Source organism: Xyrauchen texanus, chromosome 27 (genome assembly GCF_025860055.1).
Source record: "Xyrauchen texanus isolate HMW12.3.18 chromosome 27, RBS_HiC_50CHRs, whole genome shotgun sequence".
NCBI lineage: Eukaryota > Metazoa > Chordata > Actinopteri > Cypriniformes > Catostomidae > Xyrauchen > Xyrauchen texanus.
Window position 1 is genome coordinate 31,102,249 of NC_068302.1, and position 435,650 is coordinate 31,537,898.

Here is a 435,650-nt window from a genome sequence, read left to right on the forward strand (position 1 = left end):
CGGAGGAGGTAATCACTCATGCGTGTTTATTCTACTACAAAACCGCCCAAAAGCATGCTTCAGTTTTTCATTGCAAAAGAGGGCAGTACATTTTCAAGTGCAGCTGTTCAAGGATCAGTGCATGACCTTAGTTCACCCAAAAAATAATCATCATTTACGCACCCTTGTTTTAAACCCATTTGAATTTTCTTCTGCTGGGGAACACAAAAGGAGATGTTGTGCAGAATTTTAGCTCCATTTGCCATTTACTTTCATTGCATATTTTTTCCATACAATGAGGTGAATGGTGAATGAGACTAACAATTTGTGTAACATCTCCTTTTGTGTTCCATGGAAAAAAGTACATCAAACTGGTTTAGAACATGGAGGGCAGTGTTGGGTGAGCCAAGATCCTAAATAAATGTAGCTACCAACTACTCAACAGATCTAAAACACTTATTCACATGACATTTATCAAAGCCATAATGCAGTACACAAGTATACAATATGGTGCAATATAATATGTATGAGCATGTTAAAAAAACATGTCAATTCATATTTAGTCCTGCTACCTATACAAACCCATGTGTTCAATATGCAAAATTACCATTTTTACATTATTATTATTAATATTATTATATATTCTAAACAAACCCATACCTGTCTGAACATATTTTCCTTTGCACATTCCTGCATAACAACTCTACAAACATATCCTGTATTTCTGTGTCTAGCTATTGTAATTCTGTATGTACTGGAAGCTTCTGTTCAGATCCCAAATTTCTTAAGTGAGCACATTTGGGAAATAATACTCCAATATCTGATGGAATCAGAGGGGAATAACATGGTACTTTGATATGTGGTTACCATATTCATGCAATTTTGTATTTACATGGTGCTTCAAGGTAATTCAATACAGTACTTCTACAATACTACTTAGGTACAAAATAAGTTGATAACCAAATTAATATACCATTGTATTTGGTGCTTCCAGGTAATGGTACGTAAAAAATAGTTTTTGTGTTTTTGTCTAGACCACTTAATGTTATATATATATATATATATATATATATATATATATATATATATATATATATATATATATATATATTTACTCTTTAGGTTGTTGTCAATGTACTTACCTGAAGTAGTCATTTACAAGCTACACACGTGTTGAACTTAATAAAGACACTTCTTCGTCACTGGCAAACGATATAATGCCCTGCCATGTTTTAAAGAATTCCGTAAATGTGCTGATAGCGAGTCAGAAACCGCTCCAAATGATTCACGCGTGAGCTTTCTGAATCATTCGTATTGGCTCACGAACCGATTCGGACCGCTGTGCTAACAATTGTGACAAATTAATTGTAAAGAACTGACTCAAACGAGTGAATTATTTGTGAATCGGACATCTTTTGTTCTTATTCATTATACACTATGATGTAGCGGTGTAGCATTGGTTCATCTCTGTATGCCTCTATAATGCAAGGGAAATTTTACATTTTGAAGCTCCAAAAAGCTTATTAAAAGGTGCACTCAGTTATTTTTTTCCTCATTTAAAACGAAATTAATAGTAATTTGTAAACAGGTGAATACAATCATGGCCATGTTAGATGAAGAGTTATCAACATATCAACTTTCTAAATCTCTTTTATTCTCTGTGGAGCAGGGGAGCCTCATGGGAGTGAATACTACTATCTTAAACTCAGTAACTGCCCTGTTATTGGATATTTTCATTCATGGATTAGATTAATAATGGTTTACTGTGCACATTAACTTTCTAAAATGGCATTGGTAACTAAAATCTACTGTGTTTGAATGATGCAGCACCCAGGCCACTAGGCGTCAGTGTAAGACAATTTAAGACACATACCTCATAAAATGACTGAGTGCACCTTTAAGACAGTGTAAAAGTAATCCACATGACTCCAGTGGTTTAATCCATGTCTTCTGAAGCTATCTAATCGATTTTGGGTGAGAACAGACCAAAATGATTTCAAGATAGAATGCACTTCCTAGGGCTTAAAGTATGTGTAGAGAGATAGATGTCACTAGGAGGTGTAATCAGGCTTGAAATCATGATCGCCAAGGATACTGCTGATGTCAAGGTTTATAGTGAAAATAAAAATGGAGTTATATTTTGGTCTGTTCTCACCCAAAACCAATTGAAGCTCTCCAGAAGGCATGCACTGCGTCCGAATATCCACACTTCTCTACTATATAGTATGCCAAAAACAGGATGTCAATTGAGTATTATTTACAAATCCACAATATTCACGAAACGGTAAGCGAGAAATTCCCGGATGACCTACTATTTCCGGTGAGATTTGGAAGTGCAGATCGACCGGACCCTTAAAGATCTCATTATCCCACGAAAGCTGAGGCAACATCACAGTCAAAACAATAGATTTAAAACAACGGCAATGAATTGCAAGGCAGACGCCTCTTCTCAACTGTAACTGCTATATATACCAAGATAATTGTTCCTTTTGCTTGAATGGTGCTTGTTTAACAAAACTTAAGCAGATAGTTTTTGCAGTTGTTGTCATAACGTCATATATTCGGATCACGAGACAATGCCAACGTCCCTTGATGAAGTATGTCTGAAATCTATTCATACTATATTCTAAAAGATCATACTTTTTTGGCATCTGATAAGTGCATTCTTCTTAAAATACAGCACAGTGTGTTTGTACTGTGATAGTATACGGTTCCAGATGCAGCGATGGATTAAACCACTGGAGTCATATGGATTACTTTTATGCTGCATTTGTGCTTTGAGCTTCCAAATATTGGTCACCATTCACTTGCACTGTATGAACCTACAGAGACAAGATATTCTTCTAAAATTATTTGTGTTCTGCAGAAGAAAGTCACACATCTGGGATGGCACGAGCCAGGGTAAATGATGAGAGAATTTTCCTTTAGAGTGAACTATTCCAGCCATTAAGCTAATAGCTTTGCAAGTTGTACCACTTGTGTTGTACTTTTTGATATTAGTTTCCACCAGCACAACCACAACATGGCCCATCACAATTCAAACGCACTTGTAAAGAATAGTCAGTGACATTATTAAAACAATTACCTGACTTCAGTTGCAAGAAATTGTAGGCAATCATGACTTAATTCATTAGCAAAGGGATTTTTTCTTAAATAAAAACATGTGCCAAATATTTAAAGCTGCAGTGTGTAATTTCTGTGCCACTAGCATTACCAAATGGAATTACAAAATAAGTGTTTTCAAACAAGTTTCCCAGAACCCTCCCTCCATATGGCATTGGTCAAAAAGCATACACAAGCCAATGTTAAAGCTTGTCAAACAGACAATACAATATTTTGAAAGTGCCAAAGAATTAGTGTCGTTAACAATTTTAAGGGACATCAATCTAGAAATTGCACACTTATAGATATCTCTACATATTAAACTGGAATATGAGAAAGAATTAAACATAATAAAAATAAAAAAAAAACAATTACACATTTTCTCTCTACAGTTTCTACAATAATTCAGATCATAGTAAATATTTAAGGAGCAGGAATAATGTCAGCATAAAGCTTTAAATAAACAAAGTATTTTAAGATATACAAATAACTCTGTTGCAGATAGTTAAAGGGCCCAAAGCGATGTTGGAATATCCAAATGTTCAGACTGCACAATAATTTCCAGACCCTCTACTCCTATACTACACACACACAGTGTAGAATACTGCTGTAACTTTTCACTCACTTGGGGCAGCTGTGCTCCACTAGTGAGAGCTCAGATTCTTCCACACTTTCCAGTCAGTCATAATTACTGGAAAATTATTTTCAGAAAACAATGTGATGGCAACTGCACTCGCAAAGAGCAATAAAATGCCATATTTACAGGAACAGGACAGGAATTCACTCTTCAATGGGTAGTTTAAATTGGTTTTGATCATTCAGATGATGTGACAAAAAAAAAAAAACGTAAAACACGAGTTGTAAAAAAATTATATAAACTCAGCACAAAAAGAAACATCCCTTTTTCAGGACACTGTATTTTAAAGATAATTTTGTAAAAATCCAAATAACTTTACAGATCTTTATAGTAAAGGGTTTAAACAATGTTTTCCATGCTTGTTCAATAAACCATAAACAATTAATGAACATGCAGCTGTGGAACGGTCATTAAGACACCAACAACTTACAGATGGTAGGCAATGAAGGTCACAGTTATAAAAATTAAAGAGACCTTTCTACTGACTCCAAAACACCAAAAGAAAGATGCCCAGGGTCCCTGCTCATCTGCGTGAACTTGCCGGAGGCATGAGGACTGCAGATGTGGCCAGGGCAATAAATTGCAATGTCCGTACAGCGAGAGACACCAAGACAGCGGAAGGAAGGACAGCTGATCATCCTCGCAGTGGCAGACCACGTGTAATAACACCTGCACAGGATCGGTACATCCGTATATCACACCTGCGGGACAGATACAGGATGGCAACAACAACTGCCAGAGTTACACCAACTTTTTGCCTGTTGTAAGGCAGGTCCTTACCAGACATTACCGGCAACAACATCGCCCATGTGCACAAACCCACCTTCGCTGGACCAGACAGGACTGGCAAAAAGTGCTTTTCAGTGACGAGTTGCTGTTTTGTCTCACCAGGGGTGATGGTCGGACTCGCGTTTATTGTCGAAGGAGTGATTGTTACACCGAGGCCTACACTCTGGAGTGGGATCGATTTGGAGGTGGAGGGTCCGTCATGGTCTGTGGCAGTGTGTCACAGCATCATTGGACTGAGCTTGTTGTCATTGCAGGCAATCTAAACGCTGTGCGTTACACAGTGCGCTGTGCGATCCGCTTCCCTCATGTGGTACCCTTCCTGCAGGCTCATCCTGACATGACCCTCCAGCATGACAATGCCACCAGCCATACTGCTCGTTCTGTGCATGATTTCCTGCAAGACAGGAATGTCAGTGTTCAGCAATGGCCAGCAAAGAGCTCAGATTTCAATCCCATTGAGCACATCTGGGTCCCATTGGATGGAAGGGTGAGGGCTAGGGCCATTCCCCCCAGAAATGTCTGGGAACTTGCAAGTGCCTTGATGGAAGAGTGGAGTAACATCTCACAGCAAGAACTGGCAAATCTGGTGCAGTCTATAAGGAGGAGATGCACCGCAGTACTTAATGCAGCTGGTGGCCACACCAGATACTGACGGTTTCTTTTGATTTTAACCCACCCTCTTTTTCAATCCCGTCAAAAACTAAACACGATGCTACTCTGCATCTTTTTCTAGTGGAGGAAATATTGTGGAGCATAACTATAAGTGTATATTCACTACATGAATTTCCATGATGTCACCATGACTTTACAAGGCATCTAAATCAAATCATGATAGAATTCCTAAAATGTCCAGTTTTGCCATGGGAGCCCTGTTAACAGGGATATTGCCCTATTAATGGATATTTAAAATAATACACTCGAATAAACACACATTTCCGACAGTCCAGTCTGGGAGAAAGTGTAGTCACAGTCCATTAAACACAAAACCACAGAAATAAGTGAACACAGCATTTATTTTTTTTCCATAAATATTTAAAACAGTCCATTAACATACTACATTTCCTTATACAAAAATTATGTGGGCTCATGTCCAGGACAAAACAGCCCAAGACATTCATGACAGCACGATATGAAAAACAAAAAGTAACCATATTCAAGAAATTGTCAAGCAGAGCTTCTTAGTTCCAGTCCTGTTTCACCAATATCGCACTGTTAAGATCAATGCATCGGTTCCTTTTAGGACAGTTGAAGAATGCTTCCATTCACTCTGGACTCAATGTAACATGTACAGGGTGACAGACACTTCACAATACATTACAGGAGACAGCACCAACTGCACGCAGTAGAGTGTTCCCAGAGTTTTCCTTATTATGTAGGGAGAACAAAAAATTAATAAGGTATTATTAATTCCAAAAATAAAAAAATATATCACTACTTACATACCCTTATGTTGTTCCAACTCAGTATTTTTTTTACTATGGAACACAAAATAACCTTATTCTTTGCAACCATTCACTTTCATTGCATGGAAAAAGATGCAATGGAGGTAAATGTTGCCTTAACATAAGGGTGAGTAAATGATGACAGAATTTGTATTTTTGGGTGAACTAATCATTTAAGTTGTGGAGAAGTGTATTGACCGTTTTACCAAATGGAACATGGCAACAATTGCCCATATTATTAGCTGTCTAGACAAAAAAAAAAAAAAGCAATAGAGCAAACGTATACAAAAATTGCATCTAAAACGTTAATAAAACGAGGTGTCAGAGCTAGGTGGTTTCAGACTTTCATATCTCATTAAAGAGGGATGAGAAACACGCCAGTACACACACACACACACACAAAAAAAACAAAGTGGCAACAGCTACAGCCCTTGGGCAACGACCCCAAATTGAACTTGCATGCCCAGCTGAGTGTAGAAGGAAAGAACCACCCTAGACTGTTGGACACAATCTGCACAGTAACATTTGCCCAGGGCATCAACATAAACCTTTATGGTAAACATAAATATTCTTGATATAAAAATGCAGCCAACTGCCTGTCTTAAGTAGATTGTCACTGCCGAATGGTAGCTCATACCACACCAGTTATTCTTTCTTGTGGTGTACATCATTGTTATTTTGTGCCATGCTTGTGTTTTGATGGACTTTAGGCAGCCTTTTGCCTTTCGTGTAGGCGTGGTACCAAAAGTTGAGGAAGAGGAGGAGGAAGACAAAGCCATACAGACATATGATGCAGATGAATATGGGGAACTTGTAAGTACAGTCTTTTATGAAGTAGTATTGGCTTATATGACTGGATACCAAGACAAACTGGATCTGAGGAGAGAGTATAAGTTAGCATTACGAGACAGGTTTGCCAAAAATTGTTATCTTTTCTGTTCTTGCCAGATCTCACTAGACAAATAAGCAACCTAGCAAAAACGGCACAAAACGAACCTGGTCTGACAAAACAAGCATCTTGCCTCTGCTAATAACTGGGGCGACTCTTATTTTGTTGTGTATAAAAAAAGTTGTCAATAGTGTAAATAGTTAATAGTGTGTAGTACTAGGGATGCACCGATATGAACATTGTTGGCAGATACAAATACTTTGCCACTTACCTTATTTTGTCATTTGACATTTTGTCAATTGATCATGGTTTTGCTCAGGAATTATGTTGTAAAAATGTACAAAAAGGTACAAATGCTTTTTATTGTTCTAAAAAGAAACTATTTCCATTGAACATGGATTGGAGTGGTTGAACACATGACAGGCTAACATTTAAGAGAGCCACAATGAATAGAAGATAAAAAGATTGAAAAATAACTAAATATAAAAGGATGATGATTGAAAAATATTATTTTGTACTTCCAATACATTTTTGCACTTCTGTTTTTGCAGTTCAAAACAACATACCTCAAATTTTACATGTACTGTAGAGCTGCAACTAACAATTATTTTGATAATCAATTAAAAAAATAAATTTTATTTCCCGTATTTCATTAAACAGAAATGATAAAGGGTGTAAAATTTTGTTTCGATTTACATTGCTGAATTCATGATTCTATACTCTCACAAAACTTTGAACAAAGCTTGAATCATGAAAAGTTTGAATATATTATCATTATTATTACTTTCAGTGTATATACAAATCCGTTCTTTCATTACTTGTAAAACTTTGAAGAACAAAAAGTACTGTTCATTAAAGAGTAAAATGATCCATCATTTTAGTGGGACCAAAAAAACTAAGAAAAAAAAACTATTCAGCACAGCAGAGGGCAATGTGACATCAGAATAGAAATATTCATAATTCTGCCAAGCTGAAAAATGTATATTTAAATGTAAGATATTAATTTGGTAGATATTAGATATTATTGTAGATATGCTTGTACACTCACGGATTACATACACTAAGTATTTTAAATTAATATTGTAGGTTTAAAATAGTATTGTTGCCGATTACCTTTTTCTAAACTATTCTTTTAAAAAAATATGTGTATGTTTATCCAGTAAAATAATGTTTTCCATGCTACAAATTTACTGATGAAATCAGACATTACATTTGGCATTATCAGGCCGATCAAATGTCAGAACCCTTAGAATTATTATACATTATATTCAGCATTATATACGGTTTAATACAGTTACTTGCGCTGAAAAGTCTCATCATGGTGCTCACTGTATTACATGCGCTCACATGATGAGAAACGATCTAAAACACTTTAAACCGTGCGTTTCGGGTGGCGCAATTACATACGTCAATGCAAAGATGCGCATAGATGCGAATTCGCACCGGGCAGTGAATGGCGTGACTTGAACATGCGAAATCGCTTCATTCGGGTATTCATTTGGGGACAAATACGCTTGACACTTTGTCGCGAAAGCCTATCAGCGTTGAGATTGTCCGGATGTCACTGACATACTGACGTAGTAGCAGAAGATATCTGGAAAAATGTATGAAAAAAGATTGTTGTAGTGGTGTGTGGGCACCCAGAATTGTATGACACAACATCATACATGTACAGTGACCGGACGAAAAAAGACATCCCTTGGAGGAAAGTGAGTGAGGAAGTTGGACTACCTGCTAAGTTCTGAAAATATGCTTGTCTACTTGATTCCAGCTATTGGTTGTACTTTACTATGAACAAGTCGTAGAAGCCCCTCCTCCTGTCCTTTTCCCGGAAGTGAAGGGGGAATACAAGTTTAAACACACATTTATAATCCAGCGGTCAAACTCGCGCGAGCAATGAGAGCCAAAAATTCTCTTTGCGTTGTATGTGAACGCACCATAAGAAGTCAAAGTTTGCTGGTTTCACCTCATCATGTACTCTACAGGTAAGAGCCACTTTCACAACCGTCACATCTATAAGACATCTGCAGTTTTTCCGCAATGTGAGAACGAGAATGATTAAATTAAATATGAATTATTCCTAGGAGCGCCAAACCTTCTACATTCTACGGCTCATAATTTTTTCTGGATTGTGCATTTAAGTTTTACAACGTGTGATGATAAATGAACCATCGATTTTAATTTGATAAATTTTTGATACGGCTGATACATCGGTGCATCCCTATATAGTACATAATTTGAGACAACTATATTTTATTGTGCTATAGGGGCACTAGCAAGCGACATAGGCAAGAAAAAAAAAAAACCTGCCCATATTTCTAAGCAAATCTACATATATAAAAAACGGTTTCAAAATAAGTAGACATAGCAACACTGATTTTGCTGCGGTCATCAACCTTTCAAAAATAGCTCAACTTTTAAAACTTAATTTGTTCTGAATGGTCAGTCTCTGGCCAGCACATTAGCAAGAATCAGAGTCAAATGGAAATGAACAAATTTGTAATACTTACAAGCTGTATTGAAGTCAGATGCTTCTTCCACCATAAAAACTTCTGGTAGGCCGGGCCCAGTGCTGACAGCCCATAGTATGTATACATGATGACATGAACGATGCAGTTAAGAAGAGCGTGAAATGTCCCCATGCCACCTGCAACATCAAACCGAACGGAGCTCAATTGGAAATGTGTATCTTTTAAAAAAAAAAAAAAAAGTGTAGTCAAGGTATTGCAGAAAAAGATGAAGATATACCTGCAGAAAACCTGACTCCAAACCACCAGGTGAAAGGCATGATGGAATGATGGTAGACATGCAGAAAGGTCACCTGATTGTACTTTTTCCTCAGCACAAAGAAAATCTGCCCAGAGAAGGCACAGAGAAGGCACACAAAACGTATTATTAAAGGCCAAGGTCCAAGTCCTCAACTACCACCATAAATGAGTAATAGGAACATCATAAGTGTGACTGCTGCACTACTGGTTCTTTAATCCTTCAAAACATACAGAAACTTTCTGGTTTCCTTTAAAGGAACATTCGAGTTTACATATAACTTGAGCTCTGTTTACAGTCTGGAAATAAAGTGTTTTACAGATTACAATTACGTCACAAGCCTTCCTGAGTAAAAGTTACCGAAGTAAGCCTAGATTGTCACAACATGAGATGAAAGACTGGAAATATCTTTACACACAAATATATTTCAAGTCATTTTATCACACTAGTTTCATGCTAAAACGTATAATGAAGGAACATTCTATGGGTGCTATTCAAATAAAGCACATAAATGTATGTACTTTATTTGAACAGCACACATTGAATGTTCCTTCTTCCTGATAGATATCGCTGAAATAACTGCCCTGAGAAATCACACCTATCACTGTGACCGGTGTAAACAGACAAAAAGTTGAAGCAGCTGAACTTTTAAAACAAACGTATTGCATGCATCAGGATTTCTTACATACCTTTGATGGGTGCGGTTCAAGTTTGCGAAATGGCAGAAGTTAGCAAAATGTCTGAATTTGCAAACAGCCCCTTTAAAGGATATTGCAATACTTTCAAAACAATGTGACAATGTAGGTGATAAAATAGGAACAGGATGACTCACTGTGTCTAACATCTCAATGAACTTGGAGAAGTAATAGAGATAGCAAGTCCATGCCATCTGAAGAGAGATAGAGATGTAGATTAGGCATTACACAATTAAACTAAACATTACTTAAAAAAATTTTTTTTAAAAACAACAACATTTGAATGAGTCACTGAATTAATTGGACATACAGATGCAATGTATTACTCAGCAGCAGGTATGTATAGCAGCAGGTATGTATAGCAGGAGATCTACAGTTTTGGAACATTTAGGTCTAGGATAGCAAACCTGACAAACAACTCAAAGCCAGATACCTAACTTGGGTGCCAGAGTGCATGATAAAGAAAACAAGTGTAGCAGCAGGTAATGCAGCATTTTTTCCGTTCTCACCCTTATGCCTTGTGGCGATGGAGAGTAGTCTACCAGATCGCAGTGGAATGAATATCCGGTTCCCCAGCCTGACATCACAAACTGCAAAGATAGAATATTCAAGAACGTTCACAATTTCTTTTTTTTTTTTTTTATTAAATTGTGGCCATTATTTACTCGCCCTCATGTAATTTCAGACCTGCATCCTGTAATTTTTGATGTGGAAAACAAGGAAACTTTTTGAAGAATCTTCATGCAGCTCTTTTCCACACAACAACAATTCAGTGACCACATCGGTCAAGCTCCAAATGTATGTATTCCATTGTGAGGCCATACAATATCTACGTGTTGTGAACAGATCAAAATAAGTTGCTATTCACTGAAAATCTTGCCCTCTGTTGCAGCTTTCAAACAAAGTATACTTACTGTTACGATACTATATTTGAAATATATAACCGTTTTCACATTAGGTTCGACTTAAATTATGTTTGGTCACAAGACGTGTGAGAACCAATGATGTTTGATGTCACAGAGTGCGTTAACATGCACAATCTTTATTGGAGTATGATCAAACTATTTAAGCCAAAACTAATCGGAAAAAGAATTTTGCCTATTATCTCGATTTTGCTATGCATGTAAACATCTTTACTGACATTCTCACTGGCTTATCCAATGCGCAAATGCTGCGCACATGACTGTTTACATTTTGAATCACAAGTGGAGTATAATCAGAGGATTTCAAATCTCACTCATGAACTGTTATTTTTTTAAGTTGTGTATTGATGTGCAGATAAATCAATTCATTGGAGTCCAACCTGTGCCATATTTGTTGTAGTAGCTACAGCAAAGAAGCTTTTCAGAGAATAACTCATTAAATTTAGTTACGTTCACACAATAAGATATAATATAAATTGCATTGGAATACAGAGAACAAGTCAAATGGAATACTATTATGATTCTTTCTTTTTTTTTTTTTGTCCTTTTTGGAGCTTGATTAGACGTGTTAAGTATAAATGTCACTATAAAAAATTAGCTGCATATTCCTCCTTTTGTGTTCCACTAAATAAAAATCATGCCAGTTTGGAACATCAGGGCAAGTTAATCATAGTATAATTTTCTGTAGAAGGTCATGTAAGCCTACTCATTCCAGCCATAAACATAACATTAGCTTCTTGTGTGAACTGGGTAATACATGAAACCACAGTGAAAAGACAACACATCTTTGTGGACAGGAATTCAGCCAAACAGGTTCAACAACAAAATGGTAAACTCCAAAACTAAAATTATTTTCTAAAACACACAGGTCTACTTGCTATCAAACGGAATAAGATTTACCTCATAACACATGTAAAGAGAAAAGGCCACAATGCTGAAGTTATAGATGACCAGGACCTGCTTTAGTTCAAATGGTTTCCTGTTCTCCATTATCCTGGGCCCCAGCGATTTCACAAAGTAGATGTAAAAAGCAATAATAATTGTTTGCGGGAATGGAGAGGACATGAGCAGCCAGTCTTCAGTCCTGGTGTCTGAAATCACATCATGAGAATATTTGCACTCCATGAACAGTTTAAGTCAGAAATGTACATAAACTGGGTTTAAATGTATTTGGATAAGGGGTTTCATGACATTTAATCATAGAAAACATTCCCTGTCTTAGGTCAGTTAGGATCACTACATTATTTTAAGAATGTGAAATGTCAGAATAATTTATATATTTCAGATTTTATTTCTTTCATCACATTCCGAGTGGGTCAGAGGTTTACATACACTTTGTTAGTATTTGGTAGCATTACCTTTAAATAGTTTAACTTGGTTCAAACGTTTTGAGTAGCCTTCCACAAGCTTCTCACAATAAGTTGCTGAAATTTTGGCCCATTCCGCCAGACAGAACTGGTGTAACGGAGTCAGGTTAGTAGGCCTCCTAGCTTGCACATGCTTTTAATTTCTTGGCTGATGTCTTGAGATGTTGCTTCAATATATCAACATAATTTTCTTTCCTCATGATTCCATCTATTGTGTGAAGTGCACCAGTCCCTCCTGCAACAAAGCACTCAACAACATGATGCTGCCACCCACATGCTTCACGGTTGGGATGGTGTTCTTCAGCTTGCAAGCCTCACCCTTTTTCTTCCAAACAGAATGATGATCATTATGGCCAAACAGTTCAATTTTGGTTTTATCAGACCAGAGGACTTCTCCAAAAAGTAAGATCTTTTTCCCCATGTGCACTTGCAAACTATAGTCTGGCTTTTTTATTGTGGTTTTGGAGAAGTTGTTTCTTACTTGCAGAGCAGCCTTTCAGGTTATGTCGATATAGGACTCGTTTTACCGTGGATACAGATACTCGTCTACCTGTTTCCTCCAGCATCTTCATAAGGTCCTTTGCTGTTGTTCTGGGATTGATTTGCACTTTTCACACCAAACTACGTTCATCTCCAGGAGACAGAATGCGTCTACTTCCTGAGCGTCATGATGGCTGTGTGGTCCCATGGTGTTTATACTTGCATACTATTGTTTGTACAGCTGAACGTGGTACCTTCAGGCATTTGGAAATTGCTCCCAAGTATGAACCAGACTTGTGAAGGTCCAAAAAAAAAATCTTTGCTGATTTCTTTTGATTTTTTATTGATGTCAAGCAAAGAGTCACCGAGTTTGAAGGTAGGCCTTAAAATACATCCACAGGTACACCTCCAAATTGATGCCAATAAGCCTATCAGAAGCCAACTGGCTAATAGCCAAAAGGCTTGACATAATTTTCTGGAATTTTCCAAGCTGCTTAAAGGCACAGTTAACTTGTATTAACTAGTGTATGTAAACTTCTGATCCACTGGAATTGTGATATACACAATTAAAAGTGAAACAGTCTGTCTGTAAACAATTGTTGGAAAAATGACTTGTGCCATGCACAAAGTATATGTCCTAAATTACTTACAAAAACTCTAGTTTGCTAATATGAAATCTGTAGAGTGATTAAAAAAATTAGTTTTAATGACTTCAACCCAAGTGTATTTAAACTGTAATCTTTCTTGCACTCTTACATCTATAGTAATTGCATTATATTTTTTTAAATAAATGCATTTGTCCATGTTATGTTTGATGTTGTTTTACACTGTAATTCCTAAACATCAATAAAATAAATTGATGCATGAGAAACCATTGTGGTTCCTTTAGGTTAGCAAAATTTTGGGGGTAAAATCTGTTATAATACATTTTTCCCATGACCATTTTCTACTCTCTCAATCTTAGAGTTAAACAGCCTATTCTTTGCACTTCATTGCAATACATTGTGACACGTTAACAAAACTATAAAAAAAAAAAAAAATTAAAAGATGTGCTCAAACTTATTAGATTAAATTAAAATGGTTTAGAAAAGAAGCAGCTGTTTTTACAGATTTCTTTCGATATTTAGTCTTTCAACATCTAAACCATAATTCCAAAAAGAGGTCAAAACTTTACCAGCATTTTTGATCCACTCATCATACAGGTGTGCAGCTGTGGATGTGAACTCATGCAACGCCATCACTGCCGATGATAAGACCCTAAACAAATGAATAACCAGCAAAGATCAAACACCTCAATAGACTGATAAAAATTGTAGATAAATAGTCAAATATATAGTGGCAAGAAAAATTATGTGAACTCTTTTCAATAAAATGGGATCTCATCTTCATCAAAGTTACAAGTATAGACAAAACACAATGTGCTTAAACTAACAACACACAAATAATTATGATCTTTCATGTCTTTTTCAAGCACATCCCATTAAACATTCACAGTGCTGTGGAAACAGAAAGTGAACCCTTGGATTTAATAACTGATTGATTCTCTTTTGGCAGCAATAACCTCAAACAAGCATTTCCGATAGCTGCGGATTAGACCTGCTCAACGTTCAGAAGGAATTTTTGATCGTTCTACATTACAGAACTGCTTCAGCTCAGCCATTCATAGGATGTCTGGTATGAATGGCTCTCTTGAGGTCATTCCACAGCATCTCTTTTGGGTTAAGGTCTGTGCTCTGACTGAGTCACTCCAAAAGGTGCATTTTCTTTTTTTGAAGTCATTCTGTAGTGGATTTACTTTGAGGTTTAGGGTCATTGTCCTGCTGGATCACCAAACTTCTACCAAGCGTCAGTTGGTGCACAGACACCCTTACGTTATCATGTAGGTGCATGCATGTACATCTTGAAAACTTGGGAATTCATTTTTCACTCAATGATGGCAAAGGTTCCAGGCCCCAAAGCAGCCCCAAATCATGATGATCCTTCCAACGTACTCCACCCTTGGAAAGAAGATTTAATGTTGGTATGCGCTTCCCATTCGACATATGTGGTGTTGCAAGTTCTTCCCAAAAATTAAACCTTAGTTTTCATCAGTCCACAAAACATTTTCCCAGTAGCATTTTGGAGTGTCACGGTGGACTTTGCAAACTTCAGGTGTACAGCAATGTTTTTGTTGGAAAGCAGTGGCTTCCTTCATGGTGTCCTGTCATGGACACCATGCCTGTTTAAAGTTTTCTGTATAGTAGACTAATGAACATGTTCCAATGATCCCTTTGTCTTTAGCGGTCATTCTAGGGTTCTTTTTTTTTTTTTTTACCCCATTGAGCATTCTGTGGTGTGCCCTTTGAGTCATCTTGGCTGGACAGCCACTTCTAGGGAGAGTAGCCACAGTACTAAATCATCTCCATTTATAGACAATTTGTCTGATAATCTAAGTCCATCTAAATAGCTTTATGCAAAGCAACCATTCTTGATCATAGGTCTTCTGACATCTGTATTTGGCTAGGCATGCTCCACATCAGCAGATGCTTCTCAAAATGTTTGAGTGCATTTTAGATGTAGCTCTTACCCACATCACCAATCTCAATTTCATTTACAGGATGCCAGGTTTGCAACTTCTGAATCTAATAAGATTTTGTTGATATCGTTAGCCTATGGGGTTCACTTACTTTTTTCGCAGCACTGTGAATATTTAATGCATGTGTTCAATAAAGACATGAAAGATCATAATTGTTTGTGTGTTGTTAGCTTAAGCACATTGTGACTTTGATGAAGATGAGTTCACATTTTATGACCAATTAATGCAGAAAATCAGGTAATTCCAAAGGGTTCGTATACTTTTTCTTGCCACTGTATAAGTTTTACCATTTATCTACCATTTTTGTCCCAACACAAATTCAGAATTTTAAATAGTCTTTAAAATTCTTTATATTAATATTGGGGGGGAAAAAAAAATCAACCTACGAATGGCTTAATTATAGTTGTATTTGCCTATTAAGATGGGATAAGAGAAAGTATATTAAAAGATAATTAAACTTTAAATGTACTAAAGCAAGCCTGGCACAATGTCACTGAATAAGACATACACTGCACTTAAACACTACTGTATGTATAAAAGGGCATGTTAAAATCACAAACGTAAGTGACAGACTTGGACATACACCTTCATAGTATTATTGTTCTCTTATTATCACTATGACATGGCACGATTTGGACCTTCAGAATGCAAGAATGGTTCATTTACAGTGGCACAATTGAAGGGTCATACTGGAGTAGGAAAACACAAGAAGTTAAATCAGCAGTTGAACCATCCTCCATTCTCTCCGCCAAACCCAGTTGAACAAGAGGGCGAGTGTTGCGACACAATGGACGGCAGTCAGTGTATGTTAATGACAAAGAAGCCAGGACCGCCCAATAAATCTTGGGGGTGGATAACTGAAGAAATTCAGAGAGCAGAAAACAATCTACAGCAACCCACTGAATGCAAGATACAACAAATCAGAGATACACATGAATGGAAACTGAGTGCTCTTGACATTGACTTATCCTTCTATATTGAACCTAGTGCATGTGGATGTTTATTAGGGGTAAAACTAGTTTCATTCATTGAGGACAAATACGATAACGGCAAATACTATGCTGACACTAGACTAAAAAGACAGAATACTCCATTGAGAGACGTCAGCTGACAGAATGAACAAACAAAACAAAAAGAGAGAGACGTTTCCCAGAATGTTCATGCTGTTCTATTCCATACAAATGGAAAAAGTGACAGATACAGTCAAGCACCAAAACAGCAAAAAGCATATATTCAAATCTGCCACATGAAGAGATGTCACGTCAGGTATGACATCAATGATGTCAAATGCCATTGATTGTCACCGTGTAACCATTCATATGGGATTGGGACAACATGAGGGCAAGTAAATGACACAACTCAACTCTTACTTAAACTTCTGTACAACTATGCCGTACATGAATTCAGGCATTATGCTTTAAGCATGGGCCCAAGCATTCATTCACCCATCCCTTCACCACACAAATATGCATCCAATGTTTGAAGAGGAACTAATCCAACACGTGTTTCAGGGCATACTGGTCCAATTATCTGAAAGAACTGCTTGCCTTGATACTGTAATCTTTAACACAAGCCTTGACACGTCTGTTGCCATGTCTCACACCGGACAGGTGGCAGGTGTGAAACACTACCTTCCCTTCAAACAGGTGCATTTAACTATGAGGCTCCAACGGCTTCGTAAATTGCGAGACCTCAGTACGACCAAAATCTATCTCTTGAATATAATGTGAGAATACACTCATTCGAAAACACGTCTTGAATAAAACACAGCAAAACAGTACTAAATATATTAGATTGCTAATACAACTATGGAAGTTTATTTCCAGTGTTAAAATCATTTTACTAGCACTCAAATATCAACACAACATTCAGAGTAACTGTCATATTTAAGATTTTAACTGTTAAAATGTTCGTGTAGAATTTATACATTAATTCTCATTTTTTAACAGGACAAGGAAACGATTTTTTTTTCCACTAATAGAACAGATTAAAGTTATATTGAATGACACATGATACCATATGGAGTTCGCTACACACAAAAAATGCAGGTGAGCTTACACCTGTCCTACCGTGGTTCCAATTAAAACAGACGAAATTTAAAATATATTTGTATTTCCACGTACCCCTTTAGATCCTCCCGCTCCACGCTGACCAGCACACTCTGTTTCTGTCTCCCAACCAGTTAAAGTAGTTTAAAAAGTAAAATCTGCGGGTGTGGCTGCCCTAAACGCATTCAATTAAACCTCCAGCAACGGGAGTTCCGTCTTCACTCCGCACAGTGCGGGCTGTGGGCGGAGACTTTCACCTGACTGTGTGAGGGAGAATGCTGATGGCCAAATGTCGAATCAACCTGCATGCTATTGGTCGCGTGGCTCTCATTAAAGATGCGCACAGTAACTTTTGTCTTTGTGTCATCTTGGACTTACACTGACACCTAGCGGCTTCAATGCAGCGTCATTTAAAATCAACATTTTTCCGTTTGAAATGAGATTGCAGAAATGTAGTATTCACAGTCAGCCATTATTACTTTAATCAGTGAGTGAAAGTTTCAAATAACAGGACGGTTACTGAGATTAAGCTAGAAGTATCCGGCTGGTCATGTGATTCTAACATGGCAGCCCCCATGTGAGGACCCTCTCCATGTAGAATAGCTTTTTAAAAGGCCATTGATATGACTGGAGTCTTCATTTTAATGTGAGTGGTCATGATTTCCTACATATATTGCACATTTACAATTCGTCTTTAGGAGTTATACTTTTATAATGAGGAAAAAATTACTGAGTGCACCTTTAACTTGTATTGAACCCGGAATATTCCTTTAAATTGTGACCATAAAATGGTAAATCAAAACTCTTATATTTCTTAAACCATCAAATTAGTCACCCTTCTCTTCGATAACAGCTCTGCACACTAACTCTTACCGAACTCAACCCAAATCAAGGTTTTTAGGATCATCATAAACAAATTCAGTCAAGTGTGTGTGTGTGTCAGAATTTTTGACTGGCATTTCCCATTCAATATTTGATGAACAAACCCTTCATAAATAAAAAGTATACTGATCAACCAATTTATGTACATAATCAACATAAAAGCATTTTTACAGTTTATTAAACCTTGATGCTCAGTGTTCTAATGATGTAAACATACAGTCCACTTCTAGGTGAAAGGTAAAGCTTATGTAAAGTATAAAAACCCACAGGCCTGGCTAAAAACATCAGCGGGTGAGGGTGCACAGAGCTGCCACAGGTGCACAGACCAAAGAAAACTCAATGCTGTTGCTGTCTGTCTTCACTGATGCAGAATGCAATTACATGTAGAAAGGCACTTTGACGTGAAGGTATGCATGCAGAGTTTTATGTGTATATTCAATGATTCGTTCAGTCATTTGAGTCATTCATTAGTAAATGATTTTGCTCTGTCAGTCTTCATCACTGCTCCAGGCATCTTCGAAAGCAGGATTGATAGAAGCTTGAGTTCCACCCTGTAAAAATATGAATCCAGAACATTATGAAACATTCAATTCAGCTTTTTCCAGCTACATCATAATAAAGCCTAGGTAATTCAGCTTGATGACAGCTATTACAAATGTGTGGTCGCTACTATCTGTGTTGCAACTATACAACACAATTATTTACATGTGTGGAAGATTTCTTTGGTCGAAAAACTGGTAAAGCAAGATGCTGAATGCACAAAATGGAATGTCTGATAAACTACATACCATCTTGACGTGAAAATAGTAACTTGACTTCACATATACTCCATGACTGGCATAATAGGCATTGTGTTTGTCAGTTTATGTGATCTTATTTATTGGCTGAGAGAGATGAAAATATATGATTGAGAGAAATATATATATATATATATTTCTCTCAATCATATATTTTCATCTCTCTCAGCCAATAAATAAGATCACAAAAAACTGACAAACACAAACACAATTATTTAATATAATTATATATATATATTAAATGAAGGGAAGATTATCAATAAATAACAGCTTGAATTCTGGTCCGTTTCTCACACAAAGCTATCATGTGTCTTCACAAGTCTTGGAATATGGTGCACAAGTCATATGGACTGCTTACATTATACTTTTTGGGTGCTTTTTGTTCCATTTTATATCTTGGAAGTAGAAAAAAAAGAAATAAGCATCAATTTTCATTGCATAGAAAAAAGCAGCAGGACATTCAGCCTAACATCTCTTTTTGTTTTTTATGGAAGAAAGAACATAATACGGGGTCGGAACTTTCTTGACAGTGATTAAATGATGACACAATTTTAACATTTTTGGGTTAAGTATGTCTTTGAATATTTGTCTTACCTGTGGAGGTTTAGATCCTTCATCCTCAATGTCAGGCTGTCTTAGCACTGGGACCCAAGCAAGGATGTTACAGTCTTTACCACCACTGTAAAGCTCCTAATGACCCATACCATAGATTCCCATAGTTAATAACAAGTCAATATGCAATGCAAATCTGAAAAACTAAGGACAAACCTTAATAAATGATCATGCAAACACACTTAACATTTTTGTTTTTCTTACTTCGTGCCATAGTTTCAGTTTGTTGCCTGAATAGCAAAGACTCAAATCACCTGAACAAATTTGTGCTAGTACTAATCAGTATCAATTGTATGTTGCTATGTCGGCATACTCAATCAAACAGGGCAATGCTTTTGCGCACAAAGCCAAAGTGTTTTCATTTTTGAGGGAAATCAAGCTATAAATGGCTTGCTTAAGTTATCTTTGCTTATTAAAGTCAATATGAAATAAAAATAGACTTTTACTTCCTTAAAATATGTCTCTGGCCTTATTGTGAATTATTTATCTACGAATGTTATTCTAAAGGAAAAAATGTTTTTCATTTGTTTACCTGGAAATCTGTGTGGAACTCACAGCAGTCTACATTATTGTAATGTCCCCTCAACATGGTGATTAGCTCACCGGAGTGAATCCCATACACTGCCACAGAGCTGCCACAAGGCACAAACACAAACTCCGGGCTACAGCCCCTCGATACGGTGAACTTGAGGCCTTTTCGACTCTCATTTACAACCTTCCCATAATTCACCTGTGGCAAAAAACAAATGAAGGGATTAAAGTGAAATTAATTAATGATGTATCCAGTAGAACAGGAAATAATCTCAACTCTTAGCAAGAAATTTGTTTGAACAAAGAAGGGAAATCCCATTATTTAGACCATATTTCCTGTCACTAACAAAGGAAAGTGTAAAAACAGAAAACCTTGACTTGAAATTATCTTATCTTGTTACTGTGTTAACTAAGTCTGGCAGCATTCCATCTAATGAACTAGTGGAATGATAAAGTCTTTTTACCCAAAGAAGTGCAGTAACACCCGTGAGAGAATACAGATTTCTTCCGTTGCATTAGGCTCAAAACCCTTCATTTTGATAGGACATTTACATTAGGGGCTCTATTTTTGGGAGTGCGCAAAGTGAAGTGCTATGCATAACGACTGTGCGCGACATCTTATACAAATTTTGTGAGCGCTAATTCTAACAGCAATTTTAGTGCCAGTGCAAAGCGGAAGTGGGTGTGGGTGGGAGTGTTTGCGCTATCTGTGTATATATGCAAGCAAACTGTGGTTGTATTGTATGGTACTGAAGTGGCGCAAAGTGCAATTTGCTATTTTATTGTGCTAATACGTTTCAAAAGCACGTCTGTCTGCAGCACAAAGTCCACACTCAGTTCCTGCATTTTCAGTTTGGAAATTCCACCAACAGGTGGTAATAAAGTTAATGTCCAAACTCTGAAAATATAATGAAACATAAATGATGTCCCTGTCCATCACTGTTGCAGCTGGTTTATGAACCAAAAATGTTTGAGATTTGTGTTAAACTACCTTTAGGTCATGGTTTATTTTTCAGTTATTATTAATATATTTACAATTGTATTTAGGATATCATTTGTATTGGTAATTTTCCACCTGTTGTCGTAGAGTGATTATTATGTCACTGCTAAAGAGGCCACTTTTACCACTTTGTTATTTTGATTATATTTTTGTTTATTTTAATCGGTTGGTAGAAGCGAAGCACATACAGCTACAATTACTGTTAATGCTAGCCATGATCTGTGTGGCTGTAGATAAATATGATTAATAATACTTACATATTCTTTTTGACTAAGCGTACATCCATATCCTGATGAGAACGCAGAGCAGTCATATAAAAGGAATGTGAAACTGTCATAGAAATATGACTGGTATTCAATAAACTCATTGTTAATGCACAAAAGAACTTAAGTCCATATTTCTATTCTTCTAATTCATTGCATACAGTCAATTTACTCTACCAACTTCTTATGAATGTGCTGTCTTTTTTTGGTGCTTAATAGGAAATGGACTAAATAATAGGACACAAATGGTGAAATTACTGGAGAAGAACCACAAAATTAAAGTAGAGTTGATCCAGCCCATTAACGCATTGCACACACTATTTTGCCAAACCCACTTGCGCCTAGACTTTGCTCATGCTTGCACGAATAAACAAACACTTCATGGCCATGCCCACTGACTTCAAGAATAGCGGTGCACTTAACGCTAGTGCTCTTAAAATAGGGCCCTAGAACTTAAAGACTTCTAGTAGTCAAGTCCCATGCCTATAGGTATAGTGTTATATGGCATAATTCCTAATTACTACTCACTAGTGTGTTCTCTCCTGTGGCACTATTCCACAGGCGCATGCGATCATCGGTCCCTGTGGTTAGAAGATAAAGTCCATCGTCTGTGAAGCACAGTCCATTTGCTCTTCCATTGTGAGCCGTATTAACTGAAAAATGGTAAAAAATAATCCATATTTATAATGCTTTCAATATACAGTATGTGTGTGTATATATATATATATTACTTCATTAACAATCCATTATTAACCATCCATAATAAATTAACTTTCCAGGGTTAGGGTTAACCCTAACCTAGAATTATTATCCTTTTTAGTTTTGTTTTATTTGACAGAAGATATGAATGTGTAAAGATAGAGAGCTCGGGTGAAGATGAGAGTGATTACAAACTGGACTATAAAATATATAAACAATGTTTGTCTGAAGCAGCAATATGAGCTGTCAGCATCATTAACACACAGATGTTGTTGCCTTCACTCAGTTCCGCTCTCTATGCATGTCGCTATGGCAACAGCCTGATACCTGTGATGAGGACCTATCATCTGACCTCACTGTAAATATTTACTTCCCATCATAATGTGGCAATATTCAACCACTCATAAATGCATTTTATACATTGCACTGAGTAAATGAAATATTTATCATTCAGCGTCATAAACGTTTCTCATATCAAAATCAATCATATCAAAGTTTTAAAGAGTACTGTGTTTCTCAACTGGTGGGTTTGCAACCCAAAATGGGTCACAGATCTGTTCCGATAGTGTCCTGGACAGAAGGGGAAAACATTGCTAAAATGCAAATAATAAAATGCTACTAAACTTATAATCGTGCATGGTTGGAATAGTAAAATAAAAAGTCGAAACAACTTAAAAAGGGTTGTGCGTCCAAACAAATGCAACAGAATTTTAATATCAACAGACATCAACTTGGACAAGTTGTTTTACATCCTCAACATTACGGCAGGTAAATAAATAAGATCCAGATTACATTAAAAAAGGTTTTATGTTAAACAAGGATTTTGTCAAAATTTAAAATTTGTTTATGTAAAACCTGGGTCCTAAAGCAAAACCACATCAAAATCACCTGCAAATTTAAAATCGCATTTTACCCTCATGAGACTTGTTAACAACATGTTTACAGTGGTTTCACCTGCTTCAGATGAGGCCTTGGATTTGTCCCCATTGTGCTGGTCTAAAGTAAAAAGACTTCCTGAGGCCCGTCTCACATCCCAAATGCGGACCCTACTGTCAGTACTAGAAGAGAAATCCACTAATCAAGGAACACTACCTCTAGACACCAACAAAAGTCAAACTTAAACAAAAATACTTTGCCACATGAAAACAAACATATCTCTTTAATAATAGGTAAAGATGGTCAGATTTTGCAAAAGTCTTTAAACCAATTGGATCCCTCAAACATATTTGCGGATTCTCTCATTTGGGGATTAGAATATGGTGAGAAAAACAAAAACAGATTATTTCTACAATATTTGTTTTCTATGAAACTGGTAAAATTGTGCTAGAGAGAGTGTCTTGGTTAATAATCTAAAATTTACTTTAATAGTAAAATGTCTTCTTCTTATTATTATTAACTCTTCAAATCCTGCAGAGATAGAAGATGACGCTCTGCTCTGTATTCTTAATTGTTTTCCAGGCAGTAAGGACCCTTTCACAAGTCCCCAATGGCTCTTTATCTCACTCTCATTAGGAGCAGAGAGAGCAGGTGAGTAAAGAATCTGTTGAGAGGACTGTTAACAATTATGCACATAACACTGCATAACGGCTTCAAATTACTAAAGGAAAGGGATTATGAAACACATTCATGTATATTTGACCTTTGTACATTCTGCTAAGTACAGCCACTCAAAATAACATGGGAAAATGACAAGGAATCCTCAATGGTTAAACTCTTAAAAACAGCATCAAATAGCACAGCATATGGCTTTTTCTTGTTGTGATACTCAGGTGTGGAATTGTTTACCTGGCTGTGGCCAGAATGTGCTCGTATCGTGGAGACCATCTGACTGAAAGGATCTCACCTCTGTGACCTGCCGGGGAAAACCTGCTTAAGCATAACTGACACTTAAAGGGATAGTTCACCCAAAAGTGAAAATCCTGTCATCCTTTATTCACCCCCATTTTGTTCCAAACCTGTTCGACTTTCTTATGTGGAACATACAAGGATATATTCACCAGAATGTTAGCTGTTCCATGAAGGAATGAAAGTCATATGGGTTTGGAACAACATTAGCGTGAGTAAATGATGACCAGACTTTGTTGTGTGAACTATCCCTTTAAATTCTTGTATTTGAGATAACCAGAAAAAGAACCTAGGAATGACATCTGTGGTAAAATGACTGTTAATGTGATTAGCAGTCAACAATCACTCTCTGTGTATATATTTTGAGCCTTGGGGTTTTAAAAGAGGGCTGTCTCCATTCAGAGACAACAGGCACTACTCACCCTGTAAAATGTGGATGCAAGACCCAGACTTCAGATCACAAAGCTGCACTTTAGGGTCTTTGGTACCAACTGCCAAAACAGAGCACAATAGAGCGGAGTGAGAAGAATAAGATGGCAACAAACGCACTAGGCTCAGAGCTCCTACAAGAACACTGATGAAGAGCACATAATAATGCACAGAACTGTTAAATATGACATTTTAAGGGATAGTTCACCCAAAAATTAAAATTCTCTCATCATTTATTGACTCATGTAATCCCAGATGCATATGACTATTTTAATCTGCTGAACAAAAACAGAGTTTTAGAAGAATATCTTAGCTCTGTAGGTCCTCACAATGCAAATGAATGGGTAGCAAAATTTTGTGAAAATTTGCATTCTTCATGCATATTGGCGCCTACCCACCATTTTTACTTTACATTCTCCTCCCTGCGCAGTAGGTGCCGATATGCATGAACAATGTGAATAGATAAAAACAAAAGAATGTGAAAGTGAAAGGAGATTGATTGTAAAAAAAGGACTTAAATATTGATCTGTTTCTTACCCTTACCTATTTTATTATATCGTTACTAAAGATATCGATTTAACCACTGGGGTCTTATGGATTACTTTTAACCTGCCTTTATATACTTTTGGAGATTCAAAATATTGGTACCTATTAACTTGCATTATGAGGACCTACAAAGCTGTGATATTTTTCTAAAAATATCCATGTGTGTTCTGCAGAAGAAACAATGTCATACACATCTGGGATGGCATGTGAACGATCCATTTAATGCTTCTGATTTTATAATCTGTAAAGATAATTCAGTAAATAAAATAAAATGATGTAATACAAAATTATGTGGGCAGATTGTAACATGATAAATATCAGTGTCAGAAATTAACTTTACATTAAGGGACAATATTTGCACCCTGGATTTGATTTTCAGGGGCACCTGTTTCCTTTATTAAATCACGTTTTCTCTTCATTAATACATTTCAAATTTTTACATTTAATCTATTTATTAACATAAATTCTGTATCGGAGTAATTATCCATGTTTCATGTGATAATATGTATACCTAGGCCTAAAATAGAATAATAATAAAAAAGATAGCAAATGTTACAAATAAAACAGACATACTCAGTATAATGCCCCCACATTTTGAATTTTGGGGGAATTGTCACCTCAAACCCCACTAATTTATGTCATTGAAAAATACAAGTTATAGAGAAAAGTTTATTCAGTTAATTGGACATGTAAACTCTATATAAACTGTAGCATGTAGCAATGTCACTGCTTACTGTACCAAGGAAGATTATTACAAACCAAAATGATTGCTTAAAATTCTTATTGTATTTATAATAATGAAAGTGGGCTTTACAAAAAATTTATTATTGCTTAATTGAAACTCAACAAAGAAAAATGTAAGAGAGAGGGAGGTGGTAATAACCTGCTATTCCTGTTTAGGAGATGAAGGCCTGGATTCCTCAAATCTCATACTTAAAGGTAACAAAACTTTTTTATTTTTTGCCATTTCCCTGTTTAAAGAGCATGGTGATAAAGATCCAAAAAAATCTTTAAATTAAACCAGCAGAATATTCTACAGTATCACATACTGTAAAAAAGTGTTTATATAAACATCAGTAAACAGTTATTCGGAGTTGTCCTAAAAGATTACAACCAACCTCTCTTTGGAAGGTCATTTTGAATGCACAAGCTTTAAATACAATTAGTCTTGTGCAGTGGACATACTGTTATAAACACGGTAAGGCCCTAGATTAATAAATACTGACTTAAGTATAAACATAAAAGAATGACATCACAAAGTTAAGATTGCTCAGAATGGTAAATGCAAAAAAACAGCCATGTGCTTGATTTGGCCTTCAGGCAAACAGCAGAAAACACACCTGCTACGAGGCTGTGTTTCCTGGCTATAGGAGACATGTGGTGGCAGTAGACATTGCCATCAAACTGGAACTGCTCAGCCGGCTGAACAAAACACATTAAACACGTAAGTCCAAAATAATAATAAAACAGCATTTAAAACAACAGGTATATTGCTTTGAATCCACCCCATCCATATCCTAAGAAAGAGCATATGGAAGTACAAAAATTATAACATCTTATTTAAATAAGCACCTATCTAAGTCTATACTTCAGGGAGCTGTCTGAGGGGAGTGAATGTAGCTTGGGCTCCATTCCTTTGTGTCAGTTACAATACAAATAAAAAGGCCCAGATACAGAGCTAACAGATAAGGGACATTTGACACCACAGAAGAGCCAGTGTTTAAGCAGACTGTTGGTTTCACAATAGCTTGTTAGTTTAATTTGCTGGATAGCTCGCTGAAATAGTCAGCATGTTTTGAGAAAAACAATATGAAAACTTTGTGGGCTGGGCAAAACCTGGCAGGTGGTCATGTTTACTTAAATACTGCTTTATTAAAGCTGAAGTGTGTATGTTTCTCTATGTTAACACACTTATCCCAGCTTATGCAGAGACAACTATGAGTAATTTATATGACTATAAGGCAACTATTAGTAAGCCAATTGTAGGATTTTTCCATTAAAAGTAAAATACTATGGCTCTGAGGTGATATCAAGTAATTCCTCTGTTTGTGTAACCATTCTGACCAGCCTGATACAGCAACTTTGGCTCAACCAATGGTGTGCTTTTGTGGCAAGACAATCCGTTTGTCAACTAATGGCAGGCAGGGGAGAGTTTGGAGAAACATGTTAGAAAACAATCTGTATTTCTGCATTTCCATTTAATGCTGCTAGTGGCACAGAAATTACACACTTCTGCTTTAATATTGTTGTGGTTTATAACTGAATAAGTACAAACAAATAGTTTGCGGTTTGGTTTGCAGTTTGAGGCTGAGGATGTATACCTTCAGAGTTTCTGTGTCCCAGACTTTCATGGTTTTGTCAAACGAGCTGGATACGAACATACCAGTGTCATGCGGGTACCACTGCACTGTTTCAACGCTAAACTTATGAACATGCCGACTGGACCTTTACAGAAAAACACAGTTGAGAAAGTCCCACATAACCAGACCACACATCAGCACAACATTACAGTAGATACACATTAAAATTACAAATTCAATGCTGCCACCTGGTGGCCACTGTACCACAGTGAATTGTGAATGCATCATCCTGACCTGCCCACTGTGCAGACTGCTTTGCAAGTGTAATGAGGCTTCTTGTTGTTGTTTTTCAGGTCATAGATCACAATCACTCCATCAGATCCACCTGACAACATACTGGAGAGCAAAACAGGCCAGAGATTTGCTTGTACATGAGGACATGCTGCATCGTAGCAACAAATAATATTGTATACTAGATAGATGGAGGGTTAGGATTTAATCTTGTTTCCATAGGCTACAGCCTAGTCTTTATCACTACATCTTTTATATATTTTAGAAGAACATTAAATACTGTCTCTGTGCTACGTGGTGTCAATACAAGCAAATAATTGTGTTTTAAGTGCATATAAAGACACTGCCTGGTCAAAACAAAGTTGCATACTCTAATATTTCAATGGACCGCCTTTAGATTTGATTACGGCACGCATTTGTCATGGCATTGTTTCGACAACCTTATGCAACATCACAAAATGTATTTCCATTTAGAGTTGCATTAATTTATAGCTGAGATCTTGCATTGATGATGGGAGCATCGAACCCCTCCCTAAAGTCTTCTCCAGCACATCCCAAAGACTTTGAATGGGGTTAAGGTCAGGACTGTGGTGGCCAATTCATGTGTGAAAATAATTCCACATGCTCTCTGAAACACTCTTTCACAATTTGAGTTTGATGAATCTTAGCATTGTCATCCTGGATTATGCCTGTGCCAACAGGGAAGAAAAAATCCATTGATCATAACCTGGTCATGGAGTACATTCATGTAGTCAGCTGACTGCTTTTTATTGCCGCATAATGTTGCTGAGCCTAGACCTGACCAAATGAAGCAACCCCAGATAATGACACTGCCTCCAGAGGCTTGTACATTGGGCACTATGCATGATGAGTGCATAGCTTCATGTGCTTCCCTTCTTACCCTGATGAGCCCATCGCTTTGGAATAGGGTAATCTGGACTCATCAGACCACATGATACATTTCATTGCTTCACAGTCCAATCTTTATGTTCACTAGCAAATTGAAGTCATTTTTTCCAATTAGTCTCACTAACAAATGCCTTTTTTGTGCCCACACAGCTGTTTAGTCCCAATCCTATACGTTTTTGTCACATATTGCACGTGGAAATGCTCTTACTTTTACTATTAAACATAGCCGTGAGTTCTGCTGTCGATTTTTTATGATGTAACTTCAAGCATTTCAGTGATCTCTGATCACAATCATTCAAGATTTGTTTTGGCCAGGCAGTGTATGAATTCTCTTGTTGTTGCCTAGACCAGAGGTTTTCAAACTGGGACCTGGGGACCCCCGGGGGCTGCAAGGGGGTGATAGAGGGACCACAGAAAATTTGAGAGAAAATGTAAAGATTTTACAAAATATATAACAGTAAAAATTTAAAAACAAATCTGTCAAACAAAAAATTAAGTGTTTATTTCTCTTTCATTGCAACATATATATGTTCATGAATAGGTATGAACATATACATACATACATACCTACAGGGCTGCAGTTAGAACTTCTTGGGCCCGGTACAAAACATATTCAGCCCCCCTCCGGTTGTCCGATGGGGGGCCCGCAGTTTATCTCTGCATCTCCCGCTGAACACATTTAGATGCGCTCAACAACATGTAATAGCCTTTCTGTTCTAAAAACTCACTATTTCTCTAATATTCTGACATTGGGTAGAAAACAAAAAGTACTTTATTTTTTTACATGACATTTTAATAATCTGTTTTGGCTTCAGTATAATAAAAATAAACACTAATTATTTAATTTCAGAAACAAAATCATCAGTATAATTATTGTTATCACTACTTTCCTCAGACAGTAAGAATCGGTCAGCATACATAAAAATGCATATTGTAGCAGCCTTTATAGTTTAAGAAAGGGGTCCCTCACAAGGGAAACATCATAATTGGTGGTTCTTGGCAGTTTGAAACCCCTGGTCTACACAAGAGTATACATAATGTTCTTAATTGGGGGAGAAAACTTACTATCGTCCATCAATAACCTCAATATCCAGAGTGTTAATTCCATTGCCATGGATACGATCAACATCTCTGTCATGGTTTAACTCCAGACTCAGCACCCTAAAAGATACAGTACGTGATACAGGGATAGGTCACAGGGAATACAGTTAACAATGTTGCCACCCATTGTGAAACACAGGCAAGATCCTATTAAAAGTTGGTTTACACGGAGTACAATAAAGTTAACTCAATAAACCCAGCTGACTTTAGTAAAAACAATTCAAAAAATAAAAATTAATAGACAAATCATTCATACATTTGGATAGCGCGAGAGTTCAATTTAAGTGTATTATTATGCTGCATTATACAATACCTTCGCGTGGATTCTGCACGTCTCAGACGAACTGGGTCGTCAAGTCCCGATTGCCTAGCATAGAGAAAACTCAGCATCGTTGTACAGACATTGAAGCCTTACGACTATATTACTTGTATTGTAGGTTATGACTGTGTTGTGAAATTGAAATATCTATGAGGGTTGGTTACAATCTTTAAGCGAATAACGGACGCTTTTGTGTGGCGATGTCTTAGCCTTTGAAACTGCGACATTAAACACATTAAAATCATTCTGCACAACACGCCAAAAGTATAAGTAGTTTTTAAGCTTTTTCGATGTGATTGTTGTGCACTATCGTGGATCCGAGGCAGCCATGTTTTGACGCGCTAGACGTGCCTATAAAATCAATCCTGATTGGTCAGCACCAGCGCTTAAACCAATCACATGACAGCATTATTTCACCATAATTGTGTAACCAACCCTACGACGCACTGTGTGTCACAGGCTGAATGTTCATGCGTGCAGTTTATTGACAGATATTTCCCATAAAACCTGTAGTGATGAGCCGTCTTAGTTCTCTGCTGCGAAGGACATTTGGAGGGGTAAAAGAGCATGTCGGTACAGATCATTTTGGAAATAAATATTACAACGTACCCGAGCAGAAGACATGGACAGGTAGGTCATGTGTGGGTCTTTGAAAAGTAACTGTATTTACCTGTTTATTATTATTTATTTATTCAAAAACAGCCAACTTGAATCCTGTTTTTTTTTTTATGAAAGAGTGTGAGCTCTTAATACTTGAGTGATTATGTTCGGTACGTTAAGTTGTTAATGAATAGATATTTATACAGTATTGTACATTAAAGCAATATTCCAGGTTCAATACTTAGGCTCAATCGACGGCATGTGGCACAATGTTGATTACCACAAAAAATAATTTCGTCTCGTCCCTCATTTTCTTTAAAAAAGCACAAATCTGGGTTAAAGTGAGCAATACGTTTAAAATGGGTACTGCAGTCCAAATTCAAAATATTGGAGAGAGTTGTCTCCCCCGACCTATTGTTGGACCTCTCCTCCCCAGACTCCAAGTTCAGGCGAGTTGCCAGGTTGAGGACACGCAACAGGAATTTGCAGTGTAAGGCTAATGATGAGCCTTAAGTTGGTCAGCTAATGTATACGTTTGCAATGTTATTATAGTTTGCAAACGATAAACCAGCTAATGTGGATTTTTTTATAACTTTGTCAATATTAGCTAGATGTATTGCTGGCTTCCATGGCAGCAGCGCGCTGTGCTTGTTTCAAATCTGGCAACCCGGGGTTGGGAAATGGAACACACAGGCCAAAACACAAACAGAAATTCCGGCCCGGAACGGACATTTAAAAGAAGAATATACTGGCTGTAGCATTGTTTTTGGTGAAGCCAGTATTCAAACTTGGCATGTTTCCTAAATCTGTGATAACATATTATAATTTTATGATTTAGTACAGTAAATATATTATATTGCACCTTTATAAGACTGTTTCGAAAGTATTGCCATAAAATGTAAACAATAGGTATGTTAACATGATTTTAGTGTGATAAAATAGCATGCTAGCCTTTTCTGTGTAAAGTTATATCCAATTTTACAACTTAAACCCCTGAAACAACCATTTAAACAACTTTACAGCTCAATTAACACAAGAGTTTTCACAAAGTAATTAATGTAAGTGCTTTCATAAATGAAAAGCTTCACATTTCAGTGTGTAAATTCTCCAAAAATGTGCACTATTCACTTCCATTGTAAGTGCCTCAATTATTACTTGGTAAGTTGTGTGTGGATCACGTAGAGTAGCATGAACTCCACATGCAGTAAGTCTCTGAGATGTCATGCACAGCGAGCCACGTGATAAGATGTGTGGACTGACTATCTGAGAAGTGGAGGCAACTGAGACTTGTCCTCTGCCACCTGGATTGAGGTGAGTAACCGTGCCACCACGAGGACCGAGTAAGTAGTGGGAATTGGGCAAGCCAAATTGGAGAGAAATGGTGATACATTTTAGTTTTTTTTTTAAATCAGAAAGATTCTAAATACATTTTTGTTGTAAGCAACATTGTGCCACAAATGCTGTTGACTGAGCTTAACTTGTATTGAACCTGCAGTATTACATTAAGACAACATTTTCTACCAATAAAGAAAGTGTATTAGCTGAATAACTTAAACAGGTTTTTAATAGGCTTAAAGATCAGGGTCATGCTCATGATTAGGTCCGCTGTAGCCATTCTGTACACTAAATACTTCCTGTTATACTTTTTTATTTTTTAACTTACAGATTACTTCTGTTTCTTTTTAAATCAATTAAATTGTATAAACAAATAGCCTATTCCAGTATATTTGGCTTATAACTCATTCCTCCTTTTCTTCTTCAGGACGGGTTATGCGGCCCAGGCGCCTGATGGAAGCAGCCAATCCAAAAGAGTTTGAGTATTTAGAAGGAAGCATTCCCTCCGAATGGGATGGTAATAGAGAGAACATTCATTCATTCATTTGAATGTGAACCAAATCCATTTTATGATAATGTAATATTTAAATCCTGACTCATTCCAGAGTGCCATTTATGAGAGAATTGGACCTCAGCAATCGAGCCATTTGACACAAGCCATTTAGAAATGTTCTAATTATCTTTAAGATCTTAATGTTTTCATTCTGTGTACCTACTATTACTAACATATCAACGTCATTTTTCTATTAGCTTGGATCAGAGGCAGGCGGAAGCAGCCACCCACTACAGAGGTATTTTCTTTGTTATTAATATCTAAATCTGTGTATGAATGGAGCAAAGAACTTTTTTACATTTACTTTTTAATAAATCTGAATGGCTTTTATGACTGAATCAGATGCATTATAGCATTGTGTCTTTTTAACACACTTGTCTTTTGCCCTCTATAGGAGTTGCAAATTAATGTACACTACAGGGAGCAGATCAAAGTCAAAGCTGTTGAAGCAGAGGAGAGGGATAAAGCCCTGCAGGCCAAAGAGTATGAAGAAGGATTGGTGGCCCAACCTGTTCAAATACAAACTAAAGGTCATGCTTCTGCCACCCAGTTTGGACAGCCAGAAGTCAGTGAGGACCCCATAAGCACCGCAAACTCATTCCAGCCTGGGTCCTGGGGACCTCCAGGAGCCAAAAAATAGAATTATTAGAAGCCTATTTTGCCATCTTCAGGTCAAACTGCAGTTCAAGTGTTGGTGGTTGTACTGGTTTTGGTTGCATCTCAGCACTGATTAATTCGCTTTTTAGTAGATGTAAGTAATAAGTAGTATGTTATTATATAAAACTGGTTAAGAACCTTGCTAAATCAGGCTGTTGATTTTCTGAGACCTCTCCTCTTCAGAAATGTTTCAAAATCACTAACTCTTGCTGTAGAATAATTATGCATTTGATTGACTTGAAATACCATTACAAAAGCACTAAAGTGGAGTAATGTCTGCTTATACTGGGCAGTCACAGCTACTGAATCAGTTGAAACTGGTGTAAAACATTGTGTTACAGATTTATTTTTGCACTTTATGTATAAAGTGTGTAAATAAAAGTTGAGTGTGAATCTTTAACTTAAGTGTTTCATGGAATGAATCCCCAATTTTATTATAAAAACACAATTAAGTGTTTTGTGGATTACTTGGAAATGAGAAAGAAAAACAAACCCATTTAAAAAAAAAAAGGAATGCAAAGTACTGCACAAGAGTGTTTAGCACAACAATGCAGTGCATTTTCAATTCCATTGATAATATTCTGTTAAAAAAAAAATAAAAGTACTGCAGTCCTCCAATTGAGAATAATCAACCAGCCCCTTTCTAAAAGCTTAGTAAGGCCTCCTTTATGCCCAACTTTTCTCCAGGTCCCATAGGAACTGTCCTGGGTTATGAGAGTCGTCGATACAGGAGCCATTTGTAAGGAGATTGGACAACTAATGTGACTCCTTGCCATCCAGCTTAATCCTTCTTGGCTCTCTTCGCTTTTGCGATGTTCTCTTGTCGCTTCTGTTTTTTCTTCTGCTCACGGTCCTTGGCCTCTATCATCTTGGCGAGTTTCCAGGACAAAAGGGCACTGGCGATAAATAGAGGTGTCAAAGCCAGGATAACTGTGGTGAGAAAGCCATACGGGTCTTTGGCTGCCCACTCTACCACGTATTCTGCCCACGCTTTGATATCAATCATCATAGTCTGACTCTGTCTTCAGCACCAGATGCTAGGAAGAGAGAGAGCAGACATTTGTGAAATCAATTACATCACCGGGGACGTCACAAAGAATATCCTGATATGCATTTACAGTTATGACAGATGGCAATTATCTGTTAAGACAGATATAATTTAAGCATTCAACAACTTTTAATTATCCATATAAGGAGTTAAGGATAATAAAAGCCTAAAACTGTAACTAGCCTATGCAATTGTATGTTATAACATTTAACAAACCATTTTCCAATATTTACAATGTAAATCATGTGATTATGAGTCAGTAATGCTGCAATTTTCCATTTACCTAACAGGCTGATTCCACTGCTAGCTAGCTAGTTTAGCATGCAATAAACATTCTAGAATATTTGTTAACGTTTATGAATTAATCATACTGTAAAATTAATATCATATTAATCACTTATTTGATATAATGGTACGTTAAAGCAGAAACATACTCTAAACCACGCTTGATATAAGCAGTATCAACATAAATAAGCTAGCAACACAAAGCTTTTTAGCCGCCCCTCACTATCACCAAAATGAAAGAGAATCGTTTTATCGTTACTTTGTGTAGATATCAGTATATGAAGCATGGTAGTCAATGTGAATTTGAACAAAGACGATCACCCACCAGATAAAACGTTTCTAGTCGGTAACTGTCGACCGAAACATAAAACAATAATAATACAAGCGGAAGAGAAACTCTTAAATTGTATTTGTAGTGCAGTATGGGAATTGTAGTCATTTCCCATCCCTTCCACTTGGAAGAGGAAAACGTATTTATTTATTTACTTTGCAAAAACACAGACAGAAAAAGCTACATACGAACATACAATATTCACCTTATGCACAAGATAAACTAGCCCAAAGACGTCTTCAAAATGTTGTCTCTGAACTTCCGTTCTAGCGGTCCTACAAAGATATCGTGTTCATGTCAAAGTGTTATTAGCTTGCGAAGTGGGTATACAGGTTATATGTAAGGTAAACTAATTAGACTTGTCAAAAGCTATCATTAGTATTTTAAAGTGTTCAGGGGATGTCATAACAACTGGAAGCGGAGTGGGGAGATTTTAAAACAAGAGTACTTCATTAACACGATCCTACAATCATGCTGTGTCACGAGACTCCAAGAGACAACACAACATCATTAAAAATATATCTGTAGGACACCTCTGGCCCTCTTTTCATGTCATTCACTCATTTGTGTTATAGTTAAGGTGAGCAGATTTTGTGAGTGTTAAACAAGGAAAGAGGAAGGGGTGCCACTACACACACGCAAAAGTGTATGTTTTATTTTATATTCCATTTACAACCATTTTAATCACATTTATAGCCTCTAAAAAATAGAGTGAGAAATACATTTTAAAAAGTACAATTGTAATTTTCTTTAATGTTATGATTAAGTGTTATGAGAAGTTGTCACTGTTGAAAATTGCATGTCAACTACACATTATAACACAAATTATTAACAAGTTGAAACCTAAAATTTAAGCAGAATTATACATATAACAATTAAACGCTTGTATCATTTAAAAGTGCAGTGTGTCATAGTTCTCTGAATGTGATCTGACAGGACCTGATTCCTCTGCAAGTCTCGTAAAAACTAACATTTAGAATAACAGAAAAAACACCTCACAAGCAGTTTCACTAGTAAAGGGATGCTGTAGACTCACACCATCAACTATTGGTGAAAAAATACTTTCAGTGCTCCCACACGTAACCTGTTTAGATCAACTCAGTAGCTTCAATACAAACAGGAAGTTAGATGACAAAATTCGGAAGAGCGGAGCGTGGAAAGGGGGAGGGGCTGAATAAGGTGAAAAATTATTCATGCAAAAAAAAAAAAAAAATTTAAGTAGTATTATGGATAAAATACAAGTTAAGATCAATCAACAGCATTTGTGGCATAATGTTGATTACCACAAAAATTTATTTTGAATCATCCCTGCTTTTATTTATTTATATATATATAGTGTGTATGAATGGGTGAATGAGTCAACAGTGTAAAGCGCTTTGAATACCGATAAGGTTAAAAAGGCGCTATATAAGTGCAGACCATTTACCATTTATATATATATATATATATATATATATATATATATATATATATATATATATATAAAGAAGAAGCAAAAATCAAGGTTACAATGAGGCACATTTTTGGGGGCCAATTTTTGGAGGGTTTAAAGAAATGTGAAGCTTATAATTTTATAAAAGCAATTCATTCTTCTGTTAAAACTCGTGTATTATTTGAGCTGTAAAGTTGTTTAAGTTGTCGTTATTACAGTAATTATAGGGCTTTAGGGTTTGTTGACATTGCATCATAATGGCAATGAAGTTATAAAATTGGCTATAACTTTGCACAGAAAAGGTAAATAAGCAATTTTATCACACTAAAATCATGTTAACATGCATATTTTTTTATATCCTATATACTTTTGAAACAGTGAATATTTTAATGTTCAAATATTTACTTCCATTGTAAGTGCCTCACTGTAAACCAGATATTTGCTTTTTTAAAGAAAAGGGGGAAGAGTCCAAATACATTTTTGTGGTCATTAATATTATGCCACAAATGCTGTCGATTGATCTTAACTTGCATTGAACACAGAATATTACTTTAAATTATCAAAATTTAAATGCAGATTTTGTTATTTTCCTCTTTCTTATTTAAATAAAAAAATATTATTATTTTTTTAACGAAGAGATTTCTTACTGATCAACGTAATCAAATAAGGCCAGGTTTAATCCACAAAACCTTGACTTTGTAAAAAATTTCCAAGAAGAGATAACAATTTTAAGTATTGTCAATTCTGGGAAAGGTAAAGCCTGTGCAATCTAAGAACAAGATCATAATTTGATAATTATGGAAGTTATTTTATGAAATGCGGAAAAGGAAAGCTGCACATGAATGCACGTTTTGCAAAACCAACAAAAAAATAACAGACTTTTCTTAAAATTGGTGTGCAGATTTGATACTCATATGTATGTATCTGATTTGAAGTGTAGATTATTCAGACCATTATTTTGGTCTCCAAACTCTGTCACCAAAAAGCAACCAATGGCTGTCTTGCTATCAATCATGTGACAAAACAAGCCACCCAATCACAAACTTCGGAGACGTTGCATCGTAATTTCAAACTAGTGTGTGAACAGAGTTCACCGAAGATTTCTTGGATTGTCTGTTTACGCAGTCAGTGGCCAGCCAATGTTTAGCGACTATTTATTTTTTATATTTAGAAGTCGTATTAAGCATAGCGTACGAATGACTTGTATAAATCAGTGAACTCTTGATTGTGAGTATAATGAAAACAGCTGCATAGGTGTTGGATACATCCGTGATCTTTTCAATGAGTTCTCACATCGTCACTCCAGGTCCATACAGGGCCACTAAACTGGTAAGCCTTCCCTACTTTATTTGATCAAATCTTTACAAGATGAATCGCCCACGTGTCATTTGTTAATGCATACATATTTTAGCTGTTCATTTCAGTGTAAAACAGTTTGAGTTTCTACTGTAATTAGATAAGTGCTCTACAAAGTTTATTATTGTGAAACGTTTTGTGTGTAACACAACTATGGTCATTGAAAAGAGGACTTTAAAATTGTGATTTTGAAAGAAAATTAAAATAATAATCCATATTCAATAATCCAAAAAGTCATGGACATTTCCACAGTTTTTCTGGTTATTTAAAATGTTTAAATATCTAATAAATTGCTCTTTTTGTCTACTGAAGAATGTTTGTCAGTGTAGCAGTAGGACTGTTCTCTCTGTCTGGCTCAATAGTCTGTATTTTTTTCAAATCGCTTGAAAAATCTTTAAATACAATTAACAAATCAACAGAAATTATACACCTGCTGTGACTCTCGTGAGTTTTTATCCCTGCTTTTGGTTTTGAGTAGTGATGGCAACCTCTTCATGTGGCATTATCTCTTTATTTTCCAGTGGAATGAAATTACTAAGCTATTCCGGGCAGGGATGCCCTTAAAAAAGCACCGGCAGCACTTCAGGGTTTACACAAACTGTTTTACCGCATCAGCAGCTGTGGATTGGTTACACGAACTCCTGAAGAACAACAGCAACTTTGGACCCGAGGTCACAAGACAGCAGACTGTCCAGCTGCTGAAAAAGTTCTTGAAGAATCATGTTATTGAGGATGTAAAAGGTAGATGGGGCATGGAAGACGTGGAAGACAACAGCCATCTATACAGGTATGGAAAGGATGGATGTTTTAGGAAGGGTTGTGAAAAGGCTTTATTGGAAGAGATATGTTATCTTGTTAAAACTGTTGCAGGTTTCCATCAACATCTCCACTGAAGCCCATTCCTAATTGCGCCCCTGTTTTGAGGAAGAAGAGCATATCTATGATGGACAAGGAAGGCTTCTTCAAGTTCAGGGGCTCTAAAAAATTCAACAAAGAAATTTTGGTAATTTTTGCTGCTCTTCACCAATTGTGAATGTGAAATTTTAAATCTGTTATTTTGGATTTGTAATGTCACTTTGCTATTTTACACAGGAAAATGTGGATCCAGAAATACAAGAGTCTCCAACAGATTCTGCCTTGGGTGAGCCCGAGCACTGCAGAGAGCTCACAGAGGAGGACATTCAAGTGATCTGGAAGAATGTGACACTTACACAGTAAGTCTTCCTCCTCCCCCACACCATCTGTCGTCTGTGCTTAAGTTTGCATGCGCTGAAATACTCCGCTTTGCACGGAAAGTGCATTCTGTTTGCGGTCCTTTACAAAAAGTACAGTGGTGTTCATGGCATTCAAAGAATAACATGCTAGTATCATGGTACATGTACAAAGAAACCTTGTTGCTTTTTTAATTAAGGTCACTAGGCAAAACTGATCATGCTTGACAAGAAAGATAGTTTAGAGGCTATAAACACTAAATCACTCATATGTCTTTTATTGCCTTACATGGGTCTAACTGTTTGCAATGGAGTGTGTCTGAGGGACACAGATGATTGTCTAAAGCTTTTACAGTGGCGTACCCCTTCAAACATCCAACATCCTTTAGTGTACCCCCTCTCTAATGCATAGATAAAATTCACACAAGGTCATTTGAAAATATGTCTGTTTAACACAATTATATTTATAAAACAACTCACTTATATTAAACATGTTATTAATATATGAATACATATTGAATAAATGGCTTACCGATTGAGATGGGAATGCTAGATATGATATAACTGCATAACTTAAACTCCCCCCTCATCACATTGCGGTTTGCAAGAATAGTGTTCGGTTCTGTGCCTGGAATTGCACATCATTGTAGGTGCGGCATTATCGGCAAAATTCGAGCATTGCGGGTAAGTATGCAATTGCGTGGTCAGCTCAAGGTGCTTTTTCAAGGTTGAGCTCATCAACAATGTAAAAACAGGTCTCTAGCGAGCAAATCTTAGTGTAAATTACTGCATGTGAATGTGGACATTTATTTGGTGATGCTGAATGTCTGACACCTGTCATCAAAGCTTTTGAACCTATACCATCAGTCTCAAAACTCCCTATGCATTTAACCTTAAATACAAATGACATTTTAAACTGCAAAAAAACTAAACTAAAATCGTGGACGACTGACATGTGCGAGTCTGGTAAAACAGTGAATTATTTTACCTGCTATGACTAAGTTATGTCACCTAGCGCTGGGCTGGTGAAAAAAGATACTTGTATGACGCACGAGTAGATGCATTTTTTTAACCGCAAAAGATCGTTGCATATTTTTCTGACCTATATGACACAACCATTTTGGTGTTTCTACTCTAGAGGGCACACACAATCATTTTAGCCATTGAGAAATACATGAACTGGGTTTGAATGTTATTTTAGACTGTGATGAAATTGAAAGAACGGTAAATCTCTGAATGTTCTTCACGTACCCACATTGTCACCTCACGTACCCCAAACACTGGTCTAAAGGGGACAAGTTGAAACCATGTTCCTCATGATGTTTTACATGAATCTGATTATATTTTGATTGGTCAGTTTGCAGAAGCTGTTGGGAACAGGGTCTCTTGATGATGTTTTGGATCCAGCCCAAGTAAATCCTCAGTTTATTGTATATAATATGACCAAAGTCAATAAACATGGAGTTGTTTCATTGGAGGACAAGACAGGTAGGGTGCATATACATTTGTATCTATTTAGTTGATGGTCAACATCACATTTTGATTTTGAATTTTATTTCCCTACACAGAGGACTTGCCACACTGGGTTTTGTCTGCCATGAAGTGTCTAGCAAATTGTAAGTTTAAACTGTGTATTATTTGTTGCTAAATAATTTGGATTCAACTTTATTTAATTTGATTCAATTGATGATTCAATTTAATTGCATTATAGTGTTATGCTTATTTCTATAATTTATTTTCCCCAATTTGGAATGCCCAATTCCCACTAATTAGTAGGTCCTCGTGGTGGCACGGTTTCTCACCTTAATCCATGTGGCGGAGGACAAGTCTCAGTTGTCTCCTCTTCTGAGGAGACAACTCTTCCAATCCGTGCATTTTATCACATCGCGGAGACTCACGGCATGTGGAGGCTAATGCTATTCTCTGCAATCCATGCACAATTTACCACGCCCCCCACTGAGAGCGAGATCCAAACTCGCAACTCCAGGGGTGGTAGTCAGCATCAATACTTGCTGAGCTACCCAGGCCCGGTTATGCTTATTTCTAATATATATTTTTTGGTAGAATAAATTAATTATGGCTCTGTAACGAGTCATTGTGAAGGAGAAATGTGAGGTGCTGAGTGTGTGACTTGTGTGTAACAAGGAATAGACATTATTTTGAAAGTGTTTTAGAAAGTAACGTAAAAGTAAAGTAATGAGTAATATAATTACGATTCCAATGAAATACTTAGTAAAGTAATCTGATTACTATTTTAAAGAATTTTCCCAACACTGAATATAAATAGATAAATAAACAAACAACATTAAAATGCAATCATTTACAACAATTACAATCAAAAGATTCTAGTACCTTTGACTTAAGAATCATTCTATTATTTACTTCAAATTTTGCAGAAACCTAAAGAAAACTACAAGAAGTAAATGTAGTATTACTGTAGTAGGCTACCCTTAAAGAAATAGTTCACCCAAAAATGAAAGTTTTCTCATCATTTACTCCCCCTCATGCAATCCCAGATGTGTATAACTTTCTTATGCTGAACACAAAGATTTTTAGAACTTCTCGCTCTGTTGGTCCATACAATGTAAGTGAATGGTGATCAAAACTTTGAAGCTCCAAAAAGCACATTAAGACAGCACAAAAGTAATCCATATGACTGCAGTGATTCATTCTGGTTTTTTGAAGCGATTCCATAGATTTTGGGTGAGAACAGACCAAAATATAGCTCCTTTTTCATTATAAATCTGGCCATTGCCGTCTCTAGGCACGATCATGGTTTCTATTTCGATTACCGTTCCTAGTGTTTGACTTATGTGCAGAGTGCTAGGAAGTGTAATCAAGCATGAAATCATGATTTCCAAGGAGACTGCTGATGTCAAGGTTTATGGTGAAAAAGGAGATATAAATTGGTCTGTTCTCACCCAAAACCAAATGTATCTCTTCAGAAGACATGGATTAAATCACTAGTCTTACGGATTACCTTTATGCTGCCTTTATGTGCTTTTTGGTGCTTCAAAATTTTGGTCACTATTCCCTTGCCTTGTGAGGACCTACAGAGCTGAGTTATTCACCTACAAATGTCGTTTGTCTTCTGCAGAAGAAAGAAAGTCATGCACATGAGGCATGAGTGTGAGTGAAATATGATACATTTTTTGGATGAACTATTCCTTTAAGTGGCAACACGTGTCGAGATGGTTTTGGTGCTTTTCATGACAGTTTAATTTTAATGAGAAACTGTTTGCAATTTCAATAATTTTGAAATGTTTTATTTTTCTAACCTTTAAGGGCCAAAGTACGATTCAAACCAGCCATCTTACCCAGGCTTTGAACGGGACGTGTTTAAAACAGTGTCCGACTATTTCTACAGTCTTTCTCAGCCACTTCTTACATATCAGTACTATGAACTGTTTGTCAACATCCTGGGTATGTATTCAATGCAAGTCTGTTTGACTGATTGTCTCGATACAAAGGCACGCTCTTTATGTTTAAGTCTCATTAGAACTGAAAAGATGTTTGTCTTGAATATTAAATTAAGAAATGTCATATCAGGTTTATTCATGTGTCATTTCATGTGTTATCTGTTATATAATCACCCAGAAACTGAAATGTAGATAAATGGGTGAAACATATATCAGTGTTCAAGTTTGTGAACCGTCGTTCAATGTTTGTCTTCATACATGCATACCTGATTCTTTTAACTAATGACTGAAAAAAAGATGTAACTTCTCTTGATAATTGTTTTCAGGAATTAAAATTAAAGGTTTAGTTCACCCAAAAAATTACATTCTCTCATAATTTATTCACCCTTATGGTGTAAAAAAAATCAGTACATCCTGTCACCATACACTTTCATTGCAATTTGTTCTATACAGTGCAAGTGTATAGTGACTATTCCGCCTAATATCTCTTTGTGTGTGTAACATAAGGATAATAAATGATGACAGAATTTTCATTTTTGGGCAAACTATCCCTTGGGGGTGTGGGTGTACTTACCATGGTACTTGGTTTGAACAAACGGTTGAATTACAGAAGGTTGTTTGTACTGACCGCACTGCTTTTTGTGATGTCATACAATGTAAGAGACTAACCCTGTTCCATGTCTTGAGTGTCTTTGCTTGCCTTTTTTGTTGTTTATGTTCTGTTGTCTGGTCCTTTGCTAGTTATTTGTGGCTACATCACGACTCCTAAAACTCAATGTGGAAAACGCAAAAACCAGGAGGAACCAAACTACCCACAGCCAGCCAAAGCCCCACATCTGAACGCTGTTAACCTGTTCAAATCAACCGAATGCCTGCTGATGAGCTTAATAAGAAAGGAGGCCTTTGATGAAACCGAATCACCCATGAAGGAAGTTTTCAGCTCTAAAGAACAGTCTAAATTAGAAACTCTTGGAGCACAGCAGCCTGTTTGTAGAAGCAGAAGGGCTAGTGCTGGAGATGGACTAGAAGGTAGTTATCTGGAAGCCCCAGTTGATAGGCATCGGCCCAGAAGTTGCTCTCTGGAGAGAATCATAGATAAATCAGTGGATTCTTGTTCAAATTGCAAACTTTTCCAATCATCTGAAAGTCTACGGTCCTGCGGCAGCGATAAATCAACATCCCAGACAGATTTTGTAGTAGACACAAACCTCCAGGTTTCCTCAATGTTCATAAACTCCTGTCCAGGTGTGTCTGATCCAAAGTTCCAAAATGTTAAAACTTCTAACAACAACAACACATGCCTCCAACTCCCTTCAGATCTTCACCGAACCAACCAGAGACCCAGCAGGGCCCGGCCCAGAAGCATTGGTAACTTATTTGACATAGAGGAGAACAGAGAAATGTCTGCTAGCAGCTATAGCATTCACGCTCCTGTGGCTGAAATTACCATGAGACCAGACTGTTCCTCCAGCATTGACCTTAGAGCTCCTGGTTTGGTCAGGTTGCATGGAAGCTGCATGGATGTTAGGGCTGGTCCGAGCATTAGCAGACGCTGTCAAAGCTCCATGGACCTGAGCAAACCTGCACCCGCTCGGCCCTCTTTGGCCCCATTAGCACGCCGCCTGAGTCCTGAGCAAAGTAAGAGCATGCATATGTGAAAAACCCATTTAAACCATGAGGATGAGCTTAATGTTAAGGTTTGTTGCATGTGCATGTGTGTCTTCTGTGGCTGCCAACTAACAGTAATTCTTAAAGCTAACTAATACTATGACATAATTTGGGAATGGTTTAACTCAACCCAGCTAATTTTTGAATGAATAGTCCCTGCAATATTGTGTGGCTTTTAGTATGGTACGTACATCTTCCAATTAACCTGTTGTACATAAGGTTTCTTCGATTGTAGTTTTAGCATTTTTGCCGATTAGCTATTTTATTAAGAACCTGTAGTTTTCTTGATTGAATTCCCTGTGTGAGTTATTTGCTTATTAGGGGTTCACTTGGATATGGAAATATCAGTACAATGTTTAAAATTTTATGATTTTACAGGCCTGGCAAAGTTGTGGAATTTACAAAAATCTGGATTTAATTAAAATTGTTGTTCCAAACTTATATGACATTCTTTCCTAGGTGAAACACAAAAGCAGATGTTAGGTCAAATTTATTCTCAGTCACCATTCACTTTCATTGCATCTTTTTTCCATAAAAGGAAAGTGAGTGGTGACTGGCTGTCATTCTGTCCATATTTTTTTGTGTTCCATGGAAGAAAGTCATATGGGTTTGGAACAACATGTGTGTGAGTAAAATAATTTTCCCTTTAAATTTATAGTGGATATATTCAATTTTGAGAAATTATGAGTGCAATGCTTATAAAATGATTTGTAAAATCCTTATCCAATCATCATGAACGGATGGAAAAGTCATGGAAATTCATTGGTCAAAAGGTGTGGGAACCCTGATGAACTGTATGTGCATTTATCATTAGCACTGTTTACATACATTTTAACATTATGTGTGTTCAGTATGGTTGTGTTCTTTGGTAAGTTCTCTGCTTTGTTTTCGGTTAATGTCAGTGGTTTACATGTGGGTCACATCACAACGTTCCAGGTCTGTTGCAGCCATCATTGGAGCGGGTGGCCATTGAGGCCCTGCAGCTCTGCACATTACTCCTGCCGCCCGCCAGTCGACGCAAACTGCAGTTACTCCTCCGAATGATCTCACGGATGAGCCAAAACGTGGACATGCCACGACTGCATGACATCATCGGAACTCGTACTATGGTCAGGAAAAGCTCAACAGACTTTATAGATCTTGTTTCTTTTTAAAAGATTAGAATATTGTTCATTATAGACTTGTTTATACATTTATTTTTATATATCTTACAGATTGCACAAGAAGGAATAAATTCAATCTTTGTTATATATTTTTTTTTTAAGAGACCACTTGGTCACAGACCTGATAATAAGCTGTTCTACTTTTATGTCGTTTGTACAGTTGGTTCAGACATTCTCTAGGTGTGTCTTGAGTTGTGAGTTGGTGGATGATCTGGATGAGCTCTTGGCTACAAGGCTTCTTTCATTTCTCATGGATCATCATCAGGATGTCCTGCAGGTTCCGGTGTACCTGCACAATGCTGTGGAAGATCACATCAGCTATCTCAAATCACTGGTGAGCCCTGATAAACTGCAACTGTTATAACACAGATAACATGGGCATCACTCACACTAAACATTGACAACAGGACCTGTTTTTACGTTTTACTTTAGTTGTCTGATGTATAAACTGTTATATTTTATATTAAGTATATTTTAAATGTATTTTTATGAATTACAAATTTTTCAACTATTTGAGGTTTTCATTTAGCAAATTATGTCAAATGCTTATGAAAGAGATAATAAAATCAGCTGCTCGGGTGGAGTCCGGAAGGTCGTTCCACCAGTGAGGAACGGTGAAAGTGATAGTCCACGAAAGCAATTTTGACCAGTGGCTGTTATGTAAGCGAGCATCAATACCTTGAACTTGACACGAGAAAACATTGGCAGCAGTGCAGTTTGATGGAAAAAAATGTATGGCTTGTTGAAAGCCAAACATGCTGCCACATTCTGGATTAATTGCAGAGGTCTATCTGTACATGCAGGAAGTCCTGCCAGAAGAGCATTGAAGTATTCCAGTCTAGATATGACAAGAAGTTATGTAGCATGCTCAGAAATGAAAGATCTGATCTGTCTAATGTTGTAATGTCTGCATGATCGGGCTGTCTTTGCAATGTGGCCTGTGAAGTTCAATTTATGGTCAAACACAACCTCAAGATCTTTGGCTGTCCTGGACTGTGCAATTGTTGGCGCTTCTATCTGAACGGTGAAGTTATGTTTTATAGCCGGGTTTGCTGGAACAACAAGATGTTCCATCTTTGCTAGGTTGAGTTGGAGGTGGTGTTTTTTTCATCCAGCACGAGAGGTCTGCCAGGCAGGCTGAGATCCGTGCAGCTACCGTGGGGTCTTCAGGCTGGAATGAGAGGTATTGTTGTGTGTCATCGGTAAAGCAAGGAAAAGCCTTGTGCCTGAATGACAGTTGTTCTGGGAGAGAAATTAGGAGACCTAGCTCAATACGACTCATTCAAGTGTTTTCAAGTGACTCATTCAAGCGGAGGAGAGAGACTGGTCTGTAATTTTCTTAGAGTGCACAGTTTAGTGTGGGTTTTTTAAGCAGTGGGGTTACTTGAGCCAGATTAAATGTAGTGAGAAAGGTACCAGTGAGGAGAGAAGTGTTAATGTGTGTGTAATGATGGTAGGATAGAAAGAGAACTGGCTTGGAGGAGATAGGATGGAATGTGGCAGGAAAGGAATAGATTAAAGACCTCAGCCTCCAGATAGTGCAGAAAAAGAGGGGAGGGGTGGGTTGTGTGTTGGTGATGGTTTTCTGTGGGTTTCTGGTGTGGAGAATCGACTACTGATGTTTGTTATTTTGTCTATGAAAAAAGTGGCAAAATCATCAGCTGTTCGAGTGGATGTGGGAAAGGGAGGACAGAGGAGAGATATGAAGATTTTGAAGAGCATGCAAGTGCTGTTGATTTTGTTTTGAGTATGATGTTTTAGCAGTGGAGATGTTAACAGAGAATGAAGAGAGCAATGACTGATACTTGCTTAGGTCAGCTGGGTCTTTATATTTGCGGCATTGTCTTTCAGCAGCCCTAAGTTTGGAACGATGTTCACAAAGAACATCAGACAGCCAGGGGTTTGGAGGTGTGGTATGGTGCTGGCCTGGAGGAGAGGGGACAGATATTGTCCAGAGTCGACAAGATGTTAAAGTGCCGCATAGCGTTAGTAGCATCATTGACATCAAGTGAGGAGTTATTAAAGGAGGGAAGAGTGGATGAGGCCATAGAGGAGAGATAGGTGAGAAGGAGAGTGGAGATTACATCAAATTACACTTGATGAGGAGTGTGTTACAGGCAAGGTGGCAGATATATGTTAAACCTAAAGAAGAAATGATCGGAAGTGTGTAGTGGAGTAACAATTTGTCTAGGTGAATGTTAAAATCACAGAGGACCACAAGTATGCTGCCATCTTCAGGGAAGTAGGATACTAGCACATTCATCTGCTCCAAGAAGTTTCCTAGCTGACCTGGGGGACAATGCATAACTACAAAATTTATTTTTACTGGGTGGATGATAGTAATGGTATGTAGTTCAAAAGAGTTATTGTCACACAAAGAGGACAGAGGTGTACATTTCCATGTATTGGACATGAAGCAGACCTGTTCCCCACCCCTACCAATCTGACAGGGAGTGTGGGAGAAAGTTGGTGGAGGGGGCAGAGGGTGTGCCTGTGACCTCTGGTTGAATCCAGGTCTCGGTCAAGGCCAGGATGTTGAGAACTGATTGGCTTGCAATGGCAGAAATTATGTCAGCTTTGAGTACAACTGACTGGCAAGTTCCAAAGACCGATAGAAAGAGAGGTGTGTAGTTTAAGAATTGGGGAAAGTTTGAAAGCACAAGTAATAAGAGCGATACAAAAATGCCTTCTCGTGTCCTTGTTTGGTGGACTCGCAGGTCTTTACACGAGGAGGGCTTCCACGACAGCGCTTTGCCTTGCTTAAGCACTCATGTAATCAGTGTTTGAGTGAAACAGCTAAACACGTTTTTTTTTAATTAGCAATATAAATCCTATAACACGTGGATAGCTCAAACTGATAGCACTTTATGACAGTTCTGTATTAAAAGTGCAATTAATAAACACAAAAATGTTGCACAAATGACTTACTATCAACAGGTACTACTCTAAGCAACACAAAGGATTAAGCACAGAATTGCACACTACTGCAGAACTCCAAGTAACAAAAATGCTTCTTAATTACCATAGAAATAATTTTGACTTGTCCCTCAGTTTGTGAAAACAAAGGAAAATGTGCATGTAATAATGTACTTACAATGGAATTGGTGGAATCTCTAGAATTGGTGCTTTTTAGTATATTCTTTAAAAAAAAAAAATATCCCCGGAACACTTAGACCAGTGATTGTCTTAGTTTAATGAGTTTACCTATCTGATAATTATACGTTTGGAACAAAAATGTGTGCAGTTCTATTGTTGTTGAATCTGAGATTTCCTTATCTGTTGATGCAATGAATGTATTATTTTGAAGATTATTCCACTAGCATTCATTTGCATGTATTTCTGATGCCAGACCACATTCCCAGGCCCTGGTGTTGCAATGCCGACATACTCATTCTGCAGGCAGATCAGCACTCAGGAGTTTGAAGAGCACAAACTCTCTGTGTCTCAGGCTGCTCTCTCTGAACTTCTAGAGAATCTCATCAAGGACAAGAACATGTCTGTGAAAGAGAAGAAAAAGAAGCTCAAACTGGTATTTATTTACTAAGCATCTCACAACTCATACATGTCCTGCTGTAGTTTCTTTTATAACAGCAGAAAAGCATATTATGCATTTAGCTTTTTTGACCCATTCATTGAGAGACTATGGTTCTGCGCTGTTACAAATGAAGTACAAATATGCGTTTAAAATGAGCTAGTGATGTTGATTAAAATTATGTCTGTACTTGTTCCTTTTTGTTTTAGTTTCAGAAGGAATATCCTGATATCTACTTGAGACGTTTTCCCACAACGGAGAGTGAAGCTCAGCTTTTTGCAGATAAACCAAAGATAAAACCGCCAATGCTGTTAGGTATCAAGAGACCCAAAGCATTCAGTATTCGAAACTGAGTAACTCTTTTACGTAGTTTTTTGGGGGTGACGTTTTTGAGTTTAAAGACCCTTTTAGTTTATCTATTGAAGTGAAAGAATGGCAGTAAACTCTTAAACACTGGGGATCACCTCAGTGTAATCTGATCTGTAAATTCAGATGAAGTGTTCAATACAAATGTCTGTGAGTTTTAATGTTATTTATTTAAGGTATGATTTATTGTAAGTTATTGGGAGCTCTCAGTCATTCATAGTGTCATAATGAGTAAAAAGCACAGGCCCATGGAAAATGCAGATTAGTTTGACATGCTGCTTACATGGAGTCCCTTTTTAAACAATTTTTTTAAACAATTGTTATGTTTGTTTTCCATATTATTCTCATTTTGCTGTTTTTATCTTTGTGTGCGCACGCGAGCACGTGTGTGTGTGTGTGTGTGTGTGTGTCTCTCTTCGGTGTTCAGATGCACTAAAAGCGTTTACTCAAACTTGGAATTCTAAAGACATAAATTGATACATAATTGGTTTCTGTGTGACTTGGGAGTTTTAGCCTGTGGGCTATTTTGCACTATTTTTTTTTCCAACTGAAATATGCAAAGTTTATTGTTGTCTTTTCTTAACGTGTATATATTTTCTGTCTAGTTAGTAAAATATCTTTTGATTTACTTGCTTATTGAAATAATTTGTTAGCGATGTTCCTCTTTTATTGGTGTGGATGGATCATCTTGCACTATGCCAGTACTAATTCAGTATCTTGTGTAATAAGAGTGAAAGTCTTTGTTTGATTTAGATTGATTTACCCATACCATCATAAATGGTTATATATTATATTCAGTTAACAGGCATAAGTGAGCCCAATCTATTACATTTTATGTTGTTTTATAACTTTAATTGATCAACCCAAAAACTTGTACTGTTCCTGTTCTATGCAATAAACTGTTTTTAAAATGATTTTTTTAAAGCACTTTCAGTTTTAAGCAGCCAAAAGTACAGTTGTGGACAAAAATAAAGCATTTTCTCTTCTTGAGGTATCACCCTGGGATGCTTTTTAATTGGTATTGAAGGAGTTCCCATCTATATGCTGAACACTCAGTGGCTGCTTTTCTTAATTATTCTTCCAAGTCATCCACTTCAAAAGCATTTTAGTTTTGTAATTAAATTCATATGTTGCTACAATTCTATTTTTGTCTACAAAACTCAAAAATTTAAGCATACGCCTTCAGATCAAAAGGGTTTTAAGATCTTGAGAAACATTTCAGGCTAGTGACCCCAAACATGAAAGGTAGTGTATGTGCGCCGCAATTATTGGCACCCTTTGCCAAGATAACGGCTCAGAGTCTTCTCCTATAATGCCTAATAAGATTGTGGAACACGTGGCAAGTGATCGGAGACCATTCGTCCATACAAAATCTACAGATCCTACATTTCTGAGGTCCACGCTGATGAAGACTTAGTTCAACCCACAGGTTTTCTATGGGGTTCATGTCAGGGGACTGGTATGAACATGGCAGAACCTTAATTCTGTGGTCTGTGAACTATTTTAAGTGTGTTTTGGATCAGTGATGGAAGATCCAACCACTGCCCATTTTATGCTTTCTGGCAGAGGCAGTCAGGTTTAGATTATTTATCTGTTGGTATTTGATAGAGTCCATGATGCCATGTATCAGAACAAGATGTCCAGTACCCACAATATTAAAAATCCACCATATTTCACCGTGGGCATGGGGTACTTTTCTCTATGGCTACCTCTCTGTGTGCGCCATCTCTGGACTTCACTGCCAAATAGCTAAAGTTTTATCTGACCATAGAACCCGGTACCATTTGAAGTTCTAGTTGTGTCTAGCAAACTAAGGAGGAGCTTGAGTTTGTTGTTGGATGAGAGCAGAGACTTTTTCTTGAAAACCTCCCAAACAACTTGTAGTGATGTAGGTGACATCTGATTGTAGTTTTGGAGACTTTCTGACCCCAAGAACCAACTAATTTCTGCAATTCTCCAGCTGTGATCCTTGGAGATTTTTTTGGCCACTCGAATCATCCACCTCACCGTGCGTGGAGACAATATAGACACACATCCTATTCCAGGCCGTTTCATAATTTCTCAACTTCTTAATTATTGCCCTGATGGAAATGGGCAATTTCAGTGTTTTAGCTATTTTCTTATAGCCACTTCCCATTGTGTGAAGCTCAACAACCTTTGGCTGCACATCATAACTTTATTCTTTGGTCTTACCCACTCTGATGGACGTCTAAGGGAATTTGGCCTGTGTGTTACCTCATATATACCCATGTGAAAAAGGAAGTCATGGCTGAACAATTTCATGTTCCTAGTCACCCAGGTGGACTAAAAATGTTAAATATGAATGGAAATATCAGATATATTTTACTCTTAAGAATTTCTAGGGGTGCCAATAATTGTGGCAAACGAGAAAAAGTTGGTTTACAAGAATTAAAGATTAGATTTTTGTGAATATTTTGAAGGAAAAATCAAAAGATTAAAAATAAATAATTTTTTCACAGCCTTCTTTGCTCATATTTACCAAGGGTGCCAATATCTTGGCCACAACTGTATCTGTGCTTGCTAATTAATTCTAAAAAATGTATAAACAAAATGACTTGCCAAGCGCACTGCAGCCTAAACCTTCATCAGTACTCAAAACACATCACCCAAGTCTCTAGTTAAGAATGATAAGGTGCCCTGACCCAGGCAAAAAATGTGTTTGTCATCCGAGGATGGAAAAAAGAGTGTGATTAATGAAGTAGCTTTTCATGCTGCCAAATTTAAATGTTTTTGTTGCGCTAAATACAATAGGCAGCTTTAGTCTTAACTCTTTTTTTTCTCACCCTGTTCTTTAATGTCTTTGTCACTCACATATTTATAGGATTCTTTAACCTTTATTTTGCTTTATCAAGCTGACCAATGTAATCATTGGTTTCAAATGTATTATTAACTTTGGCTATAATGAGAGCTGGAGTGTCTTTCAGAAAGTTAAACATTAGTGAAAATGTTCTTGGTCTGGACACAAAGGGATTTTTGTTACTGAGCCTGTTGATTGGTTGGATTCTGTGGCAGTGCCTGGGAACATACAGTAACAGTTCTCTTCAGTTATTATATGCATTCTACATGGTCAGCCGGTGAATAATGGAACTTTTAAGAATGTTGTATACAACAAAATTTATACTTTTCTATAATCATTCATGTTTTACTTTTGTTATATTTTTTTATTTAAGCACATGGTGAAACTTGTCCATTATTGTGATGTTTTTCAATCTTTAATGCATCTTCAAAATGCCCCCAAAATAAATGTATACAAGAGTGTTGTGTTGATGATGACGTTGCAGTTTTTAATTTTACATAAGTCTAGCCCATTATGCCAAAACATTTGGACATATGCTTTTATTCAAAGTCTTGAACACCCAACTGGTGGCTACTAGAACATCTTTGAGAAATGCGAAGAGTTGGCTAAGCCCATTTCTGCTCAAGTGTCAGGTCCATACCCAGTAATCACTTTATGTGAATCATTTTTATGCTTAAATTTCATGCATATATACACTACAAAAATGGTATGCTGGACATGCAAGCTTCTACTGTGGCTTAGATGCCTCTTAGCCTTCCACATGGGGGGTGTTTCTGATTTATAAATGTTCAGGGACTGAAATTTTGCTTGGTTAAAGTGAAAATTCATTCTCCAGGACAAATCCCTGCTTGGCTCACTGGCAGTCTGCTACGCTTGGGCCCTCGACTCTTTGAGGTTGGAGATTAACCATTTCATCACCTTTTCGATGGCCAGGATCTCGTGCACAAGTTTGACCTAAAGGATGGACATACAACTTATTACCACAGGTAAATCACTCTATAGTTAACATGAACTAACAATGAACAATACTTGTTAAGCATTTATTCATCTTCCATCCATCGTGTACAGGGTCACAGGGGGCTGGAGCCTATCCCAGCTAACATTGGGCGAAAGGCGGGGGACACCCTGGACAGGTCGCCAGTCCATCACAGGGCCACACATAGACAGACAGACAGACACTCACATCCACGGCAATTTTTTTGGAGACACCAATTAACCTAGCCTGCATGTCTTTTGGATGGTGGAAGGAAGCCAGAGTACCCGGAGAGAACCCACGCAGACACGGGGAGAACATGCAAACTCCACACAGAAAGGCTGGGGCAACCAGGGTTTGAACCCACGACCTTCTTGCTGTGAGGCAACAGTGCTAACCGCTGAACCACCGTGCCGCCCTTTATTCATCTTAGTAAATGTTAATTTCAAAATATACTAATACAAATTTTAAAATCAAAGTTATGTTAACATGAACTGATGCACTATGAACTAACAATGCACATTAGTAATTTATTAGCTAACATTAACAAAGGTTAATTAATTATCAATTCAACTTTCTAGCTTATTATTTGCAATCAATAAAACAGCCTATTCAATTTGCATGTTCAACATGCATGTGCATGCCATGACTGAGAAAAGAGTTGTGATCACAGAGTTGCACATTTGACAATGACAGTCAACATGAGGAGAGCTCAAATCAGACTCACAGATAGAAGGATATTTTCTGAATGCTGATCTATTCAGTCATCTGTGGTCTCCTTCATTTGATTGACAGGCACAAGTTTGTGTATAATTATCTATATTTGGCAAACCTGAGACAAAACTGGGAGGAAGTCAAGAAAGCAGCCATGAGGGCACCACAGCCAGAAGTTCAGAGATATGTGCTGCCTCTTGACATTCACAGGGTAAGAGATATTATGCTTCCGTTTCTTCTCAGGAGCAATTGAATTGACGCTTCAGTTTGAGTCTTGGTCTTTTTGTCTTAGTATTTCCATTTCCAACAATTCATTCCAATTTCATATTCAACAGTCTATTCATTTGTTTGAATTGTAGGAAGAGCAGGGGAAGAATCTGGTTTCTTCTCTTCCTTACACTACAGCAACTGCTGTCATGTGCAGCGATGGAACCGTTTGGCTCGAACCCGAGGTTATTTTCTCCTCCTTAAAGGGATAGTTTACCAAAATATTTTAATTTTGTTTTCATTTACTCATTGTGATTTTGATTTGATTGTCCAAACCTGTATGACTTTTTTTCTCTGTGGGATGTTGAGTGGAGCTTTCAAGCTTCAAAAAGAATGCAAAGCACCATTAAAGTATAATAAAAGTGGTCCATATGAATCACATGTGATTGTAATGGCATGACTGAGAGATGGCATAAATAAATGGCTGAATGAATCTAATTAGTGATCTAATAATTAAACTGCTTTTGAAGAACTTTTTCTTTCTATGATTCAGGTTTGGGTATTATTTTATGCCGATTCACTCCCAATGTGGCTAGGAATAGTATGAATTTAGGTAATTTGAAACTAAATGTATGGCATTTGAGATGGCAAAATAATGACACTCTTTACCTGAATTCACCCTCTATTTGAGCTCAGATTGAATTAAAAAATGTCAATAATAAGCAATAAGCCAACTGTTTGAGAGAATGAGACTAAATTTAAGACCTTAAAGGAATAGCTAACCCAGAAATATACAATTGTCATCAATTACTCACTCTCATGTCATTCCAAACCCATTTGACTTTATCTTCTGCAGACATTTCTTCTTCAACATTTCTGGGAGTACAGTGGGAAAAGCACATACACTATAAAATATACCCATTTATACACACTAATGTAAAATATTACATGACTGTCTGTCACATTTGTTTAAATGTACTCATACATCGGGGGAATCCCATAGTTTTATGTGAGAGGGAAACCCCACTATTGCAGCACAATTTTGATGCAGGTCGCAATATAAAGTTAAGGAACAAACACAGCAACAACTTTGGAATATATGGAAATAAAGTGAAGCTACAGAGGATAAAATAGCAAAGTCTTCCTCGGATCCCACATTTGCTATTTACACAAGCATTGTGGGGAAACTTTGCTGTGGAGAAGGCAATACTGACCGAGTCGCATGTAGACAGGAGTATAATAGTACACCGTTTATACAGTGTGTAAATGGTAAAGCCACTTTCTCGCAATAAGCCACTTTCTGGTGTCCATGTTAACGTAGTCAGTGACATACTTTAGCGCTTAAAGCATCCAAAAGTTGTCAAAAGTAGTCCATGCATCATATACCAAGGCATTATATCACTTTGTAGAATAGACAGACCATAATTAAAATTGTTATTCACTCTCAAATCAATCTTTAATAAAGTCCATAAACAGCACTGAAACCCAATGTCAGCTCTGTCGATAACATCAAACCAAAAACATAAAAAATGTAAATGATGACAGAATTGCTCTTTTTGGGTGAACTGTTCCTTTAATTAAACATGGTTAGAAATTAGTCTAAAAAATTATTCAAAGTTTGTTCTTTATAGTTTATTATTGTTAATTGTATTGTTTTTTTTTACAGCTTTTGAGTTTCCTCAGATTAACTACAGCAAATACTGTGGGAGAAATGACACTTTTTAAACCACTTCCTTGCAGACTGGGTGGGTGTTACATGACACTGAAACCCAGTTCATGCTTACATTATCCCATGAGTGATTTATGCTAATTTGTTTGTCTTTGTGGGCTTTTAGATTTGCAAGTTGAATGTGAAAAACAAAGAAACATGGATATACCAGGAGCCAGATGCCTGTCCATCAGAGCCACTGTTTGTGCAAAGCCCTCATGCTAAAGATGAGGATGATGGTATTTCTTACATGTTATTAAATACATTTGAGATTTGTTTATTCTCTTGAAATAGAATAAATAAGTTGTCCTTCTGGTTTTCTCAGGTGTTCTCCTGAGTATTGTGGTGAAACCAAGGGTTGCCCAGAGGCCAGCATTTCTCCTTATTCTCAATGCCACTGACCTGACTGAAACAGCACGTGCAGAGGTTGATGTCATCATTCCTGTCACTTTACATGGCATGTACAAACCTTAGAGGATCAGAACCTATAGGGCTGTGCATTTAAATACATACCATTTCAAATTTGACATTTTTATTTATTTATTTTTAATTAAAGCTTTGTTCGGTAAATTAGTCTAATTTTGTATGTAGTTGTTGCTATTTTACTGTATATGGGCCTTTTAATATAGTTATAACTTAGACAATGTGTTATAAATCCACCTGAAAATCCTTTCTTTTTCAAAATTGTACTTTTCTATTAATGAATGACAACACAGCTTCACCATTTATGAACAATGGTTTATTCATAAGGCAAATTCTATGTGTGCAAATTAATTTATCAGCCAGACAATAACAAGGCACCGTTTCTAATTACAGGCAAATTGTAATTTTAAAAACTCTTGACAATTTAGTTTATTAGCTTATTAGTTTTATAATGCACCTCAAATAATTTTATAATAAATTCCACTGAGATCATGCAGAGGTAGTTAAAGTCGGAGTAAAGGAGTCCTCATCTTCTCTCTGGACAATTGATACTCTTGCTGCTTTATGATTTTCAAACACTTGCATATAACCTAAAGAAAGGGGAAGAATATATTTGAAATAGCTTTTATTTTCAAACTCATTACAGGGTCAAATCCTTATTTTAAAGTAAACCAAGTAGTTACACATGTATAGTTGTCAACCTCTAAACTTAAAACTACTAAATCTCAAAGGAATATAAGCAAACGCTTTAATAGCAAACACTTTCTCAAAGGAGTTCAGAGAGCTGTCTCAGCCTATTAGCAGCTAGTGCCTTAAATTAATGTTTAGTATTAAGAACCCCACCTTTATTAAAGTATTTATTTTTGCTTATTAAGAACCTTTCAGAGCACAACAACTAATAGCAAGTATATCTTGTAATCTGGTGTCTTAGATCCAATCCAAATCCTGTTATTATATCAGTCTCCACTGAAAACCTCATCAGCTGCTTTTCCACTATGGCATTCCCGTGAAAGGTCTGTAATCATGTCTGTGCTTTTGTGGTCCACAATTGTAAAGTGAAATACAGATGTAGTAGCCAAGATTAAGAGTTGAAGGGCAACTAAAACCAGGAATCACAAATGTATCTAGAAAGTATTAATCAATGAGTTGCATACAAATTAAATAAAAGTGACTTGCTGATAAATATGGATTTTTTTTTTTTAACCGTTTTCTTTTACCTTTCTGGTGTCTTGAGGAAGAATAACCCCATCGTCCCACAGTCTGCCAGTGGAGAAGAATGCCGAGCTCTCTTCCTCCAAACTTTACATTAACATAAATAACTCTTATTTTTTAATACAATTTAAAGAGACAACAAAAAATCTTTTTCAGCCAATTTTTAAGATTTACACATTTCAATTGTATGATTTCAATCCAACAAAATTGAGTAAAATAAATAATGTCCATATTATGAATTTAGAAACATTATAAAGTATTTAAAAGCTTAAAGAAGAAATATGTAACATTGACATCAAGCATTTAAAAAATGTGCACTGCAGTCCAAATTAAAAATATTGGAGAGAGTCGTTTCCTCCGCCCCATCCGCCCCAGACAATTTGTCTGCAAATTGTGGATTTTTCATAACTCTGTCAATGTTAGCTAGATGTCTTGCTAGCTTCCATGGCTTTTTTAAACCTCAATTTTGTTTATGACAAAGCAACTCTTCGCTTTAGCATTAACTGAACTCTTTTTATATTTTGCATGAAGTTAAGCATATTTTAATAATATAATTCAAACCATTTGTTTAAATCTTACTATCACCAAGAATTATTTTCGAGATTAAGATCCTCAGTTCATGCTTAATCTCAGGTATGGACCTTAAAGTCTTCAGTTACTAAGACATTTTATATCCTGTTTAAGTGAGAATGCTACACTGCCTCTTACATGTCATTAATCTGTTTGATTTCCTCCTCTGTCTGCACAAATGCATCTGAATGGCCTGGGGCTAAAATTGACACTCTTGCATTAGGCCACAGGAACAGAAAGTTAGGGTCAAAAGCTCTTCCACACTAAAAATCCAAAGGGAAAAAAGGAGAAAGGAATTGTTGGTAATGTTCAGTTGTAAACAATATAACATAATTCAATTAAAAGGTATAGTTGACCTATAAATGAACTGTCCTTTTAATTTAAAAAAAGTGTTTTAATCCATATCAAGAATTATAACTGACCATTGCATAGCTGTCACTTCCATGACATCCCCCAATAACTACAGTGATCTTGGGAACTGAGGCACAGACCACAGCAGACATCATGGAACCCTGCGCTTTAAGTCTGTTAGTGTTGGACTCTGCCTAGGGGAAACAGGAAAGGAAAAGAGAGGTTTAGAAGAATGAGGAAGGCATACGCTCCACCTTCACACTCCATTTAAATATTCCACATCTCTTTACCACAGTTGAAACCAAACAAAATTATGTAATTAAGTAATATATGACTAAAGCAAAACTTTGCTTTAGTAATAATTGAACTCATTTTATATTTGGCAAAGTTAAGCATCTCATATATGCACAAAGTATATACAAATGCAGGGCTGATATACCTTGGATTGTGAGAGTGTGAGTGCAGGTTCTGGTGCTGTGTTCTGCAGGAAGATCAGAGGGATGTCTCTCTGGTCACACAGTTGAACAAAATGACTGCCTTTAAGGGAAGCTTCATACGTCAACTCTCCATTATTTGCCACGATTCCAATCTGATGCCTGAAGATTATTAGGAAACATAAATTCACAGATTAAATCTGATAATAGTAAAGAAAAACTAGACTTTGGTTTGCCCATGCAAAACTCATGATGCTAAAGTGTTCAGTTCAGAGTGGTTTTTAGCACATGGCTATTAATGCTAGATGGTTTCTTACAGGCCCAATCAAATAAACCCGCACCCAAGTCTTTATTAATGTGAGTCTATGGGATTATTTCACCAATTTTATTGTCTGGTAGGTGAAATCTTATATTTGATCGCTTAGAAAAGTAATAGCATACCTCTCCTTAACAACCACACAATTTGAGTTATCATTCATGTTCATTCCACAAACTGATAAACAGAAGAAGTAATCCCTAACCCTAAAGGCCAAAGTATACAGCGGTTTTCCACATGCTGCTCCGTCTTTTGCACAGTGCCCATAATGCAAATTTCGTCATCAGCAGAGTATGCATGGAATGTCTGTGTTCAGCCCAGTGTTTCTAGACAACTGTACAGTCTTCATCTGTGTGCATTATCTGCACATGTATCTGATGTTGAATGTACTAAATAGTGTCACAAAGCCTTCGTATTGCGGATACATCACAAACATCTGTATGGTCTGGCAGGCAAAAGAGTATAGCCTACTTTGAAAGGCTGAGCGCTGGACCGTGTGAGAGACAGAAAGGCTAGCGGAAAAACAAAGTGTAGCCTTACACTTTGAGCTAAAATAATAATGATGCTTGTCTTGGCAAGCACTTAAGTAAAGATGAAAGATAAGAAAGTAACAGAAGTAATTAAGTTTAGGGTTAAAGGGACTGTTCACCCACTTTCGTGCCATCCCAGATGTGTATGACTTTTTTTATTTTGCCGAACACAAATTAAGGTTTTTAGAAGAATATTTCAGCTTGGTAGATCCATATATTCCAATGAGTGGTGATCAGACTTTTGAAGCTCCAAAAATCACATAAAGGCAGCATAAACGTAATCCATAAGACTCCAGTGGTTTAATATATGTCTTCTAATGCGATGCAATCACTTTGGGTAAGAAACAGATCAATATTTCTATCCTTTTTTTACTATAAATCTCCACTTTCACTTTCAGAATATGAATATAAATATGAATGTGAAAGTGGAGATTTATTGTAAAAAAGGACTTAAATATTGAACTGTTACTCACCCACACCTATCATATCGCTTCTAAAGACATTGATTTTACCACTGGAGTATGTATTACCTTTATGCTGCCTTTATATAATTTTTAGCTTCAAAGATCTGATCACCGATCACTTGCATTGTATGGACCTACAGAGCTGAAATATTCTTCTAAAAATCTTTGTGTTATGCAGAAAAAATAAAAGTCATAAACATCTGGAATGGCATGAGGGTGAGTAAATGATTAAAGAATTACAATTTTTGGGTGAACAATCCCTTTAAGATTTGGCCTGAAAAACACAACTTTAGTATTCCCAGATTTTCCATCCCTGTGGAAACCCTGTAACATACGACTTGATATAACACATTAAAGTACATTTGAAAAAAGAAATGCCATATAAAATTTTCAAACCTCACCCTTCAATTCTGGCAAACCCAGTGAGAAGAGTGGTACCGTAACAGGCCTTGAACTCCTGAAACCGACTTCCATCAGTCAGTCGACTCACAATCTAATCAAGGTACCAATAAGGAAATTTAAAAGTCAACATATATTTTATTAATCTGAAACTATGCATATGAAAATGCTTTTACCAGTCTGACATCCATGCTGTAATTGTAGCTCCGGGGGGCAAGAGCCATAAGATCGTCTGTGCTGTACAGGGGCTCCTCAGCCTGAGTACTGTGCTCCTCTGGGAGTTCAAAGTTTAATGTAGAGATTATATTTCTGGTATACTCATATGCTTCACTCTCCACTGTGGCAAAATGGTCCACACAGCCACTCACTCTGAGGAGTACAGAGTATAGGTACAGTGACAAACATTCTCAATAATAAAAGTACAATGAAATGTACAACATTGTTATTATGCCAAAAGAGGACAACTGATGTTTACAAATGCTTGAAAACTCAATGACAGTGGTTCTCAACTGGTTTTTGGTTCAAGACTCTGATTCAACATTGGACATTAAGTGGCCATATTTATTTTCACTGCAAGTTAACCCATATTTAATATAATTTCATTGAAATGCAACCATGCCATAAAAGTAGAAAACAACATACCCTGAGTGCAGCCTGGCTCCACCCAGGTCCTCTGGAGACACCTCCTCCCCAGTCGCAGCCTTCACCAGTGGTGGTCCTCCCAAAAATATTGTTCCTATCCTGTGGACAATCACAGCCTCTTCAGCCATAGTGGGCACATAGGCGCCTCCAGCTGTGCATGACCCACACACTACTGCCACCTACATATAATGGTGTCACACTGCATCAAAGTTTGCTTTGAACTACTGAAAGATCATTATTTCTGATCATGCACATGTGATGCGTACGTGAAATATATTGTTTTTTAAAATACAATACAACAAAAAATAATCTAGAACTGATGATGGTCAATTGAGGTAAATACTGAGGATTACATTCATCTCTTCATGGTTCCCATACTTTTTGACCAGTTGACCTTTCCAGTAATTTGTAATTACTACAAAATTATTTTTTAAATGAACTCAAATTTAGATAATTTTACTAATAAATCATTTAGACCGATTTATTGAAGAAAATAAATGATTCTAAAGAACAATTTGCAAATTATACTCTATACAAGAGTGATTTTTAGAAATATTTTAGAGCATAGCATACTTATACAAAGATAAATTCACTATAGAAATTTCCATGACTTAATATTTTATGAATTTCCATGACTTTTCCGTGCCTGGAAAACACAATTTTAAAATTCCAAGTTTTCTCTTTTCCTAGTACCTGTGGAATCTTCATTGCTGACATAACTGCTTCATTGTAAAAGGTGCGTCCTCCTTGGTTTTTATCAGGAAAGATCTCTGACTGTTGATAAAGCAATTGCACAAAAATGAATGCAACATTATGAGATTACAGTGATTTCCATAGCTGTGAGTGACTACCTGAAGAGGCAGAAATGCACCACCACTGTCCACCAAGTAAACACAGGGCAAACGATTTTGCATGGACACATCTTGTGCCCTGAGCTGCTTTTTAACTGTGATGGGATATGCTGTACCTCCTTTAACAGTGGCATCGTTAGCAATGAACACGCACCATAGTCCATTTATTTTACCAATACCTGTTAAAAAAAAAACATTATAACACTGTTACTGTGGAAGCACATTGTTTGAGAGTAGTCTATGCATAAATATTTTAATATTACACTTTATAATACGAATAGTTCCAGCGGCCATTGTAAAATGACTAAAAACGGACACCTGTGATCACTCATTCTATATTAATGTGACAAGTTGTTACATTGCTTAGCAACCACATACAGCCTACAGTTGATTAACTATATTATATGGTATAAGATTCTACTAAATTGTATAAACCCTTTAAGCCTGGATTGCCCACCAAGAAAAAAAAATATTATCAAAATAATAACTACAGCCTTGACAACACAAAATAGGTATTTTAAAGCTAATTTGTAGACAACTCAGAAGTGTTCCATTTTGATAATACATTCATATTTTTCACTGTACATATTATTGTTATTTGTAAAAATGTCAAACTGTTCAAATAGCCTTGAGTCAGATATCATTGGAAAGCTAAAAGAGCTTTCTAAATCTAAAAGAGTAGAATACAACCATCCTAATTGTTTTACTCAAAGACAAAAATAGTAATAGTAATAGCTAAGTACATGTCTTTGACATACGTTAGATGTAAACAGTTGTTGCTTATAAGCCACATTTTCACTTATAACTTCATGAAAAATAAACAAACCATTACTTAGAAGAGGCAACTCCCGTTAAAACGAGCCCACACACAACATAATAGGATGCATAGATCACTAGATAATCTGCACGAAACACAAAGTGCAGACAGATGACTTCATCGTAAATTATGCAGTAAGTTGTCCAGCGTCATTGAATGCTAAACCAGTCTTATTAAGATTCAGATCGCTGCAAAAAGTCATTCAAATATGGGCAGAGAGGATCATTCTCTCTAATTACATATGGCCACCATGAGATGGTGCCAACTACATGTTACATCGTCAATGATGGCTCGAATGACACAGAAAGAAACTGAATGAGATTTTGTTACTCATGAGACTTTGCTTTGGAGAATGAGCAGTTGTATTCGCATGAATAATTAAAACTTATATACAATTATTCTGTTTTATTTATTTGGAGAGGCTTTTAGACACTTGGAGACATTTTTGGACACTAGGTTAAATTATTTTGAATGCTATAACTTTTAATTGCTTTGTTATATCAACACAAACTTCTACTTAGTTATAGGTGACATGATTGGGGGGAAAACAAAAGCAGTTTATCTGAGCTATCTTATTTACACTGTGAGATATATAATGTAAAATCAGGAAAAATAGTTAAAGTTTGGCTCAAGGTTTATTCTTTTTTCCCCCTCCAGGAGTCTCATAATTTATCATAATCTACATCACTGAAACATCTGAAAAGTTTTCTTTTAAATTACACAAAACAATTGACCTTTTTTTTTTTTTTTTTGTAGAGTTATAAGCCTTTAATTTTTGGCATGCCACTGAAACAGGAAATCTTTATAAACACCTTTAGAGCTTAAAGGGTTTATAAATGTAACCGTTTATTGATCATTTATGTTATTAGTCATGAAGCTTTGGCTGCCGCCAAGCAATGAGCCACTTGATTCCATAAGTTACAGTGATTATGTGTAAGGGTGCTTTAGGCAGTTCACAATCACAGTGATATTTAAATGTAATGTCTAATAATAGTTTTTATTCACTCCAGCTTTTACTTATAAAACATTGTCCTAAGCAGACAGTAATGAACTAATGGGTAAAGGTTACTATTGATTACACCATTGAATACAGTAGGGGTTTCCTATGAACTGGAAGACCTCCTCCCATCAGCAATGTGCCTTTAAACAAGGTGCTTAAATCCGGACGCTTTAGATAAATAATCCCTAAAAATCAAAGCAGTATTTACCACTTTAAATAATATGGTTCACTATAAGCAATCTTGTACCTGTGAGACAGCCCGCTGATGGAATGTCTCCATAGGGCAGGCCAAGTCCAGCGAAAGGAGAAAGTTCTAAATAATCTTCATCATCCAGTAGCATGCGAAGTCTGTCTCGTACCAGGACCTTCTGATTCCTCTGTGTATGTCGAGCTATGGCCTTTTCACCACCCCCCTTCAATACTTTTTCCTTCTGCTCAAGGTATCTGATGATTCAGGAAAAGCCTGAATGTTAAAGGGATAGTTTACCCAAAACTTTCCAGCAAACCTGTATGACTTTTTTTCTTCAGTGGAAAACAAAAGGAGATGCTTGGCAGTATGTTTTTATTGTATGGAAAAAAGATTCAGTGAAATCGAATGGTGAATAAGGCTAACATTCTGCTTAACATCCCCTTCCATGAAAAGAAAAATATGGTTTGGAATAACATGAGGGTGATTAAATGATGACAGAATTAAAATTTTGGGTAAATTATCCCTTTAAATGGGTACATCACCTATATGAACAATCTTATAATATGGGCAATCTTTTAATGCATGACTGTATTGTAAGGAGTTACGGAGATCTTCATTGCATGCAAATCAGACTCACTTTTGCTGACAGAACAGGCTGTTCCTGAGATTTGCTTCATATACATGTCTGTGAACTGGCTGAAATGCTCCATCTATAACTGGAAAGGCACTTGGCAGGCGTCTCCTGTGCACAGTGGAGCTCATACAGCGGTACAATACTGTTGGCTGATGTGCCCTGTGTCTCTGCAGAATGTGTGTCAAAGGTTGCCATAAACTGTGAGGTGAATGTGTGCAGAGGCATACATTGCTACTAAAAAGATTTGATGGTGTATCCCATGGCTGTGAATTTTGAGAGATTGATGCTCTTGTGAGTTGTATGAGCTTGTTCCCTTTGAAACTGAAAGACCTGGTGAAATAAGAAACATGCTTGTTATTTGTAATAACTCCAAGCAACACAACAATTATTAGCTTAAAAACACAATTTAATTATGCATTTTTCCTACTAAACCTCATACAAAAGATACACGTAAAGTCCTGCATATTAGAATTATGTTTTGGTTTACTTTATTAAAAGCCTATTGTTATTCTTTATTGAAATCCTCATTAAAACAAGTCTGGTTGAAGAATGCACCTTACACTTATGCAGATGTGAAAAAGAAAGAAATGGCTGCAGTTTAAAGGAATATTCAGGGTTCAATACAAGGTAAGCTCAACGGACAGCATTTGTGGCATAATATTGATTAACACAAAAATACATTTTGACTTGTACCTCCTTTAAAAGCAAAAATCAAAGTTACAGTGAGACACTTACAATGGGAGTGAATGGGGCCAATCCGTAAACATTAAAATGGAGTTAATTAACAGGCTCGGGAGGAGCAAGTAAATTTTAATCTGACAAATCACGTTCCACGAGTAGGAGAAAATAACCCACTGCTTACCTGCTTCCTGTGACAATTGTATACTGTATACGGACAGCAAACCAAATAAAAGTACATCTTCTATACAAGATTACATTTACATATGAACTACTGAAATACGCACCGTTTCAAAAGTATACCACAAGTCCTAAAAAATATACATGTTAACATGATTTTAGTGCGATAAAATCGATTACCAACTTTTCTGTGTGAAGTTATAGCCAATTTAACAACTTAATAGCCATGACTATGTAATGTCAACAAACCCTAACACCCTTAAATGCCTGTGAAAATGACAACAACAAAAAAAAACAATTTGGAATGCCCAATTTCCACTACTTACTCGGTCCTCGTGATGGCACGGTTACTCACCTCAATCCAGGTGGCAGAGCACAAGTCTCAGTTGCCTCCGCTTCTGAGACAGTTAATCCACGCATTTTATCACATAGCTCATTGTGCATGACATCACGGAGACTCCCAGTGTGTGGAGGCTCATGCACACCTTACCACCCGCCACACTGAGAGCGAGAACCACTAATTGTGACCACAAGGTTACCCCATATGACTCTACCGTCCCTAGCAACCGGGCCAATTTGGTTGCTTAGGAGGCCTGTCTTGAGTCACTCACACCCTGGATTCGAACTCATGACTCCAAGGGTGGTAGTCAGCGTCAACACTCGCTGAGCTACCCAGGTTTTAAATTTTAACAGAAGATTTTATGTAAGTGCTTTTATAAAATAATTAGTTTCTAATTTCTGCCTTTAAACCCTCCAAAAACGGACTACATCCACTTTCATTGCAAGCGCCTCACTGTAACTTCAATTTTTGCTTTTTTTTTATAGAAAATTATGGACGAGTCAAAATTATTTTTGTGGTAAATCAACATTGTCATAAATTCCGTCGATGGAGCATAACTTGCATTCCTTTAATTAAAGTATTTGCACACTAGCTAAATTCAATATATAAGTCCTTTTTAACATAAATCTCCAATTTCACTTTCAAAATGTGATTGTGAAAGTGGAGATTTATAGTATAAAAAGGACATACGTGTTTATCTGTTTCTCACATTAACGACTAGTCTTATTGATTACTTTTATGTGGCCTTTATGTGATTTTTGGAGCTTCAAAGTCGATCTGGTCAACATTCACTTGCATTGTAATGACCAACAAAGCTGAGATTTTCTTCTAAATATCTTTGTTAGTGTTCTGCAGAAGAAATAAAGTCATACACGTCTGGGATGACATGAGGGTGAGGAAAAAATGAAAGTATTTTCATTTTTGGGTAAAATACCCCTTCAAGCTGCAATATAATAAACTAAAGTCAACCACACGAAAATTTCTCAAACCGTATATGATATTAATTAGTATGTGTGTGTGTATATATATATATATATAAAAAAATAATATTTGATCAAATTAAATATTATTTATATAATAATACATTTGATTTTAAATGTTATAATTGTTCTATAGTGAGACGTCCTTGAAAATGAAACAAACCCGGCAATTCTGGGTTAATTATTCAATCATGAACATTTCATAATCTTCTTAAATATAACTTTATATTATAGCTGAATGCCTGGTCGGGTCTATAGTTCTTTATTCGTTCAGAGTGTCAAAGGTCGCTATATGTTCAGTGAGATTATAAACCTACGACATTAAACGAAGTGTAGAGTCGTAAAGGCACATATTAACATTAACATAGGTTACAGCAGATAAACTTACCTCAACATACAGCAGTACATAATGAGACGAGAGAAGAACTGATTGAATTTGTTTACAGTGTAACAAGAAAATCAGTCTGGATGGAAACAAAGCAGGATAGGAACGATTGCGATAAAGTGCATAAAGCTACATACTGATATAATGACCACTAGGAAGCAGTATACGCCAGTCAATGTTTTTAACGTAGTTTTCAAATTTGTTACTATGAATTTAGTGATTTGTGATTAATTCATAGTTACATATTTGAATATTAGGTCATAATGACCCACACTAATTGATACATTATATTCTATGTTTAAATTAAAGGAATATTCTGGGTTCACTACAAGTTCAGTTTAATCGACAGCATTAGTGGCATAATGTTGATTACAACAACAACAAAAAAATACTTTAGACTCGCTCCTTTTCTTACAAAAAAAAAAAAGCAAAAATCTAGGTTACAGTGAGCACTTACAATAGAAGTAAACGTGGGGCCAATCCGTAAACGTTAAAATACTCATTATTTCAAAAGTAGGCTATTGCAACAAGACGTAAACAATATGTGTGTTGACATAATTTTAGATGACGTAACGCTGTAACCCTAAAATTACTGTAAAAACGATTTAACCACTCTTAATTTTTATGATTATATATACACCGATCAGCCACAACATTAAAACCATTAAAACCACCCACCTAATAGTGTAGGTCGCCCTTGTGCCGCCAAATCAGCACCAACCATCATAATAGCATTCTGAGATGCTATACTTCTCACCACAATTGTACTGATTGGTTATCTGAGTTAACATAGACTTTGTCAGTTCAAACCAGTCTGACCATTCTCTGTTGACCTCTTTCATCAACAAGGCGTTTCTATCTGCCACCATTCTGAGTAAACTCTAGAGACTGTTGTGTGAAAATCCCAGGAGATCAGTAGTTACATAAATACTCAAACCAGCCCATCTGGTACCAACAATCATGCCAAGCTCCAAATCATGGAGATCACATTTTTTTACACATTCTGATGTGAACATTAACTGAAGCTCCTGGCCCGTATCTGCATGATTAAATGCACTGCACTGCTGCCACATGATAGGCTGATTAGATAATCACATGGATGACTGTTGGTGCCAGACGGGCTGGTTAGAGTATCTGTAACTGCTGATCTCCTGGGATTTTCACACAAAACATTCTCTAGAATTTACTCAGAATGGTGCCCAAAACAAAAAACATCCAAGTAGCAGTTCTGCAGATGGAAAAGCCTTGTTGAAATGGCCAGACTAGTTTGAATTCACCAAGTCCGAACTAACTCAGGTAACCACTCTCTACAATTGTGGTGAGAAGAATGTCATCTCAGAATGCTATTTTGGCAGCACGAGGAGGACCTACACAATATTAGGCAGGTGGGTTTAATGTTGTGGCTGATTGCTGTATACATAATGTGTAAAAAAAAAAAAAAATTGGAGTAAGAATGTTGGATTGTTAGTTAATGGGATAGTTCACTTAATAATTACAATTCTCATCATTTACTCACATACATTAAGATTAAACTTTAATTGTCATTGTGCAGAGTACAGGGCCAACGAAATGCAGTCGTTTTCGCATATCCCAACTAAGCTGGGGTCAGAGCGCAGGGTCAGCCATGAAACAGCACACCTGAAGCAGATAGGGTCAAGGGCCTTGCTCATGGGCTCAACAGTGGTATCTTGGGGCTTGAACCCCCGACCTTTCAGTCAGTAACCCAGAGCCTTAACCGCTGAGCTACCACTGGCCCCATCATGCCATCCCTGATAACATACTTACTTCTGCTGTAGGCAAATTATGATTATTTAGAAAAAATATCTCAGCTCTGTGGATGAGAGACAGAACAACATTTAAGTCTTTGGCTTGTTTACTATAAATGTCCACTTTCACTTGCAGAAGATAGAAAATCATACACATCTGGGATGCCATGAGGGTGTGGAAATAATTAAAGAATTTTAATTTTTGGGTCAACTATCACTTTTTAGTAATTATTTTAATCATAAGGGGTGTAACAGTTTTATTTTCTGATACACATCAGTTCTGTTGTCACTGTGATCAATTAACAAACACCACGAGTGTTCAACATCACATACACCAATGTGTTCTAAAACAAAAGCGATATATCCCATATTAGCACCAAAAGTCACTCCCCTTAGCGTTTTTGCGACCAATTAGACCACTAAAAAGCATTTGCGTGAAGGCGCTAATCGCCCTCATTGCTGGAACATTTAGAACATATCTCTGATTAGCGATTACAGAGATTGTAAATATTCGCGCCGTGTTTAGTAACTCTCAAATTAGATTTGTTTGACTGAGCGCACATGGATGAACGCGCGCGCCGTGCGACCACCGCTTTCATAACATCAGCTATGCTGTTATTATTAGTTTTTTTATTGTTTTATTTGTAACATCCTCTTGCAGTTGAAATCCCCCTCTAACGTGATTCCGCAATATACAGAACTAGCGTAAATCCTCATGAAAAGTGACACTTCAAATTTCATAGGCTGCTGATCAATATCATAAATCTGGCAGCATGTTGAGCAGCGCTGAAGTAAAGAATACTAGCGAAATATGAGCAGGTGACGTCAGACGCTTGTTTTTTTCTCACTGCGCGCACCTCCCCGTGCCGTGAGCACTCGGGCAAAGTGTAAAAATGGCGTCCATCATGGAGGGGCCGCTGAGCAAATGGACTAACGTCATGAAAGGATGGCAGTACCGCTGGTTCGTGCTGGACTATAACGCAGGTTTACTTTCATACTACACCGTAAGTATTTTTCTTACGCTTGCGAGAAGTAATAGAGGCTTGCTCAGTGGCTCGATCTGTAAATGCCGAAAGAAAACGAGCTCTCGGAGGCCTGTCAGCATTAGTGAATCTCAACTGGTTTGGGCGGGGCTTTGCTTGAGTGACTAAGACGCCAGCCAATCCGAGTCTTTCTATGGAAGGCGTAAGCCAATGAGCTGTAGGCTCGCTGTGTTTTGCTAACAGGAAGACCACCTCCCTTTAAAAAAATGCTTACAGTAGTGTTCAGTTTGCAATATTTGAAGGGTGGAGCCCGCCACATGTGACAGTTGTTTTGGATGCGTTCGCTTCAGATTATTTGTAGTGTTAAAATACAGTTGTAGCTTTCATACTTTTCTCTTGAAAGCTTATAAAGGTTTTTTAACAACAACAAAAAAACAACTAAGCTAAGAGCTGCAGTAGTTGTCATCAGTTAATCATCCACATCCAGAGCTGTCATGTTTGTTAATGTCTACCTATGGGTCATATAATTGAGGCAGTGGTTGTTTATTTAAACTCTTAACTAAGTAAATAAAAAAGCATAACTCTTTTCTCTTATTACTGTGGTTCAGTGTGACGCTGCTTCAATTTTCTCTAATAAGAATTGCTAATACTGATAACACACAAAACCCAGCAACTTATGTAAAATGGAAGTGTAAAGACCACAATGAATTCTCACATACCCGTTTATTGATGATAAACACGTAAAACTGAATAAAGGGTAATCTACAGTACATATTTAGATTTGCAATATACACTGGCGGCCAAACGTTTGGAATAATGTACAGATTTTGCTGTTTCAGAAGGAAATTGGTACATTAATTAACCAAAGTTGCATTCAACTGATCACAAAGTATAGTCAAGACATTACTGATGTAAAAAAAAAAAAAAAAAACAACACCATCACTATTTTATAAAACTCATTTTTTATCAAATCTAAACAGGCCCCATTTCCCAGCAGCATCACTCCAACACCTTATACTTGAATAAGCATGCTAAATGGCTGATTTGGAACTTGAAAATCTCTTGTCATTATATCAAACACAACTGAAAACTATTTGGTTTTTTAAATGAAGCTTAACCTTATCTTTGTGTTTTTGTTTTTGAGTTGCCACAGTATGCAATAGACTGGCATGTCTTAAGGTCAATATTAGTTGAAAAAAAAAAAAGAAACTGCTTTCTCTAGAGACTCATCGGTCAATCATTGTTTTGAGGAATGAAGGCTATACAATGCTTTTAATTGCCAAAAGCAATTAAACACGCTACACGCACAACACCAGTTTAATGTACAACAGTAAAGAGAAGACTCAGGGATGCAGGCCTCATGGGAAGAATTGGAAATAAAAAGCCACTTTTGAAACAGAAAAAGAAAGAGTTATTGATCTTACCCTCCGCTGAGCTTATGTGGGATCAAGTAGACTGTAAGGTGTGTGAGAATTGCCTGACAAGAATGCCACATTTAAAGGAAGCGTGGGGTGAAATGTCACCTGAGTATCTGGACAAACTGACAGCTAGTATGCCAAGGATCTTTGAAGTAATTTAAGAAGTTCTGAATATTTTTCAGATTGTAATGGTCATTTCTCACGTTATTAATGTCCCGACTATACATTCTGATCAGTTGAATGCCACATTGGTGAATAAAATACCAATTTATTTCCATAAGAGCAAAATCTGTACATTATTCCAAACTTTTTGCCATCAGTGTAGTTTTTCATGTTTTTAAAAGTACTCTTGTTATTCTAGTACCCCTATCAATGGTTTGCTTTTGCAAATATTTCAGTGTAATACATTGTGTGTTATTTGTGACATGTATTTTATTGTGTAATGTTCTGAAGGATGTCATAATATTATACACTTGATCGAATGTGTTTGTCATGATCGTAAAAGGCTTCTGCTTAAAAGCTTGTAATTATATTTGTAGACATGCATAAATTGTGCCTACATATGTATTTATTTACAAAATTAAATACTAGTTACTACCCAGATAGTTTACTATTTTTTTTTTCTTGAAATATGAGTTGGACCGGATAGTAAGGGGCAGCCAACAAATGTACAGCAAGCATACATAGGATCTTTTTGAATACTGTTTAGAAAGCATCCCAGGTGCTTTGACTACTATTCTTCTCTAAAAAGTGAAAAATAGTAATAATCAATATTGAGTAGGTGAGTCTAAACTTTATATATATATGAGTAAAAAGTTTATATATACACAGTTTAAGTCAGAAGTTTACATAAAAAAAATGTGTTTTAATGAATTCAACCTAGCCACAGATTTCATATTAGCAATCTATAGTTTTGGCAAGTAATTTAGCACATCTACTTTGTGCATGACACAAGTAATTTTTCCAACAATTGTTTACAGACAGATTGTTTCACTTTTAATTGACTATATCACAATTCCATTGGATCAGAAGTTTACATACACTAAGTTACCTGTGCCTTTATGCAAATTGAAAAAATGTCAAGCCTTTAGGCAATTAGCCAATTAGCATCTGATTGGTTAATTTGAGTCAATTGGAGGTGTGGATGTTTTTAAGGCCTACCAGTGCCTCTTTGCTTGACATCATGGGAAAAGCAAAAGCCAAGACCTCAGAAAAACAATTGTGGACCTCCTTGGGAGCAATTTCAAAACGCCTGAAGGTACCAAGTTCATCTGTACAAACAATAATATGGAAAATAAACACCATGGGACAACACCACACAACCATCATACCACGCAGGAAGTAGACGCATTCTGTCTCCTACAGATGACTGTAGTTTAGTGCAAAAAGTGCAAATCAATCCCAGAACAACAGCAAAGGACCTTGTGAAGATGCTGGAGGAAACGGGTAGACAAGTGTCTATATCCACAGTAAAAATGAGTCCTTTATCGACATAATCTGAAAGGCTGCTCTGCAAGTAAGAAACCACTGCTCCAAAACCGCCATAAAAAAGGCAGACTACAGTTTGCAAATGCACATGGGGACAAAGATCTTACTTTTTGGAGAAATGTCCTCTGGTCTGACGAAACAAATATGTAACAATTTGGCCATAATGACCATCATTATGTTTGGAGGAAAAGGGTGAGGCTTGCATGCCGAAGAACACCATCCCAACCGGGAAGTATGGGGGTGGCAGCATCATGATGTTGGGGTGCTTTGCTGCAGGAGGGACTGGTGCACTTCACAAAATAGATGGCATCATGAGGAATGAAATTTATGTGGATATATTGAAGCAACATAACTCAGCCATGAAGTTAAATTTCGTCTGCAAATGGGTCTTCCAAATGGACAATTACCCCAAGCATGCCTCCAAAGTTGAGGCAAAATGGCTTAAGGACAACAAAGTCAAGGTATTGGAGTGGCCATCACAAAGCCCTGACCTCAATCTGATAGAAAATTTGTGGCCAGAACTGAAAAAATGTGTGAGAGCAACAAACCTGTTACACCAGTTCTGTCTGGAGGAATGGGCTGAAATTCCAGCAGCTTATTGTGAGAAGCTTGTGGAAGGCTACTCAAAAAGTTACACCCAAGTTAAACAATTTAAAGGCAATGCTACCAAATACTTACAAATTTTGTGTAAACTTCTAAATCACTGGGAATGTGATGAAATAAATAAAAGCTGAAATTAATCATTCTCTACTATTATTCTGACATTTCACATTCTTAAAATAAAGTAGTGATCCTAACTGACATAAGACAGGGAATAGTTTCTACGATAAAATGTCAGGAATTGTGAAAAACTGAGTTTAAACGTATTTGGCTAAGATGTATGAAATCGTCTGACTTACACTGTTTATTTTCAGCAAACTTAACATGTGTAAAAATTTGTATGAACATAAAATGTTTCAACAGCTAAGACATAAACTGAACAAGTTTCACAGACATGTGACTAACAGAAATGGAGTAATGAGTCCCTGAACAAAAGTATCAGTCAGTATCTGGTGTGGCCACCAGCTGCATTAAGTACTGCAGTGCATCTCCTCCTTATGGACTGCTCCAGATTTGCCAATTCTTGCTGTGAGATGTTACCCCACTCTTCCACCAAGTCACCTGGAAGTCCCTGGACATTTCTGGGGGGGATGGCTGTGTCTTCCCTGTAACACACAGCGTTGAGATTGCCTAAAATATAAAAAAAGCTCAGTATGATTATGCTGTGACTATACCGCACAAGAACACTTTTTGCCAGTCCTGTCTGGTCCAGCGAAGGTGGGTTTGTGTCCATAGGCAACATTGACCTCAGTCTAGCTGCTCTCAGCCTATTGCGGACAGTTTGAGCACTGATGGAGGGATTGTGCGTTCCTGGTGTAACTCTAGCAGTTGTTGTTGCCATCCTGTACCTGTCCCGCAGGTGTGATATATACCGATCCTGTGCAGTAGTTATTACACCTGGTCTGCCACTGAGAGGACAATCAGCTGTCCTACTTGTCTCCCTGTAGCGCTGTCTTAGGAGTCTCACAGTACGGACATTGCAATTTATTGCCCTGGCCACATCTGCAGTCCTCTTGCCTCTGTGGGGTCCATGCCATCTGTTGCAGGGCTCCCTGTTCTTCTATTCAATTCTGTTTGCAAAAGTAATTTTTGGGAGTCTAAAATTGTACATTTCCTATTGACACATTATAGAAAGCTGAAGATATACATAACAATCTTAAGACAAATGTTTTTGTGAAACATTTTATGTAATGTTTTTGACAGATAATCAAAAATCCAGGTTGTTTACAAATATAGTTTTATTCATAAGGTATAGAGTCCATCTCCAGAAGCTAAAGTGTTGAGAGTAAAATAACAAGATTTTGGGATTTTCCAGATTTTGAGCAAACTGAGACTAGGGCATATTCCAACACTGTGTTGCTAATTCAACAAAATGTTATGAGATCTAACCGTTCTTTTGTCTTTTTCTTCAGTCCAAGGACAAGATGATGCGTGGCTCCAGAAGAGGCTGTGTGCGACTTCGGGTAAGAAATGTATCTATATAAATGTATTGTCCTTGTTTGGCTATTTAGTGATTTAATTATATGAGTCTAGGTCTTTAAATGCAGGATTACAACAGCAAGAGTTGAGAGTCTGCCACCAAGAATGTTATTGTATGAACAATTTTTTAAGATGTAACATTGTTTTGGGCTTAAAAAATAATAGCGATACTGTAGAATGAAGATGATCTGTTAACTAGGATAAACTCTTCTGGCCTATTTTCTCAGTGCAATTTAGTAGTTTACCAAGACGATTTAGCTGAAATTACACATTTACAGACAAGATTTTTGTGCACTGTAATTCACATACTGTAGAAATAACAAGCTTCACTATGCAAACTTTTTTGTGCATTTCTCAGCAATTTCCCAACAAATCCAGTTTAGATGCATCTTATTAATGACCAAACTCTACCACCAGAGGGCACACTAGGCATTAAACGTTGGTTTTAAACACAGAGGACAGTTATGAAATATGGACATTGAATGTGGAGGAGGATTGTTTTCAAACCTTTTTATATACTGAAGAGAACTAATTAGTTCAACTTAAGGCTGTATGGCTTTAGATGTTAACTGCATACACTACATATGTACATAGAAACAATGTGTGTTAAATCCATGTTCAGATAAATGTTTTCTATGCATATGTGTATTTATTTACTTTTTCATGATCTTTATCAAACTATTAACAGTTCATTTTTCAAAGTTAACTTTATCTGACATCAACAAGCTGTAGAATTGCAATAAAATGAAATTCTTAATTGTTAGTAACAGAGTTTTTCTGTGTTTTTCTTTAATGCATATGTATTGCACGGAAGTTGAGTTTTAAAGGAACACTCACAAAAACAATAAATTGATCCCCAATATTTTTTGAGAGTGAGCTTAGACAGACAGTTTAAATTTCAGACAGCCGTTAAAAGTTTTAAGGGCGTTGGCTTATTTTTATGGAATCCTGTGATCTGATCAAATCTGAGAGGTTATTTTTGTTTTCTACCTCTCTGTTGCCAGGACAGGCACTGCTTGGTACATCTCCATTTAAAGTCAAGTTGGCTTTATTCCATGATTTCTTCAACATTCCTTAGTAAAACCTTTGCATGGTGCTTTTTTAATGTTTGATAAGGTTATTTTGCCTGGAAATGCCATTGGTTTTGTGAATTATAGCCTTGATTACAATAATGTGTGGTAGTGCATCTGGTATAAAAGAGTTAATCATCATATGTTATTCCTCTGGTCCTGTACCTACAGACTGTTCTGCAGTCTGTCCCACTTACTTTCACCCTCTCTGTCTATCTTTCTCAATTTAAATCTCCTTCCATTCTCTTTCCTTTTTCCCCTCCTTCTTCCCTTTCTTTTCCTCTTCCTTACTCCACCCATTCTCTCCAACCTCTTTGCCCCTCTCTCTTTCAATATGTGTGTGAAGGAGTGGGCCAGAGTAACGGGGAGAGGGAGCGAATGACGTGTCCCTACGTCTGAATGGGTTTCGTTGCGTTTCTCTTTTGCAGGGAGCTGTGATTGGAATCGATGACGAGGACGACAGCACTTTCACCATTACTGTGGACCAGAAGACTTTTCATTTTCAGGGTGAGCTCTCCATTCCCTTTTGTCTCCTTCATCTCCTCTCTCATCTTCTGTTCTGTCTGACACTCCTGCCGTGTGGTTTTTATTGCTGTTTATAGTGCTGCGGTCTGCCGGATGCTTGCGTGTGCCCAGTCTCTCTTTCTCGTGCTCTCTCTCTCTCTCTCTCTCTCTCTCTCTCTCTCTCGCTCTCTCTCTCCCTCTCTCTCTTCCTCTCCCTCTTCCTCTCCCTACTCGCCCTTTTATTGCTCTTGCTTACTCATTCTCCCCCCATGCTCTTTTTCATTTAGATTTTAAAGAGGATTATGAGATCAGCAAAACTATCCACACATGCGCTTTCATCACAAATTCCAAACATGCATTAGGCCTGGTGCATTTGTCGAGCTTATCTTACTGTTCAGTCGTGACCACTGACTGGGACAATCTAAAGATTTTGCAGCTTTAAAATAGAGATCAGATGGTCTAAATTGTTTTCCTTGCTGACCTCCAGGATTTGTTTAAATCGCAATGCATTACATTGGGGAAGAGTTACTATCCTAGGAAGTTCACTATGTCAATGCAATAGAGAGCTGGAAGAACTCTTCAAGAAACAGGGAGAAGGACCATCTCTTTCCTCCTTCCTTCCTCCTCCATGCAGTTACGCAAGGCTGATGGCTGCTGAGCTCCAGGTTTTTAGCCTCTAGCCTCCACCTTCTCTCACTGGCTCATCTATCCTCCTCCACCCCCCCTGGCATCCGCCCTGCCGGGGGTGCGTTCACTCTCCCCATGCCCTCACCCACTGCTATGTTCCGACACTGTATGCTGTGGCTTTACAGTAAGAAGGGTAAGGTCACACATATCTGGGACTCGCTTGCTTGCCGCTTCTCCCATAAACCTCTTTGAACCGTTCATTTTTGCAGTTTACTTTAATGACTAGTGTCGTAAATGGAGTTTTGTTTTTATTTGCTCTTGGCAAGCTTGTTGTCGGTGGGTACAGTTAACTGTGAGTGGTTGAGTGTGTTGTTCATCCTTGTCAGTTGCGGGTTTTGTTAATATGTAAACAGTATTTGGTGCCACTATGTGGAGTTGAGGAGTTAATTTTATTACAGATTAGTTTGGGTTGAGGGACAACAAATTTTGTTGATCCAAACCCATATAACTTTCATCCGAGGAACACAAAAGGAGATGTTAGGAAGAATTACAGCCTCAGTCACCATTCACTTTCATTGGAGAAAAGAAGCAATGAAAAAGAATGGTGACCGACTAACATACTGCCTAGCGCATAACATCTTTTTTGTATTCCATGGTGGAAAAGACTTTTGGGTTAGTAACAACATGAGGGTGAGTAAATGAATACAAAATTTCAATTTTTGGGTGACCGATCCATTTAATTCCATCCCGCACGATGGCTTGTTGCTTCCTTGCCCATTTTGAATTATTTATTTTTCTCTTTTCATAAATGTTTACTTTCTGTTGAAATATATTGTTGACCTCTATGTAGCATGTTTACTGGAAGCATATTTTGTGTCAGTGGTGTTCTGGTGTCTCGATCCGTCTTTAAAAAATGGAGGTATTTCCCAACCTGCTATGTCAGATTTCTTACTGTGTGTGTGTGCATGTGTGTGTTTGAGTGAGCGTGTGTGCATGCGTGGGCTAAGGCTTTTGTTTCAACAATGTCCTCATACCATCCACCTCTCTGGATCCTCTTGGACTTGTCCTATCAGTTATCGTATCGTCATTGCAGCAGGAGCCATTTATCCTACAGCGTAAATGGTTTTGTGCAACCTGATCTCTATGGACTGTTCCGGAATTGCAGCACTCAGTTGCTCTTGGCATATATAAGGGTATAAAATAGAGCAATCTCAAGTGAGGTATCTTGTTGTAGCCATGAGCAGTAAGTATAGTTACTGCTACACGAGACCGAATGGCATGTGGAAAAACAAAGTATACCCTAGCCTTAAGTGGACTTTTCTTGGCAGGAATAAACTGTAATGTCGACCAGTTGGAAAAATGTAAAGGTTTGGCTGAACAAGATTTAAACCCTATTGACATCACTGTTGTGATTTTAACAATGTTTGTGGTCAGTGCAGGGTACAGTGATTCGCTGTCTTGTGTTAGGGTTAAATCTGAAGCAAAATCAGGCTGATAATATCATCAGGATTACAGTAATCTGCCCAACGAGCCAAAACTGAATATTGTTATCAGATGTCACAATGTACAAACAACTAAATCTTGAACTTGAATTGCATCTAAAAAATGGAAAATATGGTGTAATGAACTCTCACAGGATGATAAAAGCTATGTGAGCTTTTATGTACACATTTTGGTAACCTCTCCTTTCAGCATGGTAAATTTGAGAATTAGGTGAGCTTGAGCACTCAGGATGGGTAAATATGTAAAGGTTTGCACAGTGTCTGCCTCATTGGAGGTTTAGAGGAACTTAACTGTACTTGCTATTTAGAGGGTCATCCATAATTCATCATACTCTTCCGTGGCCCCCGTATCGGCCTTGCCTGAAAGCCCCTTTATTTTCTCAGAGATAAAAGCTTCTACCTGTCTCCCTCTCAGACACTTGACTGGAAAAAAACACAGTCAGTAGTTAAAAGCTCTCAGCATCAGACAGTGATCTCCTGCTGGCAAAAGATCAACATACACATTAATTCTCCTGAGGGGAAACAGTGAGAGAGAGAGAATAGATCAAGGTAGTAATAGACATAGAACAGGTTTCAAGAGCATATGTTTCTCTCTAGGGTTTTTCACACTGTGCTTAACCTTGGATTATCACCTATTAAACCTGGGTTAAGCAACGTTTCACACTTTTAATTTTGAAGGATGTTTAGGGTTATAAAACTCCCCTCTAGAGCAGAGTTTGCTCCACTTTTGCCGTTTTAACCCCGATGCACACTACCTAAGGTATAGAGTTCAACCATCTGGGTTCCGGGAGTATTTTTCCCATAAACTTTTCAAAAAATCCTTCATAAAAGAGTTGTAAGCAATGAACAAAGCAAACCATCTCTGAGGTAAATCACAACATCACAAACTTTGTATTGAGGCAAAACATTATATGAAAATTTGGCAAAAAGGCAAAGGTACAAGACTGTTTACTTTCCATCTTTCATGAGGGCATTAACTGCAATCCCATGAAGCATTGCAAATGATGTAATTGAATCAAAAACAATGGGAATATATAAAACTATTGATTTTAGGTTGTTGCTTATAAGTATAGAAACATGATATTTTACATTTATTGCCAAATATTCTGATATGTACATATAGATAAGTATTTTAAGGGTGAAGAGACTCCGAGTTGATTACGCCATTCACAGTGCATCATGGGAGTTTGTAGTTGGTCCGATTCACCTCAGGCTTGGTTAGCTGCGGTTCTCTGTTTGGTGAAGCGTCATCTGCTGGACCATGGGTAATGTAGTTGTTTACCATGAATTTCACTATCAAACATGATTTTTAAACAATAAAGTTGAAATAATGCATACAAGTGGCTTCAGTGGAATAATATACCATTGGTGAACAACCTCTGAGCTCAAGGTGGGTATGTCTGGTGGGTTTAGAATATATTGTTGAAATTCAATTTGTCTAGTGAAATAATTAATTCGATTTTTGCTTACAAAACCAGACTGTTGCGCTCTATATCGTGTGAATCAGTGCAGTGTTAGAATGTAACTAGTTGTTTAGCAACAGGCAACTTATCATAAACTGTTTAGTGATTACATTGTTAAATATTCATGAGCTTTTTACAGTCGCAGAAACTCAACACAAGCCTTCCTTCAAATATTCGGTCAGGCATTGTGCCATTTAACAGTGCATGTGGTGGCCTGGGTGGCTCAGCAAGTAAAGACGATGACTACCTGGAGTTGTGAGTGCGAATCCAGGGCATGCTGAGTGACTCCAGTCAGGCTTTCTAAGCAACCAGTTGGCCCAGATGCTAGGGTGGGTAGAGTCACGTTGGGTTAACCTCCTCGTGGTCGCTATAATGTGGTTCTCGCTCTTAGTTGGGCATGTGGTAAGTTGTGCGTGGATGCCGCGGAGAATAGCATGAAGCCTCCACACACGCTAGGTCTCTGCGGTAACGTGCTAAACAAGCCACACGATAAGATGCGTGGATTGACTGTCTCAGACGCGGAGGAGATTCGTCCTCTGCCACCCTGATTGAGGCGAGTCACTACGCCACCAGAGAACATAGATAACTCAGAGACACAAAAAATGCATGTAAATGTACTAACTGAGAGAAAATGAAATATCAAACAGTGATGCAAAATGTAGAAAAGACCGTATAATTGTGTTTTCTAAATTGTAAAAGATTGCAACAATTTTATTTTTGGTGAGCTATCCCTTTAAAACAGCCAGAACAGATTTATACATGGTGACATTTTCACAGATAGACAAGTATTTATTAAAACGGGTTGCATGACATTCACAAGCTGTATTCTACAATCAATGTTATTGACCTCATGCAAATGAGAATGTTAACACAAGGTTTACTAATGTAAAATGTGAAATCTTGAATCTCGAATACCTATGATTAAGATTATGTTAAGCCAGGGTTTAGAAAAGCCAGGATTTCCAGTGTGAAAAGCTCTTTTCTGTCGTCAAACTCATGTGTTTCCGCAGGACAGAGCTGGCAATGGAAAAATGCAGGGAGTCACATGCAAGCTGCTGCGAGTTTAGGAAAGACTGCAGGAGAGCACGCACACACACTCTTTCTCATTGCGTCCTCTGGATGTAACCCATCAGTAACCTATCAGAGCATTGCAGCGTGTAGTTTCACTGACAACAGCTGCTAGTGTTGCAGAAATGGCTGTCAAGTTTTACAACTTATGTAAACTATTTGATGTTTTAGCTTTCTCTTTTTTTCTTTCATACTGTTGTTGTATCGTTAGAAGGGCTTGTTGCATAAGGCGGTCTCATTCCATGCTGAAGTCCGCCATTACTCCCAAGAGTTGCTCCACCTTGCTTTTAGAACAGAGGAGAGAGAGGGCTGTGCTGCTAAATAGTGAATTATATCGTATGAAATATTTGATTCTTTTTGCTCAAAGCAACTTACTTTAAAGGGATAGTTCATCCCAAAATTAAAATTCTGTCATCATTTACTTACCCTCATGTTGTTCGAAACCCATATCATTTACTTTCTTGCATGGAACACAAAAGGAGATATTTGGAAGATTGTTAGCCTCAGTCTTCATGTGTTTTCACTGTTTTCTTTTTTTTTTTCATTACAAAACTGAAAGTTGACTGAGACTGTCCGTCCCTAACATTCTGCCTAACATCTCTTTTTGTGTAAGATAAGTCATACATTTTTGGAATGATATAAGGATGAGTAAATGATGACCGAATTGTCATATTAGGGTGAACCAACCTTTTAAATTCAAATAGACAACAGTGAAAGTATGCAGTCCTTTAATGTTATTTGCATTAAATGCAGTTTACATAGGTCTATTTATTAAATGTATTTAATGTTGGGCTGATCTTTAGGTCAGTGTAAGTGTATTCCCATTTCAAAATAACAAACGAGTGCAGTGTTTTGTAATCAGTTCCACTAGTGAAACCTCATTGGCTAGTAAATAGGTAGGTAGCCTGGCATCATGGGTCATGTGATCTTAGCTCTGGTGCCAGTAAGGCAGGGAGGGGCCAGGTTTGTTTTGGACTGTGAAAATCACATGGATCTGGTACATTGCTTTCAAGCATGTTCCATAGATGTGTGATGGCTATTGTGATCCTGTATGAATGCTAATGCCTCTGTACTTTGAAGCAGGTAAAGAGGATGACAGTTTCTCTTAACTTCTATAAAGCTACTGAACCGATTTGTGTTTTTGATATATTTCTGGGTGATACGCATTGATTATTAACTGGTTTGTTGTATGTTTAATACTACTTTACTGCAAGTTTGTTTTATCATCTATAAATAAGGTCGCCTCCACACACAAATGAGCAGCTTGAGTGATTACTGTATCTGAATTATTTGCTGCAGAAGTGGGATTGTGAGTGTCAGTGCATGCATGTTCTTCAGGCTTTGTGCTCCTAAAAGCTTTGAGATTTTCTGCTGAGCTTTGCTCCATATCCATTCTGAGTGCTGTTTTTCAGCTGCTCCCTGGGGAATTTATTAATGTACACCTAAAGACTATTATAAATAATAAAGGCAAAGAGAGAGGTTTAGGTTTGTATATCTCTGTAAGCTTTGTGTTATGGGCCCTGGCTTCTATCAAACCAAAATGGAATTAGAGGTTTTCAAGCCCCTTACCATGAATGCTATTGTAAACGGAGCATTTTTAAATTTATATATGTTGTTTAGTGCGATACAAAGTATTTATTACGGTAATTAAAACGGACTGCTTTAAAGGTATAGTTCACCCAAAAAATGAAAGTTATATCTTTTTATCCATGGAACATAAAAGTAGAGATTTTGTTAAATGTCCAGGCTGCTCTTTTTCATAAAATGAAAGTAGATGGTGACTATTGGATCTCATGCTTCAAAATGTAAAAAAGGTAATCTATACATCTGGGATGCTACATATTTTCCATGAAACACTTTTGTAGAGATTTAGCTAAATATTCAGGATACCCTTTTCCATACAAAGAAAGTAGATGGTGACCATTGGCTCTCAAGCTTTACAATTGACTGGATGTAGTCCATATAATTAATATGCTACATAAGTCATCTGAAGCCATATGATGGCGTTGTGTGAGGAACGGACTAAGAAGTAATTATTTACTGAAACAAACTCATACAGTTTGAACGATGAGTAAATGATGGGAGAATTTTCATAACATTGGCCACATGACAGCTAGCAACTGCAGGCTTTATAGCTTTTGCTTGATTTATAGTTGTTTTGAGGTGCTTAAGCTGTGTTTTTTGTCATACCTCAGACTGCCTGAAATTTCATCCCTCTTCTCTACAAGGAACTCCAACACAAGCATTATTTACCTTCTCTATATACTCAAGGGCAGAGGCTGTAATTGTGGGTGTTCCTGTTTAACTTGCCACAACACTATCTTGACTTCTTGAAACTCTGCTTGTCTTCGTAAAGGAAAACAGGATACTGTCACATCAACATTTTCACAGGATCATTCTCCACTCTCCATTTCACGTGTCATTTTTGTGTGTGCATTTTCAGTCTGTCTGTGGGTTGCTAATGGATGTGTTTTTGGATGTTTGCCCTGCAGCCCGTGACGCAGACGAACGGGAGAAGTGGATTCATGCCTTAGAGGGGACGATTCTCCGCCACACCCTTCAGCAGGTAAGAGCCCTGATGCATCCAGGCCATGTGCACCACATTATTATAATATGTGTGGGGGGGGGGGTTGCTCCAAAATTATGCAACATCAATTGAAATACCACTTGCAATACACAAACACATACCTATGAATAGTAAATCCAGAGAAACTGATCATTTTGCAGAGCTGTAGATGCAGTAGAAAATTTGTAATTTGTCATGTTTACATTCTGCATTTATGGCACTATTGACACTATACGCAGCCATAATATGCTACGGTTACACTGTTATTGTAATTTATGATGCCCCTGACTGTACTACAACAATGGGTGTATAAAAGAGTGTTAATAAGCAGAATGCAGACAAAGAATGATGATAAGAGGGATATCTCAGATGTGTAAATGGCTTTTGGCTACAGACGGCATATGAGTGAATCATCATCTCAAACAACAGAGTGAATGAGCACTTAACAGTATTTGAGAAGATTAGATTCCATTGTAGACTAATTAAACAAAACAATCGCATGACATGGTCTTTGAAAACGTCTCTACGTGAATGATCGTACAAATGAAAGTAAATTTGCACGAGCTTTATAAAAACTCTGCATGCTGGTATGTTCATGTTGACTGATCTTAATTGACTGAACGGGAATTAGTTGTCAGCCTTATATTAGGTGGAGCTCCAGGTCACACCAACTAAGCTGTTTAGCAGACGGTAGGAAGTTTTCCTGAAAGTTCATGCTGACGAGCTGTTATGAACCACCGGAACGAACTCGAACTCGAGATTTGGCCAGATTTAGTTCTAAATAACGTCACACCTGTTCGTATGAGGTATGCTGGTGCCTTCATGAGTCGGTTCTTTTGAATCTACACAACAAAATGGCCAAAAGTATACTTCAGTTGTCTGCGTTGCTGATTGCTCTGAGCACAGAAGTGACGCAAATTTCATCATCAGCACAACCACCCAGATTTTCTTGACCTGCAGACGCGGTCCTCGTCTTTGTGCATCGTCAGCGCAAGCGCCGGCCATTGACTGTACTAAAAGGGTATCACTAACCAATCATATGCTTTCAAGCGCATTCGTATTCCCTTGCAGACAGAAAACTATGCTTTGGAAGGCAACGCGGTCGGCCGGGCGCAATCCGATCCAGAATACCCAAGCCTTTATGTGTACTTATGGCTCATGAGATCTTAAATCAGAGTAATCACTGAATGGTTATTAATACACATTCTGAATTATTTGTAATTAGTAGTGTTTTATAAAAAATTAAGATTATTCTGTGTTCTTTTGCAGAAATCTGATCTATTAAAATACAAAATGATCTCGTAATTTTGTAACAGGCTACTAAAGGCAGTAAATCCAATATTTATTTATTTATTGATTTGTTATTTGCAAATATTTCTTCATCCCAGTACAAAAATAACCATTTATGGAATCCTTAAGGAACTGGAATCGGAACTGGAATTGTTAAATTGTCAATAAAAAAAAAGGTATTAGTCCTTTGATGTGTCCCGCCTCAACTTCCCATTTCAATAGAAAATGTCAACCCAGAAAAGAAAATTGCACTCCTCAAATCATTTCCTGGGGTCTTTAACTACACTGAAATATTGCACAAATTCGAAGCATCTCTCAGCCAATTGCCTGATTATATGTGCCAGTCTTTTATAAAAGGTCCCATCATACTCCATCCAAGGAATGTTAATTTCCTCAAGCAGGAGAATCCTTTCTCCCTTTTGACTTTCATTTTGAAAGCATGATGTGTTTGTGAAAGATTTGCTTTCCTAAGAATCTATAAAATAAAAACCTGAAAAGATACTCTGAGCTTATTAAATGAGGTTTACAAGCCTGTCTGACCCATACCGCTGATTAGCATGTGGGTTTAGTTTATCAGTTCCATTCCCCTTTTTCCTTCTCTTCCTGTTTATCTCTCACATTTTCCATTTCTTGCTTTGTCTTCCCTTCATCTCTTCCTTTCCCAGGTCTTTCTACTACTTTTCTCTCTTTTACCTCCTCAGTTCTGCCTTGCATATTTTATTTATTTATTTGTTTTTAATCTGCTGACTGGTAGCTGTAAGTATGGTTGCAAGTACCTACACATAGAGAGTGTGCAGTCATCCGGTCACGTGATCTCCAAAATCCAGTCTTTGCCTTTCTTATTCAACTTGTCCCTCCTGAGCAGGAAACTGCAGATCCAATCACAGTAGTGTATTGTGTTTGCCACAGTCTGTTTTTTTTTTTTTTTTCTCATACTTCTGCTTTTTTCCTTTTGATGAAGTATGGTCAAGAGTGGCTAATGGAACAGCTTTGAGTACATGAAATGGGCTTAGAAGTCAATGGGTACTTGTTCAACTAGTTTGCCCCTCCTTTAGGGGAACTTACAGGAAAGGATGTGTGGACAGATATAAAAAATTAGACTGTGAGAGTTTTGGTCAGATTTGAAAATTTTGTAGAGGCATGTCCTGCCGTGGAAAGAACAAAGTAAGTAACTTGTTTTGTTTGAGTTTACTGATGCATTTTATATGGGTCACGCTGTGTGTGGTGTTAATGTATGTGCAGGTAAGGGTTTGTTTATTTGTGTAATTGTGTGTAAGAGAGAGAAAGGGTGTTTGTGTTATGAAGGTAGGGGGACATTTAGTTGTACAAAGAGTGAGGACATGGGTCACGCTTGCATGCTTCAGTTACATTTTGACTGATCTTGTGATTTGTAATCTCAGATGCTTTACAGTAAATCATGGATTGTTATTGTGTATATGTGTGCACGGTTTTTAGCGTCTATGTTGACATAATAGAGCACTCGACTATATCAAAATCAGGCTTGTGTGTTTGGTTTGGAAATGTGTCACAGGACCACATTGAGGTCAGTGTTGGTTGTCATTGTGTCTCCTAAAATCTCACCATAATAGCCTACACAATTTTGATTCATACCGAAACACACTACCTCAAAAATGAGCTAGGCCAGAAGGGGAACATCCACAGAACAGGCGTTATCATGGGCCAGAAAGAACAAAAGAAAGGGACGGAAACCAGGGAGGAGGTTTCAGGGAGGGGACTGGGTCCGACGGCCTTGGAGGAGAGTGGGGTCCGGCAGCCTGGGAGTAGGGTACATGTCAGGGGCGGGGTCCGGTGGCCTAGAAGGAGGGTCCAGAAAGGGAGCAGGGTCCGGTAGACGAGGGGGCCTCAAGAAAGGGCCATGGCCCGGCCCAGCAGACTGGGCAGTGGCTTCTGGACAGGTGTTAGATGACTGGGCGGCGGTCACTTGAGACTGGACAGGTGGAGCAGCTGCCATCGAACAGGGGTCAGAAGACTGGCCGGTGGCCACTTGGGACTGGACAGGCAGAGCGGTGGCCACTGGGAAGTGATCGGCTGAGTGCCAGGCACAGGGGACTGGACAGACCTGTCGACAGCCACGTGAGCACTGACAGTTTCATATGTAGGCAGTAGACCGTGAGGTACCTCACTAGGTTTTGGAACAGGGGAAATGTCTTCTCTGCAGTTGTATTAGATCTTCAGATTGTCTCGGTCAGCTCTGGCTCAGCTATGACTCAGACTGTAAGAGTGACTCAGTGGGAACAGCTTCCTGTCTGTGCAATCTGTACGTACAGGTGTGTGTTAACAGTTTCCATGTAGCTGTTAGTGTGCCACAGCTTTCCCTGGCACAGGCTAAAATCATTATGTAAGACACTCTGGGGGCTCAGATATGTTTGTTTAGAGGTATTTCGGTCATTTGTTCTTGCCAAAATAGCAGATCGCTTGTACCTTTTATACAGGCCTGATGGGAGGTGAGATGTTTATGGTGCCTGTATATAAGATCAAACTGTTTTATAGATGTTTTCTTTTATTAGAAATGAAAATTCTAGTTGGCTTAATGTCTGTCAGTCCCTTAGAAGTCAGTTTGGTCAAATGGAGCTGGATAGCTCTTTGGTATATAGTTTGTTATGCTTGAAATGCAAGTATTCAAACGCTCATGGCCAATGCATTGCAAGCATGTGGTAAACATACCTTAAAGGGATGGTTCACCCAAAAAGGAAAATTCTCTCATCGTTTACTCACCCGCATGCCATCCCAGATGTGAATGACTTTCTTCTGCTGAACACAAATTAAGATTTTTTATGAAAAAATATTTCAGCTCTGTAGCTTCAAGTGAATGGTGAACAAAACTTTGAAGCTCCAAAAAGTACACAAATGCAGCAAAAAAGTAATCCATATGACTCCAGTGGTTAAATCCATATCTTCAGAAGCAATATGATAGGTGTGGGTGAGATACAGATCAATAATTAAGTCATATTTTTACTATAAATTCTCCTCCCTGCCCAGTAGGTATATGCGAATAGCAAAAACAAAAGATTTGAAAGTTTTTTTATTTTATTTTAATAAAATAATTTACTTAAATATTGATCTGTATCTCACCAACACCTATCATATTGCTTCTGAAGACATGGATTTAAACACTTAAGTCTTATGGATTACTTTTTGCTGCCTTTAATATGATTTTCGTAATGTTCACTTGCATTTCATGGACCTACCGAGCTGATTTATTTTTCTAAAAATCTTTGTGTTCAGCAGAAGACTTCTGGGATTGCATGAGGGTGAGTAATTGATGCATTTTTATTTTTGGGTGAACTAACCCCTTAATGTGCCGCCTTCTGTTAACAAACCTCAATACTCAATGTGGCGATGTCTGTGCTATTAAACCAGATGTGCTATTATTCAGGTAGCTATAAACATGTCAATAGTTTAGGAGTATGTAAATATATATTGAAATATTACTGACAGAAGACCTATCAGTTTACAGTAATGCCCACTTTAGCTCCCTTGGTGGCAAAACTGAGAACTGTTTCATGAATTGTGTCTATGTTTTGGACCTTAAAATGTCTTCCAAGTTTTGTGTGCATTTGTTACTGGATCGTTGCTTAGGGTGTGATGCTTTAACAGTTCTTCGTTTACACACACACACACACACACACACACACACACACAGTACAACCACTCCCATAATTATAGATGACACTACGTACATAACACCTTTAGGTCAACCTAATCCATATCTTCAGTGTGTTAAATGGGAGGAGCCTGATCTTTAGTTAATTTGTAATGCATCAAAATTCTCATTAGAAGCTTTTATGGTGTTTCCACATGTACACGTGTTTAGAGTTGACTCAATGAATCACATGGTTTCATACTGCTCTTCCACTTAACCTTTGATTCCTGAGCGGATTTGTTCCACCCCTGCAGACATTGACCAATTTTTTTAATGTTTTGACCGCGGTAGGATGGCAGTTGTCTTCCCATGGCTTTTCTTCATTTCCCCATGCAGTTCAGTTTCACCAATCTGCACCGTGGAATCTTTTGCAGGCGAGACGCAAAGTTCATTGCATTGACCCTCAGACCAGGAAGTACCTCTCTTATATAGGCTACTGCAAACATTTAACCATTAGATTTTACCATTTTATGTATGGTATATTTACTCCTCAAAGCCACCTGGGCTAGCCAACATTTGCTTTAGTCTTTTTTATTTATTTTTCTAATCACTTAACTGGAATATCTGAAATAGCCTAAGGTTTGTTTGCAGAGTAGCTGATACATATTTGTGAATTTCTCAGTATACAAGAAGAAATTGTGGTTTGCCATTCTCATAATGGTTGTCAAGCATCTACTGTGTTACAGTAATACTTGAACGTCAGTTGGTTTTATGGAAGCTTTTTTTTACGGTTTTAATCTGTATTGTCAAGTGTAAACTCTAAAAAGAGTTTAGGAGAGGCATCACACCTCATGGGAGTATTGTGCGGTAAAGCATATGCTGTTAAAAATGGATATTGGTTCATTTCTAAACCAAGATTGCTGTTTTATGCCAGTTTTTAAGCTTGACCATAATGAAAAGTTCATGTTTCAGAATGTCTTGTTTCCTTAAAAAAATAAGGGGAAAAAACAGTTTTATTACCATATATTAAATGTTTTGCCCATTGTTTTTGTACAACGGCTCATGGATGTGTTTGTATTTGGTTAGTCAGTTAAGGAGGATGACGCTAGACTTCTGAGCACTGTTGTAGTCCAAGAACTGTTTAGACACTTGAGTCAAAGTGAAACTGAAATCCATCCACAAAATCTCTTAATGGTTCCATGTTATCATGACCAATGAGCAAGTCGTACGTTCCAGTGCAGGCTACATTTTCTGATCTTCTTAAACAACTTAAGCCTTTCTTTGTTTCCATCATTTTAACCATGAATTGTTTGATTCAGTTACATTGAAAAGAGATTAGAGATTATTTCTTCCAAGATAATGGTCAGCTGTCCTCATGAGATTTAATGCAAATGACTCAACTGGACAGTTCTCCCCTAATCAGCAGTGGATGTTAGTAACCTAAGTCTTTACCGGCATGCTGTTTGATGAGATTTATTTTCTAGAAATTGCTGTATCTATATATAAATCGCCCCTCTGCAATACTCTGCAATTCAGTAGCAGTGACTCGCATGATTTGATTCCTGTTTATACCATATGTCTAATTGTTTAATTCAGTTAAAGTTGTTAGAGAGAAATGTGAATATGCAGGGAACAGTTCTGCTCACTCCACTGGTCTGTCCTCTCGAAAGTAGAACATTGCTGAGCTCAGGACACCATGGAGGCTTCTATACACAGAGGAAGGGCTGAAACCAATCCCTCTCACTTTCAATTGCAGGAGGCAGAAACGGGATTCGTTCCCAGTGTTCAGGACTTTGACAAGAAGCTAGCGGAGGCGGATGCGTATTTGCAGATTTTGATCAACCAGTTAAAAGTAAGTCTTTTGTACTTTAAAACATTTACGGTAAATCATAAGACTCAAACGAACCTTGTTGTTTTTCACACACTGTTTCACACACAATTTTTCTAACTACCTCTTGTCTGCCAGCTATTTGATGAAAAGATAAAAGACTGCAAGGAAGATGAGTCACGCAGGGTAAGACACGAGGCTCCGTTTTCCTTCTGTGTCATCACTGATACATTGTTTTTCAGTGTTTTCCTGTACAGTAACTGTGAGACTTTTACAGCAATTCGGCCTATATGTAACGTCATCAGTAGATCCTGATATTTATTAGGAAAGAATGTAGTGCTGAAGTTAAAACTGCTTTTTAAGGTGGCGTTCATTGTTAATTGTATATTATAATTTGGTTATGTACAGTGTATGTGTATATTTATATATATATGTGTGTGTGTGTGTGTGTGTGTGTGTGTGTGTGTGAGAGCGCGTGTATTTATCACTTTGTGGGGACCAAATGTCCCCATAAGGATAGTAAAACCCGAAATGTTTGACCTTGTGGGGACATTTTGTTGGTCCCCATGAGGAAAACAGCTTATAAATCATACTAAATTATGATTTTTGAAAATGTAAAAATGCAGAAAGTTTTCTATGAGGTTTAGGGGTAGGGTTAGGTTTAGGGGATAGAATATAAAGTTTGTACAGTATAAAAACCATTATGTCTATGGAAAGTCCCCATAAAACATGGAAACACAACATACGCACACACACCAATCAGCCATAACATTAAAACCACCTGCCTAATATTGTGTATGTCCCCCTAGTGCTTCCAAAATAGCGCCAACCGACATCTCAGAATAGCATTCAACCCTATGATATTCTTCTCACCACAGCTGTACAGAGTGGTTATCTGAGTTACCATAGACTTTTTCAGTTCAAACCATTCTGGCTTGTCTCTGTTGTACTATCTCATCAACAAGGCATTTCCATCCGCAGAACTGCTGCTCACTGGATGGTTTTTGGCACCATTCAGAGTAAATTCTAGAGACTGTTGTGTGTAAAAATCTCAGGTGATCAGCAGATAGAGAAATACTCAAACCAGCCCATCTGGCACCAACAATCATCCATGCGATTATCTAATCAGCCAATCACTTGGCAGCAGTGCATAAAATGATGCTGATATGGGTCAGGAGCTTCAGTTAATATACACATCAACTATCAGAATAAGGAAAAAATGTAATCGATTTGGAGCACGGCATCATTTCAGAATGCTATTTTAAGGTACAGTTTGGTGCTGTTTTGGTGGCACGAGTGGGACCTACACAATATTAGGCTGGTGGTTGTTGATTAAGTTTGTTCTTAGAATGTTTTCATATTTTAGGTTTAAATGTAGAACCATATCAAACCACACTTAAGCAAAATTTTCCTGTGATATTTGCGATTTTTTTTTTTTTTTTTTATTATTTTTTTTTTTATTATTATTTATTTATTTTTTTTTGTTTGTATTTGTTTTTTTTTTTGTGTGTGCAGAAAGCCCTTAAATGGGGATAATTTATGCGTGTATTATGCTTATTGCTAACTACATGCTCCCACATTTTAAATAATCCGGATTCATCAACAGTGTAAGAACACATTTATGTGCGTATGTACTAGGCATGTGCATGGTAAAGGTTTTTAATATTCTATTTACCGCGAGGTTTCACGAACGGTTTTTCGTTTGGACTCGGGAATAAAGAACGTTTATTGCAGTTGATATGTATCAAAGACTAGGTAATAAAGGTAATAAAGTCCACAGCGATCTATGAGCTTATGTAGCACAATACATAGATCGTCAAATGATAAAATAAATTTTTTAATGGTTTAGCATTTAACTTGTAGAATTACTGTCTGTGCACAAGAGAAAAAGGGAAAAAAAACGTTGGCTTTCCATTTATCAAGCGCTGAATCTTTGCAAGGTGAAAAGCAATCTTTATGTGTAACAGTGTATCAGTCACACAAAGTCATGCAGCACAACGAATTAAACAGAACGCATGTGTCTCGATGCATTTTTAAATACTGAAGTTCTTTTTAACTTGACAGGGAGTCTAAAAATGCGTTGGTCCTGCGGGAGACGCTGGAAAAAAGTTAGATGCGGCTCAATGGTCAAAGAATTCCCTCCATCACGTGTTTCAATAGAAAACAATTGGGAAAACAGTGCAGACACATGAAAAATGCATGTGAACACCCTCTAACTCTCCCTATACTTGAAAAGCTGGCCCAAAACCGCGTTGCAGACCTCTATTAGCACGTGTAGATTAATCGAATAGTGATTTTGGTAACAGATAACCGAATGTTGACTATCCGTGCACATCCCTAGCCACCTGCCTGTTGCTAGTGTGAGTTTAGTGTGAGGCCATGTCAATACAAAAGTTTTCGGTTGAAACCGCATTTGCTATGTTTATGCTTCTCATCCACACTGGAATGTTGTTTTCCTCCACTGAAAACAAAGACTTTCTTAAATGCTCTCTGGTACAGCGTACTTTGGAAAACAATAATGGTAGAAAGCCAAGTTCTCTTACGAGAGGTTCTCTCATATTGCGTAAGCTAGCTTACGCTACGGGAAAGATTCATCTTTTCTGAGATATTGAAGCCAAAAAGTTATCCTTAATTTTTGTATCCATTGTCAACGCAGTGCGGCAGCTGCAGACCTTGAGCGGGCTAGCTAGCGAGCTCATAGGTTGCTCTGCGGCAACTGCTGCAGCCTATAGACGAGCTTGGGCGAACTCGCATCCAATGAGAGGCGTCCGCGCGCTCACTGCATCAAAGCCCGCCAAAATGGGCGTGACTAAAGTGCATATAAGCGTAGTTCGTAGGCTGGAACCCTGATTTTCATCTCTTCAGCGAAGCTCTTCGCATCTCTGAACTGGAAGCCGCGTCGCCATTCGAGGGGCATCAAGCAAGCGTGGACAGCGCTCGAAGAAGCCGGCCGTCTTCGCCACCTTCAGCCATCCTGCGAGCTACGCCATCCGGCGACGTATCCTTTTTAGAGCAAGCTAGTTCTTACGAACTTCACAAAAGAGTACGAGCGTCTTTTTAAAGATACCTCGCTCCACTTGCGCCTCATGCCGCGCCCCTCTCAGCACCGGAGACCGCCACGTCATCTGCGCTCTCTGCCTGGGACTGCAGGCTCGACTCGAAGCGCTCAGGACCGAAGCCGCCGCGCCGCCTTCCATTCAGCCGCGCAGAAAAAAGCGCCGCTCTCAAAGGCTGCCGGAACCAGTGGTAGAAGCGATTGCCTCGCTGGAGCCCCTCCCTCGAGCGTCGCCTTCACCCTCCCCGCCCACCCGGGACGCGCAGTTGCCACCGAGCGGCTGCTCTGCTGCCATCTCGGACGAAGAAGCGGAGGATAAGGGCTGTTCCATCATGGCTTCGGACAGCGAGAGTGGTCAGGCTCACACGCCTCCTCCTCGGCCCAGGAATCCAGCAGGACCCGCGCCGGGAGTCGAAGGGGAACTAACGCGCCTCCTCACACAGGCCGTCGACCGCCTCGGGATCGAGTGGTCACCGCCCCCCTGAGCAGGCTCCCAACAGACTCCACGCCGCACCTTTGCCCGCCCTCCGCGAGATGGCGGTCTAAGCTGGTGCTCCCGTCTAAGGCCTGCAGAACTACTTCCGCCTGTGTTGGCCGCGCCTATACCGCCGCCGGTCAAGCCGCATCTGCTCTGCATTCCATGGCCGTCTTACAGACAGAGGCTGTTTCAGATCTGACTAGCCGACATGGGAGAAGCTGAACGCACTACGCGCCGCTCTCTCTGTCCGGTCTCTTCGGTTCCGCGGTGAGTGGCATTGTTGACCGTTTCTCAAAGCCCAAGCCATGAATCTCTTTCTGCCTCGTCGCGCTAGCTCCTCTGCAGGCCGCCCACATGACCAGCCTCCTGCACAAGCCTCTTCACAGCGCCCAGCTCAACAAGCCAGACTTCTCAGCGTCGACAGGGCGGCCGCCCTCAATTGTGCTCAGACCGCCGCACCCCTGCGGGCCTCGGCCTAAGATTGTACTGAAACCTGAGCAACCGAAGTCCTCCTAGCGTTGTTGAGAAAACGACGGCTCAGTCCCGCCACGGCCGGACCACCGTCAAAGCTTCGCCCCCTGTCAGTCCCCTTCTCTCAGGCTACTGCAGTGCTGGATTCAGCAGCCAACAAGCCGGTGATACTACCCGTTTGCCTGCACTCAAACGCCGTTTTCACGGCGACCCAAAGAAATCTTGTAAAGAGTAAACATGCCTTATGTGTAGAAAATGTGCCCACAATCCAGTGCTCACCCCTACACACAAGCATTACACATCCCGTGTCCCTATCAGAGCACAGTCACATAAGCGGTTACGACCCGCTCGAGTGTTAGAGTTAATAAACGCGCCCACGAGCCCGTGCACGCGCCCCTCCTCTGCCCGCTCTGTCACACGGCCAGCTGTATGTAAGTCCCGTACGACCCTGTCAGTCACCTTCACTCAGGCTACTGCAGTGGTGGATTCAGCAGCCAACAAGCCGGTGATATTACCCGCTTGCCTGCACTCAAACGCCGTTTCCACGGCGACCCAAAATAAAGCCTTATGTGTAGAAAATGTGCCCACAATCCAGTGTTCACCCCTACACACAAGCATTACACGTCCCGTGTCCCTATCAGAGCACACTCGCATAAAGCGGTTACGACCCGCTCGAGTGTTAGGGTTAATAAGCACGCCCATTCTCTGGCCGCTCTGTCACACGACCAGCCTTATGTGTAGAAAATGTGCCCACAATCCAGTGTTCACCTCTACACACAAGCATTACACGTTCCGTGTCCCCATCAGAGCACACTCAAAAGCGGTTACGAACCACTCGAGTGTTAGAGTCAATAAATGCGCTCACGAATACGTGTGCGCGCCCATTCTCTGCCCGCTCTGTCACACGGCCAGCAAACACTTCTCTGTATGTAAGTCCCGTGCCCGTGGCTATGCTTGCTCATCACTTAACAGACGTGACTCTTTCCCCATTCACCTCAATCGGGAAGTCACTCACAGAACAGCCTGTCCATGCTGTCTGCGAGCAGTCCAGCATAAGCACAGTAAGCGGCTCACACATTCTGTTCAGCTGCTGTGTGCGGCAATCAGAGCGATTTGGCCATTCACCATGTAACATTACGCTTCAAAGCGTGGGAAGATATTCCAGGGATATCCGAATGGGTGTTAAGCACAATAAAACAGGGCTATTTGCTACAGTTCGATCGCCGTCCTCCTTGCTTCAGAGCATGGCTCGAAACTACTGTGAACACGGAAGCAGCATGCATGCTTCGTTCAGAAATAGCAAACCTTCTGTGCAAAAGGGCCATAGAGAGTGCCGCCTCCCTGAGCTGAGTCGGGGTTTTACAGCCGTTATTTTCTTGTCCCCAAGAAAGACGGCGGCCTCAGACCAATATTAGATCTCAGGGTTTTGAACAAAGCGCTTGCAAAAGACCATTCAAAATGCTTACAACCAGCAAACTCCTCGCGCATGTGCGCCAGGGGACTGGTTTATTTCTCTCGATCTGAAAAATGCATACTTTCAGATTCAGATAAATCCCGTCACAGGCCATTCTTGAGATTCGCCTTTGGCGGCCAGGTTTATCAATACACCGTCCTTCCGTTCGGCCTGTCCTTAGCACCCGTACTTTCACGAAGTGCATGGACGCGGCGCTCGCACCCCTGCGGAGTCAGGGTTTGCGAATTCTGAACTATTTGGACGATTGGCTGATTTTGGCACAATCACATACGGAGCTTCTGTCTCACAGGACAGTTCTCCTCAGTCATCTGAACAGTTTGGGCCTTGCAGTCAATTGGACCAAGAGCTCACTACAGCCCAGTCAGGCAATTTCCTTCCTTGGACTCAGTGGCAATGACGGCTCGCTTATCTACACAGCGCGCGCGCCGTGTGCAGCGACTAGCTGCGTCATTTCAGATGAACAGCCTCACACCACTGAAGAAATTTCAGAGAGTGCTAGGCTACATGGCCTCAGCCGCAGCAGTACTTCAGCTGGGTTTACTGCACATGCGCCTGCTTCAGCATTGACTAAACACCCGCGCGTCTCGCCGGGCTTGGGCCACAGGCCGCCAGCCCATCAAGGTGACTCAGACCTGTATTTCAGCTCTGCAGCCCTGGACAGTGGCCGAATGGTATCAGCGGGGAGTGACAATGGGAGCTGTATCTCGCCAAAAAGTTATCTCGACAGACGCGTCCAACACGGGTTGGGGCGCGGTCTGCGAGGGCTCTCCGGTTTTCGGCCTATGGTCAGTTCAGGAAAAGCTCCTTCACATAAATTGTCTGGAAATGATAGCAGTCGAGTACGCGCTCGTGCGCTTTCTCCCGGTCATTCAGGGTCACCATGTCCTGGTCCGTTCGGACAACAGATCTGTGGTATCCTACCTAAACCGTCAGGGCGGTGTCAGATCCAGGAACCTCTTCCATCTGACGAAACGCATACTGAGTTGGTCCCAGTGCCACCGGCGCTCGCTGAGGGCGACGCACATGCCAGGCCACCTGAACGACGGCCCGGACAGACTGTCCAGAGACAATATTCCCCCAGGGGAATGGTCCCTGCACGCTCAAACAGTCCAGACATTATGGCACCTATTCGGCAGAGCAGAGATAGACCTCTTTGCGTCCAAAGAGAACTCTCACTGCCCAATATTTTTCTCGAAAAGCGAGGACGCGCTGGCCTAGGACTGGCCCAGACGCCCGCTTTACGCCTTCCCTCCCGTCTTGCTATTGCCACAGGTAATGCAGAGGATCAGGGAAACGCGTCACTCTGTAGTTCTCATAGCCCCGCGTTGGGAGAATCAGACATGGTTCCCGGAGCTTACGCAGCTGTCACTGACAGTGAGAGCAGATCTCCTCTCTCAAGGTCGCGGCACAATCTGGCATTCCCACCCAGAGCGCTGGGCGCTGCATGCGTGGGTGATCAACGACTACCCGTCGCTCTGCCAGAAGGAGTAATAAACACCATCATACACGCTAGAGCCCCTTCCACGAGAAGACTCTATGCGTCAAAATGGTCTGTGTTCTCAAAATGGTGCACCGACAGAGACCTGGACTCGCGGACATGTGGGGTGTCGTCGCTGCTCGTATTTCTACAAGAGCTGCTGGATAAGGGCAGATCCCCATCCACGCTCAAAGTGTATGTGGCGGCCGTTGCGGCGTTCGCTGAACCCCTGCACGGCCAGTCATGGGGTAAAAGCGAGCTGGTCATCCGCTTCCTCAGGGGAGCTAGAAGGATGAACCCCAGCGCCCCCATCGGTTCCTATCTGGGATCTTTCTATAGTTCTCAACTATGAAAGCCCCCTTTCGAACCACTTCAATCCGTGGATTTGAAATACCTTTCACTCAAAACCGTTTTTCTGACTGCCCTGTCATCAGTCAAGCGTGTGGGAGACCTTCACGCGCTGTCTGTCAGCGCTGCGTGTCTTGAGTTTGGACCAAGTGACTCCAAGGTCATTTTAAAGCCTAGACACGGCTATGTTCCCAAGGTGATCGGTACTCCTTTCAGAGCACAGGTCATTTCCCTATCGGCGCTGCCAGCACCCGATAGCGAACGCGACGCCAATCTCCTTTGCCCGGTCAGAGCACTGAGATTGTATACTGTGCGCTCCGCCGCTTTCAGACGCTCTGAGCAGCTTTTCGTTTCATTCAGAGGGTGCACCAAAGGTCTTGCCGCCTCGAAACAGACACTATCTAGATGGATAGTGGACGCTATTGCTGCTGCATACGCGTCAAAAGAACTGCCATGCCCGTAGGGCATTAGGGCTCACTCCACTAGAGGCATGGCATCCTCGTGGGCATGGTCCAGCGGGATTTCCATTCACGACATATGTGTGGCAGCGGGATGGACTTCCCCCTCCACCTTTGTCAGATTTTACAATATGGAAGTGCCCGCTCTGCAGGCAAAACTACTAGCGGTTTAATACGCTACAGCTCCCCTGGTGAGCTGCACTGATGGGACACATTCCACACAGACCGGCACCGCCGCTCTGTCGTTCCCTTCCCACTATGTGCTTATGTATTACACAATCAATGACCCGCATTCTTGCCGGCCAAATATTATTTTCCAAATTTATTATATTTCGCTTCAGTCAATGAAAACCAGGGTTCCAGCCTACGAACTACGCTTATATGCACTCTAGTCACGCCCATTTTGGCGGGCTTTGATGCAGTGAGCGCTGGACGCCTCTCATTGGATCGCGAGTTAGCCCAAGCTCGTCTATAGGCTGCAGCAGTTGCCGCAGAGCAACCTATGAGCTCGCTAGCTAGCCCGCTCAAGGTCTGCAGCTGCCGCACTGCGTTGACAATGGATACAAAAATTAAGGATAATTTTTTTTGGCTTCAATATCTCAGAAAAAATCTTTCCCGGCAATACTCGTTCCCTCATCTAGAGAGAACCGAGTTTACGTTAGGTAACCGATACGTTTTCAGCGAAAACAAATTAGTGTTTTTTGGATACCTAAGAAAGAACATTTGTATGAAATTATTAGTAAATGAAATCCAGTGTAATGTATTCACACGCAGTGATGCTAGATTTGAAAAAGCTTTTACAGAGAGTAGAGTTGCAGTTTTAGGCCTTCTCATTTGGTCAAAAACTGACACTTTCATTTCTGCTTTAAAAGTTTAAAGGTGCATGTTCTGTTCTTTGTTTTTATTCAAGGGAATTTCACAATTTAAACTGAAACTGTTCCATTTCTCTTCCATTTTATTTTTTGTTTATCCACAGAAAATCGAAAACCTGAAGGACACGACTTGTGTAAGAGCGTCTGCACCTTCACCCTCTTAATGCTTCTTGGATCTAATTTTGGTGCTAGAAGGTGTTTTCATTTCTTGTTTTTGTGTTTTAGAGTATGGTTGAGTCCATCAAACACTGTATCGTACTACTACAGATTGCCAAGGTAAAACGCTTGTCTATTTGGCTTGTGTGTGCATGTACCCTAGTTTTGATTTTCCCTGGGTCTGTGTTAGTGTATATGTACCTATTTTCCACAATCCTGTTAATGTTTATTTTGGTTAGATTATCAAAATTCCAATATGTACCATTTAAATGGTTTGGAGAGGTGATTCTAAGAGATTCAGGAAGTGAAAATATCTCAAGTGACCTTTTGTTATTGTCTCAAAAAATGAAGCAAAGCAATCGGTGGAGGCCATTTTAAGTAGGGTTTTAGAGTCCTCTTTATCTTTTGTGGCTGTTTTGCAGCTATGGAGTTGCCGTATTTATCAATTTGTGTTTTCTTTTTAAAATTTGAAGGACCAAAGTAACGAACAGCAACACGCAAATGGACTAATAGTAAGTGTCCTCAGCAATGATCTAAATTGAGTCGTGCTCCTTTTCTCTCTTCCACTGGAATCACTGAACTGAGATGTGCATGATCTTGATCTTATGGCTTTGCTCTTGTACTTTCTCTCACTCTTTGTGTTGGTAAATTTCTGGGCCTGTTCTTTCCTATAGTCATGATTGTCAACAATCTAAAAATCTCTGACAATGTGATTAGTCTAACTTTTCCAGCGCTGCAAACGTAAGAAACATATACTTACACACAGAATAACCATTGATTTTCTGTTGTCATACATTGCTATTGAGCCATGTAGGACAAACAGATGATGACCTGTTATAACCTTCCCGTAGGCTCTCATCGGGCCAATAACTGTCATGGCTAGACCTTACGAGTTATGTAACACGCAGTCACATTCAACCCTTGTCACAGGCCATTTGTGTAACAATCCTTTTGGCCTTGATTTTGCTCAAGACCATATGTGAGATCCTTCATTGGCCCCAAAAAGTATTTGGACAGTTAAGTCATACTTAAAAATATGATTGTAGGAGACACTGTTAGAAAAAAAAAAAAATTGGATTGGAAACACAAACTGTAAATAAGGTACTGACTGTAATAAGGGACTCATAAAAGCACACAAAAGCCAAATGAAATGTTGTGTTCTGCTGTTTTCGTGGCCTGATTCTTTCTTCTGTCTGTACCCATGTACCCATGTTCGATGTCTTTTTGCCACTGCCCTGAGTTTCGCTGCCTCTTTATTTAATCTCATTCTAGTGTTTGTGTTCACCGCAGAGCTCTAATTACTCTAATTGGCTTTTAATTTAGTGCAGTAGCCTCTGTCGCTGAACAACGAAACAGGGATTATTCAGAACAAATAATGGTGTTTAAATCCTTTAAAATTCCCTGGGTAGAAAAGACCCTTCAAATCTCATTCCAGTCGATTGCATGTAGTTTTCTGTCTTGTGTGTGTTCTGGTAGAGTTTCCTCACTGCTGTGTCCCGTGACATCAATAATTCACATTGCATGCTGGGTAGCTTCATCCCCTTGCTGTCTTTTAATGCATGTTGTATGCAAGATTATGGGCTGGTCTTATTGCCATAGAGGCACAGCTTAATAGCCTCTTATCTAAGTCAATGCCGACTGACAGATGCTCAGTGCCATAAGGCAGAGATTGACTTATAAGGATTTTGTGTATTGAGAAGAATAAGTGATGGACACAAGCCACAGCTGTGAGGTTGCTCATTTAGAAACAGAGCAATAGAAACACTGAATCTGATTTACTCTTTTTCTTCAAATCTTTCTCTTGATTATCAAAGTCTTGTTGACCATTTCTTGTTCATTGGTGTCTATGTATGGAAAGGGATCAAACATCAAATGAAATACTTAAAGACAACATGAAATATGTAATTTGCACAATCTGATGTATTACTGAGTGCAACAATAGGTGGGAAATAATTTAGGGCAGGACTTGATTGTGTCTATTAGGATTTGATTGGATATTGATATTGTTTGGCTGTGATGTAATTGATTAATATTATTTTGGTTACAAAGTACTCATTTATTAAATGAGAAAGAGAAATCAGATATTTAAATAAAAAAAAGAAAATTGGTTTTATCTTGATTTCATGTTGTCTTTAACAGCACATCATCTTTCTTTTTACTGTTTCATTAAGGAAACCAGAGCACTAAAGAATCCACAGAACAGAAATTAAACGACAGTTTCTAAATGGTGAAATCCTGAATATAGAGCACTTACTCTAATATTGTGTAGGTCCTCCTCGTGCTGCCAAAACAGCGCCTATTCTCACCACAATTGTACAGAGCAGTTATCTGAGTTACCATAGGCTTTGTCAGTTCAAACTAATCTGGCCATTCTCTGTTGACCTCTCTCATCAATCTCTCATCTTCTGCAGAACTGCCGCTCACCGGCATGATTGTTGATGCCAGAAGAGCCGGATTGAGTATTTCTGTAACTGCTATTCTCCTGGGATTTTCACACACAACAATCTATAGAATTTACTCTGAATGGTGCCAAAAACAAAAAACGTTGAGTGAGCGGCAGTTCTGTGTTGATGAGAGAGGTCAACAAAGAATGGCCAGAGTAGTTCGAACTGACTACAGTAACTCAGATAACCGCATTCAGAGAAGAATATCATCTCTAAATGCAATTATGAGATGCGAGTTGGTGCTCTTTTGGTGGGACGAGGGGGACATACACAATATTAGGGAGGTGGTTTTAATGTTGTGTCTGATCAGTGTAGATTATTTTTATTGTGAAAAGCAGTCCAATGGAAAGGAGGAGGTGAGAACCAGCCTGGCGATATAAACAATATTTTAATGATTAATTAAACAAAAGACAAATACACACACACATGTGTTCTCTCTCTCGTCGCACCACCATCCGCAATCGGCCTTTATCCCTCTCTGAGGCTTAATTAGCCTGATAAGGGACCAGGTGTGTATAATCACGACCCGGCCCCGCCCTCCGCCCTGTCACATATTGTTTCAGCACCTTAAAGTGTATTTCACCCAAAAATGAATATTCTGTTATCATTTGCTCACTCCAATGTGGTTTCAAACCTGAACATGTATTTCTTATATGGAAACTGTGTGCTTTATAAGTCTTCTGAAGTCATATTATAGCTTTGTGTGTCAGACTGAAAATGAAGCAGTTATGGACCCTTTTCACATTTTTGGGTTTGGAACTCGCTAGTAAACTCAAGTGGGAAAAACTTCTGTAGTGGTATATGGGAGACCATAGCAAATATTATTTTTGCCTTCCCATTTGATCCCACAGCAAAATAAATAATCCACTATTACGTTTCCATGACTTTCCAAAAGAGGAAAAACTAGAGAGTGATCAGTCTATCCCCTTGGATTTTTATCAGCAGCTGTGTTGCTGTGCTCGCCTCCATGAGCCTGTAACGCCAGACCAGACCTGTGTTGGTGGAGGAATTGCTGAAAATTACCTAAGAATCTTTGTAGATGGGTTATTAATGTTTTCCTTGTCATGTGTGTGTTTATTTACTGGGAGCTGTTTGGTTTTTGAATCCCAAAGAGCTGTAGTAATAACTGTCAAATAATGAAACGCTTCAACTCGTAAAATTACTTGCACTATTTTATTAAACATAAATGCAAATAGATCATATGTACCAGATTTGTTCACTGATTCGTTCAGTCAATTTTTGTAAATCACACCTTAACAAGTATATAGTAACAAATTAATGTCTTTTGTGTTTTGAGTGAGTCATTAAACCATTGATAAAGCACTGAGTCGTTAACAGATGGATCAAGTCTAATTCTACTTTATAAAAATGTGTGTATCTGCAAATCTACTAAGAGAATTCAGCAGAGTGTTTAAGCATCATAAGCGTTTTCCCCACAAATGACAACAAAGCATAGTTATCATTTTGTGTACTGCTGTCCATGACTATACAAAAAGTCAACAATATTAGCCTAAAAATAATAAGTGATTCAAATACGTCTTGATGTCATTGTCAAGTCATCAGTCACTTTTACTCCTACTTCACCCAGCCACTTTCTCTCCTTGTTGAATGAGATTACCAAAGTAAAAAAACAGCATACCTCCTCCGCTCCTTCAGTTGGTCAACAGATCCTGATCCTCACTCATTCAGTGAAGGGGCGTATTTGTTCAGTGGGTCAAACCAATAATATGCTCCTTCACAGCCCACATTCGACTGCCATTGGCTCGTGCTATAGTCAGTCTTTACAGGCATGAAAAGCCACCAAAGCAATCTCCCACTTCAAACTAGAGCTCATTGGCTTTGAAAGGGAGAGATGTCAGTGAACAGGAAATATGAGTCAGTGTATGGAGGGGAACAAGAACAATTCATTCACTTAAAAGATTAGTTTAAAAAGACACATTTGTTCACAAACAAATAATCACTACTGCACGCACTAGGTGCAAGCGTTACGTTGCATCAAGAATATTAATGAACCTTGTGAAATTTTTATCAGCTGCGCTAATAGGTTAATTCATATAGGGGAACACTGGAGATGGATCATGCAGTCAAAAGAAAGAATAATGCCATATTTACTGGCACTCAGAAACTTTATTTGAAACAATTACTGCAGTTTTTTTGGAAATGCAAGGATAATTAACACTAACAATAATGTTATAAATGAACAATAAATTAAAAAAAAAAACATTTGAAAATATAAAAACTGTTTGAATCTAAATTACTGCTAAAATGAGACGGAAATGCGTCATTACAGTCTGTGAAAGTGGCTATTCACACAAAACTAGCATACAGCTTCAGAAGACTTGGAATTTTGTGCCTTTTAGAGTCCTTTTAACCCCTTTTATTATACTGTCACGGTGCCTTTTTGTCATTTTGTAATGTTTGGAATGATGTTGAATAAACTGATGACTGAATGCTTATTTTTAGTGAAATATTTCTTTTACCAGATCTGCATAGTAACTCAAGATCACAAGTAATGTATGGTCCCCTGAGGATTCCTATGATAGTTGGGTTGGGCGTTGAGACTGAACACTCCTGCGAGAGGTTTTATTTATAATGTGTATTCCTATGAGAACTGTGTTTTGTTTTGTATCTGTGGTTTTCTGCAGAGCACTATAAACCCAGTGGATGGGCTATTTCAACCTAACCCTCTCAACACCTCTGCAGTCAGTGCCATGCCAATGCAGACCACTCTCCCCACAGGTGAGCTGTCGCTCTCTCTCTCTCTCTCTCTCTCTCTCTCTCTCTCTCTCTCTCTCTCTCTCTCTCTGCATGTCCTTCTTTAAAAATGTCACATGCTCTTGTTGATGGCTTCTCTGCATTGCCCTCCACTGATTTAGAAGCTCAGAGTTTAGATTTGGTTTGCAAATTCTGCGTGTATGTATTTTAAAACCAAGGTCACATAAGGGGTGTGTTTTTATCCACAGATGGAGCTCAGGTTTGTAAAACGGAACAGAGGCCTTCTTCTTTACCCATGGGTCCTGTTGTCTCTGTGATGGGCAGCCTTCAGACACTCACTCCCAACAGCACAGGTACAAAACAATAGTCAGCCAGTCATGAAAGGTACCTAGTGTACTAGGTAAAAAGTCAAACTAAAATATTATGAGCATTGGCGTGAAACTAAACTCATATTTATTTGGAAAATTACTCTAGTGGGAAAGTTATGGATATATGTTTGTTATTTAGCAGGTAAAAGCTGCTAAATAAGAAGGCAAACCGTTAAAAAAGCAGTATATTAGGATGAATCTTAAAGTGAAAAGAGTACATTCAATTCTATCATTCAAATTTTGAAGACAATTCAGGAGGAGTCAGTTTGAAGGAGTCACCTTCAAATAGTCTGTGTGATGTGGCATTTGTTGAGCTTCAGATGCAGGTTTTTCTTTGCCTTTATTGTGTGCCGGTGGTGCTGGTTCACTAATCAGGGTTAGATTTTTCACAGGTTGTTAATCAAACAGCTTTACAGAAATAATTGGTGCTAGATTTCTAATATCTCTGTCCAAAAAAAATATTCAAATTAAAATATCCAAATAAACATTCAATAATTTATACCTCCAAATAATTTCTTAACCCTTCTACAGTCTTTGTTACAGCCTGATGCTCAGTATTTCTGGTCACATTTGACCGGATACAGTAATCGTGTATTTTATAAAAAAAATTTAAAGGGCACCTATTATGCCCCTTTTCACAAGATGTAATTGAAATCTTTGGTGTCCCCAGAATGTGTCTGTGAAGTTTCAGCTCAAAATACCCTACAGATCATTTATTATACCATGTTTAAAATGGCAATTTTTGGGTGAGAATAAAAACAAGCTGTTTTTGTGAGTGTGTCTTTAAATGCAAATGAGCTGGTGCTCCCCAGCCCATATTCGGAATAGGGCGGAGTTTTGACAACACTGCTTCAGATAACTAGACATAAGCAATATGACTGACAGCGAAAATAGTGGTGTTCAGCCAAAAATATATTATTATAAAAAAAAAAATACAAATCAAATCTTTCAAAATGACCAAAGACCGAAGAAGGTCTAAAAGGAATACTTAACCCAAAAATGAAAATTCTGTTATTATTTACTAAACCATTGTGTCTTTTCAAACCCTTTTGGACACTTTGGTCACTATGAACTGTCATTGTATGGCAAGAGCATTGTAATTATTCTTTAAAAATGTCTTCTTATGTGTTCCATGGTAGAATTAACAGCACACAGGTTTGGAGTGACGTGAGGATGAGTAAATAATGACAGCGTTTTCCTTTAAGAATTGTAAACTGTTATTTTTGTTTTACTATTTTGCTATAACTTCATACTCCTATTTGAACTTATAACTTCTGTACTTTAAATGTTAGAAGAAGCAGTATTCCTGTAGTATTCCGCTGCAGTGGGGATGCCGACAGAGCTGTTCTCTCTGCAGTGAGTGTGTTTTCCCCTGACTATCATTAGTGCATCAGAGAGAGACCAGCTTCTGCTGAGGTAGTGGAGGACAAGCTGAGCTCAGCAAAATCACAACAGATCGGTAGCAATCTGGACAGCAGGGCAGGAAACTAGACATAAAACAATCAAGTTCTTGAATCTGAACAAACTACAGACTGTGAATTAGGATTCCATTTAAATTTAGACCAAAAGTGCTTGCGTTTTCAATAGAGCTGATTTACGTGGAAAGGTTTGTGGGCAGACTTACCAGCATGAAGAAACTTTTTATTTATTAGACTGACGGTCTCAGAATTACATTGATACTGTCACTGTGTTCATATCAGCAATTCATATCAGCTGTTTCATCTTTGTATTGCTAAGATATTTTTCCTACAATGCTTTACAATACTGTATTTATGAAACACTTTAATATCCTAAATGACCAAATTAACTAATTTATGTTCAATGTCTGACAATATGTTACTAAATAATTCCATAAGTATATTTTTCATTAGTATCAAAGGTATATTATGGCTTTAAAGGTGCACTCAGTAACTTTTGTCTTTGTGTCATCTTGGATTTACACTGACACCTAGCGGCTTGGATGTAGCATCCAGTGTTGTAGTCAAGTCACTAGATCTCGTGTCTGAGTTGAGTCCAAGTCCGAGTCCAAGTCACCAATATTGAGTCTGACGCCGGTTTCACACTGCACGCGTTAGCAGAGCGTAAGCAGCGCAGGAGCAGTGCATACGGTGAGCGGAAGCAGGACACGTGCGTTTTGCTTTCATACTGACAGCGTTTGACGCGCGCGGCGTGTTTACAGACAAAGTAGGCTACACTATAATGGGTAAGTTGGCATTGCTTTATTTCGTTTTCAAATACATTTATATTATATTATTATAATAATATTAATATAATATTATATAACTTTTGGTTCATCTTTGTTTTTGTTGACCGTGTAGTGCGAGTTGTTGATAGAAGGAAGGCCATTGCGCTGTATTTGCTATTACGAAGACTACGGAAAAGACGCAGACTTTGGGTTCACTCCATGAACCGACGAAGGAGAGAATATGGTGCATATTACCATCTTGTCGCCGAACTCCGTCTTGACTGTGACCGACACCTAAACTTCTTCAGGATGAATGCAGAGCAAGTGGATCACATTCTTTCCCTGATTGTAGGCCAACTAACAAGGCAAACAACAAACTACAGGCAGTCCATTGAACCCAAGCAGCGACTTGCAGTTACATCTGCTTCTCTTATTTATGTGTGTTTACTGTGTGCAAAATGTAAATAAATGCTTACATTTGTTGTTTCTTGGAGAAAGATTTTTTATTTAGATTGTTGAAATGTCTGATACACATCTAATTTACAAACATTACCCATCATGAACATCTTAAAGATAATTCATAAATGTGTGTAATAACAAACAGCACAGTTTCTCGAAAATTCAACAAAATCATGCATACTGAATGTGTGCTATAATAACATGTCTATTCTATTTCACTTTCTATATTGAGTTAAGTTGTTTGGGCCAGGGAAAGGTTGTCAAAAACACTTTTAAATTACTTACCATCGGCACCAAGAGCTACTGCAACTTCATCCCATGCCTTTTCCTTTGCCTGTGAGTCTTTATAAAGCATATTTCGTGGATCATAAATAACTGAACGTTTCTCAACCTCCACAATGAGACGAGTGTCGTCCATTATTATATTTTCAGGTGCACTCGACCATGCCGGCTGTGACACCACGTGCTTTTGTTTATGATTGTCAGCATGACATCCTTATGACAATATATATATATATATATATATATATATATATATTAGTTATGTGTATATACATTTATACATTAAATTAATCTAACTTAAACTAAACTGGCAGTATAAATTATTTAAACTTGTTTTTGTAGTTTGGGCAACAAGTTTGTTTTTGGACATTTGTTATCTTTTTAAATTGATGAAGGTCATTTGATTGACTGTTTAAAACACAATAGATATCATCAATGCGCTTTTGGTAACTGCTGTGTATTTTTGCCATGATCAATGCATTGTCACTTTAATTCAGCGTAAGCCGCGCGTCAAAAATAGACAGGACGCCGAAACAATCGCGGCACTGCTGCTCCTGCTCTGCTCCTGCTACGCGCTGCCGCGCCGCCTCTGCGTGCGGTGTAAATGCTCTAATCTGTTAACATGGGCGCCGAAAAGAATACGCGCTGCTTACGCGCTGCTAACGCGTGCAGTGTGAAACCGGCGTGAGTCTGAGTCATACAAGTTAGAGTTACAAGTCCTTGTCTGTGTCATAAAATAAGCAAAGCCAATTTAAGTTTATTGGCCCACACACACACACACACATTCAGCCTTTCTAAGTGTATTGTACAAGAAAACATACTGGTAATGGGCTATCCCATTCTACAGGTGAAACAGGCGGCTGCCCAGGGCCCCAACGTGCCTGGGAGGGCCCTGGAAAGGAAGCGAACATGTGCAAAGTAAACAAACAAGTTATAATATCAAGAAAGATTGATGACTTTTATTTTACATTTTCAAAAGTCCTATGGTTTATATCGTGCTTACAAGAGAGCATGCAATACGCATGGACCTGATCATTTAAAATACAACATCACAATGACGGTGAAAAATACAAATAACATTTTAAGTATAAAATGAGTGATGAATAATCACTAAAAGACAAATAACTGAAAGTTACATCAAATAAAATAATAGAAGTATATCTAAAACTGTCAAGAAGTAAAGCTAAGCAGTGCACACTAATCTGCATAATTTATTCATAACGCAAAGTATTGCTGGAAAATCGAGCGCGGCTTCTTATAACTATTATTAGATACAGATAGCACATCTTGCTTTATAATGTACACACCTGACAGAAACACAGGAAATAAGTTGTAAAAATATTGCTTTATGGCTATTTGAGTCTTCGAAGCTTATTTTGTGTAAAAGAGAGCAGAAACAGCGCTTGACAAATCATTAGGGATTTTCACGTTTTAACAAAAATAATCTGCTGGGGAAGGAATTCAGACACTGCCGATATAAAGACGGAAAAACTTGCATAGGTTGAAAATATTAGCAATTAATCTGGAAAATAGCCAAACCATCATTTCTGCAAAGATCTCTGCTCTCTAAGAGGTATATGTTTATTCTTTACATTTGTTTACAAATATATATTTTGATGCCCTATTTAAAACATGTAATTTATTTATAGTAATTTCTACATATATAATAGTCCATTTTTAACATTAGAAATGGTACAAGTTAACATTAGTTAATACAATATGAATAAACAATTGTATATTTAGTAATTGACATTAGTCAAGATTAATAAATGCTGGAAAATTGTATTATACATTGTTAATGATACCTAATGCAAACATTGTTGTAAAATGTTACCCAGAAATTATCATACTTGCAGTTTCCATGACCTCATATCATTCGAGACATTGGTTTATTTGTACTTCTAAAAATAAGTTGAAAGGTGATCATAATAAGGTGATAAAATGGTGACTTGTCACAGCATCTACAATGCACATATTGCATGCCTGTACATTTTAACCTAACATCTTCATTTTGGGGGAAAAAGCTGCTGGACACGTTATTTGGCATCTATTGAGCTATACAGTGTAGCGCTTCTTTTTTTAGTGCTTTTTATTTTAAAAATCTGCTCATTGCGTTTGCAATGGTTCTAGGATATTTTAAAGTTTGGAACATCTGTTAACATGATTTTAGTGTGATAAAAATCGCTTTCCAATCGTATCTGTGTAAAGTTATATCCAATATTACAACATTGTTGTCATGATGACGTGTTAAATACCGTAAAGCCAGTAAATCCCTGATTTATCACACTAAAATTGTGGTAACACATAAAACATTTATGTATTGTGGCTACACTTTTAAAACAAATATACTGTAACCCGCACAAGAAGAGACAGTCACAATGTAAGTCAAACTGCGTTTTATTGCAGGCAGGCAAAAGTACAATCTAGGGGCAAATCCAGTGAAGAGTAGTCAAGGGGAGCGAGAGGTCGAAGCCGGGAATCGGAGAATATAAAAGGGGAAAATCCAAAGAGAGAGGTCGTGGAAAGCGTAGGGTCAAAGCCGGGGTAATCAGAATCAGCGAGACGGGACTAGTGGGAGCAAAAGACAGGGGAACAAGGGGAGCTGGCAAGCTAAGGGGTAAACGAGAGGAGTACTAAACTAGACGAGACTAGCGGGGGGCAAAGAGATGGGAAACTAAACACAATAACCAACAAGCGGGAGACGAGTGTGCTGTGATATTTATAGGGGAAGGTGCAGGTGTAAACAATGAAAGGTGATGAGACGAGTGCAGGTGGTCATAATGTTCTGGCCATAGGAGCGTGCATGAGAGCCCGCAGGGGGGAGATAGTGTACGAGCGTGTGAGCTCGTAGGAGCAAAAACGAGCGTGCAAGCTCGAGCGAGCAAAACGAGCGAGGAAGCTCGAGGGGGCGGAGCGAGGAAGCGGGAAGCGAGCGAGTACACTCGCGGAGTGCGTGTGTGTGCTCGGTGAAGACGAGCGTGCGCGTGAGCTGGACGAAGGGTAGCGCGTGTGCGTGCTCGAGGAAGCGGGGATGGGGCAGAGGAGCATGGTTCGTGACATATACGTTACTTATACTTTTGTGGACTGGGCCCATTTACTTCCATTGAAAGCCCTGACAGTTTTTTGTTTTTTTTTGTTTTTTGTGGTAATCAACATTATGCCTCAAATGCTTTTGATTGAGCTTAACTTGTACTGAACCTGGTACATTCCTTGAATAATTAAGTAGAACTTAATTATGTAATTACATATCAACATTCAACATTAATGTGAAAACTTATGTGAGACCGCAGGTTTTTGTAAAGTCGCTTTGGTAAGAAAGGTTTGGCATTTGCATAAGAGTGATTGGCAGTGATGGTGGGCGTGACCCTTGTATTTGAATATTCATGTTTTGTGGGAAGAAATAAAACAGCGAAGGTGGATTCAAGTTTAAAAGGTTCAGCCTACTAGTGCTCAAACAGTGGCTTTTGATAAGGTCGAACTGAATGTTTTGTGTTAAAGATTGTTGAATAGGTCACCATAGATGTGTATGGGGTGGCTGATGTTATTATGTAATGCCACTGACATGTTGCTAGTTTTAGCAATCAGAGCTTGTGCTTGTGTAATCAGCTGTGTAGGATATTGCTAACTATCTAGAGGAGCTCATGGATCATGCTGTTTATTTGAAGCAGATTATGCCACCCACTTATTCAAAAGCACAAAACCTCAACCCATAACAGGAAGCTAATCTGACCGTTGGCAGTGGTGGTTTTAGTTTTTAAATGAGTGGTATACTCAAGAGTTCCCCAGCACACACACTCAATATATTGACACACATGTATTGGTTAATTTTCTTGCTTTTATTTTCAGGGAGTGGTCCCTCAGCTCCTAGCAGCAGTGGAACGTCGCCCAGCCACATGAACGTACCACCTCACACCATTCCTGACTTCTCTTATTCCAGTAGCGAAGACGAGTTTTACGACGCGGATGAGTTTTATCAGAACAGCACCTCACCGAAACACTGCATAGAGTGAGTTACACACAGAAAATCCATCAATCACTGTGAAGTGTGAGTTATATACATGCATACAAACACACCATGGATTGAATTACATTAATGCATATATAAACACACACTCATTTTACAATTAGAACCTATTAAAACAGTAACACTTTACAATAAGGTTCTGTTTGTTAACATTAGTTAAAGCACTATGCACTAACAATGAGCAATTCTATTGTTATTAACTAAAATTAACACAGATTTATAAATGCTGTATAAGCATTACCATTTAAACAATGCTGGATGAGTAAATTATAGTATCACCTGCCCACACACACATTAACCGTAGCACTGAATAGAGAAAAAACAATACTGCTTGGAGATAAACACACTCATACTACCCCGCAATTTTCTGCATAACACCAAAATAAACACTCTGACCTAATTAAAATGGTGCATGGACACAGTTACACTCATACTTACCCGCATATAAACACACACACACACACACACACACAATCTCCTGCATCTCCACATCAAATATCCTGGGAATAAACATAATGTTCTTGTTTGTTGTGTTTGTGAATCCAGCCTGAACAGAAATGCTGCTGTGAGCAGCGAAGACAGTACACCGCTAAAACGACCAGACACCAACGAATCCATCAACTCCTCAATGTCTAATGGCACCACTGATGCAGGTACACAAAACGCACATCTTGCACATTTAAAGGGATGGTTCAGCCAAAAATACAAACCAGTTTAACTTTCTGTTGTGGAACACAAAAGAAGACATATAGCAGAATGTCCAAGCTGCTCTCTTCCATACAATGAATGTGGATGGGGACTAAAGGCTGTAAAGCTGTAAAAAGCACCATAAATTTAGTTAATGAGATTCTTCTGAAGCCAAATGATAGTTATGTGAGGAACAGACTGAAATTTGAGTCATTACTCACTGAAATTCTTGCTTTATAGCCGTGGTCACCATTCACTTTCATTGTATGGAAAAGAGCAGCTTGGAAATGTTGCTGGAAGTAACTCCTTTTGTGTTCCATAGAAAGAAAGCCATACAGGTTTGGAACGACATTATGCTGAGTAAATAATTTTTTGGGGAGGGAGAGTGATTCCTTTACATGTTCACTAGACTGCACCATTGCAAATAACATGTTTGTTTTGTGACTCTTTTCTCAGTGCTGCTGTTAATTATTTGTTTGCTCTATTTTTACATTAAATAAGACATTCAGTGTTCTTTTGGTTTATGTGTGTGTTCATGTTTTTCTCAGATCAGTTTGACAGTCATGATGAGAAGGATGATGAGGGAGAGGGCGAATCTGTGGAAGAACACAAGAGTGTCATCATGCATCTCCTCTCTCAAGTGCGACTGGGCATGGATCTTACCAAGGTAAACACAAACAAGCTCTTTCTCATTCTTCTGTTTTTTTTTTTTTCCTTTCATTTCTACCTCTTATCTTCCTTTTTCATCCTCAGGTTGTCTTGCCGACATTCATCTTGGAACGAAGGTCGTTACTGGAAATGTATGCTGACTTCTTTGCACACCCGGATTTGTTTGTAAGGTAATGTTCCCTTCAGACGGCATGCTTACTGTTCGTTCACTGACTGTCTGGTGCAGATTGCACACAAAAATGGAAAGTGCCTTCTTGATCTCGCAAGCTCTAGTCAGATTGGCTTACTTTACACAACTTCCTGTGGTAAAATCACTGGATCTTCTTTTTTTTATTAAGTCCATCTGGAAACAAAGTCATTTTAGGTACAGGGTTGGGGACCAAAGTGCTTTTGAGGATGAAATAATCACTCAATTTGCACTTAGTAGCAAGTTAACTTGATAACCACGAGCATATCTGTATATATTTCAATTTATTACACAATTCTGTAAAAAGTCTGCAAAATAGTTTAAACTTATTCATTTTGGACTTCCTTTACCACTATTTTTCCAATGTTCATAGGGTCTCCCACTACATTATTTTCATTACTTTTTATTCATACTGGTTTATTATTATGACATCATCAATTGCAGATAAACCTCCCCCTAAATGGCACTTTCTGGAAAAAGTAATTGTGGTTAGTCACTTTACATATCAGTCAGGCAGTCTCTTGGGCAGAATATGCAGCAATGTGGATAAGCAAGTTCTGGGCTGCACTCGTCCTGTCTTGGATGTGGATCTGACAGTTGTGCTACCATATGGTCTTTCCTTTCTTAATTCCTGTAAATCTTGTAAAAAATGTATTAGAGCAGTGCTGTCATTATTGACTAGTTGAGCCTGAGCTCCAGCTCACAACTCTTGTGATTTACTTCTAATCAATAATTTTTCAGTCCAATCATAAATAACTCGTTTTGTCTTTGAGTGGATAATGTAGAGATTTTTTATTGTTTTTGTATTGAGCACTGCTGCAGTGCTCCCTCATAAATACTAGTACTTTGGCACTCATTTTTTAAATGATTTCGCTGGCATGCCCTACAGTATTGCTGATCAGCAGGATCCAAGGGACCGCATGGTGCAGGTGGTGAAGTGGTACCTCTCTGCCTTTCACGCTGGTCGGAAAGGATCTGTGGCCAAGAAGCCCTACAACCCCATTTTGGGCGAGGTGTTCTTCTGTCACTGGGACCTGCCCTCTGAATCCTCTGAGGATTCTTCTTCTTCTGTGAGTGTGTGTTTGAAGGTTTAAATGGATAGTTCACCCAAAAATGTGAATTATCTCATCATTTTCTCACCCTCATGCAATCCCAGATGTGTATGATTTCTTTCTTCTGCAGAACAAAAACAAAGATTTTTTAGAAGAATATCTCAGCTCTGTAGGTCCATACAATGCAAGTGAATGGTGACCAGACATTTGAAGCTCCATAAAGCACATTGGCAGTATAAAAGTAATCCATATTACTCCAGTGGTTAAATCCATATCGTCAGAAGTGATCTGATAGGTGTGGGTGAGAAACAGATCAATATTTATGTGTTTTTTAACATAAATCTCCACTTTCACTTTCAGAATGTTAAAGAATGTGAAAGTGGAGATTTATGGTAAAAAAGGACATAAATATTCATTGGTTTCTCAGCCACATTAATCGCATTGATTCTGAAGATATGGATTTAACCACTGGAGTCATATGGATTACTTTTATGCTGCCTTTATATGCTTTATTTGGCTGGTCATCATTCACTTGCATTGTATGGACCTACAGAACTGAGATACTCTTCAAAAAAATCTTTGTTTTTGTTCTGCAGAAGAAAGAAAGTCATACACATCTCGGGTGACATGAGGGTGAGTAAATGATGAGAGAATTAACATTTTGGGGGTGAAATATCCCTTTAAGGAGTTGTTCACACTGAATGTGTTTTTCAAAGAAGAGAATGTTTGCAGTAATTTATCTTATTTGGTGCAATGAACTAAGATGAGCAGCTTCTTTTTCAATAGAAATGTTGGAATCTAGAATCAAATAAAGATGACAGTGGGATGAATAGAATTATAGTGTTCCCTGTAATTGTATTATATTTTATCTTTCTATCTATCTCTCTCTCTCTCTCTCTCTCTCTCTCTCTCTCTCTCTCTCTTTGTCCTGCTCTCTCTCTGTCTCACTGACTGTCTTTCTAGGAGTCTGTATCAGAGGGGCCAGTGCCGTGGAGTAGCAAGAACAGTGTGTCATTTGTGGCGGAGCAGGTTTCTCACCACCCTCCCAGTGAGTGCTCAACTTACTAGTCATAATTGATTGATAAATTTAAAGACTTCAAGAATCAAAGTTGCGAACAAGACCCCTCCACCCTCCCATATTTTACCCATTTCCTTATACTTTGTTACTTAGTCTATTGATTTTTGTTTTCTTAGTGCATTTTTTTTTTTCTCCAGTATCTGCATTTTATGCAGAGTGTTTCGGGAAAAAAATCCAGTTCAATGCCCACATCTGGACAAAATCGAAGTTCCTTGGAATGTCTATTGGTGTCCATAATATTGGTCAAGGTAGGCAGGGACAGTCAATTGACAATAGTTACTGCAGTGTTCAATTCTCAATAGTAATAAAGTTGCTCATCAGCACAACAGCATTGCTTAATTGTCCTCTCCTTTCTACCGTAGGTTGTGTGTCTTGTCTTGAACATGATGAGCATTATATTCTTACTTTTCCCAATGGCTATGGAAGGTAAGCATTGTCTGCTTCTATCTCTGTTTTTGAGATGAGTATTATGCTATTATATAAGAGTTGGGGCATCTCATCCATCCAACTGTGCCCTCATAGGTCAATCCTCACTGTTCCATGGGTGGAGCTTGGTGGGGAGTGTAATATTTCCTGTTCCAAATCTGGCTACAGTGCCAATATAGTTTTCCACACCAAACCATTCTACGGAGGAAAGAAGCACAGGATAACTGCTGAGATTTTGTAAGTCAAGGTGATATTTATAAGAGAGAGTTCACTTCAAAATGAAAATTCAGTCCTCATTTACTCACCCTCAAGTTGTTCCAAACCCGTATGGCTTTCTGTCTCTGTGGAACACAAAAGGAGATGTTTGGCAGAATGTTAGCCACAGTCACCATTCACTTTCATTGCTTCTTTTTCCCTTACAATGAAAGTGAATGGTGACTGAGACGTCGTTCTGCCAAACATACCCAAGTCATATGGGTTTGGAACATCATGAGGGTGAGTAAATAATGACATATTTTAAATGTTTGTGTAAACTGTCCCTTTAAGCATCAGATGCTTTAATATCCATTTAAATTGAAAGCACTCAATATTCAAACTGTTTCCTCTTTCAGTGCCCCCAATGATAAGAAGTCATTCTGCTCCATTGAGGGAGAGTGGAATGGAGTGATGTATGCAAAATTGGCTACCGGGGTAAGTTTGAGCCTAGAGAAGCAAGAACATGAATTGCATTACATTAAGATTAAAACTGAAGTAGGATTTTTTTGTTTTCCTCCCAGGAAAATGCACTCTTCATTGACACTAAGAAAATGGGCATTGTTAAGAAGAAGGTGCGGAAATTGGAGGACCAGTTGGAGTATGAATCCAGATGGTGTGTGGTTCTTTTCTGACAAGCTTTTTCCGCCACTAACTGTTTTATTCATCTATATTATTCTGAAACTGGGTTTGCCGCAGCTGTAAACATCTCCAAAGTCCATTTTCTCTCAAGCTGCAGTCCAGATTCATTATTAAAATGCTTTTTTATCTTGGGCTGCACTCCATGGGAAGTCATGGGCAACCAGCCTTGAAAACCCATTTAACTTTCTATATAAGAATGAACTTTCATGCCGCAGGTTCTTAAATCTGCCTCATTGATTTTCTGCATGAGGTCTCGTACTTTTTCCACTTGATTTTGGGAGGTATTAATGTATCTCTAAAGCCAGTTCTGTTCAGTTTTGTTGTAGTTTTTGTTATTTTAGCTGTCTTTACTCCGTGTCTATACCAAATGTTAGCGGAGCCTTAAAAACCTTGTTATTTTCTGGTCTCTGGCTTTCTTCTTTCTTTTTTTCAAACAATATCTATACCTAGTTGTAGCAATACTAACATTGATTGTGCAATTATTGCATTTTTCGAAAACAACCCAAGCAACATCTGTTTTTATACCAATGGATTTCGGGTGAGAACTAAGTAGGATTTTATTTTCATTTTACTGGTGTACTTAGCCTTGAGTTTTACAGCTGATTGATCTGTTAATGAACATTCTGAGATCAAATTCAGCTTTGACGCATCCAGTGTAGACACTGTGTTATTTGCTAAACTTCAGAAAGGCAGGTCAAGTGATGTGTTTTCTGCCTGGGTTCCTCTGTGAGATGAACTGATGCAGATCTGTTATTTCTCTGTCTGGCTTTCAGTCTGTGGAAGGACGTGACACTGAACCTGAAACTGAGGGACATCGACGCGGCAACGGAGGCCAAACACCGTTTGGAGGAGAAACAGAGGACGGAGGCCAGAGAGAGAAAGGAGAACGAATTGCAATGGGAGACAAGAGTAAGTGTCCTTATAGGGGAAATATAAATGCCAGTTTTAAAGCAAATCCTTTCAGCCATGACTATATTGTAGTATACCGTAGTAAAAACCATGGTTAATTTTCGTAAGGGTTAAACAAATGGGGTGACAGTGTTAAATTGAACATAAATGTATACTTAATATACACTAATACACTATAAAAACTACTATAAAACACCCTATATAACTGAATCGAAATATAGTGATAAACAGAAGCAATACACAATACACAAAGAAGACAAAGTCCCTTTAAGGTAGTATTATCTCATCAACTAAATCCATAGTACATAAGGAAAAAGACGCATCGTGACGATAATTAAACGATTTTATTAAAGCAAACTATTGATTAAAAATTGTGAGGAAAACATAATACTGCAAGATATTAACAGTGCATGATATCAATATAAGATGAAACATCTGTTTATAGAAGAACATATTGGATATGGATTTATCTAATCCAATAATCAAGTAGGTTGAGGATTTCTCCTCTTGAACTGCGGGAGTTAAACTTGGTGAATACTGGCAAAATTAACCGCTTTAAAACGAGTTGATTATCTTACTCAAATACATCCTATTATGAGATTAATCACTATATCCACAACAGCTATGCAATATTACAACTACATCTACTAAACAAGTCAAATTAATAAAGCATTAAGAATTCAGAATACAGAAAGCTAACCTCTAAAGAGTAGCTAGTACTTACGGATATTCATTACATGGTATTATTTCAGGAGAAAGTTTCCACAACAAGGACAGTTGTGCAGTATTTTGTATGTAGCATGTCTTCTGTATGATTTTTTTTTCTAAATGTTTGAATATTTACAGTTTTGTCTGTTAGTTTGACATATAGTTTTGTCATTTTGCACATTACTTTCATTGACTAAACAAGTTATATGCCATTTTTGTTAGAGTAAAACTGACTTTAATGAATGTGACATGACAAAATATGAAAACATTTTCATCAAAAGACTGAAACTGTGACTAAAACAAAAATGTTGTGGCTGGGGGGGGCTCAAGTGAATCAGTGAATCATTTATATGAACACATTTATTTGCATGAACTATCCACAGATATGACTCGCTAAAATGAATCAGAGTTCTCAAAACTAAATATAAAGGATTGTTTATTTGAACCGATTAATTTACACGACTGTCCGAAAGAACCACTTCACTAAAATGATTTGGTTTTCCCAGAGCTACATGAGAGGGAGAGAGAGAGAGAGAGAAAGAGAGAGAGAGAGGACAGTTTAGGGAAGTCCCTCATATCCATTGCAGCGTTCGCAATACAATGCAACAAATGTAGCATTTTGCAACGCTGCACAGCAACTTATAAAATTCTACTTGTTACTGAAAAAGCTGCACTGTGGTGAAAATAGCTGAACTACTATCACGCTACTGAAACGGTAATTAAGTTAGTAGTGTCGCTACTTTTAGTCAACTATTTCCCAACACTGATGAATTTTAGCACAACTGGAACTCTGTATTGACCAACAAGCACCCAAGACCAGAGCTATCCATTTTATAATATCGATTGTACCATTTTGAATAAGAGATGAAATTTACCTGAATTAAGCTGGCATAATTTTGGAACAACGCTTATATTAGTGTGTCATTAAAGTATATTCATTTTTTGTTTATGATCCCTGCAGTTGTTTCACGAGGATGGTGAGTGCTGGGTCTACGATGAGCCTCTTCTGAAACGACTAGCATCACAACGAGACTGAAGAAGTTTCCAAACTCTAGAAAGAGTCTAGAAAAGGAACTCTTGCAAACCACTTTTCTTATTCAGCCTGGGAATGACTAAATTAACCCTTAATGAACCCCTTTGCATTTTGAAGTTTGAACGAAGAATATATGAACTTAAATCAACACAAATAGAAAGATCTCCCTGCTCACTAGATCAAAACTTCCACCTCTCTACCACCCCTTGAAGATTAAAAAACACCACAAAGACACAGATGTGACTAGAAGCCCTTTAGCATCAAAACAAACAAACGCTCTTGTCTCGGCAGAGATGAACGAACCCAGGCATCACTTTCTTGCACTCCTGAGGGGTCGAGGTGTTTTTATCGAACAAACTCTGAAAACTACAGCGTTCTGAATCTCAGGGAAGCAGAGAACTGAGGATTGAAGGCTGTATTTCCTGATGTTAAACAAGCCTTAATGGTGGAACCACAAAAGAATACATGTAAAATGAGAAATTTTCACATACTGCTAGCTACAGCTATTTATATATAGAAGATGATATATTCTTGTTTTTCTTTTTCTCTAGGGCAATAGTAACTGTTTGCAAATACATACTTGACACAACCAGTCCCTTTACGTTCCACTCGATAATCTCACAGTTTTTCTGTTCGCTCACGTTGATGGAAACTTTTCCACTGTTTCATACAAGACATCTCACATTGGGGGACCAATGGTTAACCCAAACAATAAAATGTATCATTCACATTTTGGGTCTGAAAACTTTTAGATGACTTGTTGCCATGGCTAAAGTCCATTCCAATGTCTGTTTATTAAATTGTTTTGGAATAATGTTTTATATCATGCTCTGTAGAGCCTCAGGGAGGCTGTTTTTTTTTATAGATTGCTGCTTGGTATATCCATATTATAATTTATCAACTCCGTATATAGTTGGACTGTCCAACAGGAAATTGAAATCTTATGAGGTTAAGCTACGTTATCGCAAATTGCCCTGCAATCGTTCTTTCTGTGAAATGTCACATTTTAATCCAAATAAATATATTTCAAATAGTCATGTATTACAGAGATTGGATTCTCTTTTCCATCCATCCATGAGAAATTCCTACCAATTTCACCATGGTGAAAAACAGTGACATTTTAAAGCTACTATACTGCTTTTAAATGCAATATAATAGGTTACCAGTGTGTTAAAAATTACTCATATGTGAGGAATAAGAAAGCCTGGCTTGTTGCTGTGTTTACACTTAAAAGCATTGCAAGCAAAATCAGAGTGTATTATCCTTATTTTCAGAGATGCATTTAGGGAAAAACAGGCCATATGTATAACATACTGTTATGTCTACAAATGAATCTGAAATTGAGGCCTTGCCGTATGCAGTGAAGTTCACCTTCACCTAGTGTTGCTTTGCAAGAGCAATCCCAACAAACTTTTTGCCTGACAACAATTGATTGTACCAGATTTCCATGTATCAGAATATAATATTAAATCTCAGTGAGACCAAATTGTGTGAGAAGGTTGAATGCATTTCTTGTTACAGAGTACAGATAATTGAAATATTGAAACTGAATCATGCTGTAGTTACAGCTAGTATTTTGAATGAACACTATATTTTACTATGCCTTGGTTTGTTTTCTATAATATTTCCATTTCCATGAATTTTTATATTATTATTATTATGACCTGTCATAACAGGGAATTCATACATGTACCCATGTAACTTGCCTATGATGAATACAAAGCTGTGTGACGGCCACATGTGATAAAGCTTAGTGAACAGTGATGCTGATGCAAACTGGATAAAAATCACATTCTTGCAGGTGACCATCATTAGCATTTTAACAGATGTAACCTGTTGTAATCATTACTGACTAGATAATATAAAAAATTTGAGGTAACAGCTCCTAATTATTGCTTTTGCTGAAAAGTCTTGAAACTGTGAGCACCAATATATGGTGAGAATGAGAAAAACTTAGAATTGGGCTTAAAAACAATCTGTAACAATCTGAGAAAATTAAAGCCACTAAGTAAATCTCTAATCAAGCACCTACATGTGAGTCCATCTGTAACAAGGTCAAGTTGTGTCTGTTTGCAATGTCAATAATAGTGGTGCCTCTAACCACCTGTGACCACAGAACCTTTTAGAGGATTTTACAGTCAGTAGATGTTGAAGATTGCCTTCAGGTTCATTTTTAAAATCAAAAGTAGTTTATGTTAACAATAGTTAATGGACTATGAACTAACAATGAACAATTGTCATTTTTATTAACAAAGATTAATAAATGCTGTAAAACAATACATTGTTCATTGTTAGTTCATGATGCCTAATGCATTAAATAATGTTAAAAAATGGAACCTTACTGTAAAGTCTTGATATCAGTTCTATCTAAAATAATGCTTTTATTGTGTTAAAATATTTATTGTCAATCTTAATGCCACAAAGTTGGGTTCCAATACCAAAACATATATTTATGTATTACATGTGGATAACAAGTCAGTCCACTGGCGGCCATCTTTGTAACGCTCTCAGGCAGCTATGTATGTGAACAAACTTGCCTATGATACCCATTTATTTTTGAAGAATAAAAATCAGGTCCCTGTTATTCTAGAGGCATTAAAATAGTTTTCTGATGCATCAGGTTTATCAGTGAGATTATGGCTGTACATCAATTGGAAGAATTAAATATATGTGGAATAGAGGTTAAACAGGTGGTTAGATACTTAGGAATTTCGATCAGCAAATCGATTTCTTACTGCACAAAAATAAACATAAACTGAAATATTTTCAACTGTTAGCTCCAAAGAAACTTCTATTCAGGGTTGTGCACTGATTTCTAAGGCTGAAGGGATTTATAGACTTGTGTACCATTCACTGTCCCTCTATGTAGATTCTAAGATGTGTGCTGCAATTGTTGGTATTTTATTTAATTTATCTCGAGAAATAAGATTATGTTTAAAGGAAAAAATATTATTAGAAGTTTCTCGGAGGGAGGGTTAAATGCTCTAACTTTTAGCACTATTAACAATATCTTTAAAATGAATTGGTTCAAGCATTATGTCGGTGGGAATAATTCTGCATGGTGTTTTTTTTTTATCCCAAACTTAATTTTCAATAGATGAGGTGGACTTACGTTTTTACTTTCCTGTGATTCCAAATGCACTTCATCTCCCTATTAAACTGGCCAGTTTTCAAAAACAAGCTCTAGAGGCATGGAAATTAGTCTACAAACATAATTTTTCTCACCACTCATGCATTATTTAGAGCAATCAAAATATATTAAGAAAAAAAACAAGAATGTATTTAAGAAAGACTGGTTCGACAAAGGCCTAATTTTTGTTGTAGACTTAATAAATCATTCTGGTGGGGGGGCCTGGGTAGCTCAGCGAGGATTGATGCTGACTACCACCCCTGGAGTCATGAGTTCGAATCCAGGGTGTGCTGAGTGACTCCAGCCAGGTCAACCAAAATGGCCCTGTTGCTAGTGTGGGTACAGTCACATGGGGTAACCACCTTGTGGTCACGATTAGTGGTTCTAACTCTCGGTTGGGCGTGTGGCAAGTTGTGCATGGATGCCGCGGAGAATAGCGTGAAGCCTCCACACACGCCATGTCTCTGCGGTAACGAGCTCAACAAGCCGCGTGATAAGATGCATGGATTGATGGTATATATCGGTGTGTGTGTATATATATATATATATATATATATATATATATATATATATATATATATATATATATATATATATATATATATATATATATATATATAATTATTTTAATTTTGTTATCATTCTGGTGATGTATGTAATTACAGTGACTTCATTAAAATGTTTGGGATAAACGTTCCTCTAAAAGAATCCATTACATTTTTTTCATAGTATTTCCTCAACTACATCTCATAAAAGCAGCCAAAAATTATAAACCTGTAGTTGGTTCACTTCCAGGTCTTACTGTTGGGGCCACTGACCTCAGGCATAGGCGGAAATCGCGGGGGGGGGTCAGGACCCCCCCTATCTGAAGGTTGTCCCCCCCTAAAATATCATTAAAATATGTGTATTGTAAATAATATAATGATATATTCTTAAAATAATGTTTATTGTCCCCCCCAACATTTTGATGAACTTTTCGCCCCTGACCTCAGGTTTTAAAAATATTTTAACTTTATACATTAGAAAGATCTTATCCAAAGATAATAACATCTTCTCTAGTGCTGTCAAGTGGAAGCAAGATTATCCTTTGCTTTCTATTCAGAAGTTGTGGTTAGACATCAATAAATATGTAATTCCAAACAAGGCTAAAGAGATTCATAACGTAAGGGATAATCCACGGCTAGGTGTGCCTAAAACGATTTTAAATGCATGCCGTGGCGGACTTAGAAATCTTTTAAAATTCATTATTTTCTAGTGTTGGGTAAGTTACTCAAAAAAAAGTAATTAATTACTAACTACTAATTTCATCTTCTACAGTGTAATTAGATTACTGTACTAATTACTCTTTCTGAAGTAATTGCATTTCTTATTACTAATTAATTTCTAAAACCCTGATCAACCTCGACCAGATGAAAAATACAAGGATAGACATGAAACTTTTCTTTTAATTCTTTCAGATAAATCATATAAAATCAAATGAATTATTAATGAATTGGCCAAAGAATTTAAGGGGGCTGCATTAAATTAGAAAACATACATTTTAACTAGATGTTAAATTTAGATTTTAAATTCACTCATTTAAACAGAATTGTTCTAGAGTCTATACAGTATTTAACGAAATTACAACAGTAGTAACTATTTTATTAAATGTAATTACTGAAAAATTAAGAGTAATCCCTTTTTTCAATGAAAGGTAATTTAATTACAGTAATGAATTACTTAGTAATGCATTACACCCAACACTGTTAGTTTCCCTAAAGAATAATAAAAAATCTAATTAGACATCTCTACTTTTGAAACCAATTTTTTTGTATGGAAGATGGCCTATGTATTCCCCTGTTAAAGGAGCAATGTGTAACATTGACATCAAGTGTTTAAAATGGATACTGCAGTCCAAATTCAAAATATTGGAGAGAGTTGTCTCTCCCGCTCCCTCCTCCGCAGTCTCCAAGTTCACGCGTGTTGCCAGGTTGAGGAGACGCTACAGGAACGAGCAAACTAACAATGGCAAGCAACGCCATACACTGTAAGTTGATCAGTGTTTGCCCGGGAACTTGTTTGAAATCTGGCAACCCGGTGTGTCGAAATACTATTGGGAAATGGGCAGTGAGCGGGAACACACAGGCCAAAACACAAACAGAAATTCCGGCCCAGAACAGACATTTCGAAGTAGAATATACTGGCTGTAATATATTTAGTTGTTGCTCAGAGAGGAATCTGATTCTCCATAGGCGTGTACTGCTGACAGAGTTTTATATAAGTTTATCTGGAAGAACAAAGCAGAGTATAATTAGGAGCTATTCTGAGGGTGGGTTTAATGTTGATTTTAGAACTATTAATAACATATTTAAAATTAATTGGATAAAGCATTGTTTGGTTCAGAGTAATTCCTTATGGTTTTATATCCCAATTTGTTTTTTGAAAAAGGTGGTAGACTAAAATTTCTACTTTTTGGTGATTTTAATTGTAATAAGCTCACCATTAAGCTAAACAATTTTCATGAGCAAGCATTGGATGCTTGGAAAATAGCCTTCAAACCACTGATCTATATAGGACCCAGCCGACCAGCCGACTACATGACAGATTCTTCCCCCAAGCAATCAGACTTTTGAACACTTGATCTCTCACGATCAATATACATCAGCACTGCTCTTTATTAATCTATTATCTCACACTGGACTGTCATAATTATATTCTCTACAATATAAGTACAGCATATATAGATATATATTTTTATATATACAGTATATACTTTTTTATTTTTATTGTATGTGCACTCTATATTGTGTGTATTGTTTACTTTACATTGTATATTATATTGTGTTGTGTAATTATGTGTACATTTGATGTGTAAATTGTGTTGCGTAAATCTGATGTTTATTGTATATGCTATATGTCTTGTCACTGTCATGACCGCTATGTTGCTCGGAAATGCACAAAAGACTTTCACCCACTGCTGCACTTGTGCATACGGTCGTGTGACAATAAAGTGATTTGATTTTGATTTGATAAGTGCTTCAAACACATTTGCACCCCAAACTCATGGAACAATCAGCACATATTGTCCAGGAACAAGTCTATTTTTAAGAATGATTGGCTTGAAAAGGATGTCATCTTTGTCTCAGACTTGCTGTCTGGTGATGGTGAACTTTATTCTTATGAGCCATTTATTTCTGTTTCGGTGCTCTCTTGTTCATTTAAAGATTTCAAATCAATTTCTACTAAAAACTCATTTAATGTACAATCCCTTAGTTGGACAGATTCCACATTTGTGTATTGGTGGTCTCATAAGGGATGTTAGTCTCCGAAAGCGCTTGTAAAATGACACAAAATTTTCCCATAATTTCATCTGATAAGATTTGGTCTGAAGTTAATAAAATGTTAGCCTATTACCTAATAAAGTTAAGGAAATACATTTTAAGGTTTTGAATATATACTACCCTTGCAATGTTTTTCTTAATACATTTAAGGAAGATATTTCACCACTATGTTCTTTTTGTAAAATTGAACCCGGTTTACTATGTGCATGGAAATTAAGGATCTTTGAACACAGATTTCTTTGTTAATATTTGATGTTATTCATAAAATAATTGTGATAGAAGAAGACATGATTTTGTTCTTGAACTTTAACACTGGTTTTCTCATAGTTGACCATACCATAAAACTAGTAACTGCTTGGGAAATTTCATTTACATAAAGCAAAAGTAACAGAGATAAAACCATGCTTCAAATTATTCTGTATACACAATGTTATATGAGTCTATGACTACTTTAACAAACAAGAAGGCAATAAAAACATATCTTCTAATGGTGATTGGCTCTTTTGGCTATTAGGCGGGACTTCCGTTGACCAATGGGAAAACGCCATCTGAGAGCAGGAAGTGCCTGTCTGTCGAAAGAGTAGGAGAACCTGCTTCTGGCAACCACCAATCATTAACGTACAAACAGTTGCAGCAGCCAATCGCTAAACTTCCAGACTAACGAATGACAACAGCAAACAGAGGATTCCCTTTCGAGAGGTCTCTCCTATTGCGTAAGTAGCTTACGCTATGGGAAAACTCAGTTTCTCGAGAAATATTGAAGTCTTTATGTAAAACGCATTGCAGCTGCACAGCAGACAGCAATGAGCGAGGCGGCTCGGTCATTGGCTGTGCTGCGGCAACTTGCTCGACCCAAGACGGGGCGACTCTGAACGCTGCGACCAATGAGCCGCTTCACGCCCAGCGCTCAGAGCCCGCCAAGATTGCCGTGGCTAAGGCTATATATTAGGCGCCCCGTCATGAGAGTTCTTTAGATTTAATCTCCTTCAGCAAAGACCTTCTCTTCGCTGGATCCTCTGGATTATTGGATTCTTTTCGCCCACCGTCGACAAGCCTACAGCAGGACTGCTACGAGGACGCCGGCGCCTTCAGCCGCCTTCAAAGCCTTCTGCTACGCCATCCGGCACGCATCACCTTATATCCTTTACTAAGCAATAACTTTTCAAGTGTTCACCTCTGCGACGCTTTTTTGTCCTTAGTAAAGAGCAAATTCGAGGCGTTGTTTAAAATGCCTTCGACCTGCGCCTCGTGCAGAGGCCCTCTTCCTGACGGGGACCGTCACATTATCTGCGCTCGCTGCCTGGGACCTGACCACGCAGAAGCTGCTCTCACTCGAGGCGGATGCCCCGAATGTGACTCCCTGGGCCTTGCCGCATTCGCCGCGAACGAGCTTGCTACCACCGTGCTGCCATCCCCTCTGGCAGCCCTCCGCTCACGGAGGCCGCCAGAGCACGCGGTCTTCAGTGACGTCACGTCGGGCCAGTCCCCGCGTGCTTCACCACCACCCGAGGACTCCCTGCCGCCAGTTCTATTCATGCAGGCAGACCAGCACCCCTCCGGAGCGCTGGGTCTCGTCTCGTTCGGCGCGTCAGGGGACAACGGTGAAAAGGATGACAGCCTTCCATTGAAGCTGCATCCGACGACTGGCCGGGCTCGGCCTTCGACCCCGCGCCGTCAACACTAGCGGACACGAGCAGGGGCACCAGCATGGACTCAGAAATCATCCGCATACTGTTCAAAGTCGTGGAAGACATCGGGCTTGACTGGTCTTCTCCGGAAGAACCCGCCCGCAGCCGGCTGGACGAGTGGTTCCTGCAAGGGCGCCGGCAGGCCCCTCGACAGAGACCCTCCCCTTTCTTCCCCGAAGTTCACGACGAACTCACAAAGTCGTGGAAAGCCCCGCACTCTGCTCGCCTGAAGCCTTCTTTCTCTTCCTCGCTCTCCTCGGTGGACGGCGCGAGAGAAAGAGGCTATGAGGGAACCCCGCCCCTCGAGGAGGCTATGGCCAACCATCTGTGCCCACCCTCCACCGCTGGATGGAAAGCCAAAGCTTCTCATCCCTCGAAGCCCTGCAGATCTACCTCAGCTCTCGCCGGTCGCGCATATGCCGCCGCCGGCCAAGCTGCGTCAGCGCTTCATTCCATGGCTGTTCTGCAGGTCTATCAGGCCAAACTTCTTCGCACCATGGACGAATCTGGACCTGAACCTGAGGCTTTCAAGGACCTGCGCAGCGCCACTGATGTAGCCCTGCGAGCCACAAAGGCCACCGCCCAATCCATCGGCCGGGCCATGGCTAACCTGACTGTCCTTGAGCGCCATCTGTGGCTGACGCTAACAGAAATGAAGGACGCGGATAAGGCGCCATTCCTCGACGCGCCTATCGCCCCAAGCGGCCTGTTCGGACCGGCGGTAAAAGAGTTCGCTGAACGCTTCACTGATGCCCAGAAGAATTCGCAGGCTATGCGTCACTTCCTGCCAAAGCGCTCCAGCTCGTCACAGAGCCGCCAGAGACCGCCTCAGCTGCAGCAGCGAGCCAGGGCGGCGCCTCCCGTTTTCCAGCCCAGACCTGAAACGGACACTCGACGCCGGTCGCGTTCCGCTAACCGAAAGCAGCCGCCTGAGCGACGGGGACCTCGGCCCAAGATCGTGCTGAACCCGGAGCCTCGTCAGCCTTCCTAGCCATAGGAAGAAAGAGAGAGAGTGCGTGTCTCGCAAAAGCCGGACCACTCTCTCCAAAACGTGTAAAACATTACCCAGTCCCCTTACAAGCGGCTGGAAATGTCTGTACAGCAGTCAATGGGCCAGTCACAGAACTCGCTCACCTGCAATCAAACGCCGTTTTAACGGCAACACGCAGAAATCACAAAAAGAGTCATTTTCTGCCTGTGTCACTAAGGGGTCACGTGTCCACACTAAAGTGCGCATTCCCACATATCAATACTGTCCAAACAGTGCCGAATACTTCCCCAGCTCAAGCTGGATGCCCCATAAATGTAGATCGTGTGCCTATTGTCATGTATGCACCACTACACACAAGCACTGTTCCCACAGTTATAAACACTTCCCCAGTAAAAGCGGGAAATACTATAAAGGTAACGCGCGTGCCTGCTGTCATGCATGCACCCCTACACACAAACACTGTATGCATGCCCAAAACCCCCCCGCCGCAAGCGGGAGGCTTTATGAAAATGGCACGCGTGCCCACTACGGTATTTGCACCCCCACCCATAAGCGCTGCCCATACAGTTTCAAACAGTTCTCTGGCCCATGCCGCGAGCATCACAGATGCGGCGCGCGAGCCAAGAAACTCCCCGCTAAGAACGGGAAGCTTTATGAAAGTGGCGCGCGTGCCTATCACAATGTATGCACCCCCACCCGTAAACACTGTCTATACAGTTTCAAACATTTCTCCAGCTCATGCTGCGAGCATTACGGAGATAGCGTGCGTGCCTGTAATCTCACACGCACCCCTGCACTCGGCACTCAACAAAGCTCAGTGTTAGCACAAGGCAATTCGCCGGCAGGGTCCATACGTCACTGCGACACGCCTCCAGCCAGCATTCAGCCCATATCTGTGCGAGCAAAAGCCTGGGAAAAAATCCCCAACATGCCGAAATGGGTTTTGAACATAATAAGACACGGTTACTCGCTTCAATTCGCTCGCAGACCACACCGCTTTTCAGCGGTGGTCGAGACAAAAGTGAGGAAAGATGTTTCACATATTCTACGCACCGAGGTGCTCAAACTGATAGAGAAGAGCGTTATAGAAACTGTTCCTCCCTCTATGAGCGAGGCGGGTTTTTACAGCCGCTACATTCTCGCTCGAAAAGGATGGTGGCCTCCGCCCCATCCTAGATCTCAGACATCTGAACAAAGCTTTAATGATTCAGCTCGCTCAGAATGTTAACGACCAAACATATCCTCGCAGCAAGTTCGCCCCAGGGATTGGTTTCTATCAGTGGATTTGAAAGACGCTTACTTTCACATTCGATAGCGCCTCATCACAGGCCATTTCTGAGATTCGCTCGAGGGACAGTCATACCAGTACACAGTACTACCATTCGCCTATCATTGGCCCCCGTACATTCACGAAATGTATGGACGCAGCACTTTCCCCTGAGACAGCGGGAGTGCGAATACTGAATTACCTCGATGATTGGCTAATCCTAGCACAATCAGAGAGTCAGTTAACGACGCACAGATCTTGGATTATCAGTCATCTAGAATGTCTGGGTCTGAGAATCAATTTTGCAAAGAGCGTGCTATCCCCAGCCAGAATATCTCTTTTCTGGGAATAGTGCTAGACTCAGTGCAGATGACGGCGCCTCTCATCAGAGCACGCTCGCTATTCGGCGCCTTGCAACATCATTCAGAGCGGTGCACACGCTCGTCAAACGATTTCAAAGGATGCTCGGTCTCATGGCCTCGGCATCAGCTGTACTCCAGCTAGGATTGTTGCACATGCGTCCTCTCCAACGCTGGCTCAAGAGCCGTGTCCCCACTCACGCTGCGGCGCTCGGGCCACTTTTTAATCAGAGCTGAATCACGGCTGTATAAAAGCCCTGACACCCTGGAAGGCCGTCGACTGGTATCAAACCGGCGTGAGTCTGGGCGTGAACACGCGGAGAAAAATGATCACGACAGATGCCTCCAAAATAGGATGGGGGGCCCTTTACGAGGGCAGGCCTGTCTCCGGTTTTTGGTCAAACCCAGAAAAGCGCCTACATATAAACTGTCTGGAAATGAAAGCGGTCGCCTTGCCTCTCAGAGCCCTGCTTCCGTACCTGAAAAACGAACACGTCCTGGTCCGAAACGGACAACATGACGGTAGTGTCGTATATAAATTGCCAGGGTGGACTCAGGTCGAGCTCCCCTGCACTTATGGTCACAGCACAACCTGCGCTCGCTGAGAGCAGCGCATGTGCCAGGCATCCTGAACCAGGGAGCGGACATGCTGTCCAGAGACAAGGTTCTCCCAGGAGAATGGTCTCTCCACCCCCCTGACGGTCCAGTGGTTATGGCAAACCTTGGGCGAAGCAGAGGTCGACCTCTTCGCCTCCAGGGAAAATGCGCACTGCCCTCCTTTCTTCTCAAAGAGCACGGACGCGCTCGCCCAAGTCTGGCCGAGCCGCCCCTTGTATGCGATCGCGATGCTACCTCAGGTCATCAGTCGGATCAGGGAGGTGAAATTTGCAGTGCTCCTGGTAGCCCCACTCTGGAAGAACCAGACGTGGTTTCCAGAACTGATGCAGATGATGCAATCTGCCCCATGGCCGATTCCGTTGATGCTGGACCTCCTCAGGCAGGCCAACGGGATGATTCTTCATCCCCGCCCCGATCTGTGGGCCCTTCATGCATGGCCCCTCAACGGGTTCCAGAGAACCTCCCCAGCGGAGTGTTGAGAACCATCACTGAGGCGCGAGCGCCCTCTACGAGGCGCTTATATACCCAAAAGTGGAAAGTGTTCAGTGACTGGTGTGATACCAAGAGCTTGAACCCCAAATCGTGCGAGATACCAAGTGTACTCGCCTTTTTGTAAGAGCTGCTGGAGGCGGGCCGCACACCCTCCACGCTCAAAGTCTATGTGGCTGCCATAGCGGCGTCACACAATCCTGATAAAGGACGCTCATTAGGGAAAAACGACCTAATCATTCATTTCCTAAGAGGCTTAGGAGGATGAACCTCCTCGCCCCCTCGGTACCGATCTGGGACCTGGCCACAGTCCTGGACGCACTCAAGAGTGCCCCGTTCGAACCTCTCCGAACCGTGCACCTTAAACAGCTCTCGCCAAAACTGCGCTCTTGCTGGCACTCGCCTCAGTCAAGAGAGTGGGCGTACCTGCACGCGCTGTCATCAAGCTGCTCGCCTGGAATTTGGACCTAACGACTGCAGAGTTGTCCTTAGGCCAAAGCACGGGTATATTCCTAAAGTGCTCTACACACCCTTCAGAGTACAGGTGATATCTCTGGCAGCGCTATCGCCTTCAGCAGACTAAAGCGACGCTTAATTTACTCTGCCCGGTCAGGGCGCTCAGAGTATACTTGGAACGTTCTGCCCCGCTCAGACAGACGGAACAATTATTCGTGATGCTTTGGCGGCCGCACTAAAGGTCTTGCAGTTTCAAAGCAAAGAATATCGGCTGGATAGTAGATGCTATAGCTGGCTTATGAAGCCAAGGGCCTTCAATGCCCCTTAGGCGTCAGAGCTCACTCTACGAGGAGCATGGCCTCCTCGTGGGCGTGGTCGAGTGGGATACCCATAGAGGATATTTGTGCGCGGCAGGCTGGGCCTCGCCTCGACATTTATCAGGTTTTATAACCTACAGGTCCCCTCATTGCATTCCAACATTCTATCAGCCTGACTGTAGTATGGACTGGAGTACATATATGCTGAGCATTATCTCCTCCCTTATAAGGTCCGTCTCTGACTGACTTAGGGAGTTTTTATGCATATCAGTAAATAGAAAAATCAGTACATAAGATATGTGCGTGTGTTTTTACAATGAGCGTCCCACCATGGGCCACCTTGGGGCAAAGGCACTCTGTATTATCCCATTATATAGCTCGCCGCTGGCCGGCTCGTTGAATAATCACTTTGCTTTAAGGCTCAGGCATCCGCCTCTGGCTTTATAGAGCGAAGTCAGCACGCACGGCGTTTTGCATGGTGTTCCCATAGCGTAAGCTACTTACGCAATAGGAGAGACCTCTCGAAAGGGAACGACTTGGTTACTTACGTAACCTCGGTTCCCTGAGAGGAGGGAACGAGTATTGCGTAAGCTGCCATGCTTGTGCTTGGTCAGTCGCTTCAGTTGATTGAACCTAAAGAACTCTCATGACGGGGCGCCTAATATATAGCCTTAGCCATGCCAATCTTGGTGGGCTCATTGGTCGCGCGTTCAGAGTCACCCCGTCATTGGTTCGAGCAAGTTACCGCAGCACAGCCAATGACCGAGCTGCCTCGCTCATTTCTGTCTGCTGTGCAGCTGCAATGCGTTTTACATAAAGACTTCAATATTTCTCGAGAAACTGAGTTTTTCCCATAGCGTAAGCTACTTACGCAATATTCGTTCCCTCCTCTCAGGGAACCGAGGTTACATTAGTAACAGAGTCGTTTTTCAGTGTTAGCGGTAGAGTTCGTTTTATAAAAATAAATAAAACATATTTAATCGTTTGTATAAAGATTAAAGATAATTTTTGTATTGTTTTCCTGTAAAATTATAAAAAAAATCAGTTTGATTTATCTTGTTTTAGAAACAACACTGCATAAGATATTTAGGTTTTTCAGAGAATGTATTTTTAACGTGTGTTTTTTTCGAACTACTGGAAGAGCTTTTATAGGCAAAACAAGTGAAAAAATCTGAAGTGCTGAAGAAGTAATCCAAAGTATTTATCTGTAGTGGAATACATTTCAAAAGTAACCCTCCCACACATGTTTGTGCATTTGATTTGTCTTGAAAGCTACACAAATGAGTGACATGCATATAATGTTTTAAACATCATGATTTATATGTACAGAGAGTCATATTCATTGTGTTTCTGTCATTTCATCTAACCATACATTACACCACAATTAAGATTGAAACAGTACAATACAGCAACTTAAACAACTTTTGTAATCACATTATTCACAAAAACTAGGTTGTTAATGGGATGCCTGACATTTATCTCAATCAAGGTCTGCTTAATAAACTATCCGTCCGCAATGAAACAATGAGTTAATAAATGTAATCGCCAATATAAAACTTTCAAAAGCGATGGGCAAAAAATAAATTCCAAAATGTTGAATAGGTAGTGTTGAACTAGTCCTAAATTAAAGCTGTTATGTCAGTCATGCAACAACCCCCAGTGATTTTCTAAAAGGAAATAACTTAAGTAAACCAAAGACGACATTCCAGAAGCTTGGTTTTATTTTAAACATGTTCATTTTGAACTTTTTGCTAACGCTTTCAGCAAAATTACATTTGTGCTTTTATTATGAAGGTGGAAAAAACTTCTTCCCCTCAAGCATGCAAGTGATTGGCTGCTGCCATCGACAGCCCTTCCACTTCCGGTTAGTTTGGCAGATACTTACTGCTGCCAGCTGCCGATTTATCTCTGAACCTTATTATAATTGTTCAATTATTTTAATAGAAGTGGCCCATCTCTGCTAAATAATCTCTGTTTAAACACAAATTAAAAATCATTTAGACACTCATTTTGATGAGAATTTATCTAATGTATACTAAATATAGTGCTCAACTGCTGTTGTGATACAAACTTTTATAGACATTTTAAAAATATTAATATTGTTTTTCTCTCCATTAATCAACAACTACCTACACCAAATGGCAGTACAGCGCCACCTGGTTTAGATGAATTGCAATATTTGTATTTTTTATTGCTTTAATCAATATAACATGACAGTCAAACCAACTGAAAGCACAAGAAATAAAAATTAAATAAAATAACAAGAAAACTAACAAAAAGGTACATCGACGATATACAGATTTCAAAAGGCTATAAATTATACAATATACAATGCACATAATATTAAGATTCAAAAGGAAACATTCAAGGCTTTATAAAAGTTAATACTTTTTAGCGCTTTACTCTTTTTTTACTCCTGTTAAAATATGAAAGTAATATTTTACTTCTATTTTGAAGTGTGTGAAGTTTGGTTTCTATGACGACCATTTACATTTATAATATTCCATGCTTTATGTTCAATTTTACCATCAAAATAAAACAAAATATCCTCTTTCCTTAAATGCATATCAATACCCATATTCATCTTAATAAAATATTCTAAATCACACCAGAAAAGTTTGTATAGATACAATAAAAAAAAAAGGTTCTTTGAAATTGAAATGCTTTCAATTTCAAAGTTATAAAAAGCAGATTTTAAATCAATATCTTTCCTAAATCTTGCAATGACTTGTTTAACAGGGTAAATCCTGTGAATAATCTTAAATGAGACCTCACAAATCTTATTGGTCACACAGTATCTTCTTGTAATTTTAAAGGTTTCTTCCAATTAATATTTTGAAATTGTGCATTCCAAAAACACAATAATTATACCTTCCAACTTAACAGTAAAGTCAATATTTGGTCTTGAAACAATGTTATATTTTAATAATTCAATAAGTTCATAAGGTATAGCATCAGTCACAGTCATAAATTCCTTAAAAGATACTGGGAAGGGATCTTTTCCAGAGAATTCAGAGGGTGTAAGTATTGTGTCACCAATAAAATATATTTTTTAAACCAACTGTCAAATAAAAAGGATTTATTTCTGTGCTTAATGTATTTATAACAATACATATTTGTAATTAAACATATGTGAGGGGTAAAGTTGTGTTTATACATAATTATCCATGATAGTAAGACCTGTTTATGGTGAATTGCAAAAGATTTTTTTTTTCTCATGAATTTTCCCAGAATTCATTGCGCAGAAATCGAATAAAAAGCAAGACGACACGTTCATCCGGTCTCATTCAACCATGGTTCGTCTGAAGGTGAGCAGTCGAAACTTGATCTTATAATTAACCTACATGTTAAATCTGTACTTTTTTTGTTTGTTGTTAGTACATTTTTACGTCAATTATTTTGTTTATTCTATGTTTAAATTGCGACGGATTTTTCTTTTTCTCAATGTATTTGTACGGAGAGTCTCTCCCACGTGTTACAGGCCTCAAATTGTACTGCGCTTTAAAGAAATATAATTTGCGTGATCTTGATTTTAATTAAGCATACTTTTGCTACTTAACGCAATTGTCAGCTCTCTTTACCATTATTCATTCATTATTAGTCCACGTGGTTGTGGTAATTTTCATGTGCACTTAGTATGATGAAAATTATGTTGGTAGGGACATCTGAGAAATCCTGATGAATGCCAACAGTTCTGACATGTGCAACTGCTATATTTTGCATGCATTTTCAGTTTTACTTAAGACTTACGAGATAATCCATTTTAATTTGTGATTTCTTTGCTAAAATAAATGAAAGGACAACCGGTATCAACCTTAAATCATGAGGTATCTGAACTTTGAGTCATGAGTTATTGCCTAATTACCTATACTAAAGCCAATGATCAATGAATGATTAAGAGTAGTGGAGTGAATTGATTTGTTAACTTGTATTCTGAGGCTTTAAATTTTGCTTTTGTGTAGGGTTTAAGTGCACTAAGCATGCGTGCATTGGTAAATTGTGTTTACAGAGAAACCGAATGCTAACGTTCCTGATGAGTGCATTTTATGTTGTGCGTTCAGTTAACATTGCAGCTTCTAAGAACCATGTAATTTCTTGTTTTCCAGGTCCAACGAGGTTCTTGTTGGATGATTAACAAAAGGTACATGAAATCATGAATCTTATTCTGCAATAAGTTCTGCATATTTATGCCCATGATGAATAAAATGAATAAGAGTAGTGGACAGGAGTGATTTCTGATAACCTTTGTATTCTGAGGCCTTTACATTGCGCCTCTTGGATTTTAATGTTTGGTGCACTATTACAATGCCAGTTCTATTTACAGGTGTTTGGAAGGAAGCTGGAGCATTATGTCCCACTCAACAAGGTAGCTTAACTTTCTGTATGCATACATTATTGCTTGAGTGCCTAATGATGACCCCATTTGCTACTCTTGAGTTCAGGCTGATGAAATTGCAACCACCTAAATTTATAATCTGAAGCACATAATTTGTACCTTTTTTAGGTATGTCTTGCATTTTCTTGGTTTAAGCTCTACCTTTTTTACATAGGTACACGTGTGCAACGTGGCTGTATTTGAAAGGGTGAGTGTTGCCAAAGAACTGCCACTTGCCACAATCACTGTTTATGATGATTGTTTTATAAAACAATGGGAATCTCTCTGAATTAGACTGAAAGACACATGCATACTGAAACAGTGCAGATTTGTAGACAATTGTTGTCCTCCTTTCCCCCTGTACTAATTTTACTTTTCATTACTTCAGGATGCTCGAGTCAAGCATGGACTGCTAGAAGATTCTATCAGTGAAACACTAGTGAGTACTGATTGATTCGTTTAATAAACTTCTGATGCAAATGATGAGAGCATAGTTCAGCAGAAATATACATGTAGAACACAGAGCAATGTCTTTCGCTCCTATCTGATGCATTACTAATTTTCTACTTGTGTGAATTGTCTCTTTGGTGGGTGCCTTACAAGTGTTTTCTCTTTGCAGAATGGGCCCTGCAGAGCAGCACATGTTCCTGGTGAGCATTAGTTTGAAAAACTTAATGGTCTGAGAACTTGATGTGTAATGATGACTGCATAGTTCAGCAGAAACATACATGTAGAACACAGAGCAATGTCTTTCGCTCCTAGCTGACACATCAACGTTCAACAAGTGGTGTTTAAAGTTTATAGTTCCTCGTTTGAAGTCCTTTTGGTTTGTGCAGATCTTCGTTAACATCTGTCTGTGGGAATGACTAGTCCTTCAACTGGCCCATTTCTAGGTAAGTTTAGGCCACTTTTGACCTGAGATAGAGAGAGATATATATATTTATTTTTTGGTCTTAAACTGATGAATATGAATCAGGTCTCTGATCTGTTTGAGGATATGAATAATTTTCTGACTGAGACTTTGGTGGACAACATTGAGTCCCTTTAAATGGAGCTTGGTATTAATGGCTTTCACGTTTTAGGGCGGATGACCAAGTAATTTCAGAGGGGACCAGCTGGGACTATTTGTAGCAGAACCAATGTTGTCGTCATGGTTATTTTTGTGGTGTACTGTTTGTCCCTGACCACAATGTAAGTGTTTTGCATGTTTCTTACCATTTTGATCTTTGCATGACCATTGTGATGACTTTTGTCCACTGACTTTGCCATGGAGTATGGATATTAGCTCTGGCTGATCTGGTCAGTAAAGGCCTGTATATCCTGAATCTCATAGATCCTTTGTTCTAACAGGTGTCTCCTTGTTGACAGGTACAAACGCTCTGGGTGTTCCATGTGGCAGTTGAATGCTATGTGCACTCTTGCAGGTTAGTTTGTCTGCAGACATGTTAAGTGCGCCCCTTAGTTTTGGTTCTGTGATGCCTACAAATGTCTGAACTGAACACTTAATGTGGACAGCATTTTAACTGATTAAGCCAGATTCTATGTTGGGCCAAAAGTGAAGTGTGATCAATTAACCAGCTACAACATGTGTTTACAGGTATCTCAGGCCTTGATCATGATGAAGCCTTCTGGATGTGTTCAGGTGCGACTCTTAAAATTGTCTCTGATTTTGTTCCTTTCAACCTGTGATGACTCGATTCTGCCAAATGAGTCTGCTGATTATACTCCTACCGTTCCATTATCTCTGAGGTTGATTTTGAAATTGGTTCTTCTGTTGGTGTTTTTATTTTTATGCCTGACATGTCTATTTTTCTCTGCAGGATGTTTCCTACACTTAATGACTGACTGCACAAAGATGACATCGATTTATTTATTTTTCCCTCTTGTAAAGCTGTTACTTTTTCTGGAGTCCTTGAATTATTCAATTTTATATTAAAGTTGTTGGTTTCTTTTTCTGAACATTTGACAATTTGTTCATGAATCTGGATTGCCTAAATGCACTTGAAGGAACCAACTATCCTTAACCAAAAGAATATTTGAAGTTCAATAAAAGTTGAGTCACCAGAAGTTATTTTGAGTGGTCCTGCGTTCATTAAAACAAAAGGTTAGTGTTTCACTTGCAATAGAAGTGAATGGGGCTGCTTTTTTTTTGGTAAAAATGGAGCTTAAAGCGGCGCATAAAATTTAAATTTCGGCTGTTGAGTGGTTTGCATTTGTCTGTAGCGTTTGCAATAGCGTTTCTTTAATACAATTTGATCAAATATGAGTATTTAAACTCTTATTGGGCAGTAAGTATTCCTATTATTGGGTGGATTCTTGTCTGATCAAAGCGTGCTCTATTGGCCCGTGTTAATTTTATACGCAAACGTTTTAGCGTTTCCATATGGAGGGCAAAAATAATAAATGCATGTAATGAAGTGTCGATACAATTTTTGTATGACTTTTTTTTTAATTTTATTCCCGACTATATTACATTTGTCTCTTGTATGATAATTATGTGGGCGGGTCCTGCTTGCCTTTGGCTTATTGTAGATTAAAGCGTGTGCTCCATTTACTCTTGAGTTGTTTTGATGTGACATTAGGTCATAGCCATATTGTGTAAACTATAGCTATTTGTGGGGCTAAAAACATAAGCGCTCAAGTCAATCCAAGGTGTATTGGTTATACTGGAATCACAAAATATATGGGGAGCCGTTTCTTCAACAAATTCTCCAAGGAAAAACTATAGCTGACGCTTCACATATAGCTAGAGATGCGCAACTTGTAGTCGACAACCACACATCAAATGACTTCCATTTAGGGTAGAGGTGCTTATGGTTTAGGAGAGCTGTATGCCGGTATGAATGTCGAAGCACATACTGGTTAAACTCTGCGAAACGTTCCCTGCATAGTCAGAGTGTGCTAAGGTGGGACGACCATCTGCTTCCGGTAAGTACTATTGAGCGCTCAACCAACTCACTGGAGCTATACGCAATGACCGCTTCCCTCATTTCCATGTTGCGCACAGAAAAGTAATAAATGTGTGAATAAATAACACCAAAAAAAATGCAAAATAAGTTACAAATAAATATAGAAAATAATAAAGGAATAAAGTTATATAATACATTCAGGAATAAATGTAATTTAAAAACTAATATTTGTTTTAGCAAGACATATTCCTTTATTTTCTTTTATTAAATTTATTTTTTATTTATGCTGGTTTGGGCTCCGTATTTCCAATGAAGTATATCTGACACTAGCGATTATTCCCCAACAGTCTCTAAAAGGACTTTGAAGTCATCACACTACAGTGAATGGGTTTACCATGTGACAACGCAGTCTGCGCGGTCAGAGGAGTATTTGACATCCAAGTAAATGCATCGCTATTGAATAAAAGATGCAAAGTAAAGATTTGACATGGGAGAGATGTCATTTATACGCCCATTTTAGAACTCCTTTCATAGCATTCTACCTGCTATTCTATTTGATGCGGCCTGCAGTCAATGAGATTCGGATATGAATGGACCCTAGAATAAAACCTAATAGCTCAATGTTAGTTGACGCATGATCTATTTTCGTCGGCACCGATGATTTCAATAGGTATCTTACTCGCACTCCTGGCTGAAGCGGATTTTTTTCAGTTCAACAGCATTTCAAATGTGTCTACCTATTATTTAAATTACCTCTATTGCAATATTTGGGAAGGCGACTGTCAGCAAAACCAGGATGATGGGACCCAACAAGGTAATAAGAGCATTTGAAAATATATATATTTTTTTATCAAAAACTGTTAATAGTGCAGCTACGTACAAAATACAATGTAAAATGTATACGTTAAGATAAAATATAATACATGTATAATGTTTTTGTAAACACGAAAAAGCTAATGCAGAAATAAATACAAGTAGTGCATTAACGATAATATATATTTCCAAATATATTTAATTCACTCTTCTTTGTGCCTACTGGGGACTTTTGTTCAGGGTTTCCCCAGTACTACACTGGCATGCTGGCTACTTGGTACTGCAGCCTGGGTCAGTGCTGTGATTCAGGGGACTGTAGGATTACAAATAATATCACAGGTAAACCAATCAACATTGTGCATTTTTTTTTAACAACATCTGTTTTTTTTTGTTTTTTTTATTTACCACTAACTTGGCAATATCAGAAAATTGTCATTTTCAAGCCTGGAACATCACGTAAATAAATATGGAAATTTCTATAGCCAATGTAACTTTTCAAGTTATGCTCCGGCTAAATATTCCATTTGCTGGAAAATGCTTTTTGAGAGAGTGATCTCTAAAATAACTTAATCCATATCCAGTAATAAATAACTGAAAAGTGATGGAAGTTCATCGGTCAAAGGTGTGTGAAACAAACTTCATAAATTCTTTGAGAAATTGATGCATTATCTTGCGGATGCCTGTTTAGGTTTGGAGAGAAATCTTCAAGTTAAGCTCCATGGGCAACATCTGGCCCAGTCTGTGGTTCTGAAAGCAATTCAAGGCTTTGTCAAAAACCCTGAATCCAATAAACCACTGACTCTGTCCTTCCACGGCTGCTCTGGGACAGGCAAGAACTTTGTAACCCGAATAGTAGCAGATAACCTGTACCGGGATGGTATGAAGAGTGAATGTGTGCATTTGTTCATTGCCCCGTTCCACTTTCCTCATGCCAGATTGGTGGACGTGTACAAGGTGAGCAAAGTTTGGCACAGTTAACATCCACATTGCTGCCCACGTCAATTTTTCTGATTCCGTGATCGTTGGTTGATTTACTATACCTTTTAAAAAGGTCATCCATTATTTTTGGATAGATTAGAGTCAATCCTTAGTGTAATGATGTGCTATTATTTCTACCATAAATCGTCTGCTTGAATATATAAGTTTTAAAAACAAATTCCTAATGGTTCTTGCAACACAGCTCACATAGGCAGTGGTCCAATACAGTCACACAATTTGGGCATCTGGGGAACATGTATTGGACAACTGCCATTAGAAAGTGCCAAAGCCATGGTACGATAGTATGATTACACAATTCAGTTTATAGTAAGATCATCTGATCCAGTGAACAGAGAAATGTCAGGGTGCCAATGTTCATAGTCTAAATGTTGAAATATATGTGTATGCGTTGGTGAATCCTATTCTTACGGTCAGTGTTTGTATTTGTGTGGGTGCATTTGTGACCAGGGCCAGTTGAGACAAGCTATTCGAGACATGGTTCTGCGGTGTCCACAGACTCTCTTTATCTTTGATGAGGCAGAGAAGCTTCATCCAGGTCTCATTGATGCCATTAAGCCTTACATGGACCACTATGATAATGTGGATGGGGTCAGCTATAGGAGAGCCATATTCCTGTTCCTAAGGTTGGTGTGTTCTTAACAGGCCCAAAATATATACAGAATAATTGTCAAAGGTTCAAAAAGGCTATGAAAAATATAAATAATTGTCATACTATAATGCAAAATATTATGCTGCCATAAACATTGTAATAACCAATGTCAATGTGGATCCATTTGAAATGTTTTATTTTATAATAAATATTTTTATTGACTAATTTTAAAATTTGTTGTTGCTTTGAAGGAATATTCTGGGTTCAAAACAAGTTAAGCTCAATTGACAGCATTTGTAGCATAATACAAATTTGTAGTCCCCCACCTTTATTTGAAAAAAGCTAAAATCGCCATTGGTCGGGTCAGTCCATAAACATTAAAATACACATTGTTTCAAAGGTATAGCCACAAAACGTAAATATTATACATGCTAAAATTATTTTAGTGTGATAAAATCACTCATCATGTTAACAATTTATTATTGGACATGAGTTTACACTGAAATGGTGAGAAATGTTATCACAGTAAGCTTGTTAACACATAAAATGCTTACATCTTATGGCAATACTTTTGAAACAGTGTTTATTCTTAAGGGCTGGCCCCATTCACTTCCATAGTAGTGCCTTATTGTAATTGTGACATTTAAAAAAATAAAATAAACGAGCATGCCTGCATGCAACAAATGATGTCAACTGAGCTTAACTTGTATTGAACCCTGAATATTCCTTTAAAATAAGATAATGCTGTAAATAGAGAAAATTATATACCTGTATATATAAATATACACTCACTGAGCACTTTATTAGGAACACTATGGTCCTAATAATCACATGAATAAGTAGGTGTACAGGTGTTCCAAATAAAGTACTCAAGTGAAAATGTGTGTGTATGAATGTGTATATATATATATAGTCCTGACATTTAATTGTCACTAACTACTTTCTTGTAAGAATGTGAAATGTCAGAATAATAGTAGAGAGAATTAATTATTTCAGCTTTTATTTCTTTCTTCACATTTCCAGTGGGTCAGAAGTTTACGTACACTTTGTTAGTATTTGGTAGCATTGCCTTTAAATTGTTTGTACTTGGGTCAAATCATTCCGGGTAGCCTTCCACAAGCTTCTCAGAATAAGTTGCTGGAATTTTGTCCCATTCCTCCAGACAGACCTGGTGTAACTGAGTCAGGTTTGTAGGTCTCCTTGCACATGCTTTTTCAGTTCTGCCCACACATTTTCTATCGGATTGAGGTCAGGGCTTTGTAATGGCCACTCCAATACCTTGACTTTGTTAAAAAGCTATTTTGCCACAATTTTGGAGGTATGCTTGGGGACATTGTCCATTTGGAAGACCCATTTGCATTCAAGCTTTACATTTCTGGCTGATGTCTTGAGATGTTGCTTCAATATATCCACATAAGTTTCCTTCCTCATGATGCCATCTATTTTGTGAAGTGCACCAGTCCCTCCAGCAGCAAAGCACCCCCACAAAATGATGCTGCCTCCCACATTCTTCATGGTTGGGATGTGTTCTTCGGCTTGCATGCCTCACCCTTTTTCCTCCAAAACATCTTTGGTTATTAAGATTAAGATCTTTATCTCCATGTGCACTTGCAAACTGTAGTCTGGCTTTTTTATGGCAGTTTTGGAGCAGTGGTTTCTTACTTGTTTAGCAGCCTTTCAGGTTATATTGATATAGGACTCGTTATACTGTGGATATAGATTCTTGTCTACCTGTTTCCTCCAGCATCTTCGCAAGGGTTTTTTACTGTTGTTCGGGGATTGATTTGCACTTTTCGCACCAAACTATGTTCATCTCTAGGAGACAGAATGCATCTCTTTCTGAGCGTTATTATGGCTGCGTGGTCCCTGGTTTGGCTGAGTTTGAAGGTAGGCCTTAAAATACAACCACAGGTACACCTCAAATTCAGTACACCTCCTATCAGAAGCTAATTGGTTAATTGCCTAAAGGCTTAAAGGGCACCTATTATGGCATTTAAAGTGTTCCTAATATTGTTTTGGGAGTCCCCAACAACAGTTTTACATGCATGCAATGACAAAAAACACTTTTGTTGTCTTATAATATGCATTTATGTTTACCTGATTTGCTCACCGACTCCCAAATGATTCGTTCAATGACTCATTTTTCCAAACCCCTCCTTTGCGTGACGCTAATCTGCGGTGATTGGTCAGATGACCCAGTCAGTTGTGATTGGTATACTCTGTGCAGAGATTGTCGGAAACGGAACGCCCATCACCGCTTTGTAGTAAAAAAATCTAAATCAGAGAAGGAATTTGAGTTGATTTCTGTTAGCGATCATAGCCCAAAGTTCGGTGGTAAACACCCAATCAGTTATTGTTTGCGTTAGCCCATATTGATAAAGCACTGCATTACTACAAGTTATTGCTCTATTCTTTATGACAACTCCAATAACATCGACAAACATTTCACATATTTCAAAAAAATTGACATTGGAGACGTAGAAGCTGCGCTGAGCGTAATGTACACAACACACACAAATACTTATTAAGCATGCTAAAAAACACATAAAAGTTGTGGTTGTGATTCGGAGGAGGAAGCTGATCCAAATAATCTTGGTACTGAACTTTCCTTCAGTATCAACCGGCTCGCGAATCCACACTTGAAAGCATTCATGTTCGTAAAGCAATCGTCATTAAAATGACGCGAACACAGCACAAGGGTCGGCTATACTTGTGTGGTATAGTTGTAAATATAAACTCTAGCCACTGATTCTTCACATGCTCGTCCCTGGGCAGTGAAAAAAAGGTCGCTTTTGATACGCACTTCAGAACACAGCGTCTTGTTGTCGACATGATGTTTTCAAGTTTTCCCTGGTGTCTGCGCGCGCAATGAGTGGGCGCGGCCAATTTGATAATTTTTCGTCTTGACGTCACAACGAAAAGGAAAATGACTCATTGGAAAAACGATTCATTACATTGACTCAGAGTCGACTCCTACTTTTGAGAGACAATAACTTTTTTTACGGTGAACTTTCATATATAAAACTTTGCAGGATGTTTTTGTTCACTTAAATCTATGTTACACACTACATGAAAGGTAATTTTCAAAATTCCATAATAGGTGCCCTTTAACATAATTTTCTGGAATATTTTGGCTGCTTAAAGGCACAGTTAACTTAGTGTATGTAAACTTCTGACCCACTGGAATTGTGATATAGTCAATTAAAGGTAAAACAATCTGTCTGTAAACAATTGTTGGAAAAATTACTCGTGTTAGGCCTAAACAACTTTCCAAAACTATAGTTTGCTAAAATTAAATCAGTGGAGTGGATAAAAAATTAGTTTTAATGACTTCAACCTAAGTGTATGTAAACTTAACTCTCTCTATATATATATTTATAATGTATGTAATTTTTATATTTATTTATATATATATATATATATGAGTGTGTGAGTGAATGAGTGTGTGTATAATATATATAAATAAATATAAATGAATGAATGAGAGCAGTTGTTCAAACAACAACAACAAAATGTAAGTTTCTTTATTGCTTTAGCAATATTGGTGGTGCAGCCATCAATGAGGTGGCTCTGGATTTCTGGCACTCGGGACAGAATAGGGAAGACATCGGCATGGAGGACTTGGAGCACCTTCTGCGGGCTGAAGTGATGGAGGCAGAAGGTCTGGGAGAAAAATAGAAGTCTAAGGCTATTCTTTAATTTAGATACAGAAGGGCAACAGACTAACAGTGCAATTTTAATAGTTAATGCCTTGATTCCTATTCCCAAACATATTATTTATCTTTGCAGGAGGTTTTGCCCAGAGTGAGCTCATGTCAGGCCATCTGATTGACTTCTTTGTACCATTCTTACCACTGGAGTATCGGCATGTGAAACTGTGTGCTTGTGATGCATACGCAGCTCGTGGCCTTGAACCGGATGAGGGGACGCTGGACGAAGTGGCCAAAGCCATGTTGTATGTTCCTAAGGAGGAGAAGCTCTTCTCTGCACAGGGATGCAAATCAATTCCTCAAAGGATCGATTTCTTCCTGCCATAATGGAGCACAACTGAGAATAAATGAACACAGCAAAAAAAAAAAAAAGTAGCTGCAGATATCTGAAATGCAAAATATATGTTATACAACATTGAAAATGCAGAAGAAAGACTATAACTCTATACCTCACTCTTGAAAGTTAGGACAGGTAGAGTGGGGGCTTGTCCATGGCAACCCTACTCTAATAGTTTTTTGGTTATCTTTTTATGTACTTCTATTTTATCGATTTCTCCCAACCAGCGTTACAGTTTACATAAACTGGTCTGCACTAAGAAACAGAATTTTTTAAAAACGAAGATCGCAGTGACAGTAATGCACTTACAATGGAAGTCTATAAGGCAAGCAAGAAGCACTTTGAATATTTCAAAAGTATAACCATAATGCTTAAACATTACATGTGTTTGTTTGTGAATGGTAAAATAGAATAAATTAACAACTCATGTCATGACCAGCTAAAAATGGGAAACCAGATCCTTTTGCTTGTTCTTCATCACCAGTATGTCTATACTGTTCCAGGAAGTGACATGAAAGGGACACATGGCTGCATCCTAATTTGCATACTATCCATCCTAAATACTATGCAAAATTAGGATTATACATCTCAAATCATAGTGCATAAAATCATGCCAAAGTTGCTGGTATACTGTTTCCAGTGGATTTATAATGTATGCATCTGTGCATGCGTTTTGGGCTAACATTTATATGGAAGAGGAGTACACTGAAAACTCTAATAAGTTGACTTTGCTCAGTAAAGTGAGTAAATTGTTCCCTTAATTGAATTGAGCAATGGCATCTTCAAAACTAATGTTATTAAGTTTATTTAACTTGGTGATCATATAAAAATAACGTAACTATTTAAGTTAAGGCAACTTAACTAGATATGAACAGCCCTTTTATTTAGAATCATAATATAGATTTTTTTTTTTTTTATCACAATGTGATATGGTACAGTTTTGAAAGTGGTGCAGTTATCCTCTAAAATGTTCAGATATCTGTTTTTGTTTTTTAAATTAAAGGGCATGTAAAACAAATTGCTAAAATGGTAGCTTGAGATTGAAGGAATCATTATTTTAATGATATATATATTTTGATACTTGTTTTAATGCCCTATTGTTTTTCACTTATACTGCCTGCACCAATGTTTCTGCAGTTTGCTAATTTATCAAATTAACTTGCCTATATTCACTTCTCATTGAGTCGTAAAAGACGCAGACTGTTTTTCCTTGTAAGGCAAGCCTTTTTATTATCAGCTTTTGATTTTACTCACCAGCCTTTGATAATGATACTGCTACTGAAAATTAGAATCAAGGTATGTTTAAACTTAACATAAAAGAAAACAATGTCAGTCACCAGCCAAACTGAACTTTTGTACAGGATTTGTCAACAAATATCATCAGTCTGTGATGACACAGGACTTAGTGGGAAGCTTTGAAACTTGAAATTAAATTACCTAAATATTCTGCTTTGTGTTTATGGTCTGTTATTTTCAAGGAGTAAGAGTTCAAAGCAGAGATTAAGTTCTGATTTTCCCGCTTATAACAGACACCAGTGGGAAATTATTAAATGCCCTCGTTACTGATATTTGTCAAAGTTAATGTGCCAAACTCTTAAAATTTTTGAATTTATTTGTATTGTGAAACAAGATTTAGCAAACCACTGAAGTGGAAATAAAAGTGCATTACATTAAATTTTCTTGTAGATTACATTCTCATTTCAGATTCCCTCACACATATTCAAGGGTCTCACATTTTCCTAACGTTGTCTCTTTGGACATCCTATAGTAATCTCTCTTATAACAGGGTGGGCAATCTGCGGTGTGTGTGTCAGGCAAACGCGTGGTCAGTTGGCATTGGACCAGAAGGACGTTCCTCGGTATTCCGCAAACGAACATGATTGGCTGGCCGGTATGACGCTGTCGTCTCCAGTCGCCATCCAATCAGCGCCAGCCATCTGTTCCCAGTCTAGAGGCGCGACTGCGAATGATAGGGAGCGAACATTGTTATCGGCAGGCATGCAAAGGTCTAAACAGAGCTTCTTATATACATAGACGAGCCTCATATATTAATATATATATTATATTTTACGTCTTTAACTCCATAGTAAGGGAATGCACATTTATGCAAAGATGACAGAGATATCCTTGCTCTTTATGGCCGCGTGCATCGCTTTAATAACTGCAGAATCATCTGTTTATTTCCGAGAGCAATTCGAAGACGGTGGTAAGTTTAAGCAGAGTCTTGCAATATTTGATTGTCTTTGCTTTTTGAATATTATTTAAGATCTCTGTAGCTTTCGAGTATGTGATCAAGGCACCGGAGATTTATATATTTATGTGATTGAGTCACAATAAACTTGCAATAGAAAATGCATTATTAATGGCCTGGCATCAGTGGTATGTTGCATTTAATTAAACTATTAATTCATAAATGGTGTAAGATATGTTATATTTATTAGCAAGTAGCATCAAACAGCACAGTGGAAAGACGTTCAATGATTTAGTCATATATTGCTCATAGTTATGCAGACATGCATGCAGATGAAGGCCTTTAATATCATATTCATGTCACATATGCATTTTTTCCTCTCAATAATCTTCATTTGCAGACACTTGGAGAAGCCGATGGGTGGAATCCAAGCATAAATCCGACTATGGGACGTTTGTGCTCTCAGCAGGCAATTTTTTTGGCGATGCCGAGAAAGATAAGGGTGAGTAGTGTTTCGTTTAAAATTTACTGTAGATTGACACCGATTGTTTTTAATGTGTGGTTTCCTCTGCTTTGCATTATTGTACGCACTAAATAATGCTGTGGGGGAGGGGTTACCGTGGATGACGTCATACCCTGTGCTCTACTGAGCTGGCGTTTCACTCACACCATCTGATTATTTACTATTTCAAAATATTATAAAGCCATGTGTACTATAGATCCAATGGTCCAGGTTTCCTGGCACAGATTAATCTAGTACAAAGATGAAAAGTATTTGTAAAACTGACATTGGAGTCTGAACCCATGAATATTCGGTGTCGAGACTAGTTTTGCAGAAGTTGAGGAATACAGAAATGCTTGTCCTGCGTAAAATAAATAAATAAACTGACCAATTTTAGGCAGGTTTAATGGTTTTAGAGTGATTCTAAGCACATATAAGCTGGTCATTCTGGGAGACCAGCTAAATGGTTTGCTGGTCTTGGCTGGTTTAAAGGGATAATTCACCCAAAAAAATGAAAATTCTCTCATTTACCCACCCTCATGCCATCCAAGATCTGTATGACTTTTTTTCTCATGCAGAAAACAAATTAAGATTTTTTGAAAAATATCTCCGCTCTGTATATCCATACAATACAATTGAATGGTGGCCAGAACTTTGAAGCTTAAAAAAGCACATAATGGCAGCATAAAAGTAATCCATATTATTCAAGTGGCTTAATCCATGTCTTCTGAAGCGATATAATAGGTGTGGGTAAGAAACTTTTTAAAAAAATTGTTTTGCCGATTTGCATTCTTCGTGCATATTGCCACCTAGAATTTATAGTAAAAAGGACTTAAATATGTATCTTTTTCTCATCCACACCTATTAAATTGCTTCAGAAGATATGGAATTAACCACTGGAGTCTTATGGATTACATTTATGCTGTCTTTATGTGCTTTTTGGAGCTTTGAAGTTTAGCCACCATTCAATTGCATTGTATCTACAGATGTGAGATATTAATCTAGTTGGTTGGTTCGAGCACTTTTTGTATTTTCAGCAGGGTGGTGACAATATTTATCAGACATTTAAAAGTACAATTTAGCTGTTATTGTAGTTGCTGTTACTGGTATCTTTTGAACTTGCAGGTCTTCAGACCAGTCAAGATGCTCATTTCTATGCACTGTCATCACGCTTTGCGGACTTCAGCAACAAGGACCAGTCCCTTGTAATCCAGTTCAGTGTAAAACATGAGCAGAGCATTGACTGTGGTGGTGGCTACATCAAGCTTTTCCCATCTGATCTCAAACAGGAAGATATGCATGGAGACGCCACTTATAATATCATGTTTGGTGAGTGTCTCAATTACCACTTCACTCTGTTGAGAAGCATACTAAAGCTTATGTCAAATTTGACATGCTGCTTCAGATTTGTAGTTAATGTTCAAATGAATAAACTTTGAGATATTAATAAATGTGTATTTGCATTAATGTATATTTGTGTTGTATTATACATGACTCACAGTCAAGAGTCTTTTAGAAAATGTGTTCTATCATTTCTAGGTCCTGACATCTGTGGCCCCGGCACCAAGAAAGTCCATGTTATCTTCAATTACAAAGGCAAAAATTATTTGATCAACAAAGATATCCGATGCAAGGTCATCCTAGTGTTTTCTTTTTTTTTTTATTCCTATAATGCACAATGGCACTAGCCTTATTGACTCATATCTTATGTTTTGTATTCTCCAGGATGATGAATACAGTCATCTGTACACATTGATTGTCAATGCAGACAACACTTATGAAGTCAAGATTGATAATAAGAAGGTGGAGTCTGGATCTCTGGAAGAGGACTGGGACTTCTTGCCCCCAAAGAAGATCAAGGATCCTGAAGCGAAAAAGCCAGAGGATTGGGATGAAAAGGAGAAGATTGACGACCCTGATGACAAGAAACCAGAGGTGAGGCCGGTGCCATTGTTGGCTGTCTGAAAACCACAAGGAACCTCTCTGTTGCTTGTTGTAAAGCAGATGAACTGTTTATGTAAGCCATTGGAATAAAGGTAACTGTTTAGGGTAAATATTTTGTACTATGTCGTGGTGTTCATGCAGTGCCTTTTCTTCAAGCACCTAAAGCTGGAAGTTTTGTTGGAGGAAATGTTCACATACTGTAGTCCTCGTTAAGGTGATGGAAATGATTTATTTCATGACCAAAGTGAAAATATGCACACATCACCATGAGTACAGTTTTCCCTACACTCATGGAAAACAAGATTTTGTTGTGTGGGAAAATTGTGATTTCCAGGCCTAGAAATAATAATAATAATAATTATTATTATTATTATTATATTTTATTTAGACATTAGAACTGCAGGATGTTTAATGACTGTATCACATGTTAGACCAAAAATACAGTCAAAGTACCCAGAGGACAATGAGACAGAACATTCAAAAGTCAGCTGTTGCATTCACTGGAAAATACTTTGAATAAGAGAAAAATACATTCCTTCAATATGTCTGAACACATTCATTAGAATATTATTTTTATTTTTTATTAACAGTTTTATTGATTCCATACAACAAATTATATAGAAATATAATCCTTCCCCCAAACAATATGTTCCCCTTTGCATATCTGGATGTAGACCTGATATTTTTTTAAAATCCTAGCACACACTCCCTCCTCCAATACCAAGTTTAAATCTATTTTCCTATAATCTCTTGTTAGAAGTTGAAGCTCCGTCCCCCAGACTCTGAATTAGCTGGGAATAATACACTGATGCCTCATGACCTTTTCCAAAGGCAGCAATCACCACTTCCAGAGTATCTACCGCTTTAGGGGTGTGTATGCTACTCCCAAAAATAGAACAGAGCAGGTGGCTCAGCTGTAAATACCTAAAGAACTGAGATCTGGGAATCCCACAAAAAAAAAAAAAAAAAACTCCCTCACAATCCTTCCTGTCCAGCAGAAAGGGGGCTGATTAATATATAACTTTGGGTTCAGCCATATGCTCGAAGCAACATTTAAATAAATGTTTGAATTAAACACTCTGTTTCAACCTGGAGTTAAGTGCCTTGCTCAAGGGCCCAACAGTGGCATCTTGGTGGTGCTGGGGCTAGAACCCCTGACCTTCTGGTCAGTAACCCTGAGCCTCAACCACTGAGCCACCACTGCCACCATTGACTCATTATGGGGCACACATCCTTCAGCTGTCACAGAATGCAAACAGATGTACATTAACAATTCATTTTTTACTGTATTATTATTTTATAAATATGTATTATTTTATTATATTATTTTATAAATACTTAATTTGAAAATCAGTAACTGTAGTCTGATTTCAAGAATTTGAATTGTATTGGACTACTCTGCTTTTTGTACAAAATTAACTAGATTACAGTAATTACTTTGTATTTATACAACACCCGACACAGATCATAGCTTATACTCATTGCAAATAGCAGTTCCCTTAAAATGTGTCTGTGTTTCTGTAGGACTGGGACAAACCTGAGAACATCCCCGATCCTGATGCCAAGAAGCCCGATGACTGGGACGATGAGATGGATGGGGAGTGGGAGCCACCCATGGTCACCAATCCTGAATATAAGGTACTGACTTTTCTATTATCGTGGCTCCTTAAATGCAAGCTTATGCATATAAATATATATACTTCATGCTGAAAAAATATGCAGTTAATAGCCAAAACATGTCTTTGTAATACTGTGTCCATTTGTCATTTTATTTCTCAAACTGAATATGTGATCTTTTCAAGGGTGAGTGGAAACCCCGCCAGATTGACAATCCTGCTTACAAGGGGAAATGGGTGCACCCTGAGATTGATAACCCGGAATACACTTCCGACAGCGAAATCTATAAATACGACAGCATTGGAGTTATTGGACTGGACCTGTGGCAGGTACCTGTTATTTACTTGCTAATTGGCGTATAACAATTTGTTATACGCCAATTAGATTTCTTTTAGTTATTTAATAACTTTTTACAAATTTTTTAGAATATACTTTTAGTCTAATTTTAGTTCCTTTTTTGGACAGACAGCCCCTCAGCTCCATGCACCTCACCACATATACTGTACACAGTCCAAATACACCAACCTGGACCCTAAATATAAAATTGAAAATCCCAAAATAACCAAACATTTTAATTCTCTCATTTACTCACACTCATGCCATTCCAGATGTGTATGACTGACTGACTTCTGCTGAACACAAGCAAAGGTTTTTAGAAGAATAGGTCCATAAAGTGCAAGTGAATGGTGGCCAGACCTTTTTGAAGCTCCAAAAATCAAAAAGGCAGCATGAAAGTAATACATAAGACTTGAGTGGCTTAATGTTTTCTGAAGGGATGCAATCACTTTGGGTGAGAAACAGATCAATATTTCAATAATTTTTACTATAAATCTCCACACCTTTCACGTTCATTTTCAGAAAGTAGATGTGAAAGTGGAGATAAAAAAGACTTCTTCTCAACCACATCTATCATATGGTTTCTGAAGACATGGATTTAACCACTGGAGTCTTATGGATTACTTTTATGCTGCCTTTGTGATTTTAGTTTTTATTTGTGATTTGTTCTTTGTTGACAGGTGAAGTCTGGAACAATATTTGACAACTTCCTCATAACCAATGACCCAAAGCTGGCAGAAGATGTTGGCAATGAGACTTGGGGTGCCACGAAGGTACGCATTTCCCAAACAATATCCTTTTCTACTAAATAATGATCCACTCAATTTTAATTGTGTGAAATGCTTTCTTATTATTTTTTCCAAAAACAAAATAATTGTCATTTTTTTTTTCTCCACTCAGGATGCTGAGAAGAAGATGAAGGAAAGTCAAGAAGAGGAAGAGAGGAAGAAGCGTGAGGAAGAGGACAAGAACAGAAAGGAGGAAGCAAAGGATGATGATGATGAGGAGGAGGAGGTATATAAGGAAGAAGAAGAGGAGGAGGAGGAGGAGGAAGAAGAAGAGGATGATGATGAGGAGGAGGAAGAAGAGGAAACAGACTCTAAACTCAAAGATGAGTTGTAGATTTAAAAAGAAACTTGTGAAGACATGCCTGATACCTCATGACTAATGGGGTGGACTAATGCTGGACATTACTTTTTGTTGCATGTCAGATGATTCTGACAGTATTTTTTCCCTGCCACTACTGCAACCCTATTTACAGATTTAACCTTTTCAGGATTTTCATTTGCATGATGTCAAGCAAGTCCCAGGAATTTCAGTCAGGGAAAAAAATAAGGGAGCAAACATGAAAATATAACGCCCTTTTCTGTAATGTGAAGTGCATAAAAATTCAGTGCTGATGTTTACAAATATCAGATAATATCCAATACAACTGTTGATTTGTTAAGCAATTCTGTGATATGAAACTTGAAATATAACAGTCATCAGCTGGTAGCTACAATTCTCAGGCCACACCCACACTAATATATTTTCAAAAATGCTCTCTACTCTATTACTGCATACTTTGGAGAACGATAATGTTAGGTAACTGAAAACAGCATTTATTTAATTAAAAGTTATTAGTGTGGACATGGCCTCAGATACTAGAATAATTACCTCAAAGAATATTTTCCTTATCAAGTTCTGATATTGTGGAGCAATTTAAAGTACTGTTTTTAAAGTAACCCTTTTTTCTAACATTTGTCACCATATTGTTGTTAGTTTACTCCTGTTGCAAAATATGTTTTGAGTTTCATTGTGTGCAGTTTTGCTTGAGGTTCAGATAGATGCTATCTCATCTACTGTGTTTTGGGCGTGAACTGCTGTCTGTAAGTGTGAGTGTTGGGGTTGAGCGAGTGTCCTCACTTTATTGCATGTTTTGTCTTAAACCAAACCCAGATAACAGATACGCAATCTTAATATTTAATAGTCAGTGATCCGGTTCAAACCTTGGTTGTTTCACGCATGCAAGTACTGTGGATCTCACAAGCTTTGCCATTGGCACTGTAGTTTTGGTTTGGCCCTAGTCTGTCAGCATACTCATACAGAGCTAATTCATATCTGGTCTGATCAGCATCTGTCTTAGATGATGTAGCTGATGCAAAGGTTTGCCAAGTTGTTCAGATGAAAAATGTGCACATCTGACCAACTGAATGTTTGGCAAAGGAAAAATCAACATCGAGAATGGTTTCTCGGAGTAGCCGCAATCTCTGTGTTTGCCTTTGGTTCTTGTTATTAATTGAATCACACCCTTTAGACACTGGTCTGATTGAATTACTTCTGCAAACATGCTAATCAGGGCCAGGCTAAACTTGCGGAGTTCAATATATTGAAAGCTTTTGAGATTTCAAGGGTGTCACAAGCAAAGGATCATCCCATAGCATTATTTAGTAACGTCTTGACTCTAAGACAGATATTTCACAGTCGTGGTGAATATTGCACTGCTGTATTGCTTCAACTGGATATTTCTCCCTACAAAGTAGGTTGTGACCTTTTTTTAAAGATACATTTTGTACTTTTTGTGTTAGAAGGATGTGTTGACATTGAAAAGAAAAGCTCTGGTATGAATGTTGTCCAATAATAAAACTACAGAAAGAGCAATTTACCTCTGAAGTCTCTAGATTGTGGTTTTGAGAGAATTAATAAATGACTTGAAAAGAACACCGTTCAATAAACGCACATCACTAGGGATGCACCAATACCGGTATCGGGCCCGATACTGAGCTCATGTACTTGTACTCGTACTCATAAAAATACTCCGAAACCAAAGACCGATACCTCTCGTGATGGAATTGACAACATTCAGTGCACAGAAACACCGGCTGCAGCAGTAGAGAAAATGTCTGTCTCAGCAGTGTGCAAATATATAAAAATTCATGATGACAACCCACACATGGCAGACTGCAAACTTTGTTCTTCAAAAGTATCAAGAGGAGGAACAAAAACTAGCCCGTATAATACGAGTAATACGATAAAACATCTGAAATTGAAACACAAAAATGAGCACAGAGAATTTGCTGCTAGCGGTAGCACTCGGCAACAAACATTGCGGCAAACCATAGTGAGACGAGAAAAAATACCAAGAAATAACCCAAGAGCTATAAAAATAACAGAGATGCTTACCCAATTCATAATTCTTGATGATCAACCACTGTCAGTTATTGAACCACTGTCTTTTAGAATTTTCATCTTCAAAAACCTACTGTACATATGCTGTGAGGAACATCCTTAGCTTATATAGCTTAATTCTTATGAACACTACTCCTACAGTTATAGTGTTGCTCACTTGCTCACCATGATTAAAAAGTACACTGCTGTATTTCACTTTACTAAACTCTTGGTTGTGATTACATTGTTACACAGTGTTATGTTATAAACATTTGTTCTGTGATATTTGTTTGGAGCTTTTGGACAACTTTGTGACAGACAGATAAAACAATTACGATGTTTTATTTCATTTTTGTATTATGCCCTTGGTTTAGTAGAGGAGGTTATTGGACACTGAAATTTGTTTGTGCTTTGACAACTTTGTTACAAGCAGATGTTTTTATTTTTTTTCCATAATGTATTTGAGATACAGTTGTTTATAATTATAAAGAAGCTGTCCTAAAATCATTAGTCTCTCTGTGTTGTACTTCGGAAAACTGCCACTTCACCAAAAAGTACAGGTATCGGTATCTGTGAGTACCAGGAAAAAAATATCGGTACTCATACTCGGTCTTTAAAAAATGGCATCGGTGCATCCCTACTTTTTTCTTTAAGGGAGCTCCAGGGCCCTCATTACAGCTGTTCACTGAATCCAGGGGCTCCCAAAATGTTTTGTCAATGGAACCACTATCAGCTAAATTATTCACTTGTAGTAGCCCCTTTAAAATGTAAAAAAATGTCAACTTTTGGAGGGTTTAAAGGCAGTCTTATAGTTTGATAAATGCACATACATTAATTCTTCTTTTAAAATTCCTGTATTATTTCAGCTGTAAAATTGTTTGTGTTTTCAGTGATACATCGGCATGGCAAAGAATTTGTAAAATTTGATAATTTTACACAGAAACGGTTAACATGTAATTTTATCTCACTGAAATCATGTGAATATGTATTTTGTTCACGTCTTGTGGCTATACTTTTGAAACGGTGAGTTTTTTAACATTTACGGAATGGCCCCATTCACTTACATTGTAAGTGCCTCACTGTAACTGCTATTTTTTCTTTTTTTAAGAAAGGGAGGGACACATCTAAATACACTTTTGGTGTGATGAACATTATTCCATAAATGCTATTGATCAGGGGTGGTTAGGGTCAGTGAATATTCAGGGCTTAGCCCAGACCTTTGTGGATACTTATGGGGCCATCCTGATGAAATATCTAGGAAAATGCAGGGTATCATTTATAAAGTAAATCTTTAAATATTACTAAAACTAAAAGGTTCCACTAGCATTTGTCTCAGGTTCAGATATGCTCAAAGATCAAAAGTTGCACTCTTTTAACACTATTGCTGCATTTTAATATGCATACTTCCCTACTATATACATTAGTATGACAAAAACAGTATGCCAATGGAGTAGTTTGTTTGAATCCCTCCCTAGTATTCATTAAACAGTAAGCCAGAAATACCCAGATCACCCACTATTTCCAATGAGATACTGAAGTGCTGATTGACTGGACACTTCACCATCACATAATCCTTTGGGAGCCAAGGAGACATCACATTTAAAACACTAAATAAAAAATACGTCAGGAAACCTCCAGTTGGAAGGCTCTTTTCAACTCTGTTTTATTTATTTAACAAAACCATCCAGTACATATTATAACATTAAATGATTTTGGACGGAGGGTATGAAGACTAAGAAACAAGACTGTGTACTTATCGTCTTTCATGAAGGTACGAACTACAATCCCATGAACGTGTTTGGAAGGGTTATATATATTCTAAATACTTTGTATTACGTCTTGAGAACTGGTAGATTTTTTCACTTGTTTTGACTATAAAAACTCAGCCAATACAGTAAGAAAAAATACACATGTGAAATACATTCTCTGAAAAACCTAAATATCTTATGCAGTGTTGTTTCTAAAACAAGATCAATCTAATTGATCTTGTTTTAAGGATTTTTAGATAATTTTACAGGAAAATAATAAAATTATTATCAAGAATAAGATGTTTGCCCTAATATCAAAGGTTTTACTAGAAAAAGAGAAATTATGATCCAACGGGAATTTTCTTGATAAAATAAGATTGTGTCTGGTAGCGTGCATGTTAAATAGTTCAAAATAGCATTTTAGCTTAGCGTAAAGCTGACAATTTACACAAGGTTTACTTATTTTTCTTGTGCTCCAAACTTACTTCAAACTTACTCTCTGTCTGCTCGTATGAATGTAACACATCATAAGAAAGTGTTTCAGCGCTGTTAAAATGCACTTTGGATCGCATCATTTATATGTATAAATGTTTTCCATCTGAAAAGACTAAATATTAAATGAGACAAATGACAATAAAATGCAAAGTAAGCTCTTCAGTAATCAAAATACTTTTTGAATGTAACTGTATTAATACCAATGATATCAATTGTAACTGTAGTGGAATACAGTTATTTATATTTTGTATTTTAAATACATAATCCCATTACATGTATTTCGTTACTCCCCAACCCATGAAGTGTTTTGAATGATGTAATGGAATAAAAAATTATGGAAATGGGGCCAGGGAAGCTCAGCGAGTATTGACGCTGACTACCGTCTATACTCGCTGTCACATGGGGTAACCTCCTTGTGGTCATGATTAGTGGTTCTTGCTCTCAATGGGGCGCGTGGTAAGTTGTGCGGGGATCGCGGTGAATAGTATGAACCTCCACATGCAGTGAGTCTCTGCGATGTCATGCACAGCGAGCCACGTGATAAGATGCATGGATTGACTATCTCAGAAGCAGAGGCAACTGAGACTTGTCCTCCGCCACCCGGATTGAGGTGAGTAACCGCGCCACCACGAGGACCTACTAAGTAGTGGGAATTGGGCATTCCAAATTGTGGAGAATTTTTTTTTTTTTTAAATTGATGAAAATATACAAAGCAAAACTATTAATTTTAGGTTGTTGATTATAAATATTAAAACAATATATATTACGTTTCTGCTAATTATTCCGATGTAATGTATACAAATATATATGTGTGTAGGAAGTCCAAATCGTCTGCGTCATTCACAGTGCATCGTGGAAGTGGGCGGTTGCAGCTAGACTTGTTTGGCGAATCTCAGTTGCCTCCACGTCTGAGACTGAGGATCCATGCATCTTATCACGTGGCTTGTTGAGTGCGTTACTGCGGAGACGTAGTGCGTGTGGTGGCCCATGCTATTCACTGCAGCATCCATGCACAACTCACCACGCTCCCCACTGAGAGCGAGAACCACACATTATAGTGATTATGAGGAGGTTACCCCATGTGACTCTACCCTCCATAGCAACCAGGCCAATTTGGTTGCTTAGGAGACCTGGCTGGAGTCACTCAGCACACCCTGGATTCGAACTCACAACTCCAGGGGTGGTAGTCAGCATCAATACTCGCTGAGCTTCCCGGGCCCCCAGGAATTCCATTTTTAAACACTGAAGTTGAAATAACGCAGACAGATGGCAATATCGGAACCATGTACCATCGATGAACAACCTCAGAGTTTACGGTAGGTCTGTCTTTAAAAGTTTATAAGTTATCGTTGAAAATCTATTTGTCTATGGAAAAAATAAATGCAATTTTTACTTCCAGAACCAAACTGTTGTGCTCTAGAGAGCTGTTCAGTTGTGACTTCAATTTGAGGCAAACCTGGAAGGCTAATTTACCATGGATTCCCTCACGAATTTCCTATGGGTTTTTTTTATTATGAGAGGGTCAAATTATGAGATGCTAATTAGAATTATGAGATGATGAGTCATATTTTTGATAAACTAAGATAAATCTAAATCATGAGATACTAAGTCATAATAATGGATTAAAAAGTCAACATTTTGAGATAAATCAAGCTCTTCTGAACGTTTCTATTTATTATTAACTTAACTAAATTTGGCAAAGCTCATGGGGTCATTGCCAATCTCTGTCGTCCACTGATAATGTGCTCAATATTAACAGACAATTCCATTGTCTGGTTTTGCAGCATCTCTTTCCTGCCCACTGGCCATCCCCTCCACATGTGAAAACTGAAGGTTTTCCAGGATCCCTATATTGTCCATTGCCTACTGTGTCCTCCTCATCCACTGATGATCCCAGTGCCATGTATTGCATCATGTCTATATTGTCCATAGCCTACTATGGTCTCCTCATCCACTGACGATTCCAGTGCCATGTATTGCATCATGCCTATATTGTCCATTGCCTACTATGGCCTCCTCATCCACTGATCAAATCAAATCAAATCACTTTATTGTCACACGACCGTATGCACAAGTCCAACCCAGTGGGTGAAAATCTTTTGTGCATTTCTGAGCAACATAGCAGTCATGACAGTGACAAGACATATACCAATTTACAATAAACATCAGATTTACACAACACAATATAATATACAATGTACAGTAAACAATACACACAATATAGAATAAACATACACATAATATAGAATACACATACACATAATATAGAATACACATACACATAATATAGGATCCATATACACATAATATAGAATACACATACACATAATATAGGATCCATATACACATAATATAGAATACACATACACATACTATAGAATACACATACACATAATATAGAATCCATATACACATAATATAGAATACACATACACATAATATAGAATACACATACACATAATATAGAATACAAAATAAAATACAAAAATAAAAAAGTACATAAAGTGTATAAAACAAAATATACAGTAGGTTTTATTGTAAGGAGAATATAATTTATGATTGTCCAGTGTAAGAATAATAAAGTGCAGTGCTGATGTATATTGATCGTGAGAGATCAAGTGTTCAAAAGTTTGATTGCTTGGGGGAAGAAGCTGTCATGTAGCTGGCTGGTGCGGGTCCTGATGCTGCGAAACCGCCTGCCTGATGGTAGCAGTGAGAGCAGCCCATGACTCGGGTGGCTGGATTGATGATTGCGGGATGAGTTGATGAGTTGATGAGTGATGATTCCAGTGCCATGTTTTGCATCATGCCATTGCCTATATAGCACATTGCCTACTATTGCCTCCTCGTCCACTGATGATTCCAGTACCATGTTTTGCATCATGCCTATATTGCCCATAGCCTACAATGGTCTCCTCATCCACTGAAGACTCCAGTGCCATGTTTTGCATCATGCCTATATTGCCCATTGCCTATCGCAACACAGAATGAACTAGTGGGAACAGAAACACTATGGCTGCCAGTCTCTCCCTGACTCAGGTAACACTCTCTTTCTACACAAATATAACACTTTACAAACCACTTTAAGGCTCGTTTCAAACGTCTATAAGATCTATTGGGTTAAAAAATTGCGGTTTAAAGTGGAAAAGGGTCACACCCTGTGGTCCTATAGCAGATGTTAAAAGTTGTTTTTTCAGCCATTTGCTTGGAGAGAGAAAAAGTTTCAGTCTGGTCTTTGAGGGACTTGCGTAAGGGCGTAGCTTACTGGGTCAGTGGTGAACTGGGGTGGATTTAAATTATTTTATTTATTTTTCCAGCTCATGCATGTCTTAAGATCGTCCAACGTGATTTGACACGTTTAGATCCCTTTGTATTTGTATTTTTAATGTTTTGGCTAAAACGCGTGAAAATGCATCTTAATTGAGTGTTTGTCTACAGTTCAGTTATCAGCTGCTCCAGTGATAATTCCTGCATTAGTTTATGAAATGTGGATATTACATAGCATAATTTATAATGTTAAGACTTATTTCATTTAGATCAGATATTGATATCTGGATTACGTGTGTTTGGTAGATTAAAACAAGAAATCCAGTGTTTCTAGTGGCATTGTAAAATAGCAGGAAGTTATTGTGCTGCATTGCTAGCTTAACTATTCTCAACAGTAAATAGGAAATAAATGTTATATTTTGCAGATTGTGGTTATGCAATAATAGTTAAGTCATATCGCGTATGTTTCGCATTGATAATCCTCATTGTCTTCTGCTGTGACAACTTTTTGTTCTAGTTTACAGAGTTTACAAAGTAATTAGCCAGTTAGCTATAGCGCATTTGACACTAGCTAGATCGCTAAACCACCTCCAAAAAAGACTAATTTCAATCTTAAAGAGCCAAAACAACCTTGCAGCGATCTATAAACCTATTTCAGTAACTTTCAAACACATGCAGCTGTTCCTTTATAAGGAGGTGTTCGGAAAGCATACCACATTACATAGAGTCACTAATAACTGTTTTAAAGCCCAAATAGTCCACAAGGGATTCATGCATTGATTAGGTTTTTGGTTGAAATGATCACTCTGCGTGTCAAATTTTTATTGCTTAAGTATAACACTTCTCTAATGGCACAAATGGTTGAGGTGTACACAACTGATTGTGTGCAGATTTTTAGATGCATGGCGTGCATGCATGAAATATGCATTGTGACATTACCTCATTGAAGAACTTAAGCACAGAAAGAGGGATGTCTATGTCTTTGGTCTGTTCTGCTTCCTATGATTCGTGAAAATCGCATTGATCTAGACAGCTGGGAACATTACCACCTCTCTAGTGTAGGTCAAGTATGTTTGGCTCTGTAATTTGGTTGGAAAACAGGATATAATCTAACGCCACAATAGTTTTGTTGATTTAGTTGGTGTTATTTGTTGTACGTTTAATCAAGGCTTACTAAGCCCTTTTTGTAGGAGTTCAGTGACTGAAAAAAAGAACATGCCAGAATAGTCTCCGGAAATGAGTTTGAATCAGAAAAGCCTGAAAGGGCAAAGTGGTTTATTTTTTTATTTTAGTGCAACAAAAGCTCCAACACTTTTCTCAGCAGGGCAAGAAACTGTTTGGTAGCACTTTACTCAATATTGTCTGCCAGCATCACATTAGCATGCACCAGTAACCACCTGATGAGAGAGAGACAGAGCTGTTAAACTGCAACCAAAGAGCGTTTTGGATCTGGCAGAACATACAGCCTAACATGGCCAAAATAAATAAATAAATAAAGTTGATGCTTTTTTAGAGATGCTTGATCGTATGAGTCTGTAATAGGGTTAGTGTTTACTCAGAACAACTATTTGCTATAACATTTTAAAGGAATAGTTCAACTAAATGTGAAATAGAAAATGTGAATTATTTACTGCAGAATGTCCAAGCTGCTCTTTTCATTAAAATGACAGTGAATGGTGACCACAGCTGTCAGACATGTTTTTCAAGGAAAAACAAATTAAATTTTAGACTTTTCCTTTCACAAAGCTATTGTATGGCTTCAGAAGACCTAATATAGTGTCCAAAGTCATATGGACTACTATTGTTATGCTTTTATGGTGCTTTTTTTGGTCCTTTTTGGAGCTTCACAGCCATTTGTCCCCATCTGTTTTGCCCTGTCTTGTCCCCAAGTGTATGGACAGATCAGCTCTAGCATTCTGCTGAACTTCTCCTTTGGAGTTCTAGAGAATATAAGAAGTCATACAGGTTTGGAACAGTGCAAGCATGCGTTTTTTGGTGAACTGTCCTAGTTCCCCAATTTCACTTGATTCAATTACATATGCTGTAAATGATCCTTTTGGCCGTTAATAAACCGGATGTCGATCGTTTGACTTGCAGTCAGCTGCATTACTCTTCCCCATTATTTTGAATCATAATGCAACAAAAGCATAATGTTTGTGTGGCGTACGGCTGACAATGGCAGAAGACTCAAAAGCCTCCATTACTGTGTTTTAGACAGACCTCTGTTGTCTTTTCACCCAACCATGGCTATAATCTACATTTTATAATCTACATCTTTGTTTTCAACAAAGGTGTGCGTGTTTTAGGTATGGTTGCCAAATGGCTTTAACCTGTTCTTTTCAGAGTTGGGCTGAATATCAGCAATGCTGCTAAGGAAGTCCAATATAATTGGCTTGTTTACATGTTTATTAGTTTTATCAGTGTGAGTTTTTGACCTGTTTTACAGAGATAAAATCTTTTTTTGAATCATCTTAACCAGTTTCCGTTGTATTTGGTTTCAGCTTTCAAGTGGGAATCCTGTCTATGAGAAATACTATCAACAGGTAAGCATTGTCCGCTTGATCTGTGCTTTATCTCAGTTTGACATTATATTCAATAGAACACTTGGCAGAAACAAAGAAACAAAATCCTCTCCACTCAGTTTGGCCTAAAGCGCTCTGAGGTTTCTGCCTCCCATAAGTGTCATTCTCTCAGTAAGAGGATGCCTCTATGAATTAGTGATGACTTTTGCAAACTGAACGGGACTTGGCGAGTGAAGCAGCCTGTTTGAACTGGCATGTAGTCGAAACATTTTGCTGCTACCCTCTCTTTCTGGTGAGACACTCCAGAAAACATATGTACATTGTATTGGTTCTGATTTTATTTTTGAAGGTTGTACGAGTACTATGTTTGACGGGAAACATTGAGATAAGAAATTCAGTTTTACGCAGGGGAAATACATCTCAGTGGCTCTTAAATCTTCTAATCATTTAATGTATGCTGAAGTAAATCTGTAACGGCCTTCCTTATTAAACAAATATTCCGAGTTCAGTACAAGTTAATCTAAATCAACAGCATTTGTTGCATAATGTTGATTGCCACAAAAATACAATTTTGAGTCATTTGCCCCTAAAAAAGAATTGAATAAATCAAGGTTACAGTTGGATTGAATGGGGCCAGTTTAAAGGCTGAAAAGTGAAGCTTAATATTGTATATTAATTATATATTGTATCTCCCGATGACTAGTCCGCCCCTAATCGGCCCCAAATTGTGTCGGCCCACTGGGAAAATGCCAAGTATGCCAGATTGCCAGTTCAGCCCTGGTCTTGGGGCTAGACTTCTGAACTGAGTAGCCTATTTTAACATTTAGGCTTTGACCACATTCACTTACATTGTAAGTGTGTCACACTAACACAGGTTTTTGCTTTTTTTCCCCAAATAAAGTCAAAATATATATATATATATATATATATATATGTATTTGTGATAATCAACATTATGCCACAAATGATGTTGACTGAGCTGAACTTTGAGTATTGAACACAGAATTTTCCTTTCATTTGTTATGTAGTAGTTAATAAGCCTTTTTACATGGCTGTCTGGAATACTTGATTCTGATTGGTCACTCAAGGCATTCTGTGGTCCAATCTTTTTGTATAATGACTTCTAAGTTGTTTAATTATAAAAATTTTCAGGCATCTGATTTTTACATTAAATCAATATTTCATGTTCATTTATTTGTCAAGTAGCAGTGTAATAAGATGCCATTACACATCGTGTCAGGGTTTATTTTGCGATGTATTATATTTAACAACCAGTATTAATTATTTGCTTGAAATAAAAAAAAAAAAAAAAGTTCATTTAAATACGAGAATTGATTAGCGTTATGAAAATCTAAAGCCGTAGGGACAGTTCACATCGAACACATTTTTGTATCAGTCCACGCACGTTTCACATTTTTTCAGTGTTTCGTGCTGGAACGTCACACTTTTTAAATGTACATTTTTTTTAGATGCTATGTCAGGTTTAAAAGAACGTCAACTTTTAAAAAAGCGTCTTAACACTTATGTTGTGTTCTATTTGTTGCTCTGCTTCAACATTTTTAAATGCAAGAACGCATGCGGTCTGATTCTGAATGGCCTTTTAAGGGTTTTGCTTTAGAATGTTTAGAGTAAAATAAATATTTTGAAAAGCAAAAGACAGTTGACCCACACTAGTGTGCAATGCCTGTCTCTTTTATTCCAACACAGGTAGATCCATCCGGCAGTGGCCGTGTAGCAGCTGGCGATGCAGCTTTATTTTTAAAGAAATCTAGCCTTGCAGATCTGGTCCTTGGCAAGGTAACATTAATTAGACAGCTTTACACAATACAAGTGTAGGGAATGAAAATCGTTCAATTGATTAACAATTTCTGGAAACCTCAAGATGACTTGTATCGATAAGAATACAGAATAACAAAAAAAGTTAATTAGAAAAAAGAATAGCTGCTATGATTTTCTGCATATAGTTGATACATGAGAAACTGCTTAATTTGCAACTTTCTATTGTGTAGAACAGGTCGTTTGTGCACATACAGTGCTGTGGCATGCAGTATTATATTTTAAGGAAGTAAATGACTGCTTAATAACTATGCTTACTGTTAGGATTATGTTGCACTTCTGTCCTCAGATATGGGACTTGGCAGATTCAGAGCGCAAAGGCTCACTGAACAAGCAGGTATTTTCACTTTTAAAACCATTTATATCAGGACACATTATTACAACTTTTTTGTGCAGTATATTTTGAACAACATTTGTCTGGCTGTATCTTTTCAGCAATTTTTTGTAGCTCTCCATCTGGTAGCGTGTGCTCAGAATGGACTTGATGTGTCTACTAAAAGTCTGAATGCTTCTGTCCCTCCCCCAAAGTTTGTAAGTCAGACCTTTACTTCCTCTTCCTCTGCATCACAATTGTCTCATTAGCCAGGAAGTCCTGGGAGTACAATTACCAATGACATATGTTATGGGCAAGGAGAAAGCTTGGACCGGCTTAACAACACATAGACATTTACTTTGCACTTAAACATAACATAAATCAACTCCACGTGCTGCTTCCCCACAGACACGTCAAACACACAAATACATATGCGTCTCTCTCATGTCTGCCACTGTCTCCTCTCCTTAAATATTCCCGCCACCCCTCACTGGAATGTGACACCAGTGTGGCACACAGGTGGAACTCATTCATCACTTATCTTCCCGGCCTTGCTCTACCCAGAGGCCGCTCGGCCTCACCCTGCTCACCACAACATAAAACTGCTGAGTTAGTGATTTTCTATGCTTACATTGCAAAAACAGCTTAATGTCAATAACTGTTCTTCTGTTTCCTGTCTAGCATGACACTAGCAGTCCTCTTCAGTTTGGCCCCGTTCCAACAGACACACCATGGATAGTCAAGGTCAGATATCACCTACAAATGAGTTGGCTTTATATACTTTAACACTAGATAAATGTTGTCGTCATTAAAATTACACCATTTATTTTCTTGAGTTTCTTTAAAAAAAAATGTTTTGTTCAGTTAAACGTAGTTGCTTATTTACTCATGTGGCCCGTGTATGTGTGTTGCGTGTGTCATATAGCCAGAGGAGAAGCTGAAATTCGATGCCATCTTCGAAAGCCTCTCTCCAGTGGGCGGCATGCTTACGGGCGATAGGGTCAAACCAGTGCTTCTCAATTCTAAACTCCCAGTGGATGTTCTTGGCAGGGTAAGACGATCGGGGTGGCAAGCATTTTTATAATGGGATGGTAGAATATGGGCTTTGAACAGGATGCAACTTCAACCTCATATATAAAGGCTGCACATATAGGTTTAACCACCAGGCAGTGCTATTGAGTCATATTTTTAGTGTGTTTCATAACCCTACATATCAACACTTTGTTTGTAAATTTGTAAATAAAATAAAATTGCTTTGGCATTCTTAATATAGTTCAGGCTAAAGCGCTTTGCAAACCCTTCAGTGCCTTTTTGATTTTAGAATTAAAATAAACACACAAAAAACAATATGTAATCATTATTTTACCCTGTATTGTTCTGTGTTCTGGTATAAAATAATGCTATGGGTTCTGCGCATTAATAAATTGAACCGGTGTTTCTTATTATAGCTGTAACTATATCGATTATTCTTGCAAGGTTGTAAAAGTATTGACCAATCAGCATCCAGGAAAGGAACAATCCATTTTTTTTATTTTGATTGAATAATTGCCTTGGTATGGACGAGGTTTGATACTTATTGAGTTTTTGGAGACTGTTAAAGGTGCTGCAAACGATTTTAGCCGTTGTAACTTCCACAAGACTGAGGTGTTGATTTAGCCATGCCCTTTCTTTCCAAAACACCGCACCGATACCGTTGAAACCATCACAAACGATGTTACCATGGTTGTCAAACACAACAGTAGCGAAACCACACCCTCAGCTGACAAATTATAAATCAGAATATGACATTAAGCCTCAATAATTAGCTGCAACGACAACACTATGAGAACGTGCAAAATGATTGATGGGCATAAAGTGTCAGACACCGTGGCCTGCGGAGACATTTTTGTTTGCTGTTTACAAAGTCTAGAGCAATCACAGAGAATGGTGTGATATCTCATGACACTTATTTCAGTAATATCTTTCAGGGAGTAGGACATTTTTTGTATACCTTTTCATTGAAAAAAATCACTTACAGCACCTTTAAGTCTGTTATTTCTAAGTTTATTCAAAACTTAACTGTACAAAGATACAGCCATACAGCACAGTAATAGTGCTGTCAATCGACAAATTATTGTTATCAAATTAACGGCATGATATTCCAATTAATTAATCGCATATACACTCACTGAGAACTTTTATTAGGAACACTAAGGTCCTAATAAAGTTCTCGATGTAGTCTTCTGCTATTGCAGCCTCTCCGCCTTCAGGTTTGACATTTTGTGGTTATCTGAGTTATCATCAGCTCGAACCAGTCTGGCCATCTCAATTGACCTCTCTCATCAACAAGTCATTTCCATCCCCTCACTGGATGTTTTTTGTTTTGGCACCATTGTGTGTAAACTCTAGAGACTGTTGTGTGTGAACATCCCAGAAGATCATCAGATACAGGAATACACAAACCAGCCCGTCTGGCTTAAACAATCATGCCACGGCCAAAATCACGGAGATCACATTTTTACCCCCATTCTGATGGTTGATGTGAATATTAACTGAAGCTCCTGACTCGTATCTAAATGATTTGATAAATTTCACTGCTGCCACATGATTGGCTGATTAAATAATCGCACGAATAGTGTGTACAGGTGTTCCTAATAAAATGCTCAGTGAGTATATAAGGATTTGCTGAGAAAGGCCTTTCAATATTTTATTACAAAATAATTATAAATAGTTATGTTTAAATAATGATAAATATAATTTATATTATATATACCATACATATACCACAATAATGCATTACATTATTGTGGTATACAAACGTATCGATGGATGCTTTTGGAGCATATCACTTTGGTTGCGTTGCATCTTAAACACCGCATTCTTATGCTGTCGCTCAATGTCGTGTCAATTTAAATGTAGTTTGAAACTTTAAAAAACACATTTCGAGATCACAGCATTCAGATATGCGCTCCGCCCAGATGTATTTGAATGCTGGGACATGTTCTCATCTTGTGCTGTAGCTAGTATCAAGCAAGCCTGAGAGTGGTTTGTTTTTGCTGAAAACAAGTGGTACTTCAAGCTAAAATTGTTTCCGGTGGTAGGAATGTTCTTTATTACAGTCTGGGGACTTGAGCAATTACATTATTTTTGATGTAATTAATTGCACTGAATTACTGTGTTAAATGGACAGCCATACTCCGTACATAACGTATTTGTACTTGCAATATAATGTATGATTTTACGTGATCAAATTGATCTGATCTCTCTCTTGGAATGAACATTATAGGTTTGGGAGCTCAGTGACATCGACAGAGATGGAATGCTGGACAAAGATGAGTTTGCTGTGGTGAGTTCTGCGATATTAAAAATACTTTTATTGCTCAGGGCTAGAGCCAATCTAAACAAATCTGGACTGCAGCTGACCCCGTTGTAGCATTTCCCATGGTTTTGCCTGATTGTCTGAAAACGTTACCCTGTTCTATAACTAAAAGGGGATAAACCTTTTATAAGCAGACTGACTCAGGTTTAGATCGGATCAGTTAATTTATGTACATCACAAACTTGACTATATAAGCTACATTTTAGCAAGTGAAAATAAATTGGAAATGTAATATCTGAAGTTATCCACTTTATCAGTGATGTATCTGTTGGTTTTATTCTTTTGGTACTGGGAAGTTTATATTTTTTTGGAGAAAACAATCTTTAATGACATCTTTTATGTTCAAAATATTTTTCCTCGTCTGCTTTTCAAGGGTGACACAGTCCTTTTTTGTTACCACCATTTTGCTATTGACATAGATACAACTTTCATTAAGATGAGACAACAAATATTTAATCTAAATATTAAATGTAATTCTGTTTGTGAAAAGACCGGCACCTGATACCAAGTTTAAAATTGTGTTAACATGGTGACTTCAAACTTAATGTGCATGTGTGTGCGTCTGTATGTGTTTTAGGCCATGTATTTGGTATACAGAGCCCTGGAGTCTGAGTCAGTTCCCATGTCTTTGCCTGCTGGTCTGATTCCACCTTCAAAAAGGAAAAAAGTTGTCCCGCCCCCTGTAATTCCCCTCCTCACATCACCTTCACTGCATAAAGAGAGAGGCTCCACCCACTCTGGATCTAAAACACTGCCAGCTAAACCTAACCCACCACAGGTCATATTCATCTCACTTTCACATGGATGTTGCTCATTATAAATATATGGATTATAAATACAATTAGATTATAATCCACATTATCAATATGGATTATTTTTCAATAATTCATTATATAGATAATAACGAATAAACTCATTTATATTTGTAGTATTTAATTGATATATGGTTTATACATATGATTATAATTATATTCCATAAAGTATTGATTGTATGAAATATAGTTAATAATTTAGATTTAACAAAACATTTGTGTGTGTGTTTGTGTATACAGTGGGTGGTATCTCCTACAGATAAAGCCAAATACGACGAGTTATTCATTAAGACAGACATTGACATGGATGGCTTGGTATCAGGTGCTGAGGTCCGAGATATATTTCTCAAGACGGGTTTGCCATCTGCCACCCTGGCACGCATTTGGTGAGATGCCACTGCTTGGGTTTACATTTCCATAAATGCTCATGGAGAGCTGATTAAACCTGACCCACCTCTTGTTATTACTAAACTTTTTTTCAGTCCCTCAGATGTTGTATGTAATGACATGCCCATGCTTATTTATATTGTGTATACATATGTTTTTATAGGGAGCTTTGTGATATAGGCGACGTCGGGAAGCTGACCAGAGAGCAGTTTGCACTGGCTCTACATCTAATCAATCAGAAGCTCTCAATGGGAATAGAACCGCCCCAGGCTCTATCTCCAGAAATGATCCCTCCTTCTGATAGGCTAGCACGACAGGTATGATGTTCATGTAACATATTTTTTTGTTTTGTTTTGTGGCTTCAATACCAATGCATGCTCATTTTGGTCACTAAATGACGTTATTTATTTGGTTTAAAGGGATGAAAATTCTTTCATCATTTACTCACCCTCATGCATCCCAGATGTGAATGACTTTCTTTCTTCTGCTGAACACACGCAAAGATTGTTAGAAAAATATCTCAGCTCTGAAGCTTCATACAATGCAAGTGAATGGTGACCAAAATTGATTGATTTATTTATAGTCATTGCTTTTACAATGAAATGTCGAGTAGCATTATCTCCTCCAAATAGCTCACACAAAGTGCCTACACCTATAGAAAAGTGCACAGAATAATAAGTGCCCTAAAAAAACAAAACATATATTTTCATGCAGGGACATTACACAATGTTGCAGGGCAAAATGAGTTTTGAGGTGGGGTCGATCTACAGCAGCACAGGTGGAGGTGCTCCCCCCAATAACAGATCTACATGAATTTAAGGTATTTACAGCCTGTGGAAAAAATACGTTTTTCAGTCTATTTGTCCGTGTTGCCACTGTTCTGAACTGCCTTCCCAATGGCAACAGCTCAAACAGTTGGTGTGGGTGAGAAACAGATCAATATTGAAGTCATTTTTTACAATAAATCTTCACTTTAACATTCTTCTTTTGTTTTTGGTGATTCACATTCTTTGTGCATATTGCCACCAACTGGGCAGGAAGGAGAATTTATAATAAAAAAGGACTTAAATATTGATCTGTTTTGCACCCACACCTATCATATTGCTTCAGAAGATATGGATTTAACCACGGGAGTAATATGGATTACTTTTGTGATGCCTTTTATACGCTTTTGGACCTTCAAAGTTCTGCCCACCATTCACTTGCATTGTATGGACCTACAGAGAAAATTATGAGGGAATTTTCATTTTTGGGTGAACTATCCCTTTAAAAGGTGTTCCATAGTAGACCAGTAATGTGTGTAGGTGTGTTTTTCAGTGTTTCATATGTTTGGTGAGGATATGTAGCAGTACATGTAGCTGTGTAAAATAAATGTTTATGTTTGTTGTTGTTTTTTTTTAAATAAATTGTTTATAATAAAACAATTATAAATAGTTTTGTACTATAAATCTCATCACAATCATCAACTACAGATGAGATTAAGCATAGTCTGTATCCCCCCCATTTAATAAGAACAGAAAAAGGTCAAACTCAATAGTTTTAGTTAATTCGTTTTTTAATTATATTTCATCCTTTTCATTTTTTTTTCAAATTTGTTTTTTTTCATGCTACTTCCATCCCTGCTCCTGACCAGAACAATGCCTTATCACTTCAGGCCGCAGATTTCTCTGCTATTAAGGAGTTGGACTCACTCAGTAATGAGATCATGGACTTACAGAGGTGTGTTACTGATCTTACTCCTCTCTCCTGACGTTGATAAACAGCTTGTGCCGAAGCTAAATGCCTGAATAACCCTAAAGTGTCCGTCCATGTTTTTTCTACCATCAGGCCATGTTTTAAAATATTGTGAGTTGAAGATTCTAGGCAGTGTCCTTAAATAGGTCTACACAGAACCACAGAAACAGAAGTGTATGACAGTAATCTTTGTGTCCTGTGCCCAAATCAGTCCTCAGGTCATGACAAATGCGCTTGCACCGATGAATGCTTTCTTTAATGTGTATCTTATTACTGGTCATACTCTGTCATCGTAACATGGAAGGTCATCTCGGGTTGAATTAGACTGTCTGCACTCATAGCAAAGACAGTGTTTAGACAAGCAAATATCACTGATCTTAAATGTAATGTCACAAAACAGAATTGCAAAAATAATGACAATTTTCAAACAGGTTTCCCCGAACACACTGTCTGTATTCCATTTGTTTGGACAAACACATAGTCCGGCCAAGCTCACACCATTGGTTTAGCCATTGTTGCAGTTGCCAACTAAACAGAACATTGGTTTTTTAGCACCACATTTTATACTCCTTTTCAGCTAAATAAACACACAAATGGCTTACTTGTAGTTGCATACTAAGATGGGATATGAGACCTTTTTTTTACCTAATTACATTTCATCTTTAAATGTCTGTTTGTTAAATCACTTCCTGTAAACAGTGAGACATCTGAGGTTAACTATCCTTGAGATGAGTCACACAGAGGAAAGGAAAGGAGGAGCTCTCATTTACACAAACACACAGAAAGAGGAAGCCCCCCCCCAACTCTTGTTTTTTTTTCACCATCTCTGCTCTTCAGACTTTGAATAAAAGGAGATGCCGTCACCTGTTGCCTCCCAGTACATTCACTCTTAGTGCGAGATTACTTCTCACTTCCACTTTCACGAATAGTGAGAGAAAGAGTAAGTGAAAAATTTGTTTATTTAAAATGAAGGTTGCAGAAGAAAATGACCAGAAGGGATAGAAAAATGTAAGATTTGTTCATACGATGGGTTGATATTTTCTGCTAAAATGATGCGTGCGGTGCTGGATTGCCTTAGGTCCCCACAGCATCGAGCGGACTCAGGTTACAGGTAAGCAGAGACCACACCCTCTGTCTAAAAGAGACAAGCCATTAAAGAGTTTATGGACATCTTTTACTCTGTTGTTTTTGGCTGATCCAGGCTGCTTAAAACATGCAGGGATTTTCTGTATGGATATAGGCCTGTTTTTAGGATTGTTGCCAAGACTTCTATTTCAAACCCCTGTTGTAACCTGTACTATTCTTAAAATCCCATCTTAGTTGCACTCTTTTCTTATTTTCTCTTCTTCTCTCGCTCTTTTCCCCTGCAAGTCTGACTCAGACTGTGTGTGTGCGTGTGTGTGTGTGTGTGTTTGACTCTTTGTCAGGTTTCTCTCTTGTTGCTGGGAAGACTGCAGCAATATCTCAGTGTATCAGAATATGGGAATAAACCTTCATACAGTATGAGTCAGAGCTTCAATACAAGTTAAGCTCAATCGGTAGCATTTGTTGCATAGTACTGATTACTACAACAAATACTTTTAACTTGTAAAATTGCGGTTACAGGCACTTGATGTTTTAAAAGTGTAGCCACAAGACGTAAACATTATAATTGTTATCATGACTCTAATATGGTAAAATCTCTTTTCTACATTATTTTAGTGTGATAAAATCTTGTATGGTTTAGCAGCATGCGTTGTCATGACAACCATGTTGTAATATTTAATGTAACTTTACACTGATAAGGTTAATAACAGATTTTATCACTCTAAAATTAGGTTAACATGTATAATGTTTACATCTTGTGGCCATAATTTTGAAACTATGTGTATTCAAATTTGTGTGCACTGGCCCATTCACTTCTGTTGTAAGTGCATTGCTGTAAACATAATTTTGGATTGTTTTTAAATAAATGAGGGATGAGTTGAAAATAATATTGTGGTAATCAATATTGTGCCACAAATGCTGTCGATTGAGCTCAACTTGTATACCTTAATATTCATAATATATAGACAACTACAGTAAGTCAAATCAGTAGGTGGTTTTGCCCAAAAATGAAAAAACTGGAACTGTTTTGCTATCAAGACATTGCTCTGTTTGTTTGAGCATCCTGACCAGCTGAAAGCTACACTGACAATGGTGTGAGTTAAGGGGCACTGTCTGATTGCCGACCAATGTAAGACCGGGGGAGTGTTTGGGAAACCTTTTAGAAGACAATTGTTATTTTTCATTAGGTGATGCTATTGACAATAACTATAGCCTTTAGACAAACATTTATTTCAAAAATGTGTGTATCATTGCAAGGCTGTGATTTCATATTTAGAAAGATACTCCTTGCATATGTGTTCCTTCTATTTAATTTGGTGCAGAAAGGAAATATTGAAAATTGTTTGCTAAATTGAACCCTTATGAAGTCGAGTAAGACAGATGGAGAGAAAATGTCTCCAAATTAGTCCAGCCTCCCATCCCCCATCTCTCTCTCTCTCTCACTCTCACACACACACACACACACACACACACACACACACACTGTACAATTCCCACCTCCTGCTCATCCTGACATTAACAAAACCATCTGCTCATGTGCGGCTCTGACACTCATACACTCACTTGCACACATCCTCTCCTCTCTAATTCGTTCACACACACGTGCACTCCAGCAGCTGATGCAGAGATGGTGTTGGAGGGAGATGCTGTCCACTCTGCTCCCGGCAGCTGGCTGTCTGTTCCTGCCATCGCCACTGTGATTAAATACTCATGTCTGTGCTGGTCTTTCAGGGAGAAGGGTGCAGTGGAACAGGAAATCAAAGAGACAGAGGAAACCATCCGACAGAGGACCAGCGAAGTCCAGGTATGAATGAGCCAACAATTATAAATGTGCAAAATATATGTTGTTATTTGATGATGATGACATGACAAAGAGATTCAGATTTTTTGTGACCTTTCTTATCTATGCTTGTAATGATATAGAGATGGAATATAACTAATTTATCCACAATGTATTGAAAGAATATAACAGAAAACATTAGTGGTCGTCTAATTGGTTTTGCAATGGCCAGTGCTGTTATCGGTAACTAGAGTGTGGGATGGCTGATAAAATGCTGATATAAAGAATATGATATTTATATTATGTTAAAAGGCTTATATATTATATCAACTGAAATGCTCAATTTTATGCTGAAATGAATGGCCAAATATCAGTAAATTTATCGGACTGGCCGATATAACGGTCTGTCATTAGAAAGTACTATATTAAAATTATTTGTCTTCAGATATTCATTTGAATGACTTGAAAAGTTTTAATTGACTTATTTATTATGTTCAAAGGCAGCTAGCTGGCTGTCTTGAAGCTTTTTCTATATATTGACTCCATTGTACGTCATCATGTCTAGAGTTTATCGACCCCCAATTGTTGGATCAATAAATGGCCAGGAAAAGGAGAATGGCTCCTGTTTTTTTTCTATCTGTCATCTCTTCCATGTCATTTTTCTGTGCTCTCTGCACATCATGGATCTATTCTGTCCTCTATGACTGTCAACAGAGTTGAAACAAGTTCAAGGTCTGTGTATCTGCAGTGGCTTCCTGCCTCATAAATATTGTGTTTTGCATATCCATATTGATGTAAGGTCCTTTTTCTCTCTCTCTCTCTCGCTCTCTTTCACACTGTGTGATAATTAAACTTCCTGTGCGTTTTTGTAGACCAAGTAGATGCTTCACATGGTGTTAATTATTTTGTACGATATCTGTGTTCAGGTTAGTGTATTAGTATGCGATTATTCAATGGGAGAATGGGGAAAGCTGCATGCCAGCACTGGTAGTGATAGCTAATGAGAAGGAAAAGCATTTGTGTGTGTAAGCATACAGAAGGAGAAGGCAAACTGCTAAGTATGTGTGCATATTGATAGCACAGCTGATTCCTCTAGGGTTCTCCTTTGACGTCATCAATCAACGGCATTTATTCTACTGATTTGCTGTGTTTTCCTATGTTTTCGGACTTGAAAATGTGCCAGTCACACCTGTGATCTCGGGGAGAACCTTGCGTAAATAAAAGTTTTGGTTCTCAACTGGTGGATCGAACCCAAATATGGACAGAAGAAAACTGAGTGCAGATAATACAATGCAACTAACCATATAATTGTGCCTAGCTAGGAGAGAAAAATAAAAAGGCTAATGGACTTTTAAAAGGGAGAAAATGCTTCTCATATCTTTAGTTATTGATGTAAAAGTCTGTTCATACTCAAAAATCATCAAGAAATCTCCATGTATTTCACAACAATGGATAAACATGGTTTGTGTCGACAATTATGTTTTTTGTGCAGTGATTTATGGGTTGCTGAGACCATGAATTCAAGAGACATTTAGAATCAGAAATTGTTAATATGTTAATAATTTTGTGCCTGTGCAGTGTTATTAAAGGGAAGTTCACCCAAAAATGAAAATTCTGTCATCATTCACTTACCTTTATGTTGTTCCAGACCCATATGTCTGTGTAGAACACAAAAGATGATGTTAGCCTCAGTCACCATTCACTTTCACTGTATGGGACAAAATAGCAATAATAGTGAATAGTGACTGAGAATAACATTCTGCCTAATATCTCCTTCTGTGTTCCATGGAAGAAAGTCAGTCATATGGGGTTGGAACAACATGAGGTTGAGTAAATAATGACAGAATTTTCATTTTGTATGAACTGTCCCTTTAAAGTCCTTTTACACTCTCCAAGAATAGAAGTCCTGATTAAAGATCTCACTTATGCAGAAGTGGAGCATTAAGGAAATGAAATATCAATAAGCTATCAGAGATGAGGGCTTCTCACAAATTATGAATGTAATCAATATTTATTTAGGCTCTTAATACATGAGCCTTGAAACACACAGCACTGGTCAACAACTCCAGGCACTGAATAATTAAATGAGAAAGAATGAGTGACGAGTTTCTCTGCTGTGTTTCAACCCTGGGATGATGAATTCATTCTATTTTGGGGGCTGCTAGCTCCCACCACAGCCTCTGATTGGACGAGAAGATGTTTGTGCATTAGACGTGTGAAGATTTTCATCTTCACTCTGAGCTCTGTTGCTGTAGACTTGTTATTTTTAGTACACGCTCACACAGTCACTCACAGATGGCCAACACTGGAAATGAAAGTGGAAATGGCTTTTTTTGTCATCAGTATATAGTTTATTGCGGTGGGTGCTTGGAGATTTGATTATTGTGTTTTATTTCCTTTGAAATCTGATTCTTTCAGAAGTCATCTTAATATGCCTCTAATCACTTTCCTCAGTATAACCTTTGCTTTTGAACAGTCAGATATACTGTATTTCTTGAGTACTGTACTGGAGATATCATGGCCAGAAATTAAGGGGACTCGGGGCAGAAATGCACCAGATATTCAAAATGTGGGGGACAGAAATGCCCCTTTTTTTTAAAAACATTTTTATTAATGGAACGTACACTGAGACACTCACCGACCACTTTATTAGGTACACCTGTAGATCTACTAATTCATGCGTTTATCTAATCAGCCAATCGTGTGGCAGCAGTGCAATGCATAAAATCATGCAGATACGGGTCAGGAGCTTCAGTTAATGTTCACATCAACCATCAGAATGGGGAAAAAATGTGATCTCAGTGATTTCGACTGTGTCATGATTGTTGGTGCCAGATGGGCTTGTTTGAGTATTTCTGTAACTGCTGATCTCTGATCTTTTGATATACTGTGAAGTAATATTGACCATTACTTTTAGATAGACGGAATTTCGGATTACTATACACATTTCTACTAATTTTGTATTGTATTTTTTCTCAATTTTGGAATGCCCAAATCCCAGTGTGCGCCAAGTCCTCGTAGTGGTGTAGTGACTCTCCTCAATCCGGGTGGCGGAGGACGAATTTCAGTTGCCTCCGTGTCTGAGACCATCAATCCGCATATTTTCTCATGTGGCTTGTTGAGCATGTTACCGTGGAGACGTAACGCTTGTGGAGGCCCACGCTATTCTCCGCGGCATCCACGCACAACTCGCCACGTGCCCCACCGAGACCGAGAACCACACATTATAGCGTCCACGAGGTGGTTACCCCATGTGACTCTACCCTCCCTAGCAACTAGGCCAATTTGGTTGCTATTTCCACTCATTGTAAATTTTCCACAATTAATATGGTCATTCTTTTTCAAGCTAGTCTATTAATGTGGTATCAAATATTACTGAAAAGACTGATTAGTAAAAACCACAAACTATGGTTGGTTGCTTTACATGTCGGTCAGACAGTCTCTGCCATGTCTTAAATTGGCCAAATTAAGCTTCAGAGCGGACCTTTTATTTTAGTAGTCAAAAATCTACCTTCTTGAGACCATTACATTTCCAACAGTTCCATTGTTTATGCTTTGCTTCCCAAATTGTTGCTTTCCCTCTCTTGTCTTAGAATGACCAGGATTTAATTGATATTATTTTTCATTTAAGTGAGAAAAGTGAAATTTGCTGTAGGTATTGTATTGTAAGGTGTCATTCCTTTTAGGATTGGAGGCCGAACATGTGTAAAATGTTGAGTGTTACTTGGGGGCCATCATTTTCGCATATTACTTCATGAAACATAAACAGAATGTGGGAAATACACACATCGTTACTTACAGAACAGCATTTTGATTAAAACAAGTCCAAACACAACCTAAAACAGTACATTTATCTTTAAATGATTGTCAGTGTTACTCAGATGGCTAAAAACACCAGTTTTAAGTCAAATGAATATGCTGCTTGTATTTTACAAGTTCAGACTTTTATATTGTTATGTAACTCGTGACTATTCAATCTGTATGATCTTATATATTCCCATTATGTTTGTGTTCACATTTCTTAAGTTATTCAGAAGAACTGTCTGTAATGTGCATGAGCGCAATGCGTGTATGTACATAACACACACAAACCACCACTGCACTTGCAGTCTTGCTGCTTGCATAAATATTGCACCATGTGTACAGAGAATAGGGTTTTAATTGTGTGTTTTAGTTTGTTACATGCAGTTTATAGCCTCATTTTGTTTTAATGCATTATTACAGCTGTTTGAAGTTCATTATTCTCTCTTTGTTAGTGAGTCATCAGGATTACCTTAAACATGCATATAAATGGGCACCATTTTACCAATTAATGCAAGTGTATTGTCATTTATTTGTCATTCATAACAGCATTCATCTGTAATACAGTATATACATTTTTCTGGTTCATAGCAGCAAGTCCAAATTCCAAGCTTTTTAATGACACACCTTTTTCAAATAAGAAGCTTTAATGAATTAGCTAGCAGTTCCAGGGAAAGGATTAAAACAATTTGTTTTATTTTTTTAAAATATCGGTTAACGATATCAGGCTGTGAATTAACGGTTATGGGTATTGGTCCAGAAATTCCATATGGGTGCATTCCTTTTTTTGGTGAAGTTGATGATGTGATCAGACTTTGCCATTGTGCTGCCTGTATTGCCTCATTTCTGTTTTGTCTTTTCTGACTGGTGCATCATTATAGCTGGTTTAAAGCACACTCACTCACTTTCATTGTCTCTGTATCTTCTTGCGCTCTAGTGCTTTTTTAGCTTTGCTTATAATGTAATACAAGACTATCTTTAAGAGCTGTTTGAGCTCTTTGCTCTCAGCACTTTTGTTAATGTTGATTAATTCATGTTCATTAATAGGGCAATAAAGAACACACACTCTCTCTCTCTCTCTCTCAGGACCTGCAGGAGGAGGTCCAGAAGGGGTCAGAGGAGCTGGGCCATCTTCAGGCGGAGCGACAGGAGGTGCAGGAGAAGTTGGAGAGGATAGATGAGCAGAAACGTTCCCTAGAGGAGCAGCTCAGACTCATACAGCAGCAATGCAGCCAGGAGAGTCAACTGGTATGAGAGAAATAAGACTTGTGTGTGAAAATGGGAGAGAAAAAGATGGAAAAATTTAAATGAAAGAAGAAGAGAGTGGGGAAAAAGTGAGACCTGGGCCGATAAAATAGGTTTTGAGGTACATTGGTTAGCCAACATTTCTATGCAGATTTTGTCAATCCAGTGGAAATGGCTTACCACCCTAACACCTTTGCATACTATTTTCAGTGTACTATGATTTGGGACACACTAATCCTAATCTCGCATGCTGTTTAGTATGGATAGTATGCAAATTAGGATGCAGAATGAGAGAATAAGAGAGGGAGAATTCTCACCATTTCACATAATCATTCCATTTAAATGCATACAAATGCCAGTATTCTCATTGCATTCATTCAATGGTTCCCAGCACACTGATCTCCCTTTCTTTCATCTCTGTGTGCATTTAGATCCAGTCATTGCAGGCAGAGCACTCAGAGCAGGAGCAGAGAATCGGTGACTTTGAGGAGGAGTTGAGCAGGGCCCGGGAAGAGTTGCTTTGTCTGCAGGACGAGACGAGCCGACTGGGAGAGAAAGTCCAATCTGCCCGTGCTCAACTCTGCCCCCTAGAGGACGCTGTGAAAGAATCTTGCACACAGATTTCTCAGGTTAGTTTGTAGAGGTAGACTTTCCACCACCTTGGTTATTGTATTGGCAAAATCCACTATCTGTCGACCTCTATTAGTTAGCTATTAATTTGGCTCCTTTTCAACCTATTGGTTATCTATTGGAAATGAAGACATCTGATTATTGCGAAGTCGGACCAACAGCTCGCACCGCAATTGCCGTTAAGCGCACGTGCTAAAAGATAGAGGTGACGTGTGTTACCGACACTTCCTCAGCTAATGTCCTTCAATATTTGATTATGCATTGTGTTATGCTTACTTGGACAGACAGATGAAAACTGTAAATCGACTATGCAAAAACCCACTGTAGCCTGATTTTAACTGCTCATGTAAACCTAAGGATTGCCTTACTAACAGATTCAATTATTCATTTAATAAACATATCACCAGTATTGCACATATTATGGAGCCAGAAAATATTTGGCAGATGTACATGCCAGAAGTGAATGTCTATCCCACAGCTGATTCTGGTTCTTACCCAGGTTTTTCTCTCTCTTCTACATTAAATTCTTATGGATGTTTTTGCGTGCCACTGTTGCCTGTTAATGAAGCCTGACTGACTATCACATGATATGTGTGGTTTACATTAGGAACAGGAGCGTTTGGCGGAACTCAAAACAGAGGAGAGAGAAGTGACTGCACGGCTCACCTGGAAAGTTCTGGAGGAGCCAGTGCTTGTCAATGGAACAGCACCCTCCTGTGAGCACACTGAGCAACCACAGCTGCCAGAGAAACACAGAGAGCACAAATTCCAGGATGAGGAGGAACAAACGTCCACAGACGAGCCGCTGGAGCTCAGAGTCACTGAGGAGGTACCCTCATCAGAAGCGGAGGAAACATCCACCAGCATAGAGGAGCAGGAACCTAATGCTGATATTTTTTCTGTTGACCTTTACACAAGTACACTCTCCACTGCCAATTCTACTGCTATAGCCTGGCCTCAGGGCAACATGGTACGACATCACTTACTGTTATAGCTTATCATTTATATAAACATAGCCTATATTCATTATCTAATTTATTGTGAGAAATGGAAGTATTTGTATTTATTGCCACATTATTTGATTGGAGTGCCAGAAGACATTTTTACACATTTGGATTGAAAAAAAGCTAAATATGGTAATGCGTAACATTAAATTCTGAGATAGATGGACGGCAGCTTTTTTTTTGGCATGCTACTCTGCCCTACAAAGGTAAACGCAGTAACTACAACAACACTGAAACTGAGAAAAATGGCCTCCAAGTTACTAGTTTTAGTATGGATTTTGTGGTTACTGCAATTTTCACACCCCATTTTCTTTGAGCATATTTGAGCCAAACCCGTCGGACACATGTCAAGTAATATACTTATGAGTCCCAATTTTAGTCATAACTCAATTTTGACCAAATTTAACGTTACTGAGTTTTGCATTTTTCAGGATTCCCAATATCTTCACATTGTATCTGTTCACTGTGTACCTGTTTCTTGTCTACATTTTGAAATAGCATTGTAATGCAGAGAAATGCTCTCATCCACTCTTCTGTGCTCAAAAACCTGATGTTACGGGGTTATTTTAGATTTGAATAGTAACTTTTAGCGGCCAAACATATTTTGAGTTACGCAAATGTGCAATTAGTGAATCTAGACAGCTGTAAATAACAGAAAACAGTGTTGTGCACATACAGTAAGCTTAGCAAGCGGCACGTGCAGACTATTTGTTTATTTATATCACATCCCTTGCGGTTTGATAATCACACTTAAATCATATCGTGATTTTAGATATTTTAAAAAAAATTGTTCAGCCCTACATTATTTATTTTGTAGTAACCACACCAGCATTTTGTTCAGAACATATCTTATCAACATAATTACATTTTTATTGCGATTTGTTTTCAGGAAAGCACAACAAGCCCAGTTAACACAGAGCCAGAGGAAGAGAAGGAAAAGGCAGAGGATCAGGCTGCCACCAGCACACCAAAGGTGGGCAGCAAGTTAGAATGCAAATTCTGCATCTTTCAATGCAAAGTTCCTCACATTCACAATTACATTAAATATTATGTTAATCATTCAGCACTAGCCAAAACCCTTTTTTAGATTGTGAGTATGTGTAACTATAGGCAAACTTCCACTGCACGTTACGGTTCGACTCGCCTCAACTCTACTCGCTTTACTTTTCGGAGCTTGCATTTCCACTGCAGTTTAGTGCCCCTCAATGTGGGTGGGATTATAGGATGATCGTCATAGTTGCGCCACCTCTACTGCCGTGACATCTTAAACACAACACAAAAACTGACCAAAACAATAACACAACCGCTAGCTGTTAGCTACTAGCTCATTGTGCTGCATAAAGCAGTTGTCGCATGGTGATTTTACACAAGTGTTACTGTTAAATTGGCCTGGTTGTTTTAGAAGCAAGCTTTCAGTAGCTGGTCAACTAAATAAAGTGAAGCTATCAAGCAGAATATAGAGTTAACGTAACAAAATGTACCATCCTCCATCGTGGCAGAGTCCAGGGCACTCTCCCTCCCATTGCTTGCCGATTTAGATAGCGTCCATTTGGTCGAAACACTTCCACATTTCCTTGATGGTTCTTTAGTCACTTTTCTTAACTTTTCCCTACACTGTTGGTAGGTCCGGTGGTAGCCGTGTGCGTCCAACAGCTGAGACACTTCCTGAGAGACTTTTTAGTTTTGCGTTGTTTCTTTGCACCTCGTTTATTGACCACGGCTTGGTTTTGCGCACAGCCATTTTTTTTTTTTCACAATTTGAAAAGCGCATGAACAAATGATACTATTATCACTGTTGCTAACTTTAAAACTAGCGGGTTGATGTCCCGTGTCGGATATCCAGTGATGCTGGTAGTGACGATTCTCCCTGACCAGTCAGTGATCTGCAGGATTTTGACGTCGCATTTAGTATCGGCTTGGCTCGCTTGGAACCTCGACCGAGATGGTACTAAACAAATTATCAGGTACCAGGTACTATCCACAGTGAAAAACCCCAAAAAAGCGAGTTGAGTCTAGGTGTACCGTGCAGTGGAAAAGCCCCATTAGATTTCATTCTAATAAAGGAATATGTCTTTGCATAATGTCTTTGGATTTTGTCATGAAGGCAGAGTCTGTGGAGCTAGAGAAGGAAGCTGCCCAGCCAGCTCTAAAACCGCCCACCAAACCGACCGCTGTTCCTGGCCTTGACTTTTTCCAGTCCGACCCCTTCACTGAAAGTAGGATTTTTACACATGGCAAAATCATCAATTAGTAATTAGTAAACATGTTTAAAAATTCTTAATCTGTCTTTTGCAGGTGACCCATTTACTGATGACCCTTTCTTAAAAGTTGACGTTTCTGGTGAGGTTTTTTGGCGTCTTATAATGCAGTGGTTCTCAAACCAGTCCTGGAGGCCCCTCAGCACCTCACATTTTTCATGTCACACTTCTCTGACACACCCAATTTAAGTCTTGGAGTCTCCACTAATGAGCTGAATCAGGTGTGTTTGATTGAGGAGACATCCAAAATGTGAAGTGTTGAGGGGCCTCCAGGACAGGTTTGAGAACCAATGTTTTTACAAAAAATCTATTCACACCACAAATCTATTTTGGTTCCTTTCTGTTCGGGTCCAGATCCTTTTGGTGGCGACCCCTTCAAAGGCTCTGATCCTTTTGCGGCTGACAACTTCTTCAAACAGCATTCCGTCGGTTTCCCTTCAGGAGACCCTTTCATCTCCTCTGACCCATTCAACACCACCACAGACCCCAAAGAGCCAGATCTATTCACATCCAGGACCAGCAATGCAGTTGTACCAGACCCATTTTCTTCTAGCAATAGTAACATCCAAGAAACAGATCCGTTTGGATCCAAAATGGACACCCTGGCAGACTCCCATCCCTTTGGTTTGGCTGGCACAGGGCACGACCCGTTTGAAGGATCAGAGATACCTGCAGTGAGCATTTATACATTTAAACTATATATTTGAAAATCTCATTAGAATTGATATATTTGTTTTTACTTAAGTTAGATTATGTTAGCATTCTTTGTTGTAGCTTATGTCACGCTTGATTTCTGTTTTATTTTTAACAAAAGTGTCTACAAAGAAAATTGAACTGCGCATTTTCATTTATTATCTTGTTATATTATATCGCTCACCTTTTATTCCCTCTTGTTGTTTGTGGTGGTGGTGGGGGGGGTATAAAGCCTTAATGAAGCTTTGGAATTTTTTCCACATCCCAAACATTGTGGTTTTATGTTTTGTCTTTATCAGAAATAGCATGGCTTGAAGGATTGTTTGAATTTGATGTCTATTTACATTTTTTTTATCTGAATTTGATCTTTGATCTTGATTTCTGTTTTCTCAGAGAGATGGGCCAGTAGCAGCCAATGATCCTTTTGCCCCAGGAGGAACAACAGTGGTCGCTAACTCAGACCCTGGTAAGACAAACAGTGTATGTTATTGCTGGCTTATATCAAGCACCAGTCTTTGTTAGGAAGTTTGAGGTATATTGTATTTTATTATTCGACTGAATGGAAAGGTCATGGAAAAGTCATAAGTCAAAAGAAGTGAGAACTCTGATTAGAACTCAACTGCTTGTCTAGTTTCCACTGTAAATATTTAGAATGCTTGTATTTGCATTGTTTTATTTACTTGAAGTAAAGTTTGTAACTGTCTACATCTGGATGATTATACTTGTGAATCAGAAGTATCCAGAAATTCTGCTATGTGTGTTCTGATATAGTCTGCTGCTTATGTATCTGTCTTTGTTGCAGATCCATTTGCCGCAGTTTTTGGCAAAGAGACTTTCATTGGAGGTTTCGCAGACTTCAGCAGCTTAGCCAAGGTAAGGATATTTTTGTCACCCCAACACAATATGGCTTTTAAAGGGATAGTTTGAGTAGATGTTAGGCAGGATGACAGCCTTGGTCACCATTCTCCTTCAATGAATGGAACAAATATGCTATAAAAGTAGGGATGCACTGAAATGAAAATGTATTATTATTAAATTAAGCACATACTAAATTCAAGGCCCTGATGCTGGCATACAAAACAGTCACTGGGTCTGCTCCAGCATACCTAAAAACATTTATGCAGAGCTACGTTCCCACCAGAAGCCTGCGGTCGGCTAAGGAACGTCGCCTTGTCATACCAAAACAAAGAGGCACCAAAACACTTTCCCGGACTTTCAGCTTCATCATACCACGTTGGTGGAATGACCTTCCCAACTCAATCCGTGAAGCTGACTCGCTCTCTATCTTCAAAAAACGTCTAAAAACACATCTTTTCCAAAAGCACTTAACCAGTCACTAAAAAAATAAAAATATATTTACAATTCTTGCACTTAAATCTCTTTTGTATACTATTCTGATGATAGTGAAACTTTGTAGTATGGCACTTTTCGTACCACTGTCTCCTTAAGATGATTCGCTTATGTTTTCCTCTTTTGTAAGTCGCTTTGGATAAAAGCATCTGCCAAATGAATAAATGTAAATGTAAATATTTTGCAACTAACATTATTTTGTCATCAGATCACTGTTTAACTTTGTACCTCTTTGTACATATTTAAAGCATATTTTCAAAAGCTTTTTGTACTGTTCTAACAATAAATAATTTTAATTGAACATGGATTGGTTCTGTTGAACACATGAGAGGCCAAAGTTTTAAAAAGAGCCACAATAAAAGATAATTAGAAGATTAAGAGATGCAAAAATTTTTAATGTGATGATTTAGATAAAAAAAGGTCATTTTGTATTTCTAAAACATTTTTGCACCTCTGTTTTTGTAGTTTAAAACAACAGAACGCACATTTTACATGTATGTATTAAATGTAATAGAACATTACAAATTAATATTATGCATATGTTGGGCAATTCCATGGAAATGTCAACCACATCATGGAAAAATAAAACATTTTAACCAAAGGAACAAACCCCCTTTTAAGTTCTGTATTGTAGTAGTATAATGGATTATGCCATCCAGACCACTAGAGGGTGCCGCTGGCTCACACAGTGCTGACTGGAGTGCTGAATGTAGACTATATTTTCAATCACAGCCTTTAAAGGTTTAGTAATTGCGCAAGGCCATATTGGGATTTTAATCTTAATTCAATCAATTGTGCAGGGTTAATGGATATCATACCAATATCTCAGAAATCAAAGTCTGCTGGTTTCAAGCATTTTTACAAACTGTGTTACTAATTAATTATAAATAAACAGTTGCCAATTTCATGTTTATAACCGGTTTAAATTTGGTCAATAATTATCCGATAAATATCGGCAGCCGATAGATACATCAGTGCATCCCTAATTGGTGACAGACTTTGCCATAAAGGAAAGTCATACTGGTTTGGAACAACATGTGGGTGAGTAAAGGATGTCAGAATTTATATCCCTTTACTACCAAAAAATAAATCACAGAATTTCAGGTCTGTTAACAATCAATTCACCTACATGATTTAAATGAGATGATGCAAGTTGAAAATGGTTTGCAGCTGTTCAACTTTTCTTTTGCCTTTTTAGTCTAATGGTGCTGATCCATTCGACTCGAGTACAAACAAGAATTTATTTAATGAGGACACTCAGTCAGATGTGCCCCCAGCTTTACCGCCCAAAACCGGAACACCCACCAGACCTCCCCCTCCACCTCCAGGTGAGCTTTGTGGTCCCGTTTATTCCTAGTGTTAGGATCCATTTCAGATGATCCAAGTGGACAGGGCAAAAAAAATACTGGTGAAAATGAAGTCCAGTACATTTTGTGAGCTGACCACTCAAACTACATAAGGAGGTAGTCGAAAACACATGTGACCACATCGCATTTGTAGTGTAAATGCTAATCCACCTACTCACCTGTCTATCAACCGCTAAAACAAGAGTTTTAAAATGTATTGAAACTCAAAGTCCAAACAGAAGTGGTATCAGGAAGTTCATTTGAAATGCATGTTACTGCCAAATGTAAACTAATGTTTCTCACCTGACCACTTGTGAGCGAATCACAAGAAATGGATCTTAATACCAGGTGTAGACAAGACCAAAGACAATTTGATGTTTTGCAAATTTTTATTTTTTTTTACATGGAACTAAATGAATCACCTGGCTTGTTTACTGCTGATCTCTGCAGTCCACATCTGAGTAGCATGATGTCTTGTGTGTGTGTGTGTGTGTGTGTGTGTGTGTGTGTGTGTGTGTGTGTGTGTGTGTGTGTGTGTGTGTGTGTCCTTTTAAGGTAAGCGGTCCAACATCCATAGATCGGAGTCGTCAGAGTCATTTCAGAGGTGTGGTCTTTTCAAGGCCCCGGGTTCTGGAGAGTTCTCTTCCCTCCCCGCTAAAGACTCTGTGCCAGACCCCTTCGCCCCTTCCTCACCCCACCAAGCCCCGCGTGACCCCACCCGATTCGCCAGCTTTGACAAAGTGAGCTCCTCCTCCTCTCCCCCTCCTGAACCCCAGTAGTGTGAACCCTGACATTTCACCTCTGCCAAGCAGCAGCCTTGACCTCTCAACCCCTCACAGCCAAATCTTCCTTTTCTTTTTGTTTTCCTGGAAAGAAATGTTCCTCAACCAGTATTCCGCATCCTCTGCTTTATCTGTGTTTTTGACGAGCTTAGCCACAAAACTTAGTTATATAACTGTCATTGTTCATGTTGTTTTTTTTTTATTGTAAATATAGCAAAGTTTTTAATTAAATTATTTAACTACTCTAATGGTCTTTTGATGTTAAACTGGATCCAGACATATGTTTCTACTAAGAAAGCTCAGTGTTAAGAAGTTGAAGGGATAGTTCACCCAAAAATTAATTCTGTCATCAGTTACTCGGCCTCATGTTGTTCCAAACTTGTATGAAGGTTAACTATCTCTTTAAATCCTGTTAATAAAACAAATTTACAAAATTAATGTATATAAATGTTTAGTTCAAGAAAAAAATCATATATTCATGACATGGCAATGCTCCTAACATCACTTGTATGTTCTTTTACTGGCTGTGGAAGGAGAGGCGGGGCTGCTTGCAATTGGCTGTTCTCAATTTACCCCTTAGTGTATGTTCCTAACCATTGGTTGAGGCTTAATTCCATCTTGCACGTTCATTTCCTCTCCATACCTTAGTTCTGATTTGCCTTGCACTGCACAAACTAATCACTGTGTCCACCTGTCTCACTGGGCTGCTCTTTCACGTTTGACCCTTTTTCATTGGTTCTACACCATCTCGTTTTCTAGATAAGATACCATCTGTTCTGTTTTTTTACATATATTTACTCATTTAAATTAATAAGCTAAGGTGCCAGCATTCTTTGTTGGCTGTTTTTTTGTATTATTTTTTACATTTTAATTAAAGAGCTTGTCTTCTCAGATTTTCCCGCTGTGACATTTTTTTGTCTGATGATACATCAAGGGAATTAAGATTGGTTTTGATTAAATATACTGCCAAAAGCGAAATGCAATAATTACACATTTTGTCAAAATTGAGTTGTGGCCTTATCAGGTATCTCATACCATAGTCTGTCCTGGTACGCACAGGTTTCCCTCAATCTCAGATTCAGAGAAAACAGAGTGAGACTGTTTTATAATCCCCATCTGACTGTTTTTTTGCTTTATTTGGCAATGTACCACATTTATATTTTAGATCAAGTATTTGCAAATTAAGAAACCCCAATGTCTTCAAAATTAGTTTTCAGTTTTTTGTGTTGTCCGTTGTGACTACATCCCTTCTATCATGGTTGTCCACACCTTAAACATCTGTGTGAAATGCCTGCATGTACAGCATGGTGTGCTGTATGAGCAATCCAATCCTTGACACATGATTATATTAAAGAACTCCCTTAAAGGGATAGTTTACCCCAATTTTTGAATTCTCTCATCATTTACTCACCCTCTGCCATCCCGGATGTGTATGGCTTTCTTTCTTCTGAACATGAACAAAGATTTTTTATAAGAATATCTCTGCTCTGCAGGTCAATACAGTGTAAGTAAATGTTACCAGAACTTTGAAGGTCCAAAAAGCAAATAAATGCATCATAAAATTAGTCCATACGACTCCAATGGTTTAATCCATGTCTTCTGAAGAAATATGATAGGTATGGGTGAGAAGATCAATATTAAAGTCCTTTTTTACTATAAATTCTTCTCTCTGCCCAGTAGGTGACTATATGCACAAATAATGTGAAAAAACGAAACAAGAATGCAGAAGTGAAAGTGGAGATTTATAGTAAAAAGTCTTCAATATTGAGCTTCTTCTCACCCATACCTATCATATTGCTTCAGAAGACATGGATTAAACCACTGGATATGTGTGGATTTATTTTATGCTGCCTTTATATGTTTTTTAGACCTTCAAAGTTCTGGAGACCATTCACTTGCATTGTGTGGACCTACAAAGAAAAAAATCTTTGTTTGTTCTGCAGAAGAAAGTCATACACATCTAGGATTGCATGAAAGTGAGTAAAGAAATTAGATAATTTTCATTTTTGGGTGAACTATCTCTTTTTAAAAAGAAAAGTAAACTACCAGTCTTAAGTTTAGTGTATGTATAGAACAAAAAGCATAATTGTTCAACTTTAATAATTGTTTTTAATCATCAGTGGCAGCCGTTATTAACATGAGTCCTTCGGTAACAGATTTAATTCATTTGAAGAATCGTGTGTCTGCTGAGAAGCTATATTATGGATTGCATCATCGCACACATCTCCCATGTTTTGATAATTCCTCTCCCATGTCAAAAGCTGTACCAAAGCACCACTGTTTACTCTATGAATGTTTCCACATAATAACCCTTGTGATATGATGGAAGTCAACTATTAGTGAGGCTAAAACCTGCTGTTCTAGATGCTTGTACTGATTTGATAATGGAGAACCGCTTTGGTTGATGTTGACATTGATCAAACGGCACTTGATTGAAGTCAAAGGGGGAAGTGTGTAATTTTCTCTATATTAAAATACTCAACCGTACTCCTATCCCAGTTTAATATACAGAGACAACCATAAACCATTTGTTGGTTATTCCCCTGAAATAACTGTTTGAGTAGTTCAACCAGCTGAACATAGAATCAACAAATGGCGTGAGTTTGAGGTGGGACTACTAGATGTGGAATTGTTTGGAAAACGATCATTATTTTTACAATTTCGTTTGGAGATGCTAGTGACGGAGAAATTACACACTTCACCTTTTCTGTCACATCTGTATAGTGATGTTAAGTTGTCTTAAGTGTTTTTGAAACCATCTTTAATAGACTGTTATGTGTATTTTAGCATTTAAGGGACAGTTCACCCAAAAATGTAAATTCTCTCATTTACTCACCCTTATGACATCGAAGATGTGTGACTTTTTATCTTATGCAGAACACAAAGATTTTTAGAAGAATATCTCAGCTCTGTAGGTCCATACAATGCAAGTGAAGCTCCAAAAAGCAGATAAAGTCAGCATAAAAGGAATCCATATGACTCCAGTGGTTTAATAATTCTTAAGTAATCCAGTTGGTTTTAAGTGAGAATAGACCAAAATATAATATGGTATGAGGGTGAGTAAATGAGAGTATTTATTTTTGGGTGAACTATCCCTTTAACTCAATCTTACTATGCAAGAATATTTGTGTCTTTTTGTTTCCCCAAATGTAATGTTGGCACATTAGAAACATTATTTACTTTATTGCTTGTCTCCCCATCTCTTAAATTGTTTGACTGGGTTGATGGCTCAAAAATGTGAAAATAATACTTAATGTAGATGCAAATCGGAGAGGTTTCTGATGGGGTTATGGTGTGTATGTGTGTGTGTGGAGCAGTACCCCACAGAGGAGGACATGATAGAATGGGCGAAGCGGGAGAGTGAGAGAGAGGAGAGGGAGCGCATGGCTCGTCTGACCCAGCAAGAGCAGGAGGATCTGGAGCTGGCGATTGCCCTCAGCAAGTCTGAGCTGTCCTGACCCACACTGGACACAGCACCAGCACCACCACTCAAGTCACACTAACAGGAAGGGGGAGGAAACGAGGAAGAGCTGTAACCACCTTTATCAGCAGAATTCTTGGTACCACCTCCATCTCCAGCCACTTAATAATCTTCTAGGACTCCAGCTCTCTCTGTTTCTCCACGGAGTTCTCCTGGAACCAGCTGGAAAATGTATGAAGGCCAAGTGAGGATGGAGGAAAAGGTAACAGACTAATTGCAGCCTTGTTGGCTTGAAACCTCAAATCGAGAGACTTCCAGTAATCTCCCGCTTGCAATTTGGACAGCTCAAAATCCATTCGACTGTGACCCATTAATAGCGCATGAAAAGAAAAAACTACTTGAACAAATCTACCCCACACTCCCCCATTTTAATACTATTGTAAGGTTACCAATGCAATGAATGTAAATCTGTGAAGTGGAGTTGGGGTTGAAGAAATCCATAACAAGCCTTAGGTTCAGTATCATTTTCTTTTTGGGTAATAATAACACATTTGGGCAAAGTTTACAAGCAACCAATCTGGGCAGCTTCATCCACTTTTCAAAGTTTCACAGATTGATCCTTTGACACCAGAGGTTTATTGTGGGCATGTCAGTTCAGTCTCAGGAACATATCTCACAAGCCTTATAACCTGCAACCTGTTCAGTGGAGGTGCTTGCTTCTTAATTCCATTGAAGCAGATACTGGAATGAAATTTTGACCCTACAAAAAAGTTCAGAACAACACAACCCTCATTTAACTTCATGTGTAATCTTTATAATCTTACAGTGCAGCATTTATACTTTATTTAGACCTTTTCAAGAATGCCAAACATCTTGACAAAGTACTAAAAGAGCATTAAAAATGTATGAAGAGCTGTTATAAATAATACAAATGTACATATTTGTGAATTGTTTGCCAGTAACCTTGTGCTACAGTGTATTCATATACTAAATCATATTCTATTTTATAAAAACAAAAATGTCATAGTAAAATACAGAATAGTAGCAGTTTGCTTTATATTTGTAACAGAAAAACAAAATACTCCCTTTATCCTTCTCCAGTTGTCAAGTGCCCAAGCAATAGGATGAGAGATGATTTAAAATCCTGGAACAAAAATGGAGCAGACCTTGTATCTGATTACAGAAAGCATTATGAGTAAATTTGAGTATATAACATTGAGCCATGTGTAATTGGGTTTTAATGTCTTTTATAGTGCCTACTAGTTCTATCTTGCCTTGGATATTGCAAAGAGTAACTAAATCAGCTTACAGTGAGTCCAAGATTATCAATCAACCTGATGTTGCTTATAGTTTCATAACATTACACTTGACAGCAGCACCTTGCATGCTCACTTTGCTAGATGTTTTGTCAATTAGAAAACAAAAACCACTAGCTTGTGCTGCTTGCCTTTTTTATTCTTCCGTTATTTCTTACGAGCCACATTTCAAAAGACATTTTAAAATAATGTCCTGGGGATCAATAATGCGAGCGTGTCACATTTTCATATGTACACAAATTGGTTTAAGCTTTGCGGACACTGACTTTCAAATTTGAATTACTGATCTATTTAATTAGCAGTGAATTTGCAACATGTCTTAACCATTTCAGTTGTGTTCTGTATGTAGTTTCACCAGTAGATGGATCCACCGAGACAGTATATGCATTAAGCCTAATAGACAAGAACCTGCTTTCTACATTCGGTCTCGTATGCAGTGTCTTCACTCTGAAGTCTTCAGTAACTTAAAGGGTGATGTCTGTTCACTGTTTGACAATAGATTTGCTTTGTGAAAGTGTTCTTTCAGGCAGACTTTATTTATGAAGAATTTGCCTGCAAGATGGTAGAAAGGGACAAGACAGAATGTGCTATTTTTAAATGCTTTGATAAATTTTCAGGATTGACCTTTTGACATTAATATTTGCTTTTTGGTTCAGGACACTAGCTTGGCATTGGGCACATAAATATGTGGGTAGACGTGGAAATAAAGCACTAAACATAGAAGGGAATAGCCAACATCTCCAGGGTCTAATATGACTTATGTCTGCCCAATGCAACATTTACATGAGAATTATAGCGATTTGGATTGTTATTGTCAATGTAGACAGACAAACCTATTCGCACACTCCCCATTTCAAACTCAAGGCTCGATATTTTGTTTATGGCTGCTGCTTCCCTGTTATTTGACTTGCTTATTGTTAAAGTGTTCTCTTATGCTCTGTCTATTGTTGATCTCATATGTATTAATGTATATGCTTTGTGTGCCTCTAAAAGAAAACCACTTATATATGTTGGCCACTGACTGCCTTTTAAGAACAGGCACATTTTATTTTTTAACTTCACTTAAATGGAGGCAATTGTTTAAATATGTTAAGTAACATGTAATTAAAATGAACAAAATATTAAACTATTAAAAATGTATAGTCTGGTTGTTTTTATATGGTTGTTTTATTTATATTCTGGCTCTAGAAATGTTTATGTTGATAATTATATATATATATATATATATATATGCATATATGTTTAGGCTTATTGTGTAGTTTATAATGGGCACTATTCAGCCAACATATCACGGTTGATGGCTCTTTTAAAGTACATCTACTGAACAGTTTTAATTATACATATTACGAAAGGAACGTTTCAGCAACCAAAAAAATTATAAATACAAGATTGTGTGTGTGTAACTATATTTGGAGACGAACACTCCTGATCAGAAGTCGCATTTGTCCAGAGACAGATTGGTAGAGACCGCCCACTGGTGTTGAAATGAATGGGCGGAACAGTCAAGAGATGTAGAAAAGGAAGTACCGCCTTACAGGTAAAAGAGCCAACGGCCTTTTAGATACAGACATAGCTTGCCAATCACCTCTAGACTGCGCATGCGCATTAACTGAACCATTCTGTTTAATAGCGTCGTTTAGAGTGATTTGTGCTAAATAAGCACAATTTTTTATACTGTTGTTGACATATTTTAATGATGATTTTAAATATTTAATTTAATAGTATTTTTGACCAACAGTTTTGGAGATTTTGATATTTCCCTATTCAAGTAGATAGGAGCTGTACTTTTGTACGCTTGCTGCTCAGCACAGGAGTGTTCAAAAGATGGCCGCCGAGTAGACTGACTTGCCTTGTAAGTGACATTGATTTGTCTGCGGAGGTAACCGTTACCATAGCAACAACTCTTGGCTCTTTCAATTGCAATCAGTATGTGAAATGTGCACTCAGAAACGTATGTCTTTAGCTGTTTCTCGTTTCGAAGGCTTAGTGCTAGGTAGGACGCGTCCTTTGAAGGCTGCAGTATACTGAGCACCCTCCTATAATCAAGCCCCGTTTAAACAAGATGGCCTTCGTAGGATAAACGTAACATTGGTTGCAATGAGAGTTACTCCTCTCTTTAACAAGCACGAGCGCTTTGAGTGAGAAGCGATTAAAGTCCCTTTAGAAGGGGAATGTATTAGGTACATTTTGGGAGTTATAATGATGTAAAGAGAAAAGTAAATAGATTTTACACCGTCGTAACTTTGACAGCACTAGACTGTAAACAGCAAACAAAATGTGTCCGCAGGCCGCGGTAGAGAGGCTACTTAGCAGAGACGGGCCACTTTTATTAATATGAATGGGAGAAATCGGTCAACGCATGTAGAAAGGAAGTCCCTCCTTACAGGTAAAAGAACCAATCACCTTTTAGAAATAGACATCACCTGTCAATAAACTCGAGAACACCCACGTGCATGCTATACAAGCCTGGAAAATATTATTATTACTATTTAGCATAATCTGGGGTATTTAAAATATGTTCTTTGACCGAAATCTTGACCAACCGTTTTGGAGATTTCAGTCGTTCCCCATTCAAGTAGATAGGAGCTGTATTTTCATGACTGGACATACCATCCCAGGAGCGTTTCAAAGATGGCTGCCAGTGGACTTACCTGCTAGAGAGACTTTGGCCGTGGTCTCATTCTTTGTCTGTCAATAATTTTGTGGGTTCCCAGAGTATTGTAGTTGCAGCGATTTATTGAGACTTAAGACCATTTTTATGTCATGTTGTTCATAACAGTAGTCAGTTGAGGGCACTGTTTGCTGCTGCTGTTTTTGACAACCGCGTCTGCTCATTGTTGGTCTCAATAAAGCTCATTTGGTATCATTGGAGTGCTAGGTTTTTGGAAAGAAGGGCTGTGGCTAATCCAAGGCTCAATGTGTGGAAATTCCAGAATGGCTGAAATAGCTAACAGCACCTTTAAATTACCTGGAACAAAATATTTACCCTACTTATTTACTAAATGTATGATCATTTTAACATTATTATATATTTACATAGCATAATTACATCGGCCTAACAAAAAGTGGTATTTGGTTTAGAAGAATCTTGAAAATAGTTGATGTTAAACTGTGTAAGGGGTGCTAGTTTTAGTAGCGCAAAACAAACCTCAACAGATTATTCAAGAAACCCCCGAAGATTATTGGATATTTTGCCAACTACAATCAGGGCCATCACCACCATAGATTTTGAGAGGGATTTGTCCACACAGTATTTATATTTGTAGTCGACCAATAATTTTATTTTTGTTTTTGAATGGCTGAATCTTATATTATTATGTAAACTTTGTTATAACAATGACTTCAACTTAACCATAGTATCTCATTCTGAATGGTTAAAATGGAGGACTTTAAGACCAGTTGCAGCGCCACATTCCAGTTTTCGTAAAGAATCTCTTTTATTGTAGCAATGGGTTTTTCCACACCTCCCTATCTCACAATCACATGTAGGAAACCCCAAGTGGAGAAACTCACGTCCAGTATTACTTCTCAAACAGAAGTTTAGTGATCACCTGTAATAGGTAGGCTAAGGTAACGAATGCCTAGGTGACCACCATACTCTTCAGTGTCTTATTGGATTACTGTCTTCTCTTCCTCTTTGGAATGAGTTTTTGGAGACGCAACAAGAAGAATGACAACAAAAAGTAAGTTGACTGTCGGGATTTGTTATCAGATATCGTTTGTCAGGTGGTCATCAATATGGTCTTAATCTGTATTATCATGTGTTGGATATATGCTCTCTTAGTCTGGTGATAATCTGCATTTAATTGTTATCGAGTCTTAAAAAAAAAAACCTGTACTTGCGTAAGAAAAGTCTGTCAAATAGAGCTGACGATTTGACCATGTATTACAATTCATGCACTGCCTTTAATATATATATATATGGCACTGACTTAAAAAAAAAAAAAAATATATATATATATATATATATATATATATATATATATATATATATATATATATATATATATGTCACGGAGGATTTGGTAACATTTTATATTAACTTCAAATGTAATATTTAATTTAATGATAGCATTAAAGTTATACGTAAACATTATGTAATGTATGATATGAAGGAATTATAGGCATCGATGTCTCATGACATAATCTAAAATGTGAATCTACATTAAGTAATGATGTAGTATATGTTATTAATGAAAGTATAGTGTTTACCTGTCACATTGTTTTTGTGAAAATCTCATTATAGTTCAAATAATGTTGTTTTATCCAATGCCAGCCCTCTAAAGACGACAGGGGAAATGCATTCTTCTGATATAGGCAGATTCTTCTGTGTCACAGAGAACATATTCCATTGTAGTTGTATAGTATATATTAGAAAATGGCATTATGAACTCTGAGAATTAGGTACAATTTAATTATATTTGAAATTTCATTAAAAAACTTACTGACATCATGAAACACTGTGATTAGAGGCCAAATAGAATGACATTTCTCTAGGAGTGTAAAAAATACTCAGAATTTATACTTAAGTGAAAGTATGGATACTGAGTTAAAATTTTACTCAATTAAAAGTCCATTCAAAAACATACTTGAGTGAAAGTGAAAAGTATTCACATTAAATTGTATTTAAGTATTAAAAAAGAACATTTTGATTAAATCAAAAGAGGAGATTGTGTGAGAGAGGATTTTGTTTCGGCCGGTTTGTTAAGTCTGACTGGTTTGTTCTTCCCCCAGTGGTATTCGCAACCTGGTCACATTTTTGCAAAATTATTTTTATGTTGTCTGTTGTACGTTTCTTGATGAAAGGAACTCTAGAGGCGCTAAAACAACAACGACTTTTATCCTGTTTCACTCAATTCACAAGTAAAAATGCAGATTATAAATTCATAAACACTTTTCGCTCTGTTCCTCACACATTGCTATCTAATGACATATAAACACTTTTACTATAGCGTATGACGCATTTTAACGTTTGCATTATATAACCAACTGAATTTACAAGCTTGTTTAAGCATGATCAAATTGTGCGGTAGCTTAACTGATAGTGTTGCATATGCGATACAAAGGACCTGAAGAGCACACAAGTCGACACGTTAGTAGAAATTGTGTTTTTCTTGTCACATTTGCTTTTTCTGACACTATCGGTTACATTTAGGTTTAGGGTAGAGAGGTCGGTTTAGTTGATTTAAATCTAAATAGGACATTAACCCTAAAAACCTTATCTGTTCGGGAGAACATTTCACTCGCTTGTAGCGCCACACAGTGAACATTTCACTTTGGAACTGCTCTGAGATAAACCACATAGTTTTAATTTGCGAATACGTTGCCACAGTCATGCAATATTCGTTGTATGGGAGAAGGCGTAGAACATGTCAGAACACCCAGTCCCTTGAGACATAGAGAAAGATTAAATTAATGTTAAGTAATGTTGTTGGTTTTGTAAATTGTTTGGCAAGTTTAGAAATAAATTACATGTACACATTTAATTACAAAAGCCTTTTGCTTTTATATTTATATTTGCATGTGAATGATCATTTTTGACTTCATAACTGTCCAATCTGTAGTTAGCAAGCATTTAGAATAAACTTTTGGACAAAAACCATCAGTGTTTCTCAATTCCTGCTCATAGATTTGAATGAATACATAACATTCAGTCAGGCAGTCACATGCGGTCTAGTTGCACAAATATTTAAATGTGTCCAAAGCTCAAATCAGATACGAAATTCCACCTCTGCAGATGTTTGGAACTCCACACAGCTGCCGTGCAACACTCCATTTAAAATGACTGAACTCTGGTCTGACATCTGACATTTGTCAGATGCAGTGAAAAGGTGCCTTCAGTCCAGTAAGATGAAAGAAAATTATCTGCAAAAATGTAGTGAGTACTTTTCAAGTTTAAATAAAATTGTGAGGAGTAAAAATACAGTTTTTTATTTATTTTTATTTTTTTAAATGTATATAAGTAAAAGTACAGGCATTCCATTTAAATTACACTCGAGTTATGTACAAATCCCAAAAAATAATACTTAAGTATAATACTTTACACCCATATGTTTCTCATTGATCTATAAAGTATTAATATTAGTGAACCACAACAATGCGGTAAGTGACGTAGTGCCAAGTCAATCAAAAGTTCTAATGTCAGCAACAATGTAGTGGGTGATGTCATAATGGGTAGGAGATCTGGAGGGAGCTGACTGGATGAAATCTGTTCTTTACTGGTATAATAGAGCACAATACTCAGGTTCTGGAAGTAAAATCCCCATTAATTTTTTTGGTCAAGGGATAAGGCCAAGCTGGATGCGGCAGTTCGAGAGAGAGCCACACGTAGCTGTCGTCTGTTTTTGTTTAAATCTTTTTAAGTTTTCATTAAACATTAATTTGACCGTTCAGCCGGTTCCCGCCTCCTCCTTGCTCATCTCTATACTGTTACAAACAATAACTTATAAACCTTATAAGAAAGACCTACCTTGTGTTCTGAGATTGTTCATCGATGGGATATGCTATATTGAGACCAACAGTCAGCGTTATTTCAACTTTATTGTTTAAAAATCATGTTGATAGCAGAATTCATGATAAACAACAACATTACCCATGGTCCTGCAGAGAAAGCTTAACCAATCAGAGAACTGCGGCCAACCAAGCCCGTGAAACGTGCCTTGGAGCGACCAATGTTATTCAATTGGGTGCTTTAACATCCGTTTGAGGGTGGTTAGCGCTGGTATTTTAGAGCTCCATGGTTAGCACCCTCATATCGGAATATTTTACAATAAATGTCAAATATATTGTTTCTATACTTATAATCAACAATGTGAAATCTATAGTTTTATATATTCACATAGTTTTTATTCAGTGCCATAATTCGCAATGCTTCATGGGATTGTAGTTCATGTCTGCATGAAAGACGGTAAATACAGTCTTGTACATTAGTCTTTTTGTCAGATTTTCAAATAGTTTTTGCCTCAAAACAGTTCATGATTTTGTGATTTACCTTGGAGCTGTTTGGTTTGGTTCATGGCTACAACTATTTTATGAAGGATTTTATGAAAAGTCTATGGGAAAAATTAATGGGAAAAATACTTCTAGAACCCAGGTGGCTGAAGAAGTTGGCAGGCACTGTTGCACTTTATTGCACCTCACCATTAAAAACGATGACGTCACAGCTTCTGCCCATTGATGGCTGTTAATGTTTTACACAATTTATGATAGTCTTAAGATAGGATAGTCCTCTTCCACACCATTATTTATGTGTTACATGTTCTTTGTAAAATGTGGGGTGTGAAAACATTCAATTTTCAAAAGTTCAAATCATCACCGATTTCATCAGTTTCATAAAACAAAACAACTTTGTACATAGACGTCAATGGTAGGCTAATTTTGCCTGTGCTATATTTCGTATTTAATAACAGTGAAGTAAAATTAAACATCATGCTATTAACTGTATATAACAAATACACATTTTATTAAAATAAAACTATCTGCAGTTTTCAACATATTGTTTTTGTTTGTTGCTTTGTTTTTGTTGTATTCAAATTTGTTTACCTTGAGGATTATTATCACAGTTTGTGTTTTTGAATCAGCAAAGAATAAAATATTTTGTTGACATGCTGTGATCTGCTTTTAGAGATCCACTCAAGACTGAAGAGTCACTGATCAGCCCCACTTCTCCACAACAGTGAGTGCCACTCCTCTTTCCTTTACATCAACACCTGTGGACTGAAACACATTTACACATCCACACTCTGTATACTGATAAAGGATTTATCTAATTAACATGTCATATGAGAAGTTCTTGACTGATAATGGTGACTGTAGATCTTAGATTGTTTCCTCTTTTTTTTTTTTAGGTCACCCATCATAGAGAAAGCCAGGCTGGACCCTGAATTCACCAATTATGGGTAGGATTGGACTTCCACATTTCCTTTTCAAACTTTACTTTTCCCTTTGCTCTGCTGCTCACATTTTGGTAAGAAAAATTACCTGGAATCTTGGGTGTTCATGCATGAACATGAATACAGATCTCCTGATTAGCCTTTGTGGTGCAAGGTAAAAAGGTTCATATCGTGTTACCTTGGCAATGAATGCACTCCATCAATAATATAAACGATAATAAAAATGTAATATTAAAGGTGTCGTAATTTTCCCCTTTATTTACAAGCGCTATCACCATAGATTTTAGAAACATGTAGCTTTTACTGTCAGAATGTGGATGTAATCAGTGCTGGCTAGATTACTTCTGAAATGTAATCGGGTACTAAATACAAATTACACAATTTAAATTGTAATCTTATATGTAACATGGCTCAATGTAAGATCTCGTAATGAAGTTTAAAGGGACATTTTGCCCAAAAAGAAATTTCTGTTATCATTTACTCATCCTCGTGTTGTTCTAAACCCATTCAACTTTATTTCATTTTGGAACCCAAAAGGAGCTGTTAGGCTGAATGTTAGTCTAAGTTATCATTTGCTTTCATTGCTTTTTGGTATACAATGAAAGTGAATGCTGACTGAGACTGAACATTTTGCCTAGCACATTTTGTATTCCATGGAGGATAGAAAGTCATATGGGTTTGGAACAACAATAAAGTGAGAAAAAGATGACAACATTTCATTATTTTGAGGTGATCTATTTCTTTAAACCCACCATCTGCAAATACATCTTAATCACAAAAGTGATTTGAGCGTTGTGCCATTGATATGATCTGATTTCCGAATGTGGTAATACACATTGATGTGATGATCTATTTATTTAGCACCTGTTTGGTTCATATAATTATTATTTATCTGGAGATTATGAGTGCAATTCTCTAACTTAATGTATTTTGGAGGTAAGCAAGTGACTTTTTTTAAAGCTTAATCTTGTATGAGAGCCAGTTGTTAATGATTACAAGATTTTATTGATTTGTGTCCTCGCAGGTGCTTTGTGGACAGTGTTTCAGGAACAGAAATCCCAATGCCTGCAAAGTCTCCCTCAATCAGTGTACATTAGCAACTGCTGCTTGGGGGAGCGTTCATTATTCAGTGTTGGGGGAGCGTTCATTATTCAGTGTTTATGCTGAGTCGTTTAGCACCTGTGTGTGTATATGTGTGTTTTTGATGTGCAGGTGTGCATTTCCTCTTTACTAACTTTACTTTTATGGGTGGGGGGGAGAGTGCCCCTCCTAGCACCCCTTAGACCCGGCCATGGTTGAATCCAGGAAGAAATCGCATTCGCATTATCAGTAACGAGTGTGATTCGGAGGTTGCCTTTTTCCCTCTTAACATTATGTTTTTACTCCACTGATGATTAGGTTTTAAAACATGCATTCTCATCTCTGTATTTCATCTTGTACAGCTGAAAACAATTTGCTTAACAACTCACTTGTAGTGCCCCTCCATGGAAATTACACCCGGAAAATGGAACTCACATGTGCCCTTACGTGATCAAAACTTACTGCTTTGACCAGTGAAGGGGCAGTGTTTAGAATTTTGGAAAGCACAGAAAGATTTTAGATAAAGAAAAGTCAACCTAATATTTCCGATTTTACTGTGAGATCAGTGTGGAAAAATAAGAGGGCTTGGTGACGTCAGCCAAAATGAAAAGTTGTTAAATTTTGATTAAATTAAATAATTTTCTTTCTTTGAAAAAACATGTTTTGAAAGCTTTCAGTTCGAGTGTAAGGAGGAAGCAGGAGCTGTAGAGTTCAGAAGCACAGGGATCCTTTATTTCACCGATACCGTTCTTCCACCCACCCAGTCGCAAACTTCTTGGGGTTTGCCGTAAGTCCAGCCCAACTCAACGACTTTAGGACAGCCCTCAGATGCTACAATGCTGCTGCCAGTCAATACTGTAATTGATGATGTCATCCAAATTCTGTCCATGAGCTGCTGAAACGTAGCCGGGGCACCGAACAAACTGAAAGGATGGGTGACAAATTGGTGTAAACTGAATGGTGTGGAAAAAACCTTCGGGACTTGCGATGGTGAGAGGTGGTCTCCGCAAGTGACCAGGGTGCCTTGATTGGCTTTTAAGTTCACCTCCATTAGGAACTCCTCCCTCTCTAGAACCACCATCGCCAAAGACACTGGGATGCCTCCCTCCATGGTTTTAAGAGGTTGCGGTGGTAAATTTGCCATGTTCTGCCCCTATCGTTTAACCTCATAATCAGCTTCAACTCGCCTTGTGACCTCAAAGGGCCCTTGTCAATTCGCGAGCAATTTAGAGCTTGATGTGTGCAGTAATACAAGGACTTTATGTCCCGGTGTAAATTCCCATAGTCAAGCTTCCTTGTTGTACAGCTGGGACTGACATTCTTGAGCCTGTTTGCAAATTCTCCTTTGATAGCTGCCTCAATTTGTGGAGTATTGCTGTCAGGTCAAGAACGACTTGAATTTAGTTTTTGCTGTTTGAAGGTCCCTCCCAATTTTCAATCACGACATCTAAGACGCCATGAGGCTTACAGCCATATAATAATTCAAATGTTGAGAACCCCTGTGGAGGCTTGCGGGACCTCTCAAGCTGTGAATTACAGGAGTTCGAGCCACTTATCCCAATTCCGAGCATCTTCACGCACAAACTTACGAATCATGTTTTTCAGGGTTTGATTAAACCATTCGACCAAGCCGTCTGTTTGTGGGTGGTACACGCTTGTCCGAATTTATTTAATTCCCAATCATTTGTAGTAGCTCGCATAGTGTATGTGACATGATGTGACTCCCCACTCGGGAGATGATTCTGATGAGTGCCTCCGCAACACTACATGCAGAAATATTGTGAAATAATGAGTCACTGCTTTGAGAAATATGAGTCACTGCTTTTAGATATCGTGTTGCATAGTCCACCAGAACCAACATAAATTATGCCCATGTTTGCTGTAATGGCCTGATGAGGTCCATGCCAATTCTTTCGAAGGGGACCTCGATTAATGGAAGGGGGCAATGGCGCTTTTGGGGTGGCCGTCGGATTCACCAGCTGACATTCACAGCATGCCGCACACCACTTGGGAACATCCCCGTGAATTCCCGGCCAGTAGAAACAAGCCATTAGACAATTTAGGGTTTTTCTCGCACTAAATGACTCACCATCAGATTATGATTAGCTGTCTAGAATAGCATTTCCCGATAGCTCTTTGGTATCAACAACTGGGTTGTCTGTCTGCATCACTCGATACAACCGATCTTTGATAATTGAAAATACGGATATGCAAGTGTGACGTCTGGCTAGAGGCATTGGCCATCAATCACTTTTGAGGTGGTCAAAGGCATGCCAAAGAGTTTCGTCTCATGTCTGCTCCAGAGGGAAATCCCCGATAGGAACCCTCTAAAGGTGGGGGAAGCCAATACTTTCCCCTCCCTTACGTCATCCCAACGTGGAGCTGACACAGACAGCCCGGCTCCACCTCACCAGCCAGTGAATCACATATCGCACACTGAAACACTTTGTTATAGGACCCATCCACACACATTTCCCTCAGAAATGCCAGCCAATTCATACCCAAGATTAGTAGATGTGTGAGGCAGGGACTAAATGCAGCCTCAACACTATGCTTTTGTCCCAGAAATTGAACAACGACCATCACTAATGGGTAAATGTGAATATCTCCATGAAAACATCTTACCTTCACCCTCCGGCTTGTAGCCAAAGCCTTGGATTGAACCAAGCTTTGGTGAATGGAGGTTTGATTGCAACCTGAATCTACCAAGGCTTGGTATGTACCCTCCTTAATACTCACAGGTATCCGGTACTGTCCAGTTCGATCCGGGGCGGCCTGCGGTGCGTTGGGGAACCGAACCAGTGCTCCCACCTCTATCACCGGGCACCGGTCCTGGAAATGCCCTGGCTCCCCACAGCTCAAGAAGACCAGTCCAGGCTTTATGTCCACACCCGCAGCAGCGGATTCACCCACCTGGGAGGGAGAGCAGAGTGGGGTAGGGGGAACCGGCAGGTAACCCCATGACCTAAGAGCCAGTTTAGGAGGGGAACAGAGCAGAAGGACGGGGAAGGGGAAGAAGGAGGAGCAAAAGGGGAGAGAGAGAAAGACAATGTCAAGGGCTCATTGGCCCCTGGATTGGCCACCAGTTGATTCTCTGCCAACTGTACCGCATCCTCCAGCGATTCCGGGCAAAGGCATTTGACCCACTCTGCCATTCCCTTAGGCAGTCGAGTGATTAATTGCTCCAACACCATTAGGTCGATCACATCCTCGGCGTCGCTTTCTCCCCCAGCCAGGACCCACCTCCGGCAGGCATCACGGACAGCTGGGGTATACAAACAGGCGGCCAACCTCGACAAGCATAAGAGATCGTAACCGTGCGGCCGACCCGCTGCAGATAGCCTTCTATAGATCCTCATATGTCAGAAGACAGAGCTGCTAGGCCTCGAGCTGGGCCTCTCCAGAGAGCAGCTGCAGCAGGCAAATTGCCCACTCGGTTTTCAGCTATTTGGAGGCAGACGCAGTTTGCTCAATTAGCCCAATGATTGCCTCAAGGTCATGCTTGGGCCCCATTTTGGACAACTGAAGCTAAGTTCCACCCAAGGCTTGTCCCAGAGCTGGAGTGGCGGACCTCTCTTGGACTACCAGGCTGTGCAAGACCTGCCTGTACTTGGCTTGGGCCTGTAGGAGTTCCCTAATGTGCTGCTCTTGGAACAGAAGGGCCCGATGGTGGGTCTCCTGAATACCGACGAGGGCATGGAAGATCTCGGCCAGATGTGAGGATTCCATGGTGACACTTCTTCCTCTAAAGCGATTTTACACCAGTGTGAGAGCTTTTGGTTCAGGTGAAAGGAGGAAGTGGGGAGTTCAGAAGAACAGGTATCTTTTATTTCACTCAAACAGAAAATGAACACATTCATTCTTGGTGTCGTTCCGACAGATCCCACGTCTGTGCATGTGTGGAGCTGTCTCTGGGACACTCTTAAATCCGCTCTCGAGTTCTCACTGCAACGAGAAACAGGTGTTACAAATAAGCACTGCCAAGTGATGATTCTTACTGCATCCCTCTCCCGACCTCACTCTCAACAGAGCATCACTCAACCAAACCCCCGCCTCCACACATGTACTGATGAATTTGCACAAGCAACATGTATTAAGATAGCAACATGTATTAAGAAACATTGAAAGTGGCCATAGATCTACAGGCCGTATTTGCTAGATCACTGGAGGATTTGGGTCAATGTTGACACATCCATTGAGGTCTAAATGTTATTAAATATGGTGGTTTTCACATGAATAACACACTACCAGAAAGTTGTTAGTGGAAGGGGGTCTGATATGCTGAGTCAGAGAGTTATCTCTCTCTCCCTCACTCATTTAAATGGATAGTTCACCCCCACATTTCATAATTTACTCACTTTACTCACTCACTCATCCAGTTTTGCTTTCTTTCTTTGTTGAAACACAAAAGGAGATGTTAGGCAAAATGTTAGCCTCAGTCACCCTTCCATGTCATTGTATGGAAAAAAAGATGAAAATGAAAGTGCAATGAAAGTGAGGCTAACATTTTGCCTAAAATCATACTGGTATAGAACAACATGAGGGTTAATTCAATTTTTTTGTTGAATTTTCCTTTTAATATATTCACTCTTTCTATTTATTATTCATCCTCATTCTTATTTTCTCTCTTTAACATGTCATCTCTTACTCCATAATATGCCTAAGACACTTCCCTGTGCTGATTCTGCATTCTGCAGCCATCCTTTGCATCTCATGATCTCTCTCTCTACCATTGAGCACTGATTCACAGGCCTGTCGTTGTGTCGAGTGTTGTTGACTGATGTAGAGTTCAGATTGTCACTTGACTCTGCTACATCTCTAGGTTCGGAAGAGGGCGGATTATTAAGTAAATGATTCTGCCCCCACTACATCATTGACCAATCATAGGCCATGATGCAATGTGTAGCATGAGGGTAATACTGAAAAGAGGAGGAGGTTATGGTAGCCTGTATAACTGACTGTGTGTATTTGTCTATGTGTGTGTGAGTGTTTGTGTGTTTTTTAGAAGGAAGGGAGACAGCGAGATAGAAGCGATGAGAATGTTCTCTTGACAGTCATCCTTATCTTATTAAGCTCTGTGTTCCTGCCCCACTGTCCTCTCTGCAGCTAGAGTGTGTGTGCGTGTGTGTGTGAGAGAGAGAGAGAGAGAGAGAGAGAGAGTGTGTGTATGTGATGTAGCCAGAGGGAAGCTGCTGCTCTGCTCTGCCAGTGCGAAGGCCTGTTCTCACACACAGTGAATTACTCTGCGTTTGTTCTTTCTCCTTTTATTTATATATTCCAACGTGTCTCTCTCTCTCGCTTTACTTCGCTCTTCGATCATACTGTACCAGATGAAAATGTCAAGAGATGCAGAAAGTCTGTCAAACGGGTAAGAACGTTGTGTGAATGTATGTTTTAGCAGTGATTGAAGACTATTTAAGCTATATTAACTGTAACGTAATAAAGGAAAGTGCTTTTACAGGCAGCATAACCAGAAAAACAGGGAATGTTTTGGAAATATTAGACAGGTATTTGTTTTGGATACCCTTGCTTTCAGGGTGACTGTAATTGCCTTGCTTGCGTAGTGTAGAATTCATGTGTTAAAGGGATAGTTCATCCAAAAATGAAGATTATGTCATTATTTACTCACCCTTTTTTTTTCTTATATGGAACACAAAAGATGTGTACTTTAATTGCATTTTGTTTTCCATACAATGAATGTGAATGAGGACTTTTTCCAAACACGTATGAATTTCTTTCTTCCATGGAACACAAAGGAGATGTGAGACAGAATGTTAGTCTCATTCACCATTCACGTTCAGTGCACGTTCTTCTTTAAATACAATGAAAGTGAACAGGTTTGTAACAACATGAGTCAGTAAATGTTGACAGATTGTCATTTTCAGGTGAACTAGCCCTTTAAGCACCTGGTCTTTTAAGCATTGTGAATGTTCATGTCTGTGTTTTTTAGTGTCAGCTTGTTTGCTCCAATCATTCCGGTGATGAACTTCAGGACTCGGTTAGCTCCCAGGTGGCATCAGCTTTTCAGAATCGCTTAGCATCACTGCAATTAGTTTGTTGAGCACTGTCCAGACATTATAGGGAGAGAAAATGTTAATTTCACCTGTGCAGTAGCATCTGAACAAATCTCAGCCTACTTCCTTTTTTTCTATAGCCATGCTCATTGTAAATGTTCTGAACTTATATAGCGCCTTTTTTAACCTTAGAGGTTACCAAAGCGCTTTACACTGTGTCTCATTCACCCATTCACACTCACACTCACACTCATACACCAATGGCGGCATGCCACAGAGCTGCCATGCAAGGTGCAAGCCTGCCATTGGGAGCAACTTGGGTTCAGTGTCTTGCCCAAGGACACTTTGGCATGTGGAGTCGTGTTGGCCGGGAATTCAACTTCCAACCCTGCGATTAACGGCCAACCCACTCTACCATCTGAGCTACAGCCGCCATGCATTGTAGCATCTCCATTCATTCAAAAGACCCTGTTGTGATATCTAATATCAGTGTCAGGGAGAAAAGTTTCTCTGTGTTTCACAGCTGAAGGGGTGAGAAATGCAGAAATCTGATAATTATCTGGCTTGTTTGTTACTGATTGTCTAGTTTTACATTATAAAATCTTTATTTACTAAAAAAAAAAACATTCTCGAGGATAACAGATATGATATGGTGCTTGTCTGTGCAGTCTCCTTCACAATGGTAGGATATTGTCTGTGCTTCCCACTGTGTTTAATTGTAGTTATTCAGGTGTTCTGTTTGTTATTTGTGTGTTGCTAGGTGGTTGCTTGATGGCCCAAGTCACAACAGCCCAACACCAACTCTCTAGATATGACTCCGGTTCCTCGTTCATTTTAAGTCTAAATCAGCAGTAGGTTTTCGGACCGTGCAATGAAGGATGTGATGCCACGCCCTAGAGCTTCTGTGTTTGAAAAATAATAAATTACAAAAAGCAAATAATGTTATTTTCAAAATGCCAAGATATATAATCCACTTTCCTGCAACTATGCAAGCCATGCAAATATAAGACAGATCACATGTTAATTCAGCAACAGGAGGTTTAAAGTTCTGCTGTAGAAATTGGTTTATCAAAATTCGAACCTCTGCCCCCAGTGGCCAAAGCTGGAAGTGTTTTTCATGTATAAGAGTCAAACGGAATATATTCTTGCTAAATCTAAACCTTAACCCCCACCCTAAACCTAACCGTCAGTGGAGTAAAAATTCAATTTTAGAGTGAAAATGCAACCTCCGAATCACATCAGCCACGGACCAAATGAGAGCATGCTGGTGTGTGCCAGGGCCAGTTGCATCTCCACTGTCACTTCCAGGGCTTCATTGTGTCACTTCTGGACTTTCTCTTGGCCAACAGGGGAGTTTCAGGTTCAATGTCAAAGGCAAAGTTTCACCGAACTTGCCAGATTTTGTATCCAGGACAAATATTGTATATGGACAAATCGGTGCCCAAAGAAATAACTTTTCATGGTTCGAAATCATGGGTAGCATGGTGGGACATTGTCCCGCTGTTAGTGGAAAGAACATTCGGAACACCATGGAAGTGACAAATTGGTGTGTTGTCACTGCTAACATGTCTTGCTAGCTAGCTAATGTTTATAAACGATATAACGGACACTGGGACAAAATGTTTCAGGTCTCAGGTGAGCTTTTAATCACAAACTTCAGGGTAACAGTCACAAATGGCACAGTAACTTCTTAAGCTTCACAAACTCTTTAGAATCACAGGCTCCTAGTCACAGCATCGTAATCATCACAAAGTCTTTATCACAACTCTTTAGCATCACAAACTCAGTAGCTTCACCATGAGACTCTTGTGCCAGACATCTCTCTCTCTGCTGGTGTCGTGGCTGCTTATATTCCACTCTCCCCATGCTCACTGGAATTAGAAACATGTGTTCGCGTCCTTACTGCTTTCTCTCTCTTTCCAGACGGACGCTCAACGCCTAGCTTCGCCTCCCCTACCAGAGCATCGCACATTTCAAATCTTTTTTGCAGAACCCATCCGCGCATATTCCCTTTAGTATATTTCTGAATTCAGGCCAATTAGTCCCCAAATTCAGCTGATGGGTGAGGTGGGAACTAACCACGGCCTACACTCTGTTTTGTTCTCTGAAATTTGATCACTAGGGACACCACGGTGTACTTGTGAAAATCCCCATGCACTCACTTCACCCTCACCCTTTTGGTTGTGCCAAAAGCCTCGTGATGAACCAAGCGTTGGTGGACAGTGGTTTTATTGCAACCGTGCAATGTTTGGTGAGTACCCCCCTTGACTCTTACCGGTATCTGGTACGCTCCGGCCCGATTGGGGTTAGCCTGCGGAGTGTCAGGGTCCCGGACCACCATCCCCAGCTCCATCACAGGTCATTGATCCCGGAAGTGTTCCTGATCCCCGCATCTCCAGCAGACCGGCCCAGGTGCCATGCCCGCACCTGCGTCGGCGGTCACCTCCACCTGAGGGGGAGAGCGGCGGGGTACTATAGAAGCTTGGGGGGTGGTGCAACCCCCCGCACACGGGGTACTGGCTTCGGTGGCAGGACTCCTCACCTCCATGGGGCAGGAACGGGCTCTGGGGAGAGAGCAGAGCAAGAGAAAAGGGGGGAGGGGGAAGAGAATGGTGGAAAACATAGGGGGAGGGGAGAGAGAGTGGGAGGGCTCTTCCGTCCTCGGATACGTCGCCATATGGTCCTCCACCAATTGGACAGCCTCCTCCAGTGACGCCGGGCGGTGGCACTTGACCCATTCCGCCATTCCTGGTGGTAGCCGAAGGACTAGCTGCTCCAGTACCACTTGATCGATCACTCCCTCGATGTCCCAATCCCCTGCCAGCAGCCATCTCCAGCAAGCATCTCTGAGCCGTTAAGCGAAGGTGAATGGTCGGCCAGTCCTCTCCAACTTGATTGTTCCAAGGTTTTGGCTTCAGACTGAGAGGAGGAGGACGACACTGGGACAGGATGTTTGAGGATCTCAGGTGAGCTATTAATCACAAACTTCGGGAAAACACACTCACAACAGGCACAGTAACTTCTTCAGCTTCACAAACTCTTTAGCATCTCAGGATCCTAGTCACAGCCTCTTAATCATCACAAAGTCTTGATCACAATTCTTTAGCATCACAAACTCAGTAGCTTCAATGTGAGACTCTCGTGCCAGACACTCTCTCTCTCTTTGCTGGTGGTGTGGCCTCTTATATGACGCTCTCCCCATGCTCACTGGAATTAAAGACAGGTGTTCGACATAATCTAGCTCAGGTGTAAGCACCCTTACTGCTTTCTCTCTCTGGAGGGATGCTCGACCACTCCCCCCGCTGCCACACCAAATAACATGATTCCTCAGCTCGAGCTTCGCCCTGGTTTGTGATGTTGGCAACAGGGCAGTGAATGCAGATTGATTTTGGTCTCTGACTGAGTTGATAATCCTGGCTTGCACTGGTCTGATAGTAGAAAAGCGGCTATTGTTATGTGAATGTTTTTACTTCTTGGTGTCTATTCGACCTGCACAACCCCTATCAGTAGCACCACAGCAAAAGTTAAATCGTGTCTGATGGGGTATGGCGCTTGTCAGTAATTCAGCAGAATGGGATTGATTTCAAGGTACATGAACATTCGGAAGCAGCATGTCGATTTTCTATGTGACCATGTTGAGAGGTCAGTGTGTGACATTTAGATCCTCTGGCTGTCCATTTTTGCAGTCAGATTTCACCAAATTTGAAGTTTGGTATGTAGCGGAAAACATAATTTTTGGCTTGAGCTTCCGTTTCCAGTCTCATGCGTTTGGATGTGAATTAATAGAAAAGAATGGAGCACAAAGTCTTGTGTGATTGCACTTTAAGGGATTTTTCCTCTCATTTTATTGCACAGCCGACAAAAATCAAGTCTGATCACTTAGCAAAATTGCACTCCTTTCCTCAACTAGCCACACATTTTGAGGTTTTCGAGTCAATTCAAACTGCAGGTGCTGACGTTCCAGAAACTACAGTACATAGCTTACATACAGGGCACGTTTTATCACTTACAGTGCTGATGATGTTCAATGTACATCCCTGTTCGAAAAGTAAAGCCATATCAGTTACCAACACTATATATATATATATATATATATATATATATATATATATATATATATATATATATATATATTTTTTTTATTACATTAGAACACAAGATAACCCTATTGACTCCCATCTTTTGTTTAACATATACCACCCTGTTAAAAACTTGCAGATTATGATTCAGTGCTGTGGGTGTTTTAAACATTTTTTAGCAGGAAGCCATACTCCATTAGCTGCAAGAGTAAGGAGACAACAGCATGCAAGTCATCTGCCAGTCATTACCATGCCAATGAGGTGGAAAGACCCCATAGCTTCTCCTTCTATAGGTCCGACAGTAGCCTAAGCCATACAATGCTTGTCCAAGCAGATAACATAAAGAGCAGCTCTGTATGGCCAGTTGTTTGGAATGCAAAGATGTGCTGTTCATTAGTCACACTTATTCATTTAATTTGTCTCAACAGAGAAGGGCTAGAGCCACAGTCCTATTGCACTCTCTCAATTCTCAGTTCATTTGTCCACATGCAAAAAAAAAGTTAATAAATGGAAGTTTTCAGCAGAATGCTTCAGAGAGGAAGAACTGTATGCAAGTGCTCATTGGGGATAATTAGATTAGGTGGTGTGCTGCAATCTCAACTGGGAAAGGCAGCGGTCAGGACCATTGGGATCAAATTATTGGATCAAAGTGTTGTTTGCAACCTTGAAATGAATTGGTCTTTTAGTGTAATTATAACAATGGACAATTTGGACTTATGAACGTATGGTAAACATTTATAAAAACAAATGTATCTGTTTGCATTTATTTGTTTAAATATGTCCCAAACAGAGGATATGGGCTCATCTGACTTAACAATTTTAGGCAAGGCAAGTTTATTTATGTAGCACATTTAATACACAATGGCAATTCAAAGTGCTTTTACAAGAAAATACAAGATATATACAAAATAGTAAAATATTTGTAATTAATCACATGCTTTAACGTGTTAATTAAACGTTAAATGTTAAAAAATTGCGGCCAGAGATACTACACAGATCGACACACTTGGCATTATCATGGCAGTCATGTTCTCAGTGCACAGAGGGTGACATCAGTCTCACTGCTCTTGTATCTAAATAGAGAGGCTCTGGGGGGATTCTCTGCAGCAGAGAGCTGTGACTTCACACTAGCACGAAACGGGATGATTGGAGGCAGTGTGAACTTTTCTGCAGACTCTCAGAGAGACCTGCTGTGTGAGCTTGAGCTTCCTGTCCAGACATCATACCTGATCATTAGTCCCATGAGCTAGATCACAAGCTGTTTTTTCCTCAGAGAAGAAACAATGTTCAGAACATGTTCAGTAGTTACTAAATGTGTTTTTATATTTGATATTTGTACTTTAAAATGTCAAATAAATTCTGAGATGCTTGTCAAGATGCATTGCAGCAGGTTTGACATCATTACCACCAAACGCCTTTAGTGTGTCTCACAACCAAATGCAACTCAACAAGTTTGAATATATGCAACAGCAAATTAGATTTGAAAGCTCTTGTGAATATGACCATTATTCAGTGAATAATCATTTAAAATGTATTGTTCCTTACAGAAATCTATCATATGGCTTAGGGCTGCACAATTAATTGAAAAACTGATTACGATTACGGCTGCCTCGATTTTGTAATCGTGAAAACTGACGATTACAGCATTCAATTTAAGTCTGCTCGTGTTGCTCCAATGGTTTCTATTTACAACGTGTTTTTGCAGTAGTTCAGTATTCTTACCAATCACTAACATACCCGTTGACCAATGAAACTGCAATCGCCAATCAGAGCCGCTTAAATTAAATCCTATCAGTAATGACAACTGATCCTAATGCGCAGGTCTGAATGCCCAGATGCTCACTTTATGTCCTAGCTCTGTTTGTGCTGACACACGAAAATTAATACTGAAGAAATATCACCTGACACTTGAAAAGAAGCTGTAGAACAAGAGCGAAAAGCACTTTGGAATTATTTTGGATTGTTTGCATTTTGGTAAGGATGCCCCCTGGCCGCCTCCCTAGGGAGGTGTTTCAGGCACGTCCAGCTGGGAGGAGGCCTCGGGGAAGACCCAGGACTAGGTGGAGAGATTACATCTCCACACTGGCCTGGGAACGCCTCGGGGTCGCCCAGTCAGAGCTGGTTAATGTGGCTCGGGATAGGGAAGTTTGGGGCCCCCTGCTGGAGCAGCTGCCCCCGCGACCCGACTTCGGATAAGCGGTTGAAGATGGATGGATGGATGGATGTTTGCATTTTTCACTGCTCGCTTTGTACATAGATGTTAAATACACTGCAAATGAGCAACACGACAAAACTAAAATGCTCCCGAGAGTTTGTCACGTTGCTCAATTTCTGTGTACAATTTATTAAAAAGATTTTGTTTTGTCTTGTTTTAGAATGTTTTAGAAAGTTTTTTTTGTATAGCGCTTTTCACAACACAAATCCTTTCAAAGCAGCTTTACAGAAGTTTGTGCATTAACAGAAAATGAAACTGTAATATCTATAATGTGTCATGGTTTTATATGTTTTTGTTCATATCTTTTATTTTGGTAAAATAGTTCCATGCCATGTTTGTCCGTTTCATTGTCATGTGAACTTGTCATGTGTTTCTCATGTTCTTGTGTCTTGTCCCCATTGGTTCATTGTTTCATTAGCTTGTTAGCAGTCTCGTTATCTTGTTTAGATTTCTGTGTATTCATTGGTTATCATTGTCATGTGTTCTCCCAAGTCCAAGTATTTAGCCCTCATGTTTGCCATTGTTCATTGTCGAGTATTGTGGAAGTATCGTTGTTTTTGTGTAGCATGTCATGTCATTCAGGTTTATGTTTGTTCTCACATTTGGATTAATGTTTGGGATATTCTTCATGTAAATAAATTCATCGTCTCTTCATCTACCAGTTGCCAGCCTCGTTATATAATGTCATAGAGTCATCATTGTGTAGTTTGATAAATTATGATTGTGAATCATGTTTAAAAATAAGTAATTAAATAATAATTGTATTTATAACCCCAGTGAGCAAGCCGAAGGCAACTGTTGCAAGGAACACAAAACTCCATAAGATGTTGGTTAATGGAGAAAAATAACCTTGGGAGAAACCAGACTCATTGTGGGTGCCAGTTCTCTTCTGGATAACATCATGATTAAAATGCCAATATTACTTATGTATAGTGCAAGTCATGGTTTAAAATTATTAAACTAAGTAAGTGTTAAGGGTCAGTGTTTAAACAAAGATTATTTAATGAACTGTAAGATTATTGACTAAAGTCTTTGAAGTCCATCCTTAATTAACTGCATAAGTTCACATAGATGCAATTGTCCTTTGTTAGTTGGCTGATGAAGGGTTTTGTTGGCAATTAATTGATAGTCTATGTGTTCAATTTCAAGAGTGTAGTCCATCATTAGTCCGAGGTGATGTAGTAGATCGGTTAGGTGAATCGCAGTTCAACCTGGCCGGTAATTTCGGTGAGGTCAATAATAAATTCAGGGTTCAGGCAATGGCATATGAAGTATCCCATGTCTTATGTTTGGAGTTGGCATCAGATCATCCTCTGAAGTCCATCGTAATAGACTGAAGTGATGTTTGGCTGGCTCCAGCTGCTATTAGTCATCATCACCAAGCGAGTCCAACACAAAGCAGGAATGGAGCTTGATCCAGCCAATTCTCGTGACCTCAGTATAGGACTCCCGAGGTTGAGACAGGGAAACAAATAGAATAATATTAGCATAGATGCCATTCAATTTATTGCATTTACAGGCCAATGAGAATTTGATTTGTGCAAAATAGCAATAAAGTAATTCAGCTTAACTGTTTTAAGTTTGTTTTGGAGTTGCAGCCAACATAAAGAATATGGCATGAACAGCAAATACCAGGAATCACCGTCATTGACTGCATCTGCTGAAATAAGACATATTTGCCACGCAGCTGTTATTAGTAGATTTAAAATTTTCACGAATTGCACAAACTCCGATTGCAAATGACTGTTTTTAATTTCCAAAGTGCAACCACTGAGGCCAAAAATTATCTAATGATGATCGTACATAAACAAGATCACCATTGAAGATCTAATGGGATGAATGGTCCCCTGTCTCGCCACCAAAGGGCTTACTGAACGTATTAAGTAACTTGGTCAATTTAAATCAGCTGTTAATAAGTTTGAAAATTGAATATGCCATATTATTTACTGTATGTGGACTAATAATTTTAGTAGTAATTTAGCAATATTTTATTTTATACCATAGATATCCATTTAAAATAAGTTTTATTTACCCAAACATGAACAAAGTTATTACAATATTTAATGCTTAAAAGATGCTTAAAAGTAACTGGATTGCAGCTTTCATATCCACCATTGAAATCTGCTACTTTGCTTACTTTATGACGTCACTGTAATTTAATATTTTAATCAACATTAATAATCGCGATTACAATATCAAGGTCAATTATCAACAATTATGGTTTTTGCTATATATAGAAGACTTGAAATAAAGTGCACAAGACATATGGACCACTTTTTGTGCTTTTATGATACTTTGCCATTTTTGGAGCTTTGCAGTGTCTGGTCACTATATGCTTTTGTTGTATGGAAAGACACTAATAATTATTACATATAAATAATGATGCTCTGTTATATGTTTACTTAATTGGTTTTGATGAGTGTCCCTTATGCTTATGAAAAGAAACGTGTCATTTTGGTGTTTATCACATTTAGACCAATGCATTGCAGAATAGTGTTTATTTATGATCACCATTTTCTTCGTCTCCCTCTCTATCTCTTTCAAATCATCTGTCCCTCTTTGTATTTATGTGATGTTTGTTAGGTCGGAGAAATCTGACCTGTCAGTGGCTCTTCAAGACTGCATGGCAGCACTGGATCTGTTCCTGCAAAATGAATTTGACGAGGCTCTGACAAGACTTAAGAGCAGGTAAGACTGCGTGTATATATGAGTCTATATACTGCTTGACCTGTTGTGTTTTAATGTTTTTGTGTAAGCTGTAATGATTACAGTGCTGGGAGAGTTTCTAGGCTGGGATCATTCATGCAAGCACTTAAATATATACACAATAAGGCTCTATTAGGTGCACCTTTTGTGTGTATGAGTATTAGGCAGAGAATCACTGTTTTTAAATCTTTAAGTTTACATTTTTTGAGTAACAGTGATTAGTGGAGTTTGTTAAAGCAAGCCTAATTTGTTTGAAACCCCTAACCCTACAGTATTATATCTGGCTTGTAATTCGTCCTGCATAAATTATACCTTATTAAGGTGAGGTTTATTATTGGAGTTTTATCACTTTAAAATCCCATAGACTTAGATTGATGTGATTTATTACACTGAAGGAGGGAACAGTTAGCGACCACATAGAAATGCCCTAGCAACGACCCAGAGCATCCTAGCAACCACATAGCAATGTGCTGAAAAACATTGCATCACATTTTCTTAAAATGTAAAAATCTAATTACACTTGTTATCTTTGTTAGTTTGTATGTGGGTGTGGGTGTGTGTGTGTGCATTTTTATAGTTTGTTTTAAAATTTTGAGCGGTTGAACCTTTGTGTTGAAGCTGTGTTTTGTGTTGTTTAGTATAATGAGGTGTAGAGATTACAGAACTAGTTGAGGTGTTATGTAAGTCTGGACAGTCTGGACTTTTTGCCCTGAATCACAATGAGACTTCTATTGTTGGTGCCTTCCCTCTTAAAAGTAGTGTGTTTGTGTGTTGCAAATGTGTTACATAATCTACATGTACAGTGCATCCGGAAAGTATTAAGAGCGCTTCACTTTTTCCACATTTTGTTATGTTACAGCCTTATTCCAAAATGGATTAAACTCATTATTTTCTTCAAAATTCTACAAACAATACCCCATAATGACAACATGACAACATTCACAGCCTTTGTTCAATACTTTGTTGAAACACTTTTGGCACCAATTACAGCCTCAAGTCTTTTTGCGTATGATGCTACAAGCTTGGCACACCTATTTTTGGGCAGTTTCTCCCATTCTTCTTTGCAGGACCTCTCAAGCTCCATCAGGTTGGATGGGGAGTGTCAGTGCACAGCCATTTTCAGATCTCTCCAGAGATTTTCAATCGGGTTCAAGTCCGGGCTCTGGCTGGGCCACTCAAGGACATTCACAGAGTTGTCCCGTAGCCACTGCTTTGTTATCTTTGCTGTGTGCTTAGGGTCATTGTCCTGTTGAAAGATTAACCTTTGCCCCAATCTGATGTCCAGAGCATTCTGGAGCAGGTTTTCATCAAGGATGTCTCTGTACTTTGCTGTATTCATCTTTCCCTCCATCCTGACTAGTCTCCCAGTTCCTGCCGCTGAAAAACATCCTCACAGCATGATGCTTCCACCACCATGCTTCACTGTAGGGATGGTATTGGCCAGGTGATGAGCGGTGCCTGGTTTTCTCCTGACATGACACTTGCCATGCAGGCCAAAGAGTTGAATCTTTTGTTTCTCATGGTCTGAGAGTCCTTCAGGTGCCTTTTGGCAAACTCCAGGGAGGCTGTCATGTGCCTTTTACTGAGGAGTTGCTTCTGTCTGGCCACTCTACCATACAGGCCTGATTGGTGGAGTGCTGCAGAGATGGTTGTTCTTCTGGAAGCTTCTCTTCTCTCCAAAGAGAAACGTTAAGCTCTGTCAGAGTGACCATCGGGTTCTTGGTCACCACCCTGACTAAGGCCCTTCTCCCCCGATGGCTCAGTTTGGCCGGGTGGCCAGCTCTAAGAAGAGTCCTGGTGGTTCCAAACTTCTTCCATTTATGGATGATAGAGGCCACTGTGCTCATTGTGACCTTCAATGCTGCAGAAATGTTTCTGTACTCTTCCCCAGATCTGTGCCTCGATGCAATCCTGTCTCGGAGGTCTACAGACAATTCCTTGGACTTCATGGTTTGGTTTGTGCTCTGACATGCACTGTTAACTGTGGGACCTTATATAGACAGGTGTGTGCCTTTCCAAATCATGTCCAATCAACTGAATTTTCAATCAAGTTTTAGAAATATCTCAAGGATGATCAGTGGAAACAGGATGCACCTGAGCTCAATTTTGAGTGTCATGGCAAAGGCTGTGAATACTTACGTACATGTGATTATTTTTTTTTTCATTATTTATTTTTCATAAATTTGCAAAGATTTCAAACAAACTTCTTTCACGTTGTCATTATGGGGTATTTTTTGTAGAATTTTGAGGAAAATAATTCATTTAATCCATTTTGGAATATGGCTGTAACATAACAAAATGTGGAAAAAGTGAAGCGCTGTGAATACTTTCCGGATGCACTGTGCATGTATTTATTAACAATTATTGGGTGTCTCTCAGGAAAATCTCACACAACCTAAAGCCTATGAAATTAGTTCAGCTCTCTTGAGATTTACTTGTACACCTTTTCTTGTTCTCACACCACACCCTGTTTCATGCGCACTGTATGCTGTCTTAAAGCATCTCACATTTCTGTCTTCATTACTCGAAGCTATGCATGGGTGTGTATCTCTATATAAAATATATAATTATTCATCCCATTTTGTAATTTTCAGAAATAGGCCTTCATGCAACTTATTGTGTTCTGTAAGGGGCCATTCTTACCGAAGGCATCCTTGCATTTAAAAAGCTAAATGGAGTGAAACAAAACCGAACGCAGGTGTCTCAAGACACATTTTTAAAAGTTATTTTTAACTTGATATTGTGTCTAAACATTGCGCTTCTGAAAAAAATAGCGACGTGCACCGCATTACCAAAGACGTCTATCTAAGACATGTTTACTTAGAAAAATGTGTTCAGTGTGAATGGCTCCTAACTCTATTACACTGGCTGTAAAAAATTGGACAAAAGTAACAAGTTCCAAGTACCCAGCCAAAGGGAACATTAACCCATTAAGTTCTGAGAGTGATTTAAAAATGTTTCGGTGGTATACCCAAAATTAAAAGCTTATAAAAACAAGGAGGGTCAAGTGTTGGTATCATTGTAAAGAAAACTTAGCCTAAGAAACTACTGAAAAATCACACAAAAATGTTTGCCAAAAATTAACTTTTTTCTTATTTTTCTGAATTGACATTATATATCTGAAACAATTCAAGGATGGCAAAGGAGGAAGCTGGGACATTTATCTTACAACTTAAAAGACAATATCACATACACTGCTTCCCCGCAGTCACACGCACACACACACACACACACACACACACACACACACACACACACACGGCTTCATACATCTCTCTCTCTCTCCTTCAGTGGTCTGGATCGCCCTTTAAATCATTTTCCGCTCTCGCTTCAAACAAAAAACAGCTGTTAGAGGTGATTTCCCTGGTTCCCAAGGTGCCAACTCTTACCGCACTCACTCTGTCGGCCATGCTCTCCACAGACGTCGCTCGGCCACCCCACCATCACCACAATATCTCTGGTTGTAAATAAGTTGGATCCAAAAAACTGATTTTGTTTTGTTTCCAATCATGTCAACTGTATCTGAGAACTATCTGAGAAGAATTTTGTGTTGATCCAACAAAGCAATTAAAAGTTATAGCATTACAAACATGTATCATAATGTCCAAAAATGTCTCCATGTGTCCAAAAGCTTCTCCAAACAAACAAAAAATAATAATTGTACAAAAGAACTAATTACACATGCAAATTACTAAATGTTTGCATAGCATCAGACATGATTTTAGTAATGAGATTTCACAGAATGAGTGCCTTTTGACTCAATGAGTCTGCATCATTTAGTCTGTGTCATTTACTTGGCCTCATCTCCTGGTGGCCATATGTAACATTGTGCTTTGTGTGAATTATCTAATGATCTATGCATCTGATTACCTTGTGCATGTGCTCGTTTTAAAGAAAATCATCTCCTCTATGAGACATATATTTAGCTATTACTCTTGTTTTCTGTAAGTAAAACAAATATGCTGGTTGTATACTACTTTATGAGAGCTTTCCAACAACATATGACCAGCCATGGCCTGTGCATTTTAAGTCTAAGCCTTCAGTGCGATTTATGCAATTAAGAAATCACAGTTTCACAATGAATAAGACACCATATGCCAACGTATCATACATTACCTTGCAGTCAACTAATAATACCAATTGACATTCTAAAAACATGTCCACACACAATAGCCATAACCAAGGAGGTCTAATACCAAGAAAAAGCTCATTAACAATATTTGCGCTAAAAATTTAGCTTGCAATACATTTTGTTTCATCAGGGTACACTTTTCAAAACTTGATCCGACACTGAATGCTCAAGCCTAATTTATACTTCGAAAACTCTTAATGTTACCATAACAATGCAAAAAGCACTTACCAATTTACTTGGTGAAAATCAGTCCGCCTGTCATGTTTAATTAATCAATTGCACGATCATGCAGAACATCTTAGGTTTTTAAATCCATAATGATCTCTTTCTTAATTGCGATAACAGCAGTGATGACAGCCGACTCGTCAGCATCTCACGCTCTTCGCTTTCAAATTACGTACATCACTTAAAGCTTGACTGCGTCACTCAAGGCCAGCTAGAAGGCCTGGACTGGGGCACATCCTAAAACCACACCCACATGAACAAATAAATTAATCTGATTGGTTTAAGAATCTGACAATCTGACATTAGATGCCTATTCACTTACACTATTGAGGGATTCTGTGGATATTCTGAAGGCCTGATGGGGCGGAGCTAAGGAGCATGGCTTCGGGCATGCGAATTGTGAAACAGTTGTCATACTTTGCTTGTAAGCATCGAGGAATAAATTCTGATTGGATACATTTTTTGTTTTTTGCTATTCATTTGTAGGTTAATTAGGAGTGGAAAATGATTGAAAATACATAGGCAAAAAGGTCAATGTTAAGGAAAGGATGAAAAAATATTTATTTATTAGGCATGTTACACCAGCAGAGAAGGCTTCGCTGGCCCTGAGCAATCGCCACTGCATATGCATGCCTATGTGATGAGTTTGATATTTTTACTGATTGCAATCATATGTACAGTGCATTCTTTTAATATAAATGACCAAAACGGAACACTTCTGATTCGTCTGCAAATTTCAATTGGTCATAATATCTGCATGCATTGGAAAGTAGAGCTTCTAAGCTTTCAAACGATTCCTATTTTGTGTTATTTATTTTTCTCGCTGGCCCGTCCAAGCTTAAAGGATTAATCACCATAATGGTGACTTGAGACTATATATTTAATTCTGAATACATTGTTTTATTATAAAAAAGAAATAAATAAAAGCTAAAAAATACTGTTTACATTTATTTGCATACAATCTGTATTTTATTATTTGTTTTCCAGTAAAAATATCTAAACATTCTTAAAAGATGATACATTTACATGAGGAGCACAATTGCACAAGTTATCAAAGAAATCTAACAAATTTAGTGAGACTTAAAACAAGAAAAACTATTTGCCAATGGTGTAAGAAACAAACATTTCTTTTCTCTTTAATTACTTTGATCTTATCCCATTGGCAAATAGCTTTTACTATTAAAAGCTTATGTAAGAAAAAGATTTGTTTACAGTCTAAAGCATTTCTGTTAAAAGTTTGATAGTCAGCTTGAATAGCTGGCCAGATATCAGCATAAAACATGAATGAACAATTTAAACTTATTCCTATAAGGATCATGCATAAGCATAGAAAAGCCAATCAAGAAGGCATTGATTTGAAGGAGTTATCTAAAGACAGTCAATCACAGATCTGTTTACTAAATCTTGCTAACCTCACTGTCTGAACTTGCGAATAGTGATATCACAGTTTTGTGATTTAGATAATGGGTTTGTTTTAGTCGCTTCCCACCCCATTCCAGCCAGCAGGGCACGGCCGCCACAGGCGTGGAGCTAATGTTAGAAATACATGTAAGAGGAAGAGAAAACAGCAAATTAAACAGACAGAGATAAAGAGAAAGAAAGAAATGCTTGACTCAAAAACAAAACCCCCATGTCTGTGCAGGTACACTTTTTGAAAACAGTAGAGAGTATCAGAGAAGATCTTCTGATAATTGACCTGTGTCAGACCAGCAGGATGTCTGATTTGACTTTGACATGATAATAAATGATTACGCAATGGTCAGGAGTTCGGGCCAATGTTTGTGATTAACATAAAAGTAGCGGAGGGAAAGTTTTCAGTTAATAATTGATTACATTTCTCTCTGTTCCTCTCACAAAGCTTTTGAATGGGTTCAGAAGACTTAGAATATAGCTCACAAGTCTTATAGACTACTTCTTATGTCCTTTTGTGTCTCACTGAAGAAAGAAAGCCGTAGGGGTTTGGAAAGACATGAGGGTAGTTAAATGATAGAAAATAAATAAATAATTTTTGGTGAAATAGGAGTTGGCAAAAAATAAATGATGATAGCATCTTGCAAGTCAGCCCATTCTTATACAAATAATAATCCAGTTCCATGACAAAGCAAGTACGCCTTCATATGAAAAGTTGATTTGCAGGTTTGTGTGGTATGCCCTTGGTTTGCATTGTGTGTTGTCGTTGTTTTCCAATAGTTAAATATTTTTAATGGTTAGAAGATGTTGAATATGAGAAGCAAATATGCCACATTCCTGTACACTTGTCACTAACATTATTCCAGTTCCATTCATGCAGTTGAGAGAGTACTAAACCTGTTTAGCCAGACCTCTCTCAACTAGGAATGTTGGACCAGTAGTGTCACATTCTACACAGAAAAAAATTCAAGACACTAAAATGGAAAATGTAAGTTGGTGCATTCTATTTTGTGAGTAAAATCAAAGTGGCTGAAAAGTTACAACATGCGTAAAATTGACTATAAATAACAGATATTGTGATGAGTCCAATGGATGGAAAAAAATATTTTAATAATGGAATATATGACCGTTCACATTACAAAGACAAAATGTCAAGAATACTGTGTTATTGACATTTGACAGCTTGTTTGACACTGACTAAAAGTTAAAGTATTACAGTGATTGTTTATCATATTGGTATTTCTGTGACTGTTTTAGTATTATTATATATTGTCATTCTGTTTTTGCAATTGTCAGTCTACCAAAAACCTTCCTGTTCAGGTGTCATTCATCTCTTACCATCACTGAGTCACACCACCTTCTACTTTGTTCTATATATAGACAATGCATTGTCTTCCTTTGTGTTGTTTGGCAGGAATAAAGAAAGCATGTATCATGCACTCACATATGCCACCATACTGGAAATGCAGGCCATGATGACCTTCAACCCGGAGGATATCTTGGCAGCAGGAAACACCATGAAAGAGGCACAGGCTGTGTGTCAACGGTTTGTTTTACATATATGATTATTTATGATATTTACAGTATATAATGTGGCCCCAAAAAGTGTTGACTCTTAAGCCACACCTACAAATTTCTGATTGTCATTGCATTAGATTAAAAAAAAAAATATATATATATAGAGCACAAACCATTTTGTTTTTCAAACAAAACTTTTCATAAGAATTATTTTTCAATTTTTTATATGCAGTACTTTGTAAAAGTTTTAGGCACTTATGAAAAATGCTGCATAGTGAGGATGTCTTCATAAATAGTTTTGGGGTTTGTGGGGGCCATGACATCAGTTGCAGGGCTCCCTGTTCTTCTTTTCGTTAAAGTCATGTTTGTGAGTCTAACATTTATATTCCCTATTGACACACTAAAGCTAAAGATATAAATAACCATCTTAAGACAAATGTTTTTGTGAAACATCTTATGTGCCTAAGACCTTTGCACAGTACTGTATATTTTTCTAAATTAAGACAGAGTATTGGGAGACTTTCTGGTTGTCAAACGTCCATACCCAATGTGATAAACTGACTTCATATTTGCTGTAAAAATCACCTTGAGACCAGTTAGTTGTAAGTAATTTTAAAAAGGCTAAATAGGAAAGCATTTAGCCTTGTTTGTTTGCAGATGCTTCTTACTTTGATATTTTGTCTCTTAATGCAGTGAAATTCATAAATGTTTAAGTGTGAATTAAGTGTCAAAATACTTTTTGGGCAACTGTATATGAATGGTAATGTAAAGCAGGTTAGTGTCTGCGTAGGGCTTGTATTCTATTTCAGTGCCAGACACTACTATTAGCACATACACACTATTTTCAGGTTCTTATTTATTATGTCATGCTGGTATTGGTGATGTAATCCGAATGCTGCTGGTCTCCGTCTGTCACTGCTTCCCAGATGGCAGAGGAATTTCACATGCCTACGGCACACTGAAAAAAATGTGCTGTATGCTTGTGTTTCCAGGCAACACACAGATACTGCCACATCATCCAACCCTGTAGCAATAGAATGCCACTGCCAGCTGATCCCATACACAAACACACACAGGCACAATCATAGCTGCTACTACCTTTCATACATCAATTACTCTGTCTTGTCCTAATAATAGCAGCCACGTATGCAGTGCTGTAAACCAGTTTTGTTGTAATATGTGATCCATACACCTCTCTACGTAGATCCCATTTAGTTGTAATGTAGAATTCAGTAAGGAATAAAGATCTGTGTTATCAGGTATTTAGAATACTACTGTTGTTGTTTGGACTTACTAGAGGGTTCATATCCCCTAAATGCATCTTTTTGGCCAAAGTAACAGTGGTTTTATTCATTTTCATTTAAATAAATTGGTAACAGTTTACAATAAGGTTCCATTGGTTAATGCATTGGGTATCATGAACAAACAATGATAATATATATTTTTTTACATCATTTATTAATCTTTTTCAATGTTAGTTAATAAAAATACTATTGTACATTGTTAGTTCATAGTGCATTATCTAATGATAACAAATACAACTTTTGATTTTAAAAATGTATTATTATTCAATTAAATTAACATTAAGATTAATAAATGCTTGAAGGTGCACTCAGTTATTTATTTATTTATTAAAAGAAATTAAGTTTGTCATTTTGAAATGTATGTATAAAATCACCAGTCATATCAGTAACCTTATAACATTTATGCATTTGGCAGAGGCTTTTATCCAAAGCGAATTACAGAGCCCTTATTGCAGGGACAATCCCCCTGGAGCAACCTGGAGTTAAGTGCCTTGCTCAAGGACACAATGGTGATGGCTGTGGGGCTCGAACCAGCGTCCTTCTGATTACCAGATTACCAGTTATGTGCTTAGACCACTACACCACCACTCTCCATTATAAAAGCCATGGAGAGGATACGCACAGGGGGGCTACCATGTTAAAATCACATGACCCGCCGAACACTACACGCTTAATCTCATTTAACCACACTGTAATTTGACACTTTCACTCCTGGATTAAATTAATCATGGCTGACTGTGAATAGTGATTTTCTACAATGGCATTGGTAACTAAAAACCAATACGTTTAAATGATGCTGCATCACACCGCTAGGTGGCATTGTAAGTCCAAGACTTCATATTAAAAAATGTACAGATTGCATCCTTAAGTATTGTTCATTGTTAGCTCTTGTTAAATAATATTAACAAATGCAACCTTATTGTAATCTGTTACCAATAAAGCTAAGTAAGCTTCATCCACTTCAGAATCCAGGCAAAGACATATTTTAATTAACAATTTGTATGTGATATTTGGGGCCTTTTGCCAATTTATATTGATAAACATTAGATTGGGGACCGAAAAGACTGCATTTAAATGTAGTTATAATGTACAAAACTTTGCAGTGTATATGTGTATTAATCCCCCTGCATTTATCTGCTTGTCTGACAATTAAACAGAAGCCAAACTGAATAAGAATAATTAATGTTTGTCCCTCTGAGGGGAGTAAGTTTTTACTTGCATAGACAGAATCCAGACAGCCATTATGTCTTCTTTAGTTCCAAATGCTCTATTTATGTGGCCTGAGGGAGACAATGAATCAAGCTGTGTTTTTTTTTTTTTTTTCGGGTTGAGAGTAAGTTTGTCTGCTGAATTGGGACTAGCTTTCATGGGGTAGGACTGTAACAGAGTCCTGGTACTTGTGTGCCAACAGTGTGTGTGTGTTATCAAGTAACCTGTACTAATGGGTTATTGTTTTAGTACAGGACTAATGAGTCTGTGTTTGTCATTACAGATACCGCAAAAAGTCTTCTTTCAACAGTAAAAACGCCACAGAAGGTGTGTCTATGTACATATTTCATCAAATGATGCCTTGAAAATAAGTGTGCACTGACAATTAAGTCACAATTAAGTATTTGAGATATGACTATACTTTGAGAGATTATGCTAGTTATTTATGGATTCTTGCTATAGTGATATGGTTTATGCCATCGCTTGATGGTGACATATCATACAGCTGTTTTTTTAAGAGGCCTTGTGACATGCTCCACCATGCAATATCAATAGATACACTGAAACCATAATGTTTGTGTCCTCCCCAGAGGAGCTCCATGCTGAAGTGTGCTATGCCGAATGCCTCCTCCAGAGGGCAGCACTTACTTTCCTTCAGGTAGGTTCCAGGGGTCTTCTTGACCTTAGATGCCCTTTCACTGCTGTGGTCTGAATGCCTAAATGTTTCCTCCTTCATATCTGCTTTTGCAGGATGAAAATATGATCAGCTTTATGAAGGGAGGGATAAAAGTGAGGAACAGCTATCAGATATACAAGTAAGATATACTGCTGTTTGTACTCTTCACCTTTTGATGCGGATGAGCTTTTATAGATGTTGCACCTCAATATTTTTTATGATTGAGCAAAGAAACATGTTGCTTAGAATGTACCTAAACTAATGCAATCCATTTTCAAAAGCATGTACACTGGTGGCCAAAAGTTTGAATAATGTAGAGATTTTGCTGTTTCAGAAGGAAATTGGTACTTTAATTCACCAAAGAGGCATTCAACTGATCACAAATATAGTCATGACATTACTGATGTAAAAAAACAGCACCATCACTATTTTAAAAAAGTAAAAATTTTTATCAAATCTAAACAGGCCCCATTTCCAGCAGCATCACTCCAACACCTTGTCCTTGAGTAATCATGCTAAATTGCTAATTTGATACTTGAAAATCTATTGCCATTATATCAAATACTGCTGATGTCACTGCCTGTTCAAGTTACGAACACCGATGAGGGCGTCTCTCTCCCTGGCCTCCGGAGATCGCACTCACCCGAGTACTAATTGCCCTGATTGTTCCCAGCTGTTTCTCATTACCTCTGTCTATTTTAATCGTGCCTGTGAATTCCTTCCTTGCGAAGTCTTGTTAGCCCCGGCCACATTTCTGAGCGTGTTTACTTCTAGTCTAGATTATTCAGTGTACCTACCTAGCCTGTTTTCCCCCCAAACCTTCGTAGTTTGCCACCTGCCTAGTATATCTCTGCCTGTTTACCGACCTCGATATCTCGCTGCCTGCCCTGACCCTCTGCCTGTTCAAGTTATGAGTCTGCCTGTCCTTCTTGTGTTGTTTGCTCTGCCTAATAAATGCATATGGATCCCAACCAGCCTGAGTCTGCATTACAGAAGGCTTCGCCGCCTATCGATCCAGCGATAATTGCCCGCATGTCGGAGGAACTCTCTACCCAAGCGAACCAATTGGCCACCCAACAACACCAGCTCGGGCGGCTCACAGCGGCCATAGAGGAGATCGTGCGCACCTTCCAGGCGGCGCACCAACCCCCACCGGTACCTGCTCCCGTGCCCGCAGCCGCTGCACCGCCCGCAGCCGAGGCATCTCCGCCCAGCCCAGCGTCCGCCAGCCCGCGCCTGGCGCTTCCAGAGAAATTCGAAGGCACGCCCTCAAAATGCAGGGGCTTCATCATGCAGTGCTCGATTTTTCTTACGCAACAACCGGCGCTGTACCCAACCGACGAAAGTAAGATCTTGTTTGTCAACTCAGTGCTTACTGGCCGAGCGCTCGACTGGGCAACAGCGGTCTGGACCAACCAGGGGTTCGCACAGTTTTCGTTTGACTCATTCATGCAAAACCTGATTGATGTGTTCGACCACCCCGAGAGCGGTAAGCACGCCGGAGAGCAGCTGTTGGCTCTCCGTCAGGGAACGCGCACAGCAGCGGATTACGCCCTTGCTTTCCGTACTCTCGCCACTCAAACTGGCTGGCCCCAATCCCCCCTGAAACTCCTCTTCCGGCAGGGGCTAAATACGGACCTCCAGTCGGAGCTGGCCTGCCGCGATGAGGGGGTTTCCCTCGATCAGTTCGTCTCTCTGGCCATCCGTGTGGATAACCTCATCCGCTCCAGACGACTGGGCAGGCTCACCTTGCAGCCTGCCTCGGGACCCCAGCAGCCCTTAACCTCAGAACCCATGCAAGTCGATCGAGCCCACCTGACCCAGGAGGAGAGAGCGCGCCGCCTGTCCAACCGGCTATGCCTGTACTGCGGTCTAGCCGGACACATTCGCGCCACTTGCCCGACATGACCACCCAAACCTCAGGCCCCCGGGGTGAGTTTACTGCTCTCTTCTACTCTATCCAGGGGCTGTCTAGAAGTGCCCGTTAAGTTCAGAAACTCATCATTCAGTGCGAGTACTCAAGCCATGATAGATTCCGGTGCAGCGGGTAACTTTATTGACGAAGGGTTTTGCAAACAACATGACATTCCCCTAACGCCTTGTCTTCCTCCATTAACAGTGGCGGCGCTAGACAGCCGCCCCTTGGGCACCGGTCGTGTGACCTACACCACCACCGACGTCCTCCTGCAGGTGGGTGTTCTGCACACTGAGACCGTGCGCCTAAACGTCGTCACTTCCCCCCACCATCCAGTAGTCCTTGGCTACCCCTGGCTCCGGCTCCACGACCCACGACTCTCCTGGTGCTCCAAATCATGCAGTGGGGGACGGAATGCTCGACCAGATGCCTTCGGACCGTGGTGCCCCCCACCTTGGGGGCAACTAGGGTTCAGAGGGACCCCGATGTTGCCTCACAGATACCCTGCGAATACGTCGACCTGAGCGAGGCCTTCAGCAGGGCCAAGGCGTCCCTTCTTCCGCCCCACTGGCCGAATGACTGCGCCATTGAACTGAAACCTGGCACCGCACCTCCTCGAGGTCGGATTTTCCCCCTGTCCAAGCCCGAGTCCCAGGCCATGAAGTCCTACATCGAGGAGGAGCTGACCAAGGGATTCATCCGGCCTTCCACTTCCCCGGCGGCAGCCGGATTCTTCTTCGTGGGTAAGAAGGACGGCACTCTCCGCCCTTGTATTGATTACCGGGGCCTGAACGACGTCATGGTCAAGTTCCGGTAGCCCCTGCCCCTAGTGCCCGCGGCCCTGGAACAGCTAAGAACCGCCAGGATCTACACTAAGCTGGACCTAAGGAGTGCCTACAACCTAATTCGCATCCGGGAGGGGGACGAGTGGAAGACCGCCTTTTCCACCACCAGCGGCCACTACGAATATCTGGTTATGCCGTTCGGATTGTCAAACAGCCCGTCTGTGTTCCAGTCCTTCGTCAATGACGTGTTCAGGGACATGCTCAACCGGTGCCTAGTAGTCTACATTGACGACATCTTGGTCTACTCCGACTCGATCGAGGAGCACGTCAGTCACGTCAGAACGGTGCTCAAGCGCCTAATCCAGCACCAGCTCTACGCCAAGGCCAAGAAGTGCGAGTTTCACCTGAGGTCGGTAGCCTTCCTGGGGTATGTGATTAGCCCCGAGGGGGTGGCCATGGACGACGAGAAGGTACGGGCCGTCCGGGAGTGGCCCCAACCCACCACGGTGAAGGAGCTCCAATGCTTTCTGGGCTTTGCCAACTTTTACCGTAGGTTCATTAGGAACTTCAGCGTTGTCGCCTCTCCGCTCATCGCCATGATAAAAGGAGGGAGAATTAAACTCCACTGGTCCACCGAAGCCCTCCAGGCTCTAGCCCATCTCAAGGAACGATTCACCACCGCACCCATCCTGCATCACCCCAACCCGGACCTCCCCTTCGTAGTTGAGGTGGATGCCTCCAACACCGGCATAGGAGCCGTGCTCTCCCAGCGCCAGGGCGACCCTCCTAAACTGTTTCCCTGTGCCTTCTACTCCCGTAAGCTCACCGCCACCGAACAGAATTACGATGTCGGCAACTGCGAGCTTTTGGCCATCAAGGCCGCCCTGGAGGAGTGGCGACACTGGCTGGAGGGGGCCAGACACCTGTTCCAGGTACTTACTGACCACCGCAATCTCGAGTACCTCCGCTCAGCCAAGCGCCTGAACCCCAGGCAAGCCAGATGGGCCTTATTCTTCACCCGATTCGACTTTACCATTACCTACCTCCCAGGGTCCAAGAACACCAAGGCCGACTCGCTCTCCCGACAGTACGAAGTCGAACCCCTGAAACCCATGGCCGAGCCCATCGTGCCCCTCACGCTCATCCTAGCCCCCGTCCAGTGGGACATAATGGTCGACATCACCCAGGCCAATGCCACCGCTCCGCCACCTCCCGAGTGTCCACCTGACCGGACATTCGTGCCCCTTACCCTCCGAGAAAGAATACTCCACTGGGTACATGACGCTCCGCACTCCGGTCACCCTGGCATCACGGCCACCACGCGCCTTCTGAGTAACCGCTTTTGGTGGGGGACACTTCCCACGGACACCGCTGACTTCGTCAACTTGGCAAAAGTCCCGAAACAGCCACCGGCCGGACTTCTCCTACCCCTGCCGACACCCCGGCACCCCTGGTCCCACATAGCAGTGGACTTTGTTACCGACTTACCCAATTCCCGAGGTAACACAACCATACTCACGGTCGTGGACCGTTTCTCTAAGGCATGTCGCCTCATCCCGCTGCCCAAGCTGCCCACCGCCCTGGAGACCGCCGAACACCTCTTTCAGTATGTGTTCCGTCTCTACGGACTACCGGAGGACATCGTCTCGGATCGGGGGCCCCAGTTCACCTCCAGGGTTTGGAAAGCCTTCATCCGCCTCCTAAACGTGAACCTCAGTCTCTCGTCAGGGTACCATCCCCAATCCAATGGCCAGGCAGAGCATCTCAACCAGGAAATCACCAGGTTTCTACGCACCTACTGCCATCAAAACCAATCGGACTGGAGCCGGTTCCTCCCATGGGCGGAATACGCCCAGAATTCCCTGCTCAAGCCTTCCACCAACCTGACCCTCTTCCAATGCGTCCTGGGGTATCAGCCCCCACACTTCCCCTGGTCCAGCGAGCCCACGGAGGTTCCCGCGGTGAACGACTGGGCCCAACGCAGTGAGGCAGTATGGGACCAGGCCCACGTGCACCTACAATGGGCCATGAACCGCTCCAAGGTCCAGGCGGACCGTCACCGTCGACCCGGCCCTGACTACGCTCCGGGCAAATGGGTTTGGCTATCCACCCGAGACCTCCGCCTCCGCCTACCCTGCAAGAAACTAAGCCCAAGGTACGTAGGACCTTTTAAAATCCTCAGAAAGATAAATCCAGTCACCGTTCATTTACAACTCCCCACTGATTACCGTATTTCTCCTACCTTCCATGTCTCCCTGCTCAAACCGGCCGACCCCCCGAGGGCCGACGAGGAGGAAACCCACGGTCCCCCTCCCTTGATTGTAGGCGGCGAGGAAGCATTCCAGGTGCGAGGGCTGCTTAACTCCAGGCGGCACCGAGGGCATATCCAGTACCTGGTAGACTGGGAGGGGTACGGCCCGGAGGAAAGATCTTGGGTGGACGCGGAGGACATCCTCGACCCCAACCTCGTCACCGAGTTCCACTGAGTCAACCCGGGGAGACCGGCCCCCCCGACCCCGGGGAAGACCTCGGCGCAGGTCGCGTCCTCACGTCAGGAGCCGCTCGCAGGGGGGGGGGGGCGGGGGGCTCTGTCACGAACACCGATGAGGGCGTCTCTCTCCCTGGCCTCCGGAGAGCACACTCGCCCGAGTACTAATTGCCCTGATTGTTCCCAGCTGTTTCTCATTACCTCTGTCTATTTTAACCGTGCCTGTGAATTCCTTCCTCGCGAAGTCTTGTTAGCCCCGGCCACATTTCTGAGCGTGTTTACTTCTAGTCTAGATTATTCAGTGTACCTACCTAGCCTGTTTTCCCCCCGACCTTCGTAGTTTGCCGCCTGCCTAGTATATCTCTGCCTGTTTACTGACCTCGATATCTCGCTGCCTGCCCTGACCCTCTGCCTGTTCAAGTTACGAGTCTGCCTGTCCTTCTTGTGTTGTTTGCTCTGCTTAATAAACGCATATGGATCCCAACCAGCCTGAGTCTGCATTACAGCTGAAAGCTAGTTGGTTCGTTAAATGAAGCTTAAGGACAATATTAGGTCAAAAATGGCAAAAAGCTTTCTCTAGAAACTCATCAGTCTAGAAACTCATCAGTCAAAAAACTGAAGATTTCATACAAAGGTGAACACTACAGTCTTCAAAGACAAAGGACAACTGGCTCTAAAAAGGACAGAAAGAGATGTGGAAGGCCAGATGTACAACTAAACAAGATGATAAGTACTACAGAGTCTCTAGTTTGAGAAATAGATGCCTCACATGTCTTCAGCTGACAGCTTCATTGATTTCTACCCGCTCCACACCAGTTTCATATGCAACAGTAAAGAGAAGACTCAGGGGTGCAGGCCTAATGGGAAGAATTGCAAAGAAAAAGCCACTTTTGAAAAACAAAAAGAAAAGGTTAGAGTGGGCAAAGAAACACAGACATTGGACAACAGATAATTGGAAAAGAGTTTTATGGATCTTAAACCCATTGAGCTTTTGTGGGCTGAATTAGCAGTCTAATTCAGCTAGACTGTAAGGTGTGTGTGAGAATTGCCCGACAAGACAGCCACATCTATGGCAAGTGCTACAGAAAGTGTGAGGTGAAATGTCATCTGAGGCCAAGGATCTGCAAAGCTGTCATTGCTGCACGTGGAGGATTTTTGAAGTAGTTTAAATTCAAACTGTATTAGTAATTTTTCACGTTATTAATGTCCTGACTATATATTGTGATCAGTTGAATGCCACTTTGGTGAATAAATGTACCAATTTATTTCCATACGAGCAAAATCTGCACATTATTCCAAACTTTTGGCTGCCAGTTTATAAAAACAACAAGCTTTACAAAAGCCTTGTACATTTGTGTTTGCACAGTGTCTACACTGTTAAAAGTGCTAACCTGCAGTTGCTAACCCAAAGAGCTATGTCTGGCTAATCTCACCCATAAAGTTAGTTTTGTTGGTGTAAAAAAATTCACAATATATTAAGTAAAAACCATTAAATCTGACTTGTGAGGATAGAAATGGTTCATAAATGGGCCAAAATACTCCCTAGTGTAAATCTAACTGTAAAAACATGTATTTTCAGATAACCTAAAATGTGCATCATTTGGTAAGACCTAAATGAATTGGTTTTATTCAAGTCAAAAATATGATTTAATATGACTGGTTTACCCAAATCTGTCACAATATAGTAAAAACCAACTTGTGAGGTTAATAAATGTGAAAATGCTTAAAATGCATAAGCATTAATGTATGTCTAACTGTTAAAAATATCTTGTTGGTAGCCTTAAAATGTGCTTCATTGTGTAGCAACTAAATTAATTGGCTTTATTTATGTCAAAAATATTATTTAATGAGTGAAATTAACTTAGCTGCATTGTTACACCAACAAAAGTAATGTGTAATGGTTAGATCTATGGTGCCAGGATAGTCTCAAAATGAGTATATTCACAAAATAAGATAAAATAAATAACCTCACATTTACTAAATAAAATCAATCTATTAAAAAAAATACAATTCAGAATGTGTAACCTAATTTAAATTCACAAAAAAACATTTTGATTCACAAATAACTTTTGCAGCCAGTCATTGTGCGGCTATGTTCAACTCATGTGTTCACTTGTGTGTGCGTGTTTGTGTCTTAGGGAGCTGCATACAGTCCTGAAGTCCTCAGGTTATGTTCACGGTGACAATCATATTCACTTTGAAGGAGGTGTTAAACTTGGCGTTGGGGCCTTTAATCTGGTGAGTGCATTATGTTACTTGTTTTCTCATTTCAAGATTTTCTTTTAACATTTAGATGCATCATATTGTCCCTGCTTAAATCTAACAAGATTGAAACCTTCTAGCATTGAGATAATTGGAGACAGAGCTGTTTTCTCAACCTGTGTCTCTCGCAGATGCTGTCGCTGTTGCCAACAAGGACTCTCAGATTGTTGGAATTTGTTGGCTTCTCTGGTAACAAAGTGAGTATTGTGCAGCGCTAAGCTTAGTTTGGCTGTCCTCACACTTGGCGTGTACAAATTAAACTTTATCTGAGCTTGGATTCATTTACTTTCTGTCTGTCTTAGCAATAAATTGTGTCAATGTGGGTGCTGGTGTTTTAAGACTTGTTTGAATGTAGCAAAAAGTGTGAATGACAGTCTGATCTGCTTTGGTGTGTGTTATGTGTCTGATTTGGCCATGGTTGACATTGTCATTTTCCAGACCTCTCTCTTTCTCTCTGTGTGTAGGAGTTTGGCCTAGAGCAGCTGCAGGAGGGCTCCACTGAGTACACATTTAGGTCTTTCCTGTGTAACATGATGTTACTTTGCTACCACACCTTCATGAGCTTCATTCTTGGTTAGAAAGATTTTCACTAGTAGCACAATGTCTTAAAATAAACCGAAGAAAATGCTACTGAACAAAAATAGAGCTATCACATTTTCAAATCATATGTTGTACAGAGAACAGAATTAATGCTGTGTTATTGCGTATCTGCTTGTCTTGTATGTGTGTGCCCTTTAGGCACTGGAGAGGGAGATGTGGAAGATGCAGAAAAACTGCTGCAGCCTTATCTGAAAATGTATCCAAAGGTACTTGACCAGACACCTACCATGTTCAAAAACATTAGAGTGTCCAGTTAAAAGTCAAAGGGCTGTCTGTATTTTAAGAGCGCTAAGCGCAGCGCTATGCCATTGGTCATAAGCGCAAAGTCAAAGGGCATGGCCATGAGGTTTTGGTATTTTCGTGCAAGTATGTGCTAAGTCTAGGTGCAAGTGGTTTTTGCAAAACGTGCAAGCAAAGTGCTAATCGGGTCAAGTGCAATTTAATTCTGAGGTTCTTCTCCAAATATTGCAGCGTCCGCATTCTCTTATGTAGTACATTCCCTCAAGCACCAGCGATATAAACAAAGACAGCACATTCATAAGAAGTTGGCAGAGTAAATGGACTGTATGGAATGAATTTGAAGAATGGAAATATGGACTATATTATTTTGTGCATTAAATATGTCTTTGTTAAATTGGATGCACTCTTTTAATACGCATGTAAAATGTGGTTCATGATATGTATTTATGCTCCATTAAATTATAGAGAATATAAGTACTATTAATAATTTTCATCTACTGACGCACAAATCATGGCTAGTATAACAGTGATTCTATCAGAACACCTTTTACATCTACAGGTCGATTTTGATTTAGAAAAATTTTATTCGTATATTGAAACAAAAAAATTTAAACAAAAATATTTCTTAAATGAAATTTCACTTCAAACAAAACAAAATTGCAGGAATCAATTTGGACTTTGCCCTGAATACAGACATGGTAATGAAACGTATTAGCACAATGACCTATTTTTCAGGAAAATAGCAAATTGCACTTTGCACTACTTCATTTCCATACAATACACCCACAGTTAGCGTGAAAACTCCCACCTACGCCAACTTGCGCTTTGCGCTGTCATAAAAAATTTGGCTTAGAATTGGATAAGACGCAGCACACGGTCAAAGTGCATAGCCAGTGCTGTAGTGCTCGAGACCAGACCGGACCATGTTTTCTTGGTCTTGTCATGGACTCGTAGTATTTGAACATCGGCCTCCTCTGGCATTCATACCGATTCATACAGTAATTTATTTCAGAAAACAACAGAGAAAGAAACTGAGAAAAAAACAATCATTGGATAAAGTGGATACAGTCATTTGAAACAAAATACTGTTTTTTTTGAGAAGTAACTTTGAGAACATTGGTGCTGTGTCATCTTAATAAAGGTCCGTTCACACCGACAAGTTTTTGCATCCATCCATGCTGTTTTTCTGATTCTTTTCTATGTAAATGTGCTAACAGAAATCTTTAACCATTGCACCATGGTTGAGATTTCCTTTCTGTGTAAACATTGTCATATTTAATACTTTGAGTTGTAGTACAGTAATACTGTATTTTGTATAGCAGAAATGTTTACTTGAATGGAATATAGTAGTATACAGAAGCTGGTAGTGATTTGCAATGCTAAGCCACATATGGACTTTGCACATTTAATTTTAGAGTTCATTTGAGTTTTTCACTGACATTTTGTTAACACTAACATATTGTAATTCTAATACAATTTTGTTCACTTAACCTAGGATGTGGCATTTATATAATTTTAATTCTCGACTTGTAATATTGTTTGACCTACATAAGCTTAAGAAAATAATAAATGAGGTATGCTTAATATATGAGCTTAGAGTCAATAGTTCTTTAAAGTATACATTTAATAAATTCTAAAACTGTCTTGTCTTAGACACGGCCTTTTCTGGTCTCAGTCTCGACTTGGACTCGGCCATCTCCTGTCTTGGTCTTGACTCGAACTTGACCCTCTTCTGGTCTTGGTCTTGACTCGAACCCTACCTAGTCTGGTCTCAGCCTTATAGTATTTCCTTACGAAAATAAAGCCCAAACGCTTTATTACATTTGGACTCATTCGAACAATTGCTGGCAACCAGTGCATGTTGCAGCTCAATAAAAATTGGATCCGTTTTTAATGACAAAGTGTCGACACAAACAGTTACACTTAGTTAGTTGTTATTAAATGAACAAGGAATCATTTTCAGTTAGCTGGTCATTGTCACAAAATAAATTCAGGGTGAAAGGATGACCAGGACCCCAATGCAAAGGAGAGGTTACAGAGTACAAATATAGCAGTCGTTACTCATTATACAAACATATTTCACCACAGAGTGCTGTGATTGAACAATCAGAATCAAGTATTTCTGTGAAACCTGTGAAATGTAATATACATTCACTGAGAACTTAATTAGGAACACCTGTACACCTACTTATTCATGCGATTATCTAATCAGCAAATTGTGTGGCAGCAGTGCAATGCATAAAATCATGCAGATACGGGTCAGGAGTTCAGTTAATGTTCACATTAACATCAGGATGGTGAAAAGATTGGATCTCAGTGATTTAGATTGTGGCATGATTGTTGGTGCCAGACAGGCAGGTTTGAGTTTTTCGGTTAATGCTGATCACCTGGGATTTTCACACAAAACAGTCTCTAGAGTTTACTCAGAATAGTGCCAAAAACAAAAAAAAAAAAACATCCAGTGAGAGGCAGTTCGGCAGACGGAAACACCTGTTGATGAGAGAGGTCGACGGAGAATGGCCAGACTGGTTCGAGCTGACAGAAAGGCTATGGTAAGTCAGATAACCACTCTGTACTATTGTAGTGAGCAGAATAGAATCTCAGAATGCACAACACGTCGAACCTTGAGGGGATGGGCTACAACAGCAAAAGACCATGTCAAGCACTTTATTATGACCATATTATGACCAATGTTCCTAATAAAGTGCTCAGTGAGTGTAAATATTACATAGCAGTGATTGAAAACTGCTGTATGTCTTTCAGGGATCCATTTTCCTGTTCTTCGCTGGCCGAATAGAGGTAATCAAAGGAAATCTGGATGCTGTGAGTGATTTTTACTTTAATACATTGTATATACATATGTACTGTAGGTATACAGTATTGTGCAAAAGTTTTAGGAAGTTGAAAGAAAAGTGATTATAAAAAAAAATAATTATATAAATATATATATAAATATATATATTTTTTTAGTGAGGGTATTTAAAAAAGATAATGTCATGAATAACTTTTATCAATTAACATAGTGCTGTAAACATAAAAATAAAACCAAACTAAACAAATGGTTATAAAACAGCACCAATTCTCGTAGTTACAGTTTTTCAAGATTGTTGTCAGATAGATTGTCCCAAGCATCTTTGAGAACTTGTCACAGTTCTGTATATTTAAGTTGCTTCAGTTGCTTCTGTCTCTTCATTTAATCCCAGACTGACTCAAAGATGTTGAGACCTGGGTTCTGTGGGGGCCATACCATCTGTTTTAAGACTTGTTCTACTTCGGTTCTATTTGCAAAATTAATGTTTGGAAATCTAAAATAGATATTTCCTGTTGACATACTAGAACAGAAAATATAAAATAACCATCTGAAGACAAGTTTTTTTTAAACATCTAATGTGCATAAGAACTTTTGCATTGTACTGTATATATTATGCAAATGGTGTGTGTTTGTTTGTACTATAGGCCATCAAGCGTTTCGAGGAGTGCTGTGAAGCACAGCAGCACTGGAAGCAGTTCCATCACATGTGTTACTGGGAGCTCATGTGGTGTTTTACCTATAAGAGACACTGGAAGATGGCCTACTTCTATGCAGATCTGCTCAGCAAAGAAAACGCCTGGTCTAAGGTGAAATTCTAAAATACAGTTAACTCTTACTGAACAGATACTTTAATATAAAGAGGTTACTTGATTAACAAAAATTAAAAAAGAAAAGAAGTCACTTATCACAGAGCAGACACATTTTAATGACAGTGTGTTTACTTCTTTTTTTTACTTCTCATTGTATTAAATAGTGGAATTTGGGATTTTACTTGGAGTTTAAAGGCTCTGCTGATATACCATGAATGGAGGCTGAGGACAATTAATATCCTGTGGGGATTTTAGTGTTTACTGTGCAGTTTTAAACCTCTCACACACACACACTTTTTCTGCAGGCCACATATGCATATATGAAAGGCGCTTACCTCAGCATGCTGAGTCGTGAGGAATGCCAGCCGTTCCCAGAGAACGAGGTGGATTTGTTTAGGTAATGACTAGAGAATGGTGTGTTTGTGTGCGTGAATGTTGGGTTTTGGGTGCAAAGCAGTTCAGATGTTATTGTAACACCTAATTACACAGTGATTAAATACATCTTTTATGTATTTCACATCTTACTGGGTGTATTTCATTAACAGTGTTGAGGAAGCTACTTTGAAACTGTAACCAGCAACAAGATCAAAATTAAACTACAAAGTAGTCAAATTAGTCAAGCTTAGAAATATAGTTAGCTACACTAGAAGCTTAAAAAAAAAAGCTAACTACAGATAGCAATACAAATTAATTTAGTAAGACTAGATATTTTGTAATGCAAAAGAAAACATAAAATGCCACACATGGACTTTTGAGCAGGGGCTCAAATGAATCAGTGAATCAATTTTAAACCTTCAGATTGAATCAATAAACATGTTTTATTATTGCTGTTCTTTATTATTGTCTGTTCTACATCCTTCAGGCAAGTTCATGGTCTTAAGCAGAAAATAGCTGGGAAGTCATTACCAACAGAGAAGTTTGCCATCAGAAAAGCTCGACGCTACAATTCAGACAATCCCATTCCTCTTCCTGCTCCTCCATTGGTCAGTTCCTGGACTGCATTAACCGAATACTGTGTAGCTCCTTAAATACAGTATCTCATAAAAGTGACACCCTCACATTTTTGTAAATATTTGATTATATCTTTTCATGTGACAACACTGAAGAAATGACACTTTGCTGCAATGTAAAGTAGTGAGTGTACAGCTTGTACAACAGTGCAAATTTGCTGTCCCCTCAAACTAACTCAACACACAGCCATTAATGTGTAAACCGCTGGCAACAAAAGTGAGTACACCCCTAAGTGAAAATGTCCAAATTATCAATATTTTGTGTGGCCACCATTATTTTCCAGCACTGCTTTAAACATCTTGGGCATGGAGTTCACCAGAGCTTCACAGGTTGCCACTGGAGTCCTATTCCACTACTCTATGACAACATCCCGAGCTGGTGGATGTTAGAGACCTTGTGCTCCTCCACCTTCCGTTTGAGGATGCCCCACAGATGCTCAATAGGGTGTGCATAAGAACTTATGCTATCATGCTGGAATACTGCCCTGCGGCCCAGTCTCCGAAGGGAGGGGATCATGCTCTGCTTCAGTATGTCACAGTACATGTTGGCATTCATGGTTTCCTCAATGAACTGTAGCTCCCCAGTGCCGGCAGCACTCATGCAGCCCCAGACCATGACACTCCCACCACCATGCTTGACTGTAGGCAAGACACACTTGTCTTTGTACTCCTCACCTGGTTGCCGCCACACACGCTTGACACCATCTGAACCAAATAAGTTTATCTTGGTCTCATCAGACCACAGGACGTGGTTCCAGTAATCCATGACCTTAGTCTGCTTGTCTTCAGCAAACTGTTTGAGGGCTTTCTTGTGCATCATCTTTAGAAGAGGCTTCCTTCTGGGACGACAGCCATGCAGACCAATTTGATGCAGTGTGCGGTGTATGGTCTGAGCACTGATATGCTGACCCCCCCACCCCTTTAACCTCTGCAGCAATGCTGGCAGCACTCATACGCCTATTTCCCAAAGACAACCTCTGGATATGACGCTGAGCATGTGCACTCAACTTCTTTGGTCGACCATGGCGAGGCCTGTTCTGAGTGGAACCTGTCCTGTTAAACTGCTGTTTGGTCTTGGCCACCATGTTGCAGCTCAGTGTCAGGGTCTTGGCAATCTTCTTATAGCCTAGGACATCTTTATGTAGAGCAACAATTCTTTTTTTCAGATCCTCAGAGTTCTTTGCCATGAGGTGCCATGTTGAACTTCCAGTCACCAGTATGAGGGAGTGTGAGAGTGATGACACCAAATTTAACACACCTGCGCCCCATCCACACCTGAGACCTTGTAACACTAATGAGTCACATGACACCGGGGAGGGAAAATGGCTAATTGGGCCCAATTTGGACATTTTCACCTAGGGTTTACTCACTTTTGTTGCCAGCGGTTTAGACATTAATGGCTGTGTGTTGAGTTATTTTGAGGGGACAGCAAATTTACACTGTTATACAAGCTGTACACTCATTACTTTACATTGCAGCAAAGTGTAATTTCTTCAGTGTTGTCACATGAAAAGAAATAATCAAATATTTACAAAAATGTGAGGGGTGTACTCACTTTTGTGAGATACTGTATGTGTGTGTGTGTGTGTGTGTGTGTGTGTGTGTGTGTGTGTGTGTGTGTGTGTGTGTGTGTGTGTGTGTATATATATACACCATATATATATATATATACCACCATATATATATATATATATATATACATTCACCTAAAGGATTATTAGGAACACCTGTTCAATTTCTCATTAATGCAATTATCTAATCAACCAATCACATGGCAGTTGCTTCAATGCATTTAGGGGTGTGGTCCTGGTCAAGACAATCTCCTGAACTCCAAAACTGAATGTCAGAATCAGAAAGAAAGGTGATTTAAGCAATTTTGAGCGTGGCATGGTTGTTGGTGCCAGACGGGCCGGTCTGAGTATTTCACAATCTGCTCAGTTACTGGGATTTTCACGCACAACCATTTCTAGGGTTTACAAAGAATGGTGTGAAAAGGGAAAAACATCCAGTATGCAGCAGTCCTGTGGGCAAAAATGCCTTGTTGATGCTAGAGGTCAGAGGAGAATGGGCCGACTGATTCAAGCTGATAGAAGAGCAACTTTGCCTGAAATAACCACTCATTACAACCGAGGTATGCAGCAAAGCATTTGTGAAGCCACAACACGCACAACTTTGAGGCGGATGGGCTACAACAGCAGAAGACCCCACCGGGTACCACTCATCTCCACTACAAATAGGAAAAAGAGGCTACAATTTGCAAGAGCTCACCAAAATTGGACAGTTGAAGACTGGAAAAATGTTGCCTGGTCTGATGAGTCTCGATTTCTGTTGAGACATTCAGATGGTAGAGTCAGAATTTGGCGTAAACAGAATGAGAACATGGATCCATCATGCCTTGTTACCACTGTGCAGGCTGGTGGTGGTGGTGTAATGGTGTGGGGGATGTTTTCTTGGCACACTTTAGGCCCCTTAGTGCCAATTGGGCATCGTTTAAATGCCACAGCCTACCTGAGCATTGTTTCTGACCATGTCCATCCCTTTATGGCCACCATGTACCCATCCTCTGTTGGCTACTTCCAGCAGGATAATGCACCATGTCACAAAGCTCGAATCATTTCAAATTGGTTTCTTGAACATGACAATGAGTTCACTGTACTAAAATGGCCCCCACAGTCACCAGATCTCAACCCAATAGAGCATCTTTGAGATGTGGTGGAACGGGAGCTTCGTGCCCTGGATGTGCATCCCACAAATCTCCATCAACTGCAAGATGCTATCCTATCAATATGGGCCAACATTTCTAAAGAATGCTTTCAGCACCTTGTTGAATCAATGCCACGTAGAATTAAGGCAGTTCTGAAGGCGAAAGGGGGTCAAACACAGTATTAGTATGGTGTTCCTAATAATCCTTTAGGTGAGTGTATACACACACACACACACACACACACGCACACACACACATTTTAATTATGAAGAGCAAAGAATGAGACTGTCTTGACTTAATCGCACTGCAATATAAACAATAAGAAACACCTGAACAATATGCATTCTCAGATTCTCACACAGTATGCGGGTTTGTTTACATGACAGGAAATGATGTATATCTGGAATGGCTACACTGTGATTGGGAAGCACAATGACCTTACAGAGGGCATGCTGAAGACCCTGAATGAGGCACAACAGAAGCTTGAGCAACATCCAAGTGAGATCTCCCTCCATGCTATGTCATACAATTTACGACATTTACCCAAGCCAGTTTTGGACCTCACCACATTTCCTATGTATCAGTCTTACCTTAAAGTTAATTTAAATGATATAATAGCATTCCAAACGACATCTCTTTGGTTTTTTCCTCTTCAAACCTAGCATACTTGCCTCCATAAAGGGACAGTTCACCCAAAAATTTAAATTCTCTCACCATTTAATCACCCTCATGCCATCCAAGATGTGTATGACTTTCTTCTAAAGGACACAAACGAAGATTTTTGAGGAATATCTCTGCTCTGTAGGTCAATATAATGCATGTAAATGGTGACCAGACATTTCAAGCTTCAAAAATCACATAAGGGCGGCATAAAATAATCCATAAATGTAATATATGTCTTCTGAAGCAATGCAATGACTTGGGGTGAAAATCTGATTTTTGAAGCTTGAAAGGTCTGGTCACCAATCAATTGCATTGTATGGACCTACAGAGCTGAGATATACTTCTAAAAATCTTCCTTTGTAGAAGCAAGTCTGGGATGGCATGAGAGTGATTAAATGATGAGAGAATTAAATTTTTTTGGGTGGACTATCTCTTTAAGGCCATCTACATGCTAGTGTATCCTAAAAGTTGACAAAATGATCTTTTAGCAGATATAGGAATTTAAAATGTAGAAAATCTTTCTCTCCTGGTAAAATGGACCAAAATATTGAAAACTTGTGTTGTACTCCAAATTTGTGTCAGATCAAATGCTCTTTAGAATGAGCAGGTTGCCGATTGGCTTATTTTCTGTAACAAAAATGTCTCTGCTTGTTTTCCTTCAGGGACTGAGTTCACTACAGATGACCAATGTGTGGTTAGTCTACTGAAGGGGCTTTGTCTCAAACATTTGGGCCACAAGGAGGAAGCCGAACATTACTTCACTCTCATCCTCTGCAAGTCAGTCTGCCTCTTTAGCCTCACTACATATCACACTAATATGAGGAGAAGTGTTTGTGGTGTCCTTGTGAATTCCTAAGCAGACATGGGTTATTTCCTGGTTTTGATTTTGACTGGTTCTAAACTGGCAGACTGGTAAAATGACAGGTTTAGTGATTCCAGTGCACAGAAAATGTGTCTATTTAAGCTCCAGCATTTTGGAGAGTCACGTAACACCATGCGAGGATCAGCCTTTTGAACGCGAGCTCTGTGCACTTTGCTAGTTTTAACACTTTTAATACATAAACTGGTGAGATTAATCTGTTCCATAACTATTCTTAGAGGACAATATGTCAAAGAATTCAAAATCCTCGGGTTCTGGAGATATCAAACGACACTTACGTGCTCAAGTTGAGAAATGGATCGATTATCTGGAGTCATCGGAGAGGGAATTATCTGCTAATCTGCTAGTGACCAAGGTGGATTTGGAGTGTTTCTGGGAGAAGTTGGAGAACATGGAGAACTGTAGGCGGCGGAATAACATCCGTTTTGTTTGAATTCCTGGGGGCGAAGAAGGGCAGGATATGGTGAAATTCCAAGATGCGCTCCTTCCGAATCTGCTCGACATAGCAGGCCATAAGCTGGAAATCGTGCAAGCTCATAGGTTCCGGCTCGAAGATCTGCAGAGGGAGGCAGGCCCCGAACAATTCTGGCCAAATTTCTGAGATCATCTAAAAAATATTTTTTTGCTGGTCCCGCCTAGTGACTGGAGCTTATTTTGTAGAGTAGCACACTTTCAGGACAGTTTTATGGATGAATCTACACAGTCTTTGTGTTTACTTCACCTATTGGCTTGAGTTTGATTTATAGATTATATATTGTTGTGTAATTCTGTCTCACAAAATTTGTATAGAACACCGGACTTGAGTCACAGGGGAGTCATTACACTGATAAGTAAACATCTACAATTCAAACCGAGTAAAGATAAATTAGAATCATTATTGTTTTAGCTGAAATTTAGGGACAAAGTCTTATTTTGGCTAATATTTATGCACCTAATGTTGATGATCAGGGCTTTTTTATAGATTTTCAAGGGATGTTGCAAGCCGCTGGCTCCCCTCATAATATTAAATCGGGAGGAGACTTTAATCTTTTGATGAACTCAGTCCTTGATCATAGTGAAGCAAATGTGTGCAAGCCCCCTAGAGCAACAAAGAGAGGAGGGCTAGGCCTACCCAAGATTTTGTTATATTATTATGCATTGCAGAAATTTGTCTCACTGGTTGCTCCTACCTGACAGAGCACCTCCCTGGTTTTGTATCGAACAGGAAGTTCTTGCCCCTATTTCGCCATTAGAAACCTTTCTATCAAACTAACCGGAGAAGTTAAGTTACACCCAATTATCTCGCATTTGCACTCGGTATGGACAAAAGTGTCCAGAGTGTTCAATTCAGACATTTATTTAAATGTTGCTTCGAGCATATTGCTGAACTCAAAATGATGTATTAATAAGTCCCCTTTCTGCTGGACAGAGTGGATTGTGAGGGAGGTTAATACGCTTGGTGACCTATATGTAAGTGGAGTGTTGAGATCCTTTGAAAATATGGTTCAACATTTTGGTATTCCCAGATCTCATTTCTATAGGTCTTTACAGCTGCGCGACCTGCTCTGTTCTATTTTTGGGAGTAGCTTACACCCCCTAAAGTGGCAGATACTCTGGGAGTGGTGATTACTGCTTTTGGAAAGGGAAGGGATTAATTTTATATAATTTGATTCCGCATTTTCTGTTATGTTTATTTAATTTGTTGAATGTAATCAATAAAAATTGTTAATAATAAAAATCTCCAGCATGTCACAAATAATATAGAAAAAGAGTTAAACATTGGTAAACATGGCTTTAGGCACTGTTAATGCTCTCTCTCACACACTCACTCTCTGTCTGTCTGTGTGTTTATGCTTATACAGTGAGAGTCAGATTAAATATGACCACTACCTGGTGCCCAATGCTCTTCTGGAACACGGTTTACTGTGTTTGGAGGATGGTAGAGTAGAGGAGGCCATCAGACATCTGGAGACAGCAAAGTGAGTTCTGTGATATCTGCTTTCAGCCCTACGCAATAACACAAGGATTGTTTCATATTTCATAACTAGCAATCTACAGTACACTTTTTTCCCATGACTCCAAAATCTAGTGAGCTGCCTTGCTGTCTACTTCCTACATAGGCAGCTGCCTTCTAAGGCAGCCTCCTTACTGAAATGGAAACTCATCCAAAGAGATTTGGAACACATAATCAAGCTGCCTACTTTTTTGAAAATAAGAAGTGTAAACAGCTCAATAGATTTTGGAACAGAGCTAATGTGTGTAATAATATTCATTATATTGCCGCCATATCCATCAAATTTTTCACCCTGGAACACTCAGTGTTTGTTCTGATGTGTATTTTATAGCCTTATCCTATTTGATACATGATACATTCCCTAATCGGTCTTGAACACATTTAACAGTGATTTCTTTGAAATGCTACCAGGCAAAATTACAAGAACTACTCCATGGAATCACGGACACACTTTCGGATCCAGGCAGCACTGCATAAGGCACGAGGCACAGCTGAGAACGGAAACAACTGCTCACCCTCTAGCCCTTAGCAGCTTGGAGTTACCACTGGGGTCACAGCAGCTATGATCAGGCTTGACGCAGAGGGACAGATGCCAACAGGAGGACTTAAGGAGCACATGACCGATTAGAGCAGAAATAAGCTTATAGTGAAAAATAATCTTCATTTCATTACGCAAACAAATAATATGGTACATGGAATCACAGGTGCATGAATATAGTACATGACGCGTAGGGCAATTCAGTCAAGACAAAGTAATGGCATTATGCTGTTATGTCACAGAAATTACATCGTGCTATTATAATATTATAAATGTACCACTGTTGTCATTATTAATGATAATACAGTTACTATACAATAACAACAATATTATTCTGGCACATCAGGTTAAGGAAATTGCCTCTGAAATCACACATCTGTAAATCATTTTGGCTGTTTTTAGAACTCTTATTGATAATGCTCTCCTCAACTACCATAGAAACTGTTGTCATGCTGTGACAACAGTAGTCTAGACGTGGCTGTGCCTTATGGCTTAGTGTAATATAGTTTTATTTGGATTTAAAGCATATGTGCACAACTATTAGTTTACTTAATAATTTATGGAGGTAAATAGGTCATAAAATAAACCTATGCTCCAAAGTTTTGATATCATGGGTTACTCTTCGGTTAGAGTACTGTGGCCTTGTTAAATCTTATGCACAGGATTAATCCTGTTATCAGTTTAATTCGTATCATATTTAACATTGTCTTGGTGTTTCTGTTTGCATAGTCTGTTTTAGCAATGTGTTAACAAAAAGAAAACATGTTTATAACAACATAAAATTACTATCTGACATGAATTCTGAAGATTTTAAGTGGGTCTATTTTCCTGTTTCTTTTTAGTATTTATTCACTGTTATGGTGTTTTTCAAAATTGTCCCGTTTTAAGTTGGCAAGCTAAATGCGTCTTTTAGAAAGGCAATTTACTTCATGCGGACTTGGTCCAGATCGTATTTGAGCTCAAACAAACAAGTCTTTTAGATACACACAAGATAGGCTGGTTTCCTAACTCCAACCAGTGTGAGGGATGCATTGACAACCACTACAAACTTACATTATGAAAAGAGAGAAAATTTAAGCTGGTTCAGGGTTCGTCTGTAATTCCTCTATTTTGTTTAAATTATAAATGCTTCTTTATAAAGACTTTTCCAATGAAGGTCAACCAACTAAACAGCTGCAACATTGTTCTCAATTGCAGTGTATTTACAAATGTAGTTTTAGGAAGACAGCCCTGCACAGCAAGGCTTATTCTAAAGTGTGTTTTGTATTAATTAATCTCAAATCAGTTAAATTGTGTTAGGAGGAATTTTCTTCTACTGTAATGTGTTCTTTATGGTCCCTGTTTCATGCGATTTTGTTCTAACAAATTCAGATTTACATCATGCAAAAACAAACATCAGATCATTTTGCAATCATGCATTTGCTCAGAAATATCAAAGCCTTCTTATAACATGATATTTTCTAAAGCAAATGAATTTCAGCTACTTCAATAGTTCTGTGAATTTGAACTATTAAAAGATATGACTCCTGGAAAAATCACATTGTCTTAAAGGTGGTAAAACCAATTTAAAAGAAAAAAGAATGATACAGTATATTGTAATTTTATTATAAAGGCTTCCGTTTTCTCTCGTTGAAAATTCCTACTGATTTAGGTTGATTTTACAAGATCTGGACTATAGAGGTCAGCAAATCATGTATGTTGTGCATGGCTCCTGTGCAAACAAACATTGCTGTAAACACTGAATTTACATTTTCTAATTTAAAATTAAATTATATAATAGCATTCCAAAAGACATCTCTTTGGTTTTCCCTCTTCGAACCAAGCATACTTGCCTCCTTAAAGGGATGGTTCACCCAAAACTGAAAATGATCTAATCATTTACACACTCTCATGCCATCCCATAATGTGTATGGGTTTTTTCTCCTGCTGAACACAAAGATCTTTAGAAGAGTATTTCAGCTCTGTAGGTCCTCACAATGCAAGTGAATGGTGACCAAAATGCTGAAGCTCCAAAAGCATATAAAGGCAGCATAAAAGTAATCTGTAAGACTAGTTAAATCCATATATTCAGATGAGATCTAATAAGCATGGGTGAGAAACAGATCAATATTTAAGTCCTTTTTTACGATAAATATCCACTTTCACGTTTTTCTTTTGTTTTTGTCAATACGCATTCTCTGTGAATGTTGTCACCTACTGGGCAGGGAGGAGAACTGATAGTGAAAAAGATTTAAATATTGATCTGTTTCTCACCCACACCTATCATATCACTTCTGAAGACATAGATTTAAACACTGGAGTCTTATGAATTTATTTTATGCTGCCTTTATGTGCTTTTTGGAACTTAAACATTTTGGTGCTCATTCACTTGCATTGTGAGGATATACAGAGCTGAAATATTCTTGAAAATATGTTTTTTTTTTTTTTTTTTTTTTGTTCAGGGTAATAAATAAGGTCACACATCTGGGATGGGATGAGGGGGAGTAAATGATGAGTGAATTTTCATTTTTGGTTGAACTATCCCTATAATGTGATGCATAATACATGAACGTAATCTAAAAAAAGAACATGGCTAATCCAGAATTAAACTATGGGTCTATGTTTAAGTGTTGAATGATCACATCTTAAAATACTATAAACATAAGAGTTTGATTTATGATGTTATTAAAAATACAACAAGTCTGAAACATTTGACAATCAATAAAAAATATCCTTTTACACTCTGTCATCTGCAGTATGTCCGTAAATCCGTAAGAGTTCACACGTACATTGTAACCACACAGTTAAATAGGCCTAATGCGGTCAAGTTTACAGGCTTTAAACCCCCTGTTGTCAGTGATCCAAGTCGGAAATCTGATTGGATGGCAAGTATACACTAGTAACTTCCTTGCTAAGAAGACGTTCGCTGATTGGTTAATACGATACGGAGGCGGGTGTTAGACTGACTGCCTGAAGGCAACATTGCCTGAGTCGCCATTGAGAGCAAGCGCATAATTGTTATGGTGGAAAATATCAGCTGAAGGGTAACTAGTGTTTACATTAGAGCCAAGAGAATAGACACCAATACTTATTAAGGTTTTGAGGCGAATAAACGAATTTCGATTGTGTGTTTATATATAAAACATCGTTTTATAGCCGTTTATGCGCTGCACGCAGCTGACACTTTTTGGTCAGGTTCTTTTTTTGTGTGTCGACAATGGTTTGTTTTTCTTCGTCAGGATTTCTCCTGTGACTTTTATCGGATCGTTTTAAATGAATAGAGGAGTTGTAATATCCCAGCTTTGAACGACGGAAGTCTTGTTCGTTGATTAAAGGTGGAAAGGAAAGTATAGGCAGGATTTCAACCTTTAGACAACAAGGAGTTAGGAAAGGAGATGGGAAATTGTCTGAAATCTCCCACTTCGGATGATATCTCCTTGCTTCATGAATCCCAGTCAGACAGGGCCAGTTTCGGTGACGCCAACGATCAGGAACCACCACCTCCATATCAGGTAAGCGTATGAAAAGCAATTAGAATAAACAAAGTTGCCCTGAAACTTTCCACTTCCAAGCAAGCAAAATACTGGGTCTTGAAGCAAGAAAGCAGGTTGCTACAGTGGCCTTGCTTTTGTTTATATGTAGTCTAAACATGTACTATCAATTATTTGTTTATATATTTATGGTCGAATATTTTTAGCATCGCTAATATTTTCTGTAAACAAATTGATACTAATAATCGGCTATTTGTCAGTAACCCTGGCTGCATCTACCAGGCTCCCCAGTAGATCCATCTGTTTAGTTTATCCCTAGACAGTGTAGCATACTAAATCTTCTTTGTTCGACGCAAGGTCTGTACATAAACTTGGCCTACAATTTACGTCAGCCCGTCCAGACAGACGGACAGCCTGTTATTACAGGCGTGTTGATTCACCTCCTCTTTGCTGCAACAGAATAGCAATTCTGATTGTGACGCGATATGTTTGGAATTCTGTAATTGTGACGTCACTGATATGTTATTAACTGTGGACTTTCCCCTTTTACTGTGGAGATGTGGAACCAGTTCCAAGTCAAATTCATGAGCTCATGCTTTTATTTTCTATTTTGCCCATTTCTTGTGTTTGGTTATGTTTAAATGAAAGACATTTATCTCAGGCCAACACAGCTTAACACTTCTATGGGATTTGAGTGGATGAACGTATTTGTGAGGGGAGATATTAAATCGTTTCAATACTGTGTAACCACTGTGCAAAAGGCTAAACATTTATGGACTGTCAGTTACATCGAAATACAATTTGACAATCAAAAGAGGTTGAAAAACATTTTAATGCCTTTTCTGAGACTTGACACAGTTAATCAGATATGTACAGTATTTCAGACAATCATGCAGTTGTTTCCTCAGAACTACTGTGACTTAATCTTATGATGCAAATCCTTTAGATTAGAGTTTAGAATGTCCTCTCCAATCTTGGAGAATCTAGATCTTGCTTGGCATGAAGAAGTTGCAGCCACCCAATGAGAACATAAGGTAAAAGTTGAAATGTTTTGTGCTCCTTGTACTCTGTCCTCATTGCTTTTATCAGCTGTACTGACTGTGGTCTAGCAACATTCTGCCACTTCCTCCACATTAGGGCTGTCAACAGGATGAATTTGAACAACTATTTCGGGGTGGTCTATAAGACATCTGTTTTTTGAGTCGATGTTGTCTCCTAAGTCCACAAGAGGGTACAACAAATCAATATAAACCAAATAGCACCTTGTTATAGCTATTGTTTTTCAAAGAACATATCTGGCTGTTAACAAAAGTGCGTAAAATGATAAAGTCAAAAGATTTAGCCAGTTTATATTCTCAGATCTTGAGAAAAAAAATCAATAGAGAGAAGAAACACTTCAGTAGAAGTTTCTATGTTAAATTAGTGTTGCTCAGCAGCCTATACTGGCGCCATAGTACTACCGTGCTTTCAAGCTTCATAATACTGGCGGTATCTCAGTGTTTTTCATGAAATACAGTTGTACTGTTTGCACATACTTAATGTTTATGCTGCGGGACGCTCATAAGAGCAAGCCAAGGCATTGTCAAGACACAACCGCCAAAGACCTCCACCTAAAGTGCTCTTCACTCCAAATGCCTCAGTCTTTTTTTTTTTTAATGAAAGCATGCACTAGACAGATTGTGCAGGAGATGCTGTGTCAATTTAAAAGGAAATCAAGCCTTTACAATGTGTCTCAAGACTTTGATTTATTAGTTGAACCACTATTCAAACAGCGTCTGTTTTAGCCCAAGAACATTTGAAAGCTCATTTTAGCATTTGACTGTGCATTTTTATCCTAAATTCAACTAATATTAGAATTGTAGTTTGACAGCCTCACTCCACATATTTGACTGGAAACAGCCTGAATGTTCTAATGATTTGAGATTTGACTCAGAGGAAGCCCACAATGGCTTATACAACAATCCTTCTATCGTGAGCTGCAAAAACAGAGGTGCTGTTTATGAAAGTTTTCTAGGAAGTGTTGTTTTAAAAGATATATATTATTTGGGGTATTATATTGACAGGAAAAATTATCATATATATATATATATATATTATTATTATTACACACACATTGGCGGCCAAAAGTTTGGAATAATGTACAGATTTTGCCCTTATGGAAAGAAATTGGTACTTTTATTCACCAAATTGGCATTCAACTGATCAATATAGTCTGGACATTAATAATGTAAAAAATTATTATTACAATTTGAAAAATAAATTCAGAACTTCTTAAACTACTTCAAAGTGTTCTCATCAAAAAATCCTCCACATGCATCAATGACAGCTTTGCAGATCTTTGACATTCTAGCTGTCAGTTTGTCCAGATACTCAGGTGACATTTCACCCCACACTTCCTGTAACACTTGCCATAGATGTGGCTGTCTTGTCGGGCACTTCTCACACACTTAAAGTCTAGCTGATCCCACAAAACTCAATGGGGTTAAGATCCATTGCAACCATTTCCAATTATCTGTTGTCCGATGTCTGTGTTTCTTTGCCCACTCTAAACTTTTCTTTTTGTTTTTCTGTTTAAAAGTGGCTTTTTCTTTCCAATTCTTCTCATGAGGCCTGCACCCCTGAGTCTTCTCTTTACTGTTGTACATGAAACTGGTGTTGAGCAGGTAGAATTCAACAAGGCTGTCACCTGAGGACATCTGAGGTGTCTATTTCTCAAACTAGAGACTCTGATGTGCTTATCCTCATGGTTAGTTGTACACCTGGCCTTCCACATCTCTTTCTGATGTGCCAGTATATTGCATACTGTGGCAACTCAAAAACAATGTTAAGCTTCATTTAACAAATCAAATAGCTTTCAGTTGTGTCTGATATAATGGCAAGTGATTTTCTATTAACAAATTAGCAATTTCACATTATTACTCAAAGATAATGTGTTGGAGTGATGCTGCTGGAAATGGGGCCTGTCTAGATTTGATCAAATATTCCTTTTATCAAATAGTGATGGTGCTGTTTTTTTACATCAGTAATGTCCTGACTATACTTTGGGATCAGTTGAATGCCACTTTGGTGAATTAATGTACCAAGTTCCTTCCAAAACAGCAAAATCTGTACCTTATTCCAAACTTTTGGAATAAAGTTCCAAACTCTGTGTGTGTGTGTATATATATATATACATACATACATACACATAAAATTATAAAGGTGTTAGGCTGATCTCGTTCTCATTGAAAAGATGTGCTTATAGGGGGGCAACTGTATAATTGCTTAAATGTCCCCTATGCACACAATTTTTTTGAAGATATCAAAGATTCACCAAATTTCCAAACTTTAAGCCATGTTGCCATGCTGTTCTTTAGAAAGATTAATGCAGTAAAATTCTTGGGTAAAATTAATGACAGGCTACATAACAAGACTTTAGGTTAGAAATGAATCAGTAGGCTATAAGGACATTTTTTAATTCACTATATTTTAAATGTTCCTGTGTAACAAGTGAATTTTTAAATGCAAGTATCTATCTCAAGTAATTTTATTTGACCAATAAGATGTCTTCAATGTGTTTTTTAAATCATTATTACTGTCTGACTGTATATGTCATTTCTATTGAGCGTGCTTGATGTGCGCCTCTTAGAGAATGTGGTTGCTAATATTAAGCTCAATTCTCTATTATTAAGAACACATGTGCCTCTTCAGTGCGCCTTAAGTATTTGATTGATAAATGGTGTTCATAAAGAGGATGTTGTGTTTGTTATCTTGCCTCTAAACTATTTAGTGCATTTCATTTGCAAGAGAAGTAGCAGGACCAACCCTGCAGCTTTGTTTTCTCTCTCTCGGTCAGTTGCGCATTTGCTTTTTATTCTTGTGCCTGTACCAACTGTACCGATATTACGTTGAAGAGTGTTGATGTGGTTAGCTTAGTGTATAAGAGCCTTTCTCACTGAAGGCAAGTCATTTATTGGGGTGGTTTATAAGTGTTCCAATTTTGTTTTAAGTGAATATAAATTTGCCATTCCAAGTGTGGTGTGGCCATGGATAATGCTAGCTGTTGTTTCATCATACTTCACATGTGTTCCAGTGTGCTGTTTCATCATAGTCATTCGTTTGTTTTGCCAAACTTGTTCATTGTACATTTGTCTTGTTTCTGCATTGTACAGTGCAAAACATTAAATGAAAGAAATATAATGAAACATTGGTGGAAGCGTAGTGGGCTAAAGCACATTAATCAGAAGGTCGCTGGTTCGATCCCCACAGCTACCACCATTGTGTAGTGTGTGCCTACAAGGCACTTAAATCAAGGTTGCTCCGGGGGGATTGTCCCTGTAATAATTGCACTGTTAGTTGCTTTGGATAAAAGCGTCTGCCAAATGCATAAATGTAAATGTAAATAAATACCTCATTATAAATAGCACAAGTGTGTACTCTGTTGTTCGAGAAATGAAAACCCGACAGATACACATTGCATACAAATATTTTGTAATGGATGCTTGCCAAATAAGAGCGATCTCTTTTTCGCCATTAACGCCACCAAAAAGAATTGCAAAAATAATGACTGTTTTCAAACAGGTTTCCCAAACTCTACTTGTCAATATAGTTAACAAGCGGGAAAAAAAATCATGCAATGATATCTACAGACTATGATTAATGCAAACATTTATAAATGAATGGATGACACCATTCCTTATACAGTAACATCTACAGTCATTAATATAGCATCCTTCACTGCTTCATTGCATCAGATTTATATATGATCCTGTCGCTCAGTCTTTTACATGTTTTAGATCCTTCAATAACATTTATATCATCAATATTTTTGCAAATTCTGAAAGTTTCTTTTCACCTGTTTCATTAAATATAATGCATTAATGTGATACTGAAAGCTGATTTGAAATTATTGGTTAAGAATGCAGTAGAATGTTGTTTTGGTTTTGCCATTTATGACATTGTGTGATTTGAATATCCATTTTGATTGGTCAGTTTACTAATGACCGGAGGCTTTATGCCGTCAGCCTCCTCTGGCAATCAAGCCGATTCATGCATGAAATATATATATATTTTCTTTTTTTTTCTTTAAAGGCATCCGAGTTTGAGGAGGGTCACCCTCCCTTGCTGCCTCTGATGAGTCGCCACTGTATCATACGCTACATTAGCTATATACAGAATGGGATAATTATGTGCATGAAGCTAGTTTGCTTAGTCATGAAACTTAACAGTGGTAATGTTTGCAGTTCATGTCTTATCAAATCTCTCATCTCTCATCTTTCCTGGCTTTCTTTAGCTGCTACGTTAAGAAGCATAAGCACTATTGTGTAAGGAGCTCAGTAAAGTTAGCCTAGTTTCACTCACTGGGTCTCGTAAGGAGGCTAAACAAATGAGAACAACTCTGAATAATAGGCTGGTCTGGGATCAGCTTTCATCACTCTGGTCTGTGTAACTTCACAGTAAAACCGAACCGGGATTTAATTGTTATATGTATTCATACAGCACCAGGTTAGTGTTTTGATTCTGTGATGTGCATCTGATTGAATATGAAAGCAGAAGTAAAGCTAAGGGAGAGATGGAGCGAGAGAGAGAGACAGAAGTGTAATATGAGCCTCTCTCTCTCTCTCTCTCTCTCTCTCTCTCTCTCTCTCTCTCTCTGTGTGATAATTTGGAAAGCACTTGCTGACTCATCCATGAGGCTGGACATGGTGAGATAAGCTTGTGTGTGAGAGAGAGAGAGAGAGTCTGCTTGTACAAGGCTCAACAAAAATGATGGCCCAATAGTCAGGGGCCAGCGTGAAACCCATAAACAACTGTAAAAACAATGATTTAAACAGCTTTACAGTTCTTGCAAGTTTTAATAAAAGTATTAATGTAAGTGCTTTTATAAAATTATAAACTTCACATTTCTGCTTTTTTAAACCCTCCAAAAATTGGCCACATTTATTTCCATTGTAATTGCCTCACTGTTGCCTCAATTATTATTTTCCTTTTTAAAGGAGGGATGAGTTGAATTTTGTTGTTGTGGTAATTAACATTAGGCCACAAATGCTGTCGAATTAACTTAACATGTATTCAACCCAGAATATTCCTATAAGAATACTTGACACACACACACACACACACATTTATACATTCGGGGTCTGGCAAAGGTGCAAGAGATGTGAAGCATAAAGATGAACCAGTTGAAGCTAGATTGATTGCTGCAGTTGGAGGGGCAGAGTACAGGTGCAAAACCAGTGGGATGATGTTTAAACAGGCATGAAAAACAACTGTTAGCAGTCTATCTAACCAGATTGAATTCCACCTCTACACTGTAAAAAATGTCTGTAATTTTAACAGGAAAATACTGTAAAAACGCTACAGAAATAAAATATTAATTGATTATATTTATAATGAACTGTAAAATATACAGTAAAATGTTTTAATATATTTTAAGACAATGTTTTTTTTCTGTCTTTAACAAGAGAGTACATTACTTTTACAGTAAATTATTGTTAAAACTACAGTAAAAATACGTAATCAGGTGTTCCCAGAATTCATTGAGTGACCCATTTACATTTCATTATATTTTATGGGAATTGTTATGTTTCTTCTTATTTTTAATATCAGTTACATACATTGGGGAGTTCTGTGTTATATCTAATGTAGTTTAGTTAATGTTTACTGCATTATTTAAATTTCACATGTGTTACCCTGATGGTGTTTAGTGTTTCTGTGAGTGACACTGAGCTCTGTCTCTACATGTTTATTGGTCATTGCTCAAGGAAGAGCCACTATTGATGAACTTCATGTCATCATGTGCCCTTCTGTAGTTACTACAGTGTAATACCTTATAAAGTCAAATACCTTATAAAGTAAAAAGAAGATTTTCACAGTTTCAGAAGGCTAATACAAAGTTTATGAAAAAAAATTCTGGAAATGTAACAATTATTTTTATTTACTTTTAGAGTGTAAAAGCGTGGTCATGTCAATTACAACCATTTTAAACAGTAAAATGTACAGGTTGTTCTTTAAAGTTGTTTACATTCTTACTGTATTGTTTACATAATTATTCTTGCAACCACATCTGCCAGTTTTTTTGTTTTTGTTTGTAAAAACAGCAAGATTTTTTTTTACAGTGTAGTTATCCAACTGAAAGGTGTATATGGGCTCTGATGGTTTCAGTTGAGCTTACATTTACCTTTATGCATTTGGCAGACGCCTTTATCCAAAGCAACTTACAGTGCGCTTATTACAGGGACAATCCCCCCGGAGCAACCTGGAGTTAAGTGCGTTGCTCAAGGACACAATGTTGGTGGCTGCAGGGATCAAACCAGCAACCCTCTGCTTTCCAGTTCTGTGCTTTAGTCAATACTTGCTGAGCTACCCAGGCCACAGACATTTTACATTCTTAAAATAAAGTGATGCTAACTGACCTAAGACAGGGAATTTCTTCCACAATTAAATGTTAGTGAATTGTGAAAAACTTTAAATGTATTTGGCTATGGTGTATGTAAACTTCTGACTTCAACTGTATGATCTTTGGGCACCGCTTATCCTATTGTGCATTTTAATACATTTGTACTGTGCCTGCAATTATTTTATTTTTCCCGAATGTGTACCGTTGTGCGCTGGAAAAAACAGCATGCAATTTGGCGATCTTGGTGCTGAAACCACTGACCTGTCTCAGGCTTTGAAATTGACCAATTGACCACAATATTATTTTTTCCATTATTCACTTACCCTGATGCCATCCCAGATGTGTACGACTGTCTTTCTTCAGCAAAACACAAATGAAGATTTTTAGAATAAGATAGATCTCTGTCATGTCCTTATAATTCATGTACAAGTGTGCCAGCACTTTGACGGTCCAAAAGTCACATATAGGCTGCATAAAAGTAATCCACACGACTCCAATCGATCAGTGAATGTCTTCTGAAGCAAATTGATATGTTTGTGTAAAAAAATTATAATTTAAACGTTATTTACTTTTAAAAAGCACTTCCTGCCAGCAGGTGATGCGAAGCATGACCTAAGCATGTCGGTGAGTTCACACGAGAATTTGTAAGTGGCACTTATTTACAACAGAATAAAGAACATCACGTGAGAGTTTGGCCTTTTCAAACCGCATCAGAGCCCTGGATGGAAGCTTTGATTTTAAGTTCAAAACATTTTAGTTGACTTGTTTCTTACATAAGTCAAGTCAAGTGGTTTTTATTGTCGTTTCAACCATATACAGTTAGTACAGTACACAGCAAAACGAGACAACATTCCTCCAGGACCATGGTGCTACATAAAAACAACAAAGGACCAACACAGGACCACATGAGACTACACAACAAAATAAAATACCTATATAAAATACCTATATAATGTACCTATATAAAGTGCACGTGCAAACATGTGCAAAGTACGGGACAGTACAACAAATTACTGACAATGAACAGGACAATAGACACAGTGCAGTGCTGACCAGTACACAGTAGTGCAAAAAGATAACAGTTTCTAAAAACGTAAACATAACATACTATGAGATAGTGTTCTATTCACATAGCAGTTATTGAGGTAGCAGACAGTTATAAAGTGACAGTTATTAAAGTGCAACTCAGGACACGTGTGTGTCAAACCAGTCTCTGAGTATTGAGGAGTCTTGGGGGAAGAAGCTGTTACACAGTCTGGCCTTGAGGGCCCGAATGCTTCAGTACCTCTTGCCAGACGGCAGGAGGATAAAGAGTTTGTGTGAGGGGTGTGTGGGGTCGTCCACAATGCTGGTTGCTTTGCGGATACAGTGTTTTTTGTAGATGTCTTTGATGGAGGGAGACATTTATTGATCGACTGGATTACTTTTATGCTTTCTAAATGTGACTTTTGGACCGTCAAAGGGCTGGCACCCACACTTCCCTTATAAGGACATGACAGAGCTCTATCTTCTAAAAATCTTCATTTGTGTTCTGAAGAAATGCAGTCATACACATCTGGGATGACATCAGGGTAAGTGAATAATGAGAGAATTTAAATTTTTGGGTGAACTATACCTTTAAGTGTCTAGCTAATAACACATGAGTGATTCATGTAGTAGTTTATGGATCAACCCTTGTGGGCTTCGAACTTGCAGCATTTCAGTTATCAGCCCAGATATTTAAACACTAGGCCACACTAGGCTGCCCCAATTATTTTAGCACCAGTGCTGATATATACATATATTTTTGAAGTTACTCTAATGTGTGTGAGAGAGAAAAGTTGGGCAGAAAGGGAGCTTTGTGTGGTTGTTATGCTCATTTCTTATGAAAGAGTGATTTGAAGCAAGGTGTTGATTTCTATGAGGGGAAATTCATGCAGTGTACACAATGAAACCATTCATAAAAGATAAACGTCTGCAATCCATGTAGAAACAGTCCTCCAGCTTTCAGAGTCTCAGATATTGAACGTCCAGCCATGTAATGTCCTGAATCTGTGGTGTAACATAGCACACCATAAAGGAATACAAGGTGTCCATTTAAAAATTGTGTCTTGTGATTTACACAAAAAGGCACATATTTCAACTTTTAAACTCGTTTTACTTGTAAATGACTTACTAGAGACATATTTGGACAGTGTAGTGATCAAACAAATAGTTGTTGCCAAATGTATGAAATGTTCTCCCTTTTAAGCAAATAGGGATGGGCATTTTGGTCATTTTGTCTACTCGAGTACTCTAAGTGGCAATGTCATGAACATAACTGTGTATATATAATAACGTGTCTGATAAATGACTTTGGCAGCTGCACTGTGTCTTGCTGTTCCATTGTATCCTCTATTCATTATTATAGGCTGTTATGGGGTGTAACGATTCATCGATCCAACAACCAACTATCCAATAAACATCGATATAGACATTTATTTTAATTGTACCTTTATTTTAATACTCTCATGTCAGCCACATCCATACGCATTTCCGTCAGGCGATGAAGCATACTTGCTACATTAATTTGACTTTATGAGTGCAAAATATGCTTTTCATGTGGGACACATGCGTGGGGTTTACTCCCCTAAACTGTTATGCAATAATGTTACAAAATGTACAAAAGATTGCATAATCAAAATATAATGCATCATATTTTGTCATTATGTGAAGATTCGCTGCCCAACTCAATGAAAGAATGTGCACAATGCGTCTTAGTAAGCGCACACCAGTTTTTTTAGTGACTGTCTGAAACGTCTATTTTCAAATCACAGTTTGCTTAACAGGAGATGCCATAACCATCAAAAGGTCCTGAAGTTGATGTTCAGTTTTGAAGATGCTGCATTCTGTTCCATTTAGCTGCACTCTGTCTAGCTGTTTGAAACACTCACCTGCTGTATATTCGCTGATTCAGAGTGTTGAAGTGTGTGTGTGTGTGTGTGTGTGTGTGTGTGTGTGTGTGTGTGTGTGTGTGTGTGTGTGTGTGTGTGTGTGTGTGTGTGTGTGTGTGTGTGTGTGTGTTCGCCCAAGTGGGGAAAGCCGCGATGCTCAGTGTTGCTGTGATGATTTATGAAGCATTCCACCTTTCAACTGGGCAAAGTGCAACGGAATGACACTTTATGTTGGACTTCTAACTTGGAAAATCATGTGGAAATCTTTGTCGAGATGCAGGTGTTACATCATGTAAACATGTCGGCACCCAGGGCAGTGACAAACATTCACTTTTATTAAATTATATCCATTAAAGAGTAAAAGTTCTTACATTTAATGATAATAAAACATGTTTTGCAAATGTTGTGCAGAGACAGGTGTTTAAAATTCGGTTAATTACACTCTTGATTATCGTAACGCTAGCATTGCAGCATTGTATATCAGTTTGGTTGCTAAGAGACGTCTCTGACAATCAATGTACCCCTCAAAATCACAATGCAATCAATCTCAAAATTAAAATAAGCTCCATCTTTGACACAATTGTGTTTAGTTTTCAGGTAATTTTCACTGAATTTCGAATTAAGTGAAAAGTCACATCATGCATGATCATCGTCGTTTCTCGATCATTTCTGCCATGTCCGAGTACTCGTGCCCATTCCTATAAGCAAATGGAAAATTCCCATAAGTCTGGCTAAAAATGGCTAAAAATGTGTCTGATCTGAGCAGAGTGTGAATGTTTAATTTTTGTTTCACCAGCCTTAATGCCACTATCTGTGTATATGCCACCATATGGGTTTTAGTGTGATGAGAGTTTGTTCCTGTGTGGTAATGCAGAGATGATTTTGTGCTGAGCTGGAAGAGACTGTTTCTGCACTGCTGGCTGAGTAACACTCAAACACAGCTGTTTGTTTAACCTTTCAGTCCACCTCTTTTGTGTGTGTGTGTGTGTGTGTGTGTGTGTGAGCGTGAGAGCGTGTATTTATCACTTTGTGGGTACCAAATGTCCCCATAAGGATAGTAAAACCCGAAATTTTTGACCTTGTGGGGACATTTTGTCGGTCCCCATGAGGAAAACAGCTTATAAATCATACTAAGTTATGTTTTTTGAAAATGTAAAAATGCAGAAAGTTTTCTGTGAGGGTTAGGTTTAGGGGTAGGGTTAGGTTTAGGGGATAGAATATAAAGTTTGTACAGTATAAAAACCATTATGTCTATGGAAAGTCCCCATAAAACATGGAAACACAACATGTGTGTGTGTGTGTGTGTGTGTGTGTGTGTTGCATGTGTGTGTTGCCTCAGAGTGCAGAACAGGTGCCAGATGTCATTCATTAATGCATCGGTTTGTTTCTGAAAGGAATAGTTCACCCAAAAATGAAATTTCTCTCATCATTTACTCACCCTCATGCCATCGCAGATGTGTCAGTCTTTCGTTCATCTGCTGAACACAAAGGTTTTTAAAAATATCTCCGCTCTATTAGTCCATACAATGCATACATGATTAACGTGAATGGTTAACAAAACTTTGAAGCACATAAAGGGTGCATAAAAGTAATCCGTAAGATTTCAGTGGCTACATCTATATCTTCAGAAGCGATATGATAGTAGAGGATGAGAAACAGATGTTTACCGGTAAGTCCTTTTTTAATATCAGTCTCCACTTTCATATTCTTCCCCACCTACTGGGCAGGGAGGAGAATTTATAGTAAAAAAAAAGACTATAAAATAACAATTGATCTGTTTCTCAACCACACCTCTTAAGGCCCCAGAGTGTGGGGAATACTGGCATAGTGTTGTAAGACAACAAACTTAATTCAGCAGTTAAGAATATGATGCAGTAAGAGATGTATGGTGAAAAGGAAAAGTTTGCGTATTATTAATGTGGCATTTCACATGTGTCAAACAAAGGGAAAATCGCAAGAGCTGTGAAACAGTCCTTATTATCGTTCATGGCGGCAGCTTCACAGTCTCCTCTGGGCATAGACATTCAGTAATAACACGAGCTACAAGATGTGGTGTACTTCAAACATCTTTTATTAAATATTTCCCAATTTAACGCATTAACAAAAGTATCACCCAAAGAGTACAGGAACATGTGCTCTTCTCTGCTTTCCTTTCATCTCTTGCCCTCACGAGAGTGCGCGTGTTCCCCTCATTAAAGTTCAAGCATCAACAAGTGAAAAATAAACTATTAATAGGCCCTACAATCATCCAAATAAATGAAAAGGAAAGAATTAATACGTTTGATAATTCTTCATACAATATTAAGATACCCTCATTGCAAAAACAAAAGACATACAATAAGGAATAACAATAATTATATGAAATAATGACAATGAATCGATAACAAAAAATGTCAAATAATGTTTTATTGCACCTATGGTTTGTTTGTTTTCATTTTATGGCTGTCTAGCTATAGAATATTTTGTTAGCCTATACTCGTTTTAAAGTCTTATTAAAAAACACTTTTTTTGTCAGCAAAAACATGGTAAAGTGATATTACTAGGAAGCAGAAAATTCAATTAACCGTGACCGTGTGCAGAAAGCTTATCTATATAGCCAGTTATGACAGATCCTGATAAAAGGTGAAATGATCGGGATTGGCTGTAAAAATCCTAATCGGAGCATCCCTTCTTAAAGCCAAAGGTATAGCCTTCTGTTTGTGAACATTCAGTCACGCTGATGGGGGAGCCATTTAGAGGAGCATTTAAATATATGGATGCACAAGACAACGTGTATAACCTTAACTAATTTGACATTAATTGTCAGGCATTAGGGCTGGGCGATATGATGATATATACCTTGGCAATGATTAGGACTGGGTATTGATACAGATTTCCCGATTTAATTTGATTCCGATTCACAAGCTCTCGGTTCGATTCGATTCCAATTTGGATTCGATTCATAAGGGTTTATAATGATCCTTTTGCTTGCATATAAAATAAATGATCTTCCAGCTAATGCTGTTAATTATAAAGGGGACCTTTTAACTAGGTACTTTAGGAAAATATTAATTTTAATAATTATATTTTATTACTTTTTTTATCATTTTGGTCACAATTTGTATTTTTAAAAATGAACAAATCAATGTTTTCAAACAATAAATAAGATATTGTTTTTGTTACATATTTATTGTTAAATTGCATAATTTGTACTATTTACATGTATTTACATTGATTTGTTGAACGTGTTTTAACTGGTTCTGTCTCAAACAAAAAAAACAACATCTCTAAACAGCACCTTTAAATGAGCGCATGTTAACTAGAGATGACTGGAATGGATTTACTTCATCTGTGTGATGCATGATTAGATTTAAATGTTTTTTGTAGTTGTTTTTGATCAACAACTGAGTGTATAGAACAGAAATGGTACTAAAAGATACAGTATTCAATGGGTTGTGTGGATCTCATCTTGGACACACATTACATGGAGCCATTTTTACTCTCAAAATGCTGTGAACGGATCTCGCTGCTGAACACTTCACACACGATAATGGGGAGTGAAATGTAAATATTTACCAAATATATTCACTTTAGTCGCATAGCGTGAAATTTGGTTGCAAATGCGAGTGATTTGCTCTCGTTGTAGAGGGTTGTGCATTGAGTGAAAGATCGATCTTGGGATTTAAGAATCATTACTCGATTTTTATATCGAGATCGTTCAAATGATGATTGTGATTCATTGGAAAAAACAATATTTTTTGCCATATTTTGAGTATCGTGAAACTGGAGAGGAGCTTGTTATTAAAACATGTGCGACATCTGTGGTGTGGCTTCAAAAAAGCCAACACAGAGCAGAAAACTGTGCTGCATGACAATAATAATTCATAATAAAAGGAATCTGTTTTACCACCTCAAAATGAAGCACGCAAAAGATATTATGAAAGCAAAAAAAAATGCACTTTGCGTATCTGTCAAAAAAAAATTATTTATTGTTTTGATTTTGTATTTTTTTTTACTTGCTGTATAAATGTAATTTATTTGATTTTGTGTTTATATTTGTTTCATATTTTTTACTTACTGTATAAATTATTTTCTTTGTTGCATTGCTCAGAGAAGATTTTTAATTTCTTTAGGAAAGTTTATAATAGGCTAATAATAATAATATTGATTAACAAAATCAAATCAGATTTGTCATCATTTATCATTTGGTATTTTGGTAAGGCTGATTTAAAAAAAAAAAAAGATTTAATTTAAATCTTTGGTGTCCTCAGAATGTGTCTGTGAAGTTCCTGCAGATCATTTATTATACCATGTATTCCAATGCCATTTTTTTGTGAGAATAAAAACTAGCTGTATTTGTGTGTGTGTGTGTGTCTTTAAATGCAAATGAGCTGGTGTTCCCAGCCCATATCCAGAATAGGGCGGAGTTTTGACATCTCTGCTTCGGATAACTAGACATCATAAGCAATATGACTGAGAGCAAAAATAGAGGTGTTCTGCCCTATGTGTTTGAACCGGAGTCAGACACTGATGAGGGAGAGACTACATCAGAAGTAACAACTTTGAGAATGAACAAGGAAGTTTCCGAATGGTTATTTGATCAATTGATTTTTAACATACTTGTTATAGAGATTTTTCAGCATTTTTGCAATGATGGATGAGCAACACACACACACACACACACACACACACACACACACACACACACACACACACAAATAATGTTACAACGTTCGCTATGTGCTATAACGAAACAACACACACAAACAAACATGTTGAACATGTTGCGTAATGTTCACTTATTAATTGGTGTACAGGTGCATCAGTGTCCGTCAACAGCTTGTTCTGAGACAGAACTTAATGGTGATAAAAAAAAAAAAAAAAGGACTGGGTGGATTTTTATCATTTTAGGGTGGTTGTGTACACACTGCCAACACACATTTATGTTCAAACACCATGTATAGTAACATTTAGCATAATAGGTGCCCCTTTTTAAAACAAGTAGATTTTTTTATTTATTTTTAAAACATTTTGTCCAGTTCAAAATAAAGAGAAAATTATATAAGTAGTATAGTAAAAGTAGTTTTTATGTATAAAGTAGCCTATTTACTGTAATTTACTGACTGGAGGTTCTAAACATAGGGATTACAATATGGTTATTTCATATGTAAGCCCATTTGTATTGATTTTCCAGAAAACGTAGTATATCGTTATATATACAGTTGAAGTCAGAAGTTTACATACACCTTAGCCAATTACATTTAAACTCAGTTTTTCACAATTCCTGACATTTTATCGTAGCAAACATTCCCTGTCTTAGGTCAGTTAGGATCACTTCTTTATTTTAAGAATGGAAAATGTCATATGTCATGAATAATAGTAGAGAGAATGAATTCTGTCAGCTTTTATTTCTTTCATCACATTGCCAGTGGGTCAGAGGTTTACATACACTTTGTTAGTATTTGGTAGCATCACCTTTAAATTGTTTAACTTGGGTCAAACATTTTGGGTGGCCTTCCACAAGCTTTTCACAATAAGTTGCTGGACTTCGGCCCATTCCTCCTGACAGAACTGGTGAACTGAGTCAGGTTTGTAGGCCTCTTTGCTTGCACATGCTTTTTCAGTTCTGCCCACAAATTTTCTATCAGATTGAGGTCAGGGCTTTGTGATGGCCACTCCAATACCTTGACTTTGTTGTCCTTAAGCCATTTTGCCACAACTTTGGAGGTATGCTTGGGGTCATTGTCCATTTGGTAGACCCTAGCTTTAACTTCCTGGCTGATGTGTTGAGATGTTGCTTCAATATATCCACATAATTTTCTTTCCTCATGATGCCATCTGTTTTGTGAAGTGCATAATGCACTTAATGCACGAACAACATAATGCTTCCACCCCCATGCTTCGTGGTTGGGATGGTGTTCTTCAGCTTGCAAGCCTCACCCTTTTTCCTCCAAACATAATGATGGTCATTATGGCCAAACAGTTACATTTTTGTTTCATCAGACCAGAGGACATTTCTCCAAAAAGTAAGATCTTTGTCCCCATGCACACTTGAGAACTGTAGTCTGGCTTTTTTATTGTTGTTTTGGAGCAGTGGTTTCTTACTTGCTGAGCAGCCTTTCAGGTTTTGTCCATATAGGACTCGTTTTACTGTGGCTATAGATACTTTACCTGTTTCCTCCAGCATCTTCACTGTTGTTCTGGGATTGATTTGCACTTTTCGCACCAAACTACGTTCATCTCTAGGAGACAGTATCCATCTCCTTCCTAAGAATTCATCTCCTTCCTGACTTCACCTGTATATATCACAATGACGGCTGTGTGGTCCCATGGTGTTTGTTTGTACAGATGAACGTGGTAACTTAAGGCGTTTGGAAATTGCTCCCAAGGATGAACCAGACTTGTTGAAGTCCACAATTTTTTTCTGAGGTCTTGGCTGAATTCTTTTGATTTTCCTATGATGTTAAGCAAAGAGGCACTAAGTTTGAAGGTAGGCCTTAAAATACATCCACAGGTACACCTCCAATTCAGTACACCTATCAGAAGCTAATTGTCTAAAGGCTTGACATAATTTAAAACTATAGTTTGCTAATATAAAATTTGTGGAGTGTTTAAATTAGTTTTAATGACTTCAACTTAAGTGTATGTAAACTTCTGTCTTCAACTGTAATTATTGTGATATAAAATGACTCGTATTGTGAACCTTTCCAGTCTGGTTTTCGCCCCTCCCATAGTACCGAAACTGCCCTAATAAAAATCACCAATGATCTACTCATAGCTGCTGATTCCGGACTCATCTCCATCCTGATCCTACTTGATCTTAGTGCGGCCTTTGATACCATTTCTCACTCTATTCTCCTGAATAGACTATCCTCTCTTGGCATCTCGCACACCCCTCTTGATTGGTTCCGCTCATATCTCTCCGACTGCACTCAGTTTATTCAACTAAAATCTTTCACATCTCACCCTTCCCCTGTCACTACTGGTGTCCCTCAAGGTTCAGTTCTTGGCCCCCTCCTTTTCATCACCTACCTGCTGCCCCTTGGCAACATTTTCCGAAAATTCAACATTCATTTTCATTGTTACGCTGATGACACACAGCTCTATGTATCCAGCAAACCCACTTCCTCGCTCCCCCCCCCTGTCCCTTACCAACTGCTTATTGGAAATTAAAGACTGGTTCACTTCAAACTTCCTTAAACTTAACAGTGATAAATCTGAACTCCTCCTCGTAGCCACCAAATCCACCATTTCCAAAATCAATAGTTTCACACTACCCATTGATGATTCCTTGGTCTACCCCTCCCCTCAGGTCAAGAGTCTGGGCGTAATCCTCGATTTATCCCTATCATTTCAGTCACACATAAATAATGTTAGCCGGTCTGCATACTTCCACCTACGCAACATTAACCGCCTCCGACCCTCACTTACCACTCACACTGCCTCCATCCTTATCCACAGCCTCATCACCTCCTGCCTTGATTACTGCAACTCCCTTCTTTTTGGTCTCCCCCAGAAATCTCTTCATAAACTTCAACTTCTCCAGAACTCAGCAGCTCGTGTCATCACCAGAACTCCCTCTTTTCATCATATAACCCCTGTCCTTCAGCAGCTCCATTGGCTCCCGGTTCAATTCAGAATACAATTTAAAATCCTTCTGCATACTTTCAAAGCTATCCATAACCTTGCTCCTCCATATCTATCTGCTCTCCTTCACATCGCCACCTCCTCCCGCTCCCTCAGATCCTCCTCCTCTATTCACCTCTCTGTACCCCCTGCTCGACTTGTCACTATGGGGAGCAGAGCCTTTAGCCGCACTGCTCACAGCTCTGGAACTCACTCCCACCTGAACTCCGCAGTATCGACTCTCTCCCCCTGTTTAAAACCAGACTCAAAACCTACCTGTTCCAGCTTGCTTATTTGTAAATGCACTGTTCTTGTCCTTTTTTTAATAATTTAATCATTGTTTGTTTATACTTTCATGTTCCTTGTTCCTGTTTTATTATCTGTAAAGCGACCTTGAGTGTTTAGAAAGGCGCTGTTAAATAAAATGTAGTATTATTATTATTATTATTATTATTATTATTATTATATGACTGGTCATATCACCCACCTCGATCATGCGTTATGTAAGGTATAATCTACAGTCAGTCGGTTGCAATCGCACAATTATTCAGCCTATTACAAGACTAATTGCCAAATAAATAAATAAATAAGTGGACATGAAAAATGTATTCAAGTTGAAATAATGTTATTAGCTTATTTGTAGAGATCAGACAGTGATGCGCGAAGCAGAGAGACGGCTTGCCCTTGCAGTATCTGGATGAGCCATCTGACACGTGGATGTGTGGTTGTTACATAGCAATAACAGACCGCTAGATGGCACAATTCAGAATCAATTATTCCAGAAAGCCATGTAATGACGTTTTCAAAGACTGTATGCCTCATTCTATTAGTAGAATTCACATGAGATCAGTAAAATAAGCTGTTTTATCCACTCAATGATGTAAAGTAATTTATATGCAATTTTGAAGTTTAGTATCCATAGTGGTCTGGGTGGAGATGGGAGGGATCAGTGTTGAGGATAAACTTACTAAAAGTAGTAGTGATTCTTTGCTGATTGTTTTATATTGCATTGTTACATGAATCAGTTCATTCAGACAGTTCATTTCAATTATTAATAGTATATTCACTGATTCATGGACAGTAATGTACATCATTATTATAGTGATATTTAGTTAAATGTAATGTTTCAGTTGTTTATTTTATTATGTTATATATTCTAGTTGTATTTATTGTATTTAGTGTAAATTTATGTTAAAGTCTGATGCTATCACCTTAATTGAGATCAGCATTGTTTTTGTGCCATTTCAAAGATGCTATTACCAAAGAGCAAGATCAATTCCATGATGTGTTTCCTTTACACTTCGTCTTTAATGCTTTGTAAAGTCTAAATCTGTTTCTCTTGGCTAGCATATTTTCTTCAGTCTCTGTCCACAGTGGTTGTGCTTCTGGCTTAGTCATGCTAGCCTTATTTTGGTCTAATTAAGTGATATTCCCACACAGGAATGTGGCACACATATATGTCCTCACTTTAGCGTTGGTTGTGAAAGCATTCTGAATCACCCATGGTACTGCATTGATTTCTGATGAAGATGAGGTCAGTGGATGACATTGTTATCAGGAATAACAGTTGTTTTACTTGTTTATGGTTATGTCTTGTCATTGGGATTTACAGCAGTGTGGTGTGTGTGTGTGTGTGTGTTGATGCTTAAATGTTAGAGGCCATAAAATCAGACAATACAGTGAAGTTTTGGATTGTTTGTCTGTAGTCCAGGGAGGGAGTGGTGCTTTCAGTCTTTTACTGGAACAGACTCAGAGAAAGTGTGTAGAAAATGGACCGCAGTATGGTTTGTCTGTTCCAGTAATGAGGGAGGGCCGGAAACTGGACAGCATGCGTTGTTTAGCACCCAAAGCCTACAAGACTAAGCAGAATTCCCCGCTCACCAGCTCCAATTTTTTCCTCTTTCCCTTAATTTCTTTGTCTCGGCCTGTCTGTTTCTGTCAACCAATTAAAAATCCTTCTTTGTAGCACCAACAGTGTTGATTGAGTGCCTGATGGTGTCAGTGTTTCTCTCAACTGAGCAATTTAACAGCGGTCTCCGTGTTCTTGATGGCTAGGCTGGCTGAGACATCTGAATTTTGCCTTCTCAGACAGTATTTGGAGGTAGGAGTGCATCAAGGCACATCCGAAGCTAAGGTTCATGTAGCATTCTCTCTACCAAGATCCCTGCACATTAGGTGTGTAATGGTTCAAATTTCTCATGGTTCAGTTTGTCATGGTTTTAGTGTCACAGTTTGGGTACGGTTCGGTATTTCCTTTGTTCAGGTAAAAACAGTTTCTGCCAAATCCAAAGAATACTCTGTCTGATAAACACTTAAACAGGTTTGCCCTTAAATAACAATCATGGTTTTACAACAGTAACCATAATAATAACAACCGTATTAATCATAGTAACCACAAAATCAATATTTGATGATGTTACTGTTATGGTTACAATATACAGTATAGTAAAATCATGGTTACTATATGGAAACTACAGTATTACTTTTATAAACCATGCTTAATTGTATCAAAACCATGATTTCTGCTCAGAAAACCAATGTGACCGCAGTCATGGTTACTACAATATTACTCTAGTAAAGCCATGCTTAATTTTCGTCAGGGTCCTTAACTAAGAAAAAAACATTTTCTAATTACTATCAACATTTGAACTTAATACCTGCATGATTACGCTACATCCATCAACATAAAGTGCATTTCAAACTCATCTCAACATGCTGTATATCACTATAAAAGGAATAACCTTGCTATTTAAATGCATACGATAAGGGATATTGTGATAATGCTGCTTAAGTATTTTAATTCGAAAATAAGACCAATTTTAGAGGGGTAAAATTCACAGATTACTGATAGGTGGCCAATATAGTTCATTTTTAAGCTGGAATGAAAACAGACCTTTTCGATGTGGATTGTGAACAGATTTCGCACCAATATGACTATAATAAGGTACTCTTATTTTATTATTTATTTATTCGTTTTTAAAAGAAGGCTGCTTTCTTAAACAAATATTTTTATCAAAGAATATTTAACATTTTTATTATACATTGTCCACAATATTTCCCTCTGAAATATAGTGGAGTGGCAGTATAAAGTAATACAAAATGCCAGGGTAATACTGAAAGTACAAGTACCTCTAAATTGTACTAAAGTACAGTTTTCTTGTTTATCGAAACACCATTAGCAGTATTTCGCTGTTAATGTGTAACAAAACAGTCACAAACAATAACTCATGGTTCGCTGCTGCCGAGTCAAGAGATAAACAGCGGCATCAGTGTTACACCGTGTTCCGGTGGAAGACCAAACTTCACCAAACCTTGTGCGCCAGATGCATCATTAAACTTGGTGAACCATGGTGCCAATGCTTTCAGTTTTTTACCGAGAACTGCTACACACCAACTACACATGGCAGAATTTAAAAGAATTATAAATTTATTCCCTTTTCTCCCCAATTTGGCTTGCCGAATTTCCACGACTGACTTTGGCCTCGTAGTGGTGCGGTTACTCACCTCAATCCATGTGGCTGAGGACAAGTCTCCTCCAATCCTGAGACTGTCAATCCACACATCTTATCATGTGGCTCCCTATGCATGACACCACAGAGACTCACAGCATGTGGAGACTCATGCTATTCTCCGCAATCCACGCACTACTTACCACTAGGGCTGGGCGATATGGCCAAAAAATCATATCTCTGTATTTTTTGGTGAAATGGCGATATACGATATATATCTCGGTACTTTCTACGTTTTTCCTATTTGGATAAAGAAAATCTGTATTTTTTTATTTATTATTATTTCACATCCTGCCCAATGATATCCTGCAAAACAATGTTGATATTCAAGAATATGGAAACAAATATAGTGAATGTAATGGCGGCTATGCAATATATTATGTGCAAAAAGGTAGTTAAAATCACAATACATTCTAAAAGTCAAAGCCTTATGTGAGATTTCACAATCACCTTTATTAAAGCAGTGATGATCAAAATAACATACAAAACAAAGTTTTCTGCTTGTTTGAAACTTTACAGCTGCACAACTCTGATGTGCAAATAATGTAAACAGAACAGTAGAACACTTAACTACTTTATCAGAACAAGTAGGTTATTTGAGGTAGAACATTCTTTAATAAACAAAGTATTTTATAGTGTATATTACTTACAGATTTTGCTTCCAACGAGCTTTGTTTTGGGACAGAAAACTTTTCGGGCTGCTTATTCTTCGTGGCTGAGGTTGTAGCAGACGAAGCGCAAAGTTTTAAACACTCATCGTACTGCACTTTATGGTGTCGTTGTAAGTGGTGGAAGAGATTTGATGTGCTTCCACTTTTTGACACGACCGTTTTATGGCATTCTTTGCAGATAGCTTGGTTTTGCTGCTCATCGGATCTTTTAAATCCAAACCATCTCCAAATAAACGAACCAGTGTTTTTCTTTTTACAAACCAGATCGTCTTCGGATGGTTTGATCGTCACTGTGTTTTCCTCCATGTTGTCAGGCGAACTTGTGTGATGGAGTGGGAGTGGTCCGGTTCGCGCGCGTTAACTGAAGCTTGAGCGGGAGAGGTTTGCATCAAACCATATCGATATACACGATATTGTCTCATCCTGTATCGCGTTGAGAAAAAATATCGATAAATTGTCAAAACTCGGTATACCGCCCAGCCCTACTTACCACGCACCCCATTAAGAATGAGAACCACTCATCACGACTATGAGGAGGTTACCACATGTGACTCTACCCTGGCCAATTTGGTTGCTTAGGAGACCTGACTGGAGTCACTCAGCACACTCTGGATTCAAACTTGTGACTCTAGGGGTGGTAGTCAGCATCAATACTCGCTGAGATACCCAGGCCTCCACATGGGGCCTAGTCTAGTTATAGTTATAGGGCTAGTTATAGTCCATTTGTCTATGCAACCCCTAACCACCACATTGTGAGGGTCTACGTGCCAAACTCGCACACAGTCTGATGTTTTTCTTTCCATTTGGTTGTGTGTTGATCTGGTGTGCAAATAAGTGTGTGTATTCCAGCAGGCAGTAAAACCTGTCTGATTCGGTGTAATCAAGTGACTCTGTAAGGAGTCAAGATCGCCATTGCACTGTGACCTAATTCTTAAGTGATCGCTGAACCTGATCTCAAAGCTTAACATTAATCTGAGCTGAAATCAGAACTAGCAACGCGTACGCAACTGTTGCCTTTCCCTGGAGCTCCACCCAGACATCAGGCCTCGTTTCCACTGTCTGTCTCCCTCCTGCCTATGGACAATACTCCCCTGTGTGGATACATTTACATTTATTCATTTGGCAGACATTTCCTACATCTGAATAATCGCTATCAGGGTGTGCGTTCATATATCTGGATTTGGGTTAAAGGTTTATCAAGTAGCAAACAAAGGAGTGGGGAAGAAATTTATATTTGAAAGTACTGTGAAATATATAAAAATACTTTGTGATACTGTATAATTGTTTTGTTTAATGTATAGTTCACCCAGAAATAATAAAAAAAAATCATGTCATCATTTTGGCAGAATAGCTAAAAACAAATAGATGCAATGAAAATGAAAGGTGACCCGAGACTACAGTGCATTCAGAAAGTATTCAGACCCCTTCATTTTATTCACATTTTGTTATGTTGCAGCCGTATGCTAAAATGCTTTATATTATCATTTATTTTTCACATCAATCTACACAACATACCCCATAATGACAAAGCAAACTCAATTTCTGATAACTTTGCAAATTTATTAAAAAGAAAAAGCTTAAATATCACATTTGTATAAGTATTCAGATCCTTTGCTATGACACTTTATGGCAGAATGGCAAACGGAAGCCTCTCCTCGGTGTAAGACACATAAAAATGCATCTAAAAGACTCTCAGACTGTGAGAAACAGGATTCTCTGGTCTGATGAAACGAAGATTGAACTGTTTGGCCTCAATTCCAAGCCTCATGTCTGGAGGAAACCTGGCACCGCTCATCACCTGTGTAATACCATCCGAATGGTGAAGCATGGTGGTGGTGGTAGCATCATGTTTTTCATCGGCAGGGGCTGGGGGACTGGTCAGGGTTGAAGGAAAGCTGAACGCATCAAAATACAGAGATATCCTTAATGAAAACCTGGTCCAGAGTGCTTAGGACCTCAGACTGAAATTATCACCTTCCAACAGGACAATGGCCCTAAGCACACAGCCAAGACAACGCAAAAGCGGCTTAAGGACAACTCTGTGAATGTCCTTGAGTAATGATGGGGTCTGAATACTTTCTGAATGCACTGCAACATATTGCCTAATTTCCTTTATGTGATCAATAAATTAAAAAGTCATACGAGATTGGAATGACATGGGACGGTGAGTACATTATGACAATTTTTAGTTGAGCTATTCCTTTGCATTTTTCATATTTCTATTTTGAAAAAAAAGAGATTGATCCCACCATTCAGAGTAAGAGATGACAAAGTACTGGTAGATTTAGGAAAAGGATGCTTCGGGTGACCACGTGCCACAGATTTCACCATCAGCAAAGTACGAGACAGCAGGTGTATGCACATATGCCTTTGAAAGGCTAGAGCAATGCCTTTGCCACATGATTATTTCTATTTACCAAAATCCCAAACTAAGAATGCGCTAAAGATATAATTGCGAAAAGCACTAAGGGTGAAATGCAGAGGAAAAAGTCAGTAAAAGATCACAGTATTTGACCAACTCTTCGTCCTATGTGTGTGTCTTTGTGTCTTTTTGTTTCCGTTTTACATTCAAATATTTTTGATGTTGTCAAGCCGGTTCTCGCCTCCTCCTTTCCCTTAATCCCTTATACACTGCTTTACAAGGCTAATCTGTTTAAGGTTTTAAAGGGAGACATGATCTGAACTCCAGGGCACATTTGTTGATGCTTGAAATGTGATATTAATGCCCTCCTTAGCATTCAGAGTAATTTTATTTTGAGTTTGTATGGTGGTTAGGGTAATAGACAACTGAATGCAATGTGTCCGGTATCTCTAATGCACTAAAATGAGCATTACAAGGTCTGTTTTACAGGATATCCAGTTACTGGAGGACCCTGTTTGTCAGTGCTCTGATGCGCACACCACAGCAGCCAATGAGAACTTCTGAGGATACACATCAGAACTTAATTTGTGCATTATGTTATAATATGTTGAAAGCAACCACACAAGAACACTGATTGATAGATAAAGCTGGTCTGATGTCCCAAAGGGAGAGAGAGCAATCATCACATTTTAGCAGATGGTTAAGATCCATGTTCTGACTGTTATGTCATATTAGTTTTGGTTATGTTCTGATCATAGTAATTAAAAAATTAACCTTTTATTTTCCCCTGCAGATTCTTTTCATATGATGCTTTGACCTAATCAAAGCCCATTTGATGGCTATTGTTGAAGTTTTAACCCCCTATTGCATCACAAAGTAGATCGCTTCTGAAATGTGACTGTTATCCAGAATAGTAGTTGTTTCTATTTGATCCCAGCAAAAACACTTTGTAGAAAAATACAATAAATCCTAAAAGATATTTAGTTCTGAGGTCTTGAATACATTTAACAGGTGTAACATTTTTCAAAGAGGAAGTGTGATTTGATCATGTTTTTGTATATTATCAGTTCTCATGAGATTAGAAAATATTAAGCATCAATAATTCAATGTTAAATATGTTTTGTTGAGATGTAAATAGGGCATTTGTGTCAAGAACCCAAACAAAACATATAGCTTTTTTCCAACAGTAAGTGCCCTTACTGTATTATATACAGCAAAACAATATTTTTAAATGGACCTTTTTCTTTTTTTAACAAGGCAAATAAATGCTTCTAGTTTTTGTTGTGAATAATCTGCAATAGACAATGTTTATACCGTCCACTTGTTCTAATGGAAGTAATAACTTTTGGCAGTGTATACCAGTGCACACAGAGCCTACACAGTCTCCCAAACAGCTTTGGCCAGTGAATGCGGAGCACCTGTCTCAATGGGAGCTATTGTTCACCTCCCTCTCCTCTTCATAAGTACCCTTTGCACTCCATACGGTCGGGCCTTTATGTCAAAGTAGTGCAAAAAGGGAGATGACGCCCCCTAGTGGATGTTTGGTTTCTCATGCCTCAAATATGAAGATGCTTACTCATAACTGTATTTGACATTGAATAACTGAGTACTCAATTCTGGATTTGTGTAGTCATATATGGCTTCGCATAGCTAGTAACATTCAGTGTGATAACATATTACGCTGACAATGTTACAAAAATATTGAATTTTAAGGGATGGCGTTAAAAAAAAGATCTGGGCTGCTCTAGGTTCTGGTGCGATCCATGAACTATCCCATTGGGTCCTTGAGCATTCTCTGTAATAAGTGTACAGTGTGTTACAACAAAATGTGAATTCTAGTATCAGAAATGACACACTTTTGTAGCCTCTCCCTGTGTACTTGTATACAAGTAAGGTTATATACATTCTTATTTTGTGTGCTTTATCAGGAGCAGATCCATGTGCCGGTGTACCACCCGACTCCCAGCCAAGCCCGGTTGGCGACCCAACTGACTGAAGAGGAGCAGGTGCGTATTGCTCAGAGGATCGGCCTCATTCAACACCTGCCCAAAGGAGTCTATGATCCAGGCAGTGACGGCACCGAGAAGAAGATTCGAGAGTGAGTGGTTCTATTATGTATCCATCTATATTTCTCTGTTATATAAAATGCATTGATTCTTAAGTTAAGAACACCATTTAATTAAGAATAACAGTTTAAATTTAGATAAAATGTACTCTTCAGCCTGATTAATAGTTGCAGGCTTGGACTGCACACCAACCACTGTATATTCTTCACAATAGAGGTGCGTGTTAACATGGTGTCATCTGTTTTCTGCACAGGTGTGTAATCTGCATGATGGACTTTGTGTACGGAGACCCCATCCGGTTCCTCCCCTGTATGCACATCTACCACCTGGACTGCATAGATGATTGGCTGATGAGGTCCTTCACGTGTCCCTCCTGTATGGAGCCTGTAGATGCTGCCTTGCTCTCGTCCTACGAAACTAATTGACTATTGCCTGCGCTGATACCCACCCTACACACACAGAATTAGCCTTTGAGTCCTGTCCTCACATTGCCCCTTTGGTCTCAGAGACAACCTGTCCTCCCGATTGGGGGCATGGGATGGAGGAGGACCTAAGAGGCCACACTGATGGCTTAATCTCTCCTGCGTTGTCCTGCTGGACCGGGAAACCTGCAGGAGCTGTTTTGCACCCTTATGACTTATCATATGATTCCTTAGTCTTCAAACAATGCCCAGACAAACCAGTCATGCACAATTCCATTGTTGTAACACTTACACTGGAATGAGACAAACAATCAAGAAACAAATTTGTGGACTATTAAAAAAAAAAAAAAAGTTCAACATTCAATCTCTATTTATTTCAGTGTCTCGGTTTCCATAAATGCTCACCTGCTTCAAAGAAATAAACCCAGCTGTACACATCTGCACACACACAATCACACATGCATACTTTGTGCATGCAGGAATCATCGCTTGCATCTTTTATTTAACTGTAAGTGAGCTTTTGAGTTTGTATGTTTTTTTTGTTTTAAATTGCCCTGAATGGGTTTGTTGGGCTGACACTTTAAATGGGCGTTCACACCGACAGCATTTGCAGCTACAAAGAGACCAGTAGTCATTCATTTTCAATGAGAGTTAACGATTTCTAGCGTCATGTGCCTAAGTGGTCGTTGGCGATGGGACAAAGTTAAGTGAGATCAACTTTATTCAAAACAGCAGGGATGCAATGTAAGATCTCCTACTATCTCCTGTTATTTAATCACTGTCAGTGTGAACGCTCTTATAAAGAGCATGATGCTCTGTGTTGTAGCAAGACGATTACTTCCATTTGTCATGGACTTTAAGAAATGAAAGAAAAAAAAAAAAGTATAAGTGATTTAATCATGTAATCTCCTACATAAACAAATGTCAAACACTTGGTGATCACTGCACTCACATGTTAGTTCAACTGAATTGCTTTGTTGTTTTTTCTGTTGTTTTAAAATCACCATTACTTTTAGTGTAACAACAAAACCAAGAACATTATCTACAGAAAAAAACCCACTGAAATCATCGTAAACTGAAGGTAAGCCCAGAGCGTCACGTGTGATATTAGTATGTATAATGCAATATAGACTGTAGTGACTCACAAAAGTACACATATGAGTGTACAAAACCGCTTGATCATGTTATTTTCACCTTTAATGCATTTGTGTGTTTTAACTTTATTGTACATAGTGTATTATACGTATATATATATATATATATATATATATATATATATATATATATATATATATATATATATATATATATTTTGTGATTTTTATTCTAATTCTAAGTACCAGATACTATGCCATCATAAGGGACCCTTAACCTTTGCAAATCTGAATCCTTCGATTATTTCCACTGTTTTACTGAAAGGTTAATTGAGGTCACTGTGAGAGTGAATCACCAAGGATTTGGCTGAATCATCAGTTAAGTAAATATGTGCCCCCTTTTTTCTTTAGAAGTGAAAAAGGGTTTAAAAAATTTCCCATCAACTTCTAGCTAATTTTTTTTGGCCATATTTGGGTTTTTCAAAAACAAGACCATGGATGGACATGCAGGAATAGCTGTACAATATTTATTCAAAAGGAAACATTTGTTTTTGTCCACATTTGTTTGGTGGAATTATGCATCTCTCTCTCTCTCTCTCTCTCTGACTAAAAGAAGCACAAGAGAGTATAGAAAGTGTGTCTATTTTTCTTACTCAAATGTAATATAAAGATTAAATAGCTGACAGAAAGTAGAACTGATTGTGGGCAATGTGCCATCTCTGCTCTTGATATTATCAATGTTTGGCATTAAATCTATCCCTTTTTACTCAAAACAAAAGAGAAACAAAGATCTGGTGGTTAGTGGCTGCTATTGAAGTGAAGATTTTTTAAGTTTTTTCTTGTGTTTAAAAAAAACATGCCTTGTGTGGTGTGACTGTGTGTATAGTTAATGGAGGTGGGGGTATATTCTTCATAGAAAATCCATTTACCTTTTTTTGCTCAGTAGCCTACTTTAGTTTTCATCTTTTTGTGTGTGTGTGTGTGTGTGTGTGTGTGTGTGTGTGTTTGTCTCTACAATGTGCTCCATTGCCTTAGACCAGACAAGGAGTTTTTTTGCTGTATGTCCAGGGCTGATGGGGGCTCTACACCAGCATTGGGAGGACAGAATGATAATGAGTGAGCATTTGGACGTAATAATCAGGGGCCACTGGGCCCCGGACCACGTTCACAAAACACTTCTCACTTCTGTGAGTCATCAGTGCAATGCCATACATGAAACTGATTCTCCATGATGTGCTGGGAGCACATGGACAATATATAGGATCTGTTTGTATTTGATGTGTGTTTGTAAGGCTGTGAGAGTCTCCTGTTTGTCTGTATGTGAATATATATATGTATATATAAATTGATGCATCTTATCTGTACTACAGGCAAATAATAAATAGAATTTATGCTATGAAATTGTCTGTTTGTGTTTCTGTTAAGCTACCAATTTTCTCACATTAGGGTTCCCATGATTTGTTAAGGCCTGGAAAAGTAATGGAAATTAATATAATCTCAAAAGTCAATGTCTGCAGTAGATATATATTTTTTAAAGGCTGTAGTATGTCACAGCAGAGCACTGCTTGAAATTTAATGGCAATTATCCATTTGCTGATCCATTTGCATTAATGGCTACTTCATAAAAACCAAAGATTGTATAGTGTAGTATCTTCTGTGTATCACTAGAGGACGCCTACTGCTTTATTGCTAAAGCGGCCAAGGTTCATGAACATGTTGTAGGGTAATGGTTGCAAAGAAGCCTTTGCTCTATTTTTACATTTTAACATTTTAATGCATGTTTCACCAAACATTATTACATACTTGGGTCTTTAAAGACCCGGCACGTATATCTATTACAAATGGATCTACAAAAAGCCCAGATAGTGTCACATTTTCAAGAAAATAATGGAGTATTTGGTGATATATTTTGCTGTTTTATTTTTCATATATCAAAGACATGATGCAACAAATATAGAACAGGATTCATTACTTCCACACTGAAATTTCCTGAGACGCAACTGGCTGTCAGACACATATTGAGCTACACAAAACACATAATCTACTAATAAGATACACATACGTATTTTCTAAAGCATTTTCTGAGTCTAAAATAGATGCTCAACTTACATCATTTCAGTAGTACACCCAAATGACAATAGCCAAATCATACTGTTTATTTGTTAAACTTGGTATAGTTTACGTCCACGTTGCTCCCTCATCAAATAGCAATGTCAAATCAAGTCAATGACACATCAGCACCACCTTGAGTAAGAAATAGCATGTATAATATAAATGTGTACACATGTGAAATACTGATAATTCATCGTTGTCACACAGAAAATCAACATGAGATAGTATTCATTTGTATGAATGTAGTACACATTTGTCTTATAATAAACAAAGAAATATATATCATGTGATATTAAACTTACATAGATGTGAAATAATCATAATATGATTTGAGGAAATGCAAAAAAAACAACAACAACAAAAAAAAAAAAAAAAACAGACACTTAAATATCTTGGGTCTTGAATGACCCTATACACTTTTGGTAATTAAGCAGTTTTATATATACATATAGTGCATCTGGAAAGTATTCACAGCGCTTCACTTTTTCCACATTTTGTTATGTTACAGCCTTATTTCAAAATGGATTAAATTAATTATTTTTCTCAGAATTCTACAAACAATTCCCCACAATGACAATGTGAAAGAAGTTTGTTTGAAATCTTTGCATATGTATTAAAAATAAAAAACGAGGTTGCATATTTTTGCTTTGGGTTGACTATGAGACCAGACAAAAACTGGGTTAAAGACATGGTGTTAATCAGGAATCTATGCTCTGTTGTATGATGATGTATTGGAACAATTATATTTCTTTGTAAAATCCTAAAGTAGTTGTAACACTTTTTACAGATTTTACAGTATTACAGATTCTAAGCTTTCAAATTATACCATGTATGCCTGACATCTGTATCCTTGCCCCTTCATATTTTTAAGAGGATTACGGTAAAACAATTATAATCAAAATTCATTACAACATATAAAATGTGTGACAACTTGCTCCCAACCTGGCAAAATCAGCCTTACAGTTTAAAACTAGCTGTTCTAAAACAACATACAAACTCACTGCAAGAGAAAACACACATTTATGCAATTGGACTTATGGTTCAAACCTTCTAGTTACTGAAGTATAGTCCTTCTGATAATGTCGCTATGTGACAACCAGCACAGATCTGTCCTCCCTATATTTGCATACACACATTGTATTTGCAAATAGGCCTATACACTATGACCAGCAACAGAGTTGGTACAGACGCATTGCAACTTGCCAACCATACAAAACCTCATTAGTCAAGTCATTTTTATTTGTATAGCGCTTTTCACAACACACATCGTTTCAAAACAGCTTTACAGGAAATCATGCATTAAAAGAAAATGAAACTGTAATATCTAAAAAGAATTTTAGTTATTATTGTGTAGTTTGAATACATATGATTGTAATTTGTGTATAAAAATTAATAATTCAATAATAACTGTATTTAGAACCCCATTGAGCAAGCTGAAGGTGACTGTGGCAAGGAACACAAAACTCCATTAGATGTTGGTTAATGGAGAAAAATAACCTTGGGAGAAACCAGACTCACTGTGGGGACCAGTTCCCTTCTGGCTAAACAGCATGAATATAATGCTTTTATTTATGTGCAGTGCAAGTCATGGTTTAAAATTAGTAAGCTATGTAAATGTTAAGGGCCAGTATTCAAACAATGGTTTTGTAAGAACTGTAAGATTTATTACAAATGTCTTTGAAGTTCGTCGTGGATTAACTGCATAAGTTCACAATGATGCATTCTTATTTGTTAGTTTGCTGATGAAGGCTTTTGTTGGCAATTAATTGATAGTCTATGTATTCCATTTTAATGATGTAACAGTACATCAATCGAGAGACAAATTATATTTTAGCGGCTTATTTTTTTTAGAGGTTTTTGGTTCAATATTTAGTACCTCTATTTGGTTGGAATTGAGTAGAGGCCATCCAGTCTTGATTTCATTAATACACTCTGCTAATTTGGAGAATTGTGAAATTTTGTTGGGTTACGAAGAAATACAAAGTTGGGAATCGTTGGCATAACAGTGGAAATGTATTCCATGATTCCTGATAATATCTCCCAGGCGAAGCATATATTAGGAGAAAAGCAGATGCCTTAAAACTGATCCCTGTGGCACACCATATTTAACTTTTGTTTGATTTGACAATTCCTCGTTTACACAGACAAAGTGGTAGTGGTCTGCTAATTAGGACTTAACATAGTTCTCAAGTCTATTCAAGAGAATGTCATGATCTATGGTGTTGAAGGCAGCACTATGATCTAAAAGCACAAGAAGAGAAATGCAGCCGCGATCAGATGATAACAGCAAGTCATTTGTAACTTTTATAAGCAAATTCTTTGCACTTTGATGGGGCCTAAATCCTGACCTATCTTTCATATATATATACTATTTCTCAGTAGAAATTAACATAGTTGGGGGGACACTACCCTTTCTATTATTTTCAACATAAAAGGGGGATTTTAAATCGGTCAATAATTAGCCAATCCTTCAGGATCAAGCTGTGGCTTCTTAATAAACAGTTTGATAACTGCCATTTTAAAGTTTCTTGGGACATGTCCTAAGGATAGTAAGCCAAAAAAGTCTAGATGAACTTGATGTAATATATAAAAATAGAAAATATAAATCCAGTCTTCTTTAGCACTCTTGATAGTGTTGCCCCCTTCTACTAAAGAAAATTTAAGGAACACGCCCGCACCATGGTACAATGATCACACTCATGCTCTCAAGAGTGCAGCTCAGAAAATAGAGTGCAAGTGCAAGAATACAAAATTAGAGGTATTTCACAGTTCAGCCAATCACTAAAAGCTGCCAGGTCAGCATATTTTAACAAACTCATAGAAAATAACCACAACAATCATACAGTAGGTGTTTATTCAGTACTGTGGCTACATTGGTTAGGAATAAAGCCTTAACTGAACCAGTTACTCTGTCACAGCACAATAGTAATGACTTTATGAAATTCTTTACTGATAAAATGTAAATCTTCATAAAAAAAATTGGAATTATGCTGTCACAGTACCTCAGAAAACAGTGTCTCATAATTTTCATCACGAGCAACTAGATCATGAAGAGCTAACAAAGCTTATCAAAACATCAAAAACCACAATATGTATGTTAAATCCTATACCAACTAAACTCTTAAAAGAGGTATTCCCTGTAATCTCAGAACCTCTTCTTAATACTATAAACTCCTTGCTGAGATTAGGAGCACTTTAACCAACAGGTGGAACAATTCCATATTGCCACCTATAAAAAGGCAACAATTCTTAGTCTGGTTTTAAGTCCATTTCGAAATACTTTGAATGTTACTGAAAGCAAAGGAAAAAGGAAAGCAAAGCAAAGGCCTGCTGGAGACAGGCATGCCATCTACAGTATGAGCATTGCTAGACAATGATGAGCTAGAAGTTTTACTATATCATGACTGTAGTGATGGTGCATATCAGATAGTCTGGGCACATAACCAATCAATTAATTTTACCAGTTCAGGGGCTCAGTGGCACTATTTGTCAACTGTGGCAAATTATGTGTACCAAAGGCAGTCACACAAGATCCTGTAGACTGCAGGATGAATACTGTTAATGTATGTGTTCATAATACGTGTGTATATATTCATTTAGTTTCTATTTATTTAGCAGTGTGTGTGTGTGTGTGTGTGTATAGTATATAGAGGAGACGGGAAATTTTTCACAAGGGCTATATCTCAGTAACTAGAAAATTTTGTGTCAAAAGTCCAATTATCCACTTACAAAAATGCTTGTTTTCTCTAGTGCTGGTTTTTTATGTTGATTTAAAATCAGTTCTAAACTGTAAATTAGAATATTTTTGTGAATTCTGTCAATCAGGTCAATGTGAGGACGGAGGACCACCGGATCAAAACCCTGTTATGGCCAGCCCATGCTCCACACCTGAACCCCATTGAAAATCTCTGGAATGTGATCAAGAGGAAGATGGAAGGCCACAACAGATCAAACAAAGCTGCTTGAAATTTTGCCCCAGGTGTGGCATAAAGTCACCCAACAGCAATGTGAAAGACTGGTAGAGAGCATAAGATGCATGAAAGCTTTGACTGAAAATCAGGGTTATTCCACCAAATATTGATTTCTGAACTCTTCCTAAGTTAAAACATCAGTATTGTGATGTTTAAAAATTAATATGAACTTGTTTTATTTGCATTATCTGAAAGGTCTGAAAACACTGTATCTTTTGGTTATTTTGACCAGTTGTCATTTTCTGCAAATAAATGCTCTAAATGACAATATTATTATTTGGAATTTGGGAGAAATGTTGTCAGTACTTTATAGAATAAAACCAAAATGTTAATTTTACTCAAACACTTACCTATAAATAGTAAATCCAAACTGATAATTTTGCAGTGGTCTCTTAATTTTTTCCATAGCTACACACACACATGTGTTTCCATGTTTTATGGGGACTTTCCATAGACATAATTATTTTTATACTGTAAAAACCTATATATTATATCCCCTAAACCTAACCTTAACAGAAAACTGTCTGCATTTTACATTTTCAAAAAACATAATTTAGTTTGATTTATAAGCTGTTTTCCTCATGGGGACAACAAATTGTCCCCACAATGTCAAAAATGTGACATTTGGTCCCCACAAAGTGATAAGTACAAGCTCACACATACACACGCACACACACACTCATAGGTTTATTCATAGAAAAACTAGGATTACCATATTTGTGTCACATCCCACTGCCTGTGCAAAATGTGGAAGGAAGCTGCCCTTGAATTGAGTTCTGTGCTGTCAGTCATTGCAACCACAAATAGAAAATGTGAAGCAAAAGCCACAGCAGTCCTTCCCAAATATATATATATATATATATATATATATATATATATATATATATATATATATATATATATATATATACTTGGTTAAAGTAAGACACTTAAAATGGAAGTGAATGGGGCCAGACCATAAACATTAGCATACACACTATTTAAAAAATACAGCAAGACATAAACATTATACATGTTAACATGATTTTAGTGTGATAAATTCACTTAACTTATCAGGGTTAAGTTATCCAATATTACGACTTTGTTGCCATGATATTTGTAAATCAATAATCAATCTAATATTATGTTAACATATATAGTGTTACATCTTGTGGCTATACTTTTGAAATAGTGTGTATTTTCATGTTTATGATCTGGCCCCATGGACTTCCATTGTAATTATAATTGCATTATAATTGCCTTACTGTAACCATGATTATTGTGGTTACAGTAAGGGATGAGTCTGAATTATTTTCTGGGGTAATCAACATTCTGCTTAAAATGCTGTTGGTTGTGCTTAACTTGTATTGAACCAGGAACATACCTTTTTTAAATTGCAATAATCCCATTCATGCGAACACTTTAAATTTATTATGTTTCATTCACATAAAATGTAAACATTCCGATATATGCTTAGAAATAAATACCAATGCATTTTGGACGAATGGAATGTTCTTTAGATGACAAACAAGACTTTTTTTTTTTTAATCAAATTAAGTTGGTGTGAGGGGAACTATTTTGACATTCACGGAGAGCACTGGGACAGAGCAAAATACGGCTGTTGAGCAATTAAACAGAGACACCAAAAATGCATGATAACTTCTCAACTCAGGCTGTGTAAAATGTTTGTGAAATGTTTGCCACATGACACTCCATGATGTCTCCTTTCAAATTAAATAGAACTGCCTTGTAGTAGGGTGAGAAAAAAAACTTTTTTTGTCTTTCTGCGTGACCTGTTCTGGATTAATGAAACAAATAAATAAAATAACATGACAGGCCTCTTAAATGTTCTTATTTTTACCTGTTTAGAAATGTATTTTGATATTTTACTGTAAGCCTATATTGACCTCTTAGTCGAATTACAAAATCTACATAAGTCCAATTAAGCTACTTTATATAAATGTTATAAAAAAATAAAAAACAAAAACTTAGGGACAAACAGCTCAATCAAACTCCCTTGAAAGGTCAGTTGTAATGACCTCTACACCCATGTTAAAGAAAGAGAAATTATGATATTTTTCTAAGCGTGAAGGACATGACACAAATATATACCAAATATGTCACAAATTGATCTGCATTTGTTATTTCAGCAGCATATGGGGAGACTGGGGATAGCTGTCACAGATGTCTCCATATCTACACTGTAAATGTGGTAACCTCCCATTGTTACCTCAAGGAACTATTTCTACTGAACTAAACCTTAAAAATCGATTTGTGTGTGTGTGTGTGTGTGTGTGTGTGTGTGTGTGTGTGTGTGTGTGTGTGTGTGTGAGAGAGACCTAATGTATTCAGATTGATTGAGTGATCTTAAATAATATTTCTGACTTGAATTAAACCATATGACGCACATTCATTTTGAGTTAACATTTTGTTCAGTGTATAAGGTTTTGAGTCAAACATCCAATTATCCAATTACACAGGGCTTGTTATTGCTTGTTTTCTGTACTGGTCTTGAATGTTTTCTTAACTGTCTAACAATATAATTTGTTTGTGAATTCTGTCCTCCAAACTAAAATTACAAAATCTTCATTATTTTGATTTAGCTACAATAATAGCTACTAATAACAGCGTGAAGGACATGGAACACTCTATCAACAATATGTCAAATATGTCACAAATCATCACAAGCTAGCTGACAATGTAGCGAGGCTACATGCTAAAAAAATAGGCTACTTATGTTTAAAGACAATTCCAAAAAGACTGCCGCATATTGCAAACGAGTCAGTATACAATGTGGCACCTTATAAAAATACTTACTTCTAAATCGTGTCTAAATTAAGTCGAATTTGCCTTTGGCATTTTTATAATTTATCAATATAATGATATAGTACACATCCAATGTTTTACATTCTAATTATAGGCTACCCATGCCTTGTTTTTTTTTTTAAACGAACCCACAAAAATTGTCCCAATAAGCACATTTGTTCCTTTATATGGGTGCTAAACTGACCAAGGACATGCCCAAACATGTATTTTTCTATCAGAGATTATCGACATTTAGACGTTTTGTTTACCTTTTTTCATCGATGATAGCCGACATACAGGCCTGCATGTCAAGAGATGAATGAATACCTGTCACATTTGAAAATAAAGGGTGAAAATAACAACGCAATCACACGTTTCTAGAAGATTTACGCATCCTGTTTTAAGCCGCGCAACCAGGAAGATCAGTTTATGACATCTCCATAAACATGAAAATAGCGTTATGAAAACGGAAAACGTGGTCTAAAAAATAAAACGTCTCTTATTCTCTTGCATAGTGAGTTTGGAGGAAAAACATGAGCGTTTTTACACTGAAAGCGCCTAAATTTGAAAATCTTGGCACCGCGCACCGGGCTGCTGTTTCCTCCCACCGATCTAACGGATCTGCGCTGCAGCTTTTGCCTGCTCGGCAATGAAAACCCTCATACAGAGTCACCATATTATAATTTACTCTCTCTCTCTCCTTTTCAAATATGTAAACAATCAATGATAACAATTCAAGTATTTGATTTCGACGCACGAGCTATAAAATAAAAGCGCATTAGCCTACATATTCAAAATATCGTGGCACATTATTCAAATGGGTTCGCTGTTAAAACTTGTCCACTCTCTCCAGGTTGTGGTCTTGTATTAAAATGAATGACTGCCACACACCACACGTCAAAATATTTGTTTTAGATTACGGCGAGACCGTTGGAGAGCGCGGAAATAATGTGCTCACATGATGCATTTGGATGTTACTGTCCTTTTTTGGATTTCATTGTGCATGCATTTATGTAGCTTAGCTGGGAGATTAGATGTAGACTATCTATTTAATAAAATATATTAAAAGCTGTGAGAAATGCGATTATCAGTAGGCTTTAAATAAATAACAAAAAACTTGCATTGATTTAATTTCATTTTTAGTATGAAAGTTGAAACTGTTTGTCAAATATAGCCTATAGCCTAAGTGTGCGAATAGGGGAATGACAGACCTCTTTACCAACAACTTTTAAGCTGATCCAAATGTTTCAACGAAACACTTTAGACAAAAATGCCACCAACATCACGGCGTTTTAATGGTCTGTTTTAAACATTTGACAACATCAAACAGCATTTATCAATGTCCAATCAAATATTTCATTTAAGTCAATATTTTAATACAATCTCATAAATGTTTTCTAGGCCTACCCGTATTTTATCTACACGAGGCCAGAGTTAAACACACAACATCATGAAAACATAGTGAAACTGTTTTACAGCTGTCTTTGGTTATTTTATAAAGATTTAATATATTCAATGAGACCAGAAAAAAAAATCACAGTAAACGCCTGATAAAATGTTAAAAATGCAGTAATTACAAGCAAAAGTGCAAGTTTGTTGTCATAAAACTAGACAAAAAAAAATAATAAAAATAAAAATAAAACAACAACGGAGCAGTCAGGGAATGTTAAGTGTATATATATATATATATATATATATATATATATATATATATATATATATATATATATATATATATATATATATATATAGTGCAATTACTTCAATAAAAGGAGATGTACATTTTTCTTTAAGCAGATCCATAAAAATAATCGATCAACAATATTGACATTTTTTTTGTTATAAAACAGGACGTTAAGGACATATATGTTGTGCTTTGCTGAAATGTAATATTGAAAGTTAGTGAAAGAAATTATCTACAAATCTAAAATGTGGGAGTATTTGACTTTTAACCAGAAAAATATTTATCAAAAGGAGGAATATTTCAATGTCAGAGACCTAAAAATAAAAGCAGTTCAGCCAATTAAAAAGCATTTTTTTTTAACTTAAAAAAGTTCATGTGAATTACATGTAGCCTAATGCTAAATGAAATGTTATTTGTTCTTCACAAAAAGACATGCCCCTGAGCCCGATTTCCAATAGCCTATTTTACACTGCAATAAGAGGTAGTTTGCTCAGCTTTTATGTGCTACCTCTTGTTATAAAATAAATCACAATGGCCCATAGCATACTCTTGTTCTCTAGCTGGATTCTGACGGTGCAATACTATCTAACCACTCCACAGTTCTGTGTTTTTTGTGCATAAGAGCCAGGTCACGAGGGGTGCAGCCTTTTGCATTAGGCAGAAAAGGCTTTTTGCAATGAGATACGAGGTACTGCACAACATCCAGGTGTCCTTCCCGCGCCGCCAGATGCAGAGGCAGGTTGCCGTTGTTATCAATGAGATTGACATCAGCACCATTCTGCACAAGCACCTGTAAAGTGTCCAGATATCCGTCTCGCGCGGCATCGTGACTGATGGTAAGTCCTCCGATGGGGTCGCGCGCGTTTGGGTCCGCGCTTGCTCCAAGCAACGCCTCCGCTATGGGAGGGCAGCCAAGTTTCATCACCTGAGATGAGAACCCAAACACAAATCATCATGTGTTCAATTTGCGTCTTATTATATAGAAAACGTTATATAAAGTATTGGTCAAATTGTTGTGTTACATAATAAGCAGGACAAATCTGAGTAAAAGTGTGCATGGAAATAACATTCATATACATTATTAGGCATTATATGGGTGTGAATGTCTAAAATAATCGTGAAGGCTACTTTTTACTGCATGTGGCAACAATTAGCATAATTCTGAGAATGCGCACCTATTATTTATATAATTGTGGCTGGTTGTTAGGGTCCAAAATATTGGCGTTATATGCTTTAGGATAATTTCGAGTGAACGTGTGAATTTCTTTACATTTTGCATTAATAACTCTATTATTTGTCAGAAGTAACGTTAAATATATATATATATATATATAAACAAACAGTATAGCTATTATAGCTAATTTGGAGCAGATAAGGCTCTCCTAATTTATGACATACTAAACTCTGCTGCTATAATCTAAATTACCAGGAAAAATCCCACACATCGGGTGTGTGTTTATGGAAGTTTTACGAGAAAGTTAACCAAATCACACAAATATTTTAATATCATTTTAATAAGGCTGATTTGAATAAGGCGTATGCAGCATTATATATATTACACCAATTGATAGGCTACGGCTACAACCTCGAGAATGGGGATTACCCAGTGACCTGAAACTATCACTCATTCTGAAGCTAAGCGAGGATTTTGTGTGAATATGACACAAACACTCTCAGTAAAAAATAAAATCTAGCTAATGTCTAAGGTATAAGGGCAGACACTTTTTTGTGCCTATAAATACTAACACCCTTAAGACCTATTCTGTAGGTTTGATAAGATTTGTTTGATATGTTTTATTCCTCTAGGACCTTTTTACAAATATGTAGCTATACTCAAAATGAGGTTACCACGTGAAGGCTTAATGTATTTTTTTTCTAACAACAACAGATGAATATATCGTGCTGACCGAAATGAAACCGAGTAAATTAAGTATTGGCTATATTGTGCTTAGCATCAGTCCAACAGCCTTCTGTTTGTTTTAAATGTTTTAATATTTTGTATTATCCATTGGCTTAAGATTTTAAGTCTATTTGTTAACCATACGAGAGTTGTATGTGTCCCCATAAAAGAAGTAATAAACATAAGCATCTACAAACGCTTTGGGCCTTATATCCTAATTAGCTATACATATACATATATATAGGCATATATATATAGGATTATATTTAAATTTGCTGTTAGACCTGTCTTTTTAAGGCTGTTTCTGAAATAATTTCTATATATCTAAATTGTCCTTGAACAAATGCAAGTGTAAAACATTTCTGCCAAAAACTACAATGTCAAATCCCATATAGCTCGTGGGATGACTAAGGTTTAAATTATAATCGTTTTTGTTTAGTTTCCACAATTAAATAATTTATGTATCAGTGAAAGGATGTCTACCATTGAGCAATCTAATTTGTTGGCATAATGACATATAGTAGGCCTAATTTGTAACAGGTGGATACTTGTGGTGTACATGCATCTTATAAAATAACCTTGGATTATAGTTATATGTAGCCTACATTTACCAAGCCAGTGCTTGCAGTGGCAGCGAGAAGGAGAACGGCAAATCGACGGCAAATTCTTGAGGCTGATGCATCTTGCATAATAGGCATTGTTTTGTTTTTTATATCTAATGCGCTTAAAATGCATAATAACCAATACACATGATGTGGAAAGCTACAAAGTGTACTCCCATATGCCGTTATATAGGAAAGCAGTTAATCGGTTTGTGATTCTAACCTGCAATGGTGTCCTGCCGAACTTGTTCCTCTCATTAACGTTCACGTTGCATTGCAATATCGTCTCAATTTCCTTTAGATCTCCTCTCGCAGCTGCGGTGCTCAACCTATCTATAGCTGTGGCCTCGGCCATTATATCCTGACGAAATGCAATGGAAGAGGTAGAATAATTCAGATCTCTGATTCTGCCTTTAAAAAATGTCCGATGGTTTATATGGAAAAAATCTTGATGATGACGAGAAGTACTACGAAGCTGTAGTAAATGGTCCGATCCTCCAGCCCCCTAAAAAATATACGTTGGAGAAGAGCCAAGGTCCGCCCACAATAATATCTCCCTCTGAAGCTGTTCGAACCAGCGCAGAAAACAGGGATGTCACGCCATCTCTATCAAATATAGCATATATATATAAACATGAATCGGTTGTAGGAAAGTCTAAACAAACGAAACAAACTATTTTATATCATTTATGTGAGCAGTTCCTCCCCGTGTTCGTGCATGACATAACGCTGTTATGGTTTCGGTCAAGATAGGCTATTACTGGTGTAATGAAAATATCGGCGAAACAAAAAAAAAGACTTTTTATTCTAACGAACCCATATAAGACAAATAAGTTGGACAAGAAGTAAAATAGGAAAAAAGCTCTCAAGCGCAACGACTGTTGGTTTGGAGGCGGTAGATATGAACGTCTCGCTTTTCTCGTGATGAAAACAAAAACACGAATCGTTCTGGAACAAATTATCTCAAATTCGTGCACTTCGGAGATCCATTACAGCAAAAAGCAGTACCGCGGCCCGCGGTCCGGAGACTCAAACTTGTCTCCATGCAGTGCCCTTTCATGAGTCCTTTGATTTTAACTATATGCAGGTGCAGTGGGCTGCAGAACCGCGATCATTTCGTGGCATTAGCAGATGTTGTTGTCATTTCAAGCCGCTATCGCTGTCTCCAAACAGATAAGCACTCTGAAACAGATAAATAGAGGGAGCAGACTGTTATTCGGCGAGAGATATATCCATCCAAAGCGTTTACAAGGCTGTGTTGAAAGTTTTATGCAACTTCCCGCCCATTTTCAACGGGGAAAATCCTTGAATATGAAACGTCAAATACGAAGTTGGCACGTTTGTTGTCAACATCCAAAAAAACAAGATAACTGCCACTCTTCCGCCGACCAGGCGGCAATATACAAATGACATGGATTTAAATAATCTTAAAAGCGGTCCCAGTCTGCAAAAAGAGAACAGTTTCAAACGCCGCTCAGTGAATCATTTCAAACTGCAGGCATGGATATCTATAGATGTTCATTCGTTGAGGTAGCTCGCGCATTAAGTTGCTGTTACACAGTGACGATTCAGCCGATGATGGACTACGTCATAATCGCATAATAGACAATTTAAAATGGAACACTGTATCCACTACCTGGAGAATGGTTAGGTCCCGGGCTTCGATGCATATCCTCTTAATCTTTCAACTGGTTTATGGGCGTTGAATACGCTGGTTGGAAGACAGCTGACTTTGTCAAATAATCTGCCGCTGTTGTTTGACATCACTCCGTTTTTGAAATAAAGGACCGACACTTCCGCCCACTTTTACTAACAGACGCGGAGTGAGGCGGGACTCAACGGTAATGCTGGGGAGGAAGAGGCTGAGAAAATGATGCACATTCTGCTTTCTCACCGATTGTGCCATGTTAAACATTCCTCCCCAAATTCGCATGGAAAGGCTTTGCAGTGAAGGCTATATTATTTCTTTCTCCTCAAACGTATTCTTGAAGTAAAATGTTTTCAAGTTACTAATGAAGACTTTTGTAAAATAGCCTAGTCTGGCAAAAGAGTGTGAGGTCATGTGAACTTGTACAGAAATGCAACCTTCCAACGATCCATGTTGTATAGGCTATATTCCGGGTTCAATACAAGTTAAACTGGCATTTGCTGATTACCACAAAAAATAATTTCGACTCTCTCACTCATGTTTACAAATCGAGGTTACAATAAGGCACTTACAATGAAAGTGAATGGGGCCAATTTGGGAGGGCTTAAAGCCAGAAATACGAATCTGATAATTTTATTATAAGCATCTAGGCCTATATTAATTACGTTTTCTGTTAAAACTTTATCTGTAAAGTTGTTTGCATCGTCACTTTTACTATCGTTTTAGGGTGTTGTTGCCATGGGAACAAAGTTGTAAAATTTGATAGAACTTTACACAGAAAAGGTTAGTAAGTAGGCCTAGGTGATAATGTACAGTCGGTTGGTTGTTTTTGCAAAATAAACCCATTCCCGGATAAACAAGTTGAGGGTTCTTGTATAGCCTGAATTATCTGAGCTAGGTGTTTATTTTTTAATGACCATCTGACTGCTCATTATCCAGCTTATTACAAGACTAGGCCTACTTGGACATGATTTGAGTTAAAATTATTTTATTAGCTTACTTGTAGAGATCGCACAGTAATCGGAGAACTAGGAAAGATGACTCAGTACCAGGAAGACTGCACTGTTAAAGATTTTCACGTCAAAAAACAATAAAGAACAGGCAGCAGGGTTGCCAGCATGTTACTGAAAAATTAACTGTCTTGCTGTTGCTGAAATTAAGAGCTAGATACTGTTTTTACAGATACAGTATATGACTGTAATTTAGCAGCATACAGAAGTCAAATTACATACTACTGTTGTTGAAATTAACAGCTGCTCCCAGCATGCACTGCTGAATTAAGAAATTACTTAGATTTTTTACTATTTACTGGTTTATTTTGACATTGATTTTGTTGTTGTTACATGTATTTTAATGTTCAGCTTTAATGTTTTAAAAAAAAGAATGTTTGTTAATTGTCGCCATTGTTGCGTTTTGTATGCAAAAAGTTGATTTCTCTGTGTCTTGCTAATTATTGAGTTAAGCTGTAAATTCATCAAAAACATTAAACACTCAATTTGCTGACACAGTTTTGGAGAAATACTTTTATGTTTTTATGTGTAATCCATCATTATTGACCTTAATAGTGCCATCTGCAAGGTAGGGTCAAATAATCAGTCTGACCTTATAGATTTTGTCTTCCGAGTAGCACAGTGCAACAACTTGTGTTATACTTAAACAAAAATTGACTGGCTGGAAGATCACAATTTAATAATAAAGAAGGTCCAAGGTGCCAGTTCAGGAGAACACTAATCAATGGTGACTTCAAACAAAATACAACTATTGATAACAAATCAACAACACTAATTAAACTAAGACTTCTATTAAGTCTGAATAAAAAACTTTTTAACATGTTTTTTTTTTTGTAGCCCGAATGCAGCACGGTTATTCAAGTGCAAAGGCTTATGGGTATTTCACCATTATAACCCACAACGCAGTGCTATACAGTTATTTTTCTGTGTACAGTTTGTTGTTGTTTTTTTTTTCTTCATAAAAATACACTGTTCTATCCTGGCAACATTTTACATTTAATATGTACATTAATTCAAAGGTTGATTTTTTTATTTGACTTCTCATTAGACAGACAAGTGAAGGCTGATGTGAGATGATAAAGAGCAGAAGTGATGGTCAGAAACATCATGAACACTAACCATGTGCCACAATCTAACATTTTGAAATGTGTGCGTGTGTGTGTGTGTGTGGGGGGGTCAGCCAATCATTGTTTTGAGGAATGAAGGCTATACAATGCTTCAAATTGCCAACACACTAAAGATTTCATACAAAGGTGAACACTACAGTCTTCAAAGACATAGGACAACTGGCTCTCCCAAGGACAGAAAGAGATGTGGAAGGCCAGATGTACAACTAAACAAGCGCATAAGTACATCAGAGGTTCTAGTTTGAGAAATAGACACCTCACATGTCCTCAGCTGACAGTTTCATTGAATTCTACCCACTCAAATCCAGTTTCATGTACAAAAGTAAAGAGGAGACTCAGGGGTGCAGGCCTTATGGGAAGAACTGGAAAGAAAAAGCCACTTTTGAAACAGAAAAACAAAATGAAATGGTTAGAGTGGGCAAAGAAATAAAGACATTGGACAACAGATAATTGGAAAAGAGTGTAGTGGATCTTAACCCTATTGAGCTTTTGTTGGATCAACTAGACTGTAAGGTGTGTGAGAAGTGCCCAACATGACAGCCACATTTATGTCAAGTGCTACAGGAAGTGTGGGGTGAAATGTCAGCTGAGTATCTGGACAAAATGACAGCTAGAATGCAAAGGATCTGCAAAGCTGTCATTGCTGTGCATGGAGGATTTTTTTGATGAGAATTTTTTCTTCAAATTGTAATAGTAATTTGTCATGTTATTAATGTCCCAATACATTCTGATCAGTTGAATGTAATTTTGGTGAATACAATTACAAATTCCTTTCCATAAGTGCAAACTCTGTACATTATTCCAAACGTTTGGCCGCCAGTGTGTGTGTGGGCCTATATATATATATATATATATATATATATATATATATATATATATAATTTATTTTTTCTGGTATATCATGCCACAAATGCTGTCCAAAAGCAAACTTTCAATATTTCACAACCTCATTGTTTTGTTTATTCATTAAAATAAATGACTCCAGCACAGCTAAATAATATTTATTTCCTTAGAAATTAACATCTACTCTTGCTCTGAAAAACAAAAAACCCTGCTAAAACCAGCCTGAGATGACTCAGTTTTGTTCAATCGCTTTAAAGCAATAAATGAAGGAAGTCAAGGAACTTTGCAAACAGAGCTCAAAAATATTTGTGCTGAACAACAAACGCTCAATTTTTTTACGTTTTTGAAACTAAAGGCCTTGCTGCTCCTTTAAAAAAAAACAGCTCCCTTCTAACCGTGCGAGTGTCGCGACAGTTTATGACACTTCCTTACGGCAGCCGTAAAATGTTTCTGTTGCTTTGAACGCCGATCCAGACCAGCAAAGTGACGATAACAGAAAAACAGAATTTCACAAAAGACTGACAATACGGCCCGAAGAGCAGCGTTTATACCTCAGTTACTCGCCGTACATTGATAAGCCGTGTCCCCTGCTGCTCTTTTGAAATCGGAGGTTGATATTTTTGGGGTATTTTACATGAGTCGTTAGCTTCTCCCTGCAATGGCCTCCGACAGCAACATGGACAGAGAAATGATACTGGCCGACTTTCAGGTGAGTTTTCTCGTCGAAATAAACACCATCTATGATTTCATAAAATCTGGATGTTCAGATTAGGACTGTTCTTATGGCTACTGAGTTCTGGCCCGATAACGGTTATTGAAGACACACGTTTTTGTTGACATGACTCGAGACAATCATCTGTCATTGGCTTTGTTTGAATTATTCAGCATTATTATCGGCTTTGTTTGAATTATTGAAATTTAGCCTGGAAAGCACAACCGGACGAAGTGACTGTAAACAGCTGAACATATATTTTGAATAAAATCTGTATATTTGGGACCATCACGCATTACAGAACTGGCATCTGAAGCCTGATCTTTCTTTTTATATTCCTGTAATGGCCACTGTCTGAACTGAAGCTGTCAGATGACTGTACACTTTTGGTGTCTGTGTCTCGTTTGAGTTTGTTTATTTCTTGGTCGCACCGGTTGTTCTGGTTTTTTTACGCTGTCCGAGGTTGTTTTCTACACTGCCGTCAGCTGTCACACTCAACAAAAACACGTGTTTATCTGTTTGTTTGCTTTTTGAGTAATTTTATAAGTACTGGGACCAGGTGTTTTGGTTTTATGCTGTGAGAAAAAGTGTTTAAGAAGTCACTAAACAAAAAATGTCCAATGTCCGACTATAAATACTGTGTGTGTGTGTGTATGTGTATATATATATATATATATATATATATATATATATATATATATATATATATATATATTCATACTAGGGGTGTAACGGTTCAAATTGTTCCCAGTTTGGTTTGTATCACGGTTTAAGTGTCACTGTTTCGGTATGGATCAGTATTTGCTTTGTTAAAAAAAATGTTACTGCCAAATCCAAAGAATAATCTATTTGGTAAACACTTCAACATGTTTGCCCTTAAATAACAGTCATTGTATTACAACAGTAACCATAGTTTAACCATGGCATTTGTAGTAAAATCATAGTAACCACAATATAAACATGGTTACTGTTGTGGTTACAATATATAGTAAAATCATGGTTACTATATAGAAACTACAGTATTACTGTTATAAAACCATGGTTAATTGTATCAAAACCATGATTTCCACTCAGAAAACGGCTCGGTCCCTGAGACGAAGGGAACGAGACATTGCGTAGCCACGCATATGGGGAGTGCCTTCATACATAACCTAGTTGAAACCTCTCTACAATAATGCCAATATTCTAATATTGGCTATGGTGTTTGAGCCCTGCTGGTTTTGACGTGAAACTGTCCGCTTTAAAAACAGGTGCACAGACACAATTTCCTCAGGGTTTCTGACTGAGAACAAGGAGCGCATCGCTCATGCCTCAAGAACTCAGAGTCTTGTAGTGCGGCTAGCGTTCGCAATATCTCATTCCCTTCGTCTCAGGGAACCAAGGTTACCTACGTAACCGAAACGTTCCCTTACGACTCCGTACATTTGACATTGCATAGCTACGCATATGGGGAACAGAATCCCATCACGCCGCACTACACAACATAACTTACCAGAGAGGAAACATGGTGCCGCAGTCTTGTGGTAGGGCGACCAACTTGAGTATGCCACAATGAGTGATCAATGAGTGTTGGCAAGGAGGAGAGCACTCATAATGAATATATGAACTAGTGTCATATAGTATGAATTAACTCCTTATTAACCCATTCGGGAAGGGAGTTTATTTATAATGAAAGTGCTTGTAACTTTATGGTAAATTATAATGCCCTGACTGCAGGTGGTTGTGCAAATGATGGGGAGCCCACACTTAAAGGGAAGGTTACAAGTGTATATATATATTTGGCTAATAAATAGCAAGTGCTCTAAACATAGAGGACTTGTGAAAAAAGAGATGTTACGTCTTGGTTGTAAAACCTTGCAGAGGACCATCCTGCAGCAAAACATATGTCTTGTAAGGACACACCATTCTTCCAAGCCCATGCGGAGGCCATGCCTCTAGTTGAGTGTTCTTTAACACCAATTGGGGAAGTCTTACCCTGCGACTCATAAGCCAGGGTAATTGCATAATAGTCCAGTGAGAGCGGCTTTGCTTGGAGATGGACATTTATTTTGCACATCCTCCATAACATATAAGAGCATTCAGTCTGAACTGGAAAGTATGCCCAACATATGCATGAAGTGCCCGCACAGGGCATAGCAATACAATGATTGTTCCTCATCTGAATTAAATGGAGGAGGGAAGAAGGCCTGAAGGTGAACCACCTGCGCTTTGATGGTCGTGGTTAGGACCTTGGGTACATAGCCTTTCCTGGGTTTGACAGTGGCTTTTTAAAGACTGGGGCCAAACTCCAGACATGAACTGTCAATTGATAGTGCATGTAAGTCACCGACCAGTTTTACTGAGGCCAGAACCAGCAGTGCGGTCTTAATGGAGAGAATGTGCAAATCAAATCAAGAGTCCAAAGGCTCTAAGGTGGGCCTTGTGAGCACATTTAGGACCAAAGTTGGGTCCCAAGCCGGGACTGTATCTGGCCGACATGGATTTAATCATCTTGCTCCTAAGGAATTTTATGATTAAATCATGTCTCCCTATCGTGGCGCCAGCTTCAGGTGCGTGATATGCAGACATGGTCGCCACATAAACTTTGAGCGTTGATGGAGTGAGTCCTGCGTCTAATCACTCTTGAAGAAAAATTAGAATTTCATGTATGGGGCAGTTTATTGGTCCTTTATTAGCCCTGAAAGATACCAATCAGTGAACACATTCCATTTTAGTGCATAGAGTCGTCTTGTGGACGGCGCTCTGGCCTGTAAAATGGTGTTCATGACTGAATGCGTCAGTTCTGGTGCGTTTAAAGTGCTCTGTTCAGGGGCCGCTTATGCAGGTTCCACAGCTTGGGCTTGGGATGCCATATGGTGACTTGCACCTGAGAGAGTAGATCCCTCCTCAGTGGTATTTCCCATGGAGGCCCGTCCAGTAATTCTACTATCTCCAGAAACCAGGACTGATTGGGCCATTTCGGTGCAATTAACAGAACTGTGTCCATGTCCAGTCAGACTTTGCTGATGACAGAATGGAGGTGCACCGGTGGAAACTTGCATTATGCTTGTCATACGTGGCCCAGCGCGTCATGGCGACATATATATGCCACTACTGTTGTGTTGTCTGAACGAATCAGATGTGGTGATTTACAATATCGGAATGAAAAGCTCTCAAAGCTAGAAAGACAGCCAGTAGCTCTAGGCGGTTGACATGTCATGGCTGTTTCACACCAGTTTCCATGTGTCAAAAGACAGGCGTGCATTACATACTGCGCCCCAACCTGTGTTTGATGCATTTGTGATCAGCACTTTCTTTCTGAAAACTTGACCCAACATAACACCCTATTGGTAGAAGGCTGGCGCTGTCTATGGTGCTAGAGCAGACAGACAGTGATGAGTTACCGTGATGCACATGAAATGTCTTCAGTGGTAAATTATAATTTTTTTTTTTAACTGAAACAGACACCGAAGAATGGTCTGTATGTGCTCGTTCATGAGGTGCGAATGTATGTACTCCTTAAAAGGAGATTTACTGGCTGGAGAAAAGTGTGTTTTTCACCCAGTTGGCATTAGACCAGATTTTCCATATGACAAAGCAAGTCTCCGTGTTCGCTCAGTAGTGCCTCTGTTTGGCTAGTATTAACTAATTGCTGAGGTAATTCAAAACACTGACCATTTTCAGTTTGGCGAGCGCCACATTGATACATTTCTTGAACCTGCAGGGAGCCAGTGACAGACTGAAATGAAGGACTTACACTTCCCCTTAACACAAAGCTAAAAAGCTGCCTGTATTGGCGGTGCGGAGGCATCTGGTGGGGGGGTTTTATCCGGACGCTGGTCTGAGACAGAGTGGGAGCGAGGCGATTGTGATGAAGTACTGCTCCGTTTTGCATAAAATCTCTCATAGCCTGCGATTGTTACTGAGTCGTTACGTAGCGCTCAGCAATTCTATTTCACAGAGCCTTCGAAAAGGCTGGCTGGAGACACCGGAGGATCAAATAAAGCGGCTTTTCCCATGTCACGTATTTTCTTGAGGGTCAGTCAGATGTGACGATCCCAAAACACCAGGTTGCTCATTGACTTACCATTGACCTGTGCAGTGACTTTCGCAGGACTAAATCCGTAGCAGTGCAGAGCTCTTTGAATGTCTCTGGATAGTAGCCTTGTTCATCCATTTGAAAGACTTTGAGCACCGTCATCACATAGAGTGCTGAACCAGTTTTGCCCGCCACTGAGTATGCTCAACCAGCCATGGTGGATGTTAGTTGACATGGCTTAGAAAGTTAAATGTGGCGTGAGTTCCACACCTTGCTACTCACCGGGCAGCATCTCCTTGTCAGTGACACGCACACGCTCCTTGCCCTCGCTGGAGGAAGGAGTGGTAGCATCATCCACTGACCACTCATATGAGTAGTGAGAGACGTGACATCATCATCATCCCCAGTGTCAGAACCAGTGAACGAGATGAGGCTGTGCACTCTATGGAGTGCCAGATAATGTATCGGCATAGATGTGTTACATGGAGATTGAGGGACTCGCGGGGCATGTGCTGGCATGAGGACCACCTCAAATTCATCCTGCTCGAACTTGCGGCCCCGCCGTGCCTCTGTGATCCCTCTGCTCTCACAGAAGAAGTGTGTGGGAGGGCGCAGGAGGCTGAATCGTCCCTCGGAACAAGGGTGATTCACGAGCGAATCATCTTGAGACTCATGCCCTCGCAGTGAGGTCAGTCAGTCTCCATGAGAGCGGATTCTGTGTGGTCACTGCCCAGATTGAGAATGCAGCTCTTGTGCTGATCTGATGGCGGGATGTGCCTCCCGCACAAGGATCACTTAAGGAACGACATCTTTAAAAATACGTGAACACTTAAGCGACTCTTTTAGAGTTGAAGTCAGAAGTTTGCATACACATTAGCCAAATACATTTAATCTTAAGAAAACATTGCCATAGGTCTTCGGTCAGTTAGGATCACTACTTTATTTTAAGAATTTGAAATGTCAGGATAATAGTAGAAATAATAATAAATTTTTTTCATCACATTCTCAAGGAGTTTACATACACTTTATTAGTATTTTGTAGCATTGCCTTTAAATTGTTTAACTTAGGTCAAACGTTTTGGCTTGCCTTCCACAAGCTTTTCACAATAAGTTGCTGAGTCAGATTTGAAGTCCTCCTTGCTCGCACATGCTTTTTCAGTTCTGCCCACAAATATTCTATTGGATTGAGGTCATAGCTTTGTGGTCCTTAAGCTATTTTGCCAAAACCTTTAAGGGATGCTTGGGGGTCATTGTCCATTTGGAAGACCCATTTGCGACCGAGCTTTAACTTCCTGGCTGATGTCTTGAGATGTTGCTACAGTATATCCACATAATATTCACTCTTCATGATACCATCTATTTTGTGAAGTGCGCAAGTCCCTCCTGTAGAAAGCAACCCCACAACATGATGCTGCCAGCCCCATGCTTCACCATTGGGATGGTGTTCTTTGGCTTACAAGCCTCACCCTTTTTCCTCCAAACATAATGGTCATTATGGCCAAACAGTAGGGTTGTGCCGATAGATGATGATTTCTGGGATCGACGATGGTCAGAGTGATCGCCAATAACTAATGCCTTTGATGATGTCAAGAAGATATTTGGCTTGTGTTCCTATTAATGTATTCAATTATTATTGTTATTGTTAGGCTCTTATTATTATCAAATTAATATTACAAATAATTTGCCCCATGGCACACAGACACGTAGTTGAAGAAACACACTTTATAAAATTAAGAACAGATGACAGAAAAGCCGTCTGTGCGCATTTATGACTTGCTGTTTATACGGAGGGGTGCAGTCTTGTGGAATGCGTGCATGTGAAAGGTTCTCACTTTTTCTTTGTTTCTGTCTTCTGAATTTGTATTTACAAGAACAGTATCATCTATGAGTGCTGCAAATGACCTCAGACATCTCAGCTCAGGAGGTGCTTTGAGTTCAGTTCACTTTATTTCCACAGAGCAGTTAATTGTGACCACAACACTGCAGCCTATACATCTTTGATTAAAACATAAAATAATACAAAAACGCATTCATTTCGAACTATGTTTTATATTTCAGTAATTATTATCATCATTATAATATTTTTTTTAACATTTATAATTGTTTATGTCTTCATTTGTGTAAGTACTTTTTTGCCTGCATGTTTAGATAGATAGGCCTACTTGCCTGATGGTAAATGGAAAGGTGTATATATACAGACGGATGCAAAAGTTTAGGCACCCCTGACAATTTCAATAAATAATTGGGTGTTTGGATCAGCAATTTCATGAAGGACACGGTAATATTTTGGTAGTGAAATGAGGTTCATTGGATTAACAGAAAATGTGCAATATGCATCAAAACGAAATTAGACAGGTGCATAAATGTGGGCACCCTTGTCATTTTGTTGATTTGAATACCTGTAACCACCTAGCACTGATTAATTGGAGAACACAATTGGTTTGGTGAGCTCATTAAGCCTTGAACTTCATAGACAGCTGCATCCAATCATGAGAAAGGGTATGTAAGGTGGCCAATTGCAAGTTGTTGTTCTTTCACTCTCCTCTGAAGAGTGGCAACATGGGGGGCCTCAAAACAACTCTCAAATGACCTGAAAACAAAGATTGTTCAACATTATGGTTTAGGGGAAGGCTACAAAAAGCTATTGCAGAGATTTAAGCTGTCAGTGTCCACTGTGAGGAACATAGTGAGGAAATGGAAGACCACAGGCACAGTTCTTGTTAAGGCCAGAAGTGGCAGGCCAAGTAAAATATCGGAGAGGCAAAGACGAAGGATGGTGAGAACAGTCAAAAACAGACCACCTCCAAAGACCTACAACATCATCTTGCTGCAGATGGTGTCACTGTGCATCGTTCAACAATTCAGCGCACTTTGCACAAGGAGAAGCTGTACGGTAGAGTGATACGGAAGGAGCCTTTTCTGCACACACGCCACAAACAGAGTCGCTTGAGGTAAGCAAACGCACATTTGGACAAGCCAGCTTCATTTTGGAAGAAGGTGCTGTGGACTGATGAAACAAAGATGGAGTTATTTGGTTATAACAAGGGGCGTTATGCATGGTGGCAAAATAACACCACGTTCCAAGACAAACACTTGCTACCCACAGTAAAATGGTGGAGGTTCAATCATGCTGTGGGGCTGTGTGGCCATTGCTGGGAATCTTGTTAAAGTTGAGGGTCGCATTGATTCCACTCAATATCTGCAGATACTTGAGAATAATGTAGAGGAATCAGTCACAAAGTTGAAGTTACGCCGGGGCTGGATATTTCAACAAGACAACGACCCAAAGCACTGCTCAAAATCTAATCTGGCATTTATGCAGAGGAACAAGTACAATGTTCTGGAATGGCCATCCCATTCCCCAGACCTGAATATCACTGAAAATCTGTGGGGTGATTTGAAGCGGGCTGTCCATGCTCGGCAAACATCAAACCTAACTGAACTGGAGATGTTTTGCAAGGAGGAATGGTCCAAAATACCTTCATCCAGAATCCAGACACTCATTACAGGCTATAGGAAGCATCTAGAGGCTGTTTTTTCTGCTAAAGGAGGCTCAACTAAATATTGATGTGATAGTTTTGTTTTTATCACTTCGTTATTTTAATTGCTTTTTTTGTTGTTTGGAGTGTAATTTGAATTTAGAAATGTATTTGATTTAAGTTTTTTAAATTAATTTCATTTTCAGTGAAAAATCACGAAAGAACAATATTCACAGATCCCTCTGCCTGGGGGTTGCCGATGTGATTGGATATTGCGATTTATATATTAGGGCTGCATGATATATCGTTTCAGCATCAACATCGTGATGTGTGCATCCGCAATAGTCACATCGCAGAACGTGCGATGTGGTAAGGTAAACATATATCAGTCTACAATATATATCTTTTTTTTTTCAAAAGGAAAACTAGCATTATATCTGTCTGATATTATGTAATTTACTCTACTCGATTTATGATGAAATGATGAGCAAGGAACAGGCAAAAAAGACAGAAATTGAGAATTTGGTTGCAAAAAGAAGTGCATCATCAGTTATATGGAAATATTTCAGCTACAGACAGGATGTTGACCAAAAACAGGTACTTTATCAAGAGTGCCTTGCAATTGTTGCCACGACTCGAGGCAACATGACCAATTTGTTTGATCATTTAAGTCGGAACCACAAATCTTTGTATGAAGAGTGCAAAGCCTGATCTGAATTCCAGATTTTTTTTCCAGATCTTTTGTCCAAAGCAAAAAACTATTTTGGATGCCTTTGCCAGTGTTACACCATACGCGAAAGGTTCCAAACGGCAGAGAAATCACAGATTCAGTAACATTTCACCTCACAAAAGACATGGTACCAATAAACACGGTTAAAAAAAGAGGCTTTTAAAACATGATCCGGAAGCTTGACAAGCGGATGTAATGCCGTCAAAACAGTGTTTTTTTTGTTGTTTTTTAAAGTTATTTGTTTTATAAACATTTTATGTTGTATTTTTGTAAACCACTCAGGGTTGTTGTATAGCTGCTCTTTTTTTTATTTTTCAAATGATTTAAATGAAAAGATTTTTTGGTTTATTGTTTACTTTTCTATTTAAAAAAAAAAAAAGTTTGTGCTAAAATGTTAAATGACTTATTTTGCCATTCACATGAATTCTCTATTGTGATAATGAAACCTCTTTAGTGTAATGCTCTGTTTTAATCTGGTTGGAGTACAGTGATTTAAGTCTCCTGTAATCTCCTGGATCCCTTCTAGACACCACACTTCATTCACAAATGAGCCCCTTACTTTTAAGGTAAGCAACATGCATTATTAATATCATTACATGTTAGATAATTGACTTAAGCCTGAATTGATAGAAGAGTATTGCATGAATACAATGGAACCATGGCGAATTAAACAGTGTATTAATTATTATAATAAAATAAACTACCCAAAATAAGTCAAAGTAAATATTCATGTCTCATCAAGCAATATCAAAAATGGTTTCCACACCTTCAAGAAGTAGTTTTGTGAAGTCCCTTTGTTAAAGCATATCTGTTCCATCTTAGAAATAGAAAGCATTTCATTGAGCCACCACCTGAAAGATGGGGACAGTGGAGACTTCCAATTCATTAATATAAAAAGTTTAGCTGCAAACATGCCTGCTCTAAAAATTGGCTTGTAATGTGTACTGTCAGAACAACCAAAAATAGCCAGATTACAATCAGGCTGAATATTTATTCAACATTGTTTGGAAAGACAGTTAAATATGTCACTCCAATATGTGACCGTGATCCTTCTGTAGTACCACATCTGTCACACAGGGAGAAAACTTAAACAAATTAATAGATCGTCTGCAAATTACCAAATTTTACACCATGGATACCTCAGTGACCCTTGATTTCTTTTGCAAGATGTTCTAAAGCAATATCAAACAGCAGGGGAGAAAGGGGATCACCCTGTCTCACACTGCGCTGCAGATCAAAAGGGTGGGATTCATCAGTATTAGTCAGAATAAAAGATACTGGTTTTGAGTAAATTATTTTAAGCCAGTCTACAAAATTCACCCTAAACCCAAATTGTTTTAACGTCTCTAGCATATAGGGCCATTCGATATGATCGAATGCCTTCTGGGCGTTGAGAGATAAGATAGCAGATGCGTGTCCTTGTGATGACTCGAATATAATGTATTCAAAAGCAGACAAACATAACTAAATGTGAATTTACCGTGTATAAATCCAGTCTGATCAGGATGTATGATTGTTGAGATTTGCCTTCCTAATTTTGTGGCCAAAACCTTATCACCTTCTGGTCACAATTCAGAAGTGCGATTGGCCTGTAGCTTGCAGGGTCAGTCTCTACTTTTCCTTTCTTTAAGAGCAAATAAATATTAGCTTCATAGAGTGAACTGTGGAGCCTCTTATTTCAACATTTTTAACATGAGAGGGACAATTTTTCCATGAAACGCCTTGTAAAATTCACAGCCAAAGCCATCCAGGCCTGCCGCTTTTCCAGAGGGGAATGCTAAGATCTACCTGGAGGTCCTCCTCAGGGTCAGGCTGGTTTTAAAGGGGTTGTGAACCATTTTTTTAGCTGGACAGGCTGGTCTTAGCTGGGCTTAGATGGTCAGGCTGGTCATGCTGATCTTAGCTGGTCAGGATGGTCTTGGCTGGTCAGGATGGTCTTAGCTGGCCTGCCAGCCTGACCAGCTAAAAAGTGTAAAAAGTGTGGATGGTTTTAGCTGGTCTGTTCAGCAAGGATGTACAGCAGGGATCTGCAATAGCACTGCCCTCAACCGCAAAGCCCTGCAAAGGGTGGTGCAAACTGCCAGACACCTCATCAGAGGTGAGCTTCCCTCCCTCCAGGACATGTATAACAGGCGGTGTGTGGATAAAAAAGCTTTGAGGATCATCAGAGACTCCAGCCACCCGAGCCATGGGCTGCTCTCACTTCTACCATCAGGCAGGCGGTTTCGCAGCATCAGGACCCGCACCAGCCAGCTACATGACAGCTTCTTCCCCCAAGCAATCAGACTTTTGAACGCTTGATCTCTCATGATCAATAATCAGCACTGTACTTTATTAATCTTACACTGGACAATCATAAATTATATTCTCTTTACAATACAACCTACTGTATATATTTTGTTTTTATACACTTTATATACTTTTTATTTTTGTATTTTATTGTATGCGTATTCTATATTATGTGTATGTGTATTCTATATTATGTGTATGTGTATTCTATATTATGTGTATGTTTATTCTACATTGTGTGTATTGTTTACTGTACATTGTATATTATTATTATTACTGTGTTGTGTAATTATGTGTACATTTAAATATGTAAATTCTGTTGCGTAAATCTGATGTTTATTGTAAATTGGTATATGTCTAATCACTGTCATGACTGCAGTGTTGCTCGGAACTGAACACAAGAATTTCACCCACTGTTGGACTTTTGTATGTGGTCGTGTGACAATAAAGTGATTTGATTTGATTTGATAGTGATCACGCATGAGGGGATTTTCACTTAATTTGAAATCCAGTGACGATTACCTGACAACTAAACACTAACGTGTCAAAGAGGGAGGTTATTTTAAATTTTGAGATTTATTATGTTGTGACTTGTTGTGCGGTACCACCGCGGACCCACTGTTTAAGACCCTTAAGAGAATTTTGTGTTTTGACCATTTGTGAACTGTGTTAAACTCCATCTCGTTTACCATGCTTTGTGGATGTGACTTTTTCGCCATGTCATTACTATTTATGATTAAATTACTACTAGAGCACAAAATTGTTTTCAAGAGCATAACTCATAACTCTATAGCCTCTTAAGTTTGCTCTTAAAGTGCACCAGATTGATGCATTTAACTTAGAAATGTACAACATTTTCTTACGGTTGAGCATGCCCCCTTACCCCCCTAGAGGGTCCAAGGTCCACCCACCACAGTCTCACAAAATCCTGTGGGAAAAACTGTCTGTCTGTCTGTCTTGTCTGTCTGTCTCTCTGTCTATACACTGATGGCCAAAAGTTTGGAACAATGTAGTTTTTGCTCTTATGAAAAGAAATTGGTACTTTTATTCACCAAAGTGGCATTCAACTGATCACAATATATAGTCAGGACATTAATAACATGAAAAATTAACATTACAAATTGTAAAAAAAATTCAGAACTTCTTAAACTACAGAGTTCTCATCCAAAAATCCTCCACATGCAGCAATGACAGCTTTGCAGATCCTTGGCATTCTAGCTATCAGTTTGTCCAGATACTCGGGTGACTTTTCACCCCACGCTTCCTGTAGCACTTGCCATAGATGTGTCTTGTCAGGCAAACACCATAATTGTCAGGTAATACTACAGTCTAGCTGATCATTTTTTTTTTTTTTTTTAACTAATATTGACCGTAAGACATGCCAGTCTATTGCATAATGTAGCAACTCAAAAACAAACACAAAGACAATGTTAAGCTTCATTTAATGATCAAATAGCTTTCAACTGTGTTTGATATAATGGCTCATTATTTTCTAGTTCTACAGATCTATATAGCCTAATATAGATTTATTTCATCAGGACATCATATTATTAAAAGTTTTTATGGTAGGCATAACTGATATAAATAGTTACACTTTAATATAAATATTAAAAAATATAAAGAAAAATCTATTTCATACTTTCCATTTTAACCCATTTATAGCACAAAACAATATATTGTAATTTAAAAAATGTACATTTACTTGTGTTGAATGACTGACAGAGAAACTTTCATTTTAGATTTGACTCTCTCCATTTCTTTAATTTCATTCTTTAAATTTAGTTTCTTCTTTGTATTTTTTCAAAATGTGCATTTTATTAGTGTGTATTGGAACCCATTTGCATTTTCCTTTTGTTTCAGGCATGTACCGGTATTGACAATATTGCAGAGGCGATCACACTTCTAGAACTGAACAACTGGGACTTGGTGGTAAGATGCACTCTTAAATATGTAATACTTACACAGGTTTAAGGTTAGTTTCAAACCACAAACTATTTTAACAAGTGCATGATTATCTGCTTTTTTGTTTGTTTGTGGCTAATAGCGCTATTGTTCATAGAACATTCTGGCACAGTTCTGTAGATTTAGTCTCCTCTGTCCCATATGCCAGTTGTATCGACTTACAGCTGCTTCACCTGTGTGATAATGCTTCATAATGCCAAAAATAAATCATCATCTAAAGCCAGTCTGTCGCTATCATGTTCCTAATTCATAAAAACCTTGAGAGTTGCACTCTTATTTCTGCATGCATACCCAGCAGTAGTGATGCCTTGTCTTTCAGTGCACTACTTTCAGTAAGCAGTAGTTCAAATGTAATGGTTCACATTTCTCACCGTTTTGGTCCGATTTGGCAAAAACTTGGTACAGCACTCTAAGAGGTGGTTAATTTAGGAATTTTGTGGCAGATACCAATAACTGATATTTGAACACAAATCTGCCAGTGTTGAGCTGATTGGTGATAGGCTATTACTTTTTCAGTTTTTAAAAGCATTTAGCCATATGTTTGTTTAAAAAAGTAATTACATCAGTTTTTCATTTTACATTTTGTACATCAATTTGGTGATATAGAGACTTGCCATAATTACTGTTGAAAATTGACACCATAAATTCACCATTCACATTTAATATTTATAGTCAGAGGCGTTGTTACAATTACACTTTTACAGTTTGTACCGAATTGGGTGGTAAAATGTATGATTCTGTTTCTTTACAGGAATGATTCACCCCTAGTGAAGAAATATTGATTAGTTAGTTGCTCCTCCTGTGCAGAGTTAATACAGTGTCCATTTCAATAGATAATTTTATTCTAACAGAAAATAATGTCTCCTGTAATCCATTTAGCAGACACCCACTCTTTTTTACAGCCTGTCTTCTTATCTATCACAAACAGTTCATTTAGATGAGTCTAAAAGGTCCTATTTTTGATGTTGTTGTTGTTGGAAGAGCCCATCCTTCCCTTGACAACATAGTGTGGGAACTGGATTTGATTTAATCTTGTCTATAAAGCTGGAGATTTATAGTGTGGCATTTCACTTCTTGTATGCCGTCACACAAACATTTCACCTCTTGCAGCATAAAACAGTATTCCACTGTGACAGGTGCCGCACCACTAAGGCAGACTCTGGTAGAGCTGTGTTTTGGTTGGTTTAAGGTAAAAGGGGGAGTGTCCTGGCAGTTTCCTTAGTGTTAATTTGCATGAGTGAACCATATGACCTGTGCTCACCTTAAAAGTCTGCTATTATATACTGCTATCAAACCTTCTCAGACTGTAATGGCGGTAGAAAGAATGCAGTGTCAGGACAGATCTAAAGAAACTGTTTCAAAGTGAGTCAAGAAATTGTGGTTTTGCAGACAAATTTCCCTTCACAAAGTCACTCTTTATCTTAAAAGCAGCCTGTTTTACTATATTTAGCAGGAAGGTGGTTGTATGCTGGCAGCCATTCAAAGAAAGCATAGCCCACTGCGTGGTTAAGTGCACCTGTGAATGTAATGACTCGTTCTTTCTTCTCAGGGTTGCGTTGTTGATGGAGTAAAAAAAAATCCCCTTTATGACGAGACGGGACAGCCAGCTAGTGTTTTGAATGCCCCATGCTGAACTCACTCTGAGCTAGGATGTGTATCATACACTTGATCACACAAACACCGCACTGCACCTGAGCAAATCTTTCATGAGGTGTAGGATGTGCTCAGTATTTCAAGGCAGATGGCCCTTAATGTGTTATAGGGATAGTCTCACCTCAAATGAAAATTCTGCTATCATTTACTCAGCCTAATATTCTAAACCCATATGGCTTGCTTTTCTTCTGTGAAACACAAAAGTTCACCAGTCACCATTTACTTTCATTGCATTTTTGCCATTTCAACAGCTGTGTTAATCAGTGAGACATGCTATATATACTTCATCTAAGGCACTTTTTTTTTAAAAAGCATCTTCGCAATTCTTCTGTAAAATATTATACAGTTTTATTAGGCCTACCTCTATTTCATTGAGATATTACATGGAATATATAAAAAAAACATTTGTCACACTACAGGACTATTTAAGTGAACTGCAAAAAAGATTATTAAAATGACCACTTACAGGACCTAAAATATAGTTTCCTTAATGCATTCAAATAACTTAAAATCTTGATGTTGATTAAAAAAAAAAAAATGAAAGAAAAAAAGTCCATGGACACATTATGCGTCAACTACCTGCTAACTTCTCATTTTTATATGTGATATTAACTTATTAATATAACATGATATGCCCAGTTAGTAATTATTGAAGTGACCAATGATATATGCTCTAGTTATATGTCGTTTACATATGTGTTTGTTCATTCTGTCTCTCTAGGCAGCCATCAATGGAGTGATACCACAAGAAAATGGGATCTTGCAAAGGTATGGAGGTTATGTATTGATTCTTATGAACCTAAAAACATCTATTCAAGGTTTCTGTTCCCAAAATTATCACTGACTTGTAGTTAGTCAATAGTCAGTACTCAGAATGTGAATCTGTGCAGCTAAACTCTGAAGACAACACATTACCTGAATCAAGACCAGGCTGAATTTGATTGGTCTGCTGCCAAACGAGATGGTTACTGTTTTTATGCTGATGTAAAATGAGACTGGCCTCCTCTCAAAAGGGCATTCGTCTCTAAGCTGTAATGAGGTCCAGCTGTGGCAGCTGCTGGTTTCCTGGATGTTAAGGAATCGAGGGGAAAATGTCAGAGCACAGTGTATCCCGGCTCATAGGGTCTTTGGTTAGAGCCTTTACCATGTCTCCGGACCAGGTTTTCATTAAGGATATCTCTGTATTTTGCTGCGTTTAGTTTCCTTCAACCCTGACCAGTCCCCCAGTCCCTGCTGCTGAAAAACACCCATATAGCACGAAGCTACCACCACCATGCTTCACCGTTGGGATGGTATTACGCAGGTGATGAGCGGTGCCTGGTTTCCTCCAGTCATGACGCTTGGAATTGAGGCCAGTTCAATCTTCGTTTCATCAGACCAGAGAATCCTGTTTCTCACAGTCTGCGAGTCTTTTAGATGATTGTTTTATGTGTTATGTACTGAAGAGAGGCTTCTGTCTGGCCATTCTGCCATAAAGCCCAGATCGGTGGAGTGTTGCAGTGATGGTTGTCCTTCTGCAGGTTTCTCCCATCTCCACACATGATCTCTGGAGCTCAACCAGAGTGACCATTCGGTTCTTGTTCACCTCTCTTACCAAGGATCTTCTCCCCTGATTGCTCTGTTTGAATGGGTAGTCAGCTCTAGGAAGAGTCCTGGTTGTTCCAAACTTCCATTTAAGAATTATGGAGGCCACTGTGCTCTTGGGAACCTTCAATGCAGCCAAATATTTTTTGTAGCCTTCCCCAGATCTGTGGCTCGACACAATCCTGCCTCTTAGCTCTGCAGGCAGATACTTTGACCCCATGGCTTAGTTTATGCTCTGATATGCAGTTTCAGCTTTGAGACCTGAAAATGCATATCATTTTCAGGTCTCAGGTGCGCTCCAATCAAAGTGTAAAAACATCTCAAATATGATCCAGAGAAATGGGATGCACCTGAGCTAAATTTCAAGTGTCATAGAAAAGGGTCTGAATACTTATGTCAATTTGATGTTTTTTTCAGTTTTTTTTTTTTATACATTTGCAAAGTTATAAAAAAATACTTTTTTTGCTTTGTCATTATGGGGTGTGGAGTGTATATTGATGTGGAAATAATTTTAAGCAGTTTAGTATAAGGCTGTAAGATAAGAAAATGTGAAAAAAAATTAAGGGGTTTGAATACTTTCTGAATGAACTGTATTTATGTATATATTTATGGTATTATGTATCTGTTACTTGTCCAAAGAAAATTACATCACTATGGTACAACATCCAGAAACCATGGCCCTTTTTTTGTCAGTGTGAATGAAAAAAACAAACAAAAAAAAAAAACAAGAGAGGGGGGAAAAGAAAGTGCAAAGTTTGTTGCAGGAAATAATTGCGGTGAAATAGCAATGCAGAGAGGGCTGTCATCTCGTTTCCCTCTGGAAGTCTGCAAACCAGCAATTACCCCCTTCGTGCCATTTCAACACCAGAGTAACAGGAAATCAAACAATCAAGTTTATTGCGGGGGTTTTCATAGCGGTTGCTTGATAACCTTGTTAATGGAGGGGAACAACCAACGAAGTTGGAAGTTTTATATAGGACTCAGAAGCACAGATGTAGCCAACCGTGGGCTCTTCGCTGCTGGCCACATTTCAGTGCAGAAGTAGTTCCCCCAAAATATTGTTTAAAGGGATAGTTCACCAAAAAAATTTTCTCAACCACATATTGTTTCAAACCCATGTAACTTTTCTCCATGAAGCACAAAAGTGTTTTGTTCAGTCTCCATTCACTTTCATTTGACCTTTTTTTTCTCCATACAATGAAAGGGAATGGTGACTGAGGCTGAACATTTTTCCTAACATCTAACATCATGAGGCTGAGTAAATGATAATATCATATGATCAGAGATGGGGTTGCTTAGAAGCACACCACTGTTTCCTACATGCAAGCTTTTTCTAGTGTCCTTTAGTTTGGTATGCCTTGGATTATCGTGAAGTCATTCATTCTGAGTATTTAGGCTGAATGTAAAGCTTTTCAGCATTCCATCCACCAATTAAATTCTGCCAGCTAATGCAGATGCATTAAGGGTGAGAAACGTAGTTGACAGCTTTCATTGTTCTTTGCTCTTCACTGGGTTGTGGCTGTATATAGAGGGGCCAACCACCTTGGCACAGCGTTAGGCACTAAACCGTTGACACCCACAATTGAAAATGCAACAAACTGTTCTTGTTGTGTGTCTGTCTCTCTGGGAGAGTTTGTAAAGCGTTACACTACTCATTTAGCTGTATGGTGCTTTTCCACTATCGCCCTGGCCTGAAAGAGAGAGAAATTGGACAGAAACGTGTGCACACAACAACCAAAAAAATAACAAAATCGAACCCAAAAACAGGAATTGAAACTTTGGGTGACAAAAGGCATTTGTGAACACTCATTGTGTCCACCGTCCATTTCTCCTTCCTCAACGGTCAGTGCTCGTGAATGCTATGGAGTCTTAAGAACAAATATATTCCGACTGAGTGCGCTCTGTGTGACGGTTTATTTAAAGGGTGTGTGAATGTAAGGGCTTGGACATAAGGACATGTTTTTCTCAAAAGCACGTAATTATGAATGGAGCCTGACATGGCGACTTCCAGCATGTGCATTCACTAGATGGCTGGCACCATACTGCAGGCTTTAGGATGGCATGGTTCACTCAAGTGCCCCCATTGAGTCGACCATCGCCAGCTGGATCTCTGCTTGGGGGGGGGGCGGCCGGCCGGCAGGAGACCCATGTTCTGCTGCCAAATCAAAGCGTGTGTGTAGACTGCCATCTAGATGCACACAGTGGTATAACCGTTAACTGAATGCCAGTTTAGAGAGAGGGGAGAAAAAAAGAAGAGACTAGCGGTTGAAGACTGTGTACAGATCACAGGATTTTTTTTAATGGGTTGAAGATGCTCCAGGCTGTGGGACTTTGTTTTTCCAGCTCTGCTCTTGAAAGATGTGCATCAACCTTTGTCCCACATAACAGCAGAAGAAAGAATTACTAGATCTGTGAATAAACTTGATGTTGTCACATTTTTGAAGAATTTGAAAGGGATGGTTCACCAAAGCAAATGAAAGTTCTCTCATCATTTATTTACCATCACGTCGGTCCCACGTAAGTTTCTTTCTTCAGTGGAACATGAGGATAATTTGTTCCATTGAATGAAAGTGAATGGTGACTAAGGCAATCAGTCCATACCATTCTGCTTTAACATCTCCTTTTGTGTTCCACGGAAGAAGGAAAGTCATATGCTCATATGGGTTTGAAATAACATGAGAGTGAATAAATGATGACAATTTATATTTTTGTGTGATCTATCCCTTTATGGTGGGATGAACACTGCATGAACTTAAAGGGTTAGCTCACCTAAAAATGTAAATTATCTCATCATTTACTCACCCCATGCAACTCCAGATGTGTATGACTTTCTTCTGCTGAACACAAAGATTTTTAGAAAAAATCTCAGTGGGCAGTGAATGGTGGCCAAAACTTCGAAGGTCCAAAAAGCATTTTAAGGCAGCACTAAATGCAGCATCTAAATGTCCACTTTTATTTTCACATTCTTCTTTTGTTTTTCGGTTTTCTAATTCTTCGTGCATATTTCCATCTAATGAGCAGGGAGTAGAATTAATTGTAAAAAAGGATTTAAATATTGATCTGTTTCTCACCCACACCTATCATATCAGTTCTGATGACATAGATTAAACCGCTGGAGTCTTATTGATGACTTTCATGATGCCTTTATTTTTAAATTTTTTTAGTCATACAAATCTTGGATGGCATGATGATGAGTAAATGATGAGAGAATTTTTGGGTGAACTATCCCCAGATTTGCATTTCATTAAACCGTCTCTGCTTTGTCACCTGAAACTCTGCAGTGTGAAGGGTTATCAGTTGTTCCTTTTTTTTTTCTTTCTCATATTCTTATAACTTCTGAATGAAAATTTCATGTGTTTCTCTTTTGTTTCAGAAATAATTATTTTCTGATGAGTTTCTTTAAGCACATATCAATTAAAGGTGAATTGTCATTTCTCTACCACTAGCGAGTTATTTCAAACACATCTTCGATTGGTTGGACAAACCAAAATGACAATTGTCTAAGCCAATGTTGTAATTTTGGGCTGTTCAGGCTAGTTAAATAAATAGAGCAATGTTTTAAAAGTGCCAGAGGGTTTACACTTTTTTACAAATCAACCTACGAAAGGCTCATAGTTATCTCTGCATATTGCACCAGCACAGGAGTATTTTAACATCAGAAAAGCTCTCAAATCAACTTTAACAAGATTTGTCCAGATAAGCCACCATTTATGTCAAATACTTTTGTAGTATAAGTTTGTGATTTAATATCTTATCAAACGGGTTACAAGAATTTGATGTAAAATACACTTCATTGACCTCTTTCGATTTTGTGCTTTTTCATTAAAGTCTTTATTATGAAGGCAAGGAATTTTTAATTTGCCTTAAGTTTGAGTTGGTTGGCTGCATGTGCAATTTACATGATACAATCCAATTCAATCTTTTGAAGAGATTTTTACTATTTAAGGGGAATTAAATAGTTTCTTTTAAATCATTTCTGTCTGTTATATTTTGCACCTTTTCTGTATTTTATAAAAATGTTATGGCTGTGTCCTCCTATAGCTGACGTTGAGGGTGGAGCAGTGAATGTGTGTGTGTATTAGTTTTTTTTAGACATTTCTTTAATTTATCCAGTGTTTGGGTTTTCTTTTTGTGTCTTAACGAGTTTCTGAATGCCTCCAGTGCCTAACGTCTTTAACCTTTTGGTATTGTAATAAGTTGGTATAAAGTCAGGCATTGTGTGCTCTGCCTGGCCCCCAGCTCCTGCTCTTACAGCGATATGTGCTGACCCTAGAGGAGAAGAGAGGAGCCTTTGTCCCGCCAGTGCTCAGAGAAAAGACATTATTTACTACCACAGGGAAACATGGGGGCACGGGGGAATTCAGCCATCAGCCGCTGAGAGGGAGACAGAGAGAGCAAGTGCTAGAAAAAGCCGTTTTGTGTCCTCTGCCTCAGCAGGGCAAAAAGGGCCGATTTTCTCTAAGATGGACAATCGAGCGTCTGTTGGGCCCAGCCCCTATTATTATGCCAGTAAAGGCTGTTTACATTGACTCCGATATTGTTTGGATTTCAGCACTGCCTGTATTGTGGATCACGTGGAGTGGTGCAGAGGAGGAACATGAGGTTTTTTTTCTTTTCATTTTTTGCTTTATCTTTCTCTCTCCACCCTACTTTTTTCAAGTCATTAGTGAAGTTTTCTAATTGGCTGTTAGTTTCCATTTACAATATTCAGATAAACTGAACATAAAGTGTAAAAGGCTTCTAATAGCACAGCTATTTAAAATAGATTATAGAGTACATACAGAGAGGCAGGAGAAAACTGAAATGGGTTTTAAATGACCAGTATTGAAGACAATGTTATATTTTTATACAGGTAAATTTACACGCAAGTTAGATTAGATTCAGTGTTACTTGCAAGATAAGTTATGTTCAGTGAGTCTTCTTGTCCGATTCATTAAAAGAACTGTCACTATCAGTCATTTGTTGGTGAATTAGACTATACTGGACACACTGTAATGTAACACAATGCAATAGAAAGACATGCTGTCTTTTTATTATTTCATGGAACCCAGACCTTTATCTCATCACATTCGATTGTATACTTCAAGTGCAGAAAACCTCATTTCTGGCACTGTAGTGTTCTCAGAGGTGAATAGCGTTGCAAAAAACAAGTGATTTCATTTGTTCTATTTCTAATGTTTTATTTAATGCATCCTAGGTCCTAACTCTCTCACAATATCCCACTTTTTAATAATTTGCTTTATTAAAAATATAAATATAAAAGTCAGTTGTAAAGATGAGCCACTCATCCTTGTATGTAGTGCTCAAACAGTTATTTAAAGTCCTCTGGTTGAGGATATCCAAATTAAACCTAAATTCCTCCTATTTTTTGTCCTCTGCAGTAATTTTACCAGTGAAGCATCTCAGACTGGCCCCTACGGGCCCCACAGTGAACCTGAAGCCACAGCACCTACACCTTCAGTCCCACCTTCATCAGCATCATCATCTTCCTCACCCCCGTCCTCCTCCAGCCCTGCCTTCTGCCCCGTCTTGCCCTCTCGGCACATCGTGGAGCGGCAGCCGCGGATGCTCAACTTCCACGTGGAGTATAGGCAGCGCTCCGTAGAGGTGGTACTGGATGAAGGCAGCACAGTCGGTGAACACACACACACACACACACACATGGGTTGTACTTGCTTGTTTTGATGGTGGGGGAATCTACATCCCTGCATTTTATCATCTGCCTGGTGAAAGTAGTAGGTCATAACTACTAATGCATAGAAAAGTAATTACACACCACTCTTCAACAAGCCACATGATTTGAAGTATCATGTTTGTAGCACAGAATGTTCCAAATTAGGTTTGAATTACCGGATTGGTATGCACTGACCGCCACAGAGTTCCTGTTAGAAAACTCAGTATTGATAGATAATATATTCCTTTAATGATTGCTCTGATGTTGACATATGAGGATGCATATGTAAGAAGGACATATGTAAGGTGTTTTGTCTGTTACTCATACAATGTCCCTAAAACACAAGCAATCCAGAGAATCTTCCAGTCAGAATGGCTGATGCAACAGTATGGCGCTACACTCATTCACTGAATACACAATTTCCGTATCAACGCCAATAGCGTATATCTTAACTCCGCCTAGCGCTTATTCTGTGCTCCTCTCCATTATGAGAACAAACATAGAGAATTCTGTACACAGAAGATGCAGATGTTACATGCCAAAGTTAAACAGTTAAGGCTTAGTGGGTTGTTCAAATCCCTAACCCTAAGTATGAGTGCTAAGCAATATTAATAATATTATATTCAATATTCAATATACTTGTGATATTACAACGTGGCGATATTTCTCGTCGAGGTGAAAAGCTGTCTCGTGATATACACATGACGGAATTTGAGGGTGAAATTAGGATAGAAGATGCCCCCGCCAAATTTAAATCATTTGTGTGGCAACATTTTGGGTACACGGTGGAAACAATAAACGGCAGAGAATGTGAGAAGACACAAACAATATGCAAGTACTGTAAGAAAATAGTGCCGTATACCACGGCTAACACAAGCACTATGCAAAGACGCCTACAGAACCACCACAGCTCTCAACTAAAATCCACCAGGTCTGAAGAGACTCATGTGAAATCATACAGGAGAGAAGCCAGTCAGTTGAGTTTGTGGCAGAACCCTTTACATTGCTGGCATATTACATGCCTTCTTTTACTGCATATGATAATTCATACTCAGAAAGAAGAACTGAAGTGACATTCTTGTTTTTATAAATGTTTATTTATTTATTTTGGCAGTAACCAAGGTTTTGATACAATTAACCATGGTTTTGCTCTAGCATTACTGTAGTATCCGTATTGTAAACTGGTTTTAGTAATAGTAGCCATATAATAATATCTATGGTTAATTTTGAGGTTTTATATGTGGCTTATACTAACTAATTTTTAAAAGGAAAACAAAGCAGCCTAATAATTTTCCACTGAAGCCTATAAATATATAAAAAATTTAAGTAATAATTTAAGTTACTAATTTTATCCTAAGAATTCGTAAAAATACTGGCCTAAAAGTACTTGGTATCAGATCGAAAAGAAAATAGTGGTATCAGCCATCCCATCCCTAAGTCGAATAAAAAACCAGTCATATATATATAGTGTTAAAATATCGTCTCATTCTCGTGAACCCAGTGTCGTGTATCGTCTTGTCTCGTGAGCCAAGTGTATCGTCACACCCCTAATATTAATAGTGATGAATTCCTTGGTTATAACCACTAAGTTCCACACACACCTCACAGTTTCACAATTTCAGCTGCAGAAACATGCATATTCTACATCAGAGGTGCCCAAACTAGGGCCTGCGGTACAAAGTTGGCCCGTGATGACCTTTGATTTGGCCCGCCTTGCCATAGATAAAAAAAATATATATATATGGCATTGATGCAGCTCTTCGTTTTTAATTAATCTTTTTGTTTGAACCTTTTTTGTTTTATTTTTGCATTACAAAAACTATAGCTTATTTGAAAATTAGAGAGTATAAGAGAGAGGCTTCAATGACCTTTAAATAAGTGCTGTCGGAAAGTTTGCTCCATTGGCCATCCCAGATGCCAACCCAAAATCTTCACTATGATTGGCCAGCTCAAGTTGGAGGTGGGGATTCAATACAGCCAGACAGAACCTAGTTGGTTTAAAACGGAGCTGGAACTGAAGCAGTGTCAAAAAATTACAGGTAATTAGGTGGACTCGTGGAACAGTGCGTACAGTCTATAACCACCGGACACAATAGCGGCACGCATATGAATAACAGGAGGGGCCTGCCAGTTTTGAACTTAATGCTGCTAAAAAATATCTTATTAGATTTTCCTATTAGAAGCGCCTCCTAGTGATGAGTATGATACAAAAATACAAGGGTAACAGCTAAGACTGTTACAAGTCATCTGAAATGAAATATGGCTTGAACGCACATTATTCGTTGTTCAGCATTTCATATCCATGTGAACTTAACCACTGAAGTGCACCTGAGATGCGGGTTTGATAAAGTTTGGCAGGGAGCATTTCAATACAACATTGCGACAAGCACTACAAGTGAACAGACAAAAATCCCTTTTCTGCCCTGCCAGCTAGACAAAAATGGCAATGCTGTAAACAAATTCTTCATAATTCATCATCTTTTTCTAACTAAAACCCATTTTGGGGTGTGTATAACATCTGTGTGCATCATACTGTAATTCGTTTGTCAAACATGAGGATATCTCGTTTACTTGCAACTATCTGCCTAAAAACATAATAACCATAAGATGCAATGCCATATTTCGGCAGTTTTTCTTCTTCTCCCCATTTCTCTCCAATTTGTCGTCATCGTGGTGGTGTAGTGAATCAATCTGGGTGTCGGAGGACGAATCTCAGTTGCCTCCACATCTGAGACTGTCAATCCGAGAGCAAGAACCACATTATAGCGACCACGAGTAGGTTACCCCATGTGACTCTACTTTCCCTAGCAACCGGGCCAATTTGGTTGCTTAGGAGACCTGGCTGGAGTCACTCAGCATGCCCTGGATTCGAACTTGTGACTCCAGGGGTGGTAGTCAGCGTCAATACTCACTTAGCTACCCTGGCCCCCTCGGCAGGATCTCAATTTTTTAATTTGTAGAAATGTGCTTCGTAGCTTTTATTTCCTTTCATAATGTATTTGTTCTTTAAGAAAAGAATAAAAAGTACAATTAAAATTTTTGTTTTAATGTCAAATAAAAGTAAAGTATGCGAAATGCATTAACTAATGCAAAAATATTTGACAGCATTTTTTTATTAAATAATCCTATTACATTTGGCAGTCCCAATAAATGGTAATACTGAGTGAAATCCAGAACAATGTGTAGCCTAGGTCTATGATAAGAAATATCTTTAATATCTTCTTTGTCACAAAACAAAACCCTACTTGATAGTGTTACGTCATGCCATTGTATATTCATCTTTCCAAAACTACCAAAAAGTAAAAGCTTTCCAAAACCGTGTGTTCCATGCAAGGAGATGCGCTGTTCTTAAAGAGATAGTAACCATGTTTTAATAGAATTTAAATTTAGTAAATTAGCTGACATTTTATCTAAAGTAATATACAAATGAGAAAGGGACACAACATACATACAAATTATATTGAAATCACTAATGTGCATTGTTCAAGTATAGGACACTTGATCTATTCTGTGTTTTGTGGTATTATTATTATTTAATTAAAATAATAAATTAAATAAATAATTAATTGTAAATTATAAATTAATAATTATATAAATAATATATAATAATATAGTTGTATATATGCAACGTTTACTTTTGGCCCACTGCCCTCAATCAATTTAGATTTTTGGCCCTTCATGTATACATACATGATCATAACAGATTTGTTCTAAGAAGCACATGCCACTTTGAGCTGTAGAGCATCTAGAAGGATGGCTCGTGCAACTGTTACCCACAATGCTGACTCGCTTCTCAAATCTGTTTGGTCTGTTGTCAAATAGGCCATGATAAACATTCGGTTTGATATTATTAACTTTTTTTTTTATTTTTTCTAAGAAATTGTTGGAGTGACAGCCCATATCTATCTCAAACCGAAAACAAAACAAGGCTTTTCTTGGTAGATTTAGATATGAGCTTTGATTCTTGGTATGACACATGCCACTGAACCACATGTTGTCTCTCAATTTCTATGAATGAAAGCAGAATCTTATGTCACAGTGAAGTCAACAGGAAGAGATCTGTGCTGCTGGGGTGTTTGGCACTCTCTTAGTAAGCCACACAAATTCAGTGAAAAAGGATTGATTGTCGTTGAGCATACCGACATAATTTAGGAGTACTCAGAATCTTTAAGTGTTTGGTGCACTAAAACATACTTCTGATGCACTAAGAATGGTTGGGCCTCGTGTGTTCAGATAGGATACAAAGTCAGGCCTACACACCGTCATAAAGCCTGACCGAGGCCTGTAGGAACACTCAAAGCCTGATCACACAGAATCAGCCGCCAAAATCAAACAAAAGGAGTCCAAACAGACTGTAGATCCAATCAAGCCTTGCTCACATTACACCTAGGTGTGAAATTCTGAATGATTCAGACTCCTATTGGATGAAGTGCACTACAGAACGCGTCCCTCAACCATGATGTCATAGAGAGTATAAAACCCAGAGATTCCTCCTAAGTCTTGTTTCCAGCAACAGTATTCACAGCCTCGCTACACCTGAGAGTAACTTACGTACCTGAACTTTGGCTGGCAGGGGATGTCAGTTCTTGGATTCAAGCCTTCATTATTTAAATTTTGAATGTCGAAGCTCTCCGGATATCGACTTTCCAAATAGAACAATCCTATATTGAGACTGCTATACTGGCTGGTTTTCGTCCCCGATTCCAGGGTGGTGCCCCGGCAATATTAATACTTGTTAATATTCTATTGATTTTGATTATTGATAGTTATCTTTGATGAATGCTGATTTGAAGGATTAATAAGCTAATGTTGATTCTAATCAATGTTCTATTGATTTTAAAAGTAATTTTCTTTGATGTTCTTGATTTGAGGGATTAATCAAATAATGTTGATTCTAATCTGTGTTCTATTGATTATAATAATTATCTTTGATAATTGTTGATTTGAAAGATTAATAAGCTAATGTTTATTCTAATCAATGTTCTAATGATTTTAATAATTTAAATAATTATTGCTAATAACCAAACCCACTCCTGAACGAAGCCCCAACAGAATGATGCCTTTCTTTACTTTATTAAAGGGTTAGTTCTCCCAAAATTGAAAATTCTCTCATCATTCACTTGCCCTAATGCCGTCCAAGATGTGTATGACTTTCTTTCTTCTGCAGATCACAAATGAAGATTTTTAGAAGAAGGTTTCAGCTCTGTAGGTCAATTCAATGCAAGGTGAATGGTGGCTTCAAAACTTTGAAGCTCCATAAATCACATAAAGGCTGCATAAAACTAATCCATATATCTCCAGTTGATAAATCTGTCTTTAGAAGTGATATAGTAGGTGTGCGTGAGAAAAAGTTCAATATTTACATCCTTTGTACCATAAATCTCCAATTTCACATTCTAAAAGTGAAAATTAAAGTGGGGATTTAAAGTAAAAAAGGATTTAAATATTGATCTGTTTCTCACCCAAAGCGATTGTGTCGCTTTAGAAGTTGTATGGATTACTTTTATGCTGCCTTTGTGATTTTTGGAGCTTCAAAGTTCTGGCCACCATTCACCTGCTTTGAAAGGAACTACATGGCTGAGATATTCTTATAAAATCTTTGTGTTCAGCAGAAGAAATGGTGAGTAAATGAAGAATTTTCTTTTTCATTTTTGGGTGAACTATCCTTTTAAGTATAACTAGTACACATATTCCAACATGCACAAAGGTTTGATGGAAGAAGATAATGTTTGTTAAATGTGTCATTTTACAAATAATAGAAATTGTCAATTTGTTTCCTGAGCTTGCTATAGTGGAGTACCACTGTGTGAAATAAACTGGTACCCACACCATAACTAAACTAGATATGTACTCCCCTCTTGTGGTGATGTATCAAACTGCAGTTAGCCTTTAATCTATCTTTTTCTCTATCTCTCTGCAGGTGAAATTAAACAGGTTTTAGGGACTGAGCTGCAGGTTCCTGTGTCTAAAATGCAGTTAAAAGGCTGGAAGAGTGGAGACGTGTCTGATAGTGTAAGTAGAGCAGAAATCACATTATTGGCCATTGGTCAGTTTGTGGTGTTCAGATTCAACCTAATTCACAAATTTGGTGAATTTGAAAAATTATTGGTTAACGTTAATGATTATCAATTGTAGTTTTTATTATTTTAGTTTCACTTTACTACAATGTTGTAGTTATTAATATTAGTTAACATGAACTAACAATGAACAATAATTTTTACACTTTTGACTAATGGTAATTTTTACGCACATTTTTTACATTTAAAGCTGTATATGTGCACATCAGTTAATGCATTTAAGAAACTATTAGTGAGCTATTGTATTTTCATGAAGTCACATCTATTCAAAAGTTAGTCTGTAGCTTTTGTAAGTTAGAATGCTTTTGTATGTTAGAACATTTAGTAAATTGGCAACTTCACAAATGTGTGACATCTTATGTTTCCCTGATACTCTCTCTCTCTCAGATGGTTCTTAGGAGTTTACACCTGCCCAAGAACAACAGCCTGTATGTGCTCACCCCTGATATTGCACCTTCAGCCAGCACCAGCCAGAGCAGGTATGTCTGGATGCAATTTCACCAACTGGCCACATGAGTTCAGTACATTATAATTTTTTTCTTCTCCAAAGCAGTTTTCTGCACTCGCACAGTCAGTGTTTATTACAGGGTGCAGACACACCTTTCGAAGGTGCCTATATCTGTTTCTGTGACACTTGCAAATATATGGGCATCAGCTGTTTTTAATGGTCAGAGTTCTCAATACTACTACAAAATCCCATTTAGATGAGCTTGATGATGTAATCTCAGAGTTGAGAAGATTCTGGCTCACCACTAGGTGGTGGTGTATGTCCACATTTTGCCACTGTGCCTGTGCCATGAGCCATAATCATCCTTTTGTCAATTAATTTGGTCAAGTGGCAGCTTCCCTTTGTTCATGTATTTAAGTGCTTATTTATGTTTATAGAATAGATTAATTAAAGATAGATAAAATGTATTAATTTGGAAATAATCTTTGAGTATTCTGAAACATTTAAAACAAAGAAAATATTAAATATTTATCATTCTGCAATAATTTTAGGTAACTAATCAAGTGTAAGCAAATTTGTGACATTCAACCTTGATAACTCTTTTGTACAAAAGGCCAGATTTCCTTGCTTCCATTGAAGCACACAAGATGGCCTTTTGAACATTTTAAATTCATGCTGGCATAACATGGATTGTCAGGTTTTGCACAAACTCCTGGAGACCATGGTAGTTTCAGTGCATGCTGTCATTAAAGCAAGAGGGGTACATATTAATACTAAGAAATGTATTCAGTTAAACCTTTCACTCTAATTGTTATGCTGATTATATGAATTATAGTGAAACATGGCTAAATAGAGGTTTTTTGACTACTGTTATCTCTGGACATTTGATCGCACTGTACATTAATAAAAAAAAAAATCGCATAGCAGGTATGTTCCTCAAGAGGTGATTTATATTGCATTGACAATGGTTAGAAGAAAACGTAGCTGATCTTCACACAATCAGTCATTTTTAAATTAGCAAGAGATTTTAGTCAGGGACAGTGTGATTCAAAAGTTATAAATTAAAATAACTTCAATAGAAAGGGCTGCTTGAGTTTGTAATATTGATGTGCATGTGTTTGTGTGTAATTATGTGTGTTGATTAGCACTGCTGTAAGGCCCTGCGGGAGGTGATGATGATGCAGTGGAACGGCAGGCTTTAAACTGGCATCTCTGTCAGTTTGTGTGGACACTGTACTCTAGAGTGCGAAAACATTTGAGCAAAGGGCTTAATGGGCTGTAAACTAACATTGTGATAACAGTACCCTCCAAAACATGTTAACACTTTATTTTTCCAGTTTTTTTCTAATGTTATTTGGCACCTTGTCAATTGTCTGCGTTTCATTTGGTCCAGTTGCAGTCTGATTTTTTTTCTCTTTCTTTCTTTTTGGAGATTGCAACAAAGATCTACATTACTGTGACATGCCACATAAACATATAGGGTAGGTTAGGGGCTCATCTAATTTTTATTATTTTCTGTTTTTTATTTGGATTTTGATGGATGGAATAAAGAAAAGGTAATACTGCACTGCATTTTAATATTAACTATATTTCTATGTTCTATAGTTGCAATGAGTGGTGGTGGTGTAGTGGTCTAAGCACATAACTGGTAATCTGGTAATCAGAAGGACACTGGTTCGAGCCCCACAGCCACCACCATTGTGTCCTTGAGCAAGGCACTTAACTCCAGGTTGCTCTGGGGGGATTGTCCCTGTAATAAGGGCTCTGTAAGTCGCTTTGGATAAAAGCGTCTGCCAAATGCATAAAATGTAAATGTAAAATGTAATGCTGCTTGGAAACTATAAACAACCCACTCAGTGTCTACACTGGATGTGAGCGGCACATTATGACATGAAAACAGTATTGCAACGAAGCTATCTGCACTTAAAGCATCCGTCTGCACCACAGTTTGCAGAGTATGCCATAGTTTTCAGATTTAAGTTTTTCTCTGTTTCGGTATTGCCGTTAGTTCTGCATTTTGCCTTTGTAGGGCAGTATTGTGTACCACATTCACAGAGGTTTGTCCTGATTACAGATATTAAAGTGATTCTGACAGCTTCTCTATTTTTCCAATCGGGCAGGTGATGTGCCACTGAGACCCTTGTCACCTCTCTCTCTAAATGGCACAATATCTAATATTCAGCACCTACTAGAGCTTGTCATCGGTGGCGGGCTCTAATTATCTCCCGGAAACTATTTTCGAGGAGTCAAAGTAGGGGAGAGAAAGAGAGGGCCGGTGTTAGTTAGGTGTGACCCCATTGTTGCCTGTCCTCTCCTGGTGCAGTGAGAAGAGGGCTTCCAGGAGGGTGAGCAGACAAGCTGTTAGCTGCCTTTATAAATAACTGTCATAGTGAGAGAGTGAAGTGTTCCTCAGCAGACCTTGCTCCTGTTGTACTGGTGTTCTCACAGGGGCAGTTTTGCTTACAGCTGATCCTGTTGTCTCATCTGCTTTTTGTAAAGGCATCTGTAAATACATTTTAAATCTTGAGAGAATACAATTGGTGTATCAGTGTTTCTGAGTGATTTAGGAAGTTAAATGAAGAACATTTTGGCAACACTGTAAAATAATGGTCTGTTTGCTAGCATTTGTAAATGTATTAGGTATCATGAACTAACAATGAACAATATTTTTTGTTAATTTTAGTTCGTAATGCATTAACTACTGTTAAAGGGATAGTTCACCCAAAAATGGAAATATTCTCATAATTTACTCCAATCCCAGGTGTCTATGACTTTTTTCTTCTGCTTCACACAAAGATTTTTAGAAGAATATTTCAGTTCTGTAGGTCAATACAATGCAAATGAATGGTGGCCAGAACTTTGAAGGTCCAAAAAGCATATAAAGGCAGCATTAAAGTAATCCATATGACTCCAGTGGTTAAATCCATATCATCAGAAGTGATATATTAGGTGTTGTGAGGAACGGATCAATATTTAAGTTCTCTTTTTACAATAAATCTCCACTTTCATTTCTACATGCTGCTTTTTGTTTTTGGGGATGTGCATTCTTCGTGCATATCACCACCTTCTGGGCAGGAAGGAGTATGTATATTAAAAAAGGTCTTAAATATCATATCGCTTCTAAAGTTATGTATTTACCTGAGTTTTATGGATTAATTTTATGTGCTTTTTGGAGCATAAAAATGATGGTCATCATTCACTTGCATTTTCTAAAAAATTATTTTTTGTGTTCATCAGAATAAAGTCATACACATCTGGGATGGCATGAGATTGAGTAAATGATGAGAAGTTTCATTTTTAGGTGAACTATCTGTTTAACTATTACTTTGGGTGAACTATCTGTTTAACTATTACTTTTTCATTAGTTTATGTTGAAATCAACACTAACCAAGATGAATAAAAGCAGGAAAAGTATTGTTCATTGTTAGTACACATTTGCTAATGTAGATACTCTTATCAAATATAACCTTATGCAAAATACTTTTTTTGTGTGTGAAATGATAAATGCTATTTGTAAAAAAATTGCTCTGGTTCTAAAATCTGATTTAAGGTACCACATTCTAAGCAGTTGTAAATGTTTTGTATTTGGATGTCATCCTTTTTCCTTTATCACAGCATACACTCGAATTTGCATGGACCTCACATGTTTTTGCCAACCCTGATGTTCTGTGTCATCTAAGCATGTTTTTAGAATATTCAGTTGAGCATGGAAAATCTGCAACATTTTGTCCGAAGGAGTTAAAATTTTCAATCTCACAATCTGCTTACATTTTATGAGTAACCTAGAAATAGTGCAGAATCTTAAATACTTGTTGTTTATTTTTGTTTATTTAGTTTTACCATCAAATTAGGTTTTCAATCCCAGATTTTCAATGTGGTCTCAGACTTTTGGACCTTCTGTATTTAAGATGGACTCTCTCCGCTTCTATTTTAGTTTAAATTAAAGTGTGGAGTCTCCCTGTGGCCTGGACGCAGGCAGTGAACAATGGGACGATACTCAACAAATAAAAGCCACTGTAGGCAATTACTGCAAAGCATACCTCAGCACAACATATCCAAACATATTAATCAAAACCATCCTCATACTGCACTGCTGCCTGCCTCAATTTCTTCCCTGTGTTCTGAATGCAAATACGGCACAGGCTTTTGAGCTTTCAAGACAGACTGTCCTTCCAAGGTAGTTACAGAAATCCAGTGATGAGCCAAGCTCATATCTCTCTCGCTCTCTCTCACTCTCAAACTCTCTCTCTCATGGAGGTATCCAAACCCCTAATCTCCAGCATAAATAATTGAACTTTATGAATAATTTAAAACGAATCATCTATTTCTGTTGCTTCCAGGAGATGTGTGTGTTTAAGGTTATTTTAATTTGAACTTCTGCTATTTCAAATACAAATGAGCAAATGAGTCGGTGCGCATTTGGTATTTATCTCATTTTCAGCATCTGGTCTCCTGTGAGACTTTGGGGCCTGAGGAATCTGCTAGTTTTGGCAGAAAGGAAAAACAGTTTAAATTTACTGCAATTAGTACTTAAATTAGTAAAATAAAAATAGGCAAAGCAAGGAGAAGAAGAAAAAAATAAAAGCATTTTGAATAAGCAGCATATGAGGAAAATATAATGAGGAGGTAAAAGGGGAAGTTATGTTTGTTTTATATACTTTGGTGATTGTTTAAAAATCATATTTTTGGGGGCCTGGGTAGCTCAGCGAGTATTGACGCTGACTACCACCCCTGGAGTCACAAGTTTGTATACAGGGTGTGCTGAGTGATTCCAGCCAGGTCTCCCAAGCAACCAAATTGTCCCAGCTGCTAGGGAGGGTAAGAGTCACATGGGGTAACCTCTTTGTGGCCGCGATTAGTGGTTCCTCGCACTTAATGGGGCGTGCGGATTGACGGTCTCAGAAGCGGAGGCAACTGAGACTTGTCCTCCATCACCCGGATTGATGTGAGTAACAATGGCACCTACTAAGTAGTGGGAATTGGGCATTCCAAATTGGGAGAAAAGAGGATAAAAAAAGAAGAAAAAAATAATAATGTCCATGTAAGGGTCAGTGTTTGCCCCCTAGATTTCATTTGATTTTTTTATCTTTTGAGGCCATATTGATTTCTAACCAAATGATATGTCATCCTTTTATGTCATATACTTCAATTTAATTAATTGAAATGTACACTCTAGAGTAACTAGATGAACTAAATATAATAATAAAAACATTCTTAATATAGTTATCTATAAAATTAACAGTCATCTACAAAATCAACATTAGCTCATATTTTATTCCAAAATGTGTATACTTAGGCCTAAAATACATTATTTACAAATATATCAGATGTCACAAAATAAAAATAATTACAGGGGCATTTTTTGCCACCACATTTTCAATTTTAGGGGCATTTTTTTGTCACATTCTGGAGCGTTTTTGCTATAAACCCAATTCACACACACACAGATTTGGAATTTGAACGAGATTATATACAGAGATTGGTACCATGTGTTTGAGTGTTCATGCCTGTATTTGCTCGGAACGAGTCGGGGGGACTTTAAAAAAAAAAGTCTCATTCTTTGCAAGGTTCCAAGTCTGCAGACTTCTCTCTGAATGAACCCAATCTGTTCATTATTAACACAGTGGTTTATTTTCTGTCTATAACAGCCAGTGATGTTCTATTTCTGGGGCCTCCGGTGGTGTGGAGAAGCATTTAGGGTGAGTTTAGGGGGGGGTCAGCTCCAGGTGCTGTTAGGACCACAGAGTGCTGAACCTGGTTAAGCTTCTACAGATGAACCTTATGCTCTAGACTAGGCCTAATCTTCAGAGAGAAAAGTTCAACTCTGAAGAAAACAAGTTGAACTCTGAGAAAATAACTTATCAGTTCACTTTTAACTTGGCTCACATCTTAATTGGGAAATAGATTGATTTAAGATTATATTTTGCAGTATTTTATATTGATATATTTATGTATTTAGTAATATTTTTTTGATTAATATGTGAAGTATCGTATTTCCAAAAATTATTGCTGAGAAAGGACATGATCTGTTTTGAAATACAAACACTGATCTTTTGACCTGTTTATTTATAGTTGTATTATTTCTTCTTTGCAAATAACTGAATAGTTTACCCTTTTTTTTTAAAACTGAATGTCACCACTGATAGCTTGATTACATTTGAATTCCGAGGTCTGAATTCTATTCCAATTCTCATGATCAATTCAGGTAGCAATATTTTGGTTACTATTAGAATTGAGATTTACAGTAAAAATTTTGCTTCACTGAAAATCTCTGTGCAAATGCTGTGAACAGTACTGACTGAACTGCATTTTTATTTAGCACATTTTTTTATTTAGCAAAAGATGTTGGTATTTTAAGAATCTATAACGGAGCATTCAAAAGAGTATCGTAATTAATCATTAAATCAACATTTTTGCCCACCCTTACCTGTACGTAGTCATTCACATTTTCAGTCTAAAGGAATTGTATCAGAATGTAAAATGTCTCTAAACGTTAGCTTTTGGTGACAGTCTTAACACCCCAATTAACCCCACCCCCTTTCATAAACTGTATTCATGAATCTGTTGTAGCTTTGTTTTTCCACTCTCATCAGCATCACATATGCATCCTCCTCTCCTAGGCCACCGTTTCAATCTTCATCGCTAGCTACAACAAACATTACATTTACATATTGATTTCACAGTTTTAGTCAATGTAAATAAGCTGCCATTACAGTAAATTTGGTCCTCTGTTAACATAAGCTTGTCCAAAGCTCCTCAGATTAAGGCGCTGGTTGCATAATTAATGTGTGCGTTACATATTAATTCCCAGACTCTCTTCTTCCTGGCTGCTTTCGTTCGAACCCTGATTAGCTGGCAGTTTCGTCTCTAAGCTGTTGATTCATATTCACGCACACAGACGGAGCGTTTGCTTAAAGCGCTACTTAACCCCCATCGTTTGTCATAAGACTAGGCCTTCTCTCCTCTAAACTAGTCAGCATGGCTCCCATGAATCTCAAACCCTGCTCTTAGGTCAGTGCTCCATGGCTGATGGTGGAGTGTTTGAGAACCACAAGCCTTCTTGTCCTTTTGTGTGACGTTTACACCTCTTAGCCCCAATCGATAAGAGTGACTCCAGATGGCCATGATGGTGGAGGTGTATCATAGAATTAGGAAAGAGCTGCAGCGGCCCGGATGATTTCTCTGATTGGTCACTGGTCAGTTATGATGACGATTAATTTACTTTGAAGGAATCGGTTGGATAGATCATATAATATGTATGCGACCTGCTCCATTTCATCCCAAAAACATTTTGAGTTTTATGCACTGAAGTAATAAGGAAATTGTTGAAATCATTATATCAGTAAATTATTGTCTAGAAAACAGTTTTGCGTAGAAATATAATAATGATATAGTATAAGGGTAACACTTTACAATAAGGTTCCATTTGTTAACAATAATAAACAACAGTAGTTAACATTAAATAATAATGGGCAATTCTTTAACTGCATTTATTAATATTGGTCTGTGTTAATTTCAATATAATACATTTCTAAATTCAAAAGTTACATGTTAACATTAGTTATTGCACTATGAACTAAGAATGAACAATTGTATTTTTAGGAACTAACATTAACAAAATTATTAAATGCTGTAAAAAATTATTTTGTCCATTGTTAGTTCATGATACCTAATGCATTAACTAATGTAAACGAATGGGACCTTATTGTACAGTGTTACCATTATAAGCTAAGACATTCCTTCTTACTATAGTACATAAAACTAAAAATGTTTTCTGGGTCAAAGTGACTCAAAATGATGGACCAGGTCACTTATCTTGTTTTATCATTTTTTTAACCATACACTATGTATGGTTAGACCACAGCTGAAGCGAACATAAATGAGTGCATGGTCCTGTGGTACATGTTACATTTATTGCGCTGACAGGGATTGAACAGATGGACTCATCGCAATATTTTATGATCACAGAATAAGGCTATTTATTTAACTATATTTTAGAGATCGTAGGGGCTGATGTTTTTTTGTGTGCAGATATCGCCAGTAATACAAAAGAAATGTCTCAATTTGAATTCAGCCAAATAGGGAATTTGGCTTTCCAGGCCAGTAAAAATCCCCTAGAGAAAGACCCTGTTGTTTCTGATAGGGCACAGTTATCAACCAACAGTATTTGCCGCTCACTGGACCCTTTTCACAGCCTGAAATGATGCATTTCTGCCCTATTTATCAGCATAAATCTAGTAAACTTTGTATATATTTTTGTGCCAATGTAGAACATTATTCTTTACGTTACATTAAGGGCGTAACAGTAAATTTGTCATCTTTCTCTCTTCTGATTGCCTTAATTTCTTTCTATTTTGTTCCTATTTTGGAAAGTCTTGGAAACATAATAGTGGGTTTTTTCTTTTGTTGTTGGAGCTGTAGACTAAGTTTACCCCACTGTTGTTTACCTCAGTGTTCCAAACCCGGAAATGGGTCCATGTACTGTGGCCCTGGCTCGACCCTGCTTTCCCACTGGATGTTGAAGTTGAATGAAAGTAAGGTTCGGGCAGAGCAGTGGGGTAGCACAAGCTTGTTTAAGCCAGGCGGCCCTGGGGAAACAGAGACAAGCCCCAGCTCGTCCCCCGCTGAACTCTAATGCTCTTCTCTCTTTCTGTTTTTCCCCCTTCTGTCCTTCCCGCCATTTAGCAGCGGCCAGCAAGGGTCGTCAAATCAGAACTACCTGCTTGTCATTAGCCACCGCGAAGCACAGAGAGATTACAGCCTCAACTTCCCCGCCAGCAAAACTATCCAGGAGGTGAGACAACCACACATGTCTATCACCTTGCCCCTCTGTCTGTCTGTCTACACCTGTTGTCTGTCTCCACTGAGTCTGTCGTTCTGCCCATGTACTCTAAAAACGTCTCTCCCTCTTTTAGGTGAGGCGTCAATTTAATTATCACATGCTAAAATAATAGTCCTCATTGTGGTAGAGATGGTACCAATGATTATGGTCTACATTGAGGCAAAAATAATTATCTCTGTCAAGCTCTTGATATCCAGAACGTCCATGAAACCTCTGACTCCATGAATATATCTGAACACTGTATATATCAGATTGACGAAGCTGTCTTCAGGTTTTGTGCATGGCGGGGGGGGGGGGGAACAGTACTAATTTTTTTCTAATTAGTACTAATTAGAAACAGTACTAATTTTTTTTGCCATGCTAAAACACTTGTTCGCTTAGGTGCTGTGTATATCATTGTGCAACACCCATAGAGGTCAATTTTTAAAAGGATATTTCACCCAAAAATAAAAATGCTGCCATAATTTACCCTCCTGCTATTACAAACCTGTATGACTTTTTTTCTTAAGCAAAAGTCAAAAGGAGGTGTTTTAATGAATATCTTATTTTTAATACAGTGACAGTAGATAGTGCCACTTTAAAAGTTTGATAATGCAGATAATGCATAATAGATGATGCAGTTTACAAAGGAGCCAAAAGTATGTACGTACAATGGAAGTCATTAGGGCCGATTTTTGGAGGGTTTCAAGAAATGTGAAGCTGCTAATTTTATTATAGCGCTTAATTCTTCTGTTAAAACTTATTATTTGAGCTGTTAAGTTTTTTATATCATCATTGTTACAATCATTTTAGTGGTGTAGGGTTTGTTGATAATTACATCATCATGGCAACGAAGTTGTAAAATTTGCTATAGCTTACACAGAAAAGGTTAATAAGCAATTTTATGTTAACACGCATATTATTTATGTTTTATGGCTATAACAGCGAGTATTTTAACGTTTACATATTGGCCCCATTCACTTCCATTGTAAGTGCGTCACTGTATCCCAGATATTTGCTTTTTTTAAAGAAATGGAGGACCAAGTCAAAATAAATTTGAGGTAATCAATATTATGCCACAAATGCTGTCGATTGAGCTTAACTTGTATTGAACCCAGAATATTCCTTGATGCTTTAAAATAGGGCTGTGTCGATACCATCAAATATCGATATTTCGTGATACTTTTTCTCATGATATTGTATTAATGCTTTAGATCCATGTATCGAAAATTAAGTTCAAATATTTGTGTAGTCATATCATGTAAACACACAGAAAACTTATGTTGTCAAACACTGTTATGTAGAAGCCATTTCATAAAAGCAATACGGTGATGTGGTGGTGTGAATATAATCACAGCAAAAGTACATTGTGCCTTCAAATTCTTTAGCCGTGATTAATTTAACAATATAGCATGAATTCTCATACCTTATTGCTTAATGCACTGCAGAAAGAGCCCAGTCTTTTGTTCATCTTTCTACTCATCTCAGTGTCTGCTAGAATCAGAGCTCAATATACCGAGCAGCACAAACCCCCCTGTGGCTCATCAGCTCCTTTCTCTCTCCCATCAGACCTGTGTGACGCCGTTCTTTTCATCCCTTTCCTTTTTAATACACTGTTGTATTTGAGGTTGGTTTGTGTGGGACACAAAACCCAAATACTCCATTCTGTGCACACACGACCCCTCCCCGACTCCATCGCATTCTCCTCGGCCTGCCCCAGTAACCTATGCACAGCTTTCTGGAAATGGCTCCATTAATTATTCACAGCAGGTAGCTCGCTTCACGTCAAGTGTAACAAGCTCCCCGTGGACTGACAGGGCCACTTGAACCCCTCCCTCAGTGCTGGGGGAGTCATGTTAGGGTTGTGCAGTGCCAGTTTGAAGAAACAGACATCTGTGATGTCCTTTTTTGTGTTTTTAAAACTTGAGTCATCTTGAGTAACTTAAGATATGACGCATCTACCTCAGCATAGAATCTGGTGAGCTTGAAGTGACAAAAGTTGATCAAATCGGTTATTGATTGTGTTGCACTGTGAAATAGGAAAAAAAAAATTTGATTTTGACTCTTCCGTCACAAATTTTTACTCTTCCTTTTTTTTTGTTTATTTCTATAGCGATTTTCGTAATAGATATTGTTTCAAAATGGAAAGGAATTTTACGAATATTTTTTTTTTTTTTTTTTTTTAGAACTTTTGTACCTATGAGTTCAATTCATACAGTGGGGTCAAAAATTCTGAGTCCACATTGAAAATGAATTTTTAAGCTAGAAATAAAGTTTTAGATTAAAAAACAAAAATGTAAATGAAAGAAAAAGTTTTTATTTCAAGGTCACTATAAGTAAAGATGTTTACATTTGTATTATTGACCATATTAACTCTTATCTACAAAAAGGTAAGATTTCTTTACCTTCATTGAAGCACACAAGATGCTCTTTGGGACATTCTTAAATTATGCTCGATAACATGGATCATCAGGATTTGCACAAACTTGTTGAATCCATGCCATTAAAGCAAAAGGGGGACATACCAAATACTAAGAAATTCCGGAATTCATGTGCTTATTTCAGCTGTACTTTTATACTTTTACTCAAATTGTTGTACTTCTATTACGCTACAAACATAATTTATCATTTAAAACAGTATTAAATTAGAAAAATTCAAAATGGAAGCTTTTTCACGACTTGAATCAGAAGCCATCAGAAGCCTCCTAAGAAATGCTTTTCCCCATCTGCTTTGTCCACGCAATCCCAGAATCCTCTTCTCTGCAAACTGCCGCCTTTATGGCTTTGCTCACCATTACAGTAATCAGACTACTTGACAGGTTTGTAATGGTGCTAATTGAAGAGATTAAAGTGAGATGGGTGAGCGCTCTCTTTCCCTCAGCAGATGGATTTGATGAGCACCTACTGTGAACCTTAAGTGTTTCTGCCGGGATTACAACAACCGGAGAGCAGAGCCCGCGGGGAAGAGAAAAGAGGCGCAGGAAGTGAAGCTGTTGGCTTGGTAGGGGAGCGAGTGACTGGACAAAGCTGAATCAAACAGTCCGCGGCGGCCCCGACTGTCCTGATCCTCAGGCTTTCTGTTTCTTTATCCTAACAAGGAGGGGAATGAGGGGGAGAGAGAACATTTGTTGTCCTAAGAGATACAAATAGCATGAGATACAAAACCGAATTACTGTTTTTGTTAGAGAATGCCTTATAATGGCTATCGGTTGCATTTTACTTTACGTAATTGGGAGAGTTAATTAGTTGCTTTGGCTTTTGGAGAACAGACTTTTTCTCATTTTGGATGGGAACATTTCTTATTATTAAAAGGATTGTTCACCCAAAAATGAAAATTCTGTCATCATTCACTCACCCTAATGTTGCTCCAAACTCATATGACTCTTAAAACGACTGTCAATATGAATTGAGCGCAGACAAATTTCACAACGCAAGGACACTTGAAATCGAGGTTGCTTAGCAAGGTGTGTCTGCCTTCATGTACTTGCGTAGAGTATGTTTGGGCCTTTTATAGTGCTTTGAAAAAACAAAATGCAACGAAAGTGATTGGTTACTGAGACATACTGCCTAGTTTTTTGGTCCACTGAAAAAAGGTCATAAGGGTTTGCAGCAACATGTGGGTGAGTAAATGATGACAGAATTTTTATTTTTGGTTCCTTGAACTAAATTAATTAGTGAAATTGTACTCACTTGCCACAAACAGCAAAGAAAAGCTCAGTTGTCTCGTTTATGAAGTTACTAACAAGTCAGAGAAGTTGTTTTGTTTTACAGTTGTGGCCCTCAGACCGAAGCCCTGTGTGAAAATGCAACAAAACAGCAACAGAGAGCTCTCACAATCTCCCCTCTCTTCTTTTTTCCCATTCACCCCCTCGCAGCCACATATGGAGAGGACTCTTCTCCATCTTTTCTTTTTCTACTCATCTTTTGTCTTTACTGAAGACCAGTCATTGCTTTTCTGCTTGTGCATATCAATAGAAGCAGCAAAAGAGGGAGAGAGAGAGTCCCTCAGTGCTGTCCCCTTGTTTGTCTTTGCCAAAGGCTCTCGCTTTGCCTGGAGGCTCCCAGGGAACGTACCCATCCACTATTTGGCCCGGGCCCTGCTCTCCTCTGATTGGCATTCCCAAACCCGAGTGAGGGGCTGCGGTTAAGCCTCAGAGCAAATGTTTGTCAGGAAAGTGGCAGGGAGAATAGGGCCGTCCGATAGGGCTCTGCCGTCCGTGACCAGACGACTCGTCCCAGGGATTTTTCTGGCCCCACAGTGTTTCTCACCGCAGCTGGAGAGATGAACGAAGAGGAAGAAAAGAAAGATGGAGAGTAAAAGAGTGTGAATAAAAGGCATCTGGTGCTGAAGAGCTTGTGACTGTTTAACGGCAACCTTTTCTTCTCTTTGATATCTCTCCAGCCAAGGATTACCAGTACTTGGCATTTAGAAAGATTGGATCATTAATGTGTGTGTGTGTGCGCTCGTGTGTGTGTGTGTGTGTGCGCTCGTGTGTGTGTGTGTGTGCGCGCGCGTGCGTGTGTGCGTGTGTGTGTGCGTGCGTGCGTGTGTCTGATTGGGAGAGTGTATTGCAATTGCCAATGTCAAAGTGATTTCATTTGTTTTTGTTCATTTGCAAGATTGTAATTTTTTTAGACCTATCAAGCATTTTTTTTTTCTTAAACTAATAATTTTAACCATTATCCGCTGAAGCCAAAAATGTTAACTATTATCGACTTGCTGTGTTATTTATGTTTCTCATTTAAATTTTGTGGAGCCAGTTACCTCCCATTTTTTTTTTTCGTGTTTTTTATTTTTTATTATTAGTTTAATTTCTGTAAGTAAGGGAGCAGCAGCAGACAGCCACCTTTTAATAATCTAGCTGTCTGTATTAGCATACATTTCTGTGCATGTGAAATACTATTCTTTATATATATATATATGCAGGTATATATATATATATATATATATATATATATATATATACCTGCATATAATGCACAGTTCCTCTGCTAAGCAGAAAGGTGGAAAAAAATAATTCTGTGGTTGGAGTATTTCTCTTATTTTATCCTGTGTAATTGCTCAGGCATCAAATATGAACTTAAATCCTTTTGAATTATAGGCTCTGTTACATGCAGTGCTTACAAATATAATCCTGACATCTGAAATGTCTTTATCCGTGAGATCTTCCTGCATTTTCTGATATAATGTCAACGTTTTTGTTTTGACTTTTTTTTTTTTTTTATCACAGTGGAAGTCTGTTCCTTGATGCTGAAGACTTTATTGTGACATTTAAAATGAAATGTCAGTGGAACCGAATTTAATAAGACCAAGTCTTTTTCTTCGTTGTTTAATCAAACCTCATTGTTCTTTATGGGCAGCGGTTTGGGCAACACAGAACAAATGTCAGCCTTTCCAAACAGCAGAAAAACTCTCTTTACTTTCTCTCTGAAATCAGTGGTAAATAAACTTGTTATTCGGTGGATTTGTTTGTTTATTCTTTCTGTGTATATTTTTTTTTCTCATTTAGTCGGGTAATGTTGGCTTTAATTTGTAGACCCCTGACTGCTAAGAGGAGGAATTCGTAGCTCATGAATAGGTAATGACACTTGTGTTTGTGAGTATACTGCAGCATTATGGGTCTTCCTACTCTTAAGCCAATTCTAATTTGCAGGAGTTGCAGAAAGAGCTCTTTGCCCCTCACCCAACCAGTTACTTCCACTAGATAATATACTGTGAAATGTTCCACCTTCGTTATTCCCTGATGAGTTTTATTTACCATTTTTTGTTACTTTCCAAAAATTTTCAAATCTCTACCTTCAAGAGACCTAAATGTTTTAAGTCAAATAATTTTAAACGAGCTTCTCTCTGGATGTTTATGATTGGATAAAGTCTGTCAGAAGTACAGCGTGTATAGGGATATTGACAGTAGGGCAGTGCTCATAAAAAAAAGACCCAATGAAGTGGTGAAATATCAAATTCCCACAAAGGGCTGGTTTGTTATAGCAGCTATATTCTTCTGCCTGGCCCTTGATGCTGGCGTTACTTCCTTCATTCTTTTGGGCTACGGTGCCATTTGACCCTAAAAGGTTCATTACAGCTAAGAGCTGGTGTTTACGGCAGCCTGTCGGTCAGACCTGGGCAGCCAAATCCCTGTAGCCCCCTGGTCAAACACAGATATTACACTCTGTAATAACACTGGCCAACCCAGCTGACCCGTGCCTGCTTCATAAGAAAAGCGCATAGCCCAGTGTGTGGGCTCGTGAATGTGTGTGTGTGTGTGTGTGTGTGTGTGTGTGTCTGTCTGTGCTGCTTCAGTCTTCGACTTCAGACCTGAGGTTGTGATGTCAATATCTAAATTTGTTTGCCTTTATTGGGTTTTTGGCTGATAAGGATGGTTGGGAATGGTTGGGAAGCTGATTTCAGCCACGGTTCTGTACATACTGTACATCTAAATGCAACATCAAAATACCTATATAAATGACTTTCTTCTGCAGGGACACAAAAAGAGGATCCGTTTGCTGATTTTATAAAAATGGCAGTTCATAGTGACTCACTTTAAAGCTTAAAAAAAGGACCCAAAGTCTCATAACAGTAACCTAATCCACATGGCTTGCTTTCTTCTGTAGAACTCAAAAGGGTAATTTTTTTTTTAAGAATATCCTGGCCACTCTTTTCCATATAACAAAAGAGAGGTGGTACTGGGTATCAAGCTCCAAATTGACAACCAAACGTTACTTACATTTTGGTCTGTTTCCTCCATAAAGCTATCGTAGGACTCAAGAAGACTTGGACAACTTTTATGATTTACTTTTATGACTACTTTTATATTTTTTGTGTCCTTTTTGAAGCTTTAAAGCCGCAGTATCCATTTGCATCTCATTTGTGTTCCATGGAAGAAAGTCAATAGAGGTTTGGAACCATATTAGGGTGCATAAATGATGGCACAATTGTATTTTTTTGGGGGGTGAATTATCCCTTTAAATAATCCTTGTTCATATCCCTGTGTTCTTCAGAAGCCTCTGTTGATACATCCAAAAACATTCACAGTTTCGGTGGTTAAATTTTTGTCAACAGAATGAATATGTTTGGATCTGCTAATGATTTCTCAAGCCTATCTCTTTCAAACCCTGCCTCATCCTTTGTTTTCACAAGAATCTTATGGCCATCATTTCTGCCCCTGTGGGCACGAGTCCTCAGTCTGGCAGAGGATACATGTCCACTCACTGTGCTGGCGGTGGGATTTGGCCATGCGCTAGGAGGGATTTCCGCCACAATGGCGAGTTTTCTATGCCTCTGTATCTAGCGCCGCGGGGTAGTGCATACTCCGTGGATAATGCGCTAGAATCTGTGGCCCATCCAGCTCCGGGCGACGCCCGCTTTGATCACCCGTCCTCCGCACATCAGCCTGGCTTTAGGCTTTAAACCAACAGTGGCGATAAAGAGTGGGGGCCTGTGTCAACTGTTTAAATGCACGCTGTGTTATTAAGTGCAGTTACACAGTAGTGAATGGCAGAAGGGAAATACTGTCCATTTTTAGAGTGAAGGGCTGTTGGCATTGAGCATTAGGACAGGCATCCATGGAATTTTGACAACATGAAGATGTTTTACGCCACTTGCCTCTTCCCAGTCACTTATATCACTTGTGACAGTAGAACTTTTTGTTCTTATAGGGTTAATAAGGAAGTAGTGATGTCTACCTAGAAACAGCATTTTTTTGGATGAGAAAGTACACACTGTCTGATCTTTTGTATGTTTTTTTATCTCAGGTGAAGAGGAACGTTTCAGACCTGACAAACATCCCTGTGCGGCATCAGCAGTGGGATGGCTGGCCTGCCTCTGCTTCCGATGACTTGGTATGTTGTTTTCTTTTATTCATCGTATAATGTTTGTGCACCTCTCTGTTGAAAAACCCTTCTCCAATTTAACTTTCTTGTGTATTACGGCTTATTTAAAGATTTACCTCTGTAAAATAAAAGGAATAAGTGTGTCATTTTTGCATCGTTAGTGTCATCAAACAGAAATGCAAAAATCATGACCGTTTTCAGACTGCTTTTCTGAACACATTCTCTGTTTGCCATTGGTCAATAAACTGATCATTTCACCTCAAACTCATACCATTGGTTGAGTCGATGTTGCATTCTTGGGCTGGTAGGGATGCAAACAAATAGATAAATGTAATGATAGAGATGCAGTGTTGTCATTTTTAGGGGTATCAACCTACTTATAGCTGTCTCTGCATATTTAAATAATAATTCACTCCCAAAAATGTCAATTCTGAGTGCTCATGTTGTTTCAAACCTGTATGAGTTTCTTCTGTGAAACACAGAGGTTAGACAGAATGTTTGGCTCATTCACCGTTCACTACTATTGCATTTCTGTCATTGCAATGAAAGTTAATGTTGACTGAGGTTAATATTCTGCCTAACACACCTGTAAACAGGAATGTCTTTTTAACTTTGTAGTGGTTTAGGCATCACCCGACGTGAAAGTTAGATGTTGGTACTAATTAAGATGTCACAGAGCATCTCTCCTCTCTTGTCCTCTCTATGTGGACATTACAGCTCATGTAGTGTGGGGTCAGTGACCTTTCCCGCCATGTTCTTTGCTCCCAGCCTTTCAGTCCAAACTCACTCAAACTGATCAGAGAGGGCCTAACACCAAACCCTGGGGAACCCCACTCTCCCCCATCACCTCCCAGCTCAGACATCCTCAATAATCATCCACACAATAACCATGGGAACTTTTTTGTCACTTATCATTGGTCATTGTGAATATGATTGGGAAAGCATGGAAAATGCCCTTTTTGTTTTAACCATGAAAGGGCAATGTGTTTAAGGTGTATGCTTGTGATTGTCATTGATTTCTTCTTGCCAAGTGTCTAATTGAGTGCAAGTATGGTTTCAAAGGGAGTGGCCTTTGAACTGGCGAACAAACCTGTTTTTTTCTGAGCTGTGTGTTTCAGGTGTCAACCCCAACCACACCCCTATATTATGCTGATTATCGTGTTCAAGGGATAGTTCACCTTAAAATCTAATTCTGTCATTATATACTCACCCTCATGTTGTTTCAAACCTATAAGACTTACATTGTGTAGAACACAAAAGGCTACATTATGATGAATGTTAACCTCAGTCACCCTTCACTTTAACTGTATTGGGGGGTGATGCAATGAAAGCGAAAGGTGACCGAGGCTATCATTTTGCATCAAGAATGTAATACAGGCTTTGAACAACATGAGGGTGAGTGAATGATAGACTTTTTTTTTCTTTTTTTATATATTATCCCTTCAAATTACTAAAATGTATCTGGATTCTGAGATATTAACATTGGTTTGGTTGCCTCAAATTAAAGAACAAAATAAAACAAAACCCTGTGACTGTTTAGAATATGAGAGTACCAGAACGAAAGTATATGGCCCTATTGTCAAAAGCTTTATGAGCAGTGTTTCACAGGGCTCTTTAACAACAACCATTGTTTATTTTCAGTGTTCACTTGTAAGGCTCATGTATCTCACCCTTTGCATTTAACTCTCATATTGTCAAATCAGAGATCGTTTCGTCCTTTTGCAAAAAGCACAATGGACACAAGGTCACTGAAACACACCCTCTCACCAAAGACTGCCCACTTGAGTCAGGCCACTTCAGGATTGAAGTGCACTTACCGAAGACCTCAACCCACAATCTTGGTTTTTGATGAAGAGGGTATGGCTCATGAATACTCTTTAATGCACATTAAACCGTTAATGCCCGAGCTGTGATTGGTTATGTGTGGTTGTCCCGCACTTGGCCACAGAGCAGCTTTCAGCTTCACCTCGACCCGGCTTATACGAAGGAAGTATTATTAAAAGCACCTGTCTTAATAATGGCCTCTGGCCCTTATTGAAACGGCTTGCCTTGCATTAGACTCAAAGCTCAGGCAGGGCCGACTTCACGCATATCTCATTAACCTTCCCTCATCTCCTGGGATTTGTACCAATAAACATTACAGCCCAGGCTTAAAAATACATTTACCAGCAGTCTGAATCCATGCCTGCTCCGCTGTGCTTTCATTACCCTTTGCTCGCTCAAATACAGCGAGTCTGTCTGCACTCTGTTCCACCTCATAAGGGAGAAAAATGGAAAAACTGATCAGTAGTCAGTTTACATTTAGCTTGCTGAGCTTTTAAGCATGTAGGTTTTGAAGGAGCTTGCGATAGGTTTGTGTTGTTGATGGCAGTTGAAATGGATTTAACTTTTAATATATTTATTAGTTTCAGAGGGACAGCACAACCTATGCTTGGCTCAGAAATCGTTTCAGCTCATTGTCTGTTTCATATTTTATATTACTCTCAAAGAAACCAGTGACTAAATATCTTAGTTTACACCTGCAGTATATTCGAACCCTGATTCGACTCAGTGCGCAGCAACTAGTTTATTTGAATTATTTTGATGTCCTTTTGGACAATAATTTTTCTAATAAAAAAATATTATTAGATTTTTGATCCATTTATACATTGAAAAGGTTTAACAGTGTTATACCAGTTAACATTTAAACAGTACAGCTATTTTAACTGGATTTATAAATAGCAATGTAAATGTGTCTCTGGGGAGAAAGGGATTAAAAAAAGAAAGAAGTCAGTGTCCCTTCTTTTGCCTTTTGAATCAGTGGGAGGATCTTAGTGGTTGTCTTGACATCCCTGCACAGTGTCTGTAAATTCAAAGGAGGCTGTTTACCATAGTCATGTTTATCCCTTGTTTGTTTGAGTGGGTGTAGTCAGGATGCGTGTGGTGTGTTTGAGGGGCTGACACAGGCTGCTTCATATGGCAGGCCACTGGAGGACTGCTGTTTGCAGGCTGCGTTTGGCATTAACTGCCTAAACTTTGCTGCATTTACAGCCTGAGCACATAGTTCATATGCACTGCAGTTATAAGTCTGGACTATTTAGCAGCTCATTTTCTGTTACATTTATCTTGGACACTTACTCATTTCATGGACACTTTTATCCAATTAGACTTGTATAATGCAGTTAAGGTTCAGATTGTATTGAACCGTGTGTTCCATGGGAATTAAAACCATGGCCTTGGTGTTGCAGGGTGCTCTACCAGTTTGAAATACAGGGACTCAAGCTATGCTTCCATCCAAGCTGCACATTTAATTTAAATGAAAAACCATAATATCTAATAAAATTAATAAACCTTGTTTCCGGGGCCTGGTTAGTTCAGCAAGTAAAGACACTGACTACCACACCTGGACTCGCAAGTTCAAATCCAGGGCATAATGAGTGACTTCCTAAGCAACCATTTGGCCTGTTTGCTTGGGTGGGTAGAGCCACGTTGGGTTATCTCCTCGCAGTCACTATGTGCTTCTCGCTTTCTGTGAGGTGCGTGGTGAGTTGTGCGTCAATACGTTAACGCGGTAACGTGCTCAAGCCACGTGATAAGATGCGCGGATTGATGGTCTCAGATGCAGAGGCAACTGAGATTCGTCCTCTGCCACCCGGATTGAGTCAATATGCCACCACAAGGACTTAGAGCGCATTGGAAATTTGGCATTCCAAGTTGGGGACAAAAGGGGAGAAAATCCCCAAAAATACAAATAAAGCCATGTTTCCATCCCATGTGTTCAAAATAACAAAATTGTCACTTTTTGTAATATTTTAGCCACTGTGACTCTTTTATTAATAAAATACTCATGGTTTTAGAACACACAGATAAAACACTGTAAAGAACTTTGTCTCATGTCTGGGAGCGACAGCGCCTCAGTTCTGGGAGCACTATGTGTGTGCACTCCTTCCTTTGACATCCAGATCTACAATATACTTTTTAAAAGTGTCAATATACCTGCTCCTCTGCACAGTTCAAGTTTATATTCGACTTATTTGCTTTGCAAACTCAGGCTTTGGATTTTCCGGACACCTTTATTGCAGGATGACCAAAGCAACATTTCAGTTGTGATGATTGGTCTGCTGGTTAGTCCAGTTATGGACGAGTTATTCAGTCACAACTTATTTTTTCTGCATCTTGTAGTCCTAATAAATTCAATAGGAGTTTATTTGCTAAATGTGTTTCCATCATAGTTTAAGCGCATTTGTTCTTATCGAGTAAAAGATGTATCCACCTCAGTCAAGCATGTAAATGTTTTATGTGCATTTTGAAGATTTTATTTGGTGTTTCCATCCAGCAGTTTTTATGCGATATCCCAAAAGGTGCATAAAAATACGTGGATTGAAACCCTGCTACTTTTAAGTCCTGTCATGTTATTGTGGGGATTGAAATTGGGATGGTTAATTTTCTATTGGAAAGGCCAGTAATACCAGTTCATCACAAATTTATTACAATTATTTTGTATCTTATGTAGACAATGTAATCAAAATAGAAGAAATAATTGTATTCGAGTCTGGGCAATGGTGCACTACACCCTTGCCGCAATAAAAAAAGCACCCGAGCTCATGTATTTGTTTATTTTATTTGTTCTCTTAATTAAGTTGGCTAATTGGTCCATTTCTCACCTCCTGAGCTCATTCTCTCTCTCTCTCTCTCTCTCTCTCTCTCTCTCTCTCTCTCTCTCACACACACACACACACACACCTCGTGAAACACCTATGGGAATGATTGACAACTTCTGGAACGTTCTTATCAGAGTTTTTTCCCTTAATTGCTGACATTTATCCAGTGTTTCTTGGTGTTTGCTAATGTATTACTACGGCTAGTCTCTGAGGGGCTCCGTGGCCCATGGCTGTTATGGGCTTTCGGCCTCAGACTCGAGGAGGCGGCTTATTGGGCCCGCTGGTTGCCGTAGCGACGAGGCTCAGCTCTAAGCCCGTACAGAGCTCCTAGTGAGATTGCTGTCTGCAGGTGAAGTTCTTCCGAGAGAGATGTATATACACCCTTATATTGCCAACCTTCCATCTTCAGAACTGCCAACCTGCTGTCTTTGCATTCAGTTCCTCAATGGAGCCGTCTGACTCAAATCATGCTTTACATTTTTAGATCAACACCTGGCTGACTATACCGGTGTTGTATTTAATGCCGGGCAGTCGTGTTGTTTAGTCATATGCAGGGGAAGTGGACCTGTATTGTATTGAGCTTGTTGTTTCAGTAAAGATTTTTCCCTTCCCAATAGTAGTTTTCTTTGCTTGGCAGATAGAAGTGTAATGATTTTTGAATAACATAAATGAACATCAGCATTGATTTGTGGCCAGTGCACAGGCCTGTACACACCAACTTTTACACAATTTTAAGATTACACTTTTTTTTACAGGCTAGGTCAAGTTTTATTTCAATTGTTTGCATGTTGAAAGGTACATTCAGATTTTCAAACAGTTTTAAGAGAATGATGAAAATTCAGTATCCATTGGTGTGAATAATTTTGAAAGATTGCTGTAAATATGATATTCTTTATTTTCATTTAGTTTCAGATTTGTTCAGGAAATTAACCCTTTGGTCATTTTGAATACTTTTGAATGTCTAGAAACCATAGAGCTTTTCAGTTAGTCAATGGATTTAGCAGAAATATTGACAAAGCTAATTATCAATCTCATTATTGCTGTTATGACACTTGGGGAGCCATACATACAGACTGTTTTTGTAAATGTATTGGTGGATTTAATATACTGTAATTATTGTTAAAGGCATTTGCTGTTCTTTCTCTCCTATCAAATAGCAGTAAAGTCTTGCTAAACGTTCTAGCCTATTCACACTGTATTTTCTCGAAGCGCTTAATTTTATAAGGTTCATTGGACATCTTAAACACTGTATTTGACCCTAGATTTTAATCAAGACTGACACCTCTTCAAACGCTAACCTGAAAAGGTCCAACAGGTGTTTAGGGTGGGGCTTCTTATTTTCTTTTCTTCCCTGGACTCTGCGCGCTCTCGCTTTTTTCGATCTCTGTAGCTCTCTTGTCGTCTTTCTTCAAAGAAGACAGGCGCAAGGTGCAGCTTGGGGGTCTCGGACAACTAGAGCAGCTGTCAGCAGTAATTATCTCCTTCACAGCCTGAGAGACTGAGAATTAGAGCAAAATAGCTGAAAAATACAGAAAGGACAAGGAATAAGTTAGCTAGAGAAATCTTGTAGGTGGTGGTAAACCGAGAAGAATTCCTCTTGGACGAGGACAGAGAAAGAGACATAGAATTCCTCATTTGCTTGATGCTCAGTGCTAGAGGCTTTAATGCAAGTGTTAATAAAAGGGGTCCAAAAGAGGAGGATTTTGTCCTTTGTATGCTGGTGGAGGTGTTGTGGAAAGGAGGAGGGGTGACCTTTCCCCTGTAGCTTGCAGCTCTGAAATGCAAGCACCCAGACACAATGTTGGGAGATCGAGAGGTCACAAACATGGAAGTTTTACCACTTTACCTATGACTAAGTGTCTTAATTCTACCCTTCTACCTACTTCTGGAGAAGTCTTAATGGGGGCATGTTGTGGAAAACCAGGCTTTCCTTAATTTATTCAGATTAGATTTTGATTTACGATTAATAAATGCTGTAAAACTGCCCATTTCACCATTTACAATTTATGAAAATGAATATTCGTAAATGGATTATTCAGAAATCCTTTTGATATCACAACCAAGGGCATGTTAATACTGCCCGCGTTACATATCATACACACATTCAGTATTAGGCAACTTGACCCACCCTGATGAATGACAGTGTGATCTATGCTAGAATGCTTAACGGTACAGTAGAAAAAACATTCCATGGGTCAGACCGAGGGTGGAAAATATTCATGGAATACTATAAAGATTTTTGGGGCATAAAATGTAACGCCTGTTTCACATATCATCCGTGAGTGGGGCATGAGCAGCGTGTTTTCATTTCGGCACCCATGTTAACAGATTTCACCCTTCACATTGCAGGCGTGATACCTGTTTTACACATTTCCTGTGAAATGCACTACACAGCATGTTATATGGTGTGTGGGGAGAGGGACACAAAATAATGGCAAACTACTTACCCATTATTGTACGAACAAGTACACTGATAAACAAGTGTATGTGACTGCCTGCCGTTGCTTTAGGAACCTAGAAATGAGACTTGGCCAATGTGAAAGCCCAAACGCAAATCGTTGCTCACGACGTAACATTATAATACGTAACTGAGTAACATTATTAGTGCACTTCGGGCTGCAAAAGTGTTGAATATGGCTCTTTTAGAAGCTACATAACAGATATTTACAACATTCACTCACTGAGCACTTTATCAGGAACACCTGTGCACCTACTTATTCATGCGATTATCTAATCAGCCAATCATGTGGCAGCAGTACAATGCAAAAAATCAAGCAGATACAGGTCAGGAGCTTCAGTTAATCAATCATCAGAATGGGGAAAAACATGTGATCTCAATCATCTCGACTGTGGCATGATTGTTGGTGCCAGAAGGGCTGCTTTGATTATATCTGTAACTGCTGATCTCCTGGGAATTTCACACACAACAGTCTCTAGAATAGAGTTGCAGTTCTGTGGACGGAAACACCTTGCTGATAAGAGAGGTCAACGGAGAATGGCCAGACTGGTTCGAGCTGACAGAAAGGCAACGGGAACTCAGATAACCACTCACTGTACAATTGTAGTCTCAGAATGCCAACACGCCAAGCATTGAGGCAGATGGTCTACAATAGCAGAAGTCCTCGTTGGGCACTTTATTAGGACCATGGTGATCCTAATGAAGTGATTGTATATCCCACAAGACACAATATTACATTTTTACACATCACACACATTGGTTCTTAATGGAGTTTGTTACCTTATTGAGCAGCAATGAATGTTTGGACCTTTTTATCAGTCCCACAATTATTAAAAAAAGTGTCAAAAGCTGGATCTCAACATCATATTGCCACTGTTGGGAAGAACTTAAATGTGGAAAAGATGCTGGGAAAGCAACCTGAAGGATTTTTTTTGAGAACATTTGGGAGTTTTCATTGCTCAGGACAACAAATGCACTCAGCTGTGCATTTTATTGGGCAGATGAGTGATGCCTTTTAAATTTTGAGAGGTTGCTATTGTTTTTGCATGTTTCATTTGTGATTCTGTAAGAAGTAAAAGACAGAGTGTAGCATATACACTTTTCAAGTACTATAAAACTATAAATATATGGCCTCTTATCGTTATTTAGTACACAGTACATAACGGACCACTCAGGTCAAAATGAAGTGGACACAATTGTCTAATCTGTAGCGTTATTTATTTCTGCTTGCCACGCGGGAATGCACACCACAGCTTTACATGTTGGAAAACATATGATTGGCATTTACACCATGAATTTTAAATTTTTTTATGGCCTCTAAAAACTCATTCTCAAAAGAAAAAAAAGATCTAATATCTGAACAGTAAATTATGACATCTGGCATTAGTGTACGTTGTCTTTCTGTATAGACAATCTGTCTTTAATTATTCCTTACAGACAAGAAACACTGACTGTGATTCTTCTCTCTGTGTGGGCCTTTTTATTTGTATTTTTAATGTTATATTCAACATTCTCAGATAATTTTCTTTATACAGTATAGCTGCTAAAGAAAATGTGCATTGTTTTAAAGGAGTTTTAGATATTTATATTGGAAAACAAAACAAAAAAAACCAAAATGTATTTTGTTGCAGTGTATAATGGGGCGAAGGCTATCCTCTCTCACCTTTCTGTTCACTTCATTCCATCTTTAACTCACCAAAAAAAAAATGCAGTTTCAATCTCTCCCCCTTAAATCAGGATATTCGAGCAACTTAGAACAACTCTAAGCACTGACTGCACAGAGAAATGCCAGTTTTGGAGTTTGTAGTTATTTATGTGATCTGCTTCCATATTATTTGAACTTTAATAAAGGATGCATTCAATATAACAGCATTAAAGTTGTAATTCCGGGGTGTTTCCTTTAAAGACGCTCGACACGCTAGTTTTGCTTTAGTGGAACGGCAGCTCCTGCTCTACTCCATCCACAATGAGAGTGATTCTGTATTTACTTATTTTGTATTTTTGCAATATAATGCCCTCATACTTTGCAAACTATATCACCTGAAACTGTTTGGAAAGTTTTGAGTACGTCTGGACTTTTGAGCTGTGTAATTCTTCCTCTCCTCAGTCAGGCACGAACTGCAGTGCTGCTCTCATCATTAGTTTAATGTGATCTCATGTTACGTTAAATGAGATCAAATGACAATTCGACAATGAACATTTTTGCCAATTTATTTATTTTTACTTAAAATGTTTTTGTCAACTAATCATTTCAGCCCTACTGACAAATTTTTTTTTTACCATGGCTTGCAATTGTTGTCTGATCTACTCTAGCAGAACCAAACTTTTTTTGCTAGGTAAAGCATCTGAAGTTGATATCAAGGTCCAGAGCCCCTTGCAGTTAGGTGTCGACCCGTCTGTTTCCTTATTACTACTGTAGACTGAGTTTGTGTGGACGAAGTAGTATAGTTTTGCATTATTTAGAAAGTAAATGCAGCTATGTCCTTTTAAGTTGTTCAAAATTAATATGTAAATTCTGGCTGTTTGAATGTAATGTCAGGTGAGTCAAGAAAATAGAACTCTGTGCTGTCGCTCCAGGGAGTTGTATGATGGTGTGTATGGGGCAGGCATCTGTAATGAGTCCCAGTAGTGTTGAGTGCTGCTGACATTTCCTCTCTAGCCTGAGAGTTAATGAGGTACTCAGGCCTTCACCAACAGATCAGTGCATGCTGCATGTGGTGCTCTTTAAACGCCAAGCTAGACAGAACCTTCATATCTGCCATGAGCCAGAGAAACCCTGCTTAGATATTGGTGATTTGTGCAAACTTTAACCAGGATGGCTGTTTTAAAAGGATCGTTCACCCAAAATGGAAATTTCTGTCATTGTTTAATCACCCTCGTGTTGTTCCAAACCTGTATGGCGTTGTTTTTTTGTGAAACACGAAAGCATTTTAGGCACTGATAGCCTCTGTCACCATTCTCTTTTATTGAATGGAAAAAAGATGCAATGACAGTGGCTTATAACTGAGGTTGTCAGTCCCTAACATTCTGCCTAACATTATCTTTTGTGTGGAGAAAAGAAAGTCACCAGTGCCAGTATGGAATGACATGTGGGTAAACAATAACAGAATTTTCATTTTTGGATGCTTTAAATATACTGGGTTACATTGAAAAATTGTGATCTTATAATACTTTTTAAGAAATGTTCATCTTATTTTAAACAAAGCTTGGTTTAGTTTCAGTCAAGAGTATAAATTGCTATATAACCTAATTATAGATACAATATTTATCTATTTTGGGATAATTGACATATATATCAGTGCCAGAACCTACCAATAGCCTTGTCATTAGAAAATGCAAAATTTCTTTTTTTTTTTGTGTGTATTTTGAGTAAATATTGTGTGGAAATGTTTTTGCAATTTTGTTTGTCATTTGATGTCATAATATTGTTTTTATATATACACAGTTCAGCCACAACATTAAAACCACCTGCCTAATATTGTGTAGGTCCACCTCGTGCCGCCAAAACAGCACCAACCCACATCTCAGAGTAGCATTCTGAGATGCTATTCTTCTCACCACAGTTGTGGCTATCTGAGTTACCGTAGACTAGTTTGAACCAGTCTGGTCATTCTCTGTTGACCTCTCTCATCAACAAGGTATTTCCGTCCACAGAACAGCTGCTCACTGGATGTTTTTTTGTTGTTTTTTTTTTGGTTACAGAAATACTCAAATAAGCCCATCTGGCACCAACAATCATGCCACAGTCGAAATCACTGATATCAAATTTTTCACCATTCTGATAGTTGATGTGATCATTAACTGAAGCTCCTGACCCATATCTGCATGATTTTATGGATTGCAATGCAGCCACATGATTGGCTGATTAGATAATCTCATGAATAAGTAGGTATTCTGGTGTTCCTAATAAGGTGCTCAGTGAGTGTGGGTGTAATAAATAAATATATATATATATATATATATATACATACATACATACATACACACAGTATATTAGTTCTGTACTCAAGATATCTGCTTCTGGATGTTGAAATACTGATAATGGTGGAACACTTTCTCTTGCATGATTACACGGTTGTGTTGTGTAAATGACAGAGTCATGTTGATTGTCTGTTTTATTGTGTAGAAGGTTTAAAGAAGTTTTTGTGTGATTTTACAGATGACTCTGGCCGCCAGTGGAATCAGTTACCCCTGCCATCATCTGAGTGTGTGTAGAAGATCTTCCCCAGCTCTCACACTGGACCAAACAGACGAGGTAACACAACAAACAGACACAAACACTACTTGTCTACAACACACAAACTTTTTCAGTTCTTCCACTGTCATATGACCATGACAAATTTCTGTGAGATATTTTATTTGGACCTCTCAGCCAAATAGATAAATTATAACCATTAATTATCTTTTAATGAGAGGTTCATTTGTTGGAATACAAATGCAGGCATCATCTGAATTGATGATGTAATGTGTAGTGGGCAACAGTGATGATTGACTGGTTGCCAGGCGTTAACACTGCAGCCAGTCTTTACCCTGTGTCTCCAGTCTGATGGCAACCTTTCAGCACATTGCAACTATAGCATTCTCTGCACAGTTCATATTATTTTTGATACAGATATTTAATCAAAGGGGATTTATTTTGTGAATTATAGTGCTTTTAACCAATTTTTGTTTAAGGATGCACCAATGTATAGTTTTGGCTGATATCAATTGCTGATTATTATTATGTTATGGCTAATTACTGATTTGATTGCCAATATTATAAATCTGTGCCCTCAGGTCTGTTTTTAAGCACAATACCATTTACACTAAGTGAAATCTCTTGCTACAAGTGAAATTGATTTACAGTAAAAATAATTGATAACTGTTTAATAATTTCTAAACCTGCCATTTTATGTTTAATAAGGCCTGATATTGACTGCTTCTGATAATGGTCGAATCAGAACAATGCCAATAATTGAATAAAGTGAAGATTATGGCTGATAACAATTGAAAACATGTCTCAAAACTACTTATAAAGCAAAGTGCACATCAAGGTGTGGGCGAAAAACTTTCTCTAAACACTTGATTCTGTTTGTGTGTGTGTTGCAGTGCACAGATGTCCACATGGTCAGCGACAGCGAAGGGGATGATTTTGAGGATGCACCTGAATTTGGTGTAGATGAATCTGAGATATTTGGCATGGGAAGCTCAAGTTGTCGAAAGTCTCCAATGAGTGAGTCACAATCTGTCATTTAGTTTGAGGCTTATCCTGAGTAGCGGGTGTTTAACTGGAGATCTGATTTGAAATGTCCCTTTATTTATCTTCAGTGCCAGAGAACAGTGAAAATGAGGGCGATGCCTTACTGCACTTTACTGCTGAATTTTCTAGAAGGTGAGAAAATAAATCTTGTGATCCAATTTCACCAAAGAAAATGAGTCAATATGTGTTTCTCTGTACTTCACTGTATGCTATCCTTTGTTCACAGTTTTCCAGCTCTTCTTGTTTAGAATGAGATGTTTTAATGTATGAATATAGCACACTGAGGTTTGCTTTGTGTGTTCTGTAGATATGGCGAGTGTCATCCAGTGTTCTACATTGGCACCTTGGAAGCGGCGTCTCAAGAGGCCTTCTTCGGCAAAGCCAGAGACGTTAGTACCTGTAACAATTTACTATCCAAAAAAATTATATATTCTATCCTAATTTTAAATTTAGAGGTGGGTTTTACCATTTTATTGATAGTTACAGTCAGATATAGAACTGATCAATCAGAAATGAAAAAGAGACCCAGTGTCGGCCCTTTTAAAGTAGTGCACCTACACTACCGTTCAAAAGTTTAGGGTCACTTACTCATTCTTTCTTTCTTTATTTTTTTTCACATTTTAGAATAATAGCAAAGTCATCACAGCTATGGAATAATAGAAATGGAAATATGGGAATTATGTTGTGACTAAAGAAATCCAAAATAAATCAGAGCTTTGTTATATTTTTGCATCTTCAAAGTGGCCACACTTAGATTTTGTAGAAATGTACTCTTGGCATTTTCTCAACCAACTTCTTGAGGTATCACCGTGGGATGATTTTTAAACAGTATTGAAGGAGTTCCCATCTATATGCTGGACACTTAGTGGCTGCTTTTCTTAATTATTCGGTCCAAGTCATCCATTTCAAAAACGTATTTTTTTTTTTAAATACAATTTTAGTTTTATAATTAAATATATTAATATGTTGGCACAATTATATTTTTGTCTACAAAACTAATTTCAAACACTTAAGCATATGCCTTCAGATCAAAAGGTTTTTAAGATCATTGAAACATTTCAGGCAAGTGACCCCAAACTTTTGAACGATAGTATATATCACCCTGTATAATTTATTAAGGATTAATATATTTATTCATCATGCACAATGACTGATAAGGCAGCAATATCTTAAACCAACAAATGTGTAAATCGTAAGTCTCCTTGAGCATTGGATGAGCTCTTCTCTTTCTCTATTGACTTTTAAACCCTGATAAGAGTCATATGCACAGGTATATAAACATCACTAAATGTTTGATTGGCAGAACTGGCCCCCCATTATGATAAATCCCCATAAAATTTCCGTTTCCCATTTGAACAGCTGAAGCTTTATTTAGAACAGCTTTGTGCTGGTTTTCCCGCTGTGTCCTCATAAGGAGGCTTGTATCAACTGACAGCTTGTGTGGATTACAGTCTTATTAGACTTGGAGGATGCAGCAAGATGTTCAGGGGGTTTTTGAGCATGAGGAGCGGGCTGGAATGGCTTCCTGCCTTCAGCCCAGCTGATCTCATCCTTGCCTCAGCACAGGCACAATATGGCCGCCGCTCTCCCTCGAGGAGACGGTTCAGTGTGTCAGTGAAAACAAACTAATGAATGAGGAAGAGATGACCTGCCACGTTCCTCTCGTGCAGGGAGTCAGTGTTGTTTTTCACAGGCCACACATTTTTATTCTTTTACCCATGTGCGCTCATTAGGTGTGTAATTCGCTGTTGACAGATATGGGTTCCATTTGGGTTTTGGCCAAAGTATTTATGTGAAACTGTTTGAAAAGTGGGAGGGACGCACGCATAATGGCATGGGTCCTTGAAGTGTACTGGTTATCTCCCGAAAATTAGAAGGGATGAACATAGAAATTTCTAAAAGTGAAGGACATGTCTCAACCACGGCCATCGGCAAAAGAAATCAACAGGGAATGTCCCGGGCCCTCACTAAAGAGCCATTTAAACAGGAAGCGTACTTGCATTAAAAAAACAAAAAAAATCAAGTCATTTTTTTAAAAGTTTAATGGTTTGTAACTTGATATGGCATCTTAAAAACATGCCACTTAAACAAAATTGTCTTTGGCCCTGTGAATTCAAGCATTGACCCTGATCCTCACTTTAGTTAGAATTATTGGTACTCCACCGTTTCTACATTATTCTTAACGCTGCCCTTGACTCACTTTCCCAATACCTTTCAGTCGCCTGATCTTTTCCAACACCTTTCAGTCGCCTGATCTTCTCATTAAGTGGCCATTGTGAGAGTTTCATGAGCATGTGTGCATGTGCTGCATGGATTCTTCTGAGAACACTTGTCCCCCACTCTTATAGGCCTGAGAGGCTAATCACTAAGTAAAACACTACATTTGATGAAGTGTTTCTGATGCTCCCAATCCGTCCTTAATGAAAATACTGGGGGCCCTGGAGTTCAGATGGAGGATCAGCAGAAGACTCTTGAGTCAGGCCACCCATCAGCACACAGGCCTCATCACAAATCCCCTTAACAACCAGTTAATCACACTAACCCTCCTCTGCCACCCGCACAAAGACGCCCATCAAAATTCATAGCTCCAATGCGCCCTTCACGGGTTTAACATGCATGAGCTTCATAGTGGAGCCATCGTTGAGAAGCCTCTGTGGCAAAGCTATTTACATATCTAATATAGACATAATTACACACAACACAATATACAAATAATAATATACTGTACATTGTATATTATTATTATTTGTATATTGTTTTGTGTGTAATTATGTGTATATTAGATGTGTAAATTGTGCTGTATAAATCTGATGTTTATTGTAAATTGGTATAAGTCTCATCACTGTCATGACTGCTATGTTGCTCGGAACTGCACCCAAGACTTTCACCCACTGTTGCGCTTCTGTATATGGTTGAGTGACAATAAAGGGATTTGATTGATTTGATTTTCAAAGCGATTTTCAACCAGAGAGAAAAGCGATACAGAGAGATGAGTTTTCAGACACATGAGTGACTTCCCATTATTGACACTGCTGTGCTAACAGAGGAAGCAAGGAAAATTGACATTTCAGTTTGATGAGGAAAGGTTTAGTCTTAAAACATCAATCTAAATTAAATTTATTGATGTATCAAGGAAGTCAATAATGCAGTTTACCTTTTAACACTCAATATTGGGGTAGTTAACACGGAATGAATTTGACAGTGTACAAATTTAAACAAAATTTTGCTTTATCTTAGATAATATAGTATCTTTTATGCATGCATTTCTTTATGGCTTCACAGTAATTCATTGTAATTGAAAGCACTGAATATTTGTTGCACTTGACACAATTAAAATGAATTAATGGAGGCAAAATGTGGGTAAAAAATGACCAGTTACAGCACATAAATTATAGATTTTGATTTATGTATTCATAGAAATTTTGATAACAAAAACAAAAAACATTTCTGGACATGTTATGCGTCAGCTACCCATTAATAGTGTTTACATGAAGCCTAATAAGCATCAAATATTTTTATTATGTTAACTGAAAGTCTTGCTTTCACAGTTGTGTGGCATGTACAGAAATGTAAGCTCAGAAGGCTTACATTTTCTAAAACTTTATGTAAGTTTTGTTATTTCAAGATTATTGTAAGTATTTGTGGAAGAGTTTCCCTGGCACACAGTATTGTAAGTGCCATCTGTTAAAGCACTTCGCTACAGGTCAAGAGAGAGCGCAGTAATATGAACTCCTCATTTCCCATTGTTTGCTTTTCTATGGGCAAAAGAGGATGATCACTTTCACCATCTCTCCCCCCCACACACACACACACACACACACACACACACACACCACACCACACCACACCACACCACCTGTAATTAAAAACATCCTTTCACAATGCTTTTAAAATAGAGTAGTATTGTCGTCTGTGTGACTAGCGTTACTCTCATGGTCGGGCAGGTGCATGTTCACACAGTCCACCAACAATAAATGTTGCAAAATCTCCCTAAATCAAGATTGTTTTTCAGGTGGTATGAGTGTGACTAGTCTTGTACTGTATTAAAGGCATTGATCACCCAAAAATGAAAAGTATCATAATTTATTCACCCTCATGCCATCCCAGATGTGTGTGACTTTCTTCTGCAAAACACAAACATTTTTATAAGAATATTTAAGCTTTTTAGGTCAATACAATGCCTAATTCAATACAATACAATGAATGGTGACCAGACCTTTCAAGCTCCAAAAATCACATAAAGGTACATAAAAGTAATCTATACGACATTAGTGGTTTAATGTACTGGATATCTTCTGAAGCGATGCAATCACTTTGGGTGAGAACAGTGTTCATTTTTTCACAGTTTTTTGTTTTAGTCATAGTTTGTCTTTTGACGAAAATTTCCTTTTAAATTTAGTCAATATTTAGTCATATTATATTAATACATTTTAGTCAGTTTTACTCTGTTTATAATGTGCAAAATGGACAAAATGATTGTCAAACCATAACAGACCAAGCATAAATCAAATATTCAAACATTTAGAAAAAAAATTATAAAAATGTTCTAATGTAAACATATCAAACTTATAAATGTACATACTGTCATATTTGTGTAAAACCTGAGCTCCTGAAATGGTAATGAATAGACTGATGGATTAGCTTCTTTTTAGAAGTTAGGCTACTGTGTTCTGAATTCTTCATGCTTTAGTTTAGAGACTTTAGAGAATTTTCCGAGAAAGGTATTACATTGTGTGTAGAGTGTATCTTATGGAAACAGCGTATCCATAAAGCAAGTTACTCAATGCAAATTATGCATATTCTGCCTAGCGCATCATTTAGTTCAAGTTCACCTGTTCATTTGCTTTACTATGCAGATGTAAGTTGTTATACTATAGATATGTTGTGGAAATAGTAATTAAACTCATGTATACATGGGATATGTTTGAATGAGGTTTTTACCCTATTAGCTTGTTCAAGCAGGGAAATCCCCAACATACTGGATTATTGGATCAGATTAATACATATCTAATATCTTCTGCTATATACAGATTATCTAACTGTTTCTTCTTTATAGATCTTGCACTGTTAATATCTTACAGTATCATTTGTGTGCTGTAATAATTTTCTTTATTATTATTATCATGATGCACCTTTTTTGTCTTTTTATCTTTGGCGAAATCAAAAATTCATCAAAGAATGTTTTCATCAAGATTTCGTTGACGACATTAACACTGGGTGAGAAACAGATCAATATTTCAATTCTTTTTTTGCACACTTTTTAAAATCACATTATGAAAGTGGAGATTTATAGTAAAAAATACTTAAATATTGATCTGTTTCTATCCGACACCTATCATATCACTTCTGAACACATGGATTTAACCATTGGAGTCGTATGGATTACTTTATATGTTGCCTTTTATGTGATTTATGGAGCTACAAAGGACTGATCACCATTCACTTGCAATTGTAAGGACCAACAGAGCTGAAATATTCTCCTAAAAATCTTTGTTCTGCAGATGAAAGAAAGCCATACACATCTGGGATGGTATGAGGGCGAGTAAATGATGAGAGAATTTTCATTTTGGGTGAACTATCCCTTTAAGGTAATATTTTCACACTCCTGTTTTGTGGAGTATTATGTCCAATGGAAAATTGTTTGTGTTGATTGAACAACGTTGCAACTTATTAACTGCATGTCTATGCATTACATCCATGTTTTTATTTGCGTAAAATTAAATATGCCATAACCCTTACTAAGGTCTATGTTAATCCTTGATTCTGTGCAAACTTTTGTGGTATTTAAGAATCATCATTGAGCATGTTTATACACACACTAATTCACTGATTACTCTCTGAAGTCCGCTTATTTAAAAATCTGACAAGGCAAGTAATCTGCGTTTACATGACATTTGAAATAATCGCGTTATTCTCTACTTATGACGTCAAACCATGAAGAGACATGCGCTCAACATGTGGACTCAATGGATGAGTCGCTAAGAACACCAGGTAAGGTGTTTTCATGGCATGCAATAAAGCCTGCATGCTACTACATCTTGCCAGATTTTGTCAGCCGCTCAGTTTGTGCATAACTTCCGCTATGGCGTCAGATTAATTTCACCAGAACTTGAATTTAAAAAAGCCTCTGAATTCATGATCTTTTGATGTAATTTGATGTTATCGAAAAATGTTGCTGTTTATTTTAAATATTTGAAAATATTTTGTTGGAATTCACCTAAAAATAAATTCAGGTTGTGAAATTCAAGTTTTTATTATTATTATTAAGTGGTGGTTTTCAGTTGGTGAAATTCAGGTCTAATATTCAGGTTGTTATATACGGGTTGAGAAATTCAGGTCGCAAAATTCGAGGATCTGGGAATGCAAGGAAGAGCAAACGAGTGTCATTGTAATCCATTACTCTCAATAGCAAATAGCAAAGTGATGAAACCACTCAAAATAATATATAGTCCTTTTCCTCTACTTAGTATTTCACCAGATAAACTTTAATAGTATTTATTTGTATGTATATTGTTTATCTTATATCTAGTTCTCATAACACTGATTACTTGGATTAAAATATGTGCCAGTGAACATATTTACCCTTGTTAATGTATATATTTGTTTAATTATATTTTGAATATTTTATGAATTTCCAGTTCCCAAAGTACTTAAAATTATTTGGAATGCTCCTGGTATGAGACATTAATATTCTATTTATAAAACAATATATAGAAATATTAAGTTCTCTGCCCTCAGTTTTAATAGGTATCTGCACATATAAAGTGTGTGTGTGTGTGTGTGTGTGTGTGTGTGTGTGTGTGTGTGTGTGTGTATGCATGTATGTATGTAGAGAGAGAGAGAGAGTGAGAGTCACGTTTAACAGATGTATAAAAATATCTATTTATTATTTAATACTTGTGATTTATTTATTTATTTGCAGTCTTGCCACCTGAATTTCTCAACTTGTATTTAACATCCTGAATATTGCGAACTGAATTTCACGACCTGAAATCCACCACGTGAATAAATAAAACTTGAATTTCACAACCCGAATTTCTATGAGGTAAATTCACAAAATATTTTAAAATGTTTTAAATTAACAGCTAAATTTTTCAATATCATCAAATGACACTTTTTTCAAGATCATGAATGAAGTAATGGTGATATTAATCTGACGCCATAGTCTGTGCTCAGCCCAATATTTCTAAACATACGAACAGTCCACATCTGTATAACAATGAAGTCGTAGTGGTCCATACGGGGATGTGATCGAAAGAGTATACTTTTCAAGGCTGAACGCTCCACTGTGCACAAGATTAAAAAGGAGTCTGGAAAAACAGGATACCCTAGCCTTTAAAATGATTGATTATCACTGTACCATATTTCAGACTCTGAGTTCACAGAGATTTTAATTTAAAATCTGGCAGAAAATTCATGCTTTGTGTTCATAGGCCTTAACTTTGCAAATAATCATAAGTTTACTCCGGTATCAGGCCGGATGTGAGGTTTTTCCTTTTCCTTTTTTCTGTGGTCCACTGCTGCAACGCATACCCAAAATTGGCCTGGGATTTCCACACTTTCAGAAAACTGTGTGAAAGCCAGCAAGGTCCCACTCACAAGACAGATCAGCTTTCTCTTCCTCTTCCCTCCTCCACCTTTCTCCTCTCCTCCTCTTGTCTCTCCTCCCATGTCCTTCTCTCTTCCCCAGCTTATCCTTCTCTCGCCATTTCAAGTTTTTTCGCCCCTTGCAGGTGGGGACAACTGAAGGTGACAGAAAGAGCTTTTGGGTCAGTTTCTTCCCCTAGAACAGACCCAGTAATTTGGACTGAGCACTGATTTCTGCAGACTAAGAAAAGCCCCACAAAAAGAGGGAAAGAAAGAAAGAGAAAACAATGGGATGAAAGTAGAGAGGAGGGACTGTGGTTAATGGAGGGGTGTGAAACGAGGGAGCCTACCAAAGACTGTTATTAGTGAGAGTTGCTTCTCCCACCTCTTCAATGAAATCTTAGAGGCCTCAAAAGGTCAAAACGCCTTCCCAGCTCAGCGCGAATACATTCTCAAACAGTTTATTGGCACTGCAACATGTCCGAGTGGAAAACGTCTCGTTTAAAAAAAAAAAAAACATTTTTGATGGGTAAAATCTCTCCCTCTATCCTGGCCCCATTTACTTGTCGACCCAGCGTGAGTGTTTAATCTTTTCAGGTCCTTGAATTGAGCTGGTGAAAGAGGCCTGAGCTCTCTCCCGTCAGGGGCCGTGCGGCTCATTCGAGAGCATTAATCACTGTGCAAACACAGCAGCACTCCATCAGTCCTCCCTCAATGCACACCTCTGTAGAGCCCAACTTTCTCTCCTCCGTTTATGCCCTCCCTTGCTTCCCTGCCTGCTTTGCTTTCTGTTTTTCCACCGACAGGCTGTTGAGAAATCTCTCCTGCTGTATTCGACAAACCATCGGAGGTCAGAGCAGTAAGAAAACGTCCTAGAGTTGTTTTATAATTTAGTGGGTTTCCCCCTGCCTTGTCTGGTGAAACCTTTCATGTTTGTGCTGGTGTCAGTTTTTTAAATTAGTTGCCGTGTTATGCGAGCATCCATCGTTCATCTGGCGGTGTAAATATCTATGGATTTGAACGTGTGTCGACATCAGCAATGCCTCTTCATGTGCTAACCTGCGACGATGGAGGAAGGGCACTGGCATTTCATGCAAAACAAATAAAGTTATTTGTTCACTTTTTGTTTTGACTTTAACAGCCCCAGAGAAAGTTGGATTTAGACCGTGTTAGTTTGATTGGGTTTGGGTGTTTGCTTTGCTCAAGGTTTGCAAAGGGCATTCTCTGTCTTTCTCTGCTCATAGACCCTGGTGAAGCATGTTGGCCCTAAAGCTGTTGGAAAGCCTGATGGTGAATCATGAAATTTGAATGGATCAGTGAGCCAAGATTAGATGGCTTCTGCCTTCATAGATAGTGAAATGACCATTGAGGCGTCAGTTTTCAGAATTTTTGTCTACCTGTTGCTTCCTTTTAAAGTTAGATGGTGCTTCCAACGCTTTCTAAATGTTGGAAAATCTTTCACTTATCATTTAAATGAAATCCAACCATTTGCAACACTTTGAGATGAAATTGTTTTTCATTATCTTATGAAAACATTTGATCAATGCTTAAATGCTTGAAATTGAATGAGTTGGGCTGGATACTGAAGTGAAAGCAGCCCAAAAGTGGCCAGCTTACATGGAAACTCCAAAACTGTTTAAAAAGATAGCTCCTCATGAAGTTAAGGTTGAGCGAATGCCCACAGTGTTCAATCTAGGAGATAAAATGTAAGATATTTTTGATTTGTTTACAAAAATGTTGCACGCTGCTTAATTTCCATGCTGTCATTTTGTTTTATTTCAAAGTTTTGATGACTTTGCTTTTGCTGTAAAATGTGGAAATGGTAATAGTCAAGAATGAGTGTGTCCAAACTTTTGACTAGATGTGTATGTGTGCGTTTCTGTCCTTCAGAGAAAACTGCTGGCCATCTACCTCCACAATGATGAGAGTGTCCTCAGTAACGTGTTCTGCTCCCAGATGATGTGTGCAGACTCCATAGTGTCATATCTCAGCCAGAACTTCATCACATGGGCTTGGGATGTTACTAAAGAAGCTAATAAAGCCAGGTAACACTATATCATGCACTGTCTCTCCTCCATGTGTTTCATCAAATGCACTAGGAATGCACAATATATATCGGCACCATATCAGTTATCGATCAATATAAGTGATTTTACAAATATTTATCTCTGTCATCAATATTGGACATTTATGGGGCAATATTGGGTATTAAATTGTGGATTACTTTTGCTCTTATCTAGGACTTACTAAAAGGAAATCATTTATGATCATTTATGGCTCTGTCTTGAAGAGTGTCTGTGTGAGTTGAGTTTAAAATATTTCAAACTTTTAAATGACATCTATGTTGTTTCAAGTGACTGTTTTTTTTATTTTATTTATTAGCTTGCCACTCCACTTGAAAGGGTTAAAATGCAAGTTATTGATTATCTGTATCGGCCATAGCGAGTTGTTGCTTATCGGCTTCGGCCTAGAAATTCCATATTAATGCATCTCTAGTAATCTGACCATCCAGAGTTGTGGGAATTAGAAGCATTTTCACACTCAAAATGGAAGATCTCTTAATGAGAGGCATTCCTCCCTTCCCCCCTCTACTCTCCCGACTCTTTCCTCATAGAGGGCTTTAACAAAAGATATCGTGTTTGCTCACTGAGGCCCCGGTAGGGCAATCTGCACTAATCTGCCCCACTAAAGGGTCAGTTAGACAGACAGCCATCATAAAGGGCACTGCTGAGAATGTCTTCATTTCAGGATGGCATCGATGGTGGAAGAGGTGGTAGTGATTTGCATTCATGCTTTGCTTGTTGTCCTCCTTGTAACATCAACACAAAGTGTTATTTTTCACAAAATAGTATTAAGATTGTAAAAACAATCCATCCTACCCATTTTTTTTAAATGGTAGTTCCCCCAAAAATTAAACCAAAACTGTAATGCTGCTTAAAGGAATATTCTAGGTTCAAAAGTTAAGCTTTATTGACAGAATTGAGCTTAACTCAAAGGCACTTACAGTACAATGGAAGTATATGGAGCCAATTGTTGGAGGGTTTAAAGGCAGAAATGTGAAGCTTATAGTTTTATAAAACACTTACATTAATTGTTCTGTTAAAACTCATGTATTATTTGAGCTGTAAAGTTGTTTAAATCATGTTTTTACAGTCGTTTTAGGGTTTGTTGACATAACATCAACATTTGAAACAGTTATTATTTTAGCATTTATGGATTAGCCCCATTAACTTCCATTTTGCCCTTTTTAAAGAAAAGAAGGGACAACTTAAAATAATTTTATGTGCTTGTAATTTAACTTGTATTGAGCCAGGAATATTCCTTTAACATCTCCTTTTTTGTTCCTTGGAATAAAGACATAAAGGTTTGGAACAATTTGAGGGTGAGTAAACAATGGCAGAATTTAACTTTTCTGGTGAACTATCCCTCTAAATTAAGATCTGACATGTTAACTAGAACGTATATAGATCCCAGCTTAAATCGCCATGGTTACTAAGAGATAAGACAGGGTTCCAGAGTTTGGGTGTTTCTGTAATATGGCCCTTGGGCTGTAACACCAACTCACCAAAAACAAACTTAGTGTCCATTAACTCTTTGTGCAAAAGTTAGAAGATCCATCCCTGGGCGTTGAGTGAGCTGTATGAAGAATTCTTCAATTCTTTGATGGAAACAAGGATCAAGTGAATTGAAGATGGAAGGCAAGAAAAGAAAGAGGGAGAACCTGGTCAGGCAGCAGATGGATTCTTGATTGGGCCCAGCAGGCTTTGCTTCTGAGCAGGCCTCTACTTTTCCTTCCAGTACGCTTCACCTTAAAGACCTCCCTCCGGAGCAGACAGGGAGAGAAAGACCAGCCAGTGACCTGCTTCTGCAGGGGTTCCTTCAGTCCTGCCCTGTCTCTATACCCCTCTCCCTCCCCTTCTGCTTTTTGCCCCAGCTGGGCCTTTCTACCATAGATAAAAGGCGGCCAACATCTGGGGCTATTCATAATGCGAACAGAGAGAGACACACACACAATCCTTATACCCTGACATGCTCATACACACATATACACCTTATTCTCACGCTCCTGAGCTAGGCCTGACTGACTGGTGATTGTGGATGGAGACTGGTGACAGGAAGTTTTTTCAGTACTAATTCCGTGAATGAAGCCTGCTAATCGCTGACACCGATCTCAACATAATTGTGTATTAATCCAGTGGCCGAATGTAATTAGAGTGAATGTAATTAGCACCCACAGGTGCTACAGGTGCTCTTTGATGTTGTCTAAAGAAGAGAAAGCTTTAGGCCACAATTTCGGTTCTGTTCTAATAGATACAAAGGGCTCTTTGTAGGGGAAAAAATTAACCAATTGACAACTACCCAGAAAAACCTAGCAACCACATTGAACTTTTGGCATTTCAGCATTGTAAGATTATATCACCATGGCAAGAGGCACAGCACAATTAATTTTATTAAATTGTTTTAGAGTGTCTTTGTTTGTTATTGCTGCACAACTGTATCATTAATAGTCAATGCATAGTTTGAGTGTCATGCATCTTTGTGGTGGAGGAACGGTTGTCTCTGGGAAACAGTGAGAGAGAAAGAACACTGCACACACCCTGCAGATGGCCTAATTTGTGCCACGCCTCTGTGTTCTGGCGAGTCTTACGGTGTGGGGAAATATTACAGTTCTCACACTTGAGATTGTATGATGTGTGCGAGGGAAGAGAAGGCGGCAAGAGTGTCACTCTGATTATGAATCCATCTTTGACGAGACATTTGAAACACCAGGTGTTACCAACTAGAAAATAAAAAAAACTCCCCTGAGGTTCTTTGAAAACTCTTAAGATTCTTTAAGATTTCTTACACATCAATGATGTGGCAATGAAATGTCAACTGCAATGCCTGATGGGACCTCTGCAAAATACTGCAAGTGTTATTTATTGATGTTTTATTTATATTGGCAGTGGGACAACTCATGAGTCTGCAGAATGTAGTAAATGCCCTCTTGTCTTGATTCAGATATTCAATGAGTTAAAGGGATAGTTCACCCAAAAATGAAAATTATGTCTTCATTTACTCACCCTCATGTGATTCCAAACCCATATGACTTTCTTCCGTGGAACATGAAATGAGATGTTGGAACACAAAATTAGGTTGTAATTTAGCCTAAAATGTCCTTTTGTGTTACATGGAAAATAGAAAGTCAGATGGGTTTTGGAACTATCTCTTTAAATTGATCACTACATTTAGTTCAGACCACTGTATTTGTTTACTGGATTTACTTAGCACCCTAAGTTTATTCATATTGGCTTTCAGTTTCCAAGATCTCAAGTGAAGCAACTGGGTTTCAGGGTACTCTGCTCAGGGTACACACTAGTTAGCGTACTGCTTACTACATACTGCACAGTATAAATGGTATACTGCCTACTGTTTTTTCAAAAATAGTATATGAAACATCATCTTTCAAAAATGGTAGGTAGTATGCCACTCCGAACATACCCACAGTCGTTCTTTTACATAAAGTGCTTCGTCATCTTCTCGGACACAACTTTTCAAGATCAAGTTCTCTGATATTAGTATGAAATTGGCCTCTTTCTCCTTTCCTTCCTCCCACGCTGGCCGTGACACCTCACTCAAGTGCTTGCCATCTCTCTATTTTACTTTCCAGTTATTAAAGTCGCTGTTATTAAAAGAAGAGAGAAGCTAATCTATATTTGCATTCCGTCTATAGCAATTCATTAATATAATGACATTTACTGCAAGCACTCCGAGTCTGCCTGCTACCCTTTTCCTTCAGCGAAACGTTAATTTAAAGTTCTGTCTTTGTAATGGAATACGAAATCCTCTCTGTCCTATCAAATTCAGTGCGGCAGGAGCTGAATGCTAATTCAGACAAGGAGTGTTTGGAGAAGGACCACGTTCTGAGTAGAAGCCAGAATTGGTTTTAAAGTCTGTTAATATGATGAGCTGTGTACTCTTATTAAGCTCTGTGATTGTTCAAGGGAATTTCACTCGCTGTCTGTCCACTGTCCACTCAAATTACTGACTCACTCTCCCTTTCTGTCTCTCTCTCTCTCTCTCTCTCTCTCTCTCTCTCTCTCTCTCTAGACTACTCACAATGTGCACAAGGCACTTTGGCAGCGTTGTAGCCCAGACCATTCGGACGTACAAGACTGACCAGTTCCCATTACTTTTAATTGTCATGGGCAAAAGGACATCAAATGAAGTTTTAAATGTTATTCAAGGTAATATATATGTAAATGAACTATAAATAAAACTTTTTTGTTTTACAAATCGTAATATCAGCTCCACAATTTGAGTGAAAAGCTTAATTGAAAAATTAACACAAATTTCAGAATAGTTTAGTATTTGTTTATGTTCTCCATTTTGCTTTGTTTTAATTTCAGGGTTCCCAACAATCATCGAAAACCTGTAAATATTAGTGATTGGTAAAATTGGGATTTCCAGGCCTGAAAAAGTCATTGAAATTGATAAAATCTTAAAATCGTTGAAAAGTCATTGAAACCTCTGTATAGAATATACATTGTTCTAGTTTTCCTTGGCCATAAATGATCTCCGCATCTAGATATTGCTCATCTAAAAAAAAAAAAAAACTTGCTCGTACTCTATAGTGATTTCTGATTTGTGAGCAAATTGTTATTTCACGTGAAAGAATAGACCAAAATAGTTCACAAATCTGTTTAAATAATTTATTAACACATTTGTCTGAATCAGGATATCAGCAATCTCAAATGACTGAAAATTCAATACATTTCTTTGGTCTAAAAGGGTGGGAATTTTCTCAATCAGGTTTTAGCTTTTTATTTTTGTTTTGATTCATTTCATTTTTAAATTAAAGAGTATTTTGAAATGTTTTATATGAATAGTGGAGGATTGCTAAGTTTTTCATCGTTCGGCTACAGTCTGATTGTGTTATTTTCTGTGTGTGATGAAGGCAACACAACAGTGGATGAGCTCATGATGAGACTCATGGGGGCCATGGAGATCTTCACCGCACAGCAGCAAGAAGACATCAAAGATGAGGTGAGACAAGAGTGGACACCCACCAGACAGATATTAAATGCACAAACTAAATATACAGTACAGTATACACAGCAACATATTCTACTTCCTGTTCTTTGTTGTTCTCTCCCCCATTTGTGTTGGAGATTTATTTATTTAAATTTTTTTTTTGAAGTTACATTATTGATTTTTCCCCAAATAGTATTGAAATTGTTACTTTTATAGGAAAGTAACCTTTTTAATTACATTCTCTCAGTGTCAGAAAGGTAGCTCTATGCTTGACTTGCAGGAGTAGTTTGCACCAGACATACACTACCAGTCAAAGGATGGAAAATTAAGGAGTTGGACCGGATACTGAAAAAAGGAGCCAACAAGTGCCCACCATTTATTATTTTTGGCCACTGCTAAATTCCATACATCCATATGTGTTGTTTCATAGTTTAATGATTTTACTATTATTCTAAAATCATAGATAAAATTACAAAGAGATATTAGACAGCTTTATATTAGACAGCTTTACATTTTTATGCCACAAGAAAGAATCAGGGGCATGTTGGGACAAATGACCACTCATTGTCTGACTCATACACATTGGCCTGCCATACAGGCAAAAGAATAGATACTACGCCTGCTTCTGTGTTTGTCTGCATTTCAGACAAACTGTAGAAGAAAAAGCACAATTCACTGGCTGTGTAATGTAAGCTTGCGGTGAACTATGCCTGTAAATTCGTCACAATGCCGGCAGGATACAAGCTTGGTGTGCTATGACTGCATGCGGTCAGTGATTGTCAATGCAATCTTTGCAAATAAGAGCTGAAAAAAGCCTTATGTAAGCAGTGTGTGTGTGTGTGTGTCCATCTGTTCAAATGAATCAAAACTCTCATTTGACTTGATATCTCAGGTTATTCCTAATAATGAATCTTTGAATGCCTTTATGTAACTTCCATGCAGAAATTTACATTTTTGCATTTGACAGACAGTTTTTGCCCAACACAACTCACAAAGGTGTACACTATTCATGTTTTTTCTGGGAAATTAACCCATGACCTTGGCATTGCTCACACCATGCTCTTCCTGTTGAGCTACAGGAATTCATTTATACATTTTCTGGCCAATAATAAAGAAAAAATAACACTTAGTTGTTGTTTTTGTTACATGCCACATTCTCATGACAGGTCTGTCCACACTTACTTTGAGCTGAGCTAATTAGTTGTATCCATCTTCACCTGTGTTTGTTTGTGTGTCTGGTGGGAAATATTCTGACAGAAAACACAGGTTACTGTCCCCTTGAGGCTGATTGTCTCGACTCGATAAGTCTCAAAATGTATTGCCTCGTACCAACATTCTCCTTTCTGTACACAACCCTGCGTGATATGCTTTAAATGATTTTTGGTCACAAAAAACAACAGAAATGATTTATGCTATGTCATAATCTGTGCCATTGTCTCAGTGTGAGAACACTTTTACTAGACTCGAGGTGTTGTCCAATCACCTCCTGTAATGAAGCTGTTTTCCCAGCTCTGTGAATAGTTCAATTAAAAACGTTGTTCATGATTTGTATCTGTTCCATTAGATTCATTAGGGTGTGAAATTTCTGCGTTCCTCATTCAAAATGTTTAAATAACTTTGACATGTTGATGGATTTCTGCTGGAAGCTCCTTGACGGTTTGATCCTTGTGGCAATTAATGGTTATAAAAATAAGAGTACTCTTAAGCAATTTGTGTGCTATATTACATGTCTTTTGAAGAAATATGTTAGCTTTGTGTGAAAAACAGACCCACATATTGTTCTATAAATTCCATAAAATTATCCATAAGATTTGTGCGCTATATTCGAAGTCATCTGAAGTCATATGTTAACTTTGTGTGATAAATGGATCAAAAGTTAATCTTCCCTTCCATTGTTTTCATCTTTTACTCACCCTCATTTAATAAAAAAAATTAACATTAAAGTACTCCATAGAATTTTTGCGCTATATTCCAAGTCTTCTGAAGTCATACGTTAGTATTTTGTGTGATGAACAGATCACAAATTGTTATTCGTTGTAATTCTTAGCCTCCCAAATGTATATCTTATTTTAAAATGTTTAATTAAAAAATTGTCATAAAAATAGTGCACATAGTTTGTGCGCTATTTTCTAAGGCTACGTCCGCATTAATACATTGACACTGCAATTTTTATACGTTTTTAAAAGTTGCCGTCCACACTGAAATGTCTGAAAATGCTTAAATCCCCTTACTGTGCATGCGAGGGGAAAAAACAAGAAGTGTGGCCCTGCATCATTTTCAGTTACTGTATAGTTTGAAACACAGTTGTCTTTTGTTCCATACCCAGTCAGCAATTCTGAGGAAACGTTCCATCTCCTTTGAAGGAATGCAATGTGAAGGTTGTACAAAGTAACATTTATCTTCAACAACACTATCAAAGTGAATAGCTACAACATGGGCCGCCATCTTGATTGTTTTGTGTTGAAAGGATCACATGACTCAATCACATAACAACAAATACGTCATCGTATTTCCCTGTCCACACTACAACACAAAGATGGCATCTTCAGATGTATCCAATTGGGAGAGCATTTTCAAAAAGCTCAGTTTTCGCTGGACAAAAACACCGTCTCAGTGTGGCTGGACGGCCAAAACATTATTTTATGCGCAAAATTAATGCAATTTCAAATGAAAATGTATTAGTGCGGACGTGGCCATGGTCTTCTGAAGTCATACCCTAGATCTTTTATTCACCCTCATTTCATTCTAAAAATACCATAAAAGTAGTCAATATGATTTGTGTGCTGTATTCCAAGTCTTCAGAAGCCATTTTTTAGCTTTCTGTGTTGAACAGATAAAAAAAATTCTATTCACTAAGTCTTCCCCTCCTCCGGAGCTCCCAAATGTAATTTGCGCTGGTATATATTCAAATACGATGTGCCAAAATGCATCACCAGGTTTGACATCAATGATGTCAGATGTATTGGTTGCATAATTTAGCATAACATTTCAAAATGTAGAAGCGTGAATGAAAATTGTGAGCTACGGTGGAGTGTATACACATTATCTTAAAATGTTGTTTATTGATTGAAATGCTATCAAGCTTAACCTGCTGGTGATCGTGGCAGAATTCAAATCATGGACGTGATGCTAGGACCCAATCCCTTTTGTTAACCTTGTGTTTGTATACAAATGATTGAGTCACCTTAGAAGTGTGTGGGAGTGTTGTTTTTTTGAAAGCATTTGTTGTTTTACTGCCATTAACAGCGTGCCATTTGAGGCAGTTTAAGATTGCTCTTTAAAGACCATAGCAGAAATGTCCCTGTGGGTGTGTGTCATCCCTGCCCTGTACAGGCAGGTGACTCAGAGTGACCCGTGCTAGTCTGTTGGTCTGGACAGACATACACAGACACACACCTTACTGTGTGGATCAACAGGCAAACCCAGACAATACACAGTCATCCTCCAAGATCACAACAGCATTCCTGTGTGTGAAAGACCTGGGGTTGTGCAGTCAGGGAGAAAATAGTTCTCTGCTTGCTCCATCAGCTCCAGTACAACTCACAGCACTGACTCACTGTATGTAGCGTGTTATACAGAAAGAGAAAAAACACAGTAGAACATTTTCACACTCTTTCCTCATAGTTTCAGTTCTTCTTAGCCCTTTTCTTTTCTTATTGTAATTTTGACAGAGTAAGAACATGATGCTTTGTTCATGTAAAAACTGTTTACTATGGTCAGGCTGTAGTTTCAACAGTAGACGTATAACTTCCCAAATTGAACTTATTATTAGTTTTTACTGTTAGATCATTAATGCTAACTAGGACTAATTTTCTATTATTATTTAGAATGTGTTAGGGTTACCTTGTCTTGTTTTACCGTTGCCCCTTTGGTTTCCATTTTTGTCCCTTTTGTTTTCCATAGGTTCACTTTTGTCCCTTGTTTGTCTCACTAGTATATTGTTTAAAGAACTACACTTCCCAGTATCCACCTGTCATCATCTCTGCCATTTTGTGTCATTGTTCACACCTGTTTATCATTTGTAATCATCCTGTCCTTGTGTATTTATATCCTGGTTTTTGGTTCAGTCCTTGTCTTTCGTTGAATGTTGTTAGCCCGGTGTATGTTCCCTGCCTGTATTTTCTGTGTTATGTTTATTTCCCCATTGAGGGTTTTCCTTTGTGTTTTTGTGTTTCAATAAAGTAAAGCTTGCACTTAGATCCGCTCTCCTCGTCTGCCTTCGCTGTCTGCATTCGTAACAGAACGAAAGACCACAAATGGATCTAGCAGCTTACCTCATGGAACTGACCCAGGCGGAGTTGACCATCCGCGAGTTCTCCCACTTCTTTTCCGCTGTTGCCCTCCACACCGGCTTCGACGATGCATCCCTAAAGACCATCTACCAGCTCGGGCTACCAACATACCGGCTGAGGGAATTGCCGAACTCCGGAGACCTCACGTGGAGGGAATATGTGATTTTAGTCTTGGGAGAACTCGCTGCCGGGAACCACCTCTCTCGATCCCGGTTTCCGCCTCTGGGCTTTCCGTGCCTGCCACGGCCAGCGTTGCCAGCTTCGTCCGCCCGGCGGAGGAGGAGAAGAGGAAAGGCTTCTGCTCCCCAGTCTCCGCCTGCCACGGCCAGCGAGCCAGAGCCCACGCCTGCCACTGCCAGCAAGCCAGAGCCCACGCCTGCCACGGCCAGCGAGCCAGAAGCCTCCGATGTCAGTGAGCCAGCGCCAGTAGCCTCCGACGTCAGTGAGCCAGCGCCAGTAGCCTCCGACGTCAGTGAGCCAGCGCCTGTAGCCTCCGACGTCAGTGAGCCAGCGCCTGTAGCCTCCGACGTCAGTGAGCCAACGCCTGTAGCCTCCGACGTCAGTGAGCCAGCGCCTGTAGCCTCGACCGCTCCTGAGCCAGCGCCTGTAGCCTCGACCGTCCCTGAGCCAGCGCCTGTGGCCTTGTCCGTCCCAGTGCCAGTAGCCATGACCGTCCAAGAGCCAGCACCAGTAGCCATGACTGTCCAAGAGCCAGCGCCAGTAGCCATGACCGTCCAAAAGCCAGCGCCAGTGGTCGTCCCGTCCAAGAGTCAGCTCCTCCCGAGCTTTCCAGAGCTCCGCCTCCCGAGCTTTCCAGAGCTCCGCCTCCGAGCTTTCCAGAGCTCCGCCTTCCGAGCTTTCCAGAGCTCCGCCCTCCGAGATTTCCAGAGCTCCGCCTTCCGAGCTTTCCAGAGCTCCGCCTTCCGAGCCTTCCGAGCTTTCCAGAGCTCCGCCCTCCGAACTTTCCAGAGCTCTGCCTCCCGAGCTACCCGAGCTTTCCAGAGCTCCGCCCTCTGAGCTTTCCAGAGCTCTGCCTCCCGAGCTTCCCGAGCTTTCCAGAGCTCCGCCCTCCGAGCTTACCAGAGCTCCGCCTCCCGAGCTTCCTAGAGCTCTGCCTTCCGAGCCTCCCGAGCTTTCCAGAGCTCCGCCTCCCGAGCTTCCTAGAGCTCCACCTTCCGAGCCTCCCGAGCTTTCCAGAGCTCCGCCTTCCGAGCTTCCTATAGCTCCGCCTTCCGAGCCTCCCGAGCTCTCCAGAGCTCCGCCTTCTGAGCTTTCAAGAGCTCCGCCTTCTGAGCTTCCTAGAGCTCCGCCTCCCGAGCTTTCCAGAGCTCCGCCTTCCGAGCTTCCTAGAGCTCCGCCTTCTGAGCCTCCCGAGCTTTCCAGAGCTCCGCCTTCCGAGCTTTCAAGAGCTCCGCCTTCCGAGCTTCCTAGAGCTCCACCTTCCGAGCCTCCCGAGCTTTCCAGAGCTCCGCCTTTCAAGCTTTCCAGGGCTCCGCCTTTCAAGCTTTCCAGGGCTCCACCTCTCAAGCCTCTCGAGCCTTCCAGGGCTCTGCCTCTCAAGCCTTTCAGGGCTCCGCCTCTCAAGCCTCTCGAGCCTTCCAGGGCTCCGCCTCTCGCGCTTCCCGAGCCTCCCAGGGCTCTGCCTCTCAAGCTTCTCAAGCCTTTCAGAACTCCGCCTCTCGAGCCTTTCAGGGCTCCGCCTCTCAAGTCTCTCGAGCCTCCCAGGGCTCCGTCCCTCAAGTCACTCGAGTCTTCTAGGGCTCCGCCCCTCAAGCCTCTCGAGCCTTCCAGGGCTCCGCCTCGCAAGCCTCTCAAGCCTTCCAGGGCTCCGCCTCCAGAGCCTCTCGAGTCTTCCACGGCCCTTCTCCCCGAGCCTCCTACGGCTCCACCTCCAGAGCCCCCCACGGCTCCGCCTCCCGAGCCTCCTACGGCTCTGCTCCCAGAGACTCCAGAGCTTTCTAGGGCTCCGCCTCTCGAGCCTCCTACGGCTCTGCCTCTCGAGCCTCCTACGGCTCCGCCTCTCGAGCCTCCTACGGCTCTGCTCCCAGAGACTCCAGAGCCTTCTAGGGCTCCGCCTCCCGAGCCTCCTATGGCTCCGCCTCCCGAGCCTCCTACGGCTCTGCTCCCAGAGACTCCCAAGCCTTCTAGGACTCCGCCTCTAGAGCGTCCTATGGCTCTGCCTCCTGTGCCTCCCTCAGCTCCGCCTCCAGAACCTCACGAGCCTTCAACGGCTCCGCCTCCCGAGCCTCCTACGGCTCCGCCTCCCGAGCCTCCTACGGCTCCGCCTCCAGAGCCTCCTACGGCTCCGCCTCCAGAGCCTCCTACGGCTCCGCCTCCAGAGCCTCCTATGGCTCCGCCTCCCAAGCCTCCTACGGCTCCGCCCCCAAAGCCTCCTGAGCCTCCTACGGCTCCGCTTCCTGAGCCTTCCTCAGTTCTGTCTCCTGAGCCTTCCTCAGCTCCGTCTCCTGAGCCTTCCTCAGCTCCGTCCTCAGAGCCTTCCAGGCCTCCTGACCCAGCCCCTGTCTTGTGGCCTCCTCCCAGGCCTCCTGACCCGGCCCCTGTCCTGTGGCCTCCTCCCAGGTTCCCTGACCCTGTTCCTGACCTGTGGCCTCCTCCCAGGCCTCCTGACCCGGCTCCTATCCTGTGGCCTCCTCCCAGGCCCCCTGACCCAGTTCCCGTCCTTTGGCCTCCTCCCAGGCCCCCTGACCCAGTCCCTGTCCTGTGGCCTCCTCCCAGGCCTCCTGAACCTGCCCCTGTCCAGTGGCCTTCTCCCCAGTCCCCCAGACCTATCCTTGCCCTGTGGCCAGCCCCCAGACCACCTGAACCTGTCCTTGTCCTGTGGTCAGCTCCCAGGCCTCCTGAACCTACCCTTGCCCTGTGGCCAGCTCCCAGACCACCTGAACCTGTCCTTGCCCTCTGTGCCCCCTTGGACTTCCTGCCTGCCCTCTGTGCCCCCTGGACCTCTTGTCTGCCCCTTGTTGCCCCCTGGACTGCCTGTCTGCCCCTTGTTGCCCCTGGACTGTCTGTCTACCCCTCGTTGCCCCCTGGACTGCCTGTTTGCCCTTCGTTGCTCCCCTTGGTCTGTCTGCCCACCACAAGCTTCCCCCCAGTCTATAGACATTTGTTCTTCCTGTTTTTTTTGTTTTGTCAATTTTTGATCGTCTGGAATCCGATCCTTGAGGGGGGGCTATGTTAGGGTTACCTTGTCTTGTTTTACCGTTGCCCCTTTGGTTTCCATTTTTGTCCCTTTTGTTTTCCATAGGTTCACTTTTGTCCCTTGTTTAGCTCCACTGTCTCACTAGTCTATTGTTTAAAGAACTACACTTCCCAGTATCCACCTGTCATCATCTCTGCCATTTTGTGTCATTGTTCACACCTGTTTATCATCCTGTCCTTGTGTATTTATATCCTGGGTTTTGGTTCAGTCCTTGTCTTTCGTTGAATGTTGTTAGCCCGGTGTATGTTCCCTGCCTGTATTTTCTGTGTTATGTTTATTTCCCCATTGAGGGTTTTCCTTTGTGTTTTTGTGTTTCAATAAAGTAAAGCTTGCACTTAGATCCGCTCTCCTCGTCTGCCTTTGCTGTCTGCATTCGTAACAGAATGCTTATACGCTTGTTAGTGGACTGTTTTTATTATTATTATAAATGCAGTTTTTATGACTTCATGAATTGAGAGCAAAAAAGGTGATTAACCTTAACTAGATTATGTTTTATTTTATAGTTGTTTTGGAAGGGAAGTATTTGTTAGGCAGTTAAATATTCAAATTACATGTGGATGGATGGATGGATGGATAGATAGATAGATTTGTATAGCACAAATAAGCGCACCTGCACCTGAACATCACTTGAATTCTGTAATAATGTGTCAAGTTGCAGTTAAGCCAATGAACTACATTACTTGGTAGAAGAATTGTTTATTGTGATTATTATGATTAATAAATATAATTCTTTGCAGTGCTTCATACGGCTGGTGTCACTGTTTTATAAAAGCTCTAAGCTACTAGAGGCCATTAAAGTTATTCACTGTTAAGCATGGCTGTCCATGGCTTATTGCTTTATTATAACAGTGGCTTTATAGGAAACTCCTTTTGAAATAAGTAGCCTTTTAAGAGCAACGTTTAGCAATTTTGTAGTTCTTCAAAAGAACAATGAATTTGGAAAAGGCAGTGTAGAGTTTTACTCGTATCCACCCCTTAGATAAAAGATCCATTTGTTTGTAATCCCGAATCACTTGTGTCATAATTATTCTTGTGTTCAGACTCACTTTCAGAATAGAAAAACACACACGTGCACATCTACCCACCATTTCTGCCTTTACCATCTATTACAGCTCATCTGAATAGAATTTGTGGAAGTATCCCTCCTTTGATCAGCCTCTGTGCTCCATCCTTCCTTTCTCTCCTCTCTCCTTCCTTTTCTTTTCCTCTGCTCTGTGTATTCAGAACTCTTTCACATTTCCACAAAAGTCCAACCAGTAGAAAAGACCCTTAGTCTTAAAAGAGGCCGCAAACAATCGCACGAGGCTGACTGCACAAAAGCAACAGTAGTTATTCATAGTCTTCTATCTCAGCAGGTAGACCTGCAGCTGTGTGGGTCTTATCAAACAGGATACACACACACTCGCACACAAGAATAAAAGAGCCCTCCATTGTATGTAGAGGAACTCCACGTATTCACTTCTATAAGATACTCTTTCAGTAGTCCCCAGTTAGTGTGTCAGACATTACAATAGAATTCAGTATGTGGCCATTACTGATGACAATGACAAGGAACCATCTCATACGTCAAAGGTCCCACGCGATTGTTACCAGAATAGATGTGCTCTCATTGCATGATCTGAATCCTCTTCCAGATAGCCAATTTTCAATGTTACAAAGTAAATAAAAGCATCCTTTAATGTTTGTATTCAAAAGCTAAATACAATGACCCCTAAAATGATTTGAGCACTTGTATGTATAATGTGTTTGCACTATATAAAATATTATAAAACCAATTGTATTTATTTCAAAGAAAGAACACACAAACACAAGCTAAACATTTTATAAAAAACTTTTTTTGTAGGTTTTCTAATTATAAAACTATATATATATATATATATGATTGGAATTAGGAAAAAGAAGAAAATCATTGTACAAAGAAAGTATTCATATTATAAATGATGAAACAGTAGATATGCTTTTCAAAATGAACCAAATTGTTGCATCCAGTCACAATTTTTCAATAGTTTTTCTATGTAAACGTGTGCTAGTAGGATGTCTTTGACTGTTGCGTAGTGTTTCTTCAGTGTCTCGTGCAAAGTGCTACATTTTTTAGATGCCATGTCAAGTACTTTAAAACTTTAACTGTTAAAACACATCTCGAGACGCTTGTGTTCTGTCTAACATCTACGGCCACTTACTAACATCTACATTTTTATTTCAGGATGAACGTGAAGCCAGAGAAATGGTCAAGAGGGAACAGGATGAAGCTTATCGTTTGTCTCTAGAGGCTGATCGTAAAAAGGTTTGGCAAGATATTACATTTCCACTCGTTTTTTTTTTTTTTTTAAGTTTAGTCTGAAGTACACCTTTGAATTACTGTAGGTTTAGTTTTATACTCTGAGTTTTAATCATATTAATGTAGGATGGCATATAATGATATATATAAAAGTGCTGAATGATTGTGTGCATTTCAAATTTGAGTTTCTTTACTGTAGTATGCTGAAAGTCTTTTTTCATATTTATTGTTTTAAATTTTTCCTTTTTTACAGAGAGAAGCGCAGGAGCGAGAGGAGGCGGAGCAAGTTCGTCAGGAGCGAATCAAGAAGGAGCAGGAGGAGGAACGAGAGGTGAGGTTTGGTTCAATGATGCAGTTCGAATTTCACTGGTTTGGTGACTGTTTCAATAACATGGTTTATATGACAAGCACGATGGATGGTGCCAAGAAAAGGTGAGAATGACAATATGTAATTCACCTTTAAAACAGCATGATACAGGCCATGTAAACATGATCCTTCCATTTACAATAACAGGATTTCACAGAAATACATTGGTTTCCCTGTTTAGTTTTTATCTACCTGGTGCCCAGTGAAACTAAACAGACAATGTTAATACAGATTTGTTTGCAATCTACAGTATACCATATTTCCTGCATTGTGTTACTATTACTTTGTGAAACCTATTTGTTTCAATGAATGAGTTTAAAGAGCAGGTAATGCTTCTGAAAAAACCTTTTGATTACATTTTTACCCATTCTTTCTCGTCCAGTGAAGCAAAACAATTAACACAAAAAACATTGAGGCTTTAAGCCCTTATGTAGAACTGTCATTTTCACACACATTAACATTAATGCATCTCTGGATATTCCAAACATGTCACCTAAATGGGATTTCATGCCGCATAAGCTGACAAATAGCAATGTCAGTCATAAAGCTTCACATTCTGTTGTAACCGCACTCATCAAACATACAGTTTACATTGTTATACAAATCACATACATATTTGTGATCTGCCCGCGGAACCTTGCTGTGTTTGCATTATTATCTGTTTTCCCCGTGTATGAGCTGTACAAAACGACAGGTGCATGTCAGAGCACTGACACACTCACAAAGACTCCATTAAAAAGTGTCACGGAAAGTTAAGTCTCACCTGTAGACTTAGGAGTGAGCAAATATCCCCCTTCCCTATCAGCTGATCAGTGCCGGTGAAGAGTACAATACTGTGTTAACATTTAAATATATGTATTACAGATGGTGTGGTCTAGTGCACTCTGTTTGCTGCACAAAACAAAAAGTAATACTTATTTTATTAATTTAGTGTGCCAAGAAATACCACACACACACACTTTAAAGAAATAGTTCACCCAAAAATGAAAATGCTGTCATTATTTACTCACCCTAATGTCACTCAAAACCCATATGACTTTCTTTCATGGAACAAGAAAATTGTTTTTTTTATTTTTATTTTTGCTTTATAATGAAAGCAAATAGTGACTCCAGGCTGTCAATCTCCATAAATGAGAGAAAAAAAAACATACAAAAAAACTAAATAAGACCACAATAAAAGTATTCAGTACAACTATGCACTATTTTTCAAATCCTCTGACGACATACGCTCACTTTGTGTGTGTGTGTGTGTATATATATATATATATATATATCATGAATAAGACCATAGCATTAAACTGTCATTGTTTTCTTATACTGTGCTTTTGTTTATATGTATGTCCTTTATGGAATTTGACAGCCCGGAGTCACTCTTTTATTTACCTTTATTATATGGTAGGAAGAGATTTCAAGATTTTTGGAAAATGTGTTTGTTTTTCACGGAGGAAAGTAATTCATAAAGGTTTGTAACCAATGTTGAGTAGGTTACTTAAAAATAGTAATCCACTACATATGACTAATTATTGATCTAAATGTGTAATCAGGTTATTCAGCTAATTACTTAATTAAAAAAATTATATTACTAATTATTTTACTTTCTAAAACACTTATCTGCTCAATAAATTCAAAACAAAATATTAATCTATATTTCTTGTTCATTGTTACACACAATTCATACACCTCACTTTCCTTTTTCACTATGACTCATTATGGGGCAATAATTCATGTATATTAGAAATATGCATACCCTATAATGTACTTAAAATGAATTGAAAGTCAGTAAAAGTAATCTGATTACAAGTTTTTTAAATGAAATGCATTACACTACTTTTCTGACTAAAAAGTAATTAGATTACAGCAATGATTTACTCTGTAATTTGATTACCCTCATGTCGTTACAAACAGTTGATGGGTGTGAGTAAATTATGCCAACAAATAATATTTGAGTAAACTATTCCTTTAATAAGATCTTTGCTCACCAAAGAAACACCCACACACAAAGTACACATCTCAAAACATTTAGTTTAAGCGGAAAGCTGATAACCCAGGGGACACTCCCCAGTGCCAGATTATTGTCTGTTTATTCAGCAATAAATACTTACCAGGCCTGCTCAGGTGAAACTGCTATATAAGATGTTTGTCACGTTTAGCAATACAGGCTTTAACAAAAGCTTGTAATTAGTTCAGTTCAATCTCTCTGTCTTTGCGCCCCCCCATTGCTATGGTTCCATTCATGTCAGAACCTGGTGTGTAGGTTACAGTGTAGACCTTCAAACAAATGATACCCTACAATAGCTCACTTTAGCTTCATTTAATGCTCGTTGTGGACAAAGCTTTTTATATAAGGCATATTGTGGAGAGGTAAACACAAAGATGGCCTTCAGATGAAGTAATTGTGTCAGATCTGTTTTCAGCTGTGTGTGGGGGGGGCTGCTGTTAACTCAGCAGCAATCTTGTATTTTAATGAGAGGAGGGTTTAAAGTTGTTCACCTGCTGTCTGTAATGAAGCCAAGGGGAGCTGAGGCCCTTTACACACTCGAAGAAAATACACACACCACACACACACACACACACATACTGATAAAATCACCTGCACTAAACTCCAACTGACAGTTATTTGTTTTTTTCCCCCATGCTCCTCTGTGAAACGCCTCTTTGTCATGCTTCTATGATGATGGAGTCACGCCTTTGGACGTGAATCTCCAAGCTGTGAAACGGGTGACATCTCACCGATTCCTAATCTCTGCTGCAGAGATCGCCCGTTTAGTTTGTTGTTATGACATAACAAACCTCTCTATGATGTCATCAATCAAAGTGTTTGGGGTTACACACAATTGTAATTAACCTTACTTGCTCTTCAAGTGTTTAGGAGAAAGATTATATGCAAATATCACACATTAATTTTTGAGTCTATTCAAGGTTGAATGACACCAAGTAGAGATGGAAGATATAAGAGGTGTTTTGGCTGCCTTTTAAAGGGATTATTCACCCAAACATGAAAAATCTAGCATAATTTATTCAACCTGAAGTTGTTCCAAACCCCTATGACTTTCTTTTGTGGTTCCACACATTATTAAAATGGGTTTGAATGAGGGTGAGTAAATTATTTAAATGATGATGGAATTAAAATTTTTGGGTGAGCTTTCCCTTTTACTCTTGACATAAGACATAACAAACACAGGGTTCCTGCGCATCCTGGAAAACCTGGAATTTTGCAATTCAGTTTTCCAGCCAGGGAAAAGTCATGAAAAATTATTACAAAAATACCTATATGTCTTGGAAAATAATTATTTGCCCCCTTATTTTTTAACTTGTTCAAAAATATGGTAACGATGGATAATTTTTTATTTTTATAATTTTGTGACTGCCGGCTTCTGGATGTCGTTGATATAACATCAGCGGTTGACTGTCATAAACAAAGCCCAAACTAATCTCAATCGACTGAGCATCTGTGAGATGTGCTGGATCAACAAACCCGATCCACAATGGCTCCACCTCGCAACTTACAGGACTTGAAAGATCTGCTGCTGATGTCTTTGTGCCAGATAACACCTGTCACCTTCAGGGGTCTTGTAGAGTCCATGCGTAGGTGGGTCAGTACTGTTTCGGCCTGCAGAGGACCAACAGCATATTCATTTCTGTGTCTGCTCAAGTTTGAATGACACCAGATTAAGAGATAAAAGATACTAGAGGCGTGTTTTTGGAACCAGCTGTTACAATTTTGTGTTTGTATGTGGATGTGACATCAATTTCCAATGTTACCAATGCATTATGTCTGCGTGTGTGTGTGTGTGTGTGTGTGTGTGTGTGTGTGTGTGTGTGCGTGCGCGTGCGTGCGTGCGTGTGTTTGGGGTTGGTGGGTGGGTTGGTTAAGGTTTAAGTGGTTTACGAGGAATTTTTTTATGTAACAAACTGGTAATTACAAGGGTATTATGCTATAAATGGGGTTTATGAGGACATTTCCAGTGTCCCCATAATTCAAATTGCTTAAACATACTAAACAATGTTTTTATTGAAAATGTATAAATGCAAAACGTTTTTGTGAGGGTTATGTTTAGGGTTAGGGATAGAATGTATAGTTCGTACAGTATAAAAATCATTGTCTATGGAGAGTCCTCATAAGTATAGCCACACCAAAGTGTGTGTGTGTAAACAAGGCAGTAAGATTTTCTCCACCTGGAGTCTATCCAAGCACACTTGCACACGCCCAAACCACAGCGCCTCAGTGGGGTAGTGACAATAGTACCACTGGAGGGAAACAAACAGCAGAAATGTATAGAAGAGGAGAGAGGGGAATTGTCTTCTGTGATTTGGACACTTTTGTGAGGATAAAAGGAAGACGGGGAGTGGTGATGTCATTCTTTCCCGTCAGGTGCTACACTCTGGCACACTATTTGTTTAGCACAGTGAAAAGGATGCTCCTTAGTGCCCTTTGTGTGCAGGGACCAGGAAACACACAGACACATGCATACACGCATCCTGAGCAAGAGCTGGAGAGAGACGCTGTTCGGCCCCGAGAGGGCTTTTTACACGCGGCCCCTACCTAAGGGAGTGGGGCCGGCACGCGCTCACACAAGCCACCTGCTGCTAATGAGCTACTGTTGTACACTTTGATGAAATATAATTGCATTATGGTGTGTAAATAAAGCCTGCGTGTTTTGTCACAGCATATGCTGCCCAGTGTCACAACAGGAACAACAAGCTGGAGTTGAAAAGCCCAGAGGAACAGCAGGTCGTGCTCCATGTCATTGGAGAGGCTATTCCCTCACCTCTCTCTTTCTCAGTTTCACTCTTGTTCTCTTTATCTGTGTATGTGTCTTCTCGCTGGTTCCCCCATCCCTTGCGTTTATGTTTCCCCCCTCCGACCCGAGGAGAAAATTACAGTGTGATATTTCTATGACGTGTAAAATGAAAATATTTTTTTTTGCTGTTTTCAGTTGCAACGTTCAAGCTGTGATGCAGTGCTAAATTTAGGACCCATCACACACGACTTGAGTGCTGCATATTAAGCATACTCTTAAGATCTAGATAAATATATACTGGGGCTTAAAAGTTCTCTTGTAAAAGTGCTACTATTTTGCTTTTTTTTTTTTTTTTTTTTTATGTAGTAAAGATTTTTTTATAACACATATATTAGCATAACAGTTGGAGAGAAAGTTGAAATGAAGTTTCCTTTCAGAATTTCTTTTCTTTTTTTCCTTTTATTTTTATGACAGCAAGCAATCTTTGGAGAAAGAGCTTGTTTGCTTCAATGTAAGCAAGGAAATCTGACCTTTCATATAAAGGTGTTAATATGGTCAATATCACAAAATTGACTTTCTCATTCATTTTATGTCATTATATTTATTTGTGTATTTCCCCATAGTATAATGTGGTACAATAAAATTTACAATAACAACAATATGTTTATATGGTCATTTGAATATTTTATGACCTATAAGTCTCTGAATTCAAAACAGAACTGTTGTTCTGCTACATGCCTGTTGTTTTACCCTTGACATTTTGTGTAATGTACAGTTTTTCCGCCCCCTCCGCAGGCTATCCGTCTTTCATTGGAGCAAACACTGCCACCAGAGCCCAAAGAGGATGATGGAGAGCCAATCAGCAAGCTGCGTATCCGGACGCCTAGTGGCCAGTTTTTGGAAAGGCGATTCCTGGGCAACTGTAAACTCCAGGTCCTGTTCGATTTCGTCGCCTCTAAGGGCTACCCATCCGATGAGTTCAAACTGCTCACCACCTTTCCACGCAGAAATGTGAGTTCATCCACATTTACCCAGCTATCTAAATGGGGACTTGCTGTAGATTTCTTTTAAATTATGCTAATTATATGTACTGCAGATTAACCCAACCCCTAAAATAAATATTATTTCATTTTTAAAAATAAGAAATATTAATATTATTTTAAAAATTTTATTAGTATTATTTATCAACCATTCTTTCTGCTTTTTCTATTATTATTTTATTTTAAATTTTTGTGTATTATTTATTTTATTTGATTGTGTTTTTGTTTTAATTAATTTTCCTTTTGAAGATGTACCCAAATGTTTATTTTGTATTTTTATTTTTTTTAGATTAACTAATTTGTCTCTATAGGATCACTAGATTTACAAGCACACACACACACACACACAGGCATATACTGTACATTGGTATTTCTATCATTGCTAGGACTTTCCATTGATTTGGAGGTCCCCACAATATAGGTGATTTCTGGTTTTCCTACATTATTTGGACATTTTTTATATTTTCTATGTAATAAAACAGTAACACACACATATCATAACGGCATTGCTTGTGACCATTACCCCCCATTACTATCTATTACATTTTCTGTGAGCATTTTGGAACATGGGTGATATTAGATTTGAGCTCCACTGATGGTGAATATCTTTTAATTCCTGTCCATCTGTGGTGCACGAATAACTGTGTGTGTGTTTTACAGCTCAGCAGGAAAAATAGAGTGTATAATTGGCTAGTTAATCCCAGCGTGTGGCAGAACTTTGTTGCTCATATTAATCCGTGTGTGTGTGTGTGTGTGTGTGTGTGTGTGTGTGTGTACTGTACAAGTCACACACTTGTACGTTAATTAAAAGCCATGCCTGGATCATTAGTATTTCTTCTCCTCTTGTGTATTTTTTTTTTTTACATCTATCCACAAGTGCATTAATAATTTGCGGAATATTAATTGCGGTCCTCATAAGCACAAAGGTGCACTGGCTACTTCGGATACAGTCAGCAGTTCTCTCCTCTGTGTGCGTGTGTGTTTGTTCATGTACGAGAGAGCTCTGTCGTAAAAGTGCTGGGTTTGTGTGCACTCTGCAGCAGGTAGATAACAAGCACTGCACTTAACGACTTGACTAATTAACAGCATGGAAACAGAAATGGGCTTTCCATTAATCAAGAGATGTGCGCAGGCCTGCCCAGACAGCATGCCATCCAAACCCTTTGGGGACCAGTGCTATGGCCCCCAACAAACTCAAACACACACACAAAATGCCTTACACACTTTTCACCCACATAAACACTCAATGTCTGCTTAAAACACTCGTATACATGGCCAAACTTTCCTCCAACACATTTTCACACCCAAACACCATTTCACACATTGCATTGCAGTTATTCACAGTCTCTGTTCAGAAAACAAAAGAGATTCAAGTTGTGTGTTTCTGTAGAGGGCGAAGTGTATCCAGCATATCCAGGAAAATGAAAGCAGGAAAAACAGGCTGTGTTTGTGATTGTGACTACAGTGCCTAAGTTTAATCCTTTCTGTCTCTCTCTGTATGCCTCTTCTAATTAAAATCATCTCTGCCACAGACTCTCTCTATCCCTCCCACAGGATTAGACCATGAGCACTATTGCATTTGTAATTCTGCACAAATGTTTAAACTTCATCTCTCTCTCTCTCTCTCTCTCTCTCTCTCTCTCTCTCCCCTCCTCTGCTCTCCGCATCCAAAACCAAGATAATTGCCAGCAATAAGAGAGTGATTAAACAGAGAGGAGTTTAAAGCGAGAGAGAGATGGAATAAGTGTCTGAAGGCTTTTGTTTCATTTGCGGCCTGCGAGGGTCTGTGTTTGTCAGTGAGCTGTTTGTTCTTTTCTTCCTTTTGATGGACAGATCCAATGCACCTGCACTTTTCTGAACGAGAGTGTGAGGAAGGATTAGAAACCAGCCTCAGGATTGCCTTTCTATTCATAACACTCATTAATGTCAAGGCACAATCATATAGATACTACATCAGTGTTTAGAGGACCTCCGATCATCTGATGGTGTCTTATTCTTTTTATGTTTCGTTTTTTGTGAAGTTATCTAACTTGGGTTCCTACATTACCCCTTAATTTTCCCTGAAATAGTGCTGGTGCTGGAGCCAGTTTTCGGATCTGCAAACCTCTCTCAGGCCACATCCACACTAATGTCTTTTGTTTGAAAACGCATTGATTTCACGACAGTTACACCTCTTGTTCACACTACAACGCCATTTTCCTTCACTGAAAACAAAGTGAAAACACTCCATTACCGCATACTTGGAAGACACTAATTTTAGAAAACAAAACATTGGAATAGTGTGGATGTGGCCTCTGAATCTGCCCACATTTCCACTGACTTGAAAGCCTTGTTATGTTACTACAAAATCTGCTAACATTTGATTAAACAAATGTTGAATCACATTTTATTCAACAGTCTTATTTAGTTTTCAAAACATAGTTTACCATCCAAAGTAATTTAGTCAATGTCTTTAAGTCATCACTTTGATGGAACTGTCAGAAGCTATTCACATAAATATGTAATTAATCAAATTCATGGCTTCATGACACATGGCTTATTTGTAAAAAAATGTATATTTTTTTGTATATATATACACATGGATATACACTGCTTGCCCAATTATTAGGCAAATTGTATTCCTCTGGATTAATTTTATTGTTGAACAAACACAATGCTCTGTCTTCCTCAGGGGAATATATTAGTGTGCACAATTGTTAGGCAACTAAATTACAAAAATAATTTCTCCCAACTCAGTTGTTTATTCTCACATTTTTAGAGTAGGTGTAACACATAAGTAACACAAAATGACAATTAAATAAAATGTTTGGCCTTTCAAAAATATTCAATAACCAATCTAACCACGCTTCTTTTCAATAACTGCCATGAGCCTTCCATCCATGGAGTCTATCAGTTTCTTGATCTGTTCATGATCAACTTTCACTGAAGCAGCAACCACAGCCTCCCAAATGCTGTTCAAAGAGTGTATTGTATTCCCTCACTGTAAATCTCATGTTTGAGAAGGGCCCACAAGTTCTCAGTAGGACTTAAGTCAGGTGAGGAAAGGAGCCAAGTCATTATTTGGGCATCTTTGAGGCCCTTGCTGGCTAGCCAAGCAGTGGAGTACTTGGATGCATGTGATGGAGCATTGTCCTGCATAAAGATCATGGCCTTCTTGAATGATGAGTACTACTACTTGTACCACTGCTTGAAGAAAGTACTTTCCAGAAACTGGCAGTAGGTTTGAGAGTTGAGTTTCAGTCCATCTTCAGCTCGAAAAGGTCCAACTACCTCATCCTTAATGATAGAAGCCCATACCATTACCCCTCCTCCACATTGCTGGCACCTGACTCAAAGTGGTGCCCTGTGTCCATTAGTAATCCAGCCATAGGCTCATCCATCTGGTCCATCAAGAGTCACTCTCATTTCATCTGTCCATAAAACCTTTGAAAAATCTGTCTTCATGTATTTCTTGGACCAATCGTGATGCTTCAGCTTGTGCATATATTCAGTGGTGGTCGTGTTTCAGCCTTCTTGACCTTGGCCATGTCTCTGAGCACTTGGCACCTTGTACTTCTGGACACTCCAGGTAGGTTGCAGTTCTTGAATATGGTAGCATTGGAGGATAATGGGTTCCTGGTAGCTTCACGTTTAATTCTTCTCAAGTCTTTTGCAGTTAATTTGCACCTTTTCTTCTCCATGTGTTTTTTGAGCACCAGTTGACTATTAGCAATAAAACGTTTGATTGTCCGGTGGTCAAGCCTCAATAGTTTAGCTATTTCAAGAGTGTTGCATCTGTCTGAAAGGCATTTTACATGTTTAATGTTTGACTTTTCACTGTCAGTTAAATCTCTTTTTGGCCCATTTTACCTGCGGTAATGAAGCTGCCTAATAATTATGCACACCTTGATATAAGGTGTTAGTAAATTTCACCACACCCTCCCTCATTACACACATACATGCCACCTGAAAATGATTGAATCCAATAAGCATTCAGGTTTTTATGGTTTGGAGTTGGAAAATGTGCATGAAAATAATGATAAGATCAGAATACTCACTCACGCAGTGTATGTGTGTACATATATATAGAATGAATGTATATAATATGCTGATTAACTGATCACAATTAATCACATATATAAATATCTGCAGAGAAAGGCTCTCAAATAACAATAATTCAATATATGTTTAAATAATTATAAAAAGTTATATTTAAATAATTCTGAATGCAAAATATTTCATAAATATAATGACTCAGATCATTATAATGCATTAAGACAATACAATAAGTGGCTTTGGAAGGCAATATGTTGTTTATTTCCATATTATTGAACACTGGTCTACAGTTTACAGCAATTAATTTTGCAATTGAATTTGTCAATCTATTAAAGAGAAATATATTATAAGGGCTTTTCAAGTGGATGTATTAATGTGCACCTGCATCAGACGGATGCTTTTGGAGCTTCTCACTTTGGTAGCGTTGTGTTATGAACAGCATTTTTAAATTGATGTGTCAATTGAAAATCCCTGCGTTCGGAATTGCGCTCAGTCCAGCTGTTTTTGAAAGCAACGCGTTCTTATCTTGTGCTGTTACTGGTTTCAAGTAAGCTTGAGTATAGTTTGTTGTCTGTTAATTTTTTTTTTAACATGTTATTTTTTATATAATTAACCAGCGGAGTTAAGCGGTCATTGTTAAACAGGGTTTTCTTTTCTTTTTCTTTTTTTAGGTCTCGAACTGCCTTTTTTTTTTTTTTTTGTTGTTGTTTTTTGTTTTTGTTTGTGGAAACACATGGAGCAGCTCCACCAGGAACCAGGACTGTTTCTGTGCAAAAGTGGTACATCTCTCAGACCAGTTCATTTAATATCACATCCACTTTAGCATGTATAATTAATCTCTATGTCCATAGAGAGCCATTTCGGGTCATGTCGTTTCAGGACACTGACGTCAGTATGTGCATTTTTGTTGTCTTCTTGCCTTAAGACCCCCCACCCCCTTAGCATCCCGTGGTCATGCTAAAGAAAAGCAGGAGCCAGAACTGACTTCTCCCCAGAGGTGGAAACCCTCGTGCCCCCCCCCATCCCTGCTTTAGAACGGCCCTTAGCAAAGTCTTACTCCAACACCACGCTAACGCCCTCACCGCTCCTGCAGGCAGATAATGATCTCCCACCGCTTTCCTAATTGGCCAAATAAACACTCCACAACACAGCGTTAACACAGACCTGGCTATTGGGTTTTAATTCATGGTGGAGAGCCTTAAATGGCTTCATTAGAAACGCATTGCTTCAGCTGTATATTTTTTTTTCTTTCTTTTTTTTGTGGTTGGTTTGTTTTTCTCTTTTTTCATTCTGTATGGAAAACCACATATCCCGTGTCTGGTCTTTATTTTCATTCTCTCTTAGTTGTTATTGCTGGGCCTTTTATTAACGCTAATGAACTGCATTATTTAATTGTCTGGCTTTTGAAGTGGAGATGTTCAGTTTAAACAAGTCTTGGACCGTATCAGGGAGGGCTGGCATTGAGCTTATTACTAATTTTCTTTTAAATGTTTTGACTGCGTGATTCAGAAGCCAAACCTTTGTAAAAGCGTGCACATATTTAAAGTATAATAATGCCCTTGCTTGGTTTACTTTGCCTCAGCCTGGTAACATACACCTGCTTTATGATGAAACTCTGCATTGTCATTTTAATGAGTTTTTACTGTGTTATTTATCAGGTTAATCCTAAATTATACTAATAATGAAATTAATTAAACTAAACTGGCAGCTGCTAGTAATTCATCTTTTTTTCTGTGCACTAGACATATCATGCTTTTATTTTCCGTATTGACTCCCTGAGGGAGAGGGCTTTTTTAAATAGTCTGCTTGTCGAAATGTACACAGTACAGTCGATGATGCCAATTAGTTTTCTTTTGTGTTCTTGCTTTTTGTTTCAAAAGTACTGCTCAAATTTCACGTGAAAACATTGTAATTACACTAACAGTGCTGATAAATTTTACCTTCAGCTGCGCAGTTATTTTTATGACAAGGAACCTCTTTTAGAAATGAGTGCCACAATATTTGTGTTTCTTTCCTCTCTATGTGTGTTTAAAAGAGTAATTAAAGGTTTTTATCTGAAGTAAAAAATAATAGCAATTTACAGTATAAGCAGACAAAAATGTTTATTAGAACAGAAATACTTTGATATCATGTTAAATAATTTAACTTGCAAACATATGAAGCCTTTAGTGCAACTCAACTTCTAAATCACCTGCTAAACTTGATTAAACTAAAACATGATCAACACATTCCATTTGCATGTGCAAATGTTTTTAATTATAAACATTATTTGATTTTGTTTGGAGATCACTCATAAAGCTGCATTCACACTGCCAGCTACTTTGTCGCTGCATGTCGCCAGTGGCTGGTAGTTAGGGCGCTAGTGGTATGTATGGAGAGTTTAAACAGCACAGTTTCTTTACAATTAATATTATTATAAAACTATTTGGATAACGTGAGCTCTACCATCTTCTCTCGTATTGGCTGTTGCTCGCGAAAGTCACTCATCATTTGCATAAAGTTAAAAATGTCTCAACTTTGTCGTGTTGCCGGAAGTCGTCAGCTCTCATTGAAAATGAATTAGATGAGGTTGTTTTGTCGCTGTGTGTCGCTGGCAGTGTGAACGCAGCTTTAGGCTTTTATTTTTGCTGCATTTGAAACTTGCCTGGTCATAATTTCTTAAAACTAGTCTTTGTGAGGCAATTTTTCATTGATTCCATTTAGTAGTTGGCACAGTCATCAAGCCCAGAAGTCGAGTAGCACTTTACTTTTGGAGAGCTCGAGCTTATATCTCTTTCTTTTGCCCCTTTTCCTCTTGTTCATCTGGGCGGTTATCCTGTGTTTGTTTGGTGACTGTGTGGGGCCGTTGAAGATGAGTGTGTTAAAGGTTTAACTGGATTACCTGCCATCAACATCATCAAGGTCCAAAGAAAACAGGCACCCAGCCCTCCACACGGCCACTTCTTCTGCTTTAATAAACCTTCTCAGGATTATGGCGATATGAGTCTCCACACCCCTCAAATGATCTCTTTTCTTCTCCTGTTTGCTTTGACCATTGGAGAACATATTATTCATCTGTGGAGATCACACAATTTGGACACGTTTGAATTAATCTGAACTTAACATCTTCCATTAGAAAGAAAGTGGTACTCTACGGTTAAGGTGGTCAGGGTGGGTGGGTGGGGGGTTAATCAAGCTTTAATTTCATGACTCTGAGTGTGTGTTTGTGTGTCAGCTGAAAAGGTGTTAGAAAGCACTCTGTGTTGCTCAGAGAAGTCTAATTTAATTCAGGAGGGCCAAACAGAAGGTTCTGAAGAGACTAACAAGTGCTGGGAAAAGAGGGAGGGAGGGAGTGAGAGGGAAAAAGAGCGAAAGACAAGGAGAGAGCAGAAAAACAACAGCTTTGTTTGTTGACAGATGCTTCTCCTCTTATGGTCTGTTAATTGGATAACAATGTAAACAATCACCCATGGCATCTGTCTCCTGCCATAAGAGTGCCACCTTGTTTCTCTCCTTCCCCTTCAAAAGAGAACAGTCATCAACACAAACACAACCACACACCTGCGTCACCCTAAAAACCTAATTTGCTTCTACCTGATGCTGGGGCGTTATAGCAGGCTTTCGGGTTCATTTAAATTACGTTTTTTGTAAGCTCTCCTTTAAATGATGGTTGTGCCCCCACGGTGGAAACGATGTGTTTTACTCTCTCTCTGGTACGACCCCATCCTGTGGCATCAGGTCAGGCTCAAAAACAAAAGGCACAAGTGACACGCTAAAATGAGGTTTGGGGCAACAGTGCTAATGTGCTGAAATGGGTGTGATAACGGTCCTCCACCCCACCCCACCCTCCCATCTGAGACGCCCAATTGCTTTCACCAAGTGCAAAACTACGCTTTCACCTTGAACTGTGTGTACAGTGCATCATGCCCAGCTGTGTCCCAATGAGGCCTTTACCTTAGAATATTTCATCTTTACATGTATAATGTGGTTTATTTTACAGTTAGTGTTTTTGCATCGTCAGATTTCCTTTTTGAAAAATATTCTAGTTTAAATGCATTCTGAGGATTACAAATTATATCAACCCTCAGTTTAGAACCACAAAGACGAATGAGTGAACAGTAATGCCCTTACAGTGGAAGTGTATGGGGGTTTATAAAACATGTGAAGTTTTGTTAAAGCACCTACAGTATATTAATTCTCCAGTAAAAAAAAAAAAGAAAAAAGTTTGAGTTGAACATTTTTCTAAATTGTCCTTTTTATTGAGGTTTGATGGAACACTAACTGCCAATAAATTATGTTATCATTAGTGGTGATTATTAGTGGTTCTTGGTCATTTTAAGGGTTGGCATTGGTGATTGTTCTAAAATTAATGTTTTCAGCATGCACTTAAGTTTTAATTTCCATCCAGAGCATGAACGATAGTGGTGGGTTATTATTTTTACAAGCGATCTGACTGGATTGGATTTTTGCATGGAGAACAAAAAATTTTGTGAAAAAATTGCTTAGACTTGTATTGAAGGAGGGACCTGAAGAATATCTATGGACCCAGTTTCAAGAAACTCCTTAAATTAAGAAAACCCTTAGTTATCATTTTAAATATATTGTCACTAAGAGCTTTTCTTAACTTAAAGGGGTTTCTTGCAACCCAGCCCCAAATAGAAACACACTCTTTGTCTTTGGTATTTTAAAAAAATCAAAATCAAAATAGCTACTAGTTTTATATGATTACTCTAGATAGGATGAATTTAATGCTGATTTTTAAATAATGGACGAATATAAACAGTGTAGACATATGGGGAGACCGGGGCTAGTTGTCACACGGGGAGGTTGTCACAAAGGCAATTTCTCAGTAATGATATTTGGAGTCTGAAGTCCAATTCTGCAAATGTGTGTTTTCTCTAGCAGAGGTTTTGTATGTTGATTTGAAACGCATATTTCAAACCCTCTTAAATTAGAAAAAATTACCCTCCAAAGTTAATTTTCTCTTTCATCAGATTTGTATTATCTGCTCTTGGGTAAACAAGCAGGCATAATCAAAACGCATTAGTTCAAATATATTATGAAGGCAGATTTTTTGCGAAATGTTTAAATGCGTTCTTAAGACAAAGTTAATTTTTCATGAAAGGCAGGTTGTCACAAAATATCATACATTTATACAATTAATCAGGTGCAATATTTGTTGGCCAAAACAATTTGATATTTTTGTACATTACCTTGTCCGTTTTTGTTGTTTTATGAATCGTTTTGTGCTTCAGAATAGTTTAACCTTTTGTGACCCCACGTACACATGCGTGTACATTGTTTTTTGCCTTAGCTATTCGCAACGCATAATTTAAATTAATTTAAACTGACTGATCTCAGTTCAGGAGACTCTGTGCTGTCAGTAAAGGGTTAAACTTTCAACACACAGAATCATGTGACTAAACAATATGGCACCAACCACAGTGGAGTTTGTCTTTGGGAGAAACGCCAACAAATCTACATCTGGTAAGAAACCTAATTAAGCTTTTACATTGAAACCTGTTTGAATCAAAAGATTATAGTTTCATCTGATATGCCATTTAAAAAATTTGAGCGATTTATCGTGAAACTCCATGCTGATAAACACAATGTACACTAATGTGTACTTTAGCTTATTTTTAGAATCCTATATTTACTGTGCATTATCACATTGAGAATCAATTGGTTCTTCCAAAAGCTGAAAAATGTAGCTTTCAGAGTCTTTTTATGGATTTAGGATGGAAATAGGGTGCATTTTTAACTGTTCTGAGACCAGTGCAGACAGACAGCACACTGGAGATTAAGTAATTCACTAAATGGGGACCAAAGGATCAAGGGAGCATCCTATAGCTCTCTATGCAGCTAAGAGCATTCACTCCTAAAATTTGACATGTTTGGCAGACATGGACCAATGGTAATTACTACGTAGATTCAGAATTTATAATGTATAATTTTATTTAAACATGATTGACTAATTGGATGATGCTTGCATTACTTTGAATCAGAATTATTTATGCTAATTTCTGATGTCTGTAACATCTCAAAAACATGTAAAACCAACACTCCAGGAAACATAATAAAAACTGTCATACAAAAACAATAGGACTTTCTATAGCTTGGCATTATTTTAAATTCACAACATAGTCCCGCTTTCCACATATGTTGCCATTCATATTTAGGAAGCTATTTGCTCTAGAGTTTTAGTTTTGTTTGTTTGGTTTATGCATGTTTATTAGGAGCTACTAGTTACCAATCAAAAAGGGAAATTGAAAATGCACACCGCAGACGGTCTCAGGAGGTAAATTTTTTAAATTCTGCTAAAAAGCCTATAATAGGGTGTTTAATGCTGGCATAGGTTTAAATGAAACTTATGCTACTAGTTAATGGAAGGTTCCACTGTGACAACTTACCCCATAAAGTGTGACAACATGCCCGCTATTAGTTCAATGAACTGTATCTTTTTTTTTTTTGTCCTGGGCAGAAACATTTGAATTACTAAAATAAACCCACCCTGAGAATGTTCACTGGAGTTAAAGGTGTGAGAGTTAGCCCAGATCTCGCCTACATGTTACTCCTTGTTTACCATTTTGGTTAGAATGGTTTTTATTTCATCAGCTTTGCAATATCAAGCAAAGTCTTGCCTGCTCTCACAGAAACGCCACGATATGTTAGCTTTATTCTTTGACCCCCGTGACCTTCCAGCCCAGCTGCTTTCAGCTCTGTGTTTTAATTAGAAGCAGGGAGACCTGGAGGGGTCTTCAGAACACAGAATAGGTCTTAATCAGAGTCCTGTCACCAGGCTGCAGTTAAGCCCCTGTGCTGAGCGCTGTAGCTGTGCAGTGTGTGGACACCCAGGTGTGAGCAAAGGCCCCATGTAACAAGAGAACACTCTGCTATTAGCTCACTACAATGCAACCATCATCTCCCGCTCTCCTTTTCTCACTCTCGCCACAGGATCACAAGCCGCTTACGTAAACTCCTCGCCACTCTTCATCATCTCGGCAATGATCTGCAAAATCCCCAAACTGAGACTTGGCTCTGACATGATGTTAGTCACAAATGTCCTTTTTTGGACGTCAGTTAGTTTGCTGTTAACAAATGTGGCTATGATGTTCAGATTGTGGTGATCTTCGAAAATGAAGTTAGGCAGTTGAGCTAGTCTCTTATTCTTTGCTGATGAGTTCTGAGTTCTCACCTCATCGCTTTGGCACAGCTATTGTGTTGGGTTTGGATTGGTCCATTTGCGATAACAAACGGCAACTATCTCAAAAGGAAACAGGACACGTACCTCACACGGGGACATTATCACATTACAGGGCTCACCAATGACATCAGAAGTCCGGACCCCACACATCGCATAGTTTAGCGGTCACGGTCTGAACTGGGCTCCTATAAACTAATTGAAAGTTTGTAATAGATTGCAATGATTTTTTTGTAATGAGCAATTCATTTTCAAGTTTACTACTTTCACTAACTGATGCTGGTTGTCCACTACAGTGGACAGATCTTTAAAAGCCCTTTTTAAACATTCAGGGTGTGACGTTTCATCCACCTTTAGACTTTATTCATAATTCTATATGATTTTCCTCTTTGTGTTATTGTGATATTTTTTATTTTTTTATTTTTTTTTATATATGATAACATAAATTCACCATGGCAATGAATAAGTCAGGGGTTTTCAAAAAATTTTGAAAATATTTGGGATCCCCAAATATGATGATTCTCTTGTGAGGGACCCTTTGAAAGTGTGCAGGTTGCAAGGAAGGTAAGATGAGTACACTAATAATACATTTTTAAGAATTATTTTGTTTGAAAAAGTACATCTTGAAAATGAAATGCTGTGACAGATGTGTCCATTACAACAACTCTCTCAAAATACATCATTTTAAGAGGAAATATTATCTTCTGACATTTAAAAAAATATATTTATATTATTTTATTTAAATATTCTTGTATCAGTGTGTTAAAGGTTGGTGGTCTATTTCTTTGTCTCTCCCCAGATAACGCAGTTAGACCCAGCATGGGATCTGGTGGAGGCCAAACTCTTTCCTCAGGAGACACTTTTCCTGGAGGCCAAAGAGTAGAACCCATCCAGGATGAGCGTGAAAAAGAATAAGCAAAGAACTTTTAGCATGATATCCACAGCGACCAGACACACACCCACACACACTATCACACATGTTGCAGTGTATCTGAATGCTGAGTGTACATTTTATGCGCACTGAAGCCTTCACTAGCACATGGATAAACACTCACTCACATAACTGCAGTGTAATGTTTTTTGTCCACCCAAATGTAAGATAACCGAAAAGAGAAGAAAAACAAATCATGCAAATGTGTGGAAGTCTAAAACAGCCAGCCTCACAGACAAGGGCTTCGCTCGGTGGCTGCTTTTTTAGACATGTTTTGTGTTGAAATGAAAGAATATCAATAAATAAAAACAACAACAAATAAATAGTCAAACAAAGAGGCATTTCCTGGAGAACGCTGGACCATGTCCTATCCACAACACTCACCAAGAGTCCCTGATTCTCAGCGTAGCCCTGGAGAGCCCTTCATCGCTCAGAGCCATGGCTTCTTCTTGACACCCAAATTGATCATATTTGGTTTTAACCTCAACTGCATTTGTTTATTTTCTCATTTTTTTCCTTTTTAAATTTGATGCTGTATTAGATTTAGGTTGATATGCATTATATAAAGAATATATGAACACGCATATGTCTTCCTATTCAAATTTAATTTTTTACTTTCATGGGTGGGTGATGTCTATCAAATCATGGCATCTTCTAAAAAGCTCATGAACTCTTTGTATTTATGACAAGAGAAGATGTTTCTACTGGACATCATTCATTTAAACATGGAGCTGCTGATAAATTAATATGATAGGAGAGAAGGGATGCCACTTAAGTGGTTTCCTCTGGCTTGATCTAATACAACCCAATCAGATTATTGTTCCAGTTTACTGGAATCTTGACTGTTATTGGTTGAAATTACAAAATGGAAATAGTACAAATGTGATCACCGATGATGCAAACCAACTGTGGCTAATGGTGTGATTCACTAAGAAGTGTTTGTGCCCGTGGTTCAGATACAAACTTTTATTTCCATTTATTTCTATTGTTCATGAGAATATAGTTGTATTTAACCCAATGGCGTTTACGTGATTGGGACTAAACAGAATATTCCATTATCATTTTAAGCAACTGGATGAATGCTACACTCCACTGCAGAGATGTTGAAATGGATATATTGATCTGTCTATGGGAAAAACTGATCTTCTTGTTTTTCAGCAGAGCTTTAAGGACGTCTTTTATCAGTATTATCTGCCATCATAACTACCTTTGCTCTGAAATTAAATGCTGTTTGTGCTCTCTGCAGCTAAAATCATGTCTAAAGTTTTAATGAGAAATGAAAAATGAGACTAAAGAGAAACTGAATGTGTTTTATATACATTTCCAGCATTTCCTCTTGCAGTGTCTTTATAAACGAACTTTTTTTTTACCTGATGGAGGGAGAGGTCTTTCTATCCTGGGGGCTGTTTCATTCATGTGTTGCTTTGGCATTTCTCGTCAAGTTCTCACGCAAGGAATCTGAATGTTTAATATGTGCATCGAGTCATACTTCCACTGCAGATGATATGCCCTGAGAAATTATGAATCATTCTCTTCCTCTCCCACTCTCTTTGCTAAAAGTGAACTTATTAACTCAAACATTGTGGTGTTCTTCATTTTAAACGAAGGATTTAACCCTCTTATTCAAAGTGACCACAACAAACTAAATTATAGCTTTCTTGTGATTCTTCCAGCATTGGCCAGATGATAAACCATTTTATGCGATCAGCTCTTTATGTGTTTGTCAAAATGAGCATTCATAAAATGTATATGCTACTGTTTACTTTTTTATACAGTTGCCCCCAAAAGCACTTGGACACTTTAGCCACTCTTAAAAATTGATACTTTTTTTATTACAAAATATCAAACCAAGTTCTATTAAAAAACCAAAACGCACAAATACACTTTGCAGGCAAAAAATCTAACAAAAAGTAAGTTATGTGTTGTAAATAGATAGTTCAATATTAAAACTATATTTGGACACTTTCTAATTGTCAAACTTTGACAATTAGAACGTATCCATATGTGGTGAACTACGCCTACTCTGCAAAGACATCCGTGTATACTTGAGGGGAACTGACTTCATCCACAAAGAATTACCTTGAGACCAGTTTTTTATTTGTATTTTTTAAGTGAATGCCAAAGAGTCTAGCATCATTAGCTTGCAGCTTTGTTTGATATGTTGTATCTAATGCAATCACATTCTGATCATTTTAAGTGTGACTCAAGTGTCCTAAGGTGCCCAAGTTATTTTGGGGGGCTACTGTGAATGTGCCATTCTCTGAAATTAAAATGGGCTGAAATATGGAATAATGTATGTGCATACTAGAGTTGAAATTGTTTTAGAATATGCAGATAGCTGCTGTCCTGGTATCATGTTAAAGGAACACTCCATGTTTATTTCAAGTTAAGCTCAATCAGCAGCATTTGTGGCATAATATTGATTACCACAAAAATGTATTTTGACTTATCCCTCCTTTACTTTAGAAAAATCAAAAATCAAGGTTACAGTGAGGCACATACAATTGAAGTGAATGGGGCCAATTTTTTGAGGGTTTAAAGGCATAAATTTGAAGTTTATAAAAGCATTAAATAAATTCTTCTGTTAAAACTTGTGTATTATTTAAGCTGTAAAGTTGATTAAATTGTAATTTTTACAGTTGTTTTAGGGTTTGTTGACAATACTGCATCCTGGCACCGAAGATGTAAAATTGGCTATAAATTTACACAGAAAAGGTTAGTAAGCGAATTAAAATCATGTTAACACATATTGTTTATGTCTAGTGGCTATTGTTTTGAAACAGTATTTTAACATTGACTGATTGGCCCCATTCACTTCCATTGTAAGTGCTCACTGTAACCTCGATTTTTGATTTTCTAAAGAAAAGGAGGGACAAGTCAAAATACATTTTTGTGGTAATCAATATTATGCCACAAATGCTGTTGATTGATTGAGCTGAACTTGGGTTGAACCCGGAATATTCCTTTAAGTTTGTACTATATGTTCATGTCTTCAAGAAGAAGCAGGCTCTGAAAGGTACGTTTTTCTCATTCTCTTGAAGTTTTTCATATGATCAGACATGTGAAAGAAGCATGGAAGTACGTACAGCCTGAGGGAGAAATGTTGGTTATGCAGCTCATGTGTGCGTGATATTACTGTTTCAATGACTGGATGTTGGGCTAATGCGAACAGACATTGGTTTTGTACAGACACAGAAAGCACTGACGTGCAGATCGGAAATGCTGTCATTAAATAGTGAACTGAAATGTATTTCACCTTGATCAGCTTGTCTGCACTACATTATCGTTGTTGTGTGTTGTGTGTTCTGAACAACATTAGAAGTTCACAATAATTCCCACAATTGAAACAGTAATCCTTATGTTTAAAAAACAAATCAGAAGATTTGATCAAATTTGATTTTCCTCTTGTGTGGGAGATTGTTTGGGAAAAGTACTTTCAGTGCCTTTTTTCTGTGCCTTTATTTTTAATTCTGTAGCCTGCTCTGCAATTATATATATTTTATATATGTGGGCAATTAGATCTTTTCAAATTAAATTAGCTTAAAAAGATACTTTTTTTATTTTTTTTTATTTTAAAGCAAACATTTCTAATAATAATAAATGAATTGTTTTGAAATGGTAAATTACAATGTTTATATCAACATTGCAAAATGAACGCCCATTCACTCCATATAGTTTGAAAATATTTTTAATATATTGTTTTAGTTTTGATGGTAACATCATTGCATTGTGTTTTTTGTCTTTTTCCATACAATTTCGCTGTTAAACCTTTGACATCTCAATCAGAGACCCAATTGCTGTCAATCAAGAATCCGATTTTCCAATGCCATCATGGTTTGTTCCCCAACTCTCGCACTCAGGGACAATAGAGTTATTTTGTGGCTTCCTTTGACACAGATTCTCCTCTGGCAACATCAGGTGGTGACTCATATTCTTCAATAACAATAGGGAAGCGTTCAATAATGTTTGACCAGTCTTTAAGGGTCAAGAATCTGCTGGCTCTTGGTGAGAGAGGAGAATTCCTGACGCAAGTGATCTCTTCTTTGAAGCAGTTCCTGATCCCAAAGCATCCACTCACTCACCCAACGATGCTGAAATCCCAGACCAAACTAACCTGGAGGGTCACTCAAAGTTTACTTTCTCAGAGGCTTAAAGTGTCGCCCACAAAAGGGGCTCATTTCTGGTTGGCAATGTGTGCGAATGGTGCGAGGCGGGATGGGTTGGTGTGAACAGGAATAGTTTTATTGGCTATTACTAAATAAAATGCTTCTAAGCATCACACACAGATCTCCACGAGTTTTCATATTTATTTTATGTCCTCCTTCCTAAGAGACCTGAAGCTTACTAGACTGTCACTTATTGCGTCAAAATAATAATGGGTGGGTCTTGATTGTTTTACCTTGTAGAGTTTGACGGTTTTTATTAACCCTCACTTTGTGTGTGTGAGTGTGCGTGTGCGTGCAATTAATTATGGTCTGATGAATTACCCATTAATTTAAAAATGACATGTAGGTTTTCAAACTTTTTTTGTTGCATTTTGTAAAATGTTTTTTTTTTTTACACAAATAATTAAATAAATAACCTACGACATTAGAAATGCAGGCTGCTTAAAAAAAAAACTAAAGTTATTTAAAAAAAAAAATCAATGCTGTGCTCATCCATTAAATAAATAACGTCCTATTTGTGAATATTACCAAATGAATATTAAGAAGTCAGTCTCAGCAGTCCTTCAAACATATTTTATTCATGCGCCCGAGTGACCAAAAACAAAGTGCGGTAAATATTCTAAAGTCATTCGTAAGATACTTTTGTGTTTTTATTTTACATCTTTGAAAAGTTATCTACTGACAAAACGTGGTTTCTCAAACCCATATGGGTCTATATGATTGAGGCGATAATAAGGTATTTTAAAATGAATTCTAAATTATATGGAAGAATATAAAAATAGAAGTTTTTTCGCCATTTAATAAAATCATTCGCTTCTTATATAGCCTAGCTACTGATATCCAGATTTAGATTATTCCTGTGATTTTTATACAATTCCAGGGATATAATAAGAAATTCAGTCCTGGCCTTGGAGGCTAATACGTGTTCAAATGAAACTCAAGAAAGAGATTAAACTAATAATCATAGCCTACTGAATAATAGCATTCATATTATTACAAATTACACAATTATTATTATTAAGCCTATTATTGTTGATTATTATAGGCAACATTGTTTTAGGATTTACCTTTTTAGGTTGTTTTTTTTATTATTTTTTTTACAACATTTAAATGAAGACATAAGTTGACGCATATATTTCTTTAAGTGGCCTATTAGCGGTACCAAATGTTTAATCACAGAAGATGTACTATGGATTCAGTTATTACAATTATCACCAGTCGTCTCTCAGACTGACCAACCAACCCGCGCTATGCATTAATCTTTCATTATTTAAAAAAAAATTAGTCCAAAAAGTAAGTTGTCACGGCCATTATCCAGGTTACCACAGGCCTCGTTTCCCATTCCCGTCTGATAAGAAAATTCTGCAGGGGAAAAAATAAACCTGTGGCATTCGGATTATCGTGGACGAGGATAAAGCATTAAATGGGGCTAAGGGGGCCTGAATGGACGCAGTGGCGTGCGAAGAGAAGCAGAGTAATTATTGCTTCATAATTGTGTTCTTTTTCTTTTTTTTCCAAAGGCTGCGCGCTGCAGAGCCCACTTGGAGCGGTTGTGACATTTAGGAGCCCGGTCTTTGTGCTGAACACTTCAAGTTTAAAAAACAAGGCCAATTGAGTCGGCGCGGCTCAAAGCCGGAACCATTGTAAAGGACCACATTGAGTTTGGATTTGGGACAATGGTGTTTCTCAAATTTCGTGCAAAAACCTACACTCCATCTGTGATCTCAATGAGCGCTTTTTCACTGGGTTCCTTCTTTTCTGTTTGATTCGTTTGTAAAGGGAGGCAGATGTGGAGGGATGGAGACCGCATTTTAATTGGCTGCTGCCTGAACACACACACACACTTAAGTAATTTCACTCCATGTAATCTCCATCTCAATTTTCAGTTACATCCCAAAAAGAAAGAACGAGAATATTATATTCCCCTCAAGACCCAGACTCTCATAGACCCACTGTAGCAGAATTCCAAACGTTTGTTTAATGCCATTAAATTATACTCATTTTAATAGGAATGGTAAACAAAAGTATCTGAAACCCTGATATGCATCTCAACAACAGTTCTGAGGAGTAAAAAAGTTTGTTAAAATCACACAACATTCACCAAAAGCAAATGATGCATAAAAATATCAAGAGTTTTCCATTTAATGTCAAAATTTTCTAAAGTTACAAAATGATCTCTAAAACAAAAATAAGTGGCTACCAAAAAAACGAATAATAATCATAATAATCATAAATAATAATAATAATAATCATAATAATCATTAAAAAAAAAACTTACAAGGACATAACCATGCTTTGGCCTCTGGGGGTTAAAGATTTAAGAAACCTTTTGCGTTTTGCATTTGTAATAGCCCATCCACTGTCCAGTATTAAATAAATAACTACATGATACTGTGAAAAAAAAGAATCTTGTTGTTTCAGCTTACAAAAGTAAGAGTTCTTGCTGCCTTAAAATGTTAAGCTTCGTCAACTTAAAAGGGAAAGTTGTTCAAACAGAACAGAAAGTTGACTTAAATCAGTATAACTTGTTAAAGTAGCTTAATGTCTTTGAACTAAGTTTCGGCTTTACTTACAATCAACATTATAATTCAATTCAAACTCATTTAATATGTTTAGTACCCATAACAGTAGTTAGAGCCACATTGTCAGAGGTAAAATAATAGTTAGATAATCAGAGACCGATGTTCAAACCCTCTGCCATATTCAGACTTATGAAAGTGGAGGAGACACACATGGGCCTGGTCACAATGATGGTCACAATCTTTAAACATATTACACATAAATGAGTAAAAATATGAGCTTTAAATTATTCCAACATGAGAAATAACTGAAAGTGACAACAACCAATAGCATAAATAAAAGCAGCAAATTAAATGAAATTAAAAGACAGTAACTCTCAATTTATTAATGCATGATGGGAATCCGAATACGTGAGCTTGATGTGCGTAGTTCTCTAGACATTTTTTTTTTTTTTAATTTCAGTTCAATAACTTATTAGGCTACAAAAAACTTGTATAGGCTAATTGAGTTATCTCAACAAGTTCAAACCAGGGGTGCGTTTCCCAAAAGCATCGTTAGCCAACTATGGTCGCAAGTTTCATCTTTACCAACATAGTTCAACGATCTGGCGTTTCCCGAAATAGTTCCGACGAACATTCACAAACAGCGTCGAAATGTTGCGTAGTTGGAACTCCAGCTCTCCACCTGTGGTTAGAAGCGTATAGTTCCTTGTTAGTTTGTGCATGGTGTCGACGTCATTGATTTCGCCGCAGCTAGGGTGTGTCCTATTCAGACTTATCACCCCTATGCCCTATTGCTTTCAAAGGCTTCACCGTCCACTTTGAGAGCTTTGAAAGTCTTGAAGTTGTTGTGCTCAAAGTTATTTTTAGTGGAAATTCAGTATGAAGCTATCTATCAGCGTGAATGTCACAACAGTTCTCCCTTCGAAGTGCACTCCGAAGGCATTATTTATAACGTTTGGACACATGATTGGCTTCGTTGTTCATAGAGTATATGCCACATATCTGCAGTACTTTGAGTATAGTGTCATAGTGTTCAAAATACTACACTTTCATATATGTCAAACATAATTTCCCAAATCACACTGTAATTGTATATATCCAATATGCCCAAATAAATAAACAATAATTGTAGAAATATAAATGTATAGCCATATATATGATTTCTGTTTGGGATATGTCTGTATGGTTTTGTGTTTATTGTGAGGTGTTCACAGAAGAACAATATGGAATATTCTCATTAGGCTTTGTCTTTCATATTTCAATTAATGTTTGCATGGGGAAAAACAAAGACCAGGGTAGGAAATTACACAAAATGTTTATTAACACAAGTTATGTCAGTCAAATGAAATTATAGAAAATAGAGTAACCAAACAGTATTTAGAAATTAAAAAAGTAACCAAACATTTTCTGAATTAAATCCTGGGTTCTGTGAATCATCATCAGTAGCAGAAGCATCTTCATCATCATCAGCATGATCCCCTCTTCCTCCTCAGGATGTTGAATACATTTCCTGCAATGTTGTGACTGGATTTTTTGACTGGAGTTTTGGGGAAAGTCAGGATGGTGTTCATAAGCTGTAACAGCAAATCTGTTACTGCTTTCACAGCCTTGCTGACCTAAGAATTGCTGAGCCACAGGCCATCACCAACCACCTCCATTAAACTTCCCACAGCACAATAATGCAGTGCAGCTAAGAACTGCACTGCTGGACTTAAGGCTTAGTTTCTTCTTGTGGCCCTCTGAAGGTGCTGCAATTCAAGGATCCTTGGAATCTGGAATTTTCTTATGATGTTGTCATCAAATAGAGGGTCAAGAGGGGAGAAATTTGTCCTTATGTAGGCATTTATACAACCATACACCTGACTTCTGGGTCGCCTTCTGTGCTCAAGCTGTTGGATTCTTTGTAAAGCCGCCATTGTTGAGCATTTGAAACACACATAGATACTGTATTTGTTAGGAGAGTCATTAAAACATCTGGTACTGATGCACCTGAGGGATGGATAGAAACAGCTTGGTGGCTAATAGTCATCTAAATTAACTAGTTAAATGTGAATGTTTCATCAATGATTTGTGACAGTAATAGGGCACATCTTAATTTTATTATGAAATTATTGTATTCATCTCGGGTTTTTGGTTTTAAAACAGGTTGCTTTCATGCTGTGGCATGGGGGAAATGAGAAGGCCTTTCTTTAGAATCGTCTGAGGATTTAAATAAAGGATGTGTTTTGTGTCATGTTTGTCTTATATTATCATGGCTATTATCCTGTGTATTGAGAAAATCTTTACATAGACAGTTACTTGACTGTTGTAGTGTATGTAATAGTGGGGCATCACCACTGCAAAACAATAAAGGTTTCATTACTTACATAGGATTCTTAATCACACTTACAGTATATAATTTATTAATTACACTATCCTGGTATAGCTGATAATGAAGTAGTGACATTGCATGACATGTTTCACACAATAATTGCTTGCATTTGAGCTGGCATTTCAATGCCACTGATAAACCAAGTCACAAATATCACATAATATGTGCTCATTTCTACATTTTAAACTACTGCATGAATTCCCAGTGTATTATAAAAGCACCAACTCAAAACACATGTTAAAAAATGTCAGTCATCAAATGGGATATTATATTTGTATTTGAATTTAGACCGTGAAGTGTTTTAACTTCTCAGTCACTGAAAAGAAACTTGAAAATCATGTTTGTTGCCATGCAGCACCACACAGATTCACCAGAGCCCCATTTGACAGACCCAGTCTGTATCTTTCACTCCATATATATTGAATTCTATATCTTTCATCAATAATAAAAGTGGCATTCTTATTGGATTTTGAAAAGTGTGCTCAAGTGCCCCATAGGTAAGAGGGAAGCCCCACCATTGCAGCTCAATGCTGTAAGAGGTTGCAATGAAAACAAGTACAACAGCAACACAGTTTTTCCCCCCACAATAAACGGCTTTGAGTCCATGTAAATGAGCTGTTATAATTTGATATCCATTAGATCTCTGCAGAATTATTACTCCACCCCCAACATCATAAATGACAGCTCCACATTGTTGAACCAAGGTGATATCACGATGGATGTGCGATATATTTAATAAGGTTTCGGGAAACAGTCGAGACTTGCAAGTTAGTTTCTCTAATAATGATGCATCGTACTATGGTGGTTAAGCAGTGAGTTACATGGTTGAATGGCAAACGCACCTCAGGGCAGATATTCTAGCTCTACATTTTAAGTTATGGTAACTAAAAGACAAAATAATTTTGAACAGTAAACTTACTATATGATTACATAATTATAAACATAAAAAGACACTAAATGATACATACTAATTCAATTTAAATTAATTGAATATTATAACGTTGTATAAATAAAAATGAATGAATCAATAAATAATCAAATAAATAGGCTAAATAAAAATAAATAATGCAACATCGACCATCTATCCAAAGTAACCCAACAAACGCTTATTTCAACGCACTGATTTTAAACGCTTTGATCTGTGCCTTTAGGGGAATACCAGTGCTGCGCAAGGGTCCTGTGCAACGCGGCAGCTTTTCATGCGAACAAGAGGTTAACAACCTAATGAGGACTTGGAGACGAGATGAAGCGTGTAAATACACTGCTTTTTCCCCAAATCGCGCGCTGCTGCACCCTCATTGCCCCTTTTTATCTGCTACTCTAACCTCTGCTGCGCTTGCCTACTCAAACCATTCCAGCAGGAGTTCAGCGGGGATGCAGTTTGGGTCCTGCCGTGCTCCGGCCGGGTATCAGCGGAGAGAAAGGTCCGTACAATAGCGCTCCAGGGTGCTAGAGGAACAGAGACATGCTGTTACATATGTCGGGTCAAGCATCTCTTTTGTGCTGTTTTAAAAAATGTGTAGAACTCAGTCAGCGGTGAAGATTCTAAAAAAAGGAGTGAAAGCCTTGTATGGGTTTTTGATGCATAGGTCTGATGAACTATTGAAAGAATGTTGAATTTCCTAAGTGCCCACAGTCAGTTTTAATTGCCCGGGGGCATTTAATTGGAATTCACAGAGACGCCCATTCAATTGAGAGACTTTCAAAGTAAAGCGTGTAGAGGCCGGGTTGGTTCATTATTTAAACTTCATAAAAACATCAGTTCTGCACATACAGATTTTTTACATTTTTTTTTTGCAGATGTTTGCTTGTTATTGTGCATACACTAAATGCTTTGCATTTAAAGAGCTACATTGCAAATACAAGTCAACTTTTTTTTTTTTTTATTAGTTAGCTACTTTTTATTAGCGATTGAAAGCCATGACTATCACTAACACAACATCATCTTATAAAACTGACTTAGTTCTCATAACTGTCCAAAGATCACAATATTTAAAAGAATTGTGCTTTCATCATCTCTCCGTTTATGAACAATCAACGCCTTCTTGTGGTTTTGTAATGATCTCGGGATGTCTATTTTCAGTCGCGTGAGATTGCTACCGAGATAATGACTTTGAATGTCAAAAAGCTTTAGTTTAATATCGTCTCTATTAGTGTGCTGGTTGGGTAATTAAAGGTGCAGATGAGAGCGGCGGGGGGGACAGATGGCATTTGCTTACTGTGAATGAGTGTGTAAACAATAAGAAACCGTCCGACAGGGAAACAGTACAGGCCTGCATCACTTTATCAGAGGCTGTATGAAATTCAAAGTTCATGTGCTAAAGGGAACCGTAGAGATGGTGTTTGTTTAAATTATTTTAAATTAACTATATGAATTTATTCAGCACTACCGTTTTTATATAATACTATAATAATATCCAGTCATGTCTGCTGTTATATATATATATATATATATATATATATATATATATATATATATATATATATATATATATATATATATACACACGTGTGTGTGTTTCTTTTTGGGGAGATGTAGTTGCAGGCTAATTATGTACAATGACACAGTAAATCTTCCAAAGCAATTCTGTCTCAATGCAGCAAGAAATTCGTGGAAATTTTAGTGCGTATTTTTAAAAAGACATTTTAATGCTCAAAATATCGTATTAAGCATTTTATACTTGTGATACCCTAACCCTGAAATATCTGATGACCGTTGACATATAATATTATTACAACTAAGAAGAATAAACTACAACGTAAATTAATTCGCAAACAACGTCATGCTAAATTAATCTCGTTGATAAGGCACAAGACTTTTAAAATTGGTCGACTTTACAATAATAAAAAATAATATTTATATATATATTAATTTATTTCTGTAATCATAATAATGTCAGAAGTTATCATTCTAAAATAATTTAACAACAGTAGTTATTTATTACAATTATAATAATTATTATTTATGGCACTTTCTGTTGACTTTCGTGTTTGAAAAAATACGTAAAAGTCTGAAGAGTGCTGCATAATAATCCTGTGAAATATGTTCGAGACTAAGTGTAATGAATTAGGAAAAATAAAATTGGAAAGCGGACCAATTTGAAACAATAAATAATTATAGTGGCAAATTATAGTGGGTTTCTTTCCCTTTTGTTAATCATAAGTTGGTAGCTGTCTCGCAAAGGCTGTCTTATATTCTTCCGATCGCATTAAACCACGTGAAACTGAAATATAAAAGCAGTATATCAGTTATGTTAGGACACAAGCTATCGCAAAATAATACGTTATAATGCTATGATCAAATATCCCCGTGACCTATTTAAATCTGACAGTAAAATCCTATCATACACGGATCCAGCTCTCTTTGAATTTGGTCTAACTTTAACTCAATGTTAGTTCAACACATGAATTATGAAACCTTTTCAAACATGATAAAATATTTACAGTAACCACAATACATACATGCAGGGATGCACTAAACAGAGTTGAAACGAACTACCCTTAAAATGTACCGTGAAAACTTACCGTTTTGCGTTTATCGATTTTGACGTCACTCGGCACTTCACTACAGTAAATCCCTAGAACAAAATTGCATTGTCTTTCAAAATATTAGAAAGTGTAACTTACATTTACTCAACATTCACTTGCAAAGAAAATATTTTGCTATTCAAAGTGTAGAAGATCCCGTTTTCAACTTTGCTACTTTGGCAAAATAGTGATTGATAATAAACGATTAACCTACCAAATGAAACTATGCGTTTACAGAAAACTGTATAAATAGTCATTTTGTCTAACATCATCCTTTGCCTGTTTTTTCGTAAATAATTCCTTATGATAAAAGTTTTATGTTTTAGCTCTGCGTGATGCTTGTTATTTGAGAAAAGAATGCAGGTGGACACAGTTGAAAAAGAGACAAGCCAATCAGATCGCTCCTTCCCCCTTTGGCCAATGACAGGCGCCACATTGTTGTCAAATTTGTCTAATGAAAACGTGGGCGCAACAATAGATCGAGAGGGATCTGTATCCACTGAAGATCTCTCGAGGAAGTTAGTGTCTCACACTGGCTCAAGCAGCAAACTCTGCTCTCTAAGACTGCTCTGTCTTGGTAGTTTTACATTCCCTTCGATGGAATTTGATGTTTTTAAAAACAGCTTTTCTTTAAATGTAACGAATTTCTAAAGAAAGAAACAGGTTTCTTGTGAACTGCGCGCAACAAGTTGAACAGCACAGAGAGGCTTTGGAAAGAGGACTTTCTTTGAGCAACTTTCCTAAAAAAAGTATTCTTGGACATTGGCATTCGGGCTTTGTTTCGGCAAAAGCTGTGCTGAAGAAATTCGCAGTGTATCGATTCTGCCCGATACTTATGAAACGTATTTCCTCTGCGCACGCTCATCTCCAAACGAAGACTTCGGCTGCGTACGTATTTTAACTTATAGCCAACTGTTTTTTATTTCGTTGAATATGGATCTTCGTCCAGAGATGCAGTCCTCCGCCCAATCAGGGTCGCAGATTCATCCAAGTGCTAGCGTCTCCATACCGGTTTCCATGGCGAGTAGCCTCTTAAGGGCCCCGCCGCTGTTGCTTCGTGCTACGGAGAAGTATCCACGAACGCCCAAGTGCGCCCGGTGCAGGAATCACGGTGTCGTATCCGCTCTTAAGGGGCATAAGCGCTACTGCAGATGGAAGGACTGCATGTGTGCCAAATGCACTCTGATCGCTGAGAGACAGCGCGTCATGGCAGCTCAGGTTGCGCTCCGCAGGCAGCAGGCTCAGGAGGAGAACGAGGCGAGAGAACTGCAACTGCTCTACGGGACAGCAGAGGGTCTGGCCCTAGCAGCTGCCAACGGAATCATACCTCCCCGACAAAACTATGAGATATTTGGCTCAGTTAGCAACGAAACCAACACTGGTAGGTGGATATATTATATTTTATATGTGGTTGGCTTTTATGTCATATTAGTGTATTTAATTATCTTATATTGGTTACATTTGTTCATACTTTTACATTCCTAATTTTACAAAACTAGACTACTGTATCTCACCAATCCAACCTCTTTCTACATGCACAAAAACTGAATTGTTGTTCTAGTAGTTGTTTTCCAATTGACCGTGGCAGACATTTGTTGACATACATTGATCTATTTCAGGAGAATCAAACATCCAAAAGTTCGAGTTGTTCCCAAAGACAACTTTACCAGGATCGGTGACTACACAGCAGGCGATGGGAAAGACAGTATCCACAGACAATGAATCTGTTCCTGGAATTTCATCTCCAGATTTGCGCCACGGCTCCGGTTCGGAAAACGGTGACCGAGAATCCATTGTGAGTTCCCCGATCGCCAAACCTCTGAAAGACGGAGAGGAGACGCCAGGGTCAATCAGTCCACTAGGCTCAGACTCTGGCTCGGATACGGATAAAGACGAGCAGGAGCCCTCGCCATCCTCTACAGCTTCACGACAGATGAACGCCATCGATATTTTAACGAGGGTCTTCCCCAACCACAAGCGCAGTGTCCTGGAGCTTGTACTTCAGGGATGCGGCAAAGATGTGGTGCAGGCCATAGAGCAAATCCTCAACAACAGCGGCCAAGCCAAGGGCCCAGATGAGTCCTGGACGGCGGAGAGGATGCTTCACAGCGCACAGCCGACTATATCTTCCACCCCGAGGCCTATGTTACCTGGAACCATGACGCTCAGCAATAGGTCGGCCTTCTCCCCTCTGCAACCCAATGGTCCACACTTTGGTGCCGATCCCAGCACCTATCCTCTCAGTACGCATTTGGGCCTGAACCCACTGCGGCTGGCATACTCGGCTCACAGCAGAGGTCTTGCCTTCATGGCTCCTTACTCCACCACAGGTCTGATGCCAACATTGGGCTTCAGGCCGCCAATGGACTACGCCTTCAGTGATCTGATCAGAGACAGGACTCTCTTGCATAAAGATCAGAGCTACAGCAATGGACTGTACGGTCCCCTGGTCAACAACACTCAAGAGAAGCAGTGAGGGTCTATGGAATAAAAAAGACAATAGGGGGAAGTGTTTCCCAATTATAGACAAAAGTGTTCCATGTCTTTAAAGAATCTTGGGCCTAAAGATTCCACGTTCAACGTCCCCAAGACTCGTGGGCCTTGTGGTTCTTCATAGGGCATTTCTGTACATAAAATATGTCTAGTTTAGCCGCCAGAAAAAAAAACTTAACACGGACTAACGGTTGACACGTGTTTGGTGGTCGTGGACTCTTTGAAGTTTGTGATTAATCAAAAAGAAAATGGTTATGCGTAAAGGTTATAGTTTTTACCCATCTTACAGTTAGTTGGTGAAGATTACTGACAATGCAGAGGTGAATTTTAGACCTTTAGCAGGGTAACCGTAGTATATTCCTGTGAATCGTGTATTTTAAAATTCATCACGTTTCTTATAATCCATTTAGACTGTTTACTAAACGGATTAAGCCCCTGTGTGATACTAGTGCAATTCCTAGAATAACTTGCTTCATCGTTTAAAAGGGACTATTCTAGAATTATTGTTATTGTGGAATTTCTATCATTTCGTCTTTTCTGCTCCGTCTGTAAAATTGTGCCATGTTCATTCAACAGAACGCTGATGTCCAAGTTATTCTGATTCAATATGGTAACTGGCTCAAGCAAACATTTGTATTCCTTTTGTGAGTGAAATATTGTGTTACACAGCGAAATAAAATATATTGCATATCTTGATGATAAAGTCATATTTGTCAAAGTCATTTTCTTAAAAAAAAAAAAAAAAAAAACTCAAAAGGAATAAAAAAATGTAAGATGTATAACGAGTGGTTGAATGAAATCTTGCTGATGCCGTTGCGAAGTGTACATATCTCTGTGTAAATTTTGAAAAAAATAAATGTTATTTTATTCTTAAATTTTGCGTTGCTTGTTTTGTGCATTGTACAACGAATAATTGCTGCATTTTTTTTTAAATTGATTTAAAAAGAATTATTAGATCGTTTATGACCCATTTCAAAATACGTTACATATGCAATACACACTTTAAAAATAACATTTTAATGATAACGAATATTCAATAATAAAAATAACTACTATTATTATAGGCTACAAATATTAGTAATACAATTCATGTCGTTTTTTTAAGCATGTTTACTGTATAAATACATAGGCATTTTCAAAAACATATAGTTCATATTTTAAAAAGTTCAAATGTAGATATTAAAAAACAATACATGTCTACAGTTGTTATAACAGCCCTGGCAGTCTGAGCTCAAGGGAGATATTTTGAGCTCTTCTCTTCTTTAATAAGATTCTGAAGGCCTCTAAACAGAGACTGTATTTTCGCATGTGGAGTGTATAGCTGCACTACTGAAACGCGATGCCATGGAGACATAATCCCTCTCGCCAGAGTTGAAGTGTTTACTCTCTCCCTGCAGATAAAACAATGTAAACAGTAGTGGCGGATTGACAGTGTGCCTTCATTTAACGGAGAAACAGAGCACTCTAATGTTCATGATGCACATTTGATGAAATGCAAGATATGGAAAATCCATTTAATATTTACATAGATTGTGTTTTAATACATTTTAAATAGGCTCAAATTCATCGTGTCCTTTTTGTTCAAATACATTTTTAGTTCAAGTTTAATTAATACATCGAAATCTCGTCATTGTGAGAAAAAAGTAATTTCTTTTTTGTATGTTGTCTAAGCTGTCTGACAAAACAAGTAGCTATAAAGTGTAGCCTATTTAAGTTAAATAACGTAATATCCGAAATAGATACACGACAAAATAAATTTAACGAAAGACTACTCCGAACTTGTGCTACATTTCTGCTAATAATTAAAAAATGTAATGTATTTTCAACCAAAAAACGAAATTTGTTTTGGATAGTATAGGCTGGTATCAATAAAGCTTACACTAATTTAATGTAGCAACATTTACATCTACTTTGAATAACTGTATATTGCACACCAAAAAAACAAAAAACAGAAATACTGTCTGAATCTGTCCAGGTTTAAGTTGATTGTTATCGAGATATAAATGAAATGTATATAGTTGCAACATTTGCTACTGATTATTATCACATTTGTTCTTCTTGTAAAGCATCAAACATGTGCATCAACTAAAAGAGTTAGGAAGGTTACGAATATCATATTCATTATCATATACACAAATAAGTGTTTCACGAACTGCAAATTCAACAAGTGAATTTCTCACATCAATACAATTTAAATGATACAGTTGATGAGTAGCATTGTGGAAATCTATCATAGTTTCATTTTAGAATCCTGACCTTCACTACAACTTTATGACGCCCCCTTATGGTCAAATGTGGAATTAAACGTAGATTGTCTGTGCATTCTTAGGTGAATTGCTTAATTGCATATCTTTGATAATATCGCCACCTTGTGGGCAGAGTGCAGAACAGAACGTATTTGGGAGGGAGTGACCCCAATGTATAGAAAGGAGTGGATTATGGTTCCTGTTAGAGAATTCATGAGTCAGACAGGTCTTTTTTCTAAGGAAAACTCGCCATGGCTTTTAAAATTGACAACAGGCTTAAAAACAGGGTTATTTATTAATGTAATATTATACGTATAATTTGATTGCAGGGTTTACTATGCACGCTATTCTCAGCTGTAATATAATCGTATTGCCAAGTGCATACATTTGTATTCTCTTTATTTTGTTACATTCACCAAATTGGTTTTATTAAAGGGAAATTAACCTGGCCTTAATTAGACCGGTTATTGTTTATACATTTGAAAGGATTTGCAATTTTTGCCTTTATTTTGTTCTATTTTATTTATACCCAAACATCACCTAAGTATGGGCGTAGAACACGTGGGGGACACTTTTAATAAAATCTTTAATTGTTCCCCACACTATTTCATTGACCAAATGAGTTCACATTGTTGATTTATAGGGCAAATGAGTATGTATAAATCAAGATTTATCAGATTAATTTAGAGACAAAACACTTATTTATCATTTTCAGTTTTGTTCAGGGTCATTAAATCAAATGTTTTTTTAATAACCGTCCAATATGTGAAAGGATAGTATTTGGGGTAAAAAGCATCTTGTCTCAAAATTATTTACATTAATTGACAAATTTTGCTATTTGCCCATATACACAGTATCACTCAAACCCCCCTAATTTACACTGTATACTGTACACAATACTTTTCAGTATTGTGCAATGTCTTGTTGCTTTTTGGGAAAACCAGTCAGGAAGCATAAAGAGAAAGATGTAAAAATAGTTTGAAAAGGTTGGTTGAAATTTAGAATATTTGAATAAAAGTAGATTCCTTACAGTAAAATGTTGTCACTTCAGTTCAGTTACATAGTCTCTTTGCAATAGTGACTTTTTTTTTGCGCTTTCACTACAACAGTGGCTGTAGAATATAATTGAATAGAACAGTATGTGTATGTACAAGTGTCCATTATTGTGTGCAATGTACATACAAAACAATATACACTAAACTATACATTTTTAAATATTTAAACAATACAGTAGTCTACAATGTGCTATATACAGTACAGAACATATGCATAGCTTTCTTTCTTTATTTATTGCCTAAACAGCCTATTAAGCCAATTTAGAGCAAGTAAGAAAATAAACCTCGGCCAATTAGTCAACGGCCACTAAAAACTGGTATTTCAGTTCCAAACTGACCCAGCTCTCCGTGGCAACCACAATCTGTTGGTGGATCAAAAGTTTTCTTACAGATAAGCAGCAGCTAGTGAGACTGGGGAAACTCACATTCGGGACCCTCACTATTAGCATTCCACTGCTCTTCTCCCTGTCCACGAATGACTGCACTGCAAAGGACCCCACTGTTAAGCTCCTGAAGTCTGCAGAAGACAACACGGTCATTGGCCTCATCCGCAACAGTGAAGAGTTTGCATTCAGACGGTAGGTTGAACAGCTGGCTGTCTGGTGCGGTCACAACAACCTTGAGCTGAACACGGTCAAAACAGTGGAGATGATAGTGGACTTCAGGAGAATTTACCCTCAGGCCATTTACCACATGAACAATTAAACTTCAATCGTATTCAATAACTGTACATACCCCTTCCTTGCACAAACATTACCACTTGCACATACACCGTTATATGTACTATTTTTTGTATGTTTATTTATACTCTATCTATTATTATACTTTAAAATAGGCTATATGATGACCATACAATTTTTGACAGATGGCCGGAAGCTCAGGAGTGCCCAGAAATAAAACGACAACATTGATTGCAAAAACAAGGAATTGCTAGGACACACGCACGCACGCACACACATACATTTGTGCATCACTGTTTGGCTGTTTAAAAGTGTAATGGACAACTTGCCTTGTCTAAGACGTGCAGGAAATTATTTATTAAAACACTGATGACAAAAGCACTCTTATTATTACAAATTATAAATAAAATAAGAAGCAATATGTGCCTACATTTACATTTATACGAATAAGTTTGAGCATGCCATATACGAAAAGACGCAGGGATATTAAGAAGTACGTGATGACGCCATTACGTGATGGCGTCACAATATCGCAGAATCTTTTTTTTTATCTTTTAAACCGGTTCATTTCAATTACAGTTCGAAAGAACCGGTTCGCGGAAATGAATCGGACTGCACTAGCTAACACCATTAACATACTATTTAATATAACCACGATTATGCATGCTATATACACATATCAAAACATAAAATATACAGACCGTAATTAAAAGTATTCCGTCCGTGTGAAGTTTGAGGCTGTTTCAGAGAGCGCAGTATGCCAGAACATGGTTCAATACCTTCTGGCACAGGTAGTAAATCATGCTCCGATGTCAACAAACATGAGCTTATTTTTTATGCGAGTATGGAAACATGGCTTGGTTGGGCATGGTTAGTGCGAAATGCCAGAATAATAGTAGAGAGAATGATTTATTTAAGGTTTTAGTTCTTTCATCACATTCCCAGTGGGTCAGAAGTTAACATACACTTTGATAGTATCTCGTAGCATTGCTTTTAAATTGTTTAACTTGGGTCAAACTTTTTGGGTGGCCTTCCACAAGCTTCTCACTAAGTTGCTGTCATTCTTCCTGACAGAACTGGTTGCCATGATGTCAAGCAAAGAGGCACTGAATTTGATGGTAGGCCTTAAAATACATCCACAGACACACCTCCAATTGACTACAATTAGCCTATCAGAAGCTAATTGGCTAATTTCCTAAAGGCTTGACATCATTTTCTGGAATTTTAAAAGCTGCATAAAGGCACAGGTAACTTAGTGTATGTAAACTTCTGACCCACTGGATTTGTGATATAGTCAATTAAAAGTGGGGACAATCTGTCTGTAAACAATTGTTGGAAGAATTACTTGTGTCATGCACAAAGTAGATGTCCTAAACGACTTGCCAAAACTATAGTTTGCTAATATGAAATCTATGGAGTGGGTAAAAAATGTGTTTTAATGACTTCAACCTAAGTGTGTAAGTTTCTAACTTCAAGTACTCTTTTACTATAAATTCTCCTCCATGCTCAGTAGGTGGCAATATGCACAAAGAATGCAAATCTCCAAAAACAAAAGAAGAAAAAAGTGAAAGTGGATATTGATAGTAAAAAATGACTTAAAATGTATTTGTTTCCCATCCACACTTATCATATCGGTTCCGAAGGCATGGATTAAACCACTGAAGTTGTATAGATTACTTTAATGCTGCTTTTAGGTGCTTTTGGAGCCACGAAATGTTGGTACCATTCACTTACAATTACCTACAGAGCTAATATATTCTTCTAAAAATCTTTGTTTATGTTCAACAGAAGAAATAAATTCATACACAACAGGTGTACCCTTTTTGGGTGAACTATGCCTTTAAGACAAACAAAACTAAAGGCCCTAAAACTAGTCAGAATGGCTAGTAAACATAAAGTACAAATATGGTATCTGTTAATAATGTATACAGTACAAACTTTCCAAAGTTTAGAGTTCCTGAAATGGCCTGTAATTATTATTCATATGTGCTGTTCCTTAAAACAGAGTAGACAAGAACAGTAATAATAGTCAAACACACTCTTCATAGTAGTAGGTCTGATGGGGGTCATAGAATAGTGTTAGATCTTGTATTTGGCTGACCAGATATCAGCTGGCTCGCCAATGTATCAGTGTTCTTCTAATATATAAAGAAGAGTAAGCCAGACCAAGTGCTCATGGGGAAAAGAGTGTATTGATGTTGATCGTGTAGCATAGCTCTTCTGAATCTTAACCATGTCTGTGTGACAGAACTTTATATCTAAAGAACAATAGTGTTAAGACCTCCCTGAAAGGCCCCAGATACAGTGGTTTTCCTTTCATCAACTGTTTGTTGCCCTGAGTTTTGGGCCCCCTTTGTGTCACACTTTTACATACAGAGATGCAAATGTTTAAATTTAGAAATAATTAAATAATTTCAATACACATAATTCTACAATCCCCACTCTGATAATTTTTAATTACATGAAATCAAATAAAAAAATGTCACTAATCATATATACATCCTGCTGTGAACAGGCATCTGTCAGAATAAAAGTTCATGGTGAATGGTTGCTTTCCATTAGAAGAATATTTGAGTCCTCTGGAAACTTTATTTAAAGTTCTGTTCTTATTGAACTGGCGGACATGGTTCTGTTTATATTGCATTCTGCTGTAAGAATGCAAGTTGAGTCCTTCAGGTAAAGTTTTTTTCAAGTTATGATCATGTCGACTTAGTGGGTGCGGTTATGTTCCATGGATGTTCATCAGGTGTCAGCAGTGTAGATGTCAGATGTCCTCTGGAACACAGGAACACCTGCAATGACACACAAGAGAAAAGGGAAACGTAACTTGCCAAAGAAAATAGATTTAACCAAATTATAACCATTTGCCCTAAAAACTGTCCCTAATTTTGCAGGGCACTACAGTGTTTAAGAGTGGTGGTATGCTTACCTCTTCATCCTCAGGCGACAAGCTAGAGCCTAAAAACACTTATCCTGCCATATCTGGACTCTACTGCAATTTATCCCTTGTCTCTAGGCAGATTAAATAACTCAAAATGGCTCATGCCTACCCACTTGTCTATTTTATGCACCTTAACTGCTCCACCTTAACTCAGTTACCAAAAGAACCTGAGGTGGACCTTCCAATTTGGATTGTAATGTTTTTGAAAGTATACACACTGACGGGGCACTATACCATGAGCCCCCTCAGAAAGCAGCTCACACGTATTCCAAAGGTACTTCTTGGCACCCTGTACTGCCAGGCTGAGGTTTCCACAATTGTAGACAAGGCTGTCAGACATTAGATGGACATCTGCTTTGTGAAAGTCTGTGGTTCCGAGTGATGATGGGCTGGCTTGTGACATTTGTTGAAGAGCGTAGTCCAGTTTCATTTTGCTTGTCCTTGCTGCATTTATTGTCATCATGCAGTTTTGGTCCATTTTCCATCAGCTCTTTTGACATTTCATTGTGTATTCACTGTATTCACAGTTTTCTGTCTCTGACATTGATTGTCTGTCTTGTTCAAGTTGTCTTAATGTCATTTTGTGTGAACCCCTCTCTTTACAGCTTGTGTAGCAGCATCATCTAACAGGGCATCAAAGTTGGCTTTAGTTGTTGAGACTTCTGTGTGCACTTTTACCTTTAGAATGGTGTCTTCATTTGGCTTACTTGCACACACTTGTAGTCCATCAGCTTTTGGATGGAATGCCCTGGAATGCCCTTGCTGCTGCCGAGAGGGGTTTATTTGTTCCCTGTCAAAAAGCTACACTTTGATGCTGCGCTGATTTAGCGCTTTGAGAACAATTTAAGGTGTGACCAGCTGTGAATATGTGTGCAACACTTCAATGAAATTTACCAGAATTTATAGCCTCTGCTGGTGACATCATTGGATGCACCTGTAGCAGGGCTATAAATAGATGTGGCACAGGTGCATCATCAGATCTTTTGTCTTCAGATCATTCTGTGTGTGTTGTGCTTCTTGACTGTCAGAACTTTCTACTTTCTTCTGGTAGGAGTTATAATTGTTAGGCAGTGCACAGAAACCTTTCTCTTTCTCTTTTCTTTAAAAAAAAAGAAGAAAAAGAATGACTGATAAACAAAGCAAGCAGTGTGTGGCTACAGTTAGACTGGCCACACGATCAATAGACCCCCCCAAACGCTCCAAACTAGAAGACAGATTTCTGTCTGGTGGCCAAAAAAAAAAAAGGGGAACGCTATATCAGTCCCTTCCTTTCTTTTATGACTTCCATGATGAGCTCTCTCGTTCATGGAGGAAACCTTATACTTCCTGTGTCTTCATCCCCTCGACGTCGACATATTCGACTATCGTGGGTGCAGAGGCACGGGGGTATTCAGTGATGCCGCCAGTAGAAGAGACACTTGCGGGTTATCTCTCGCGACCAAGCAGACGGCTCATGCCATTGGCCGGTCTATGTCTGCTTTAGTCAGCACGGAGAGACACTTATGGCCCTTCTCGATGCCCCGGTTTCGCCTTCTGGCATATTTGGTGATCCTACGAATGTAGTTATCACCAGGTTCCAGGAGGCAAAGAGTCACGAGAAAGCCTTCCGGCAATTCCTTCCTCGCCGCACTCAGGGGGAGGGGCCGTTGTCCACCCAGCCCCGCCCGGACCTTCTAGAAGGTAGGCTCAAAAACAAAGCGTGGCGAGTCATGCTCCCCCTCATAGAGACTGGGGGCTGGCTTGCCCGAAAGCAAGACCTCAGGGCAGTCATTTCTAAGAAGAAAAAACCCTGTCGGTCTTGCACCCAGCCTTGTGGGGGTAGCCCCCTCGGGTAGGGGCGTGTGAAGCATTCACCTGTACCTTCTCGATACCCCTACAAAACCTCTCCATTCCCGCTGCCTCTGGTGTTTTGGTAGTTAGAGGTTTCCAGCAAAATGTTGGGTGTTCAATGCTTCCTGCCTTAGTCCAGGATGCGGAATACTCAATATCCCCTGAACAGGAAGTGTCAAAATGTATACCCATCTCAGAGAACCTGGCAGCGCAGAAGCTACTGCCAGGTGTTTCTGTGTGGGTTCTAAGAACAGTAGAAAAAGGTCCTCCACGTTTCAATGGCGTGGTCATCACTACCGTGAAACCGGAACAAGCATGTCTACTGTGGGAAGAACTGCAAAATCTCTTGGTCAAAGGGGTCATAGAACATGTTCCCCTTCCAGAGAAAGAGTCAGGTTACCACAGCAGATACTTCCTGGTTCCCAAGAAGGGTGGGGGGTTGCGTCCGATTTTAGACCTTCAAGACTTGAATCGCTCAATCAGGGCGTTCATGTTCAAGATGCTAACTGTCAAGACGGTCTCAAATCCAACATCATGATTGGTTGGTCACGATCGATCTCATGGATTTCTATTTTCAAATAGAAATTCTGCCACCACAAAGGAAGTTCCTGAGGTTCGCTTCCATGTGAATCCATGTCTTGATTGACGGGGTGCCGTTGGGGAGACATCCTCTGCTCGCTCACTTCTTTCATGGAGCCATGCGACTGAGACCTCCTGCTAGGACCAGGATCCCTTCATGGGACTTAGCAATAGTCCTTGAGGGACTGGTTGAGATCCCTTCGAACCTCTAGAGTCAGCGTCTGATAAACTTCTGACTTTCAAGAGGGTTTTTTCTTATGGCAACTACTTCTCTAAAAAGAATTGGGGATCTACAGGTTCTGTCGGTCTTGCCAGCCTGCTTAGATTTTGCCCCAGGAATGGCTAAAGCAATTTTGCACCCTCATCCTGACTGTCTGCCTAAGGTTCCTTTCTCGACTGTGCATCCGGTCACTCTTGAAGCCTTCTGCTCCCTGCCGTTTAAAAAGTTGGAGCAGGAAAGACTTCACAGACTTTGTCCAGTCTGTGCCCTTCAGACTTATGTCCACTGCACTAGCCAGTGGCGTAAGTCAGGGCAACTATTTGTTTGCCACGGGGGCCGCAACAGGGGGGCGGCCGCCACCAAGCAGACTATGTTGCATTGGGTGAGGGCAGCTATTGCCCTGGCTTACGAGGCGTGCGGTCAAGCTTTGCTAGTAGGTATCAGGGCTCACTCTACCAAAGGGGTAGCCTCCTCTAAAGCCTTGGCTAGAGATGTCCCTCTGCAGCATGTTTGTGATGCGGCAGGCTGTTCCTCTCGGCACACATTCATAAGATTTTATAGATTTCCTGTTCACTGATAAAAGTGGAATTATGCACCAGTGACGCATCTATTTATAGCCCTGCTACAGGTGCATCCAATGATGTCACCAGCAGAGGCTATAAATTCTGGTCAATTTCATTGAAGTGTTGCACGCATATTCACAGTTGGTCACACCTAAAGTTGTTCCCAAAACGCTAAATCAGCGCAGCATCTCATTCCGCTTTTATCAGGGAACAGGGGTTACAGTTAAGTAACAAACGACATTACCCTGTGGCTCAACAGCTTTTAGTAAAATCTGTTGTTCTGCTGTCAGCTCTTGAAACATCTTATTCAGGTCATCCTCATCGCGTTGGTTTCTTTATCTCAGTGTCCAGTCATGAGTCCAGTGTCTTTCCTTGCTGCAATACCTGCCTTGTTGGGATTTAGCTTTTGAGTATCTCTGATGTTCCTTGTCTTTATGCTCAGAATCCATGATCTTATACCTCAATGTTTTGGATTGCAGAGCTCTGAGTTTCACATCCTGTGCTCTTTCAATCTTTGCTGACCATTCAACAATCTGGATGAAAGCTGTTCCAACACTATCCCAGTCATCATAGCGGATTTTAACAGCTCCAGAGATTTCAGGCTTAAGTCAATTTACAAATGCAGTTTTGAGAGGCATACCAGTATTTCTGTCAAGATCTTCATTTTCATTCAAACCAGCATGGACCAACCAAGTTTGTCTGAAGCATTCCTCATAGTCGCCAACTGCATACATGAGGTCATTTTTGCCCAATTAACCTCTGCAGGTTTTAGTTCAATCAAGAAGGTTTGAACAGCTTCCCATCCTGCCACAATGTTTTGTTGAGACTCACCTATACTGGTTTCAGCATTTTCAGTTAGTCTTCTTTGGTTATTGTTTTTTAAGTTGACATTAAGAATCATTCCCCTATCTAATGGGTCCAAAGTGTACAATTTCTGCAAACGCTGAAGAACTTGCCAAACATTCTGTGGTTGTTTATACCCATCAGGTAATTCCTTTGACCATTTGTCAATTTGCTCCGGTGTTGCTGGCTGGTATATTCTGTATGGAACAAATTTCTTGACCACTTTTGTCACAATGCAAGTTCATCTCTCATCATTCTCCTCCTCCTCCTCCTCCTCCTCCTCTTTGTCAACCTCAACTTCAGTCCTTCTGTTTTTGAAAATGACAGGAGTGAGTCTAACCTTTGTGATCTTAGTATGAGTACTGACAGGTAGTTCAGCATCACTGTCATCTGAGCTGTCTGAAGCACTGGTTTCACCATGGTCACTTGGCTTCTCTCTAAGCAGATAACATTGCTGTTGATCCTCAGTGGCTCTGAGCTTTTTCAGTGGGTAGAGTGGTGACTCTTTGCTTTGCTGCTAGATGATTTCATAGAGGTCTTTGTTTTGGAACATTCTTTTGCAGTTAACAGCTTTTCATTCTCATTTAGCCTCTCTTTCGCATTCTTTTCAGTCTGCAATTGTTCAGCAAGTGCTCAAACATTTGCCCTCTCTGCTTTGAACTCATGCTGCAATATATCCATCTAAAATTTCTGCAGATGGTGATGTCTTTCCATAAGCGCTTTTAATGTCAGGTAAGGCCCATAACCCACTCTCTGTGTGTTTGATGCAGTATTTCAGGCAGATGTCATCATTGCACTTCCTTATTCCCAGCTTTTGTCCAAATATTCATTCAGATTGTCCATCATCTTATCAGTGGTCACATTTGGAGTTTCAGTTCCATGCCTTTCTGTAGCTGGCTTCTGTTCTGAAGAGTTTCCATTGTTTTGCATAGACCCAGCTATGGCAATACAATAGATGTGCCCTCAAATGTGTGTAAACAGAACAGAAGAGGGTTAGAGCCATGCAAGGTGCTTATTCTTATGTAAAATCACAGCTATTTATTTGGCTGATTAAGTCAAACATACATTTCCAAAATACAAAATTATCAAATTATGTATAACTTTGTCCAGAGTACTCTTAATTTCCAACAGTTCAAGATGTTATTCTCATTTGATAGGTGTAGCCTATGCTTGGTCTTATTCAGTCCTAACTCCGCAGTTACAAAAACAAATGAAACAAATTTGGCCTATTGTGCTGATTTGCTCATTTGTGAGAAATCACACTTATCAATTCTTTCTGAATCCTAGTACAGAAGGCTAAATAACAAGTTTCAGACTCTTTCCATATCTCTCAGTGGAAGGCATGTTAACTTTTAGATGCAAAATTGTAGCTAATAGAAATGTATATTCAAATGCCTCATAGTTGGAAGATACACAGCTCAGTTCACAACTTACAATATTGGTGTAACTCACAATTTCTTTACTCATACCTATTTTAAATTTTCTAGCAATTCATTAGTTTAAAATTCTTTAGTTCATTCATAGCTAAGAATAAATACACTATGGTATTGAATTCCGCTTAACTTTTTCATTAAATCCTAATATTTTACACCCAATTAGGAACTTCAAAGTCCTGCATTGATTACGTTAAGCTATACATTTTAATAGTGGCTACTGATTTACACCCAGTCTGTCACGAACCCCGCTCCTCTGCCCCATCCCCGCTTCGTCGCACACACTCACGCCCACTTTGCTCCTACTCGCTCACATGCTCGTAGGCAATCTCCCTTCCTCGAGTCCCTCACGCGTTTCCAATCCCCCAGAACATTATGACCACCTGCACTCGTCTCATCACCTGTCATGCTTTACACCTGCACTCGCCCCTATATATATCAGTACCCTTTCGTTTCACGGTTGTTGGTTATTGTATTTAGTTTCCCGTGTCTTTGCCCCCGCTAGTCTCGTCTAGTTTTGATTCCCTCTTGGACTCCTCTTGATTACCCCCTTAGCTTGCCAGCTCCTCGTTCCCCTAGTACCCCTGACTACTCCCTTTGTAAGTTTACCCGCCTCTCGATCCTGTTTACCCCGGCTTTGACCCTCGCTCCCCTCGACTACTCTCCCGGATTTGCCCCATTTACTCTCTTTGATTCCCCAGCTTTTGACCCTACGCTACCCTGACCATTCTACCTCTGGATTTTCCGTGCTGTACTTTTGTTTGCCTGCAAATAAACACAGTTTTGATATACATTGTGACTGTCTCATCTTGTGTGTGTGTGTGTGTGCGCGGGTTACACAGTCAGTGATTCCAAATGTCTGCAGCAATTTAATTTACAAACTATTTTTATATTTCTATAGCTTCTACAGACTCTGAATAACTTGACCAAATTGTTCTTTATAACAATTCCTACAGACACCAAGAGGACTGGACCATGCATAAACTTAACAGTGTTCACTTTATTAGCTTCTACAAACTCTGAATGACTGGACCACATGGTTAAAAATTACTGCACACTCCAATGAAAGGACCAAGCTTAAAATGAACTGAGTTACGTTTATAACCTCCTACAATCCTTGATGAATGGACCAAATTGTTATTTTTATCAATTCCTACAGACTTCAAAGGAAGGACCATGCTTAAACATAACAGTGCTACACAGCATATTGTGACTACACTACACAAAGTTACTGGTCTTAAGTAACTTAAGGACTTAAAGTTACTTAAGTGTGTTGTTTAATTGAGCTGTAAAGTTTCACTCACCAAATTAAGTTCTTTGTGAAGAGTCCTGGTGTTACAAAGTCCAAAGACGCAGTTCTCGTCTGTCTTCAACTTGAAACAACTTAAGAATCTCAAAGATTTTTCTGTTCACTTGATGAGTTGCAGTTGATGAGTTTCTTGTTGCAGTTGATGAGTTTTTCTTATCAGACTCTCCTGGCTGGCTCACGCCAAATTGTTAGATCTTCTTGTATTTGGCTGACTAGATATCAGGAGGCTTGCCAATGTATCAGAGTTCTTCTAATATATGAAGAAGAGTAAGCCAGACCAAGTGCTCATGGGCAAAAGAGTTTATTGATGTCGGTCATGTAGCATAGCTCTTCTGAATCTTAACCCAAAGTTCTGTCTGTGTAAAATTACTTTATATCTTAAGAACAATAGTGTTAAAACCTCCCTGAAAGGCCCCAGATGCAACTGATACAATGGTTCTCCTCTGATCAATTGTTTGTTGCCCAGAGTTTAGGGCCCCTTTGTTTCACACTTTTACATACAGAGATGCAACTGTTAAAATGTAGAAATTATTAAATAATTAATATACACATAGTTCTACAATAGAGATGAAGATTTGCAGAATTTAAGTGCTCACTTCACTGTCATCAGAATGTATACAGTACATTCAGAATTATAGTTGATTTTACATGTATTTTTGTATAATCTATAGATACATTTATTATTATTTTCTTCACTTAGCCAATGAAGACAATCATAGGATTGAGGAGAAAACCAAACCTCTCCATCCTTGGTCTGTGATGATTGTGTTCTCCATCCCAAAGGGCCATTGTTTCAGACATGCATTTGGGATACAACATACATGTATATAATCTACTGGACTATTGAATTCTTTGCAGTATCGATGCAAGGCTGAACCATTAAACAAAAGTTCAAACAGAATACAAAACACTTTGTTGTAATGTTGTGAGATTCATGTAATGATTTGTTTATAAGATTCCTTTATTATAGTTTAACATGCACATACAAAATTCAGTCCTACCAAAATATTTATTTTATTTTTTATTTTATTTTATGCATGTGTAGAGCATGTGTATTGCCAAATTATTCAGTGCTAGCAGCTCAGCTGAGAGGCAATCAGGTCATCAGATTTCTGTCCTCTGTGGCCTATTCAGGAGACAGAGAATAATACACATTCATTTGTTCCAGATTACAGATGTAGAAAAAGCCTGAGAGCAAATGCTTAATAAATGCTTGTGCTAGTTTTTGCCTGTGTTAAGGGGTTGTCTCTGGAGGGCTTCGGAGTTGTGTTGCAGGATTATTGCACTGTTATACCTGCACTCTATTGACTTTGATAAACTTTATTTAGAACTTTAAACTGATGAAAAAATTATTTGCTTGACTCTTGTTGTTTAAGTAGACCCGGGGAGCAGACACTTTTTGTTTTTGTTGTCTGAGTGTGTTCTAATCACTTGTCAAATTAATGAGGCATAACTCTAGATGAATATTTCCTGTTATGCTGTTCCTTCCCATGTGATTGGTGTTGTTTATTCAGTACTTTGGATCCTAGCAACCAGTCTTATGCTCTGTCAGGAAGCAGAGAGGACTAGCTTTTTACTATATCCCTTTTAAATCAGTATTGCAAAGAGTTTAAAACCTAGGTGTTTTTATTCAAACAATCAGTAATATTGATTTGACCCAGTTTACAAAGAATTCCTAACTATGTTTTTTCAAAGACAGTGTATTTTCAGTCAAGTTGAACAGGTTGTGTATCAGATGACCCGTTACACTAGATGGCAGCCTTACCACACAAATGTCATCCTAATCTCTTATAGCGGAAGCATCCTGTCAGTACATCTTTTGCAGCCAATACAAGGTCAGGCCGATGCTCTCTGCTGCTCAAATTTCTGGTGCAATGTTTCTGTTATCCAGTTAGACTGCTGCTGAAATTCATTACAGAGAACTGCATATCTATGTAAGAGTCATTTGCTTTTGTTGTCTTTGAGCCATGTACTGTAGAACTATAGAATAGAGTATTATGTTCCAAATACCAGCTGTAATTTCAACAGGCTGTAAAAGCCAGTATTTTGTCTTATTTATTTATTTTTGTAGTATGTGATAAATTATCTTTCCTAAATGATCTAACTCAACACTACGCCATTTCAGCGACAAATAATAATACTTGAATTTACCAAATGGTCATTGACAAATTGTCCAAGATTATAGAAATCTTTTAAAAAATTTGTTTAAAACACACATCACTCTTTTTGTCCAATTTGGTTTCATAATGTAAAAAAAAAATCTTAATAGCATTTTCTACCAAAATTTTATTTAATGACTGTGGTGTAACCATCAGGTAAAAGCTATTAAAGTAGTACTTTCCTTGCACATTGAATCCATAAGAATGTATACAACTTAATCATTAAAAAAATTAAAACATTTCAAGTTTTAAACTATTTAATTTACAAATATCAGGGTTCAGGGTTACTCCATATGACCTGAACAAAATGTCCCTCTCCATAGAACATTTTCAAAATGTCAGATTTTTTTTTAAACTTCACTCTCTTGAGTCTTGAGCATCTCTTTTTGTTCCATGGTTTTTGTCAATATAAACAACAAAAAAATCTACCTACTTGTTATTTACACCACATGATTTGGTCAACAAAAGTTTAACAAATATTAATCATATTTTAAATCACAATTGATTTCATATTTAATTTTTAGAAAAACATATGAATAAAAGATTATTCTGCACTACTCGTGTGAACATTTCTTTTTTCAAGAATTTCAGCTTTTAATAAAACTTTCATTTATTTTTGGATGGACGGTTTCACCACATGACATTTTTTACTTTAAGCCCCAGAAATAAATATCAGAATGATTTTGAACTCAATCAAAATGTTCATCGTAGAAGAGGTGTATTCAAGTAATATTTTTTTGTGTTTTGTATTTTTTGTTTATGAATATCAGAATATTTTAATAAATAATACTATCACATCATAGACCTAAATAAATTGAAATTCTTTCAATTAGAAACTCTTCAATGTGACAGCTCTTTTTTAAAAGCAATGAGATTGTCTTTTTCTTTGTCTATTGCCTTAAAATCCTCTATTATTTTCTTGTCAACGTGACAACTATTCTGTAGTGAGCTGTTTGTGTGATGAGTTGGTCCTATGTGATTGGAAAGAGTGTTACAGTACAACCACTGAAGGGCATGATTGGTCACAAATGTCACCATTTTGACATCAATCAGGCAAAGGTGAAGGGTAATTATGAATGCAGGGTCATTTGTAACAGCCTTGGGAGCTAAGCAGTACAGTAGCCCTGTCCTCTTGCTAGGCAATTACGTTAATACATGGTAGACAGTTGTGATTGTGACTGTGGCCACCATGGACTGAAGCCTGACTCCATTCGCTACCCCACTCACAATTGCCATTTTGGTCATTTTATGTCTTGGGCACAATGTAGTTAGTGTCTCCCCCCGGCTGGACCCTGCCCGGCCACCCCCTGCTTGGTCGGAGACAAACTTTTCACAAAATGCACAAATTAAACTTCCTCCTGTGATGGAAAAACATTTCTCCCTGATGGATGCTGGTTGTGAATTCACAAATCAGTGTTTTTGAATATTTTTCGGCAATCAGCTGCTTATGGTGGGCGTCTCCTCCAGAAGCTTCACTGGAATGAAATGCATTGAAGTGCGAGAATCTTTTAAGAAGCGAAAGCAGAAAGTAATTTTGCGAGCGGTTCGGCTGCGTTATCTGACTGTGTGTTTTTGCTAGTTTCTTTTGGCTGAGCTGTAATGAATAATTAGTGGAGGGAGAAGATAAATAGCCATGTGGCTTCCTGCTACTGAGGAAATCCATTTAGGTTATTACTCCTTACATAAAACTCATTTTCACTCTATGAGCTGCCTTTACTGTCCATGCTGAATAACAAATAGAAAGTGCATAAACAAACAAAAGAAAGGCAATTACTTTTCCGCTCAATAGAGAATGCTGGTGAACAGTGCTTGTCTCCAGGGCACGAGGATGGGGTCGCAATCTCAACACATGTGACATATTTTAATGTTGGGTTGATGGCTTTCAGTGCATTATCTATGCGTGGGTCAAGGTAAGGGGCCTGACCGGCCCTAGTTGGAGTGAATTGGAGATCAGAGGCAGGCGGGGGTCAGCAAACTGTGCATTTTTGAAGGAACACCTTGAAGATTATTGATTTAGGGGTGTTATGTGATACATTGATTTAAGGGAGTAATTGGATTCTGTCTGCAGTGGGAAGTTTTGGAGTAGGGTTATGTCCTTCTGTGGCCTTGGCCTCTGCCCTTTCAAGCCCTATTCATGGCCTACGTGGTCGGTGTCATATCACAGCCAACCTGCTGTCTCTGTCTAGTGGGATTACAATTCAGCTCCAGTGACCTCTATCCTCAAAGGAAGGACCAGTTTTGAGCATATTGATCACTTTGTCTGATTAGCCAGCTGCAATGTGACATACGGTTTCGTTCTGAGAACAATCTGAGTGTTTTTCAATACAAATTATACTGTCAACATAACAATGTGAGTGCTGAGTGAGTGTTTAACTGAAATAATAATTTCTGTTTGCTTTAATGACAGAATTTACTTGAGCTGGCGTGGACATTTTGTGCAAAATGTAATGATCATGATCCTGCATGATTTGAGACTATTCCAAAGAGTATTTTGTGTGCTTTAAGGAAACCAAAGACATGATTTAAACATGTTCAATGTCACAAATTTGTTTATATTTGATTAGTGACGAATATCTGAAATATTTCCTAAACATTTTCTTAAAGGAATATTCAGGGTTCACTACAATACAAGCATTTTTGGCATTATATTGATTACCACAAAAATGCATTTCTACTTTCCCCTCCTTTTATTAAAAAAAAGAAAAAAAGAGCAAAAATCTGGGTTCCAGTGAGACACTTACGATTGAAGTGAATGGGGCCAATCGTCTAGGTTATGTATGTAACCTCTGTTCCCTGATGGAGGGAACGAGATGTTGTGTCGAAGAAGCGACACTAGGGGTCTCTCTTGAGTACCGAATATGCCTCTGATCTATGAAAAAAGACCAATGAGAAGTTGGCAGACAGTATTTGCATACCCCGCCCCCGGACATACGGGTATAAAGGTGAGGAAATACATCGAGTTCATTCAGGATTTTTCTGAGGAGCCGGAAATGGTCCGGCCACTGCAGTGGCTCGGCTCAGCGACGTGGCCAGGAGGACACAACGTCTCATTCCCTCCATCAGGGAACGGAGGTTACATACCTAGACGTTCCCCGTCTGTCGCTCACTTCGACGTTGTGTTGAAGAAGCGACACTAGGGGTCCAATTTAAATCACACCATGCGATGTGCCGTGTACGTTTTCTGCTGACACAGGAGCAGGCAGGCATTTTACTTGCAAAGGCGACCAGCTGTGTCAGACTGCACGTACCCTTCCCCAATGCCCCAAAAGAGTCGTCGGAATCCTTCTGGTTACCCTAGACAGGGGAACAAGGTGACGCTTGCCAACCTGTGAACAAGCTGAGCCTGGCTGGGCCTCTTTTCTCTCTATGTTTCTCCGCATAGGGCAAGAAACGGCCGGGGCCCTTACACGCATCGAGGGAAGGGGGTCTTACCCAGTTTACAATTCTTTCAGGGGGAAAAGACCCTGCAGAGACCACTCCTGCCCGGAAGGGGAGGTAAGAGTGGTGAATACATCACATGGGTTTTTAGGCGGCATGTGGAAAGTGGCGCAGTGGTAGATCCAGCCTCGCTAGGAGGGGGGAGTTGCTACAACACGGTGGCTGGAGGGCAGCCGGGACTGCCTAAGGGAGACGCGGGTCCACTCGTAAGGGGACTGTACTGCGGATAATACACACAGGGGGAGTCCACGTAGGAGTCCTGCCCTGTGGAGCACCTATTCCAGTACAGGGTAGATTAAGTACCCGCTGTGGATTGGGTCGGCGAGTTCCTCCGCTGAACTGCGGACCCACAAGGGCTAGGGAGGAATCATCCAGGGATCCGAATATGCGGAATCTCCTGGGGGAGAAAAGCGCACCGTTTTATCTCGAACGAGGGAAAGGGTGCTAGGTGCAAGCGATCCACCCGGCCAGTCCGTCAGCGTGTTACCGAGTTCTACCGGCTCGGACCTGAGAAAACATTGTACACAAGATTGTAAAAATCTCGCAAGGGTATTAGGTGTTGCCCAACCCACTGCTCTACATATGTCTGCTAGGGAGGTGCCCCTGGCTAGTGCCCAAGAGGACGCAACACTCCTTGTTGAGCGTGCTTGGACCCGCAAAAAGGGGGGCACGGCCTGGGTGTGATAGGCCAATGAAATGGCATCCACGACCCAAAGCACGTACCGGACACAGCGTCGAAGGGGCTGGGTCTGCCTCCTCCCGGGGCAGCGCTTGTAGGTTCACTACCTGGTCTCTAAAGGCCGTGGTAGGAACCTTGGGCACGTTTCGTTTATTTCGTTTATTTCGTTACTCCCAACCCTGAAAGTATGCTATAGGCATACCAAATAATAGCGTAAACAGCAGAATCTATACAAATGTAAACATTCCAAAGGATCCAAATGCAATCTCTACAATTTGTTGACGCTAAAGTTTAAACTACATGCATAATGATGTTAGACCTAAAAACCCTCAAATGATAGCCTAAAGATGCAGTCACACTACACTTTGCGATAGAAGATCAAAGCGCCACACATTGGTCTCTTTGGCCCAATTCAAAGAATACATATCTCAAAGCTGCTTGTTTTTATTGTTACAAAAAGGTTAGCTGAAGGTATATTTTAACATTTAGAAACCAATTTTATTTTTTATTATTGATTAAAACCAGAAACCAAATCCTGGTCCGTTGCAGTGTCTGAGATTATTTTGCATGAACAGTTGGTCAGAGCTAAGTTTCTTTTACTAGCGTTCTCAGTGGTATATGGTGTGGTTTGTCATCCTTGGTTTTGAATCTCAGTTTTACATGAATGATTCACAGTCTATTAACTGCAACTTGCCTTCAGAATGTCTGCCTCAAGACGTTTTTTGAAGTATAAAGCACTGCTTGTTACTGGCATTGAATCTTTCATTAACATAAACACAATAGATTGTTTTATTGAAAATAGGGAAGAAGAAAAATAAATATCCAGTGTTTCTCCTATATGTGCTGCTGCTGAATTATGAACACTGCTGCTGAAATTTCACATGGTTTATTAAGTCTTGACACAACAAAAAGTACCAAAAATTTGTTGGACAAAATGTTTCCGAATGTCCATGGTGAAGTGATGGTCACAAGCTAAGCTAAATGGCTACTAATTAATCCTAGTTCGGCTACATATTAACATAGTTGTGCAGCCTATTCCGCACTCTGCCATAATGCCTGCACATTTCACAATAATTACTCAGGTTGAATGTTATTTTATTGTGAGTTAACATATAGTACAACGGTGTACGGAACAACTGACATCTATAGGTAATACCACCGAATCTTGTGCAAACAATGCACCTCTGTGAAGTTGGGACCCCATGTAATCAGGACATTATTGTAATAAAACTATTTCAATTCGATTGTTTGTGGACAATATAAAAAATGTAAGCATAGGCCTTAGGTTGGTACCCCATTAATGCCCAATTAACTCCAAAGTAGCCTCATTCATTTGTACATCGTTTGTGCACATTTGGACGTTAATGGGTTGCTGAGGCCCCCCAATGTGACGTTCAACAATGCGACGTTCAATTTCTCACAAAAAATATAAATATTTTGCTCTCAAACGATGCACAAATGAACCAAAATGGTAGTGGTATAATGTAGTGATTCAGTAGTGTTAATAGTTAAATAGTTTTACATGATCTATTTGTGTTTATGTTTAATAAGATACAGTATAGTGCAAGTAATATTCTGCGTTGAGGCGTTTCATTATTTGACAGTTATTACAACAGCTATCTTGGCTTCCAGAGCACTTTAAGTGTCAAATGCTCACATGCAGTAAATAAACACACACACACACACACACACACACACACACACACACACACACACACACACACACACACACACACACACACACACACGACAAGGTGAACATGAATAACCCATCTATAATGATTCTTAAGGGTCGTTTTAAGCTATTACACTGCGTTGTGGGCTCGTTGACACATGCACAACAGCAACGCTGCTGAAAGAAAATCCTAGGCGAAACATCAGTATTACTTGCCATGTTGATTTAGTAAGCTGGCTCCAGTCAGCTGATTTAGTCTGTATATGTGGTAATAATTCCCGTTAATAATTCCCTGGCGTTCACTGGTGGTTGGTTCCAGTAGGACTTGTCAGATTTTCAGGGAAGTTAGGCTTATGTCCATCTCACATTTAGGGGTTGGACAGGAATGTTTGTTGAATTGACAAACACAGGGGTATTGCATAGAGCTTGCCAGTTTCAATACTGAAATTGTGCACTATACACCTATTTATTTATCTCTGTAGTTTCCGATAAGCTGGCAGAGGCCCTGTTTGCCTCTTCTTCATATTCCTGTTAAAATCAAAATTCACTACTTCTACCCAGATTTAGCAGAAACACAATTCCCTTCTCACTCTCACAGTGTGTGATTATTGGATCGGTTTGATATGCATCCTTTTGAGCAGCTTTGATGTTATTAAACATAAAAGATGAGACACAAAGTGCTCACTATTAAAGTCCTCTATTACCACTCATACGTAAGATGAGAGACAACTGACGTCTGATTTGCAGAAGTAGGTCTGTCTGAAACGTTGAGTCTACCATGTTGTACCTTTTTGATATCTCTCACTCACAAACACACACAAACATAAGCTCTCAGACTTTTTTCCCCTCCGTCACGTTCTACCTCATACACACTTTCATTTGTCTCTCATGTTAAATTATAGTGCAGCGAACAAGTATGAGAGTCATCAAATGAAGATTAAAGACAGCCCTATTTCTCTGACAGCTCCGTCTCTGGGCCTGTCCTTATGCCTCTGGGGAACAGAGACAATTACATTTAAAATGGATTCGTTCAAAGCATTGAACAACTCATTAATTGCATATTGCAAACAGTACGTTTCAGCAGAAAGTACTGATGAGGAACAGCAAGAAGCCGTAGGAAAAAAAATTAAATGAAGCTCTTGCCATTTGGTTACGTGTCTGAATTCATAATTTAAAGTTATAGGCTACTACCGAATGGGTTGAATGAATATAGCTTTTATCTGACCAGATTGTATATTTATCCTTTTTGCAGCAGATAAATTGATGCTTGTGATGTGAAGAATACCATCAGTTGTCACCTAGATTTAGCAAAATACTGCACACATGAATATCTCACTGTATGAGATATTCATGACATATTTGTGCTTATTTTGCTGGCAAGATAAAATTAAGCAGTCAATATTAAGAAGCAATATTGTGATGCTTTTAATGTGTTCTTTTCCTAAATAGCTAGTTTCATGATACTTTTTGTCTTGACTTGCTAGTATGTTTTAATAGTGTCTACGATTTAAACCTAGATAGCAAATGGCGTTACAGTTTGATTCAGTTCTGTAAATCAATTCAAACTGTTCATTTTAATACACTGACCCAAATTTCTGATTTAACAATTCTGTTGCATCATCACTCAAAAATGTTTTCTAACATTTCTGCATGGCTTTCTATGTTCAATTGTACATAAATATAGTTTTTTAGGCTATAGGTGAATATAAATGATAATGGTTAAATATTAGTTTTTGTGTTCATTTAGTGAAAAACAGTGTGGAAAACATTTAATTTAATTTAATTTTAATTATTACATTTAAACATTTTGAATCTACTTGGCTAAAATGGCTGTTTGGTTAAAATTATGGTTCATCTGACTTAAAATAAATAAATAAATAGGTATGCACTGATATACATTTTTTTGTATACAGATAAAAAAACAAAATAGAAACAGAGATCAATATTTTGCCACTTACACTACTGTTACAAAGAGGTACAAAAGCTTTTTATTGTTCTATTTGTACTGTTCTTTTTATTCTTTCTATTGATATTTCCATCGAACATGGATTGGATCTGTTGATCACATAACATGCCAAAATTGAAAAAAGAGGCACAATTAAAAATAAATAGAAGATAAAAAGGGCACCTGGGTAGCTCAGCGAGTATGCTGACTACCACCCATGGAGTCGCGAGTTCGAATCCAGGGCGTACTGAGTGACTCCAGCCAGGTCTCCTAAGCAACCAAATTGGTCGATTGCTAGGGAGGGTAGAGTCACATGGGGTGTGATATATGGGGTATAATATGTTCTCGCTCTAGGTAGAGTGCGTGGTGAGTTGTTTGCGGTGCCACGGAGAGTGAAGCCTTGAAGATTGAATGTCTCCTTGGTAATGTGCTCAACAAGCCATGTGATAAGATGTGCGGATTGACGGTCTCAGACACAGAGGCAACTGAGATATGTCCTCCGCCACCCGGATTGAGGCGAGTCACTACACCAAGTAGAGCGCATTGGGATTTGGGCATTCCAAATTAGGGAGAAAAGGGGAATAAAAAAAAGATAAAAAGAAAAAAAAAACTTGCAAAATAATTACAAATCAAAGCATGGTGACTGATGCGAAAAAATATTTTGTACTTCCAGAAATTTTGTGGCATTTCTATTTTTTCAGTTCAGAACAACAGAACTCACATTTTACATGTTTGTATTGTATATAATGGAATATGTCAAAATTATATGTTGGGCAATTCCACATAAATGTCAACCACATCATATAAAAAAAAAATAATAATAATAATTTAACCAGAGCAACAAAACTATGACAGTGAGATTGTTCTCGCTGCAGACTGTAGCTCGATGACATAGTGGATCTAGTCCTCTA

At 38.4% G+C, this 435,650-nt stretch overlaps 16 protein-coding genes, 2 long non-coding RNA genes and 6 other non-coding genes across 33 annotated transcripts; 18 read left to right on the forward strand and 6 right to left on the reverse strand.

Moving 5' to 3' along the window:
* Positions 1 to 5,509: 5,509 nt before the first annotated feature.
* elovl7a (ELOVL fatty acid elongase 7a) lies at positions 5,510 to 17,923 on the reverse strand. Its single transcript, XM_052094343.1, has 8 exons — positions 17,768 to 17,923; positions 14,244 to 14,326; positions 12,123 to 12,313; positions 10,809 to 10,889; positions 10,437 to 10,493; positions 9,587 to 9,692; positions 9,349 to 9,485; positions 5,510 to 6,825 (listed from the first exon to the last, which is right to left on the reverse strand). The coding sequence occupies exons 2-8, from the start codon at positions 14,305 to 14,307 to the stop codon at positions 6,595 to 6,597; spliced, it is 867 nt and encodes a 288-aa protein (XP_051950303.1). The 5' UTR covers positions 14,308 to 14,326; positions 17,768 to 17,923; the 3' UTR covers positions 5,510 to 6,594.
* Positions 17,924 to 18,737: 814 nt separating this feature from the next.
* ercc8 (excision repair cross-complementation group 8) lies at positions 18,738 to 30,549 on the reverse strand. The gene is made up of 12 exons (XM_052094341.1): positions 30,211 to 30,549; positions 29,862 to 29,957; positions 27,891 to 27,992; positions 27,618 to 27,741; positions 26,637 to 26,718; positions 24,744 to 24,812; positions 24,262 to 24,328; positions 23,431 to 23,534; positions 22,306 to 22,430; positions 20,516 to 20,713; positions 19,966 to 20,061; positions 18,738 to 19,125 (listed from the first exon to the last, which is right to left on the reverse strand). Exons 1-12 carry the CDS (start codon positions 30,285 to 30,287, stop codon positions 19,063 to 19,065), a joined length of 1,203 nt encoding a protein of 400 aa, XP_051950301.1. The 5' UTR covers positions 30,288 to 30,549; the 3' UTR covers positions 18,738 to 19,062.
* Positions 30,550 to 30,651: 102 nt separating this feature from the next.
* ndufaf2 (NADH:ubiquinone oxidoreductase complex assembly factor 2) lies at positions 30,652 to 33,344 on the forward strand. Its single transcript, XM_052094345.1, has 4 exons — positions 30,652 to 30,846; positions 32,579 to 32,668; positions 32,902 to 32,942; positions 33,099 to 33,344. The coding sequence occupies exons 1-4, from the start codon at positions 30,732 to 30,734 to the stop codon at positions 33,342 to 33,344; spliced, it is 492 nt and encodes a 163-aa protein (XP_051950305.1). The 5' UTR covers positions 30,652 to 30,731.
* Positions 33,345 to 34,141: 797 nt separating this feature from the next.
* smim15 (small integral membrane protein 15) lies at positions 34,142 to 35,091 on the reverse strand. Its single transcript, XM_052094348.1, has 2 exons — positions 35,020 to 35,091; positions 34,142 to 34,398 (listed from the first exon to the last, which is right to left on the reverse strand). The coding sequence occupies exon 2, from the start codon at positions 34,368 to 34,370 to the stop codon at positions 34,143 to 34,145; it is 228 nt and encodes a 75-aa protein (XP_051950308.1). The 5' UTR covers positions 34,371 to 34,398; positions 35,020 to 35,091; the 3' UTR covers position 34,142.
* Positions 35,092 to 37,548: 2,457 nt separating this feature from the next.
* Positions 37,549 to 50,062, forward strand: depdc1a (DEP domain containing 1a). 2 transcript variants are annotated; one of them, XM_052094328.1, is made up of 12 exons: positions 37,549 to 37,786; positions 38,335 to 38,600; positions 38,684 to 38,816; positions 38,906 to 39,027; positions 40,382 to 40,512; positions 40,593 to 40,640; positions 42,310 to 42,447; positions 43,185 to 44,081; positions 45,048 to 45,220; positions 45,435 to 45,608; positions 48,624 to 48,803; positions 49,016 to 50,062. In XM_052094328.1, the coding sequence occupies exons 1-12, from the start codon at positions 37,739 to 37,741 to the stop codon at positions 49,157 to 49,159; spliced, it is 2,454 nt and encodes an 817-aa protein (XP_051950288.1). In that variant the 5' UTR covers positions 37,549 to 37,738; the 3' UTR covers positions 49,160 to 50,062. The 2 variants fall into 2 exon arrangements, with proteins under 2 accessions (XP_051950288.1, XP_051950289.1); XM_052094329.1 differs by lacking the exons at positions 45,435 to 45,608; positions 48,624 to 48,803; positions 49,016 to 50,062 and having other exon boundaries at positions 43,185 to 45,178.
* Positions 50,063 to 53,280: 3,218 nt separating this feature from the next.
* Positions 53,281 to 56,081, forward strand: rpe65b (retinoid isomerohydrolase RPE65 b). The gene is made up of 5 exons (XM_052094347.1): positions 53,281 to 53,342; positions 53,759 to 53,888; positions 54,037 to 54,129; positions 55,720 to 55,831; positions 55,918 to 56,081. The coding sequence occupies exons 2-5, from the start codon at positions 53,832 to 53,834 to the stop codon at positions 56,064 to 56,066; spliced, it is 411 nt and encodes a 136-aa protein (XP_051950307.1). The 5' UTR covers positions 53,281 to 53,342; positions 53,759 to 53,831; the 3' UTR covers positions 56,067 to 56,081.
* Positions 56,082 to 56,279: 198 nt separating this feature from the next.
* si:ch211-198n5.11 (methylcrotonoyl-coenzyme A carboxylase 2) lies at positions 56,280 to 67,025 on the reverse strand. The gene is made up of 13 exons (XM_052094336.1): positions 66,992 to 67,025; positions 64,429 to 64,755; positions 63,849 to 64,045; positions 61,785 to 61,963; positions 61,627 to 61,707; positions 60,934 to 61,112; positions 60,468 to 60,660; positions 60,294 to 60,385; positions 58,588 to 58,744; positions 58,220 to 58,342; positions 57,936 to 58,060; positions 57,233 to 57,314; positions 56,280 to 56,605 (listed from the first exon to the last, which is right to left on the reverse strand). The coding sequence occupies exons 1-13, from the start codon at positions 67,009 to 67,011 to the stop codon at positions 56,519 to 56,521; spliced, it is 1,842 nt and encodes a 613-aa protein (XP_051950296.1). The 5' UTR covers positions 67,012 to 67,025; the 3' UTR covers positions 56,280 to 56,518.
* Positions 67,026 to 69,611: 2,586 nt separating this feature from the next.
* Positions 69,612 to 121,325, forward strand: osbpl9 (oxysterol binding protein-like 9). 4 transcript variants are annotated; one of them, XM_052094331.1, is made up of 24 exons: positions 69,612 to 69,758; positions 74,656 to 74,706; positions 76,221 to 76,299; positions 83,449 to 83,522; positions 90,173 to 90,268; positions 90,383 to 90,430; positions 98,982 to 99,011; positions 99,103 to 99,153; positions 99,507 to 99,545; positions 104,123 to 104,216; positions 104,441 to 104,545; positions 111,333 to 111,492; positions 112,057 to 112,163; positions 112,746 to 112,864; positions 112,951 to 113,036; positions 113,943 to 114,123; positions 115,069 to 115,153; positions 115,321 to 115,431; positions 115,546 to 115,609; positions 115,706 to 115,846; positions 116,221 to 116,299; positions 116,386 to 116,477; positions 117,277 to 117,412; positions 119,082 to 121,324. In XM_052094331.1, exons 1-24 carry the CDS (start codon positions 69,648 to 69,650, stop codon positions 119,154 to 119,156), a joined length of 2,214 nt encoding a protein of 737 aa, XP_051950291.1. In that variant the 5' UTR covers positions 69,612 to 69,647; the 3' UTR covers positions 119,157 to 121,324. The 4 variants fall into 4 exon arrangements, with proteins under 4 accessions (XP_051950291.1, XP_051950292.1, XP_051950293.1 ...); XM_052094332.1 differs by lacking the exon at positions 99,507 to 99,545 and having other exon boundaries at positions 119,082 to 121,325; XM_052094333.1 differs by lacking the exons at positions 69,612 to 69,758; positions 74,656 to 74,706; positions 76,221 to 76,299 and adding an exon at positions 81,954 to 82,039 and having other exon boundaries at positions 119,082 to 121,319.
* A 13,736-nt stretch (positions 121,326 to 135,061) lies between these two features.
* On the forward strand, positions 135,062 to 138,250 carry LOC127620967 (uncharacterized). 2 transcript variants are annotated; one of them, XR_007967826.1, is made up of 11 exons: positions 135,062 to 135,096; positions 135,895 to 135,929; positions 136,113 to 136,154; positions 136,339 to 136,371; positions 136,552 to 136,602; positions 136,783 to 136,813; positions 137,000 to 137,056; positions 137,246 to 137,354; positions 137,514 to 137,587; positions 137,761 to 137,805; positions 137,984 to 138,250. It is a non-coding gene; the product is annotated as an uncharacterized LOC127620967 (long non-coding RNA). The 2 variants fall into 2 exon arrangements; XR_007967825.1 differs by having other exon boundaries at positions 135,063 to 135,096; positions 137,532 to 137,587.
* On the forward strand, positions 135,415 to 135,495 carry LOC127621537 (small nucleolar RNA SNORD74). Its single transcript, XR_007967867.1, has one exon. It is a non-coding gene; the product is annotated as a small nucleolar RNA SNORD74 (small nucleolar RNA).
* Positions 135,977 to 136,048, forward strand: LOC127621540 (small nucleolar RNA SNORD75). The gene has a single exon (XR_007967870.1). It is a non-coding gene; the product is annotated as a small nucleolar RNA SNORD75 (small nucleolar RNA).
* On the forward strand, positions 136,407 to 136,487 carry LOC127621535 (small nucleolar RNA SNORD79). Its single transcript, XR_007967865.1, has one exon. It is a non-coding gene; the product is annotated as a small nucleolar RNA SNORD79 (small nucleolar RNA).
* Positions 136,634 to 136,719, forward strand: LOC127621538 (small nucleolar RNA snR60/Z15/Z230/Z193/J17). Its single transcript, XR_007967868.1, has one exon. It is a non-coding gene; the product is annotated as a small nucleolar RNA snR60/Z15/Z230/Z193/J17 (small nucleolar RNA).
* On the forward strand, positions 136,851 to 136,937 carry LOC127621539 (small nucleolar RNA snR60/Z15/Z230/Z193/J17). Its single transcript, XR_007967869.1, has one exon. It is a non-coding gene; the product is annotated as a small nucleolar RNA snR60/Z15/Z230/Z193/J17 (small nucleolar RNA).
* On the forward strand, positions 137,844 to 137,915 carry LOC127621536 (small nucleolar RNA SNORD47). Its single transcript, XR_007967866.1, has one exon. It is a non-coding gene; the product is annotated as a small nucleolar RNA SNORD47 (small nucleolar RNA).
* Positions 138,251 to 139,457: 1,207 nt separating the features above from the next.
* Positions 139,458 to 145,513, forward strand: tor3a (torsin family 3, member A). Its single transcript, XM_052094342.1, has 6 exons — positions 139,458 to 139,886; positions 140,126 to 140,224; positions 140,574 to 140,839; positions 141,332 to 141,507; positions 145,010 to 145,134; positions 145,263 to 145,513. Exons 1-6 carry the CDS (start codon positions 139,730 to 139,732, stop codon positions 145,508 to 145,510), a joined length of 1,071 nt encoding a protein of 356 aa, XP_051950302.1. The 5' UTR covers positions 139,458 to 139,729; the 3' UTR covers positions 145,511 to 145,513.
* A 2,071-nt stretch (positions 145,514 to 147,584) lies between these two features.
* calr (calreticulin) lies at positions 147,585 to 153,432 on the forward strand. The gene is made up of 9 exons (XM_052094340.1): positions 147,585 to 147,726; positions 148,112 to 148,213; positions 149,339 to 149,542; positions 149,753 to 149,847; positions 149,939 to 150,148; positions 151,682 to 151,795; positions 151,960 to 152,103; positions 152,791 to 152,883; positions 153,011 to 153,432. Exons 1-9 carry the CDS (start codon positions 147,615 to 147,617, stop codon positions 153,230 to 153,232), a joined length of 1,296 nt encoding a protein of 431 aa, XP_051950300.1. The 5' UTR covers positions 147,585 to 147,614; the 3' UTR covers positions 153,233 to 153,432.
* Positions 153,433 to 160,465: 7,033 nt separating this feature from the next.
* Positions 160,466 to 193,585, forward strand: eps15 (epidermal growth factor receptor pathway substrate 15). Of its 2 annotated transcripts, XM_052094325.1 has the most exons (25): positions 160,466 to 160,539; positions 163,269 to 163,310; positions 164,997 to 165,086; positions 165,415 to 165,462; positions 165,561 to 165,656; positions 166,120 to 166,182; positions 166,364 to 166,489; positions 168,704 to 168,763; positions 169,374 to 169,574; positions 169,849 to 169,994; positions 170,159 to 170,312; positions 171,629 to 171,714; positions 174,547 to 174,619; positions 179,483 to 179,644; positions 180,073 to 180,270; positions 180,879 to 181,241; positions 182,165 to 182,248; positions 183,380 to 183,491; positions 183,571 to 183,615; positions 183,888 to 184,207; positions 184,620 to 184,692; positions 185,029 to 185,099; positions 186,775 to 186,904; positions 187,478 to 187,662; positions 191,022 to 193,585. In XM_052094325.1, exons 1-25 carry the CDS (start codon positions 160,513 to 160,515, stop codon positions 191,160 to 191,162), a joined length of 3,096 nt encoding a protein of 1,031 aa, XP_051950285.1. In that variant the 5' UTR covers positions 160,466 to 160,512; the 3' UTR covers positions 191,163 to 193,585. The 2 variants fall into 2 exon arrangements, with proteins under 2 accessions (XP_051950285.1, XP_051950287.1); XM_052094327.1 differs by lacking the exon at positions 191,022 to 193,585 and having other exon boundaries at positions 187,478 to 188,597.
* A 2,352-nt stretch (positions 193,586 to 195,937) lies between these two features.
* On the forward strand, positions 195,938 to 249,301 carry LOC127620958 (tetratricopeptide repeat protein 39A-like). 2 transcript variants are annotated; one of them, XM_052094337.1, is made up of 20 exons: positions 195,938 to 196,124; positions 200,066 to 200,116; positions 200,289 to 200,339; positions 216,305 to 216,409; positions 223,609 to 223,740; positions 226,509 to 226,552; positions 226,816 to 226,883; positions 226,976 to 227,040; positions 234,228 to 234,327; positions 234,483 to 234,548; positions 234,816 to 234,924; positions 235,090 to 235,157; positions 237,955 to 238,014; positions 238,648 to 238,809; positions 239,118 to 239,209; positions 239,675 to 239,795; positions 242,913 to 243,024; positions 243,852 to 243,966; positions 245,911 to 246,027; positions 246,474 to 249,301. In XM_052094337.1, exons 1-20 carry the CDS (start codon positions 196,084 to 196,086, stop codon positions 246,589 to 246,591), a joined length of 1,797 nt encoding a protein of 598 aa, XP_051950297.1. In that variant the 5' UTR covers positions 195,938 to 196,083; the 3' UTR covers positions 246,592 to 249,301. The 2 variants fall into 2 exon arrangements, with proteins under 2 accessions (XP_051950297.1, XP_051950298.1); XM_052094338.1 differs by lacking the exons at positions 195,938 to 196,124; positions 200,066 to 200,116; positions 200,289 to 200,339 and adding an exon at positions 206,555 to 206,781.
* A 258-nt stretch (positions 249,302 to 249,559) lies between these two features.
* rnf11b (ring finger protein 11b) lies at positions 249,560 to 278,247 on the forward strand. The gene is made up of 3 exons (XM_052094663.1): positions 249,560 to 250,091; positions 276,436 to 276,605; positions 276,827 to 278,247. The coding sequence occupies exons 1-3, from the start codon at positions 249,975 to 249,977 to the stop codon at positions 276,996 to 276,998; spliced, it is 459 nt and encodes a 152-aa protein (XP_051950623.1). The 5' UTR covers positions 249,560 to 249,974; the 3' UTR covers positions 276,999 to 278,247.
* A 10,466-nt stretch (positions 278,248 to 288,713) lies between these two features.
* Positions 288,714 to 292,921, reverse strand: cdkn2c (cyclin-dependent kinase inhibitor 2C (p18, inhibits CDK4)). Of its 2 annotated transcripts, XM_052094687.1 has the most exons (3): positions 292,779 to 292,921; positions 291,366 to 292,324; positions 288,714 to 289,565 (listed from the first exon to the last, which is right to left on the reverse strand). In XM_052094687.1, the coding sequence occupies exons 2-3, from the start codon at positions 291,495 to 291,497 to the stop codon at positions 289,197 to 289,199; spliced, it is 501 nt and encodes a 166-aa protein (XP_051950647.1). In that variant the 5' UTR covers positions 291,498 to 292,324; positions 292,779 to 292,921; the 3' UTR covers positions 288,714 to 289,196. The 2 variants fall into 2 exon arrangements, with proteins under 2 accessions (XP_051950647.1, XP_051950646.1); XM_052094686.1 differs by having other exon boundaries at positions 291,366 to 292,899.
* A 3,305-nt stretch (positions 292,922 to 296,226) lies between these two features.
* LOC127620993 (FAS-associated factor 1-like) lies at positions 296,227 to 397,949 on the forward strand. 2 transcript variants are annotated; one of them, XM_052094386.1, is made up of 19 exons: positions 296,227 to 296,479; positions 308,859 to 308,927; positions 311,335 to 311,381; positions 317,579 to 317,832; positions 323,792 to 323,883; positions 324,336 to 324,427; positions 333,082 to 333,190; positions 340,967 to 341,053; positions 352,302 to 352,397; positions 353,231 to 353,354; positions 353,450 to 353,513; positions 353,689 to 353,770; positions 362,859 to 363,013; positions 367,059 to 367,195; positions 367,906 to 367,994; positions 377,695 to 377,775; positions 378,023 to 378,100; positions 383,674 to 383,889; positions 395,933 to 397,949. In XM_052094386.1, exons 1-19 carry the CDS (start codon positions 296,429 to 296,431, stop codon positions 396,014 to 396,016), a joined length of 2,007 nt encoding a protein of 668 aa, XP_051950346.1. In that variant the 5' UTR covers positions 296,227 to 296,428; the 3' UTR covers positions 396,017 to 397,949. The 2 variants fall into 2 exon arrangements, with proteins under 2 accessions (XP_051950346.1, XP_051950347.1); XM_052094387.1 differs by having other exon boundaries at positions 333,085 to 333,190.
* Positions 397,950 to 406,154: 8,205 nt separating this feature from the next.
* Positions 406,155 to 408,977, reverse strand: LOC127620518 (uncharacterized). The gene is made up of 3 exons (XR_007967748.1): positions 408,866 to 408,977; positions 408,649 to 408,701; positions 406,155 to 406,572 (listed from the first exon to the last, which is right to left on the reverse strand). It is a non-coding gene; the product is annotated as an uncharacterized LOC127620518 (long non-coding RNA).
* Positions 408,978 to 409,171: 194 nt separating this feature from the next.
* On the forward strand, positions 409,172 to 411,957 carry dmrta2 (DMRT-like family A2). The gene is made up of 2 exons (XM_052094690.1): positions 409,172 to 410,032; positions 410,271 to 411,957. The coding sequence occupies exons 1-2, from the start codon at positions 409,585 to 409,587 to the stop codon at positions 411,125 to 411,127; spliced, it is 1,305 nt and encodes a 434-aa protein (XP_051950650.1). The 5' UTR covers positions 409,172 to 409,584; the 3' UTR covers positions 411,128 to 411,957.
* The last annotated feature ends 23,693 nt before the right edge of the window (positions 411,958 to 435,650 follow it).

What these genes read in the sequence shown, in the direction of transcription:
- depdc1a (XM_052094328.1), top strand. Translation starts at nt 37,739, where the DNA reads ATGAGTTCTCACATCGTCACTCCAGGTCCATACAGGGCCACTAAACTG. An exon ending in CATACAGGGCCACTAAACTG is followed by an intron (nt 37,787 to 38,334) that starts GTAAGCCTTCCC and finishes TTTATTTTCCAG; the next exon opens with TGGAATGAAATTACTAAGCT. An exon ending in CATGAAGTGTCTAGCAAATT is followed by an intron (nt 40,641 to 42,309) that starts GTAAGTTTAAAC and finishes CTAACCTTTAAG; the next exon opens with GGCCAAAGTACGATTCAAAC.
- osbpl9 (XM_052094331.1), top strand. Translation starts at nt 69,648, where the DNA reads ATGGCGTCCATCATGGAGGGGCCGCTGAGCAAATGGACTAACGTCATG. An exon ending in TACTACTACAGATTGCCAAG is followed by an intron (nt 99,154 to 99,506) that starts GTAAAACGCTTG and finishes TAAAATTTGAAG; the next exon opens with GACCAAAGTAACGAACAGCA. An exon ending in TCACCGAAACACTGCATAGA is followed by an intron (nt 111,493 to 112,056) that starts GTGAGTTACACA and finishes TTGTGAATCCAG; the next exon opens with CCTGAACAGAAATGCTGCTG.
- rpe65b (XM_052094347.1), top strand. Translation starts at nt 53,832, where the DNA reads ATGAGGGCACCACAGCCAGAAGTTCAGAGATATGTGCTGCCTCTTGAC. An exon ending in CCGTTTGGCTCGAACCCGAG is followed by an intron (nt 54,130 to 55,719) that starts GTTATTTTCTCC and finishes GTGGGCTTTTAG; the next exon opens with ATTTGCAAGTTGAATGTGAA. An exon ending in TGCTAAAGATGAGGATGATG is followed by an intron (nt 55,832 to 55,917) that starts GTATTTCTTACA and finishes TGGTTTTCTCAG; the next exon opens with GTGTTCTCCTGAGTATTGTG.
- ndufaf2 (XM_052094345.1), top strand. Translation starts at nt 30,732, where the DNA reads ATGAGCCGTCTTAGTTCTCTGCTGCGAAGGACATTTGGAGGGGTAAAA. An exon ending in CATTCCCTCCGAATGGGATG is followed by an intron (nt 32,669 to 32,901) that starts GTAATAGAGAGA and finishes TTTTTCTATTAG; the next exon opens with CTTGGATCAGAGGCAGGCGG. An exon ending in AGCAGCCACCCACTACAGAG is followed by an intron (nt 32,943 to 33,098) that starts GTATTTTCTTTG and finishes TGCCCTCTATAG; the next exon opens with GAGTTGCAAATTAATGTACA.
- ercc8 (XM_052094341.1), bottom strand. Translation starts at nt 30,287, where the DNA reads ATGCTGAGTTTTCTCTATGCTAGGCAATCGGGACTTGACGACCCAGTT. An exon ending in GAGGTTATTGATGGACGATA is followed by an intron (nt 27,993 to 29,861) that starts GTAAGTTTTCTC and finishes TTTGCTCTCCAG; the next exon opens with TATGTTGTCAGGTGGATCTG. An exon ending in GGGACACAGAAACTCTGAAG is followed by an intron (nt 26,719 to 27,617) that starts GTATACATCCTC and finishes TGTTTTGTTCAG; the next exon opens with CCGGCTGAGCAGTTCCAGTT.
- dmrta2 (XM_052094690.1), top strand. Translation starts at nt 409,585, where the DNA reads ATGGATCTTCGTCCAGAGATGCAGTCCTCCGCCCAATCAGGGTCGCAG. An exon ending in TAGCAACGAAACCAACACTG is followed by an intron (nt 410,033 to 410,270) that starts GTAGGTGGATAT and finishes GATCTATTTCAG; the next exon opens with GAGAATCAAACATCCAAAAG.
- eps15 (XM_052094325.1), top strand. Translation starts at nt 160,513, where the DNA reads ATGGCTGCCAGTCTCTCCCTGACTCAG. An exon ending in AAGGCTCACTGAACAAGCAG is followed by an intron (nt 165,463 to 165,560) that starts GTATTTTCACTT and finishes GTATCTTTTCAG; the next exon opens with CAATTTTTTGTAGCTCTCCA. An exon ending in GTCCGACCCCTTCACTGAAA is followed by an intron (nt 183,492 to 183,570) that starts GTAGGATTTTTA and finishes TGTCTTTTGCAG; the next exon opens with GTGACCCATTTACTGATGAC.
- cdkn2c (XM_052094687.1), bottom strand. Translation starts at nt 291,497, where the DNA reads ATGGCCGAGGCCACAGCTATAGATAGGTTGAGCACCGCAGCTGCGAGA. An exon ending in TCGGCAGGACACCATTGCAG is followed by an intron (nt 289,566 to 291,365) that starts GTTAGAATCACA and finishes TTCTCATCTCAG; the next exon opens with GTGATGAAACTTGGCTGCCC.
- LOC127620958 (XM_052094337.1), top strand. Translation starts at nt 196,084, where the DNA reads ATGAGTTTTTGGAGACGCAACAAGAAGAATGACAACAAAAA. An exon ending in AACAGCTATCAGATATACAA is followed by an intron (nt 227,041 to 234,227) that starts GTAAGATATACT and finishes TTTGTGTCTTAG; the next exon opens with GGAGCTGCATACAGTCCTGA. An exon ending in CTTCATGAGCTTCATTCTTG is followed by an intron (nt 234,925 to 235,089) that starts GTTAGAAAGATT and finishes TGTGCCCTTTAG; the next exon opens with GCACTGGAGAGGGAGATGTG.
- calr (XM_052094340.1), top strand. Translation starts at nt 147,615, where the DNA reads ATGCACATTTATGCAAAGATGACAGAGATATCCTTGCTCTTTATGGCC. An exon ending in CTGATGACAAGAAACCAGAG is followed by an intron (nt 150,149 to 151,681) that starts GTGAGGCCGGTG and finishes GTGTTTCTGTAG; the next exon opens with GACTGGGACAAACCTGAGAA. An exon ending in AGACTTGGGGTGCCACGAAG is followed by an intron (nt 152,884 to 153,010) that starts GTACGCATTTCC and finishes TTCTCCACTCAG; the next exon opens with GATGCTGAGAAGAAGATGAA.
- smim15 (XM_052094348.1), bottom strand. Translation starts at nt 34,370, where the DNA reads ATGATGATTGATATCAAAGCGTGGGCAGAATACGTGGTAGAGTGGGCA.
- rnf11b (XM_052094663.1), top strand. Translation starts at nt 249,975, where the DNA reads ATGGGAAATTGTCTGAAATCTCCCACTTCGGATGATATCTCCTTGCTT. An exon ending in AACCACCACCTCCATATCAG is followed by an intron (nt 250,092 to 276,435) that starts GTAAGCGTATGA and finishes GTGCTTTATCAG; the next exon opens with GAGCAGATCCATGTGCCGGT. An exon ending in ACCGAGAAGAAGATTCGAGA is followed by an intron (nt 276,606 to 276,826) that starts GTGAGTGGTTCT and finishes TTTTCTGCACAG; the next exon opens with GTGTGTAATCTGCATGATGG.
- LOC127620993 (XM_052094386.1), top strand. Translation starts at nt 296,429, where the DNA reads ATGGCCTCCGACAGCAACATGGACAGAGAAATGATACTGGCCGACTTT. An exon ending in AGCAGGAGGAGGAACGAGAG is followed by an intron (nt 378,101 to 383,673) that starts GTGAGGTTTGGT and finishes CCCCCTCCGCAG; the next exon opens with GCTATCCGTCTTTCATTGGA. An exon ending in CCACCTTTCCACGCAGAAAT is followed by an intron (nt 383,890 to 395,932) that starts GTGAGTTCATCC and finishes GTCTCTCCCCAG; the next exon opens with ATAACGCAGTTAGACCCAGC.
- si:ch211-198n5.11 (XM_052094336.1), bottom strand. Translation starts at nt 67,011, where the DNA reads ATGTACTGCTGTATGTTGAG. An exon ending in GTGCATTTCTGCCTCTTCAG is followed by an intron (nt 61,708 to 61,784) that starts GTAGTCACTCAC and finishes CTTTATCAACAG; the next exon opens with TCAGAGATCTTTCCTGATAA. An exon ending in CAGCAATGAAGATTCCACAG is followed by an intron (nt 61,113 to 61,626) that starts GTACTAGGAAAA and finishes CATTATATGTAG; the next exon opens with GTGGCAGTAGTGTGTGGGTC.
- elovl7a (XM_052094343.1), bottom strand. Translation starts at nt 14,307, where the DNA reads ATGGCGTTGCATGAGTTCACATCCACAGCTGCACACCTGTATGATGAG. An exon ending in TGAGTGGATCAAAAATGCTG is followed by an intron (nt 12,314 to 14,243) that starts GTAAAGTTTTGA and finishes ATGTGATTTCAG; the next exon opens with ACACCAGGACTGAAGACTGG. An exon ending in CATCGCCACAAGGCATAAGG is followed by an intron (nt 10,494 to 10,808) that starts GTGAGAACGGAA and finishes ATCTCTCTTCAG; the next exon opens with ATGGCATGGACTTGCTATCT.
- tor3a (XM_052094342.1), top strand. Translation starts at nt 139,730, where the DNA reads ATGATTTCAATAGGTATCTTACTCGCACTCCTGGCTGAAGCGGATTTT. An exon ending in GATTACAAATAATATCACAG is followed by an intron (nt 140,225 to 140,573) that starts GTAAACCAATCA and finishes ATGCCTGTTTAG; the next exon opens with GTTTGGAGAGAAATCTTCAA. An exon ending in GATTGGTGGACGTGTACAAG is followed by an intron (nt 140,840 to 141,331) that starts GTGAGCAAAGTT and finishes ATTTGTGACCAG; the next exon opens with GGCCAGTTGAGACAAGCTAT.